Source organism: Aquarana catesbeiana, linkage group LG01 (genome assembly GCF_042186555.1).
Source record: "Aquarana catesbeiana isolate 2022-GZ linkage group LG01, ASM4218655v1, whole genome shotgun sequence".
NCBI lineage: Eukaryota > Metazoa > Chordata > Amphibia > Anura > Ranidae > Aquarana > Aquarana catesbeiana.
In genome coordinates this window covers 287,320,534-287,897,249 of record NC_133324.1, presented here as the reverse complement: position 1 = coordinate 287,897,249, position 576,716 = coordinate 287,320,534, and the positions used below count along the sequence as shown (strand labels likewise).

The following is a 576,716-nucleotide window of genomic DNA, read 5'->3' as shown; positions in this document are numbered from 1 at the left end:
GTTTTGAAGGCCATAAAATGCCAAGATGGCACAAAACCCCCCCAAATGACCCCATTTTGGAAAGTAGACACCCCAAGCTATTTGCTGAGAGGCATGTTGAGTCCATGGAATATTTTATTTTTTGACACAAGTTGCAGGAAAGTGACAATTTTTTTTTTTTTTGCACAAAGTTGTCACTAAATGATATATTGCTCACACAGGCCATGGGCATATGTGGAATTGCACCCCAAAATACATTCTGCTGATTCTCCTGAGTACGGGGATATGGGGTCATTTGGGGGGGTTTTGAACTGTCCTGGCATTTTATGCACAACATTTAGAAGCTTATGTCACACATCACCCACTCTTCTAACCACTTGAAGACAAAGCCCTTTCTGACACTTTTTGTTTACATGAAAAAATTATTTTTTTTTGCAAGAAAATTACTTTGAACCCCCAAACATTATATATTTTTTTAAAGCAAATGCCCTACAGATTAAAATGGTGGGTGTTTCATTTTTTTTTTTCACACAGTATTTGCGCAGCGATTTTTCAAACGCATTTTTTGGGGAAAAAACACACTTTTTAAAATTTTAATGCACTAAAACACACTATATTGCCCAAATGTTTGATGAAATAAAAAAGATGATCTTAGGCCGAGTACATGGATACCAAACATGACATGCTTTAAAATTGCGCACAAACGTGCAGTGGCGACAAACTAAATACATTTTTAAAAGCCTTTAAAAGCCTTTACAGGTTACCACTTTAGATTTACAGAGGAGGTCTACTGCTAAAATTACTGCCCTCGATATGACCTTCGCGGTGATACCTCACATGCATGGGGCAATTGCTGTTTACATTTGACGCCAGACCGACGCTTGCGTTCGCCTTTGCGCGAGAGCAGGGGGGGACAGGGGTGCTTTTTTTTTTTTTTTTTTTCTTTATTAATTTTTTAATTTTTTTTTCTTATTTTTAAACTGTTCCTTTCATTTTTATTTTTTTTTTATCATTTTTATTGTTATCTCAGGGAATGTAAATATCCCCTATGATAGCAATAGGTAGTGACAGGTACTCTTTTTTGAAAAAATTGGGGTCTATTAGACCCTAGATCTCTCCTCTGCCCTCAAAGCATCTGACCACACCAAGATCGGTGTGATAAAATGCTTTCCCAATTTCCCAATGGCGCTGTTTACATCCGGCGAAATCTAAGTCATGAAATGCTCGTAGCTTCCGGTTTCTTAGGCCATAGAGATGATTGGAGCCATTCTGGTCTATGGTCAGCTGGCCAAATCACCGGCTGCATTCTCAGGTTCCCTGTTGGGCCAGGAGAGCCAGAGAAAAACATGGAAGACGGTGGGGGGGGGGGGGGAATCCCTCCCACTGCTTGTAAAAGCAGTCTAGAGGCTAATTAGCCGCTAGGATTGCTTTTACATGAAAGCCGAACGCTGGCTGAAAAGAATGATACCAAGATGATACCTAAACCTGCAGGCATCATTCTGGTATAACCACTCAAAGTCCAGCAACATACCAGTACGTTGCTGGTCCTTGTATTGTAAACTTTTTTTTCATGCAGCCTGTGGGCTGAACGAAAAAAAGATATTGATCGGTGGGTATGCCCACCATTAGAATACCTCCCTTCATCCGCCCACTTCTAATGATGGGCATACATGCACCATTTATATATGCCGAAGCATGGGGGCATCCTCCCGCAAAAGGCAGGAGCAAATTGCTCCTCCACCCACTGCTGCCCCCACGCTTCGGCATATATGCTGAAGTATGTAACTGTGGTGGTGAAATCACCTCCGACAGCGCTGGAGTCACGGCTTTATATATAGTGGGAGCAAAAGCTGTTGCTGTCAAGATAAATAAATCCGCGCTGCAACTGAATGGCGTACCTGCTAAGCAAATGATGGTTAACAAAAAAACAAAGTAACATTACAGTATAACAGTAATACTTACCATACCTGCAAAGCAAATACAAAAAAAAACATAGTAAAAAATAAAACATTTAACGCAACCTGTGCCTACCTAAAATATATATATGCCGAAGCATGGGGGCATCCTCCCGCAAAAGGCAGGAGCAAATTGCTCCTCCACTCACTGCTGCCCCCACGCTTCGGCATATATGCTGAAGTATGTAACTGTGGTGGTGAAATCACCTCCGACAGCGCTGGAGTCACGGCTTTATATATCGTGGGAGCAAACGCTGTTGCTGTCAAGATAAATAAATCCGCGCTGCAACTGAATGGCGTACCTGCTGAGCAAATGATGGTTAACAAAAAACAAAGTAACATTACAGTATAACAGTAATACTTACCATACCTGCAAAGCAAATACAAAAAAAAACATAGTAAAAAAATAAAACATTTAACGCAACCTGTGCCTACCTAAAATATATATATGCCGAAGCATGGGGGCATCCTCCCGCAAAAGGCAGGAGCAAATTGCTCCTCCACCCACTGCTGCCCCCACGCTTCGGCATATATGCTGAAGTATGTAACTGTGGTGGTGAAATTACCTTCGACAGCGCTGGAGTCACGGCTTTATATATCGTGGGAGCAAACGCTGTTGCTGTCAAGATAAATAAATCCGCGCTGCAACTGAATGGCGTACCTGCTAAGCAAATGATGGTTAACAAAAAAACAAAGTAACATTACAGTATAACAGTAATACTTACCATACGTGCAAAGCAAATACAAAAAAAAACATAGTAAAAAATAAAACATTTAACGCAACCTGTGCCTACCTAAAATATATATATGCCGAAGCATGGGGGCATCCTCCCGCAAAAGGCAGGAGCAAATTGCTCCTCCACCCACTGCTGCCCCCACGCTTCGGCATATATGCTGAAGTATGTAACTGTGGTGGTGAAATCACCTCCGACAGCGCTGGAGTCACGACTTTATATATCGTGGGAGCAAACGCTGTTGCTGTCAAGATAAATAAATCCGCTCTGCAGCTGAATGGCGTACCTGAAAACAAAAAAGTGGTTAACAATAAAAAAACAAAGTATAAAAAAATTGCATACCTATAAAGCAAACATGATAAAAACATAACAATAAAACATTGCAGTATAGAATGCAGAACAATAGAGAGAGAATAGAGAGAGAGAACAATAAAACGACAACTATTTTTGGTTTTTTTATTTTATATTTTTTTTGTATTTTTATTTATTTATTTTTTTTAACACTTTTTTTAGTAACTTTAACTTTTAACTGTAACTGTACCAGGTTTGGGTCTCTCAAAATGCGATGGCATCTTGGGAGACCCTGTGTTAGTGTGCCTAGTCTGTGCCGTGCTGAACCCTACGCTAATACTCCACTAGTGTATGGTAGCGTTCAAAACATTCACCAATGCATAGACCAGGATTGTCAGGACAGGAGGGACAACAATACCGGGTGTCACGCCTAAATCCGCGCTTGCTGCAGACACGACATCTTTTTTGGGGGGCTCGTTGGGTAGGGGTACTCTGGAGGACATAAGGAAAATGCCTCCCATGCAGCCGGCTTACTGCATTTGGATTGGGAAGGTGAGGTGGAGCACCATCTGGAAACAGAAGGGCTCTGACAATCTCTTCCTGGAATTTAAGGAAGGATCCAGTCCGTCCTGAAGCTCTGTATAGCACATGAGCATTCAGCAAAGCCAATTGAAATAAATAAACAGACACTTTTTTGTACCAGCGTCTGGCCTTACGGGCAACTAGGTACGGCGCCAACAACTGGTCGTTGAGGTCCACCCCTCCCATATTAAGGTTATATTCGTGGACACAGAGGGGTTTCTCCACAACACCAGTCGCCGTAGTAATTTGGGTCGTCGTGTCTGCATGAAGGGAGGTAAGAACGAAAACATTCTTATTGTCCCTCCACTTCATAGCGAGCAAATTATTATACTGCAAGCAGGCTCTCTCCCCCAGCCTAAGACGGGACTCTACAAGCCGATTAGGTCGCACGGTGCCACATGCTCCAATCTGATGATCAAACAAGTGACTAAAAAGTGGCACGCTCGTATAATAATTGTCCAAGTACAAGTGGTACCCCTTTCCGAATAAGGGTGACACCAAGTCCCACACTATCTTGCCAGCGCTTCCTATGTAGTCAGGGCAGTTTATCGGCTCTACGTGACTATCTTTGCCCTCGTAAACCATAAATCTACATGTATAGCCTGTGGCCCTGTCACAGAGCTTATACATCTTGACCCCGTATCTGGCACGCTTGCTGGGAAGGTACTGTTTGAAGGACAAGCGGCCAGAAAACTTAATCAGGGACTCATCAACGCAGACAACTTGATGGGGGGTAAACAAGTCTGCAAAACGTTGGTTGAAGTGGTTTACGAGGGGCCGAATTTTGTAGAGCCGATCGTATGCAGGGTCTCCACGAGGACGACAGAGTTCATTGTCGTTGAAGTGCATGAACCGCAAAATCTGCTCGTATCGTGCCCTGGTCATGGAGGCAGAGAACACGGGCATATGGTGAATTGGGTCAGTGGACCAATATGACCGCAACTCACTCTTTTTGGTTATGCCCATGAGGAGGGAAAGGCCCAGAAAGATCTTAAATTCGGAGACCGTAATTGGTCTCCAATCTCTGGCAAGGGAGGACTGGGGAATAGTGGTGTTAGGTTCAACTTTTAAACAAGTTGCTTATAGTTTATATTGCTTTGCCAAATTATTGCTTCTATAAGAAACATGACACGGAGTCAGGTATGTCTGTATCACAGTTCTGAGCATCCCCCACAAAAGGACTGCTCCCTTTACTTCTTTTATAGGCAGTTCCAAAAGCAGTAATCTTATCGGCATTACCAAATGAGGTTAAGGTACAAAGAGTTTCTCATCAGCGAACATGTAATGATTATTCAGCAGTTCCAAATTCCATCTAGATACAGATTGATAGAACAATTGATACGTACACAGGTAAGAAAGGAGCACAAACAATTTAAATAGAACAATTGATACGTACACAGGTAAGAAAAAAACAGAAACAATTAAAGTGGAACTCTAAGTCATTATTTCAACCCTATCAATTTCCCCCTTTGACATCATCCTCTCCTTCCCCCTGGGTCCTCATGAATAAGTTCTAGTCAGTTTTTCCCCAGAGTCCTTTCCCTGACCGCGAGTTGTCAGAGGGGTAGAACCCATCCCCCTAGGTATTACCAACATCTTAAAATTCAAGAAGAGGAGTTTTATAGGAGTAGGGTGATGTCAATACACATTTATCAGTATACCCTGTCTATTCTCCTAATTTTCCTATTTATTTTCCTGTATACACATATATTCGTGATTGTAAGTGATATTAATATTAGAATAATAATTACCATTGGACTTAACAACCAGTGAAAGGTATTGGTTGCTGTAGAAGACATTCCACTAAATATATCCCACCAATGTGGTGCAGTATCCTGTTGTATCTGCGAGGAAAGATGTACTAGTCTACCTTTGTCAATAATAATTTGCTACTTTAGGATCATCTATAGCCCATTCGAAAGTTGTTGTTTCCTCTACTTCAAGTACATTAATACCAGGAGTCCATGCATATATTTGTAAAACAACAATCTTCAACAAAAAATATGTAAGTAGATATTTCATCATGTTGTTTTCTCGGGTTGTTTCTTGCAATGTGATGCGTGTATCCAGGTAGGTTTTCCTTCCAGCTTTACTGAGGTGGCTGTGGTCAAGAGTACTTGGTAAGGACCTTCAAACCTGGGTTCCAATGTCTTTCTGGTGTGTTTCTTCACATATACATAATCCCCTGGTAGCAGAGTATGTGTACCTGTTATTGAATTAGGGTCTGGAAGAGAAGAATACACACTTTTGTGGATCTTAGTTAGACGTTGTTGTAATTGTATCACATATGCAGTCAAACTATCACATTGCAATTGCATACTCTGTGGAAAGTATAAACCCAATCTAGGTGCATTCCCAAAAAGTATCTCATAGGGGGATAATCCTGTCTTTCCTGTTGGAGTGTACCTTATAGAGAACAAAGCCAAAGGCAGGCATTCTGGCCAAGGCTTGTTTAACTCTTGCATGGCTTTTTGTATTTTTAACTTTATTGTCCCATTTACTCTCTCCACTGATCCTGAACTCTGTGGGTGGTAAGGGGTGTGAAAACTTTGTTAAACCCCTAACATGGTCATCACATTCTGCATGATTTCTCCTGTAAAGTGTGTCCCCCTATCTGATTCTATGGTTTCAGGAAGACCAAACCTAGGTATTAACTCAGTGATCAGTTTCTTAGCTGTGGCTTTAGCTGTAGCCGATTTTACTGGATAACTTTCGGGCCAACCTGAGAATAAATCGATACACACGAGGACAAATTCAAAAGGGCCGCTCTTAGGCATTTGTATGTAATCAATCTGCAGTCTCTGGAAGGGGTATTGGGCCCGGACCTGGTGTTTACGTGGGGTTTTTACTCTCTGTCCTGGGTTATTCAGGAGACAGATTTGGCAGGCTGCACAGTAGTTTCTTGCAGTGCTACTGAATCCAGGGGCGAGCCATCCTTGGTTCACAATCCTATACATGGAATTGGAACTGACGTGTGTGGGTAGGTGAACTGCCGCTGCCATTTCTGGGTACAGAGAGGCAGGCAGGCATATTTTGCCTCCTTCCCTCCATAAATTGTCAAGGTCTGGTGCTGCTCCCATCCTGACCCACTTATCTTTCTCGCTCTCCCCTGCTTGCTCCTGTAATTTACTCAGCTGCTGCCATGTTGGTTCTGGGATACTCACCTCTACCGCTGCTAAGGTCTCAGGGCTTCCTTCCCCTAGAGCTGCCTGTTTTGCAGTCAAATCTGCAAATGCATTTCCTTTTGCCTCAATTGTTTTTGCGCTCGTGTGTGCCGCTATCTTCATAATGGCTACTCGTTTAACCTTTTGAAGATTGTTCAGGACTCTCTTAATCCCTTCTCCATGTTTTACAGGTGTACCTGCTGCTGTCAGATAACCTCTAGCCCTCCATATGTGGCCATAATCGTGCGCTACGCCATAAGCGTAGGCAGAGTCAGTGTAAATATTCCCTTCTCGTTCTTTTAAGTATTCTAGGGCTTGTTCTAAAGCTTTTAATTCTGCTTCCTGTGCTGACATGTGGGCTGGTAAGGCCTGTGCTTCAATTACCTGCGTATCAGTCACTACAGCATACCCTGTGTGATATTTACCCTTGTCATCAGCAAACCTACTACCATCTATATACAAGGTGTGCTCAGCGTTTAAAATTGGTGTATCTGTAACATGTGGAAATCCCATTGTCTCCTGTTCCATGAGCTGAAAACAATCGTGCTGATCTACTTCTTTAAACAAAAGAGTGTCAGTGTCCTCATTTCTTTTCTCTACTATTAGTACTATCATTCCCCCTTGCCAAATCTGGTGACTGAAGAGGCAAAAAGGTGGCCAAATTTAAGGTTGTACAGCGCTGAAAAGTAACATTTGGAGGTAAGAGTAAAGTACACTGCAACCTTAATTGCCTAGCCATTGAAATGTGTTTGGGCTGTACCTGAGACAAGATTGCATGTATGTCATGTGTGGTATGCACTACGACTGGATTGTCTAGAACAATCTCTGATGACTTATCTATGATAATTGACACTGCAGCTACCGCCCGTACACAAGACGGTGAACCTCTAGATACTGGATCTAATGCTGCTAAAAAGTAAGCGACTGGTCTTTGTTTTACATGTGCCTGTGTCAGAACACCTGTGGCGTGTCCAGTGATCTCAGCAATGTACAGATTAAATATCTTGGTGTAATCTGGTATACCAATAGCCGGGGCAGAAATCAACAACTTTTTCAAAGTGATAAACGACTCATAAGCTACTTCTGTAAGCACATACGGTACAATTTTCAAACAATCGTATAATGGCTGCATCAAAGCGCTAGCATGTGGTATCCACTGTCTACAATATGACACAATACCTAAAAACATACGGCAATTGTTTGAAATTCCGTGGGGGTAACATTCCCTTTATCACTTGAACCCTCTCCTCAGTGAGATGTCTCGTACCCTGTGATATACAATGTCCCAAAAAGATAACTTTTTCCTGACACACTTGTAACTTTTTCTTATTAACCTTGCAACCTTTTTCTGCCAAAAATCGCAACAAATTAAGGGTGGTGTGCAGGCTTTCAGTCTCTCACTTATCTGTGGAATTAATCCTTCCATAAACTGTCTATTGAAGGCTCGGATCGTGACTGGCAGCTCTAAATCCATTCCCTCATCTGCCATCATACTTTCTATAGATAAGTAAAAGTCTGATACAGTCTGTCCTGGCATTTGTTTCATGGGTGATATTGACCCCCCCTCTTGTTGTTTTGCCTGACAAAAAGCTTCTAATCTAGCAATAAAAGGGGCCCTTGAGTCTATGTGTCTGACGTGTGTCCTGTCTCTAAATTGCCATCCCCCTCAGCTTGGTCTGCAGGTCGGTCATAAACTGGTTAAACAGGGTCAGAGTCATTTTATGTCTGCATAAATCCTCCCCATCCTGCCAGGTCGCTTCATGTGTATTCATTAACTGTGTCACAAATCTACAAAAAGCAGCTGGCTTTGCTACTGGGTCTGGGGCGCTCTGTATTAATGCCATAAGGGTGTCTGCCGACCATGGTGCCCAAGTCCTTGTTTGCATTCTACGAGTGACAGTAGGCGGGGCATTTGGATGGGCTGCTTGTCCAAATTCTGGATTGTTTACCTGAACAATGCGTGTATCAGTGCGTACGGGAGCTACAGTTTCTGGATGAGGTTTTTGTGCCCCACAATGCACACATTCTACTGCCCATTCTGGGTTTTGTGCTCCACAATCCTGACAAACCCATCCTCTCCCCTCAAGTACCGGATATATCTTGTGTGGTTTGTGTTCTACGTCAGTGTATGGGGGTGGGATGGCTGAGCTGGGAGCCTCGACATTTTTTGTTCTTCTATCTTTCATATCCCAACCATCACAATCTGGATTATACTTCCACCCCTCTTCTTTCGCTCTATTTGAGACCTTAATTAAGCATTGAACCTGACGCATCCATTGCTTCTCTAACACCTCTCCTTGTCTGTCCCTTTTTATTTCACTCCATACATCCGGGTCTAAGCCCGCTGCTCCTTTCACCTTAAATTTACGAAGGACATCCTTTAAGTCCTGTGCTTCGGTTTTCCCATAAATGTTCTTAATTATCTGTGGCACCGTATAGTGCGCCACAATTCCCTGACGGGGTTTTGTGTTCCTCTGGCCCATTCTAACAGTCCTGCCTAGGTAGCGTGTGGGACACTTAGTGTACAATATAATGCGGCTACAACATATACAAGAATGAATAATTACTTTATATGCTAGCCCAATAGCAAACCAGCTAAGTTACACTAGTTCCTCGTTGCCTTCCTCCTAGGGTGCTAGAATTCTAGAAACCTCTCCGGAATGAGATTTCTGAAACCGAATTACTTTATATGCTAGCCCAAAAATAAATAATTACTTTATATGCTAGCCCAATAACAAACCAGAATGCGGCTACAACATATACAAAAATGCGGCTACAACATATACAAGCATTCCTTTAAGTGGCCAGGTATCCGACTAGATCTCGGGACTTTGTTGAGACCTTATTCCCTCCCCGTATCTGGGAATCCCTCTCATACACTCTTATCCCTGCTTTATGGAGCAGACAGGGCTTATACTCTCAACCCGTCTATGGTTTATGAGTTAGATGTGAGGTTAAGCATAAGCATCAGACCCCCAAGCTCACAAGCCCTCAGGTTCCCAATCGTGTGAGGTAAGGCGCATTCCGTTGCTTAGTTCGGCAATCCCCTTCTAACTCATACCATCCTTGACAAGGCTCATTCACTTTCTCAACAAGACAGACAAGACAGACAAGATAGACAAAACAAACAAATAATTCCAGCAATATAAACTAAAATATGCAGTAATTCTAGACTCACCACTACAGAGGCTGGTGTTTTAAAACCAGGAGAACCGTAACTGACAGAACGGATAGGCACAAATCAGGGGAGCACAGAATATAAGAAAAATAAAGCTTTTTCTTACCTGCGCAGGTTTTTTTTTTGATCTGTGGTTCCCGGAATGCCTGTCTTTTTGTTCCGTCAGCCGCGTTCGTCCACCTCTTGTAGTATCATCGGTGAGTCCCTGTTCGGGCGCCAAAATGTTAGGTTCAACTTTTAAACAAGTTGCTTATAGTTTATATTGCTTTGCCAAATTATTGCTTCTATAAGAAACATGACACGGAGTCAGGTATGTCTGTATCACAGTTCTGAGCATCCCCCACAAAAGGACTGCTCCCTTTACTTCTTTTATAGGCAGTTCCAAAAGCAGTAATCTTATCGGCATTACCAAATGAGGTTAAGGTACAAAGAGTTTCTCATCAGCGAACATGTAATGATTATTCAGCAGTTCCAAATTCCATCTAGATACAGATTGATAGAACAATTGATACGTACACAGGTAAGAAAGGAGCACAAACAATTTAAATAGAACAATTGATACGTACACAGGTAAGAAAAAAACAGAAACAATTAAAGTGGAACTCTAAGTCATTATTTCAACCCTATCAGTGGCGATGTGTTGACCAGCGTACAAATTGCTTTGGTCCACAATAGATCTATAGAGATCTTCGGTGAAAAACAGCGAATAAAAATCCAGTGGCGTAAAGTCAACTGTTTCCACCTGAATTCCGGGTTGGCCAGTGAAAGGGGGAAGTACGGGTGCTGCAGAAGTGGTGGGTTCCCAATTCGGATTGGCAAATGCAGCAGGAAGGGCACTATGGGCACGACGGGCCTGTGTTCGTCTTCTTCTTGGTGGCAGCGGGACACTACTTGTGCTTGCCACCTCGCCAGCTTGAACTGCACTTATGGGACTCGCCACGTCACCACGTGATACTGCAGTGCTGGATGTACGACCAGGGTGTACTAGGCCGCTGGTGCTTGCCAATTCACCAGAAGGAGTAGCGGCACTAGTACTTCTCTGCTCCATACGAGAGCCCTGCGGTTCTTGCACTTCAAGGACAGAAGAAGTTCGGGGTCTGGTACGCCTGACCCTAGCAGGGACCACAACTCCGTCGTCAGAGCTATCTGTCATGGAGCCGCTGTCCTCTACAGGTTCGTATTCTGAGCCTGAGCTTGACAGATGAGTGACTTCCTCTTCACTATCTGTCATACTCAGAAACGTGTAGGCCTCTTCACTAGTGTACCTTCGATTTGCCATTTTGGCCTCTAAATTTAGGGGTACACTAGTGAGACTCACAGGCAAAAAAGCTCCTGACTGTTAGCGACTGATTCAAAACGCTACCAAAAAACTGTTAGCGATCGCAGGGATCAGGCCTGACTCTGCGAACGCTGCAGTTATGTGTGCTTAGTGTTTTGTAAGTGTCAGTTATCGATCGATACTGCACTTGGGTGGGCTGGGCTGGGCTGGGCCGAGGGGCAAAACGCAGGTGCTAGCAGGTATCTGGGCTGATCCCGCTAACACTGTGTTTCAGGGAACCCTAAACTGCTGGGGAGTATAGATCTGATCGGATCAGATATCGATCCGTTCAGATACTATAGCACTAAGGGAAGTGTATGCTGCGTGCGTGGGTTTTAGCGGTACTGGCTCTAACCTGACGCTGCCTGGGGCGACGCAGACCTTATCAGATCCTAAAAACGTAACTTATATCACCGCCGGGCAATTAGGGGGTTAAACCTTTATAAGGTAATAAACGGCGGGTGCCCTAAAACTATAATAAACTATAATAAACTGTAATAAACTATAATAAACTACAAAAAACAAACTAGCTAACCAGCGTCACCCGTAACACTTATACGGTGATCGCTGGTGAAAGGGTTAACTAGGGGGCAATCAAGGGGTTAAAACCTTTAGCAGGTAGTATATGGGGGTCCCTGTCGCTATAAAACACTGACAGCGAACCTATATACTTACCTCCCTAACTAGCGTCACCTGTGTCACTAATACAGCGATCAGAAAAACGATCGCTTAGCGACACTGGCGACGGGGGGTAATCAAGGGGTTAACTTTTATTAGGGGGGGTTAGGGGGGTACCCTGGACCTAAAGGGGGGTACCCTAGACCTAAAGGGGGCTAACCTAACTGCCCTAACACTTGTAACTGACACAAACTGACACCAATGCAAAAAAAAAAAAAACTGCTATTGGTGTCAGAGTGACAGGGGGTACAGGGGGGTGATCGGGGGGGTGATCGGGGGGTGACAGGGGGGTGAAAAGTGTGCCTGCGTGTTCTACTGTAAGTGTAGTGTTGGTGCACTTACTTGGATGTCTTCTCTCCTCTGCGCCGGGACGAAAAGACCGGCTCGAGGAGGGATGACATCACTTCCTTTCCCTCTGTTTACATTACAGAGGGAAAGGAAGCGTTTTCATTTGCCGGGAGCGATCGGGAGGGGGTGGCCAACAATGGATGGCCTCCCCCTCACCTCTCATCGCCCGCGAACGAGAGCCGACCGCCTATGGCACCGGGGGGGGGGTCCGATCGGACCCCCCACCTGCGGGAGGCAGATCACGTATGGGTACGTGATTCTGCCTGCCCGTGCCATTCTGCCGCCGTATATGTGCGTTAGGCGGTCGGCAAGTGGTTAAAATTACTAACAGATTCTACTTAACAACAAAACTACAGTCCCTGTCTTGTTTGCATCGCCTGTATACTGCTGTTCAGAGTATATAGGGCCTGGTGGCCCCACGCCTTTCCTTTTTTTAATTTGGGTGCAAGACCCAAAGGGCCTGGTAATGGACTGGGGGGGGTACCCATGCCGTTTGTCTTACTGATTTTCATCCATATTGCCTGGACCCGACTTTACATTAAAGCCGCAAGCAGTTTTAAATTACTTTTATTCCTTTAAAAATGTCATTTTGTGCAGGGACTGTTCTAAGCACGGGAAACACGCCCCACTTTACAGGCATACTATAGACACCCCCCAGGTACGATATTTAAAGGAATATTTCACTTTTTTTTTTTTTTCACTTTAAGCATCATTAAAATCACTGCTCACGAAAAAACGGCCGTTTTTAAAACTTTTTTTTTGCATTGATACATGTCCCCTGGGGTAGGACCCGGGTCCCCAAACCCTTTTTAGGACAATAACTTGCATATTAGCTGTTAAAATTAGCACTTTTGATTTTGAACGTTCGAGTCCCATAGATGTTAATGGGGTTCTAAAGTTTGCGCGAACTTTCGGTCCGTTCGCAGGTTCTGGTGCGAACCGAACCGGGGGTGTTCGGCTCATTCCTAGTGAGGACTCAGTGCTGTGCTGTAGCTCCCCCTATTGGAAAGCTGATAAATTAGGTTTCAGCCTGGGGTGGAGCCAGAGCACAGCAGAGATTTCCTAGCCCACTGCAACAGTCTTACCGTTAACAAGTGCTATGTGCACTGGGTCCCCTGTGGGATCCAGCAAATCATTTTTACCTTCTGCATCTATATGCAAAAAAAGTCCCACATTTTTTTTTCTAAACACATAATAAGTCCCAAAAATTCACTTTTCCTGCTCAAGAAGACAAAACTATTTTTCAAAACTTATCAAGATTTTCTTAAGAATCTGCAAATTTCACAATTAAATCTTCTTACGTCTTTTAAGCATTTGCTTATCAATAATTTCCCTCAATAAAATTTCTTACATTCCAAAGTGCAAGCTTGCGTTAATTGCTTTGATAATAATTTGGAGTCCACAACTACAGCTCAGCATATTCCACTTAAGTATTCCAACCCTCTATGAGCAAACTTGGACTCAAGATTGACCTGTACTAAAACAAAAGTGCTCTTTGTTTCTCAACCATCCATGTCTAGCACATCAGTGATCAATTATTGCCATCCTTGTGGAACAGGAAACATTTTTATTTCTGTTTCTTATAAGATCTATTCCCAGAGCTTACAAGCATAAAGTACAAGGAACTTATATTGTGTAATAGATATTGTGCAACTGATATTCTATCAATATTGCCAAATATCCAACTGTTACAATACAATTTACCAGAGAAAAAAGCAGAATAAATTGCAGAGTTCCAAGCCAGTCACGCCTTTCCTCACATTACCGCACATGCTGGTACAGTTAATACCAGCTTAAAGTGGCAAAAAATAATGGTTTCAACACCTCAATTTTCACAACTTCAGTGGGCACAAGGAGAAAACATGAAAAAGGAAGCCTGAAGTTGGGCTTTAAAATCAACAAAATGATTTAGGTAGGCAGATTAGGTATAGACTTATTGTCAAACTTGACTTTTATGGTTATAATAGCAATGACCATATGTCTGCAAGTTACCCCCAACCTTAGCAGCTTTCCACTGGCTGAACTTTGATAGAAGGATCTATCCACTGGGTTGAACTTTCTTTGACAGTCACTATTGTTTTCCCGAGATAAGATTTTGCAAGTGATATCTTCTAAATGCTTCCCTTCCTCTCTGCATTATCTGATAAAATGCATTTGCAGCCAATCTGGAAATGCATGTTTATAGAGTTTTTGTACATCCATACACCATCCAACGTCTGTAGGTAGCTTTAAACTGGGAGTACTTTGCAGTACTCTTCCTCTCCCAATCTGAGTATTGGTGTCCAGAGGTTTACAGGAAGATAATAAAATAGACAGGTATTTATACTAGCTGTATTTAAAACTACATTTAGCTATAGTTTAAGGAACACATAACCAGATTAAATGACAATCTAAAAATGAAAATGATAATAGAGGGAGAATTAGATATTTATTAAATAAAAACAAACACTAGGAAACTGGCAATGAAGTAAAATTGTGAAAGTTAAATCAAAAACTACTTTCATGTAAATTTATAATAATAACCATTCATGTACTCACTGAAAATCCGCAATCGTTAAGCATATTAAAAAATAAATAAAGTTGCGCTCAATAGGAATAGACCATTAAAGTCCAAACGTGTTCATAAAGTCTAATACAGCAACACAGGCTGAAAAGTAACAAAATTGGACTTCTTCCGGGGGCATGATGCCGGTTTCGTCGCAATTGGCATGATGCCCCTGAAGAAGTCCAATTGCGACGAAACCGGTCGGGCCGAGGACACAAAAACCTGTTATCGCAACTATTTAATCGGTACTGATTGTTGCAGCTTTCCTACTTATGCACTGTACTTTTTGGCAATTTGTCTAAGTGCATTTGGCATCTAATAAACACCTTTGAGAAGGTAATTTTACACTATTGGAGCCCCTTGTTTATTTTTGGGTATCGCTGGGTGTTCTGAAGTTTATACTCGGTGCTGGAGGAACAGCTTATGAGATACGCATCATCCGCACTACATCTCCTATGGATATAATTGGGATATCCAAAACGTCTATTTGACCTTCCATAATAGAGAGTCCCTTATTTGGAGGAAGAGCACATCTTGACCTTAATGTTGGTGACGTCACAAGGTGAAGGATTTTCTTGGATTTAGCTCAACACAAGCATTTCAATTCATGTCTTTTTATTTTTATTTATATTTATTTTGTTGCTATTCAGCCAGTGTTGCTGTATTGGACTTTATGAACACGTTTGAACTTTAATGGTCTTTTTCGATTGAGTGCAGCTTTATTTATTTTTCACTTATTTGGTTGTGTAATATCAATTTTTGCTGCTGCTATTTATTATTTCTTACGCGCAGTATTGTTTTGTTTTTTACCAGTTAAGTCTATTGAATCAGTGCCCAGAATAACAGTGACAATGTCACACCTGTGTGATTATGTTCATTTGTGCACACATTTAGGTGAATACTGTCTGTGTGACTAATTACCAATCCTTTGGAAGACTTACACAAGTCACATAGCTAAGTTGGCATCACCTGGCACACACCCACTTTCCTTTTTGTTTTTTATGATGACAAACATTCCTTTTCAACGTAACCTAAGTCTCATAGGCTTATCATTCAATGTTGGAGTACAGAGGTTTGTTGTGACACTGATTAGCTTGCTGAGTTTTGGAAAGTATAGGTTATACATTGATGGCAAGGTAAAGGGCGGTGAGCCTCTGTGGGCTGGGTTTATTATTAACCCCACATCCAAGTCATTCACCTGAGAGAGCAAAAAAGAAGGACCGATTAGCACATGAGAGCAGTGTTCCCTGGACTGAAGCAGAGAAGATGGATGTCACACCAACTAGTACCTCTGCTCCCTCTAAAGAAACCATTCCAATTAATAACCCAGCAGACATCTCCGTGATTGTGATTTATTTTGTAGTGGTACTGGCTGTAGGAATATGGGTAAGTGCTGTATTAGCTTGAGGATTAATACTGATAATATGTAAAGGTATTGATACTATGCATAAAATGGATATAGATTATATCCACTGCAATTAAGCATTTACATACTCATGCCTTAACTTTATCAGGTAATTTATGACTGGTTGAGGAACTATAAGCATCCACTGATGCTGTCATTCTTTGAATGGTTTTTGCAGTTCCAGAATATCCATGGACTCAATACTGTGGACTCAACTTGCTTTGTAAACAGTTCCTGCAGAGCTGACTTTTATTTAAATGATAAAGAAAAGCACGGTAGCCTATAACAACCAGCAAATATATTTTACTACCCTTGCTAGTCTTAGCAAGGATAGTCTTGGCTGATGAAATGTAAAGTGCATATTCTTTGGGCTTTTAGTAATACAGATGCATTACCTTTTGTGCTTAATGAATGAGCTATAGAAGTATTAGGCTCAATTCACTAAGCTATTTGCTTTTTCAATTATATCCTTTATTTACAGCTACATAACTTTTACTTTAGCTCTCATGGGCTCTTTTACCTTAAATAGAGAATGTTCTGTGAAATAATGATTATCATAGTTTATTGAATCTTTGTATTGTGCATCTTGTCAAGTTACCTCTTTAATGTGAAAGGAACATTATATGCATAATTAAATAAATTATCCTCTGATATAAAACAATTTTTTGCATTCACCATGGAAGATATCTTGACTGTTCACATCTTATGTATGGTTCAACCTTAGAAATGAAAGTTACAATTTTTTCCTAAACTAAATGCCGCAATTCTGGCTAAACATAAAAGTATACTTTAGCAAGCTTTTTAAAGTGATTGTAAGGGTTTGTTTTGTTTTTTTTTTTTTTTTTTTTAAGTAACAAACATATCATACTTACCTCCACTGTGCAGCTCGTTTTGCACATAGGGGCCCTGAACCTCCTCTTCTGGGGTCCCCCGTTGGCTGTTGCGGCTCCTCCCCACATCAGATAACCCCCTAGGAGAAGCACTCTCCCGAGGTGGTTACCTTGCGGGCGCACTCCCGAGTCCAGCATTAGGCGTCCATAGCCGCCGAATGTATGACTCGGCCCTGCCCCCCGACACCCGAGTCATTGGATTTGATTGACAGCAGCGGGAGCCAATGGCTGCGCTGCTATCAATCTATCCAATCAAGAGCTGAGAACCGGGCAGAGAGACAGCGCATCCCCACTGGGTTATGTTCCAGGGCTCAGGTAAGTAAAATGTGGGGAGGAGGGGCTGGGGGGCCGGTCACTGCCAGGTGTTTTTTTACTTTAATGCATAGGATGCATTAAGGTAAAAAAACACAAAGGTTTACAACCCCTTTAACTTTCCCAAATTTATTTGAAGCACCCTATCTATTCTGGTAAACGATATTGGAAGGGCAGTTTATGTAATAATTCAAGTCAGTGATTTGAGATGCAGTGATGGGTGAAGAAGGCACATCCAGGTTGTAAATGTCCAGCAAATTAAAATTAAAAAAGATGGAGGGCTAGAAACGCAGCTAATGCGATATGGAAATAGTTCCAAGGACGAGGTGTGCCAGTAGGAAAAGTTCATTTACTGCTGAGACCACATGAGGGTTTAGGGGTTCTGGCCTGTATCAGTGTTGACAGCCAGCTGTAGAGAGCAGACACGACTCTGTGGATATGGGTGAGAGAGAGGAGCGGCACCACTCTGAGTGCAGTATGTCAGTTAAAATTTAATGTTTAATAAAAGTAGGATCAACTCACATTTTGGTGAGATATAATGTGCATGGCATAAGTAGCTTGGGCTCCTGTAGTCCAGCTGGGCAGCAGTGGTGGTCAGCAGTTCCCGGCGGCTCCGGTGGTTCCCGAGGCCCCGAGGCCGAAGACGGTCACACAAACAATCACGTCAGCGGTGATGGACGGGAGATGTGGTTGAGCTTGCGTTCAGGAGCCCAAGCTACTTATGCCATGCACATTATATCTCACCAAAATATGAGTTGATTTTACTTTTATTAAACATTGAATTTTAACTGACATACTGCACTCAGAGTGGTGCCGCTCCTCTTTCTAAATGTCCAGCAAATGTGTGTGAGACAGACAAAGTAGGACCAAATACAAAATGTCCTCCATAGAAACAATAACAAATCACTGTGTGATTGTGAAAGTTAAAAGGCAGGCAGCTGTAACTTTCACCATAATATTAAGACCAGGATTCCCCTTTAAAAGACAGGGAATCCAAATACGCAGTACATGATCCAGTAAACAATGAATGGCATATGTGCTTTATAACCATGGCAAATGTACTGAAGAGGTTTGTACATCAATGAATTCATAAATATGCCCCCATGAAAAGTGTATCTAATTTCCAGGAAAAACAGACAGATGTGATAATATATTTGAACAAATGAGATGCTAGGTGGTTAACATACAAAAATCTGATTGTATATTACAGGCTATGGTAAGGACAAGTCGTGGCACTGTAGGAGGTTTCTTCCTGGCTGGACGCAGCATGGTGTGGTGGCCAGTAAGTATTCTAATGTGTGAACAAATATAGATAGCCATAGTGGCCCTTGCAAACATATATAGTCTTAATCATGTACTGGCAAGGCAAATACTGTAGGCTTAGAAGTTAAGTTTCTACTTAGGAAAGTATGATGATGTGTAGTATCACGGGTGTGACTGAATCTAAACGTATCAATGCATATGTTATATGGGCACCAGAGCTCTGAGATACCTTAATGTCAACACATAGGGTACCAACAGTAACCTGAATAGTACCTAGTAACAGCTGCATTGCATCTTACCTTCCTAAAGATCCTGAAACCCAATCCAATAATATTGCCTACGCTTGATAACACATTATTACACCTTGATTACAAGATGTTATAATGTGAAAGCACAGAATCCTTGTATATTAAACATTTTAGATAAATGAATGAACTGTCTTAACACTTTGTAAATGGGCTAAACGATTTTTACTTGAAACATATTACGCCATTTCACTTATACCGTAGCTTGGAATGTCAGCTCACACGTAAGTTATCAGGAATTATCGGTATTTTGTGCTCATATCTGCTTTAAAGGATACATGAAGTGAGAAGGCAAATAATTGATACGGCATTTAAAGACCAACTCCACCCAAAATTATATATTTTTTTTAAATGGGAACTATTTAGGGGAGTCATCCCATTTGTAATAATGCATGATTCCAATTACAAGACTCATTAGTGCATTCTACATAAATGAAAATCCACGCAGGAAGGTATACACTCATCATTTGATAAAGTGTTGATCAATCAGGAAAAGTTGTGTACACAGTCTTATATTTACAATTGCTTTGGAGAAGAAAAGCCTGCCTCCTGAAATCATGCTGCAGATAAAGACCCTTGTTCTCTGGGTAGAAGCCATGGTCTCTTTGCAGAGGTCCAACACATCCTCTGTTGAGTCAGAGCTTTAGCTTAGAGATCTGCAAAGCTTAAAGCAGAACTCCGTGAATTTTTTTTTCCATGTCCTTGTTGCTGATCTCCTATCTTCCATGACTATGCCATCCATGTTCTTCTGAGCTCTGCAGTTCCTCTGGAATAGTCTGCTGATTTGGAAGAAAAAACGTTACTGCCCTGTGATATCCGTTTTTTAAGACCGCTGGCTGCTATTCCTCCTGTACTCCCAGCCAGCTGTCTTGTCACTGCCTCATAGTTCTCCACAGTGAGGGGGCAGCGACTTCTATCCCTGCATGTTGTAGTTTGCAGAGTGGTCTCACCGCCCCCAATCTGCCCCCCCCCCGCTGCCGCCACCCGCCCGGCTGTCATCTCTCACTACAGAGCGGGGATCGTTACTAAACATCAGCCGAGTGACAGAGCAAAGATCTCGGGCTGTGACAGATCTTGTATCTTGTATGAAACACCGATTGCCGTACAGCCCCGCTTCCTCGGCCGGCATTTGACCAATGTGCTGTAAATCACAATGCCGGACCAGGAGGAACGCGGGGGAATGCAGTTTCGGCACCTCCAGCTCTGAATGTATGTAATGGCAAGGGGTGCTGGGGTGTACTGGAGGGTCTATTGATGTTGGCTGCTGGGGGATCTATTGTTGCTGGAGGGGATCTATTTTTACAGGGGGAGAGTCTGTTGTTGCTGGGGAGGTCAGTTGTCACTGGTGGGGGATCTATTGTTGCTGGGGGACTCTTATGCTACTGGGAGACAATCGTTTCTGGGAGACCTCTACTGTTGAGGGAGAGGTCTAATGCTGCTAGCTGTTCAGAGTCTATTGTTGCTGGGGGTGCTCCATTGTTGCTGGCTACAGGGGATCTATTTTACTTCCTATCATTTTCAACAAATTACATACAAATTACTTAGCACCACAAATTGATACTTGATTCTGTATCCATTACTGAGAGGTGGGTAGGGGTTGGAACCAAGGAATGGTGCTCGGAGGTGGGTAGGGAGTGTAACCAAGGAATGGTGCTTGGAGGTGGGTAGGGGGTGGAACCAAGGAATGGTGCATGGAGGTGGGTAGGGGGTGGAACCAAGGAACGGTGCTCAGAGGTGGGTAGGAAGTGGAACCAAGCAATGGTGCTTGGAGGTGGGTAGGAAGTGGAACCAAGGAATGGTGCTGGGAGGTGGGTAGGGGGCGGAACCAAGGAATGGTGCTCGGAGGTGGGTAGGGGGTGGAACCAAGGAATGGTGCTCGGAGGTGGGTAGGGAGTGGAGCCAAGGAATGGTGCTCGGAGGTGGGTAGGGGTGGAACCAAGGAATGGTGCTCGGAGGTGGGTAGGGGGTGACTCGGAAGGAGGTAGTTCCTGCACCTATTCTCTGAGAAAAAAAGCCCTGCTCGTAATGATCCCCGCTCTGCACATATGGGCATAGATGAGAGCACACATATGGGCACGGATGAGACCACACCTATTGGCATAGATGAGACCACACCTATTGGCATAGATGAGACCACACCTATGGAAATAGATAAGGCTGCACCTATGGGCATAGATGAGACCGCACCTATGGGAATAGATGAGACCACACCTATGGGCACAGATGGGATGGCACCTATGGGCTCTGATGAGAACGCACCTATGGGCTCTGATGAGACCACCTCTATGGGCTCTGATGAGACTTCACTTATGGCAATAGATGAGACCGCACCTATGGGCTTTGATGAGACCGCACCTATGGTCTCTGATGAGATTGCACCTAGGGGCTCTGATGAGACCGCACTTATGGGCATAGATGAGACCGCACCTATGGGCATAGATGAGACCGCATTTATGGGCACAGATGAGACCGCACTTATGGGCTCTGGTGAGACCACACTTATGGGCACAGATGGGACGCACTTATGGGCACAGATGGGACCGCACTTATGGGCACAGATGGGACCGCACTTATGGGCACAGATGGGACTGCACTTATGGGCACAGATGAGACCGCACTTATGGGCACAGATGGGACCGCACTTATGGGCACATTTTGAAGAGTCTTGCTGGAGTAAGATGAACCCTGAGAAGGATGTACAATTGTGACAGTTGTTGTGTAACGTTAAGTGAGCACATTTGTACAGCTTGTTGCGCTTCCTCCCATTGTTCCTCCTCGAATGCCCCCACATCACGTCCCCTCTATCTGGTCTCAGCCCTCGAAGGAGAAGATGAGCAGCAACATATAATAGGATCGTGATATGAAGCCCTTATAGACTTCCACCTCAGACATATAAATAAAAATAGGTGTCGGAGACTGTACCCATGGTTCAGAACCAGTTTGTGCCTTAACAGCGTGCAGGAGTTGAAGATAATAAAAGCATATTCTGTGGAAGCCGGAATTTAGACTGTACAATGTTGAAGAAGCACAATTAACCATTTTCAAAGATATAGGATAAGAGCAAAATACCATACAGCGATCAGTGCTATAAAAATGCACTGATTACTGGGTAACTGTCACTGGTAGGGAAGGGGTTAACACTAGGGGGTGATCAAGGGGTTAAATGTGTGTTCCCTCAGTGTGTTCTAACTGTATAGGGATAGGACTGAGTAGGAGAGGAGACATATCGGTGTTCCTACTTAGTAGGAACAAAGTACATGTCTCCTCTCCTCTGACAGCACAGGGATTTGTGTATTTACACACACAAATCCCCGTGCTGGCGCATGTGCACTCAATCGCGACCGCCGGCCACACGCATCAGATCCCCTGCCATGCAGCACTCGTGCGCCCTCTGGTGGCTTTTAAAGGAAACCCCATCTGGGTACGGAGTTTCGAACAGGGGTGCCATTCTGCCCCCGTAAATAAACGTAAGCTGGTCGGGAACTGGTTGCATAATGTTTTTGGTTTGTAGTGCTCAGTAGCAGCGTAGTTCCACTTTAAGGATGGGAGTCAGGAGAGATTGTCTTCATTCATTAAGCTGTTGGGAAAATTTCCTTACGCAGTGCATCTTCCCTTGCAAAGTGAACAGCCCATAGCCTCTGAACTATGAACACAGCTTATTTCTTTTTACTAAAAGAAACAGTAGGGAATCAAACAAAATGTTTTCTCCCCTTTTTTTTGCATCGTGTTTTTGTTTTTAGCCTATGTACATATACAGTAGATGCTAAACGACAGTAAAGCTATCCTTGTTGAATTCTGCAGTAATTTCCTTTGGCGTACATACAGCAGGGACATGCGGTGAGGTCGGTGGCTGGTGAGGCACTGGCTAGTACCAGAGCCAGATATACACAGGTTACATATTCACAAATTACTTATTTGATTCTCATGTGGGCGATTGCAGTTCTACTAATTATACTCATTTAACAAAATTATTTACAAACGCTGTCCCTTTAAGATGTTTTTCAGTCACCCTTTTTTGTTCATGCTGGAAACAATATTACTAGCAAAGATGACAATAAAGATAGAAAAAATAAAACATGCATCTTTATTTTCTGAAGCCAGAATATAACAGTAATATTCAGTATATAGCTACCAACAGTCCTGATTTTATTAAAACAAGTCCTTATGTTGGTTAAATTAGTAAACTATGAGTACTAATGAAAGTGCCATATATAATTTATATAATAAAAGAATAGAACCTGAACCATTCTCCAATTATATAGATTATATATAGCACCTTCATTACATCTCATAGTTTACTAGAATAAAGACTTGTTTTAGCATATCTAAACTGCGTTCAAACCACACATGTGAGGTATCACTGCGAACGTTAGAGCGAGAGAAAAAATTCTAACACTAGACTTTCTCTGTAATTTTAAACATGTAACCTGTAAAAAATGTTAAAGCGTCACTTGTGGAGATTTTTAAATACTGAAGTTTGGTGCCATTCCACAAGTGTTCGCAATTTTAAAGCGTGACATGTTAGGTATCTATTTACTCGGCCTAACATCATCTTTCACTTTATACAAAAAAAAAAAAACGGGCTAACTTTAGTGATTTTTTTTTTTATTTATTCATGAAACACGTTTGAAAAATTGCTGCGCAAATACCGTGTGACATTAAAAGTTGCAACATCCACTGATTTATTTCCTAGGGTGTCTGCTAAGAATATATATATAAAATGTTTGGGGGTTCTGAGTAATTTTCTACCAAAAAAATTATGATTTTTACATGTAGGAGAGAAGTGTCAGAATTGGCCTGGGTGGCAAGCAGTGTTGCCAACCGCCAGTAATACCTGTATTAAAAACAGGTAATTTTCTCCTGCCAGTAAATGCCAGTAAAAGTAAAAAGTTGCCAGTAAAAAATATGGCTGTGATGCTCGGCTTGGTCCGAAGCTGGCCGGGACCATCTGAGTGCCTGCTACAGTGTGATCAGGTGGCTCTGGTGGAGGCGGTGCCTGAGCATGTCCTGTGATGCCTTGGTGCAATGGAGCCAAGCAGAGCAACCAGAGCCTCGTGTGCGGGTCTGCAGTATGGGAGCTAGGGAGGCTAGGACTAGGACTGTCAGTGCTGTTTAGACTGGAGTGGACTGGAGGGACCACTTGGCTTGGAGAGAGACTATCACTGTGACTCAGGAGGGGACGTTTTGTGTCAGTGAGGTATTATCATCATCTGTGCTGCTGCACACTGCTGCCAGTGTCACTGTGGGAGTCAATTTCATGTGTGTGTGTGCCTGCCCATTCTAATTTATTGCCCTCCTGAGGCTGGTCCCTGAGCTACTTACTTACTATATCAAAAATAAAATTAGAAATATGTTTTTTGCCTTCTTATCTACCTTAAATCATATTGCTAATTGCATATTGTACTTGTTCGTAGCCTAAATAGTTTGAACTTAAAACTGTCATTTTGTAACTTTTGGAAATGCCAGTAAAAACTTGGCTTTGCTAGTAAGTTTTGGGTGTTGTGTCAGTCAATTTCAATCTGGTAGGTTGACAAGTGGTTAATTACTATAAGTAAATAATATACAAATAATTATTATATTATTATATATTGTTTTTAAGGTAATTTACTATATTTTCAAAATCTGTACTCAAGCAGGTGGCTTAACGGACGAATTACTAAAGTTTGAAATTATAACTTCAGACCAGTAATTTCACAGTAAATAGATAAATAATAAATTATTATGTTACAACATATAGCATAATACATATACTGCTCGTTTAAGGACTTACCTGTTTAACGATCACTCGGACTTTCGACCAGCTCTCCCCACCCTAACGACCCTCTACACATCATTGTATTATACAGTACAGAATTTGTTTGTGTGCTGTACTTATGCAAATTAAAACAATGTTATTGAGCTGGAGTTTTGTGGTTAGAACTTTTTTTTTTACAATACAGTACAGTAGTTAAGAATGCTTAAAATACCCCCAAACTCTCAGATCGCCTTACACAGATATATATCACCTATCAGGCATACCTTACTCCAACTAGAGTGTCGAGGTACAGACATGACCAAAACGCCAACTGCCCTATGCGCATTCAGGCTTTGGGTACGTTCTACCACCTGATCTGGGATTGTCCTAAGATACAGGGCTTTTGGGCACAAGTAGTCCAATTCCTACATGACACCATGGGCTCCCCCATCAAACTAAACCCCAAATCGTGCCTACTAGGCATATACCCAGAACCAGACATCAACAAATTCATTAAGATTTTCCTAAATGAAACGTTTTCTGCTAGAAAAACCATAGCGAGACAATGGATGAGGTCTACCCCATCCGAGTTTAAGATGTGGCTAATTTAAGTAAATAACGGTTTTAAATACAAAAAACTAATTTATTCGCATAGAGATTGCCCTTCAAAATATGGTAAAATTTGGGATAGGTGGTTGCAAACCCCGGAGACTCTATGATGATGCCCCACCTTTATACCTGTTTTTGTATATAGGTAGCCGAGTCCCCAATAATACTCTCAGTGGAGTGGGAATTATGAGGATGATGAATATTTGCTGTACCATGCACGATACGTTCCTATGCTTTCTGATGTATTACCCTGCACTGTAAACCCCCTGTTATTTCTAATTGCAATCTCCTTTCTACATGGGATGCCTTTTTCTTGCATCATACTGAAATTATTGTCACCCTTCCTGACATTTACTGTGATAATGTTTTTAATGTATATTTTATTGAATGTACCAATAAAGCCGGTTAAATAAAGAATGCTTAAAATATTGATTACTTGTGGCTTCTTGTTTAACGACCTGGTCGTTAAGTGAAGAAACCCTGTAATAAATTATTTAGCTTGATTAAAAAAGTACCTTTTCAGCAGCAGCAGCAGATTCTCCCTCTTAACTGGGTAAACCTTATACCCATAAACCCTTGTTTTTTCCTTGTAGTTAAGAGGGCTGGGCTGGAAGGGAGCATCTGTCTTTTAGACACATGCCCCCTTCTATGACACTGCAGTGAGAGGAGAGCCTCCACTGCAGCATTTTTATTGGACAGCTTGGACCAATGGTGCTTTACTGTTGGTCCAAGGCTCCAAGCTGTCCGTTAAGCTCAGTGCCTCTGACAAGAAGTCAGAGGTACTGTGAGCTCATCCTCTCAGTCTGCTGCAAACAGAGTGTGCCAGCTTGTATTTAAACTGGCCGCGCTGTATGTAGCTTCTGACAGGCTGCGCAAAGAGCCCCGTATCTCCGGAAACCATAGGTGCTAGGAGCCCCAAATTTTGACCAGGCAAATTTTGCCCCTCGAAGCTTGATCATTTTTTAAAATTTTTTTTTTTTTATGGAAGGTGAAGCTCTGCCCTGCCCTGACTGCACGTCTCTGAGTTATACACAAGGTCAATACAGTTTGTGTAGTGTAGGGAGGATCCGTTTCAACAGAGTTAAAGCAACAGTAATCTGTTGTTTTTTTTATGGGGCAAAATCTTTTCTGCACTGGGATCCTCTACAGTTTAGGTCTGCTGCTCATTCTTTGCTTGACTCAAGAATATGGACCTCAGTAGCTACAACTCAGTAGCTACAACCAGTGATTTTTAATGATTGATCTGCAGGTATTCAGACAGTCAGACATATTCAGATATTCAGACAGTCAGATATACTTTTTATCAGGGGAACATTGGGTGCAAGTTCCTAGTTTTTGAAATTATCAGAGTAATTCCTACCTCTGAAGCCCCATTTACACTGGTACTGTCAACCCTGCATTTCTGTGCTTTTAGATGATTTTTCCAAATGCATATAAATGCATGTCATTGTTTTTCATTGGTGTCATTTAGAGAAAATAGAATTCAGTGTGTCCAGGATCCAATCAGTAACTCTAAAAACACATGTAAATGTGGCTAAGCCTACTTTAAATCAAGAATATCTAAACACAGAGAAAAGTGATCTGGGAGGCATAAAATTGAAAATTGTTATCAAATACTTACTGTTATTTTCCTTTCCTGGCCCATCCTCACATCAGCACACAACGGGTTAACACCTCCTCGGGAACCCCACATGACCACCTGTACCTAGCTGAATAAAAGACAGCCCCTCCCCCAAATAAGATGTTCAATTACTTAGCATGCGACAGGCCACTAGGGAGGGAGTTCTGTGCTGACGTGACGATGGGCCAGGAAAGGAAAATTACAGTAAGTATTTGATAACAATTTTCTTTTTTCCTGGCCCACCTCACGTCAGCACACAACAGGATATGAAAGGTAAAAAATGTACAGCACTACAAAATGGACAAATGTCAAAAGATGACAAATGAAAAAATGCCAATAATACTGAAAGTTGCGGTGATCAAAAAGTGAGAAATAAACATGTGAAGATGTTATTAATAACAAAAATAATTATTAAAAAAATGTAGTGACATATACTCAATGAAGAATAGTGTCCATATGTAATAATGAGGGACCATGAAGAGGTACTAATAAGTTCCAAAGTATGTGATCCAATACGAATAAGTGACAGTCACTGAAATCTTAAGCAAACAGCAAAATCAGTTGTGAGTGACATAGAGAATCCACCACCAGAACTACCAGTCTCTTACCAGAAGGAATGGACTCATACAGGTGTACACCTGACAAGCCAATCAAGCTTTAGGGGTAACCGGAAAGGTACAAATTCATTGCATAGGATGCAACCTCCGGGTAAACGCTCCAAGGTGATGAGTTCAGCAGGTTAAACGCAGATTAAATGCAGAGGCAGGTCAGCCAAACCTACTGTGAAAACAGGATCCTCTTTACTGTCCTCTTGTTTCTGCTGTCATCTTTGTGTCACTTTAATGTGAAGAGCTTGAGTCCAAGAATTCATCAACCGAAATTATGCAGCCGGTCACTCCGTCACTCCTCCTGCAGCCTGACTACTTATCAGGGATAACGGAATCAACCCATTGCATGAAGCAGCATGTGTCTGGATTGGTTTTGGCATAATTTCGGTTGATGAATTCTTGGACTCAAGCTCTTCACATTAAAGTGACACAAAGATGACAGCAGAAACAAGAGGACAGTAAAGAGGATCCTGTTTTCACAGTAGGTTTGGCTGACCTGCCTCTGCATTTAATCTGCGTTTAACCTGCTGAACTCATCACCTTGGAGCGTTTACCTGGATCCTATGCAATGAATTTGTGCCTTTCCGGTTACCCCTAAAGCATGATTGGCTTGTCAGGTGTACACCTGTATGAGTCCAATCCTTCTAGTAAGAGACTGGTAGTTCTGGTGGTGGATTCTCTATGTCACTCACAACTGCTTTTGATGTTTGCTTAAGATTTCAGTGACTGTCACTTATTCGTATTGGATCACCATAGGCGTGCGCACAGGGTGTGCCGGATGTGCCTGGGCACACCCTAATCACCCCATGTGCATTAGCATTATCCAGGGGTGGCACCAGGTGGGTGGTTGGGGTGCCGGTGGCCAGTGTAAATGCCCCCATTATATTAAAGGCTAGGTTCAACTAGGAACACATTACACCTATACTTAGGATGTAAGGTAATATGCTCCCAATCAACCGTTTCCCACCACCAGAGCCTCCTCCCTGTGACAGCAGGTGGCGTTCATGTGTGTTTGAGCTTTGGGGTGCACACTCTAATGCCTCTTCATGGTCCCTCATTATTACATATGGATACTATTCTTCATTGAGTATATGCCACTACATTTTTTAATAATTATTTTTGTTATTAATAACATCATCACATGTTTATTTCTCACTTTTTGATCACCGCAACTTTCAATATTATTGGCATTTTTTCATTTGTCATCTTTTGACATTTGTCTGTTTTGTAGTGCTGCACATTTTTGTACCTTTCTTATTGCTATATTTTTACTCTGCTGTGCTGGCTGCTTGCATATGTTTTTGACAGCGCAGTATATTTGGTTCCACACAACGGGATATACCAAAGCTAATATAGGGCGGGAAAGAACAAATGAAAAGAGACACTGTTAGTAATTCGACCATGTGTAAGAAAACTGAAGTCTCCCTGCTGTGCATTCAGTGACTCTCGTGTGAAAACTCAGAGGGACTACTTCCCAGTTTTTCTGAAAACTGGATACCGCTTTAAAATTGAACTTTGTTGATAGATGTGGTATCCCTATCTCTGGTAAAAAGAAAAGAAAAAAAAAGACACCAAAGGGCCCATTCAGGAAAGTGTTGCAATCTTCATCATCCTTCTGTCTAAAGTAGTTGCTGTCAGGAGAACTAGTTTTACCATGAGGTACTTCAATGGAAATTAAACCATTGGAGCATAGGGTGCTCTCAGATCCAAGCCCAAGTCCCACAGAGGGAATAAGGATTTCCCTCAAGGTCATATACAGATTGTCATCTGGAAGAAGCATCTGGTCACTGGCTTTTGCACCCATCTGCAACCTTTGAAAAGATAAAGTAGAGATCTGTACCTTAAATGGAGTTGTATGACAGACCAACCTCTAGCGCTGACTGTAAATTGTCAAGGATATTGGCTAGAGGAGGGAACACAGGAGCGAAAAGCTTTTGCTGAGCAAACAAAACAACCTTCTTTCATATCCTCAGATTAGTAGCATTCATGGATGATCTTCTGGTCACCAAGGTCTGAACAACCTCAGATTAGAATGCCTGCACCTCTAGTGTAGCCTACTCCATAGCCAAGCTATTAAAAAGTAGTCTCATTGGATTGGGGTGCAGTTACTGACCTTGCCATAAAAGATTTAATTTGACCAGACACAAAGATCAAACAGAAAATTCTATGGCACTGTGAACATATCTTGTATGATGGAGTCTTTGCATTGGTTTCCTGTTGAAAATATCAGAAGCTGCATGTTCGGTGAAGTCTCCCTGAGATTTGATTTGATTTTGCATCCCTGGCAAGAAGACCAACCTTAACTGACTAAGTGGTTCTCTACTCCACAAAAAGTTTCTTTGCAAGATGTAACAAGAAAAGACTTGGTGTCCCCTTGTCAGGCAACGTAGGCTACTACTGTCTTGTTGTCAACCTTATTCAGCCCCCTTGAAGATCCTGAAAGGCTTGCAATGCTAGAAAAGGCTTCCTTCCTTTAAAGATACTTTGGGAGTCTGCGCTTCACAGTGCTCAAATAGCCTTGCACTTGTTTCTTCAGATTGTGGACTCCCCAGCCCCAGAATCATCCTATCTCCTGGGCTGAGAGACATGCCTCCGAAAGAAGCACAGTGCCGATATCCAAAATTCCAGTTCTTGTTGAATTTGTATAGGCACAAAGATTTTCTGATCCATAGACAGCCCAGCTCATAGGTTAAAGAAGGCAAATTGAAAGGCCCTCATGTGCCACCTGGCTCAATGGACCACTACTGCCAACAAGATGTTCAAAAGATTCCTGGGGCTGTGCCAATTCTGTAAAGGCAGACACCTGAACTGGAAGTGACATCTGGCCACCGCAAATCTCACACGCCTCTGGTGCTCGGCATTGATCGGTACATGGAAGTATGAGTCGATTGATACCAACTGGTCCTCCAGCTGAACTGTCCCTGTGACTGTCCGCATGGACTCTATCTTAAACCTCTTGGTGTGTATGAACACATTTGATTCCTTCAAACTGAAACAGGCCAAAAGGCTCCTACCTCAAGAAATAGAAAAACTGGGGAGAAAGGCCCCCCAGATGATTCTATGTTTCTGGCATCACTGGCATGATGGCCTTGTAGCAATATAAAAATCTTGCAAACATTTTCTTTTCTGAGATCTGTTGAATATAAATTAAATGAATTCAGTGGTCAACTTTGGAAATCTCCAGTGTTCTGGACCCACTGGTCTTTGATAATTGTCGTCCAAACCCTCCAGAAGGAGGCTACAATCATCAACTTCACTCAGGCCCCCTGGCCCCAACTGGAATAGACTGGTTGGATGCATCTTCAAAAAGACTTTCCAGTCATCTTAGCAGCTTGCTCTGGACTTGATTTCATATCAAAAGTAACTTTGAGTCACCTCCACTGTGATCTGTTAAATCTGCAGCCTGTCCTATAAGATTTGGCCTCCTGCACCTTCTGAAGTTAAGTAGGCTTGAGTGAAGGATGGCGGCTTCCTCTTACTAGTCTGTGATCCAGACTTTTCCTCCAGACATTCGCTTAATTGTGTTGTTCAGCGTTTGGCCAAACAATAATCTCCCATTATTGGAAATGTCAAAGGCTTGTGTAGAAGTTCCGCCTGCCCTCCAGTGACCGTAACCACAATGCTCTCATAGCAGTGACTGAGTGTGCCAGCGTTTGTACTAGGTCTATCAAAAGCATCAACCAACAGTCAGTTGCTAGGTTCCACTCTTTCCAGAAACTGTGCCAAATCTTGTAGTTTACAGTGTTGAATGTAATGCCATTTCTGAAGTTTATATAGCGAAGTTAACTCTATTGCTGATTGGCAGGCAAAATCTGTCACTGTATAGATTCCATACAAGCCTAGTGGCCAGATCACCACAATTTCTGTGTTTCAGATGTGTTTCTGCATGAGTGTTTTTGATGCATTCTCAATGCGTTTTGCCACTTTCCAGATGTGTTCCATACAGAAACAATGCAACATTCTACTTTTGTTTACTGCACTAGAATGTGCAGTACTCGTGTGAACTAGGTAATTGGAATCAAAGTTAGACACTGTCCATGCGTTGTTGATGCAGAATAAAAATGCACTGGACTGCCTCTGGTGTGAACAAGTCCACTTTCTCATCCATATGATCTCTGAAGGTAACCAAGTTATAAAAAGGCAAAGACACTTGCTGCCCCACACACTAGAGGGCAGCATCCACCCCTGGTAGTGCAGTGCATAAACATACATCAGCCATCCTATTTGGATAAAGCTTAGAGAACCTGTTACTGTAAATTGGTCTTCTGACGAAGTCTCTTGCATCCTTCATCAAGGAGCACTACACGCTCTATCATTGTGGGAAAAGACCATCCTTCATCAATGAGCGCTTTCCGCTCTATCATTATGGGCGTTGCTTGTGGCGTGGATATTTCAGCATACTTTCTACTATAGCCTTAATAAGGCTTAGAATTTTGCACAACCAAATCCTTGTGAGGCAACCTGTGCAATTTCATTGCTCTGCCACTGCAGACTGCATACAGGCCCAAAATGCACCCTGAGCTTGGCGAGGCATTTTCTATCATGCTGGCATAAACACATGTGCCAATTTGCTGGATCCCATTGTGTGTTGACATGAGGTTAGCCAGGAAAAGTTGTTTATACTTCTCTGATGACTTTGCTTGCATTTTGAAGACCATATCCATACTTGCATTGTTAGTACTGTAGGATTTTTTAGGTGCCAGAAATACACTAATACACTAGATTTTTATTTATATAAACTCACTTAAGTCAAAAATTATTTCACCCATATAATCAAGAAATCATGATATAAGCCTTAAAAACAAATTAGAATCAAGTCAAAAATAATGATTATCCATGGTAGCTCGTCTCTTGATGTATCATAGTTATTGCGATTTTATGTTATAGACCAACGCAAAGTGGCACATTATTATGACATGGAAGGAAAATGATAAATGGTTTTCAAATACTTTTTAGAAGTCAATACTTTGTAGAACCACCTTTCGCTGCAAGTCTTTTTGGGGATGTCTCTACCAGCTTTGCACATCTAGAAAGTGAAATTCTTGCCCATTTTTCTTTGCAAAATAGCTCACAGTCTGTGGCAAAGTCTTGCCACAGATTCTCAATTGGATTTACTGTAGGTCTGGACTATAACTAGGCCATTCTAACACATGAATATGCTTTGATCCAAACCATTCCATTGCAGCTCTGTCTGTATGTTAAGGGTCGTTGTCCTGCTGGAAGGTGAACCTCCAACCCAGTCTCAAGTCTTTTGCACTCTAATGCCCTGTAAACATGAGCAAAAATTCCGCCAGCAAAAGTCCGACGAGAGCTTTTGGTCCGAAAATGCGACCGTGTGTATGCTCCATCGGACTTTTGCTGGCGGAATTCCAGCTAGCAAAAGATTCAGAGCATGTTCATAATTTTTCGGTCGGAAAAAGTTCCGATCTGAGATTCCGATCGTCTGTACCAATTCCGAGGCGCAAAATTCCTACTCATGCTCGCAAACAATTTGACGCATGCTCGGAAGCATTGAACTTCATTTTATCGGCTCGTCGTAGTGTTGTACGTCACCGTGTTCTTGACGGTCGAAAGTTCAGCAAACTATTCTGTGACCGTGTGTATGCAAGCCAAGCTTGAGCGGAATTCCGTCAGAAAAACCATCCAAGATTTTTCCGACGAAAATTCTGCTCATGTGTACGAGACATTACAGGTTTTCTTCTATGATTGCCCTGTATATGGCTCCCTCCATCTTCCCATCAACTCAGTTTCCTTGTCCCGGCTGAAGAAAAGCATCCCCACAACATGATGCTGCCACCACCATGTTTCACGTTGGGGATGGTGTGTTCAGGGTGATGTGCAGTGTTAGTTTTCCGCCACACGTAGCTTTTTGATTTTAGGCCGAAAAGTTCAATTTTGGTCTAATCTGACCAGAGCAACTTCTTCCACATGTTTGCTGTGTCCCCCACATGGCTTCTTGCAAACTGCAAATGGGACTTCTTATGGCTTTCTTTCAACAATGGCTTTCTTCTTGCCACTCTTCCATAAAGGCCATATTTTTGGAGTGTGCGACTAATAGTTGCCCTGTGGACAGATTCTCCCACCTGAGCTGTGGATCTCTGCAGCTCCTCCAGAGTTACCATGGGCCTCTTGGCTGCTTCTCTGATTAATGCTCTCCTTGCCCGGCCTGTCAGTTTAGGTGGATGGCCATGTTTTGGTAGGTTTGCAGTTGTGCCATACTTTTTCCATTTTCCGATATTGGATTGAACAGAGCTCCATGAGATGTTCAAAGCTTGGGATTTTGTTTTAAAACCTAACCCTGCTTTAAACCTCTCACAACTTTATCCCTAACCTGTCTGGTGTGTTCCCTGGCCTTCATTATGCTGTTTGTTCACTAAGGTTTTCTAACAAACCTCTGAGGGCTTCACAGAACAGCTGTATTTATACTGAGATTACACACAGGTGGACTCTATTTACTAATTAGGTGACTTATGAAGGCAATTGGTTCCACCGGATTTTAGTTAGGGGTATCAGAGTAAAGGGGGCTGAATACAAATGCAAGCCACACTTTTCAGATATTTATTTGTAAAATTTTGTATCATTTTCCTTTCTCTTCACAATTATATGCCACTTTATATTGGTCTATCACATAAAATCCCTATAAAATACATATACGTTTTTGGTTGTAACATGACAAAATGTGGAACATTTCAAGGGGCATGAATACTTTTCCAATGCACTGTAATTGTATTGACGTGTTTTGGAGATAGCTTCCTCAGAATACAGGAAATACAGGATATTTTCTTTTTGATATAATAAAGGATGCAGTGTTCATGATTTTCCACTGATTATTTTTGATGTGCTCTCAAAACCTCCTGCCTGCTTAGTTCTTTTTAAGTAACCTTAACCCATTAGCGACGGCCGCATGCAAATATGCAGCCTCTTGGCCTTGGAATTAGTGTAACTACAGAGCTCAGTTACCGGTGGCTAATGGAAAGCTCCTGATTACTACTTACAATTGGGGACTTTCTGATTATGTGACCGCTTTGACAGCCAATGACAACGGTCACATGCTCATAAACCCTGCCCCACCTCCCGGCATTCTAAACCCCTTAAAGGGCTGGACAGCACTGGTGCCAAGAAGTTAAAAATCACTTTTTCTGTACTCTTTATTTGTTTTAGTTATTATGTTCAGGTCTAAAAGGTCAGGTGAATATGACATAATGCATAATAATATCTCACATTTCCCACCTGCAGCCTGTAGATGGCAAACTCTAAGTAAGGGCATTCCCTTTCCAGAGCATCAGTTGACAAATTCGTTGTAAAACAGGTCTGAATAGTAGAGAATTCTGAATAAATGGAATACAGTGCCTTGCAAAATATTCACCCCCCCTTGGCTTTTTACCTATTTTGTTACATTACAGCCTTTAGTTTAATGTTTTTTTAATCTGAATTATATGTGATGGATCAGAACACAATAGTCTAAGTTGGTGAAGTAAAATTAGAAAAATATATACATAAAACTATTTTTCAGAAATTAAAAACTGATAATTGGCATGTGCGTATGTTTTCACCACCTTTGTTATGAAGCCCATGAAAAGCTCTGGTGCAACCAATTACCTTCAGAAGTCACATAATTAGTGAAATGATGTCCACCTGTGTGCAATCTAAGTGTCACATGATCTGTCATTACATATACACACCTTTTTGAAAGGCCACAGAGGCTGCAACACCTAAGCAAGAGGCACCACCAACCAAACACTGCCATGAAGACCAAGGAACTCTCCAAACAAGTAAGGGACAATGTTGTTGAGAAGTCAGGGTTAGGTAATAAAAAAATATCCAAATCTTTGGTGATCCCCAGGAGCACCATCAAATCTATCATAACCAAATGGAAAGAACATGGCACAAAAGCAAGCCTGCCAAGAGACGGCCGAACACCAAAACTCATGGACCGGGCAAGGAGGGCATTAATCAGAGAGGCAGCACAGAGACCTAAGGTAACCCTGGAGGAGGTGCAGAGTTCCACAGCAGAGACAGGAGTACATAGGACGACAATAAGCCGTATGCTCCATAGAGTTGGGCTTTATGGCAGAATGGCCAGAAGAAAGCCATTACTTTCAGCAAAAAAAAAAAAATGGCACATTTTGAGTTTGTGAAAAGGCATGTAGGAGACTCCCAAAATGTATGGAGGAAGGTGCTCTGGTCTGATGAGACTAAAATTGAACTTTTTGGCCATCAAAGAAAACGCTATGTCTGGCACAAATCCAACACATCACATCACCCAAAGAGCACCATCCCCACAGCGAAACATGGTGGTGGCAGCATCATGCTGTGGGGATGTTTTTCAGCAGTCGGAAATGGGAAACTGGTCAGAGTTGAGGGAAAGATGGATGGTGCTAAATACAGGGATATTCTTGAGCAAAACCTGTACCACTCTGTGTGTGATTTGAGGCTAGGATGGAAGTTCATCTTCACCTTCACCCAAAGAGCACCATCCCCACAGCGAAACATGGTGGTGGCAGCATCATGCTGTGGGGATGTTTTTCAGCAGTCGGAAATGGGAAACTGGTCAGAGTTGAGGGAAAGATGGATGGTGCTAAATACAGGGATATTCTTGAGCAAAACCTGTACCACTCTGTGTGTGATTTGAGGCTAGGATGGAAGTTCATCTTCACCTTACACACAGGTTGCCCACAAGCCTGCAGGTAGTGCAGGGCTTTCTTAGTGGATTAATAATGGAAAGCCCAGCTTGCTTTTCAAATTGTTATTTTATTCTTGAATGAGAATGAAATAGAAATTGTTAAAATATATAGGACTTTTCATTCAACAAAATCTTTCTTAATTAATTCCAAGCAATTGTCATTCTTTTGTCTTTTCTTTTATCATAGTTGCTTTTACCCTGGTGAAAGTGATTTATTTTCTGCTGTTATATATGTCTTTATATACTCTAATGAAAACGTATTAAAACAGAAAGTGATTTCCTTTCCCAGGAGCTGATTCCAGTCTGTAACTCCGTGACTGTTATGTGCAGCCAAGGGGGTCAAATACAAGAGTACATGTATCTGGGAATGAATGGGTCTCTTTGTTCTCTAGAATAAAATGTGCAAGCAACTCCTGGCTTTTCCAAATAAAACAATGACATTAATTATATGTCACAATCCTAGAGTCTTATTTCCACAATAAATATAGTAGATGATCTCAGTTATTGCATAAAGTAAATATCAGAAGTAACAAGTATTTCTGATCCCAGCACTTGAATAGAAAAAAGTTATCTGCACTTACAGCCGCTATTATAAAATCAAAAACCTATGTAGAAAAAATGCTCAATTAAAAAACAAAGCATTAACAGCGCTTCATATGAATAAAAAATATTCACAAATATGATATCTCATATAGTGCAATGGTCAAATACTCTCATATTTAAACACAAATAATAATTTGAAGTTTAAAGAGACAACTACTGCAACAACTACTAAATATGTCCATCAATACATTAAAAAATAATAATGATACTATTCAAAATGTATAAAAAGTGGTATAGCAAGTCCTTGCTACGGCGTGACCACGCGACCTACCAGCTCCACACAGCAAGCGTCATCCCAGGACTCATTGCAGCGGCCGGGTTGTTTGGAACTCCGACCAGTGGTGAGCTTGATGCTTATACTGTGACAGGCTGATTTTCAACATCTTTTTAGTAAGCATAACGTGTCTTAGGGGGATGGTTCTTTTCAATAAACGGTTTAACACTATGGCAAGCATCCCTTTGTATTTTTGCATGATACATCAACCTTACTGAACCGTTCCTGACATGGAGTGCTGAAATTTCCAGCGAGAGAGTTGCAGACTAATGCTGTAAAGGATCTTAACTTTTACCTCTGGTAAGCAGACACACAAAGGGGTGTGCACAAGGTGGATCGGTGAAGGTGTAGCAGCTTATGGTTCATGCACGACTTTTGGATTAGAAGCCCACTTTAAACGTCCTAGTTGCATGCACAGAATTGTCAATAGGAGGAAAGGACTTGCTATACCCCTTTTTATACATTTTGAATAGTATCATTATTATTTTTTAATGTATTGATGGACATTCTCAGTAGTTGTTGCACTGTTTAAACTTCAAATTAATATTTGTGTTTAAATATGAGAGTATTTGACCATTGCACTATATGAGATATCATATTTGTGAATATTTTTTATTCATATGAAGCGCTGTTAATGCTTTGTCTTTGTTTTTGTTTAGTTATTGATTGAAATGCATTTTATGTAGTACAGCAGTTATTATATTTTTTCTTGAAATTAGCAGTGACAATTGGATGAGGTTAATATATACTTGTACAGACCTTGTGTCAATCTTCATGGTGTGGTGAGCTGCAGTTAAATGGTATGAACATGAATGTTCATTCTTTGCAAAATTTCAAGATAGCTTCCTTGTGTCTCCCACAATCATTTATGCCCAGATTATGCAAAACCTAGATGAGCTCATCACTGGGTATACATCCAGAAAATCCAGTTATTTCTCAACTCTCCACTTCTGACCAAGAGAAAAGCTCACATTGGTGGGTGGAGATTAGGAAAGGTTTCAGTGAAGATTACCACAAGCTTTCAGGTCACATACAAAGTGTTGTTTTCCTAATTAGCAAGAGAAAGCATGGCCACAGAGAGATACATGCTTATTTTTCGGTGACTATAAAAAGTATGGATACAATATTTTTTTTTATTCAGGATCATAGCTGGCTGATTTTAATCAATTAGAAATGTCAGTATGTCTATCTCCTCTCATCTATATTTGCATGCTCTCTTCAGGAAAATTGAAGCTGATTGGCATACTGTGATGTTATTAATGAGACACTGTCCCCTGGCCAGTTATGGGAAAAGTGGCTCTGCAAAGTCCACCCTCCTCATTCCTCTATAACTCACCTTACCAGTTATCATGTACCTGTATGAGGAGCCGGAGATGATGAGGGTGGCATCTCGCACATTTCCCATCTGGGCAACCCTAAAAGTTGGGACTGCAAAGGCAAAGCAAGGGCACAATGCCAGGAAGTTGGAACTGAAAACCTGAACTTGAAGTACTGGTGTCAGGTAATGTCAGGAACCATGAAACAGACGGAGATAGAAAATTCAGTAAAAATCACACCTTTTAATAAAAGGGTATAAATGGTACAACTGGTAAAATGTAGTCAAAACATAGCCAGGGTTCGGTAGCCAAATCTGATAGTCAGAACAAGCCAGGAAATTGGGGAGCCAGAGATCAGCGTAGTCAGAGGCAGCAGGCAGGATCCAGAAGGGACGTCAGCCAGGCAAGTCTTCAACAGGAACACAGAAGAGAGTCTCTAGAGGCGAAGGCAATTGATAAAATGAACTAGGCAGTTTAAATAGCCAGGAGGGACCGGCTGTGGGCTTGACTGACGAGCAGGAGATGATCAACAGGTGAGCCACTGTGGAATCATGAGTTTCTGGCAATTAACCGACAGCTAAGCAACCTATGTACAGAGAAGAAAGGGCCGAGAGCCCAGCCCTGACAGGTAAGCAGAAGAACAGAGGAGAGGGCACCCAGAATACATCATGTCCAGCAGTGAGCAGAGCTGGGTCTCAAGCCGAGATTGGTAACAGTCGAGCAGGAAAGCACTAAATAGTGAGCAGGATCAAGGTCAGAAACAAGCCACAGTTGGCTATGTGTAGGTAGCGAGGTACACTATCGTTGAGTAAAATCTTGATCGGAAGTCCAGGCTGAGGTCAGTAATAAAGATAGGCAACAGGCTTAGGCAGGCAAGGATGATTCAGAAGCAGGTCAGTTGAAAACTGGTCCGTTAACGGTCACACAAATTCAGGATCAGGAAAAACATAAACTCAAGCTGAAAGACCATTCAGCACTGATCTCATGCAGGGCACAGGTTAAAATAGCCCACTAGGTGCCAGTATTTGTGGTGGGCGTGCCCATGCATTCACATGCACATCATGGTGTGTGCGTTCCTATGTGTGTTCACATTGTTGCACATTTAGTTACACCCTTATGTCCGAAATCATGTTTATGCGCATGAGCCTTACAGCTGGCACAGCCTTTCTGATGGCTGACATGAGGTTCCTGACACCAGTGCTACCTTGCTTCTTTTTTTTTTTTCTTCAGAACAACACTGAAATAACTGGTTTTGGCAACCCAGTGATGTTGCTCCCCCAGTCATATTACAGTGCTCAGGGCTAGAGATTGGCTGCTAAACCCAAACACCATCACAGTGGAGAAGGTCACATGCTCCTCCATACAAAGAAGTTCTGGGCATTGTAGCTATCTGTGGAGAAGGTAGGAGCGGGAAGAGGGTGCTGGTAAGGCGAGTATGAGAAGAAGTGGGGTTGGAGAGAGGCTACCTTTTGCAAAGACAGTGTCACTTTGCCCCGTATGGGCAAGCCGATGTTGTTTCTTTGAGGTCGATCAGCTGTCAAAATTGTTAACTGCATGACATTTATTGACATCTTTTCATGGGTTCATGGGTTCTTAACAAGTTATTGACATCTTTTCCAGTTCTACTGGTACCTAATAGGACTCATAATGATGATGATTTTGACAGGTGAGGAGGGTATTTGGACAAATCCATTGGGCATCTATATTTGTAAAAATGTTAAGAACCCATGAACTAGTGAATAGACATACATACTGTATACAGAGCATACAATAAAGCATGTCTGCGTTCAGAGCAGGCAACCTAGCATATACTATGCTTTCATCTCTTTTATGCAGCTATCAAAGGCACTAAACTGATATTGTTATGTTGGGAGTGGGTAGCAGCAGGATTCTGATTACTGGAGCGGGAGGTTGTATTATGAGCAGTAACTATTTCCTAAAGGCTTGGTTGCAGATATCACCACTAAAACCCTGTCCTTACACCAGCCTTTTTCAACCAGGTTGCCCAGGCACCCTGGGGTGCCTTCAGGTTTCTAGAGGGGTGCCTTGGCAAAATGCCTAACAATTGCCCAAAAATTCTGTACAAGCTATCAGGTGAATCAAGCCTATCTTATAGTTACCCAACGTCACAGGTTTTTATTGTGCACCATTACAACCTTCTAGCCACTGGCATCTTAACAACCAATGACATCATCAGTTGATAAGGATGACTTCTGACGTTTGCACAGCATCCATGTTTTCCCCTCCTCTGCACCTCTGTCAGCACTGGGGTAACATTAGTGGAATGAGGGAGAGAAACATTGGAATTCTTGTCAGTACCAGTGTGCAATGGTGTTGGATTTGGAAGAATAAATCACCTCTAACATTGGGTATCCTGTTAGATGCATGTGTGGATGCTGCTGCATTATGCAAAACTTTTTGCCTAGTTTTTTTACATTTTAGAATGGGGTGCCTTGAGATTGTGTATAATTTTAGAGGGTGCCTTGACTTACACCACAGTACTGCTACATGGAAAAAAAATATTTATGGGAGATGGGCATAATTGAGACAGAGACACCCAGTAACAGTCCAAGAAGATTTATCCTTTTTTTCCTGCATTTTTATTAGGCAGCTAATAAATGCATTTTTTAAAGCAGCGGGCTTTGTACTACAAGTCCATGGCATAAAACAAAACAAAAGATCTGCTTATTCCAGCCAATAACTAAACTCAGGCTAGTGCCTTCTTAACCGGATGCCCCCAATGGGTTCCCCAAAACAAACAGGCAGCTTTTTTTTAATGTTCTGTCAGCAGTCAGCCTTTTCACACAACAGCAGGCTCCCACAGCATAGAGAGCAAAAGAGTAAGTATTGAGCATCAGTCAGCTCACATATACTTTGTATAAAGACCTGTGCACAGCTTAGACTAATAACACAGTGTTAATAAAGAAGAACTCCGCACTATGAGAAAATTAAATTCAATTAAAGCTGCTCCCCTCAAAGTACTTGACAAGCAAGCTTTGAGCTATGGGGGGGGGTGTATAATAATAAGGGGGCGCTAATAATAAGTATGTGTACCAATAAAGTGCTAGTGCTCAATATTTCATGAACAACGTGAACAATTAATTACAAATATACAAAATGCATCATTTCATAATCATAAGTGGACAATGAAAACAAAAATTAAAGTGAAAAGTGCATCAGTAAACAGCCAGCAGATATATAAAAAAAAGTCCATAAATTGTGTGAAGTTTTCTGATCTATTACACCATCACCACTGCCAAAAGCGAGTCCGAATACAGCGACACCCAGTGAATGAAGGTAAGTATCCTACTTACCAGACCACCATGACCTCTTTAATTAAAAAGATAGGTTAGGTGGGGCTTTGTATGGTAATAATCTGTAATATGTACTGGTACCAAATGGATAAGCCAGGAGAAGCTCCGCCACAATGATGTTCAGAGAAAAATGAAAAAAGGCAATACCATAGCATAATTCCGTTTATTTAAAAGAAGAAATATAAAAGCAACAGGCCTAATGGCCACTTACTTTAAAAGTGCCTTTCCTCGGCACTGAAGCAACAGGCTTAGCACTATCAGGTGAGTTGAGAAGCAGCCACCTTGCTTGCTCGCGCTTGTTGTGGATCGGCGTGCGTTCCACCGCCTGGAAAGCTAAACCCGGAAGTGGCCGGTCATATTATCATTTCCGGCCACTTCCGGGTTTAGCTTTCCAGGAAGTAGAACGCACGCCAATCCACAACAAAGTGGCACATAATTATGAAAGTGTAATGAAAATGATAAATGATTTTCGTTTTTTTTTTACAAATAAATAGGTGAAAAGCGTGACGTGCATTTGTATTCAACCATTACAGATGCAGGTCATTTTTGCCCATTCTTCTTTGCAAAATAGCTCAAGCTCTGTCAGATTGAATGGAGAGCGGCTGTGAACAGCAATTTTCAAATATTGCCACAGATTCTCAATTGGATTTAGGTCTGGACTTTGACTGGACCATTCTAACGCATGTATATGCTTTGATCTAAACCATTCCATTGTAGCTCTGGCTATATGTTTAGGATAGTTGTCCTGCTGGAAGGTGAACCTTGGCCCCAGTCTCAAGTCTTTGCAGACTCTAATAGGTTTTTTTCTACTGTTTGTTCACTAAGGTTCTCTAACAAACCTCTGAGGGCTTCACAAAACAGCTGTATTTATACTGAAATTAAATTACACACAGGTGGACTCTATTTACTAATTAGGTGACTTCTGAAGGCAATTGGTTCCACTAGATTTTAGTTAGGGGTATCAGAGTAAAGGGGGCTGAATACAAATGCACGCCACACTTTTCACATATTTATTTGTAAAAAAAATTGAAAACCATTTATCATTTTCCTTCCACTTCACAATTATGTGCCACTTTGTGTTGGGCTATCATATAAAATCCCAATAAAATACATTTACGTTTTTAGTTGTAACATGACAAAATGTGGACATTTTTAAGGGGTATGAATACTTTTTCAAGGCACTGTATTTGCCTTGATGGGTGTTTTACTGTTATTTGATTGGTCGAGAAAGCTTCTTAGTTGCAGCTGAGATCTTAACTGCATGTTGAAAGTCCATTCTGCAGTGGTAATGTTTTTTGTTGGGTATTGCAAAGGTGTGAATATATGTGGTTAATGATTTGACGTGATTGTGTGCCTAATACCTGTTCTTCAGATTAATAATTTATCTGAATAAGATCATCCCATATCTTCCCGGAGTTCGTAACACTTACAGAAATATCTGAACAGTTACATGACAGATTGACAGAGATCCAAACAAATCCAGGGGTCAATTTTGTGCTATATAAGTTATGTGGACATGGGTACATTGTAACCGGAGTTATGTATAATGGCCTTATTCTTTTGTCTTTCTCCTATTTACTAGACAGAAATAGAAAGACGATTATGAAAAAAAAGGCAATTCTATAACGCTAGGGGGTTTATTTATAGAAAATGTGCATAGTAAATCACCCAGTGAAAGTGCATGTACAATAAAGACAAAACATATAAATACAATAACACTGTAGCTGTATATTGTAACATGTTATGCAAGCATTTAGGGCTCGATCATACTAGGTGCGCTGGGCAGCCTTGCCAAAAAGCCTTGTTCTCTATGAGGGCAGTTCACACCACTGCATTGCAGTGTTGTGTGCTGAAAAAAGGTGCTGCACGCAGTACTTTGATTTAGCGCAGAAGGTTCTAATGCAAATTACTGCAGATTTTGCTGTTGTGTTAAAACAAGTTAATAAAATGTCACTTGTGACATTTTCATAAAGTTCTAATACAAAAAGAAAACAGTGCCCCTAGTGCATCATCACGGTTTATTCCCAGGGCACACCAGCAGCTGTGGGATTTGTGCTGCTTGCTTGTGTGAATGAGCCCTTAAAGTAATTTTCTTTAAGAGGTGAGATGCTAGCTGTGAGTGTTTCCCACACATTGGTACATGTAACAGTGCAGCTGACAACTCTGACAAACAATAATCATCATGTCATCGCATAGTTATTAATGTTGTTAATGACAGTTAACTAGAGATCACTTGGGTCAAAGGTTTACCCTCTATGTTCCTTTCTTTTGTTTTGCTTTAGGGCCCATAAGGATGGGATAGGCTGCCTGCCCGCAAAATGATAATACATGGATGCATTTATGTTTATTATGTTCCATACAAAAGCAATAAGCATTCCAATTTAAATGGAAAATACCCTTTCCCACCTACAATTTCCATAGGGTCTAATAAGGTGGAGGGAATCAGGAGGATGGAGGACCTTATCCTAGCCTCTCAAAACAAACATGACATATATCTTTAAACTTGGTTTTACTGGAATGACTTCACCTTCTCAGATAAGGCTTTACTTCTCAGCTATATTAAATAGTACCCTTGCTCTTCATCATAGAACTGGGGGGCAAACATTTCTCCTCTTGCTCTCCTTCCACCCACTTCCCTAGTTGGCCTTTCTTACCACCAGCCCCCCTATCTCTTCTCCACTCTTTCCCGCTACCTTTAGTGAGCTTGACAGTTCTCTTCATACGCCTAGCTCGAAATCCACCTATCTCCTATTCTACCCTTTTCCTCTCCCCCACCCCCTTCTTCTTCTCCTGCACATGCCTGACTTGACCTTCTATATGCCCATATTACCCAACTTGAATAATGCACACCAGAGTTCTTGTACCCTCTTTCTAATTCCATTCTATGCAGTACTTATCTAGTTTACACTCCCACTAATTCTCTGCTTATTTGTTGGTGAGGGTCAATCTGTTCTTAGGACGCCCTACTGTACATGCGGGGTGCCGGGCACATGGATTGCAATGTTTCTTTTGTTTCTGAAGCACATAATTAGAGCCTAGGCTCTAATTGGCTTCAAAAAAGGGTGGGCTCTGGATGCAGAGCACTGCACCTGAGCCCACCCAGTTGTGTGACATTAGTAAATTCATATTTGCTAATGTCTTTCTGCTCCTCCTCCCGGCCAATCAGGAAGTGTCCGAATGTGAGCCATGGTGGACGGCTTGGAAAAAGAAGCTCCGGTCATCCTTACTTCCTCCTGCACCATCCGTGCTTCTGAACGCTAATGAATCTCCCTCCTTGCTCAGCCTGCCTCCCTCTCTCCCCTGCTTTATACCCAGTCCCAGCCAGGCCACCCATCCACGGTGTTGATCTGGCAGCCGCTGGCTTCATCCTCGTGCCCCGCCGCCATCTCCTGGACTGGGCTCTCAGAGCTGCCTAAATCCTTAGGCTCACACGTGGCTGCTTGACGTTCAATTATCTTGTTCCCAAGGATATCTGGGGCTGGTCGGCTGGCCTGTCCCATGGATCAAGCTGCTGTTTTCCCCATCCTTGTGTGCTGCAACCATCCCTCTGCTCCTACTCACTGGCAGAGTGACCTCCTCTGCTGCGTTGCTGGGCACTGGTCAGGCTGCATTGCTGGGCACTGGTCAGGCTGCATTGCTGGGCACTGGTCTGGCTGTATTGATAGGCACTGGTCAGGCTGCATTGCTTGGCACTGGTCAGGCTGCATTGATGGGCACTGGTGAGGCTACATTGATGGGCACTGATGAGGCTGCATTGATGGGCACTGGTAAGGCTGCATTGATGTGCACTGGTGAGGTTGCATTGTTGGGCACTAATCAGGCTGCATTGATGGGCACTGGTGAGGCTGCATTGATGGGCACTGGTGAGGCTGCATTGGTGTGGACTGGTGAGGCTGCATTGATGGGCACTGGTGAGGCTACATTAATGGGCACTGATCAGGCTGCACTGATGGGCACTGGTGAGGCTGCATTGATGGGCACTGGTGAGGCTGTAGATTAATCCCCTGAGGAAAACACGTGACCCTTTGTCAACACATTTGGGAAGGGGCCATCTGCATCCAGTGTGGGGCTGTGAGTCGGATCATTGTCTGTGAGGATTGTGTGGAGAGAGCGGTGTGTTCAAAACACAGATTTTAATGCTTGTCATAGCCTGGTGCGCTGGAAGCACCTGAGCAATGTAAGTAACCTGTACTTATTTAATAAATTTAAGTTTTATGGAGGATATAAGCACTATTAGTTAAAAACAAAGGAAAAAGAATGGGATTTTAAATGAGGCTTATTGCTGCAAAAATAAGTGTATGGAGTATATATATATGATAAAACCTTTATTGTATTAAACGCAATTCTGTCGTCTAGAAATGCATTATAACGTTTTCAAAACATAAACATAACCATATACAAAGGCTGACATATTGGTAAAAGTATACCATGAAAATATACACTGTATACAATGATGATACATAATTATACATATACATACAGAACTGAGTACATGCTGTATGAAAGCCGAACTGTCTTGGCATCACATGAATGGAAAAACTCTACGCGTTTCGTGAATCACATTCACTCTTCAGGAGTATGGGTGCAAAAATGAGTTCACTGTAGGTACACAAAATTTGATATATAAATATAATAAATCCTTGATAAGAATGAAGGAGGGAAAACTTTCTGAAGGATCCAAAAAAGTTCCCTTAAGGAGTACTTACAGTCAGGTCCATAAATATTGGGACATCGACACAATTCTAATCTTTTTGGCTCTATACACCACCACAATGGATTTGAAATTAAACAAACAAGATGTGCTTTAACTGCAGACTTTCAGCTTCAATTTGAGGGTATTTACATCCAAATCAGGTGAACGTGTAGGAATTACAACAGTTTGTATATGTGCCTCCTACTTTTTTAAGTGACCAAAAGTAATGGGACAATTGGCTGCTCAGCTGTTCCATGGCCAGGTGTGTGTTATTCCCTCATTATCCCATTTACAAGGAGCAGATAAAAGGTCCAGAGTTCATTTCAAGTGTGCTATTTGCATTTGGAATCTGTTGCTGTCAACTCTCAATATGAGATCCAAAGAGCTGTCACTATCAGTGAAGCAAGCCATCATTAGGCTGAAAAAACAAAACAAACCCATCAGAGAGATAGCAAAAACATTAAGTGTGGCCAAATCAACTGTTTGGAACATCCTTAAAAAGAAAGCATGCACCGGTGAGCTCAGCAACACCAAAAGACCCGGAAAACAACTGTGGTGGATGACCGAAGAATTCTTTCCCTGGTGAAGAAAACACCCTTCACAACAGTTTGCCAGATCAAGAACACTCTCCAGGAGGTAGGTGTATGTGTGTCAAAGTCAACAATCAAGAGAAGACTTCACCAGAGTGAATACAGAGGGTTCACCACAAGATGTAAACCATTGGTGAGCCTCAAAAACAGGAAGTCCAGATTAGAGTTTGCCAAACAACATCTAAAAAAGCCTTCACAATTCTGGAGCAACATCCTATGGACAGATGAGACCAAGATCATCTTGTATCAGAGTGATGGGAAGAGAAGAGTATGGAGAAGGAAAGGAACTGCTCATGATCCAAAGCATACCATATCATCAGTGTCATGGCGTGGGCATGTATGGCTGCCAATGGAACTGGTTCTCTTGTATTTATTGATGATGTGACTGCTGACAAAAGCAGCAGGATGAATTCTGAAGTGTTTCGGGCAATATTTTTGCTCATATTCAGCGAAATGCTTCAGAACTCATTGGACGGCGCTTCACAGTGCAGATGGACAATGACCCGAAGCATACTGCGAAAGCAACCAAAGAGTTTTTAAGGGAAAGAAGTGGAATGTTACGCAATGGCCAAGACAATCACCTGACCTGAATCTGATTGAGCATGCATTTCACTTGCTGAAGACAAAACTGAAGGGAAAATGCCCCAAGAACAAACAGGAACTGAAGACAGTTGCAGTAGAGGCCTGGCAGAGCATCACCAGGGATGAAACCCAGCGTCTGGTGATGTCTATGCGTTCCAGACTTCAGGCTGTAATTGACTGCAAAGGATTTGCAACCAAGTATTAAAAAGTGAAAGTTTGATGGATGATTGTTAATCTGTCCCATTACTTTTGGTCCCTTAAAAAGTGGGAGGCACATATACAAACTGTTGTAATTCCTACACCGTTCACCTGATTTGGATGTAAATACTCTTAAATTAAAGCTGAAAGTCTGCAGTTAAAGCACATCTTGTTCCTTTCATGTCAAATCCATTGTGGTGTTGTATAGAGCCAAAAAGATTAGAATTGTGTCAACGTCCCAATATTTATGGACCTGACTGTAGCTGTAGATAAGCTGATACTTACAGAAAAGAAACTTGTCAAAAAGTAAGAAACATAGGAAACAGTTTTTGACAAGTCCTTTAATAAAAGGAAAAAAAAAATAGTGTCCCTCGATGTCCATCACGACGCCCATCGCATCCGAAAAATGTGCATAAATAAATAATTTGCAAAGGAATAGACATTTTAAAATTACTTTGTATTTCTTTCTCATTTGGTTAACATGAAACATCACATATTCATGTATTTATTGCATTCTTTTTATTTCATTTTTATTACTTGTAATCAACAGAGAGAGTTTTAAAAATGTTCAGCAGCTTAAGTCTGTAAGACTAGCTTTTGTAGTAAACAAAACCCTGATCTACTTAACCACTTCAGCCTCGGAAGGATTTACCCTCTTAATGACAAAGCCCTTTTTTGCAATACGGCACTGCGTTGCTTTAACTGACAATTGCGCAGTCGTGCGATGTTGTACCCAAACATAATTGACGTCCCTTTTTTCCCACAAATTTTGGTGGTATTTGATCACCTCTGCGGTTTTTAAAGAGCGAAAATTTTGAAAAAAAGCAATATTTTTTTACTTTTTTGCTATAATAAATATCCCCAAAAAAATATTAAAAAAATTCTTCTCCAGTTTAGGCCAATATGTATTCTTCTACATATTTTTGGTAAAAAAAATCGCAATAAGGGTATATTAATTGGTTTGCGCAAAAGTTATCACAAAATAGGGGATAGATTTATGGCATTTTTATTATTTTTTTTTTATTAGTAATGGCGGCGATCAGCGAATTTTTATCATGACTGCGACATTGCGGCAGACAGATCGAACACTTTTGACACTATTTTGGGACCATTGGCATTTATACAGCGATCAGTGCTATAAAAATGCACTGATTACTGTGTAAATGTCACTGGCAGGGAAGGGGTTTAAACACTAGGGGGCGATCAAGGGATCAAGGGGTTAAGTGTGTTCCCTCAGTATGTTATAACTGTAGGGGGGATGGGCTCACGAGAACATGACAGAGATCACTGCTCCCGATCACTGGGAGCAGTAGATCCCTATCATGTTGCTAGGCAGAACAGGGAAATGCCTTGTTTACATAGGCATCTCCCCGTTCTGCCTCTCCGTGCCACGATCGCGGGCCACTGGCGGACATTGAGTCTGCGGGACCCGCGCTGTGTGGCGGCGCTCAGCGGCGTGTACGCGCCCGTTAGCCGCCGATGACGCAGTGACTTACAGGTACGTCGCTTTGTGCACCCGTGCCACTTTGCCGACGTATATCGGCATGAGCCGGTCGGCAAGTGGTTAAGGTGGCCACAGATGGATTGAAATTCGCAGAGTCCTTGGGACTGGGCTTATCACAGATTGGGTAAAGGGCCAATCACAGAGGGCCCTTTATCACGTGATCAGCTTCCAGCCAATGACAGCTGGTCACAGAAGTAAACAGAAGCCGGTTATTGGCTTTTTTTTCCCCCACGCTGTCAGCGTTAAGAGAAGAGGAAAGCCGTTAACAGGCTTCTGTTAGATGGACATCGGTCCCCTCAGTGCAGATCATTGCCGTCAATCAATGCCCTGCAGTGCTGCTTATCAGTGCCCACCAGTGCCATCTATCAGTGCCCATCAATACTGCTAATCAGTGCCTACTAAGGATGAGTATAGGCCTGTTCGCAACCCACATGTGCAGAGCCCGCCAGGAAGTTGGCACTGCACAGCGCTAATCACAGGCAGTGAGACATTTTCCCAATCCGCGGCTGCAGAGATCGAGAAATGTCTCACTGCCTCACTGTCTCACTGTGATTAGCGCTGTGCAGTGCCAACTTCCTGGCAGGCTCTGCACGTGCGGGTTGTGAACATGCCTGAGCTCATCCTTAGTGCCCACCAATTCCGCTAATCAGTGCCAATCAATGCCCTTCAGTGCCTCATCATCTATGTCACCTATTAGTGCTGCCTATCAGTGCCACCTACCAGTGCCTATCAGTGCCATCTATCAGTGTCCATAAGTGCCACCAATCAGTGCCCATCAGTGCCTCATCATCAGTGTCACCTATCAGTGCTGCCTATCAGTGCCGCCTACCAGTGCCTATCAGTGCCATCTATCAGTGTCCATAAGTGCCACCAATCAGTGCCCATCAGTGCCTCATCATCCGTGTCACCTATCAGTGCTGCCTATCAGTGCCGCCTACCAGTGCCTATCAGAGCACATCAGTGCCACCTATCAGTGCCACCTCTCTGTGCCACCTATCAGTGTCCACCTATCAGTGCAGCCTATCCGTGCTGCCTCATCAGTGTCCATCAGTTAAGGAGAAAAATTACGTTTGCAAAAGTTTAAAACAAAGTATGAAAAACTTTTTTTTTTTTTTCTACATTTCCGGTCTCTCTTTGTTTGTTTAGCAAAAAATGAACCCCAGCGGTGATTAAATACCACCAAAAGAAAGCTCTATTTGTGTGAAAAAAAATGATAAAACTTTCATATGGGTACAGTGTTGTATGACCACGCAATTTTCATTCAAAGTGCGACAGCACTGAAAGCTGAAAATTGGCCTGGGCAGGAAGGGTGTATAAGTGCCCAGTAAGCAACTGGTTAATTCAGGAAATTATAGGTTTTCCAAAACTAGATGGTAAAAGCAAATTAAATTTTGAAGTACTTTCGAACAATATTTGTCAAGTCATCGAATGTACTGAGATTTTTCATATGAATATTCATGTGAATGGTCATTCGAAAATCTCTTAGTATATGGCAAACTAAGGCTAAGTTTATGTTTTACTACAAAATAATAAATGCACATTTTTTTGCAGGTTAACAAATGTGCATTTATTATTTTTTTTTAAACAGGAGCCTGCAAGGTATTGCATCCGCAATGCAATTTCAAGTTCCCGCATAGTCTCCCCCGAGCTTTTAGCCTGTACCTGTAGGGAGTGTGTAACGGACTACGAGCGTGCTAATCAGTACACATTCAAACTACAAGTCCATCTGCTGCAGTGGTGGACAGGATTTTCATTCACAGATTCCAGTGAATAAATTATGTGGTTCTGTGGTTAGAGCCCCGCGCAGCCACTTTGTTTTCAAAATCTGAAAACAGGTGCGGGGAGAGGTTTCCTCTTCCGAATTGGGGTTGTAGGGGGCAGATTTAGAGCATGTTACATGTTACACCGTAAATATGGGTGTACATAACGTGTAAAATGCTCCAGAAGGTGAACTTATCCTTTAACACAGGCCTTCTTGGTAGAACACCCAACATGCTTTGCAAATTAAATAGTTTGTATACATTCTATACTAAAAATGTACACTTACAATGTCAAAACAAATATTACAAAACAAAGCATTCATTTATAAACTTATGGAAAATTAAAGGTTCCCAGTAAAGCCCATTTGCCTTTTGGCTGCTTTCACACTGCTGCATAGCAAAAATTGTTTTTACGTGTTTTTGTTGCCTTTCCGGTGCATTTTACTGTGAAAAAAAGACACGTGACTCCAGAAATGTACCAAAAACACAACGCTGGTGCATTTTTTATGTTTTTTCCATTCATTTCAATAGGAAGGTGCATTTTTGGTGTGTTTTTTTTTTTTTTTACCGCATCAAAAATGCAGGTCTTTTAAAAACGCAACTGACTGGTGTAAAGAGCTCCATAGGATTTAATGGTCATGCATTTTTCTTCCGCTTTTGGTAAGGTAAGAACAGAAGAAAAACTGATCGGTGTGAAAGGTGCCTTTGGTTGCAAAAGCAACTGTTGATTTTCAACTTCTGTGTCTCAGTAATAGTCAGTATGGCGACCCTCCATAGTTATGATCCAGCAAAGAGAGGTAGAAAGCAGGTGGGGGTTAACTCAAGTGTACTTCAAGTGTTAACACCAAAAACCACACTCACTGGCCACTTTATTAGGTACACCTGTTTAATTGCTTGGTAACACAATTGCTAATCAGCCAATTACATGACAGCAACTCAATGCATTTAAGCATCTAGACGTGGCGAAGACGACTTGCTGAAGTTCAAACTGAACATCAGAATGGGGAACAAGGGGGATTTAAGGGACTTTGAACATGGCATGGTTGTTGGTTCCAAAGGAGCTGGTCTGAGTATTTAAAAAACTGCTGATCTACTGGGATTTTTACGCACAACCATCTCCAGGGTTTACAGAGAATGGTCCAAAAAAGAGAAAATATCCAGTGAGCGGTAGTTGTGTGGATGAAAATGCCTTGCTGATGTTAGAAGTCAGAAGAGAATGGGTAGACTGGTTCAAGATGATAGAAAGGCAAGAGTAACTCAAATAACCACTCGTTTCAACCAAGGTATGCGGAATACCATCTCTGAAGGCACAACACATTGAACCTTGAAGCAGATGGGCTACAGCAGCATAAGACCACACCGGGTGCCACTCCTATCAGCTAAGAACAGGAAACTGAGGCTACAATTTGCACCCGTTTTACCAAAATTGGGCAATAGAAGATTGAAAAACTTTGCCTGGTTTGATGAGACTCAATTTGAGCTGCAACATTCAGATAGTAGAGTCAGAATTTGGTGTAAACAACATGAAAGCATGGATCCATCCTGCCCTGTGTGAAGGGTTCAGGTTTGTGGTGGTGTAATGGTTTGGGGGGATATTTTCTTGGCACACTTTGGGCCCCTTATTACCAATTGGGCATCATTTAAACACCACGGCCTATCTGATTATTGATGCTGACCATGTCCATCCCTTTATGACTACATCTTCTGATGGATACTACCAGCAGGATAATGCACCATGTCACAAAGCTCAAATCATCTCACCACTGGTTTCTTGAACATGACAATGAGTTCCCTGTACTCCAATGGCCTCCACAGTCACCAGATCTCATTCCAATAGAGCACCTTTGAGATGTGGTGGATCGAGAGATTCGCATTATGGATGTGCAGCTGACAAATCTGCAACAGCTGCGTGATGCTATTATGTCAATATGGACCAAAATCTCTGAGGAATGTTTCCAACGCATTGTTAAATCTATGCCCTTAAGAATTAAGTAAGTTCTGAAGGGGGTCCAACCCAGTAATAGCAAGGTGTACCTAATGGCCGGTGAGTGTATACAGATATTAAAACTGCAGAAGCTCTTTTAGTTGCCGGCTTTCCTTCAGTATGGGTGGGGCAAATAACTGTTACCCCTGCTGCGCACTATGGTTTTTCCCATAAGTTGCGAGGAGGAACCACATCAAGTTGGTGGGAGAGCAGATATTCTACACACCAGAAATTGTGAAATACCTGCTGCGGGTGATGGAGAAGTGAAGTGAAGGTGGCTTTTTAATGCAAATATTAATCACAGTAAGGCTGGTCTATAAGGCAGAGCATCCTAATACTGTACAAGGAGTTTAGTGTGAGAGATACAGGAAGGGTTAGTTTGGAGGGGGCTTAGTGGTAGATCATCCCTCTCTGTACCAGGAGTTCTGCACCTAAAACTACTCCCAACAATGAGACCTAACATACAGCAATGTGTATACTAAATTTGTTTTTGTTTTTTGCAATAGGGACGAGCTAATCTGCTCAGGTTTGGCGTGTCCTGTTTAAAACTGAATCTTTTTAGTTTAACACTTTTACTCGCAGTGTTACTACTACATTGGTGGAAGTAGCAGCATGTAAATAAACTAACAGCCACAACAGAAGCTGGGAGTTTTTACATTTTAAGAGCAGGCTGTATTGTAGAAGGGATCTAGTGGCTATACAGCCACCCGATCGCTATTAGAGTGGTGAGCAGGGAGACATCAAGAAACATCAATTCATCCAGCTCTTCTGTGACGTATTAACCTAAAAGCTCTCAGCTCTGAGCACTTCCAGATTTAGAGCCATCAGTTCCCGATTAGGAGAGCCAAGTGAAGCAGCAATCAAGGATGCTGTATCCTCAGAGTTGCCTGAATGCAGGAAAGGGAATTAGGAGTTTAATGACCCGTGATATCTCCATGAAGAGAACTCATTACTCAAATAATGCTATCTCTTAATTGTGAAAAAACTTTTAAAAAACATTTTTAAGCGTAACTCCACTTTTATGGGAAAAAAATAGCAAATGAAAAAAAAAATATATAGCTTACACAATTACTACACAAGTCTAATGCCCTTTACACACGGTTGGATGTTCCGACGGAAAATGTGTGATAGGACCTTGTCGGAAATTTCGACCGTGTGTGGGCTCCATCACACATTTTCCATCGGAATTTCCTACACACAAAGTTTGAGAGCTTGCTATAAAATTTTCCGACAACAAAATCCGTGTGTGCACAAATCCGACGCACAAAGTGCCACGCATCCTCAGAATAAATAAAGAGATGAAAGCTATTGGCTACTGCCCCATTTATAGTCCCGACATATGTGTTTTACGTCACCACATTCAGAACGATCGGATTTTCCGACAACTTTGTGTGACCGTGTGTATGCAAAACAAGTTTGAGCCAACATCCGTCAGAAAAAATCCATGGATTTTGTTGTCGGAATGTCCGATCAATGTCCGACCGTGTGTACGGGGCAATAGTGTAACTGAATTTTATTTAAAAAATGACCTTTCCTTTTCAATCTGCAGCACTGTAATTTTCTGTAAAAATGCAATGCAATATGGCAACCTGGAGGTGTTCTGTACACAGATGGTGTAAAGAATGCCCCCCAGATATGTCATTTCCTGCTTGTGTGATTGACTTATGCTGTGTACACGGGCGGACTTTTCAGCATCAAACGTCCGACTGACATTCGACGGAGTTACGACAGAGTTACGACAGACTTTCGGACGACCAGACTTGCTCACACACGAACGGATTAAAGTCCGTTCGAAAGTCTGTTGGTATGAACGTGATGACGTACAAAGGGACTAGAATAAGGAAGTTCATAGCCAGTAGCCAATAGCTGCCCTTGCGTCCTTTTTTGTCTGTCAGACTAGCATACAGACAAACGGATTTTTCGACCGGACTCGAGTCCGTCGGAAAGTTTTGAAACATGTTCCAAATCCAAAGTCCGTCTGATTTACGACAGAAAAAGTACGCTGAAGGTCCGATGAAGCCCATACATGGTCGGATTGTCCAACAGATTAGTTCCGTCGGACCAGTCCGGTCGAAAAGTCCGCCCGTGTGTACACGGCATTACTGATTTTTCCAGAAGACTGCACCAAGATACAAGTCATATTTTGGGCATCTCTACAACAAAAAATGTATTTAACTCTAAATTGTCCCACCAGGCCCTAGGAAACTCTAAGAGCATAAGCTATGCATGCCTTTCTTGTGCATTCATGACCTAAAGCATGGAAACAGAATGATTAGGAAGAAATAAGAGGAGTCAGACTATATGAAGAAACAAGCCTGAGATAAAGAGATTCAGCTCAACAGAGGACCTTGTACATAATGCCATTAACGTTATCTAATTAATTACAATGACATATACTGTATTTTCACATTGCTGTTAAACATTCATATAGATTATAGCTTTTCTTTTTATATTATATGCAATACATAGGATAATTAATACACAGAGTTCAACAAAAGTATATCTACAGTCTAGCGCCTACAGTTCATCTATAGTGTGTGCAACAATGTACAGATTTCCACTGTAAGGCCAGGTTCACACTGGTACGACACGACTGTTGTACGACTGCCATCCTACTTTGCTGTGCGACATCCATCCAACTTGAATGAACAGGGTACGATTTTGCTCCAACTTTGAGATAGTTTGACTTGTCCTTTGAACAATCAAAACAATCCCAGTGTGACATAAATTCCTTTTCCTGCTGCTGTTATCACCATGTCATATGTGACAAGTCGGATGGTTAGGACAAGGATTTGACTTTAATAATATTGAATTGGCTGAAAATGGACCAAAGTAGTGCAGGAACCTTTTCTAAAGTCGGACCGACTTGTGTCGGGCCAGTTAAGACGGCTCTCATAGGGAACCATTGATTTATACATGTGTGCTCCCAAAATCCGAGCGTATGTCGCACCAGTGTGAACCGGACCTAATGCATGTAATAACAAAAACATGGCTACATAAAATTACTAGCACCTCTGATAATTCTTGTGTGTAATATTTACTTAGAGCCCTCACCTCCACCTATAAAAAGGCAAAAACCATCTGACAGTTACAAAAACCTTAGCAGAATTTTTAGATGGAATATTCAGAATTGTTAGATGGCATATTCATTTGTCTATTCCCTCTTCTCTATTTCCAAAGATACACAAAGGTTTATGTACAAAAACATCCAAGGAACTCTTTATGTTAGATCCCTGAACTGGGTAATCTGCCTATTATTATCAAACATGTCAAAAAGTTATTGGAAAGGTCAAGGCAAATTATTTGAAAAGGCTTTAGGTTGGGTGGAAATAAAACAACACTGCATGTTTTTGAAATGCTCAGCAGTCTCATGTAATTTGCAATGGTCTCTGTAACATGGCAATCTCAGGCAGTATCACTGTTAGCATGACAGTCTCTTGTAATATGTAACAGTCTCTGTAACATCTAAAGCATTGTGTAATGTGCAGAAGTCTCTGTTATAAGACATCCTAATATGCCAGCTTTTTTTGTACAGAGGTTACATAGTTACATAGTAGGTGAAGTTGAAAAAAGACACAAGTCCATCAAGTCCAACCTATGTGTGTGTCAGTATTACATTGTATATCCCTGTATGTTACCCCTCGTTCAGGTGCTTATCTTATGCCGTGTACACACGGTCGGACTTTTCAGCTACAAAAGTCTGACAGCCCGTCCGACAGACTTTCGACGGACTTTTGGCGGACTTGCAGCGGACTTTCTAACGAACGGACTTGCCTACATACGATCACACAAAAGTCCGACGGATTCGTACGTGATGACGTACACCGGACTAAAATAAGGAAGTTGATAGCCAGTAGCCAATAGCTGCCCTAGCGTGGGTTTTTGTCTGTCGGACTAGCATACAGACGAGCGGATTTCTGGGTCCGGTGGAGTTACGACGTAAAGATTTGAAGCATGTACCAAATCTAAAGTCCGTCAGATTTGCAGCTGGAAAAGTCCGCTGAAAGTCCGGGGAAGCCCACACACGATCGGATTGTCCACCGGATTTGGTCCGTCGGACTTTTGTAGACAAAAAGTCCGACCGTGTGTACGCGGCATAATAGTTTTTTGAAACTATGGATCCCCCCCCCCCCGCTGAGACCACCACCTGTGGAAGGGAATTCCACATCCTTGCCGCTCTTACAGTAAAGAACCCTCTACGTAGTTTAAGGTTAAACCTCTTTTCTTCTAATTTTAATGAGTGGCCACATGTCTTGTTAAACTCCCTTCCACGAAAATTTTTTATCCCTATTGTGGGGTCACCAGTGTGGTATTTGTAAATTGAAATCATATCCCCTCTCAAGCGTCTCTTCTCCAGAGTGAAAAAGTTCAGTGCTCGCAACCTTTCTTCATAACTAATGTCCTCCAGACCCTTTATTAGCTTTGTTGCCCTTCTTTGTACTCGCTCCATTTCCAGTACATCCTTCCTGAGGACTGGTGCCCAGAACTGTACAGCATACTCTAGGTGCGGCCTCACCAGAGTCTTGTAGAGCGGGAGAATTATCACTTTATCCCTGGAGTTAATCCCTTTTTTAATGCATGCCAATATTCTGTTTGCTTTGTTAGCAGCAGCTTGGCATTGCATGCCATTGCTAAGCCTATCATCTACTAGGACCCCCAGGTCCTTTTCCATTCTAGATTTCCCCAGAGGTTCTCCCACTAGTGTATAGATTGCATTCATATTTTTTGCCACCAAATGCATATTTTACATTTTTCTACATTAAACCTCATTTGCCATGTAGTTGCCCACCCCATTAATTTGTTCAGATCTTCTTTCAAAGTTGCAAGAAGTTATTGCCCTGCTTAGCTTAGTATCGTCCGCAAATACAGAGATTGAACTGTTTACCACATCCTCCAGGTCGTTTATGAACAAATTAAATAGGATTGGTCCCAGCACAGAACCCTGTGGGACCCCACTACCCACCCCTCCCTGACCATTCTGAATATTCTTCATTTATCACCACCCTCTGAACTCACCCTTGTATCCAGTTTTCAATCCATGTACTCACCCTATGGTCCATGCCAACGGACCTTATTTTTTACAGTAAACATTTATGGGGAACTGTGTCACATGCTTTTGCAAAATCCAGATACACCACATCTATGGGCCTTCCTTTATCTAGATGGAAACTCACCTCCTCATAGAAGAATAATAGATTGGTTTGGCAAGAACAATTCTTCATGAATCCTTGCTGATTATTGCTAATGATACCGTTTCATTACTAAAATATTGTATATAGTCCCTTATCATCCCCTCTAAGAGCTTGCATACTATTGATGTTAGGCTAACTGGACTGTAATTCCCAAGGATGTATTTTGGGCCCTTTTTAAATATTGGTGCTACATTGGCTTTTCTCCAATCTGCTGGTACCGTTCCAGTCAGTAGACTGTCAGTAAAAATTAGGAACAATGGTCTGGCAAACCCTCAGGTGCATCAGGTCCCAGTTATTTATTAATGTTAAGTTTCCCAAGTTTAATTCTAACTCTGTCCTCTATTAGTCATGAGGGTGCTTCTTGTGATGTGTCATGAGTATAAACACTGCAGTTTTGGTTACTGAAGCCCCCGATTCCATTGTGCTGACTGAGGAGAAGAATAAATTCAATACCTTCGCCATCTCCCCATCCTTTGTAACCAGATGTCTTTCCTCATTCGTTATGGGGCCAATATTGTCTGTCCTCCCTTTTTTTACTGTGTACATACTTGAAGAATTTCTTGGGATTTTTTTTGCTCTCCTCTGCTGTGTCTTTCGTGTTCTATCATAGCCACCCTAACTGTACCCTTACATTTCTTGTTGCATTCTTTATAAAGTTTGAATGCTGATGATTATCCCTCAACCTTGTATTTTTTGAAGGCCTTCTCTTTTGCTTTTATATGCATTTTTACATTGGCGTTAAGCCATCCAGGACTTTTATTTGCTCTTTTAAATTTATTACCCAATGGGATGCACTGGCTAATGCCCTTATTTAATATGCTCCTAAAGCGAACCCATCTCTCCTCCGTGTTCTTTGTTCCTAAGATTTTATCCCAATTTATATCTTCTAGCAAGGTTCATAGTTTAGGCAAGTTGGCTCTTTTCAGTGTCTTTGTATTTCCCTTATGTTTCCTATTTGTGTGATTTATACTGAAGCCAATTAACCTGTGATCGCTGTTTACTAAATTGCCCCGTATTTCAGTATATCTTGTAGATCTAGTAATGCCATCTGACCCATGAAATTGTCCTGCAAGACATTTAGGAACTGGCGAGCCTTAGGCGAATGCGTGGTTACCTCCGCCCAGTCTATGTCTGGATAATTAAAACCCCCCATTATGATAACACTTCCCATACTTGCTAATCCAAATTGTGATAGGAGGTCCACCTCCCCCTCCTCCCTCAGGTTAGGGGGCATATAGCATGCTCCCAGTATTATTTTCCCCTTAGCTTCATCCCTTTGGAGCTCTACCCATAAGGATTCCACCTCCTCCCTAGCTCCCTTAGTGATGTCATCTAGCTCCCTTGCCAGCCAATCATGAGAGCTGTTGAACCAAGTCTCTGAAATTTCCACAAAATCCAAATCCTCCTCGTACAATAGTATTTCTAGTTCACCCATCTTAGTAGTTTCTGAAACATATAAAACTCAGGTGCAGCAGTTTCTGTAACTTGTAACAAAACAGTCTCTTGAAATTTGAAGAACTCTCTAGTAACATACATTTTGGTAATGAGAAGTGATCTCTTGTAACATTGTAGACTTGTAAATTGTAATGCTTGGATGGAGAATGGGGAAAGGGACTAGTAAATATGTCATTTACCAGGACCTTCCTTTTCTAAATGAACACACTCACTGTGTTTATTCATAACTGAAGCGTAGTAAACTGTGCTAACTATGCTTCAATAAAGGAAGGGTGACCCCTGGAAGTTGCACATCTATGGTGTCCTGCTGCAATGAATGGAGTGGCAACCTCAGCCTGGACTCTGACCAGGTCACACCCCCAACACGTTTCACTCCGCTCCTGGAGCTTACTATGCTTCAGTTTGTGAATAAACAGGAAGCTGCTCAGCACAGAGCTCTTCCCATTCATTCACTGTCCAGTACAGCTGAGGCTGCAAAAAAGGCATGTGTGTTTGAGGTTTGGGGTGCACACCCTAATGCAATAGATTGTGCACACTTATGGTTGGGGATCATGAACAAACAGGTCACCTTCTGGTCATTAGAAACTGACACATATAGAGGTCTTTAGTTTGTATTATTCAAAACATCAAATTAGCTTTTCTTGTCATGTTTCCAGCCCTGGTTAAAGAATAGGAAGGAAATTTACTGCATTAAAAAAATTCTTAAAGTGGATGTAAACCGGAAAAAAACATTTTTTTAATGAAGACTTCTACCTGGTACAGTAGAGGACGTCAAGTCATTTGTGCCCAGTCTTGCCACAAAGAGTTAATCCAGCTCTGAGCAATCCTCTGGTCTTTTTTTAGTAAGATAAAAAAATGACACACAGATAAGTTTGTGTCGCCACATCCTCCACTGCTGTGACTGACATCTCATTTCTTTATCTCATGAACGGCATGAGAGAGAGAGTGTTACGATTCCAGCTTCATATCTTTCCTCCTTTCTTCTCCAGCTCTCCCAGGATTGGCTGCTCCACACCTCAGCATGACTGGGCATGCTGAAGTCATGTGGTGCCTTTCCTGAGTTTTGACTGGATGTTACTCAAAACTCAGGAGTGTAGAGGTGGGCGGGGAGACTTGTGACATCATGACTCTGCCCACTGAGCAAAGAGACCCACCCACCGATTCCAGAGTTTTGCAGGGCTCCTACTGCTGAAGGGGGTGACATTTGCAAGATAGGGATACATGCATAAGGCTTGCATGTATATATACATTAAAACAGTGCTATTCGTTTATACTGGGTGAATGGTGGGTTTACATCCACTTTAACTAAATATATTCTAAATATACTTAGAAGGGCCTCTGTGTATTTATGTAAAATATCAATAGGTTATAGTAACAAGGAATGAGTAAATTCAAACTGTGGTTTCTCAGTTTAAAATCTAGAAACAAGGTATGTACAATTCAAGTATTAGGCTTTTACAAAGTATGTAATGTTAATCTAAAGCTCTTTAGATTTTTTTTGTATAATATATAATGCTGTTTTCGTCATGTTTTCAGATTGGAGCATCCCTCTTTGCCAGTAACATCGGAAGTGGGCACTTTGTTGGTCTGGCAGGTACCGCAGCTGCTGGTGGGATTGTAATTGGAGGCTTCGAATGGAATGTAAGTTATTGTAACACACTTGTGATACTGTAATACTTGCCTTAACCAGTCTTATCATATACATACATTGAGAGATGTGTCCACCAGAGGTGAGGGACTTGAGTCACATGACTTGACTTAAGTCAGACATGAGTCACCTGTTTGAGGACTTGCAACTTGCTTGACAAAATTAAATAAATGACTCGACTTGACTTTGACTTGTCACTAATGACTTGCGACTTGACTTTGACTTGGGCTATTTGACTTGCAATGACTTGGCACCCCCCCCCCCCCCGAAAATATTGCCCACACACTCTGCCCACCACCGCCTCTGAGCCAATCAGCATTTGCCAAATGCCATTGGAGCTGTTCAGGGTAGCAATAAGAGTTATGTCAGTCCCTGCATCAAGCGCACCTGTTGAACGTGTGTTCAGCCATGGTGGGGTGATAATGCGACCCCATCGCTCACAACTGAGCGAGAAAGTACTTTCCAATTTAATTATTTGCAAATGCAATGCATTTTAAGTGGCTATTCTCATCACCATTCAAGTGTCTAGATGTTGGCATTGTGTCAAGTTCAAACTTTGAGCTTAGTTATTTTCCCCCTCAGCAAGGACTACATTTTTTCAGGCTTGTTGGCCATTTAATTGCTGAGTGTTCTGCTCCTTGTCTGCTGTTTGGGCATTCAAAGTGTTTCTTTAATATGCCAAGAAAAAAGCACTAAGCAGTTTTGTTAATGTTGAAAATAAAACAAAACCTTTCCTGAAAACTGACTTTTAACTCATTTAAAGGTGGAAATGGGGTAGATCAGTATTTTGACGTAATTTGTGACTTGACCAAAATAAATGACTTGACTTGCTTGACTTCTAGCAGGGACTCGACTTGACTTGCTTGCTTTTCGCCACAGTAACTTGGGACTTGCTTGTGACTTGAAGGTTAAGACTTGAGACTTGCTTGTGATTTGCACATATGTGACTTACTCCATTGTGTGGTGTCCACAGGGCCGTTTTTAAGGCAGGGCAAAAGGGGCAGCTGCCCTGGGCCCTGTCATTGTTATGGGGCCCAAATCAGCTGCCTCATACTTGCCAACTATCCCAGTTTAAATTCCCTTGGCCCTTGAAGTTTTAGTCCCGTGCTGTGTCCTGATATCTCAGTGTGAAAGTCTGCTACTAATGCTGCTCAGTTCTGCCCTATTGTTTTGTACAAATGACTCACCTGCAGACCCTGTGTTTGCATGTAAATAACCGGCAATCATATATAAATAGCGGTGGCATTCATATGTAAATATCTGTATCCGGCGGCATAGATATGTAAATAAAGGCGGCATTCATATGTATATCATGCCCCCTGCAGTGAGGAGATGATGTACTGTAACCTCTAGCAACCAGTGAGCAGTATTACTGTACAGTCATCTCTATCAACAAGCAGAAGTCATGTGCTGTAACATCTAGCAACTCATTCGTGAGCCGTAATGTGTGCTGTAACCTCTAGGAACCAGTCAGTAAGCAGTAATGATATGCTGTAATCTCTGGCAACTAAATGCAATCTGATACAGTGAACTGATTTTAAGTCTAGCTGCTATTTGTTGTATGTCTCAGAGCAGGTGGAGAGCAAAATTGTATGGGGGGGGGGGGGCCAAGAAAATGTCTGCCCAGGGTCCAGTCAATATTAAAGACGGCCCTGGGTGTCCACATATTTGGCATTAAGACAAAACAATTTAAGGTGAGGGTTGTGCTATGTCTTTTTACTCTACTTCTAATTTCATTTACAAAATATCTATGTTGTGTAAGGTATGGAAGGTGTCTGGTATGAGGGACACACAGAAAAAAAAAAAGTTAAATTAGAGCGTATGTTATGCTCCCCAAAGGTGGTGTTCCTTCCTTTTACACAGGGAAAAACAGTGCTTTTCTTGAAGAAATTTAGGTACTTGGATCTTTTTCTCAAGTTTTGGAAAAAAGCAAGACCAGTAAGAGGTCTGGTCAGTGGCAGGAAAGAGCACCCAGAACAAGGTTTGCAGTTAAAAGTGATTGTAAACCTCAGACATAAAATATAAACAAACCATATCCCTCTATAGTGTGTACTTGTCTCAATTAAGGACACTAAAAGTCACTTTTGTCACTTTCACCTTTGTTGCTCTGCTATCAGCAGGAGTCACTTCTGACAAGTTATCCTGACACCAAGAGAAAAGTAGTGACAGGAGAGGGACCTCCTGCTGATTTTTCTGCTTCAGTTCTGTTCCTGTGTGCTGTGTGAAGGGGGTTGTCCCTTCCCTCCAATCAGATCTCAGAGTTCTCCTCACTGAGCTCTGCAGAGTGTAACTTCAGCTCTCCACTCCCTTTGTTCTGACATCTCAGACAAGCTTTATAATTCATTGAAACAAATGTAGAGATGAGAAGACTGCAGATAAACGGGTACAACTTTTTTAGGAGGGTTTGTTCTAATCTCTGTGTTTTACCGGAGACCAGTCACTTCACTGAGTGTATGTAAGTGTTTACAACCACTTTAAGGTGTAGATGAGGAGTGTGAAGGTCTAGAATGCCCTTGGAATAGAGCCCATGCTTTTTAAAATTAGGGAAGTTGAGGTAGCTTGGGGTTCTTACACAAATTCCCTTAAGAAACATCATCATGAGCTGTGCAAGGTACATCCAAATGTGAAGAGAAGCCAGGCAGACCCAGACCATGCTACAGAATTATATATATACACTATATTACTAAAAGTATTGGGATGCCTGCACATGAACTTTAATGGCAACCCAGTTTTAGTCAGTAGGGTTCAATATTGAGTTGGCCCACCCTTTGCACTTATAACAGCTTCAACTCTTCTGGGAAGGCTGTCCACAAAGTTTAAGAGAGTGTCTATGGCAATGTTTGACCATTCTTCCAGAAGCGCATTTGTGAGGTCAGGCACTGATGTGGATGAGAAGGCCTGGACTTGTAGTCTCTGCTCTAATTCACTCCAAATGTGTTCTATTGGGTAGAGGTCAGGACTGTGCAGGCCAGTCAAGTTCCTCCACCCCAAACTCACTCATCCATGTCTTTATGGACCTTGCTTTGTTTACTGGTGCGCAGTCATGTTGGGACAGGAAGGGACCATCCCCAAACTGTTTCCACAAAGTTGGGAGCATGAAATTGTCCGAAATGTCTTGGTATGGGACCTGTGACGTGTCCCGGATGATTGCCGAGAGGGAGGGGGGAGAGGTGAACTTGCTTACGGCGCCACAGTGCCCCGGGAGGAAGTGGGAGCTGGATCCCACTAAAAATAGGGTATCCACTCCCCCCCAAAAAATGACATGCCAAATGTGGCATGTCAAGGGGTCACCTGCACTTAAAGCGGAAGTTCCATTGTTAGGTGGAACTCCGCTTTAATGTATTCTCTGCATTAAGGTGAAAAACCTTCTGAGTGCAGCTCCAACCCCCCACCCAATACTTACCCGAGCAGCAACTCTCTCAGCTCTCTCCCTCCTCACAGGCTCAGAGACATTGGCTCCTGCTGCTGTCAATCACAGCCAGTGAGGAGGGAGCAGGGTGCAGGGCTGAGCAGGACTCTGTGTGTCTATGGACACAGAGAGCAGTCTCGGGAGTGAGCTTGCAGGCAAACAGTGACAGTAGACTTTAAGTTTTGGAGGCCTTTGTGGGCTTGAAGGTGTAAAGTAGGTGTAGGCTTTAAGTTACAGGGAAAAGTGTGAACCAAAGTTGTTTATTTGGGAGACAGGGGAGTCAGTGTAAACTGAAATTGCAATTATGGAGATAGTATGGGGTTAAGATGGTAAGACAGTGAGCAAATAAACCTAGGGCTAAGAGAAACCTCAAAAAGTGGTTACCCTCAGAGAACTGGGAAATTAAACTTATATCTTTTACTGATTACGTATCAAAAGTAATAAAATACAAAATATGCTGAATATTATTAGATTACCTCCACCTTTCCCTAGATTTAAAAAATGACAATGTGGTCATTAAACATAAACCAAAAGTCATGTTTGAACAAACATGCTTACATATAGCATTAGCTAGCACACATCAAGGGAGTAACCCTCTTCAAGTGGAGCCATATATTACTTCCCTTAGACCCTTAGATCCCCCAAGGTACATCTATGGTTATAGGGCCAATCAATCTATAAGAATATTAAAATAACTTTACTGTCCAGTAAGATCACCAAAGTGGACGTCACATTGATTCATAGTACCTGCAGGTATAGAGGTAAGGGAGGACTTGTTTCAAAGCTCATTTACTGTTTTTTAAAACATGTAAATACTTAAATGTTTCTACTTTAAGCTGGCCATAGCTATACATTCAAATAGTTTATGATTATATAATTTATTTAAAAACCAAGTTACCTTGTCTTGGAAATGGCAACATGTATTTTCACTTTGAAAAGTCACTACTTATATAAGTACAGATTATTAACATGATCTTGTGTTATTTTTTCAGGCACTGGTTATTGTGGTAATTCTTGGCTGGATATTTGTACCCATATATGTAAAAGCTGGGGTGAGAGACTTTATTTTATTAGACTTTACATAACGCAAATTGTTGTTTTTCTGTGTTTTCCTTTTTTTTCAATATTAACAGCAATGAAAAGAATAGTAACCTGCAAGTGCTACGAAAAATGTCAGTAATCCAAAATTATAAAAATTATAAATTCAGAAAGTTTAACATTCTGGATTACACAACATTTTCCTGCAAACTTTGATCTTTTTGCCCTCTGAACATACAGTAAATGTTTCTTGGATAGGTTCAAGACTACTGGTGATCAGACATACTTCCTTCCCTGTAACATGCTTTTCCTCCCGACTCTTCCCCAATCTATACCCTCATGTAAACATAAGTTATATACTGTATTTATTTCCTCTGCCACCTCTTTTGCCACCCACCAGTTAAAAAGTTTAACCAAACATAGAAGTGTTTAACATTGCTACTAAAACAGAAGTTTTTGTTCTAAATGTGATACCATAATGTTAATGCATAATTATTTTGGTACATTAAAAAAATGTTCTCTTATCTCGTTTTCAAAAATTGTTAATTTCTTTAATAACATTATCTTAAAATGTATATTGAAACCCAGAATATATTCATACTGTATGTATGCCTTAAAACATTTAATAATAATATGACAACATGGCTAACTGGCCATGGTTGTTTAGCCTTTTTCAAAAAGACAGAGAACAAATATTGTTGTGAACATCTATAGCAGTCCTGTCTAATTGGTGCCTCTTGGGACCTTCCTTTCCAGTCTGGGAGGTCCTAGCTATATAGTAGACACAATGGAAAGTGGCACTGGCAGCAATGTTCTGAGTGCTGGAAGCCCTCTGTGTTTCAGCACTGAAATGATGCCAGCACTGCCTGTCAGGCAGCAGTTTATTATTACTTCCAATTAACCCCAATGAAGGGGGGATTGTTTAATACTTCCACTAACACTGACACAAGTGAAGAGAGGATTTATTCTTGCTGCTACTGACACCAAAAAAGAGGGTATTTATTTGTGCTGTGACTGTAAATAACCACAATCAAGGGAGTGTTTATTATTGGTGGCCCTGTTACTGACACCATTGAAGAATTATTTTTTTGCCACTGACACCAATGAAAGGTGGTATATTTCCACCTTTGCTCTGAGATACACTCAACTACCCATAGTCATGTCTGTGGCAGCATAACACTTCCATAAACGCTGGTGAGAAGAGGATAGAGTGGCAGTATATAGGTAAGCATTGCGGCCCCTGTGGATGGAGGGGGTTATCTTTATTATATGCCTGTCTTTTCCTGGTTTTATTCTGATACATTTGGCCACCCCTTGATATTTTTGGATTGGAAACATAAAGCCTGATTCAGATGTGGCACACCACTGGAGTTGTGAAAGCAAATGTGGCCCTTGGGCCTTTTTTGGTTGGACATCACTGATCACTATAGTCATAGGCAGCACTATCACTGGGTACTCAAGGCAGGTGCCTGCATCTCTTGCTTTGTGTCCAGGGGCCGCAACTGCATGCCATTTTTTTAAGCTCAGCTGCCATCCCTGCCCACACCTCTCTGACCTTAGATACAGTGGCAATAGGCATTGCAAAGCCAAGGGAAATCCTGGAATCATCCCTCATTTCTGATATGGTATATGACACAGCTGAGAGGAGATCAGGTAGAACTTTATACATTCTGTCAGGTTTCTCTGTATCTGAGGTTTGGTGAGTGGATTTTAGAGAGGGAAGGAGAATTTTCACTGGGGGTTATTTTAGCTTAGGGAGGGAGATGTTTGTACTAGAAGGCAGGTGTTTATATTTTTGGGGGATGTGTGTTACTACACCTGACCTCTGCACTGTGTGTCACTCCTAACCACTGCACTCTGCATTACTTACTCCTGACCACTGCCCTCAGCATTACTTACTCCTGTCATGTAAACTCTTTGTTACATACTACTGACCTCTGCACTATGCGATACATACTGCAAACCCCCCGCATTCTGTGTTACTTCTGACCTGTGCACTCTGCACAACATACTACTGACCCTTACACTCTGCATAACAAACTCCGGATTCTTGCCACTCTATGTTACATAATACTGACCCCTGCACTGTAGGTTACATACTACTGACCACTAATACTGAGTTGCTGACTACAGACCCCTGTACCCTCCGTTACATACTACAAACCCCTGGTCTTTGTCTATATTATGTATGCATGAAAAGCATATGTAATGGAAAAGTTTCAGTTTTCAAAAGTGAACCTTTGTGCTGATATCTGTAAGACTTTCACTTGTGACATGGGGAAAGTAATATAAAGTGTCTGAGGCACACTTTCTCGACTTTGTCTCAACTGAAACAGTTGCCCAGAGCAGATAATCAGCTTTTAATATTTAATTTTCTAAGCTGTGTGCAAACAATGAAAGCTAGAAGCTGGCCCTTTTCTAGAAAAAATTGTCGGACATAGCTGTCCTGCACCTTACGTCCCTTCCCGCAAACTTATCTAAGATTATGTTATGGGCCTCTATTGTGATGCTCCCCAAGCTGGATAAGGACTCTCCTGGGTCAACTTCCATCCTATTTCACTCCTTAACATTAATATAAAAATTCTACCCAAAGTTCTCGCTACCCGACTGAATCGAGTCTTACACCGCCTGATCCAAAAAGATCGGGTGGGCTTCGTGCCCCTTAGACCCACCGCAGACAAACGTTCCTCCTCACTCACACAGCACACCGGTGTGCTTATCGACTAATGTTGCTCTCCTTAGACATTCGGAAATCATTTTGACACCCTATCCTGGACCTACCTGAGAGTGACTGTGACTCATAGAGGCATGGGCGACGTATTCCTCAGATGGATTGCTGGTTTGTATAGTGACCACTCAACCACTGTGAAGTATATGGAGCATGAATCGCCTTCCTTCTCTGTAGCTCAAGGTACTCGTCAGGGATGTCCCCTCTCTCCACTACTCTTTGTAATAGCATTAGAACCTCTGGCCGCACAGATTTGCCTGAGTCTAGACATCAGGGGTATTGAATTGGCCGGTGTGCACCATAAGTTAGCCATGTTCGCTGATGATATTTTGATGTATATCACATCCCTGCATATCACGCTGCCCAACTTGATATCCCTGTTGAATGGCTTTTCCCCCCTTTTGGTTCACAACGTAAACCAGGCAAAATCCCGTGCCCTATGTTTTTTTTTAGCTCTATGGTCCCCAGCTGAAGGCCCCCCCCCCTTTTCTTGGACATGAAATGCATCGCAATTTCAGGCATTGCTTTGTTATTTGATTACCTAATGATTTAATGCTGCTGGTCCTGGTTGTTGTTTCTTTTTTTTATTTCTGCATCATTGATTAATGTATGATACTTGCAGAGAGAAACTCCTTTTGAATTTGTTTATGTTATTGTATAATCTTATTGCACTGTGTAAGTGCCCATTTTTTATTCTTCTCAATAAAGTTCAAGTAAAAGAAAGCTGATTGGTTGCTATGGGCAACTGCACGAGTTGAACCAGAACTTTTTATGAATTCCCCCATAGTGTTTTAATTAATCATGTTGCTTTAAACCCCTCCCACTGTTATCACAATTTGACCACACCAACTATTTACTGTGATGCCACATCATTACCCTCCTTGTGGTGCCCCAGGTCTTTTTACAACCCTAGTCCAGCCTATAGTATACTAAACATGGGTAACTGACTTTTAGTTGCATAGACGTATTCGACAGCGCATGCATAAACTAAAAGTTCAGCAACCAATAGGAACCAATAAGAGTTCATCTTTCAACCATATAATTTTAGTAAACAGCAAATCTGATTGGTTGACATGGGTTAATACATGTTTTTAATATTTCGAGCTTGAAAGTTTCCCCAACCGTGTGCAAGGAAAAAAAGACGGCATGTTTGCTTGCAAAAGTTTGACTGATGGAAGTCAGCTGAGCTTCACCTTGTTCACTAAGCTCTGAAGAAAATGTTCTTGAAAAGTGCAACTTCCCTTTAAAAGTGAACAGCTATTTACCTTTAGTAAATAAACTCCAAATTGTCTTGTTATTGCAACTAGCTGTATAATGTTAGCGTTATTTTGTTTTTAAGCTGTGATTTAACATAAACCATAAATGCAATAAATGATCCATCTTTTGGACAATAAATGTAATACAACCAGATTAATGTTTTTCAGACTCCTTTTTCTGAGTAATCGTTTTCTAATAATAAACTTGCATTCGTATAGGTTTTGTGTAGAACTGTAAAACTTTGTCATTCAGTCTTTGGTCACCCTTATTTTTTCCTCCCAGGTGGTAACAATGCCAGAGTATCTGAGGAAACGTTTTGGTGGAAACCGGATACGGGTCTACCTCTCTGTTCTTTCACTGCTTCTCTATGTGTTCACCAAGATTTCAGTGAGTTAAGATACAGTGTTCTTCGTTAACATGCAATGCTTATTTGATCTAGATCTTTACATTAGAGCAAGGAAAGCAATCAGTCATTGGTGTGTTATTTGTCCACTACTGACAAGACAATGAATGCAATTTTGGGCTGGAGCATTAGAAAAATATCCTATTTAGACTGTAAATAATTGTTGTTTGAAAAGAGTCTGTTATATACTCTGCCCATGCACTTTCTGGGTTGCAAAAATATCTACAAAGCTACAATCAGTATTATATCTTAAGATATCTAAAGACACAAAAGGGCATGATGGCATTATCCAATTTCACCCAGGTACTAGTGTCTGCATTCACATCATTAAACACAAGCACTTAGGTTTGGACAAGGGTTTGTGTTTAGCCTTTGTGAAGGGGAATAGGTATGCAGACCCAACCTGACACCAACTTATCAAGAGAAAATACCATCAGTCAGACAAGATTTACCAACATGTTCTATCACTGTTTACCCAATAGCCAATAACTGGCAGTGTCTGTGAATATCTTATAGATATGAGAGTATCAGCCTGGATGAATGCTTTCTTTTGAAATGTATGCCAGAAAAACTCACCTGTGATGATGGCAGATAATATTGAAACTGTAACTGAAAGCGGAGTTCCGATTAAAAAAAAATTATTAAAAGTCAGCAGCTAGAAATACTGCAGCTGCTGACTTTTAATAATCGGACACTTACCTGTCCCAGGGTCCAGCGATGCGGGGGAACGAAGCCCTATTCATCTCCCCCTCCTCTCTGCGGCACCGGCATTGTCACTGTGGGCACCAGGCTGTGACTTCACAGCCGGGCACGCACTGCACATGCCCAAGCCGCGCTGCGCGCTGTGACTGGCCGGGCAATCATCTGGGACCTGTGACGTGTCCCAGATGATTGCTGAGAGGGAGGGGGAGAGGTGAACTTACTTCCGGCGCAGCGGTGCCCCGGGAGGAAGTGGGAGGGTTTTCGCTTCCCCCCCAAAAAACGACACACGCAAATGTGGCATGTCAGGGGGTCACCTTCCCTTAAAGCAGAAGTTCAATTTTTGGGTGGAACTCCGCTTGAAGTTAATAAGATGTATGATTAGTCGATTGCTTGAATTGTATCTACTGTATAGCCAAAGCTTTTTTTTGTTTTGGATAGAGTGGGGAAGGGTTAAAATCTCTGTAAGCTTTTTTGTTGTCTGTGTTGAGGAGAGTTCCCTTTATTGCTGTCCCCAGATATTCACCAGAAATTCTGAGAAAATGTCAAAAAGTTAGAGGAAGCCCCCTCCTGGACAGGTGTCAATAGAACAGATGTCGCCATTGGAAGATTTCCTATCACTTCCCTTTCTGGTAACAGTTGTTACATGTTCGGTTTTCCATTACTTTCTGTCTCGGTGACATGGTTAAAAGGTCGAATAGAGAGGGTAAAGCTACCCAATGTGGATAGAGAGAGCATAAAAATGGCCAGGGTTTCTAATACTTCCCTACTCTGTCTACAGCTAAAATATTTTTTTTAGCTATACATACACTTGCAAGCCTCATTCGCAGATGACCAGCCCTGGACACAATCCCTGGAATTCATAAAGATTGGCACAGGCAGATTTTATGAAAGTGTCCCTCATGCATTCTAAAAGGGGTAAAGAATGCGCCAAATTCATATACCTGTAGCTTGTAATGGAATTTGGCTCTCTGTATGTCAAATTTGGTCTTAACCACTTTAGTCCCGGAAGGATTTACCCCCCTTTCTGACTAGAGCACTTTTCACAATTTGGCACTGCACTGTTTTAACTAGTAATTGCACGGCCATGCAATGCTGTACCCAAACAAAATCTCATTTCTCGAGGTGGTGAAATGACAGGGCAGTACAAACCCCCCCCCCCCAAATGACCCCATTGTGGAAAGTAGACACCCCAAGGAATTTAGTGAGAGGCTTGTTGAGCACATTGAATATTTTGTTTTTTTGTCACAAGTGATTGAAAAATGACAAAAAATAAATAAATACATTTTTACACAAAGTTGTCACTGAAATTATATATTGCTCAAACATGCCATGGACATATGTGAAATTACACCCCAAAATACATTCTCCTGTACAGGGATACCACATGTGTAGGACTTTTTGGCATTCTAGCCGTGTACAGGACCCCGAAAAACCAATCACCGCCTTCAGGATTTCTAAGGGTGAAATGTTTGATTTCACTCCTAACTACCTATAATAGTTTCGGAGGCCATGAATTGCCCAGATAGCACAAACCCCCCCTCCAAATGACCACATTTTGGTTTTCGGGGTCCTGTACACGGCTAGGCTCCCAAAAAGTCTAACATATGTGGTATCCCCTTACTCCCCTTACTCAGGAACTCAGGAGAAGCAGCAGAATGTATTTTGTGGTGTAATTCCACATATGCCCATGGCATGTTTGAGCAATATATCATTTAGTGACAACTTTGTGAAAAAAAAAAAAAGTTTGTAATTTCCCCGAAACTTGTGGCAAAATATAAAATATTCCATAGACTCAACATGCCTATAAGCAAACAGCTTGGGGTGTCTACTTTCCAAAAAGGGGTCATGGGGGGGGGGTTGACCTGTCCTGGTATTTTATGCACAACATTAGAAGCTTATGCCACACATCACCGACTCTTCTAACCACTTGAAGATAAAGCCCTTTCTGACACTCTTTGTTTATTTTTGTAATATTTTTAATGGGCTGAACGAAAAAAAGATCTTGATCGGTGAGTAGGCCCACCATTAGAATACCGCCCTGCATCCACCCGTTTCTAATGATGGACATATATGCACCATTTTTTTTAACTGGTGGTGAAATCACCTCCTACAGTGCTGGAGTCACTAATTTATGTATCGTGAGAGCAAACACTGTTGCTGTTAAGATAAATAAATCAGTGCTGCAGCTGAATGGTGTACCTGAAAATCAAACAATGGTAACAATAAAACATTAACTCAATAAAACCACAACAATCTGTGCCAAAACAAAAAAAAGAGTAAAAAAACATATGCCGAAGCATTGGGGCAATCTTCCCCTAATGTTGGGGGCAAATCGTCCCTCCACCCCTGCCCCCATGCTTTGGCATATATGCGTTTTTTTTTTTTTTTTTAACTGTGATGGTGAAATCACCTCTTACAGCGCTGGAGTCACTGATTTACATATCATGAGAGCAAACGCTGTTGCTGTCAAGATAAATAAATCAGTGCTGCAGCTGAATGGCATACCTGAAAAGAAAATAATGGTTAACAATAAAACGCAGTAAACAGTAAAGTATAAAAGAATTACATACCTGAAAAGCAAATATGATAAAACATAGTAAACATAGTAAAAAGAGCAGAACAATAGGGAGAGAACAATAGAGAGAGAACAATAGAGGGAGAGCAATAAAACAACAACTATTTTTGGCTTTTTTATTATATATATATATATATATATATATATATATAACTTTTTTCTTTTACACTTTTATTTTTAACTGTAATGCCCCGTACACTTTGTTCAGACATTCCGACAACAAAATCCTAGGATTTTTTCCTACGGATGTTGGCTCAAACTTGTCTTGCATACACACGGTCACACAAAGTTGTCGGAAGATCCGATCGTTCTAAACGCGGTGACGTAAAACACGTACGTCGGGACTATAAACGGGGCAGTGGCCAATAGCTTTCATCTCTTTATTTATTCTGAGCATGCGTGGCACTTTGTCCATCAGATTTGTGTACACACGATCGGAATTTCCGACAACGGATTTTGTTGTCGGAAAATTTTATATCGTGCTCTCAAACTTTGTGTGTCGGAAATTCCGATGGAAAATGTGTGATGGAGCCTACACACGGTCGGAATTTCCGACAACAAGGTCCTATCACACATTTTCCGTCGGAAAATCTGACCGTGTGTACGGGGCATAACTGTAACGGTTCCAGGTTCGGGTCTCTCAAAATTCAATGGCATCTTTTGAGACCCTGTGAAAGAGGCCTAGTCTGTGCAGTGTTGTACCCTACGTTAATACTTCACTAGTGTGTGGTAACGTTCTAAACATGCACCAATGCAAAAACCAGGATGGTCAGGACAGGAGGGACAATAATAGTGGGTGTCACGCCTATATCCGTGCTTGCTACAGACACAACATCTTCTTTGGGGTGATCATTGAGTAGGGTACCAGGGAGGACATACGGAAAATGCCTCCCAAGCAGCATTTGCATTGGGAAGTTGGGGCACAGCACCGTCTGGAAACAGAAGGGCTGTGACGATCTCTTCCTGGAATTTAAGGAAGGATCCAGTTCGTCCTGACGCTTTGTATAGAACATAAGCGTTCAGCAGAGCCAATTGGAATAAGTATACAGACACTTTTTATACCAGCGTCTGGCCTTACGGGCAATTAAGTATGGCGCCATCAACTAGTCGTTGAGGCCCACCCCTCCCATATTAAGGTTGTATTTGTGGACACAGAGGGGCTTCTCCACAACACCAGTCACCTTTTGAATTTGGACCATCGTGTCTGCGTGAAGAGAAGACAGAACGAAAACATTCTGTGAATCCCTCCACTTCACTGCGAGCAAATTATTACTTCTCAAGCAGGCTCTCACCCCCAGCCTAAGACAGGAATCTACAAGTCCATTAGATCGCACGGTGCCACATGCGCCAATTCCATGATCAAACTAGTGACTAAAATGTGGCACAACTTGTGTAATAATTGTCCAAATACAAGTGGTACCCCTTTCTGAATAAGGGTGACACCAAGTCCCACACAATCTTAGCTGTGCTCCCTATGTAGTTTGGGCAGTTCTCCGGCTCCACGTGACTATCTTTTCCCTCGTAAACCAAAAAACTATATGTATAGCCTGTTGCCCTGTCACAGAGCTTATACATCTTGACCCCATATCTGGCACGCTTGCTGGGATGATACTGTTTGAATGACAAGGGGCCAGAAAACTTAATCAGGGACTCATCAACACAGATAACTGGATCGGGAGTAAACAAGGCTGGAAACTGTTGGATGAAGTGGTTTACGAGGGGCCGAATTTTGTGGAGCCGATCGTATTCAGGGTCACCCCGAGGACGACAGAGTTCATTGTCGTTGAAATGCATGAACCGCAAGATCTGCTCGTATCTAGCCCTGGTCATGGAGGCAGAGAACACGGGCATATGGTGAATTGGGTCAATAGACCAATATGACCGCAACTCACTTTTTTTAGTTATGCTCATGAGGAGGGATAGGCCCAGAAAGGTCTTAAATTCGGAGACCGTGATAGGTCTCCAATCTCTGGAAAGGGTCAACTGGGGATTAGCGGCGATGAATTGACTAGAATACAAATTGCTTTGGTCCACAATAGATCTATAGAGATCTTCAGTGAAAAACAGGGAATAAAAGTCAAGTGACGTAAAATGAACTGTTTCCATCTGAATTCTGGGTTAGCCAGTGAATGGGGGAAGTACGGGTGCTGCAGAAGTGGTGGGCTCCCAATTCGAATTGGCAAATGCAGCAGGAAGGGCACTATGGGCTCGACGGTCCTGTCTTTGTCTTCTTGGTAGCTGCGGGACACTAGTTGTGCTAGCCACCTCACCAGCTTGAACTGCACTTATGGGACTCACCACGTGATACTGCAGTGCTGGTTTGACTATGACCAGGGTGTACTAGGCCGCTGGTGCTTGCTGCTCACCAGAAGGATGAGCAGCACTAGTACTGGCTCTCTGCTCCAATACGAGAGCCCTGCGGTTCTTGCAGCTCACCAACAGCAGAAGAACGGGATCGGGTATGCCTGACCTTGGCAGGGACCACTTCTCCGTCGTCAGAGCTATCTGTCAGGGTGCCGCTGCTGTCTACAGGATCGTATTCTGAGCCTGAATCTACCAGATGGGTGACTTCCTCTTCACTCTCATCTGTCATGCTCAGAAACGTGTAGGCCTCTTCACTAGTGTACCTTCGATTGGACATTGTGGCCTATAAATTTACTGGTACAACGAGTGAAACTCATAGGAAAAAAGATCACCTGACTGTCAGCGACTGCTTCAAACGCTACCAAAAAAACTGTTAGCATTCTCAGGAATCAGGTCTGTCTCTGCGAACGCTGCAGTTAGGTGTTTTGTAAGTGACAGTAATCAATTGATACTGCACTTGGGTGGGCTGGGTGGAGGCGCTAAATGCAGGTGCTAGCAGGTATCTGGGCTGATCCCGCAAACTCTGCGTTTTTGGGAACCCTAAACTACTGGAGACACTAGTTTAGATCTGATCAGATCAGATATTGATCCGATTAGACACTATACTACTAAGGGAGGTGTATGGTGTGTGTGTGGGTGTTTGCACTACTGGCACTAATCTGACGCTGCCTGGGGTGACGCAGACCCTGACTGACACTAAAACCTAACTGATGTCACCCGCCAGGTGATCAGGGGGTAAACCTTTATTAGGTAATATATGACGGGTACCCTGACGCTATAAAAAACTAACCAGTGTCACCTGTGACATTAATACTGTGATCAATGGTGACAGGGGGTGAAAGGGTTAACTAGGGGGCAATCAGGGGGTTAAAACCTTTATTAGGTAATATATGGGGGTACCTGACGCTATAAAAACCTGACAGTGAAACTAATCAACTAACTGGCTAACTAGGGTCACCCGTGACAAAAATACTGCGATCAGAAAAAAGATCTATTAGTGACACTGAGACAGGGGGTGAAAGGGTTAACTGGGGGGCGATCAAGGGGTTAAACCTTAATTAGGGGGGTTTGGGGGAATACCCTAGACCTGATGGGGCCTACTACTAACTGTCCTAACACTGATTAGAGTCACAAGTGACACCAATGCAGTGATCAGTGAAAAATCTGAAAACTGCAATTTGTGACACAGTGACAGGGAGTGAAGGGGTTAACTGGGGGGTGATCGGGGGGTAACAAGTGTACCTACATGTACTGGTGTTAGTGTAGTGTTTTGCAACTCACGGTAATATGTGCTCTCTCCTCTCTCTGGAACGGAAAAGAATTCCAGAGAGGGAAATGACATCACTTCCCCTATCTGTGTTTACATTTACAGACAGGGGAAGCATTTTCATTCGCCAGAACCGATCAGCAGGTCCAGGCCAGAAATCATTGGCCTGAACCTGAAGACTGATCGGTTCTGGTACGAATCTGATTGCTGCTGGCACGCGTGCGCACCGCGGGTGTGGTGAGGGCAAGCGCCCATGGCCATGAGCGACGTATAGGTATGTGATTATGCGCACCCGTGCCCCTTTGAAAACGTATATTGGCGTGAGCCGGTCGGCAAGTGGTTAATTAGCTTCACTTTTACATTTGCCACATTCAACGTAAAAGTAGAGCATTCAACGAGAAACAATGTAAAAGTGGTGCATTTAATGCAAAACAATGTAAAAGCGTTACATTTAATGCGAAACAATGTAAAAGTGGTGCATTTTAGAACTACTGGAATTTGGTGAATGAGCCGCTGTCAGTACAAAAGGGGGTTGTAAATGCTTAATGAATTTGGCACATTAACTTAACAAGAGGGATTAACACCAGAAAAGTGGCGCAGCATGTTTTACTGAATTCTCCCCAATCTGTCTGCGTTCAGGGCTGGTCGTCTATCCCTAGCCACTGGGTGTGCACAAAATTATATACAGCTGCAATGTATGTCAGCCTGTCATTGATTATTACAGGATTCCTGACTGCAGCTGTCCCCAACCACCTATAATTCTAGCCACAAGAATGCACTCATTTTTGCTGTGGGAAACCACTGTCTACACCTTATAGGATGTATCAGTGGGGCCTTAGATAGGAAAATAGGTTAAAAGATTGGGTACAGGAAAACTGCTGAAATTCACTAGTTCTAGTTTTTCGAGCAACTTTGTTCTGTTATAAAGATTGTCCTACTAAATTGCTGTAGACAAACACTCAGCTTAAAACTGGGCATTTTTTTACTCTTTTGCCTATGGGTGGTCCATACTAATGGCCAATGAATGGGCGTAACCCTCCAGTTCATTATTTTAATAGACTAAAAGTTGGTTGCCTGTACTGAAAGAACTATGGAAGCTACAATTTTTGACTTCCTTCAGAAAATGCTAGGTCCCTGCCTGTTTCTGGCTTTATTTCTTTCTGAGTTGCTGAAACAAGCATATGGCAAGTGAAGTTAAAATTAAGTCACAGCTACTGACTTGCATACTCGCTCCAAAGCAGTAAAAGCAATTAAAACCACTGGATTAGCATGAAAGGCATTTTACAGAATTGCAGGTAAGCTATGGCAGCCTATATACCAAGAGGTCCATACCATATGTGCAGATCTTCAGCTGCAAGAGCACTATGGGATATATTCTAGATGTGGGCTAGGCAGGTGCTTAGATCTAGTTGGTGTTCGCTGTTTGAGCCATGAAAGAGTTCAGGGTATCAAAAAGGCTATTTATTGCCTTTATCTATTTTATTGAGTCAGTAGTTGAATTTGGGCCCTAAAAAAATCTTCCTCCTCAGGGGCCCTTTCATGACAGTGCCCATCACTACTACATATGGTATTTCTTTCAGTATAGATTTCCTTTGCACAGGGTCAAACACTAGCACAGTGCAGTTTTGCAACTGTCTGTAGGATAGACACAATTGCAGTTTTTCAGATCTGTGCATTAGAACTTGCGTTGGCCAACTCTGTTTTGGCCAAAGTCAAAAATCACCCAGCTTGTATTATCTATTGCAGCCTTTTTCAACCAATGTGCCATGGCACCCTGGGGTGCCTTCTGGGCTCTTCAAGGGTGCCTTGGCAAAATGCAAACAATTGCCTCAAATTGCCCAAAATTGTCTGCAAGGTGGATCTCACCTTACACAAAGCCATAGGTTTTAATTTGTGTAGCATTACAAACTTGTGCTCCATGCGAGCCAGCTGCTGGGATTCTAACAAATGATGATGTCATAAATTGATAAGGAAGACATTAGGCACCTGAGAATGTTATTGTTTGCCCTTCTCTGTCTGCACTTGGGTCACATTAGTTGAATAAGGGAGGGAAAATGAGGGAGAAGAGAAACAATGGAATACTAGTCAGTACCAGTGTGTAAAGCTGTATATAATAAATCAACTCTAATGTTGGGTGTCCTACGTGTGTTGATGCCGCTGCATTATGTAAATCTATTTGTTTCTTTTACATTTTAGAATGGGATGCCTTGAGATTGTGCCTCATTTTAAAGTGTGTCTTGGCTGAAAAAAGGTTGAGAAACACTGATCTAGTAGTTGCAAATGTCTAGAGAAATAGTATCTTTATTCCTAGACAAATGATCAAAAAGCTTTTTACAGAAAACCAGAAGTAAGCTCTAAAAACATATTGCATGTGCCAGGAGTATCTCAGTTGTTTTGAAGGATCATGAGAATTTTTATGAAGCTGGATTTTCATCCTAAATGTATAACATGTTTTCTTTCAGGCAGATATGTTTTCAGGAGGCATTTTCATCCAACAAGCCATGAAAATTAATATCTACATAGCCATTGTAATGTTACTAATTATCACTGCTTTGTACACTGTGACAGGTGAGTCTTTTTCTTGCACTATAAAGGGAAACTGTAATGCACTTGGTCAATATTATTTTACAATTGATAATAGTTGAACTGATCTTTTATATTTTTAACTACCGTATTTGAACTCAACCTTAGTTTTACAAATAAACATTTTAAACAGAATTGCCAATGACAGTGCAGTATTGGTTTTCTAAAGGGACAGTACAACAGAAACTGTCTACCTTCAGATGTTCTCTCTCTGATTGAAGCTCCTTGGGACCAGACTAAAAAGATAAGCAGGGAAGGTGAGCATAAATTAAAGTTTTGTGCTATTGAGCGCTGTAAACAGCAGGATTTTGCAACTAATACAAGGATAGCATGAATGATGTGAAAGAAGATTTAGAGGAGATGTCCCTGATGGGAGAACACAGTAATTATTGCTAGTGGCCAATATAATCGGATGAGGAAAATCCGACATGCTAGTTGTACCCAAGTCAATTGATGGATCTACTTGGGTACACTAAGCCTGCCCATAGATTATTTGAATCTCGGCCGGTCCCTGCTGATTTGGCCAAGATTCAAACCATCTATGGTTAGCTTAAGGAAGGAGCTGTCTTAGTGATGTTGCCCATAGAAACTAATCAGATCATTTAGTTGCTGTGAGCAAAGCAGACTGTCTTTGGGGCAGGTATATTCTTAAAAAGCAAAAGTGATGGGGGGATTGGCGTTCTATCTTCAACATCGCAGCAGTTTTACTGGATACAGTCATATTTGGTGTTTGATTTCCTATTTGACAAACCTTAGTTTGCTAATAATTAATGTTTAGCAAGCATTAAATTGAATGCATTATTTTTGTGTATTCTAGTTTTATATAGCAGTCTTATCTTAAGCTTTCCATATAGACTACTGCCATCAATGAATTTTCCATGTATGACAGTAAATACTCCATTTTATGTATCTGTTAACAGTCTCACCTATGGATAAATCCTGTTATTTTCTAGCAGTGGGTATTGTATACTGTATGTGATTTTCCTGCCAGGATTAAGGTACAGCTGTGTTGCAGTTATAAACTAGAAAACACATAACTAAGAAAATCTGTATCTAGGGACTTAAAACAAATGAAGTGTTCACTCAGGCTTCATCCTGTAGCAATAAGTGATAAGGAGAAATTATACCTGAGTTGAGCACATATCACAAATAACACATTATCACATTAACCTATCATAAAATAATAGAGCCTTAAAAACATGCAAAGGTCACATGTACTGTGTGCTGAATGCTTACAGCAGCTTTATGAATGTTGTGTATCCTGGATGCAAACGTTCCAAACACTCCATAACAAACCAATGTCCTAATCATCTTGGGTAAGCAAAATCCTTTAGCTTTATTTTGTAAATCCTATTGATTACGATGACAAGGCCTCTTAATGTTTCTCAGAAAGAGGAAATAGGGAATACAGATCTGTAGATTAAGAAAGAAAAAGATTAAAAGAGAAAGTCGACAGTCTAATTTTTTCATAGGAATGTTCGGTATGCAGTTTTAAGTAGTGGAAGCATACTGTAGCTCTTACTTTTGTTTCTCCTAACTGGGCTGTCTAAATAGCATCATGCCCCCAGGGCAAAGTAATGCACTAGGCCCCCACCAGAGAGATAGTGGCATGTGTTGCACGCCATGGCAAAAAATGTGGGTGTGGCTAAATTATGCTAAATATCGGGCGTGGTTTTTTTTCGTCTAGTTAGAAACAACAAATAAACACAACCAATGAATTATCCCAAAATGAATTCACCCCCTGTATACACTGTTCACCATCTCTACATTCCCTCCCTGTATACACTATCCCTCTGTACACACTGCTCCTGCTCCTCTTTTACACTGTCCCCCTCCTTGTACACACTGCCCCCTGTCATAAATGCCTCTCACAGCCTGTCAGCGCCCTTTATTTATGTACTGTATGTCTGTATGTTACTGTTAGGCCTTGTTCACATGAACATACTTAAGCGTACACTCGTGTAAGGGCCATGTTTGCCCACATGGGCATGAGGATGCAAAGGTGTTCAGGTGTTGGACACAGTGGCTGCACGCACGGACACAGTTGCTCCTCCCAATCTGACATCCAGGGGACCTGCACCCACATGTCAAACTGGAAGCAGTGGCTTTGTCCGTGTCACACGGGTGTACGGTTAAGTATGCACATATGGACAAGGGCTAACAGTAATGTACAGACATACACACACACGTGCATATAAATATATGAATGCATACACATACAGTGCATCTGGAAAGTATTCACAGCGCTTGACTTTTTACACATTTTGTTATGTTACAGCCTTATTGCAAAATGGATTAAATTCATTACTTTCCTCAAAATTTTACAAACAATACCCCATAATGACAACATGAAAGAAGTTTGAAATCTTTGCAAATTTATTAAAAATAAAAAATGAAAAAAATCACAGGCACATAAGTATTCACAGCCTTTCTCAATACTTTGTTGAAGCACCTTTGGCACCAATTACAGCCTCATGTCTTTTTGAGTATGATGCAACAAGCTTGGCACACTTCTTTTTGGGCAGTTTCTCCCATTCTTCTTTGCAGGACCTCTCAAGCTCCATCGGGTTGGATTGGGAGCTTCAGCGAACAGCCATTTTCAGATCTCTCCAGAGATGTTCAATCAGGTTCAAGTCTGGGCTCTGGCTGGGCCACTCAAGGACATTCACAGAGTTATCCCGTACAGGGCCCTTTTTAATATTGATTGGACCCTGCGCAAACATTTTCTTAACCCCCCTCCCCTAATTGCAATTTTCACTCTCCACGTGCTCTGAGACATACAATAAATAGCAGCTAGACTCAAAATCAGTTTCATGAATCAGATCAGGCAGCGATTGCAATTGCTTGCTAGAGGTTACAGTGTATCATTACAGCTCACTGACTGGCTGCTAGAGGTTATGGCACACATTATGGCCCACTGATTATTTGATAGAGGTTACAGCACATGACTTCTGCTTGTTGATTGGTTGCTAGAGATTACTGTACATCAATACTGCTCACTGATGGGTTCCTAGAGGTTACTGGACATCCTTACCACTCACTAATTGGTTTCTGCACAATATTACTGCTCACTGATTGGTTGCTAGTGGTTAGCGCACATCATTACTGCTCACTGATTGGTTGTTAAAGGTTATAACGCATCATCTCCTCACTGCCTGCACACCATGGACTGGGAAGGTGAGGGCACCCATCAATAGACAGAAAACTCCTAGGGATTATAGGACTCCTGGGATCAGTGGCAATGCTGGGGGGGGCAGAGGCGGCTCTAGGCTTTGTGAGGCCTTAGGCAAAACCTAGACATGAGGCCCCGCTCACACCCATAATGGGAAAAATAATTAAAGAGATAAAAATTAACTGTATAAATTGCATATATTAAGAGCCTTAAACCACACATAGGAGTAAGTCACATATGTGCAAGTCACAAGCAAGTCTCAAGTCTTAACCACCTTCAAGTCACAAGCAAGTCCCAAGTTACTGTGGCGAAAAGCAAGCAAGTCAAGTCGAGTCCCTGCTAGAAGTCAAGCAAGTCAAGTCAAGTCATTTATTTTGGTCAAGTCACAAATTACGTCAAAATACTGATCTACCCCATTTCCACCTTTAAATGAGTTACAAGTCAGTTTTCAGGAAAGGTTTTGTTTTATTTTCAACATTAACAAAACTGCTTAGTGCTTTTTTCTTGGCATATTAAAGAAACACTTTGAATGCCCAAACAGCAGACAAGGAGCAGAACACTCAGCAATTAAATGGCCAACAAGCCTGAAAAAATGTAGTCCTTGCTGAGGGGGAAAATAACTAAGCTCAAAGTTTGAACTTGACACAATGCCAACATCTGGACACTTGAAAGGTGATGAGAATAGCCACTTAAAATGCATTGCATTTGCAAAAAATTAAATTGGAAAGTACTTTCTCGCTCAGTTGTGAGAGATGGGGTCGCATTATCACCCCACCATGGCTGAACACACCTTGAACAGGTGCGCTTGATGCAGGGACTGACATAACTCTTACTGCTACCCTGAACAGCTCCAATGGCATTTGGCAAATGCTGACTGGCTCAGAGGTGGTGGTGGGTGGAGTGTGTGGGTAATATTTTCGGGGGGGTGGTGCCAAGTCATTGCAAGTCAAATAGCCCAAGTCAAAAATCAAGTCGCAAGTCATTAGTGACAAGTCAAAGTCAAGTCGAGTCATTTATTTAATTTTGTCATGCAAGTCCTCAAACAGGTGACTCAAGTCTGACTTAAGTCAAGTCATGTGACTTAAGTCCCCCACCTCTGCCTTAAACCCTATGAACTATGAATTCACTGTTGCTAAAATTTTCTCTATAACAAAAGTAAAAAAAAATGTCTCCATTCACATGAAGGTTAGGGTAATATAACCCAGCTGGCACAGAGTTCCCCCTTACATCAGAGTCTGCAGGATCCCCCCTTACAGTGCAAATTTGATGCAAAGGTGATGTGAAGGGGAATGCTGCAGACTTTGGTGTAAAGGGGATCTCTGATGTAAGGGGGGCTCTGGTGACCATCATCATCATCTTATATCAGAGTGCACAGCATTCTCCTTTACATCAGAGTTCCCACTTACATCAGGGTCTGCAACATTGTTCAAACTTGCATTTAAAACAGGAACTCTGATGTGGGGAGAACTCTGGTGACCACAGACCACCTTCTGCAGAGTGACTGCACTAAGTTAAAGGGGGTTACTGAATTAAGGAGGAACCTTTATATCAGTTCCCCCTTACCTTACTGTATTCACTCCCCCCCTACATAAGTGACCTCCCCAACCCACACTCCCCCCCCCCCAGACTGGCTTTGCAGTGCTGTCACTGTCAGATGGTCCTCTCCTGGCTCCAGCTTGATGGCTCGGGTTTCATTTTACCCCCCGTGACCCCTTCCTGGCAATGCTCTTGACTCCCCTGTAGGCTCCCCCTCAGAGTCTACAGATATGATACAAGAGATGGTCAGAGACTGTGCGGACATGATACAGAAGATGGTCAGAGAGTGTGCGGACATAATACAGGAGATGGTCAGAGACTGTGCGGACATGATACAGGAGATGGCCAGAGAGTGTGCAGATATACAGGAGATGGTCAGAGGGTGTGCAGACATGATACAGGAGATGGTCAGAGACTGTGCGGACATGATACAGGAGATGGCCAGAGAGTGTGCAGATATACAGGAGATGGTCAGAGGGTGTGCAGACATACAGGAGATGGTCAGAGAGTGTGCAGACATGATACAGGAGATGGTCAGAGACTGTGCGGACATACAGGAGATGGTCAGAGACTGTGCAGACATACAGGAGATGGTCAGAGACTGTGGGGACCTACAAGAGATGGTCATGGTAATGACAAGCAAACTCTCAGTTTCACCTGACTATCAAGGTAACATCACATTGCAGCAGCAGCAGCCGCCAAACACTAGAGCCACAGCCGCAGATAATCTCGGTGCAGACAGGACAGATGATAACCCCTCCAATTCCTCCGTCCCCTATTACAAGCAGGAGAAGCCGACTGTCCACTTTGAGCGCCCGCCCTGCAGTGCATTCTAAGGGGTGTAGTCTCTGCAGAGCGCAGGTGCCACCCGGCTGAGTCTAGTGTGTGGTGTGGCAAACTACATCTCCCATCATGCAATGTGGTGCCGGCTAGGACAGCGTTGGAGCCTGCTATTGGCTGCCACCGCTGATAAGGATATTACAGGCTGGAACTTCCAATGTGTGCCAGTGATGTTCTGTGGTGCTAAGAACACCGTCCCGCTCACCCCGCCAGACTGGGGACACTGATCGTGACTGGGGGACATTCCCTTCCACTCACACACACAAGTTGGGCAACTTAGGCAAGCCGCAAGGCCCCTGTACACAGTATTTAGTGGGGGATTCTACACTGACCACCAATGTAATGGGGAATTTACAATTACCAGCAATATGAGGGGGGATTTATACTGACCACCAATGTGAGGGGGAATTTGCACCATTTAATGGGGGATTTTACACCACCCACCAATATAAAGAGTGATTTCTACACTGACACCAATGTAATAGGAGCATTTACACCAACCACCAGTGTAAGGGGGGCTATACACTGACCTCCAAGTAAGGGGGAATTTACACTGTGACAACCATTGTCGAGGAGATTTGTACTGACCACCAATGTAAGGTGACACTTCTACACCAACCACCAATGTTAGAGAGGATTTACACTGACCACCAATGTAAAGGGAAATTTACACTGACCACTAATGTAACTGAGACATTTAGCCTGCGTTCACATTTGTGTGTGTCGGAGACGCATGCAAAAGCGTTTTCCTGACACCACAGAAACATGCTGCCCTTTAGCAGATACACAGCAGTGCCATTTGTTAATGACACCCTCACACATCTGCTGAGATGTGCGTATTCGCATGCACTATAATTCAGGGTGCTGTGACACCATGTTATTTTGAAAAAGGATTCCATCTCCAATTTGCTTACCTTTGCATACAGTGGGGACAGAAAGTATTCAGACCCCCTTAAATTTTTCACTCTTTGTTATATTGCAGCCATTTGCTGAAATAATTTAAGTTCATTTTTTTTCCTCTTTAATGTACACACAGCACCCCATATTGACAGAAAAACACAGAATTGTTGACATTTTTGCAGATTTATTAAAAAAGAAAAACTGAAATATCACATGGTCCTAAGTATTCAGACCCTTTGATCAGTATTTAGTAGAAGCACCCTCTTGATCTAATACAGCCATGAGTCTTTTTGTGTTCTGTGTTTTTCTGTCAATATGGGGTGCTGTGTGCACATTAATGAGGAAAATAAATTAACTTAAATGATTTTAGCAAATGGCTGCAATATAACAAAGAGTGAAAAATTTAAGAGGGTCTGAATACTTTCCGTCCCCACTGTAACAGGCTGATGTTAGGCTTAATGAGCACATTTGCAGGCAGGACTTTCAAGCATGCCCCTTTACCTCCCCAGTGGGCAGCATTCAGCAGAGGTGATGGTGGATATGACCTCTCGGGGGGGGGGGGGGGGGGGCATGATATACAAATGGTACAAAAGGTTATTTACATGTAAACACAGGGTCTGTAGGTGAGTCATCTGTACATGACAATAGGGCAGAGCTGGGCAGCATTAGTTACAGAACTATACACTAAGATATCGGGACACAGCACAGGACTAAAACTGCAAGCGACAAGGGAATTTAAACTGGAATAGTTGGAATTGGGCCCAGAACAGCAGCCCCTTTTGCCCTGCCCTAAAGATGGCCCTGGTCCCATAGCCACTCCTTTGTTATTTTGGCTGTGTGCTGAGGGTCGTTGTCCTATTGGAAGATAAACTTTGGCACCCAGTCTGAGGTCCAGAGCACTCTGGGGCAGGTTTTCAACAAAGATGTCTCTGTACGTTGCTGCATTCATCTTTCCCTCGATCCTGACTAGTCTCCCAGTTCCTTCTGTTGAAAAACATTCCCACAACATAATGCTGCCACCACCATGCTTCACTGTAGGGATGGTATTGGCCAGGTGGTGAGTAGTGCCTGGTTTCCTGCAGGCATGATGCTTGCCATTCAGGCCAAAGAGTTCAATCTTTGTTTCATCAGACCAGAGAATTTTGTTTCTCATGGTCTGAGAGTCCTTCGGGTGCCTTTTGGCAAACTCCAGGCAGGCTGTCATGTGCATTTTACTGAGGAGTGGCTACTGTCTGGCCACTCTACCATGCAGGCCTGATTGGTGGAGAAGTTGTAGAAACATCTCAAGGATAATCAGTTGCAAACAGGTTGCACCTGAACTCAATTTTGCGTGTCATGGCAAAGGCTGTGAATACTTATATACACGTGACTTTTTCATTTTTTATTTTTTTTATAAATTTGCAACGATTTCAAACTAACTTCTTTCACGTTGTCATTATGGAGTATTGTTTGTAGAATTTTGAGGAAAATAGTGAATTTAATCCATTTTGGAATAATGCTGTAACATAATAAAATGTGGAAAAAGTAAAGCACTGTGAATACTTTCCGGATGCACTGTACATTCACATACAAACGTACATACATACACGCACACACACACACACGCACGCATACACTCATACATAAACTCACACATACATACACATTTACATACATACACACTCACACACATACATACATAGCCTTTTTAAAAACCACAGCTTGCTGTACCTGGCAGACCAGCGTTTGGCACCTTCAGCATTGAGTAAGATGCTGGTGTACGCAGTACTGCATGGAAGAGAGACAGGGCAGGTCGGAACTCAGGAAGCAGATTTCCTCATCCACATGTCCATTACTGCCCGCTCCAGTTCTGCAGTTCGATGTTTAAAGACAGCTAGCTGTCAAGGCTGTACTGGAATACTACAAAAATAGCGGCTGCACTTTTTTTGAAACTAGGTGGGGCTGCTGTGCTTCTCCTCCCTACTAACAGGAGTAGTGAGTAATGCTGCTATCACATTTCCTATTCTCCTGTCACCCTATGTTTGTGAAGAATAAAAGTGATCCTCTTCAGAAATGTCCAAATTAAATGATAAAAGTAGTGAGTATCCATCACCATTAAGGTTTCTCAAAATGTCACACCGCCACCTCAGTAAAGATGCAGGCTTACCACGTGTGACAAAACGCGCAGGGGGAGCGAGGTGCTGACATCATCGAGTGTTCCAGGAAGTGCAGGATATTTTTTGTTGTTAGCCGGCCGGTGATTTTTAACTAAGCAATTTATGGTACCTCTTGATGTACGTGCAACCTTTACTTTTAATAAGACTTTTAGAAGGGTTTTACACTATGTGGAGCTTCTTCTTTCATGTTTTAATTATGGTCTTATCGGGATTCCATTGACATGAGCAGTACAGTCCATATCCCTACCGTCGAGTGCATCCTGTAGGAGAGTCTTGGGAATACCCTGGCCAGGGTATTTGGCCACGTGCCCATCTGACTTCTCTTTTTTATTAGAGATTCCACTGAATTTGGTAACCCTGCATCTTTACACAATTTGGGAAACCTGAATGGTGATAGACGCTCACTACTTATATAATTTAATATGAACATTTCTGAAGAGGATCGCTTCTAATCTTCACAAACTTTATATTTTTATATTTTTTTTATTTCCTACTTTTTAAATTTTGCGCACACTTTTTGCACTTTTTATGTACTTTATTGCTGCATTTACGCTAGGACTTTATTGTGCATAGGTGTTATACAATAGATCGTATGCTATTTACATTATCATTGTATTACTCAATTAACACTTAGATTAATTTTGATTTACAGTGTCTTGAAAAAGTATTCATACTCCTTGAAATTTTCCACTTTTTGTCATGTTACGACCAAAAATGTAAATGTATTTTATTGGGATTTTAGGTGATAGACCAACACAAAGTGGAACATAATTGTGAAGTGGAAGGAAAATGATAAATATTTTTCAAAATGTTTTACAATTAAATTTGCGAAAAGTGTGGCGTGCATTGGTATTCAGCCCCCCCGAGTCAATACTTGTGTTGGTCTATCACATAAAATCCCAATAAAATACATTTACGTTTTTGGTTGTAACATGACAAAATGTGGAAAATTTCAAAGGGTGTGAATACTTTTTCAAGGCACTGTATATGTTTTGATTATCACTGTTTTATAGTGCGGCTCTTTTTGACATATTTGAATCTGTTCTGTGGAAGATATCTCGCAGCAGAGCCGCTGCTTTTTATCATTTTTTTTATTGTGGATCGCATTAACATCCAAGCGCAGTTTTGAGTTAGGACCTAATGCAAGATTATTATGGGGTCCCCATGCACCTGGGACCCCTAGGCAGTGCCCAGGAGTGCCCATGCATTAAGGCAGCCCTGACTACTAAGCTTTTATGTATTATATACTCTTGAACAAAGCCATACATAGAACAAACAGGATGCATGTAATGATTGTGCAGCTTTTCATCCCAGCTTGCACTCTATTTTGATGGTCTTTGTGTGGTTAATTTTATGCCCTGTCTACCCTTTTTCTCATTTACATTGTTCCATTGCCAGCAGTAAGGCTAGTGGGATATTGAATGAGCAAGTTTCAGGTGTAGAGAATTGTGAAAATATAATTACTGGGTACCAATGAGTACCACCTCCTTCTCTTCTCCTTTCTTTGATATTGTACTCCCTCCTCTCTTCTAATCATGACTGCTCCACAAACCTTCTGGTTTCGTATCACAGGCTATATTCTGTAATATGCACTGTTCCACTCCACCAGTCAGCTATTTATCTCCCCTGGCTCTGTGTTGCAGATTGTATTCTATAATCTACACTGGTCTATTCATCCACTATAGTTCCTTATCTCCTGTGGTGCTTTCCCTCTTCTGCTGTAGCTCCGTCTGTCTCTGACTATGTGCTGAAGATTTTGCGCTGTAAACTGCACGGTTCTTCTCTTCCAAAATGGCCCCTTCTCCTCCTGTTTCCTTGTTGTAGGCTGTGTGCTATAATAGGCACTGTTCCACTCCTCCACTATGGTTCCTTCTTCTCCTTGCTCTTTGCTGCAGGCTGTGTTCTGTTTTCTGCACTGTTGCACTCCTTTACTCCTTAAGCAATATTTATAAAAGTAATTCATACAGTTGTGATCTGACGGCCCCTACGGTGCCATATGGCTGCATATCCTGAGCTGCGCAGGTTAGTAGCCACCCTCTAACAGTATGTTGGATCACAGCAGCAAAAAAACAGGAATTTGAAGAAGGCTGGGAGCAACAGAAGGTACTTTTTTGGGTTAGGAATACATACTCGAAAAGATTTCTCCTTTTTTAAACAAGAGCATTGTGTCACTTCAAACTGTCATGTGTCAGTAATGTTCTTATCGCATGTTTTGCTATTAACACCTTGAATTTTTTTTTTACCATATGATTATACATGAGGGGTCTTCAAAAAGTTTCCGCACTTTTATAAATATAATAAAGTTCAAACTTTTTGAAGAACCCTTGTATAAAACATTCACATATAAAACGTCACCATCTTCATTCTTTTGCCAATTATTAGCATTCATTTAATTAGAGCAGGACCCAGTAGACCTAGTAAAGGCATATGGTACACCACTAGTGACTGGTCTCTCTTCTTAAAGATCTCTTCACCGAACCCTACAAGGGATAAGTCACAGCTTGCACATATTTTGTGGAACCGTATCAAATACTTTGCTTTGAGTGTGTCTCAGCCAATCAGGAGGAAGAGTCCTGGACGGCCAAGACACTCGTGGACATCGCTGGACAGAGAGGGACCTCAGGTAAGTATTAGGGGGGGCGAGGGGGTCTGCTGCACACAGAAGGCTTTTTATCTTAAAGCGGGGTTCCACCCAAATTTTGAACATTATCTCTATGCATTCTCTTCCTTGCCTAGATGCTGACATGCTGTGTAAAAAAATTGAAATCGCCGTAATTACCTTTTTTTTTTCTAATCTTCTTTGCACTTCCTGGTTTTCCTCCCATGGGAGTAGGCGTGTTTCTAGCCTCTCCCAGAACTCCCACAGTCCCCTGGGAGCTAGTCTCAGGCTTCCCAGCATGCATTGTGCAACAGCGTCATCACAACATCTCGGTGAATGCTGGGAGCACAGCATTCACCGCATCCAGGAAATACATGCTTGTGGGCTTCAAATGCCCACAATGAAGATGGAAACCGCCTTCAGTGAATTTTATAAGTTATTCTTTACAACAAAATCGGACACAGGCGGACTTATTACACAGAACATGTGAGTAGATAATCATGAGAAGAAAAGTTTGTGAATGAACTCCAAAAAAAAAAAACGATAGATAGGTGGACCCCCGCTTTAATGCATAGAATGCATTAAGATAAAAAACCTTCTGACTTTACAGCCCCCATAAATACCTAAAAAAAAGGTTTTGTCTCCTTTCTAAATGGGTTTAGCCATTTTCTCTGACAATATGTTTGGCCTCTATTTGTCTATTTTTTTTTCTTTACTATCCCGTTTAAGCTGGCCTTATATGGAGCGATTTTCTTTCCTGCAACCATGGAAAATTGTTCAATTCCCCCATCAACACTGACTGTGGAATCCCTCCCATGGGGCTATTGTGTTTTCATGGCGGGGGGGGATTGATCGATCAACTTGGGTACATTCATCCTGCCCATACATGGTTCAAGTCCCACCCGGTCCCTGCTGAACCAGATGCGATTTTAACTATTTTTTCCCAGCTTTAATTCTTTAGTGAACCATAATGATTTTTCCCTTTGTTTACACTTACAAATTTGCCTGGCATATAATCTAGTTGCCTTCAGGATGGTAGACAATGCCCAGTGATTACTGACTCAGTTGTATTCCAAATTTTGAATTAATTTTAGCGGCTTCAGGTCCGTCCCATAGCAGATTTAACGCAGCAGGGGGGCTCTCTGCACTTCTGCCTGCAGGGGGCACGAGCGGGCCAATCTGCGGGAGCCAGGCACTGGAGGTCTGCCGGCCCCCGCTGATTGTGGGTAAAACACACAGAAGGGAGATCTTCCTATGTAAACAAGGCAGATCTCCGTTTTGACAGGGGGAAGGGATAGATTTTGTTTTCCTGCAAAGCAGGGAATAAAATGTATCACTTTCCCTGGTAAAAGCAGCACACTGGCTAGGCACACAGTTAACCCTTTGATCACCCTAGATGTTTAACCCCTTCCCTGCCAGTGTTAGTACAATGACAGTGCATATTTTTAGCATTGATCACTGTATTGGTGTCACTGGTTCTTGCAAAGTGTCAAAAGTGTCAGTATCCAATTGCCGCAAAATCACAGTCCCGCTATAAGTCGCTGATCGCTGCCATTCCTAGTATAAAAAAATAAAAAATTCCATAAATGTATACCATATTATTTAGACGCTATAATTTTCACGGAAAGCAATCAATATACGCTTATTGGGATTTATTTGTACCAAAAACATGTAGCGGGATACATATTGGCCTAAATTTATGAAGAAATTTAATTTTTGATATTTTTTTTTTGTTCAATATGTTTTATAGCAGAAAGAAAAAAATATTATTATTATTATTTTTTTTTTCAAAATTGTCAGTCTTTTTTTGTTTATAGAGCAAAAAATAAAAAACGCAGAGGTGATCAAATACCGCCAAAAGAAAGCTCTATTTGTGGTAAAAAAATTACATACATTTTATTTGGTTACAGTGTCACATGACTGCGCAATTGCCAGTTAAATTTGCCGTATCGCAAAAAATGGCCTGGTCATGAAGGGGGGGTAAATCTTTCAGAGGTCAAGTGGTTAAGGAATTTATCTCTCAGCAATATGTGTTCCTTTAAAATATAAAAAAAATATATATTTTTTTTATATGAACTTTTCATTTTTGTTTGAATATCAAACCAAAGATATTGGTGAACACTAGAACCTTTTCTGCCACCCCAACATGAGACAATCATTCCCCATTTTTCAGTGCATTTTTAGACTATAATCTTCCTCTGTCTGGGCATTTTACTATTTTAGAGAAACTTATTTCAATGCATCCAGAATATCTCTGCTCCTGCTTGTAAGCGCAGTTTGAAAACTCTAAATAATGTCTGGCATGTTAAAGTCGCCCATTTTCAAAATCTCTCCCTTCATTGTTATTTGAGTTATCTCATACATCATGGGTTATCATATTATGACACCTTCTCCTCAGAAACATCTAAAAGGTTAGCAATATTTAAAGGCTAACTTCACCTTTTACACAAAATAAAAAAATGCACCCATATTTGCAGCAGAAAAATGCCAATTTAATATTTTTTTGCAAATGAGCCTACAAAGCATTGCAACCACGATCAGCGGATTGTTGGTGCAATGCACAGGTTCCTGCAGACTCTTCCAGCTTCTTGTTACCAAGGTATGGATTTTCAGTGAGAGACCTGGAAGAAATGTCAATGGACTCTGAGAGCGGTAATTACTGCACTTGTGTTCCAATGAGAAAAGTCTGTTTGCCTCATTGTAACATGTAACATGGTCTAAAAGGTGGAGTTAAGCTTCGTACACATGATCGGATTTTCCGACAGGAAATGTGTGATGACAGGCTGTTGGTGGAAAATGTTGGATCGCAGGTTTTTAAATTTTCCAAGGACAAATGTGTGTTGTCGGATTTTCCGAGCGTGTGTACACAAGTCCGTCGGACAAAAGTCCAAAGTACAAACACGCATGCTCGGAAGCAAGGACGAGCCAGAAGCGGTCGGTCTTGTAAACTAGCGCTCGTAATAGAGAATTAACATTCGTGACGTGGCAAATTATGAGATCTCGAAATGCAGCGCACATTCTCTTCTTCTTTAATGGGATAATTATGAAGCTGCTTTGCTGGTGATACTGATGGAGTTATTGCAAACAATTTTTCAAAGGCCTTTTTTTCTAGTGATATCAAGAATAATGTTATTATGTTTTTTTTTTTTCATTTGTGCAAGTTACCACAACATCATTATCCCGTAGTTTTTAAAATCAAAGATACAGCTATGTTGGTGTCCCTTGTCAATTTTACATTGTATTTTTTTAAATGTAACTGCCTAATCCCAAACTGTCATTTGAAGTAAAACACATAGCCAAGTATTATTCTCCACAATTTTTTATTGTGCATTAAAAAAAGAAAACAAATAAAATTAGACATGGTATCTGCCAATAGAACTTAACCAAAAAGTGCATTCTATGCATCCAAAAATATAGAAAATATATCAAATCATTATTCAACCAAAAAATAATGTCAAAGCAACAACTCCCAGGCCAAAAATAAATAACACATTATCTCCTCCGATTCTGCAACATGGCTGGTTGACGAACGACAGAAACGAACTGAAAAGCACGAAATGAAAAGTGCGAAATGAAAAGCGCAAATCAACACTCACCAAACTTCTACTAACATGAACTTAGCAGAAGGAGGCAAAAGGGTGGCGCTAAAGAGCTGAAAAACAATGTATTACGTCACTACGTTCGTATTTGTTGGCAGACAATTCCTTGCCGTTTGTATGCAAGACAAGTTTGGGCCAATGCCCTTTGGACAAAAGTCCACGGTTTTGTTGGCCAACAATCCGATCGTGTGTACAAGGCTTTAGCCTTTAATTTTTTTTTTTTAAGGTATAATATATTAATCATAACACTATAGTGAAGTTTGCTAGAACTTGACTGCAAAAGTGAAAATACACATTAACCACTTCAGCTCCGGACGATTTAACCCCCTTCATGACCATGCCATTTTTTGCTATTCAGCACAGCGCTACTGTAACTGGTGTTTGCGTGGTCATGCAACACTCTACCCAAACAAAATTTATATAATTTTTTTTCAAACAAATAAAGCTTTCTTTTGGCGGTATTTGTCCACCACTGGGTTTTTATTTTTTGCAATATAAATGGAAAAATTTTGAAGAGAAAAACATTTTTTACTTTCTGCAAAAAAAAAACATTTCCTATAAAAAAAATAATTTCTTCATAAATTTTGGCCAAAATGTATTCTGCTACATATCTTTGATAAAACATTCCAATAAGTGTATATTGATTGGTTTGTCTGACAGTTATAGCATCTACAAACTATGGGATATATACTGGAATTTTTTTTTTTTTATACTACTAATTGTATACTACAATGTGCTGATGACACTGGGTAGGAAGGGGGTGATTAAAGGGTTAAATGTATGCCTAACTATGTGTAATGTGTGTGTTATGTGCTGCTTTTACTAAGCATCTTGTTGTTCTTTCCCCTTGCTTAAGGAAAAGAAAAACAGCAAGATCCCCTGTCAGTGAACAGAGCTCTGTATTGTTTACAATCACAGAGCTCTGTTCTGCGATTCACTGAGCCGATCAGCAGGTGCCAGTGGCCAATCACTGGCCACTGGTCGAGACCCGCAGATCGGCTTTTGCTACCTAGTACGTGATCCAGCGCAGGAAGAGCGCTTTGCCACCGTGCTATTATGTTAGATGGTCAGCAAGTGGTTAAAGTGGTTTTAACCGCTTCCCGCCCGCCATACGCCAAATGGCGTCCTTGGCTTTGAGCGGGGATATCTGAGTGATGCCTATAGCTACAGGCATCATTCAGATATCGTCTTTTAGAGCTGGCGAATCTGTGCATCATAAGTGTAGCGCTGGTAGATTTTTAATCTACTGCTGATAGGTAAATTTAGTGGGTTATCTGTTTATACATAGTCAGATTTGTCTCTGTTCCAGCTCAGCTGAGTTGCATGTAATTTCGCACTGTGCCTGTGGGTGTCGTTGTTACAATGGGCCGGTGTTGGAAAGGCAACACGTTGAAGTGTATAAGTGCTCCTCTGTCCCGGAGATAACTCGGTGGAGGTGGTCCCCCGAGTTGCATTCTGGGAGAGGGTATTTATGGGACAGACGCCATGTTTTAGGGGTCTTTCGTTCCACCTGCTGGCCCTCCTGGCCCTCCTGGCCGGTATGTGTTAGGAGTACTACCTCGTGGTCCTCCGATCGGGAGGCCCACGTTGCTGCAGCGTGTGGGTGGGCCTAGAAGCCTGTCTAGGGCCAACCACGGCAGCAAGGGAATGGTCCTGGGCTGTCTGTCCTACGGGAAGAAGCTGGACAAATGAGAAGATCCCAGGGAAGGACCCGTCATGGAAGGATCATGCAGAGTGCTGGTCTGGAGAGGGGCCTGGTGACTCAGTTGGAGGACGCATCCTAAAGTTAACCTACCGCATAGTACTGCTGGGTCGGCTTAAAGGTTCTAGTGCTGTGTTTGCTATTCATTGTAAACCATTACATCCTGTGGCAGAGGATCGTACGGGTTTCTAGTTCATTCAAGTCTGTGGCAGAGACTTTTGTTCGTGCTGCGTACTGGCTGCTAGGTTAGTGAGAGAAACCTATCCAGGCCGGCAAAGATTCAACTCTAAAGTGAGAGCACATTCAACTACAAGATTACAAGTTATAATGATCCACTAAGAAAAGGTATTTGAACTTCCCTGCAACTCTTCTTCTGCCTCTTTCCTGCTACTTCCTTTAATCACGTTTATTAAAGCATTGGAAAAGATACTCAAGTGTCCGGTGCCTACATTGTCTGGTATTAAACTCAATGGGACCCTAGACCCAGTTCTGGTGAAATTGAGGTAACGAAGGTGACGGTAACAGCCCGCTATAAACCAGAAGCTCCACCGAGAGTTATGGCTACATGTGGGGGCGTCGTCCAGGATTGTTAGCCGTCAACCTCCCGCAACCCTGAGAAGTGTTTTACCGGGAGTTTACGGTAGAAGTTTCTGGACTTTGTCATTTTCCAGGAGAAGAAGGGGTTAAATTGCAGGACTTTATTTCTGACTGCGTAGGCTGCGGGTGAGAAGTAAAAGCCCGGGAGCTACGTGTTCAGAGGAACAAGTGGGAGGAGCCTAACCTACTTGTTACCGCGTGGGACGTGTGTGTGTTTGGTGCCAGAGAAGAAGAGAGGCCTTGTGATCGTGCTCAGAAGATCAGAGTGCAGCCATGTCTTCTTTTCCGTTGGTACCGCCAATTATGGGATCTAAGATGTTTCCTACAAGTACCGCTGCGGGTGCTATGCTGACCGGAACCCTGTTGACAGATACTGGCATTCGTTTGAAGCCGCAGGGGCGGTTTGTGCTATACACAGTTGGAGATATTGAAGGGCTGGGCATGCTTTGCCATAGGTGTGAAGGGCTGGCCATACATCTCCGTCCATTTGTTCGTTGTTTGCAGTGCGGGGAATATTTGTTCACAGTGGAGCAACCTACCGTATCGCCCCATGCTTATCGAGTGGATTGGGCTACAGGAATTGCCACAGTGGAAACTGCTGCCATTGCTGCTGGAGAGCAATAGGCCGTGATCTTGCCTGTTACCGTGAGTGCTTCCGAGGAAGATGTCGCTGTTACCGATTCATCAGCGGACATTACTTTGATTTCCGCGTCTACTACACCTATCCCTGTTGCACCTGTCCAGAGGAAGGTGGGATATGTGAAGGCTTCCCGCGGCCGTGGTCAAGGCCTGCCCCGGAGACTACCCGAACCGGAGAAATATATGGATCCGGAGAAGTCCACGTCAGGAACGGGTGAGAGATCAAAGGGGAACGTACCTGGGACTCTTTGTAAATATTTGCCAGCAGAAGAGTTGAGAGACTCGGAGATAGATTCCATGTCGGATCTCTCCGGTGATGATGATTTGTTTGAGACTATGTCACAGGAACTATTGTGGGCCCAGGGTGAAGATGTTGCTTCTGCCTTAACTTTCTCAGAGTGGACAGCCCTGGATTCTGGGAAGACATCACCTTGTGTGTAGCCGCACAGTACTACCAAAGAGACATTGTCTAAAGTTGCTAGTTTGCTTCTGACACCGTCGGGTCTATGGTCAGCAAATCACTGAACTCTTGTGTGCCTCCTGGTTTGGGGAAAAATAGACCTTTGCCGTTTGCAGAGAATGCTCACTAAACGAGTTGCCACAGAATATGGTCTGGAATTTCCCTATGTTACTCAGGAAATTATGCAGGAAATTGAGGCCAACCGGGAACAGTGGTACAGTGAAGCTGTTTGGGACTATTTGTCTGTGCCAAAACCTTTCCAGGGAATTGGGTGTTCTGTTGCCATGGATGAACGTTTCAGTGGATGTTTCTTACATTGGAACTATGGTCGGCACATCTATGCTGACAAAGTGGTCATTTGCAGACCTGGAAAAGATGATGTTGTGTACTTTATCACTACAGTGGATAAACTGGGAAAGAAACTGACATTGTCAGATCCCCGGTTTTATTGGTGATTGTGAAGAACTTTGGGGTATATAGTTAGAGAGTGTCAGTATATAGAGATCTTCATGGTCAAGAAATGATATTTATCCCAGCGTTTCCAAATTCAAAGACTCTTTGCTAGCTGGATTTTCTTCAAAGATAGGGATTGTGACAGACCTAGCCGGGAAAGAGACTTTTGGAGGGGACTGTATGCTAGCCTCTTGTCGATCAATCGGGGGCCCTTGCATTTGGGGGAACGGTGCTCTTTGTGAGCTGTATGCCTGAGGACCCTTGAGGTGGTATTACTGTGGATTCAGGTCCTGGTCCCCCAGGACACACAGACTCTGGGGACCCTGGATTTGCCATATTGGAATAGTGGCTGATTCATAATGCTGGGACAGATACTGTTAGGAGATGCTGATGTAAATTCCAACACCTGTCTGTCTATTGTCTGCTAAAATGTGTATTGTAAATAAGTCTACTATGGGATCTAAGAGTCATTAGATCCCCATTGTTATTTGTGTTAATTAACTCTGCTATTGTGTGAAGAAGAGTCTATATTGATTGTGATAATGTTGATTGGATTTTCTGAACTAAAAGACGGCCAGTCTGGCCTAACGGTCATGTCTGAGTCATCTAGGCTGTCTAAAGGGATTAGTTAATTAGCTCATGTTAATTAGGTTAATTAGGTTACAGCTGTATTGTTAGAGTAATATGAGCAGGAGGTCTGCACCTCCACTTTTAGTGTATAAAAGCCTGTATTTTGCAATAAAAGAGATTCCTGTTTGAACTTACATACAGCCTGCCTGGTGTTTGTTCTGAGCTATCACAACTGGACTAGAACGGCACAGAGCTGTAGTTCTAGTCCCAGAGCATCGGATGACCGAACCATCAGACGTTGCAATCTGATTCTATAGCTGCAGAGGAGTGTCGGGAGAGTGGAACCGAGGGAGCAAGGGGCTTGTTACATTGGTGGCAGCAGTGGGATTTGCTCTCCAGTTACTGGGACACTCCAAACCAGCCTGCAGGAGAGCCACACTGAAAGACTTACTTGAGAGCCATGGAGGGAATGGTGGGATCGTGCTTCCTTGCCGTGAACACATCCAAACCATCACCTGGATCCAAGGTAGCAGGATAGCAGGAGAGGAGAGATACCAGCCACCATGGATGAGGAATTCAGAAGGAGGTTGAGAGAGAAGGAGATACAGCACAGAGGACCAGTATCAGAGCAGGTCCTGCTAGGATGGTTTGATTCTATCCACTGTGAACTCTGGAAGGAAGCGCTAGCCCGTGAGCAGCGACACCAGGGAAAAGTTCTCCCCTCCATCCATGTGAGGTACTGGTCGCAGTATGAAGTGAGTGTCGGGAGAGTGGAACCGAGCGAGCTAGGGGCTCATTACAGGGATGGACTTTTTAAGTTACTCTAGTTTGTTTCTATTAAAAGGAAAATCTATGGGAAGAGAGTGTCATTCTTCTTTTGGAATGAGGCTTTGCTCCTAAAATGTTTAGTGAGGACATTGTACATGTTTAGCGTGTGTCTAACTTTGTTTTTTCAGGAACAACTGGACCTCCTATCAAGCTGTTAGGCTTTTCAGATAGTGGGGCTTGTAACAGTTCTAAATGTGATTTCTTTCACGGATGTGAATGTGTTATTCTATAAATATTAAAACTGTAATATTTCTATACTGTCCTTTCTTCCTCTTCATCCAAGTTTTTTTTAAGTTCAAATACCTACTCTCAGGCTTGGGAGTTATTTTGACAGACGTTGAGGACAACGTCTATTGTAGTGGAGGGAGTATGTAGCGCTGGTAGATTTTTAATCTACTGCTGATAGGTAAATTTAGTGGGTTATACATAGTCAGATTTGTCTCTGTTCCAGCTCAGCTGAGTTGCATGTAATTTCACACTGTGCCTGTGGGTGTCGTTGTTACTATGGGCCGGTGTTGGAAAGGCAACACGTTGAAGTGTATAAGTGCTCCTCTGTCCCAGAGATAACTCGGTGGAGGTGGTCCTCCGAGTTGCATTCTGGGAGAGGGTATTTATGGAGCAGACGCCATGTTTTAGGGGTCTTTCGTTCCACCTGCTGGCCCTCCTGGCCGACAGGTATGTGTTAGGAGTACTACCTCGTGATCCTCCGATCGGGAGGCCCACGTTGCTGCAGCGTGTAGGTGGGCCCAGAAGCCTGTCTGGGGCCTACCATAGTGGCAAGGGAATGGTCCTGGGCTGTCTGTCCTACGGGAAGAAGCTGAACAACTGAGAAGATCCCAGGGGAGGACCCGTCATGGAAGGATCATGCAGAGTGCTGGTCTGGAGAGGGGCCTGGTGACTCAGTTGGAGGACGCATCCTAAAGTTAACCTACCGCATAGTACTGCCAGGTCGGCTTAAAGGTTCTGTGCTGTGTTTGCTATTCATTGTAAACCATTACATCCTGTGGCAGAGGATCGTACGGGTTTCTAGTTCATTCAAGTCTGTGGCAGAGACTTTTGTTCGTGCTGCGTACTGGCTGCTAGGTTAGTGAGAGAAACCTATCCAGGCGGGCAAAGATTCAACTCTAAAGTGAGAGCACATTCGACTACAAGATTCCAAGTTATAATGATCCACTAAGAAAAGGTATTTGAACTTCCATGCAACTCTTCTTCTGCCTCTTTCCTGCTACTTCCTTTAATCACGTTTATTAAAGCATTGGAAAAGATACTCAAGTGTCCGGTGCCTACATTGTCTGGTATTAAACTCAACGGGACCCTAGACCCGGTTCTGGTGAAATTGAGGTAACGAAGGTGACGGTAACAGCCCGCTATAAACCAGCAGCTTTACCGAGAGTTATTGCTACATAAGAATGATCAAAATGGCTGTTCCGCCGCTTGATCGTTCTTACGGGAGGCGAGAGGGGACACCCCCCCTCCTGCCGCCCTCCTGTGCTTCTACCGACTCACCGCTACGATCGGTGAGTCGGACACAGGATCCGCCAGCCCCGGATGTTGAGCATAGAGATTTCGGGCGGACCAGATGGTCGCTGGAGTCTCTATGATCATTTGGAGGCCGGGCGCGATGTTATGCATCACGCCCGGCCTCTGTATTAAAAAAACCATCGCCGCTTCGGCTGGGAAGCGGTGATCTTTTTTTATTTTTATTTCAGGCTTCCCAGCCTAGAGGTGAGATGTGGGGTCTTATTGACCCCATATCTCACTGTAAAGTGTACCTGTCATGCTTATTCCTATTACAAGGGATGTTTACATTCCCTGTAATAGAAATAAAAGTGATCAAAAAAAATTTTTGGGGAAAAAAAAAAAGCTAAAATAAATAAAGTAAAATTAACAATACATTTTTTTTTTTTTAAAGCGCCCCTGTCCCTGTGAGCTTGCACGCAGAAGAAAACGGTGTTATACCACACATGTGAGGTATCACTGCGAACGTTAGAGTGAGAGCAATAATAATTTTGGTCCTAATCCTCCTCTGTAACTCAAAACATGTAACCAGTAAAAATTTTTAAAGCGTCGCCTAAGGGGATATTTAAGTAGCGAAGTTTGGCACCATTCCACGAGTGTGTGCAATTTTGAAGCGTGACATGTTAGGTATCTATTTATTTATTTATATATATATATATATATATTTTTGTATATATTTATTTATTTATTTTTAAAGCACAAAACTGTTTTTTTTCCAAAAAAATGCATTCGAAAAATTGCTGCGCAAATACCGTGCGAGATAAAAAGTTGCAATGACCGCCATTGTATTCTCTAGGGTCTTTGCTAAAAAAACATATATAATGTTTGGGGGTTCTATGTAATTTTCTAGCAAAAAAATGATGATTTTTACATGAAGGAGAGAAATGTCAGAATTGGCCTGGTAGGCAAATGGTTAAAATCTGAATGTTTTTTACCTTAATGCATTCTCTGAATTTGGTTAAAAATGTCCCACTACTTGTCCTACCCCTCCTGTCCCTAAACACTTACATGGCTCCTGCACTGTCTCTGGCTCCAGCACCCACTCCCTTCACTTCCTGTTTTCACAGGAAAAACTGAGGTCAGTGGAACTGTAGGCTCCTGCTGATGTCAAACTCTTGTGATGAGCGATCAGGGACGCAGCTTACCAGTACTATGTGTGTCTATGGATGCACACAGCCTGGATTGAGAGCACGCACACACAGGTGCCTCCTTGGCATGTAGCTTGATGCAGGAGGCACCAAAGGGAGTGAGAAGCTGGCAGTGCCGTGGGGAACTGCCAGAAGAAGAGAAAAATTATATTCTGTGCAATATCATTGTAAGAAGCAGGTTTTTTTTTTAGCCTTTAGTATCACTTTAATGTTATTTGAATGCTATTCTTGTCATAAATGGCAATGTCATACCCTGTTCTTCTACTCTGACTTTCCTGTATAGTAGGTACCTTTGCATAGTTATTTTTCCACATCTGATAGACTGTCTCTGTCTCTTTCAGGTGGTTTGGCAGCTGTTATCTACACTGATACTCTACAGACTATTATCATGCTTGTAGGATCCTTCATCCTCATGGGGTTTGGTAAGTTTATATCACCATGCACAACATATTTAGTGTGGATGTGGGAGTGGTAGCAGCTTCTGGATAATAGCAGGCTTTATCTCTGACTTTGTAAGTATAATTTGAATTAGAGTGGACATACACCTCTTATATTTGTGAGCAATGATCCAGTCTTTCGGTCTATTAGCAAATATCCAGTCCTTTAGAAGTTTACTACAGAATGCTAACCAGGACATGCTTGTTTGGGGGGGGGGGGGGGGTTACCCTTCCTATCATATTGATTACAGTGACTTGAAAAAGTATTCATACCCCTTGAAATTCTCCACATTTTGTCATGTTACAACCAAAAACATAAATGTATTTTATTGGGATTTTATGTGATAGACCATCACAAAGTGGCACATAATTGTGAAGTACAGTAGAAGGAAAATTATAATTGTTTTTTACATTTTTTTACAAATAAGTATGTGAAAAGTGTGGGGTGCATTTGCATTCAGCCCCCCTGAGTCAATACTTTGTAGAACCACCTTTCGCTGCAATTACAGTTGCAAGTCTTTTTGGGTATGTCTCTACCAGTTTTGCACACCTAGAGAGTGACATTTTTGCCCATTCTTCTTTGTAAAATAGCTCAAGCTCTGTTAGATTGGATGCAGAGCGTCTGTGAACAGTAATTTTCAAATCTTGCCACAGATTCTCAATTGGCTTTAGGTCTGGATTTTGACTGTGTCATTCTAACACATGAATATGCTTTGATCTAAACCATTCCATTGTAGCTCTGGCTGTATGTTTAGGGTCGTTGTCCTGCTGGAAGGTGAACCTCTGCCCCAGTCTTAAGTCTTTTGCAGACTCTAACAGGTTTTCTTCTAGGATTGCCCTGTATTTGGCTCCAAGCATCTTCACATCAACTCTGAACAACTTCCCTGTCCCTGCTGAAGAAAAGCATCCCAACAACATGGTGCTGCCACCACCATGTTTCACTGTGGGGATAATGTGTTCATAGCGATGTTCAGTGTTAGTTTTCTCCCACACATAGCATTTTGCTCTTAGGCCAAAAAGTTCTATTTTGGTCTCATCTGACCAGAGCACCTTCTTCACATGTTTGCTGTGTCCCCCACATGGCCTCTCACAAACTGCAAACAGAACTTCTTATGACTTTCTTTCAACAATGGCTTTCTTCTTGCCACTCCTCCATAAAGGCCAGATTTGTGGAGTGCATGATTAATAGTTGACCTGTAGACAGATTCTCCCACCTGAGATGTGGATCTCTGCAGCTCCTCCAGAGTTGCCATGGACCTCTTGGCTGCTTCTCTGATTAATGCTCTCCTTTTCCGGCCTGTCAGTTTAGGTGGACTGCCATGTCTTGGTAGGTTTGCAGTTGTGCCATACTCTTTCCATTTTCGGATAATGGATTGAACAGTGCCCCGTGAGATGTTCAAAGCTTGAGATATTTTTTATAACCTAACCCTGCTTTAAACTTCTCCAGAACGTTATCCCTGACCTGTTTGGTGAGTTCCTTGGCCTTCATGATGTAGTTTGTTCACTAAGGTTCTCAACAAACCTCTAAGGGCTTCACAGAACAGCTGTATTTATAATGAGACTAAATTACACACAAGTGGACTCTACTAATTAGGTGACTTCTGAAGGCAATTGGTTCCACTACATTTTAGTTAGGGGTGTCAGAGTAAAGGGGACTGAATAGAAATCCACACTACACTTTTCAGATATTTATTTGTAAAAAATGTTGAAAAACATTTATCATTTTCCTCCTACTTCACAATTGTGTGCCACTTTGTGTTGGTCTATTACATAAAATCCCAATAAAATACATTTACGTTTTTGGTTGTAGCATGACAAAATGTGGAACAGTTCAAGGGGTATAAATACTTTTCAAGGCACTGTATATTCTATTTGCTTTAGGTGCTAGAGGTCCTATAGACCCATACAGTAATTCTTTTACCAAAAACAGAAAGCAATCAGAGATTTGCCACTGTTGTTTTACATGACACACGTGATTGACCCTACAGCAATCTAACATGTAAATGTATGTATATCAAAAAGCGTTTCTTAGCTGTGCAATAACAGACACAGAATTAAGCAATCAATGTACATTGCATTATGCTAATGCCTTTAGGAGATTGGACACTGGCAAACAAGGGCCTCCCACTCCCAGCCTGCCTCAGTGTTTTGCTAGTGTCCCAAGAGATCGCACATCTTCTTTTACTGAAAGAAGGAAACCCCTTTCTTACATTTTATCAAGATCTCTTTTCCTTTTAGATCATTTATTTTCAGTAGCTTCAGAGCCAGATAGGAGTTTACTTTGCAGATTTCTAGATTGGATGATCTCAGGCAATGCAATTGAAGCTATACCCAGACTCCACTGAGAAGAAGAAGCAGAGCCAGCATGTATTGCGTCTTTTAGCATTGGATTTGCCTGAAGGTGCCTGCCTGGGTACCTATGTGCAACACATGAGCAGCCCCAGTGTGCTTTACAGGTCTAGGGACGTAATGCATCTGTCTGTCTGTTGGAACGCTGTCCCTGAAGACCCCTTAGGGGGCATGCCTGCTGGAGGGGAAAGGCAAGTGGGAGCAAATCCTGCCTCCCTATCACCAAATGTATAATATATAAATTGTGATACTAAATATTAAATATATATATATATATATATATATATATATATATATATATATATATATATATATATATATATATACCTCCCATATGTTCTAAGTGAGTATGTAAAAAAACCCTCAGCTCTGTGTGTTATATAGTTCCGTTCAATTCGCTCCTAAGGAAGTCCACCAATGACAAAATGTTGTGGGTGGAGCTACAGCACATTAAAATCACACTTTGGGACACATACGCTCAAACAGACCTAAAAATGTGATGTGTTGCTCCCTTATGAGATTAAGCTTCTATTTCTAGAGCGGGGCATTATACAGATGCATTTTATATTGGGAAAGTTTCATCCTGATGGTCATCAAACTTCTGGAGGGGCAGAGCAGAGACTGCCAGTCACTGCTTTCTGCTCACTGAAGACAGAGAACTGAGCGATCAGCAGTGTTTGATCGCTCAGTTCTCGGTCTTAGAGGTTGAGGGGGACAGATGCAGCATCGGAACGATGCTGCATCCATCTAGGTGAATATGTATGTTTGTGAACCGGTAATGGAAAATGGAAAATGTGTGCCGCTTAGAGCAGGCCAGGGAAGGAGCTTATTGTGGATCCAAACAACTGTTGGGCAAGGGATGGATCCCATAAAGCTGCACATCAATGCAGACTGGTAGTGGAATGAATGGCAGTCTCAGCCTGGGCTCCCACCAGGACACCCCCCACCAGGACACCCAACGCATTTTACTCCTCCCCTCAGAGCCTAATCATAGGGATTAGTGAGTCTGTATTGATGTGCGGCTTCATGAGTATGTATGTTTGTTATTTTTGAAAACCCACACTTCTATTTTTATAAACTACTTAGTTGGGAATCATTGCTGTATGTATGTTTGAAACTGTAGAAAAGATTTATTGCATTATAGAGGCTGCACTTTAAATCACTGTTGCATTTTATTGCATAGTTACATTGGTCCTGCTAGCTTGGTCTGGCATGGTGAGTCACAAATCCAGCCCTGGAATCAGGGAATTTATTTTTCCCATTGGTTTGGAAGGTTATCATGTCAGATACCAGCCTGTTGGGCTGGGCATGATACTGTCTCAGTACATAGGATTTAGCCACTGAAGGAAGCTTTTCTCCCAATCAATATTCAGGAGCTCACAGCGATTTGGTTAACCCTTCAACACTGTAACTCTTGTCTGCAAAGTAATTTGGCCAGGATTCAGTCAGATAATGCCAAGGCAGTGGCTTAAAGCAACTATCAAAGAGGAACCATAAGTCTTGAAGCTCAAAAAGAAGCAATTTTGACTCTGGCATAGGCAGAACTGGACTTCGAAGAATGGTTTCTTCATCCTGATGTGTTTCAGAGCCCCTGTCATAGTGTGGGATACCAGACATTGATATCCTTGCTTCCAGATTCAACAACAAACTGAGCAGGTTTGCCTTCAGGTCCAGAAAACCTCTAGCCTTTGCAGTGAATGCTTTGGTCACTCTGGGATCAGTTCAGTATGATCCTTGTCTTTCCTCCACTGAAACTCCTTTCTCTCCTGTTCAACAGGATAGCGATACGGGGCATTCTGGTGATCTTCAATGCACTAAATTGTCCAGGTGGACGTGGTCGGACCTCTTGTCTCCTGGAAACTCTCTGTGGGTTCTCTCAGATCATCCAGATCTTCTGTCCCAGAGCCTGGCTTACCCTTCTTCTTCGTCACTGGCTTTAAATGTCTGGCTGTTGAAGCTTAGGTCCCAAGGGACAGGGGCCTGCTGTATTCAGTTATCCCTAATTTCATGAAGCTAGAAAATAACAAACTTTATCATTGCACTTGGGACACATATTTCTCTTGGTTCAAGGGAAGGTTCCATGGAACTAATCCTGTCTTTTCTCAAGGGTCAAGTCTCTGCCTTGGTGGTTCTTTTTCAGAGATTGCTTTCCTTTCTCTTCTTAGTGAAGGCCTTAGAACATGGTCCCATTCATCTTATTCCTTATGAATGCTCCCCAATGACTCCATGGGCTCTTAGCCTCATTCTGTAGGTTTTTAGAAACCACCCTTTGAACTCATCAGGGTTATTCCTCTGTATACCTTTTATTTTCAGGATTACCTGTCTCATTAAGTTGGCATCACTTCTGCAAAGCCGGGCTCTGAGTTGGTTACCTTACCTTCTAAAGGACCCTTTGTGCTACACAAAGAAAAGGTTGTTTTGAGTCCCAAGACCTCCTTTTTTTTCTCAAGGTGGTTTCTTCTATTCACTTTTACCAGGACATTGTTAGGTTTTATCAGGTGGATGTTCAGGCCTCAGCTGATGCTGGCTTTGATCGGAAGGTTGCTGAGTCTCTTCTGTCAACCTGTTGGTTTTTGTGGGCCTGACAACCTTTTATTTGTTGTGTCACCCCCCTCCCCCCCCCGCACACACACCCTTAAGTGGACTCCTTTTGGACATCTCAAAATACCTTAATTACTTAATTCTATGTCCCTTAATGTACAATAAAGAAAACAGTTTTTTTTACCTATTGTAAAATCCTTTTTTTTGAGTACATTAAGAGACATTCCTACTATTGCTAGCCACAAAACTGAGGCAGAGTGGGAGTGGTAGGGGTTATACTGAGCATCAATGTTCTCCGTTTCAGGGATGAATCAGGCCCAATTTTTTTCTGGATTCGGACCTGAAACAGACCAGAAGACGCACAGGACTCTTCTGTAAACTGCTCCGCAGCCGTCCCGGAGCTGTGTGAACCGTCTCCATTAAGAGCCGGTCACAGTCTCCTGAAACCCGCATTCAATTTGCACTAGTGTGAACCCAGCCTAAAGGAGGGTTATGCCCCATCAGGTTTTTTTTACCATCTGCATCCTATTTGGGAGATTTCTCTTCAGTGAGTGGAAATCCCTCCAAACTAAGAGACCCCTTGGTTGTCAGCAGGGTCACCAGAACTAGCATCCCCAAAAACTAGAGTTCAATTCTATTCCTGTTCTGGTGACAAGCCGATATTTTTGTGATTTTCTTTCACTTTCACTCTTTGTGATAATGATCACCTGGACAAATAGAGAGGGGGCACAAACAGCATTAGAAACTGCTTCTCCCCCAGATACTAGTCAATTAGAATGCAATAGCAGCTTGAAGCAGGTTGGTGCTGTTTAGAAAAAGATTAAACACAGTTCAAGTGTACTTGTCAGTGAACTGTGCATGATCTCTTGTGCAGATCTCAAATAAATGCAAACGAAATGCAGCTCAAAGCAAGCTGCATATGCTTATCAGTATAAGCCCAAAGCCTAGCTACACTGCCCTTCCTTTTACTTCCTGTTCTATCTGACAACCCTTACCCGGCAGATGAAAGAACACCCCCCTAAAGAGGGGACACACAGCAATAATATCCTGACAGATGTCCTTAATGTGGAACTACACTGCATCTGAGCACCACAAACCAAAAACACTATTTGATTCATTTGTAATATTCAAAGCAAACTCCCCCATCCATCCATGTCTCCATGCTTTATTTTGCTGAGAAATCACCTTGAAAACCACCTCCTAGCATTTCTGGCCGTGGCCATCTTGAGTAAGGGCAGATAATTCATGTAGCATTTACTTCCTAGAATCCATGATTTGCCCTTAACTGAGGCATGCAGGCAGGAGGGTGGACTTAGCTAGGAAACCCCTCCTCCTCTCCTGAAGACTCCTGGGGATATATGACATAATTTGCCTAGGCCAGAAACCAGGAAGATACTGAAGACATGTGAAATAAAAGTTTAAAACAAGTAAATATAATATATACACAATAGATGCAAAATCCGAAACCGTTAGACAGTAGCAAATAAACATCAATTAATTGATGGGAGCGCCGCTTTGATGTTTATTTGCTACTGTCTAACGGTTTCAGATTTTGCATCTATTGTGTATATCTATAACTTGTTTTAAGTGGCTGCTGGTTGAGAGATATTTTATCTAGGTTTTATCTACACTACTACCTGTGCTGAAGTCATCTGCTACTCCATAGTGCTGAGATAGGAAGAGTGGGGTAGGGCAAGGTTTTTTCTTCCCTTTTTTAACAAGTAAATATAATATACCTTTTCTATTTATTTACTAATGCTAGCAGCATAAGGATTAAAAATACTCAATGTTGATTGATAGAGTAAAGTTCCACTTTAACATGAAGTTAATCCCTTGAAAACATTACTTTCCTTATCATGAGCTGGAGCTGTTATCACTGAAGTCAGGCAATCCCTACAGTACTGAAATCTTGTAGTGAAAACCTAGTGATGTATTCCCAGTCTGCCTAGTATATCACTAGACTTTATTGATCAGATTTGGCCTGGTAAACAAATGATGACAAGCTCTCAAAACAGAAACATGTCAGTGATGTATAGTTGAAAAAAAACTCTACAAACGCTTAAAGAGGAACTGCAGTCTGCTCACATAATTTGTAATAAAACATCTTTGCCATTTTGAAGCTTCCCTCCAACCACTTTGCATATTATTTTATATATACTGTGATTCTGTACTTGCCAAATATGCTGCAGAAACCTACCTGCACCGAGTCTGGCTGCATCTATTTTAACTGTGGGCAGCCGAAGCTGCTGCCTGTTCACTGCCTGGATTTACACAGACACACCTCCGGCTCTGCAGCTCTCATTGGCCCTCTTATGACTCACACCCCCCCCCCCCTACTGGCAAACTCTCACAGAGTGAGAGAGAGAGCTGTGTATGATGTCATGCGCCTAGGCTTTTTACCGGACAAGAAACAGGAAGTGGGCTGTATACGGATTTACTGGCAGAAAAAAAAAATTTTACTATCCAAAACTGCCCTTCTTATTTACTATCCAAAGTTAAAACAACAAGGGTAGAAGATTTAATAGATGGAAAGTTGAAAAAATGACTGAAGGTCTGCTTTAAGATCCAAGTACAGACTAAACTTACTTTTTTGGAAGAAAGGGGTAGAATTTCTTTCAATGTATTATTGCAGTCTGCAAAGCCAGTGTGGATTTCCCCTCGCCCACACAGAACAAGAAGCAAGGGCAATTTTTTTTTCTTCCTGTCTATTTACAGGTGCCAGACACAATAGAAAGTTGGATTCCATCATTAGGGACACAAGCAGCAATAAAAACACAGTTTCTAAGGAATTGGGGAAGTTTTAAGGTGAAACTCTCTCAATCAATATTGACTATTTTTAATCCTTATGCTGCTAACATTAGTAAACAAATCGGAAGGTATATTATATTTACTTGTTTTAAACTTTTATCTCACATTTCTTCAATTACTTCCGGGTTCCAGGCCTAGGCAAATTATGTCATATATCCCAGGAATCTTCAGGAGAGGAGGAGGAACTTCTCAGCTAAGCACACCCTCCAGCCTGCATGCCTCAGTTAAGGGCAAATGGATTCCAGGAAGTAAAGTACCTAGTACGTGATCCAGCACTTCCATGCTGGGGGTGCGCAGGCGTGGCGGCCCACTGAATAATCACAGTGGGAGCCGATCAGCAGCTACTGCATACTTGATGTCCGCTGGCACCCGCCAACTGTTCATTACACAGGCAGAACGGCAGTCTGCCTATGTAAATAAGGAAGATTGCCATTCTGTCAGTGGGGAAGGCATTGATCCTGTGTTCCTGCAAAGCAGGGACACAGCTCTCTGCCTTCCCCTAGTAAAAGCACCTCCCACATAGTGAGAAAACACAGGCTAGACACACAGTTAACCCTTTGATCACCCCTGATGTTAACCCCTTCCCAGCCAGTGTCATTAGTACAGAGACAGTGCATATTTTTTAGCACTGATTAGCCTCCAAAACACATTGGCTTTATTCTGCTATGAATCAATTTTATCATTAAATTACCTTGGACTGTTGGACGATTGTTAGGCGCTCTCATTAGATTGTATGTTCATAGCTTTTGGACATCTACACAAGGGAGGCTTTTACAGGTAGATGGCACATCTAAAATATGTTAAACTATGTGAATCCTATGTGAAGATTATTTTTTAAATGGATAGTCTGGAAACAGGGTCTCTTCAAGTGGTAAAGATTGATGTAAATGTTGGGTTAAATGCTAGGGTGAGATTGAGGGGGTTCAGGGGTTGGTAAAGTTTTAGGAAAGATTAAGTATTCATTTTAGGGGTTAGGTTTTAGGGGTTGGGTGATGGCAGCGGCAGGGCTTCTTTTCTATGCTTAAATGACTGAGAATGACTGCACTGGGTTTCCAACTTACCATATTGGACGGTGTATAACCAGCCTTAAATTATGTTATTGTTTAAAATATGATGAACTTTTATAACTTCTGCACTAAGCTTATAGTCAACCCTCATATTATGTTAATACTAAGCACAAAAACTATATTTTTAGCATTCAACAAAGTTGGAGGATATGAAAATTTTATGACTAAATACATGGCTGCCATTCCCACCGAGATTTTAAATAATGGCACACCGGTTGACGCAAAATGCTACACTCCACGGGAAGATGCCTTCCACATTTTCCGGGATCCTATCACAGGAGATATGCCATGGCCAGGTCTTGTCTTCGGTTTAAGCATCCTAGCCCTGTGGTACTGGTGTACAGATCAGGTAATTTACATAAGCTGTGAACACAGATGTTGTACCTTTACTGATAATCAAATAATGTAAGGTCAACAAAAATTTGTTTTTTTCTACCAGGTGATAGTACAGCGATGTCTCTCGGCCAAAAACATGTCACATGTCAAGGCTGGCTGTGTGCTGTGTGGATATCTTAAACTTTTACCCATGTTCCTGATGGTGTTCCCAGGAATGATCAGTCGCATTCTGTACACAAGTAAAGGCATTACTTAAGACCTTGATCAATATTTCTAATAATAATTTACAGACACAAAGATGCTTACATGTCCACTGTTTCTCTTTATAGATGAAATAGCTTGTGTGGTGCCAGAAAAGTGTAAAGAATACTGTGGTACCGAAGTTGGATGTACAAATATCGCATACCCTAAGATGGTTATTGATTTGATGCCAGATGGTAAGACATTCCTGATAATTATATCTGCCAAGCAGCTTTTTCAAGATTAGAGTAAAACAGTGGTTTTGCTATAGCTATGAATATTTTAAGTTTTCCATGTTCTTAAAAAGCAGTGCATGATCTTTGAGTGCAAGCCCTCACTGACCTCTGTAGCTGCAAAATTGTGGAGTAATTTATTTATTTACAAAGCATACAGCAACAACACCTTCATTTTCAACAGCTCAGTCCATTTTTTTTCTCACTCCCAGCAGTGACTTGGCAACCTTCCAGCCATTTAATCCATAGTATAAACCTGTTAGATGACTACACTTTTTGCCTTGGGAATTTTGAGTATGAATTACTCCACGATATGTGCAGCTTTAGAGGTTGGTGAGGGTTTGTTTTAAGACTCACTTACTGCTTGTTAAGAATATGAACAATCGTAGTCTGGCCACAGTTCTACTCTACCAAAACAGACTTTACCAGATGTAAATAGAATATAGCACACATTACATAAATACATAAATACATTTACAATGCACAATACAATAAAAGGTTATTAAAGGTATTTTTTTTTAAATTATAATAATAAACATGTTATACTCACCTGCTCTATGCAATGGTATTTCACAGAGCGGTCCCGATCATCATCTTCTGGGGTCCCCGCCAGCGATCTTGGATCCTCCTTTTCTCCATGTGCCCCCATAGCAAGCCGTTTGTTGTTTTGTTATGGGGTCACAGGTGTGTGCTCACTCCCGAACTGTGTATGTCTATGGAGTCCCACTCCATAGACACATACAGTGTGGCTTGGCCCCGACCCCCCGCTTCCTCCTCACAGCATTTTATTGACAGCAGCAAGAGCCAATGGCTCCTGTTGCTTCTTGAGTCTCTGTGTGAAGAGGAAGAGGGGAAAGAAGAGATCCAGCCGTGCACAGTACTGGATTAATTAAGAACTCGGGTACAGATTTAGGGAGGTGAAGAAGGACAGCAAGCACTAAAACATATTTTACCTTAATACAGGGAATGCATTAAAGTAAAAAAAATGTTTTAGTTTTAGAACCACTTTAAATATCTCCAAATCTCTAGGTGTTACAGAGCTCCCAAAGGCTCAAAATGAAATTAACAGGGACTGATCAAAATAGTTTTTATACTGAATGGCTTACTATCACACTTTAAAATTATAGACATTTAAAGAAAGGCTTTATTTAAAAAAAGATGACTGTATAGAGAACGGGTCACTCACACACTGCATTATGACTTTGCAGTATATTAAAAACATTATCAAAAAAGCTAATCTGTCGGGTGACTGCTGCTATCTGTACTCATTCTATCATTTGGCAATAAAATGAATGCAAGTTATATCTGTATCTTTTATTGGACATCCAGCAGATGGAAATTTACAGTGAGTGCAAAGATATGTAACTGAAATAGTATCATTTGTTCACTGGAAGGTCACTATATAGTACCTTTGCACAAGTAAACGGTTTCCTCATTGAGCTATGTAGCATTTAATATGTGAATCATGTCACCCACAGTCTCTGCATTGCTTGATTACAAGGGTTAGATATCATAAATCATAATCATCACTGTACCGATGTCAACAGGTTTCCGTACAGTGAACTTAGCCAAAACTGCAATGCCAATGTAGCACCCTCATAGTCAGGGCAGCCATCAAAAATTTTTGGGTCCCTTACACAGCTTTAGGCCTGGGCCAACCCCCCCCAAGCCTGACCACCAACATTCCCGAGGGCTTGCCCACGGGCCATCCTACCGAATCCGCACACCAACCACCCCACCTGTACGCACTCAGCCCCCCTCAATCCTATATATATGTCAGCCTTCCTCACACCTGTATATATGCTAGCCCCCCCACACACACCTGTATATATGTCAACCCCCCTCACACCTGTATATTTGTCAGCCCCCCTCACACCTGTATATTTGTCAGCCCCCCTCACACCTGTATATATGTCAGCCCCCCACACACCTGTATATATGTCAGCCCCCCCCACACACCTGTATATATGTCAGCCTTCCTCACACCTGTATATATGTCAGCCCCCCTCACACCTGTATATTTGTCAGCCCCCCTCACACACACACCTGTATATATGTCAGCCCCCCACACACACCTGTATATGTCAGCCCCCCCACACACCTGTATATATGTCAGCCTTCCTCACACCTGTATATACCTCACCCCCCCTCACACCTGTATATTTGTCAGCCCCCCTCACACCTGTATATATGTCAGCCTCACCCCCCACACCTGTATATATGTCATAGCGGACAAGAATGTAAATAAGACCGCGCTTAGGATAAGTGTGCGTAGGTCTGCTGCCTCCCCTAATGAGACTCCCCTAAGGGAACTCTAAATAATGAGTAACAGAAAAATGGGGAATATGGCGCTACCTATTGGCAAAAAGATGGCACTAATATCAATACTAACAACAATAACCTAGGTGGGAAAGCTAAGGGGGGCCTGAGTGCTACACTAGAGCTGTGTTTATACCACTCATACACAATAAGAGTACCCCTACCTCAAATAAAATCACTATGCTCTATCTATATATATATATATATATATATATATATATATATATATATATATATATATATATATATATAGTATTGATATTAGTGCCATCTTTTTGCCAATAGGTAGCGCCATATTCCCTATTTTTCTGTATATATGTCAGCCCCCCACACACCTGTATATATGTCAGCCCCCCCCACACCTGTATATATGCTACCCCCCCCACACACGCACCTGTATATATGTCAGCCTTCCTCACACATGTATGTATGCCAAACCCCCCCACACACACACCTGTATATATGTCAGCCCCCCTCACACCTGTATATATGTCAGCCCCCCTCACACCTGTATATATATGTCAGTCCCCCCCCCACACACCTGTATATATGTCAGCCCCCCCACACACTTGTATATATGTCAGTCCCCCTCACACCTGTATATATGTAAGTCCCCCACACACACCTGTATATATGTCAGCCCCCCTCACACACCTGTATATATATATGTATATATGTCATCCCCCCTCACACCTGTATCTATGTCAGTCCCCCCTCACACCTGTATATAAGTCAGTCCCCCCACACACCTGTATATATGTCAGCCCCCCTCACACTTGTATATATGTCAGCCCCCCTCACCCCTGTATATATGTCAGCCCCCCACACACCTGTATAAATGCCAGACCCCCCCCCCCACACACACACACACACCTGTAGACAGTGGCAGCTGGTACTCAAAAATTTTCGGGGGGGGGGTGCAAACAAACCAAAAAATTCTGAAAAAAAACATCAATTGCAGCCTCACTGTGCCCCATCAAATGCAGCCACTGTGCCCATCAAACGCTGCCACTGTGCCCATCAAATGCCAACACTGTGCCCATCAAATGCCAACACTGTGCCCATCAAAAGCTGCCACTGTGCCCATCAAAAGCACCACTGTGCCCATCAAATGCAGCCACTGTGCCTATTTAAAAGTTAACACTGGGATAACTTTTTCCTCACCGTCTTTTCCAAAACCAATCTACCATACTCATTTTGACTCTCCACCCACGCCTCATATTTAGGCGAGGTTGGTGACTCCACGTACTGTTCCTCTGCTCTTCTAACCCTCTCCTTTACTTTTAGTTCTTCTATTTGTGATTGTTTTTTAATATGGGAGATTTTTTGGATTAGAACTCCCCGAAGAAAAGCCTTCAGGGAATCTCAAACTATCCCTAGTGGAGCAGTGCCTGAATTAAAGTTTACGAATTCCACCAACCTTTCCCTAATGGTACTTGTTTCCCCAATAATCTCGAGCCAAAAGGGATTAACTTTCCAGTCACCATTTTTGAAGCATCTCTCTCCCTTTAATTCGATTATAACCGGTGAGTGGTCCGAAATTCCCCTCGGCTCGTAGACTATATCCTCCACTACGTTCAAAGCTTCCTCATTGCCCAATAGTAAATCTATTCTGGACAAAGTGGCATGTGTCCTGGAGTGACAAGAATATTGCCTCACCTCAGGATGCCTCCTTCTCCAGATGTCCACCAAACCCACCTCTGCGCAATATTGTGAAAGAGGACTCTTGGGTGCTCCTCTACCGATGTTTTTTGAAGGAAACCTATCTATTCCATTATCCATAGCCATATTGAAGTCTCCGACCGCTATAACTGGTACCCCTAAAAAACCCGCCATGAAGCCAGTCAAATCATCCAAAACCTCCCTCCCAAATGAGGTAGGAATATAGATATTAGCTAATACATATTTCCTGTTCTCAATTGAACAGTAGAGAAAAATATACCGCCCAAATATATCAACCTTACTCTGGCTGCAGGAGAAAACCAATCTTTATCAAAATACTCACCCCCCTTGAAAGGTTTGACTGTGAGGGGGAGTGCGTTGGGAGGACTTTGGCCTTGGTTATTAGAGCTAACGGCCCCCCAAACACCATTCCAGCGATAGAAGGGAAAGAGGGAACAATAAAAATCACTAACCCAGAAATTTTAGCAGAATTTAGGGAATACTTCCAAAACTTATATAGTTCGGCGAAGAGGGATATGGATGGGGCAATGGGGGAGTTCTTTGGACAGCTAAAGCTAACCCCTCTTGCAAAAGAAGATCGGGAAATGTTAGAGGCCCCATTAACACTTGATGAGTTACAAAGAGCTGTGGCAGATATGGCAAACCAGAAAGCCCCAGGGCCCGATGGTCTACCCACTGAGATTTTTAAAAAATATGGGGAGATCTTACTTCCCATGCTCCTGGGGGTGTTCAATGGGACTATGAAGGATAGTAATCTACCGGCATCTATGACAGAAGCCATTATAATAATGTTGTTGAAAGAGGGGAAAAACCCGTTAGATGTGATGTCATATAGGCCGATATCGTTATTATGTTCGGACGTGAAGATTCTGGCAAAAGCCCTGGCAACAAGGCTAAAGAAAATAATTTCAAAATTAATCCATATAGACCAAACCGGGTTTATCCCGGACAGATCTACAAGTACGAACATAAGGCGAGTTTATTTAAATATGCAGATCCCCACAATAAATAGTGGTAAGAGAGCGCTTCTCTCACTAGATGCAACTAAGGCATTTGATTGCTTGGAATGGCAATATATCTGGAAGGTACTTGCAGAACTCCAATTTGGCCCCGGTTTTGTCCATTGGCTGAGGTTACTATACGATAAGGCAAGAGCTAAGATCAGAGTCAATGGGGAGTGCTCAGAATGGTTCCAATTAAGTAGGGGCACTAGGCAGGTGTGTCCTTTGTCGCCCCTCCTATTTGCCCTAGCAATGGAGCCGCTGGCTGCTGCCATAAGGGCATCTCAGGGGGTACAGGGGTTTAAAAGAAAGAGGGGAGAGGAGAAAATAGCAGTGTACGCGGACGATATCTTGTTATTCCTGGGGGACACACAGGACTCTCTGAGGACGGCTATGGGGTTAATTGAGGACTTTGGACACTTTTCCGGGTTAAAAATTAATTGGGAAAAGTCAGCATTATTGCCAATAGACCCACTGACGGAGCCCCTCCCTCACCAAACCCCCCAGATCAAAGTAGTCAGTTGAAATATTTGGGGATCAATATTTCAAGGAACCCAGAGCAATATATTACAGAAAACTTAGTTCCACTTATGAAAAAACTTAAACAGAAATGTCGGGTGTGGGGACGGCTCCCTCTCTCGGTTGCAGGGCGCTGTAACCTGATAAAAATGGTTTGGATGCTGCAGATCCTATATATCTTACACAACTCACCAGTTTGGATCCCCAAACACTGGTTTAATAAAATGGATAGTATTTTTAGAGAATTAATTTGGAAGGGTGGGGTAGCAAGGATTGGCCTGCAGGTGCTTCGGAGACCGGGTGAGAAAGGTGGGTTGGGAGTGCTGGATCCGGGGTGCTATTTTTTGGGGTCCCAAATCCAGCATGTAGGAGGGAGTAATAGGCCCGGGAACTGGGCAGTAGGAAATAATGTTAACTAAATGACACCGATCACGATACCATAGTAGAAGCGCTGGAGGCGGACTCCTTTGTTACTAGATGCCCCACTACTCGGATGATGGTTAAGAGCTGGGTTAAGGTTAAAAAAATAATGGGGTATGCGGACTTTTCGGAGTTCTCCCCAATATGGGAAAATAATAAGCTCAATGAACTTAAAATAATGGGGAAAATTGAGGAGTGGGACCGCCAGGGCATCCATTATCTGCCGCAGCTGTATAAGGCAGGGAGACTGAAAACATTCCAGGAGCTAGTGAATGAATATGCGATCCCCAACCGATCATTTTATAGGTATTTGCAAATTAGGCATGCCCTAGACGCACAATTTAATGGAAAGGAGCCAATATGGAGTGATATGGCCTCTTTGAGAAAACTGGTTAACGCAGAATCTACGAAGGGTTTAATTTCTGATATATACAATAAGTTGAGAGTACTAGTCCAGGGTGACAGGGGGGGAAGACAAAAATAGGATAAAATGGGAGGAGGAGGTTGGGCCACTATCGGATAGCCAATGGGAGGGTGTTTTGGCTTCTGGCCCCAAGATCTCCCTCTCTCCATCACAGGCAGTCTCTCATCTATACTTGATATATAGGGCGTATCTAACACCACTAAAACTGTTCAGGATTGGTAAAAGGTTGGATGCGGGGTGCCCAAGATGTGGAGGAGAGAGAGGAGATCTGCTGCATATGTTCTGGCGATGCCCCAAGTTGTATAGATATTGGAAAGACATAGTGGACAAAATAAACACCATATTTAAAGCGGGGGTTCACCTATCGTTTTTTTTTTTTTTAGTTCATTCACAAACTTTTCTTCTCAGCATTACATACTCACATATTGTGTGTAATATGTCCGCCTGTGTCAGATTTCGTCGGAAAGAATAACTTATATTATTCACTGGAGGCGGTTTCCATCTTCATTGTGGGCATTTGAAGCCCACAAGCATTTATTTCCTGGATGTGGTGAATGCTGTGCTCCCAGCATTCAACGCTCAGTCCCGCACATGCTCAGTGGCATCCTGGGAAGCCTGAGACTAGCTCCCAGGAATCTGGGAGAGGCTAGAAACACGCCTACTCCCACGGGAGGAGAACCAGGAAGTGCAAAGAAGAATAGAAAAATAAAAGGTAATTACGGCGATTTAAATTTTTTTAAACGGCATGTCAGCATCTAGACAAGGAAGAGAATACATACAGATATTGTTCAAAATTTGGGTGGAACCCCGCTTTAAGACATCGCTGGGCATAGATGTCAAGACCTGTCTATTGGGCCTGATGGAGGAACAACAGATCGCTAGGCACACACAGACTGCAATAGTTAGGTGCCTGTTTCAAGGGAAAAAGATCATAGCTAAAAACTGGCAGAGGAAAAAAAACCCGACGATTGAAGAATGGGTGAAAGAAGTAAAGGAGGAAATCAGTAGAGAGAAGTATATATATAAGAAAAGGAGTAATTATCAAAAATTTGTTAAAATATGGAAGTTATGGATGATGTGGGAGGAGCATAGTATGAGTGGGTGTGTGGGGTGAATATGGTATGGGAAGGTTGGGGGGGGGGGTTATTGGTAGGGGTAAGGGGGAAAAAAAAAAGGGGGGAAAAATTAGAAAACCTGGAAACATCCTTTGTTGAAGGAGTGTGGTCTATGTATGCTTTATTTTTCTCTACCATGCTGTGGATTATTGTAACAATGAGGTTAATATAAGGACTGAATAGATGTTGGCTATAACAGTCCTTGCTTGTTTGCGTGTTTTTAATGTATTTTTTTTTTTATCTTTGTTTCTCAATAAAAAAAGGATTTAAACAAAAAGTTAACACTGAGACCCCCCCCAAGCCCACTCGCTGTCTGCCCGGTACTTACCCTATCTCGGTGGGGCAGTGGGTGACGGCGGCAAGCTGTGTCCTCCATGCATCACCTCTCCTCCTCCTGATAGGCGTCCAATCACAGTGCCTGCCGTTTTAGCCAATCAGGTGACAGGTAACACACCTACACTTCCTGATTGGCGGAGAGGTGGTTCAGTGTTAGAACAGCGAATATTCATTCGCTGTTCTAACACGCCTGAGTGAACTGTAAGTGCAATGCTCTGCGCTCGCAGTTCACCTTTTTTGCAGCCTATTATAGCCTATGGCTCTAATCAGGTGCTTCAAAAATACACCCCCGCCGCTGGAATTCAGGCACTCGGCATCCGAAAAGGGGCACTATAGTACCATCCAAATTAGAAAAAAAAAGCTTACATTACTATAAATACACAACTAGAGTAAACTAGAGTTGAAAAAACTACCCTAAAAAGGGCTTTTTTTGAAAAAAAAAAATATATGCTAATAAAATAATTTGTTGTATTTCAAGAAGGGAACAAAGCTGAGGCTATCATTCCAACCGGCATTTTTGTAGCCTCCAACTCCCATATCCACCTAGTTTCATGCTGTAGAACTAGTTGGTCAAAATCCCCCCCCCTTGTCCTGGGGGATCACCTTCAATACCCAACACTTGAGGCAGCCTGGGTCCCTGTCATGTTGTAGGCATACATGCCTTGCTATAGGGGCCTTTAAATGATGGGTTGCTGTCACAGAACGTCCCACACTCCGCTTGAGTGCTTCCGTCATATACCACTTCCTCCCAGTCTGTATACAGATATCAGATATTCCAACCGCTCTGACTTTATTTAGAATCAAAATTACAAGACTTTATATGCCGTTGGAACCTCCTCTAACAATACAACTGTAACCTAATTAACATGAGCTAGTTTACTAAATCATTTACCCAGACTAAGTGACTACGTCTCCTAGCTCATTGACTATTCAACACACATTACCATAAACATCAACACAGGGTTAATTAGAACAAACAACAATGAGTTGAATACCCTTAGAACCTGTGGTAAGCCAGACTAAACTCATTTACATTAAACACATTATAGCTGACATCAGACAGGTGAGTGGAGTTGATGACATTAGCATCTTGAATAAGGAGTTAATATGTGGGTGTGGCACTGTCCTCATTAACGTGTACCAAATATTTGAAAAAGATAAAATAAAATGAAAACTAGAAAAGCTACAATTTCTGGGGAAATTGTGAAAAGTGTTCTTGCCTCTACAACTGGAGTGGGAGGAGTAACTGGGTGGAGTGGGCGGAGTAACTGTTGTGTGGTTGGAGTGGCTGGAGCTCCTGTGAAAAGTGTTAAAAAGCTTAATATTTTAAAAAGTATAAATAGTAGTAAAAAAAGTTGACGAAGTCCCATCATTAGCTGAAAGAGCTGAACATTTTTTTCAAAAATGATTTTTTTTTCAAAAATGATTTTTTTTTTTCAAAACTAATTTTTTTTTTTTTAAACTAATTTTTTTTTTTTTCATGGGGCAGTCATAATGTTTTGGCTGATCATGGGGTGGTCATAATGTTTTGGCTGATCATGGGGTTGTCAGCTTTTGTCACCTCCCACTCTAGTTTTGAACATTTCCCCATTCATTCCTATGGGACCAATTTAGCCGCAAAAACGACGATATTTCGTGAACCATTCGGTGAAACGTTCCACAAAGTAATAGCACACCAATTAAATGACATTGAGGCAGGATTCACACTGATATTTTTCAGCTTTTCACAAAGTTCCACAAGGTAATAGCACACCAATTAAATGACATTGAACATTTCACCATTCATTCCTATGGGACCAATTTTCTGCAAAAACTACGATATTTCCTGAAAAATTCGGCAAAACGTTCCACAAAGTAATAACACACCAATCGGGAACAATTCGCACCTTCGGTATATTACTGTCTATGTAGTTTAAAAGCTGTGGGAGGAGTTAGGGTGGTATGATCATGGGGTTGTCAGCTTTTGTCACCTCCCACTCTAGTTTTGAACATTTTGCTATTCATTCCTATGGGACCAATTTCGCCGCAAAACGACGATATTTCATGGACCATTCGGCGAAAAAAGTTCCACAAAGTAATAGCACACCAATCGGGAACAATCTGCATGTTTCGGTATATTACTTGTCTATGTAGTGTAAAAACTGTGGGAGGAGTTAGGGTGGTAAATTATCAGCATTATCAAGCCTCGCAGATGAAGGTATGACCACATGCATTTGGGGGGTTTCAGCATCTTGTGTTTACAACCACTGTTTCCTAGCAACGCTCATGTCCTGTTTATGCTTCACACCCACTGCTCAATACACAATACACAGGATCATAGCTGTAATAACTGTGCAGTAATTCAAACAGTCGTATTTTTAAAAACTATAAATCCTACAGCGAAGAGCTTTATATTGTGAGAATCACAAGACCCAGACCTAGATTTTGATACATAGTATGTCTCTGAAATATTAAAATTGAAGGCACAGTCGCAGTTTAGATATTGCCCTTCAAATTTGAAGGGGCTAGAGAGTGTAGTTTCAATGAATGTCAATGGACGGCGTGAGTTGCAAACAAATGGTCATTTTGTGAAAACTATCAGGACTATGGCTTAGCCATGGACATGTTTAGTGGCAGCAGGGATAGCTGAACGTTTTGATATAAGATTTGTGTAGGTGGGCTTGAAAATGAGGGAGTGGCGGCAGTTTAGAAATCATGTTCTGATTTTTCAGCTTTTGTCACCTCCCACTCTAGTTTTGAACATTTCCCCATTCATTCCTATGGGACCAATTTCGCCGCAAAAATGACGATACTTCATGAACCATTCAGCGAAACATTCCACAAAGTAATAGCACACCATTTGGGAACAATCCACACGTTTCGGTATATTACTTGTCTATGTAGTGTAAAAACTGTGGGAGGAGTTAGGGTGGTAAATTTGGCTATAATAATAAGAATAATATATATGTGAGATAACAGTAAGTGGTCTTGCTATGCAAGAACACTTAATAAAATTGAAATTCAATCTTCTAATGTGATAAATCACCTGAGACCAGTTATACACATGAACTATTACCATATGAAAAGTGGAAAAGTGATCCACTCTATATGGTGAGGAAGAGGGGGGGGGGAGGAGGGATGTGGACTGGGGAGTGGTATAATACAATTAGTAACTAAATGAAGTGCATATATTAAAGTGACTTGTGCTCCATGCAGCAATATGATATCAAACACATATAATTGGCTAATTAAGGTAAAACGTGACTTGTGCTCAGTGCAACGTTGGTGATTTTAAACAGTCCTTATAGATTTCTTGACGTTTAAAATAGGCAGGTATATCCAAAACGCATCTGCTACTTGTATTTCTTTGGTGCCCGGGTGTTTGTGTCTCGTACTGTAATCATGCAGACACTCACCAGCTTTCTTAACCCCTGCAGGGGTGACACGCAGTCACAGTGTATGCCACTGTGCGGCAATCCTTAGCGCTTTCAGGGTCAGGATGGCATTTAAACATAGAAGAGAAAGGGAATTCCCATAGCGTAAAACCATAAACACGTTTTATTTAAAGCAGATGACAGAGTGGTACGCACATATTAATAGCTTGTATCAGGCAACAAAATGTCATCAGAAAAAACTTCAGGTTCAAAACTGTATTCTCTGGGAGATGATGCAAGGTGTCAGGTTAGGCCACGCCCTACGCGTTTCATCAGAGGACGTCTACGGGAGCGTGACCCTTGTTACATCTCCCCTCCTTTTATATTGTGCGGTGTTTATTGTGCGCTTGCGCTCAGGGAGCTTCGGCGGCCATTTTGTCTAGGTTTTTGCAGACCGAAGTCCGTTCGCAGCCATTTTGACTGTGTCTTTTGCGGACCGAAGCCCTGTGGAAACAGACTGTAAGGTGACCCCACACGGACAAGTGTGGCGCATACATTTGTGTCACCATTACTCTGAGTGTTAGATGGAAATAAGTGTGTTATTTATTGGAAGCAGACACTGCTGTGTCACCGCACATTATAACCGGATGCTTTTGTTACCTGACGGTGTACACAACAATATGCATAAATTAGCAATTTCAAAAAGTATACAATAAAATCCCACATAAAATCTGTATATATTTAATACAATTTATAAGTAAAATTTATAGATAAAACCGGAAAAAGGAAGGGAAAAACTCCCTGAAAGAAAAACCAAAAAATAAAAAAACATAAAATATGTAAGAAAATATACATAAAGAAATGTAAAAATAAAAATAAAATTAAGAATAGGGTTATAAATGAAAGGCCTTATTCAGGGAATAGATTGGTGGTAGATTATTTTGAAGATACTTCAAAGATACTCGGTACAATATTTTATACACTCATCTATGTCTGTACAATGGGGAACAGTACATGTAAACTTTCAGTTAAAAGGTACCCAGATTAAGCCTACCCGGGTAAGAGGACCCGATTAGGATCAGTTTGTCGGGCGGGGGAGTGGATAATAGTCCTAGCCTCTGGGGGTTTGTTCTAATAATGAGTATAACAAATCTTTTTTATTTTGTTTTGTGCATGAGTAAGGGGAGAATATATATCCCAACATTAAAAATATAGTGGTTCTAGGAGCAGATATTATTTTAAAGGTAAACAATGTTTTTATCTAAGATTGTTAATGATTATATTCTAGTAGTTGGTGAGAAAACAGTTAAGGTCGACATCTATGTTCATTCCCATTGGTTGAAGTGTGTCCAGCTGGAAAATCCATCTCGTTTCATTTTGGGAGACTTTAACTTTTTTATTGCCACACCCACATATTAACTCCTTATTCACTTTCAGTTTTCTCACTTTGGTGGGGATTGCTTCTGTGGAGGCAGCAGTCCGATACATTATCTAGGTACCTTATTTCTATTCATCTATTCACCTATTTCTATTTACTCATTCCCGTTGCGCGGATTCACTATTACATTTTGCCGATATTAGCATCTTCTCACAGTATGTGTCCCAACAGTATGACTCAGTCACTATTGCTACTATGGCAAATACAGGGTCCCCAGAATCTGTGTGTCCTGGGGGACAAGGACCCGAAGCCAAAGTAACAACACCTCAAGGGTACCCCAAATGCCAGGGCCCATAATCTGTAGGCAAGAGGCTCACATTCAGTCCCCTCCAAAAGCCTCTATCCCGGGTGAGTCTGTCACAGTTGCTATCTCATAAATATGCTCTTGAAATCGTTTGCGTACTGGTCTGATCGTCTTGCCAATATAAAATGGGTTACAAGAGCATAAGATAACATACACTACCCCCATAGTATCACAATTGGCTTTCTGCCTGCATTTTAGAAGTCTATCCATGGGTAACTGTAAGGAATCCCCCTCTATCATATAGGGGCAGAAATCACAGTTCCCACATCGAGTCATACCCGTTCTAACAGGATGGCATGGGGGTTTCCAGGAAATATCACTGTGTACAAGGAGGTCACTTAGTGAGCGAACCCTCCTGTATACCAGCTGTGGATTCCTTGAGATAAACCTAATGACAGAAGTATCTTCCCTCAGGAGGTGCCAGTGTGCGGAGCAAACATCCCTCACCTTACTCACTGCAATACCTGTGTGTATTGTAGGCTCAACCTAGTGTGGCCCAATTCTTTTTCCTGTCCCTCCTTGCATCTAAAAATGAGGGATTCCCATTCGCTGTCCTTAGCTCTATTATAGGCCTTGATGAGCCATTTCTTATTTAAGCCCCTCGTGTAAAATCTCTCCCCCAAAATCTTTGCTTTCTTCTCAAAGTCCCCCCCATCTGTACAATTACGGCGAACCCTCAGGTACTGGCTGATGAGTATGTTTTTAATCAGGGACTTCAGGTGAAAGCTCTCTGTGTGTAATAGACTATTTTTTCAGGATATGAAAAGGTTGAGCTTAATCAGGTTTTTTATTCTGAGTTACTCTGAGCCAGAGACTTTAGCAGTTCCTCAACCGTTGTGTTTGGGGTTTGTCATTTCTTCAGTTTTGGGCATCCCATGTACCCCCAATCCTTATCCATGTTTTTTGTTCCCAAAATAAACACCAACAACCAAAACCCCTAGACTGGGGGGGAAATAGGCCCAAAACCTAGCGGGTCCTTCGGGGGTAGCACTATACCAAAATGTTTTGAGATTCTATAATACGGTGAGGTAAATACCATTTACCTGACATTTATCTGTCTTTAAATAATTTTCCCTGATTTTGGTTTCTGCATTTTCATTGAATGTGAATTGTTTTACCAGGTCTACGAGGTTTGATGTTGTCCGTAATGTTGGCATCTCTCATGAGCTCCCTAACATCTATTTTTAATAGTGCCAGCACCTTGTTTACCATGGACATTTATACCATGATCCGCAAGCGCGCAACAGAGAAGGAGCTGATGATAGCAGGAAGGTGAGAGACGCTATTCCATGCTCACACAACCCTTGTGTCTTTCCTTGGAATGGATTTAGTCTGCCAAATAAGCTCATAATGCAAGCTGGCCATACTCCAAAGACAGGGTCACCACTGCTACATAGTGTGAATCAGTCAAACTTTACAGGCCCAAAATTATACTCTTTTAGTGAGCAACATTACCCTAATACTTTATTAATACCACACTTTTTAAATGTCATACCATTGTAGACAATGCAATTCATTTACCAAAGACAAATATGCTGTTCACTTTGCAGGGGAATTTTCCCCAGAGCTTAGTGAAAGTGGTGCAACAACGTACCAAATCATGTACAAGCAAAAAATAAAACAAACACATTTTTGCCTGCACATGATTGGATGATGGAAGTCAGCAAAACTTCACCACATTCATTGAACAGTCTATTTTTCCTTATTAAATCAACCTCAATGATTCTAAGTTGTAAGGTCACTCATTACCTGGGTAGAGTGTTTATACAGTAATTGATGACTGGAAATGTTTATAACTTTTCAGAACATACATAATTTCCTACAGATGTAAACATATTAATTAATGTTGAAGAAAATTATGTGTAAAACTGGCAAAGGAGACAAGATGTAATTCGTTCTTACTTTTCCCCAAAGATGATCATTGGGAGTAATTGTCCCTCTTTTGAGCATCTTTTACAATTCTCATGCTTATTCTGAACTCCTCAGAGAGGAATAATGAGCGCCTACAGCAATTGGAGGTGTTTACTGCACAGTTGGAGCTTCTGATGCACTGGAAATATTTCTGCCAGCAGGCCTAATTCTTTCACCCACTATTTTACAAAGTATTAAATCAAAGTTATATGCAACATAACCTGCTGTAAGCATAAACTGAGGGTAAGCTTGGCCTGACACTGATGAGACTCAGTTGATCACAATCAGAAAGTTCCCCATCCATCAATCTCATGTACAAGCATGCCCATTTATGACCACTCTTGGTGCGCTGACCATGGATATCTAATCAGATAGATTATGTGCAGTTACTTCTACACTAGGTGATAGATACATTTTATTTTTTCTGTGTTGGAGGTCCATGTATGTCTATGGCAGTTATGCAGATATTTGTTTTATTGTCAAATCTCCTTGTAGAGTCTTTATGTTGTTCCTGATCGGAGTGAGCATTGCCTGGATTCCCATTCTGCAGTCTGCACAGAGTGGACAGTTGTTTGATTACATACAGTCTGTGACTAGCTACTTGGGACCTCCTATTGCATCTGTCTTCTTCCTGGCTGTCTTTGTCAAGAGAGTTAATGAACAGGTAAGTTAGCAGATGGAAAGAATTATTATTGGTAAGAACAAGAAAAATATAATGTCACTTATTTATGGCTTTTTCTAATGCGTACAGCTAAAGCTTGTTTGGCTGTACTTCTCCTGTGGATCACAGGAGTGCAGTTCATTCTGCACTCCTGTAACCCATTTTCAGCAGACAACGGGCTGAAATCCACTGTCTGCTGACGTTACGGACCTGGTCCAGTCTCAGGCAAGATCAGGACAATGGAGTCGAGATCCGCCCACATGTCTGGACAGGCACCCAGTTCAGAATCTCAGTGAGCCGCTGAGAGCCTGATCCAGCCACTTCCGCCCCCTCCACAGCCCAGTGCTCCAGTGAGCACAGGGGTGAGGGGGCAGACCACAGAGCTGGTGACTAACAATCATCAGCTCTCTGCTCAGGGAAGCTCTGAGAACTGACCAATCTGCGGTGCTAGAATGCTCAATTCTCAGACTTAGAGGCGCCGGGGGACAGATGTAGCATTGGACCGATGCTGCATCCACCTAGGTAAGTATGATTATTTATTAAAAAAATATTTATTGTAATATTGGGGGTTGTTTAGCCTAAGTGTAGAGCTACCCAGTGAGCTGAGTCCATGCCAGGTATGCAGTTTTTGGCCCACTTTTATTGAAGGAAAAGAAAATAAAAAAAGGAAAAGAAAAACAAGTCCATCCAGGATTGCCCACGCAGGAGTTTCAACTTCACAATAATAGTCATACACAGAAAATACCGAGCCACCTGGCTCTTTAGCAACACTGCTGCTCAGGCTTATGCTACAGCCCTCTTGGCTCTATAACAGAGTTCCTGTACAGGCTAGGGTGACCACATTTCCAAACTGCCATTCAGGGACACCCCTGGGGGGGCCAGTGTGAGAGGGGACAGGTGGGGGGACAGTGTGAGAGGGGACAGGTGGGGGGGACAGTGTGAGAGGGGACAGGTGGGGGGGACAGGTGGGGGAGACAGTGTGAGAGGGGACAGGTGGGGGGGACAGTGTGAGAGGGGACAGGTGGGGGCCAGTGTGAGAGGGGACAGGTGGGGGGGCAGTGTGAGAGGGGACAGGTGGGGGGGCCAGTGTGAGAGGGGACAGGTGGGGGGGCACTGTGAGAGGGGACAGGTGGGGGGGACAGTGTGAGAGGGGACAGGTGGGGGGGCAGTGTGAGAGGGGACAGGTGGGGGGGCCAGTGTGAGAGGGGACAGGTGGGGGGGCACTGTGAGAGGGGACAGGTGGGGGGGACAGTGTGAGAGGGGACAGGTGAGGGGGACAGTGTGAGAGGGGACAGGTGGGGGGACAGTGTGAGAGGGGACAGTGTGAGAGGGGACAGGTGGGGGGGCAGTGTGAGAGGGGACAGGTGGGGGGGCCAGTGTGAGAGGGGACAGGTGGGGGGGCACTGTGAGAGGGGACAGGTGGGGGGGACAGTGTGAGAGGGGACAGGTGAGGGGGACAGTGTGAGAGGGGACAGGTGGGGGGACAGTGTGAGAGGGGACAGTGTGAGAGGGGACAGGTGGGGGGGACAGTGTGAAAGGGGACAGGTGGGGGCCAGTGTGAGAGGGGACAGGTGGGGGGGACAGTGTGAGAGGGGACAGGTGGGGGGGACAGTGTGAGAGGGGACAGGTGGGGGCCAGTGTGAGAGGGGACAGGTGGGGGCCAGTGTGAGAGGGGACAGGTGGGGGGGCCAGTGTGAGAGGGGACAGGTGGGGGGACAGTGTGAGAGGGGACAGGTGGGGGCCAGTGTTGTGCTTAACTTACATGAGAAGCCCATATGGAAGAAGCAGCATGCTTCCTTGTGATGTCCGCAGGATGTCCCTCCAGGCAGCACAGTTCACTTCCCGAGTACCAGTGTATACAATGGAGAGGGGAGGGGCCTCTGACCCAAGCATGTATCAGCAAGACTCAGAGTGTACAAGCAGAGGTGGGGGGGGTCCAGTGTGAGAGGGGACAGGTGGGGGGGACAGTGTGAGAGGGGACAGGTGGGGGCCAGCATGAGAGGGGACAGGTGGGGGGACAGTGTGAGAGGGGACAGGTGGGGGCCAGTGTGAGAGGGGACAGGTGGGGGCCAGTGTGAGAGGGGACAGTGTGAGAGGGGACAGGTGGGGGGGACAGTTGGGGGCCAGTGTGAGAGGGGACAGGTGGGGGGGACAGTGTGAGAGGGGACAGGTGGGGGGGACAGGTGGGGGGGACAGTGTGAGAGGGGACAGGTGGGGGGGACAGTGTGAGAGGGGACAGGTGGGGGCCAGTGTGAGAGGGGACAGGTGGGGGGGACAGTGTAAGAGGGGACAGGTGGGGGGGCCAGTGTGAGAGGGGACAGGTGGGGGGGCCAGTGTGAGAGGGGACAAGTGGGGGGGCCAGTGTGAGAGGGGACAGGTGGGGGGGCCAGTGTGAGAGGGGACAAGTGGGGGGGCCAGTGTGAGAGGGGACAGGTGGGGGGGCCAGTGTGAGAGGGGACAGGTGGGGGGACAGTGTGAGAGGGGACAGGTGGGGGGACAGTGTGAGAGGGGACAGGTGGGGGCCAGTGTTGTGCTTAACTTACATGAGGAGCCCATATGGAAGAAGAAGCATGCTTCCTTGTGATGTCCGCAAGATGTCCCTCCAGGCAGCACAGTTCACTTCCCGAGTACCAGTGTATACAATGGAGAGGGGAGGGGCCTCTGACCCAAGCATGTATCAGCAAGACTCAGAGTGTACAAGCAGAGGGACAAACTGGGTGCCTGCTCGGGTCAGAAGCCCCTCCCCTCTCCATTGTATACAATGATACTCAGGAAGTGAACTGTGCTGCCTAGAGGGACATCCCGCAGACATCACATAGCTGCTGATCGCCCCCTCCTGCCCCCCTCCCCTGTATAGTTAGATACCAGTCGGAGGTACAGGGGGAGGTGCGGCATCTTCAGGCCCCCCCACACTGGCAGAATGCCTGGGCCCAGTCGCAAGTGCACAAGCAGAGGTGAGGTTGGGGGGGGCAGTGTGAGAGGGGGGGGGCAGTGTGAGAGGGGACAGGTGGGGGCCAGTGTGAGGGGGGACAGGTGGGGGGACAGTGTGAGAGGGGACAGGTGGGGGTGACAGTGTGAGAGGGGACAGGTGGGGGTGACAGTGTGAGAGGGGACAGGTGAGGGGGGACAGTGTGAGAGGGGACAGGTGGGGGGGACAGTGTGAGAGGGGACAGGTGGGGGCCAGCGTGAGAGGGGACAGGTGGGGGGGACAGTGTGAGAGGGGACAGGTGGGGGCCAGTGTGAGAGGGGACAGGTGGGGGGGACAGGTGGAGGCCAGTGTGAGAGGGGACAGTGTGAGAGGGGACAGGTGGGGGGGGCAGTGTGAGAGGGGACAAGTGGGGGGGCCAGTGTGAGAGGGGACAGGTAGAGGGGACAGGTGGGGGCCAGTGTGAGAGGGGACAGGTGGGGGGGACAGTGTGAGAGGGGACAGGTGGGGGGGACAGTGTGAGAGGGGACAGGTGGGGGCCAGTGTGAGAGGGGACAGGTGGGGGAGACAGTGTGAGAGGGGACAGGTGGGGGGGACAGTGTGAGAGGGGACAGGTGGGGGGGCACTGTGAGAGGGGACAGGTGGGGGGGACAGTGTGAGAGGGGACAGGTGGGGGGACAGTGTGAGAGGGGACAGGTGGGGGGGACAGTGTGAGAGGGGACAGGTGGGGGCCAGTGTGAGAGGGGACAGGTGGGGGGACAGTGTGAGAGGGACAGTGTGAGAGGAGACAGGTGGGGGGGCCAGTGTGAAAGGGGACAGGTGGGGGGGCCAGTGTGAGAGGGGACAGGTGGGGGGGCCAGTGTGAGAGGGGACAGGTGGGGGGACAGTGTGAGAGGGGACAGGTGGGGGCCAGTGTGAGAGGGGACAGGTGGGGGGACAGTGTGAGAGGGGACAGGTGGGGGCCAGTGTTGTGCTTAACTTACATGAGGAGCCCATATGGAAGAAGAAGCATGCTTCCTTGTGATGTCCGCAAGATGTCCCTCCAGGCAGCACAGTTCACTTCCCGAGTACCAGTGTATACAATGGAGAGGGGAGGGGCCTCTGACCCAAGCATGTATCAGCAAGACTCAGAGTGTACAAGCAGAGGGACAAACTGGGTGCCTGCTCGGGTCAGAAGCCCCTCCCCTCTCCATTGTATACAATGATACTCAGGAAGTGAACTGTGCTGCCTAGAGGGACATCCCGCAGACATCACATAGCTGCTGATCGCCCCCTCCTGCCCCCCTCCCCTGTATAGTTAGATACCAGTCGGAGGTACAGGGGGAGGTGCGGCATCTTCAGGCCCCCCCACACTGGCAGAATGCCTGGGCCCAGTCGCAAGTGCGACTGTTGCGACCCTGGTAATTCCGCCACTGGTGCCCGGGACCCGGGACAGACCTGCTAATTGCAGGATTGTCCCGGGCAATCAGGGACACGTGGGCACCCTAGTACAGGCACACTACTTCTTCTCCAGCTTCCTTGTTGCTTAACCCACAGGCTTGGGCTCTCTGACTGACTTTACCGTGCAGACATGCACACTTCTCCCTAGCTCTCCTGGACTCCTCGGGAGGGTGGAGCCCAGAACCACGGTCAGGTATTCTAAAAATAGGCCAATACACACCTGACCAGTCAGTGTGCTGGTAGATCACAAAATCAGGACCCAGGACTGGGGATTACATCCCACCCGGATTGCTACGAAATCCCCGGGCTCCAGGTCCCAAAACGGATTTTCCTAAACAACGAGGAAACTGAAAAGCCAGTTTTCTCCCAAATGAACAAATCCCCTGGAGCCCCTCAACCTGCATGGTTGAGAACCCTACGTCCTTCCGCTGGTGGGGTACCACACTACCACATTTTATATATATATATATATATATATATATATATATATATATATATACCATAGGTCCTTAGATACAGTTTCCTCTCCAGCTAGGAGAACAGTGAGTGGTACAGTAGTGACACGACCACACTCAGTTCAGATATAATGACTGAGTGCCTAGGTGCCAGAAGTGAACTGCCATTTCTTAGTAGTATTTCAAGGCAACTAGTAAATATTTCAGGGAACTGTTTAGGTACAACTAATGCTTCAACATGTTTTCTAGAGATAGAAAATCTTCACATTTTGAGTTCAGCTTCCTGCTTGTTTTTTTTTTTTTTTTTACTTTTTGGGAGCTGCCATAAACCTACCTTCACACATGGGACTACAGCTGACCATGGTGCTCATCCATGCTCCAAAAGAGAAAAACTGTGGGGGATCAGGATCAACTGAAAGTTGACAACTTGTAATATTTTTATGTCATTTAATCTGGTAACCAAGTGATGTGCTTTACAGAAAGCCTGATTTTCAGAAATGACACAATTGCAGAGATCACATAAAATGTGTAGGGATACATTCACAATTACATGAGTGTGTGTATAAAATAATGAACAAGTTGTGTTCAAGGTGTGGCTATGTTTTTAAATATTTAATCACTTTTTCACTTTCTACCAGGGAGCTTTCTGGGGATTAATTGTTGGATTGTTAATTGGTCTGTCGCGGATGATTGCAGAATTCGCTTTTGGTACCGGATCCTGTCAGAAGCCCAGTAACTGTCCGAAGATCATCTGTGGGGTGCACTACCTGTATTTTGCTATTATTCTCTTTACTGCAACCAGCATCATTGTTCTGGCCGTATCACTAATGACCAAGCCAATCCCAGACAAATATGTGAGTAAAAAGTGAAACATTGTTTCTTTGTACATATTTCATTTTGCCGCACAAGTAAGATTAAGAAGGGCTTTATACTCTTGGCATTTGACATGACTTCTTGGAGTCAGGGCAGTGTTTGATCTTCTGGCACTACTTTTTTTTTTACAGATCACCACATATTGGTCTAGGTATAGATAGGGGCTGCAACTACTCTTTATAGATGGACCCTTTCCTGAACATATGTGCCAAACTATAATGGAAGAAAGTTTAGGGGTGCATTCACACTGCAATGTGTGCATTGAGCGCAGGTAAACACACATGCGTTGACGTGTGTTGGCATGCTGAGCTGCGGTGTATTGCGTTTTTAATATGCACTTTTTTCTTCCTGGAACGTAGAAAGGGTGGCATTGCAGAGGTGCCAAACTTGTGTTGGCCTGCTGTTTTTCCTGGGTTAAGTTGCGCTAACATGCATTGCATTGTTTTGCACTAAAAAAATAAGGTTTACTCTACTTTTTTTCTACTGCAAACAAGACTGAACCACTCAACTTTGCATAGAGTCATGTGAAGAACTCTACCTTAGTCACCACCACTACACCAATGTGCGCTACCCCAATTACCATCATTGCACTGTCACAAGCTACATCACTGACTGCCACTACACCGAGACCCGGGTCACCACTGCACCACACATTTTTCGCACCTACCACCTCTGAATTGAAGTGCTGCCTGCATTGTCTGCCACAGCCCCCACAAGTGCTTCTCCATTTGTTGCCACTGAACCAACATATGATTATCTACTTACTACCACTGCAACTGCATGTGCTTCCCCACACACCACCACAGCACCAGTCCACACCAGCCCACTGACCACTACTACACTGACTTACACCTACGCGCTCAGTCTACATTCACATCTATGTGGCTGCGCTTGATGCGTTTTTCAGGCACAATTTTCAGTGCGTTTTGCATTTTTAAACCTGCGTTTTTGCATGCAGTTTTCATGCATTTTGCGTTTTACATTTTTGTTCTCTTTAAACGCACTGTAAACACACTGTATATAGCTGGTTGCTAAGGAGGGGGCCTGGAAGCTGGCCGCCATGTCCTTAACAACTGATGAGTCATCAGCTGTCAGCGGGCTTCCCTGCTGAAAGCTGAATGTAAAAAAAAAATAAATTCCCTGCAAAAAAAAAATGGCAAAAAACACGTCTTGGGGTTCCCCCCCAGGTCTATACCAGGCCCTTTGGGTTTAGTATGGATTCAGAGGGGACATTTTTTTAATAAATGGCGTGGGATTCCCCCCTCCAAATCTATATCAGACCCTTATCCAAGCATGCCGTCTGGTAGGTCAGGAAAGGGTGGGGACGAACGAGCGACCCCCCCTCCTGAACAATACCAGGCCGCATGCCCTCAACATGGGGGGGTGGGTGCTTTTGTGCAGGGGGAGCTCTGCCCCCCCCACCCCAAGGCACCCTGCCCCATGTTGATGAGGACAAGGGCCTCTTCCCAACAACCCTGGCAGGTGGTTGTTGGGGTCTGCGGGCGGGGGCTTATTGGAATCTGGAAACCCCCATTAACAAATGGGCCCCCAGATTCCACACCCGCTATGTGAATGGGTATCGGCTACATCGTACCCCTACCCATTCACCAAAAAATCTGTGAAATATCAACAAACTATAAGAGTTGGTTTTTGACAAGTCCTTTATTAACCACTTCAATACAGGGCATTTTCACCCCCTTCCTTCCCAGACCAATTTTTAGTTTTCAGCGCTGTCGCACTTTAAACGACAATTGCGCGGTCGTGCGACGTTGTACCCAAACAAAATTGATGTCCTTTTTTCCTCACAAATAGAGCTTTCTTTTGGTTGTATTTGATCACCTCTGCGGTTTTTATTTTTTGCGCTATAAACAAAAGAAGAGCGACAATTTTGAAAAAAACACAATATTTTTTACTTTTTGCCATAATAAATATCCCAATTTTTAAAAAAAAAAACAAATTTTTTCCTCAGTTTCGGCCGATACATATTCTTCTACATATTTTTGGTAAAAAAAATCACAATAAGCGTATATTGATTGGTTTGCGCAAAAGTTATAGCGTCTACAAAATACGGGATAGATTTATGGCATTTTTTAAAAAAAATGTTTTATTTATTTTTTTTACTAGTAATAGCGGCGATCTGTGATTTTTTTCGTGACTGCGACATTATGGCGGACACATCGGACACTTTTGACACATTTTTGGGACCATTCACATTTATACAGCGATCAATGCTATAAAATTGCATTGATTACTGTATAAATGTGACAGGCAGGAAAGGGGTTAACCACTAGGTGGACACGAGGGGTTAATTATGTTTCCTAGGGGAGTGATTCTAACTGTAGGGGGAGGGGACGCACAAGGGGGAAGACCGATCAGTGTTCCTCTGTACTGGGAACACAGATCGGTCTCCTCTCAACTGACAGGATGTGGATCTGTGTGTTTACACACACAGATCCACGGTCCTGCTCGGTTAACGGGCAATCGCGGGTGCCCGGCGGCAATCGTGGCACACGCACTGGGTCCCGAGGAATGCCGCCGGCGCACGCCCCCGGCGGCGTGCGCACACCCCCTAGACGGCCGGGAAGCCCAGGACGTCATATGACGGCCACCCAGGATGGGAGATCCCATCTGTGGCCGTCATTTGACTGTGGGCCGGTATTGAAGTGGTTAAATAAGAAGCCTGGAGCGAGCTTCTCCCGTTGCCGTCATCTCCCGTTGCTGTCATCTCCGTTGCCGTCATTTACCGTGAAGCTGTCTTCTTCCTCGCCGCCGCCATCTTCTTCTTCCTCGCCGCCGTCTTCTTATTCTTCGCCGCCTCCGTCTTCTTCTTCCTCGCCGCCCCGGTCTTCTTCATCGCTGCCGGTTACCCGCCAAAAAACAAAAAAAAGCTGGTCTTGTCTGCTCTTATATAGGCATGGGGCGTGGCCATCCAATGACGTCGCCTGGAGAGCCTGCCTCTTGTGAAGTCATGTGATGTCACAAGGGGCAGGCTCTCCGGGTGGCAGCAAAGAAGAAGACAGCTCCACGGTAGATGACGGCATCGGGAGATGACGGCTCTGGGAGAAGATGGCTCCGGGCCTCTTATTTAATAAAGAACTTGTCAAAAACCGGCTCTTGTAGTTTGTTAACATTTCACAGTTTTCTTGTATGATGTTTTCACAGTATGATGTACCCGATACCCATTCACATGGGGGGGCGGGATCTGGGAGCACCCTTGGTAATGGGGCTTCTAGATTCTGATAAGCCCCCCGCCCACAGACGCCGACAACCACTGGCTAGGGTTGTCGAGAAGAGGCCCTTGTCCTCATCAACATGCAGGCAAGGTGCTTTGGGGTGGGAGGGGCCAGTGGCGTTGCAAGGTGAGGGCGGGGGGTGCGGACCGCACCCGGGTGACACCCGCCAGGGGGGGGGACCCATGTATAGCAGAACCGCAGCCGCTGACACCGCCCTCTGCCCTGTGCCTCTCGTCTCGCTCACTCTGTGTCCCCCGTGGAGCAGACTGAAGCTGCCTCCTCCTCTGTTTACATCCAGTGAGGAGGAGGAGCTTCGAGTGACACACACCTCTGTGTGTTTTTTCTTCCGCGGCCACGCTGTACTGAGGTACTGTACTGTACACTCTAAGTAGATTAGTAGATAGACATGTGCAGGGGGGGGGGGGCGCTGTGGGAGGGGAGAGGGGTGCTTATACTGATGGGGACTCTGCACTAGGGGGATTCTATACTGATGGGGACTCTGCACTAGGGGGATTCTATACTGATGGGGACTCTGCACTAGGTGGATTCTATACTGATGGGGACTCTGCACTAGGGGGATTCTATACTGATGGGGTCTGCACTAGGGGGATTCTATACTGATGGGGACTCTGCACTAGGGGGGTTCTATACCGATGGGGACTCTGCACTAGGGGGATTCTATACTGATGGGGACTCTGCACTAGGGGGATTCTATACTGATGGGGACTCTGCACTAGGGGGATTCTATACTGATGGGCTCTGCACTAGGGGGGATTCTATACTGATGGGGTCTGCACTAGGGGGGATTCTATACTGATGGGGACTCTGCACTAGGGGGATTCTATACTGATGGGGTCTGCAATAGGGGGATTCTATACTGATGGGGACTCTGCACTAGGGGGATTCTATACTGATGGGCTCTGCACTAGGGGGGATTCTATACTGATGGGTTCTGCACTAGGGGAGATTCTATACTGATGGGGTCTGCACTAGGGGGATTCTATACTGATGGGGTTCTGCACTAAGAGGGGGTGTCTCTATTGATGGGGGGTCTGCACTAAGGGGGATTCTATACTGATGGGGGGTCTGCACTAAGAGGGGGTGTCTCTATTGATGGGGGGTCTGCATTAAGGGGAGGTTATATACTGATGGGGGTCTGCACTAAGGGGTGGTTAAATACTGATGGGGGGTCTGCACTAAGGGGGTGATTCTATACTGATGGGGGGTCTGCACTAAGGGGGTGATTCTATACTGATGGGGGGTCTGCACTAAAGGGGGGTGTCTAATCTGTGGGGGTCTGCACTAAGGGGGGATTCTATACTGATGGGGGGGTCTGCACTAAGGGGGTGGATTCTACCCTGATGGGGGTCTGCACTGAGTTTGGAGGTCTATACTGATGGGGGGTGTCTATACTGATGAGGGGGGTCTGCACTGAGGATGGAGGTCTGTTGTTAGTGAGGGTGATCTATACTGAGGGAGGGGGATCTATACTGCAGGATCTGTACTTAGCGGAGAGGGGTCTGTACTGAGGGGGGACTATAGTTGGTGGAGGGTGGGGGGGAGGGGGGTGACACCAATTTTTTCAGCACCGGGTGACACCAACCCTAGTGACGCCACTGGGAGGGGCAGAGAACCCCTGGCCCCAAAGCACCCACCCCCCCATGTTGAGGGTGCTCTCTCGCCCCCCCCCCCCTTTCCTGACCTACCGGGCAGCATGCTCAGATAAGGGTTTGGTATGGATTTTGGGGAGGACCCCACGCCATTAATTTTTTAAAATTTTAGCATGGGGAGTCCCCTCCAAATCCATACTAGACCCGAAGGGCCTGGTATAGACCTGGGGGGAACACCACGCCATTTTTTTCCGCGAATCCCATACACACAATCCCATACCCATAGTTGATCCAGAGGACGGCAAAAAACCCCAGCAAAGCATGGTCCAATTGCTATAGCAGGGGAAAAAATTCCTTCCTGATCCCCCAAGAGGTAATCTGATTTTCCCTGGATCAGAGGCTTAACTAAAACCATCAGGGCCCTGGTGCAAGAAGGCACGAAGGGCCCCACTGACCCCCCCCTTCCATCCGTCCCGGGGCCCTTCCCTCTGAGCCTGGAACACTTCCCACTAATCCCAGTGGCATGACATTATACCCCCTGCTGAACTCAACCCATTCAAGTGAATGGTGCTGCTCTGCAAGCGCCCCACAACTGCATGTAATGCACATGGTTATGGCATGCTAGTGCAGATTTGAAGGGGTTAAAGCAAGCGGTGCAGAGGCAATATGACGCCTCCTTACTGCCTGTCAAATGATCTATGAAGAGCAATCTGAATGCTAATTGCTCTTCAGAGACCTAAGCAAGCCCTAATTATTTTTTACATTTTTTAGACAGTTTTTAAAATATATTTATTGACTTTTTTTTTTTTACATGTTTTACAACTGTTTGGCTTTGGTGAAACATCAGGCTCTAAACCAGTGTTTCTCAACCTTTCTAGTGTCGGGACCCCTTGATAAAATTTGCCAAGTTGTGGGGACCCCTTACAGTAAAATTATTTTCGTAGTGTGGGTTGTCAGCACCCAAGGCAAGACAAGTAATTTGCGCCCCTAACCCATGGACATTTAGCGCTCCCTGAGTCCCTTCCACTTGTACAGTATTAAAACCCCTTATGGTACATTTTAGGATGTACCACTCTTTCTCTTTTGTTCTTCTTTCTTTTTGTTTTATCTCTCTATCCTAATTTCTTTTTTCTCTGTTCCTCCCCCTCTTTTCCTCTCTCTACCGTGTATTCTCTATTTTTATTCCTTCTCTTCCTCTTTGGTGGGGGGTGGGGGGGAACGGTATGAGTGGCAGTGCTGGGGGGGGGGTTGGGGTAAGTTCTGATCAGCCAACTTGGGTGCTCTTGATGTCATCTGCTGATCTGAGAACTGTAGTAGGGACTTTTAATGCAACTATAATCACAGGTAGTGTTACTCACTGTGTCTCTGGCTTCACTATGTCTCTTACTTTGTGGTGTCTTGTAGCAGGGGCACCTATGCCGAAATCAGGAGATAGGGTCTCCTCCAGCCCCTCCCACTTCACACCAATCAGCTGACATCTAGTCTCTGCCCCCCAGCCATGCCGTGAACTGAATGGTCGGCTGCAAAGAGGCTGAGTGGTCGGCCGTGGGCACCAGGAACAGTTCAGCTGGGCGGCCACTGGCTCCAGGGACAGCCCAGCTGGGCGGCCGCAAAAAGGCTGGGAGAGTGGTGCAGGCTTCAGGAACAGCTAAGGATTTGGTGACCCCTGGCAAATCATCATTCGACCCCCAAGGGGGTCCCAACCCCCAGGTTGAGAACCACTGCTCTAAACAGACCCATGATAGCTCACTTTTGAGATAGGAACACCATGTGGCACCATGTTGTTTGTGAAAATGTATGTGTTAGCAGATGTGTGGGGGTGCCATTAACAATTAATGGCACTGCGGTGTGTCTATTAAAGGACAGTGCGTTTGTGTGTGTGTGTCAGGACAATTTTGTCCACATTCCTGTCATGCAAAAGGTACAAAACTAGCCTCATAGTGGGCACACATCAGGGTGCTGCAATTTGGCAGCAGTGTGATTGTATGTGTGTTTTACATATGGTTTTATGTGCACTCCCATTGAATTCTATTAGGCAGTGTGTTTTCTGAAAGCACATCAAATATGTAGCATGCAGGAATTCGATGTACTTTCATGAAAACGCATGTCCTAAAAATATTCATTAGTAGCGTACCATAAACCGTGTATAAACTGCTCATACAATCACACTGCGGCCAAACTGCAGCACACTGATGTGAGTCCACTATTAGGCCCCTTTCACATGAGTGGACTGATTGGGTCAGTGTGTCTGTTTTTCAGGTAGACCCAATTGGACCCTCCATTCTCCTCTATGGAGTGACAGGTGTAAACAGAAATGCGCCCGTTTACACCTGCCGACATCCAATCCGATCTGCTAAAAACAGACAGATGGGGATCCCCATCTGTCTGGTGGACCGGATTGGATGGCAATTGGGTGTAAACAGATAGGTGGTCCGCTTACATCCGCCCACCCAGAGAGGAAATAGAGGAAAACAGGCTGTGTCTGTGTCTGCTCTGCATAAGTGGAGTGGACATGGACCAGCCATCCGTCTGCTCAGTGGGAATTAGTGGACAGATTCTTTACTGAACAGGCGGACTCCTGGCAGAGCCCAACCTGTGAAAAAGGGGCCTTAGGGATAAGAAAGGAATGAATAGGTGAGGGTTTAGGTAGTAAGAGTACATGACGTATAAGTACATGAAATAAATAAATGAAGGAGTACAGAGAAAGTGCTAAGCATGCATTATAGGGACAGGACAGGTAGTAGATGAATACACTGGGATGGAAAGGGTGTCAGACATATGGGAGTGTGGAATGACCAGAGCTGAGGGGGGGGGGTTCTGCAGGGACGTGTGCAGTGCAGATTTATGGGTGGTAGAGCAGATAGGAGAAAAAAGAATAAAGTTAACAGGAAAAAAAGTTCAAGAGGATCACTGCTAACTGCATGATTGTGGAGGGAAGGTAGAGAGAGGTGCCAACCGCTGGAGAAGATGAGCAGATAAGTGAGACTGAGGAAGAAGGTGAAGTGACATGGGGAAGAGAACATGCTGAGAGCCAGGGGGGAATGAATAATAGTTGCAGAAAGAAGAAGAGGTAAGGCAAAGTTCGAGGGACTGGAACTTCAGAGCTCGGGAATCGGCACATTGTGCATACGAGGGAGAATAACAGGAGAATTGTGAGAAGCTCCCTATGTGTCCCTCGCTCCCCCCTCCTCACCTTACAGATTAAGAGCGCCCGGGCCAGGGCCCAGTTGCAAGTGCGACTGGTGCGACCCTGGTAATTCCGCCACTGCCCTGGATCGACTTTACCTATAAATGTCAGTACCCAGTTATATTATGTACATTTAGGAAAGAATCCAGGCCTTTTTTAAAGCAATCTACTGAGCTTGCCAGAACCACCTCTGGGAGGAGTCTATTCCACATTTTCACAGCTCTTACTGTGAAGAAACCTTTCCGTATTTGGAGATAAAATCTTTTTTCCTCCAGACGTAAAGAGTGCCCCCTTGTCCTCTGTGATGACCTTAAAGTGAATAACTCAACATCAAGTTCACTGTATGGACCACTTATGTATTTGTACATGTTGATTATATCCCCCCTTAATCTCTTCTTCTCAATAGGGAATAGATTCAGTTCCTCTAATCTTTCCCCATATCTGAGTTCCTCCATGCCTCTTATCAGTTTGGTTGCCCTTCTCTGCACTTTCTCCAGTTCCCCGATATCCTTTTTGAGAACTGGTGCCCAAAACAGAACTGCATATTCCAGATGAGGTCTTACTAATGATTTGTACAGGGGCCTAATGATATCTCTCTCTATGGAGTCCATACCTCTCTTAATACATGAAAGGACTTTGCTTGCTTTGGAAACCGCAAATTGGATTTTCATGCTAATATTGAGCTTATGATCTACCAAAACCCCCAGATCCTTCTCCACTATAGATTCCCCCAGTTGTAGTTCCCCCAGTATGTATGATGCATGCATATTCTTAGCCCCCAAGTGCATAATTTTACATTTATCAACATTAAACCTCATTTGCCACTTAGTTGCCCAATTAGCATTGAGGTCGGCTTGTAAATTGGAGACATCCTGTAAGGAGGTTATTCCACTGCATAGCTTAGTGTTATCTGCAAAGACAGAAATGGTACTTTTAATCCCAGACCCTATATCATTTATAAAGATAACACTTAACCTTGGGGTTCACCACTGATAACCTTAGACCAGGGGTAGGCAACCTCGGCCCTCCAGCTGTGGGGAAACTACAAGTCCCATGAGACATTGCAAGACCCTGACAATCACAGGCATGACTCCTAGAGGCAGAGGCATGATGGGATTTGTAGTTTCACCACAGCTGGAGTGCCGAGGTTACCTACCCCTGCCTTAGACCATTCAGAGTAATGCCGCGTACACACGATCGGATTTTCTGACAACAAAACCGTGGATTTTTTCCGAAGGATGTTGGCTCAAACTTGTCTTGCATACACACGGTCACACAAATGTTGTCGGAAATTCCGAACGTAAGAACGCGGTGACATACAACGAGCCGAGAAAAAGGAAGTTCAGTAGTCAGTGCGGCTCTTCTGCTTGATTCCAAGCATGCGTGAGCTTTTGTGCGATGGACTCGTGTACACACGATCTGACTTTCCGACAACATGTGAAGTTGTCAGAAAATTTGAGACCCTGCTCTCAAACATTTGTGTGCGGAAATTCCGACAGCAAATGTTCGATGGAGCACACACACAGATTACCAGGTCCAGCAGAGCATCATTCCTAGTCGGGGCCTCAATAAACTGGACCATAAAATTGTCTTGTAATAGGTTTATACATTTTTGCCCTTTAACTTACCCAGTAGTGCCATTACTCCAGTCAATTTCTGGGTAGTTAAAAGCTCCTAATTATTTTCACTGTCCCAGCCCTTGCAGCCCTTTCCATCTGTGCAAGGAGCTGAGTCTTCACCTCCTCACTAACACTAGGAGGTCTATAACAAACTCCAATGACAACCTTTGTAGTACGCCCACCCATGTACAGTTCCACCCATAATGCTTCAAACTCATACACTCTCCATCAACTAGGTCCTCTTTCACACTGGCTTTGAGATCACTTCTCACATAGAGACAGACACCACCACCTCTCCGTTTTACCCTGTCTTTCCAAAAGAGAGCATAGCCAGAAATATTAATAGCCCATTCATGAGAAGAATGAAGCCAAGATTCAGCAATACCAATTAGATCATAGTTCTCCTCGTGCACCAGAGCTTCCAACTCACCTATTTTGCCTGGTAGACTTCTAGCATTGGTGAACACTTTAATTAATTGTCACATTTTGCAAACGTATGTTGCATATTTTTTATTTTAGTACAAATAGTACCATTTCCAATGGTTGTTTGTAACATAGGAACCTTCATATCATCTGCCATAGCCCATCTTCCTCCATTCCACCCACCAATAGGGGATGACCTCCGTCTGACCTGTCTGCCCCATTATAATCTAATTCACCCTCCCCCCACAATCCTAGTTTAAATACTTCCCCCAGCACAGTAGACCCCCTTCCATTTAGGTGCACACCATCTTTAGCATATAGGTTGCACCCCAATGAAAAGTCAGCCCAGTGCTCTAAAAACCCAAATCCCTCCTCCTTACACCAGGTCTTTATCCATGCATTCAGCTCTCTAATCATCCCCTGCCTTTCCTGTGTTGCGCATGGCACAGGCAATATTTCAGCGAATATCACCTTGGAGGTCCTTCCCTTCAACTTACAGTCTAGTTCTTGTCTGGTAAAACTGTTGTAAGCAAAACAGAAAGTGAGGGAAAAATCTCTAACCGTCCCGGTTAGTGGTAAAAAACAGACATATATTATAATCTTTTCCTGATCTAAAATTTAAAAAAATATCTTTTGGGCTTGATATACACTGGTTTTATTGCATAGAAGTGAAAAAATATGACTGAACTATAACAAGAATATGTAAGGCCGGGTTCACATATGAACTGCATGTGGCTCACAGCAGGGGTCCGGTGCGTCCTGGTTCACCATTACAGGTCCTATTTCAGCCTGAATTTTGGTCTGAATTCAGACCTGAAACAGACCAAAAGACGCACAGCAGACCTGCTGTGGAGATATGTGAACCAGCTCCATAGAGAGCCGGTAAAAATCTCCTGCTATTGCGAATTGGATGCAGGTTTTCCAATGGTGGGAACCCAGCCTAAATGTTTGTCTCCAATTCTAAAATATACTAGACCACGAAAATAAGAGTAAAACAGAGGTGCTAGGCATAATGTGACAAAAATATAAAAACTTTTTTTTTTTGTAGCTTTACCGCTTGTGCTGGTCCCTGAGGAACAGCAAAGAAGAAAGAGAAGACCTTGATGCCGAAGACTGGGTTGCTGAAGAAGCATCAGATGATGACTTTGATGAAGGTTAGTCAGATTAACCAGTACATTGTTGTTAAAATAAAATAGGTGTCCTTTTATGAAACTGAGATCAGCAGCGATCCCGAGTCTCACCGCTGATCTCAGCTCATAACCAGTTTATGAAACTGAGATAATCAGTGGAGAACATGTTCTCTGCTGAATATCTCAGCACAGTGAGAATTTGTAACTGACTTCACAGAAACGGCCAGTTTATGAAGGTGCGATCTCAGTACCTCACTGGCGATCTGTGACAGAATTCTCACTTTCTGATTCACCATTTCAGAAGTGGAGAATCAGAGTGAGAAGCCTGAAACTGGTGAAATTTATAGTGTGTATATATATATATATATATATATATATATATATATATTTATATATATATATATGTGTGTATATATATATATGTGTGGTGTGTGTATGTATGTATGTATATATATATATATATATATATATATATATATATATATATATAGATATCTATATCTATATATAGATATATATATAGATATAGATATCTATATATCTATATATATATATATAGATATAGATAGATAAATAGATATTTATTGATATATATAGACTATATCTATCTATAGATATATCTATATATAGATACATCTATTATATATATTTTTACATATATATATATATATATATATATATATAATATATATATAGATATATATATATATTATATATATATAATAGATATATATAATAGATATAATATATATATATATTATATATATATAGATATATATATAGATATATATAGATATATGTATATATATTTTTTTAGATGTTCACGTCTCTGGCTGGGTTCACACTTGTGCAATGCGTGAACCAGCGTGATTCCTAAGTGGGTTTTCACATCGCACCTACATTGACATCTGCGCACCACTGCGGGTGTCAATGTAAAGTTAATGACACCCCCAGATCATTTCACAGATCACAGTGCGAACTATGTAATGGTGCAGGAATGATTTGGGGGTGTTAACTTTTAGGCCCAGTTCACACTTGTGCGATGCCGGACATCGCACAGGCATCGCATGTAATTCGCAGCACACTGCCATTCACATTACATGCGATGTCTGTGCATTGCGATATCAGCTGTACAGGTAGTATGGCTGATATCGCACCGCATTCGGTGGAAACACGCACAGGACCCTTTTTTCTGTTCGGACCAGAATCGGATCGCATGTCCGGACTGTCAGTTTGCAGTGCGATATGCAAGCTGAACTGGGGGTGTCCTTAACAATGTATTGACACTCCCCAGCGATTCGCATATGGCAGTGTGAACTGACATGTGAGTCGGTGCGATGCGGGAACCCGCAGTGGATTCGCAGTGTTCTCGCATTGCACCAGTTTATCAATTTTTATGTTTATCAATTATGAAATATATTTTATTTTAATTTATTAATAAATATTTATACTTGTATACTTTATTAAAATTATTTTTTTAATGATTATAAATGTATTTTGCATTTATATGAATGGTGTATAGCTGCATTACATATGTGCATTACATTCATTTACTATACACCATTCACATTTAAATAGGGACATGTATGATCTTTAAATATTGATAAAAACAATGTTTTTTTTATAATTAGGTTAATGTATACTGTGTAGGGGGAATTTAACTTTATTATTTTATTAATATGTTGGGGAATAATGTGTGCTGATTTGTGTTACACTTTGTATTTTATGGTTCCTCATACTGTAATCCCACTACATCACACGAGATTACAGTGAGAGGAGCCATTCTCAGGAGTTCCCGGCGTTTGTAGATCGCTCCTCAACTCAACATGAGAAGCGATCTACACACTTTCATAAACAGGCACTCAGAGGAGAGCGATCTCCTCTGAGAATGCCTGATAACTGAAAAGCGGTATTTTACCGCACTTTCATAAAAGGACACCATAGACATAAGGACCCCACTTCTCTAAATAATCGAATAATGTAAATAACTACATGTTACCATAGGTATAGAATCATACCAATGGGACCTTAGTACTCAGGATGCGCCCAACTAGTGTAATCAAATTTTCAACCAGGTACAAAAGCATTTCACAAGATGCAAGCCTTTGCTCTCTGATCAGCAAAGTTGGTCATATGATTACATAAAAAAAAATTCTGAATCTACAATAGGTCCCCCGTTCACTGAAACACAGAATCCTATTTGTTTTAAATCCTACTGCAGGACCAAAAGGGTGCTCCGAGCTCATGATGGTTCTTCAGCCGGCAAAAAAAGCTGATACAGTCAGTTTAAGTGTAGCATTTTGTTTGTCAGTTATTCATTCAACCCTTTTATTTTTACATTTGATGCAGAGAAACAAATGAGTTGGTGGAAGAAGGCTTACAATTGGTTCTGTGGGTTTGAAACTAAGAAGGCTCCAAAACTTAGTGAGGAAGAGAAGGCGGCCATGGAAGCAAAGATGACAGACACATCGGAATCGCCACTATGGAGAAATGTGTCCAATATTAATGGCATTATCCTACTAGCTGTTGCTGTGTTCTGCCATGCCTACTTTGCCTAGATGTAATGTATTCTTTATGCTGAATCCTAATAGACATTGTTTGGGCCAATCATCAAATAAAGGTTAATGGCAGAGAGCGGTACCAATTATGACTTTTTTTCTGCTTATGAGAACCATATGGATGATACAAAACTAAGGAAATATGGACGTGAAGTTATTATATGATGAAAAATCTACCCTGTGGGTAACTCCTCCTGTCCGTGAAGCCCCAATAGCAGTACATATTACACAGACATGCCCTATTGCAGGGTGAAGTAGTAGGACATTGGTAGTGAACTTCATCCACACATAACTAACCTATCCTAGGTTACTAAAAATAACCTAGGACCAATGATGGACATCATTGACTAGAATCACTTGTGTTAATGAGGGTCTATCAAAACATTTCACAGAAGAAATTGTCCAAAAGCTACAATTAATAGATAAAGAATTCTTCCATATTTGTAAAACAACTCTTGTATTTTAATAAATAAATAAACTATTATTATGAAATATAATTTTGTTACTTCATTGTCATTTGTACAACCAGTGTTGATTGACTATGTAACAGTCCATACCATCAGAACCAGCCAATGTTGCCAGAGGTAAACCTTGCCACCAGTGGCAAAGTGCATGCCACCTACGCACCACTTGCCAACATGTAGGTGGGGCCTAACCAGTGTACCCAACAATTGAATACATGGATACATAAACTTTTTCTATATTGTAGAAATTGACTTTTCACAGAAATAAGACAATTTACAGAAATGGCACTACATATATTGGAGGCAAAAGAGGGCACTGTTCCAAATAGTAACATGTCAGCCATTCATAGAAACACAGAAAGCCAGAGGAACACTTCCCTAGGAGGAGGCTATAGATTGTTCACACTGTGATCCCCAAATGTCCCTGCAGATATCTGGTTGCCAGTGGAAGACTCTTCCAGAAAGCTGACAGAGGAGACACCCTGTGAGGGGAAACCTACTCTTTTCCTCCTCAATAGGTACCTCTCCCTAATGTTGCTCCTTTTCTCTACCTGTCCAGCGGGGCTCTGTACCTATCTTACTCCCACACTGCGGAAACCTTGAATGACACAGTATCCTACTATTTCCTAGAATGCATAGTCAAGACAACTACCTTTCAGTATTCAATTGGATTGCTGTCCTCCCCAAGATGGCTGCCTAGAGCCCATAGCAGGAGACAATTATTCCTCGATGGGGTTCTGCCAGTCTGAAGAAACAGCACAGTGCCACCTTCAGGTTGAAGGATATACTGCAGCCTCACCTGCCTACACACAGTACGCTATCTTTAAATTGTCTTAAAGGATAAGTTCACCTTTTGGAAAATATTACCTGTTCCACCGTTACCTGTATTTAGGGTGGAGCATGTAACATGTTCCAGCACATGCCGCCAGGTCCCCTGATCCGTCCTTCCTGTGATGACGGGTGGGGGATCTTCTCCTTACACCCGTTGTCAAAATTTAAAAACAGCATGGCCGCCCACATGGCCATGTCATTCACCGTCAGCCACCGTGGCCGACAGCTTGTAGTTCTGAATGGACCTGAGAGTGCTGATGAGAGCTCTTGTAGTTCATTCACAAGCCCTACAGCTTTCAACAGGCAGCCCATATGAAGGTACAGCAGAAAGCTGCAGGGCTTGTCTGCGGAAGCCTAACATTGCACCTGTGATCAGTGGATCAGGGTGCAATGCTTTCCAAGCTCCTGCAGGGGAAAAAATGCTATTTTTTTCTGCAAAAATATGTGCATTTTATTATTTTTTTCAGGAAAGGCAAACTTATCCTCTTTATCTGTGTGCTTGAATATCCTGCTTTGTATCTGATTCCACAGGGAATCACTAAAGTGAAAAAACTGCTGAGCAATAAATTGATCCTGTTGGTGGAAGTAAAGTCTACAAAGTGGAGTAAAGACCAATACAGATGTCAACTCTACAAATTAGCTTCTATTTACTGTATATGTCTTCCATTTTGTGCCGTTCTAATATGTAAAACATTTTATCATACCTGCTGCATTAGTTCAGAAAAAAAAACTATTGACCTTGCCAGAAATCCAGTGCTGTCCTGTGCACTCTGTAGTCATATATCAGTCCTGCCCAGTTTAGCTCTGTGGACTACAGATTCTGTAATACATCTTAACTTGCTTGTTTTGGTTTGGAGACAAAATAAGTTGCATTTTACACCATGGTACTGTAGAATTAATCTTATGCCGTGTACACACGACCGTACTTTTTGACCAGGCTGGTCCGACAGAACAAATCCGTTGGACAATCCGATCGTGTGTGGGCTTCATCGGACCTTCAGCTGACTTTTTATTTCGAAAATCAGATGGACTTTAGATTTAGAACATGTTTCAAATCTTTACGACGGACTCGAGTCCGATCGAAAAATCAGTTTGTATGTATGCTAGTCCGATGGACAAAAAAGGACGCAAGGGCAGCTATTGGCTACTGGCTATGAACTTCCTTATTCTAGTCCCTTTGTACGTCATCACGTTCAAACGAATGGACTTTCGAACAGACTTTAGCCCGTTCATGTGTGGGCAAGTCCGGTCGTTCGAAAGTCCATCGTAACTCCATCGAAAGTCTGTCGGAAAGACCGTCGGACGTTTGATGCTGAAATTTCCGCCCATGTGTACACGGCATAATACTCTCAATAGCATGGGTAGGAATAGATCCTTATGCTGCGTACACATGGTCGGACTTTTCGACCAGACTTGTCCGACGGACGCCAACAGACCAAATCCGCCGGACAATCTGATCGTGTGTGGGCTTCACCGGACCTTCAGCGGACTTTTCCAGTCGCAAATCTGACGGACTTTAGATTTGGAACATGCTTCAAATCTTTACGTCGTAACTCTGCCAGACCCAAAAATCCGCTCGTCTGTATGCTAGTCTGACGGACAAAAACCAACGCTAGGGCAGCTATTGGCTACTTGCTATCAACTTCCTTATTTTAGTCCAATGTATGTCATCATGTATGAATCCGTCGGACTTTTGTGTGATTGTGTGTAGGCAAGTCCGGTACTTAGAAAGTCTGTTGAAAGTCCGACCGTGTGTACGCGGCATTACAGATTGCACCAGCAGAATATTCTGAACTATAAGGCACTTTTACACTGTGGCCAAAACGCACTGTGGGTGCAGTGCCGTGTACCTGCAGGTTACCCGCAAATTCCCCATGACTCCTATTAGATAGGACATTTATGGTGCGTTTTCTGAAAACACACCAAAAGTCCTGCATGCTGTATCTTTGGTGCGCTATCAATAAACCAAAGCACTAAAAACGCCTGAGCTAATAGAAACCTATGGGAAAGGGCACGTAAACAGCATGAAAACCATGGGTACATGGCGCTGCGCCTGCACTGTGGCCTAACCGCAGCAAAGCAGTATGAAAGCGCCCTAAGAAAGTCTTTGCTCATTTATAATTTGCTGGAGGTGAATAAAGCCAACAGACTTTGAGTGAATCCCCAGAAAGAGAATACAAATACAAAAGCATCAGTAGACAAAACACATGACAAATTCCTTTTCTAGAAAACATGACACTGATGCAAACCTTGGAACCAGGTAGGAATTTAAAACTTGGTAGGTATGGAATTGAAACAGTCTTGCCAAAGTCAAGGCCTTTAACAAATGTTTCATTTTTGATTCCTGAAAATGAACCTTATCCATACAATGTACACTTTTGTTTTCTCACTTTGAAACGATCTGATCTGATCACTTGTCATGAGGGAATACACACTCTTCCTTCTTGAACTTTGATAAATAATGTCATGCACTATCAACTTTTTGAATAAGTTACCTGATATATTTCCTGCGTTCATTATCCTATCTCATTGTCTTTTATTTTACTTCAATAAAAAGAACATTATTTAACATTCAAAAAAAAACCTGTGTAAGCACTTTAAAGCGGAATTAACTCTGCAATTTTTTTTGTTTTTTTAAACAGGCCCCTAGAAGCTGTTAGCTACAATGTACTTTTATTCACAGCATATTAGCGCATTATGGCAGACCTACCTGCTAAATAATCCTCTCCAGACTGGTGCTGTTAGCACTCCAGCTGGTCATGGGATCGTTCATCTTCTCCCGAACTTCCTTCTGGGTTTGGACTCTTCGACCGCTTTATTGGCTGGACCATGTCACTCCGTGCATGAGCACTGGAGTCACATCATCTAAGTATAGAGACGTTCTGTATATGAATGCTGAGCTGCAAGGCTCAGTGTGCATTAACCACTTGACCTCCGGAAAGTTTTACCCCCTTCACGATTAGAGCAATGTTTGCTATTTAGCACTGCCAATTGTGTGGTCATGCGACACTGTATGGAAATTAAATTTATATAATTTTTTCACACAAATAGAGCTTTCTTTTGGTGGCATTTGATCACCACTTGGTTTTTTTATTATGTAAATGAAAACAGACCGAAATTTTTGAAAAAAATATAAATATTTTCTACTTTCTGTTACACAACATATCCAATAAAAAAAAATCAAATTTCTTCAGAAATTTAGGCCAGAATATATTGTTTTGTCTTATTATGTCTTTGGTAAAAAAAAATCCCAATAAGTGCATTTGAATGGACTTGTGTGAAAGTTATAGCGTGTGAAGACTATGGTATATACAGTAAACTGGAATTCACGCAGCTTTAGATGCTATGCTGTAATGGCGGTGATCAGTGACTTATAGTGGGACTGTGATAGGGTGGCAGGCAATTTGTCGCTAACAGACACTATCTGGGAGGGTCACTAACTGATACTGTGTGACACTAATACAGTGATCAGTGAAATAACTGTACACTGACACTATACTAATGACACTGGCTGGGAAGGGGTTAACATCTAGGAGTAATCAAGAGGTTAACTGTGTGCCTAACAATTTGTATGTGTGTAATATGTGCTGCTTTTACTTTCTAATCTGGATGATTTTTTCTAGGGAGAAGAAGCAGCCAAATTGCTATTCCTTTGCACACAGAGTTGTGTGTGTTTGTAAACACAGAATTGTGTGTGTGATTGGACACAGCCGATCAGCAGGTTTCAGCCAAAATCATTGGCTGAAATCTGCTGCCAAACTTGTGCTGTGTCCAATCACAACATGAGTTTGCGGGGGGGGGGGGGTGCCCACCTAATTCAGAAGAGATACACGTACATGTATGTGATTGTGCCTGTACCTGCCACCTGCTTGCAGTGTATTTACTGTTAGCAGTCGGCAGGTGGTTAACACTGACAGGCAGAGGGTCTCTTCTGTCATAAAAAGCCTACCTGTGAGCATTTGTTTTAATTTCTCTTTAATCTAATTGAATTGCATATGGATGAGAATCTCACATCATAACAGCAGCAGCTATAAAAAGGCAAGGTAAGGAGAATTATGAATCTATCAAATGTAACTGCAACAGATGCAGAAAAACCAGATTGATTAAAGCGAAAGCCCTACAAGCTACAAAAATGAACTTCAAATTAACACCACTACTGATATTTCCACAATCTAGATCAACAGATTCAAACTGTAGATAAACATTCCCAAGCACGATTCCTGATACCGATTTAACATATATCTATATATCATGTATCTATGTGAGAACTAGCAGTGTGCACATGTGTGCCCCCATCCTTCCTCCTTTACAGAAAATGGCAATAACACTGGGCAATGTTACTGATTGCAGAACTTTCTTTGTCCACAAGATGGAGATGTCAGTTATGCCTTATCCAGCTATGATTGACACCTTGAACAAAAGGGATCAGATATAAGCAAAAGCCAACCGGAGAGGATCAAGAAGTGCTGTGCTGTGCTGAATTCGCTGGACTCTAGAACTAGCAGGCTGAACTGGAAAGTGACCGCAGCAGCATCAGTTACTCGGGACACCAACATCTAGAATTGCTGTAAGAGTCATCATCGCATCGGCTGCCACTTTAACTGTACTGCTCAATAACGGGCCTCCCATCAGACAGTGCACCCATTGATACCAGAAGACTGCTGAGAAAGAAATCCAGTGAGAGGGTTTCAGACACATATTTAAGTTACTAGCACTGTTCTCCCTTCAGCCCAGACCCATTAAAGCAGAGTTCCACTCAAAGGTGTAAGCTCCATTGTTTGACCCCCCCCCCCTGTTGCCACATTTGCCACTTCCGGGAGACCTGGCTGTGACGCGATGCGATGGACCAGGTGGAAAGCGCAGCGTGCTTCGCCCATGTAGGGAGCCAGCAGTGAAGCCTTTTGGGTTTCCCTTACCACGAATGACAGCGGAAGCACCCGAGAGCCGATCGAAAAATCGGCTGGTGTCCTGACATTGCGGGATCCCTGGACAGGTAAATGTCCTAATATTAAAATGAAAAAAGAAAATGGAAAAGCGGGACTTTAAATGAAACACGCACTCCAGGAGATAACAACTTAAAAACCATGAATGTGGCAAGTGTCCAAAAAACGACGGAACCAAGACATGTTGCATGGAAGTATCACATAACCTCAATTGGCGCTCCATAGTTTATTTATTAATATATGGATTGTAACAAAAAGTAGAAATAATAATAACATGGTTCATAATATTATTAAAAAATTCTTATTCATAATGAGACAGGTTTTAAATTGTGCATAGGGTATAGCATATATACAGTTAATGACATGGTTAGTTCATATTGTACATACTTTAAAAAGCAGATAGATAAAAAACACGTCTCTATGATAATTCATTGTAAGCAAGGTAAACAAGTAAAATCCAATTAATCTGTAGGATAAATTAATATTGCAATTGTAAACATATGGGGGCGACCATTGGCTCACGCTTCCATAATAGAACAACATGATTGGCTCATATTGGTACATACTGTAGATAGCCAGATTCACTGAAGTGTGTCTCCATAGTAAATAATTGTAACTAAAATTAGTTGGTACAGGCCAATTGGTATAGATACGGTAGTAAAGTAATAGTAATGTAGTGTAGACACGGGGGCATCTATTGGCTCAACGCGTTTCGTGGCTACCACCACTCTTCAGGAGCAGGTATGCAGTGGGTGTCTATAGATATTAAAAAAGCATATATATTAATTAAAAAAGCCTATATAGTAGATCTGTGTAGGGGAGGAGAAAGGACGAGAAAAGGGGGGGGTATAGCCCGATTCTCAAAACTACTTACAGGTGGTCCTATGAGTTTGGGCATGGACATGGGGAGCTGGGGGCCGACCAAAAAAATTAATATATATTATTATATTAATATAATTAATTAATTAATTAATTAATATATTAATATATATTAATATATATGCTTTTTTAATATCTATAGACACCCACTGCATACCTGCTCCTGAAGAGAGGCGGTAGCCATGAAACGCGTTGAGCCAATAGATGCCCCCGTGTCTACACTACATTACTATTACTTTACTACCATATCTATACCAATTGGCCTGTACCAACTAATTTTAGTTACAATTATTTACTATGGAGACACACTTCAGTGAATCTGGCTATCTACAGTATGTACCAATATGAGCCAATCATGTTGTTCTATTATGGAAGCGTGAGCCAATGGTCGCCCCCATATGTTTACAATTGCAATATTAATTTATCCTACAGATTAATTGGATTTTACTTGTTTACCTTGCTTACAATGAATTATCATAGAGACGTGTTTTTTTATCTATCTGCTTTTTAAAGTATGTACAATATGAACTAACCATGTCATTAACTGTATATATGCTATACCCTATGTACAATTTAAAACCTGTCTCATTATGAATAAGAATTTTTTAATAATATTATGAACCATGTTATTATTATTTCTACTTTTTGCTACAATCCATATATTAATAAATAAACTATGGAGCGCCAATTGAGGTTATGTGATACTTCCATGCAACATGTCTTGGTTCCGTCGTTTTTTAGACACTTGCCACATTCATGGTTTTTAAGTTGTTATCTCCTGGAGTGCGTGTTTCATTTAAAGTCCCGCTTTTCCATTTTCTTTTTTCATTCCAATTATCGGGGATGGAGACGCCTGGCTCTACCCACCTAGCGTCTCATGCAAAGTCCCACCCTGTTGCTCTGTTTTCAAATAGGTCCTAATATTAAAAGTCAGCAGCTACAAATACTGCTGACTAGAGGGGGGGTGGGGGGCTGGAGCTCTCTTTAACAAACTATTCCTACTCATTGACATACTACATTCAGAGATTTATCACACCTGTTGCTACATTTATTGTTACTCTATGGCTGACATAGCTATCCATAGAGCATAGAGTGATGACTGCTGCTGACTTACTGCTGTTGAATGCCACCTATTGACGCTATTCCATCACCCTGCGCGCCAACAGTTTTAAAGGGCCCCAACGTAGCTGTCAGGAAGAGACTTGCCTGCGTTTCTCTATTCTGAGGGGAGAATTGTGTTCTATTACAGAATTTAAGTTTAAAGGCCTAAACCTAGTCCCTTTGTTTGAGAGCTCTCAAATGACATAGCCTGCTCCACCTCTTAGTTAACCCCTCTGGTTGCTTGAGGTATAAAATTTCATATGGAAAGCTACACAAGGTATTCTAGTGGTGTCAGTGTGTGAGGGTGAGGCCTTCCATAGGGCCAGACAAGAGCATAGAACCCAAAACCATCAATGGCTCCTGTGGGGGTAGCACTTGATATGTAAAACAGTTTACATAAACAAATACACCTACAGTACAGTGCCTTGAAAAAGTATTCATACCCCTTGACATTTTCAACATTTTGTCATTTTACAACCAAAAACATAATTTTATTTTAGTGTGATTTTATGTGATAGACCAACACAAAATGGCACTTAATTGTGAAGTGGAAGTGTAATGAGAAATGTTTTTTAAGTTTTTTACAAATAAATATCTGAAAAGTGTGGCGTGCATTTGTATTCAGCCCCAGAGTCAATACTTTGTAGAACCACTTTTTGCTGTAATTACACCTGCAAGTCTTTTTGGGTATGTCTCTACCAGCTTTGCACATCTAGATAAATTTTTGCCCATTCTTCTTTGCAAAATAGCTCAAGCTCTGTCAGATTGGATGGAGAGCGTCTGTGAACAGCAATTTTCAAGTCTTGCCACAGATTCTCAATTGGATTTAGGTCTAGACTTTGACTGGGCCATTCTAACACATGAACAAACCATTCCATTGTAGCTCTGGCTGTATGTTTAGGGTCGTTGTCCCGCTGGAAGGTGAACCTCCGCCCAGTCTCAAGTCTTTTGCAGACTCTAACAGGTTTGCTTCTAAGATTGCCCTGTATTTGGCTCCATCCATCTCCTAATCAACTCTGACCAGCTTCCCTGTCCCTGCTGTAGAAAAGCATCCCCACAACATGATGCTGCCATCACCACCATGTTTCACGGTGGGGATGGTGTGTTCAGGGTGATGTGCAGTGTTAGTTTTCACACACATAGCGTTTTGCTTTTAGGCCAAAAAGTTCAATTTTGGTCTCATCTGTCCAGATCACATTTTTCAACGTTTGCTGTGTCCCCCACATGGCTTCTCACAAATTGCAAATGGGACTTCTTATGCCTTTCTTTCAACAATGGCTTTCTTCTTGCCACTCTTCCATAAAGGCCAGATTTGTGGAGTTCACAACTAATAGTTGTCCTGTGGACAGATTCTCCCACCTAAACTGTGGATTTTTGCAGCTCCTCCAGAGTTACCATGGGCTCCTTGGCTGCTTCTCTGATTAATGCTTGTCTTGCCCGGCCTGTCAGTTTAGGTGGACGGCCATGTCTTGGTAGGTTTGCAGTTGTGCCATACTCTTTCCATTTTCAGATGATGGATTGAATAGTGCTCCATGAGATGTTCAAAGCTTGGGATTTTTTTTATAACCTAACACTGCTTTAAACTTCTCCACAATTGTATCCCTGACCTGTCTGGTGTGTTCCTTGGCCTTTATGATGCTTTTTGTTCACTAAGGTTCTCTAAGAAACCACCGAGGGCTTCACAGAACAGCTGTATTTGTACTGAGATTAAATTACACACAGGTGGACTCTATTTACTAATTAGGTGACTTCTGAAGGCAATTGGTTCCACTAGATTTTAGTTAGGGGTATCAGAGTAAAGAGGGCTGAATACAAATGCACGCCACACTTTTCAGATATTTATTTGTAAAAAAAAATTGAAAACCATTTATTATATTTCTTCCACTTCACAATTATGTGCCACTTTGTGTTGGTCTATCACATAAAATCCCAATAAAATACATTTACGTTTTTGGTTGTAACATGACCAAATGTGGAAATTGTACGGGGTATGAATACTTTTTCAAGGCACTATACATAATGCTATGCTGGTTTTCTTTCTTATTCTGTTCTCTTCAGGCTGCATCTGTGCAGCCTGTGTCCCCAGCATGTGTGCCCAAGATGCGTACAGCGTTTAGCTGCCATTTTGAAAATGTATGTCCTCGTCTTGCACATGGAAGGTACAGCATTTCATTCATCTGTTTTTTTGTTTTTTGTTTTTTTAATTTTAAAGCCTTCATTAGGCCCCACTATCGTCACCCTACTTAAGATATTTAGAAAATCCTGGATAGGCAGCATGAGTTAGACAAGGATATCTCTCTTGAGGAAGTACAGGAGGCGCTGGGGTGTATGCTAAAGCTCTTGGACCGGATGGAATTCCAATTGAATTCTATTCTACCCACCAAGAACTACTGGCTCCTAGGCTTACATCCCTTTTGGGTCAGTTTGCTTCTCTATACTCCCTTTCAGGATCTATGTCAGAAGCGATTGTGGTGTTGGTCCCCAAGCCATTTAAGGATCCCGAGGAGTGCGCCGCCTACAGGCCAACCTACGCTGATGCCAAATTGTTGGCCAAGATATTTGCCCTTCACCTTGCCAAGGTGATGGAAGAACTTATTCATGTGGACCAGACGGGGTTCATGCCCGGCAAGGGAACTGACATACACATTCACTGCTTATTTCTTAACTTGGCGACTTCCCATAGTAACGGGGGTACAAAAGTCATAGCCTCACTGGACGCAGAGAAAGCTTTCGATTCAGTTGAGTGGGAGTATCTCTGGGAGGTTCGGCTTTGGCCCCAGATTTCTGCAATGTTATATAGGTCCCCTAGGGCGAGAATCCGCACAAATGATACTTTTCTGATTATTTTCCCCTTTAGAGGGGAACCTGTCAGGGATGCCCTTTAACACCTAGTTTATTTACATTAGCACTGGAACCTTTGGCAATCTTGGTTCGGCAGTCCTAATGCTTTGTGGGACTCCGGGTTGGCCCTCTGGAGGAGAAAATTTCACTCTATGCGGACGACGCATTGTTGTACCTGCATGATATGGACGAATCCTTACGGGCTGCCCTAGAGGCTTTTGATGAGTATGGGCGTTTTTTGTGGGTCCGCATTAACTGGACCAAGTCGGTCCTCTTCTCTGTTGACCCGCAGGCCGGGAAGCCTGTGCCTCAGACTCCCCTACAGTGGGTGGATGAGTTTCAATATTTGGGAATTAAGATTGCACCTGATCTGCGGTTGTTTCACCACCTTAATCTTCTTCCTATAGTTGTGCAACTTAAGGAACATTGTGCCAGATGGAAAACTTTACCACTTAATCTCCTTGGTCGCATAAATATATTGAAGATGATTTATCTCCCCAAATTTAGCTATATGTTTAGGAACTGTCCGGTGTCAGTCCCCTCCTCCTTCTTTAAAGATCTGGATGGCTGTATTGGCTCCTTTCTATGGCAGGGATCTCCTCCTTGGTTGGCTAGATCAACTCTCCAGCTCCCGGTGTGTTGTTATGGTCTGGCATTGCCCAACCTACGGATGTATTACTGGGCAGCTATACTAGTCACGGCTAGGTGGTGGTTCCAACAATTTAGAACTAATGCAGCTTTTTGCTTGGAGGTGGCCATTTTGGAGTCTCTCAAAGAACTTGTTAATTTGGGGTATAGGGGACTCAGAGCATACCTTACTCTGCCTGACCCTACTAAAGTGACATTACGCGTGTGGAGGGCAGCTAGAAAAAGGTTCTTACATCCCAATCAGTGGTCTCCCTAAAACCATTGTGGGGGAATCCTTCCCTGCCTCATTTTAGAACAATACTGGATCTGCAACTTTGGGCCGGTTTTGGGATCAAACTGCTTAAAGATGTGATGCCTACAGGTACTCTGCTATCGCTTCGAGACCTCACACCTAAATTCAGACTCCCTAGATGGATGGGGTTCCGGTACCTTCAATTGCGCCATGCAGCAAGGGCACAGTTCCCCACTGTTACTATTCTTAAGGTAGATGCTATAGAGGAGCTACTAGCATAGGAAACCTTAGAAAAAAAACCTTTCATCACTATATTTGACGCTACTTAGGGTGAACTCGCCAAAAATGGAGGTGCTGTGGGTGCAATGGCAGGTAGATATCCTGACCCTGGATAGGGAGACCTGGGAGGAATGTTTTGAAGATAGCTCAAGACTGATGATCTCCTTCAGGGACAAACTATTGTAGACCAAGTTCTTACATAGGATTTATTTCACGCCTCAGAGACTGCCTAAGATTTATCCACAGCGCTCGCCGTACTGTCCGCGGTGCCAATCTAACGATAGCACCTTTTTTCATATGTTCTGGACCTGCCCTAAGGTGGTACAATACTGGCATAAGATTCTAGAGTAAATTAACACCCTCTTGCAACTGTCCATCCCGATGTGGGCTGAATTAGCCTTGCTAGGCATTCAGGACAACGACCAATGGCCTTGATACACCAAACTACTGATATCCTTTTTTTTATATTATGCTAAAAAATAAATCTTGGTTAAATGGACCTCTCCCCCCCCCCCAGAGTGGGATCATGGGTATCATCTATTAACTCTGTATTACCTATATATAGGTTGACATACACTAATAAGGGATGCCCTCGGAAATTTGACTAGATTTCGCAGCCATGGACCGAACCAACTTGATATTTCGTTTATCTTGGCTGTCTACTCCTGTCCTCTGCTTTGCTACAGGATGTTATGCCGCTGCCCCCTCCCCCTTCCTTCTGGCCATTCCCTCCGGTGCCCCCCTCCCCAACCCCCCATCCCTTCCCACCTCCCCTCTCTTCCCCAGGTGGCTGTTAACATTGATTGGGTCCATTCTCTTATAATGTTCTTCTCTCACAACAAAGTGCTTACCCATATATTATGTCTGTGACTACCTGATTATGTACTGTTGTATGAACTGCTTTTTATTTCCTTACTTTCGTCATATTGATCGTACCTTACCATAATTTCTCAATAAAGACCAACCTTGTTTGTTAAAAAGAAAAGATATTTTGAAAATACATTGATCTCCTTGTGCATAGTAAAAACTACCCTACAAGATACAAGAATCATTTATGTGATAAGAATGCCTTTGACGCACTTTATTCCCTTATAATTACCTGCCCAGATTACTAGGAAAACTACAGTGAAACATGAGTCACAGAAGGCTATATAATATGAGCTTATCATGAACTGAGAGTAAAAACAAGCCAACAAAAAAAGTAAAGAGTACATAGTGGTCAACTTAAACAGATCCACATTATGTAAACAGCGGTACACTAACCATATGTGATACTAACATAGGTACATAAAGCTTTATTCTTAAATAAACATATTATTTTTACACTTATGTCAACTTGCAAAAGCTTTTTTTAGGGTGGGTTTCCTGAGGAAGATAAAGGCAGAACATGCCTGTGGATTACTGTATTCCTCTTGGCACTTTGTTACACCCTAAATATGGGTCTTGAAGGAGTACATAGGCTTTAATGCTCAGGAATGTAATCTGGGACCATTCCATAATACATAAACTGAGATCTGAGTCATTTTAAAAGTTTTTCAGGTTTATTGTAAAACATTATTAATCAAATTTGGGTAAACTGCCTCCCTGCAGTTAGCAAGAAAATACAGGTACAACCATGCACAGCTATTAAGCAGGGGAATGCTAGGCTCAGGGTCCCTCAGTAAGGGGAGGCTGCGGGGTGTAAGTTAAAGTAGAACTTCAATCAAAACTTTTTTTTAAACCTTTGTATAGCGTAGGCAACAATTTGACAATTTTAACAAATTTACACCGATGGATCCAATGTTTCTTATGGACATCACAATTCAGGTCAGTGAATTGGACACAGTATTATGCCTGTGTACCATTATAGTGCCTGGCTCAGGGTTTCCACTGTATGACTTGTACTGCTATAGCAGCTGCTCTGCTTACTGCTTCATTGGAGTCGCTCAGACATTCCTGGATTAGATTCACATCCGGCAGGAGAACTTTGCGACCTTCAGGTGTTTCAGACAGGGTGGTTAATGCCTTGATGCAGTTTAGTCGCACCTTGCTGTGGCTATCTTTCACAAGAGCTAGCAATTTCGGGATGGCTCCAGAATGAAGAGCAGCATATTTCCCTACAGAAAAAAAGTACCAATGAGAGCATGCTGGGAAACTGTGCAGAGTTATCATACCACCATAGGCCACATGCCTTACCTTGAGTAGTAATGGTAGTGAACATCAAAGCCCCAGCAGCATTGGCTCTGACCTCAGCATCCTCATCTTCCAGGAGCTGTACAAATATAGGAACTACCTCTGCTTTGCAAACACTTTCCTTTCCTTCTAGTGGAACACTGGCAAGAAAGAAAACAGACTGACAGTTAGCTAATACTATTTGGAAAATTTAGTTATGTAATAAATTGGATGAATCTAGCAAAATAAGATACAAAAGAAGGAACATATAGGAACACATACTGTACATGTTTAATTACAAAGGGTAGGATTAAATACCAAAGGGAAATAGAGTAAAACCTTGGTTTGAGAGTAACTTGGTTTGGGAGCGTTTGGCAAAACAAGCAAAATTTTTAGTGATGTCTTGATATACAAGTAGCGTCACGTCACAACTGAGTATAAAAGAGAAGAGTGGTGCCTCTCAGTGTAGCAATATGGTTACATTTAATGAAGGTACAACATTTAACAACATATTGCTACACTTAGAGGCGCCTCTCTTCTCTTTTATACTCTGTAGCTCCTGCTGGATTTTGTTTCTAATCCCCTTGTGGAGGCTTCCATTTGTGGATGGACATTTTATGGTTACACAACCTGGTCACATTGCTATAATCTTTTTATATGGACTATAAACTGAAGGACCTATGAATAAATGCTTGTGGAATGAATAATTTGAGTTTCCATTATTTCTTATGGGGAAATTCGCTTTGATATACAAGTGCTTTGGATTACAAGCGTGTTTCTGGAACTAATTATGCTCGCAATCCAAGGTTTTACTGTATAGGTTTTATCATCGCATTTGTATCCTTCTTTGCATCAGTTAAAGTGTAACTATACTGCATCTGAGCACCACAAACCAAAACGCTATTCATTTTTATTATTTAAAGCAAACTCACCCATCCATCTATGTCTCCATGCTTTATTTTGTTAAAAGATCCATTTGAAAAACACCCTAAGCATTACTGACCATGGCTATCTTGAGTAAGGGCAGATGATTCATGTTGCATTTATTTCCTGGAATTCATCTGCCCTTAGCTCAGGGATGCAAGCAGAAGGGTTTGCTTAGTTGAGAAAACCCCTCCTGGATACTCCTGGGATGTATGGCATCATTTGCCTAGGCCTGGAAACCAGGAAGTAATTGAAGAAATGTATAAAAAAAAGTTTAAAACAAGTAATTATGATATACTTTCCTATCTATTTACTAAAACTAGCAGCATAAGGATTAAAATTAGACAGTGTTGATTAAAAGAGTGAAGTTCCTCTTTAATAAACCTCCCTTTAGAATGAAGCCATCAGCCATTTTAAACAATTAAAGGAAAGTTAAGGCCCGTACACACGATCAGAAAATCTGAAGTAAAATTTCGTCCGATGAACGATCTGCAGATTTTCTGATCGTTGGTATGGTGCTTTCAACAGCCGATTCTGAATTTTTGGATGACAAAAGCTGGATGTGCAGGCTATAAAATTGTTGTCGCATGTGAACACAACGTCCGACTTTCATTTAGAGTAATTAGTACAGTTTTCATCTGAAAAAAACTGTAAGAGCAAGACTACGCATGCTCAGAAATGAAAGAAAACATACAAAACTATTCAACACATTACAGCACTTCTGAAGTTGAATTCTGTTGTGCGAGAATTTTCGTATGTTGAGTAACCTCTTCACTTTCGATATGAGACTATCATCATACAAAAAAACGGTTGAAAATTTGTACAATTATCTGATCGTGTGTACCCGACTTTAGACTTGCAGGAACCTGAAACCACTCCTGGCACCACACCAGTGTCATCTCCAGAGATACATAGGCAATTATCTTACAACTTCTGTGTATGATATACCTGAAGAACATAGGATATTATCTTACATCTTCCTTGTAAGGTATACCTGAATAACATAGGAAATTATCTTACATCTATTTTATAAAGCATATGTGAGTAATGTCTGAATGCTGTTTCCTGTAGTACAGGGAATAATACTAGCACGGGCAGGTTTAGCCAGTGCCTACAGGCATGCCAGACCTTGCTGACCTCCAATATAGATACTACTGCCTCCAATTTCCTATGTTCCTCTCCCCTGTGGTCTTACATGCTAGGGAGAAGCAGAGAGATATGTAGATACATTAGGGTTGCCACCTGTCCAGTATTCACCCGGACAGTCTGGGTTTTAAATCATTTGTCCGGGTTTCAGTCCGTCTGAAACCCAGACACATTATTCAGACCCGGCTAATGTTTCCCAAGTAATCAAAATAGTCACAGACAAATCTGTTGCCATTCAGGAGCTGCTCTCTGGGGGCAGGTTCGGCATCACTGGGGGGCAGGGTAATGATGTCAGCAACAGCAATTTAGCCACAACTGCTTTTCGCTGCACCGCATTACTACTCTCCTTGGGGTACCCAAAGGTGTCCCAGGTCTTTTATAATCCTATAGTGTATACTACAAAAAAAAAAATGTGCCCTGCGCTGCTAAAGTGATCGGGATTGGCTTGAATAAAAAGATGGCAACCCCAAGATACATCAAATATTCTCTACAGCCAGTTTCTCAGGTCATACAGAACAAGGGCCTCTCTACCACCATGAGGGGATTCCCAGTTCCAGTTGACAGGGAGAGTTTTCAGCATCTATGAGAAGTACACTGAGACAGGAGCTGTCATTGTGTGAAATCAGGAGAAAGACAGGGCTAATGATGGGGGAAAGGAGAGGCAGGTGCATTCAGCCAGAAGTTTAAGTATCAGAACACAGCATATTTCACAGGATATAAACAGTATAGTGGGAGGGTAATTACAGAGCCCTATGATTATCACTGATATGATTATATTATCCTGACCCTAAGGGTACGTTGACGGATGAAAAATGGACATCAATGCATCTCGATGGAAAAACGGATGTAAACAGATGATCGTCCATTTACATTCATTAACATCTGCTTCCATCAACACCTGTTTTTTGGAACAGATCAAAGCCCTATTTTTTCTCCGTTCAAAAAATGAACCCGACGTAAAATGGACGTAAATGGACAAACTGTCTATTTTTGCATGAAAAGATGGCTCTGGGACTCACGTGGCTAAGGACGTTAGCTGGAGGATGTACAAACAGATGAATCATTTATGAAAAACATTATTAACAAACTGATGTAAACTTCATCCCTTTTTCTTTGAAAAAACGTGACTTGCCCTGATGAAACGAACGGTCCGCATGTGTGAAAGAGGCCTACAGCTGGCCATGCTCTTTACAATATAACTGTACAATCTCCTTTAAAGTTACAAAAAATATGCAGTTAAATTGGTTTTATATTCATTCAGGCAGTTCCTTTGTATTACATAGTTGTTGATAAATCTAAAGAAGGTTATACAAACATTTTTACAATCAGACTGTTCACATATAACTAAATTTAACCTTTAGAATTTTCAGTCTTCTGTTCAATCTTTACTATTCATACCACCGATTTATACAATTTTCTAACATATCCCGGACACCAGAGGGTTTGCAAATGATCACAAGGCTCTTTTTATTTCCACCTTAGGATGCGTGATTAATGATGAAGCAGGAGGCAACAGTAAGCTGGGTTTGGTACATTGATATGTACTTACCAGATTGACTAATGCAAGCTGTTGATTTAATCTGATGAAATTAGCTAATGAAAGATCATGGCACAAGCATATGAAATTACAATCAGCAAGCGTTTGTGCTCATGCCCAAAAAAGTTGGGGAGGAACACCTAATTACAGATTTTTTTCTTCAGAAAAAAATAGCAAGTAAAAAACCTTTCAAGCTGATGGCGTTGGTTTCCATGAAAGCCCAGGTCAACTAGAGATCTTGATAAAGGGCCCACAGATTTATGATAATCCCGTACCAGGTCATAAAGATTGATTTAGGCAAACCACCCATCATGGTAACACTATTTACTACAAGATGCCTGCTATCATCTGCTATAGTCAGAACTTTTGTGCTCCCCACTGATTATGTTTCATGTTAATACTGGTGACTTGACCTCTGAACTAAAGCTGGCAGACAGTAAAAAAAAAAAAAAAAAGAAGAATGGATTCCCAAACTGCACAGCAAGGTGGATGGGGGAATCTTCCCTGCTGTGCTATTGTAATCTGCCAGTGTGGACTCCCCTGTTGTCAGAATACACTGATCAGTGCTGGCGCCAACTGGCTGCATGTTCTGATCAAATTAAAATTTTCCAACGTTCTCCTTCAAGAGAAGCTGATTTTTAGATGAACTTCTCTCCAGTGGGAACAGCTTGGGATGGTTTGAAATTCAGCCAGTCCTTGCTGAACTGGCTGATTGTTGCTCCATCTTTGGCCAGCTTTAGCCTCACTTACCTGTAATCCCCTGTCCAATTAAAGCACTTTTCTGGCCAGTGACAAACCCAGAAGTCGGATTTCTAGTAAATAAGTGACACTAAATCAAAGTGGCAATATTTTAAAAAAGATATAATGACTAACAGGTTAATTTAAACAACACTTAAGGTTTTTATTAGTTCTTCCATTTCTATTTTTATTGGCCATTGCCCAAACCAGAAAATATACGAGCATTATTATAATTTTAGGTTCATTAAGTTTTATTGTTTTATCAACAGGAAGTAAACAAAATAAACAAGGCCACGACCAGGTGCCAGTCACAGGGCATTCTGGTTTGATAAGTTTGGATTGTACAGAAATTACAGTGCATTCTAGGTTTTATACATGGGTATTCTGAGGACAAATCAATACCGTATGGTTCTAGACATTATACATATATCTGTTCAAATGCGATTCCTGTCGGCCCGGACACCCCATCGGGAACATACTGTGTCCTCGGGCCAATGGAACCTATATGCCTAAGCTAATTGTCTGGTATTTCCAGTACATTGATGTCGATATACATTCAAATCAATTAGAATGACATTGGGCAGCACCTATGCTCAGAGTAAAGAGCTAGAATACTGGTGATTCCATATTAAGATTAAGTGCAACCGAAATGGAGGTGTAGATAAGAGGGGGGAAAACAGGAAAGAAGAAGGTGAGTCGTAAGAGGGGAGAGAAGAGTGTATAGGTAAGAGGTGGGTAAGGGGGGGGAGAGGGGGGGTGGGGAGACAGTGTGCTCCGGTCAAGTGGGGTTGCTAATCTGGGGGGTGAGAGCGCAGTATTGTGGTTAGGCTCTCAGGAGGTTCTTGTCGCTGAGAGTCTATGCTTCAGTTTCTCAGATGTGGAGTAATGCCTCCAGACATTCCAGGTAGTGGAGAATTTCTCCTGTTTATCCAAGGCTTTGGCTTGCATTTCCTCCATAAGCATGATATCATTGATCTCACTTACCCATTCTATGAGGGATGGGGAGAGGTGGTTTTCCAGTGTCTGGGAATTAGTTGCCGACCAGTGCTGAGAAAAAATTTCAAGAGGCTGGTCTTCTAGGATTTTATTGAGCCAGGGAGCAGAGAAAGGAGGGCAATGGAGGGGGAGGGTGTTAATGGTTTATCGTATATTTCAGTGTATATTTGAAAGATCTGTGCCCAAAATGGGTGGATCTCTGTGCATTCCCACCAGATGTGATTGTAGGTACCTTTCTCCGACTGACATCTCCAGCAGATATCGGTAGCTGAAGGAAACATGACTTTGATGTTTGTTGGCACTCAATACCACCTGGATACCAGCTTGTAGTTTTTTCCTTGAGTATAGCTTGAGATAGACGACTTATGGGTGAAGAGAAAGGCCTTATGCCAGTCCACTTCCGATATGTCCATCCCGAGCTCCTCTGACCAGGCCTTAGTGTACTTAGGTAAAGTACCATGATTGTGATCTAGGATCAATCTGTAAATCGCTGATAAGGTGTGGCGAGTAACTTCCGGGAGTGAGCATAGTTGTTCGAAGCCCGTCAGGGGTCTGCGGATTTGTTGTGAGTCGTGTAGTTGTTTGCAGTAGGAGGACAAGTGAAGTCGAGTCAACCAAGTTATGTTGGAGGTTGTAGTGGTTTGGTTTGTCACAAAAGTTCCATGGGTACTACTGACAAATTGTTTTGCTGTGGGCTGAGTGGATCTACTGTAAGTATCCAATGTTGGGGCTGTTCTACTCTCTGGTAGGGCCAGGTTGTCAAATAGAGGGGTGAGTGGGCACAGTTCGGTGGATAGTGAGTAGCCCTCCCTTCTGCGATACCAAATTAGTAATGCGTCTCTTGTGAGGGGGGATTTATGAGTCCGGTCATAGCGCCATAACAGGACACGAAGGTCAAATGGGGACATGTCTTGTTCCACCGAGGTGGAGGCTTTGGTCAATGGGCGGGGGAACCACTCCAGAACGTGGGAGAAAACTGCGGATGTATGGGAGAGATCAAAGTCTGGTAAGCTTACCCTGCCATTAGTTGGGGGAGAGCATAAGAGCTTATGTTTCAGTCTCCACCCCAGACAAAGCGAATGGCCATGGAACGGAGGGTGCAAAAAAAGGCAGACAAAAAAAGTGTTATCGGTAGAACTTGGAATAGGTATAACAATTTGGGAAGTATGTCCATTTTTAAAACATTCATGCGACCAAACCATGATACTGGGAAATCCAATCTACTTTCGGTGAGGCATCTAAGTTTTGTGAGCAGTGGGCTAAAGTTCAGGGCATATATATCTGGTATATGTGCCGGGATGGCGGTGCCTAAATATGAGATTGATTTAGATTGCCATTGAAATGAGAAGTTGGTCTTAAGGGAGGAGAGAATGGGTTACGTTAGGGAGAGGTCCAGGGCTTCAGTGTTGAAGATGTTCAATTTTTAGTTGCTAAACTGACCGAACCTGTGGATCTCAGAGAGTATGGAGGGAATGCCGATGTGAGGTTGGGTCACATAGAGGAGAAGATCGTCTGCATACAGGGAAAGTTTACAATGTGAGGAGGGGGTCTGTATGCCGTGTATGTTGGGGTCTGCCCTGATGGCTTGGGCCAGGTGTTCAATGACCAGGGCAAACAGGAGTGGGGAGAGGGGACAACCCTGTCTATTGCCATTGGCGATAGTGAGCTTCTCTGATTGGGTTCCGTTCACCAAGACTGTGGCTGAGGGTCTGGAATAAAGGGACATGATGCGTGAAAGCATTTTTGGGCCTAGTCCTATCTGGGAGAGGGTGGTCTGGAGGAATGACCAACTGATCCTATCGAAGGCCTTCTCCGCGTCACAGGAGAGAAGTCAGGTCTGGAGGTGGTTACATTGGGCATAAGCAATGAGGTGTAGGGTCTTGGTTGTGTTGTCCCTGGCTTCACGTCCAAGGGACAAAAGCCCACTTGGTCCTTATGAATCAATTCTGGAAATAGGGGTGAAAGGCGATTTGCTAGGATTGTAGCAAACGATTTTAAATCTATATTCAGGAGGGATATAGGTCTGTAATTGGAACTTAAAGAGGGGTCTTTGCCCGTTTTCGGGGTGACTACAGTTTGAGCTTGAAGTAGGGTGGCGGAAGGGGAGAGGGTCTTGTCTATGGAGTTAAACGCTTTAGCTAGTAGTGGGGCTAGTATCAGGGTAAACATTTTATAGAAGCGTGATGAAAATCCATTTGGGCTGGGACTCTTGCCATTTTTGAGGCCTTTTATGGCTTGTAGGAAATCAGTTTCAGACAGTGAGGACTCTAAGTTCGCAGTGTCCAATGCTGGAATGGTTGGGAGGGCAGTTTCTTGGATATAGGTTAGCAAGTCTTGTGTCGGTGTACCGGTTTGGGGGGAGGATGGTGGTGCCTGAGGGGTAAGGTTATATAAGGTAGAATAGTATTGTCGGAATTCTTCGTCTATACCCGAGTTAGTGAATAATTTACCTTTAGATGGAGAGTGGATGAAGTATTTTCATGATAGTATATTTATAACATAATGTCTAGCTACATATACATACATATATATATATATATATATATATATATATATATATATATATATATTCACTTAAGTAATAAAGAAAGGGGCATTTTTAAAACTATTTTTAAATGACTGTAAGAGTGACAAAAAGGTCAATTTTCAAAGCTTACATGTCCTGATAGAAAAGTACGGTAGTTATAAGTAATTATTTGATAAGCAGAAGGAGCTAATTAAGTTACAATGTAACTTTTATGACACATAGGTCCCTCTGGGCTAAAGCACATGAGCGTAACTGCACACATCTCACATCTGCCAAAAGGTCTAAAAATCTATTACTCATTAGCTTGGTCGAAACAGATTTTTTTGTTTACTTGCTATAAAATTTGTTTCTTAAAGTTCATTAAGGGACACTGGATTCAGTTAGTCTGAGATGATTGAGTTATACTGCCTCCTAAAAGAGGATTTGGACACTGGCAAATAAAAAGTTGTTGACCAGCCAGGTATAACTCCTTCAACTCCCATCTAGCTTCAGTATGGCTTGAAAATCAGGACTTATGAGTAGATCACAGCATAGAAGGGTGGGCCCTGTATTCCTAGATGAACTCCAATAAATGGATTTGATGGATTTATTGTTCATTATTGGACACAGGATTCGGTTAGCCCGAAATGACTGGGACATCCAAAATCAGTCCAACTGAGAGGTGGGGAACAGTAAAAAAACACACTAAAATAAAAAAAACAATAGAACTGGTGGCAATCTGCAGCTCAAAGAGCTGACTGAGGGAACTTATGCCCAAAGCTGGCATAAAATGAGGCTTGAACATTCACCTGGTAAAACTCAGAGAGCATATGAACAGAGGACAAGGTGGCAGCTTCCCAACTCTGGAAAACAAATGCCTAAAAAAAACAAGAAGCATTCAGAGATCCCATGGAGTCACTGGTGGTTGTAGAGAATGGGCCACAAATATCTTGACCAAAGAATGGGAGGCTAGCAATCTTTGGAGCAAAGACCTAGATTCATCCCTTGAAGGTACTGAAGGCCAAATGCTGATCCAGGCCTTATTGAAAAAAGTTAGTATTCTTCCCACAGAGTATTTCCTGGTAGGGATGAGCCGAACACCCCCCCCGGTTCGGTTCGCACCAGAACCTGTGAACGGACCGAAAATTTGCACGAATGTTAGAACCCCATTGAAGTCTATGGGACTCGAACGTTCGAAATCAAAAGTGCTAGTTTTAAAGGCTAATTTGCATGGTATTGTCCTAAAAAGGGTTTGGGGACCCGGGTCCTGCCCCAGGGGACATGTATCAAAGCAAAAAAAGTTTTAAAAACGGCAGTTTTTTCGGGAGCAGTGATTTTAATCATGCTTAAAGTAAAAAAAAAAAAAAAGTGAAATATTCCTTTAAATATCGTACCTGGGGGGTGTCTATAGTATGCCTGTAAAGTGGCACGTGTTTCCTGTTCTTAGAACAGTCCCTGCACAAAATGACATCTTTAAAGTAATAAAAGTCATTTAAAACTGCTTAGGGCTTTAATGTAATGCCTGGTCCCGGTAATATGGATGAAAATCAGTGAGACAAACGGCATGGGTACCCCCCCCCCCCAAGTCCATTACCAGGCCCTTTGGGTCTTGTATGGATATTAAGGGGAACTCCGCACCCAAATTAAAAAAAGGAAAGGCGTGGGGCCCCAAGCCCTCTGAACAGCAGTATACAGTCGGTGCAAAAGGTTTGTTGTTAAGTAGAATCTGTTTGCAATTTTGAACTGGTACATTTTTAAAGTGTAACTCCAGCCAAAAAATCTATTTTTAAGCTTTTTGGAAAACCTAGGGAAGGGTTATCACCCCTGTGACATTTGTTTTGCTGTCTGTGCACCTCTTCAGAAGATTTTACCTCACTTTCTGTTCCAATGACAAATGTTTTTTGACAATTTGGGGTTTTTAGTGAAACAAGGATTGGTGATAAAGCATCAGTGGACAGGAGACACGTTTTTCCCATATTAACTCTTACAGGAGAGAATTTCCCTTCCTAGGGGTAGATTTCATCTCACTTCCTGTTGTCTCCTTCCGTTTGCAAGTAGGAGTCGTTTGTAAGTTGGATGTTTGAAAGTAAGGGCCTGCCCTATATACTCTGCAGAAATTGGGGCCTTGGGTGTTGGTGTTGCCACAACACTGTAAGCCCTCACAGTTACTCTTGGTGGGCGCAGGAACGGGCTCTGCTGTGAAATATTAGATCAAGAATTGTAATTACATGCCCCTGTTGAACAGGGTCAGAAAAATTGGGCCTTTGGTGGTGGTGGTGCTGGTGCCACAACACTGTAAGTCCTCATAGTTACTCTTGGTGGGCACAGAAACGGGCCCTGCTGTGAAATATTAGATCAAGAATTGTAGTTACATGCACCTGTTGAACAGGGGCAGAAAAATTGGGCCTTTGGTGGTGGTGTTGCCACAACACTGTAAGTCCTCACAGTTACTCTTAGCGGGAGCTGGAACGGGCCCTGCTGTGAAATATTAGATCAAGAATTGTAATTACATGCACCTGTTGAACAGGGGCAGAAAAATTGGGCCTTTGGTGGTGGTGGTGCCACAACACTGTAAGTCCTCACAGTTACTCTTGGTGGGCGCAGAAACGGGCCCTGCTGTGAAATATTAGATCAAGAATTGTAATTACATGTCCCTGTTGAACAGGGGCAGAAAAATTGGGCCTTAGGCACTGGTGCCACAACACTGTAACCCCTCACAGATACTCTAGTTGGAGCGCAGGAATGAGACCTCCTGCAAAATATTGCATCAAAAATTGTAATTACACGCCCCTGTTAAACAGGGGCTGAAAAATTGGGCCTTAGGCACTGGTGCTGGTGCCACAACACTGCAACCCTTGACAAATACTCTAGTTGAGTGCAGCAATGACCCCTCCTTGCAAAATATTGCATCAAAAATTGTAATTACACACCCCTGTTAAACAGGGGCTGAAAAATTGGGCCTTAGCCACTGGTGGCAGTGCCCAGAACCAAAAATATTCTTACAAGCTATCAGCATGATCATTGAGGAGGAAGAGGATAGTCACTCAGAATCAGCATAGGCAGTCTTGAAGGGATCTGACATTTAAAAAAAAATATTCGGTTACATCAGCATCAGGTGCTTGGTAGCTGGTGGTGATCCAAGGCTGATTCATTTTTATGAAGGTCAGTTGATCGACCGAGTCGGTGGACAGGCGCACCCTGTGATCGGTTACAAAACCTCCAGTAGCACTGAATGTGTGTTCCGAAAGAATGCTGGATGCAGGACAGGCCAGTAGCTCAATTGCATACTGTGCAAGCTCTGGCCAGTGATCCATCCTCAAGACCCAGTAACCCAGAGGATTTTCGGTGGGAAAGGTGTCCAAGTCAGATCTTGCCCCTAGGTATTCCTGCACCATGTAAAAAAGACGCTGGTGATGGTTGCTGGAACCGATCATACCTTGGGGCTGCGGACTAAAAAATTGTCTGAACGCATCGGTCAGACAGCCACCTTCTCCACCGCTCCTTCTTTGACTGACCGAGGCCTCAGTAACACGTCCAGGAACAGGAGTTTGTAACCTCCCAGTCTCTGGGAAAGCGTTGCACAGACCTTTCTGCAAGGCCTCCCGAAGATGTTTCATCCTCTGCTCCCTCTGCGACGGCAAGATAAGGTCCTTACCCTTGTAACGTGGATCAAGGAGGGTTGCCAGCCAGTATTGATCCCTCTCCTTGATACCACGAATACGAGAATCCTTCCGCAGGCTTTGCAGGATCAGGGAAGCCATGCAGCGTAGGTTTGCTAAGGCATTCGGTCCGGAGTCCTCTGGGTCGCTAAGGACGACATGATCCGCAGCCACCTCCTCCCAGCCATGTTCAAGTCCATGGGTTTCTTGGGACTGTAAATGATCCCTTTAAGACTGCTGCTGATGCTGAGTGCCAGGCTCCACCTCCATGCTGACACAATCCTCCTCTTCCGCCTCCTCCTCGTCCTCTTCCTGTGTGATCGGCGGGCACGCAGGGGGCCTTGAGAGCTAAGGAAGTTCTCCTCTTCCTGCCTCTGTTCTGCCTCAATGCCCTGTCCATTATTCACATGCATCGTGTGCTCCAACAGGTGGGCAAGGGGGACAGTATCACTGATGCATGCACTGTCACTCCTCAAATGGTGACAGGACAGTGCATGCATCCCTGATCATGGCCCACTGGCATGGGGAAAAAAAACAAGCTCCCCTGACCCTGTCCTGGTGCCATAATCGCACAGGTACTCATTGATGGCCCTCTGCTGCATGTGCAGCCGCTGCAGCATGGCCAACGTTGAGTTCCACCTGGTGGGCATGTCACAGATTAGGCGGTTCTTGGGCAGGTTAAATTCCTTTTGGAGGTCAGCCAGCCGAGCACTGGCATTATATGACCTGCAGAAATGCACACAGACTTTCCTGGCCTGCCTCAGGACATCCTGTAAGTGCGGGTACCTGCCCAAGAACCGCTGCACCTCCAAGTTAAGGACATGAGCCAAACAAGGCACATAGGTCAGTTGTCCCTGTCTGAGGGCGGAGAGGAGGTTGGTGCCATTGTCGCAAACCACCATACCTGCCTTAAGCTGGCATGGCGTCAACCACCTCTGAACCTACCCCTGCAGAGCTGACAGAATCTCTACCCCAGTGTGGCTCCTGTCCCCCAAGCACACCAGCTCAAGCACCGCATGGCATCTTTTGGCCTGCGTGCTTGCGTAGCCCCTTGAACACCTACGGAGCACCGCTGGTTCCGAAGTCAAATGAGCACAGGAAGAGGCCATGGAGGAAGAAGAAGAGCAGGGGGTGGAGGAGAGAGGTGTGGCAGAATCACCACTAGTAGTATTTTGGAGGCGTGGTGGCAGCACAACCTCCAACACTACTGCACCCTGTCCTGCATCCTTCCCAGCTCCCAGAAGAGTCACACAGTGCACGGTGAAAGATAGGTAACGTCCCTGTCCATGCCTGCTGGACCATGAGTCAGTGGTAATATGCACCTTACCGCCCTGTCCAGCGAGGCCAAGACATTGTCTTCCACATGCCAGTAGAGAGCCTGAATCGCCTTCCGTGAGAAAAAGTGGTGCTTGGGAACCTGCCACTGAGGAACCACACATTCCACAAACTCACGGAAGGGGGCAGAGTCTACCAACTGAAAAGGCAGCAGTTAGCCAAGCTAGCATTCAACCGCTGGGCATGTGGATGGCTGGGAGCAAACTTCTTTCGGCAGTACAGCAGCTGGGGCAGGAAAATTTGCCTGGTACAATCTGACGTCGGTGTACCGATAGCAGATTGCCCCCAAGTACTTGGCTGTGACACACCTAATTCTACACCTTCATTCCTCTCAGTGCAGGTCTCAGAGAGGACTGAAGGTATAGTGGGGTTGGAGTTCCCAGCTGATGAGGAGCAAGGAGAGGTCCTCTTTGTTCTTTGGTGTGGGTCTTTTAGGTACGCTTGCCAACAAACTGCATGGCAGGTCAACATATGTCTGGTCAAGCTTATGGTGCCCAAGCGGGAGATGTTTTGGCCACGAGAGATACGCTTGAGACATATGCTGCAAATAGCAGCAGTGGGATCTGATGCAAAAAGGCCCACACCAAAGAACTTTTGGAATAACGCGCAGAGACAGCAGCGCCCTGCACATGCAGAGCTCTGCGGTGTGATACAGTCGGTGTGCTGCCCTTAAGCTGGCCCCTGGAGGGCATCTTGCCTCGTTGGTGATGTGCCTCCTCCTCCTCTCTCCTATCAGGCACCCACGTGGAGTCAGTGACCTCATCATCCCCTCCCTCCTCATCACTGGAGCAAAGCTGGCAGTATGCTGCAGCTGGGGGAACATGACTGCCAGATTGCTGTCCTTCTTGGGCACCCCCTCTCTCTGGGCACACATTACTGCCTTCCTCTAGCTGGGTACCATCATCGGAGCCTTCAAAAGCTGGGCATCCTCCTGGAGCATGTACCCAACACTGTGGTCAAACAGTTCGGGGGACTGCTCAGGAGGACATGGTGGGGCTAGGGAAGGAGTGACTGATAACATTGAGCCAAGGGAAGAGGCTGCGTTGGCAGCTGCTTTGCCAGACCCTGTACCCTGAGCCTGGGTGAGAGAGGATGAGGAGGATGAGGACGGCTTGGTCATCCACTCTACCAACACGGCCAGCTGCCGAAAAAAAGGACAAGCGTTCCCATGGCCACGTGCTGATGAGGATACACCGTCTCCACGACCAGCACTGTTGCCTCTAGACACAGAGCCTGCTTGCCTTCTTTTATTGGCTTGTGACTGTCTGCCTCTCCTTGTTGGCCTTCCAGACATACTAATGGCCTACAGTGAGATGTAGCTGCACAAAGCTGGGATGTATATATATATATATATATATATATATATATATATATATATATATATACTGATACTGCAGCTAGCAGAATCAACTGCCTGCCTGTAGTATTATTATGCCCTGTACACACGGTCGGACATTGATCGGACATTCCAACAACAAAATCCTAGGATTTTTTCTGACGGATGTTGGCTCAAACTTGTCTTGCATACACACGGTCACACAAAGTTGTCGGAAAATCTGATCGTTCCTAACGCGGTGACGTAAAACGCGTACGTCGGGACTATAAACAGGGCAGTAGCCAATAGCTTTCGTCTCTTAATTTATTCTGAGCATGCGTGGCACTTTGTGCGTCGGATTTGTGTACACACAATTGGAATTTCCAACAACGGATTTTGTTGTCGGAAAATTTTATAGCAAGCTCTCAAACTTCGTGTGTCGGAAATTCCTATGGAAAATGTGTGATGGAGCCTACACACGGTCGGAATTTCCGACAACAAGGTCCTATCACACATTTTCCATTGGAAAATCCTATTGTGTGTACAGGGCATTAGTATGAGAACACCAGCAACTGTGTTCAGGTAGCTTTAGGTGCACACTGTGCAGAGGACGCAGTACACTAACTGCAAATACTATAGCTGCCTGCCTGTGGTATTAATAGGAGCAGAACAACAGCAATTGTCTTCAGGTAGCTTTAGGTGCACACTGTGCAGAGGACGCAGTACACTAACTGTAAATACTGTAGCTGCCTGCCTGTGGTATTAATAGGATCAGAAGAACACCAACAATTTTATTCAGGTAGCTTTAGGTGCACACTGTGCAGAGGACACAGTACACTAACTGTAAATACTGTAGCTGCCTGCCTGTGGTATTAATAGGAGCAGAAGAACACCATCAATTTTATTCAGGTAGCTTTAGGTGCACACTGTGTAGAGGACGCAGTACACTAACTGTAAATACTGTAGCTGCCTGCAGGTGGTATTAATATAGGAATAAAAGAACACCACCAATTTTCTTCAGGTAACTTTAGGTGCACACTGTGCAGAGGACACAGTACACTAACTGTAAATACTGTAGCTGCCTGCCTGTGGTATTAATATAGGATCAGAAGAACACCACCAATTTCATTCAGGTAGCTTTAGGTGCACACTGTGCAGAGGACACAGTACACTAACTGTAAATACTGTAGCTGCCTGCCTGTGATAAATAACAGGAGCAGAACAACAGCAATTGTCTCCAGGTAGCTTTAGGTGCACACTGTGCAGAGGACGCACTACACTAACTGTAAATACTGTAGCTGCCTGCCTGTGGTATTAATAGGATCAGAAGAACACCACTAATTTTCTTCAGGTAGCTTTAGGTGCACACTGTGCAGAGGACACAGTGCACTAACTGTAAATACTGTAGCTGCCTGCCTGTGGTATTAATAGGAGCAGAACAACAGCAATTGTCTCCAGGTAGCTTTAGGTGCACACTGTGCAGAGGACGCACTACACTAACTGTAAATGCTGTAGCTGCCTGCCTGTGGTATTAATAGGATAAGAACACCACTAATTTTCTTCAGGTAGCTTTAGGTGCACACTGTGCAGAGGACACAGTACACTAACTGTAAATACTGTAGCTGCCTGCCTGTGGTATTATTAGAAGCAGAACAACAGCAATTGTCTCCAGGTAGCTTTAGGTGCACACTGTGCAGAGGACGCACTACACTAACTGTAAATACTGTAGCTGCCTGCCTGTGGTATTAATAGGATCAGAAGAACACCACTAATTTTCTTCAGGTAGCTTTAGGTGCACACTGTGAAGAGGACACAGTGCACTAACTGTAAATACTGTAGCTGCCTGCCTGTGGTATTAATAGGATCAGAAGAACACCACTAATTTTCTTCAGGTAGCTTTAGGTGAACACTGTGCAGGGGACGCACTACACTAAATTGTAAAAACTGCAGCTGCCTGCGGTACTGTACTAATAGGATCAGAAGAACACCACTAATTTTCTTCAGGTAGCTTTAGGTGCACACTGTGCAGAGGACACACTACACCAACTTGTAAATACTGCAGCTGCCTGCGGTACTGTACTAATAGGATCAGAAGAACACCACTAATTTTCTTCAGGTAGCTTTAGGTGCACACTGTGCAGAGGACGCACTACACCAACTTGTAAATACTGCAGCTGCCTGCGGTACTGTACTAATAGGATCAGAAGAACACCACTAATTTTCTTCAGGTAGCTTTAGGTGCACACTGTGCAGAGGACGCACTACACCAACTTGTAAATACTGCAGCTGCCTGCGGTACTGTACTAATAGGATCAGAAGAACACCACTAATTTTCTTCAGGTAGCTTTAGGTGCACACTGTGCAGAGGACGCACTACACTAACTTGTAAATACTACGGCTGCCTGTGGTACTATACTAATAGGATCAGAAGAACACCACTAATTTACTTCAGGTAGCTTTAGGTGCACACTGTGCAGAGGACACAGTACACTAACTGTAAATACTGTGGCTGCCTGCCTGCGATATTAATAGGAGCAGAACAACAGCAATTGTCTCCAGGTAGCTTTAGGTGCACACTGTGCAGAGGACGCACTACACTAACTGTAAATACTATAGCTGCCTGCCTGTGGTATTAATAGGATCAGAAGAACACCACTAATTTTCTTTAGGTAGCTTTAGGTGCACACTGTGCACGGGACGCACTGCACTAAATTGTAAATACTGCAGCTGACTGTGGTACTGTACTAATAGGATCAGAAGAACACCACTAATTTTCTTCAGGTAGCTTTAGGTGCACACTGTACAGAGGACGCACTACACTAACCTGTAAATACTACAGCTGCCTGTGGTACTGTACTAATAGGATCAGCAGAACACCACTAATTTTGTTTAGGTAGCTTTAGGTGCACACTGTGCAGAGGACGCACTACACTAACTTGTAAATACTACAGCTGCCTGTGGTACTGTACTAATAGGATCAGAAGAACACCACTAATTTTCTTCAGGTAGCTTTAGGTGCACACTGTGCAGAGGACGCACTACACCAACTTGTAAATACTGCAGCTGCCTGCGGTACTGTACTAATAGGATCAGAAGAACACCACTAATTTTCTTCAGGTAGCTTTAGGTGCACACTGTGCAGAGGACGCACTACACTAACTTGTAAATACCACGGCTGCCTGTGGTACTATACTAATAGGATCAGAAGAACACCACTAATTTTCTTCAGGTAGCTTTAGGTGCACACTGTGCAGAGGACGCACTACACCAACTTGTAAATACTGCAGCTGCCTGCGGTACTGTACTAATAGGATCAGAAGAACACCACTAATTTTCTTCAGGTAGCTTTAGGTGCACACTGTGCAGAGGACGCACTACACTAACTTGTAAATACCACGGCTGCCTGTGGTACTATACTAATAGGATCAGAAGAACACCACTAATTTACTTCAGGTAGCTTTAGGTGCATACTGTGCAGAGGACACAGTACACTAACTGTAAATACTGTGGCTGCCTGCCTGCGATATTAATAGGAGCAGAACAACAGCAATTGTCTCCAGGTAGCTTTAGGTGCACACTGTGCAGAGGACGCACTACACTAACTGTAAATACTATAGCTGCCTGCCTGTGGTATTAATAGGATCAGAAGAACACCACTAATTTTCTTCAGGTAGCTTTAGGTGCACACTGTGCACGGGACGCACTGCACTAAATTGTAAATACTGCAGCTGCCTGTGGTACTGTACTAATAGGATCAGAAGAACACCACTAATTTTCTTCAGGTAGCTTTAGGTGCACACTGTACAGAGGACGCACTACACTAACCTATAAATACTACAGCTGCCTGTGGTACTGTACTAAAAGGATCAGCAGAACACCACTAATTTTGTTTAGGTAGCTTTAGGTGCACACTGTGCAGAGGACGCACTACACTAACTTGTAAATACTACAGCTGCCTGTGGTACTTTACTAATAGGATCAGAAGAACACCACTAATTTTCTTCAGGTAGCTTTAGGTGCACACTGTGCAGAGGACACACTACACTAACTGTAAATACTGTAGCTAATAGGACTAATAGGATCAGAAGAACACCAGCAATTTTCTTCAGGTAGCTGTAAATACTGTAAAAACACCTGCCTGCCTGTCAGTAGTAGGAAGAGAATAACAGGAATGGATCTAGCTAAACTGAATACAGTGTATATATATATATATATATATATATATATATATATATATATATATATATATATATATACATACATACATACATACACACAACACCTAGGATGTATATATATACATAATACCCTGTAAGTGCAGCTAACTGACTCGCCTGCCTACTCTAACTTAAATCAAATGACACTGTCTCTCTGTCTATCTATCTCTCTCTCATTGCCGGAACACACTACACAGGACCGCCGTGCAGGCGGCCTTATATAGTGTGGGGTGTGTACTAAACCCCCTGAGCCATAATTGGCCAAAGCCACCCTGGCTTTGATCAATTACGGCTCTCTGTACATACGGCGCTGTGATTGGCCATGCATGCGGGTCATAGTGCATGCTTGGCCAATCATCAGCTAGCAATGCTCTGCGATGCCGCAGTGAATTATGGGCCATGACGCGCCACTCGAATTTGGCGCGAACGGCCCATATCGTTCGGAATTCGGCGGACGACCGAACAGGCAATGTTTGAGTTGAAAATGCGTTTGATTCGAACACGAAGCTCATCCCTATTTCCTGGGGTTTCCTCGCACTACACAAAGTGGTAGACCTTATGAAAGGCAGATTTCCTGGATTTAACAGCATGTGAATAACAGAATCAGAGAGACCCTTGTCTCTCAAGACCTGAGCTTCAACATCCATGACAATAAGCAGCCATAAAGTAGGATCTTGTTCTAGAAGAGATAACAGGGTGTCTGCCAGAAGTTTGATCAGATCAGGGTACAACATCTGCTTGGGCCAATTATGAGTATATACCTGAATGCTCTCCATCTTGACCATGCAAAGTAGTCAAGGAAATGGGGTTGAGGCTGGGTTCACACTGGTACGACAAACGCTCCGACATTGGGAGCTCATATTGCATGACGTGTGAAAATCAATGTTTCCCTATGGGAGCTGTCTTAACTGGTCCGACATAAGTCGAACCGACTTTGAAAATGCTCCCTGCACTACTTTGGTCCGACTTTGATCCTACTTCAGCCCATTGAATATCACTAAAGTTGGATCAAAGTCGGCTCGCCGTCCTAACTGATCCGACTTTGGCATGCGACTTGTGGTCTGATTATCTTGAAGGGGAAATCCAAGCCTTCGGTCTGGTATGGATTTTAGGGGAACCCCCATGGCGTAAAACACGGCATGGGGTCCCCCCCAAAATCCATACCGGACCCTTATCCAAGCACAAAGCTCGGCAGGTCAGCAAAGGGGGTAAGGACGAGCGAGTGCCCCCCCCCTGAACCGCACCAGGCCGCATGCCCTCAACATGGGGGGGTGCTTTGGGGGCAGGGGGGCCCTGCGCCCTCCCACCCCAAAGCATCTTGTCCCCATGTTGATGAGGACAAGGGCCTCTTCCCGATAACCCTAGCCGTTGGTTGCCGGGGTCTGCAGGCAGGGAGCTTATCGGAATCTGGAAGCCCCCTTTAACAAGGGGGCCCCCATATCCCGGCCCCCACCCTATGTGAATGAGTATAGGGTACATTGTACCCCTACCCATTCACCTAAAATAAGTGTCAAAAATAAAACACATTACACATGTTTTTAAAGTAATTTATTAAGGCAGCTCCTTTGTCTCTTCCGATCTCTTCTCCCCTCTCCAGCTCTTCTGCCTCCTCCGCTGATGTCTTCTGCCTCTGCCAGTTCTTCTCCCCTCTCCGGGTTCTTCTCCCTCTGTCTGCTCTCTTTTGCCTCTGCCAGGTCTTCTCCTCTGTCTTCTGACTCTTTTGCTGGGTCTTCTCATCTGTCTTCTGCCTCTGCTCTTCTTCCAATGTTGACTCGACGCTCTCTCCCGCTCTAATGTGTTAATCGAGTCAACATCAGAAGAACAGAGGCAGAAGACAGGCGAGAAGACCCAGCAAAAGAGTGAGAAGACAGCGGAGAGGACGAGGCAGAGGCAGAAGACAGCAGACAGAGGGAGAAGAACCGGAGAGAGAGCGGAGAAGACCCAGAGATGGGAGAAGAACCAGCAGAGGCAGAAGACATCAACGGAGGAGGCAGAAGAGCCGGAGAGGGGAGAAGAAGAAGTCGGAAGAGACGCCGGAGCTGCCATAATAAATTACTTTAAAAACCTGTGTACTGCGTTTAATTTTTGACACTTTTTTTAGGTGAATGGGTAGAGGTACAATGTACTCCATACTCATTCACATAGGGTGGGGGGCCGGGATATGGGGGCCCCCTTGTTAAAGGGGGCTTCCAGATTCCGATAAGCTCCCCGCCCATAGACCCCGACAACCAAGGACCAGGGTCGTCGGGAAGAGGCCCTTGTCCTCATCAACATGGGGTCAATGTGCTTTTGGTGCCCCAAAGCACCCACCCTCCCCTGTTGAGAGCATGCGGCCTGGTACGGTTCGGGGGGGGGGGGGCGCTCGCTCGTCCCTACCCCCTTTCCTGACCTGCCAGGCTGTGTATTTGGATAAGGGTCTGTTATGAATTTTTTGCCACTCTGGCATGGGGGCCCCCTAAAATCCATACCAGACCAAAGGGCCTGGTATGCTCCTTGAGGGGGAACCCATGCTGTTTTTTTTTTACATTGTGCGTGGAGTTCCCCCTTAAGATTCATACCAGACACAGTGCCTGGTATTGTCAGGGATCAAAGTTGGATCCCTATTCATTAAAGTCGGACGCATGTCGGACCATGTACCATGTGTGAACCCGGCCTAATGCCTCGTACACACGATCGGACATTCCGACAACAAAATTTGTCTTGCATACACACAGTCACACAAAGTTGGACAGAAATTCCGAACGTCAAGAACGCGGTGATGTACAACACGTACAACGAGCTGAGAAAAGTGAAGTTCAATAGCCAGTGCTGCTCTTCTGCTTGATTCCGAGCATGCATGGCACTTTGTGCGTCAGAATTGTGTACACACGATTGGAATTTACGCGAACGGATTTTGTTGTCAGAAAATTTGAGAGCCAGAGCTCAAATTTTGTGCGACGGAAATTCCGATGGAAACTGTCCCATGGAGCCTACACAGGGTCGGAATTTCCGACAAAAGGCTCCCATATAACATTTTCCATCGGGAAATCCGACCGTGTGTACGGGGCGTAATACTGCGCTAAAATAAACAGTGAATAAATTGTGCATTTACTAAAGGACTGTAGCGATTAATCCAAGTGATATAAACAAGGTAAACATATATTAAAACAAAAAATAATCGTGCTAGTCATAAATAATAAATTCAAGATGGAATATAATACATTCAGTACATAAATGACATCCAAATTGCAAATAAATGAAAATTATATAAGTTAGTTCAAAGTTTGTTCAGAAAGTGAATCCTTATAATTAAGACATATAAAAGTCCAAAAGTCATTAAGACAGGTATTCTGCCACCAAGTAGCCACGTGTGGCGTGATAGGCAGAGCTACGCGCTGACGCCATCGTGCCCCATGTGACCCGGAAGTGCGGGTGTTAGAATTTGAGTTTCCCAGCAGACGATTTTAATCAATGCGAGATTGTTTTTTATTCATTGTAAATAGCCAATTGGCTTTCTTTTTCAATAAATGTCATATAAATGGTATCACTCTATCGGAGTTTTCCTTTGTATTGTCTACCTCTTGACTTCTGTCGTATTGATCACGCTGTGAGTGTGACTACAACAGAGGATCCATCTCACCATCGAAGTGTCCCAGAGGCTTCCTGGTCCCTTATACCCTGAAGAGGTTGTTCTGCCTTCCTGTTTGACTATCCTAGCTATAGGTGGTCTCTACTATCTGGTAAGTGTCCCTGATCACGGGGTGTGGAGTGTCATAGGAGGCCCTGCATGACTACTTGGTGGTGGAATACCTGTCTTAATGATTTTTGGACTTTTATATGTCTCAATTATAAGGATGCACCTTCTGAACTAATTTAGATAATTTTCATTTTTTTGTAATTTGGATGACATTTATGTACTGAATGTATTATATTCCTTCTTGAACTTATTATTTATGACTACCGCGATTATTTTTTGTTTAAAGTAGTCAAGGAAAGGTTTTCAGAGAAGTAAAAGCACAGATCAGGCTGTACTTATAACACAAAGTCACCAGAGCATTCGCTTCTTCCACCAGAGGATCTATGCATTTGGAGGCAAACCTGTTATTTATTGTTGAACCTGGAGGCCAGGGGATCAATGCTAGGTTTCCATCATCTGTGACACAGGTCCTGAAACACTTCTGGGTGTGGAAACCTTCCCACCTTGAAGGCTATAAACTCCAGTGGAAGGAGGCTTCGACAAGCTTGGTGAACGCCATGCAGAATTTTTGGACTTAAATGAGGACAAAGGCTTCGGATTCAAAATGGTGCAAACGCCCCCTTGGTTTTGGAACAGTGAAAAGGAAGACAGCCTAAAACCTTTCCACCATTGGCACAAAACAATCACTCCTTGATGCAAAGGGTCTGTAAGTGAAAAATAGAGGTCTGTTAGTCTAAGCACAGAAACAGCCAGGTTGGACAATATGAGGCTTAGTGGAGGCAGAGAGCAAAACTCTAGCTTGTGACCTGTTGAAACTATTGCCCATATCCAGGCATATGAGATGCTGTCTGCCCAGTTGTCTGCTAAGGCCAACAGATGTCCCCCCACTTTGGAAAGAAATGCCTTGTCTGTAGGGTTGGAGGATTTAGAGGCCCAAGGTCAGGGCTGGTGCAAGGATTTTCGACACCCTAGGCAAAACCTAATCCCCCCCCCCTCAGCCCCCTGGCTCTGCCCCTGACTCCACTCCCTTTGCCCTGCCAATGTATACGCCTCTCCACCTATTTCTTCAGTCACAGTCTGCAGGCCCGCACCTGCCCCTTTGGACCCGGCTTGAAGACAAATAGTGGCAGACTCGGCTTGCTTCCTCACGCCAGCTGTGGTCTGCAGGTATATGGACAGGCTAGGGTAGTATATAGACAGGCTAGGGTAGTATATGGACAGGCTAGGGTAGTATATAGACAGGCTAGGGTAGTATATAGACAGGCTAGGGTAGCAAATAGACACCCTAGGGTATTATATAGACAGGCTAGGGTTGTATATGGACGGGCTAGGGTAGTATATAGACAGGCTAGGGTAGTATATGGACAGGCTAGGATGGTATATAGACATGCTAGGGTAGTATATAGACATGCTAGGGTAGTATATGGACAGGCCAGGGTAGTATATGGACAGACTACGGTAGTAAATAGAGAGGCTATGGTAGTATATGGACAGGCTAGGGTAGTATATAGACAGGCTAGGGTAGTATATGGACAGGCCAGGTTAATATATAGACAGGCTGGGGTAGTATATGGACAGGTCAGGGTAATATATAGACAGGCTTGGGTAGTATATGGGCAGACTAGGGTAGTAAATAGACAGGCTAGGGTAGTATTTGGACAGGCTAGGGTAGTATATAGACATGCTAGGGTAGTATATGGACAGGCCAGGGTAGTATATGGACAGGCTTGGGTAGTAAATGGACAGGCTAGGGTAGTATATAGACAGGCGAGGGTAGTATATAGACAGGCGAGGGTAGTATATTGACAGGTTAGGGTAGTATATGGACAGGCTAGGGTAGTATATTGATTTTTAGTTTGAGCGTTACAGGTTAGCAACATTTGGGCTTATGTATAAATTAGCAACCAGCCAGCAGATCAGCAGCCACTGCTAAAATATGATGTATTCCCACTGTGCCCTCTCATATATCCTGCCACTACAGAACTAACTTACAAGGTAACCTCCTTGATGCTCTCGCTCTCGCTCAGTCTGCAGAGCTTTGCCTCACGCATGCACCACAGAAGAAGGTGGGCTGGGAAATAGGCTGGCCACACCCCTTCCTCGAGTCTCACCCAGTGGAAATGCACACCTCACAGTCTCTGCCCCTGTTTTCTGGGTCTCGTGGGTAGCCCAGCCCCTGCAGCGCCTTAGCTCTTCATGAGTGTCAGTCTGACTCTGTGTGTGAGCAGCCTGCAGCAAGTATGAGTACCGCATGTGCTATATTGAGGGCAGCAGGACAGCCTTTTTACAGAGCCTCAGAGCGGCTGGAAGGAAATTGCCAACCTGCCCCCCAGCCCAGTCCACCCCTGCTGGCGCGGCGCCCCCCCGACTGATGGGCGCTCCAGGCCAGTGCCCACCTTGCCTATAGGTAGCGCCGACCCTGCCCAAGGCTTACAGCTGTACCAGGCTCTTGCCTGAGGTTTGGCTCCTGAATGGAGGAAACAAAACAAACTATTTTCAGCTTCAGAGGAGGGAAAAATTTGACACTGACGCTTAGGTTTCCTATGCTCAGGAAAATGAGTGCTCTTTATCACCCGTAACTTCCTTTATGAAATTGTCTAATGAAGCACCAAAGCAAAGTTCATATCAAAAGTCATGGACAGCAAGGGTTTTCTACATTGCTGTTTTGCAGACATACATTTAAACTAAAGAGATCCCCTTCTATTCACAGGCACGTGACTCATTCAGGACATGATGGATAACATTAACTAAGCCATCAATGCAATAATGTAGGGCTGAAGGCAAAAGCTCTAAGCACTCTGCGATTAAAGGATAAGTGGGGACTGTAGCAGGATCCTGACATTAGCGTAGTCCTTAGGTTTAATAGATTGACAACACAGCGATGGCAGGTTGCATAGCAGGGAGTACTTGCATAAACAAGAATTTGCAAAGGGCTTTTAAATGTTTGTCATTGGTGTCATTATAGAGCTTCCTCAATAGGTACAACCAGTGTTTCAATAAGACAGGATATCACCAGATGCACAGTGGGAGCAGCCCACTACTTAAAAAAATTCTCATCAAACAGGTGTTTGTGTAAAAAAGCATTTGGGAGGAGTATTTTATGAAAAGTGTTCCTGTCTATGTACAGAACAGGTTAAGGAGTAAACCAGACTGGTAACAGCGCTAGAAAAACATCAGGCTGTTCCATTTTAAGGCTGGGTTCACACTTAAAATGGATGAGGCTGACAGCAGGGGTCCGGTGCGTCCCTGTTCTCCATTTCAGGGACAAATCAGGCCCGAATTTTTGCCTGAATTCGGACCTGAAATGGAACCAAAGATGCACAGGGCTCCTGTGCAATGCGCTTCATGGCCGCCCCAGAGACATGTGAACCGGCTCCCATGAGAGCGGGTCACACTCTCCTGTCATGCGAATTGGACACAAGGAAGCCCGCATCCAATTCGCATAAATGTGGACCCAGCCTAAAGGTGGCTCGGCAGCATGAATTAGATCCAACATAGATATGGTATCTTGGCAGCTAAATCAGTTAACTGAGGCTCCTCAGGAACAAATTCATCCCTCAAATTCATCCCTCTCTATTTGTCCTGTTTACCATTATCATTGAAAGTGAAAGTAAAAGAAAATCCAGAATTTTGGGTTGTCCCCAGAAAAGTTATAGAGGGGAAATCTTTTAATGGGGACACTAGTTCTGGTGACCTGGGGGTCCCTAAGAAATTCCCTTAATTTGTAAGGGATTTCCTCTCATTTCCTGTTTGGCTATGGGACAGGAAGTGAAGGGATGTCTCCCCAATGGGACACAGGGGGCAAAAAAAGAAAAAAATCTGACAGGGGTTGTAACCCTCCCTTACGCTATCCAAAGTGAAAAAAAAAATGTTGCCTATAGTTCGACTTTAAAATTATTATATATATATATATATATATATATATATATATATATATATATATATATATATATATATATATACACACAGGCATACCCCACTCTTAAGTACACAATGGGGTTTATTTACTAAAGCTGGAAAGTGCAAAATCGTGCTCACTTCTGCATAGAAACCAATGAGCTTCTAACCCCAGCTTGTTCAATTAAGCTTTGGTGATAAAACCTGGAAGCTCATTGGTTTCTATGCAGAAGTGAGCCTGATTTTGCACTTTCCAGCTTTAGTAAATAAACCCCATTGTGTACTTAAAAGCGGGGTATGTATATATATATATATGTAGCGCAGGTAGATTTATAATCTACCATTTGATAGGTAAATTTAGTGAATTGCTCGTTATAGGAAGTTAGATTTGCCTCTGTTCCAGCTTGGCTGACGTTGCGTGTGGTTCCACATTGTGCCGGTGGGTGTCGTTGTCACCATCGGCGGGTGTTGGAAAAGCAACGTGTTAAAGCGGATGAGTGCTCCTCTGTCCCGGGGACAACTCCGTGGAGGTGGTCCTCCGAGTTGCATTCTGGGAGAGGGTATTTATGGGCAGATGCCATGTTTAGGGGTTCGTTTTCAGCCACCTGCTGGCCCTCCTGGCCGACAGGTATGTGTTAGAGTACCACCTCGTAGTCCTCCGTTCCGGAGGCCCACGTCGCTGCGGCACGTGGGTGGGCCGAGAAGCCTGTCTGGGGCCTACCACAGCAGCCGAGGAATGGTCCTGAGCTGTCTATCCAGAGTGAAGAAGCTGGACAACCGAGGAGATCCCAGGGGAGGACCCGTCATGGAAGGATCATTTCACCGGTGCCGGTGAAACAGAGGTATCGAGAGTGAAGGTAACAGCCCGTTTAAACCAGCAGCTCCACCGAGAGTTAGTGCTACACGTGGGGGTGTCGTCCGGGATTTGTTGACCATCAATTCTCGCAACCCAGAGAGGTGTTTCACCGGGAGTTTACGGTGAGAGCTGGACTTTGTCAATTTTTCAGGAAGAGAAGAGGTTAAAAGTTGCAGGACTTTATTTCTGAATGCGTAGGTGGGGGGCGCTAGTAAAAGTCCGGGAGCTATGTGATCAGAAGAACAAGTGGGAGGAGCCTACCCTACTTGATACCGCGTTGGATGCGTGTATGTGTTTGGCGCCAGAGAAGAAGAGAGGCCTCGTGATCGTGCTGAGAAGATCAGAGTGTGGCCATGTCTTTTTCAGCGATGTAGCCAATTATGGGATCAAGAATGTTCCCTGCAAGCACTCTGTCGAGTATATATACCTCAGGAGATATTGAAGGACTGGGTATGATCTGCCACCAATGTGAAGGACTGGCCGTGAATCTCCGTCCATTTGGCCAATGTCCGCAATGTGGAGAGTATTTGTTTGTGGTGGAGCAACCTACCATGTCGCCCCGTGCTTATCGAATGGATTGGGCAACAGGTATCGCCACAGTAGAAGCTGCTATTACTACGGAGAGAGAACGGCAGGCCATCACTTTGCCTGTTGTTGCCAAGAATGTTCTGGAGAGAGACACTGCTGTTGCCGTCTCATCAGCGGACATTGCTTTGAATTCTGTGTCCACCACGCCTGTCTCTGTTGTACCTGTCCAGAGGAGGGTGGGATGTGTGAAGGCTTCCCGCGGCCGTGGCCGAGGCCTACCCCAGAGACTACCCGAACCGGATCCAACAAAGTCCACGACGGGAACAGGTAAGCAGCTGATGGGGAATGTATCTGGGACTGTAAATAAGTATCTGCCAGCAGAAGAACTGGGAAATTCAGAAATAGAATCCTTGTCGGATCTTTCCGGTGATGATGACCTATTTGAGACTATGTCACAAGAGATGTTATGGGCACAAGGCGAGGATGTCGCCTCTGCTATGACTTTCCCTGAATGGACAGCCCTGAGTTCTGGGAAGACGTCGCCCTGTGTGGAGCCACACAGCACTGTAAATGAGACATTGTCAAAAGTTGTTAGTTCACTTCAGACACCGGCTGGGTCTATGATGAGCAAATCATTGGATTCATGTGTGCCTCCTGGCATGGGGAAAAACAGATACTTGCCCAAACTTGCACGTTTGCAGAGAATGTTGAACAAGCGTGTAGCTACGGAATATGGCTTGGAGTTCCCTTATGTCCCTCAGGACATAATGCAAGTGATTGAAGTTAACCGGGAACTTTGGTACAGTGAAGCTGTTTGGGACTATTTGTCTGTGCGTAAGCCTTTCTGAAAGACTGGATGTTCTGTTAAAATGGATGAACGTTTTAGTGGATGTTTTATGCACTGGAACTTCGGTCGGCACATCTATGCTGACAAAGTAGTTATCTGCAGGCCCGGAAAAGAGGACCTTGTATATTTCATTACTACAGTGGATAAACTGGGAAAGACACTGACCTTGCCACATCCCCGGTTTTATTGGTGATTATGGACAAAAGAACTTTGGAGTCAGTTAGTTAGTTAGTTAGTTAGTTAGTGTCAGTATAAAGAGATCTTCGTGGTCAAGATCTGGATATTCATCTCAGTGTTTCAAATCCAAGGACTTCTTTTTGCTAGCCGGATTTCTTTCATTTGAAGAAAAAAAAATGTATACAGGGATGGACTCCTAAAGATTATTTTGATATAGATTATGGGAAGAGAGTCTTATTTTTAAATGAGGCTTTGCTCCTGAAGTTGTACAGGATATATGTGTGTTAATATGATTTCCTTTTCAGGAACCATTTGATCCTCTATCAAGCTGTTAGGATTTTCAGCTAGATAGACAGTGAGGTTATGTACAGTCATAGGATGGTTTTGTTTACGGACGTGAACATATTGTTTTATAGATGTTAATCTTATAATGTCTTTCCACTGTCTTTCCTTCTTCTTTATCTAATCCAAGTTTTAAGCTCAAATACCTACTGCCAGGCTTGGGAGTTATTATCATTATTTTTGGACAGATGTTGGGGACAACGTCTATTGTAGTGGGGGGGAGTATGTAGCGCTGGTAGATTTATGATCTACCATTTGATAGGTAAATTTAGTGAATTGCTCGTTATAGGAAGTTAGATTTGCCTCTGTTCCAGCTTGGCTGACGTTGTGTGTGGTTCCACATTGTACCAGTGGGTGTCGTTGTCACCATCGGCGGGTGTTGGAAAAGCAACGTGTTAAAGCGGATGAGTGCTCCTCTGTCCCGGAGACAACTCGGTGGAGGTGGTCCTCCGAGTTGCATTCTGGGAAAGGGTATTTATGGGCCAGGCGCCATGTTTAGGGGTTCATTTTCAGCCACCTGCTGGCCCTCATGGCCGACAGGTATGTGTTAAAGTATCACCTCGTGGTCCTCCGTTTCAGAGGCCCGCGTCGCTGCGGCGCGTTGGTGGGCCGAGAAGCCTGTCTGGGGCCTACCAAAGCAGCCGAGGAATGGTCCTGAGCTGTCTATCCAGAGTGAAGAAGCTGGACAACCAAGGAGATCCCAGGGGAGGACCCGTCATGGAAGGATCATGCAGAGTGCTGGTCTGGAGAGGGGCCTGTTGACTCAGTTCGAGGATGTATCCTAAAGTAATCCTACCGCATAGTACTGCCGGGTTGGCTTAGAGGTCCAAGTACTGTGTCTGACATTCATCGTGAACCAATACATCCTGTGGCAGAGGATCGTACAGATTTATTTCAAGCAAGTCTGTGGCAGAGACTTTTGTTCGTGCTACGTACTGGCTGCTAGGCAAGTGAGAGAGGCCTATCCAGGCGAGCAAAGATCGTGTCCCACAAAAAGGGGATTGCATTCAATTACAGTATTCAACTTTAAAGGATGTTCTAAAGAAACCTAAAGAAAGGTATTTGAGCTTCCCTGCAGTTTTCCTCCTGCCTCTTTCCTGCTACTTCCTTCGTTACTTGGTTCAATAAAGCATTGAAAACGTACTCAAGTGTTGGTGCTTATATCGTCCAGAGGTAAACTCAACAGAACCCTAGACCTGGTGCCGGTGAAACAGAGGTATCGAGAGTGAAGTTAACAGCCCGCTTAAACCAGCAGCTCCACCGAGAGTTAGTATATATATATATACACACATATAATGTTCTCCTGTATTGATATGATAGTTTTGAAGTACACCTGTCATGAGACAAATGGGAGGGCTGCCTTGTCTCCTACTTGCTTATCAGCCTCTGACTTCAGTGATTTTTGAGTCACCAACCTGGAACATGCAGCAAGTAAAGTCAGCGTAATGTTAGTACTTCCAATCTGAATGCTATATGTATGTTTCTGTAATCATTTAAATCCAGCAATAGCAGGGTCAGTAAACCTGAGCAGAAATTATGAATTTTGAGATTGGATGTGTTAACTGAACTGCACCACCTAGTGGCCAAACATAAATAAGCTGTGGAATGAGATATTATCTCTCCTGGCTCTATACAAAAAAAGTAACAAATAAGGGTAACTAAAATGGGGACAAAAAAACTAAACAAAAAAACAAACAAAACAAAAAAAACACTTGACCAAGTACATATTTGCATCACAAAGAGTATGCAGCAACAACAGGATACAGTAGAAGGCACAACCCTGTACATACAAGAATACAACCTGAGAAATCTGGGTAAAAAAAGGCAAGACTATAAACAAGCCATGTAAAGCAGCAGTGTGTGCCTTGTCTGGCAGTGTATTAGTGGCTGAAAAAAATGTATTAAATCAGATTCAGGGCTGGAATTCCATCAGTAAAGCCTATAGGCACACACCTTTGGTCTTCAAAAAGATACTCTCTAGGTTCATCTCTTTCATACTGAGTTTTTCTTGTTTTACTTGTCTCACTCTATCTTTTTATATTGTGACCATGTGTTAATAAGCTTAAATAAAGTGACTATTTCTACTGATGATGGAGGGGAAAATAACTTTTTTTGCCTTCACCACCTATAGACATAAGTCTGCTGTGTCTAATAAGAAATCTGGCCCCGGTATTATTAGAGGCCTGCATGAATTAAATTTTAGTGGTATACTTTAAGTTTTGGAGAAATCCCAAAGATGTGTATATGCAAGTTCCAAATGAGAGATGAAGCATATGAAATGTCAGGAAGGCAAGTGTGAAGAGGAGACTAAATTTGGGGAGGGGAAGTCATGCAGGGGTAGTACCTTGAAATATGTGAGAGTATGCGTGGGGGAGCCTGGAAGGAAAGAATTTTGTAGGATGTGGTTAGAACTTTGAACTACATTATTAATTGAAACAGCAGCCAGACAACATGAGTAGCACTTGAGGAGCAAGGGAGGGAAGAGACAGAGATGGTAGAAATGCAAGAGTATCCTATAAGTTGGGGAGTGGTGCAAAAATTAAACTAATGCTTATTTAACTTCATGAAAACAGAACCTGAATCAAACTGACATTAAGTTTTTCTGTACTACTCTTTGATAAAATATTAACATTAGAACTTCAATTGTATGTGAAGCAGGTAATAAGTTTTTTGCTTTGCCCTGGTTATGAAAAAGTAGTATAATAGATATGTCAATCTTAAAGCATCACTTTTTACTGTGCTATAGAAAATTATTGCATCTGTGGATAAAAGCATAACAGTGTACTGTGCGTACTCTTTGCATAGAGAAAACAATCAAGAACATCTCCACCCAATTATTCGATCATTGTAAAATTGGATTTGGGCTTCGTCTAGCGATAACATTTGTTTTCTTCCGTCTGTGCTCCTTTTTAGTTCCCTGTGGCATTGCTCTCTGCCAGATATCATGAAAGGGGCTGTTCAAAGACAGACTGGTTAATGGTGGCCTTGCTGCCAAACAACCATCATTCCACAATATGACACTTATAGGTTACATCACAGGAAGCAGAGAAAGCAAGCCAAACGTATCTGTGATGAAGAGCTGCCCGAGTTGTTGTTAAGAATACACAGAAAATAACCAATCATAGATCACCTCCTGATATTAGAAGTACCAAAGTCACTGTGGTGCAGGGGAGGATGCTTGTGACAGCTCATCAGGGCCCACTCACACCTCTTTATTTTAGTCACCCTGCCAAAATGTAACAGTTTGTGCAGCACTTTACAACATGAGGGCAGACAGTATAGTTACAATACAATTCAAAACAGGAGGAATCAGAGGGACTTGCTCGTTAGCGCTTACAATCTAAGAGGGAGGGTCATGTGATACAAAAGGAAATAACTGTTGGGGATGAGCTGATGGAGAAAATAAGAGTACAGTTATTAGGTGGGGGGAAGGATAGGCTTCTCTGAAGAGACAGGCTTTCAGGGATTGTCTAAAAGTAGACAGAGTGGGAGATAGTTGGACAGACTGGGATAGGGAGTTCCATAGGATGGGAGAGGCTCAGGAAAAGTCCTAGAGGCCAGCATGGGAGAAAGTGACAAGGGAGCTAGAGAGCAGGAGGTCTTGGGAAGAATGAAGATAACAATTTGGTTGGTATTTTGAGACTAGGTTAGTGATTATGCTGGGGGCTGAGTTGTGGATGGCTTTGTAAGTTGTTGTTAGTATTTTTAATTTAATTTGTTGGGTGAGTGGAAGCCAGTAAAGGGATTGACAAAGAGGAGTACTAGACACTAAACAGTTGGTACGGTAGAGGTAGGCCAATGAGGAGGGAGTTGCATTAGTCAAATGTTGTACACAGTCAGATAAATTAGAGAAACAAATTAACAGAGACTGTAAGCGGGGGGGGGGGCCCCCCTCCTTCTGAACCATACCAGGCCACATGTTGATGGGGACAAGGTCCCCATGTTGTTAATATTTTTAATTTAATTTGTTGGGTGAGCGGTAGCCAGTAGAGGGATTGACACAGAGGAGTACTAGACACTAAACGGTTGGTACGGTTGGTTGTTGATGGTGACAAGCCCAGGGTTGTCGGGGTTTGTGGTCAGGGGGCTTATCAGAATCTGGAAGCCCCCTTTAACAAAAGGACCCCAAGATCCTGACCCCCCATGTGAATGTGTATGGGGTACATGGTACCCCTACCCATTCACCAAAAAAGTATACAAAAAAAAGGGGGGGACAAGTTTTTGACAATATAAATCCATCATCAATCACGACGCCCGCCGCACCGAAAAAACATAAAGGCACCGCTTTCTAGAATAGCCGCCCACCGAATGCCTCCTCCACACTTTGACAGATTATATATAGGTAAGGGCGGCCACCTGGCAATGTTACCTGGTGGCCCTGCCCCCTTGTATCACCAGGGACCGGTGCATGCTGGGCCAGTGTATTTACATTGAAGGGCACTGTTTTTTTATTTTTTATTTTTTAATAAAGGATTTGTCAAAAACTTATCTCCTGTTTTTATTTTTTTGTACCCTTTTTGGTTTTACATAGGGGGGAGGGGATCTCCCCCCTGTTACCCGCTAGCCGACCAGCCACCGCAGTTATGCTGCGGCAGGTTGGCACGGCTGTGCAAAACGCTGTAGCTGTACGTCGCTCCTTTAAGACATCATAACAGGCGCGCACGCACCCGCCACGTGTCCCCTGAGCCGATGCGTGATGTCCTCTGGGCACCTGCGATCGCTTGTGACAGATTGAGAACGGGGATGTGTGTGTTCTCTCAGGGGAGAGGAGACCGATCGTGTGTTCATACTAAGTATGAACACTGATCAGTCTCCTCCCCTAGTGAGCTCCATCCCTAGGGAACACAGTTAACCCCTTGATCGCCCCCTAGTGTTAACCCCTTCCCTGCCAGTGACATTTATACAGTAATCAGTGGCTATTTTTAGCTGTGATCACTGTATAAATGTCAATGGTCCCAAAATAGTGTCAAAAGTGTCCGATCTGTCCGCCGCAATGTCGCAGTCCTGATAAAAATCGCAGATCGTCGCCATTACTAATAAAAAATGACATAAATCTATCCCCTATTTTGTAGATGCTATAACTTTTGCGCAAACCAATCAATATACCCTTATTGCGATTTTTTTTTTTACCAAAAATATGTAGAAGAATATATATCGGCCTAAACTAATGAAGAATTTCTTTTTTTGTTTTTTTTTATAATTATTATAGCAAAAAGTACAAAATATTGTGTTTCTTTCAAAATTGTCGATCTTTTTTTGTTTATAGGGCAAAAAATAAAACCTGCAGAGGTGATCAAATACCACCAAAAGAAAGCTCTATTTGTGAGAAAAAAAGGATATAAATTTTGTTTGGGTACAATTTTGCACGTCCGCGCAATTGTCAGACAAAGCGACGCAGTGCCGTATGGCAAAAAATGGCTGGTCAGGAAGGGGCCAAATCCTTCCAGGGCAGAAGTAGTTAAAGGGGTTTCCAGATTCCGATAAGTCCACTGCCCGCAGACCCTGACAATAACCACCCAGGGTTGTCAGGAGGAGACCCTTTTTTCCATCAACATGGGGACAAGGTGCTTTGGGGTGGGAGGGGCAGAACCCCCCTGCCCCAAAGTACCCCACCATGTTGAGGGCATGTGGCCTGGTATGGTTCAGGAGGGGGGGTGCTCGCTCGCCCCCCCCTTTCCTGACCTGCCAGGCTGCATGCCCGGATAAGGGTCTAGTATGGATCTTGGGGGGGACCCCACACCGTTTTTCTTCTTTAATTTTTAAAAGCCGGTTGCCGGCAATTGCAGCTGCGAATCAATTTAAAGCGGTGTTCCGCCTGTTTTTTTTTTTTAAAGTCAGCAGCTACAGACACTGTAGCTGCTGACTTTTAATAAGGACACTTACCTGTCCAGTGAGCCCGCGATGTCGGCCCCCCCGAGGCCGATCCGTCCATCCGACCGGCTGCCGGTGCTGCCATCCAAACTAAGGGAAACAGGCAGTGGAGACTTGCGGCTTCACTGCCCGTTTCCTACTGCGCATGCGTGAGCCGCGCGGCGCTTTGTGAATGGCCCCGTTGTTTCCTGGGACACACACATGTCCCAAAAGACAACAAAGCTCGCCGAGGAGGAGGAATTGAAGAAACAGTGCCGCGGAATAGGAAGAGGCAGATTAGGAAGACTGCCTAGCAACAGGGGTTTCTGGTGAGTAAAATTTTTTTTTTTTTTCAAACGTTTTTTTTATATTTTTTTAAGAATGTTAATATAATTTTTTTTCTAGGGTGGCCCTCCACTTGAAATGTGATTTGACTCGTTTTTTTTTTCTTTAGACATGTTATTTTTGTTGCAGCATGTTCTATACATGGTACAGATGTGTCACTTTACAGGCAGACTAAGGGGACCCCCCAAGCACTATATTTAAAGGAATTTTTCATTTGTATTGTTGCACTTTAAGCATCATTAAAATCACTGCTCCTGAAAAAAACAATTGCTTTAAAAAAAAAATGTTTGCATTGATACATGTCCCCCAGGGCAGTACCTAGGCCCCCATACCCCTTTGATGGCCAATTACTTGCATATAAACCTTCAAAATGGGCAAATTTTTCCTGGTCGACTCCCATAGACTTTAATAGGGTTCGCCGTTCGGGTTAGAACATGGGGGTGTTCGGCCCATCTCTATGTATAACTTAGGAGCTGCCATGTTGCTACCCTGTTTCCCCGAAAATAAGACCTAGCGTGATCGTCGGTGATGGCTGCAATATAAGCCCTACCCCCCAAATAAGCCCTAGTTAAAGTCCTTGTAGGTCTTCTTTTCAGGGTAGGGCTTATTTTCGGGGAAACAGGGTAGGGCTTATTTGGGGGGTAGGGCTTATATTGCAGCCATCACCGACAATCACGCTAGGTCTTATTTTCGGGGAAACAGGGTATGTTCCTTTTGTCCCTTCCGCTGTTTCATCATCACAGCAAATAACAGCAAAAAATAAGCAAAGGCAGCAGGTGTAAATGAAGATGATTATGTAGTTTGACCAGACTCTGGTGGCCAGAGAGATGATGAAGATGAAGATGGGCTGGTTGATTTAGACTACTGTGTGATCCAACAGGGAATTGTGATGACGCTTCACTGAATGGCTATATTTGCTTCCATGGATTGTTCAAGACAACAACTTTATCATCAAATGATGTCAACAAACACAGCCAGGCTAGAGATCCCTGTGTAATACCACCGACGCTTCCCAAACTCAAGGTCAAGAATACATCAATAGTGCCAAAGCTTCCCATTTTGTAGGAAACATGGCCTCTGCATTACATCACAAACTACATCACAAACTTTTCATAAATCTCATCTTCCCCACAACTAAAATGTGTTATGATTTTGGAAAGCCTTGAGCTAACATCATTGGCAACGTTTTCCCCAGTGAGCATGGCGGCTGGCTCCTCCTGCGTTCCAGCCGCTGCTCTCTCTCTCTTCTGGGTCCCGGCGTACATTCTGCGCATGCGCGGACCCAGAACAAAAACGCGGCTTGGTTTGCGCATGCGCGCGAGCGTCTCTTGCCTGTTGCTGGTGGTGACGTCACGCGGCACCACTTTTAAATCCTGCGAAAGCCTGCAGAGCCTCAGGAATGATTATGGGCATATGCGGCGACTTCCCTTGGCATCTGTAACAACTTCCCCAGGTAAGTGCTGGTTCTGTTGGGAATGTAGTGTTCCCTGTCTGGCAGCTGATCTCTCTCTTTCCCTGCAGTGCTCTGCCTGGATAACAATGGATCCTTCACTGCCTCCTGGTGGCAAGCCGTCTCGCAGCAGGTATGCATTAGGTTTTCCCTGTGTTTTGCCTGCTGGGGGGGAGGAGAGTGGGGTGTAAGGGCATTAGTGTAAATGTATTTTTCCTTTTCTTTCTTCCTCTTGGAGGTCTGATCCACAGCATAGTTCCCGCAGAGGAACCGGGTCTTCAAAGTCACACCGCTGGCACTCTTCCTCAAGATCCAGGCACCGTGGGTCTCCCTCTAGGTCCAGACACTACAGTAAAGAACCTTCTCACCCTCCCTTATCTCACAGCAGGGGGACGGAGAAATCGTGTTGGGGGTGTAAGGCTCCGGTCCCTGCTGGCAAGTCTCTCTGCGACCACTGTTTCTCCAAAGCAGGAGATGAAAGGGAGGGTGCAGACCAGCACCTTGAATCTCTAGTCAAACGAGTGGTGAGAGAATCCTTACAAGAGAGGGAGGCTCGTCAGCCTTGTGACCCCCCCACAGGAGCCATTATGCTCCCCAACTGGAGAGGGGATGTTCCACGAAACCTGGGAATCTTCCCAGCCAAGCCGCCTAATCCGCTCCTCCCTCGGACAGTGAATCGGAAGTAGAGGACACGGGGATGGGCTTTGAGTACGCCCTGGTTCCCTCTTTGGTGAAAGCAGTAAGGGAAGCCCTAAATTGGGAAGATCCTGTAACTTCCACTCCGAAGCAGAGGAAATTCTTCAAGCAGCTCAATAAGGAGCGCCAATATTTTCCTTTCTCACTGAAGTGGGCAGCATCATCTCTGATGAGTGGGGTAAAATGAACAAGAAGAGTTCCATGCAATCCAAAATCCTTAAGCTGTATCTCTTCAAGGAGGGAGAGGTTAAGCATCTCGAGTCAGCTCCTTTGGTGGATGCAGCGCTGATGAGGCTGGTTTTATATGTGACCCTTCCCCTGGAAGACACGGTCTCCTTTAAAGATCCCTTGGAAAGGCGGATCGATTCCGATCTGAAGCTCACCTATCAGAAGCCAGAAGCTCACCTATCAAGGAAATCAGGCTGGCATCCTCTTTCCTGGGGGATGCTTCCATTGATGTCACCCGCATGATGTCTGGCAGCAGTCACAGCCCGTTGTGTCTCATGGCTCCGTCCCTGGTTGGCGGATCCGGCTTCAAAGCTGGTTTGGTGCCAAAATCCCTTTGAGGGTACATCCCTTTTCGAAAACAAACTTGATAGCGCCATAACCCGAACCACGGGTGGCAAGTCGGGTTTCCTCCTTCAGAATCGGCGCTTACAGAGCCAGAGATGCACCTTTCCGAGAAGACAGGATAACGATCGGGCCAGAGAGGGGCGCAGCAACAGGCCTGGCCGGGAGTTTTTAACATCCTGGAAGGATAGGTAGTCTTCATTCAAGAAACCTGCTAAAGGCGGTTCTTCTGGAAACCAGGAGCACTCAAAGTCTTTTGAGATTGGGCCTGCTCAGGTATGCCAGGTGGGAGCTTGTCTTCTCCACTTTCGGCATGTCTGGGTGGCCTCAATCCAGGACTTTTGGACCATCAAAACGGTCTCCTCAGGTCACACCTGGGTCTTCAGCAGCACCCCCAGACTCAGATTCATCCCTATGACTCTTCCACAGTCAGAAGAAAAAAAGCAGATCCTATTAGCCTATGTGAACTCTTCGGTGGAGCAAGGCGCAGCCATTCCTGTTCCGGAGGAAGTACAAGGCCAAGGCATGTATTCTCCCCTGTTCATGGTACAGAAAAAGAATGGCACATGGAGACCGGTTATAGATTTGAACCATCTCAACCTCTTCATCAGAAAAGAAAAATTCAAAATGGAGTCTTTATACACGATCCAGCAGTCGGTCCATCCAGGAGACTGGTTGGCGTCGATCGATCTAAAAGACGCCTACTTCCATGTTCCAGTGGCAACGGATTTCCATCAATTCCTTCACTTTGCAGTAGGCCAGCGGCACTTACAATTCACCTGTCTCACCTTCGGTCTAACAACATCACTTCGTGTTTTCTCCAAGGTCTTGTTAGCTGTTGTGGCCTTGCTCCGAGTCAAGGGGGTTTGTCATCATCACTACCTAGACGACCTCCTTCTCCTAGCACAAGACGGAGGTCAACTTCTAGAACACAGGAGTCTGGTCATCTCCACATTTCAAGAGTTCATCTCACTGCCCGAGGAGAAAATCATAGTGATCAGAGACAGAATCCACTCCGCCCTCACTTCATCTCATCTCTTCGCTCTTCAGTGTCTGAAGGTAATTGGCACCATGGCGGCCACAATCCCCATGGTGAAGTGGGTACAGTGGCACACACGGCCCTTCCAGAAAGGGTTCCTCCAACAATGGAGGTCCGACAGCAAGAACCAGCGCATCCACCTTACTCAGGATATGAGAGTGTCCCTCCTTTGGTGGCTCCAGCGGAAAAATCTTCGCAATTGCCACTCGATCTTCCCCATCACATGGCTCACAATAACTTCAGATGCCAGCAACAAGGGCTGGGGGGCTCATTGCCTATCAGAAGTGGCACAGGGCAGATGGAACTCCCCTTCTCTCAGGATTGTGTCCAACATCTTGGAACTACGGGCCGCATTTCAGGAAATTCTAGCGTTCCTTCATTTAACAAAGAAATCCTCAGTTATGCTCAGGTTGGACAATACAACCGTAGTGGCCTACATAAGGAGGCAGGGTGGAACCCACAGCTGGTCCCTGCTACGGCAAGTGGAGCCAATTATGAACTGGGCTCAGAAGAACCTGTCCAACATCTCAGCCGTCTACATACCCAGGATCCAGAACTTCCTTTTTCGGGTTCAGATGAAGTGGTCTGTCCACAAAGAAGTGTTCATGTGACTCTTGACCCTGGGAGTGTCACCAGAAGTCGACCTCTTTGCATCCCCATGCAACAACAAACTGGCCAAGTACTACTCATTTTTCCGAGACCCTCAGGCCTATGGGATAGAAGCCCTCATGGACCAGTGGAGGTTACGCAAGGCTTATGCCTTCCCTCTGGTGCCTGTAATACTCCAGTTTCACCGGAGACTCAAAACAGAGAAGGTGGAAGTAATTCCTTTCTGGCCCAACAGGCCATGGTTTCCTCTCCTGACACTCTTCAGCTATCAGGAATCCCCTGCCACTCAGGCCGGATCTATTGTCTCAGGGCACAACATTGCACCCCTGTGCCTCTCATCTGCACCTCAGGGCCTGGTTCTTGAGAGGGGAAGGCTTGAAGCTCTAGGCTGCCCAGAGGAGGTAATCCCTACCCTCCTGAACTCTATAAGAAAAAGCACTAACAGGGTCTATGAACGAATATGGGCCAGGTTCACGGACCATATGTCCTCCAGGTCCAACCCTTGTAGCACTCCGGCAGTCCAGGACATTCTTAGCTTCCTGCAATCAGGTCTAGATCTATCCCTGAAACATAAAAGAAGAAAGGAGGGTGCACTGACCTTGTGCATTACCAAAGATAAAATTTATTAAAAACTATAACAGCAGTAGTCATACTCACAAACAAATATGATAAAAAGGCTTGTCAGTACACCAACAAATGGAACCATGTCTCTAGACACCCGCAACCTGGACCAGGTGTTGAAGGGGACCACAGATGGCATTGCAAACTTCTGACGCGTTTTGAGGAAGTTCCCGCTTCTTCAGAGCCAAAGCGGTGAACAACTGGCCTCCTATGATTACCTCTATAAATATCCACATACACATGCCCAAGCAAACACCCACCAGATCCTAACACGCCCATCAGAGTGGACGCCACCCACTATGTGGATCTATCAGAAGTGTATGCTATTATCCAACATCCCAAGTCCCTCCCCTGCCAGCATGGAAGTGTCCCTAGCACCCAGACAGGGGGCCACAGCCCCGCGTTAGGGACAAGAGACGGTGTAGGTGTGCATGGTAGCTACCATCACATACAGCATAGATACAGCATCCTAGCCATAGCAAAATACTTAATGTTTAATAGCACTGTGTAACACACCTACCCATTGCTGTTGTCCTCATCCAGGTATGTACATCAATGAACTGGGTGATTTTCATACGAGGGGGGGTTTTGGGAAGGGGAAGAGAAGGGGGAGGGGAATAGAGGGAGTGTTGTGTGATTGGTGCTCAGCGCGGCCACCACATTAACTGGGTGGCACGCACGCTGCAATGCAACCAGGAAGTGCGAGTGGATTTGCATTCCACCCGCCACTCCTGGTTGACGCAAACGTCACTTCCGCCCTACAATCACTTACGGTTTGGGGTCATTTCCACCTACCTATAGACTTAGCCCCCAAGCGCAGGAGATTGTGTTGTGTAGATCTATCCCTTTCAGTTAGCTCACTTCGAGTACAGGTTTTGGCCATCTCCGCATTTACAGGTGTCTGATGGGCCAATCACTCCCTTGTTCGCCAGTTCTTCAAGGGAGCTTCAGGCTTAGGCCTCAGAGGAAGCCAAGGTTCCCCAAGTGGGACCTTCCTCTTGTCCTGGATTTTCTTTCCCTCGGATCAGATCCCAGCAAGCCACTCTCAGTGAAGGATCTTACACTCAAGACCACCTTCCTGGTGGCGGTTACGTCGGCAAAAACAGTGTCTGAAATCAGAAACTTGGGTTCGAAGGAGCCTTTTCTAACTTTTTCCCAGACAGAGCAGTGCTAATCCCCATGCTGGGGTCAAATCCTAAAGTGACCATGATTTTCCATGAAAATCAAAAAATTGTGCTCCCCACCTTTAGGTCAACAGAAAATCAATATGTTCATCCTCTCGATGTGGGACACACTCTAAAACAATACCTGGAGATCACGGCTCCCTTTCAGCAATCAGATTTTCTTTTCATCCTTCCCCACAGGAAAAACAGAGGAATACGGGCCTCGGTTAGATCCGTTGCAACATGGATCGTGCAGACCATTCAACAAGCTTATAAAACAAAGGGCTTGGCTCCTCCAGAGGCAGTGACAGCGCACTGAACCCGGAATATCTCGACTTCCTGGGCAGCTTTGCGCCATGTCGCTCCTGATGTCATCTGTAAGGTGGCTTCCTGGTCTTCCATCAATACATTTGTGTCTCACTACTGTGTTGAACCAGCTGCCTTATCATCTGTTAATTTTGGTTTGCAAGTACTGTCAGCTGACAGTGTTAAATAAATTTATTTTCTTTGCTCAGCATTTTCCGACTAGGGTGTGTACGGCGAGTTATTTCCCACACATATGCTGCCATGGAGTCTGTCAGGAAAATGAAAAAGTTCCTAGCAAATACTTACCGTAATTTTTCTTTCCTGATAGACTCCATGGCAGCAAAAGTTCCCTCCCGAATGTCTGGAGTAGGCTAGTTACGAAACACAGCTGGCAGCCCAGAGGAAGGATTTATGGTAGAGGTGTCCTATAGGGTCATTATGGAGGCGGGGCTAACCCACACATATGCTGCCATGGAGTCTATCAGGAAAGGAAAATTACAGTAAGTATTTGATAGGAAATTTTCCGTTATATTGCGCCAAAAGAACAGCTTGCACCATTTTCCAAGTCACACAGAAGCTCAATGCATAGGTGTGAATGGGCCCCCTAGACAATAATGGGATTCCTCTTGTAATGTATATTTGCATGATGGCCTAGGTGTAAAAAAACACACAATTGTGAATAGGGACTTAGCATTGGGGATTCTTTGTATTAAGTTGTATCTATATATTAATCTGTTAGTCTATATACATTTTAAATACTTAATGTAATATGTGCTTCAGCAAACTGGGATCTGAATTGTGTAATATTCTCCTATTGAACTTAGCTACTGTATGTTTCTGGTTTTGTGTAGTAAAATGCAGAATTAATTATGTAGACTTACTGCCCCCTAGGGCTTGTAAAACAATACAACATGGCCCTGTCTTTTCCTTACCATATTTCCAAGAGAGCACACGCTGCTTTCCTCCTAATGCCTACTAACGGATGACTGAGCTTCCCCTTCAGAATGGGGACAGCTCCTGCATTAAGAGCCTGGGAAGCGTCTGCTTGGAGACAAAAATGCAAAGTCTCTAGAATCAGCTCCTGTATTTCATCATGCTCTGACTCCAGCTTGCTCACCAGCTGTGCTATTAAACCTGCGTCAACAAGAGCGGTTGCACCTGTAAAGACAGAAGATAGGAATAACTTTATTTAGAATCTGTAATTGTAAATAATCTAAAAAAAAGTATTATATATATATATATATATATATATATATATATATATATATATATACACACACACACACACACATATATAAATACACATACATACACACAAACATACAATGCCTTTAAAAAGTATTCAAACGCCTTGAAATTTTCCACATTTTTACTGGGATTTTATGTGACAGACCAACACAACGTGGTACATAATCGTGAAGTGGAAGGAAAATGATAAATGGTTTTCAAAAATCTTTACAAACAAATATGTGAAAAGTGTGGTGTGCATTTGTATTCAGCCTCTTTTACTCTGATACCCCTAACTAAAATCTAGTGGAACCAACTGCTTTCAGAAGTCACCTAATTAGTAAATACAGTCTAGCAGTGTGTAATATAATCTCAGTATAAATACAGCTGTTCTGTGAAGCCCTCAGAGGTTTGTTAGAGAACCTTAGTGAACAAACAGTATCACAAAGGCCAAGGAACACACCAGAAAGGTCACAGATAAAGTTGTAGAGAAGTTTAAAGCAGGGTTAGGTTATAAAAAAATATCCCAAGCTTTGAACATCTCACAGAGCACTGTTCAATCCACCATCCGAAAATGGAAAGAGTATTGCACAACTGCAAACCTACCAAGACATGGCCGTCCACCTAAATTGACAGGCTGGGCAAGGAGAGCATTAATCAGAGAAGCAGCCAAGAGGCCCATGGTAACTCTGGAGGAGCTGCAGAGATCAGGTGGGAGAATCTGTCCATAGGACAACTATTAATCGTGTACTCCACAAATCTGGCCTTTATGGAAGAGTGGCAAGAAGAAAGCCATTGTCGAAAGAAAGCCATAACAAGTCCCATTTGAAGTTTGAGAGAAGCCATGTGGGAGACACAGCAAACATGTTGAAGAAGGTGCTCTGGTCAGATGAGACCAAAATTGAACTTTTTGGCTTAAAAGCAAAATGCTATGTGTGGCGGAAAACTAACACTGCATATCACCCTGAACACACCATCCCCATCGTAAAACATGGTGGTGGCAGCATCATGTTGTGGGGATGATTTTCTTTAGCAGGGACAGTGAAGCTGGTCAGAGTTGATGGTAAGATGGATGGAGCCAAAAACAGGGCAATCTTAGAAGAAAAGACTTGAGACTGGGGCGAAGGTTCATCTTCCAGCAGGACAACAACCCTAAACATTCAGCCAGAGCTACAATGGAATGGTTTAGATCAAAGCATATTCATGTATACAGATATTTACAGATACAGTGCTGTGAAAAAGTGTTTGCCCCCTTTCTGATTTTTTTTGCATATTTGTCACACTTAAATGACTCAGATCAACAAATGTTATTAATACACAAAGATAACCTGAATAAATACAAAATGCAGTTTTTAAACAATGGTTTCATTTAATAAGGCAAAAAAGCTGTCAAAACCTGCCTGGCTTTATGTGAAAAAGTAATTGCCCCTTAAACCTAATAACTGGTTGTGCCACCCTTGGCGGCAACAACTGCAATCAAGCGTTTGCAATAACTGGCAATGAGTCTTTCACATTGCTGAGGAGCAATTTTGTCCCACTCTTTGCAGAATTGTTTTAATTCAGCCACATTGGAGAGTTTTCCAGCATGAATGGCCTGTGTAAGGTCATGATACAGCATCTCAATTGGATTTAGGTCCGGGCTTTGTCTAGGCCACTCCAAAACTGAAATTTTGCTTTGTTTGAACCATTTGGACTTGCTGTTGTGTTTCGGATCATTGTACTACTGCATAACCCAAGTGCACTTGAGCTTGAGGTCACGAACTGATGGCCGGACATTTTCCTTTAGGATTTTCTGGTAGAGCTCAGAATTCATGGTTCCATCAATTATGGTAAGTCGTCCAGGTCCTGAAGCTGCAAAGCAGCCCCAAACCATCATGCTACCACCACCATGTCTAACTGTTGGTATGATGTTCTTGTTATGAACTGCTGTTATAATTTTATGTCAGATGTAATGGGACGTACACCTTCCAAAAAAGTTAAATTTTCGTCTCATCAGTCCACAGAATATTTTCCTAAAAGTCTTGGGGATAATTGAGAGGTTTTTTGGTAAATGTGAGATGAGCTTTGGCCTTGGAACTCTCCCATGGGTGCCATTTTTGCCCATTTCCTTTCTTATTGCTGAATCATGAACACTGATCTTACCTGAGGCAAGTGAGGCCTTCAGTTCTCTAGCTGTTGCTCTGGGTTCTTTTATGACCTCCTGGATGAATCGTTGTCATGCTCTTGGAATAATTTTTGTAGGCCGGCCACTCCTGGGAAGGTTCACCACTGTTCCAAGTTATCTCCATTTGTGGATAATGGCTCTCCCAGTGGTTCATTGGAGTTCCAAAGCCTTATAAATGGCTTTGAAACCCTTCCTAGACCGCTACATGTACATTACTTTGTTTCTAAGGTGTTCTTGAATTTTTTTAGATTGTGGCATGATGTGTGGCTTTTTGTGATCTGTTAGCATGCTTCACTTTGTCAGACAGCTTCTATTTATGTGATTTTTTGATTCAACAGGTCTGGCAGTAATCAAGCCTGGGTGTGGCAAGTGATATTTAACTCAGCTTTCCAATAAATTGTGGTTAATCACAGTTCATTCATGATTCAGCGTGGGAGGGGGCAATTACTTTCTCACATAGGGCCAGGCAGGTTTGAACAGCTTTTTTCCCTTAATAAATGAAATAATAATTAAAAAACTGCATCTTGGATTTAATCAGGTTATCTTTGTGCATTATTAAAATTTGTTTCATGATCTGGATCATTTAAGTGTGGGAAATCTGCAAAAAATTAAAAATCAGGACGGGGCAAATACTTTTTCACAGCACTGTATATACAGATATTTATTTGTAAAAAAATTTGAAAACCATTTATCATTTTCCTTCCACTTCACAATTATTTGCCACTTTGTGTTGGTCTATCACATTAAATCCCAATAAAATACATTTACGTTTGGTTATAACGTAACAAAATGTGGAAAATTTCAGTGGGTGTGAATACTTTTTCAAGGCACTGTATGTGTATATTTATTTTATATATATATATATATATTTATATATATATATATATATATATACACACACACACACACACACACACACACACACACAGTATCTCACAAAAGTGAGTACACCCCTCACATTTTTGTAAATATTTTATTATATCTTTTCAGGTGACAACACTGAAGAAATGTATAGTAGTGAGTGTACAGCTTGTAGAACAGTGTAAATTTGCTGTCCCCTCAAAATAACTCAACACACAGCCATTAATGTCTACACCACTGGCAACAAAAGTAGGTACACCCCTAAGTGAAAATGTCCAAATTGGGCCCAAAGTGTCAATATTTTCTGTGGCCACCATTATTTTCCAGCACTGCCTTAACCCTCTTGGGCATGGAGTTCACCAGAGCTTCACAGGTTGCCACTGGAGTCCTCTTTCACTCCATGATGACATCACGGAGCTGGTGAATATTAGAGAGCTTGCGCTCCTCCACCTTTTCGTTTGAGGATGCCCCACAGATTCTCAATAGGGTTTAGGTCTGGAGACATGATTGGCCAGTCCATCACCTTTACCCTCAGCTTCTTTAGCAAGGCAGTGGTCTTCTTGGAGGTGTGTTTGGGGTCGTTATCATGTTGGAATACTGCCCTGCAGCCCAGTCTATGAACAGAGGGGATCATGCTCTGCCTCAGTATGTCACAGTACATGTTGGCATTCATGGTTCGCTCAATGAACTGTAGCTCCCCAATGCCAGCAGCACTCATGCAGCCCCAGACCATGACACTCCCACCACCATGCTTGACTGTTGGCAAGACACACTTGTCTTTGTACTCTTCACCTGGTTGCCGCCACACATGCTTGACACCATCTGAACCAAATAAGTTTATCTTGGTCTCATCAGACCACAGGACATAGTTCCAGTAATCCATGTCTTTAGTCTGCTTGTCTTCAGCAAACTGTTTGCGGGCTTTCTCGTGCATCATCTTTAGAAGAGGCTTCCTTCTGGAACGATAGCCGTGCAGACCAATTTGATGCAGTCTGCGGCGTATGCTCTGAGCACTGACAGGCTGACCCCTCACCCTTCAACCTCTGCAGCAATGCTGGCAGCACTCATACGTTTCCCAAAGACAACCTTTGGAAATGGCGCTGAGCACGTGCACTCAACTTCTTTGGTAACCATGGTGAGGCCTGTTCTGAGTGGAATCTGTCCTGTTAAACCGCTGTATGGTCTTGGCCACCGTGCTGCAGCTCAGTTTTAGGGTCTTGGCAATCTTCTTATAGCCTAGACCAGGGCTCAAAATTTCAAGTCCTGAGCTACTAGCCAGGCCTCAAGGGTTACTCGCCACCAGTTTCCTCACACAAACCCTACCCTACCCCGCCCTAATTCTGCCCCTAAACACACCCTCATAAATTATCTCATGAAATGACACCTAAATGTTTTATGCAGAATTAAGTTATAAAAATAAATATTAACAACTTCTTTATCTGTGCCCATCAGTGCAGCCTCACCTGTGCCCAACAATGCAGCCTACCTGTGTCCATCAATGCTGCTTCACTTGTGTCCATAAATGCAGCCTACCTGTGTCCATCAATGCAGCTTGCCTGTGTCCATCAATGCAGCCTGCCTGTGTCCGTCAATGCAGCCTGCCTGTGCCCACCAATGCAGCCTGCCTGTGCCCATCAATGCAGCCTACTTGTGCCTAACAATGCAGCCTACATGTGCAGGTGAAGAGAGGGGAGAGGAAGAGGATTGCCGTCCGAATCATCAGAGAGCCGAGGAACATTGCTGTAACCGCTTTAATTTCAATTGCTGTGTGTTCCCCGCACTCGCCATCACATACAGCCCCACCTCCTGGCCCCGGGACTTTGATATATGTCACACATCCTGGGATCCAATGGGAGATCTGTCTATCAAAGTCTCGGGGCCAGGAGCTGGGGCTGTATGTGACGGCGAGCGTGGAGGAACACACAGTAATTGAAATTAAAGCTGTTACAGCGATGTTCCCTGTGCTCTGATCATCCGGCTAGCTCTCTCTTCCCTCTTCCTCTCTGCGATCGCCGGCAGTGCTCGCCCCCCCCCCCCCCCCCCCCACGCTCGCCAGCCCTCATTTTCCACTCACAAAATGTGAGTAGGCGAGTGGAAAATTTGAGGGCTAGCCTAGGCCCATCTTTATGTTGAGCAACAATTCTTTTTTTCAGGTCCTCCGAGAGTTCTTTGCGATGAGGTGCCATCATGAAATTCCAGTGACCAGCATGAGAGAGTGAGAGCGATAACACCAAATTTAACACACCTGTTCCCCATTCACGCCTGAAACCTTATAACACTAACGAGTCACATGACACTGGGGAGGGATAATGGCTAATTGGGCCCATTACTGGACTGAACAAAAAAAATTAGTGGTGTGTACAAGGCTTTAATTTCTACAAAACAGAAGGAAGGTAAGAATTTGCCACAATGCTTGCTGTAATCCTTGCAATGTATATAAGCATTATTATAAAATGGAATTGAATAATCATTCCCTCCGTTATACAACATTGCCACAGTGCTGTCTTCACTTGCATCCTAAAGTAAAACAGGTTTACGCTTGTATAAAAATGACCAGATAGCATAACCCATTCGAATTTTAGGGAATAAAGAATAGTTTTAGTGTTCCCAGGCTTCTCTAAGATACATGTTCCAATTTTTTTAAAATGTTGCTGTTATGTGTGGGCTATGCATCTTCTCTGCACATTGTCGCTAAGCCTTTCTAAACCAGGAAAAGACAAGACAGCTTTCAAGGTGCAGCAAGAGTTGAACCTGTGCTGCTTGCTGCATATCAAATCCATGGTATCACCTCAGCTCCTTCTTTTGACAGGCTACTCTAAGTAGAGTGGGAAGCAGCTAATCTAAACCTTTTTACCACAGAGAAACCCTTGAAGTCATTTTCAGGTCTCAGGAAACCCCTGCTAATACCAGTTAATTGGTGGTAAGAGAACAAACTGACCCTTACATTGGTGGTCAGTAGGAAGAATGTCCACCTTACAGTGGTGGTCAAAATGCCACCATTACAGACAGCTAAAAAGATCCATGGATTCATGCAGGTGGCTCTGCCATGTCGCAATGGACAGGGAATTATGGGCAACATCAAATGGGAGGCCAATTAGCCACAGTTTAACCACTTTAGCCCCAGAAGGTTTTACCCCCTTCCTGACCAGGCCATTTTTTGCAATACGGCACTGCGTTATTTTATTTTTTGTAATTCCTTTATTTAGCCAACAGGTGCATTATACAAATGAAGATATAAGTAAGGCAGGTAGCAATGACATGTGTATGCTAAAAACAAATATTGAATGTCCGCTTCAGCTTCAAAGGCAACTCAACAGATTCAAAGCATACAAAATGTATCAAGTTTTATGGCATGTCAAATATTCTGGACTGGGAGGGCGTGATAGTAATTGTCCCCAACTTTCCACGTCCGTGTAAAAAGCCCTAACGTAATAATTAGGGTTGTCCCGATACCAATACTAGTATCGGTATCGGGACCGTTACCGAGCATTTGCGCGAGTACTTGTACTCGCACAAATGCTCCCAATGCCTGATCGGATACCTGGGAGAGGCGGCGTTTTATCAGATTAGGCGACCCGGCGCAACCGGAAATCAGCGGGTGGAATTAATGGAAGTGATGCTCGTGTCGACGTCAGCGTTCAGACATCCTGACGCCCATCTTGGTACACCGCAGGAAGCCAGTAGCAGACATCTTGTTACACCCAGCCCATATAGTTTGGGCTGGGTGTAACAAGATGGCCGCTGCTGCTTTTATGCGGCCAAGTGCAAGTAGTACTAAGATGGGTGTCGCAGGCAGCCTTTCCTCTCATGGCATTTCAGTACCTGCCCATAAATGCCACCTATCAGTGCCCAATGCCCATAAGTTCTGCCTATCAGTGCTAGCCACCTGTCAGTGCCATCTATCAGTGCCAGCCACATATCAATGCCATCTATCAGTGCCAACCATCTATCAGTGCCAGCCACCTGTCAGTGCCATCTATCAGTGCCAGCCATGGGCGTCCACAAGAGGGGGCAAGGGGGGTTAAGTGCCTCCCCTGGAATCGGCAAGGTGACAGTGCGGGCAGTGCCGGCTAAACTGTGCCCGATGGCAAATGAACATGCACATCAGTACACAGTCACAGGTCACTGCCCAAGTCAGACCTAAAGTGCCCTTGCAGAGCTGCAGCGGGGTGTCGAGTGCGGGAACGATCGCTCCCTGCGCTCCTACACTCAGCTGAGTAGACATCAGACTTCTCTGTCAGAAGGAGTGAACTCCGCCCCACAGATCATTTCTAGTCCCCACCTCTGACATGATGTCATTCAGAGGCTGGGACAGGATGAGAGAGAGGCACCGCAAGGGAGCGTCCATGTTGCTGGAATTAGGTAAGTGAGCAATGGCAGACAGAGGAGAATTACAATATACCGTATTTTTCGCACCATAAGACGCACTTTTCCCCCCCCAAAAAATGGGGGGAAATGTCCCTGCGTCTTATGGAGTGAATACTGACCAGGCAAAACCACCCCCCCGTCGCCGCCTCAGAATGTTGGCGCTCGGCTTCTCTGTGGAGAGGACAGGATATGAGGCGGATCCTTGCAGGGACATACCAAGGGGGAGAGGGGGGAGGCGGTCTGCCCCGGGTGCCAAAACATGGGGGGGTGTCAGTGGCGTTGCTATGGGGGTGCGCTTCGCACCCAGGTCAGTTGACCCCTGCCAGATGTGACACCATCCCGGGGCAAGAGCCCTGGCTTTGCAAACTATGTCCCTAGTCCTCCTTCCTAGCTGCTGCCCGGGTGTATCTGAGGCTGAGAGCCAGCCAGCGAGCCAGCCAGCCAGAGGGGGTTGTGGATTGTAATGGCAGTGTCCTCCACTGCCTGAGGTGAGCTGATGATAAGGAGGTGGGAGGTGTGGGCTGGCATGGTATCCACTGCCCAATCACCTGAGCTGTTGTGAGAGAAGAGGCTGAAGGGGTATTTGTGTCTGCCCTGCCACCCTGAGCTGATCTGGGAAGGGGGGAAGTTGCTGTGTCCTCCACCACTACCCAGTTATAGTGTAGCTGAGCTGATTTGATAGAGGGGTGGTATTACTGTGTCTCCACCACCCACCTATAGTAGTAGTATAATATTAAATATTTTAGGACACCATTTGGTTCAGAATATTTTTTTCTTGTTTTCCTCCTCTAAAACCTAGGTGCGTCTTATGGTCAGGTGCGTCTTATGGTGCAAAAAATACGGTATGTTGCTTAACAGTATAATGTTGCAGTGAATCTTTTCCAGTGCACAGGCCTGCTTAATGTCTTGGGAACTGTGGTGGGTTTTGTGATTGGGGGTTAATTAAGCCATTAGCCAGTAATATGCAGGATGAAGGGGTTAATGTTCTGACACTGGCCACTAATTCAGCACAAGGCGTTAATGAACACTGCCATTGATCTCTAATGCATTAGTGGCCAGTATCAGTTAATTAACCACTTTGTGCTGCATTAGTGGCCAGTGTCAGTGTTAACCTATTCCTGCTGGAATATAAAGGGGTAATTAACACTGAGACTGGCCACTAATGCAGCACAAAGGGGTTAATTAACTGCTACTGGCCACTACTGCACTAGTGATCAATAGCAGTGTTTATTAACCCCTTGAACTGAATTAGTGGCCAATGTCAGTGTTAATTAGCTCCTTCATGCTGCATGGTTTTAAATTAGAATATCACCACTGACCATCTATGCTGGGGCTATTATTGCAGCTACTGCACCAACGCTAGGGATTATTATTGCAAATACTGACACCAAAACTGGCAATACTGGCGATTATTATTGCAGGAAACTGACACCAACGATGGGGATTATTATTTTGCAGAAAAGTTTTTATTGAACAAATCAGTATTACAATACAGTCAGCTTCTGAAAATCACATATTGCTTAGTTACAGTATCAGTTTGAAAATCCATTTTTAGCATCCTACCAATCCATAAAAACATAGTTTCTACCATTTCTAAACCGGTGATAATTCCCAAGTAAATTCCCATGTAGGTCCGGTCTAAAATACCATTAGGCAGGGGTGTTGCTAGGTCTACAAAAGATCTGGGGCTAGAGCCCATAGCAGCGTAGTGAAGAAAGTCATACGCTTGGGCGGGCATACACATGTATATACAGTAATATACGTGTGTGTATATATATCCCCAGAGAGCCCCCCACTTACATTAGGGTCCCCAGAAAGCCTCCCCCTTAAATCAGGGTCCCAGAGAGCCTCCCCCTTACATCAGGGACCCCAGAGAGCCCCCCACTTACATCAGAGTCCCCAGAGAGCCTCCCCTCCTCTTGGAGGCCCCTGCAGAGATTCGGGGCTATGGACGCCAGATTCGGGGCTATAGCCCCAAAAGCCACCCCCTAGCAACGCCACTGCCATTAGGGCACTCGATCTCTCTTCCTCGGGGGGGGGGTTATCAGTTAGACATGTGCATTTCGTTTCGTTCCGGATGAATTTTTCATTATTCGGAAATTTGGATGCATCCGAATTTCCGAATTAGAAAAGTAAAAAATTTAAGCGAATCCGAAAAAAAAACGAACGAATTCGAAAACATATTCAAATCGAATTTGAAGACAAATTCGAATCGAATTTAAAAAAATAGAAAATGTTTTTCTAAAAAAAACAATAAGATAGAATATAAAATAATAAAGCAATAATATATATATATATATATATATATATATATATATATATATATATAATTTTTTTTTATTATTCTCTTCTATTTTTTTTATGCTTTTCTTTTCTATTATTTTTTATTCTATAATAGTCTTTTCCATTCAAATTCAAATTCATTCTATACGAAATTCGAATTTCGGAACATGGCTTCTGAAGTTTGAATTTCGTATAGAATGAATTCAAATTTGAATAGAAAAGATTAGAAGAGAAAATAATAGAAAAGAATAGACTAGAAAAACAATAGAACAGAATAGAAGAAAATATAATATATGTATTATATTTTCCTATTCTGTTCTATTGTTTTTCTAGTCTATTCTTTTCTATTATTTTCTATTCTATTCTTTTATATTCAAATTTGATTTCGGTCTATATGAAATTCGAATTTTGGAAGATGTTATATATATATATATATATATATATATATATATATATATATATATATATATATATATATATATATATATATATAAATTTTTCTATTCTGTTTCATTGTTTTTCTATGCTATTCTTTTCTATTCCATTCTAAACTTTTCTATTCGAATTTGAATTCATTCTATACGAAATTCGAATTTCGGAAGATGGCTTCTGAAAGTGGAATTTCGTATAGAATGAATTTGAAATTGAATAGAAAAGATTAGAATAGAAAATAATAGACTAGACAAACAATAGAACAGAATAAAATATAATATATATATTTTATTCTATTCTGTTCTATTGTTTTTCTAGTCTTTTCTCTTCTACTCTATTCTAATCTTTTCTATTCAATTCAAATTCATTTTATAAGAAATTCAAATTTCGGAAGATGGTTTTATATATATATATATATATATATATATATATATATATATATATATTTTTTTTTTTTTTTCTATGCTGGTCTATTGTTTTTCTATTCTTTTCTATTATTATTATTTTATTCTAATCTTTTCTATTTGAATGCAAATTAATTCTATACGAAATTTGAATTTCGGAAAATGGTTATACAGAAACAGAATGAAATAGAATGAAATTGAATTCTAATAGAAAAGACTAGAACAGAAAAACAATAGAACAGAATAGAAAAAAATTATATATATATATAAATATATATATATACCGTATTTATCGGCATATAACACGCACTTTTTTCCCCTGAAAATCAGGGGAAAATCGTGGGTGCGTGTTATAGGCCGACCCCCCCCCCAATTGTGTGTGATCGGAGCGATCGCGGCAATTGCCGCGATCGCCGCCGACATACACAGCCGTGTGGAAATTCAAATACGGCGCCGAGACTGCAGGGAAATTGTAATTTGGTACAGAATGAATTCAAATAGAAAAGATTAGAATAGAACAGAAAATAATATAAAAGAATAGCATAGAAAAACAAAAGAACAGAATAGAAAAAAATATAAAATATTCTGTTCTAATCTTTTCTATTCAAATTCATTCTGTACCAAATTATATATATATATATATATATATATATATATATATATATATATATAAAATATTTCTTTCTATTCTGTTCTACTGTTCTATTGTTTTTCTATTCTATTCTTTTCTATTAGAATTTGATTTCATTCTATTTCTATATAACCATTTTCCGAAATTCGAATTTTGTATAGAATGAATTTGAATTCAAATAGAAAAGATTAGAATATAATAGAAATTAATAGAAAAACAATAGAACAGAATAGAAAAAATATAATATAATATAAATATAATAATAATATTATATTTTATTCTCTTCTGTTCTATTGTTTTTCTAGTCTATTCTATTATTTTCTATTCTAATCTTTTCTATTCAAATTTAAATTCATTCTATACGAAATTCTAATTTTAGAAGCCATCTTCCGAAATTCGAATTTCGCATAGAATTAATTCAAATTCGAACAGAAAAGTTTAGAATAGAATAGAAAAGAATAGCATAGAAAAACAATGGAACAGAATAGAAAAAAATATAATATATATATATATAACCATCTTCCGAAATTGGAATTTGGTACAGAATTAATTCGAATTCGAATAGAAAAGATTAGAATAGAATATATTATATTTTTTTCTATTCTGTTCTATTGTTTTTCTATGCTATTTTTTTATATTTTCTATTCTATCCTAATCTTTTCTATTCGAATTCGATTTCATTCTATACGAATTTCAAATTTCGCAAAATGGTTATATATAGTTTACTTTTTCAAATTCAGTTAATGTTTTTTTCGAATGTGGTAGAATTTATTCGAATTTGACAGTTTTTTTTTGAATGTGGTAGAATTTTTTCAAATTTGACAGGTTTTTTTCGAATGTGGTCGAATTTTTTTCGAATGCGGTCGAATTTTTTCGAATCCGAAACGAAACTAATTCCGAAAACGAATGTAACGAATGCAACAAATTTAACTAAACGAATTTAGTTAAATAACGAATCGAAACGAAACTAAACTAAACAAATTTTTTCATCCTGCACATGTCGTTACCTAGCCCGTGTTTTTAAATAATTTTGTTTGGTATGGTCGGGTGTCACCCGGCGGGAGGAGGGTGGGTAACCCCCACACATGGGAGTAAGTCACATATGTGCAAGTCACAAGCAAGTCTCAAGCCTTAACCTTCAAGTCACAAGCAAGTCCCAAGTTACTGTGGTGAAAAGCAAGCAAGTCAAGTCGAGTCCCTGCTAGAAGTCAAGCAAGTCAAGTCATTTATTTTGGTCAAGTCACAAATTAAGTCAAAATACTGATCTACCCCATTTCCACCTTTAAATGAGTTAAAAGTCAGTTTTCAGGAAAGGTTTTGTTTTATTTTCAACATTAACAAAACTGCTTAGTGCTTTTTTCTTGGCATATTAAAGAAACACTTTGAATGCCCAAACAGCAGACAAGGAGCAGAACACTCAGCAATTAAATGGCCAACAATCCTGAAAAAATGTAGTCCTTGCTGAGGGGGAAAATAACTAAGCTCAAAGTTTGAACTTGACACAATGCCAACATCTGGACACTTGAATGGTGATGAGAATAGCCACTTAAAATGCATTGCATTTGCAAAAAATTAAATTAGAAAGTACTTTTCTCGCTCAGTTGTGAGCGATGGGGTCGCATTATCACCCCACCATGGCTGAACACATGTTCAACAGGTGCGCTTGATGCAGGGACTGACATAACTCTTATTGCTACCCTGAACAGCTCCAATGGCATTTGGCAAATGCTGATTGGCTCAGAGGCGGTGGTGGGCAGAGTGTGTGGGTAATATTTTCGGGGGGGGGGTGCCAAGTCATTGCAAGTTAAATAGCCCAAGTCAAAGTCAAGTCGCAAGTCATTAGTGACAAGTCAAAGTCAAGTCGAGTCATTTATTTAATTTTGTCAAGCAAGTCGCAAGTCCTCAAACAGGTGACTCAAGTCTGACTTAAGTCAAGTCATGTGACTCAAGTCCCCCACCTCTGGTAACCCCATTCGGAAAGGGGGGGAATCCATCACTTGGCCCCCCACCTCTCTGGCCCCTCACCCACTCGCATCCACCCATGCAGCCTACACCCTGTCAAATTTAGCTGGGGACTGCCTGTTCTCGTAGGTGAGCTTGTATAGGGGTAGTACTGAATCAACCGCCTTTTGCCAGGATTTCAGTGTGGGGGGTTTGGTTGACTTCCAGTGTGTCGTTATCTCCCTCCTGGCATAGAATAGCGAGAAAGTAATGCAGAGTTTAGCATACCTGTCCCCCTCAACTTCCCCCAAGTAGCTCAGCAAGAGCACCATTGGTTCCCTTGGTACCAGAGTCCCCAGCAGTTCGCTCAGTTTCCCTGCTACTTGTTCCCAGTAGATCTGGATTTTAGGGCAGGCCCACACCATATGCCAGAATGTGCCTACTTCTGTGTTGCATCTGGGGCATGAAGGGTCTAAGTTCGGGTATGTTGGCCATTCTATGTGGGGTGTAGTACGCCCTGTGGATGAATTCAACTGGATAAATCTATCCTTGGCCGCTATCATGGATGGGATAAAGGTTGATATTCAGTTCTCCCATTCGTCTTCTCCCAGGGCCGGAATGTCCTCCCTCCATTTGTCAAACGTGCGCGTGAGTTTGGTGTCATAGGCTACCGTCAGGTACAGATAGAGGGTAGAAAGGGGCTTTCTCATTACACTGGAAATGAGCAGGCGCTCGAGGGAGTCAGATTTGAGTTCAGTGCCTTCGGGAATTGAGCCTTCATGGCATGTCTCAGTTGCCAGAACCTAAATTCCGAGGTGTTGGGAAGAGAATATGTGCGCTTCAGTTCGGTGAAGGGCATAAGTTTCCCGTCTCTTATAAAGTGTTTCAGGGTGGTTATCCCCCGCCCAGCCCAGTATGATGGGTCCGGGATGTCATTCAAATGGGGTAGTGTGGGGTTACCCCAAAGTGGAGTGTGTGGGGACTCGCAATTTGGCTTGCGATAAACTGCTCTGCCCTCTTTCCATAAGTGTCTTTTCATAGATACTGTCAGGTCGTATGGAGCTTTGAGTCCTCTAAATGTGAGGTTGCTCAATGCCGCATAGGACCTTAGTATAGGAGCCTCCAGTCTCACATCTGGATTCTGTCTGGGCTGGGAGAACCACCACCTGACCGTGACCAGGACTGGCGCCCAATAGTATATGAGGAAGTTGGGCATCGCTAATCCTCCTGCAGAGATAGAAAGGTACAGTATGCGTTTCACCACTCTGGGCGGCCTCCCTGCCCACACAAATGAGGTCATTATACCCTCAAGATGCCTGAAAAAGGCCCTAGGGATGTGCGAAGGGGTATTTCGGAACAAATATAAGAATTTCGGAAGAGATATACCATCTTCAGAAGATTGACTCTACCGACTGGGGTCAGTGGGAGGGTCTGCCACGCTGCGCATTTAGCCGTCAGCTAGGACAGGAGAGGTTGGACATTGTGTGCTATGAATGTTTCCGTCATGCTAGTGATTTTAACACCTAAGTATGTGAATTCATCAACCCACTTGAGAGGGGTACCCATGTCTAATCTAGGGACGGAGGGGTGCAGCAGGAACAGAACTGATTTACTGAACGCTGGGGATTAATATTGCAGAAACTTCCACTGGTAAATTAGCAGAGGCTTCAACAACAGTTCCAACATCTTGGCCACTGCAAAACCAGGTACACCCCCCCCCCCTAAAAAAAATGTGGCAGTGGAAGGGGGTAGGGTTATCATGCTTTATGTGATAATGACTAAGCCCCTCACTTCATGACATCACTGAAAACGGGCGGAGCATGGGTGACCTTAAAATGATGCCCCCCCCCAAAAAAAAGTTCTGTGGATGCCAATGGTGTCAGCCATCAGTCAGTGCTCATCAGTGCTGCATATCAGTGCCCATCAGTGTCACCTAATCCTATCAGTGCTGCTTAATTAGTGACACCTATTAGTGCCCATCAGTGCTGCATATCAGTGCCACCTAATCTGTATTGTGCTCTGAAAACTGTCACATGACATTTAAAAAAAAGTATCGGTAATCGGTATCGGTCTAAAAAAAGTGGTATCGGGACAACCCTAGCAATAATGCAATCCTGTGGGATAAAGGATAAAAACAGCCGGGGTCAGAGGGGATCCCCGGCGGCAAACGTAAGAAAATAGATTTTTCCTATATGGTCAAATACAGATGAACAGCAAAGAAACAACTGAGAAAGGGTCTCCAAGCTGAAGGTATACACTCAGTAGTGGGGAGAAAAGTAGTAAAGGTAAATGGTGGGATAAATGGAAGGGAATAGGAACAAGAAAACACGTACAAGGAGAAAGGAAAAAAGGGGCAGAAGACAAAAGGTTAGAGTTTGGAGAGCCAGAAGAAACAGAAAGACGGGGTCTCTCACCCAGAGCCTAGCAACAGTCCTAGAGAAATCAGCCATGTTGCGAGACCTCCTGCAGGTAGGAATCGGTGAAAACAAAGTTTTGCCACAGTCTCCATGTGTCAGGGAAGGACTCCTCCCAGTTAGGGAAAGTGGCTGCAAGGTCCTCTAGGTCCCTGGCACTGCGTTATTTTAACTGACAATTGCGCAGGTATTTGAACACCTCTGCTGTTTTTATTTTTTGCGCTATAAACAAAAAAAAAGTCAGTTTTGAAAAAAAAAACAATATTTTTTACTTTGTGCTATAAAATATATCCAATAAAAAAAATGTAAAAAATCTAATTTCATCAGTTTAGGACAATATGTATTCTGCTGCATATTTTTGGTATAAAAAATCCCAATAAGTGTATATATATATGCTTTCTAACTGTGGCGGGGAGTGCTTTGACTGGGAAAGAGAGAGATCCGTGCGTTATTATGTCCCGCGATGAGAACAGTTTCTCCTGCCCCAGAGGTAGCTGCGCAGCTATGGGAAGAAACCTCACCCCTTTGGCTCTATTTGAGTATGGGGTCAGGGGGTGCCTGGGCCGTTGGGTAGCTGAGCTGGAGATGCAATTGGCTCTGTCGCAGATGATCTGGCAATTCCAGGTGCTGCCAGACCCAGAAATGAAAGCAAAGAATTGAGTGGTTTTCGTGTCAGACATTCCAATCAATTCTGCTGTTTTTTCACATGATCATTAGCCCCTGCTTGGTATAATTGATTAATCTTACATCTGACTCCAATTCTACAAAATCACTAACTTTCTGCAAGTATACAAAGTGTGCAAGTGTAAGAACTGCTGCTGGTTTGAAGTCAAAGACTAATCATTCCAAATATTGATCTGTTTTAGATTTTTTTTTCTGTTCGCTCTCTTTTTTTTTTAATAATCAGTTTTTATTACATAACTTAATTTAGACCCAGTGACATCATCACTGGGTGTCTGTGCTTCTTTATGCAATCCCAGAAGATTGTGGCTGGTGAGAGGGCTGCCATATTGCTGTACATACCTTCCTGAAAAAAATCACAGCACCCTACCTTAGTACTCTAGGCCAAAATAAGAACTGTTGCACTAGCCAACATCTCTATATTTATAATATGTGGCAAGAAGATTCCCCCATTGAATGGGACGTTAATGGCTCAAAAGTGCTTTTTATTAAAAAGTATATCAACTTTATTATAATCACATAAAAAAGTATTAGTGATAGACAGTATAGTACATACAAAATTCCACATGTAGGGATTACTAGAAATTCACAAGGGTACAGTAAACTTTTACTTATTTGTACATAATTTTACACAGGATCACATAAAAACATTGGAAGCGTTTCAGAGACACTTGGCTCCTTCCACAGGAATAGTACCCAAGAAGAAGTATATTTTTCTCATAAAAGCCTTTCACTCCGTCAGGAAAGATGAGGGAGAGGGGTGGTGACTCCCCAGCCCGCAGACCCAGTCAGATATGCACTGAGACCTCCCTCACTAATGAGTTGGATCTAGCACCACAGGGTCCAAACATGGCATAATATCATAATTGTATTGCAAGTGGATACTCTGAATCATTGGGGGTCACGGGGTAAATTGAAGGTCCCAAAATTAAGTGTGTGAAGTAGAAAAGCTTTTCTACCAGAAACACTACAGTCTTTTCATTCACTAAAGGAGGAGAGGCGGGCCTAGTGGTGAGTCATCGGGAGGCAGTGCCTGAACCCAGAGGAGCCGGCAGTCACCCAATGATGTCACAGGAGAACATGTTGGCACAGGACGTGAGGGGTGCAGAGAAGTGGATCTTAGCAAGACAACCCTGGATTCACCGGGTGGGTGAGTATCTGAATTGAAGACAACCCAGTATCAGGTAAGCAGGAAAGAAAAATAATAAGGGGGAGAGTAAATTCCTCTTGAGATTTTGCCCCAACTGGACAGCTTTGCATGTAACTGTTGAGTAAAATATAAAGATATGTCAATATACAGTGGTATACCCCTATGGTAAAAAACTGTTTGAACTTATTGACCAAGCTCATCAAAATAGTTTGATTGACAAGGAGACAGTTGAATTCCTTAAAGTTTAACACCCTAAAATACCAGTGTTTTATGCACTCCCAAAAGTTCACAAATCCATGGCCCCCCTGGTTGTCCGATCATTTTGGGGGTAGGGGCACTCACAGAAAAGGTGAGCGAATATATAGATAGGATTCTGCAGCTTTTTTGTTGCCAACCAATTTTCATATGTAAAAGACACAGCATACTTGCTCACATTACTACATGACCTTGTATTACCTCCAGACACCTTATTGGTAACCTTGGATATAGAGACATTATATTCCTCTATACCCCACACGAGAGGCCAAAAAACTATTAACAAAATCTTGAATGGCAAACCCCTTACCAAGAGAGCCCACAACAGATGGATTGTGGATCTCTTGGAGTTCAAAGAAAATAATAAATTTAAGTTTAATGATAGATTCTTTTGCCAGTCCCAGGGTACAGCTATGGGCAGTAAGTGTGCCCCGGCTTACACTAATATTTACTTGGGAGACTGGGAAACTTGGCTGTTTGATGAGGGAGGGGCGTCGCCGGTGTGCCTGTCCAGGATTTTGTCCTGGCACAGGTACAGCGATGACGTCCTGATGTTATGGTCAGGATCAAAGGAGGAGCTGAGGGAGTTTTGTGGAATGCTTGGATTGTAATCCCTATAACCTTAGATTTACATGTGATTACAATAGGGATAGTATTACATTCTTGGATTTGATGGTAATGCTAACAAAAGATGGTCATGTAAAAACTAAACTTTATCGTAAGAAAACGGCAACTAATAGTCTACTCCATGCAGGAAGCTATCATCCTAAAACCCTTATTAAAAATATACTCATTGGTCAATATCTAAGGGCACTGAGACTTTTCACCCGACCTACAAAAACGCAGGGCCAAGTTTGGAGAAGTCAAACGCAAATTGCAACAGTTAAAATTGAATTACGCATTGTTATATGTGGCAAGATCGCATATAAATGCCTTGGGAGACCATGTTCTTTGATACCCCGGAGGGAGTGTAGGACTGGATAGCAACTCATAAGAGGAGACTGTAGATTAATCTGTATTACTCTGGATTTTTATTAATTAATATGATTTAGATTAAGATACATATTAGCATACTGGTGAATAATTTGGGAGGGAGGAGAGGGGGTAAGTGGTGGATAGGTGGGAGGGAATAATGAGCACATTGCCCCCTGTCACTAAGTATGGTGACAGAGTTTTCTCTATCTGTGTTATTTGTTTTATGTGTTTGTTTTGTTTTGTCTGTTCGCTTTGTTAGATGTCGGTTGTATTGGGGTTTGAGGGAGGGTGGGTTATGGAGGAAAGAGTGTAAGCACATTTGTTTAACAATGATAACACTTAAAAAAAAACAGATAAAGTTCACATCAGGAAGCCCCAAAATAGGCCCAGATGGATGCACGAGATGGAACGAGTGGCACGTTTGGTACAAAAGATTGTTTGAATTTAACCATAGGAATGAGATTTGGAAATATGGGGTCACAAAAATGACGCAACAAAACAAAACTACACTAAGGGGAAAAGGCACTGCTCACAAGGTTTTCTGAAAATTGAATCTCAATGGTTAAAAGCACTCAAATCAAAAAATTAATTTTGTGTTCATTGGAATGTTCGGGGAATGGGCGATCCAGAGAAAAAAGCAGCAGTTCTTCTGATGGCAAAAACATATGAGGTAGCTATCCTTTGTTTACAGGAGACACATTTTACTAAAAAATCTATTCCCCAATTGAGGTGGATTTAATGCATGTACCAGATTTCAGTCTGTAATATTGAGTGAAGTTGAAGTTCAATTAAATTTTCATCACTTGTGGGGGTGTGAGCGCCTCTTATTTTTTCTTTTATGTCTGGAAGAAGGATCGTATGGGTGAACAGATATATGAGATCAAATAATATTCATTTGTAATTATTTTAAAGGGGCAGCTCTCTTTATATATTTTTTTATTTATTTAATCACATTTGTATCTAGTTACACTTCATTTAGTGGCGCAGTGGAGGTATCTTTGAATAAAGGGCGGTGCAGTATTCAGAATACCCATATTGATATATATTTTGTAATATTGAGAACAGAGCTTGCGTACTGGCAAATGTATACCTCCCTCCCCCTTTTGATCTTTCGATCCTTTGTGGGCTCACTGAGTTTATTTTGGATAAGCCAGGGGTTCCGGTGATAGTAACGGGGGATTTCAACATGGTAATGGATCGGAAATTAGACAGGTTTCCCCCAGGGACTCAAACGGGTAGTGTAATGGAGTCGGCTACCCGACTTTCTAAGGGAAACCGGACTGAGGGTCATTTGGAGAATACGGAATCCGGAAGTCCGACAGTATTCGTGTTTCTCTAGGACACTCTCCACACTCTCCAGGATTGATATGGTACTGGGAAACAAGGAGATGATGTCCATGATAAAGAATGTGAAGTATAGACCGAGGGGCCTGTTGGATCACTCCCCGTTGACCGTATCATTAGAATTAGGTGAGCGTAATCATCCTGGAAAGTGGAGGATAAGTCCTTTTTTGATTGAACTGATGGGGGAGCCGAACAAGGTATTATTAGAGCCCCTGGGAGAGTTTCTCGACTTGAACACAGGAATAGTATGGGATACTCTGAAGGCCTTTTTAAGAGGCATATTGATACAACAAATTTCAAAAATTAAAAAGCAGACAACAGAGAATAAATACCTTTTCCAGAAGCAATCCGCTTTTGGAGAGGGGGAAAGCGTAGAATGCATGTTGGCACAATTAGTTAGGGTGAACTCTCCATCATCTGTAGTACCCATGATTACTATAGGAGAAGGGAGAGTGTCTTCATACACGCCAGAAATAGCTCGGCTTCCTCTCGGCAGGAGGAAGGGGGGACGGAATGGACAGCTTTTTCAGGGATTTGAATCTCCCCTTTCTTACTGAGACAGACAGAATAGAGCTGGATAAGCCCATAACGTTAGAGGTGATACAACGGGTCACTAATGAGATGGCGGGACAGAAATCCTCGGGCCTGGATGGGCTCCCGGCCGAGATATATCGGCATTACGGGAAGGTATTGCTTCCCGAGTTGTTGAGGGTATTGAACAGCTCGGTGACAAAGGGAGCGCTCTCTCCATCAATGATGGACTCCACTATAATCACCATACACAAGGAGGGCAAGGACCCACTTGACCCTGCCTCATGTAGGCCTATTGCTTTGCTGAACACTGATGTGAAAATACTGGCAAAGGTCTTGGCGGCTAGGATGAATGGGGTTATATCGAAACTCATCCACCCCGACCAATCGGGTTTTATACCTGGAAGAATCACTAGCAAAAATATAAGGCGGGTATATCTGAACCTCCAGGTACCAATGGACGAGGGTGGAGAGAGGGCCATCTTGTCTTTAGATGCCGCCAAGGCCTTTGAAAGCCTTGAGTGGCGGTATCTTTGGAGAGCTATGGAGGCAGCTCAACTGGGACCAGGTTTTATCAACTGGGTAAAAATGCTTTATAGGGCACCGGAAGCTAGAGTAAAGGTAAATAATGAACAATCTGATAAATTCGGACTGGGGAGAGGGACGAGACAGGGGTGTCCCTTGTCACCCCTCCTCTTTGCCATTGCAATCGAACCCCTGGCCACTGCTCTCCGGTCTTCTGCTCAGGTGAGAGGTTTCAGAAGGGGTGAATTGGAGGAAAAGGTTGCATTATATGTAGATGACCTCCTGTTGTTTCTTGGTGATACGCAGGACTCCCTTCGGAAAGCGATGGCCATTATCAATAAATTTGGCCAAATTTCAGGACTTAAGATAAACTGGGAAAAATCTAGCCTTCTGCCAGTAGATCCTCTGGGAGGCCCCCTGCCTGAGGAGGTGGCCCATATCCAGGTGGTGAATAAATTCAAATACCTGGGTATAAATGTCTCTAGAGACTATCAACAGTATATAGCAAACAATATAGCCCCGTTATTGGTTAAATTTAGGGGGGAAGATAAAAGTGTGGAAAGGCCTGCCAATATCTGTGGCAGGTCGTTGTAATTTATTTAAAATAATTTGGATGCCGCAACTTCTCTATTTACTACATAACTCCCCAACCTGGTTGTATAAAATGTGGTTTCAAAGGATAGATACCGTGTTTAGGGAATTGATTTGGAAGGGCGCTCCAGCAAGAATACGATTAAGCACTTTGCAACCACACAAACAGGAAGGCGGAGTAGCGCTTCCGCTCCCCTTTAGTTACTTCTTGGCGTCACAGCTCCAAAACATGGGGGGTTGTAATTTAGAAGGGGGGGAGGCAGGGAGAAGGATGCTCCTAACAAATACCCCACACAACTCGATAGTAGAAGCCCTGGAGGCAGGGTCTCTCCCCATGGGACTTCCTACCCTGAAAATAATGACGAAAGTGTGGGACACAGCGAAGGCAATATTGAATTACAGAGGACTTACTGAGTACAGTAAGAACAGTAGACTGGGAGAGCTGCAGAAGATGGGGGTAGTAAGGGAATGGGAGAGATGTGGAATAAAGTTTATTACCCAGCTATACCATAACGGTACCATGAAGACTTTTCAGGAATTGAGAGACCAATTTGCACTGTTGAATAAATCATTTTACAGGTACTTACAGGTCAGGCATGCATTAGTGGAACAGTTTAGAGGGAGGACTCTAGAATGGAGCACAATTCCGGTACTCCAAAAGATAATTAATGCAGAAACAGGGAATGGCCTAATTTCAAAAATATATCCATACATAAACAAGGGGAGATTGGGCGGGGTAGAGGCCCCCAAGCACAAAAGAAAGTGGGAAAAAGACGTGGGAAATATCTCCGAAACACAGTGGAATAGGATTCTTGAACTTGCTCCGCTAGTGTCGCTTTCCCCCTCTCAGAGGATGTCACACCTGTTCTTATTATACAGAATCTATTACACCCCTAGTAAAATGTTCCACTTTGGCCAGCGGCCGGATGCAAGCTCCCTAGGTGTGGGGTTATAGAGGGGGATATGATCCACATGTTCTGGAGATGCCCTAAGCTGTTCCACTACCGGACGGAGGTGATATGCACCATTGACCGGGTGTTCGGAACTGCCACTGGGTGGGAGGCGAAGCATTGTCTCCTAGGATTAATAGAAGGAGTGGGAAATCCAAGAAGTAACCAGGTGGTGGTTCTGAGATGCTTATATCAGGCAAGGAAGCTGATTGCCCTGAGAGGCAGTCGGTGTCACTCCCGTCCAGTGGAGAATTGGTAAATAGTATGAACGCGGTAATCCTTAAGGAGTGATCGGTGTATATAAAGCAAGGAGCGTTAAAGAAATATGATAAGATGTGGAAACCTTGGTGGGAAGCAAGGGGGATTGACATGTGAATACTAATAGAGTAGAAAAGTATCTAAAAGATGTAAAGTGACCCAATAGAAATTAAAGTAAGAAGAATATGAGTGAAGAGGATGGATGAGTGAGAGAAGTGGAGTGTGAAGTGGGGGAAGTGTGACTGGGTAGGATCTTAGACCCAAACGGAATGCCAGACAGGATTACTTCCACGACCCCTATCCCCAGTCAGGTAACTCCTAAGTCATGAAAGATTTTTTTCAATTTTTTTACTATATTTTTACCTATTAGGGGGTGGGAAGAAGGGGAGGGGGTCAGGTACTTGAGGTGATGATTGATATGATGTATACTGTAAACAAAGAAATACCCTCATTTATGAAAGATCATTTTTAATCTCTCACTATATTGTTACCTAGTAGGGGGTGGGAAGAAGGAGAGGGGGGTCAGGTACTTGAGGTAATGATTGATCTGATGTATATTGTAAACAAGGAAATACTATAATAAAGAAATAAAGTTTAAAAATATCGAAGGGCACGCTGCAATTGTACAGACCAGGTGGATTTTGAACAGGAGGCAAAAGTCCTGAGAGACCGATTTCAGGATAGGGTTTATAAATAGAAAATGGCTTGCAAAGGCCCACAATAGAGCCAGGGACAGTGAACGCGAATCTCCAATTTTTAAACAACAGGAGAGGGACAATAAAGATACGGACCATACCAGACTCTGTCTGCAATATTCACAGAGAGTGGATGGTGTGAGAGACATTTGTTCCTCACATTGGCACATTTTAAGAGAGGATGCTTTGGTGAGCAAATTTGTCTAATATAGACCACAACTGGTATACAGGAGGGCTCATTCATTAAGTAACCTCTTAGTACATAGTGATATCTCATGATAAGCCCCACAGCCCTCAAAGAGCAGGCATGACCAGATGTGACAACTGTGAGTATTACACTTATATGATCGAAGGCGATACTCTACAGCTGCCCACAGGTAAATTATTGAAATGCAGACATAAGTTCACTTGTGAAACCTCTGGAGTAGTATACGTTGTTTGTTCCTGTAAATCGTTCTAAATCGGCAAAACCATCAGGCCAGTACGGAACTGATTCCAGGAACATATCTATGAGACAGACACCAACCATTTGAAAGCACCCTTGGCGAGACATGTATGCCTACAACATAATAGAGATCCAAGTTGACACATCTATTTTTGAGCAGTTTCTCCCATTCTTCTTTGCAGGATCTCTCAAGCTCCATTAGGTTGGATGGGGAGTGTTGGTGCACAGCCATTTTCAGATCTCACAAGAGATCTTCAATTGGGTTCAAGTCTGGGCTTTGGCTGGGCCACTCAAGAACATTCACAGAGTTGTCCCGTAGCCACTCCTTTGTTATTTTGGCTGTGTGCTTAGGGTCGTTGTCCTGTTGGAAGATGAACCTTCACCCCGGTCTGAGATCCAGAGCATTCTGGAGCAGTTTTTCATCAAGGATGTCTCTGTACATTGCTGCATTCATCTTTCCCTCAATTCTGACTAGTCTTCTAGTTCCTGCTCCTGAAAAACATCCCCACAGCATAATGCTGCCACGTAATGCTTTACTGTAGGGATGGTATTGGCCAGGTGATGAGCAGTGCCTGGTTTACTCCAGACATGGCGCTTGTCATTGAGGCCAAAGAGTTTAATCTTTGTTTCATCAGACAAGAGAATTTTTTTCCCATGGTCTGAGATTCCTTTAGGTGCCTTTTGGTAAACTCCAGATGGGCTGTCATGTGCCTTTTACTGAGGAGTGTTTTCCATCTGGTCACTCTACCATACAGGCCTGATTGGTGGAGTGCTGTAGAGCTGGTTGTTCTTCTGGAAGGTTCTCCTCTCTCCACGGAGAAACGCTAGAGCTCTGTCAGAGCGACCATTGGGTTTTTGGTCACCTACCTGACTAAGGCGCTTCTCCCCCGATTGCTCAGTTTTTCCGTGTGGCCCGCTCCAGGAAGAGTCCTGGTGGTTCCAAACTTCCTCCATTTATGGATGAAGGAGTCCACTGCTCTCACTGGGACCTTCAATGCTGCAAAAAAATTTCTGTACCCTTCCCCAGATCTGTGCCTCCATACAATCCTGTCTTGAAGGTCTACAGACAATTTCTTGGACTTCATGGCTTGGTCTGTGCTCTGACATGCACTGTTAACCATGGGACCTTATATAGACAGGTGTGTGCCTTTCCAAATCATGTCCAATCCACTGAATTTACCACAGGTGGACTCCAATCACATTGTGGAAACATCTCAAGGATGATCAGTAGGGATGAGCTGGACACCCCACAGTTCGGTTCGCACCAGAACATGCGAACAGGCAAAACAATTTGTACAAACAACACTGTTAAAGTCTATGGGACACGAACATGAAAAATCAAAAGTGCTCATTTTAAAGGCTTATATGCAAGTTATTGCCATAAAAAGTGTATGGGGACCCAGCCGTTTTTTCAGGAGCAGTGGTTTTAATAAGGAATAAAGGAAAAAATTGCAGCTGTAATATATTGTCGGATTCCAGCAATATAGATAAAAATCATTGAAAAAAAGAGCATGGGGACCTGGGTCCTGCCCCAGGGGACATGTATCAATGCAAAAAAAACGTTAAAAACTGCCGTTTTTTCAGGAGCAGTGATTTTAATAATCCTTAAAGTGAAACAATAAAAATGAAATATTCCTTTAAATATCGTGCCTGGGGGGTGTCCTTAGTATGCCTGTAAAGTAGCGCATTTTTCCTGTGTTTAGAACAATACCACAGCAAAATGACATTTCTAAAGGGAAAAAAAGTACCATATTTATCGGCATATAACATGCGCCCCAAGTTTAGGAGGGAATTTTAAGGAAAAAAACTTTTAAGAGGGAAGTTTAAGGAAAAAAACTTACATTTAAATGCCCATCAATCCAGCCTTATCAGTGTCCATCTGCAGCCTTGCCTATTATTGCAGAACGATCAATGTCCATCTGCAGCCTTGCCCAAGTGTCCATCTGCAGCCTTGCCAAAGAGTCATCTGCAGCCTTGCCCAAGTGTCATTTGCAGCCTTGCCCAAGTGTAATCTGCAGCCTTTCCCAAGTGTCATTTGCAGCCTTGCTCAAGTGTCATTTGCAGCCTTGTCCAAGTATCATCTGCAGCCTTGCCCAAGTGTCATCTGCAGCCTTGCCCAAGTGTCACTTGCAGCATGATCGTTTAAAATTACCGCCACAGAAATAGACAGAGCCGGATGTCCTGTGTACTCGGCTCCTCTCGCCTTGTCTCACAGTCCTGCCCAGTCCCGCCCCTTGGCCCGGCTCCTATGATGGACATAACACAGGTCCAATGGCGAGACTGGGCGTGACTGCGAGCGGAGCCGAGCCTAGCTGAGTACACAGTACACTCGGCTCAGTCTATTTCGGCGGCGCTCTCTCCCTCCTTCCCCGCAGAGGCAGCGGTTCGGAGTATACCACGCACCGACGATTTTCTCCTGATTTTAAAGGGAAAAAAGTGCATGTTATACGCCGATAAATACGGTAATTTAAAACTGATCACAGCTGTAATGTATTGTCAGATCCCGGCAATACAGATAAAAATCATTGAAAAAAATGGCATGGGTTCCCCCCCAGTCCATTACCAGGCCCTTTGGGTCTGGTATGAATATTAAGGGGAACCCCTCACCAAAATGTAAAAAAACAAATGTGTGGGGGTCTCCCCAAAATCCGTACCAGGCCCTTCAGGTCTGGTATGGCTATTAAGGGGAACCTTGCATCAATTTATTTTTTTTAAATTGCGTAGGGGTTCCCCCAAAATCCATAACAGGCCCCTCAGGTCTAGTATGTATTTTAAGGGTAATCCTGTGCCAAAATTTTTTAAAAAATGGCGTAGGGGTCCCCCGAAAGACCATACCAGACCCTTATCGTTTTTTTTTTTTTTTCGGTCCGTCGGCGCTGCGATCGAAGATGAATGGACATCGCTGTACAGGTTTGTTTTTTTTTTAAAATAGAGGACTTGTTCCAAGTCCAACATTTTGACACTTACAATGTACCCGATACTGATACATTCACATGGGGGGGGGCCGGGATCTTTTTCTGTCCTGCCAAGCTGCATGCTCGGATAAGGGCCTGGTATGGATTGGGGGGGGGACCCCCACGCTGGTTTTTTTTTTCACTTTTCTCTATTGCCTGCACTGTGGTTTTTTTTTTCATTCAGCTGTCAACGGGGAAGCCCGTTGACAGCTGATGACTTATCCATCCGTTGTTAAGGAGGCAGCAGCCAGCTTCCCGGCCCACTCTTTAACAACCAGCTATTTACTGTGCCCTGATTGGGCAAAGATGCCAATCAGTTCTTAGAATACACTGTGCAGCCCGCAGTGCATTGTGGGCCACTCGGCAGGCCCCCTGCAAATTCGGGTGTTCGCCAAATAGGCGAACAAGCGATGTTCGGGTCGAACTTTTGCTCGGCTCCAACTGTTTGCCCAACTCTACAGGACAATAGAATCCGGAGGCCTAGTTCACACTAGTATGTGTGATGTGATTTTGAACCGATTTCAGGTGTGATTATGAGGTGTGACTTCTTTGCAATTTTGAGACGATTTTAACATGATTTTAAGCCTGTGCATTTTTAAAGCACTTTTTTGGCTGTGTTTTTTTATTACTACTACTACTACTACTGCACTACTTTTGAGGGACCAAGGATTGCCTAGGAGCAGAGTTCATGGTTTAAAAAAAACATGAAATCACTTTTCAAATCGCATATAAAAAAATCACATGTACATATGATTTCTGTGAGTTTCCATTGAAGTCTATAGGGCCAAAATTATGCTGGAATCGCACCAATATAGCACAGGAACCTTATCCAAAATCTTTCTGTGCTGAGCCGCATTGATGTGAATGGACACCATTGAAAACAATAATTTTCATTGTCCTTCGATTCTATGCAACTCAAGCCCCATCAGAAATTGCACTGTGTGCACCAGGCCTAAGAGCATAGGGCAATAGAGGAGAGCACCAGCCACCGGGGCAAAGTGGATTGGGTAAGTAAAACTGCTTATCGCTGGCCCCCTGGACATCAACAAGCATTTAAACCTAAAAGAGGAAATAGCATATACAGGATAGGATAGATAGATATTTTTTAATAGAGTAGGGAAGGGTTAAATCCTCTGAAAATGTTTTTATTGCCCTCTGGTCCTAGCTTGGAATTTCACCACTCTATTTGCCCTGGTGACCATTGTCACTGAGGAAGAAAGTGATGGGAAATCCTACATTTTAGGGTTGTCAAAAGAGAAAGAATTAAAAGGAAGATTTTTCCAGTGGAGAAATAGTCCTGGTGAAAACTAAGATGGTAATTCCCCTCATTTTAGGGAGATTTCAGGACAAGGCAGGAAACGAAGGATATTCCCACCAGCAGGGCACAGGCAGCAAAAACCTTATAGGGGTATAGCACTCCCATACGCTAAAAATGCATACATGCACATTAAAGAAAACTTGATAATAAAGAAGCATATAAGTTGCCATTGTCGCCTCTTCTTATTTAAATTCTAGTTGCCTGGTTGTGATCCTGAGTACACGTTAATATTTTGAATCTCTGACCCAAAACAGATGTAGATTAGAATGGACTTTGCGGACTCTTCATTCAGGTTCTATCATCAGTTTTATTTTAAGAATGGATGGACACTGAGGCAACGCATAAAACAGCAGGACTTGTTTCCCGCTGATTCTCACAAAGTCATTCTGTCAGGAGGTCCCCTCTGTGTTGCTACATAAAGACAGGCTTGTATGTATAATGCTTGCACAGCATGCTTGAACAGCCTGTATTATTGCTCAAAGCAGGGAGGCCCATGAAGATACCGACTAACTTTTTGAAGAGGCAGTGGGAAAGCAAACTCCAAGCTCAACTGAGAAGTCAAAGAGGATCTGGAAACCAAAGGAATCCCTGCTAATTATTTTGAGAATTAAGGTACATTAACACACTCTGTTCCTCCACAAGCCCATGGGAAGCTCTTTTATTCCAAGAATTTTACATTCCAAAGCAAGCATTTAAATTATAAAAGAATAAATGCTGCGTTATCACCAATAGTTTATCTGTGAGTAAAAACCAATGCCTGTTATCTGGATGTTGTACAGTATGTGCTTTCAGCAATCATCAAATAATCAAAAAAAAAAAACAGAAAAAACTTTCAACCAATCATAATCAAAAAACAGTACAAGTCCATATAATTGTAAATTTAGTAGTCCCATACAACTTGTGATACACAGAGAAAATTGCTTCAGGCGCTTTTTCTGCACAGGGCTGTCTCAATAAAATTAGAATTTTACTCCTAGGTAAGTGCTGCAAGAATGTTCAGTAGAAAACACCTCCACCACCGTGAGTGAATCCTTTGTGGACAACCTCTCGCCTCTCTGTATTAACCCCCACGACAAAGGTCAATATTCACACAAACTATGAAAGGACTCCTTTCCTCCTATGAAAGGACTCAGACTGGAGAAACTCAGCAGCTCAGGTGGGTGAATGTATGGATGATTTGGTGTGTATTTACATGTTAAAAGACAATAGGAACCTACATAGTGCTCACTGTTATTGAAGGAACCAATCCAATACCATCCACCCTGACGGTTGCAGATGGGAACTTTTTAAAGCTGTATACAGTATGTCTAGCCTTAATACATGTGAGTGGCTTTCTAATTTTTTGTTTTTTTAAATAAAATAACACCTCTACGTGGTGCCCAGTCACTGCATCTCTGGGGTCCAACCAGGAGTGGAAGCTGTATGTGCCCTGTTGCAAGCCGCCATGACCTCCCTGAAAAACGAACAATACCAACAGCTACTGGACTGACTGCACATCCCCTTCCAGGACTATCCACTGCCACAGCAATGTCTTCTCCATCAACTACTAGATAAATACCTGCTAGCTTTTCCTGAGGACTATGGCTGCATAGAGGCAATAGATCACCCAATTCACACCAGGGATGGTCTTTCCAATATGGCCATATTCCCTGGTCCTATATCGTAACATACTGCAGAGTGGGATAATCTGAGATAATCTGACAGAGTGGTAGCCCATGGGTCACCCCTGTTATCCAAGCACGTAAAAAGGACAGTAGCTTGTGGTTCTGTGTGGACTATCACACGCTGGATGCATGCACCCACTGGGATGCCTATCCCCTGAGTAGGGTGGAGGAGTCACTCATGGCACTGAGCCAAGCTCGATAATTCTCTACGCTCAACCTGGCAAGTCCCAGTGAGGGAACAGGACTGGGTGCTGGTGAAGAACCCGAGATGTGAAAGAGGCAGCAAGCTAAAACCCAAGTAGAAGCACACTACCTATCGGATTAAGAAACAACCTTTCCCACTGACCCCGATGTATGATGTGGTCTTAGACGGCCCGGAACCTATCAAGAAGCGGCTCCACCGTAATCTGCTGAGGTCCTCCAATATAAGGTAAAGTCGGCAACCAGGTGAGTATGTGTTCTATCACTCTTTATTTTATCAAATGAAGTAGCTAAATTCCAAAACAGAGCCAACACTGACATGTTTCAGGCTATAAAGGCCTTACTCATAGTAAGGACTATGAGTAGGCCTTTGCAGGGGGAAATGTGTCAATGTTGGCTCTGTTTTGGAACTTATGTGCTCCTTTTGATAAAATAAAGAGTGATTTTACACATACTCACCTGGTTGCCGACTTCACCTTACAGTTTTGCTCAAAAGTTTACATACCCAGGCAGAATTTATGATTTCTTGGCCATTTTTCAGAGAATATGAATGATAACACAAAAACTTTTCTTTCACTCATGGTTAGTGTTTGGTTGAAGCTATTTATTATCAATCAACTGTGTTTACTCTTTTTAAATCATAATGACAACAGAAACTAGCCAAATGACCCTGATGAAAAGTTTACATACCCCAGTTTTTAATACCTTGTATTGCCCCCTTTAACATCAATGACAGCTTGAAGTCGTTTGTGGTATTTGTGGATGAGGCTCTTTATCTTCTCAGATGGTAAAGCTGCCCATTCCTCTTGACAAAAAGCATCCAGTTCCTGTAAATTCTTGGGCTGTCTTGCATGAACTGCATGTTTGAGATCTCCCCAGAGTGGCTCAATGATATTGAGGTCAGGAGACTGAGATGGCCACTCCAGAACTTTCACTTTATTCTGCTGTAGCCAATGACAGGTCGACTTGGCCTTATATTTTGGATCATTATCATGTTGGAATGTCCAGGTACGTTCCTGGCTGATGATGGCAAATGTTCCTCCAGTATTTTTTGATAACATACTGCATTCATCTTGCCATCAATTTTGACAAAATTTCCTGTGCCTTTGTAGCTCACACATCCCCAAAACATCAACGATCCCCCTCCGTGTTTCACAGTTGGAATGATGTATCTTTCATCATAGGCCTTGTTGACTCCTCTCCAAATGAATCATTTATGGTTGTGGCCAAAAAGCTAAATTTTGGTCTCAATACTCCAAATGACTTTGTGCCAGAAGGTGAGCCTTGTCTCTGTTCTGTTTGGCGTATTGTAAGCGGGATACTTTGTGGCATTTGTGTAGTAATGGCTTTCTTCTGGCGACTTGACCATGCAGCCCATCTTTCTTCAAGTGCCTTCTTATTGTGCATCTTGCATTAGCCACACCACATGTTTTCACGAGTCCTGTATTTCACCTGAAGCATGGTCAAGTGCCCCCTTGGAATCGGCAAGGTGTCTGCACACAGACACTGGTGTCTGTGAGCAGTACTTGCAGGCACGGCTGGAGGAGAGGGGGCGCCAGATTGCGAGCTGCACTATGCTCATAATACTCAGGAGAAGCTCTTCAGCAACTTGCCCAGCAGTCACACTACCCCATGCTCTGAACTCTGATACAGCCCACACACTGAACTGAGGCTGTGCTTGCCTCTTTCTCTGTAGCTGCAGCCATACCAGACAGGAGAAGGACGATCCTCCCAGGTTTGGCTGCTGTCCATGTCAGAGTGATCACAGTCAGAGCAGCAGTGAGGGTTGGCGGAGCAGGAAGATAAAGTTCACTCAGCAGCCACTGTCCAGCCCAACAGTCACTAGAGCTCACCCCAGGCCAGCTAAGAAGTTCCTGAATAAAGCCATGGAAGCTGCCATCAAGGTAAGTGCTAACTTACCGTATATTTTTAGAACAAGCTGGGTTAGTGTCAGCTTGTTCTGTGTCATGGTCTGTCTGTAATCAGTGCTTGTAGATTACTGTTTAATTATCAGTATCCAGCAACACTGATAAGACCCCAGACCAGGACAATTATACTACTTCCCAGGCTCATTACAAATCTGTAATGGACATTTTTAAGGCAAAAGAGGTGAGCATCTGCAAGAATTAATTTCTGACCAAGCATGTGATCAGTTACATATTCTTTAAGGTCAGTTACAAATATCTAAAAATCTCTCTCTCACTCAGTATAAATCATTTTGGGCATTCTGTATGTAGCTGTTAATATTTTACAAGAAATCTGTATTTTAGGCTAACTAAAGACACACAAAATTTTGCGCAGTTTGGCATCTTCACCCTGGTCACCAGATAACCTTGTCCCGGCACTGGCAGCGCTGCAAGGTCAGTGTCACTGGGCACAATAGGAGACAGTAGCATTTGTATGGCCACAATAGGAGTTATACAGTATGGACAGAATATTATTTCTATGCTATTGTGCCCATATAACTGCTATTGTGCCTATATAGATGCTGTTGCACCCATATAGAGGCACACCAGCATCTATATGGGCACAAAAGCAGCTATATGGGCACAACAGCATAAAGATGCTATTGGGTCCCTATAGATTTGAAAATCTCCACTGGCTTGGTGTAGTTTTTTTTTTTGTAATTGATTGCCTAATTGTATGTTTATTTATACCTTCACTTGCTGTGGTCGCCTGCAGCATATTTTGCATGGTTTTGCATGTGGCTCAGATCACCACGGCAAAACCAGGAACACTCTGCCCCCAAAAAGTGCTAAATGTGGCAGAGGAAAGGGGGAGGATGCAAACAAGTGGAGCTTCCCCTTTTGGGTGGAGCTCTAGTTTAACACTGCCACAAACCACCAATAGGGAGGGTAGATTGAAAGTAGAATTCCAGCTTTCCAGCTAGCCTTAAAAACTGCCCCCCGCAACCTTACCCCTAACACCTATGCGGACTAACCTGTTTTCAGACTGTTCCAATCTGGTTATATTATCTCACCTGTGTAAGCCAGCAGCGTATGCAGGAGAGAGGAGGGAGCACCAATAACAACTGTGACATGGGAACCTATGGGTGACATCACCTCATCAGGCTTTATCAGCCGTCGCCAAGCGCATTGTCCCCTGCAATCGCTGTTAACTGACACAGGTAAGATCACACAACCAGACCTTAAAATGACCCCCCCCCCCCCCCCGAAAAAAGTTCTGTTCTGTGGACGCCCATGACCTGAAGTTATTTGTGGGGTTTTTTTTGCATCCCGAACAATATTCCTGGCAGTTGTGGCTGAAATTTCAGTTGGTCTACCTGACCATGGTTTGGTTTCAACAGAACCCCTCATTTTCCACTTCTTGATTAGAGTTTGAACACTGCTGATTGGCATTCTCAATTCCTTGGATATTTTTTATATACCTTTCCTGTTTTATACAGTTCAATTCTTTTGCTTTCCCCATGACTCAGAATCCAGAAACGTGAGTGCAGCACTGGATGAAAGATGCAAGGTCTGTCAGAAGTCCAGAAACTCATTGATCTTTTATACACACACACTAATTACAAGCAAACAGATCATAGGAGAGAATGGTTACCTATAGCCATTCAAACCCCTTTGTGTCAACTTGTGTGCATGTTATAAGGCCAAAATCACAAGGGTATATAAACTTTTGATCAGGGTCATTTGGGTAGTTTCTCTTGTCATTATGATTTAAAAAGAGTAAAGACAGTTGATTGATAATAAATGGCTTCAGCCAAACACTACCATGAGTGAAAGAAAAGTTTTTGTGTTATCATTCATATTGTCTAAAAAATGGCCAAGAAATCATAAATTCTGCCAGGGTATGTAAACTTATGAGCACAACTGTATATTATAGGACTTCTGTGTGCGAACTGGAGACCACTAGTCAGGCCAGGTGAGTTCATAAAGAAAGCTTTAGCCCGCTCCAAAGATGTAATTGTGTTGTAGTGCCAATACTTTATATAAGTATTCTGCTGAGGCCTTGAATGCTGAGTGGGAACTGTTCCTCCAAGCCCGTCACGGACAGAGAGGATGACAACCCCCACAGATGTTCACCAATCCAGGAAATCCCCTTTGAGTGGTATCTGTCGCCCATCGAGCCCAGGCCTCAGGCCCCAGCCGATCCAAAGCGACAATGCAGAAAGGGAAGGAAGTTGTGAGGAATTTGGTTCCTCCATGATTTCCACCACCAGGTGGAACAACTGTCCAATTGGATGCTGGTGCCCCTCATGACCTCTGTGGCCATCTTGGGTGAGGGCAGAGCTTTTTTTAGGGCCCTGGTCCCCTAATTTGGTGCACACTCTGTGAGTGGGTAATGCTGGGGCAGGTTCTCCATCTGGCAGGGACAGTATTTAGCCACAGTGAGAGGTTCCAAAGAAGTAGGGAAAGCTCAGGGACTACACTATCTCCACCATGGATGCCCCCCAGTTGGGTTGGACTGGGCATGCTGCATTCTGGCTTGCAGAAGCTTTCAACATCCTTTTTAAGTTACAGAACCGCTGCTACTGACTCTGTAAGTTGCCCCGGATGGTTGTGATCACCCCCCAGGCCTAGTTGTAACCTGTTGAAATGTTCTACAATATACAATCAATTTAATTTGGCCTCTGTGTGTTGTCTGCGACCGGCTCTCCACGCTGCACCCTCACATGCTCCTCTTTTTTCATCTCTTTCCCAGTTCGCATACTCCTCCTCTTTAGACTACCTCGGTCTTTTTCTAACATCTCCCATGAATCTACCTCTGCACCCCATGTTTGTGCTACCCTAGCCTAACTAGTCCTTTTTCACCAACAAAGATAACTCTAGTGAACAGTGTACCTTGGATGACATCCAATCTCTACTAACCGCACATATACCATTTGCATGAACCATTCTACTAATGCATACCCTATTGCAGCCCTCAAATTTTCCACTCGACTGCTCACATTTTGCGAGTGGAAAATGATTGAGGGCGAGTGTAGGGATGCCTCGTGGGGGGTGGGCGAGCACCGCTGGCAAGTGGGGTTGAATGATCCCAATGATCCCAGTGATCGCCCAGGGGAAGAGAGAGGAGAGCCAGCCGAATCATCGCAGGGGAACTTCCCTATAACAGCTTTCATTTGAATTGCGCAGTGTTCCCAGTGCTTGCCATCATATACAGCCCCGCCTCCTAGCCCGGGTACTTTGATTGACAGAACACCGGTCCAATGCCGGGACATGTGATGTCTATCAAAGAACTTGGGCCAGGAGGTGGGACTGTATGTGACATTGAGCGCCAGGAACATTGGGCAATTCAAATGAAAGCTGTTACAGTGACGTTCCCTGCTCTGTGATGATCCACCTGGCTCTCCTCTTCCTCTCCTTTTTTTAAAAAAATTCTTTTTATTGAAATTTTAGTTTACATACAAAAATTGAGGACATGCCAACATAGCATAACCGCTAACACACTGACAGCCTCGCAGGGCCCTTAACATTCCCCCTCCCCAAACTTATTCCCACCCCCCCCCCGTCACAGCTCATATCGCAAACCGGAATATTATTACCTCATTACCATTCAAATGTCCCCAAACTACTCAATCATATAGTCCCCAGTAATGACTTCTCCAATATTTAACATTCCAACCTTAGAAACATTATTCATTTGTACCCCACTGTAATGTTTATTATATTTTAGCCTCTTGATTGCATATCAGGATCACTTATTTGTATTTTAGTTACTCAAATCAATGTGATTCAACCCACTGTAGTGTTTGACTCATACCACACTTTCCATACTTTGTCAAAATTTTTTGTACAACCCCTCGCTTCATAAGTATATTTATAATAGGGTATCATTGCGTTTACCAAACCCTTCCAAAAATTTATATCAGGGGCCTTAGTATTTTTCCATCTAAGCAATATGGCTTTTTTCCCATAAAATAATAGGATAGTAATTAACGTTCGCTGCGCTCTTCTTGGAACCACTTCCTCAACAAGTCCCAATAGGCATACTTTAATTGTCTTTGGAATAGGTACTGTTAAAAGATCCGATATACATGCTGTGACCTCCTTCCAGAAATCCTGGATGTGCGGGCAAAGCCAGAAAATGTGCTCAGCATTAGCTGGAGACGCAGAGCATCTCCAACACTCTGCCGATGTGTTTCCATATATTTTAGCCAACCTAGCTGGTGTGTAATAACTCCTGTGCAAAAATTTTAACTGTATTAGTCTGTCTCTAGCTGATACCAGGTGCTTAAATGGTTGATTCCAAAGGTCATCCCAATCCTCTCCCTGAAGATCCGGGACCTCCATCTCCCATTTGCTTCTGCAGTTCATGATTGCTTTAGGCGTTTTTTTAAAGAGTTCCTTATACGTCACCGAGAGAACTTTTTTCAAGTCCTCTGCTGACAGCAAGGATTCAAGAGTCGATGGCAGTGATTCCACTCTTGTCTCTTTCCCTTGTTCTGGGAAAGCGTGCCGAATCTGAAAGAAACGGAATAGATAAGAGTTGGGCAATTCATGTCTCGCCTGCATTTGAAAGAAGGTCAGAAGATCCCCGAACGAAGTGATGTCTTTGAGCGTCTTGACGCCCTTGACTGCCCATACCCCAGGGTCTGGAATATTATAAAAGTGAGGTAACTTGTGATTCATCCAAATCGGTGATGATGGGGAGAGCCCAGCATAACTTGGAGACGCTAATTTCACTGCTAGTTCCCAAGCCCTAATAGTAACTTTCATAGTTTCTGTCAGAGGGAGGTCAGACTTGGTGCCTCGAAACAACGCCAATCGTAAGCTTTCATAAGAACCCAAATGGGCCGCCTCCAGCACTGTGGCAGCATCACCTTCATCCGACAGCAACCATCTTCTGGCAAACACCAGTTGACCAGCCAAATAATATTTGAGCCAATCCGGCAATGCCAGGCCCCTTTGATCTCCTGGTTCTTGTAAAACTTTAGTCCTGCTTGGGAGTCCAAAGAAAGGAACTAATAATCCCTTCAATCTGCCTAAAATAAGTTTTAGGAACCCAAACTGGTGCGTGACGTAAAAAATATAATAATACTGGCAGGAACTTCATTTTAAGTAGACTGATTCTGCCTATTAACGATAGGGATAATTTACTCCAGGACTGCACCCTTTGTTTTAAAAGGGTCAGCAACGGGAGTAAATTTAGAGTGATGTAATCCTGAATCCTTGCAGTAATTTTTACCCCTAAATATTTGATTGAAGTAACCCATTGTAAAGGCATATTTGGGTTTGCTTTCTCCCTGGCCTTGGCGTCAAGCGGTAAAATAGATTACTTACTCCAGTTAACCTTCAACCCAGAGAATTTTCCAAATTCATTTAAAATTTTCAGCACTGCCTCCAACGAGGTGTCCGGGTCATGTAGAAACAGGAGCATGTCATCTGCATACAAGGCTAGTGTTTCATGAATTGTGCCTACCTTGATTGCCCTCACCCCCTCAGAGGACCGCAGCGCAATTGCCAGGGGCTCCATGACCAAGGCAAACAAGAATGGGGACAATGGCAGCCCTGTCTTGTTCCTCTCCCTACCGGAAAGAAATCAGATATTTTCGATCCCATTCTTATAGCCACTTTTGGGTTTTTATATAGCAAGGAAATCCACCGCCTAAATTGAGCCCCAAACCCCATGTACTCCAATACCTTGAACATGAATAACCAGTCAACAGAGTCCAAAGCTTCAATGTTCAATGTCTATCGACACTACTATTCTGGTATCCATTTCTGTCTGTGGGAGTTGTATGTGTGTGAAGAGTCTCCTAAGGTTAGTATCAGTCGACTTTCCCAGCATGAAACCCGTCTAATCAATATTTACCACCGTTTGAATGACCAAAGCTAATCTAGTAGCCAGTACTTTCGTTAAAATTTTTAAGTCCGCGTTTAATAACGCTATGGGGCGATAAGATGCACACTCTGTCGGGTCTTTCCCTGGTTTAGGCAAAAGGATCATGTATGCCTCTAACATGGATTCTGGTAAGGAAGAATTTTCAATACTGTGTTCTAATAGCCAGTTAAATCTCTCTGCCAGTTGGTCCGCATGAGCCTTGTAAAAGTCTGCTGGGAAACCATCAGGTCCAGGGGCCTTATTGGGGGTAAAGGCAAAAATTGCCTTTTGTACCTCTTTGATTGTTATTTTGGCGTCTAGTATGTTTCGGTCTTCTACAGTTAGCCTAGGTATATTTAAGTTTGACAGTAATAAATCTAACTCCTCCGTATCATATTGAGGGATGGGTGAGTATAATGTAGAGAAGAACTCGATGAATTCTCTCATAATCAGTGTCGAGTCAGTAACTAAAATTCCCCCTTTGTCCTTTATGGCCGGTATGTGCGTTGCCGGGTGATAATCTGCCACCAACATAGCTAAAAGTTCTCCATTTTTGTCCCCTTCTGCAAATATCGTGTATGCATTCCTTTTTAATTCTGTTTGTGTCAGCCCTTTAAAATGCAATGACAACGCTCTCCTGGCTTCCAAGAGGGCCTCGTATGTGGCCTTTGTGGGGTCCTCTGCCTGTTTTTCTGCACACTCCCTCTCCTTTTGTTGCAGACTATTAAATGTTTCATTATCATTTACTCTTGCCGTCTTAATGGCAAAAATACATTCCCCTCTCATCACCGCCTTAAAGGAGTCCCAAACCACCGGTGGCGCTGAGGAGTCTATGTTAGTAGACCAATATGATTTAATTGTTGCCTCTAGTTTAGTCATTACTTGTTCATGTTGTAACCAACTAGAAGAGAGGCTCCATCCCCTCCCAGTTGATCCCATTGAAAAAGACAGTGTCAAAGACAAAGGATTGTGATCCGACAATCCCCCTGCCATGTATTCCACATCACTAACATATAGCAAGGCTCGAACGTTGCTAAATGCAAGATCGATTCTGGCCGATGACCCATGGGACATTGATAAATGGGAATAGCCCTTTTCGGAAGGATGTTTCCATCTCCAAAGCTCAACCATCCCCGCCGTGGAGACCCATCCATTAAAGTCGGCTGAGCTCCCTCTACTCAAGTTGGGAGAGTACAAGGCCGCATCCAAAATGGCAATGAAGTCTCCCAAAAAGAGAGATGGCAGATGTAAAAACTGCGCCAGTTTAGTTAGGATATCATATAATAACTGAACTTGGAAAGGGGGAGGCACATAGACATTTACAATCAGTATTTGACAATGATATACATTCAGTACTACTGCCACAAACCTTCCCCCCGGGTCAGAAAAGACCCGTTGAATATCACACGGAACCAACCTGCTTATCAAAATGGAGACTCCCCTGGCAAAGGTAGAATATGTGGAATGTAGGGCCCTTTGTATCCACGGTTTGTGCAGGGATAGTACCCTATTACCATCCAAGTGTGTCTCCTGTAGAAATATTATGTGTGGTTTTGACTGTTTCAAGTATTGGAACACTGAGGCTCTTTTAAATATATTATTCAGGCCTCTAACGTTCCAAGAAACCACTTTTAACTTATCAGCCATTATCATCTTTGTCATAATGATGGCCCCTACCGCTATCTCGCGGTAGTAGTATCACATATTTACCAAACACATAACAGAACAGTATTATATTTAGTGCCGAGGTTACTGAGATACAGTTTGCCATATGAGCTGCGACAAATAGAACTACCCCCCTGCTATTATACCAGAAACAAAAAAACTGAAGTAAAAAAAAGAATAAAAAAAAAGAACAAAAAACAAAAAACAAAAAATCAAAAAAGTTCCGGCATTTAGCTTCTTCCCAAAAAAAACAACCAAACCTGCTGGAGAGTTCCAACCGCATCAATCAAAGTTCGGCAGAGTTCTGTGCGTTGATCTATTCTTCTTTGCGCTCCTTTAAACAAGGATAGAGGAGTTGTGGAGCAACCTATGCACGTGACAGTAAAAAGGGAAAAGTAAAAGGGAAAAGTAGAAGAGTGACCTCTCCAAGGGGAGAGCGAGGAATCTCAGAAGAAAAAACTCTCAAGGCATAACAATCAACCACTGGTCAAAAATGTTCCATTATCTTTGTGGGGAGACTACCCCTGTCATGTATTCATCCTCCTGCTCTTTCTGCCTGTTCCTTCCCCTTCCCCTCCGTTCCCAATACCTCCTTTCCCCCCCCCTCCCCCCTTCTCCCTTCCTTCCCCCTTCTACCCTTTTTCCCCTCTCCCCCTCCCCCCTTTTTTTTTTTTTTTTTCCCCCCTTTTCTCCTTTCCCCCCTCCCCCCCTCCCCCTCTTCTTCCCTGTTTCCTTTTCTTCCCTCCTTGTTCCCCCCTTGTCCTCCCATGCTCTTCCTCCTTTTTGTTCTTTGTCGTCCCTGGATTTTCTTCTTCTCTTTCCTTCCCCCTTTCCCCCCCCCCCTCCTCACCGTCCGCCCGTCTTATCTTTCTTCCTGTTTCCCTCCCCTTTTCCCCACACCCCCCCACCCTCTCTTCCCTTTCCCTCTTTTCCCTTCCCCCCCCCCCCCCTTTTCCCCCTTTCCTCCCCCATTTTTCCCCTCCCTCTCCTGCTTTCCTTTCCCTGTTCTGGTCTCTGCTTTCCCCCTTCTTCCCCTTTTCACCTTGATCACGGCACTCCTCGGTGGCCCCGCAACAGTATTTATTACCTTTCCTAAAAAAATTTTTTACATTTCTAAAAATTTCCCTTACAATAGCTATACCCTAAATTTGCCTCCCGGGCCCGCCACCGGGGGAACGCCTCATCGAGGGCGTCTCACGACATCATTCCAGGAAGACCCTCTTTGGTTACAGTGTGGTGAGTGCAATTTGTAAACTTTAAGCATTTTCTCCAATTCTAATTTTGTATTTTGTATTTTCTATGAACTGTTCATATATTTAAGTCTGTTATGTTGATATTATTCTTCACCTTCATAGACTATATACTACCAGACGCCTCCTGAAGAAGCGGCTGTGACCGCGAAACCGTTGAGGTTACGTCTGCAAGTATCACACCATATAAACCTTTGTCTATGCACTTTGTGGGCATTAGCTATACCAAAAATGTAGTGTCAACATTGCTGTGAACAATTATCATTGTTTTTGTCTCTGTATATTAATATGTATCAATGATGTCCCTTACAGGACTTTTTATCAATTTTGAAATAAATTTATACTTTTTTTAAATCAAGTTTTCTTGCTATGGTACCGCAATAGTCCTCTTTTCTTCTTTTTGAGGGAGGCAGGACCCTATTGGAGAGGCCCCTGTTCCGATTCCTCCTTCAAATTTATATTTTGTAGTTACACATATCCAGGATGATGGTACCTATTAATGCTAGTCTATTTCTTTGTGTAAATTATGTGGCAAACCAATGCATTCTCATGTATTCATCCACATTATCCATGAGAAGCGATATTAATGAATTAAGCTTCCAAAGTGTGAAAGCAACTAAACTCTACGAGCCCTGAGAAAGAAAAATACCAAAAAAGGGGGAAACATAAAATAGAAAAAATAAAATAGTATATTCTTAAGGCAAGGGGTCCTCTTGGGACTTTGGTTATGAATCGATGGATCCAGTCAACTGGTATAGGTAATGAAGCATGGTGTTTTCCTGGCCTGGTCTTGCCGTGCATCCACCAACCGGTTCCATGCATGTACCAGAACTTCCTTGCCCCTATCAGTATCGACCCTTTGCAAAAGGTTGCATGCATGTGTTAACCTGGAACTGTAATTTCCCAATATAGTCCTTGAGACGTGTAGCAATATACGTAAGGACCAGCAACTGTGAGGCCCGCATAACTGGCAGTAAGGAAAACACAACTAGCACAACTGGTGCCATTCTCCTACATAAATTTGCTTCCTTGCATATTCCTTTATGGCACTATGAACGGAGGGCCTTTAAGAGAGTTCCTTGTCCAGCCATTCACATGCCTCAGCAGGGCTATCGAAAAATTTCACTGTGCCTTTATATTGAACTCGTAGCCTGCTCGGGTATAACATGCTATATTGAATTTCCTTCTCACAAAGTCTCCTGCGTATATCATTAAATGAGCGGCGTCTGCTGCGTGACCGCTGAAAAATCTGGAAATAGCATCAGGCGCGCATTTTCATATTTTAGATCTTGAATCCTTCTGGCTTTAGCTAGAACCATGTCCCTGTCTCTATAGTTTAGGAATTTTACCAGGAAGGGTCTGGAGTAAGCACCAGGAGGTCTTCTTCCTGTGGGGACTCTGTGCGCTCTCTCCACCACATAGGTGGGGGGTAAATCCTCCAAGGAAAGCAGTTGTTTGAATAGTGTCTCAGCAAAAAGTGTAGGTTTCTCCCCCTCAGCTCCTTCAGGCAGACCCACCACCCTGATATTGTTCCTCCTTTGACGGTCTTCCGCGTCATCTTCTCTTTGTTGCAGGGATTTCACCAGATCCCGGAGTTCAGCAATGTGTGTGCCCTGGGCGTGAGAATTGTATTCCATCTCTGATACCCTGTCTTCAACTGTAGTGTATAAGTCGTGTCTTATCAAAGTGCACTCTGACGATAAGTGATCATTGCGCCCCATAAGTTCTGACTTACTCATATTGATGGCTTCTAGGATCGGCCCGGTGATCGCATCAGCATCCACAGCCAGCATCTCTTCTTCCACTATTTCTTGAGCAGCGTTTGTCTCCTCCGAACCCCCTGCCAGCGCCATGCTTGTTGTCCTGTGCGTGGCGCGCTGTTCTGACCTCCGTGCAGACAAGATGGTGGGGGCGGAGTCTCGTTCTGCTTCCTTTACCGAGCGCGCCTATCTCTGCTCCTTGTGCGGCTGCTGTGCCTTTTTAGAGGTCGAAGAAGGCATGGTCCCGCTCCTCTCACCTTCCCCCGGGTGCTGGTAAATGTTAAAATTATAAAGGTAAACTCCAGTCCACAGGATTTGCTCAGGATGTGTGGAGCTCCTTAAAGACGCGTGCTGCCCTGATTACATCCGGCCATGCCCCCCCTACTCTTTCTTCCCCTGCACTGGTGAAGCGGCATTGTTGGGCACAGGTGAGGCTACATTGATGAGCACAGGTGAGGCTGCATTCATGGGCATTGGTGAGGCTGCACTGATGGGCACTGATAAAGTTGTTGTTAATATTTTTTTTTGTAATTCTGCATAAAACATTTAAGTATCATTTCATGAGATAATTTATGAGGGCATGTTTAGGGGCGGGGCAGGGTAGGGGTTGGGTGGGGCAACTGGTGGCAAGTAACCCTTAAGGCTTGGCTAGTAGCTCAGGACTTGAAATTTTGAGTCCTGCCCTATTGTGACTAATTTGTTTTTGTATATCAATGTGCCATCTACACCCTGAATACAGTTACATGGATGTTGTACCCCGGGTAGTACCCTTATCTGCATTGTCCTACAGGGCACTTCCTTTATTTGCAAAACACAGTGGAAGACATGCAAAAAAAAAAAATGCTCATTATATATATATATATATATATATATATATATATATATATATATATATATATATATATATATATATATCTTTTTTTAGATCGTTATATGCTTTCATATGTTAACTTAGAGGTGCCTGTGTGTACCTCCTATAAATATAACAATTGACAAGATTTATATGTAATATGTTAAAACTTCAATAAAAATGAATTGAAAGAAAAATGCTCATTAAATAACATAATTAAAACGCATAGTACAGACTCTAAATGACATAGTGTGACACCTCTGAATAGTATTGGAAAGCAGATTTTATTTAGTAGTTTTTCTCACATCAGTTTGTAAAATTCCTTGGGACATGTTTTTCATATCTTATTATATCTTATTAGCTCCAGCTCCAGTCGTATGTTTATCATGACTGAAATAAAAATCTCCTGTGCTTGGAGCTAAGAATTCTGATTGGCGCATTCTGTTGACCTTTACAATAACATACAAGGCTTATAATTAAATCTGTACTCTAGGCTACTATAAAAACACCATTTAATACTATTATGTATTAATTGAAAAGACACTAAATGTATTTTCAAAAAGCAATTACAGTAAGTACCTGAAACTTGATAGCAGCAATCCCCTGTATAGTAGCAAACCCCTGTATAGTAGCAATGACACTGGGAGAGGTAGGGCTAGCACTAGGATTCAATCAGGCTTTGCAGCAAGCACATGTGCTGCCAGTACACCAGCTGGCAGGAGGTGTGAGCAGAGTGATGACCTCATCAGCTTGCTGCTTCACCTTCATTGTCCAATTAGGAGGCGGCTGAGTAAGTGCTGCTGTGTAATCCTGTAATGGAGGTTCCAAACCTGGCTTTAGTGTCAGCAAGCTGTGGCTGGATCACAACACTGAATGCAGAGTATGACAAATCCTTTTGCATGCAAAACATATATGTATTTCATCTATGTATTTAGCAGTTTGTGTGTAGTCCAGCTTTTGTTAATGGGCTTCCATATTCTGGGTAGAATATCATAATGCCTAGGACAAGCCCTAAAACTACATCTTCATCTTCTCGATAAAGAAAAGCTTATTATTGCCTCTGCCTCACAGTGGACCCTTATTTAGCCATTGTCAGACATGGAAATGACAGAATCAAAGGGCACATTGGACCTCTAGGGAGACTGCTCCAGCTAACAAATATTTTAGGGTTCTGATTTACTTTTCCAGTTAGGAAACAGCATGGAGAGCTAGGGGCAGACCTAATTTCAATCACTTGTTAGCACAACTAGCTAAATAGCTAATCATCTGCTCACAGCTCAATACATAAAGCATGTATGCATGTGTGGTGCTACCCCCATAAGGGCCGCTGCTGAATGTGGTCTTCTCCCACCCTGCACAGCCAGGCACGCGGATTTTCCAATCATTCCAAGTCAAAAAACAGTCCTTGCAGCTTTGTTTGGTTTTTTTATTAGGAGAATTGAATTTGGATAGAGAAGGGGCCCATTGGATCAGCAGAACTTGTGAGGGACTAGAACTATATACACTCCAGTATATACACACACTTTCCTCTTCTATCCCCTCCTCTTGCTACCTTGCAGCACAACAACTCCCAGGACCAGCTAGCACAAGTTTTAGATCCAACACAGATTCAGCTGGATGTTAACAAAACGCTCTTTGCAGGCAGGGACTGCGGGCCCCTATGGTGTAGCAAGAAATAGAATTCTTTGGTGCTAGCTGTCCTATGTGTAGCTACTGCTCCCAGTACCACCTCTTCAGGCACTGCCAGCCCTCCTGGCTACAGCTGCCTCTTTCCACTGCCCGTGCCACCACAGTCCTCCTGACTGGCTCTGCACCCATCCCAGACTGCTCTATCCCAGTCCTCTCAGGCGTGCCTCCCAGTCCTCCTGATTGTGTGTCACTCACCAGCCCTCTTGGCAGTACCTGTTCCTCCTGGAGACTTGCTGGGCAGTGCTCTCCCACCGTCCTCTTCTTGCTCCCGTCCCTCTTGGCCAGGACACCTCCATGAGTTTTTAGAAGGTCCTGTCCAAACCTGAGCCTAGGCCCAAGGTCACCCCCCCTCCCCCCAGACTGGGGAGCTCCCTCAAAGGCCACAACATCCTAACACTCCATCTCCAGCTTCCACCCAAACTCTTCCCAGCTGGGCTGACTCAGAGTATTTGAGGGGGCCTGCCCCCTGCCAACCCAAGTTGGGGATTGGTTAAGTCTCCTCAGAATACTCCCAGCAGCTCCACCTTACTTCCCCTCCCATTTTTCTAGAAGGTTCCAGTACATTCTAGAAATAGGGGGATGTCTCAGTGTTGCTGTCTGTGAGTCATCCAGCTCTCCCAGGATCTCTGCCGAACCCAGGAAAAAAACACAGACAGGCTTGGCTATCAGCCAAGCCTGCACAAATTTACCAACACATAGGCTACTTTCACACTGAGGCGCTTTACAGGCGCTATAGCGCTAAAAATAGCATCTGTAAAGCGCCTCTCCTCTCACTCCAGTGTGAAAGCCCGAGGGCTTTCACACTGGAGCAGTGCGCTGGCAGGACGCTCAAAAAAGTCCTGCAAGCAGCATCTTTGAGGCGCTGTAGGAGCGGTGTATAAACCGTTTTTTTCTAGAAGGTTCCAGTAGACACAGGGACCTGGCGGAGGTTTGTGGCTAGGTGTCGGGACCCTCTGGCGGATGCTTCAGATGCTCTGGTCGCTCCGTGGGGCCAGTATCATCTGATCTACGTCTTTCCTCCTCTCAATCTTCTGCCGCAGCTGTTGCGCAGGATAGAGGCCGAGGGAATTCTGGTCTTTCCTGTGGCCCCGGACTGGCCTTGTCGGCCCTGGTACGCAGACCTGGTGCGTCTGATCGCAGACGCCCCCTGGCGGCTGCCTCTCAGGAAGGATCTGCTATCCCAAGGGTCGATCTTCCACCCTGCTTTAGCGTCGCTGGCTTTAACGGCCTGGCTATTGAAAGCCAGGTGTTGAAGGATAGGGGCTTATCTGCGTCTGTGATTCTGACGCTGCTCAAAGCTAGAAAGTCTAATTCCAGGAAGGTATATTATCGGACGTGGAAGGCGTACATTTCATGGTGTGAGTCAGTGGGGTTTCACCCACGTTCCTTTTCGGTGGCTCGGATTTTGGCTTTTTTTCAGAGGGGCGTTGAAAAGAATCTGGCCTTGAGTACTGTCAAGGGCCAGGTGTCGGTCTTGGCGGTTTTCTTTCAACACTCCCTGGCTTTGCATTTCCTGGTGCGCACCTTCATTCAGGGAGTGCGACATGTGGTTCCACTGGTGTGATCTCCCTTGCCACCGTGGGACTTGAATCTTGTACTTTCGGTTCTACAGAAGCCTCCATTTGAAAATATTAGAGAAATTCCCCTGCTCACGCTATCACAGAAGGTGACCTTCTTGGTGTCTATTACTTCTGCTTGCAGGGTGTCAGAGTTGGCAGCGCTATCCTGTCGCACGCCCTACTTGGTGATTCATAAGAACAAGGTGATGCTTCGTCCTTGTCCTTCTTTGCTTCCAAAGGTTGTCTCTGATTTCCATTTAAATGAAGACATTGTGTTGCCTTCTCTATGTCCCAGGCCGCAACATCCGTGGAAATTTGCCTTGCACACCTTAGATGTAGTATGGGCTGTCAGGGTGTATTTGGCGGCCACTGAGTCTTTTCAAAAGTCAGACTCCCTGTTTGTGATCACGGACGGACCAAAGGAGGGGTTATCTGCTTCCATTTCTAGATGGATCAGGCAGACGGTGACTCAGGCCTATTCTATCAAGGGTCAAGTTCCTCCCTTCCCGGTGAAGGTGCACTTTACTCGGGTGCTGAGTGCCTCCTGGGCCTTCCGTCATCAGGCGTCAATAACGCAAGTTTGCAAGGTGGCCACCTGGTCATCGGTGCATACTTTCACAAAATTTTACAAGGTGGATGTGCTGGCATCTGCGGATGCTTCTTATAGCCGCAAGGTTCTGTGGGCTGTGGTCTAGAGGGTTTTTTCTTTTTGCTGTTCAGGTTGAGCTGCAGTTCTCGTTGAGCTTCAGGTTGTCTGGTTGGCCTATTTTTTTGTTGGCTGCCCCACCCCTCATGTTTGGCACTGCTTTGAGACATCCCTATGGTTTTGAATAAAGAAGGCTGTGTCTGTCAATGAACAAATGAGAAAATAGGATTTTAGACTTACCGTAAAATCAGTTTCTCTGAGTTCATTGACAGACACAGGACCCGCCCCTCTATGGAGTTGTTAATACTTCTAGTACTGCTTGTTACATAACTGAAGGCCTATAGCAGAGAGGGAGGTGTATATCACCTAGAACTGCCCATGGGCGTAGCCAACTCTTTTTTCTGCCTAGTGTCCTACTCCTGTAGGGGGCGATATAACCCTACGGTTCTGAATAAAGAATGCTGTGTCTGTCAATGAACTCTGAAACTGATTTTACGGTAAGACAAAAATCCTATTATATGAAGTAGCATTCTATCTAGAATTATTGTACACTGCCAAATGTGAATTATAAGTAGTAAAAAACCCTCTTTTTTATGTATTTTCTAGAATATTAAAATCCCCCAAAAATAACCGTGAATGTAGGGGTCGATATGCATTGGGGTATTCTTATGCATCTTATGGTGTAATGTAATTTGTAAACATTGTTCCTACGGTGTATAATGTTATCATCAATTATGGCTATTCTGATTTTATGTCACCAACCAGAGCTCATATTTTTAACTCTTTGTATATTTGAATCTTTTCCCAATTATTGAATAAAACAATAAATTTTTTTTCTTATAACTTCATATCATTTCACTTATAATATATTTTGAACTTTTCCATGTTTACACATAGTGCTCTCTGCATTTTTAAAAAAACAATCTTAGTACCTGCCTGAAGTTTTCATGTTCTCCCTGTGTTTGTGTGGGTTTCCTCAGGGTACTCCGGTTTCCTCCCACACTCCAAAGACATGCTGGTAAGTTAATTGGATCCTGTCTAAAATTGGTCCTAGTATGTGAATGTATGAATGTGAGTTAGGGACCTTAGATTGTAATCTCCTTGAGGGTAGGGACTGATGTGAATGTACAATATATATGTACTACAAGTACTACGAAAATTGACGGCGCCATATAAGTACCTGTAATAAATAAATAAAATACATTTCTTTATTAAACTAACACTCACATGCTGTTACATTATGCTTGGCTCATTAAGTGTAATCAAGCTAAGGAAAGCTGCTCCTAGATGCCTTTGTCAAATTTAACAAGCACTGTTCAGTAAAACATCTCTCCTCCTGGACCAAGCAAGTCTTTCACACAGCCTTGTTGATCAAGCTCATCGCTCCACCTGCCCTACACATTATGTCATCAAAGGACTTTGTCAGGGGTACACAGGGCTGCTGTTAGAAATCACAGGGCCCCATACAGCCTTCCCAACTGGGCCCCCACCCCTTTTTGCAGTTCTTGCCTGCTCCCAAGGTTCAAAAAAGGTCCCAGCAGCTCAGCAATATCTCAGCAAACAAGCAGACCACAGCAGACTGTGTCCAGCTCCACATTCTACCAAGTAGAATGTAACAGCATGTGAGTGTTATTTTAAAAAAAGAAACATTGTTTTTAAAAATGCAGAGATCATTATGTGTATCTGTTTTTCTTTGCGCATACCATTTGAATCAGATCAGGATCTTTGTGTCAAAATACGAGTGAAATAGCTGAACCTGACTGATTTAAAGAAACCCTGCTTTTCAGACCTTTTTTATTTTGAGGCCCAAACACCAAGGTGAGAGCGTGTCCATGGGAGATGGTGGTGGTCACATGGAATGATAATTTGTTTTGGAATACGGAGTTCGTCACAGGATATTTTAAATCACATCTATGGATTGCAGTGGTGACTGGTGAAGTTTTAGGAGTATACAGCTCAACATCACAGGACAGAGTATACAGCTTAGCCTCACAGATCAGGGTATATAGTTCAGCCACACAGATCAGGGTATATAGCTCAGCCTCACAGATCAGGTTATGTAGCTCAGCCTCACAGTTCAGGGTATATAGCTCAGCCTCACAGATCAGGGTATATAGCTCAGCATTACAGATCTGGGTATATAGCTCAGCATTACAGATCTGGGTATATAGCTCAGCATTACAGATCAGGGTATACAGCTCAGCATTACAGATCAGGGTATACAGCTCAGCATTACAGATCAGGGTATATAGCTCAGCATTACAGATCAGGGTATATAGTTCAGATTTACAGATCAAGGTATATAGCTCAGCCTCACAGATAAGGGTATATAGCTCAGCCTCACAAATCCGCTACTATATACCCCGATCTGTGAAGCTGAGCTATATACCCTGATCTGTGAGGCTGAGCTTTATACCCTTATCTGTGAGGCTGAGCTATATACCCTCATCTGTATAGCTGAACTATATACCCTGATCTGTAATTCTGAGCTATATACCCTGATCTGTAATGCTTAGCTGTATACCCCGATCTGTAATGCTGAGCCATATACGCTGATCATTAATGCTGCGCTATATACCCTGATCTGTAATGCTGAGCTATATACCCTGATCTGTGAGGCTGAGCTATATACCCTGATCTGTGAGGCTGAGCTATATACCCCAATCTGTGAAGCTGAGCTATATACCCTGATCTGTGAGGCTGAGCTTTATACCCTTATCTGTGAGTTTGAGCTATATACCCTGATCTGTGAGGCTGAGCTACAGTATATACCCTGATCTGTGAGGCTGAAATATATACCTTGATCTGTAAATCTGAACTATAACTACAGATCAGGGTATATAGCTCGGCATTACAGATCAGGGTATATTGCTCAGCATTACAGATCAGGGTATGTAGTTCAGATTTACAGATCAAGGTATATATTTCAGCCTCACAGATCAGGGTATATAGCTCAGCCTCACAGACCAGGGTATATAGCTCAGCCTCACAGATAAGGGCATAAAGCCCAGCCTCACAGATCAGGGTATATAACGCAGCCTCACAGATCAGGGTATATAACTCAGCCTCACAGATCAGGATATATAGCTCAGCCTCACAGGTCAGGGTATATAGCTCAGCCTCACAGATAAGGGCATAAAGCTCAGCCTCACAGATAAGGGCATAAAGCTCAGCCTCACAGATCAGGGTATATAGCTCAGCCTCACAGATCAGGGTATATAGCTCAGACTCACAGTTCAGGGTATATAGCTCAGCCTCACAGATCAGGATATACAGCTCAGCCTCACAGATCAGGGTATACAGCTCAGCCTCACAGATCAGGGTATACAGCTCAGCATTACAGATCAGGGTATATAGCTCAGCATTACAGATCAGGGTATATAGCTCAGCATTACAGATCAGGGTATACAGCTCAGCTTTACAGATTAGGGTATAAAGCTCAGCATTACAGATAAGAATATATAGCTCAGCATTACAGATCAGGGTATATAGCTCAGCATTACAGATCAGGGTATATCGTTCAGCATTACAGATCAGGGTATATAGCTCAGCATTACAGATCAGGATATAGCTAAGCATTACAGATCAGGGTATATAACTCAGCCTCACAGATCAGGGTATATAGCTCAGCCTCACAGATCAGGGTATATAGCTCAGTATTACAGATCAGGGTATATAGCTCAGCATTACAGATCAGAGTATACAGCTCAGCATTACAGATAATGGTATATAGCTTAGCATTACAGATCAGGGTATACAACTCAGCATTACAGATCAGGGTATACAGCTCAGCATTACAGATCAGGGTATATAGCTCAGCATTAGAGATCAGGGTATATAGTTCAGATTTACAGATCAAGGTATATAGCTCAGCCTCACAGATCAGGGTATATAGCTCAGCATCACAGATCAGGGTATACAGCCCAGCATTACAAATCAGGGTATATAGCTCAGTCTCACAGATCAGGGTATATAGCTCAGCCTCACAGATCAGGGTATATAGCTCAGCCTCACAGATCAGGGTATATAGCTCAGCCTCACAGATCAGGGTATATAGCTCAGCCTCACAGATCAGAGTATATAGCTCAGCCTCATAGATAAGGGAATACAGCTCAGCCTCACAGATCTGGGTATATAGCTCAGCATTACAGATCAGGCTATGCAGCTCAGCATTACAGATCAGGGTATACAGCTCAGCATTACAGATCAGGGTATATAGCTCAGCATTAGAGATCAGGGTATATAGCTCAGCATTAGAGATCAGGGTATATAGTTCAGCATTAGAGATCAGGATATATAGTTCAGATTTACAGATCAAGGTATATAGCTCAGCCTCACAGATCAGGGTATATAGCTCAGCCTCACAGATCAGGGTATATAGCTCAGCATTACAGATCAGGGTATATAGCTCAGCATTAATGATCAGCGTATGTGACTCAGCATTACAGATGGGGTATACAGCTAAGCATTACAGATCAGGGTATATAGCTCAGAATTACAGATCAGGGTATATAGTTCAGCTATACAGATCAAGGTATATAGTTCAGCTATACCGATCAAGGTATATAGCTCAGCCTCACAGATCAGGGTATATAGCTCAGCCTCACAGATCAGGGTATACAGCTCAGCATTACAGATCAGGGTATATAGCTCAGCCTCACAGATCAGGGTATATAGCTCAGTCTCACAGATCAGAGTATATAGCTCAGCCTCACAGATAAAGGAATACAGCTCAGCCTCACAGATCAGGGTATATAGCTCAGCATTACAGATCAGGGTATATAGCTCAGCATTACAGATCAGGGTAAACAGCTCAGCATTACAGATCAGGGTATACAGCTCAGCATTACAGATAAGGGTATATAGCTCAGAATTACAGATCTGGGTATATAGCTCAGCATTACAGATCAGGGTTTTTAGCTCAGAATTACAGATCAGGGTATATAGTTCAGCTATACAAATCAAGGTATATAGCTCAGCCTCACAGATCAGGGTATACAGCTCAGCCTCACAGATCAGGGTATACAGCTCAGCCTCACAGATCAGGGTATACAGCTCAGCCTCACAGATCAGGGTATATAGCTCAGCCTCACAAATCAGGGTATATAGCTCTGCATTACAGATCAGGGTATATAGCTCAGCATTACAGATCAGGGTAAACAGCTCAGCATTACAGATCAGGGTATACAGCTCAGCATTACAGATAAGGGTATATAGCTCAGAATTACAGATCTGGGTATATAGCTCAGCATTACAGATCAGGGTATACAGCTCAGCATTACAGATCAGGGTATATAGCTCAGCATTACAGATCAGGGTATATAGTTCAGATTTACAGATCAAGGTATATATCTCAGCCTCACAGATCAGGGTATATAGCTCAACCTCACAGATCAGGGTATACAGCTCAGCATTACATATCAAGGTATATAGCTGAGCCTCACAGATAAGGATATAAAGCTCAGCCTCACAGATCAGGGTATATAGCTCAGCCTCACAGATCATGGTATATAGCTCAGCTTCACAGAGCAGGGTATATAGCTCAGCCTCACAGATCAGGGTATATAGCTCAGCCTCACAGATCAGGCTATATAGCTCAGCATTACAGATCAGGGTATACAGCTCAGCATTACAGATCAGGGTTTTTAGCTCAGAATTACAGATCAGGGTATATAGTTCAGCTATACAGATCAAGTTATATAGCTCAGCCTCACAGATCAGGGTATACAGCTCAGCCTCACAGATCAGGGTATACAGCTCAGCCTCACAGATCAGGGTATACAGCTCAGCCTCACAAATCAGGGTATATAGCTCAGCCTCACAGATCAGGGTATACAGCTCAGCCTCACAGATCAGGGTATACAGCTCAGCCTCACAGATCAGGGTATATAGCTCAGCCTCACAAATCAGGGTATATAGCTCAGCATTACAGATCAGGGTATATAGCTCAGCATTACAGATCAGGGTAAACAGCTCAGCATTACAGATCAGGGTATACAGCTCAGCATTACAGATAAGGGTATATAGCTCAGAATTACAGATCTGGGTATATAGCTCAGCATTACAGATCAGGGTATACAGCTCAGCATTACAGATCAGGGTATATAGCTCAGCATTACAGATCAGGGTATATAGTTCAGATTTACAGATCAAGGTATATATCTCAGCCTCACAGATCAGGGTATATAGCTCAACCTCACAGATCAGGGTATACAGCTCAGCATTACATATCAAGGTATATAGCTGAGCCTCACAGATAAGGATATAAAGCTCAGCCTCACAGATCAGGGTATATAGCTCAGCTTCACAGAGCAGGGTATATAGCTCAGCCTCACAGATCAGGGTATATAGCTCAGCCTCACAGATCAGGCTATATAGCTCAGCATTACAGATCAGGGTATACAGCTCAGCATTACAGATCAGGGTTTTTAGCTCAGAATTACAGATCAGGGTATATAGTTCAGCTATACAGATCAAGGTATATAGCTCAGCCTCACAGATCAGGGTATACAGCTCAGCCTCACAGATCAGGGTATACAGCTCAGCCTCACAGATCAGGGTATACAGCTCAGCCTCACAGATCAGGGTACATAGCTCAGCCTCACAAATCAGGGTATATAGCTCAGCATTACAGATCAGGGTATATAGCTCAGCCTCACAGATCAGGGTATATAGCCCAGTCTCACAGATCAGGGTATATAGCTCAGCATTACAGATCAGGGTATATAGATTAGCATTACAGATCAGAGTATATAGATTAGCATTACAGATCAGGGTATATAGCTCAGCATTAGGGATGAGCCGAACACCCCCTGGTTCGGTTCATGGCAGAACATGTGAATGGACCGAAAGTTTGCGCGAACATTCGAACACCGTTAAAGTCTATGGGACCCGAACGTGAAAAATCAAAAGTGTGAATTTTAAAGGCTAATTTGCAAGTTATTGTCCCAAAAAGTGTTTGGAGACCCGGGTCCTGCCCCAGGGGACATGTATCAATGCAAAAAAAAGTTTTAAAAACAGACGTTTTTTCGGGAACAGTAATTTTAATAATGCTTAAAGTGAAAAAATAAAAGTGAAATATTCCTTTAAACATTGTACCTGGGGGGTGACTATAGTATGCCTGTAAAGTGGCGCGTTTTTCCCGTATTTAGAACAGTCCTTGCACAAAATGACATTTCTAAAGGAATAAAAGTAATTTAAAACTACTTGCGGCTGTAATGTAATGTCGGGTCCTGGCAACATGGATGAAAATTATTGAGAAAAACGGCATGGGTACCCCCCCCCCCCAGCCCATTACCAGACCCTTTGGATCTTGTATGGATATTAAGGGAAACTCCCACACCCAAATTAAAAAAAGAAAAGGCGTGGGGCCCCCAGGCCCTATACACTCTGAACAGCAGTATACAGGCGGTCCAAACAAGACAGGGACTGTAGGTTTGTTCTTAAGTTGAATCTTGGAACAGGTACATTTTGTAAGTGTAGCTCCAGCCAAAAAATCTATTTTTAAGCTTTTTAGATAACATACGGAAGGGTTATCACCCCTGTAACATCTGTCAGTGCCCCTGTTCAGAAGATTTCACCTCACTTTCTGTCCCAATGACAATTGGATTTTGAAAATTTGGGGTTATTAGGGAAACAAGGATTGGTGATAAAGCATCAGTGGAGACACCTTTTTCCCATATTAACTCTAACAGGAGAGAATTTCCCTTCCTATGGGTAGATTTCCTTTCACTTCCTGTTGTCTCCCTCCGCTTGTAAATAGGAGTCGTTTGTAAGTCCGATGTTTGAAAGTAGGGGACCGCCTGTATGTACTATACGGCCTGCCCTATATACTCTGCAGAAACCTGGGCCTTAGGTATTGGTGGTACCAGAACACTGTAAGCCCTCACAGTTACTCTTGGTGGGTGCTGGAAAGGGCCATGCTGTGAAAAATTATATAAAGAAATGTAATTACATGCCCCTGTTGAACAGGGGCAGAAAAATTGGGCCTGTGGTGGTGGTGCCACAACACTGTAAGCCCTCACAGTTACTCTTGGTGGGCGCAGGAACGGGCCTTGCTGTAAAATATTAGATCAAAAATTGTAATTACACGCCCCTGTTAAACAGGGGCAGAAAAATTGGGTCTTAGGCAGTGGTGGTGGTGCCACAACACTGTAAACCCTCACAGATTCTGTTGTTGAGCACAGGAACGAGCTCTGCTGTGAAATATTAGAGCAAATATTGTAATTACATGCCCCTGTTAAACAGGGGCAGAAAAATTGGGCCTTAGGCACTGCTAGTGGTGCCACAACACTGCAACCCCTCACAGATACTCTAGTTGAGCGCAAGAACGAGCCCTGCTGTGAAATATTACAGCAAAAATTATAATTATACGCCCCTGTTAAACGGGGGCAGAAAAATTGGGCCTTAGGCACTGGTGGTGGTGCCCTGAAACATAAATGTTCTTAGAAGCTATCAACATGAACATTGAGGAGGAATTGGATAGTCACTCAGCATAACAGGATAGTCACTCAGCATAGGCAGAAGCTTCTGATGATGCCCAGTGGGAGGGGCGAAACATGTCAAGCTGAGGATTATCTGTGAAGGCTGTTTGGATGCCAAGGCGGCAATTTTTGCACATTTTAAAGATTTTGATGTAAGTGTAATGATTTTAAGCCTTTTAAATAAACCTTGCAGTATATCCTCTCTTTCTTCACTTGTCCGAACTTTACCTCTTCAATCATCTATGACTGAGTAAAGCATGCTGGACCCATAACAAGCGGTGGAGGAGAGAAGATTCCATTCTCTGAGGTACAACCAACTTATATATCCGCTGGACAGAAGACACCATCTTTATACACACAGGCGTATTTTTCATTTCTATTTGGTGAGTGGGGACCCAGGAGAGGAACACAGGAAGTCACCAAGATTGCTCCAATGTGTCACCAATCCCGTACTTCACAATAGATGAACTTTATTGATTGCACCTTACTTTGAATTACATTGTATGAATTTATTTGGCACTTTAGCACTTTGATGTAGGTAGATGTAATTTATGTTTTAGAGAGGCAGCGCTGAGTATTAATTTCTTTTGGTCAGTCTTTAACCACTTGACGACCGCCTCACGCCGATTTACGTCGGCAAGGTGGCACGGACAGGCAAAATCACGTATATATACGTGATTTGCCTTCCGCGGGTGGGGGGTCCGATCGGACCCCCCCCGGTGTCCGAGGCGGTCGTCTTTGGTCCCCCGGCGATCGGAGGTGAGGGGGAGGCCATCCGTTCGTGGCCCCCCCCTCGCGATCGCCGCCGGCCAATCAGATAACTTCCTTTGCTGCTGTATGCTAAACAGCAGCAAAGGAAATGATGTCATCTCTCCTCGGCTCGGTATTCCGTTGCAGCGCCGAGGAGAGAAGACATCACTGTGAGTGCACTAACACTACACACACAGTAGAATATGCCAGGCACACAAAACACCCCGATCCCCCCCCCGATCGCCCCCCGATCCCCCCCCAATCACCCCCCCCCTGTCACAAACTGACACCAGCAGTTTTTTTTTTTTTTTTTCTGATTACTGCATTGGTGTCAGTTTGTGACAGTTACAGTGTTGGGACAGTGAATATTACCCCCCTTTAGGTCTAGGATACCCCCCTAACCCCCCCTAATAAAGTTTTAACCCCTTGATCACCCCCTGTCACCAGTGTCGCTAAGCGATCATTTTTCTGATCGCTGTATTAGTGTCGCTGGTGATGCTAGTTAGTGAGGTAAATATTTAGGTTCGCCGTCAGCGTTTTATAGCGACAGGGACCCCCATATACTATCTAATAAATGTTTTAACCCCTTGATGGCCCCCTAGTTAACCCTTTCACCACTGATCACCGTATAACTGTTACGGGTGACGCTGGTTAGTTTGTTTATTTTTTTTAGTGTGAGGGCACCCGCCGTTTATTACCGAATAAAGGTTTAGCCCCCTGATCGCCCGGCGGTGATATGCGTCGCCCCAGGCAGCGTCAGATTAGCGCCAGTACCGCTAACACCCACGCACGCAGCATAGGCCTCCCTTAGTGGTATAGTATCTGATCGGATCAATATCTGATCTAATCAGATCTATACTAGCGTCCCCAGCAGTTTAGGGTTCCCAAAAACACAGTGTTAGCGGGATCAGCCCAGATACCTGCTAGCACCTGCGTTTTGCCCCTCCGCCCGGCCCAGCTCAGCCCACCCAAGTGCAGTATCGATCGATCACTGTCACTTACAAAACACTAAACGCATAACTGCAGCGTTCGCAGAGTCAGGCCTGATCCCTGCGAACCCTAACAGTTTTTTTGGTAGTATTTTGGTGAACTGGCAAGCACCAGCCCCAAGCAGCATCAGATTAGCGCCAGTACCGCTAACACCCACGCATGCAGCATACGCCTCCCTTAGTGGTATAGTATCTGAACGGATCAATATCTGATCCGATCAGATCTATACTAGCGTCCCCAGCAGTTTAGGGTTCCCAAAAACGCAGTGTTAGCGGGATCAGCCCAGATACCTGCTAGCACCTGTGTTTTGCCCCTCCGCCCGGCCCAGCTCAGCCCACCCAAGTGCAGTATCGATCGATCACTGTCACTTACAAAACACTAAATGCATAACTGCAGCGTTCGCAGAGTCAGGCCTGATCCCTGCGATCGCTAACAGTTTTTTTGGTAGTATTTTGGTGAACTGGCAAGCACCAGCCCCAAGCAGCGTCAGATTAGCGCCAGTACCGCTAACACCCACGCATGCAGCATACGCCTCCCTTAGTGGTATAGTATCTGAACGGATCAATATTTGATCCGATCAGATCTATACTAGCGTCCCCAGCAGTTTAGGGTTCCCAAAAACGCAGTGTTAGCGGGATCAGCCCAGATACCTGCTAGCACCTGCATTTTGCCCCTCCGCCCGACCCAGCCCACCCAAGTGCAGTATCGATCGATCACTGTCACTTACAAAACACTAAACTAAACCTGATCCCTGCGATCGCTAACAGTTTTTTTGGTAGAGTTTTGGTGAACTGGCAAGCACCAGCGGCCTAGTACACCCCGGTCGTAGTCAAACCAGCACTGCAGTAACACTTGGTGACGTGGCGAGTCCCATAAGTGCAGTTCAAGCTGGTGAGGTGGCAAGCACAAGTAGTGTCGCGCTGCCACCAAGAAGACAAACACAGGCCCGTCGTGCCCATAGTGCCCTTCCTGCTGCATTCGCCAATCCTAATTGGGAACCCACCACTTCTGCAGCGCCCGTACTTCCCCCATTCACATCCCCTACCAAATGCAGTCGGCTGCATGAGAGGCATTTTCTTTATGTCCTCCCGAGTACCCCTACCCAACGCCCCCCAAAAAAGATGTTGTGTCTGCAGCAAGCGCGGATATAGGCGTGACACCCGCTATTATTGTCCCTCCTGTCCTGACAATCCTGGTCTTTGCATTGGTGAATGTTTTGAACGCTACCATTCACTAGTTGAGTATTAGCGTAGGGTACAGCATTGCACAGACTAGGCACACTTTCACAGGGTCTCCCAAGATGCCATCGCATTTTGAGAGACCCGAACCTGGAACCGGTTACCGTTATAAAAGTTAGTTACAAAAAAAGTGTAAGAAAAAAAAATATATATATAAAATAAAAAAAAATAGTTGTCGTTTTATTGTTCTCTCTCTCTCTATTCTCTCTCTCTTGTTCTGCTCTTTTTTACTGTATTCTATTCTGCAATGTTTTATTGTTATTATGTTTTATCATGTTTGTTTTTCAGGTATGTAATTATTTATACTTTACCGTTTACTGTGCTTTATTGTTAACCATTTTTTTGTCTTCAGGTACGCCATTCACGACTTTGAATGGTTATACCAGAATGACGCCTGCAGGTTTAGGTATCATCTTGGTATCATTCTTTTCAGCCAGCGGTCGGCTTTCATGTAAAAGCAATCCTAGCAGCTAATTAGCCTCTAGACTGCTTTTACAAGCCGTGGGAGGGAATGCCCCCCCCCCACCGTCTTCCGTGTTTTTCTCTGGCTCTCCTGTCTCAACAGGGAACCTGAGAATGCAGCCGGTGATTCAGCCAGCTGACCATAGAGCTGATCAGAGACCAGAGTGGCTCCAAACATCTCTATGGCCTAAGAAACCGGAAGCTACGAGCATTTTATGACTTAGATTTCGCCAGATGTAAATAGCGCCATTGGGAAATTGGGGAAGCATTTTATCACACCGATCTTGGTGTCATCAGATGCTTTGAGGGCAGAGGAGAGATCTAGGGTCTAATAGACCCCAATTTTTTCAAAAAAGAGTACCTGTCACTACCTATTGCTATCATAGGGGATATTTACATTCCCCGAGATAACAATAAAAATGATTTAAAAAAAAAAAATGAAAGGAACAGTTTAAAAATAAGATAAAAAAGCAAAAAAATAATAAAGAAAAAAAAAAAAAAAAAAAAGCACCCCTGTCGCCCCCTGCTCTCGCGCTAAGGCGAACGCAAGCGGCGGTCTGTCGTCAAACGTAAACAGCAATTGCACCATGCATGTGAGGTATCGCCGCGAAGGTCAGATCGAGGGCAGTAATTTTTGCAGTAGACCTCCTCTGTAAATCTAAAGTGGTAACCTGTAAAGGCTTTTAAAGGCTTTTAAAAATGTATTTATTTTGTTGCCACTGCACGTTTGTGCGCAATTTTAAAGCATGTCATGTTTGGTATCCATGTACTCGGCCTAAGATCATCTTTTTTATTTCATCAAACATTTGGGCAATATAGTGTGTTTTAGTGCATTAAAATTTAAAAAAGTGTGTTTTTTCCCCAAAAAATGCGTTTGAAAAATCGCTGCGCAAATACTGTGTGAAAAAAAAAATGAAACACCCACCATTTAAATCTGTAGGGCATTTGCGTTAAAAAAATATATAATGTTTGGGGGTTCAAAGTAATTTTTTTGGAAAAAAAAATATCTTTTTCATGTAAACAAAAAGTGTCAGAAAGGGCTTTGTCTTCAAGTGGTTAGAAGAGTGAGTGATGTGTGACATAAGCTTCTAAATGTTGTGCATAAAATGCCAGGACAGTTCAAAACCCCCCCAAATGACCCCATTTTGGAAAGTAGACACCCCAAGCTATTTGCTGAGAGGCATGTCGAGTCCATGGAATATTTTATATTGCGACACAAGTTGCGGGAAAGAGACAAATTTTTTTTTTTTTTTTTGCACAAAGTTGTCACTAAATGATATATTGCTCAAACATGCCATGGGAATATGTGAAATTACACCCCAAAATACATTCTGCTGCTTCTCCTGAGTACGGGGATACCACATGTGTGAGACTTTTTGGGAACCTAGCTGCGTACGGGACCCTGAAAACCAAGCACCGCCTTCAGGCTTTCTAAGGGCGTGAATTTTTGATTTCACTCTTCACTGCCTATCACAGTTTCGGAGGCCATGGAAAGCCCAGGTGGCACAAAACCCCCCCAAATGACCCCATTTTGGAAAGTAGACACCCCAAGCTATTTGCTGAGAGGTATAGTGAGTATTTTGCAGACCTCACTTTTTGTCACAAAGTTTTGAAAATTGAAAAAAGAAAAAAAAAAAAGTTTTTTCTTGTCTTTCTTCATTTTCAAAAACAAATGAGAGCTGCAAAATACTCACCATGCCTCTCAGCAAATAGCTTGGGGTGTCTACTTTCCAAAATGGGGTCATTTGGGGGGGTTTTGTGCCACCTGGGCATTCCATGGCCTCCGAAACTGTGATAGGCAGTGAAGAGTGAAATCAAAAATTTTCACCCTTAGAAATCCTGAAGGCGGTGCTTGGTTTTCGGGGCCCCGTACGCGGCTAGGCTCCCAAAAAGTCCCACACATGTGGTATCCCCATACTCAGGAGAAGCAGCTAAATGTATTTTGGGGTGCAATTCCACATATGCCCATGGCCTGTGTGAGCAATATATCATTTAGTGACAACTTTGTGCAAAAAAAAAAAAAAAAAGTGTCACTTTCTCGCAACTTGTGTCAAAATATAAAATATTCCATGGACTCAATATGCCTCTCAGCAAATAGCTTGGGGTGTCTACTTTCCAAAATGGGGTCATTTGGGGGGGTTTTGTGCCACCTGGGCATTCCATGGCCTCCGAAACTGTGATAGGCAGTGAAGAGTGAAATCAAAAATTTACACCCTTAGAAATCCTGAAGGCGGTGCTTGGTTTTCGGGGCCCCGTATGCGGCTAAGCTCCCAAAAAGTCCCACACATGTGGTATCCCCATACTCAGGAGAAGCAGCTAAATGTATTTTGGGGTGCAATTCCACATAGGCCCATGGCCTGTGTGAGCAATATATCATTTAGTGACAACTTTTTGTAAATATTTTTTTTTTTTTTGTCATTATTTAATCACTTGGGACAAAAAAAATAAATATTCAATGGGTTCAACATGCCTCTCAGCAATTTCCTTGGGGTGTCTACTTTCCAAAATGGGGTCATTTGGGGGGGTTTTGTACTGCCCTGCCATTTTAGCACCTCAAGAAATGACATAGGCAGTCATAAACTAAAAGCTGTGTAAATTACAGAAAATGTACCTTAGTTTGTAGACGCTATAACTTTTGCGCAAACCAATAAATATATGCTTATTGACATTTTTTTTACCAAAGACATGTGGCCGAATACATTTTGGCCTAAATGTATGACTAAAATTTAGTTTATTGGATTTTTTTTATAACAAAAAGTAGAAAATAGCATTTTTTTTCAAAATTTTCTGTCTTTTTCCGTTTATAGCGCAAAAAATAAAAACTGCAGAGGTGATCAAATACCATCAAAAGAAAGCTCTATTTGTAGGAAGAAAAGGACGCAAATTTCGTTTGGGTACAGCATTGCATGACCGCGCAATTAGCAGTTAAAGCGACGCAGTGCCAAATTGGAAAAAGACCTCTGGTCCTTAGGCAGCATAATGGTCCGGGGCTCAAGTGGTTAAGGGATCTCACATTCATAGAAAAATTAATCGGTTACATCTGCATCAGGTGCTAGGAAGCTGGTGATCCAAGACTGATTCATTTTTATGAAGGTGAGCCGATCAACTGAATCTGTGGACAGGCACACACTGTGATCGGTTACAAAGCCTCCAGCAGCACTGAATGTGCGTTCAGAAAGAACGCTAGATGCAAGACAGGCCAGTAGCTCAATTGCATATTGTGCAAGATCTGGCCAGTGATCCATCCTCAAGACCCAATAACCCAGTGGATTTTCGGTTGGAAAAGTCTAATCTTGCCCCTTGGTATTTGTCAGGTCTCTCACTTACCAGACCGGTGAGTCTGCTTGGGCAGAGGGTAGGCTCCCTTACGTATCCGACTCGCAGCCCCTGGTAGAGCAGACAGGAAGCACACGAGTATGGAGTGGTATGAGAGCCTGTGCAGGAGTCCGGATTCCGGAAGCAGGAAGTTTCCAAACAGCAGATGGTAGTCAAAGGCACAGGCAACGGATGCTGAGCAGGAGCTATAGACTGGTCACACACAGGCAGGGTTCGGCAACAGGCGGGCAGTGGAGGTGCAGGAGGAGCAGGCAGAAGCGGGGTCAAACAAGCCGGGGTCAGATGCAGGCGGAAGCCAGGAGAGTCCAAAGGGCAGAACACAGGAACACAGGAACAAGGAGCAAGTAACGGGAACTTAGGCACGGGAGCTGTTGATCAGGCAGCACCGAGCAGAGGGATAGGGAAGCCTAAATAGGCTGATTGCCGACAAACGCCGCGCACGTGTGCACGCCGTTACGCACAGGCACCCGCGCACCCGCACGTGCCCGAGCAAGCCCCCGGACAGCGGCGCGCACACCAGCACCACCAGGCACACGCAAAACAGCGCCCATAGGCGGACACAAGCTAAGCGCGTGCGCCTGGGCACCACCGCGTACACCATGGCCAGCCGGAACGCCAACATCAGTGCCCATAGAGGCAGGCGGCCGAGCACCCACAGGAACGCGCGCACCAACGCGCCTCGGTGCGCAACTACGCCCAACCAGGTAACCTCTCTGACAGTATTCCTGCACCATGTAAATCAGACGCTGGCGATGGTTGCTGGAACTGATCAGACCAAGCTCCCCTGACCCTATCCTGGTGCCATACTCGCACAGGTACTCATTGATGGCCCTCTGCTGTGTGTGCAGCTGCTGCAGCATTGCCAATGTTGAGTTCCACCTGGTGGGCATGTCACAAATAAGGCGGTTTTTGGACAGGTTGCATTCCTTTTGAAGGTCAGCTAGCTGAGCACTGGCATTATATGACCGGCGGAAATGCCCACAGACTTTCCTGGCCTGCCTCAGGAGATCCTGTAAGCCCGGGTACCTGCACAAGAACCGCTGCACCACCAAATTAAGGACGTGAGCCAAACAGGAAACATGGGTCAAGTGTCCCTGTCGGAGGGCGGAGAGGAGGTTGGTGCCATTGTCGCAAACCACCATTCCTGGCTGAAGCTGGCGTGGCGTCAACCACCTCTGAGTCTGCCCCTGCAGAGCTGCCAGAATCTCTGCCCCAGTGTGGCTCCTGTCCCCTAAGCAGACCAACTCAAGCACCGCATGGCATCTTTTTGCCTGAGTGCTTGTGTAGCCCCTTGAACGCCTACGAAGCACCGCTGGTTCCGAGGTCAAATCTGCAGAGGAAGGAGTCATAGAGGAAGAAGAAGAGCAGGGGGTGGAGGAGAGAAGTGTGGCAGAATCACAATACTGCATCCTGTCCTGCATCCTTTCCAGCTGCCAGAGTTACCCAGTGCACCATGAAAGAAAGGTAATGTTTTTGTCCATGCCTGCTGGACCATGAGGCAGCGGTAATATGCACCTTACCGCTGACTGCCCTGTCCAATGAGGCCAAGACATTGCCTTCTACATGCCGGTAGAGAGCCGGAATGGCCTTCCGTGAAAAGAAATGGCGTTTGGGAACCTGCCACTGAGGTACCGCACATTCCACAAATTCACGAAAGGGGGCAGAGTCTACCAGCTGAAAAAGCAGCAGTTGGAGTGCTAGCAATTTAGCCAAGCTAGCATTCAGCCGCTGAGCATGTGGATGGCTGGGACCGAAATTCTTTCGACGGTTTAGCAACTGGGGCAGGGAAATTTGCCTGCTACAATCGGATGTTGGTGTAGTGATAGCACATTGCCGGAAAGTACTTGGCACACCTAATTCTACACCTTCATTCCTCTCAGTGCAGGTTTCTGCGAGGACTGAAGGTATAGTGGGGTTGGAGATCCCAGCTGATGAGGAGCAAGGAGAGGTCCGCCTTGTTCTTTGGTGTGGGTCTTTTAAGTACTGTTGCCAACGGACTGCAAGGGAGGTCGACATATGTCTGGTCAAGCATGTGGTGCCCAAGCGGCTGCTGTTTTGGCCACGCTTGATACGCTTCAGACATATGTTGCAAACAGCAACAGTGCGATCTGCTGCACATGTATCAAAAAAAGGCCCACACCAAAGAACTTTTCAAAATACGTGGGGAATCAGCAGCGCCCTGCACATGCGGAGCTCTGCGGTGTGATGCAGTCGGGTGGCTGTCCTTAAGCTGGCCCCTGGAGGGCATCCTGACTTGTTGGAGATGTGCCTCCTCCACCCCTCTTCTATCAGGCACCCACGTAGAGTCAGTGACCTCATCATCCCCTCCCTCCTCGTCAGTGGTGCAAACCTGGAAGTATGCTGCAGCTAGGGGAACGTGACTGCCAGTTTCTTGTCCTTCTTGGGCACCCCCTCTCTCTGGGCTCACGTTACTGCCTTCCTCAACCTGGGTACCATCATCGGAGAACAATAAACAAAAAATTACCGCGCTCTGACAAGCATAAATCCTAGATAAGCAGCAGTTATAAATGTGAGGCATACACACATAGCACAACAGGAAATATGTATTCTAAATAACCGCGCTCAAATTTGAATAATTTATATAGTTTAAACTAAGTGAAATAATGAAAATCACAAAAAATTAAACTTCAGGGATAATGTTTAGAAAGAAAGTCCCGAACCCATATCTTTAATAGATAACTAGCATAAAGTATGTGACTGAGTCCGAAAAAACAAAACAAAAATCCTTATAGAGCTAAACACTTTGCACACGGTGATGAAGTTGTCAATAAAAATCACCCAGTGAATATCCTCCACCTATAAAAATGAACGCTTACCAGAGGCAAGCTTTGTTACAGCTTGTAAGTTTAAACACTCCTGGGGGGGACCTCACATCGATCTCCACAAGAGAGAAGCAGACAGGAACCCTCCGTGTATCCACGTATTCAATGGGGAAGACAGAGGCAAGCTTTGTACCAGCTAGTATGATTAACCCCTCCTGGGGGGAGCTTCACATCGATCTCCACAAGAGAGAGGCAGACAGGACCCTCCGTGTATCCAAGTGTTCAATGGGGAAGATTCCAGGGGATAAAAGAGGAATAACCCATAGCGTAATTCCGTATAAAATATTTATTATAAATAAAATATCCACTTACATTTGGGATTGCAGGTATAAACAGAAGTGAGAGTACAATAAAAGCAGCCGGCTGGCCTGCGAGCGCCCGTTCAAGCCAAGATGAATGCGATGACATCAGTGTGTCGGCCTTCCGACGTACGTTTCGTCGTAAAAGACGTCGTCATGGGAACGGGCAACGCACTGATTCATCGCCATGTATAGTCCTAGTGTAAAACCAAGCCTCACTCTGAGGCTCAGGTGGTGTCTCCACCACTTCCGATTTCAATACAGGAAGTGTGTGGATACTAATGATCATAATGAAAATCCTAAACCGTATCCACCATATTAAACAGTTAAAAGGCTGAATTATTTCACAACATAATTGGTCATGTGTTAAACCTGGGTAAATTAATTAAAGAAAAATATAGTAAAAAAACAGACAAACAAATGTGCCCAGACATCCCGAAAAAAACTTATAAAAAAATTGCACCATCTAGTGGGGAGATGGAAAAAGGCACATAATCCCCCTCATGATAAACAAAAACAATAACAGAGTAGTATGTTAATCAATAGCCAAATGCCAAAGAAACTCTGCCCAATGATGACAAACCAGCTTTCTAGGTGGTGTTAGGAGGGTATATTAGAATGTCTACCCCCTCAAAATAAAGTTTATATATTAGATATTACTCTCTTATAAATAGTATAAGAGATACATAAAAAACCAGACGATATTGGGCCTATTTAGGACAATAGTATTCAAGGAGTTGATTGGTTAAACTGAATGTGATCCACCAATCCTCCTTAGATGATAATACTATACCGCCACCCAAATCTCAGAGCCAGTTTACAAGCAGCAGTTTACCATCATCAGAGCCTTCAAAATGCTGCGCATCCTCCTGCAGCATGTACCCGACACTGTGGTCGAACAGTTCGGGGGACTACTCCGTGCATGATGGTGGGGCTAGAGAAGGAGTGACTGATGACATTGAGCCAATGGAATAGGCCGCTTTGGCAGCTGCATTGGCAGGCAAACTACTGTGAGCCTGGGTGACAGAGGATGAGGACGGCTTAGTTATCCACTCAACCAACTCTTCTGCACGTTGTGGGTCAACACGGCCAGCTGACGAAAAAGAGGACAAGCGTGCCCCACGGCCACGTGCTGAGGATGCACCGTGTCCACGACCAGCACTTTTGGCTGTAGACACAGAGCCTGCTTGCCCTCTTTTAGTGGCCTGTGAGCGTCTGCCTCTCCTATGCATTTTATAGTTGCCCCCTACTTTTGTCCCTTTTCCCCCATGTGCCCCCCCCAAATATGAAAGCGGGAGACGCCACTGATCACGTGGGTTCTTCTTTAACCTGCATCAGTATGGAAGCCTTTTCATTACAACACACCTGGCACTCCAAAAAACGTGAATCTGGAACGGGCATGTCTTTATTTAATAGGGAACACTAATGCCGCGTACACACGGTCGGACTTTTCGTCTACAAAAGTCCAACGGACGCTGACGGACTAAAGCTGGCTGGTAATCCGATCGTGTGTGGGCTTCTCCGGACTTTCAACGGACTTTTTTAGCCTCAAATCCGACGGACTTTAGATTTGAAGCATGCTTCAAATCTTTACGTCGTAAGTACGACGGACCCCGAAGTCCGCTCGTCTGTGTGCTAGTCCGACGGACAAAAACCCATGCTAGGGCAGCTATTGGCTACTGGCTATGAACTTCCTTATTTTAGTCCGGTGTACGTCATCACGTACGAATCCGTCGGACTTTTGTGTGGTCGTGTGTAGGCAAGTCCGTTCGTTAGAAAGTCTGCTGCAAGTCCGCCGAAAGTCCGCCGGAAGTCCGCCGGAAGTCTGTCGGACAGGCTGTCGGACTTTTGTAGACGAAAAGTCCGACCGTGTGTACGCGGCATAAGGCCGCATACACACGGGCGGACTTTTTGACCAGACTGGTCCGACACACGTTTCAAATCTAAAGTCTGTCAGATTTTCGACTGGAAAAGTCTGCTGAAGCCCACACACGATTGGATTGTCTGCCGGACTCGGTCCGTCGGACCAGTCCAATAGAAAAGTCCGCTCGTGTGTACGCTGCATAAGACATTTTTTGAGTGTCCCAAAAAGTATGATCAGTTCCCAAACTGAGATTTTCAATAATGATATGTTCCATATGCAGATGATCCAGAAATCAGAGTGGATGTGACATGGCAGCATTGCTGTTCAGGTGAGGAGGGTCACCCTGTGCCAGAGTCCTGACCCCTTCCCCCCCCCCCCCCCCCCCCCCCCATGTGTATTTGCTGTGATTGCCTCCTAGCAGCTGTGTCAGCACGGTATGAATGTATGTATATACTCCTTCATACGTCTACGTGTCTGTCCCAGAAGCCACATGCTGCCGCTACCATGTGATGTACTATAGTGGTTGCCATGGTAACTGCATTTCTCTGGCTCCCCCTTGTATTACAGAGCCACGTCACATTTCACCTCACTCCCCATCTGCCTGGAGGGCGCAGGCCGGGCTGAGCCCATCTATCTACCCCTGTCTGCCTGCCATCCTCCTACTACTACTGTTAGCTGCACGTTCAATGGAGGGCACTGATGAGCCTCCTGCACAAGAAACAGGACGACCCCCCCTATAAAGGTTCCATACAAGAACATATGGCAGACAGGTGCACGTGAGCCGACCGATCCATATGTGATCGCACAGACGTCTAATATACAGAATGGAAGGACGCCAAGCAGGTATCACATAGGGTGAAGCGCCTACACAGTATAGGACAGCCTCACCCATACAGACCCCTCAATCCTCCCTCCACCCTTCATTATCGAGCAGCTCCTCCCACCTACCCCCGGAATGACAGCAGAGCCCGCCCACTTCACTCCTGAATGACAGCAGAGTCCGCCCACTTCACTCCTGAGGACAGCAGGTCCCTCCCACTTCCGCTGTGAATGACAGTAGCTCCTCCTGACCGCCAGCAGAGCCCTCCCACTCCCCCGCCTGAACGACAGCAGAGCCCCGCCCACCTCTTGTCTTCTTGCTAGTCTCCTCCCATTACTCTGTAGAGAAGGGCAGCTCAGTGCCCTCCCCTCTCTATGACATCCTCCCTCCTCCTGTGTCACAGGACAGCCTCTCTCCCCCCCTTCTCTTGGATCACAGGACAGACTCAGCACCCCCCCTCCCTCCTTGCCTGTTGTATGACAGGACGCTTCTAACCGGCTCTACACCATGAAGGGCTAATCAAAAAAAGAAAAGAAACAAGCCAAGCTGAGTGCTGTCCTCCTCCCATTGCAGGGGCTGGTGCCTATGTATAGAGCCATGCTGGATGCAGCACAGAGGTGGAGGTTGCAGTAGGTAAGAGGGGTTAAGCATGCTTCTCCTTCACTGACCCTTTTTTTTTTTACAGATCCATCCCTGGACCCCCCACAATGATCAGAGACCTCTAAGGGGCTGATGGGGGGTGGAGATGAGGATGGCAAGCAAGGTGCAGGGTGCGGCTGTCATTCCATTCAAGGCATGGGAGGTCTGTGCTGTTCAGGGTGGGTGCTGGTGCATATATGTGTGTGTAGTATGTCACTGTCCCTAATGCATACATATATATATATATATATATATATATATATAGGGGCAAGCCTGCTCAGACACTGATGACCTTCCCCTGTAGTGGCATCTGCTCATTCTTTTAGGGCGATGTGGAAAGTAAGGGAGAGGGTTGATGCACTGTGCTGTGTAGACATTTGTGTGTTTATGGATCCATTAGGTAAACCATTGCAGTGTGACTTTTACTTGTGATGAGCAGTCCATGCTCCCAGGTGGATGTCATAGAACAGATGTGCTCTGATAGGAGAGCAGGGGACGTGTGTGATTTGCAGCAGGAGATGTGTCCGATGTGGCCAGCGCTGTGTGATGGAGATTAGCACTGATCTATGCTTTGCAGCAGCCAGGGTGGCTGGAGGAGGATTATTGCTTGCACTGTGCCTTGTTGGATCTAATGTAATAGTTATTAGACTGAGCGATGCTTTACAAGCACTGTGTGTTGGCTTACTGACAGGATTGAAAAGGAATGTCATTTGCACTGAATACCATTGGTGGGTTGACATAATACATATGGCATGGGCTATAGTCAGTGCTACTCTACCTAGCCCTGCAATGTCTGTGAATACAATGTATGCAGTGTGATGTAGAAGAACTAATCATCTAAACGACTTCACTGATATAATGTGCAACCATTTAGGAAGGTAATGTGTGTGGATCCACTGTCTGATGACCTGCATTTTAGTGTGGCAGCATGTCATGAAGCCATTACAACATCGCCCTGTAATGCCAATCTTGGGGGTTCTTGAATAATGGGACAGAGTGCAAAAAGTAACATTCAGAGTTGTAAGAGCGTTCCATAACCCCCTACCACCCAGTTCTGCAATCTTTCAGTTTTTGGATTAGAAGACCAATCAAGTCATTGTCATGGCACAAAAGATGAGCAGCGCCTATATCATTATCACACTCCAACCCTTCAAAATGCCCAGCTCTAGCTTGTGGTTTTAAATGTATGTACATAGAAGTGTATGACGATCCATTCAAAATGAGGTTCCATTACTGTGTCCATTCTGACCAGCTCAATGATCCTGAGCACACACCATTTATGTAATCTAAAACATCTCATATTTCAAAAACAAGAACCAACCCTCTATCCTAGTTTTATGAATGAAAAGCAAATAGAAGCTAAACTGAAATATCTGATTTCATAAGAAACCAGCTAAACTAGTAATCTAGTCACCGTTAGTGACTGCTAATAATCTTGTAATATTGTGGGCAAGTTATAATTATTATATTAATGATTACTTTTCTGTCGTCTATGGTTTAAAATATATTCTGCTGCCTAAATCATACATGCCAACCATTCATCCCAGTCCCCAGGACACTGTCACCCCCTTTCACAACTCGCACTAAAAGCCAAAGTGCATCCAAAATCAAAAATATAAAAATCAGCACAAAGGACATAATATACAGTCAGTAGCATGTGTCCCCCCTTGTGTTGATTCCTTATGTGTTAGTAGTAATCTTCCTCAGTCCTGCCCCTCCACCCCATCGCCATAAGCTTCAGATGCATAGGTGTGCCAGGTGTGCCTGGGCACACCCAAACCAATACATGCAAGACCGACTCCCCTGTGTTGCTCCCCGCAGTGCTGCTGGCTTCCCTCCTTTCCCCCCAAGCTGCTGTAGGGATGTTTCAGGATGGAGAGTGGGGGAAGGGGCTAGTAACTATGTAATTTACCAGCGGTTCCATTTCTAAATGAACAGTGAACACATTCACTCACTGTGTTCATTCATAACTGAAGCATAGTAAACAGTGTTTACTGTGCTTCAGTTTGTGAATGAACAGGAAGCTGCTCAGCACAGTACACTTCCCATTCATTCACTGTCTAGTCCAGCTGAGGCTGCAGAGAAAGGCATGTGTGTTTGAGCTTTGGGGGGCACACCCTAATGTAATAGATGCAGGGTTTAAAGAGGAAGTAAACCCTGGTGGGTTTTACTTCCTCTTTATTTCCCTGCAAAGGTAAAGCATAATGGGCTACTATGCATTGCATAGTAGCTCATTACGTGTCACCTGAAACCGAAGCCAGCGATGTCTCCATTGTCCCCACTAGCAGGAAGCGTCCATCTTCACCCCTCTTCCTTCCAGGGCCGCGAACTCCGGCTCTGTGACTGGCCGGAGTCGCGTGACGTCACTCCTGCACATGCGCACGGGAGCTGCCAGTCACGGCATGACCCCTATTAGAAACGGCAAGATGTGCCCTGTCTAAAGTGCGCATGCGCCGTAGTCATCGGTGCTCGGCTTTTTAGTAAATATCTCCTAAACAGTGGAGGTTTAGGAAATATTTCAAGCACCTACTGGTAAGACTTAATATAGGCTTACCTGTAGGTAAAAGTGGTTGTACAGGGTGTACAACCACTTTAATACAGCTAAATAGCTGTTACAGGCTATTATTAAAAGAATCTGACTATGCCCGCTCTTTTTGACCAGATCCACCATTCATACTACAGCTTCTATGAATGGAACAGGATCTAAGTATGGAGGATGGTTGGATGGTTGGAAGCTCCGCCCCTCCATTCATAGATCGTGTTTCCATTCATAGACGTTGTAGTACAGCTTCTGTGAATGATGGGGCTGGGCAGAAAGCCTGGAGGGAAGGGGGGTATTTACTAAAGTCAAATCCACTGTGCACTGCAAGTGCACTTGGAAGTGCAGTCGCTATAGATCTGAGGGGGACATGCAAGGAAAATAAAAAAACAGCATTTTTGCTTGTACATGATTGGATGATAAAATCAGCAGAGCTTCCATTCATTTCAAATCTTCCCTTCAGATCTACAGCGACTGCACTTCTAAGTGCTCTTGCAGTTCACAGTGAATTTGCCTTTAGTAAATAAACCCCATAATCAGGTTCTCTTGATGGGAGCCTGTCAATTAGTTGCATTAACCCCTGCCGTACTGGAAGAATATGGTGGGGGTTGGAGCTAAAGGGAATTACTAGTAAGAGCAGAAGAATCAACATGTGTAACATGCTGTACTCACTGTAAGCTATGTCCCTTGTGCTGATTTTTCTGTGTTTGATTTTGGCTGAACTCCTGTCCAGATCACACCCCCTTTCTGGTCCTGCCCATAATTTTGTGGGAACCTCAGGTACGCTTAGTAACTAAAAAAAAAAGGGTAATGCCCTGATTTCAGGACACAGAGCAGCTAGATGTGGGATTGTCCCAGTAAATCTGGGACAGTTAGCATTGATGCTTAAATGAATATCTAACTGATATAGCACATTAGCTGTGGCTAGAGTTCAATAAATAATGCAATAATACTATACATTGCATACCAGCTCCTGGCATTCTACCAAATAAAAGCAGATACGTTCCAATTATCCTTCCTCTTTTTTGAAAAGGCAGGGTTTTTCCTAAGGAGCAGTGAGCTACTGATGCCAGGAAACTTGTAGGGAGAGAAATACAAAGGCTGTTTTTGCTTACTAGCCTCTGAATATGCTAGATGCCTGGTTTGGCCTCAATACATTCAGCGTCATTAACTCAGAACAAGCACGTGCCTATTGAAGTCACAGGAGAGTCGGAATTCTTGATCTGTATAATTGTTCTGGGTCATTAAGTCAGAAAGCACTGAAGCCAGTGGATTAGCATAACATCTAAGCAAACTATAAGGCCTGGTTCACACCTATGCGTTTTTTTGGTGCTTTTTTGCTGAAACGCACTACAGTCCTTTTAAAATAGTTTCCAATGGGACACGTTTAACATCTATGCTTTTTTCAGCCGCTGCGTATTCAGAAAAAGTCAAGGACTTTTTTAAACGCAAAACTGTGCACTTTGGTTCAATAAACTTCAACGGAGACGCTGCAGAAAAGCATGTAGTGTGTTTTTGATGCATTTTGCGTTTTTTAATCTGCCCAACAACAAAGTGGCCCCAAAAAAGCATGAGAAATGCAAAACGAATTAAAAGACAGAAATGGATCAAAAGCAACATGCATAGGTATGAATCAGGCCTAACCTTCAATAAGAGAATTCAGCAATCTACAGATTTTGTCTCTACAGCTTTCTTTAACATCTCATCCCTGAACTTATTTTGATTGATTAATAGATTAGTAATAATTACCCCATAATAATATTAGTGAACCCAAATAATAATGAATAGTTTTCAAATAATGTTGCAGAATGTGTATAGTGTACACCCTAACAAGTCTCCTTAAAAGAGTTGTAAACCCTCAAGATTTTTCACCTTAATGCATTCTATACACTAAGGTGTAAAACCTTCTGCGCTGCCCCCCTCAGAGCCCCCCCTTTTTTTTTTACCTAAATCCTAATCGCTACAGAGACGAGCCCAGCAGCTCCAGCCACTGTCTCGGGTCCTCATTGGATAGATTTATAGCATCAGGAGCCATTGGCTCCCGCTGCTGTAAATCAAATGCAGTGACACGTGAGTTCGGGGCGGGGCCGAGTCCCGCTGTCTGTGTCACTGGACGCAGCAGCAGGACTCGTAAGCGCCCCCCGCACAGGTGCCCCCAGGGAAAGCGTCTCTCCGCGAGGGCACCTGATGAAGAGGAGGAGCCAGGAGCGCTGCCAGAGCACCCCAGAATAAGAGGATTGGGGCTGCTCTGTGCAAGACCCTTGTACAGAGCAGGTAAGTATGACATGTTTGTTATTTTACAAAAAAACCCGAACCTTTACAATCACTTTAAACCGCCGCACGACGATGTACGTCCTAATTTTGAACGGGGATATCGTTGTTATGGCAGCAGTTAGCTGCCATAACCCCGGTATCCCCGTTTTCGTGCGGCGGCCGGCTTTCAGATAAAAGTGGTCCCTGCGGCGGATTCGCCGCGAGATCACTTTTATCGGTGGCGGGAGAGGGCCCCCCCCCTCCCGCCGCGATCCGGTGCCCTCCGCCGCTTACCGGAGCCGTCGGTAGCGGCGGAGGCGATCGCGTCCTGCTCAGTGGTTTGTCTGGAGACGAGTGAGGCCAAGATGGCGCTCACTCGATTCCATGACACTGCTGGGCGGAAGCGACGTCAAAACGTCACTTCCGTCCACGCCTCTTAAAGGCATATTTTTTCAAATGTCATTTTTCTAAATTACTTTTTTTTTTTTATTGCATTTTAGTGTAAATATGAGATCTGATGTCTTTTTGACCCCAGATCTCATATTTAAGAGATCCTGCCATGCTTTTTTCTATTACAAGGGATGTTTACATTCCTTGTAATAGGAATAAAAGTGACACAATTTTTTTTTTTTTAAACAGTGTAAAAATCAATAAAATATTGTAAAATAAATAATAAAAAAAATAATTTTAAAACCCCCCTGTCCCGACGAGCTCGCGCGCAGAAGCGAACGCATACGCGAGTAGCGCCCGCATATGAAAACGGTGGTCAAACCACACATGTGAGGTATCGCCACGACCGGTAGAGCGAGAGCAATAATTCTAGCCCTAGACCTCCTCTGTAGCGCAAAATATGCAACCTGTAGAATTTTTTTAACGTCGCCTATGGAGATTTTTGAGGGTAAAAGTTTGACGCCATTCCACGAGCGGGCGCAATTTTCAAGCATGACATGTTGGGTATCAATTTACTTGGCATAACATTATATTTCACAATATAAAAAAAAAATTGGGATAACTTTACTGTTGTTTTATTTTTTTATTCAAAAAAAGTGAATTTTTTCCAAAAAAAGTGCGCTTATAAGACCGCTGCGCAAATACGGTGCAAAAAAAAGTATTGCAATGACTGCCATTGTATTCTCTAGGGTGTTAGAAGAAAAACCATATATACTGTTTGGGGGTTCTAAGTAATTTTCTAGCAGAAAAACCTGTTTTAAACATGTAAACACCTAAAATCCAAAACGAGGCTGGTCTTTAAGTGGTTAAAGTATATGTAAACATGATCATTGTTAATGCAACTTCAAATATTTTCAGCATTATAGATTGTTATTATTTTAAAATCTGAAGCTTTCATTAAAGTATATGTACACATTTAAATCAGAAGTTGCACAGCCCCCTTACCTAGCCTCCTGAGGTAAGCATGTACCTACATCTATGTAATGAGGAGGCTAGGAAGTGGGGATGGGCAACTTTGAATTTAAACAGGTATATGTACTTTGAAATAATACCCGGTGATCCTACCATGAAGTTGTTCAGGCACTTCCTCTCATAGGCTGACTATACTCTGTCCCTGTCTTCTAATTGTTCTCCTACATTGTCATTTTGTTACATAGTCATCCAATGGACACAAGTCCATCTACTTCAACCAGTAGAAAAAATGAACACATCTTCATATACAGAACCTTTTAGCTACAGTTGTAGAGGAAGGAAAATAAAAAAAAAAAACCCTATAAAGCAGGGATATGCAATTAGCGGACCTCCAGCTGTTGCAAAACTATAACTCCCATCATGCCTCTGAGTGTCATGCTTGTGGCTGTCAGAGTCTTGCTATGCATCATGGGACTTGTATTTCTGCAACAGCTGGAGGCCGCTAACTGCATATCCCTGCAATAAAGCATGGTCCAATTTACTCCAGTGGGGGAAAAAAATCCTTCCTGATCAGATTTCCAATCTCTTGTGGTATTACCTATACATGTTAACATCCAGTTGTCTGTACATTTAGGAATGCATTCGGCCCTTTTTAAATCAACCAACTGAGCTCGCCAGATTTAGTTACTGAGGGAGCCTAATGCACATTTTGTAAAGCTCTTACTTTGCGGCAAACTCATCCGGAAGTTCGGCACCTCCTTCCCCGCCGCCGGGCCATTCACAAAGCGCAGAGCACTTCGCGCATGCGCAGTAGGGAACTCGCTGTGAAGTTTCCCTTACCTAAGATGGAGGCAGCAGCACCTGAGAGCATATTGAGAAATCGGCTCAGGTGAAGACACCGCTGGATTCGTGGACAGGTAAGTATCTTAATATTAAAAGTCAGCAGCTACAGTATTTGTAGCTGCTGACTTTGATTTTTTTATGAGCCTGGAGCTCTGCTTTAAGGCTATGGTTTGTATTTGAGCTGCCATGTCATGGTGCAGGTGCAAATATAGAAAGAAGTTCTGTTTCAGTAGCTAAGATTCTTTATGTAGCATTACAGTTGTTGTCTCTGTGATTGTGATGTTCATATATCGTGCAAAATGTCAAGAATCAAACCTCTCTAGTTTGTAAAATTTTGAAATGGTGATGTATTAAGTATATACTTTTGCGCAATTGATTTCAATGTTGACCATACTTTTGTTATCTATTAGAAGAGTGGGGCAGTGAGTGTAGTCAGTAAGGGTCTCTGCTTCCAAATTAGACAGCAGTGGGTCTACAGGCAGTGTGTTTAAGACATTCCCTTATGCCATGTACACACAAGCGGACTTTTCGACAGCAAAGGTCCGACGGAACGTATCCGCCGGACAATTTGATCGTGTGTGGGCTTTATCGGACCTTTGCTGTCGAAAAATCAGACGGACTTTAGATTTAAAACATGTTTCAAATCTTTCCGACGGATTATAATCTGGATGAAAAATCAGTTTGTCTGTATGCTAGTCCGACGGAAAAAAACGACGCAAGGGCAGCTATTGGCTACTGGCTATGAACTTCCTTATTCTAGTCCCTTCGTACATCATCACGTTTAAACAAACGGACTTTCAAACAGACTTTAGTCCGTTCGTGTGTGGGCAAGTCCGGTCGTTCGAAAGTCCGTAGTAACTCCGTCGAAAGTCCGTCCGAAAGGCCGTCGGACCTTTGATGCTGAAAAGTCCGCTCGTGTGTACACGGCATTATAGCGGATCCTCCAAAGCAAGATGTGACTGTGGGACAAGGAAGTAGGTTTTTGCATTAGGTATTGCAAGACCTCCTGAATCTTTGGATAGCAGCAGTTTTAATTCTAGGGTGTTTATTTTTCTAAATCATTTGTCTAAAAAAAGAGTCTAGTTGTTTATGGTATTTCTGTGGTATCCAGATTCGTCATTTGTAAGATTTATAGCAATTGTAGTTCCTAGATCATCAAAAAAAAAATCACTCTGCCTATTAAAAAGAATGACAATTTGCAGCAGCTTTTTCATATGGTAAAATGATTAAAGCATTTGTTACCCTAAAAAATAAATGGATCCTGTTCCCTTAAAGCATGTTATACAGCACAGTACAGTACTTGTGCTGTGTAATTTGGGCCTCTGTAACACCTGAAATATCTGGCTGATCCTGCCAGTTTCTACCCTCCCCCCTGTAAACTGACCACGGTTATTCATGGCTGCTGAGCCCTGACACTATGGTCAGTTTATGTTCCCCTGTTATCTGCTCACTCCTGTCTGCTCTCCCCCATCCTCCTCTGTCCTCTACCCCCTCCCTGCCTGTCAGCTAGTGACAGTGCCCCCCCTCCCTGCTGCTGCTGAAATAATTCTGACATCTTATACTATTTGCTCTGTCTCCTAATGACAGGTGCCCCTGTGTGTGTGGGATTTATAAAAAAAAATTCAGTCTATACCTTATTTACGAGCAGCGCTCACGTGACCGGCCGGCTCTGTCCTCTTCTCCTTCTCCCCTCCCGACTGACATCAGCAGGGGAATCTCAGCCCCGCCCACTGCAGCTGTCAGACAAGGAGAGGAGAGAGTCGGCTAGTCACGTGAGCGCCGAGCAGCGCTCGTAAATAAGGTATAGACTGCATTTTTTTTTATATAAATCACACACACGGGGCACCTGTCATTAGGAGACAGAGAGAATAGTATAAAGATGTCAGAGTGGCTTAAAAAACACGTTAAGGATGGGCATTGGATTTCGTTTTAAGTAGTCCATCATGGTAGGTGATATAAATATATACCTAGATATTTAAAGCTGAACTCTAGACAAGAAAATTACCCTTGCATTGGGATGCCTCCTGACTGCAAGGGTTAACTGCTTGTTTTGCCTAGGCCGGGGATGCTAAAAAAGGTGACGTACTTACCTTATTCCTTGCTCCCTCCGCAGCTGACACTCTCCTCCACTGTCCGACACTCTGCATTGTGGGTGAGCCCTTGGCATCTTCCTGTACAATGCAGGACTACTGGTCCTACACTGTATGGGATGTTGACATAGAGCTGCGACATGGAGATCAGTCACAGGAGGAGGAATAAGAGGAGGAAGAAGACTGTGAGAGCAAAGATAAAGGGAAGTATATCACCATATTCATTATCTTCTAAGCAAAACAAGCAGTTAACCCTTGCAGTAGGTAGAGAAGCACACTGCTACTGTAAATGATATAATGATACAAGATATAATAGGCATTAGGGAGGCTAACAACTTGGTTGTGCCCCCTACAAAGAGCAGCACATCATCCGAAAAGAGAGCAAGCTTATTGTCCATTTCCCCCTTACAGAAGCCAACTATGCCCTCAGATTTTCTTATAGTTGCTCAAGAGATTCCACCACCAATGCAAAAGAAAAGCTTAGACAATGAGCAACCCTGTCTGATCCCTCTCTCTAGAGCAGGGCAGTCCATGTAAACATAGTATAGAATTTGAATCTGTTTGATAAATTCTATTCCCAGTTAAATTCATGCAAGACCCGCCAGTGGTATGGCCATTCAATGTTGCCAAATGCCTTAGCGGCATCTAGTGACAGTAAGGCTCTAGTTCCAATATAAGCCAAAGGAAGTTACATATTCAAATACGATCACCTGATGTTTATAGCTGTAGATGTGGAGCTGATCAACCCAGACTGATCGTAGTCATATGAACTGATTTTATAAAAACTATTGATCAGAACTTGGGCAAGAGTTTTAGTATCTGATGTGAACAGAGAGATAGGTGTAGAAGACCCTGGGTTATGTTTGTCCTGCCCCTATTTTGGCAGTATTGTAACAATGATTTTGTTTGTGGCAAGGGTGCCTTATTGATTACCTCAAATAACCCTGGGAGTGGTATTGTCCACTTAAAGACAATGAGAGACCAGGGCTTAGCTGAACACTGTGGAACAGAGAACTTGGCACTAATGTAGCTGAATTGGAAACGAAATATGAGGCGGATGTCTTTTCCATGTAAGCCTTACATTGAGGCAGGACTGTTGAATTGAAGAGTTGTTGATGCAACTAGATGATTACAAAAACATGAGCAGCCGTTCCAATATACGAATCCAGGGTCTTCCTGAAGTCACTGCAACTAAAGACCTTGTTCCTACCCTGCATGATATTATAAGAAAATTGCCGGGAGATTCCTGTGATCATTTGTTGTGATTGACCAGTTTTGATTGATCAAGCTAATAAAACTCTTGTTCCAAGGAGGAAGGATGTGGATAAGCCCAATGATTTGCAAGCTACATAGATACACAGACAAGGAAGCCATTAAAATATTGTTGGGGTTATCCCTTGTGGTTGATTGCCACAAGTTATGATGTAACAACCTCAATGGGAGACAAAAAAAACATAGCTAAATTCCTGAAAGCATTAAACCTGCCAAAGGTTGAGATTCTAGACCAGGGATCACTAAACAACGGCCCTCCAGCTGTTGTGGAACTACACGTCCCATGAGACATTGTAAAACTCTGCCATTCACAGACATGACTAGGCATGATGGGAATTGTACTTCCTGAACAACTGGAGGACCGTAGTTTGGAGACTCCTGTTCTAGACTACCGTCAAATAGAGAAAATCCTGCTCCCCCCTAAGGTGGTCAGCACAAAGCCTAAGAAGGTGACCCATAATAAGAGTGGGGGCAGTGCCCTCCACTTCGTTCTCTTCTCTCCTTGTGGGGGTCTTCCCTTATCTAAGGTTGGTATTCGAGAAAGCTAAGGGGGTAGTCATTGCCATGTATCATTTCTGTCTCAAAGAGAGATACTTAAAGCAGTGTATAACCCAAAGGCAAACATTTATTATATTGCAACTTACCAATTTTTAGATGTGATGGCTGCATTCATTTTCTTGTTTAGGTTTTCTTTCCTTTATTTTCATTTGGTGATCCAGCCAATAAAGTCTGTTGTTTTTTAACAGAACAAACTCTCCTGCAAATGTAGCACTTGGAGTTTTGAGACAAACCATTTACCACTGACCACGGTGCTTACAATGATCAGCTTTTATTTATGTAAAACATTTATCCTAAAAGCAAATACAACTGTTGCTGTAACTGCTTGTGTAACTTCAGTGGGACCTGAAGTTTGGCTTTAATTTGTTAGTGCCTAAAACTGCTAGTACAGCTAACACTCCCCTCCCCCCAGTCTGACAATGCAGCTGTCCAAAGGTGCCCTGTGCTCCTTCATCCAGAGTGGGGACACTCCAATGCAAAAGGTATGTTACTGGCCAGATCACCAGGTAAAAACAGGGGGGAAACGCCTAGAAAAAGAAAACAAATGCAACCACCACATCCACAGATTGGTAAACTGCAATATATTTGATTTTTGGTTGTGGGTTTATTCTCACTTTAATGATCAAGGGTACCTTATATAATCGTATGCTCACAATGGTCACACTGTATACCACTAACATCCAACAGCTTAATTCTGTGGATATGGTTCTGCGTCAAGTCTCAGAACTTGCAAAGGGCAGTTTGCTGATAGGTGGAGACTTTAACCCAAGCCCAGAGCCTCTGCTGGATAGGCAGGAAAATTGGCAGTTTCACGAGCTGCCTTGAAACATTTTAGCAAGTGAATACAAAAGCTGAAGTTGCTGGAGGTAGGGACCTTGGTCTGTAAAAATATTTAATGTTCTACTCAAAGGTACATCATTAGTATTTTAGAATATAATGAAGTCTGTGGACATCCGTCAAATTACTGTATCAGATTATGCCCAGGTCTCCTTAGACCTTTTGTCTTGCTGAGAACCAGGTCAAGGAATGGACTTGGAAGTTAAACGAAAATCTTTTGGATAATGTCATGGCAGAATCAGAAGTATGTCAAACCTCTGGGCATATTTTAGAGAAAATAACTCTACCGATGTGTTGGAAGGAACCATCTGGGAGGATCACAAAAGCAGTCATTACAGGTGAACTGAACACACTGGGGGCTTGCTTTAAAAAACAAGGGTGGGCCCCTCTTCTTACACTCTCATGGGCCATACACACGATAGGATTTTCCAACAACAATGTTGGATGTGAGCTTCTTGTCAGAAAGTCCGACCGTGTGTATGCTCCACAGAACATTTGTTGTCGGAATCTCCGCCAACAGATGTTTGAGAGCAGGTTCTCAAATTTTCCAACAACAAGATTTGTTGTCGGAAATTCCGAGCGTGTGTACAAATTTCCGACGCACAAAAGTCCACGCATACTCGGAATCAAGCAGAAGAGCCGTACTGGCTATTGAACTTCATTTTTCTCGGCTCGTCGTACGCGTTGTACGTCACCGAGTTATTGACGTTCGGAATTTCCAACAACATGTGTGTGACCGTGTGTATGCAAGACAAGTTTGAGCCAACATCCTTTAGAAAAAAAAACATGGTTTTGTTGTCGGAAAATCCTATCGTGTGTAAATAGCATTACACTATTACACTCACTGGGGGAGGCTGAGCAGGCGAATAAGCTAGGGAAAAGGATCTGGAACCAGGTAGATGCGTTTTCTGTCCCAGATTTATTATGAACATGGGAATAAATATGGGTGGATGTTGGCCAGGGCCCCTAGAAAACGGGTAGATAAAATGTATGTCCATAAGTTAACAAAATACTGAGATTTCTTGGACCTTTACATTAGGCAGGATGAAACTCCAGATACACAAGGTAAAGGGCTCCAAACTTGCCAAAGCTATTTATATGTCCTGGAGTAGGACCTCACAGCAGAGGAAGTTATAATAATCCTGAAAGCTATGGCTAAAGGGAAAAGCCCTGATGGCTTTACTTAGAGATTATTACTTAAGATTTATAGAAATGCTTATGGACGATATGTGTGCTTATTTTCAGGAAACTGGGCATTTGTTCCCTAATGCACTGACTGCCCACATTGTCCTTATCCTAGAGGCAAGGACCACACTACATGTTTGAATTATAGACTCATCTCCCTCTATAATGTGGACATGAAAGTGCTAGCTAAAAATTCTCTCAGACAGATTAAAACCTTATATGTCTACATTTATTCATTGGGATCTGGTCGGTTTTGTACCGCAGGGAAAAGCCAGGGACAATTTGCAGCAAGCACTCTCCATCATTCACTTGGTGTGAACCCAGAAGACTCCCTGTCTTATTTTGTTAACAATGCTCAAAAAGCATCTGACAGAATAGATTGGATTTTTTTTTTTAAAGTTTTTATTGAGTATGGAAACAACAATTATAGAAAGAAGAACATATAATATGTAATACAGGAATGCGGACGCAGCCGCCGTCAAAAGCATACATGTGTATAGGTGTCAATATAGATAAAGGTGTACAAGTCATACATGGTATAACATAGCATTTCTTTGTTTTCTCTTTTCTTTTTTTTTTTATCCTGAACGTAAGTTTTAATGATCGGACGATAATTAAAGATAGGTTTATGTTCTGTCAATTGACTATATTGGTGTCAGTTTTGACCATGTTGATATCAGGTGTGAGAATCTGGATAAAAGTGAGTGGGGTTATGAAAATGGGGTGGGGGAGGGATGTTGGGTATCAAATGGATTATGAAGGTTATGTAAGGAATTTCTCTGTGTCATTCCACGGTGTAATGACATGTGTGATGAGGGTCCGGATAAAGAAGGAGGGGGGAAGGGAATGGGGAGTTGGGGGGAGTGGGGTTCCTCTATTTCCCTGCCACAGCTCCTGTGTTCCTTTCAAGTCAGGACCCTTTTGTAGTCATCTGTGGTGACGAAATGCAACCAGCATGACCATGTTTTGGTAAACTTGGCGGGTGTGTCTTTCGCTTGATATATGAGCTCCTCCATTTCCGCAGTTTTTTGTATACGCTTAAACCAGTCTGCTATAGATGGTGGATCAGGAGAGCACCACTTGAATGGGACACACATCTTTGCTGCGTTAACCATGTGCATGGCTAGTGAGCGAAAGTAGGAACGTGTTGGGGTCGTGGAATGGTGAAGGAGGAACTGCGCTGGTGTGTAGTCAAGTGTGTAGGTGGTTATTTGGTTAGTAAGCCTGTGGACCTCTTTTCAGAAGGGCTGGAGTTTAGAACAAGTCCACCAGATATGTATAAGTGAGCCTATCTCTGTCTTGCATCTCCCAGCGTTGCTGGAAAAGAGATGGGTAGAAATGGTGTAGCTTAAGGGGGGTTCTGTACCACCTGGAGAATACCTTGAATGCATTCTCCTGTACATGTACATTGTTCCCTTATGTATGTGTGTGTATATGTTTTCCCATTCTAGATCTGTAAGATCAATTGAGAGTTCCTGTTCCCACTTTTTGTTGTTCCAGTGTAGTTTGGGATTTTGGTCTGAAAATAGCAAGGTGTAGGCAAGAGAAATTAGGTGGTTTTGGGGCTCCTCTTTTAAGCATAAGGATTCGAAGGTGGTGGTACTTCTAGACCAATCAGGTTGGGGCTTAGGTTTGTCAAAGAAATGTCTAATTTGTACATATGTCCAGAAGGGGAACAAATCTGTGGTCATTTTGGCAGCAAGTTCTGATTGAGAGAGAAGGCGACCTTCTTCAAAGAACTGTTCTGCTCGGATGTTTGGGTAGGGCCAACCGTCTGCTAAAAAGGAAGTATGTGTTCCTGGGGTGAAATCTGGATTTTGTGTAAGTGGTGTCATCGGGCCCAGAATTGAAGAGATTTTGTGTTTGTTGCATGCATTCCGAAAGGAGAGCAGTGTTGAGTTAATGAGTGGGTGGAGCTTACAACCTGGGGGGGTGTTGTGGGGTGATCCAGGGGAGTTGAGCTAATGGAAAAGGCGATATTGATTGTTCTAACTGGATCCAATCTTTATGTTTGGTATGTATGTTCCAGTCTATGATCCTAGTAAGGTGGCTTGCTTGTTGGTATTTTCGTATATATCCGGTAGACCTATTCCTCCCTTGAGTTTGGGAGAGGTGAGTCTCAAGTAGCTTAGTCTCGGTTTTAGTTTGCCCCACACAAATTTTATGCATGTTGTTCGATAGGTTGAAAAAAAGGCAGGTGGGATCTTGATTGGGATCGTCTGTAGAAAGTACAGTATTCTGGGCAGGATATTCATTTTAATGATGGCGGCCCTACCAAACCAGGAAAAGAGCCCCGATGCCCATTTGTTTAAGTCTCTTATTATGGTTTGTAGTAGTGGTAAGTGGTTTAGGGAGTACAGGTCAGATAGAGAGTTTGGGAGTTGTATGCCTAGGTAGGTGATCGCGCGATCGTTCCATGTAAACGGAAAAGTTGTTTGGCATTGCTTACATGTTTCGGAAGGTAATGTAATGTTTAAGGCATTGGATTTCGTAAAATTAATTTGTAGGTTGGTTAGGGTCTTAAAAGTGTTGGAATCTTTGAGCAGGTTCAGGAGTGTTGTGAGCGGTTCAGTGAGAAAAAGGAGAATGTCTTCCGCAAAGGCTGCTAGTTTGTAAGTGCGTTGTTTAGTAATAGATTGGATTTTTAATTCTCTCAATTAACATTGACTATTTTTAATCCTTATGCTGCTGGCATTAGTAAATAGATAGAAAAGTATGTCATATTTACTTATTTTAAACTTTTTTTTTACATTTCGTCAGTTACTTCCAGGTTTCCAGGCCTAGGGAAATGATGTTATACATCCCAGGAGTCTTCAGGAGGGGAGGAGGGTCTTTCTCAGCTAAGCACACCCTCCTGCCTGTGATAAAGGTAGATCGATTCCAGTAAAGTAAATGCTAGGGGGGTGTTTTTCAAAGTGATTTCTCAGCTAAATTAAGCATGGAGACATGGATGGATGGATGAATCAGTTTGCTTTGAATATGAAAAATAAATTAAATAACGTTTGTGGTGCTCAGATGCAGTGTAGTTCTGCTTTAAGGATGAGTTCCTGGCCAGAGTGAGTTTGGGATGGAAGATGCTCCATTGGTTGGGCACTCCGTATACTAGACCCTTAGCGAGAGTGAAGGTGAAGGGTACCTTGTCCTCTCCTTCAGTATAGGGAATGGCACAAAGGTGTCCCCTTTCCTCTACAATATTCATTTTGCTGTTGGAAGTCCTTCTACGCAAGATTAGGCTTAACCCTAATATTACAAGAGTGCATAGGTGTAATGCATAACAAAACTTCAACCTTTGTTGAAGACATCTTGTTCTTTGTGACTAGGCCACATTTTGGTGAAACTGGAAGGGTTTGATAATTTCTCCAACTTTAAAAAAACCTTTCTAAACCAAATGTCCTCTCAGGCCACATTGATCATGGTCATCCAAAATGATTTGCGGTCATGGGAGGATGACCTTCATGTGGTTGGGTAGGATACAGATTGTTAAAATGAATATTTTGCCTAAGATTATTTTATTCCTCCATATGCTCCAATAGCACCTCTGTCTTCCTCTGAGAGGACAGTGTAGAGACACAGAATCAACAACCGAGCTTGGGTGCCTTAGTTTAGTGTAGGATTCAATACTCTAGATGATGTCACTCGTATACAAAGTCTAAAGGTAGCCCCTATTTCTTGAGAGAAAGGTTGAGGGACGTAGGAGTCACACTTTCATAGGATCAAATATGAAGTCCTTCTGGGCAAAGGTCCAGACAGTTATGTCTCAAAATCTAGGTCTCATGGTCCCAGATGACCTATTGCACGTGCTCTTTCATGCGACTCCCATGTCCGTTAAGAGATATAAGCAGACTTTAACCCCCTATCTCCTTAATACCACAAACTGCCTCACACCCTGTAGGTGGAAAACTACCCAGGTCCCCTTTCATAGGGGTTGGCCTAGAGTGGTTAGTGAAATCACAGAAAATGAACTGTGGACATTTGATTTGGACAGGATGGATACAAGTCATGACTACGTAGGCATATAAAGATCTTAATGGCTGAAGAAGCATTGTATTCCCCTATGAGCATTACAATGCTTTTTGTTAGATGTGGCGGATCCTGGTAGGGTGGTTCTAAATTAGTGGTGTCATGTTTCCCTCCCTACCCCCCCCGCCATGATTTTATTTAATTTTCTGGATACTCAGGGCTGAGACGAGACGAGTTACTTAAGTGGAGATATTTGCACATGTTAGATCCAAATTGGACTGTCCTTTGAGGCACTTTCTTGTGATGTTTGTGTAATCAGGGAGGGCTCTGCTTTTATAGTTGTGCTGCAATATGCAAGTCTCTCTATTTCTGCTCATACCCTTGGATAAGATAAAGAATATACAAAAAATGTAAAATGTATTTTATACTTTTGATAGGGAGATTTTACATGCCTGCTGCAAGTCACGCCATCTCCTCTGGTTTGGGATCAGCAATGGAAGCCGTTCTGAACCACAACAGGTCAGGACCTGATGTCAAGTAGATCGATGGCTGACGCGTTTCAGGGGAGAACCCCTTTCCTCAGAGCCTAAGCAGGCCATTGCCATCGCTCTATCTACTTGATGTCAGGTCCTGACCTGTTGATGTTCAGAACTGCAAACCTGTAACGTTGCTAATGCCTGTTATCCATGCTTGTTTGTGAGTATACACTTTGCTGTTTTATACTTTAATAAAGCTTTACCAGTGGTAATGCACCTGGTCGGTGCACCTTCCTTTTTTCTTTTTTTCTTTACACTGTGAATACCCATTATTCTGAGGAGGGCTGCAAGACGGCAGATACTACTGTATGAAGTTGGTCACACCACATATTGAGGAACTAGACACCTGAGCGCAGGAGAGATTTCTATTGTGTTTATATGGGTATTGAAATAACAGGAATATTGGCAAAATGTAGGTTGTTGCAGCCTCCACATATCAGTAAGGTCTGTTTTACCATAGATATCTTGCAAAAGATGTTCCTGCTGTGGGGTAAGGGTTTGTAAAAAATGTAATTTAATCACGGTAGTTTGCAGGTGATTATTAAAATCCCTAAAATCAGGAGGGTCGTGCAGCCAGCTGTAAATTGCATGAGATGTTAAAAAAAAAACTACTTTGAATGGTGGGTGGTGGGGGGGTGTATATATTAACAAGTATACATCTTGCATTGTACGGTAAGATTACAAATTTACCGTATATTACTATTTTAGAATGACTGCAAGGAAAAGCCGCACTTGAGAAAATTAATATGATACTGTGTTTTGAATTTGTCTCTCCTCAAGGAGGGAGAATGTTTCCTTGGTTAAATGAATTGAGAATACCGCTTGTCTCCTAATTGGGTCATTCAACCCTATTACATTCCAAGAGATGATTTTATTGTGCTTGGCCATAAACGAGCCAGAAGAAATCAAGACTGTCTAGGGGTCTGCTGGAGAAATCAGATCAAATAGTGGGTCAAGTCGCCATGATCCACTGCCAAGGCCTGGAGGAACAGAACAGTTCAGATGAGTCCCAGTAGGGGGCCTGGAGAGTCTTTCAAATCCAATAGTTGGATTTTTCTGTACCTGAGTGAGAGAAAGGCCAGGTAAAATAAAATTCTAGGGGTGGTATTAACTGTATACTCTGAAGTGCAGAAAATAGAAACAGGCAAACTCCTTCCAAACAAAACCAAACAAACAAGCATAACCAGTTCTACGCAGGAAAACACAACAGGGTAATCTAGATTCTAGAGTTTTGGTTGGCCTTGCGTGCTCTTTGGGGTACGTCGTTCCAAAAGCAGAACATTTGGTAGGTGCAGTTGTCATTTTTTTGGCGTTGCCCAAGCTTGCAAGGATTTTAAGGCATCCTTTGTAAGAAGTGAGGAAAAAGTCTTATTACTTATTTATTATTTTTATTTATTTCAGGTACTTATAAAGCGCCGTCAATTTACGCAGCTCTTTACAAATACGTTGTACATTCACATCAGTCTCTGCCCTCAAGGAGCTTACAACCTAAGGTCCCTAACATACATTCATACATACTAGGGCCAATTTAGACAGGATCCGATTAACTTACCAGCATGTCTTAAGTATTACTTAGTGTTATGTTTCAGGTGGCATTGGTTAAGATCTAGCTAGGAGGAAGCTGCCCCCAGTGATTTAAAAAACAAAAAGTGGGTGCCACTGTGCCACCACATCTCAGCAGAAAGTCAGGGAATCGCGAGATTTTACATCCATTTATCTCCAATATTCTATAAAAGGTCATGGTAGGCTTCTTGATGAGAATGGTCTGGCCAGCAATCTGTGGCCCTCCCCACCACCAATAAGGGCATGAACCTGTCCTTGCCACACATGTCTAGCAACAATTTCTCAATATAGTAGATCAGATTTTTTTTCCCTCCACGTGCTCAGGCAGGCCTATAATTTATACATTATTTTTTGCAAAATCTTTTTACCGTTTCTTCTAACCTTTGATCATCGGTGGTGAGTTTAAGCTGGGCAAATTGTACATCCTGCTTAGCTGTGTGACCACATCCTCAGTGACCCTCACTCAACCTTCTAGTGCTAAGGTGCGTTTCCTTATCTTTTGCATGTCTTGTCTTACAAGGGCAATATCCTCTTTAATACCCTTAAACTGATCTGTAAGAACTCTCCGTAAGGTGTTGCTTGAGTGCACATCTCTAAAGTTGGGCTCAGCATCCCCTGTAATGTCTGTAGGTGGCTAAGCAGCACCAGGGGTGGCCTGGGCTGTTTCTCCAATGTAACAAGTCGAGCAGTCCTATCAGTATCAGCAGTGGTAACATGTCCTCAGGATTTTAGTTCCCCTCAGGTGTTGTGTTTGGTCGGTTGAAGAGTTTTGGATTTGCCTTTTTAGCAGGGGTATATGTAAACTGTTCCAGCCTAATTGCTGCTTCCTTGTTCCTCTCTTTAACTGGTCTTTTTGGGAACTGCCTGACACCATCATGGATAGGATGGACCACCATGGCCTGCTCCTCTTTTTTGCAAAACTGTATATATGCTATAGTCATAAGGTCAACATTTTTTCTCAATTTATGCAATCCACAAACAGCAAGGTTCTGGAGAAATCCATGCAAGTAGGGTGGGTGGTTCTTAATTCTAAAACAATACTTTCTTACTAGTTACCTCTCTCTCAGCTTAAAGAGGAACTGCAGTCTGCTCACATAATTTGTAATAAAAACATCTTTGCCATTCTGAAGCTTCCCTCCAACCACTTTGCATATTATTTTATATTTACTGTGATTCTGTACTTGCCAAATATACTGCAGAAATCTCCCTCCACTAAGTCTGGCTGTAGCCATTTTAACTGTGGGCAGCTGAAGCTGCTGTCTGTTTCCTTCCTTGATTTACACAGACACACAGAGGCACATCTCCAGCTCTCCAGCTCTCATTGGCCCTCTTATGACTCACCCCCCCCCCCCCCCTTCCTTCCTGCAAACTCGCACAGAGTGAGAGAGAGAGAGCTCTGCATAAGCCTAGGCCTATTTACCAGTGGGCTGTATAAGGCATTTACTGGCAAAAATAAAATGTTTTACTATCCAAAGTTAAAACAACAAGGGCAGAAGATTTAATAGATGGAAAGTTGAAAAAAATGACTGAAGTCCTGCTTTAATGTAGCACACATCAGATTCTGATCTAATGTGTTCCCTGTATGGTGCTCACAGCTAAATGTTTAATTTTGACAGCAGTGTAGCTTCAATAACTTGTCATATCCACTCTTGCAGTAATTTGTTATTTTAATACATATTGAGCGGGGGTTAGCAGGTATTCTACAGAATTGTGAAATCTGCAAATGCATTGATAATTACAAAAACATTAAATATATTTTTGTTACCAATTTAAATTACAAAATAATTAGACTGTTCAGCAGCAAAAAATCTGCATGCTGTTGAAGTGTACCAGTTGTATACAAGGCAGGCAGCTGGCCAAATCAACATTCTACTTAATAAGACAGGAACTGATAACAGTGCTGGGGCATATGGTGACAAAATGCCATATGGTAGAGTGGTATCATTAGATACTAGTGAATTGATCGGATTAAATTCATATCAAATCCAAAAGCAAACATTTATAATATTGCAGCTCACCAATTCTTAGATGTGGTGGTCGCATTTGTTTTCTTTTTGTGGCTTTCTTTCTTATATTTTCATCTGGTGATCCAGCCAGTGAGTCTGTTGTTTTTCAAAAGAACAAGCTCTCTAGCAGAACGTATCAGTTTACAAGGACGTGGCAAACCATTTAACACTGGCAGGAGTACGTACAATGATCAGCTTTTATTTATTCATGCAAAACCTTTATCCCAAAAGGAAAAAACAGTTTGCTGTAACTGATTATAAAGTGTGATCTGGAGTTTAGCTTCAATTTGTTAGTGTATTTTAAATTTCCTAGTACATCTAACACTCTCTTCCTTCCAAGACTGACAGTGCTTCTGTTTGCTGTGCCCCCGTGCTCATTTAGTAACTTAATCTCAGGAGTTGTGTTACTGGCCAGATAACCAGGTGAAAACAAAGTGGGGAAAAAGGCCTAAAAAAAGAAAACTGATGCAGCCACCACATCTAATGATTGGTAAGCTGCAATAAATGTCATTTTTTGGTTTTGGGTTTAATTCCGCTTCCATTTTGATTTCCGCCTACAAATGGTGGTCATGGCTGCAATGAGATTAAGTTACTATTTTTTTTTTTAGTTATAGGATGTCTCCATATATATGTTTAGTTTCAGTGTGTTTAGTTTATCAGCTCCTGAACCGCTGACCTCTATGACTGTGGTATTAACCAAAAAACAAAAATTGAATATATTGCAGACTACCAATTCTTAGATGTTGTGGCTGCATTAGTTTCCTTGTTTTTTGGCCTTTTTTGCATTTATTTGTACCTGTTGATCAGCGCAGTATGTAGCTTTCTTCATCAAATGAAGCTGTCCAGTAAAAGTGTCAGTTAACCTCCCTGGCGGTATTCCCGAGTGTGGCTCAGGGTGAATATTCAGTACCAAACCCTGAGCCACACTCGGGATCGCATCGCAGGATCCAGGTACAGTTACTTACCTTGTCCCCAGGATCCTGCGATGTCTCCCCGCAGTGTCTGCAAGCCGTGTCTCCGATCGATTCATCACAGCGCCGGGCTCCGTTCCCTGCGAGCGTTGGGACACACGGGGACGGAGCACGGCGCCAAATTCAAACACACAATACATACAGTACACTGTAATCTTACAGATTACATTACTGTATCAAATAATTTCACATCCCTTTTGTCCCTAATGCTTTGTCCAGTGCCCTGCAAGCAGTTTTGTATTATAAATACTGTTCTTTCTGCCTGAAACTGGAGATTGTCCATAGCAACCAAAACTGTCCCTTTACGTCAAAAGCGGTTTTAGACCAGCTAGAAAACAGGGATAATAAATTAGAAAGTAACAACAGCGACAGTTCTGCAACTGAGCAAATTTCAGTGTTTTTAATTTGATTACATTATTGAATATTTTTTATTATTATTATTTGTTATAATTATTTATAGTTATTTATTATATTATAATTTATGATTTTGTGTTTCAAACTTTATCATACCTGGGATGTCTACTAGACTCTTGTTTGGACAGATTTAAGTGAGTTATTCCTAAGAATTACAGGCCTACAATATAAAACGCTAAATTTTCATGCAAAACATTGTACCGCTTTGAGCATCAAAAATCTGAAATAATCATACCGCCAGGGAGGTTAAAGCGGAATTCCACCCAAAAACGGAACTTCCGCTTTAAGTGTTGGTGGACCCCCTGACATGCCACATTTGGCATGTCATTTGTTTTGGGGGGGCGGGTACCCTGTTTTTAGAGGCATTCAGCTCCCACTTCCTCACTCACCTCTCCCCCCTCCCTCCCTGCAATCTTCTGGGACACGTCACAGATCCCAGACGATTGCCTGGCCATTCACAGCGCACAGTTCGGCTCGCGTATGTTAGAGTGCTGGCACCGTGGAGAGAAGGGGGTGAGGAGCGAGGCTTCCTGCGCCCGCTTTGCTGGACCGTGGGACAGGTGAGTGTCTGATTATTAAAATTCAGCAGCTTCACTTTTTGTAGCTGCTGACTTTTAAATGGGTGGAACTCCGCTTTAACTGATAGGGGTGCTTATAATAGTTAACATTTATTTAAAACCTTTTTACCAAAAGGAAAAAAAAACTGTAGTAAACACTCAAAAAGTGTTAGCAATAGTTCAGCTTTAGTTTGTTAGTCAAGTCTATCTATGAGTGCTTTCACACTGCTCCATTAAAAAAAAAAGTGTTTTCTGTACTTCTGTCTCCAATTATGCACATGTGAAACTTGGACACGTCGCTCACAAAATGCACCCAAAACAGACCGTGGGTGCATTTTTGATGCATTTTCCATTCATTTCAATGGGGAGGTGCGTTTTTGATGTGGTTTTTAAACAGGCACCAAAAAACACAGCATGTGGGACTTTTAAAGATGCACTACACCCTGCAGCACACTGTTATGAAGAGTTCCATAGGATTTTTAGAAATATATTTTTCATGCATTTTTCTTCAGCTTTTTTTACCCCCAAAAAAAACGCATCAAAAATGGATCAGTTTGAAAGGGCCCTTATTCTGCTAGTGCATCCAACACCAGCTTCTCTTTAGATTCCCCAGATCAACAAGGCTGCTGCCCCTGTTGCTCTTTCACCCAGAGTGGGATGGGAAGCATAATACTGGCCAGATCACCATGGGAAAATAAAGAAAATACCCTAAAAATAGAAAACTAAATGCAGTCACAACATTTACGAATTGGTAACTTGCAATGTATTAAATTCGTTTTTAAGTTTAATACATATATATATATATGTATATGTATTATTCAATAGCATGTCATCTAATAGCATAGCATATCTCCCAACTGTCCCTGATTTGGAACAATGTCCCTCTGTCCCTCTTTCCTCCTCATTTGTCCCTCATTTTGATCTGATCTATATAGTTGTATATAAAATGCACGATTTATCTTTCAAAAAATGTTTCCCAGTGCTAAACCTTTCATCTGATTTCTAAATTGCTGCATTTCTACATTTTAAAAGGCCATTATAAAAGAATAGAAGTGGTATAAAAAACACTTGTGGGTTTGTTTAATTAATATTTTTTTGTATAATTCTCCTTTAACCTCCCTGGCGGTGGTTTTCCCGAGTGTGGCTCGGGGTTAAATTTCAGCACCATTAGCGGTAACCCCGAGCCACACTCAGGATTGCATTGCAGGATCCTGAAGCGGTATATTTACCTTGTCCCCAGGATCCTGCGATGTCCCCCCGCGGTGCCTGTGGGAGCTGTCCTCCGCCCGAAGCCTCTCTGTGCCGGGCTCTGTTCCCTGCGAGCGTTGCGACGCATGGGGGTGGAGCCTGGCGGCATATTCAAAAAAGGGAAAAATCATAACACATACAGTACACTGTAATCTTACAGATTACATTACTGTATGAAATTATTTCACATCCCTTTTGTCCCCAGTGCTTTGTCCAGTGCCCTGCATGCAGTTTTATATGATATATACTGTTCTTTCTGCCTGGAAACTGGAGATTGTCCATAGCAACCAAAAAGTGTCCCTTTACGTCAAAGTGGTTTTAGACCAGCTAGAAAACAGCGATAGTAAATTAGAACACTTGCAGAATTGAGCGATAGTGAATCGTGGGGAAATTTATTTTTTTATTTTTTTTTTTAATTAATTTATATTTATTTATTATATTATAATTTATGATTTTGTGTTTCAAACTTCATCATACTACCCTGTTTCCCTGAAAATAAGACCTAGCATGATTGTCAGTGATGGCTGCAATATAAGCCCTACCCCCCAAATAAGCCCTACCCTGTTTCCCCGAAAATAAGCCCTACCCTAAAAATAAGACCTACAAGGACTTTAACTAGGGCTTATTTGAGGGGTAGGGCTTATATTGCAGCCATCACCGACGATCACGCTAGGTCTTATTTTCAGGGAAACAGGGTACTAGACTCTTGGTGGACAGATTTAAGTGTGTTATTACTAAGAACAGGCCAACAATATAAAATGCCAAATTTCTATGCAAAATAATTGTACAGCTTTGAGACGCAAAAATCTGACATGATCATACCGCCAGGGAGGCTACGGGGGAGTGTCAGGGGGTGTGTACTATGACTTCATATTTTTGATAATAGGTGTCCCTCATTCCCATCTCAAAAAGTTGGGAGGTATGGCATAGAATGGCATAAAATGGCTATTACAGTGATCATTAAAGAATAATTCCAGGCTTCGGCACATTATACATACTTACTGTACATTGGTCCAGTTTGGATCAGTGTAATTATGTACATGACGTACCTGGCTGGAAGGTAGAAATCACTGAAGTAGACACCACTACTTCAAAGATCTCCACTGGCTTCCAAGTCCTGCACTGTCAACACAGGAGGTCAGCTGCTCGGCAGGAGCACCACTCAGAGAATGTGTTCTGAATTAATGCAAAGTGCTCTCTCATTGGATGAGGCGTGAAGGCAGGGCAGTGACATCACTCTCTCCAATCAAAAAAAGCTTTTCATTCATACAGAAAATGCAAAGGATTCTCTGAATAGTGCCCATGCTGAGTGGGCGGCCTTCTTTATTCTCATTGCATCAGGCCAGCTTCCATAAAAGAGAAACCGTGGTAAAGCCCACATGTGATGCTGAACCTCCATAACTGAAAGATGGAAATAAAGTGAATAAAACGGGTTGGCCAGGACAGTAAAGCTGGGGAGGTAGGGGCTAGATGATGCTGGATATTATCCAGTAGAGAAATGAGGCAGGCTCTATCTCACTTGCTTCTAATGCACGTTTTGCAAAGACTGTAGAAGTACTGGAGAGGAGCCTGTACTACTGAGCAAGACTAAATATAAGGTTAAAGAGGAACTGCAGTCTGCTCACATAATTTGTAAAACATCTTTGCCGTTCTGAAGCTTCCTTCCAAACACTGCATATTATTGTATGTACACGTTGCTTCAGTTGTACTGTGCCATTCGCGGCGGCTCCCGTGCGCATGCGCGGGAGTGACGTCATCGCGGCTCTGGCCAATCACAGCGCCGGAGCCGTGATACCTGGAAGCAAGCCCGGGCGACATGTCGGTGGCCTGAGGGGGAGATGAGGACGGCTGCTGGGGCTTCGTTCTCGGGTAAGTAATTCATAATGAGCTAGTATGCTATGCATACTAGCTCATTGTGCCTTTATCTTGCAGGGTGTGTTTTTATTTATTTATTTTTGCAGGAGGGTTTACTTCCTCTTTAAGAGCTTTGTGGTGTCATTGGTTAGAAAGGGGCGTATTTTTTTTATCACTTTAACTAGTTAATATAGTAACCGTATAAGTATTTTGTCGCAAAGTAAATCAGCTGCTTAACACTGGTCTCATGCATTTCCAACTTACATGAGGACAAAACTTTTTTTTTTTTTTCTAATACAAACCTCATTTAGACTCAGACATTATCTAATTCCCCCCCCCCCCGCTAACTCATACCACTGAAAATATGTTGCCAAGAAGATATTTTGAAGATGGTGAAACCTGATGAACAGAAATACTTGAGTGACGCGAGTTGTTCCGATAATATCCTAACACTACATATTGACTGGTCTAGCTCTTATTTCTTTGATAGGTTGCTGATGTCACAACAGTTACTCCCAGACAGTGACAGTGGACCTTGTCACAGTGGTCTGTGCTGTTCTTTAAATACTCTATGTATAGTTATCTTGACTCTTGGTCATGGGTGTCTGCATTACTTCAGTGTCCACCAGACCCTGAGAGCCAACAAGGACTAGCTAAAATATGCAACTGCCAAGGAATAGCAACTTTAAAGTGGAACTACTTGCGTAATGCCAAATACGATTTAATGCATACATGTAAACCCATGATCAGAAAAATATTTGTTATGCTGTTCCACAAGTCTTGTGAGTCACACTTCTCTATGTCACACTATACAACCAGGCAAATGTCACTCCAATTTCTTGATTGACCACTTCAGCTTTGGAAAATTTTACCCGCTTCACAACCAAACCATTTTTTGCTGTTCGACACTATTCTACTATAACTGGTAATTGCACGGTCAAGCATTTTTTTCACACATATAACTTTTTTTTCTTTTTTTCTTTGGTGGTATTTAATCACCACTGGGTTTTTTTATTTTCTGCGATATAAACGAAAAAAGACTAAACATTTTGAAAAAACTCCAATATTTTTTACTTTCTGCTATAAAACATATCCAAGAAAAATTTTAAAAAAATCAAACTTCTTCATAAATTCTGGCTAAAATGTATTCTGCTCAGTAGCGGCTCGTAATGCAGGGCCCCCCCCTATCCATGCGTCCGGCCCCCTAAGCTACATGCAGGGCGCAGGACGCATGGATTCCATATATACAGGAATTTTATACTACTAATTTATACTACTAATTGTGGCGATCGGCGACGTATAACGGGACTGCCATAGTGCGACGGGCAATCTGACGCTGGGGGGGAACTGACTAACTGCCACTGACATCTCCAGTGACACTAATACAGTGATCAGTGATAATATTATACTCTGTCACTGTACTAATGACACTGTCTGGGAAGGGGTTAACATCTAGGGCAGTCAAGGGGTTAAATGTGTGCCTATGTTTAATATGTGCAAAGTGCGCTGCTTTTTAACAAAAAATCTCTATTTCTCATCCCTGCTTTGCAGGGATAAGAAACTGAGATCGCTGCCTCTGTACAGAGCTCTGTGTTGTTTACCAACACAGAGCTCTGGGCTGTGATTGCACACAGCCGATCAGCAGGTCCCGGCCCTGAATCATTTGCTGAGACTTGCTGACAGGCTCCCACTGTGAACAATCACAGCGAGTGCCGGGTGGGCGGCGCGCATGCACGCGCTCTAAATCCGAAAGTAGGCAGCGGCGTACAGATACGTCCCTTTGCCTACTACGACCGTTTACCCACAGTACATTGCAGGTGGGCTGTCTCCAAGTGGTTAAAGGACAACTAAAGGCGTCTATATGACAGTCTAAAGCTTCTATATGACAGTCTAGTCTGTGGCAACTCTGCACTAAATTGAAGAGCAGTGCAGCATCGTTGCTACTCCATCACAGGAAGCTGCATTAGGGGGACTGTATTAGCAGGCTACGCATGTATTTGTGGGACTTTGCAGGGGGGCTATGAGAAAACTGTAAGTGCAGGTGCAGTTGCCATTCAGTGCTGACACACATTTCCGTGTTCTGTGTACTGTTGGAGACCAGATATAGTGAATGCAGGATCCTGGGTTAAGTAACACTTTTTAATAACAACACCAAGTCTCAAAGCACACTGGGTTTAAAAAAATGGCAGTTCCCTTGGCAGAAAAAAACACTCATATAGAGCGCTTTTTGTACAAAGTGTAGAAGAGTTTAGGAGAGTTTTGCATTTTTTCTGCCCAAAAGCACCAATCAGAAAGGCAAACCAGAAGGGTTTTTCTGCCTACCTTTAAACGTTGAGCTCAAAATATGACTGTAATCATCCTAATGTGCATGGACACATAGGATAACATTGAGTTGCTTCTACAAGTAGAACACAAAACTCCAGTAGAAGCAGCAATTTTTAAGCCAGTGTGCATGGAGCCTAACAGGGTAATCCTTAACCCCTCATTCACATCTGAGCATGTTAAAGCTCAAAAGCCCATTTGGGGTGAAATGCGTCAGTTGGAACAACAACGCTCAGTGTGTAGGATGCTGGTTCTTGTTAATTTTTTTTACTTTCAATCAAAATGCATTCTGAATAGAAGATAACACAAGTATGGGCTTTTGGTATATTGATAGCCATTGAAGCAAATTTAGAAAACTTTCTTTTAACTAAGGCTTTTTAGCTGTCTGTACAGATGTCTTGTATTATGTTGCAATTTATACCTTGTAGCCTAATGATCAATACTGGTTTAGGCCCCTTTCACACTGGTACGACACGACAGTCTTACGACTGTGGATCCGACTTTGCCCTGCGACTTGAAGTCCGACATGCGTCCGACTTCAGTGAACAGGGATCTGACTTTAATCCCCGACAATGCATGCACTTTGTGTCTGGTATGAATCTTTAGGGAGAACTCTACACTAAATTTGAAAATAAAAAACGGCATGGGTTCCCCATCCAAGAGCATACCAGGCCCTTTGGTCTGGTATGGATTTCAAGGGGAACCCCACGCCGTCCCCCCAAAATCCATACCACACCCTTATCTGAGCACGCAGCCTGGCTATGAGTAAGCACTAACGTTAGTGCGAAACATCAGCTCTTTTTGTCCGCTGTTATTTCCGATTTGATGTGAATTTTTTCCAATAAACGAAGCTATTTTTTCAAGAGTGCGGCTGTCCAGAATCTATTCTTATCTATTGCACGCAGCCTGGCAGGTCAGGAAAGGGGGTGGGGACAAGCGAGCGCCCCCGTCCTTCCTGAACCATATCAGACTGCATGCCCTCAACATGGGGGGGTTGGTGCTTTGAGGCAGGGGGGCCTAGCATCCCCCACCCCAAAGCACCTTGTCCCCATGTTGATGAGGACAAGGGCCTCTTCCCGACAACCCTGGCCATTGGTTGTCGTGGTCTGTGGGCGGGGAGCTTATCAGAATCTGGAAGCCCGCTTTAACAAGGGGGCCCCCTGATTCCGGCCCACCACCCTATGTGAATGAATATTGGGTACATTGTATCCCTACCCATTTACCTAAAAAAAAAGTGTCAAAAATAAAACATTACACATGTTTTTAAAGTAATTTATTAAGGCAGCTCAGGCATCTCTTCCAATCTCTTCTCCCCTCTCCTTCCTCCGCTGATGTCTTCTGCCTCTGCCGGTTCTTCTCCCCTCTCTGGGTCTTCTCCGCTGATGTCTTCTAGCCCTCTCCGGTTCTCCTCCCTCTGTCCGCTGTCTTCTGCCTCTGCTGGGTCTTCTCCGCTATCTTCTCGCTCTTTTGCTGGGTCTTCTCTGCTGTCTTCTCCCTCTGTTCTTCTTCTGATGTTGAACTCAACGCTCTCTCCCGCTCTAATGCTGCCTGCGGTGTGTGCCACCACTTATATTGGCATGGAGCGGGGTCACGTGGTGACGTCATACTTTGTCATATGGAGGTCCCGCCCCATACGACATCACTGCCCCATCATGCCCCAGGTGGTGACGTCATAAGGGGCTGTGCCTCCAGATGACATCACCCCATGCCAATAGAAGTAGTTGCACACCGCGCACCCAGCATTAGAGCGGGAGAGAGCGTTGAGTCAACATCAGAAGAAGAAGAGAGGGAGAAGACAGTGGAGAAGACCCGACAAAAGATTGAGAATATAGCGGACAGAGGGAGATGAACCGGAGAGGGCTAGAAGACGTCAGCAAAGGAGGCAAAAGAGCCGGAGAGGGGAGAAGAGATCAGAAGAGATGCCGGAGCTGCCTTAAAAAATTACTTTAAAAACCTGTGTACTGTGTTTCATTTTTTGACACTTTTTTTTAGGTTAATTGATAGGGGTACAATGTACCCGATACCCATTCACATAGGGTGGGGGGCCAGGATCTGGGGGCCCCCTTGTTAAAGGGGGCTTCCAGATTCCAATAAGCCCCCCGCCCGCAGACCCTGACAACCAACGGCCAGGGTTGTCGGGAAGAGGCCCTTGTCCTCATCAACATGGGGACAAGATGCTTTGGGGTGGGGAACGCAGGGCCCACCCCCTTTCCTGACCTGCCGGGTGGCTGTGTGCTTGGATAAGGGTCTGGTATGGATTTTGGGGGGGACCCCCACGTTGTTTTTTTGGCGTGGGGTTCCCCTTAAAACCCATACCAGACCGAAGGGCCTGGTATGCTTTTGGAGGGGGAACCCATGCCGTTTTTTTTTTTTTTTTATTGGCGTGGAGTTCCCCTTTTAAGATTATCAGAGCACAAGTCGCATGCCATAGTCAGATCAGTTAAGACAGCGATCCAACTTTGATCCGACTTCAGTGATAGTCAATGGGCTGAAGTAGGATCAAAGTCGGACCAAAGTAGTGCAGGGACTACTTTGAAGTTGGCACGACTTTAAGTCGTACTAATATGAATGGTTGTCATTGGAAATCATGGGAAACAACTTGTCATGCAACTTTGCAGTTCCAAGTCGTAGGACAAGTCGTACAAGTGTGAAAGGGGCCTTACTCATGACAAATAGGCCTTGGATGGACATTGGTTGAACCAACTAAAAGAAGATACATTTACTTCATAATGTAAGCTGTTGTGAGCTAAAGCTGTTGATGCCAGTTCCAAAAAGATGTTTGCCGCACGCTTTGAAAGCACGCACTGCTGTTTGACTAGCTCATGTTTAAACAACATCAGAAAAGGAAGCCATAGCAAAAATGTAACAGTCTTCAAAGATATTTGCTTACCAAGATAATAAACACTCCGCATAGAGTCAAAGCCAGTCTGACTAGTCTACAAGCCAGAAAAGATGTGCAACCTTTGAAAATCTACAAACACTGTTCCAAAAGTTAATCATTGGCAAACATCCACAGGAAGTTTGTTTGGAAATGATGTATTCATAATTTTCATGTACAGCAGAGATGTACATATACCGTACATGAGTAAAGAACTGTGGCTATCTGGACCTGATACTTTCACTATAAAGCAGGAGTAAAAACTGAGGTCCGATCAGTAAAATTTTCTTCCAGCAGGGGTCTGAATCTCATATCTGTTCTGTGACTCAGATCCTTCACATCACAATCCCCCCCCCCCCCCCGCCTTTAACATCAGTGTCCTTGTTCCCCCTTCAAATTGCAGTCCCCTCTTTACATTAGTGTCATCAGTCCTCCCCTTCACATCAACATCCCCCCATTTACATCACAGCCCCCCTTTACATCACAGAGCCCCCCTTTACATCACAGAGCCCCCCTTCCTTTACTTCATAGTGGCCTGTCCTTATATGACAGTCCCCACTTTACATCACAGTGCTCCTCTTTACATTACAGTCCCCCTTTTACAATAAAATCCCCAATTACAATCCAGCCCCCCTTTACATACAACTTTTTATTGCAGTCTGCCCTTTACATCACAGCCCCTTTACATCACAGAGCCCCCCTTTACTTCATAGTGGCCTGTCTTTATATGACAGTCCACACTTTACATCACAGTCCTCCTCTTTACGTTACAGGTCCCCCTTTACAATACAGTCCCCAATTACAACACAGCCCCCCTTTACATGAAAGGAATTAGGCGGCGACTTGTATAATTCTCTGATTCCCTATTGTGGGTGATGCGCAGGCCAGCTGCTGCAGGGCCTCTTAACGGGAACGGCATTCCTGCTGTGGAAAAAGTACAGGAACGCCGTTCCCATGCGTTCTTGCATGAGTCGAGCCCTGGTCTGTCTTTTACATCGCAGTCCCCTCTTTAAACTACATCTCCCTTTACATTACAGCACCCCTTTTACATCACTGCCACCTCTTTAATTTGCAGCACCCCTTTAAAATTACAAACCCATTACATTACAGCTCCCACCTTTACCATCGGGTCATGTCGTGTCTAGGAGGAAAGGGAAGGAAAAGCGAGCCCTCAGGGAGGGCTGGGGGTAGACAAAAGCTAGCGCATGATTAACACGGCCAAATAACATTGTAGGAAAATCATTGGGGCCACGGTTGCAAGGGCAGCAGGGACAGCCTTTCATTCATTCATTTGATCCTAAAGAAAGAGGCTTTCTTGATTATCCACTGCATACAAGAATACAGAAGATATAATGTAGCAGCATCCAATGCTAGAGAAACTGTGTCTGTGGCGCGAAGTGTAAGAAGACGGTGTTATGACCAGCAGCCTGTCTGCAAGCCGGTCTGCAAGTATGCAAAAGAGGAGGACAGCTTGGTCTATGCGGGTGAGGTTGACTCCAATTCTGATTCAGATATGTTGTATGCTTGTTGAAGAAGGCACACCAAATTTGAGTGTGCAGCAAGAAAGGCAGCAGAAATGGGTGAGAAAGTTTCTTTGTGCATCTGGGAAGAGCATTGGCACCTATTAAGTTGCACAGGCTGATTGGCTACGAAAATATCCAAGTAAGAAGGTGACAGAAATTATCAGGTAGGTGTTTTAAATTAGGATTTTAAAAGGCAGTGTCAATGGACCAAGAAATGAGTGAATTTGAAATCTATGGGGAATTTCCAAGGGCTTTCAAGGAAAAGATTGACAAAGAAGTCAGCCTAAGCAGAATGGTTGGCCCTTTCACAAATCCACCCAAATAAGGCTCTGGTAGTGTCACCTCTGGGGATGATGCCAAAAAAAAGGCAAAATATAATTTGATATAGGGCCTTTCATACCCCTGGAGCAGGTCACTGAATGATGTCATAATGGATGGGTAGGGTGCAGTATGCCTTGGACATAGTGAGGAATATGGGGAGGAATGGCCGTTTTGCCCAAAATAGGTGCTGTGTCTGCATTTAGAGCTCAACAAGACAGCTGGATGTTCACAGGCTGCAAACTGAAGTGACAATTTTATGTCTGCCAATGGGTTGGCTGCTGCTTGTTCAAGACCTTTAGCTTTTTTCTGCAGTGGTGCATAGAAGAAATGGCAGGGGTGGGTGGATGATTTTCTACTGATAGGGAAAGCCCCCAAGAAAACATTATTTGCCCCACTTGCTTTTTGTACCTAGGGATTGAAATTGACTGAAAGAAGGGTGTTTGCAGATTACTGAGGAGTAAGTAGCTGAAGTTAGCCAAGGTGAGGGTGGTTGGAGAGGCTAAAGTAAATGCAGAGCCTGTTGAGGTTACATGACATTGTTGTTAAGGTGATACCAATAGGTAGGGCTTTCAGTTGTCTTTTTGAGTGTGGAATAAAGGGGCTCACCAAGGCGCATCACAAATTAAGGATGACTAGACAAATGAAAGAAGACTTAGGAGTCTGGGATTTTTGAAGGATTGGAATGGCTTAATGGACTGGGGCTCTAACATTTTGCCATGAAGTTGTATGTATTTATTTGGGATACAGTTTGAGGAAGAAGAGGCAGAGTAGCTGCTCCAGACCTTATATAGCTCATGATGCAACTTTGTAGTTAATCTGTTGCACAATCTGTCTCTCTGCTCTTGTTTAGCATTGCCTTGCTGTGTGACAAAATTGATAAATGTGCCTATTCTCTCATTGATGGATGTAAAGCTTTGTTTTAAAGGGCCGTGCTGGTTAACTGAAAATAACTTTATAAAACGCAGGTGCTAGGTAAATGTGTAAGACTGTATGCAGACAGTTACACACGTTATGTGCGATGGTGCACTATGGTGCCATTCATTTAGAATGGTGCCCCAACAAACTTTTCCCTGCACATCTGTGCTGCAGTTCAGCGCAATGAACAGTATTTCTCTACCATGTGTTATGGTGTGCTGCATTGCTAAAAATGGTACATTCACTTTTTTTTGGTGCGTTAGGAAGGCTATTCAAATGGCTTCCTTAACGCATTGTATATAACTGTGCACAACAATGCTTGGTAAAAAATCTAATTTCAGCCAGACAAGTTCAGACTAGAAACCAGGTAAATTGCCATTTGTCAGAAAGGTGAATGTACTTGGAAGTTTTAATGAGTTGGACTGAAGTTCCACTAGCTTCTTGGTCATTACCATATTTAGGCACTGATTAATCTGTAATTAGTTGACAATTTTGCATAACAGTGGCTCCAAAAGAATGGTTCCCAGTAAGTAATTTATCCTTGAACAGCCTGTTCAAATGTTATTCTTCTAACAGCTTATATGAAAGTTCTGTATTAAAGTCCAGCCCTGCAGTCAAGTATAGGGTTTTTTTCATACATATTTGTTACTGTTGTAATTTGTTATTTTACATGTATTACCATGTTCTTTCAGATTTACTACTCCTTTTTTAAGTCACTATTATTACCTTATGCATTATTCATACACTATACATGAAAACTTTGGTTTTCTTTTTTTTTTTGCTTGAATGTTCATATATAAGTTTTGTCAAATAACAAGTCAGGTATGAAAAAAAATTCCCACAAAAGTGAAAGAGAATAAAATAACAGTAAGCCCCGGTTCACACAGGGGCGGCACGACTTGCAGATCGCCTCAGCGAGGCGACCTGCAAACGACTTCCGCGGCGACTTGCAAAACGACTTCTGTATAGAAGTCTATGCAAGTCGCCCCAAGTCACCCCCGAAGTAGTACAGGAACCTTTTTCTAAGTCGGAGCGACTTGCGTCGCTCCTATTAGAACGGTTCCATTGTACAGAACGGGAGGCGACTTGTCAGGCGGCTAGGTCGCCTGACAAGTCGCCCCTGTGTGAACCGGCTCTTAGACAAGCCTTTCGACAGTATAACAATCAAATATACGCTGTATAGCAAGCACGTTAGACTTATGCAATCCTTATAAACCGGGGCAACAAACCTATTGTTCATAATGGATTTATACAAAGAATATTATAATGAAATCAGGCAAAGGTTGTTTAACATGTTGAATATTTCAAAAGCCCAATATTAACTTGCGGAAGGTAAGCGAGAAGACCAATGAAACAAGGAAATACACAGGAAAGATAATTAGCAAGGAAAATAGAGAGATAAGAGGTATGAGGTTATAGAGGGGAGGAGGATAGGAGCTACCCAGTGTGCAGTAGCATGAGGTAATGTTACCCTTTACTTAGTATCAGGTAAGTATCCCATGTATTCCATACAGCATTGAATCTAACCAACATGTTATGCAATCTAGATGTAAGATGTTCTATTTCTTTAATGTGATTCAATAGGGTCTGTAGAGTGTGTGTGTGTGGGGAGTGATTGTGTCCATTTGGTGGCGATCAGCTTATCGCTGGCAAAATAGGAGCCATCATTTTTTTTTTCAACACCTCGTATTGGAAGACCATAGAGATGTATCAATGGTTCTAATGGTATAGACGTTTCTGCTAACTTAGAAAGCAGGAAATTAACTTCTCATGTAATACATAACCAAGTCTGCAAAATGTGATACAACGTTCCCACTCCAGAGTTACACCTCCAGCATAAAACTGTTCTTAATGACATTGGCTGTATATTTGGGGTTGTCCTGCTAAAGAATACATTTGGAGCCAATCACATGCCTCCCCGATGGTATTGGCATAATGGATAAGTATCTGCCTGTATTTCTTAGCATTGAGGACACCACTGATCGAGCAATGTTGATGACCGAAGACACAGTGGTCAGCCAAAGAAACTTAATGCAGCAGATGAAAGACACATCATGCCTTTGACATCAGAAGATGTCCAACAGTTAAACCAAAGTAGCATCAAAATGTATAACGTGCTCTGAGGAATGCATTGTAAATAGCCATTTCACAATAGGGGGTAGTAGAAAGGAAAGGGAGGGGAGGGCCATTGGATGGGAGATTATAGGGAACCCCCCAGTAGTCAAATTCCTAAAGATAAAACCGCAATAATGGTGAAGCAACAACATTTGAGTCACCAAAAAACAAACGGGGAGAGAAAAAAAAAAGGGGGGGGAGAGAAGAGATCAGAAAGAAGAGGGTCTGCCATGAACTTGCTAAGGGACAGATAGGTATTGAATACTATCAGTGCCCACCAGTGGTGCCGATCAATGCCTCATCAGTGCCACCTAGCATTGCTGCCTATCAGTGCCACCTACCACTGCCCACCACTGCCACCTATCAGTGCCCATCAGTGCCACCTATTAGTGCCCTTCAATTCCACCTATCAATGCTCTTCAGTGCCGCCCATCAGTACAACCTCTCAGTGCCGATCAGTGCCACCTCTCAGTGCCCACCAGTGCCACCTCATCAGTGCCCGCCAGTGCGGCCTTATCAGTGCTGCCTTATTGGTGCCCATCAGTGCACCCTATCAGTGCCCATTAGTGCAGCCTCATCAACGTACATCAATGAAGGAGAAAAATTACCTGTTAGCAAAATTTTATAACAAAATATAATACTGTTTTGTATTTTTTTTTCTAAATTTTCGGTCTTTTTCAATTTTTTTTCACAAAAAATAAAAAATCCAGAGGTGATCAAATACCACCCAAAAAAATCTCTGTTTGTGGGAAAAAAGATGATATAAATTTCATTTGGGTACAGTGTTGTATGTCCGCGCAATTGTCGTTCAAAGAGCGCTTAAAGCTGAAAATTGGTCTGGACAGGAGGGGGGTTTAAGTGCCCGGTAAGCAAGTGGTTAAAAGCGTTTTATAGTTAGACTCTATCAATGTAGTATTTATGGATATTTTAGAGAGCATACGCAATGTCTTGCCATTCAGTTAGGTCAAAGGTAAAATTTAGATCCCATTCCCACTGGATCATATAAGGAAGTTTAGCCTTCAGATCAGTGAGGGAAGCATACACCGCAGATACTCATCCCCTCAAGAAACTCCTACCTTGACAAGACAACTCAAAAGCTAGTAAGCGAAGTTTAGATCTTATAAAATATATTATTTGGTGGTGCCGAAAAAGTTTCAGTGAGTGACATCTGCAGCTTTTTCCTAAAATATCGTAAGGAATATGGTTTGTCACCATCAACATAGTCCACAATTGGTAAAAGGCCTTTATTGAACCACCACTAAAAAGAAGTTGCCACTAGCCCTGATGTGAACTCAGAATTGCAAAATATAAGAGCTCATGCGGCGAAGACAGGGGTTTGCGGTATCGCACTCTGTCCCAAACTGCTAGAGAATATGATAATGTAGGACATAGTATAGGAGGACATAAACTGCTGGGAAGCCACATCACAGATCCAACGGCAAAGGGAGAACAAGAAAGAGCTTCAATAGAGACCCACAAAGGTATAGAACCCTTAGCTGTAGTATAGGAGGGTTGAGTTAATTGGGCGGCCTGAAATTTAGGCCTGTAAATAAAGAAGGCCCAGTCTGCCCCGTTGTTTTGTAACATATAGGAGGGGATTTACTAAAGCTGGTGCACTCAGAATCTGGTGCAGCTATGCATGGCTAATCAGCTTCTAACTTCAGCTTGTTCAATTAAGGTTTGGCAATAAAACCTAGAGGCCAATTGGTTTCTTTGCAGAACTGCTCCAGTTTTAGTAAATAACCCCCATAGTGTCAATTTGTTAGCACTGCAGTACTTGAACTGGTAATTTTGCGGTCATGCAACTCTGTACCCAAGCAAAATGTGTATAATTTTTTTTCACACAAATGGAGCTTTCTTTTGGTGGTATTTGATCACCACCGTTTTTTTTTTTTTTGTTTGTTTTTTTTTATTATATAAACAAAAAAGACAGAAAAAAACCCAATAGTTTTACTTTCTGCTATAAAACATATCCAATAAACATTTAAAAAAAAAATCTAATTTCTTCATATATTTTGGCCAAAATGTATTCTGCTACATGTCTTTGGTAAAAACAAAGTCCCAATAACTGTATATTGATTGGTTTGCATGAAAGTTGTAGCGTCCACAAGCTATGGTATATATACTGAAATTCTTTTTCTACTAATAGTGGTGATCAGAGCCTTATAATGAGACTGCGATAGTGCGGCAGGCAATCTGACCCTAACTGACACTTAGTAAGAACTGACTAAATACCACTGACATCATCAGTGACACTAATACAGTGATAAAACCATACACTGTCACTGTACTAATGACGCGGGGCTGGAAAGGGGTTACATTTCGGGTATTCAAGGGGTTATATGTGTGCCTAACAAGTGTTAATTTGTGTAATATGTGATCCTTTTTACTAAAGATCTCTTTCTTATCCCTGTTTTGCAGGGGGAAGAAACAGAGATTATTTCCTCCCTATAGAGCCCTGTATTTATTGTCAAAATAGGGCTCTGGGCTGTGATTGGACACAGCCGATGAGCAGGTCCCGGCCATGAATCATTTGCTGGAAACTGCTGACAAACTCCCACTGTGTATAATCACAGTGGGTGTCGGTGGGAGGCACGCACCCTAAATCTGGAAACAGGCAGCAATTTACCAGTACATTGCTGTGCCTGTATGGGCCTCCTGTCCGCAGTACATTGCTGACAGGCAGTCTAGAAGTGGTTAACGTAAGAAAGCTCAGGCTTGTTTTGAGTTTTTTTCCTGCCGTTCTTTGAGTTATGGCCTACATAAGGGTCAGGGGTTGTGATGGAGTTTATTAGACTTTAAGGTTTTAAGAATAATTGCTACATCATTGCCCTATGTCATCTAATAAATATTTGGCTAAGCAGTGTCTTCAGGGTCAGTTTGGTGTACATAAGTCAACACTTATTCCTTGTAAATGCAAGGTGTTGCTCTGTACAGTTGGTACTCTTATGCCCTGTACACACGATCGGACATTAATCGGACATTCCGACAACAAAATCCATGCATTTTTTCCGGATGTCGGCGCAAACTTGTCTTGCATACACACGGTCGCACAAAGTTGTCAGAAAATCCGATCTTTCTGAACGCGGTGACGTAAAACACGTATGTCGGGACTATAAACGGGGCAGTAGCCAATAGCTTTCATCTCTTAATTTATTCTGAGCATGCGTGGCACTTTGTGCGTCGGACTTATGTACACACAATCGGAATTTAATCGATCGGATTTTGTTGTCGGAAAATTTTATAGCCTGCTCTCAAACTTTGTGTGTCGGAAATTCCGGCAGCCCACACACGATCGGAATTTCCGACAACACAATCCAATCGCACTTTTTCCGTTGGAAAATCCGACCGTGTGTACAGGACATATGAAGGGTAAAGAGTTTTCCATTGGATGCTGTGGATGTTCTTGAAAACCTTTATGTAACACACACGGTCAGTATCTATACAATTTCTTCATATATATATATTTTGTATGATCTGATTACTATACACATGATCATTAGGGGCTGATGTTGAAAATGCAGCAATTGTTAAATGCATTGGATACGTTTACAAATTCTGTTCTTTCTCTTTCCTAACCTTAGATGTAAATCTTGTCGTGACTAAACCTATTACCCCTGAAGAAGAGGTTGACCTTCAAATACCTCGAAACGTTGGGTTTTTTCTATTGTTTATCACTACACAATAGAGTTGGTCAATGTTATGATTCCAATCTTTACATCCATGAATGTGCATCTATTTTAAACGTTTATTTTTTTAATGTCATAGTTATCAATTTTACTCTTTTTCTATAATAAACATACTATTTTAATTACTTTTTCACTTTAGATATTAGTACCTACCTGTCAGTGACCCAATTTAAAGTCCCATGAGAGGACACGCACTCTTTCAAGTGATTTTTTTATATTAATAACATAGGGTCTTTGTGAATAAAAAGTGGAGCAAACATTGATGTGTTGCTTATAGTAAATAGATTTGCGATATTTAATTTAATTTTCCAACCTTGGATTGAAAAAAAAAATAGCTGGAATGCTGTATCTAGGAACCTTTTTTTTTAGATTTATAAGTTTATTTTCATACTCCAGCAAAGTGTACAGTAAACAAAAAGGACCAATTTTAGTGTACAAAAAAAAGAGACATATGGCAATAGAGTTCAGGGGGAGATACTTGTACAATTTAGCCAAAACATCACAGTAAGGCACACTGGTTCCTTTTTAATATAAGGCTGAATTGTACTCAAGAAAGCAGAGGTTTCCTGACCCCATGTATTCCTTACGTAGGTAATGATCCAATGATACATTGCTTAACCTCCCTGGCGGTATGATTATTTCAGATTTTTGATGCTCAAAGCGGTACATTGTTTCACATGGAAATTTGGTGTTTTATATTGTAGGCCTGTAATTCTTAGGAATAACTCACTTAAATCTGTCCAAACAAGAGTCTAGTAGACAGACCGGGTATGATAAAGTTTGAAACACAAAATCATAAATTATAATATAATAAATAATTATAACAAATAATAATATAATAATAATACAAATGATTCAATAATGTAATCAAATCAAAAACACTGAAATTTGCTCAGTTGCAGAATTGTCGCTGTCATTACTTTTCAGTGTTTGATGACAGATTTCCCCACAAATCACTATCGCTCAATTCTGCAAGTCATTCTAATTTACTATCGATATTTTCTAGCTGGTCTAAAACCACGTTTGACGTAAAGGGACGGTTTTGGTTGCTATAGACAATCTCCAGTTTCCAGGCAGAAAGAACAGTATTTATAATATAAAACTGCATGCAGAGCACTGGACAAAGCACTAGGGACAAAAGGGATGTGAAATTATTTGATACAGTAATGTAATCTGTAAGATGCGATCCCGAGTGTGGCTCGGGGTTACTGCTTTTGGTACTGAAAATTCACCCAGAGCCACACTCGAGAATACCGCCAGAGAGGTTAAGGAATGGTGAATAGCGGCTACCTATTAGAAACAGGTACCCTCTCACTAAAAAGAAAAGTTCACAATAATGAGAGAGGAGAGGGGAAGGAGGGGGATGAACTGAATCTCCCTTTTCAGGTGAAGTTCTGCTTTAAATATAAGACCGAAAGATTTTTGTTATATCTACCTGATAACTGCAAGAAAACTACCATTTGATCCTGCCAGAAATGTTGTGAGCTTCTGTCTCCGTGTTCTGTTTCCGTGCTGCAATAAAATTGCAAGCAGTGTCATCAGACCTACCTACAATACACCGTCCCCCTATTTTATGGCAATAAGTAGAGGGACAGGTACTTTGAAACCAAAATCAGGAGTAGGCAGCCTGGCGACACAACACTGCTTTTATATAGATACAGTACAGTGAGTAAATATTATCACTCTAGAACAGGGGTCTCCTAACTTACTTAACAAGGGGCCAGTTTACTGTCATTCAGACTTTGAGGGGGCAGGACTGTGGCCAGTGTGAGTAGAAAATGGCATCAATGGGAGTAAGGAATGCCCCATTATTGGTATTACTTGGAGGAATATTGCCCTACTGTTGGTATTAGGGGAAGAAACAGTGCCCCGTCATTGGAGGGAATAGTGCCACATTGTTGGTATCAGGGGAAGGACTAGTGCCCCATCATTATTGTCAGTGGGAGGAATAGTGCTGCAATGTTGGTTTCAGGGCAAGGAATAGTGCCCCATCAATGGTGTCAGTGGGAGGAATAGTGCCCCATCAATGGTGTCAGTGGGAGGAATAGTGCCCCATCAATGGTGTCAGTGGGAGGAATAGTGCCCCATCAATGGTGTCAGTGGGAGGAATAGTGCCCCATCAATGGTGTCAGTGGGAGGAATAGTGCCCAATCATTGGTGTTAGTGGGAGGAATAGTGCTGCATTGTTGGTACCAGGGTAAGGAATAGTGCCCCATCATTGGTGTCAGTGGGAAGAATAGGCCCCTGCAGTTGGTGCCAGTAGGAGGATAGTGTTTCATTACTGGTGTCAGCGGGAAGAATAGTGGCCCATTGTTGGTATTAGTGACAGGAATTATGCCCCATTGTTGGTGTAGAAAGAATAGTGCCTTATATCAGTGGGAGGAATAGTGTCCCAAGGGCCTGATAAAGGCAAGCAAATGGCCACATTTGGCCCCTGGGCTGCAGTTAGGAGACAACTGCTCTAGAACAGTGGTCTCCAAACTGCAGCCTGGGGGGCCGGATGCGGCCCTTTACTTGCCTTTGTCCAGCCCTTGGGGCACTAATCCATCCACTGATATGAGACACTATTCTGACATCACCAAAAAATGGAGCACCATCTCTCCCAGTGACACCAATAATGGAGCACAATTACTCCCTAGGATACCAAAGATGGGGCACTATTTCTCCTAACCTAATACCAAATGTGGTGATGTTTACTCCTACTGATGCCAGAAAAATTTCCACTCTCGCTGGTCACATTGCGGCCCGACTAAAGTCTGAAGGATGGTAAACCGGCCCTTTGTTTAGAAAGTTTGGAGACCCCTGCTCTAGAACAAGAAATGTGTTACTGGCAGGATCACAAGAAGAAAATAAAGAAAAACAGGTTGGAAAAGGGAAACTAATGCAATCATAACATCTAAGGACTGGTACGGTGTGACATATTTAGTTTTTGTTCTTGGGTTTAAATACCCTTTAACATAATAATAATATAATAATTCAGCGTATGTACAGTGCCTTGCAAAAGTATTCACACCACTTGGCTTTTTACCTATTTTGTTAATTACAGCCTTTAGTTCAATGTTTTTTTTTTTTAATCTGAATTATATGTGATGGATCAGAACACAATAGTCTAAGTTGGTGAAGTAAAATTAGAAAAATATATACATAAAACTATTTTTCAGAAATAAAAAACTGATAATTGGCATGTGCGTATGTATTCACCACCTTTGTTATGAAGCCCATAAAAATCTCTGGTGCAACAAATTACCTTCAGAAGTCACATAATTAGAGAAATGATATCCACCTGTGTGCAATCCAAGTGTCACACGATCTGTCATTACATATACACACCTTTTTGAAAGACCCCAGAGGCTGCAACACCTAAGCAAGAGGCACCACTAACGAAACACTGCCATGAAGAGCAAGGAACTCTCCAAACAAGTAAGGGACAATGTTGTTGCGAAGTACAAGTCAGTGTTAGGTTATAAAAATATATCCAAATGTTTGATGATCCCTAGGAGCACCATCAAATCTATCATAACCAAATGGAAAGAACATGACACAACAGCAAACCTGCCAGGAGACGGCCGCACATCAAAACTCATGGACCGGGCAAGGAGGGCATTAATCAGAGAGGCAGCACAGAGACCTAAGATAACCCTGGAGGAGCTGCAGAGTTCCACAGCAGAGACTGGAGATCTGTACATAGGATGACAATAAGCCATACGCTCCATAGGGTTGGGCTTTATGGCAAAGTGGCCAGAAGAAAGCCATTACTTTCAGCAAAAAACAAAATGGCACGTTTTGAGTTTGGGAAAAGGCATGTGGGAGACTCCCAAAATGTATGGAGGAAGGTGCTCTGGTCTGATGAGACTAAAATTGAACTTTTTGGCCATCAAAGAAAACACTATATCTGGCGCAAACCCAACACATCACATCACCCAAAGAACACCATCCCCACAGTGAAACATGGTGGTGGCAGCATCATGCTGTGGGGATGTTTTTCAGCAGTCGGAAATGGGAAACTGGTCAGAGTTGAGGGAAAGATGGATGGTGCTAAATACAGGGATATTTTTGAGCAAAACCTGTACCACTCTGTGTGTGATTTGAGGCTAGGATGGAGGTTCACCTTCCAGCAGGACAATGACCCCAAACACACTGCTAAAGCAACACTTTGAGTGGTTTAAGGGGAAACATGTAAATGTGTTGGAATGGCCTAGTCAAAGCCCAGACCTCAATGCAACAGAAAATCTGTGGTCTGACTTAAAGATTTCTGTTCGCAAGCACAAACCATTCAACTTGAAGGAGCCGGAGCAGTTTTGCAAGGAGGAATGGGCAAAAATCCCAGTGGTAAGATGTGGCAAGCTCATAGAGACTTATCCAAAGCGACTTGGAACTGTGATAGCCGCAAAAGGTGGCTCTGCAAAGTATTGACTTTAGGTATAAGTATTGAATAGTTATGAACATTGACTTTTTCTGTTATTTTGTCCTATTTGTTGTTTGCTTCACAATAAAAAAATAAATAAAAAAACATCTTCAAAGTTGTGGGCATGTTCTGTAAATTAAATGATGCAAATCCTCAAACAATCCATGTTAATTCCAGGTTGTGAGGCAACAAAACATGAAAAATGCCAAGGGGGGTGGGAATACTTTTGCAAGGCACTGTATACACTAATGTTCCATCCGCATTTGAACTATGCACACAAAGAAAGCAGGGATGTGGTCTTTCATGTGTTGTCCGAGTGTAAAATGAAAAATGACAGAGATTTAGGTCAACGAGCTTGAATGACATTTGCATGCATGAAGGGCGACTATGCTGAATCTTTTCGACCAACAGATTAATAGAATCACAGAATATCATCTTCTTCTACAATGAGCAGAATAAAAGAAAGCATGCTGTGTGGCAGGTAGCCATGAACAAAGGAGACTACATCCTAATAACTAGAAGTCAGTCTGCCCTACAGCTGCAGAAATCCGTCTGCCTTGTCAGCTGATTCTGATAAATTTCTTTACAAAGATATCAGCAAGTTGCAAAACATTCATTTTTCTAATGACTCAGATGTGCCGTTTTTATAGGCACTTCGAATTTTCTGGGCAGTTTGTGTCTGCGTGTTACCCCTTACTTCCAAACATGGTAATGCAAATCAAAAAAAGATATAAAGATTCAGCTTCCCGGGCTAAATTCCCATTTGCGCACTATAACAGCTTTGCCAGTGCTTGCTTGTGAAGAGAGCCCAGATTCAAAGCTCTGGGGGGAGATTCCTCCGTGGGGAGATAGAATCTAACACGCCAACAGTGAAAGAGCACACAAGGTCTGCTTTTACATGTTTCTGTTACTTACATGCCCTTGCTATAATCTTGCAAGCGTGTATAGTATATCCTGGAAAGTGCCTGCTCTTATACTCAATGTTTTAGCAGCAGCTAGGACAAACACTGTCCTTGTTCTTTGCCATTGTTTATACACTTCCCTATTTATCTGTCATCAGGCACTGAAAATGAATTTCCATCTAGCAGCAACTGGGTTAAACATGACATAGTGCTCACATAACATAACTGGATAGTTATGCATATTTGAAAAAAAAAAATAACTTGCATTCATGCGGTACATTTTTATTAGACTTATCCCAAGCCTGTAAAAGTGCAGGGTCTCTGACTTGTTTATTAAAGAAGTCTCATTCGAATTATTAAAAAGCAAGACAAAAAAAAAACAACGTTTAGGGGTTAACTTACTAGATCGTGATAATTAAAAAAAAAAAAATGTTGGGATGACCATAATTACTCAAAATGTGAAAGTATTTTGAGTCTAGCCTTGTAAGGATATTTTAGATTTTACATAAATTCAGTCAGTGCCTTTCATTGGGACACATGCATACTAAGGGGTTGATTTACTAAAGACAAATAGACAGATAGTGCACTTTGCAAAGTGAAGTTGCACTCTGCAAGTGCAGTTGCTCCAGAGATTACTAAAGGAGGTAAAGCTTCACTTTGCAAAGAGTACCCAATCATGTGCATTTTTGCTTGCACATGGTTGCAGTGGAGGCTGGTGCTTAAAATTTTTGGGGAGACGCAAACTGAAAAAAAAAAAAAAACATTAATTGCAACCTCACTGTGCCCATGAAACGCAGCCACTGTACTCATAAATTGCCACCACTGTCCCCATCAAACGCAGCCACTGTCCCCATCAAACGCAGCCACTGTCCCCATCAAATGCAGCCACTGTACCATCAAACGCAGCCACTGTACCATCAAACGCAGCCACTGTACCATAAATTGCCACCACTGTGTCCATCAAACGCAGCCACTGTGTCCATCAAACGCAGCCACTGTGTCCATCAAACGCAGCCACTGTGTCCATCAAACGCAGCCACTGTGTCCATCAAACGCAGCCACTGTGTCCATCAAACGCAGCCACTGTGCCCATCAAACGCAGCCACTGTGCCATCAAACGCAGCCACTGTACCCATAAATAGCCACCACTGTGCCATCAAGTGCAGCGACTGTAACCATCAATTGCCACCAGTGTACCCCATCAATTGCCGCCAGTTTGCCCCATCAATTGCCGCTAGTGTGCCCCATCAATTGCTGCCAGTTTGCCCCATCAATTGCCGCCAGTTTGCCCCATCAATTGCCGCTAGTTTGCCCCATCAATTGCCGCTAGTTTGCCCCATCAATTGCCGCCAGCGTGCCCTATCAATTGCCGCCAGCGTGCCCCATCAATTGCCGCCAGCGTGCCCCATCAATTGTCGCCAGTTTACCCCATCAATTGCCACCAGTTTGCCCCATCAATTGCCGCCAGTTTGCCCAATCAAATGCTGCCAGTGCCCCCCCAGCACTTACCTGTCTCGGGTCAGCGCATTCCTCCACGCTCCCTCCGAGTCCTCGATGTCTTCTCTCGTCCTCTTCTGTTATGATTGGATGCCCGATAGGCATCCAATCACAGCGCCTGTCGCTTCAGCCAATCAGGTGACAGATAACCAGACCCGGTGCACCTGACTGGCTGAGAGGCGGGTCAGTGTTAGGGAAGCGATTTATTTGATTCCCTAACACAGCACTACGTAAGCAGCAAACGCACAGCAGTGCGCCCGCTGTTTACTCATTTGGAAGCCTATTAGAGCCCATGGCTCTAATCAGGATGCCTATTAGAGCTGACAGCTCTAATCAGGCACTTCCAAAAACACCCCCGCCGCTGTGATTCAGATGCCCGGCACCTGACAAGGCGCCAGACACTTGAATAGGGGGCAGCAGCAGTGACAATAGATAGATTCATGCTATGCATGAATCTATCTATTGAAGATTGACGGGTGCAGGAGAGAGGGGGCAGCGCTCCTGCGCTCTCTATGGACACACCGCCTCTGCATGATTGGATGATGGAAGTCAGCAGAGCTTCTGCTCATTTACTAATCTCTGGAGCAACTGCTTTTCTACAGTACAACCGCATTTTGCAAAGTGCACAGTCTATTTGTCTTTAGTAAATCAACCTCTCAGTATGCATGTGTCCCAATGAAAGGTTATATAAAATCTAAAATATCCTTACAAGGCTAGTCTCAAAATACTCTCACATTTTGAGTAAATATGATTATCCCAACATTTTTTAAAATTTTTTATTACGATCTGCCTAGAAATAAAACAACCAAAAAGTGCACAAAAGGGCATCTTGCATGAATGCTTGCAATTTTCCATGACAAACAGCATCCCTTTTTAACAAGCACAGAGCCATGTTGCAAACCTTCTGGTTGTAGTGGAACATGTTTTTGAGGAAGCTGGCACAACTCGATTTTGTACTGGAGCACGGCCAATTGCATTATCTTTGACGCCTGAAACAGTCAGGACCAGATGACTACTCCCCCCACTGTCTCCTAGACATTTCAAAGTGTGCTAACAGAAAATCATAACTTCCATGTACAGGAATGAATGATAAGAAGGGCAAAACCATAACTGTCTTTGGAAAAAAAAAAAAAAAAAAAAGAAATGTAGGTCAGCACTGTGTTAGTGACAAGCTTTAGGATGGTCATTTGCCAACCAATGGCAGTTTTTCTGAAATTTGCTACAAAATGCTGCAGCTGAATTCTTAGTTTTTACATAATGATTTTACTGCATGCTTTCAAAACCCAGATGGCTCTAGGTTTTAACAAAAGAAACACAAGTCCTGATGACCTTGAAACAAGAAAATCAGTCTGCAGACTGCCTGCACTTATGGGAGCAAGTAAAGTGTGAAGGTAAAAGTGACAGTGCGAAGCAGCTTATCACATTACAGGTCTGCAGGTGCTATACAGGGTATACACCAGCTGCAGCTCATATGAATTTTAAAGGAAATCTAAGAATAGTCTCCATAAAATCCCAGTCCAGCAGTTTAATCTAATACTTACACCTAAACTACATAAAACTTAAAGATAGAATCTTTAAAACTGCATTAGAAATACTCTGCATTCTCTATCTTGTACAATTAAATGGGTTTGCAATAGTGGCAGCCTCTCCATTAAGGGGCGCAGGGGTGTCGACCCCTAAACCATGTGCCCGTCCCCTAATCTACATGCAGGGTGCCGGACGCATGGATTTCAATGTTTTTTTTTTTTTTTTTTTAAACACGTGATTAGAGCCTGAGGCTCTAATTGGCTTTAAAAAAGGGTGGGCTCAGGGCGCAGTGCTCTGCACCCTGAGCCCACCAAGTTGTGTTACAGTAGCGAATTAATATTTGCTATTGTCTGCCTGCTTCTCCTCCCGGCCAATCAGGACCCAAGTTGCCTGGAGGTGAAGGGATCGTTTTAGTTGGGAGCAGGGGAAAGGTGCTGAGGAGGAGACGCAGGGGAAAGCCGCCAAAGCTGGCCACGGCCTGGATGGGGTAAGTGCGGGGCTGACGGACGGATGAACAGAAGGGCGAGTGACGGGGCGGTTTGAGTGACCGACCGGCGACTACTGGTTTGCAATATACAGTGTATATGTATCTGTATATATAGATAGATATATATTGATATATATATCTATATCTATATAGATATAGATATCTATATCTATATAGATATAGATATCTATATCTATATAGATATAGATATATATATCTATATATATCTATATTTATATATCTATATATATATAAAATATATTATAATATATAGATAGATAGAGTTGTGCTCATAAGTTTACATACCCTGCCAGCATTTATGATTTCTTAGCCATTTTTCAGAGAATATGAATGATAACACAAAAATTTTTCTTTCACTTATGGTTAGTGTTTGGCGGAAGCTGTTTATTATCAATCAACTGTGTTTACTCTTTTACTCTTTTGAAATCCTAATGGCAACAGAAACTACTCAAATGACCCTGATCAAAAGTTTACATACCCCAGTTCTTAATACCGTGTATTGCCCCCTTTAACATCAATGACAGCTTGAAGTCTTTTGTGGTATTTGTGGATGAGGCTCTTTATCTTCTAAGATGGTAAAGCTGCCCATTCCTCTTGGCAAAAAGCCTCCAGTTCCTGTAAATTCTTGGGCTGTCTTGCATGAACTGCACGTTTGAGATCTCCCCAGAGTGGCTCTGTGATATTGAGGTCAGGAGACTAAGATGGCCACTCCAGAACCTTCACTGTATTCTGCTGTAGCCAATGACAGATCGACTTGGCCTTCTGTTTTGGATCATTGTCATGTTGGAATGTCCAAGAACGTCCCATGCACAGCTTCCTGGCTGATGAATGCAAATGTTCCTCCAGTATCAATTTTGACAAAATTTCCTGTGCCTTTGTAGCTCACACATCCCCAAAACATCAGCGATCCACCTCCGTGTTTCACAGTAGGAATGGTGCATCTTTCATCATAGGCCTTTTGACTCCTCTCCAAATGTAGCGTTTATGGTTGTGGCCAAAAAGCTCAATTTTGATCTCATCACTCCAAATGACTTTGTGCCAGAATGTTTGAGGCTTGTCTCTGTGCTGTTTGGCGTATTGTAAGTGGGATACTTTTTGGCATTTGCGTAGTAATGGCTTTCTTCTGGCGACACGACCATGCAGCTCATCTTTCTTCAAGTGCCTCCTTATTGTGCATCTTGAAACAGCCGCACCACATGTTTTTAGAGAGTCCTGTATTTCACCTGAAGTTATTTGTGGGTTTTTCTTTGCATCCGAACAATTTTCCTGGCAGTTGTGGCTGAAATTTTAGTTGGTCTATCTGACCGTGGTTTGGTTTTAACAGACCCTCTCATTTTCCACTTCTTGATTTAGAGTTTGAACACTGCTGATTGGCATTCTCAATTCCTTGCATATCTTTTTATATTCCTTTCCTGTTTTATACAGTTCAACTACCTTTTCCCACAGAACCCTTGACAATTCTTTTGCTTTCCCCATGACTCCGAATCCAGAAACGTCAGTGCAGCACTGGATGAAAGATGCAAGGGTCTGTCAGGAGTCCAGAAACTCATTGACCTTTTATACACACATACTAATTACAAGCAAACAGATCACAGGTGAGGATGGTTACCTTTAATAGCCATTCAAACCCCTTTTGTGTCAACTTGTGTGCATGTTATCAGGCCAAAATCACCAGGGTATGTTTTAATCAGGGTTCATTTGGGTAGTTTCTGTTGCCAGTATAATTTAAAAAGAGTAAACACAGTTGATTGATAATAAATGGGCAAACACTAACCATAAGTGAAAGACAAGTTTATGTGTTATTCATATTCTCTGAAAAACGGCCAAGAAATCATAAATTCTGCCAGGGTATGTAAACTTATGAGCACAAGTGTGTGTGTGTGTGTGTGTATGTATATATGTGTGTGTGTGTGTGTGTGTGTATGTATGTGTATATATATATATATATATATACTGGCCACACTGAAACATGGCCAAAATCAATTTCACAATTGACATACAGAGCAACTAAAGCATATGGGTTGTATTATACAGAAGCACAAAGCCATCTAATGATGAATGACTGCACAATGACCAATTCATGTGCTCCCATTTGGGATTGAGAGCCTGCTAAGATGGCTGTGAAAATTTGTGATGTTTGTGCCCTCAGTCCCACACTGACTTTAACAGCTGTCATTGACTGTCAGCAGATCTCTGTGATGTACACACTTTTGTAGAAGACACAATACTGGAAATAAAATGCACAATTGCATTTTGTGTTTGCAGATGTGAAGGCCTGCACTGACATCCAATCGGTCCTTCATGAACATTTATGCTTCGTTGGATCTGGACAACTTTTGAGGACAGTTGTCCAGATCTACACATGACAGTGGGTGTGAAATTTTAGATCTTCAAAACTGTTTAGGGCAGCCATGTCTTTGTAACACATAAACACGTGCAGATTGATAACATGAGATTCCGTTCTCTAGTATAATAATAATAATGTGGGCAATCCTTTATGCCTATAGAGAACTCAGTAGGGGAACTGTTATTTCCTTGCTTGTTCTAAAGTGGTTGTAAACCCTTCAGTGGTGGCCCATCCACAGAGGGCACACGGGTGCCGTCTCCCCTATCCATGCATCTGGTCCCCTGATCTACATATCCGGGAACCGAACTATGGATTCCAATGTGGGGTGTGTTTTTTTTTTTTAAGCACCTGATTAGAGCCATTGCGCTCTAAGCCCACCCAGTTGTGTGATGATAGCGAATTAATTTTTTCTATTTTCACACTAAAGTTCCTCTCCACCAATCAGGAGGCAGGTTGTAAGACCTGTTTCCCGATTGGCCAAAGCGTCAGGCGATCCTATTGGATGCCTAGCGCTTTGGCGGAAGAGGAGACACATGGCGGAGGAAGCTTAGGAATGGACACCGGAGCCGCTGCTGCCCGCACTCCAGGAGAGGACACCGCAGCACCGCCACATGAACAGGTAAGTGCCGGACTACCCCACGGGGGGTGCAGTCAGTGCCACGCTGCATGGCGGGTGGGTTCTGTCTCAGTGCCACGGCACAGGGGGGGGGGGTGTTGTTTGTTTGCCGTCCCCCCTACAGAAGCTACCTCTGTTTATCTGCAGCCCTCTCCCCTCTACAGCCTTTCAAAGTACAAAATTAGGCAGCATTTATTAGTTTAAGGAGGCAGGAGGTGGGGATCTGATGTCACACATGGCACGGCATAGAGCAGGGAGATGAGTGTAATCTTAGACCTGAGGCCAACCCTCCTCTACACAGTTTCAGAGAGAAACATGCACCACTGAGGCTGTCAGATGTGACTCATGCAGATAGCAGAGGAAGGAGAGAGAGCAAACAAGATTCAAACTAGGTGCTTTGGGTTAAGGCAAGTACACATTATAGAAGGATATACTTTGTTCATTTTTTTTAATATCAGATATTTACAAGCACTTTAAAAGAGAAGTATGGACTTAAAAAAAAGACATTTATTCTCAGCTAGGTGGATGCAGCATTGATCGGATGCTGTATCTGTCCCCTGCTGGCTCTGAAGTGAGACTTGAGTGATCAAACACCGCTGATCACTCATTTCTCCCCCTCTGCTCTGAGCAGAGACCTAGGACTGTCAGTGCTGTGGAGGGGGCGGAAGGGACTGGCTCAGGCTTTTTAAAGCCTAGACCGGCTGAGAGATGTCAGTTGATAGCGGACTTTAGCCCACTGTTGGCTCAAAACAGGTCACAGGAGTGCAGAACGAACTGTAGTCCTATGACCTACAGGAGAAGTATAGCCAAAAAAGCTTTGACTATTATTCTCCTTTAAGCAAGACTGCTAAAGCATCAGGAGGTGAGTGGAGCCATCAAAGATTAAAGGATAACGTCACCTTTTGGAAAAAATATTAAATGCACATATTTTTGCAGGAAAAAAATGTGCATTCATTATTTTTTCCTTTAGGAACCTGAAAAGCATTGCACCCGCAGTCAATGGATGGGGGGTGCAATGTCAGCTTTCTGCAGACTTTTAGCCCGTACCTCTGATATGAGCTGACTTTACAAGTTGCAGGGTCTATGTATGAACTACGAAAGCGCTCATGGGGGCTCTCGCAGTTCATTGAGGACTACAAGCCGTTAGCCACAATGGATAATGGTACTTTTAGTTCTCTCATTCACAGATCGCTGTGTGGGCGGAGCGCTGTGAGAATAGGCAAATTTATGTATCTTTCCTTTTACAGGTACTTATTATTTATTTATTTCAGGTATTTATATAGTACTGATAATTTCCGCAGTGCTTTACATACTGTATATATTGTACTTCACATCGCATTAGTCCCTGCCCTCAAGGAGCTTACAATCTGAAACTCACATTCATACATACACATACTGGGGCCAATTTAGACAGGGGCCGGTTAACCTACCAGCATGTTTTTGGAGTGTTAGGCCGTGTACACACAGGCGGACTTTTCGGCATCAAAGGTCCGACGGTCTTTTTCTGACGGACTTTCGAGGGACTTTTGACGGACTTTCGAACAAACGGACTTGCCTACACACGATCACACCAATGTCTGACGGATTCGTACGTGATGACGTACGACCGGACTAAAATAAGGAAGTTCATAGCCAGTAGCCAATAGCTGCCCTAGCGTCGGGTTTTGTCTGTCGGACTAGCATACAGACGAGCGGATTTTTCGACCGGACTCGAGTCCGCCGGAAAGATTTGAAACATGTTTCAAATCTAAAGTCCGTCAGATTTTCACCCGAAAAGGTCCGCTGCAGGTCCGATGGAGCCCACACACGGTTGGATTGTCCGACGGATTCGTCCCGTCGGACCAGTCCGGTTGAAAAGTCCGCCCGTGTGTACACGGCATTAATGGAAACCTGCACAGGAAGAACATGCAAACTCCAGGCAGGTAGTGCCGTAGTTAGGATTCAAGCTGACAACTCTGGTGCTGCCAGGCAGAAGTGCTAACCACTTAGCCACTGTGCTGCTTAGGCCTTCTGCACACTGGTTTATGGTAAACACGGTTTCTCTTGATAGGAGAAAATCAGCATTAAAATTCACCTAAGCTGCATTTTTTCAATCAGTTTAGGCGAGTTTAGAGGTGTTTGGTGTTTTGGTGTTTATTTCATTGACCAGAATTTTAATTTACTCTGGCCATTGAAATGACTAAATGCTAGGGTGCTAAACACGCGTAGTGCTTAGGCACGTTTAGGTGTTTCTAAATGGGTTTAGCCACGTTTGGCGTTTATGCCCAAAAGCTCCTCTCCTGAACACAATTCTTCTACATTCAGGAGTAGGAGCTTTGCCTGCCTCTAAACTTTGCTGCTCCTAAACGCCTCTAAAAGCCTATCGGGTTGATTTACTAAATGCAAATCCACTTTGCACTACAAGTGCACTGCCCTTGCACTTGGAAGTGCAGTTGCTGTAGATCCAAGGGGGACATGCAAGGAAAATACAAAACAGCATTTTTGCTTCCACATGATTGGATGATAAAATCAGCAGAGCGTCCCCTCATCTCAGATCTAAATCAACTGCACTTCCAAGTGCATTTCCTAGTACAAGGGCAGTGCACTTGTAGTGCAAAGTGGATTTGCCTTTAGTAAATAAAGCCTTATGCGTGCATGATCGCATAGGAGGAGATTTACTAAAACTGGTGCACACAAAATCTGGTGCAGCTGTGCATAGTAACCAACCAGCTATTGTCAAGGCTAAATCGAACAAGCTGAAGTTAGAAGCTGATTGGTTACTATGCACGGCTGCACCAGATTCTGAGTGCACCAGTTTTAGTAAATCTCTTTCATAGGCTTTTATTGAGGTGCTTTCAGGGGCTTGGGCAAAAAAAAGGGTAAAAGCCCCAAAAACGTCAGTTTAGGAGTAGCAATGTGCATGAGGCCAAGGTGGGTGGGAGCCTTTTTAAGCATAGTAAGTTCTAGCCCGGAATTTTATTTTAAGGCCCCTTTCACACGGACGGATAGAATGGTGCTTTTAGCTGCAGATTTTCTAGTTTTCTACCGCAGCTAAAAGCACACAATGCTTTCCTATGGCCCCATTCACACACTGCGTTTAGCTGCGATTTAGATGCATGCGGTTCCGTGCGGATAGAAAAAATAGAATTGACTGCGTCCAGGAGAGATTTAGTGCAGCTATCCGCACATAACCGCAAGTAATCGCAGTGCACTGTGTCAGCTGTGGAAAACAGCGCCGAGCTGCTCATCGGGAAAGGAAAAATGTATTTTCCTTTCCCAATTAGGGACAAGCACGGGGATCCAACTTGGATCCCCGCCAGTGCCCAGCACTGTTTGGCATGAATCTTGAGTGGGAACACCACTCCAAATTTTAAATAAAAAACCGGCATGTGTTCCCCTCCAAGACCATACCAGGCCCTTCGGTCTGGTATGGATTTTAAGAGGAACCCCCTACGCCGAAAAAACGGCGTGGGGTCCCCCCAAGATCCATACCAGACACTTATCCGAGCATGCAGCCTGGTAGGTCAGGAAAGGGGGTGGGGACGGGCGAGCGCCCCTCCCTCCTGAACCGTACCAGGCCGCATTCCCTCAACATGGGGGGGTTGGTGCTTTGGGGCAAGGGGGGCGCCCTGCAGGCCCCCCCACCCCAAAGCACCTCGTCCCCATGTTGATGAGGACAAGGGCCTCTTCCCAACAACCCTGGCCGTTGGTTGTCGGGGTCTGCGGGCGGGGGGTTTATCGGAATCCGGGAGCCCCCTTTAATAAGGGGGCCCCCAGATCCTGGCCCCCCACCCTATGTGAATGAGTATGGGGTACATGGTACCCCTACCCATTCACCTAGGAAAAATTGTCAATTAAAAAAAACATAGTAGACAGCTTTTTAAAGTGATTTATTAGGCAGCTCCAGGGGTCTTCTTCCGACTTCAGGGGTCTTCTTCTGACTTCGGGGGTCTTCTCCCTCTCTCTGGTGTCGTCTCCGCGCTCTCTGGTTCTTCTCCGGTGCCTTCTTTCTTCTGCCGGGCTCCTCCGCTATCTTTTGCTCTTTTGCCGCTCTTTTGCTAGCGGAGGAGCCCGGTCTCCCGAGAGGTCTTCTTCAGTCCGATCATGCCCCAGGATTGTGACATCACCCGGTGGCCACGCCCCATGCCTATATAATTGGTAGCGGACCTCGCTCACAGTATTACAGTGAGAGGGAGCATCGTGTCAACATCTCAGGAAGAGAAGAGGAAAGAAGACCTCTCGGGAGACCGGCTCCTCCGCTAGCAAAAGAGCAGAGGATAGCGGAGGAGCACGGCAGAAAGAAGAAGGCACCAGAGAAGAACCAGAGAGCGGGGAGACGACACTGGAGAGAGGGAGAAGACCCCCAAAGTCGGAAGAAGACCACCGAAGTCGGAAGAAGACCCCCGGAGCTGCCTGATAAATCACTTTAAAAACCTGTCTACTGTGTTTTTTTTAATTGACACTTTTTTCCTAGGTGAATGGGTAGGGGTACCATGTACCCCATACTCATTCACATTGGGTGGGGGGCCGGGATCTGGGGGCCCCCTTATTAAAGGGGGCTCCCGGATTCCGATAAGCCCCCCGCCCGCAGACCCCGACAACCAACGGCCAGGGTTTTCGGGAAGAGGCCCTTGTCCTCATCAACATGGGGACGAGGTGCTGCGGGCATGCGGCCTGGTACGGTTCAGGAGGGGGGGTGCTCGCCCATCCCCACCCCCTTTCCTGACTGACCGGGCTGCGTGCTCGGATAAGGGTCTGGTATGGATCTTGGGGAGGACCCCACAACGTTTTTTCGGCGTAGGGGGTTCCCCTTAAAATCCATACCAAACCGAAGGGCCTGGTATGCTCTTGGAGGGGGAACCCATGATGCCGTTTTTTTATTTAAAATTTGGCGTGGAGTTCCCCCTCAAGATTCATACCAAACAGTGCTGGGCATTGGCAGGGATCCAAGTCTGATCCCCGTTCAATACGAGTCAGTACCCTGTCAGGTTGCTATGGAAATGGCAAACCGCAGTTAAACGCAACCGCAGCTAATCGCACTGTACAAATGCAGTATAAATGCAGCTGATCGCAGTGCCTGGAGTCTTGAATTTCACAGGAAAAAAAACATGCTTTTAACTGCGGCAGAATAGCCGTCCGTGTGAAAGGTGCCTAAAACTTGGCACTTCTGTGCAAAAGCCATTTGATACAAAACCAACTCAAAGAGATTCATTTTCTAAATGACAAGTAAAAGTCAATATACAGAAGCAATTAGGAAGAAACGTGGAGTTTGTCAGAATGTATGAGGAATTTTTAATTTTCTAAATTTTTGGTCTATAGCAATGGATTCTGATTTGATTTGTCAAAATTCAATTTTCCAGTGTATTTTGAATCTGACTGGTTATTGTGATGCAGCACCAGCTGTCCAAGACAATGCAAGATGACTGCTCTCTCACTCCAGGCGTTTAATATTCATACATCATGTTAAATCAGTCCATGTACAATATGGTGCCACATCCCAAATGCTATCAGGGCAGTGTTTCTCTAATGTTGGAGCTGTCTCAATAAGCATACATTGATTCATATACAGTATTATGATGCTTTTCATCGCTAAGAACTCAGCACTGAATGTCTGGAATACATAGGACTTAAGCCTCGTACACATGATCGGATTTTCCGACGGGAAATTTGTGATGACAGGCTGTTGGTGGAAAATCCGACCGTTTGTACGCTCCATCAAACAATTGTTGTCGGATTTTCCGCGGACAAATGTTGGATGGCAGGCTTATAAAATTTTCTGCAGATAAATGTCTATTGTCGGATTTTCTGAGCGTGTGAACACAAGTCCATCAGACAAAAGTCCAAAGTACAAACAAACAAAGACAAGCTGGAAGCGGTCGGTCTTGTAAACTAGCGCTCGTAATGGAGAATTAACATTCGTGACGTGGCAAATTATGAAATCTCCAAATGCAGCGCACATTCTCTTCTTCTTTAATGGGATAATAATGAAGCTGCTTTGCTGGTGATACTGATGGATTTATTGCAAACAAATTTTCAAAGGCTTTTTTTTCTAGTGATATCAAGAATAATATTATTATGCTTGTTATTTTTTTATTTTTTATTTTTTTTTTTGGTGCAAGTTACCACAACACCATTATCCCGTAGTTTTTAAGATCAAAGATGCAACAATGTTGGTGTCTCTTGTTAATTTTACATTGTATTTTTTAAAATGTAACTGCCTACTCCCAAACTGTCATTTGAAGTAAAACACATAGCCAAGTATTATTCTCCACATTTTTTTTATTGTGCATTAAAAAAAGAAAACAAATAAAATTAGACATGCTGTCTGCCATTAGAACCAAAAAGTGCACTCTATGCATCCAAAAATATAGAAAATATACCAAACCAAATCATTATTCAACCAAAAAATAAAATAAAAGCCTCGTGCATGTGTCCTAATTCTTAATATAGGGGGTCAACAATCTTCCTCCTCCTGTTCCTGGACTGGACTTGGGTCAAAGCAATAACTCCAAGGCCAATAATAAATAACACGTTATCTCCTTTGATTCCGCAACATGGCTGGTTGTCGAATGGCCATTCAAAAACAAATTTAAAAGCACGAAATGAAAAGCGTGAAATGAAAAGCGCGAATCAACACTCGCCAAACTTCTACTAACACGAAATTAGCAGAAGGAGCCCAAAGTGTGGTGCTAAAGAGCTGAAAAACCACGTAGTACGTCACTACGTTTGTGTTTGGTGGCAGACAATTGTGTGCCGTTTGTATGCAAAACAAGTTTGGGGCCAGCACCCTTCGGACAAAAGTCTGCGGTTTTGTCTGCGGAAAATCCAATCGCGTGTACGAGGCTTAAAGGGGGGTTCCGGCCGCAATATTTTTTTTTTATTAAGTCAGCAGCTACAAACACTGTAGCTGCTGACTTTTAATAAGGACACTTACCTGTCCAGCGAGTCCGCAATGTCGGCTCCCCGAGGCTGATCTGTCTATTGGATTGGCCGCCGGCGCCTCCATCTTAACGAAGGGAAACAGGCAGTGGAGCCTTGCGGCTTCACTGCCCGTTTCCTACTGCGCATGCGTGAGTCGCGCGGCGCTTTGAGAATGGCCCCGTGGTTTTCTGGGACACACACAGTTCCCAGAAGCAATGGGGCCGCTCGCCGAAGAGGAGGAAGCGCTGCGGAATAGGAAGAGGCAGATTAGGAAGACTGCCTAGCAACAAGGGTTTCAGGTAAGTTACATTTTTTTTTTCAAATGTTTTTTTTTTTAAGATTTTTGATGCAATTTTTTATTTTAGGGTGGCCCTCCACTTTAAGTTGACTTCTCCTTTATAGTGTTGTTTAGACAGATGTGTTCCTGGATGCTTTCACTTTACAACGGTCTTTTGCAAACTAAGTTGATAAAAATAAGCATTTTTTAAGAGCAGGATGTAAAAATTACTTATTTCTATGCAGTGAATATGTTTCTTGTGGCAGATACATACAAACTTCTGCAACTGTTTTTTTCAGTGCTTGGTTATTGATTCCATGACATGATATGACCCTGGTGGTGTGGCATTTAGTCTGTCTCCCTAAGTAATCAATTGTGCTTTCAGCTTACGTAATACTCTTCTGTTGAAGATCAATATCTATTGAAAAAGATAAATATCCATTGTTCCTTTAACCATAACATGATATGGGGGTAAAGGAAAGGATAACACATGACAAGGAAGAAATGTATGCAACGCAACCTTTTGTGTATGTGCGTTCACACCATACCTAGTCCATTTGCACAATACACAATTAGCTGTTTCCAGCATTAAATATTATTATTATTATTATTGCTATTATTTTTACTGCATCTATAAATCCTTCAAAACAAGAGTCATTTTCATTAACAATTTATTTCATTTTCATCCTATGTTTTCTGTATTTCGCATTATTTCAGGCCTTTTTCTGAACTCATCAAAATCACTTTGTAGCATTTAAAATAGAACCCAGTTACTAAAATCTCATATACTGTACGTTTTTACAATTTGAAATCTACAGCTTTATTGAAAAGCATACCTGATGATCCTGCTATGAATATTCTTGTTCAGTCGCTTCCCGTTATGAGGTGACAACTGTCTCCCAGCATTGCCATCGTGTCACATACAACTCTCGTGAGGTTTGGGAGCGGCTGTGCTAACACCCATTGCATAGGCATAGTCCAAAAAGATGACAATGGAGAGCAATGACATGCAGCCAACTACAGACAGGAAGTGACTAAAAAAGGTTTGAGGTGATCAGTAGCACTGATATACAACAAAGGATGAAAAAGAGCAAAAACAGTATTCAATAAAACAAAAAATGGCAATGGAAATTACTTTCCTTATTGTCTATTGAAAGACTCAGGAATTATGAAACAGTAAGGTTATACTGCTGCCACGGGAGATTTGGACATTGTCAAACAGGAAAAAATGTTGAAGGCCATCCCTGCCATGCCTCAGTTTTTGTACTTGTGCCATTGTACTGCCCGTAGTACACAGCGTGCTGTGTCTGTGTCTGCTCTGCAGAAGTGGAGCAGGCAACGATCTGTCATTCAGCCGCCCCGCACAGCTGAGCAGGGGATCACCTAACCGATCCCCTGCTGAGAAATACCAGATGTGGCCCGTGTGGAGGGGGCCTTATGGAAGGGCCTTATGGAGGTAGGTTGTTTTTGTATTACAGTGCCTTGAAAAAGTAGTCATACCCCCTTGAAATTTTCCACATTTTGTCATTTTACAACCAAAAACATAAATGTATTTTATTGGGATTTTATGTGATAGACCAACACAAAGTGGAACATACATGTAAAGTGAAAGGAAAATGATAAATGGTTATAAAATATTTTTACAAAATTAAGTAGGTGAAAAGTGTGGCGTGCATTTGTATTCAGCCCCCCAAGTCAAAAGAGCCACCTTTCACTGCAATTATAGCTGCAAATCTATTTGGGGATGTCTCTACCAGCTTTGCACATCTAAAGAGTTACATTTTTGCCCATTCTTCTTTGCAAAATAGCTCAAGCTTTGTCAGATTGGATGGAGAGCGTCTAAACACACAAAACAAACCAAAATCAGCGCACAGACCAGGAGAGGAGGCTTGAATCAAGCTGTACATGCGATCTTATATTCGATGGAGAGCGTCTGAACAGCATTTTTCAAGTCTTGCCACAGATTCTCAAATAAATTTAGGTCTGGACTTTGGGCCATTCTAACACATGAATATTCTTTGATCTAAACCATTCCATTGTAGCTCTGGCTGTATGTTTAAGGTCGTTGTCCTGCTGGAAGGTGAACCTCCACCCCAGTCTCAAGTCTTTTGCAGACTCTAACAGGTTTTCTTCTAAGATTGCCCTGTATCTGGCTCCATTCATCTTCCCATCAACTCTGATCAGCTTCCCTGTCCCTGCTGAAGAAAAGCATCCCCACAACATGATGCTGCCACCACCACGTTTCACGGTGAGGATGGTGTGTTCAGGGTGATGTGCAGTGTTAATTTTCCGCCACACATAGCATTTTGCTTTTAGGCCAAAAAGTTCAATTTTGGTCTCATCTGACCAGAGCCCCTTCTTCCACATGTTTGCTGTGTCCCCTACATGGCTTCTCGCAAACTGCAATAGGGACTCCTTATGGCGTTCTTTCAACAATGGCTTTCTTCTTGCCGCTCTTCCACGCAGGCCAGATTTGTGGAGTGCACGACTAATAGTTGTCCTGTGAACAAATTCTCCCACCTGACCTGTGGATCTCTGCAGTTCCTCCAGAGTTACCATGGGCCTCTTGGCTGCTTCTCTGATTAATGCTCTTCTTGACCCGCCTGTCAGTTTAGGTGGACGGCCATGTCTTGGTAGGTTTGCAGTTGTGCCATATTCTTTCCTTTTTCAGATGATGGATTGAACAGTGCTCCGTGAGATGTTCAAAGCTTGGGATATTTTTTTATAACCTAACCCTGCTTTAAACTTCTTCACAGCTTCATCCCTGACCTGTCTGGTGCGTTCCTTGGCCTCTGAGGGCTTCACAGAACAGCTGTATTTATACTGAGATTAAATTACACACAAGTGGTAATTTAGGTGACTTCTGAAGGCAATTGGTTCAACTAGATTTTAGTTAGGGGTATAAGAGTAAAGGGGGTTGAATACAAATTCACGCCACACCTTTGAGATATTTATTTGTAAAAAATGTTGAAAACCATTTATCATTTTCCTTCCACTTCACAATTATGTGCTACCTTGTGTTGGTCTATCACATAAAATCCCAATAAAATACATTTACGTTTTTGGTTGTAACATGACAAAATGTGGAAAATGTCAAGGGGTATGAGTACTTTTTCAAGGCGCTGTAGATGTTTCAACTCTAGCCATAAACGTGCCTGCTGCTTTTCAGTTTATTGGTGCATATTCCAATGTCAGAAGAGGACTTAGACAAAAAAACGGGGCAACCTCCTTTTCCTATACTGAATAGCAATTTGTGCCAGTGATAGAAGGTTGCATACCAGATAAAAATGATGGATCTCTGGTTAGATTTTGAGGTTTTCTGCCATTTTATAATATGTTCATTTACCAACAGTTCTATATAACGACATGGTTTAGTAATTATGTCATTATAGTGGTTAATAGAAAGCACTTTGTATTTTTTTGAAAGTGGAGGATGTACAAATACAACTATTTCATGTTTGCTTTTCTTTGTGTCTGACAGGTGCAGATCATTGTCAGGAACAGGGTGAAAAAAGAAAAAACCCATCAAAAAGGCCAGTGGAATAAATGAGAGGTTGGCCACAGATTCTCTTGCCGCACAGAGCAGAATCGCCATGGTAACCAGAAAATACAATTAAAAAGGCAAGTGAGGTAGAAACAGATGAGTAGGCAGCTCCTTACCTTTGGACAGAAGGAAGTGAAATAATTATGCAGGAAAGAAAATGGTATATGACAAATATGGTTACTCATTGGAGACGGGAATTATCTTTTCATTAAAGAAGGAATGTGCCACTTTTATCTGAAAGGAAGGGGAGTGCCATGACATTTGTTGAGGAGACCATCTGCTTAAGATTGTATTTTTCCTTATTTTTAGTTTGTTAGGCATTGACACTTATTGTCCAGGCTGATTGTACTTTTTACCTGGTTTAAAACTTGAGGGACACAATATTTCTGAGGCGGAAAGATAAAGAGAGAGAAAGGGAGTATCTCCACCATTGGCAAACACCTACCATGGGATGTCGGCAAAGTGCGGAGGAGAAAGAGGCTGCAAGGCGCTCGCGCAGGATTGACAGACACCTGCGCTCGGAAAGCCAGCGCCAACGTCGGGAAATCAAACTTTTGCTACTCGGGACCAGCAACTCTGGTAAAAGCACCATCGTAAAACAGATGAAGATCATCCACAGTGGAGGCTTTAACTTGGAGGCATGCAAAGAATATAAACCCCTCATTATTTATAATGCAATTGACTCACTCACTCGCATCATAAGGGCACTTGCCACACTGAAAATCGAGTTTCACAACCCAGACCGAGCGTATGATGCAGTACAGCTCTTTGCTTTGACTGGGCCAGCAGAGAGTAAGGGTGAAATTACGTCTGAGCTCCTAGGAGTCATGAAGAGACTGTGGGCAGACACGGGTGTCCAGGAGTGTTTCAGTCGCTCTAATGAGTACCATCTGGAAGACAATGCTGCTTATTACCTCAATGACCTGGACAGGATAGCAGCCATTGAGTACATCCCTACTGTAGAAGACATCCTGCGCTCACGAGATATGACTACAGGCATTGTGGAGAACAAGTTCACCTTTAAAGAGCTAACTTTCAAAATGGTCGACGTTGGGGGTCAGAGGTCTGAAAGGAAGAAGTGGATTCATTGCTTTGAAGGTGTGACAGCCATAATATTCTGTGTGGAACTCAGTGGATATGACTTGAAGCTTTATGAGGACAACCAAACAGTAAGTACAAAAATATTCTCAAGGAATAGGAATGTTCTTCTGCTGTGGTTTTTTAATGTTTTTATTTTTTTATAGTTCTGTTTTAAAGTAGGGAATGGTTAGAATCCCAGTCAGTTTTTAAGGCTGCGTTGGTCTCTGATTGAAGATTTCCCTTCACTTCCTGTACTGGTAACTACAGGATGTGGGGGTTGTGTCCCCAGTGGGAATGTGGACAGTTGTACAAATATGGCAGGGGTTCTAATGCATCTCTACTCCGCTAATAAGTGTTTTTATTGCTGTTAGTGTTATTGATGAGATCTTCAGTCCTATGGCCCATACACACGATCCGAAAATGTAGTGTATTTCTATTGTATTTTCAGACAACTGTACTGATTAAATGAAAATCGTACAATCTGGTATCATGCGAGAAAAATTTGTGTTTGTCCGATCGGATAATATCGGAGGAACTGTGTCGCCTCTTGAAAGCTCTGTACTAATGATCCGATTATCGTACGATCGCTTCGAAAGTGGTATTTTTCGTTCGATTTTTGGATTGTGTGTAGGGGCCATTAGTGGCTGTGAGATAAGAAAAAAACTCTCACAAAGGAGGTCACAGACAGTGATAAAAATCTGCCAGGTTGCTGTCCTCATTGGAGCCCTTTTGCTGGAGGGCACATTGGGCTTGGACAATGAATAAATGGGAATTGTAAAGACCTGCTAACAGATGCACACATTCTGAACATAGCCAAAAGCATCTCTACCAGCCTGTGGGGTTGATATAGTAAAACTGGAGAGTGCAAAATCTGGTGCAGCTCTGCATAGCAGCCAATCATCTTCCAGCTTTTTTTTTTTATGTTAAAGCCCAATTATACAAGCTAAAGCTAGAAGCCGATTGCCTACAATGCAGAAATACACCAGATTTTGCGCTCTCAAGTTTTAGTAAATTAACCTCTTGTCCCATAACTAAGCTGGAGACTACTAACTGTACCAATGGTGCTGTTCACCTCTTATCTATGCATATAAGAATGTGCATACTTCATATATTCATAGGTCAAGGGCAGATAGCACCACCAGTTTACTCAGTAGAATAAACATTGCCTACAGAGACTAGGTGAAGTATATTTAAGAAGAGTACACATTCTCTCTAGCGATCAAGCTCTACAGAAGCCTTCTATGCTAAAACAGTACACTGTCCCCACAAACTAGTATTTTGCACCTTTCAGTTTCACAACAGGTTGTAGGCCTCAGTAATCAGTTGGTAAGAAGGAAAATTTACTCAGACTGTCTGTTAGGCCCCTTTAACATGGGGTGGAATCCGCTTTTGTTTTTTTTTGTTTTTTACAATTCAATTTTTATTGTATACAAAAGATGGAATACATGAAGAGAAAACATTGTATGGTATATAAAATCCAGTACAATGTATTAATACAAGATATCAGAGTTAACACTAGTAAGTATACAATATACATGAACAGGGTGTAGCAAAAACATTTGAACAGTATGGGTGACTAGACCCAAAAGTAATGATAGTTACAAGCGTGCTGTAATCTCCCTATTGGTGTACATCAGGGAGCTTACTAGTTAGAGTAGCTTTGGACATCCATGTCGTGCGTAATACTTCCGTGGTACCAGTATAGGCCGGGGGTATATCATGCAGGATGTTGGGGCTAAGTGTAACAGTATGCGAGCTCACTATACGTGATGCTGTCATAAGCATATTATCTACTGTCATTTATTGGTTACCTAATGTTTTCAGCAGTTAGCAGCCTCGTGTTATTTTCTCGTAGGGTTGCGGTCACTGGATAGCAACCCATACAGAAAAGGGCGGTTCTAGTAGGCTTAGTCAGTGGTCAAGTTGCTCAAGCAAGATGGTGGGGAGATTCTGCTATGTGAATTGAAAGGTAGAGGGGTAACAGAAGAACTCCTTGTAGGAGAGGAATAGGATATTGGAAAGAGTTAGTGGGGATGGGTGGTATGCGCAAAGAGGGGGAGTTGGGCAAAATATTCGCCTTTTGGGAGAGGCAATGTTTAGAGCTATTATAGTGCATAGGTAAGTGGGTGGTAAAATTGGAAAAGCAGAGGTAAGGATGAGAGGGGAAGGGGGTGGGCCCTTCTTCCGACCTGACAATGTGTATCATCAGTTGTCACTGAGATAATAATTGGAAATATTTATCAGTTGTTTGGAAGTGATGCCAGCAAGACCAAGTTTTCTGAAATTTGGTGGGTGTGTCTTTGGCTTGATGCACCAAATATTCAATTTCTGCAACTTTATTTATTTGTCTGATTCAATCCACAATGGTTGGGGAATTGGTCGATTTCCATTGGGTTGGAATACACATTTTCGCAGTGTTCAAAAGGTGTAAAGATAGGGATCGGTGATAATCCTTTTTGGGGATGGAGGAGTAGTGTAAAAGCATTTGGGCCAGGGAAAAATCAGATAGGTGGTAATTTGAGTAGTGAGGCGATGGACATCTTTACAAAAGGTTTGGATTAAAGAACAGGACCACCAGATGTGTAGGAGTGATCCTTCTGCGTCAGAGCATCTCCAACAGTTGGGGGGTATGGTGGGAGAAATTTTGTGTAGTCTAAGAGGGGTCATGTACCATCTAGAAAAGACCTTAAAGCCATTGTCCTGTGCAGAAACATTGATAGATCCCTTATGGATATAAGAGTGTATATTTTTGGAATCAGTTTGTATCCAGTTTGCTGAGTGGGGGGATCTGTTCTATGATCCCCACAGAGCGGAGTGGGCAGATGACTGGTCCATGTCCGCTCCGCTTATGCAGAGTGGACATGGACACAATCCTCTCTGCTCTGTGTGCAGGTGGATGTAAGCGGACCAGCTGTCCGTTCACACCCGCCTGTCCTCTGATCTGATCCAGTCAGATGGAGGAGAACTGATCCCTATCCTCCATATGTTTTTTGCCGGATCGGAGGTAGCCGGGTGTAAACAGACACAAGTCCGTTTACATCCAACTGCCCATAGAGGAGAATTTATTTATTTATTTTTTTAAAGCTCCTCAAAAACTTTACCCAGTGCCAAAAAAATGTGCAGAGACATAAAGAGTGAAACACCAAAATGTGTTTACACAAGCCATCTAAAATCAGAGGGCCTTGCCCTGATCCCCCGGGGTGTTAGGCTCCAGACGAGGACTGGGGTACTTTACACTTGGTCCATCTGGCCAAAACCAGACGGACCCCTTTCTCTGGAGGGTCTGCCGAAACAGACCCACCCAAGTACTTGGTGGGGCTCCCCGGAAGAGAGACCCCATTACAGAGGGTGAACCAAGCCAGAAGGCCATGTCCACCCCCTACCAAGACTTTCAGGGCAGGCCCGAGGACCTACACCCTACCAGTCACACGTGCAAAAACCGTGTACAAAAATAAAAATACAAAAAGTGACAAACAAGGGCTTAAATAAAAGAAAGTGGGGGAGTAGGGAGTGGATAGTAGGGTGAAAAGTGATCATTGTGTAAAACAATGACCAGGCCCTCCGACCCATAGAGGAGAATAGAGGGTCTGATCGGGTCCGCCTGAAAAATGGACAGGCAGACCCAATCTGACTTCTCATGTGACAGGGGCCTTACCTTCGAACACCTATTGGAGATGCCTTTGACAGTATGGAAGAATGAAAAAATACTGTGGTAGGCTGTTTAGAGGACTCTAATGCCACGTACACAACAAAACCATGGATTTTTGTGCGAAGGATGTTGGCTCAAACTTGTCTTGCGCACACACACGGTCACACAAATGTTGGCCAAAAATTCCGAACGTGAGCACGCGGCGACGTACAACACGTACAACGAGCACTTAAAAAGGAAGTTCAATAACCAGTGCGGCTCCTTCTGCTTGATTCAGAGCATGCGTGAACTTTTGTGCGACGGACTTGTGTACACACGATCGGACTTTCCGACAACAAGTTTTGTTGGCGGAAAATTTGAGAACCTGCTTTCAAACATTTGTTGGCGGAAATTCCGACAGCAAATGTTCGATGGAGCATACACACGGTCGGACTTTCTGACAACAAGCTCAAATTGAACATTTCCCGTCGGAAAGTCCGACCGCATGTACGCGGCATTATACTACGTCAATTCTAACACACTTTATTAATATGGGGTAGTGTTAAAAATCGGGTTTATTGATGCTACAAGATCAGTTAGGACACAGGGATTTTTAGGCACAAGAGAATATGTACATGCTGTGTTTCTACACCTTCATAGATTGTTAAAGGAGAGCTCAAGGCAAAAATTAAACCCCTGTCTTAAATGTATAAATTTAGAAGCTAGTCTGCCGTTTGCTCTGGATGCATCATGTGCACAAAGAAATAATAGTCCACGTATTTTTCGGCCTGCAGCAGGAAATGAAGCTTGTTTCAGATAATGTCCAGCCTCTATGGTTTCCAGGCAACATTCTGTGACAAGCGATGTACTTCTATCTAACAGTGAACCCTCCCCCATAAACAATTAAAAACTGATCCTCAGCTGAAGGTAGATCATTTGAAAACCGCAACCTTCAATATGCAGCTGCTGTAGCCCAAAATAACAAAACACAGCATATTCATGTAAAATGATATTGTGAATTACTGGTAACTTTTATCCTAAAAGGAGTTCTCCTTTAAATGGTGATTAAAAGACACAGGCTTGCAAGGCATGCAATATAGAACACAATTCTTTATGCACAGAAAACACAAATACCTGGTCATAGTACATACAATTGTTGGGAGAAAATTGCTAAAGCAGAATGTAGATTTTGTCAATGTTATAACTAATAAGATATTTGTTGTTTGTAAATATATCACCTCGGGATCAAAATTCTATTTCTTGTTTACCTAAAGTGTAACTTCACTTTCGTGGGAAAAAAATAGCAAATAAAAAAATATATATTTATAGCGTATACAATTGCGACTCAAGTCATATTGTAATTAAATGTTATTAAAAATTACCTTTCCTTTTCAATCTGCAGCTCTGTCATTTTCTGTAAAATGCAATATGGCTACCTGGAGGTGTTCAGTACACAGATTGTGTACAGAACGCCCCCTGAAAATGTAATTTCCTGCTCGTGTGATTGGCTTACTGATTTTCCCAGAAGTCTGCACTAACATACAAGTCAGATTTCAGGCATCCCCTGCAACAAAAATGTCATTTTTGGTAAAATACTCCCAAAGGGTAATCACATCTAAACGGATGCAGACCCTGCAATTTTCCACATTGGAGCCCTGCAGGTGCAGTAGCCGACTGATAATTATAAAACAACTCTCATACAGATTCACTCCGTACATGGACACAGGCAAACAGCTATTCCTTCAGAATGACAAAAGGTAGGAATCTGCATAAAAGTTTGTTAAAATCCTTGCAATGTACATTGTTCACCCAGAGGGGAATGTTTTTTTCATCAACAAAACTGGAGTTACTCTTAAAACCCCTTTCACACTGAGTTGCCCCGGGCGTCAGCGGTAAAGCGGTGCTATTTTTAGCGCCGCTTTACCGTCCTAGCGGCGCTATTCGGCCGCTAGCGGGGCGGTTTTAACCCCCGGCTAGCGACCGAAAAGGGGTTAAATCTGCCCGCAAAACGCCGCTGCAGCGGCGCTTTGCCAGCGGTATAGCAGCGCTGCCTCATTGTTTTCAGTGGGCAGGAGCGGTGTAGGATCGGTGTATTCACCGTTCCTACACCGCTGCAAAGAAGCTGCTGGCAGGACCTTTTGTGACGCCCTGCCAGCGCAGCGCCTCAGTGGGAAAGCACTCGGGCTTTCGCACTGGGTTTGTAGCTGAGGCTTTTTTCAGGCGCTTTACAGGTGATATTTTTAGCGCTGTAGCGCCTGAAAAACGCCTCCAGTGTGAAAGGGGTCTTAGTATTTATTGCACTCAGTTCAGCAGAACTACTGATTCAAATACTATTTTCCTCTTCAAAGCATCCCTGTAAATAAAGCCTAGCTCCAGCCATTTTTTTTTCCTTTTTTATAGAGTGAAGAAGGGTTAGGGCCTCTGCCAGTTTTATATTTCAGGGCGTGTCTCTAATAGGAATATTTCCCCTCACTTCCTGTTGGGACAGGGACAAAAACACAATCTGGGGAATTCATAAAAATAGTCTACGAGACTCTTTCGAATTCTGTTGTGCCTTTACACAACAAACATCGGTGCTTGTCCCAAGTTCATGTACTTGTTAGAAGCAGTTACATGACTTTTGAACAAGCACAGACATTTGTTGTGTAGAGGCACACTAAATTTGAAGTGTCCATACACACCCTCCATCTTCAATGCAGACAGCGCAGCAGTCGAAAAGACACTTTCTCTATCAGGTCTGCTCCCCCTGTGATTGACAGTAGGCAGTGGGTGGATTACATAGCAAATAGACAACCTGGTATTGGTTATGGGATCCCCCACTGACTTCTGTCATTCACAAGGAGAGAGTGGACCTGATGGGGAACTAGTTTCTTAGCTTCCCTATCAGGCTGTGCCTACTTTCATTGTCACTGCATGGTAGGGGCCTGTGGGCTCTGAAGCTGACAAAAAGTCCTTGACAATGAGTGACAGGTGGAGCAAAAATGTCACTCTGCTACACAGCGTACAGAGACAGGCACTTTGCCTGTCTCTGATTGGCAACTTAAGTGCTCTTTAGTTTCATTATCTTAAGAACTGGAGGTCATTTTTTTTATATATATGGTGCAGCCATGCTGTGAGTTTAAAACTACCTGAATCTGTCATACATGTCAGTAAAGCTACCAAAACTTGTGGGATTTTTAAAAAATCTTTAGCGGGCCTTTTTTAAAAGGGCTATAACACCAGAAAAGTATTGCAAACGCTTTGTTGAGTTCCCCCCATTTTCAGTAGAATGGGTATTATATTGGAAAAAAATTATATTGATGCAGATGGGACATGAGGACAATATGGCTTTGACAATCTGACTTTGAAAGGACTTTGATTTGAGGCAGATGACAATTTTCACAGCCAGCCTGCAGTAAAGAGGTCTAGATGAATGCATGAGGTCGTTATCATCTGACCAGTAGGACTCCTGAGGCTATTCTGCCCCCCAGACCTGGCCAACATGGTATCTGAAGGGTTATGGATTGGATGGACATCCTGTGTGATCATCTGCTTAATAGAAACTCAAAGTTGAGCCTGGGAGAGGAATTAACTTTTGTGACCTTTGGTTCAATATACACTATATTACCAAAAGTATTGTGGCACATGAACTTTAATAGCATCCTAGTCTTAGTCTGTAGGGTTCAATATTGAGTTGGCCCACCCTTTGCAGCTATAACAGCTTCAAATCTTCTGGGAAGGCTGTTCACAAGGTTTAGGAGTGTGTCTATGGGAATGTTTGATCATTCTTCCAGAAGGACATTAGTGCACAAATCAAGGTCCATAAAGACAAGTCCTGACCTCAACCCGATAGAACACCTTTGGGATGAATTAGAGTGGAGACTGCAAGCCAGGCCTTATCATCCACATAAGTGCCTGACCCTCACAAATGTGCTTCTGGAAGAATGGTCAAACATTTCAATAGACACACTCCTAAACCTTGTGGACAGCCGCTCTGACTTAGAAAAAGGTTCCTGTACGACTTGGGGGTGACTTCAGAGCGACTTGCATTGACTTCTATTACAGTACGCTGTACGAGGCGGCTTCAGAGTCGGGCGACTTAGTGACTTAGTGAATAATATTGGTTGCGATTTTCAGTGTTTTTAAATGATAAATAAGAAGTCGACTCAGTTTAACTCGCCAGCAAGTATCTAAGACACACGGCACATGAATCAATTCAGATTGATTTGCATTGGTTTGAATCAATGGAAAATCACAGCAGAAGATTATTATCATTTTTGCCCACTATTCCTTCGCAGGAAATTAATATCACAAACACTACAGCCATTTATTATAACAGCAAATGATGCCATTTTATAGCATACCACGGTGGAATTTATGTACCTTATATGTAATGTAATCCAATCCAGCTTTGCTGTGAATCAAAGTATAGAAGGAAAAGGAGGGTCAGGTTCCTCTGAGTGTATGCATTGAATCAATAAAAAGATAGTTTCCACAGCGTGCTGCATCGCCCATAATGTCATTATTAACTAAGGTAAATTATCTGCTCTGCAACATACAGCCGCTTTGGAGTACTCTCAAGTCACATACAAATATATTACCACATTTTCTTCTTTTGATGGATCTGAAATAACAGATAACATCCAATCAACAGCATGTTAGTTTGTCGGTAGCTGACATCATTTTGCATTCAACAGAATGACAGAAAATCAATGACCTTTTTGAAGGTCTGTACCAAGGACAGAGTGCTTGGGGCATAGTAGAAATGTCACCAGTGCCACTCCTTTCTATCTTGCAGGCTGGATCCAGAGCCGTCACACCCATACTATCTGCATTACTTGTGTATAGGGGTGACAAGGCTGCAGATGGGTCTAGACTGGCTGTGGTCAGGTTAAGACAAGTCTCCTAATTGGTCTCTAATGCCTCTATTAAAATCTGGACAATAACGAGCAGATGTGGCCAGAAAATCCAGCTGTCTGTCAGATTTTTCTTTAATTTGTTTGCATGTTCAGATACTTCCCAGCATCTTAAAGTGGAACTCCAGACAACTATAATATGTATCATTAGTTCATTAGGTCATTTTCATAAACTAAGAAGAACACAATGTTGCTCACAATTATTCACAAAACTAGTGTAAGTACATCGATCAGCCATAACTTTATGACCACTGATAGGTTAACCTCTTCACAACCGCGCTATAGCCAAAAGACATCTACAACGCCGTTGCACATTGCTGGGAGGGACAGTATGGACGACCTCCCGTGATCGCGCTTCCTGTGATGCGGTGCGCATCAGCAGAGACCTGTGATCGCTGTATCTTTAGCTGATCACAGATCAGGGTAAAGAGCCAATCACAGCGGCTCTTTAACATGTGATCAGCTGTGTCCAATCACAGCTGATCACAGTGTAAACAGGAGTTGCTGGATTTTGGCATTCCTCTCCTCACGCTGACAGCGTGTGAGGAGAGGAGAGCCTATAACTGGGAAATCCATACAGGGGTCATCTACACTGGTAATCAGATTATCAGTGCAGCCCCAACAGTGCCCACGAGTGCTGCCAAACAGTTCTGCCAATCAGTGTCCCTCAGTTCTGCCAATCAGTGCCCATCAGTGCTGCCTGTCAGTGCCCATCAGTGAAGCTTATCAGTGCCCGTTAGTGATGCCTATCAGTGCCCATCATTGCCGTCTATCAGTGCCACATATCAGTGCCACTGCATCAGTGCCTATCAGTGCAGTCTATCAGTGCCCATCAGTGCAGCCTCATCAAAGCACATCAGTGCTGCCTGTCAGTGCCCGTCACTGCCGCCTATCAGTGCCCTTTAGTGCTGCCCATTAGCGCCACCTATCAATGCCCATCATTGCCGCCTATCAGTGCCCATCAGTGTCGCCTATCAGTGCCACATATCAGTGCTGCCTCATCAGTCCCCATCAGTGAAGCCTCATCAGTGCACATCAGTGAAGGAGAAAAATTACTTATTTACAAAATTTGATTTTGCCCTACAGTCCATTTAACATGGTTTCCTATGGAATATGTTCTGTAGTGCGAATCTGCAAAATGAAAAAGCACTAAAAATGCATCGGTGTGAAACAGGCCTTATGGTAGAAAAAGGGCTGTTTTGACAGTAAATGGGGGACCTAATCAATTTTAGGTGAATGGTTATAAAGTTATTGCTGACAAGTGTATAAAAAAGTGTATAAAGCCCCATACACACTATCAGATTTTCTGCTGATTTTTGTCTTCACATTAACCAAAACCATGTAGTGCAAGGGCCTGTCTGATTGCATACAAATTGAAACTCCTAAGGTTTGACCTCATATTATATGGTTTTGGTAAATCTGAAGGAAAAAATCAGCAGAAAATCTGAGAGTGTGTATGGGGCTTCAGTATATAAAAAAATATTGCTAATCTAACAGCCTAAGATCTCTGGTTATATCATCCTTCAAACCATCTTAAAGCAGCATTAAACAATATCCTTATTCTCCAAAATAATTCAAACATAACTGTTTTTCATCAAACCGGTTTTTACTGTGTTTTTCTGCCTCCTTGTAACGTCCTCCATGAGTTCCCAATCCTCTCCTTTCCCCCCTTATTTCCTTTTGTTTGTAACAAACAGTGCACATTAGTTGTGGTCATGTGCACTGCCCTATGCACTCTGCACTCTGTACACCCCATAGTCCCTAGTCATGTCAGCAGCAAGCAATAAAGGGTGACTCCTACGGTTATGAAGGTATTGTCACAGGGAGTACTGAGATCTCTAGGCTATGTAAATACATACAGTACAAGTGTTAGTGCCCTTTCTGATGGGCGGCAGTAAAATAAGGTGGCTGAGCCACTGTTTTACCACCCACCAAACTGTCCCAATACAGCTGGACAGGGCTGTACACATGCCACAGCATTTCTAACTCGGGGTGCAGAGTTTGACAAGTGGTACCACCTGTCAAATTTGCCATTGAGGCGTAGCGCAGCTGCCTGCACTGCACATGATTGCGGCACGGAAGTGCAGCATTATAGGGTTAAGGAGGTGTGATAATACCTTCTCACTGCCTTTCAAGTGCCCTCTGGAAAGCAATCTGAACACAGATTGTTTTTCAGAGGGCACCGCACTCCACAGTGAGTGTGAAAGAGCCGTTACTGCTACGCATGCATGCACATAACATGAAAATATATCTCTGAGGCTATATCCAGTTCAAAGGAGTTTTGTCTACAATACTCAGAACAGAGCCACATGATATCTAAAAATGATGAACTCATGACCACTGTGGACTTACAAGCTGAATAATTCCTCTATGAATGTAATAAATACTGCTCTTTTTAGGACAAAGACGCTTTGCTACCAGAATCACAATATCTCTCTATAACCATTCTATGTTATGTAAAAAAAAACCTCAAGCAGCACATTAGAGTGGCTTTATAACTGGTATATAACATTATAGAAATGCTTTCATTCTAAGCTTTCCAATAAAGCAACAATTAGATGATTAGCTAATTAAAAGCCTATGTTTAGACCCCTTTCACACTGAGGCATTTTTCAAACGCTTTTGGGATAAAAATAGCACCTGTAAAGCGCCTGAAAAAGGCCTCCCCTGCAGCCCCAGTGTGAAAGCATGCGCTGGCAGGATGTTAGAAAAAGTCCTGCAAGCATCATCTTTGAGGAGGTGAAGGAGCGGTGTATACACCACTCCTCCACCGCCCCCGCCCATTGAAATGAATGGACACCACTGCCAAAGCACCTGCAAAGCACTTTGGCAGCGGCGCTACATGGGCGCATCTAACCTTGCTAGCGGCCGAATAGCGACCGTAAAGCGTTGCTAAAACTAGCAGCGTTTTACCGTCAACGCCCGCCCCAGTGTGAAAGCAGCCTTAGTCACAAACGAAAAAACAAAAATCAGCACAAGGGACATTACTTACTGTCAAAAGGATATATCCCTTGTGCTGCTGGCTGCTGCATTAGCTTACATCATCCTCCTCTGACCCCCCACCCACCCCTGCCACTGTAATCTTCCAGTGCGGCAAGAGTTAATAGAGCCAACAGACCCATGACAGGCACTCAATCAAGAGTGCTGGATATGCACACCCTTTCTACCCAACTCATCCAATCATAGATTCTAAATGGAGGAGGTGGGCAGATAGGCACCAGTCCAAGCCTGTGCACATATCATGTGACAATCTTACGGGTGCTACTGAAAATTACCACGCGTGCCCACCCTGGCACTTGTGCCTTAGGTTGCCCATCACTGGAGGAGATCTTTATTGTGGTAGATTGTTTATATCATTCTACAAGGTGTGCCTTTAAGGGCCCTTTCACACGGGCTTTCCAGTATTTCAGGCAGACCTGATCGGACCCTCCATTCACCCCTATGGAGCGACGGATGTCAACGGCGACATGTCCACTGACACCCGCTGCTATCCGATCCGATCCTGTCCGCAAAATCCAGACAGATGGTGGTCCTTTTTTCCGTCTGGCAGATCAGATGGGATGGGATGAAAACAGGCCGCCTCCCCCATAGAGGAGAGCGGGACTGTGTCCATCTCCGCTCTGCACAGTGAGCATAGACGGACCTCTCATCTGCCTGCTCAGCGGGGATCAGAGGACCGATCCCCCCCCGCTGAGCAAGCGAAGTCCACCAAACATAGGCGTCCGTGGGAAAGGAGCCTTAACGTCAGATATGTTAAAACTTTCATAACTGGAAAAAAAACAGGGGTACTATGTGTAAACAAACAAAGTAGTTACTTTGACTCGTATGGAAGGGAGATTTTTGAAAAGGAACAGCTAATGTATTCCGAGATGATGGAACTAGTGGTACAGAGATTATAGCAAGCTAATCAATCATCTAGAATTCAACAGGATTGAAGGCCCCTTTCACATGGATGTTCCATCTGTCCATATTTCCTCCGTCTGTTCCAATGTATTCCTATGGGAAAACGGATGTAAACTGATGATCAACTGTTTACATCAGTTTACATCCACTTCCTGCTTAGGTCCGTTTTTTTAAACAGAACAAGTCTTTATTTTTGTTAGGTTTAAAAAATGTAAGCAGACCTAAACCGATGTATACAGACAATGGTCCGTTTGTGCATTGGTTGTTATGGGCCAGCGCCCACCAGCTTCCTAGCAACCAGTGACTCATCCCTAGTGTCAGCAGCAGGGATGGGTCATTGATTGTCAAAGAGGCCGCACCCACCAGCGCCATCCCTGCTGTCAGTGGGGATTCCCCGCTAACATCAGAATGTAAACAAAAGACCACAAAAAAAAAACAAACACTGACAACAGGGATAAGTTATGGTTGTTAAGGACGTCAGCGGGCAGATGTAAAAACGGATGTAAACTGAACTAAAACTGAAGAAAACTGAACCCCTTCCTTTGAAAAAAAAATGTGACTGAATGGACGACGCCTGGATGAAAGGGGCCCAAACTATCCATCCATAAAGAACAAGACAGCTTGAGAAATATGTATAAGAAATGAAGAGAAATACAGAGGGTGGCATTTAACTCCTTGGCGCTGGCTGCAAGCAAATATGTAGCTTGGTCTTGGTGCAGAGCGTCTTCCATATATTTGCGTACATTAGTACAAACAGCGCTGTGCCCAGAGTGCGCTCCCGGCAGAGTTGCCGGCGGCTAACGTAAAACTGCTGCTTGCAATCTGGACCTTTCTGATCATGTGACCACTGTGACAGCCAATCATGGGGGTCACATGACCTCAAGCCCTGCCCCGCCTCTCGGCATGTAAAACCCCTTAAGGGTGGGCAGGCTCTGGCTCCAAGGGGTTAAAGTGGTAAAACAAGCATTATTTTTGCTTTATTTAGCAGCATGTTTCATATTTTAGGCTGGTTACACTTCTCTCTGAGTATGATGGACCCTGAGACGATTGTCGCCTGTTATCCTACAACCCGCCTGATGACAAAAGTAGCACATGGGTAGTAACTATATTTGACCTTCCTTTCAATGACAAAAGAAGATTGATTAAATTGTTCAACAAGTTGCAAAATGTCGATTAATACGAGGGGCTACAATACTGAAAATGCTTATTGCCCTCCAGGTATGCCTCTGAATATCACAAGACTCTCCAAACCTTACATTTGCAATTGTTGTACTAAGATGTTGACTAGAAAGAACATGACTCAATAAAAGTGATACTATGTAGAACATCACCTGACTCTTTCCATATCTCAGATTCCAGCTGTCACTTTTATGGCACAAAAGAGAAAGTAAAAGAACAATCCAGATACATAGAGTAGCAGAAAAAGACCAAGTGGTACATCAAGTCTTCGCTTTTATTTTTTTTTATTTGTTCATTATTTTAACATTTTTTGGGTATATATGTTTATCCTAAGCAAGCCTAAATGCACTTAGTGTTGATTGACGCAGTCATATCCCAGATGTTCTTGATAGTCATGGTCAACACTATCACTTTTAGTCCAAATGTTAGCTCCGCGGGCATATTGCTTTCTGTTCTACGTGTTTATCATTTTTAAATACAAAAAAGGAAACCGCTTTAATTGAGTAAATTCCAGAAACTGTTTTGTCTCATGGATTCATATTAAATATTAATTTGCTCTCAAACGACTCCCTGTGGTGGCTTTCTATAATATTGTGACCACACAAAAGTGGTCACCATTAATAACTTTTTAAATCTCATTCTGGCTTCTCATGCATTTTTACTTAATATTAATTACCTAATACTGTCAACTGTCTAAACAATTATCAGTGTACAACTGAACTCCACTAATTGACTGAACCACTAATTGTTCCATTTGCACTCAGAAATAATATAATGTGACCATAGAGAATATTATTTCTTTGTGGTAGAGCTAAAGGCCACACTAGAAGTCCAATGAGCTTCTGCTCACATTAATCTGCACTGCACTCCCCTTGTGATTTCCAGTGTGACACCACTATCACCTGGTTTTCTGTGTGTATGATGATTTGGAAAGTTCAGAAAATCAGAACAATTTACTAAAGGTCAGATCATTAAAACATGAATTTCAATTGGTCAGCACTCTTAAACAGATAAAACTCCCATACTTTCTTTCCCAGTAATGGTTAAAGTGATTCTAAAGTCTCAAGGTTTTTTTACCTTCATGCATTTTTACCTTCATGCATTCATGCATCTATACATGAAGGTAAAAAACCTTCTCTGTGCAACTGCCCCCCTAATACTTACCTGAGCCCCATTGCGATCCAGAGATGTGCACAAGAGCCTTGGCTCTGCGGGGACTCTCCCTCCCAATGGCTACATCATTGGCTGAGACAGCAGCTGGAGCCATTGGCTGGCAGCCGCTGGCATTGCATGCCATTGCTGAGCCTATCATCTCCTAGGACCCCCAGGTCCTTTTCCACCATAGATTCCCTAAGAGGTTCTCCCCCCAGTGAGTAACATGCATTCGTATTTTTGGTGCCCAAATGCATTACCTTACATTTTTCAACATTAAACCTCATTTGCCACGTTGTTGCCCACCCCAAAAATTTGTTTAGGTCTGCTTGTAAGGTTTCCACATCCTGCGGAGAAGTTATTGCCCTGCTTAGCTTTGTATCATCCGCAAATACTGAGATTGAGCTCTTTATTCTTCTAGATCGTTTTAAATAAATTAAACAGGATTGGTCCCAGGACAGAGAACTATAAAAACATCCCATAGGCATATTAAAGGACTGGCTATATTTATGTAGCAAAAAAATGTCATATGATACAGTGTTGCATGACCGCGCAATTGTCATACAAAGTGCGACAGCTCTGAATGCTGAAAATTGGCCTGGGCAGGAAGGGGGTGAACGTGTCCAGTATTGAAGTGGTTAAATCATTCTGGTTTCAATTTCAAATAAGCTGTCTGTTCTTTAGATTATGTTAAGCAATCCTAGAAGTCCAATATTTCATATAGTTGTCGAAGGAAAAAATTTAATTCCACAAAGAAATGTGTTTTTTAGCCCAGCATGGAAGCATCTACAGTGCTGCAACAGCTGGAACGGAAGTTGCCTAAAGTAATGCAGCGCAATAAAATGTTCCTACTCCAGCTGGAACAACACTGGCTGTAAACAAACAAGAGCACAATACAGGGATGGATAATGAAATATGGGGGCTATGAGTACAACTGTACATATTCAAAGATTACAAGATTTTGCTCAGGATTCATGACACTTTTAATAAAATTATGTTCATTTCAATAATGTATCATGCTACTAGCTGAACATTCACATGCTTTTTTTATTTAGACTTGTTTGTTAGCTATGTAGTGCCATGTAGTACTATGGTCTGTTTTAGTTCAGTACTTTGTGAAATACTTTTGTAAATGGTCAAATAACATACATGTGCACTTTCATTCATGTAGTACACTGTAAACATTGTTACATAGTTACATCCAGTTCAACCATAAAAACAAAACAAACAAATAAAAAATATACAATCCCATGTACCCAACCCTTTACCCACAGTTGATCCAGAAGAAGGCGAAAAACCCCAGCAAAGCATGCTCCAATTTGCTACAGCAGGGGGAAAAATCCTTCCTGATACCCCAAGAGGCAATCTGATCAACTTTACCTATAAATGTCAGTACCCAGTTACTGTATATTATGTACATTTAGGAAAGAATCCAGGCCTTTCTTAAAGCAATCTACTGAGCTGGCCAGAACCATCTCTGGAGGGAGTCTATTCCACATTTTCACAGCTCTTACTGTGAAGAAACCTTTCCGTATTTGGAGATTAAATCTCTTTTCCCCTAGGCGTAAAGAGTGCCCCCTTGTCCTCTCTGTTGACCATAAAGTCAATAACTCAACACCAAGTTCACTATATGGACCACTTATGTATTTGTAGATGTTGATCATATCCCCCCCTTAATCTCCTCTTCTCAAGAGAGAATAAATTCAGTTCCTCTAATCTTTCCCCATAGCTGATCTCCTCCATGCCTCTTATCAGTTTGGTTGCCCTTCTCTGCACTTTCTCCAGTTCCCCGATATCCTTTTTGAGAACTGGTGCCCAAAACTGAACTGCATATTCCAGATGAGGTCTTACTAATGATTTGACCAAGGGCAAAATGATATCTATTTATCAAAATGAAGTCTATTTGCCTTTAGTAAATCAACCCCATAGGCTCTAAGTAGGTATAGATCAACGTCCAGTATTGAGAGATATAAAATAAAGCCTGCCATATAGACAAATGCTCACGTTCAATAACAGATTGGCCACATTCATGCATAGCCAGATCTGGAAGATCTGAATGTTCAGCACCTTATTAAACCTCCAGATTGCATGAGGATTCAGGACTGTGTGAATGCATTTATTTTTCCAACTGGACAGTACTACAGTCTACTTGTCCTCTACCTTTGGTGTCGTGTGAATTTTTATTAAATATAGTCAATGTTTCTAAAATGCTACAATCAGATGTCTTCCGTGAAGGAAGGAAAAATCCTGGATGGCTGCACACCACTGAAGGCATCTTTATTGAAAGATTAAAATCCAAGAACAGTCATATCTGAAGCATAGAAAACAGGGAAGAATAACTAATGCGTTTCACATCACAAACAGATGCTTAGTCATGACTAAGCATCTGTTTGTGATGTGAAACCCATTCGCTGTTCTTCCCTGTTTTCCCTGGTGCCACTTCCCCTGATTTCCCTGTCAATATCAACAGCTCAACTATCAACCCATCTCCCCACGCCAAGGTCCTAGGTGTAATCCTGGATTCTGAACTAACCTTTCGACCCCACGTTCTATCACTATCCAAAGCTTGCCGCCTCAATCTCCGCAACATCTCCAAGATATGCCCCTTCCTAACCAATGTCACCACAAGGCTTCTAATCCACTCCCTGGTCATCTCCTGCCTCGACTACTGCAACTCCCTCCTCATTGGTTTACCTCTAAATAGGCTATCCCCACTTCAGTCCGTGATGAACGCTGCTGCCATGCTCATCCACCACACAAACCGCTCAGCTACTGCTACACCCCTCTGCCAATCCCTCCATTGGCTGCCACTCAGTCACCGAATTAAATTCAAGATACTAACTATAACTTACAAAGCCATCCACAACCTGGCCCCCAGCTACATCTCTAACCTAGTCACAAAATACCAACCTAATCGTTCTCTTCGCTCCTCCCAGGACCTCCTGCTCTCAAACTCCCTTGTCACCTCATCCCATGCTCGCCTTCAGGACTTCTTCAGAGCCTCCCCCATCCTCTGGAATGCTCTACCCCAATCCGTCCGATTTTCTCCTACTTTATCCACTTTCAGACGATCCCTGAAAACTCATCTCTTCAGGGAAGCCTATCTGGCCCCCACCTAACAACTGTACATTTATCTTCTCAATCAGCACATCACCCACAGTTATTACCTCTTGTATCTCTTGACCTTCCCTCTTTAGATTGTAAGCTCTAAGGAGCAGGGCCCTCTGATTCCTACTGTATCAAAGTGTATTGTATTTGTACTGTCTACGTTCAAGTTGTAAAGCGCTACGTAAACTGTTGGTGCTATATAAATACTGTATAATAATAATAATAATATGACTGTTCTTGGATTTTAATCTTTCAATAAAGATGCCTTCAGCGGTGTGCGGCCGTCCAGGATTTTTCCTTCCTTCCTAATTTGAGCAGAGCCAGCACCTGCAAGATGGTATAGGGCGGGTGTCTTCAACAGGTCTGGAGCCTTTGAGCTGCAATTTCTCTTCCACAGATGTCTGCCATGCAGGGTTTTTTTTGGTAATCCTCATCAAAAATGGCAGTTGGTGAAAAATGTGCCTCACTAGAATAACTGTTTCTTTGGAATAAGAAGAGATTTCCTTCCTAAAATTTTCTCTTGGACCTAAAATGGCAGTAAACCTCTGAAATAAAGAACGAACAAAGCATATCCTTCTATATTGTGTACTTGCCTCTATCCAAAGCAAATAGTGTGATCTCCGTATGCTGTCATTCCCCTGCTATCTGCTTTTTTAATTCAGATTTTATTTTACATTCTTTATAGACACATAAACATAAACACAAAAGACATAAAGAGCATATCACAAAGAAACATATCAACCCAAAAAACAAAAACACAGTTTTAAGGATCTGAGATTTCCTTCCTAAAATTTTCCCTTAGACCTAAAATGGTAGTAAACCTCTGAAATGAAGAATGAACAAAGCATATCCTTCTATAGTGTGTACTTGCCTCTATCCAAAGCAACTAGTGTGATCTCCATATGCTCTGTCATTCCTCTATCTGCTTTTTTTTTTTTTTTAATTCAGATTTTATTTTACATTTTTTATAGACATAAACATACACACAAAAGACCTAAGGCACAAAACACAGTTTTAACCATCAGCAATCCTTAAACACAGCATGTGATTGACAGCCTCAGCTGTGATTGTTTCCTTATGAGACTGTGTGTGGAGGGGGTGTGTCCTTTCCCTCCACTCAGGTCTCAGATTACATTCAGCTCTATGCTGTGCAGTGTCTGACATCAGTTCACCCTGCCTTCTGAAGCTCTGAAATGTTTAAATTATATACTTTGAACAAATGTAGAGAAGAGAGGGCTACAGATAAACAGGTATGACTTATGTAAGGATTTCTTCCATCTCTGTGTATCACCTGAGGCATGTCACTTCAGTGGGTATAAGTGAGGGTTTACAACTACTTTAGCTAGGTGATAAAATATGATATAAAAATGATTCAATAGATATAGTCTATAGATAAGGGAATTGATTGGTGTCAGGTATTTTGGTGTCCGGTAACACAAAGACATATCAGCATGCACATCTTGCAAGCACACACTGATACTTATGCCCCGTACACACGGTCGGACTTTGTTTGGACATTCCGACAACAAAATCCTAGGATTTTTTCCGACGCATGTTGGCTCAAACTTGTCTTGCATACACATGGTCACACAAAGTTTTCGGAAAATCCGATCGTTCTAAACGCGGTGACGTAAAACACGTACGTCGGGACTATAAACGGGGCAGTGGCCAATAGCTTTCATCTCTTTATTTATTCTGAGCATGCGTGGCACTTTGTCCGTCGGATTTGTGTACACACGATCGGAATTTCCGACAACGGATTTTGTTGTCGGAAAATTCTATATCCTGCTCTCAAACTTTGTGTGTCGGAAAATCCGATGGAAAATGTGTGATGGAGCCTACACACGGAATTTCTGACAACAAGGTCCTATCACACATTTTCCGTCTGAAAATCCGACCGTGTGTACGGGGCATTACAGTGGCGGCTGGTGTTTTTTTTGTTTGGGGGGTGGCAAACAACCACTCCCCCCCCCCCCCCCCCCGCGCGCTGTCTGGCGGTCCACCGGCATTTACCCCATCGGCGGACACATCGAGCAGGGGGACAAGCTGCAGCGGGCATCTGGCAGTGTATCCTGTGTTCTCTTCTCTTCTGAGATCACGGCAGCTTCCCGCCGTATGTCTCCTCCCCTCCTCCTAGCCGTCCAATAGGATCGCCTGACCTTTCAGGCAATTCAGTGTTGGAAAAGTGAATATTCACACACCTGGGTGGGCTCCGAGCGCAATGCTCTGCATTCCAAATCCACCCTTTTTTGAAGCCTATTAGAGCCTATGGCTTTAATCAGGTGCATCAAAAAAACACCCCCGCCGATGTAATTCCGGAGCTCATATAGGGGGGTGGCGTGGATAGAGGGGGTGGCGCCCTTGCGCCCCTAATGGAAGGGCCACCCCTGGATACCTTTCTGTACTTGGCTCACTTGTTGCAAGCAATGATTATATATTTCCCATTGGTTTTGTTCATTGAGCTGTGCATTGCCACCCTTTTATGGATCTGACTTCAGCAAAAGCGTTTGCAGCCCTCCTCTTTTAGCCGTTTGCTTTATCTGCTTTGCTTTCTGTGAAATGTGATTGATCAAGTCTGCTGTTTTCAGTAATTCAATCATTAATGAAAACCTTTGAAAGGGAAGCAATTAATAGAACCAAACATTTCCTGTAAAGGCTATTACATTTCATTCAGACGCTACATCACATACCAGCTTATGACAAAGCGTGACTTTTCTTCTGGTTTGTGTTACATAACAAAAGAAAATAAGATTTAAATTGGAACTAAAGCCTCCTATGGAAGCTGCCATCTTAGCCTCTGTTTGATCTGCGGTTGCCATGGTGTTGCTAATGTGATCAGTTATGATGCCAGTCATTTGATGGCTTGACAGTTGTATTGAGAAGACAAGCAACAGTGACAGTTATCATTCACAGCATGCCTTGAAAATAGTTAAATTGATGCGTTTTGTTCCACTTTAAGACCTCGTTCACAGCATACATGCATAAAAACTGATGGAAAAGCCACGCAGATTTCACTTGCAGAGACACGAGTTTACATAAGTTTTCATGCACGTTTCACTGAGTTTTTATTTTTATGCACAGACATCACACCCTGTGTCATCACTTTCTCCTATGCCAGGGGTGTCCAAACTTTTTTTCAAAGAGGGCCAGATTTGACAAAGCATTTGAACCATTAAAGTTCTGTATAATTGTGTTTGTCCAAGCACTATTACACTGCCCAACAAGAATTCTCTTGCCTTTGTGGCTGTGTGTGGTAAAGAGATGAGCTCGGGTGTGTTATTTGGAGATATATATCTTTTTTGGCCCCCCCAATGAATCTCCGAGCACCGCTCAGGACTAAGGATGAGCTTAGGCCTGTTATTTGGATATATTTATTTATCGGCATATGTGACAGACCTAGCCGGGACAGAGGCTGTTGGAGAGGACTGAATGCAAGCCTGTTGCTTTTTGATTATGGGCCCTAGCATTTGGGTTAATGGTGCTCTCTGTGAGCTGTATGCCTGGGGACCCTGGGGTTGGTGTTACTTTGGATTCAGCTCCATGTCCCCCCAAAACACACAGACTCTGGGAACCCTTTATATGCCATATTAGAATGATAAGACTGAATTATACTGTTGGGACACATCCTGTGAGGAGATGCTGGTGTCATCAACTCCAACTAGCTGTGTTTATGTTAATTGAATGAGCTGATGACATTGTCCTCTATACAATGTAGGAGACGGGACGACTCCTATTGGAGCTGCTGCTATTGTGAGAAATGTCCTGTGATAATTAACTCAGTCTGGGCAAAAGGTCATGTATCAATCACCTAGGCTGTATAAAGGATTAGTTAATTAGCTCATGTTAATTAGGTTAATTAGGTTACGTTTGTATTGTTAGAGTAATATTTTCTCCTGTATATAAGACTGTATTCTGGTTCTGAATAAAGTGAGTTCATGTTAGCAACTAGCAAGTGTCGTCTTGTTTTGTGCTCAGAGAGGTTGGAATATCTGATATCTGTATACAGACTGGGAGGAAGTGGTATATGACGGAAGCACTCAAGCGGAGTGTGGGACGTTCCGTGACAGCGTATAACCCGCACCTTCGCTTTAAGAGGGAAGTGTCAGGAAAAAACTTAAATTTTAAATAAAGAACTGTGAAGCAAAATAAGGGTCAGTGCCCATCAATGCAGCCTAATCAGAGCCCATCTGCAGCCTCACCTTTGCAATCAATGCAGCCTCACCATTGCCATGAATTCAGCCTTACCATATTGCCATGAATGCAGCCTCACCATTGCCATGAATTCAGCCTTACCATATTGCCATGAATGCAGCATCACCATTGCCATCAGTGCAGCCTGATCGATTACCATCTGCAGCCTCGAAGGGGACAGGGAGGGGAGCGGGACGAGCACCAACAGATTACATATAGGAGAATCTCCTGTTTACTCTGCGGCCTCTTTAATACAAAGTTCCGCCTCCTAGACAGAACAGTCGTCCAATGGCAGCTCAGGAGATGGGACATCCTATTACAGACGCCGCCGAGTATACAGGAGATTCTCCTGTATATAATCTGACAGCACTCGTTCCGCCCCCTTCCAGCGCCGATAAATATGGTATAAATCTTTTTATATGTATATCCAAATCACCAGGGGGGTCGTATTAAACCAGCCCGGGGGCCGGACTTTGAACATTTGAACACGCCTGTCTTATGCCCTGTTCACACCACAATGTTGATGTCACATCATTTTTTTTCCCATGCAGAAAACTGCATACACAATGCAGATTCCTGCACAGAAAAAAATCTGCACGTGTTACCAGTGTTGTGGTGTGAACAAGACACATTGGGGTTGATTTACTAAAGGGAAAAAGACTGTGCACTTTGCAAAGTGCAGTTGCCCTCTTCAAGAGCAGTTGCTCCAGAGCTTAGTAAATGAGCAGAAGCTCTGCTGACTTCTATCATCCAATCATGTGCAAGCAAAAATGCAGTTTTTTAAATTTTCCTTGCACGGGATTGGGTACTGTTTGCAAAGTGAAGCCTTACCTCATTTACTAAGCTCTGGAGCAATTGCACTTGCAGAGGGCAACTGCCCTCTGCAAAGTGCACAGTTTTTTTGCCTTTAGTAAATCAACCCCATAGAGAACAATTGTTTTCTTTGTGCCCTTGTAAAACATGTGCAGAAAAACTGACATCTCTGCACATGGTGTGAATGAGGCCTGACAATAGACAGTTATCTTATGGGTACGCTATGATTTTTAATCCTTTTCAAAATAGCAATTTTCAAAAAACAGTTACATTCCTGACATGTGCTAGAAATGTAACTGTCACAGGTGCTTGTGCTCTCAACCAAACTGTCAAACCATCAAATGGCTGGTGTCATAACTGATCACATGTGCAGCATCATGGCAGTTGAAGATCAAACAGAGACCATGATCACCGCTTCCTTGGATGAAAACGATAGCAGGGTTTAGTTCTGCTGTAAAGTAGAACTTTAGTCAGACATTTAAGTCCTGCTAGATCACTTCAGGCTGGCCCATTTAGCAGGTCTAGCTATGTAAAAGATTAGGGCTCATTTACACTTGCTTCGGTTTCAACGCACATTAACGGCTAGTTTACACTTGCTTCAAAACAAGGCTTCGGACAGGCTTTGTTAAAGCTCTCTGAATGCCAGTCAAAGCTCCTGTCACTAAATAAAATGGTTAGCTTACAGTCCTGTTTACACCTTGCATTTGCTTTGCTTTGGCTTTGCTTTAAAAATGATACCCCATGTAGCTTTAGTGGTGCTTCAAAGCCTCCATAGAAGTCTGTGGCAAAGCTCGCTTGAAGCCCCACAAAGCCTCACCGAAGGCACAACAAAGCCTCATAGAAGCACCAAACAAAAGCAAGGTGTAAACAGGACTGTAAGCTAACCATTTTATTTAGTGACAAGAGCTTTGACTGGCATTCAGAGAGCTTTAACAAAGCCTGTCCGAAGCCTTGTTTTGAAGCAAGTGTAAACTAGCCCTAAAAATAAGTGCCCATACTGTTTAAAATCCAGTAATACATTGTCTCACCCTGCTCTGCACATGCCCAGTTTCTCTCCATTTTTAGGCACTGCCGAATTTGTAGAGGCCAATCTGCATACAGCCTTAAAGCGGAATTAAACCCTCCTATCCGTTACAGCCAAGGAAGCTGCTTCTGTTTTATCTACAACTGCCATGGTGCTACACATGTGATCCATTACAACATCAGCCATTTGATGGTTTGACAGTTTGGTTGAGGAAACAAGCAAATGTGACAGTTAGTAATCCTGGCATTCCAGGAATGTAACTATTTTAAAACTGTTAGGTCGATGGGTTTATGATTTACTTCTGTTCAGGGGCTCTGGGCTCCAACAAAATGGCAGCCTGCGGCAAGAAGAAGCAGGAGCAATGCTGGGGGCAATTTACAGCACACACTAATGATGGTAGCATAATTATTAATGTGGAATGTATGTGCCTTTCTAAAGAAATAATTTTTTTTATCAAGTTGTTATGGGTAAAGTTCTGCTTTAACCGCTTCCCGACCGCCTCACGCAGATATACTGCAGCAGAAGGGCACCTACAGGCAGATTAATGTACCTGTACGTTGCCCTTTAAGAGGCAGCTCGTGGGCGCATGCGCCCGCCGGGAGCTCCGTGACTGCGATCGCGGGTCCTGCGGACCCGATGTCCACGGGGATACCCGCGATCATCTCACGGTGAGGAAGAACGGGGAGATGCTAATGTAAACAAGCATCTCCCCGTTCTGCCTAGTGACACTGTCACTGATCTCTGCTCCTTGTGATCGGGAGCGCTGATCAGTGACGTGTCACACACAGCCCCTCCTCCCCACAGTTAGAAACACTCCCTAGGACACACTTAACCCCTACAGCGCCACCTAGTGGTTAACCCCTCCACTGCCAGTGACATTTTTACAGTAGCATTGATCGCTGTATTAATGCCAATGGTCCCAAAAATGTGTAAAAATTGTCCGATGTGTCCGCCATAATGTTGCAGTCATGATAAAAATCATTGATCGCCGTCATTACTAGTAAAAAAAAATTATCAAAAAAAAAAGGGGCCATAAAACTATCCCCTAATTTGTAGACGCTATAACTTTTGCGCAAACCAATCAATAAACGCTTATTCCGATTTTCTTTTTTACCAAAAATATGTAGAAGAATACGTATCGGCCTAAACTGAGGGAAAAAAATATTTTTTGGGGATACTTATTATAGCAGAAAGTAAAAAATAATGCTTTTTTTTCAAAATTGTCGCTATTTTTTTGTTTATAGGGCAAAAAACATAAAAAACGCAGAGGTGATCAAATGCCACCAAAAGAAAGCTCTATTTGTGGGAAAAAAAGGACATCAATTTTGTTTGGGAGCCACGTCGCGCGACCACGCAATTGTCAGTTAAAGCGACACAGTGCCGAATCGCAAAAAGTGCTCTGGTCAGGAAGGGGGTAAATTCTTCCGGGGCTGAAGTGGTTAAGAAGCCTTTGGTTTAGTCCATTCATCTTCACGTACCTGGATAATGTCCTCGGACCTTCTGTCAGGAGGAAGGGCTGTTATTATTGTCCGTAGAAACTAACCTGACTCTCTCTCTTTTGTTCTCTAAGTACCACAAGAGAATGAAAAAGTGGCAACTGCTATGGGTAAAACAATTATCTTTTTTTTTTATTGTATAAAAACTGCTAATTAAGGTCTATTGTTCTGTCTGTGTAAAGCTTCAATATATTAACACGTCTCTGAATAAATTTCATGTAACTGTAGGATTTTTTTTTTTCTGTTGTCAGCATTAAAGTGGAAAACCGCACCACTTTCATGCTTTTGCAGACTGGCACGGCTTTTCCCGCATGGAATTTTGCTAATCAGCTGTTAAAAAGCAGCTCCCAGATTGCCGCGGTACTCGCAAGAGCTCAGCCTTTTCCAGCCAGCACAACCCTACCTTACAAAGCCCTCTGCTTTCTCCAACCAACTTTCTAATTGATTTCCTAATGTTAAGTTCATGCTTGAGCTCGAATTATTACTCAGCGAAAGCGGAATTGAATAAAACGGGGTTTGCCTATGCAATTTTCCTCTAAGATCCGTTCAGTTTGTCCAGATGCACTCAACCAATTTGCTGTTTTCACATCCATCCTGCATAAACACCTTGCTTTCTAGCACGTGAGCAATGGGATTTATACCGGGTATTTGTGAACGGCTTCCATAACAATCTATATATGAAGATGTAGCAATTCCAAGGATTGGGACTGGGTTCTAATGTCTTTATCCCTGGGTCCTTGATGATAAAGAGAGAGAGGGGGGGAGGGGCTGCGGTGCCAGGAGCTCTCCAGCAGTATGCTCCCTGAAGGCAGTATTGGAAGACATTGCTCTAATGCTGCTGTTTATGGGCTGCTGAGCAGAACTGGGGCAGGAGGATATTAAGGAATATAGACAATGCACACTGTCAAACAGATTAATGTATCGTTCAATATCATATCGGAGGAGTGAGTCATATATCCTACCCAAGCACCCCCCGCCCTGACAAATCAGAGCATATAACACTCAAATGATACAACAGAAGACATATCAGGAGTACACAAATAACCAATAACAAGAAAAAGGCTAAACAGTAACACCTAAAACGCCTTATTTCACCACACTCATTTAATCAACTTGATAAAGTGACCCTAAGCTCACATTTTTATTAAAATAAAATAAATGCAATATGTAACTATAGGTAGAATGTACTTCCTATTTCTCGCTTCTATTGTTTCCTCTCTCATAGGCTTTTTTTCTGCTATGGTCAAACTCCCTGTTCTGGGGTGGCTACGTTAATTTTCCAATGCCTGTTGTGTATGCGAATGTAGCCACCCTCCCCTGCTCACCCTGAGATGGACTGCACTGCTACCTGTAGACACATTCAGCTCGATGGGAATTGTAGTATGCACAGAGCCGAGTATATGACCAGAAATAGCTGCTTGCTCTACACCACATGTGTCAATGGGCCATGGGCCAAATCTGGCCCTCCAGACCGTGTCATATGGATCCTTGCATTCAGTTTTGCAGCCATAATATGGCGGAACCCCATTAGGGTTGCACACTGTGCATAGCGCACCCCTAAACCCTGCACTCTGTACACAGCACACCCCTGAACTTTGCACGTAGAGCACCCCTGAACTCTGCATACTCTACATAGAGCACCCCTGAACTCTGCACCCTCTACGTAGTGTACTCCTGAACTCTGCACTCTATTCATAACGCAATCCTAAACTCTGCACGTAGCACACCCCCAATACAACTAACCATTCTGCTGATGTGGCCCGTGATGAAACTGGAGGCCACACTCTGCTTGTAGAGCACCCCTGAACTCTGCACCCTCTACATAGAGCACCCCTGAACTCTGCACCCTCTATGTAGTGTACGCCTGAACGCTGCGCTCTATTCATAACGCACTCCTGAACTCTGCACATAGCACACCCCCAATACAACTGTCCATTCTGCTGATGTGGCCCGTGATGAAACTGGAGGCCACACTCTGCTTGTAGAGCACCCCTGAACTCTGCACCCTCTACATAGAGCACCCCCGAACTCTGCACCCTATACGTAGTGTACGCCTGAACGCTGTGCTCTATTCATGACGCACTCCTGAACTCTGCACATAGCACACCCCCAATACAACTGACCATTCTGCTGATGTGGCCCGTGATGAAATTGAGTTTGACATGCCTGCTCTACACCAATAGTGGTGCATCAGTGCAGGATGCCTAGCCAAGGGGTCTGCGTGGCCCCGAAACTCTGCAATCTTCCGCTGTAATGTGATACCTTTTTTTATAAAACCTTTGGACATTATTTGGAGGTCCTTGGTGTGCTGGCAAATATGTACGTTGATCAGCGGAGGATATTGAGCATGCACAGGACAAAAAAGAAGCCAGAAAACCACAGTAAGAGACTTAAAAAAAAAAAAACAGAGCCATGGTGTATTGATATTTAAGAACGATTGATATGAAAACAATTTTTTAATTTAGTGTCAATTTATATACAGATACACACACATAGCATATGAACATGCACATTCATGTTGAAACAGGAAGGGGGATTTTCCCCAAACAGTTCCCACAAAGTTGGGAGCATGAAATTGTCCAAAATGTCTTGGTATGCTGACGCCTTAAGAGTTCCCTTCACTGGAACTAAATGGTCAAGCCCAACCCCTGAAAAACAACCCCCTCACCATAATCCCCCCTCCACCAAATGATTTGAACTAGTGCACAAAGCAAGGTCCATAAAGATATGGATGAGTGAGTTTTTGGGGTGGAGAAACTTGACTGGCCTGCACCGAGTCCTGACCTCAACACCTTTGGGGTGAATTAGAGCAGAGACTGCGAGCCAGGCCTTCTCGTCCACATCAGTGCCTGACCTCACAAATGCTCCTCCTGAAAGAATGGTCAAACATTCCCATAGACACACTCCTAAACCTTGTGGACAGCCTTCCCAGAAGAAATTAAGCTGTTATAGCTGCAAAGGTTGGGCCAACTCTATATTGAGCCCTACGGACTAAGACTGGGATGCCATTAAAGTTCATGTGTGTGTAAAGGCAGGCGTTCCAATAGTTTTGGTAATATAGTGTGTGTGTGTGTGTGTGTGTGTGTGTGTGTGTGTATATATATATATATATATATATATATATATATATATATATATATATATATATATATATATATATATAGATACAGATATCTATGTAGATATAGATGTCTATATATATATAGATGTCTATATATATATATATATATATATATATATATATATATATATATCGATTATATATAGTTTTTTATTTTGATTTTTTATTCATGGGAGGCCATAATTCTACTTTAAGGACACAGGTTAGGTTATATGTAAGGCTGAGATTGTAAGTGCTGTATTTGATTTTACACAGATACATTGTGTAGGTTTTCCAGCACAGGCACGTCTCACCCACTGTTTTTTAATACAGCCCATTCAAGCTGCGTGAGGACTTTGAAAGTACAGAAGAACAGCAAACAAGTTTTTGTTAACTCATTAGCTGTGTAATTGGGAACGGTGGTTACAAAGTCAGGTGTACTTAGAATTCTATCCTTTCATCTTTGACCACAAAGTGAATATCAAAGGTCTACAAGACTGCACACATTTCACACGATTAGCACAGCTTGTCCAAATGAAACAGTTCTCACATTGCTATTAGTCAATGCACACCATTAGCTCAACTGGAATTTGGATTCCAACTTTTAGGCTGGGTTCACACTAGTGCGAATTGGATGCGGATTTCTCCACATCCAATTTAGAAATCCGCATCCAATTTGCACAGCAGGAGATTGTGACCGGCTCTCTATGAAGCAGGTTCACATATCTCCGGTGCAATTTGCACAGGAGCCCTGTGCGTCTTTTGGTTCGTTTCAGGTCCGCATTCAACCAAAAAATTTGATCTGAAATAGTGAACGAGGACGCACCGGACTCCTGCTGGGAGCCGCTGCATGCTCATATGTGAACCCAGCCTAAAGTTTATTTTTGTTATTACTGGTTTCATTTTATGATTACATCATGCTTACACTGGAACATGCACCATTGACTCCTTCACATAAGCAGGCAATCTTTTATCCATGCAATACACACCCTACGTCTAGGGTCAGCTTAGGCAGAAACCATTTAACCAATCAATATTTATTAGTGATATTTGTGTTATAAGTGGAGCCCTGGCTTCCTATAAGTCAGCAGCAAGATCTCCCTGTTATAATTCCTGATTCTTCTGTTCTTGTCCACCTGGGAGTTTTGTTCCTGCCCTCCTTTTTGTGTTCCAGCACCTACTGTTGAATTCTGTATAATATAAAGTCTATTTATTAAAAAAAAAAAAAAAAATGGCCCTGTAATGTGTCAAATATGTGTGTTTTTTATGAGTGTCCCCCCCATCTAGTCTAGTGGCTATATTGCGTTATTTTTCTGATTGTGGTAATTCCAGGTAGTGCAGCATTATGGCCACTGGATGGAGCTGAAGATCATAGGAAATGCATATATTAAAAACTTTACGGGGATTATTTATAATGGCTGTGGGAATGCTGAGGCTTTCGTACAGCAAGTGTTTTAATAAATGGACCCCAAGAAGGAACCCCTCATTTTGGCCACTGCAGGTGTATAGACCCAGGAACACACACACATAGAGATTTCATCAATAGAGTACATGAGAGATGCGAAGACAATGTCAGGCACGTTAACAATCCAGCCTACTAAAAACTAAACTTAGATTTGGATGGACTGACCCTTCAAGATTCGGTGAAGACGCACGGGTGTCAAACCTACAGCCCTCCAGCTGTTGTAAAACTACATGTCCAATAAGGCATTGCAAGGCTGACAGTTACAAGCATGACTCCCAAAAAAAAAAAAAAAAACATGATGGGACTTGCATCAGCCAGAGGGCCACCAGTTTTACATGCTTGCAAGTCTAACACATGGAGGAAATCCATGTGACACAAAGGGGTTGTATTACTAAAATTGGAGAGTGCAAAATCCGATGCAGCTGTGAATGATAGCCAATCAGCTTCTAACTTCAGCTTGTTCAATTAACCACTTGCCACCCGCCATATAGCAAAATGACTGCTGGAAAGTGGTTCTGTTATCCTGACTGGGCATCATATGACGTCCAGCAGGACAAGCTGCGATTGCTCGCCCGCGGGGGAGTGCAGCGCGGAAATTGGTGGTGTGGTGTGTCAGTCTGACACACCGCATCTCCGATCTAGGTAAAGAGTCTCTGACATAGGCTCATTACCACGTGATCAGCTGTGTCCAGTCACAGCTGATCACAGCGTAAACAGGAAAACCTGTGTTTCGGCTTTTCCTCTACTCGCACCGACAGGCGCAAATAGAGGAGAGCTGATCAGCTGCTCTCCTGACAGGGGGGGTCTGCGCTGATAATCAGCACATTGATTATCAGTGCAGACCCATCGAGGATGCCCACCCATGATCACCAGGGATGTCCACCCATGGCCACCAGGTATGCCCACCCATGGCCACCAGGTATGCCCACCCATGGCCACCAGGTATGCCCACCCATGACCACCAGGGATGCCCACCCATGACCACCAGGGATGCCCACCCATGACCACCAGTTAAGCCCACTAGAGCCCACCACAGTGCCCATTAGGGATGGCACTCTGTGCCCATCAGTGATGGCAGCCAGTGCCTCCTGATCAGTGCTGCCTATTAGTGCCATCTATCAGTGCCGCATATCAGTGCTGCCTCTGAGTGCCCATCAGTGCCACCTATCAGTGTCCATCAGTGCTGCATATAAGTGCCTCATCATCAGTGCCACCTCATCAGTGCCAATCAGTGCAGCCTCATCAGTGCTCATCAGTGAAGGAGAAAAAAATACTTATTTACAAAGTTTTGTAACAGAAACGAAGAAAAACTTTTTTTTTTCTAAATTTTAATTTGTAGCGCAAAAAATAAAATACCTAGTGGTGATCAAATACCACCAAAAGAAAGCTCTATATATGGGGGAAAAAATGATAAAAATGTGTTTGGGTACAGCGTCGCATATCCGTGCAATTGTCATTCAAAGTGTGACAGCACTGAAAGCTGAAAATTGGCCTGGGCAGGAAGGGGGGAAGTGCCTGGTATTGAACTGATTAAGCTTTGACAATAAATCTTGGAAGTGGATTGGTTTCTGTGCAGAGCTGCACAAGACTTTGCATGGTACAGTTTTAGTAAATCCCTCTCAAAGTGAGCATACACACTAACTAGGAGATGAAAAGCAGGACCTCAGCATTGTTAACTAAAGAAAGCATAGGTAACATCTAGTCCAGCAACCCCTAGTGCCCCCCCCCCTTCTAGCCTTTGTTACCCCATTGCAGTGAAGTGTCTCCCATTAAGAACTATACTCTAAATACAAAGCTGGCATTTTAAAAATGTGGAGCTACAGTGGCGAAAATAATTATTTGATCCCCTGTAGATTTTGTAAGTTTGCCCACTTACAAAGAAATGAAGGGTCTATAATTGTTATCATAGGTGTATTTTAAATGATAGAGACAGAAATTAAACCAAAAATCCAGAAAAAAAACACAATACAAATGTTATAACTTGAGTTGCAGTTCAGTGAGTTAAATAATTATCTGATCCCCTACCAACCAACAATAATTCTGGCTCACACAGACTACAGTATGTGCTCATGTGGTACACAGATTAGTCCTGTCAATTTAAGAAGGTGTTCCCTAGGACAACTCGTTATATAATAGACACCTGTCCACAGAATCTCTTTCTTCCATTCAAACCTCACCATCATGGGCAAGATCATAGAGCTGTCAAAGGACATCAGGAACAAGATTGTAGACCTGCATAAGGCCGGCATGGGCTACAAGACAGGGCCATATATTGTAAAATCTTGGGTGAGAACCTTCTTCCCTCAGCCAGAACACTGAAGATGGGTCATGGATATCGCCAAGGCAACAAAGTGGCTCAAGAAGCACATTAAGGTTATGAAGACCTTAATCCTATAGAAAATTCATGGAGGGAGCTGACACTTCAAGTTGCCAAGGGACAGCCAAGAAACATTAAGGATTTAGGCGTAATGTACAGGGGACGCTGAGACAACCTCCTCTGAACACATTTTTTGACAGCTCCAAACCAGCGTTTAAAAACGCCCATTTTGCCACGTTTGCATGCCGTGTTTTGCCGTGTTTGTGTCTAGGGGCGTTTATTTAAGATAACATCATAGGACCCTCCCAAAGCCCAAAAACAGTATTATTTTACTATTTCAGCCATTCTGTGAGACCAGAGTGAGTAGCAGCAGCTGGGAGAGCAGCAGTGTACTTGTATCTACCTCTTTTTCGGTGCTTTTACTATGGATCCCATAATGAGCATATGTGAGGAAAAAAATGCAAATTTTTTAACATATTTAATTTTTACATTGCAATTGATTAGTATATTTTTTTGTTTAAATTTTTTATAAGCTGTATATGTAATTTAATTTATTTATTTATTTATTTATTTATTTTGTCTTTTTTATGCAAAATTGAATTGCTAAAATGGCAATTTTTTAAATATATTTAATTTTTAAATTGCAATTGATTATTAGAATTTTTTGTTTATTTTTTTTAAAAGCTGTATGTGTAGTTCCTTTTTTTTTTACTAATTTATTTTGTGTTTTTTATGCAAATTTTAATTGCAATTTTTTAAAATATTTTTAATTAACCCTAACCCTAACTGGAAACCCTAACCCTAACTTGTTCTTCAAGGGGAAAACCATAACCCCCTAACCCCAATGGGAAACCCTAACCGGAGACCCTAACCCTAATGGGAAACCATAACACTTACCATAACCCTAAACTTGTTCTTCAAGTGGAAAACCCTAACCCTAATCATAACCCCTTAACCCTAATGGGAGGCCCTAACCCTATCCCTAACCGGAAACCCTAACCCTAACTTGCTCTTCAAGGGGAAAACCCTAACCATAACCCCCTAACCCTAATGGGAAATCCTAACCCTAACCGGAAACCCTAACTTGTTCTTCAAGGGGAATACCCTAACCATAACCCCCTAACCCTAATGGGAAACCCTAACCGGAAACCCTAACCCTAACTTGTTCTTCAAGGGGAAAACCCTAACCAAACCATAACCCCCTAACCCTAATGGGAAACCCTAAGCCTATCCGGAAACCCGGGATAGGCTTAGGGTAACCATAACACTTACCATAACCCTAAACTTGTTCTTCAAGGGGAAAACCCTAACTATAACCACCTAACCCTAATGGGAAACCCTAACCCTAACGGGAAACCATAACGCTTACCATAACCCTAAACTTGTTCTTCAAGGCGAAAACCCTTTTTACAACCTCTCCTGAACGATTTAACTTGACTGATAAAAACTCACATTTTAAAACATCCGGTTTGCCGCGTTTAGCTGCATTTTGCTGCGCTTGCGTTTAGAAGTGTTTAAAAAAAAAATTATTTTTTTTTCAAAATAGCCAAAAATGAAAAATGCCTGTAATCGAAACGCGGCTAAACACCGGTACTGCATTTAGCAGCTGAAATGTCGAAAACTTCGGCGTCTGAACTCATTTTTTTTGCCTTCAAAGAAAAGCCTCTAAACGCAACTGCCTAAAAACAACATTAAACGAACCTGTGTACATGTACACATAAGATAACATTGGATGAGTTCAGGGGCAGCTGAAAAAAGCAGCCAACTGCCTTTGAACGTCCGTTTAACAGCAGCAGTGTACATGAGGCCTTAGAGAGATCTGTAAAGAAGAGTAGACCAAAATCCCTGAGAGGTGTGCAAACCTGGTAACCAACTACAAGAAACGTCTTACTTCTGTGCTTGGGTTTCTACACCAAATACTAAGTCATGTTTTACTCACTGAACTGCAACTCAATTTATAACATTTGTATCGTGTTTTTTCTGGATTTTTGGTTGATATTCTATCTCTATCATTTAAAATACACCTATGATTAAAAAAAATGATAGACCCTTAATTTCTTTTTTAGTGGGCAAACTTACAAAGTCTGCAGGAGATCAATTAATTATTTTCCCCACTGTATTAAATATACCCACTCAGTGCATATTTAAATCTTGACTGAATGATGTTTAGTTTGCTTACACAATAACCATTTTTTTTATGAAATACTGTTTTCATCTTTTTTATATCTTACTGCTGCTAATGTCCTCCAGCCCCTTTGAGACACTTTTCCTCTACATGTACCCACGTCATCTGCACATCATTGTTCTGCTCTGGCTTCCTGATAGTGACAATACATATCAGCACAGCTGCTTATATTCTCCTTAAGGGGTGCATGTGACAGGGTGACAACACACAAGCACAATTGGCAGATAGTTGTCACAGCATACCGGGAGTTGCCGGAACAATGACCTTTCATAGCATGATTATCTATTCTTTTTATAAAAGTTGCAGATTTTAAAAGATTAAAACTGACTTTTCAAATGATTTTATCACGTTAAAGCTTATATGACATTCTAGTGATTGGGTTTAGATCAACTTTATATCTTAATGTAGATTTCATGCTTTTAGAGAACAGCTAAGATACAAACGCCAAGTCGGACAGCCCCACAAATTATTTCTATGCACCTATTCTTTCAACTACATTATGTTGAGACATGTTGAAACATGATGTTGTAACAGCATAGATCAAATGGGAGGTAAAGCTCTTATTGCTTTATGGGAGCTGAGATATATATTTTTTTTGCCCAGCAGTGGTAGATTAAAGTGTCACTAAACCCACATCATAAAAAAAAACTATCAATAAATGGTGTATTACATGCTGTTCATACTCAGTCACAATGGGATTCGTTTTCTGTATTCTGAAAAAAACCCGGTTGATCCTGCTGCTTTCTATGTCCACTTTCTGTTCATGTCCCCAATTCAGCTAGGGATTTTGCAGCTGTGGTGGCAACTCTGCACATGCTCAGTTTTCAGTGAGTTTCTATGCTGAGCATTTCCTCCCTATACCATCTGAGCAGCCCATGTGACTATAAAGTCACACATGTGGGTAACTGACACAGTGGTAAATGACAGCTCACTCCCTCCCTCCTCCTCCATGCCCACTAACCAGCTAAAGACAATGGGGTGGGATATTACATGTAGATTAATGGAGGCTTTACCTCCCTTTTATTGTAAGACACAGCCTGTGACGGGCAGAAATCCACCCACACTATGTTATTTCCACAAAATAAAAAAGATTGAATTCCAAATATATATTTGTATGCTAATTTAAAACAGTTTATCAATATTTTTACTCGGTATTCCAAAAGGCTGTTTTTTTTTTTTTTATTTTGAACATGTCACCAGCAGTAGAGGACTAGACGCCCCTCTTGCTTATGTTTCCCTGCAGACAGACTGGGAAAGAGCTGGGCATGTGACAGCTGTATATTGATTAAAAAAAAGAAAAAGGTACTTAGATGTTTTTTTTTTTTAATTAAAATAATTACAGTGCCATCATCCACATACAGAAATAGAAAGGGCAATGTCAATTAAACAGTGTGTGTTTAATATCACTTACCCCACACTAACAAAGCCTAACTTTAATATTTTATATCTACTGGGCAGGGACATAAGGGACACTATAATGAACAAATTCTTTTTCCACAGAAAACTCTCTCTGGATTATAAGGTATATAAAGCTTCGAAATTTGACTGGTTAAGCAGGGACTGGCCTAATTTTAATCAGTGTATTGGCAGAAGTCAATCACTTGATCAGTTTTTGTCAAAGGGACATATTGGAAAATGTCCCTCGATCAGTGGCCACAGCCGATTCTCAGTGCATTTTTGACAGAATACAGTTTCCCAGTGGGGGGTTATTGCTCCATCCACCTTGTTTGTGTGGATGGAGGAATCTGTTCCTTTTTTTTTTAATAAAATGAAAAAGCTATGAGTGCCTGCCTGGCCATACACACTTGCACTATATTGTCAAAGTATTGGGGCGCCTGCCTTTACACACACATGAACTTTAACAGCATCCCAGTTTTAGTCCGTAGGGTTCAATATGGAATTGGCCCACCCTTTGGTGAGGTCAGGCACTGATGTGGACGAGAAGGCCTGGCTCGCAGTCTCCTCTCTAATTCATCCCAAAGGTGTTCTATTGGGTTGAGGTCAGGGGTTGGGCTTGGTTCCTTAGTTCCAGTGAAGGGCACTCTTAAGACGTCAGCATACCAAGACATTTTGGACAATTTTATGGTCCCAACTCTGTGGAAACAGTTTGGGGATGGCCCCTTTCTGTTCCAACATGACTACATACCAGTGCACAAAGCAGATTAAAAAAAAACATGAATGAGCAAGTTTGGGATGGAAGAACCTGACTGGCCTGCATAGAGTCCTGACCTCAACCCGATAGAACACCTTTGGGATGAGTTAGAGTGGAGACTACAAGCCAGGTCTTCTCACCCAACATCCGTGCGTGGCCTCACAAATGTGCTTCTGGAAGTATGGTCAAATGGTATTCCCATGGACACACTCCTAAACCTTGTGAACAGCCTTCCCAGGAGAGCTGAAGCTGTTATAGCTGCAAAGGGTGGGCCAACTCAATATTGAACTCTACTGACTAAGACTGGGATGACATTAAAGTGTGCATGTAAAGGCAGACGTCCCAATACTTTTGACAATATAGTATAGAGTTTTCCTTTCAGCCTGCATTTAACCAATTCCTCCATTTGTGCTACACAGGGTAGATGGATGATTACTGGGTGCCGTTGTCAGAACACAAAGTCCTGGCAGGGGGACCACCATATTAATTATAGTATATGGCCAGTTCGAATTTCGATCCATGGGTGGTCCTGCCAGTACCACCAAGCTCAACAAACTTCGACAGAAAAGATCTAGAGCCGTGTACACACGAGCGGAATGTCCGACAGAAAAAGGCAGACGGAAGCGTTTCATCGTCTATTCCAATCGTGTGTATGCCTCATCTGAGACTTTTTTTTTCAAAAATTTTGATGGACCTAGATATAGAACATGTTCTAAATATTTCCGACGGAACCAATACCTATCGGGAAAACCGCTTGTCTGTATGGTGTTCTGACGGACCAAAAACAATGCATGCTCTGAAGTACGAGACGGAAGCTATTGGCTACTGGCTATTGAACTTCCTTTTTCTAGTCCCATCGTAAGTGTTGTACGTTACCGCGTTCTTGACAGTCGGTCGGACTTTGGTCGGACTTTGGGTTGACCGTGTGTAGGCAAGACTGCTTGAATGGAGTGCCGTCTGAGAAACCTTCGGAGTTTATTCCAACGGCAAAACCGGTCGTGTGTATGTGGCATAAAAAGCCAGGTGGAAAACTGCTGGCTGAATAGTCAGCCAGATGCAGTCACTGTTTGGGTATTTAGACTGTCCAGGGTACCAGCTTTTTGATTACAATAGCCAGCAGGGAAGACGTGTAGTATGGATGGAGAAATATATTAGCGCCAAAGACAGCTGTGTATGTGGTATCACCAAAGTCAGGTCATGTGTAACAGGCAAATGACCTGCTTTCCTATCACGGAACTGTTCACTGATGCAACCATGTTCAAATGCAAAAAAAAAAAATGCTTGACCAGACTTTTCTCAGGGTCATGTTTTTTCGTAGGTGAACTTTCACCAGGCACTAATCCTGTTTATGTTGGGAAAGTTTGTTTTTCTTTTATCTTTGAGAAGAGCGGAAGGAATGCTTGTATGGGATTATTATAATCTTGGCTATCTCTCTGCTTCCTGCATTGATTATTTGGGAAGATCACAGGCTGAAGGTCAGCACAGTTCAACTTCATTTACCACTATTTTTGCTCTTTCGTTATTGAAAGCTGTTTTTTTTTAGATTCATATTAACAACTTGTGCACTTTAACATAATTATTTTAAGACTCAACAGAAAACATGATCATATGTCTCCCTTACGCAAGACTTGCTGCATGGAAGTGTACTCAAACGGATGGGTCCAAGGCATTTGCTTTTTTCATCTTCAGAGTGATACATTAAAATGGCTATGAAACCTTCCACCATGCTGTAATCCATTTAACTGTAATCCCATTAGTGTTCAGCTCTCATGTATAATAAGTGAAAGTGTCTGAGCTGCTCCCAGCAAACAGTGATGTTTAAACTGTTATTGTTTGCAAGTTCTTAAAATGAATGTAAGAACCCTACTGGCTGCTTCAACAAACAGAAATTCTATAAGCAAGGCCCAGTATATCCTCATTAAATGTACTTTAAGATGTTGCACACATTTCCAGTTTCAGGGAAGCAAAGTCTGGACACTTGTCTGTAAAACTGGCCATACTCTCCAAGATATCCCTTGTTCAGCCCTGCAGGCTGAATGGGAGAAATCTATTTATTCACCCATCCACACTAAACCGTGTTGAAGGAGGAATTTCCCCTACCAGTTTTTTGTATTCTCACAGCCAAGGCCTTCAGGATAATCGAACAGAGGTTTAGCTCTTTCAATTTTCAGATTAAGTGATGTTGGGTGGGTGTCAACAGGGCCACCCATAACTCCAGTTATGGCCATTCGAATAAACCAGCTGAAATTCACTGTGTATGGCAAGAACATGTTACACCAACATTTCATATTCCCAATATGTGCCTGTTGTCCCATCTACCGTATATACTCGAGTATAAGTCGAGTTTTTCAGCACATTTTTTTGTGCTGAAAGTGCCCCCCTCGACTTATACTCGAGTCAAGCACTTTTCTGGGGTTCCTGGCACCAAGTGGCCCTGAGATACGGGGGCCCCAAATCCGGTTCAGAAAATGTCATTCTCTGCTGCAGAAAAGTGCTTGACATTTTCTGAACCGAATTTGGGGCCCCGTATCTCAGGGCCACTTGGTGCTAGGAACCCCAAATTTGGTGTGCAAACTCAGTGGAACTGGTACCATAACATATCCAAAGCTGGGGTTCCTAGCACCAAGTGGCCCTGAGATACGGGGCCCCAAATCCGGTTCAGAAAATGTCATTCTCTGCTGCAGAAAAGTGCTTGACATTTTCTGAACCGAATTTGGGGCCCCGTATCTCAGGGCCACTTGGTGCTAGGAACCCCAAATTTGGTGTGCAAACTCAGTGGAACTGGTACCATAACATATCCAAAGCTGGGGTTCCTAGCACCAAGTGGCCCTGAGATACGGGGCCCCAAATCCGGTTCAGAAAATGTCATTCTCTGCTGCAGAAAAGTGCTTGACATTTTCTGAACCGAATTTGGGGCCCCGTATCTCAGGGCCACTTGGTGCTAGGAACCCCAAATTTGGTGTGCAAACTCAGTGGAACTGGTACCATAACATATCCAAAGCTGGGGTTCCTAGCACCAAGTGGCCCTGAGATACGGGGCCCCAAATTTGGTTCGGAAAATGTCATTCTATGCTGCAGAAAAGTGCTTGACATTTTCTGAACCGATTTTTGGGGACCTGTATCTCTGGCCACTTGGTGCTAGAAACCCCAGCTTTGGATATTTTATGGTGCTAGTTCCACTGGGTTTGCACACCAAATTTGGGGTTCCTAGCACTGAGTGGCCCCGAGATACGGGCCCCCAAAGTCGGTCAACTGTGTCCATCTGCAGCAATGTCATTTCGGGACCCTTTGGGTTCAGAGACCCCAAATTTTGGCTGCAGCTAGGGGGCATCTAGGAACCCTTAACTACGGAGTTTGAAGTTCGGGGGACCTATGGCTGCAAATGGGCACAGTGAGGCTGCAAATGGGCACAGTGAGGCTGCAAATGGGCATTGTTGACCCTCTTTTCCACTTACAGTAGTTGTGCATTTCTCACCCTCGTCTTATACTCAGGTCAATAAGTTTTTCTCATTTTTTTGTGGTAAATTAGGGCCTCGACTTATACTCGGATCGACTTATACTCGAGTATATACGGTATTTGTATTAAAGTAATCTGTTCTCTTGTATTGCTTCTTTTGTGTGAAATACCTGGTGATCCTGCTAGTGCACTGCTTTCTTATATTAAACTGACCAAGCTAGGAATATTAACAAATAGAACCGATGCTGACCTCAGCCTAGTAATACATGCTAGGATTGAACAATCTTTCAGACACCATTGTCACAGCTTTTAACTGAGGCCTCCCTATAAAATGTAGGCCTTCTATAAAATAGCATCAATACATATGATGATATTGAAGCTGTCCTATGCCTTATCAAAGTTGAGTCATTATACAATAAACAATTACCCCCCTTCAAAATCAACCGGGTGGTTGTACAATCTAGGGGAAGTGAGACTGGAATGTAATTATGACTTGCTGTATCTCAGTGGTCCTATTCATGCAATACTTCTAAAAACCTCATGGCAGCTTCTATCTAATCCTTTTGCTATTAGTAAAGAAAAAGTATACCTTACACTGCAGCACCCTCTAACACCTAACCCTCCCCTACCAGAGTTCTTGACCATGAAACAAATGCTTAACCCTACCCAAGACTAAAGTCCACAATACTTACCTCTCAACAGTCTGAGGTCCCTCGCAGGCATCTTCTACCTGACTTCTTCCAGATGCTGGGCTGCGACCTTATTGATTGGCTGGTGAAGGATAATGTCACTCCTGTGCATGCACAGAACACATAGGATGTGTCAGAATGTAAAATGAGATGTGTATTTGCAGCTCAGTGTCCATTCAAAAGAAGACTAATGCCCCGTACACACGATCGGATTTTCTGACAACAAATGTTGGATGTGAGCTTGTTGGCTGAAAGTCTGACCGTGTGTATGCTCCATCAAACATTTGTTGTCAGACTTTCTGCAAACAAATGTTGGCTAGCTTGATTTTCCGTCAACAAAACTTTGTTGTCGGAATTTCCGATCGTGTGTACACAAGTCCGACTCACAAAAGTTCACGCATGCTCGGAATCAAGCAGAAGGAGCCGTACTGGCTATTGAACTTCCTTTTTCTCGGCTCGTTGTACGTCTTGTACGTCACCGTGTTCCCACGTTCAGAAATTGTTGGCCAACACTTGTGTGACTGTGTGTATGCAAGACAAGTTGGAGCCAACAACCTTCAAACAAAAATCCACGGTTTTGTTGTCAGAAAGTCCGATCGTGTGTACGGGGCATAAGAGTAGGCAGGCAGGTTTATTTTATTGCAGAAGAGACATTGCATGCCTTTCCTGCAATAAAGAGCCTGTCTGTTTGCTTCATTGGAGACTTTTTACTCACTTTAACCATTTGAGATCCGCGCTATAGCCGAATGACGGCTACAGCGCGGACCTGCTTTGCCGGGACTACGTCCATTGACGTCGTCCCGTGCACAAGCGGCCTGCGCGCCCCCTGCAGGGTGTGCGCGGCGCGCTCTGTGATCAGCCTGATCACAGATCGGAGTAAGGGGTCGATCCCGACCCCTTAACACGTGATCAGCTGTCAGCCAATGACAGCTGATCATGTGATGTCAACAGAGCCGGTAATCTGCTATTTTTTTTCTCCTCGCGCTGACAGCATGAGCAGGAAAAAAAAGCCGATCACCGGCGGCCATGAGAGGGACATCGGTCCCAATCACGGAGATCTGCCATCAGATCACCAGTGCCCACCTGTGCCCCCTGCCAGTACACCTAGCAATAGGCAGCAGTGCCGCCTACCAGTGCCCACCAGTGCCACCCATCAGTGCCACCTATCAGTGCCCACAATCAGTGCCTCAACAACAGTGCTGCACATCAGTGCCACCTATGAGTGCCCATCAGTGTCACCTACCAGTGCCCATCAGTGCCTCCCATCAGTGCCACCTATCAGTGCCCATCTGTGCCACACATCAGGGCCCATCAGGGCCGCCTTATCTGTGCCCATCAGTACCGCCTTATCCGTCCCCATCAGTGCCGTCCTAACTGTGCCTATCAGTGCCGCCTTAACTGTGCCTATCAGTGCCACCTTAACTGTGCCTATCCGTGCCCATCAGTGCAGCCTATCAGTGCCCACCAGTGCCGCCTCATCAGCGCATATCAATGAAGGAGAAAAATTACCTGTTTGCAAAATTTTATACCAAACTATGAAACTTGATTTTTTTTTTTTTTTTTTTAATTTTCCATCTTTTTTTGTTTGTTTAGCAAAAAAATAAAAATCCCAGCTATGATCAAATGCCACCAGAAGAAAGCTCTATTTGTGGGAAAAAAATGATAAAAATTTTTATTAGGGTACAGTGTTGAATGACCGCGCAATTGTCATTCAAAGTGCGTCAGCACTGAAAGCTGAAAATTGGTCTGGGCAGGAGGGGGGTTTAAGTGCCCAGTAAGCAAGTGGTTAAAGAACTTAAGCCAATGTTTTAACAGTTTCCCAAAACATTTACATTCAAGGTATACTGTCAGTTGCTTTTGCTCTTAACCGAACTGTCAAGTCATCAAATGGCTGGTGTCATAACTGATCACAAACGTAGCACCTTAGCTACAAACAGAAGGCTAAGATGATAGCTTCCATGGCTGTTATAGATAGGAGATTTTAGTTCCACTTTGACCTTTGACCCGTTCCTTGATGGCTCAACTCTGACCAAATAAAAAGGAGCTGGGTCCACACTGCAAGGATCAATAGCTTGTTCTGTGCAGGAGAAAGGAGAAACAGTTTTACTCAACTGATCCTCTGCTCCCCTGGCAGGCGCCATTCCCTCATGATCCAGCAGTGGACTGTCCATCGGTGTCCTCATGTCCAGTGCAAGATTATGAACCATGCTGTGCTCTTAATGTCATTAGGACTGTAAACCGGTGGAGCGTGAGGGTGCAGACACTGCAAGGACTGGTCTCGCTGCGGAGGCGAGCAAAGGATTGAATAAGTAAATTTCCTTTTTTTGTTCCCTTAGACATAAACCAGCAAGTAACCCTTTAAGAGCAGGCACAGCCCCACTGCATGAGATAATTACTAATTGCTCTGTGTTGGGCTTTAACCCAACACTTTACCAAGCCCCTAAAGGGTGACCTTTCCCCTCAAGACTTAACCCTTAATCTGTCCCTTACACTTAACCCCAAACATTACACCTAACCCCTAAATAGTCCACTTAACCTTCCCCTCTATACTGCTGGAAGGCACTGCATCAACAACATATACTGGTCCTTCAGCACCAGAAGAAACGGCCTTGACTTCTCTGCTCCACTTGTATGTCAGACACTTCTCTGAGATCACTGTAGTAGCCCTTTTAGTGATGTGGAAAATGGTGTACCGCAGAATCCTAGGCCTGGAGGTGAATCATAGTAACATACCATATTCTCACCTCCTTTCACTTATCTTTAGAGTAATACCTGGGTAGATTTTTTATTTTTTTTTAAATATCCTTTCTGTGTTTGGCTATCCCAAAAGAAAAGGACAACTGCATAGTAAACACTATGCTGTATGTACTAGCGAGGAGGAATGGAGTATGCACAAATTAATGTGTCTTGTATAACATGTTTACTTTCCGCTGTGAATTGTAAGACTAGGGAGAAGAAAGTGGGCAGCTTGAATTAATATAAAAAAATAATGTCTGTGCAGAAGAAGATGGATGATGCCTGAGGATAAGCTGCACTGGAGTCAGGAGATAATTCCCATTGTTGTGAGTAGGGTAATTGGTTCTCTATCCTACAGAACATGCTACCATTTTCTCATGATCATAGGACATTTTCTAATGAAGAAATAGAGCAGATGAAAAATAGAAGAGCATTTCAAGGTTTTTTTTTTTTGTGGAAAACGTATTATTGAATCCCAGTAGACAACGTTTAGACGTATCTGTAATTTGACCTAAATAAGTTCATCTATAGCTTCGCAGTTCTCAGAATCCTGTCACCAGATCAATGGGGGACATTCTGAAAACTAGAGCAGGCTGAAAACCAGGCTATGTCTGTGCTTTGCAACAAACACACAACAGAATATTGTTAAACTATTAGGAGAGGGCACAAGACACTTTAAAAAGGCACGAACTGAAAAAATTGGGAAATTTTAGATATTGCTTAGTTCTCAGTTGTTAGGCCTAGAAAAATGCTGCACAATGTTGTTAGTGCTTCACGTTCGTTAGCTTTCATAATGGAAAGTTCTTTTTAAGTTTTTACTATTTTAAAGAAAGTAAAAAAAAAAAAAATTTGATGTGTTTAATCTCACTTTATGGCCTTGTTTTTTTTGTTTTTTTTCATGGTATTTCTATATCCCCAATATGTGATGAATTATTGTATTTTTCCTGGATTGGAAAACATTTTGCTATGACTTGAATTTATTATGTTTGAGAAGCTTTGCCACAATAAAAGAATTAAAAAAAATATATATATGTGTTACTAGTATAAGGTCCAATTAAATGAGAGAAGCAGAAATGCAATGAAATGTCGCAAAAAATATCTGGTATATATTGAATGGTACCATAAACATACATTTGGTGTTATGAAATGTTTGAGAGTAGCTCAGTTAAAAAGTAAATAGTTGAGGAGTTCAAAGCCTTGCTGAATTAATGTCCCCTACTTGGTGGTCGTACCGGTGGGTCTCCTGGTCTCCTGGACCTTAAGGGAATGGCGGAATGACTGATTCCCTTCCCTTTACCTCCCTTCCACCCTCTTCCTCTCCCCCTTTACCTTTCCACTTCCAATTGCTCTAACTCCCTTTACCCCCCCCCCCTATTTTTTTTCTCTTCCCTTCTCTTCTCCCGTTTTTACTTTTCTCTTCTACTTTCTCTCTCTTCCTCACCATCTTTGTTCTTTGAGTTACCTTCTTGATTGTTTTTATTGCTTTTTTATTGATAGTGTTCTACTGAGAAAAACGGAGTACAGAGATTCTCTAGTGTCTGGTTTTCCAGGACCCCCTCTCATGTATACATATGCTTCTCACACCTGCAATTGTCTTCTTTGCGATGAGTCCTTTATGATAATGTATTATTTTTGACTTGCATGTGAATTGGTTCCTGTACTTACCGTGTAATGCCTTAAAATAAAGTATTGAAAAGAAAAAAATATAGTAAGGGTGCAGGGCACAATTGTGGGACATCTTGATAACAGTAAATCAGGTAGTAGTTAGCTTCCCAACAGAAGATCAGTACGATGGGAAAAAAAATTAAAAATACTGTATTTTTATTACAGGCGTATAACACCCACATTCATTTTAAGAGGGAAGTTTCAGGAAAAAAACGTAAATTTTAAATAAGGAAATGCGCCTTTAGTTATAAACTGCTTTATATGAGCAGATAGTGACTGATACTGGATTAGTTTTAATGTCACTACTAGTAGCTGTACGGCATTATCCCTGCGGCCAAGATGCCTTTGTTATGTACCTTTCTGCTAGCCATAGCGTAGGATGCGTGGTGTGCTATCGGATGTGGGTGCGGTGACATTGATTGGGCTAGATTGTCAATGTACATAAAGACCGGCCTTCACATCAGTAGATCACGCCCTCAGACGAAGTCAACAAGTGACGAAACGCGTTAGAAACGTGATCAACGTGATTTGCCAGAAGTGACATGTGCGTTCCATGGGCCGAGTACCCAGGAAGTAAGATAGCTGATAGCTCCCCTCTGAGGCAGCTAAAATGTAAGTATTGGCGTATAACACGCACACACTATTTGCACCCAATTTTCATGGTGAAAAAGTGAGTGTTGTACACCAATAAATACAGTAATCGCAAACAATTGGTGAAATTTGCAGGAAAAGTTCAAATTCTAAGAGAATATCCCATACCAGACCTGCAGGATTCACACCTACGGCCAGTCCTTAAAGTGGAGGTGTGGACAAAACCTAACTATTTAAAAAAATAGTCCCCCCTTCTAACATCTCTTCTGACTAAGAAAGAAAAAGAAAAATCTGTATACCTATTTTCAGGTAGCCCTGGTTTGGTCACATGATCCTGCTCCTCTGTCAGCAAACAGGGCTGCAGAGGAGAGGAAGGAGTGCTGACAACGGATGGGTCAGAGGAGCCTATGAGTGATATCACCACTTCCAGGCATTACCAACTGTTGTTGAGTACTCTCTCCTCTCCCCTGCAGCTGGCACCGGCTGACACAGGGGAGATCATGTGACCGGAATGTGTGGCTTGAAAATAGGTAAGTAAATACATCTTTCCTACACTCTACACAGTTTGGTCAGAATACGTGTTAGAAAGGGGGAGGGAGCGGTTTTAAGAGTAGTTAAGTTGTTTGGTTTTTTTAGGTTGTTCGGGGCTACTTTTACTAACCTATCTTTTTGAAAATGTTACATCCCTGGCTGCTGATCCAGTGTATTTAGATATTTTTAGACACTTACCCAGGACAAGTATACAGATCAGTTGTTCTGATTTTTAATTGCTGTAGGCTTGTTCTGGGTTAGTGACACAAAGCATTTAGGTGAGACACAGCCATACATCTAGCATTTGCAAAAGGAGGCTGGCAATCGCAGCACGTGCAGCCTAAAAACCCAAAATCCACAGTAATGACATTGCAAAACAGCTGAGCAAACTGTCAGCAAAAAAGCACTTTCAATTAGTTACAGTATATACTCAGACTGTGGCTACATCCTACACCATTCTGCCAACCAACAATATGGCTACTACTTGTGCTGCTTCAGCAGCAGGTTGTCACCTGTTCAAAAAATACCAGCCATATGATGTATTTTCTTATTAATACCATTGACATTGATAAGTATTCTGCAGGGTGGCTGAAATGTGGCTCACTCATAGGAATAAATAGGGCCACAGAGTGCGTGTGCACTAAGGAAAATCCAATGGGTACGTTTCCTGAAGAAATGCTGTGTGGTGCCAGGCTGGGCTGCATAGGCGGGGATTGCTAGAACAGGGAACAGGGTAAGTATTTAATGTATTTATTTATGTATTTAATGTATGTATTGATTTAATTTATTTGATGTATGTATTTAATGCAGGCTGCACTCAGGGGACTTGTTAAAGGATTTTTAAAAGGGCAAGTTAACTGTTAGTACCAACCCTTTTTTATTTTTATTTTGCACAAGTGTTTAACTGCTCATTAGGCTCGGTTCACATATATGCAAATTGGATGTAATTTGAACTGCATCTGAGTCGCATAGCATGTGTACTGGTAGCCATCTCAATTCAGCTGGTTCACACATGTGCAGGGCAGCCACGGAGCGTATTTAAAAAGAGTCCTGTGCGATTTTGGGTCTGGTTCAGGTGTGATTTCAGGTAAAAATTTGCACCTGAATCGTACCTGAACCGGTGAACAGAACCGCACCGGACTCCCACACTGAAACTGCAGCGGCATATGTGTGAACCTAGCTTTACAGTATAACTAAAGGCAAAACTTTTTATTTTTATTTTGGATAGACTGATTATAACTAGGGATCGTCCGATATAGTTTTTTCAGGGCCGATACGATACCGATTCTTCGGCTGCCTTTCAGGCCGATAGCCGATATCGGGTGCTCATATTCTGTACATTTAAAATTTTTATTTTTACACTGTCCTTTTACATTTTTTTTATCACTTTTATTACAGTCACAAGGAATATAAACATCCCTTGTAACAGTAATAAGCAGTGACAGGTACTCTTTATGGAGGGATCTGGGGTCTATAAGACCCCAAACCTCTCCTCTGCACTTAAAAGACCCCAAACCCCTCCTCTGCACTTGAAAGACCCCAAACCTGTCCTCTGCACTTTAAAACCTCAAGATCAGCGTTTTTGAATACTTTCTATTTTTTAAAACTGGGCGTTTAAGATGCCAGTAATCTGTAAGTAATGTCATGACATCGCTTCCGGGTTACTAGATCAGAGACGAACAAAGCATTGGGTTAGTTCGGGTCTTTAGCCAGCCGGCAGACATGCCGGCTGGTGGCTCGGGTCTCCCAGTGGGACGGGAGAGCCCAGGCGAGCGACGGAAGGTGGCAGGAGGGGGGAGTCCCTTCCCGCTGGTTGTAATGACAGCTGAGCCGCATCGGTTGTTTTTACAAGCTAGCCGACCGACCGACCGTCCAGCTGCAGGCATCACCCCGGTACAACCCCTTGAAGCAATATCGGAAATATCGGTAAGTTTTGTGACCGATACGATGCTTCAAAAAAAGTGAATATCGACCGCACTGATAATCGGTCGACCCCTAGTTTATAACCCCCGTCTTTGTTTTTTTTTTTTTCTTTTTATTGCCATCTGTGTCTCATTGCAGAGGTTTCCCTCCACTTTCTGTCCCACAGCCAAAACACGAAGTGAGAGAATCCCTGATTATCACCAAAATTAGTGTCCCCATTGGAAGATTTCCCCTCTATTAATGTTCTGATGACCACCCAAAATTTTGGATTTTCTTTAATGTTCACTCTTGGTGGAAACCATAAACATCACAAATACAGAGAGGGTAAATCTCCCTAACGGGGACACAGACAGCAATAAAAACTGACAGGGTGTCTAATCCCTCTCCACTATAGCCAAAACTAAAAAAAAAGTTTACACTTTAAAACCCCTAAAACATTACATATTTTCTGAAGGCAGAGAGCCTATAGAATAAAATGATGGTAATTGCAATTTTGCTTATGTTACACGATGTTAGCACAACTGTTTATCAAATCTACTGTACATTTTCAGTAAAAGAATGCACTCAAATAAAATTTATGCACAAAAAACCCCCATAATATAAGGCCAATTTTTTGGGGGCAAACGTAAGAGATGATATTCTGTCAAGTAAACAGATACTAAATATATCAAACCTTGTGCGTTCTCATAACCAAAAAAAACAATGGTACCCAAAAGTGACCATTGGCGATTCTCTAAAACCATTTACACCCCAGGACAGATTTCTGTTAATATGAAAGTCACTCGGTTGCATCATTTAGATTCCAGTTATTAAAACAAGATAAGAACTGAAATGGTATTCAGAGCACAGATCTATTTTAAAAGGGATCAATCAAATCTCCAATCAGTTTATGGATTTGTCGCCATCCATATAAGGGAAAATAAATGTTGCCTAAAATAATGTTTCCCCTCTAAGGTTCATTTCACACTACATATTCTGAACTATTGCCAGTTGCCTCATCAGCTAAACATCATCACATTAACATCAACTCCAACCTGCCCCACCCTCCTAGGCCCCTACAGCACCAAAGTGCTCGGCTGCAGGTATAAGAAAAATCTCCTAAGATGGACACTGAAAGCCACTGCATAGTAAACAATGACTGCAATCTTACTAAGCAGAAGCTTTTAATGCTGATCTTGGGTACGACAGTTCAATTAAGGCACCTAATTACCACAGTACACAGAACATGGAAATGCAATTACTTTAGTAAATATAAACTGCTAAATACCTTTTCTCATCAGCGGTATATAGCAGTCTTGTAGGAGGAGTTTTCATACTGCACTGGCTGTCCTATCAGGATGCAGGACCCCTGACCCTCTGTCTAGAGAGTGCTGATTGACCCTGTGCTGATCACATGCACTCTCCCTAAAAAAAAAAAAAAAAAAAAAAAAAACTCTCCTAGCAATACACACCAAATTGAGCATGTGCAGACTGACTCCACTAACTCTGTCTTATCTGGACCTGTTCTGGGGGCAAGAAGGGGAGGATCAGAGAAGACAGGATCAAACAGCCAACAGCCTTTTTACAGAATGCAGACGATTAACCCCTTAGGTTCCACAGTGAGTATAACAAGAGTGCTTTACTGCATATACAGACTGATTTTACTGATTTTGACTGATTTTACTGTTGTGGGTTTAGTAACACTTTAAGGCCTGGTTCACACCACAATTTCTGCATTCCAGTTGCTTTTTTGCATACGCACTTTTGATACATTTTTTAATGCGTTCCAATGCCCCCCCCCCCCCCACACACACACACACACACACACACACACACTTTTTTAATTTGACAATTTCATTTTTTTTTTTTTTTTTTATTGTTTTTTATTGAAATTTTTCAAGGTACATGTATAAAACAGAGCCTATTGGGCATACCCAGGCTCAAGTACACAACATAAAAAACAATCAAAGTAACCTAACTAAACCAAAACATCCTAATCCTATCAAAACAGTTGGTACACCCTAAGCCCCAGTGAAGGCTGAAATAGGAATATTACCAATCGATCCTCCTCCCAGACATTCTACAGAGCTTGACTCATGAAATAATAAAATATGCCTTCTCTCAGATCCCAGACCGCAACTCCCCCACAAATTCCACTGAAAAATTCCACCATAATGTCAACAGTAAGTAGTCTCCTGGAGAGTCAACATTACTGTAGGGGGATTCCACCCAAATGTCCCACACTTTGTGAAATTTCTTGGCACAGCCTCTAGATAAATATGTAGTTTTGTATAAAGGAAGGGCTGAATTAATCAAACATTTCCATAAGTTAATTGATGGGGCAGAGGGGGATTTCCATCATAGAACAATAGCTTTACGGGGCGTAATAAAGTAGTATCCCTAAAAGGGTTCTAATTGCCCGGCTATGGGCTAGAGGAGTCACAAGTCCTAACACATAGTTCCACCTGCACTGGGATTGGAATTGTAGTGACTGCCAGAATAGCTGCAGCAACCCCAGTCCAAAAGGTCTCGACCAGGGAACAGCGCCAAAAAATATGAATAAAATCCGCTGTGGGTGAGGCACACCCCCAGCAGGAGTCAGGGATAGATGGGTATATTTTGTGTAGACGCCTGTCTTAACCACTTCCCTACCCGCCCATAGACATATGACGTCCGCAGATGGGATCTCCTATACTGGGCGGGCGTCATATGACCTCCTCGGCTTCCCGGTGGTATTGGGGGCGCACGCACGTCCGCCGCACCACCGAGGAGCCGATGCGCGTGCCCAGCGGCTGCGATGACCACCAGGCACTCACGATCGCTCGTTACAGAGCATGACCGTGGATCTGTGTGTGTAAACACACAGATCCATGTCCTGTCAGGGGAGAGGAGACTGATCGTGTGTTTCCTGTATATAGGGACAACGATTGGTCTCCTTCCCAAGTCAGTCCCTTCCGCCCACAGTTAGAATCACTCCCTAGGTAACACATTTAACCCCTTGATTGCCCCCCTAGTGTTAACTCCTTCTCTGCCAGTGACATTTATACAGTAATCAGTGCATTTTTATAGCACTGATTGCTGTGCAAATGTGAATGGTCCCAAAATAGTGTCAAAAGTGTCAGATATGTCCGCCGCAATGTCAGAGTCACGATAAAAATCGCAGATTACCGCCATTACTAGTAAAAAAAAGTCAGATTCTGTAACGGAAGTGACGTTCCGTCGCCGCCATCTTGCTACACCCCGCACTTGTCCACAGTGAAGATACAGTGAGAAGGCTGCAAGTGGACATCTAGTTACCCCCACCGGCGTCTTGCATTTTTTCACTTATTGTTAACAGTAAACTCAGCTTATATAGTGAAATACAGTATTTAAAAATCCGTCTGTTTAGATATTGAATTTTAAAAGCAGCGGCAAGCCTGCTGATCTCATGGGTTTGCTAATCTGACAGAACACCGCTGCTTTGACAACATCAAAACAGTCTGACAGAGTTCTAAGTACTGTATTTCACAATATAAGCTGAGTTTACTGTTAAAAATAAGTGTGAAATGCAAGATGTCCGCTTGCCGCCTTCTTACTGTATCCTTACTGTGGATGAGTGTGGGGTGTAGTAAGATGGCGGCGACGGAACGTCACTTCCATTACAAAATCTGACGTGTCGCCTAACCTGATGAAACACCTGCCTGCATGCCTGAGCTAGGAGAAGATGGATTCCAGGAAGTAAATGATACATGAATCATCTGCCCTTACTCAAAATGGCCACAGCCATAAATGCTAGGGTGGTGTTTTTCAAGGAGATTCCTCAACAAAATAAAGCATGGAGACATTGATGGATATGTGAGTTTGCTTGCATTATTAAAAATGAATTTAAAAGCGGTTTTGGATGCAGTGTAGTGCTTTAAGTAACACCTTTACAGTAGAATCGGGAGTTATTCAATTCTCGTCTGAGTGATCCCACCATGGCTGACACCCGTAGTGTAATCCTCACCGCCGTAGATTCTTTTGTAATGCATTTGGGGGGGTGCGTCATTCCTTTACTTTTAGATACATAGCAGCAGGAAGGGAGTGTGGGGGAGCAAAGACTTTGGGTCTGAGAACTAGTCACGGTGGAGCTTATGTAAGTATCTGATTATTCAGATGTCAATTATATGAATCTGGGAAAGCACAAAGAAAAGTTAAAAGATGCACAGAGGCTGTTCTTATGGGTTTTGAAATTTTGCAGGGGCCTTGCAACCAGAAGCCAGTTGTGGATTACCAGTATAAAGGTAACAGCAAACCCCAAAAAACATCAGGCTATTTTCCTATTTTCCCTTATAGCGGATCTAATGTGTGCCACTTCAAGCTGCTGCCCTATTAGAAAAAAAAACAAAACAAACCAGAAATATCTGTTTGAGCAGCCAATCAGGTCTATTTGATCTGCAGTTGACCTCTGGTTATAGAGATTGTAAGCCCTTATCCAACATGGCCCCCGTTAGGCCCGAAGAAGAAGGAGCGCATGCTCCGCAAATGCGTCACCTATTGGTCCACCATCATCCCACGGCTTCCCGCATGCTCGAGGTCCAGGAAACATCGGTAACCTCCGGTGCAATCCGCTCCACTTCACCAGTATACAGCCATGGATGGACTCCCTCCCGGACGTTTGTTCACACACACTTGACATGCCTATTTTAATTCTACTCTTGTGAGTATATATGCACGATTTGTTCATTAAAAACTCATTGCTTTACTGCACTTAGAGTGGCGCCTCTGTGCTTTTCCCCTCAGTTGACCTCCTTGTGACCTGCTTCAAGTAGGCATTGCATGCCCATAGACGTGTATGAAAGCCTGTTCAAAGTAAACACAAGCCCATTGACAAAGGTCTTAAGAATGTGTTCATACTAAATAAAGAGCATTCCCAAGTAAACCGATTCAAAGAGTTATTAAAGGATGAGTGCACCCTAACACTAAAATCTCTACATCTACAGACATCCACAATCTAACACTAACCTATCTAACCCTGTAAAGAAGAAATCAGCATACATACCTTTTTTGAAGCCGATTCGACCCGATCATACATTGAGCTGTCAGTCGTGGCTTCGCTGTGGAGGCGGGTGCAGAGGACACAGCCCCATAGTAAGTCTATGGGTGATGTCGCTCCCCATTCATTTCACAGCCGTTGTCGACTATGTCCTCTGCAGAGCTTCCGCCGCTGGAGACCAGACCAGAGCGGCTTCAAAAAAGGTATGTATACTGATTTCTTCTTTATAGGGCTAGATAGGTTAGGCTTATATCATGGATGTCTGTAGCTGTAGCGATTTAGGGTGGACTTATCCTTTAAAGCTAACAGATTATGCTAAAGTCAGCACGTCAATTAACCTTGCCTCAAAGTGGTTCTAAAGCCTGAAAGTTTTTTTACTATGCATTAAGGTAAAAAACCTCTCAGCCCCCCCCCCCATAATACTTACCTGAGCCCCATCTGGATCCAGAGATGTGCACAAGAGCATCGGTTCTCCGGGGACTCTCCCTCCTCATTGACCGAGACAGCAGCGGGGGTCAATCACAGCCAGACAGTCAATGAGGAAAGAGAGGGGATGGGGCCAAGCCTTGTGTCTGAATGGACAAGCAGAGCAGTGGCTTGAGAGAGCACCTGCTTGGGTGCCCCCATTGCAAGCTGCTTGCTCTGGGGGCACTCGACGGCATGGAGGGGGCCAGGAGCACTGGCGGTGGACCCAAGAAGAGGAGGATATCACTTTAATCTGAGCTCTATGTATTTTTCTGTATATAGTCCAGTTAACTTCTCACATGTGGATGTGAAATAAATATGCCTGCTTTCTAAATCCTGGTTTGTGTTAGGTTAGCTTACACAGTAAGATTTCTCTTAATCGAAAAACAGCGCAAATGGAGGAAACTCCCATTTGTATTGTATTCTGACAGCCACAGGAGCAGCGACCAGCAGGGGTCATTCCCAAACAGTGATTGCATCTGATTGGCTGCAGTCACTGTTCGGCTGTTAATTTTCCGCCTGGTTTCTTCAGTTTTCAGATAAAAGTTTGTTGAGTCGATTGGTGTTGACAGAGCCACCCACAGCTTCAATTTTAAATGAATCTGAAGGCAAAATTCAAGCTGTTGTGGCCAGCATTACCTCCTTCCTCTGCTTAATATATTACCAATTGGGAGAGGAGTAATTACTTCTCAACTTTGCAAGTATATAGAAAAACATATAAAAAATGCAAAACGTTTGCTGCTCTTGAATAAGTTAATTGTGGAGAAATTTTACAATGTCATAAAGGAAGCAGTGCTTGTCAATAAACTGTATATTCAGGAGCAAAATAAAGATATTACAAAGAATTTGCATTGTTACGCATCATTAAATACAAGTGGTTATACAAGTGAGAAGGTGGGGGGCAGGTGGCAGGGAGGAGGGGGGTCATGCAGAAATATATATGTATTTTTTTACTTTTAGCAGAGGAAAATTCTATTGGGAACATTTTGCATCCAGACAATAGCAGATTTTATCATATTTGGCCAGACATCCTATGCTTATGTAATTCAAATGATACAGTGGTAGTAAGCAGAGTTCCACCCGTTTTTTAGTTTATTAAAAGTCAGCAGCTACAAAAAGTGTAGCTGCTGACTTTTAATAAACACACATTTACCTGTCCCACGATACAGCGATGCGGCCGCCTGAAGCCTCGCTCCTCTCTGCCATCCTCTCCGCGGCGTAGTCATAGCAACCGTGGGCACCCGGCCGTGACAGCTTACGGCTTGACAGCCAGGTGCGTACTGCGCATGCGTGAGACGCGCTGCGCTCTGCTATTGGCCAGGCAATCTTCTAGAACCTGTGACCAGAAGATTGCTGGCAGGGAGGGGCCGCCTAGGGCGAGAGGAGGAGTTGCCTAGGTGGCCGAGAAAGGAGGAAGTGGGACAGGAAGTCCCACTAAAAAGAAGGTACACCCCCCCCCCCCAAAAAAAAATAAATTACATGCCAAATGTGGCATGTAAGGGGGCGAGGAGTGCTTAAAGGGCTTTTGGATGGAACTCCGCTTTAAAGAATGGTCATGCATCAGTTGCCATACATAACATGGGGGGAAGAACTTGGATATAATTTCCTTCCTGGCATACTATGTGGCATACAAGATAAGAAGTTTTCAGTATTTAAATATGGTTGTTATTGTATCCAGTAATAGTAAGTTGGTCCAAGCCCAAGGAAGTTCTCAGGACAACAGTCAGCTTAAGCCGGCCATACACATTGCGAATTTCTTTCCTGAAGCCACGGGTTGCAGGAAAGAAATTCACACGATCCCCCATCTACACAGACAGTGCTGACAGGGAAATCAGCAACTGTCTTCTCTTGGTGGGGGAAGCTGTCCCCACCAGGAGAAGACAGTGATTATTGCTAGCAGTTGTAGCAGCTGCTAGTGACAATCGCAAGAGAATCTGGCAGGCTGATTGTACCTGAAGTGATCGATACATTCAACCTGCCCATTAACGGTTTCGAATCTTGGTTTCTGCTGAACTGGGGGAGGTTTGAACCGTGTGTGAGCAGCCTTAGAGATCACCAGCCAGGATCGAATGATGGGACAACTCCAAACCATATGTATGAACCTCAAATTGGTACTTATTACTAAGTAGCTGAGACATACAGAATAATATGTCATAATCTTTGGGGTGTTTAGAACATTTTGTGCAAGAATTTTATTGAGAGCAGCACATTAAAGTGAGGTTTAAATTAGAGGAGGGTTTATATTCACCTTTCCAGAGTCCTGTGTCAACTACCTTGCCTCCATTTCAGAGCCACAGTCTCCATCTATCCCTTGGAAATATCAGATGCTTGTGTCTCCTGCCACACACTGAGTTTCCATCTTCCAACTCCTATGTCCCTAAAGGACTCAGCAGTGATCCAGGATGGAACCATGGTGCCCAGGTGGGGGACACAGGCACCTGGTTCTCCAGGAAGCATGGAATGATGACGAGGCTATCAAGGGTTGCACCTTGCAGTGTAGCAAACGGAGACAAGAAAGAGACACAGACTGTCCCCGTAGTAGAGTTGCCACCTCATCCCTTTAAACCCAAACACATATTAATTAGACAGGTTCTGTGGCCGATTAAGATGGTAATTAAACTCACTTGGTGCCTTATCTGCATTAAATTAGCCTCAGAACCTGTGTAATTCATATGTGTTCGGGTTTAAAGGAATGAGGTAGAGTTGCCACCTCATCCCTTTAAACCCGAACACCTTTAAATTACACAGGTTCTGAGACTAATTTAATGCAGATAAGGCACCAAGTGAGTTTAATTACCATCTTAATCGGCCACAGAACCAGTGTAGTTAATATGCGTTCGGGTTTAAAGGGATGAGGTGGCAACCATATTGAATGAGGTGGCAACCCTACCCAGTAGAGGAGAGTATAAACCCTTCTCTACAGAGAGCTTTCATCTTGATTTATTTTAAACATAACATGGAAAGGAAAGGAAAGGAATGAAATGAACTGAATAAAACCTGCAGCTGTAAAAAATATTTGAATCTACATTTATATATGTTTTCATACTCTTTTAAATTGATACATCTATAACCCTGAGGTGACCAAAGAATCTTGCCTGTACATGGTAGGCAAGCCTGTTCTGTAGCTAATGCCATCGTCTGTATGCAGCTGCATACGTCTACATTTTTTTCAAGCTATTTGTCAGTGCAGAGGTTAACGTGATTCTGAGCATTCTCAGCTGATTGAGGCAGAATAACGCCCATTATTGAGCAGGCCGACTTTGTGACCACCCACCTAGCTGCACAACGACCTTGAAGGCAATTTTACATCTTGTGTTCCTTCTGGTTGGCTGTCAGTGTATATTGCGATTGCTGGCTGTTCTTGTAGTTGAAAAGCCTGACATGGTGTCTTTGCTAGGCCCGAAACAACACACATTTCTCACTGCCTACTGCAGCAGATTCTACCGAACAAGTACTCCAGGCCCTGAGATAACGCATAAACGCGAATGTTTGTTTTATTCTTTTCTAGCCTGCTGATAATGGTTTTGTATGTTAGTCAAAAATTATTCAGATGCCGATTAATATCTGCATATACAACATTTTTGAGAATGAGTGTGATTTGTATGTGGCTGCATCTGTATATATATCATCAGTGGAAAAATTGGTAAAATAGTTTAATAGCTTCTAGTGTTATCTGACAGGTAACAGTTTATTCCAGAAGTCAGTAGATCATTTTAAGGAGCTAGGCCTCTACTGACAACAAAACAATAAGCTCTGAAAATGTACAGGCCTGTTTAAAATCAGAACCGCAGCGTTTACGCCACAATGCACCTGCGTTTTACAAGTCGTTAATATAATGGTGTAGAACGGGGGTCTCCAAATTCTCTAAACAAAGGGCCAATTTACTGTTCTTCAGACTTTAGGGCCAGTGGGAGTAGAAAATGTCTGGGTGTCAGTGGGAGTAAACAATGCCAAATCTTTAGTGGCAGGAATAATCTCCCTTTAATTGGTGTCAGTAGGTGGAATAATGCCCCATTGTTGGTGTCAGTGGGAGGAATCGTGCCCCATCATTGGTGTCTATGGCAGGAATAGTGCTCCATCATTGGTGTCAGTAGGAGGAATAATGCCCCATTGTTGGTGTCAGTGGGAAGAATCGTGCCCCATCATTGGTGTCTATGGCAGGAATAGTGCTCCATCATTGGTGTCAGTAGGAGGAATAATGCCCCATTGTTGGTGTCAGTGGGAGGAATTGTGCCCCATCATTGGTATCAGTAAGAGGAATAGTGCAAAAAAAATGGCATTTAAATCCTGCAAGGCTATTTAAAAACACCTGAACATATTCAAAAAATATGGGGATTTGTTCACATTATATGGTCATATAGTGCTAAGCCCGCTTACTGTGTCAAAGTACCCCATTATCAGTACACTAGTAATAGAATAAAAGATCCTGCTTCTCAACCATGGGAGATGCACTCCTCTGGAGTGTATCTCCCATGGTTGAGACACAGGATCTTTCATTACTAGTGTAGGACCCACTTTTAAGTAGGACCCAAGCTTTTAAGTAATGAACCGCTTAGGACGGGAATTGCATCCTCTCACCTCCCCCACCAGATAGGGTGCCAGTATACAGGATATATGTGAACAAAGAAAGTCCGGCACTCCAAGTAAATTCCTTTATTGAAAAGCTAATCCGTGCAACAATCGGAATAAAAAGCACAACCACTGACGCGTTTCACACCACTTTACCGGTGCTTAATCATAGCCTGATATTGTTGTATGGACTAACTTCTCAATAAAGGAATTTACTTGGAGTGCAGCCATCTAGACTTTCTTTATTCACTCATGAGCCATGCTTTTACCTCGCCTCAATTACTACCCTCTTTATCTGCTAAGGCAGTGGCTAAGGGTGTACACATGCTGCAGCAGGAATTACCCCCCCCCCCCACATTGCTTTCAGCAGCATATTCAAGTGAAGGGGGCCACTCTGCAAGTGCCCCTTAACCGTGTGCAATCCAAGTGGTTGCAGCATTCTAGTGCAGGGTTCAAGGGGTTAAAGGAGACAGTGAAGAACTTAAGGAATACCTCCTTACCACCTGTCAAACACTCTCTGAAGAGCATCCTGAATGTGAATCGCTCTTCAGAGACCAAAACTCATGCAAATGAGCCCTAAGGATGGCAAGACATGTCCCTAAATGTCTAAAGCCACTTTAACATATAGAAGGTAAAAGATGAGTAACACAAGTTCCCAGTACACAGTGATTGAATAAGAAAAAGTACATTTACAGAGAGAATGATAAAACTTGTCTTTTTTCATATATTAAAACATAATAGGTTTCCTTGTTTTTTGTTTTTTTTTTTACATTACTTGATCTGCAAACCATATTCATTTTATCTCTAAGGGCTATGTTTACGAATATGTGGTTTTCACATCTAGTATTGTATCGTGTTAAATGCTTGCATCCTTACAAACTTCAAATAGCCAATAAATGGAGACAGTTAAATGACATGGCAACAGACTTGCTACTACTGTAAATTAAAAACCAATTCAAATCAAGTTAAACTGATCAGTGCGCTTTGAAACATTGCAATCGTACATTACAGATTTACATTACTCTGAGTTCTCTGTAAGTCCTCTCCAGGAAGATTCAAAGAGCACCTCACAGAGTTACTGGGAGTGTATGTCCTGGACCTGTGCTGTGTATGTGCTACTCCTATCAAATCACATGGATATGGATAAATCTGATTGGTGGCTATGATAAATTCCTCATTACTGTTTTTTTTATTTTATTTTTATTCTTTAAGGGCTATAACTAACCAAGGGAACTGCAGTGGAAGTGTTTGGGAATATGTTGCATGCCATGTAGGGGCTCCTAGATATTGCAGTCTAAATGACCTGTGATGGGCTCCAGCACTGTAGCAGTGCCTGGATGAAAAAACGGAAGTACTAAGCAGGTAGACGGTGTCCCCTGCTGCCTATCCAAGATTTATTTTCAGCTTTCATCTACTTGACAAACTTAACGGGACAGTAAGAAGTGTGATTCCACTTCCCCCAGGACACAAAGTCCACAAAGAGCTCTCCACAAACTTGTCAAGTCGCAAATGCTTTAAGAGTGATATTGATCACCATGAATACATTCAACTCATTGGCAACTTTATTAGGTCCATTTTGCTAGTACTGGGTCAGGCCCCTTTTTGCCTTCAGAACTGCCTTAAAGCCTGGTTCACACCTATGCAGGTTGCAGTTTGCATAGTCCAGGTGAATTTTGCATTTTTCAGTACACGTTTTTGATCCATTGAAGTCTATCAAACCAAAAACCAGAAAAAAATCCCTGGCCCTTTCCATAAAGTAGATATTTGCCAGCACACCAAGGATCGGCACAAAGTGGCGTCCAAACGGGTAGTTTATTGCATGATCACAACACAAGAAAGGTGCAATGTTTCGGAGTCACGCAGGACCCCTTTGTCAGGCATGACGTAGATGTGAACGTGACCCATAGGAAACCATGTTAAATGGACGGTAGTGTTTCCGCAAAACTGAAAATGCACTAAAAAACGCATAGATGTGAACCAGGCCTAATTCTTCATGGCATAGATTCAACAAGGTGTTGGAAACAATCCTCAGAGATTTTGGTCCATAATGACATGATAGCCTCACGCAGTTACTGCAGATTTGTCGACCATCCCAAAGGTGCTCTATTGGAATGAGATCTGGTGACTGTGGAGGCCATTGGAGTACAGGGAACTCATTGTCATGTTCAAGAAACCAGTGGTGAGATGATCTGAGCTTTGTGACAAAGAGGTCTCTGACAGGGAGTAGTACTAAGCAGAGGGTGTGCCACATCCCAAAAATCCAAAAAGACCAAAACATTCCCCTAGAGCGGGACTTTTGAGGCACTACCGTCAATGATGCAATGTAAATAAAAAATGTATAATTTTATTACAAAATTCAAAAGTACAACAAAAAATATATACAAAAATACAAATCAAACAATATATACAATGGGATACATCAAAAAGCAAGGACATGTAATTTGGACACAACTGCATCACATTGAGAGGAAAACCAAAAGCTTTTTGATGTATCCCATTGTATATATTGTTTGTGTTTGATTTGTATTTTTGTATATATTTTTTGTTGTACTTTTGAATTATATTTTTTTTATTTACATTGCATCATTGATGGTAGTGCCTCAAAAGTCCCGCTCTAGGGGAATGTTTTGGTCTTTTTGAGCTTTGTGACATGGTGCATTATCCTGCTGGAAGTAGACATCAGAAGATGGGTACCCTGTAGTCATAAAGGGATGGACATCAGCAGTAATACTCAGATAGGTCGTGGTGTTTAAACGATGATTAATTAATTGGTACTAAAGGGCCCAAAGTGTACCAAGAAAATATCCCCCCACACCATTACACCACCACCACCACCCTGAACCGTTAATACAAGGCAGGATGGATCCATGCTTTCATGTTGTTTACACCAAATTCTGACCCTACCATCTGAATGTCGCAGTTGAAATCAAGACTCAATAGACCAGGCAATGTTTTTCCAATCTTCTACTGTCCAATTTTGTGAACCTGTGTGAATTGTAGCCTCAGTTTCCTGTTCTTAACTGACAGGAGTGACACCCGGTGTGTTCTTTTGCTGCTGTAGCCCATCTGCTTCAAGGATCAATGTGTTGTGCAATCAGAGATGGTATTCTGCATACCTTGGTTGTAACGAGTGGTTATTTGAGTTGCTTTTGCTTTTCTGTCATCTGGAACCAGTCCACCCATTCTCCTCTGATATCAAGGCATTTTTCGTCCACACAACTGCTGCTCACTGGATATTTTCTCTTTTTCAGACCATTCTCTGTAAACCCTAGAGATGGCTATGCATGAAAATCTCAGTAGATCAGCAGTTTTTGAAATACCCAGACCAGCCCATCTGGTGCCAACAACCATGTTCAAAGTCATTTATATCCCCTTTTTTCCCCATTCTGATGGTTGGTTTGAACTTCAGTAAATCATCTTCACCACATCTAAATGCCTAAATGCATTGAGTTGCTGCCATGTGATTGGCTGATTAGCAATTTGTGTCACCAAGGAATTGAACAGGTGTACCTAATAAATTAATAGAATGAGAGGGAGTGGGGCCGAACCACAACTGTGTCTGAATGGACACACGGAGCTGCAGCTTGGCTTAAGTGTCCCCATAATAAGTTGCTTGCTGTGGGGGCACTCGACAGGAGGGAGGGGCCAGGAGCACCAAAGAGGGACCCGAGAAGAGGAGGATCCGGGCTGCTCAATGCAAAACCACTGCAGGTGTTTGTTATTTTGAAAGAAAAAACAAGACTTTAATATCACTTTAACTGTAACTCCAGCCAAAAATAATAATTTGTAAGCATAGGGAAGGGTTAACACCCCTCTAAGGTTTGTTTTGCTGTCTGTGCCCCTGTTCTGTCCCTGTGACAATTAGATTTGGAAAATTTTGGATTGATGTGGAAACAAAGATTGGTGCTAAAGCTTCAGTGGACACACCTTTTTCCCATGATAACTCTTACAGGAGTGAATTTCCCTTCCTTGGGGTAGATTTCCTCTCACTTCCTGTTGTCTCCCTCCGTTTGTAAGTTAGGGCTCTTTCACATGGGGCGGATCAGTGATGATCCGCCCCGTGAACATCCGCTTGCTCAGCGGGGATCGCTCCGCCGATCCCCGCTGAGCAGGAAAATGACAGGCCCGTCGCTGCACACTGTGCAGCGACGGACCTGTCAGAGCGCCGCTCTCCCCTATGGGGGATCGGTTGATGACAGCCCGTAGAGTCCGTCGTCACCCGATCCAATCCGAAAACGGATGGAAAAGTAGGTTTTTCCTCCGTTACACTTTTTCGGATCGGAGCGGGTCGGATGTCAGCGGACATGTCACCGCTGACATCCGACGCTCCATAGATATGGAGGGTCCGTTCAGGTCCGCCTAAAAAACTGACAGGCAGACCTGAACGGACAGTCCGTGTGAAAGAGGCCTAAGAGTTGTACTGCTTTGTAGGGGTATTTTCTTTGCCTTCCTCTGTATCAACTATGGGTATTGTATCCTGTATATGGAGGTTTTCTATTTTCTATTTTTTTTCTGTTGGTTGAACTAAATGGACTTATCTTTCTTCAGCCTGACTAACTATGTATTACGCAAATTACAGTGATCATTCATGAAGGCTTGTGACATTTCTCCAGGATATTTTTTTTTTTTTTTTTATCAATAGACCCCTAGGGGTGATTTACTAAAACTGGAAAGTGCAAAATCTGGTGCAGCTCTGCATAGAAACCAATCATCTTCCAGGTTTTAGTGTCAAAGCTTAATTGAACAAGCGGAAGTTAGAAACTGATTGGCTACCATACACAACTGCACCAGATTTTGCACTCTCCAGTTTTAGTAAACCAACCTCACAATGTTTACTTATATATTATTTTATTCATACCCTCCCTTCTTTTTAGGATGTCAGAGTCTGGCTCATTAGTTTGATTGCCAGGAGTCAGAGGTCACTCTAAGACCTCTTACACACTGATAGAGGGCCGCGTTAGTGGTAAAGCGCCGCTAGTATTAGCAGCGCTTTACCGTCGTTTTAGCGATGCTTTTTGGCTGCTCGCAGGACACTTTTAACACCCACTAGCGGCTGAAGAAAGGGTTAAAAGCGCCCGAAAAGCACCGCTGCCAAAGTGCTTTGCAGGCGCTTTGCAGGCGCTTCGGCAGCGCTGCCCATTCATTTTAATGGGCAGGGACAGTCCACTGCCCAAAAGACACTGGTGGCAGGACTTTTCTAACGCACCACCCCAGTGTGAAAGCACTTGGGCTTTCACATTGGGGTGGCATGACAGGCAATTTTCTGGCGCTACTTCTAGCGCTAAAATGCCTGAAAAACGCCTCCAGTGTGAAAGGGATCTAAAGCGGAAGTACGGCCTAAGCAAGTTTGGCTGTACTTCTCCTGTGAATCACAGTTCGTTCTGCACTCCTGTGACTCGTTTTCAGCAGACAGCCGCCTGAAGCCCCCTGTCGGCTGACATCACAGGCTCGGGAAAGATAACGACCAGCACCTAACTCAGCCTCTCAGCAAACCGCTGAAAGCCCCCTCCACAGCCCAGCGCTCCAGTGAGCAAGGAGGGATCAGAGCAGACAGTCACCAGCTCTCTACTCAGGAAGCTCTGAGAACCAAGCGATCAGCGGCGTTTGATCTCTCTACCCAGGAAGCTCTGAGAACCGAGCGATCAGCGACGTTTGATCTCTCTACTTAGGAAGCTCTGAGAACCGAGCGATCAGCAGAGTTTGATCTCTCGGTTCTCAGTTTTAGAGCCAGCAGGGAACAGATGCAGCATCAAACTGATGCTTCATCCACCTTCATCCACCTAGATAAGTATGATTGTAAAAAAATTTTAAAAATCCCATACTTCTCTTTTAAGCCTGATATTTTCCTGCACTGTCAACGTATCCTAAAAAATTGTCTTATACATGGTCTCCTATGGCTCCTGCCATCTTTTGGTTCTTATAGAAAGACCAATTGCCAATTCTGATCTGTTAAATTTGCAGGTGGACTGGTATCTCATGTGTATGGGTACTTTTATCCCATTTCATGCTGTTCACTGTGTAAACATCCTTGGCCTAGGCTGGGCTAATGTACTGTCCTTCTTGGCAATGTGAACTGCTTTGTGTGCGCTGTCATATTTACTGGAAATAGAAAAGTGTGTAAACATTAACAAATGTCTTGCTTCTGTGTACATTGTCAGTTAATGAGTAAAAGAGATTGTTGTTACCTCACATCTAGGAATCTGTTGGAACAACAAAAAAGATAACCAATGTCACAACCAGGTCCCAGGCCCTCATCAGTGCCGCTATTAGCATACGGTGAGAAGTTCGATTTAGATCACTGCCCACAGACTGTAAAAGATGGCTGATCAGACTGACCTTGGTAGTTCTTTTTTGTGTACATCTTTGGTTCTGTATAAACAGTCAGTGAACCACCCATTACCTTGACTTTCCTCTAACCTGTTTTAAATCTATTATATTCTTCTTGCCATAAAACCAGCTTTGGTTAAAATGTGCTTTTGATTTTCTACAGCCTGGACTAGTATTATAGTGAACTTGCTTAAATTGTCAGATACTTTGCAAAGAAACTTGGGAACCCCAAAACCTAGGTCGCACCATGTGAATACCAACTTTACACCTTTATTACACCTATCATCAAATAAATATGAAAGTGCTGTTGCTAATTTCTCCTGCTGAAAATGCAGTTTGCCTAGATGTCATACTGATAATCAAATATTGTCAAAATCACTGACCCAGAATCAATATATAGAGTAAGGCTCGGTTCACATACATGCGAATAAAAAGCGTTTTTAACCGCATCCGATTTACATAACCTGTGAATCAGGCTGGCTATTTAATGGAGCCGGTGTTCCGTCAGAATCGGCGACCTGTCAGATTAGGTAATGGAAGTGACGTTCATGCTTCCACCGCTACCAGGTTTGCTCATCTGACAGAACACCTGGAGTCAGAAGGCAGCGGACATCTTAGTACACCCAGCTACGTCTTGAATTTCACAGTAATTTTAGCAATAAAGTGAGCGTATATAACTAAATATAGTATGATGACATCTGCAATGTTGTTTGGATGTGTAATTTTGAAAGACTAAAGGTTTAGCACTGAGCAGTACGGAGTGTACCAACATGGCCTCCGCCACCTTCCTATTGCTGGCGTCCAGCTTCCTCAAAATTACACATCCAAACAGCATCACAGATATCAACATACTATATTTAGTTATATCCACTCACTTTATTGCTAAAATTACTCTGAAATTCAAGATGTAGCTGGGTGTAGTAAGATGTCTGCTGCCGCCTTCTTCTGATTGCAGGTGGTCTGTCAGATTAACCCTGGTAGCGGTAGACGTATGCGCAGCTGACGGAACGTCACTGGATGCATGCGCAGCTGATGGAACATCACTTCCCTAGTCTAACAGGTCGTCGATTCTGATGGAACACCGGTTCATACATGTCCGGGGCGGCCGCAGTCCATTTCTGAAAAGGGTCCTGTGTAATTTTGGGTCCAGTTTGGGCCTGAATTCAAGTAAAAATTTGCACCTGAACCAGTGAACAAAACCGCACCGGACTCCGGACTGCAAACCGCAGCCGGACATGTATGAACCTAGCCTTAAGGAATTCTTATTTCCAGTAGTTTTATGCTTGTTCTGGGTCTGTAACTCATTGAATTGAAAATTAAGCTCCACACCACTGTTAAGAAGTCCCGATACAACTTTGTTCCATTAAAAGTCAGGGGTACAATCCAAAACATAAATTAAAAATCCAAACCGTTTCACATTTTTCAGCAGCCAAAGAAGCTGCTTAAAATGCCTGTGCTTGTAATTCACACTAGAAGAACCCTGATGAAGGGGGCGCTTGGACACCCGAAACACCTTGGCTACTTTTATGGATTGGACCCCTAACTTTTAATGGAATAAAGTTTTATCTGGACCTCTTAGCAGTAATGTGGCGTTTCAATTTCAATTCTCATTACATTACACTACAAGGCAAGGAGACTGTGGAGATCCTCTGGGGTGTAGAAGCTGCCTGCCCAGGAACCAGATCATTTGCACCAACAGTAATACCTTAATCTAACAATACCAGGAAGATAACTCGTGGGTCCAGTGCTATCTTTCCTCTTTCCTCAACTGTAACTCACAGAAGTCAGTGAAATACTGAAGTCGTGCAGAGCTAGGGTAAGTAGCATTTTCAGAAGGAACTAAGCAATGGAGCTTCAGTATTTCTTTCATTGCAGGTGTACTTTTAGTTGAGGCCTGATCTTTTGTCCTACCTCACCTTATCATTAGTCTATTGCTTGGGTAGCCTCAGTGAGACCAGACTTCAGCTTCAGAAATGGTTTCTGTTTTCTTTTTTGTGCTCTGCAGGTACAGTATATGACTGTATATGCAAGTATCTCTAGGTGCCTGCTTTCTATATGTTCCTCTGATTAAAGCACACTTGAATTACCATGTATACGTACCAAGTCCAGTGGTGTCAGGACACAATAGACACCACCAGGTGACTGCACGTTAAGTTCTTCATTTGATCGACTTCCGTCAAAGAGACATATTAGAAATTATTTCTCAATAAGTGGCTGCAGCCAATCAGCTGCAGTAGCTGACCAGTTTAGTCTGACAGCAGCAGGTGCCACTGTCATAACACAATGTCCCAGCAGTGGGGATTCCTCCATCCACTTTCGATGGAGTGCTGGCGTAATGAAAGAAACCTAAAATGCCGGCTGAATGAAAAAAAGCACCCTTAGTTTTCTGAAAGATACTAATGCCCGGTATACACAATGACATTATGAGACGAATGATCGTCCGTTTTTTTTTCTTGCACGCTAATCTCAGATCGAATCTGATGAGTTTACTAAAGTTACGAAAATTCCTGTACGACAGAAAAAAAAATCGGAAGTGTCATGTGTTGTAATGCATTTGTATTGCATTTTCAAACAATAGGTGTACTGATTAAACGAAAATCGCACGATCTGGCATTGTGCGAAAAAAATTTTTGTGCATGTCCAATAGAATAATATCGGATGAACTGTCCTGATCGGCTCTCGAAAGTTCTGTACTAACAATCCGATTATCGTACGATCGCTTTGAAAGCGGTATTTTACGTACGATTTTCTGACCATGTGTACGGGGCTTAAAACTGGCCATACACAACTCATATTTTAGATGATAAACGACGAGTCATCAAAAATTCAAGCCATAGGTGTGAGCCATGGGGGCAGCTGTCCTGGGTGCCCTTATCTTCGGCAAACACCCCACTGCATACATGCACCAGATTGGTGGTGGGCAACTAGGGAACTCTGCCTTCCCTTCTTCCAGGCCGTAGCTTTCTCTCTGCTCTAACAACTACTACTTACACACCACGCTTCGATCTGCCCTTTCTCTGCCCCAACCACCCCCCCAAAAAAAAATTACCAATGGCTGCCACTGCATGCATTAGCAGCAGGAGAGGGGGTACAGTTCCACATTTTAGCTCTAGGCGCTGATTAACCCTGACCTGGCACTGCATGGGTAGCCCTGTTGGCTGTTGTCAAAAGTAATTTGAAAAATCGAAGGAGCCTGACGGAAAGCTGTCAGCTGAACAGTGACTGCATCTTAGCAGCCACAGGAGCTGCAGCTGTCTGAATACAATAGCAAGGAGGGGAGATTCCTCCATGCACGCCGTTTAGTATGGCAGGGAGAATCTATTGATTTCCTTTGTTCGGCCTGCTTTACTTCCTTTGGGTGCCTGGTTCCATCCCTTCCCACCTCCTAAACCTTACTAATGCCAATTGAGTTTGTCCATCACAGTAAGGCTCAGTTTACACTAGTAGCAGCCATTGCTACTGTGGATCACTTTTCAGAGGCATTCGACAGGCAGTGAGAAGCTAATATATCGCCTCCTCATGGCCTGTTTTAACCCTGTATATATTGCACCACCGCGCACATTGCACACCTTTGCAGGGTGGTTGCGGTGTTGTCCCATTCCCTAAAATGGGTTGCCCTCAGTGGAGGTACTGCCCGTGGAATATAACGGGAGGTCATTTTTGGTACAGACACGAAGCAAAACACGTGGAATGTGTACAACTCTGTCCGCCTACCTTTTACAGCCCCCCGACAACAAGTGTAAACAAACCCTAAAGGGCCAATATTAAGACTCTAAAGGAAATATTTCAGAAAAACTAGAAAATTCATCAATGATGCTGCAGTGAGAATGTGTAAGGACTCATTTACACACACATTAGCCTTCTGAAGAGCGATCCACAGTGGATTGCTTTTCAGAGGGTATCTGACAGGCGGTGAGAAGGTGTTATGTCATCTCCTCACCACCTGTTTTAGCCCCTAAAAGCCTGCAGCACTTCACTGCATTGCACACAGTTGTGGGGTGGTTGTGGTGCAGGCCCATTCAGTTGGGAATCATTTTTGCCACACTACAATGCAAAATATTGTGGATTGTAAGCCCTTGTGCCTTTGACGCTTAAAGTGATTGTAAAGTGTCCTTTTTAAAAAAAAAAAAAAATAACAACGTTATACTTACCTCCTCTGTGCCGTTGGTTTTGCACAGAGCAGCCCTGATCCTCCTCTTCTTGGGTCCCTCTTCTCTGCTCCTGGCCCCTCCCTCCTGTCGAGTGCCCCCATAGCAAGCAGCTTGCTATGGGGGCACCTAAGCCAAATCACAATGCCATGTGTCCTTTCAGACATGGAGCCCTGACCCCATCCCCCCTCCCCTGATTGGCTAACTGACTTGGATTGACAGCCGCGGGAGCCAATGGCGCAGCTGCTGTGTCTCAGACAATCAGGAGGAGAGCCCTGGATGGCTAAGACACTCGTGGACATCGCTGGAGAGAGAAGGGGCTCAGGTAAGTAATTGGGGGGTGCTGGGGAGGCTGCTACACACAGAAGGTTTTTTTTTATCTTAATGCATAGAATGCATCAAGATAAAAACCTTCTGCCTTTACAATTCCTTTAAGGGGGGTTGGGGGATAGTAAAATGCAGCTAAACTGCATGTTTTTACGGCCCTCCAAACATAAGAGGCCTATATGTGTCCATAGATAGTGGAGTCAGGCGTTCTTTTGCAAAATGCATGAAGAATTCAGTTGCAGAGTAACATTTTATTACAGGTACTTGTATAGTGCCATCAATTTACACAGCGCTTTACATATACTGTATAAAATTGTAATTAGAAACATGCAACTAACAAGCAGCGACAGTTCAGATTTGAAAAGCTAATACGCATCTTCATGGGAACTACGTAACTGAAATATGCCTTTCAAAGCAGGCACTAATAAGAAATACACAGTAGGGGTCATTTAGGTGTGACATTTGTATTATAACCATAGCAACTAACTATGTTGACAACACGTTTGACAATGATTGATTGTTATAGTTCAGTAAGAATTATAGCACTGTTTATATCTTAGTGAAGGAGCCTTTGCAAATTGAAAAACGGACCTGCTATTAAAATTACATTTCACGTGAATCAGTAAGGCACATTCCAGCATTATCAAATCAATGCAGGTTTTATTTTTTAGATGCCTCTTGTTTGCTATAAATAAAAATCTGCTGTTCCTGAGCTCCTAGTCTAGGCAGCCTAGATCACATGTTTTTTGGCAACCAATCATCACCGCATAGATCTACTGTTTTCAGCCAGCAGTGTGATAAGAGGATCAAAAAGGCTGAATAGAGATTATTACAAACTCAACGCAGCAACAAGGGTTTTAATACTAATCTGTACTAAAAAAAATATGTAGGCTCCACTGTTGACAATTTACTGAAAGCGTCAGTTGCCTGGTTGTCTCTATCTTCAGTACTTAAAGAGGATCTTCCCCTAGAGAAAAAAAAATTAAAAGTAAAAAAAAAAAAAAAAAGCTGCTGATTTTTAATTAGGGGACATTTACCTGTCCAGGGATCCAGCGCTGTCCTCACCGGTTCTTCGCCAGACTTCGGCACTGGCATGCTTACTGTGGGAAACCCAAAGTGATTCCTTGCAGGTTTACATTGCGTATGCGCGCTCCACCCTGCACTTTCTGAATGGTCCTGCAGCCTTCTGGGACCTGTGACGTGTCCCAGAAGCCTGCAGACAAAGTGCGGAAGTGAGAGCGGGTAGCTACCAAAACTAGGTACCCACTCCCCCCCCAAAAAAAAATAAGGTTTCAAATTTGGTAGAGAAGGGGGGCGGGTCAAATCCAAAAGAAAAAAATTGTGAATTGCAGGTTACCAACTGTGACTGCATTGGTTTTCTTTTTCTCTTTATTTTAAAGCAAGTCTGTTTTTTGTCTCAGCTAAGCTGTCCAGCAAAAGTGGTAGTTAGAGGATCGAGACAAGCCACTTAAAGAGGAGCTCCAGTCTCTTAAAGTGTTACTAAACCCAGTAATATGAAAATAGTTCATCCTCCCCCCCACAGTGCTCACAGCTTATAAATCTTCTTTTTACAATAAAATATTGCCACTATATACCTTTTTGGATGATCTGTATACCACAGTTACATGATAAACTGCACAGTTTCTCCAGTGCTGAGAGTTCAGGAAGGAGGAGATTTCCACTACAGCCTGTATACACACCCATATGTGTGATGTCAATATCATGTGACCTGGCTAGCTCTGATCAACAAGTAACTGTTCTCTCCAGCATAAAAGACACAACTGAGCATGTGTAGGTCGGCTACTTTGCCTGTGTTAGCTGGCCTTCCCCAGATAGACAGTGCAGAAGCGGGAGGATCTGTGCATACAGGATAAAACTGCCGTTTTACACAATGCAGAGGATTAACCCCTTAAGTTCCACAGTGAGTATAACAAACTATGCTGCATATACAGACAGATTTTACTGTTGTGGGTTTAGAAGTGAAAATTAAAAGTCACCAGCTACAAAAACTGTAGCTGCTGACTTTTAATAAACAGCCACTGACCTGTCCCACGAGCCAGCAGTGTGCTCACCCTGGCCGTTTTCTCCCTGTATCCTCTCTCGCCAGCATCTTTGCTATGGGCACCCGGCTGTGACAAACATGTGAAGAGAGGTGACTGAACTCCAGACTTCAAAGAACAAAGAGCTTTATTTCATAAAATCCATATAAAGCATCAAAACATCATGATACAGGAAGACAGCAGCATAATTGACATGTTTCACTAAAAACTTTGCTGCGTGGCTACTGCGCATGCGGGAGCGGCACTGCACACTCTGAATGTCCCGCAGTCTTCTGGGACTTGTCATGTGTCCCATAAGACTTCGGGAGGGAGGGGGGGGGGGAGATCTTCCACTTACGATCGCCTAGGCGTCGGTACCTGTCAAATTCGGTTAACCGCTCCCCCCTTCTCCCCAAAGGCTCAAATTCACAAACAGGAGTGAGGGAGGAGGCCTTAAAGCAGAACGTCCGCTTTTGGGTGGAGCTCTGCTTTAAAGTGGTTATTAAGCCTTAAGTTTTTTTATTCTTATGCATTCTCTGCATTAAGGTAAAAAAACCTTCTGTGTGTTCAGGATCCCCCCCCCTTCCCAGACTCCCTTATACTTACAGGTATCAGAGCCCAACCTCAATCCAGTTCTGTCCATGGGAGCAGCAGCTCTCTCCATCCTCACAGGGCAAATTGATAGCAGCGGGAGCCATTGGCTGGAGGATAAATGATTTATCCTTGCAGTGGGTCCCCCTCCTCACTACAAGGGTTCTGCCTAGGGGATAATCAATAAGGTGAAATACCTTATTGCTTCTGCACTCCCCTTTACTGCCCGACTCTCTGGGATGTGTGCGACCCTTGGCAATCTCCTGTACAATGCAGAACTGCTGGTACCAGTGTTGCCAACCTACCAGATTGAAATTTACTGACACGACACCCAAAATTTACTGGCACAGCCAAGTTTTTACTGGCATTTCCAAAAGTTACAAAATTACAGTTGTAAGTGCACATTTCAGTATTTAGGCTACAAATAAGTACAATATGCAATTAGCAATGTGATTCAAGGTAGATATAAAGGCAAAAAACATATTTCTTATTTTATTTTAAATATAGTAAGTAAGTGGCTCAGGGACAGGATTCAGGGGCAGGAAATTAGAATGGGCGACACACCCACATGAAATATACTCACAGTGACAAAGACAGCAGTGTGCAGCAGAATAGATCACTGACAAGTGCCATCCTGAGTCACAGTGACACTCTCTATCTATGCCAGGTGGTCCTCTCAGTCCCCCTCCAGTCCAAACAGCATTGACAGTCCCGCTCCTGGCCTGCCTTGCTCCCGTCCCACAGACCCGCACACAAGGCTCTGGCCACTCTGCTTGGCTCGCTTGCACCATGACATCACATGACATGCTCAGGCACTGTCTCCGCCAGACCCGCCCCCTGCCGGTACCACCCGAACACACTGTAGCAGGTACTTGGATGGTCCTGGCCGGCTCCGGACCCGAGCTGCGCTTGCCCAGTTCCAAGACAAGCGCCAATGCCATATTTTTTACTGGCAACCTTTTCCTCTTACTGGCATTTACTGGCAGGAGGAAAGTGCCTGTTGGCTGACGGTTGGCAACACTGGCTGGTACTGCATTGTATGGAATGATGTCAGAGGGCAGTTGCACAAAGAGGAAGAAGCCTGCTGGAGTGAGGAATAAGGTAAGTATATCACCTTTTTCATCATTCCCTAGGCAAAACAAAACATTAACCCTTGCAGTGGCAAGAGGGACCTTCTGCAAGGGTAAATCTTTTTTCCCCAGACTTCAGCTTTAATAATAGAAAAGAGTCTGCATGTACATGGCACAGGAAATCATCAAGATATCTGACTTCCTGCTGCTTGACAAAATAGAGACAATCAAGTGAATCCCCGCGCAAGCATTTTTGTACAGTCACTAGAGATTATGTGGATGAAATCCTTTGTATGCTGTACTGCGGGGAATCTTTCCTTCCTTTTATCTGAGCAGTTCTTTATCATCACAACACCACACCCAGTGAAAACTAGCCCCTACCTGGCACTGGTCCTGACTGATGCCAGTTTATACTTGACAGTCATCAGTGAGGCTCTCCGCAGTGTAGGATTATACACACCATTGATTGGCAAGATTAGGGCAGATACTTTAGCCCAAGCTGGAAATTAAGCACAAGAAATGAGCAACAAACATATGACCAGATGTTGGATCGAGGCCTATTTCCCATGGAGTCTCCACCCTTGTCACCACATTGTTGAATAAAAGAAGCTTATAGACACTGAGAGGTCACAAGCAGCTGTCAACTATAGAGCAGACAAGATGGTTCCTGTTACCCACCGGGCTAACAGAAAGACGATTCAAACACTTTGCATACATGCTCAACACGAAGGTACTCACGATCACATTTGATTAATCTCTTCTATAAAATACTTCCAAAATGTAATATTTTCCAAAAGCCACAAACAGTAAGACCCATTTTATTGTACTATTTACTGTACTCATCGCAGGCTGAAAGCAAACTCTGAGCTTGATTAAAATATTCAATTTACTAATTAATTACAGTGCCTTGAAAAAGTATTGATACCCCTTGAAATTTTCCACATTTTGCCATGTTACAACCAAAAACGTAAATGTATTTTATTGGGATTTTATGTGCTAGACCAACACAAAGTGGCACATAATTGTGAAGTGGAAGGAAAATGACAAATGGTTTTCCAAATTTTTACAAATAAATATCTGAAAACTCTGGCGTGCATTTGTATTCAGCCCCCTTTACTCTGATACCCCTAACTAAAATCTAGTGGAACCAATTGCTTTCAGAAGGCACCTAATTAGTAAATAGAGCCCACCTGTGTGTAATTTAATCTCAGTATAAATACAGCTGTTATGTGAAGCCCTCAGAGGTTTGTTAGAGAACCTTAGTGAACAAACAGCATCGTATGAAGGTCAAGCAACACACCAGACAGGTCAGGGATAAAGTTGTGGAGAAGTTTAAAGCAGGGTTAGGTTATAAAAAAATATTCCAAGCTTTGAAAATCTCACGGAGCACTGTTCAATCCATCATCTGAAAATGAAAAGAATATAGCACAACTGCAAACCTACCAAGACACGGCCGTCCACCTAAACTGACAGGCCAGTCAAGGAGAGCATTAATCAGAGAAGCAGCCAAGAGGCTCATGGTAACTCTGGAGGAGCTGCAGAGATCCACAACTTAGGTGGGAGAATCTGTCCACAGGACAACTATTAATCATGTACTCCACAAATTTGGGCCTTTATGGAAGAGTGGCAGAAGAAAGCCATTGTTGAAAGAAAGCCTTGAAAAGTCCAGTTTGCAGTTTGGGAGAAGCCATGTGGGGGACACAGCAAACATGTGGAAGAAGGTGCTCTGGTCAGATGGCCTAAACGCAAAATGCTATGTGTGGCGGAAAACTAACACTGCACATCATCATGAACACACCATCCCCACCGTGAAACATGGTGGTGGCAGTATGATGCATCATGATGTGGGGATGCTTTTCTTCAGCAGGAACAGGGAAGCTGGTCAGAGTTGATGGGAAGATGGATGGAGCCAAACGACCCTAAACATACAGCTAGAGCCACAATGGAATGGTTTAGCTAAAACCATATTCATCTATTAGAATGGCCCAGTCATAGTCCAGACCTAAATCCAATTGAGAATCTGTGGCAAGACTTGAACATTGCTGTTCACAGATGCTCTCCATCCAATCTGACAGAGCTTGAGCTATTTTGCAAAGAAGAATTGGTAAAAATTCCACTCTCTAGATGTCAAAGCTGGTAGAGACATACCCAAAAAGACTTGCAGCTGTAATTGCATTAAAAGGTGGTCCTACAAAGTATTGACTCAGGGGGGCTGAATACAAATGCACACCACACTTTTCACATATTTATATATAAAAAAATTTGTAAACGATTTTTCATTTTCCTTCCACTTCACAATTATGTGCCACTCTGTGTTGGTCTATCACATAAAATCCCAATCAAATAAATTTTACATTGACATAACATGACAAAATGTGTAAATATTCAAGGGGTATGAATACTTTTTCAAGGCACTCTACTTAGCAGATGGGTAAAAAATGAACTGTGCTTTATAAATAAATAAAAAATACACATTTTGGGAAGTTGACACAAACCTATCATAAACAATGCGTACAGATGCATAAAAGTAAAAAGATAAACAGTCTGTGTGAGTTTAAAAGAAAATTAAGAGTTTTTTTTCCCCCATTTATACTTACCAAGGTGGATGCAGCATCGCTCCGATGGTGCATCTGTCCCCAGGGGGCATCTCTACACTGAGAACCGAGCCATCAAACATCTCCAATGGCTCGGTTCTCTCTGATCCCTGAGAGGAAAGCTGCAGCCTGTCAATCAGCAGCTCTCCTCTCTGCTCCTCCACGCTCATTGGAGCACTGAGCTGTGGAGGGGTGGGGAGCAGCCGTCCCAGTCTCTCAGTGGCTCGCTGAGAGGCTGAGACAGGTATCAGTCCAGGCACCTGGCCGATCCAGACTTTATTGTCGTGATGATGCGGTGCCTGGACTGATTCCAGTGATGTCAGCAGAGAGCGGACTTCAGACCGCTCACTGCTGAAAACGGGTCACAGGAGTGCAAAGCTAATTGCACTCCTGTGACCCAGAGGAGAAGCCCAGCCAAACGAGTTCAGGCTGGACTTCTCCTTTAATAAGTGTACCCATATATTTTTTTCAATTTTTCTGTAGTAGGGATGTATTAAAATTATTTGCTTTTCTTTTTAGTCTAGTACCACGTGATGCATTTGAACGAATCTTTGAACAAAGTAACATATTTTCTTTACTGCTCTCCAACAGCTCATATTCACATTGCAAATTTTATTTTTTCTAAAAAAGGTGTTGATTTTTTTTAGGCCAAATATTTCAGTCTCATCTGACCACCTTAAACACACCATGAAGATTCTGAGTCCACGTGGAAAAAGGTGTTATGGTCAGATGAGACTAAAATTGAATTTTTTGGCCTCAACACTTAACGATATGTCTAGTGGAAATCCAATACAGCTTACCATCCAAATAACGCCATTTCTACAGTAAAGCATGGAGGTGATAATATCCTGTTATGGGAGGTGTTTCTCTGCAGCAGGGACTGGAGCACTTGTCAGGATAGAAGAAAAATGGATGGGGTAAAATACCATCAAATTCTTGAGGAAAATCTACTGCCCTATGCCAGGAAGTTGTCAATGGGAAGAAGGTTTACCTTCCAACATGACAATGACCTAAAGCACACAGCAAAAATTATCACACAGAGGTTGAAGGAAAAAAAGCTGAATGTCCTTGCATGGCCTAGTCAGAGCCCAGACTTAAACCCCATTGAACATCTGTGGAATGACTTGAAGACTGCAGTCCACAAATGGTCACCATCACATTTAACTGAACTTGAGCAGTTCTGCAAAAAAAAGCGGGCAAATTTTGCAAAGTCTAGGTGTGCAAAGTTAGTAGAGACATATCCCAAAAGACTAAAGACTGTAATTAAAGCAAAAGCTGGTTCAACAAAATGCTGACATAAGGGGGTGGGGGTGATCCTTTTTCCAACTCAGTGAACTCTGTGTTCTATCTTTCACTTGTTATAGGTTGCACTAGTAAATACAGATGGATAAAACAAAAACTTTGCCTGTCTTCATTTCAGGCTGCAAAGCAACAAAATGTGATTATTTTAAAGAGGGGTGATTCTTTTCTATACCCAGTGTAAACATGTTAATGCATCACAGTGGTCCTGAGAAATGTAAATGGACCTAAAAGGTTCTTAGATTGCCAACAAAAGGGAGTAGGGTGTCGCTTTAGCAATGCCTGAATTAATAAAATGAAATCCCTGAGCAGATGAGCTGTGTTCCCTGCATACATTTTAGGCTAAATTTTCAATTCCGAATGGAATGTACCTTTACATTTTTTCTTCCAGAGATTCATGAATGATACCATGTCTTGCATGCAGTTCAATTAGCCGTGTTCACTGTGTGCTTGTCATTACAGAGATCTTGATTTATGTAGTAAACACATCTTGTGTGCTCAATTAGTCAATTACCCTGTACATAAATAAGGCATTTACCAAATTTAGTAAATGTTTGGTTGCAGGTGTGCACTGCTTTATGTAACTACTGGAGTTACATGTACTAAAAAGATCAAAGATCTCTATTATGAAAGGCATTTTACCTGCTGAGTCAAGCATTCATTCAGCAAAGCAGTGCTGCATGTAAAACACACTTATGTAAAATAAAGTCAGTAAAATGAAAATACATTTAGAAATAACACTAAAGAATGTCTCAATCAAATGTTTACATATCTGGATTATGCTGCAGACATACCAATTTGAAAATAAGGTACAGATTTGTATTTTAAAGATTCCTAAAGTTTGTGCATTACTCCACTTTTATACAAAAAAAAAAAAATGATATAAGTGAAAATCATTGCTGTGCAAGTTACTTTTTGGTCTATCAAAATTTACAGCTTCAATTATCAGTAATTGACAAAAAATATAAATTCTGCCCCAATGCACTGTCTGTGGACAGAACAACCTTCACTTCCTTCCCATGCAATTGGTTCACTGCTTTTTCCAGTAGATTTTCTTCTATTATAACACTGGAATACGTTTTGCAATTACAGCAGCCCCCACCCCATTAAGCACTGCTTCTTCTTTCAGTCTGAGGAAGTTAGTGGATAAGCCTGACTTTTTATCTGTGATTACGTTTTCTAAAATTGTATATAACTAACCTGGAAAGGATATATTTTCCCCCCGTAAAAGTAGAGTTCCACTTTAAAGGCCAACTCTACTCAATATAGTTGAATTATCTACTGTCTACATCACTTAGACGAGGCTGGATTACCCACTGTTCAACCTAGGGTGTGTCTAGGGCAGTGATGGTGAACCTTGGCACCCCAGATGTTTTGGAACTACATTTCCCATGATTCTCATGCATTCTGCAGTGTATTTGAGCATCATGGGAAATGTAGTTCCAAAACATCTGGGGTGCCAAGGTTCGCCATCACTGGTCTAGGGCCTAGTCTTAGCAAGAGATCAATGGGTTTCTTCCCCCAGTGCTGACCTGATTCCACTGTGAAACCAGAAGCACTTTGTGCTGCTTTTAGAGAGAGAGTAGAGGAGATTGGTGAACTGTAGTTTACAGATCTCCTCTGTGTAATCTGAAGGTGCATAGCTTCTCAGGTTCAGAGCCATCAAATTCCCATCAGACTATGTCCCAGTCTATATAGACTGAAATATCAGGGGTCAAAAAGATCCCTGGGGTTGATTTACTAAAATTTGAGAGTGCAAAATCTGGTGCAGCTCTGCATAGAAACTAGTCAGTTTCCAGTTTTTTTTGTCAAAGCTTAATTGAACAAGCTGAAGTTAGAAGCTGATTGGCTGCCATGCACAGCTTCACCAGATTTTGGATCATCCAGTTTTACTAAATCTACCTCCTGGTGTCTAAATAAAGAGCATCTGACTGCACCTTCAGATTGGATTCACACTCTTGCTTTGCAATGGTACTCCAACATAACCTTTAAATGCATTACTGTGCACTATGGTGCACTGTATTGCTAAAAAATGCTGCATGGTGCCCTTTTTTATGCATTGTGGTACATTCAGATTGGTGAGCAACTTTTAATTCAACACATGTCAACGCCCCAACACACATAATGTGAGTTAATATAAACAGCCTCTTATACTGTCACATAGAAGGCATGTCAGACCAATTGTGTAAATAATAAACCTCCAAAAAAAAAGCATGCAAAAATGTAAAACAGCTTCCATGATCATCTGCCCCCGCCCCTCTAAATACTTACCTGTGTCCTGTGTAGATCCAATGCTGTGCCCTGCACTGCTCTCTCTTTCACCCCTTAGACCCCTTTCACACTGAGGCGGTTTTCAGGCATTTTAGTACTAGAAGTAATCTCTAAATAGCACCTGAAAACCGCCTCCCATTCATTTCAGTGGGTCCTTTCACACTGGGGCCGTTAGGAAAAGTCCTGCAAGCAGCATCTTTGTATATATACTCCCAAAACGCCTGCCCATTGAAATGAATGGGCAGCGCTTTCAAAGCGCCTAAAAAGCGATTCAAAAGCGCCGCAACACAGGCTTTTTTAACCCCTTCGTTGGGGTTAAAAGTGCCCAGTTAGCGGCATTTTAGCACTGTTTAAGCGGCGCTTTATCGACCACGGCCCCAGTGTGAAAGGGGTCTTACAGAACAGAGAGGCAGCAGCAGGAACCATCAGCTCCTACTGCTGTCAATCAAATTTTGTGAGGGGGAGGAGGAGCCAAGAGAGCTGGCGTGGGTCCCCAGAAGAGGAGGAAAGAGATCGCTCTGTGAAAAACCTTTGCAGAGAGCAGGTAAGTATAGCATGTTTACAAATAAATAATTAATTCAATAAAACTTGTTTAATTTATTTGCAGCAGCATAATGCATATATGTAGCAGCACAGTGAGTGGGCCTAATGCCCAACTGCTGTATATATGCATTGCTGTGTTTTTGCGGGCTGTGCTCCACCACCTACCCAAGAGCTATGACTGCTCTGTCACCGACAGTTCACAGTGAACTACAAGCAATCGGGAGCAGGTAAAATGGACTGCCAATTATGTCAACCCTGTGCAGCCAATCACATTGAATAAATCATTGGGAGTCCCTCCTACCAGCCTCCAGTGTCATAGCCCACTTAAAGGGCTCGCTCCCATGACAGAAAGGGATTAACTGCTCCTCACACATATACTGTACATAGGAACATACATATGCATACACACACACGTACCTTCTGCCTACTATGTGGCACATAGGGATCTCACCAGCTAGAGGCCCACCCCCTGCTCTATGCTCACAGGATTTGATTGACAGCAGCAGGAGCCAATGGCTCCCGCTGATGTCTCTGTGAGCAGAGTGAGAGGAGAGAGCCGATGCAAACGGGCACAGTGCTGGATCGAGACTGGTAAGTATTTAGGGAGGTGAGGGGGCAATACAGGGGGTAGTTCATACTAGTACTTTTACCTGTCTAGGAACCTTAAAGTGATATTAAAGGCAATTTTTTTTAAAGTAACAAACATGTTATACTTACCTGCTCTGTTTAATGGTTTTTCACAGAGCAGCTCTGATCCTCCTCTTCTTGGGTTCCCCGTTGGAGCTCCTGGCCCTCCCTGCTGTGGAGTGCCCCCACAGCAAGCAGCTTACTGTGGGGGCACCCAAGTAGGCTTGTTCCCGAGCCACTGCCCTGTGTGTCCATTCATGCACAGAGCCGCAGCTCAGCCCGCCCCTCTCTCCCCTCATTGGCTCACTGGTTGGGATTGTAACTGTTTCAGGCATGGAGGAAGGAGAGTCCCCAGGGAGCCGAGGCTCTCATGCACATCGCTGGATCGTGATGGGGCTCTGGTAAGTATGGGGGGGGGGGCTGCTGCGCAAAAAATATTTTTTACCTTCATTCATTCTATGAAAAAACCTTACGCCTTTAGAAAAACTTTAGGCTTGCCCTAGATGAATCAAAATTCAGCCAGTTCAGCAGAGCCTGCAGAGAAGCAGGGAATTTTGATCCATTGATGGCCATTCCGCTAGAGAGAAGTCAATCTAACAATCGGCTTCTCTCAAACAGGAATGTTAGGAAATTTCCATTCGATTAGGGCATGCAGCCAATTAACTAGGAGGCCAGTTCAAACACAAACCCTGGTCCTTTAAATCTCAAAAACTTGCAGTATGAAGGTGTTCCAGGACTAAGGCACTGGTGGGGTTTAGCATTAACTCGACGCGCCATGTTTGGAGGAAGAAAAATGCAGACTATGACCCTAAAAACACCATCCCTATGGTCAAGCACAGAGGTGGAAACATAATGCTTTGGGGCAGTTTCTCTGCTAAAGGTACAGGCCGACTTTGCCGCATTGAGGGGCCAATGGATGGGACCATGTATTGTAAAATCTTGGATGAGAACCTTTTTCCCTCAACCAGAACATTGAAGATGGGTCGTGGATGGGTCTTCCAGCATAACAATGACCCAAAACATACCGCCAAGATAATAAAAAGAGTGGCTCAAGAACAAGCACATTAAAGTTATGGAGTGGCCTAGCCAGTCTCCAGACCTTAATCCTATAGAAAATTTATGGAGGGAGCTGAAACATCGAGTTGCCGAGCGACAGCCAAGAAACCTTAAGGATTTAGAGAAGATTTGTAAAGAAGAGTGGACCAAAATCCCTCCTGAGATGTGTGCAAACCTGGTAACCAACTACATGAAACGTCTTACCTCTGTGCTTGCCAACAAGGGTTTCTCCACCAAGTACTAAGTCATGTTTTGCTTGGGGGTCAAATACTTATTTTACTCACTGAAGTGCAACTCAATTTATAACATTTGTATCATGTGTTTTTTCTGGATTTTTGGTTGATATTTGGTCTCTATCATTTAAAATACACCTATGATAAAAATGATAGACCCTTCATTTCTTTGTAGGTGGGCAAACTTATAAAATCTGCAGGGAATCAAATAATTATTTTCCCCACTGTATATCCTATGCACAGATAAATTAGGAATGGCTCTGCAGGGCTATCCCTGTTAAAGCAGACCTTCCCTCCATCTGTGAGGTTTTCCTCCCTTGCCTCCTCCCCCTTACTAATGGACATATTTTTATTGATTTATTTTTTTAAAGGTCTTTATTTCTACTGTAAGGCAGCACTTCCACTCTTCTCGTCAAGGCAAGACTTTCTCAATGCCCCCCAGCACATCTGCGCATGCACCGGAGTTCCTGGGATCTGCGCATGCGCAGGTTTTGCCGCACACATACAAAGAATAATGATAACAAAGCTGGAACCCGGGCAGAACCTGTGGGCCCATCTGCACATGCACCATATTGGCGGTGCTTGGGGCCAGAGCCATTTAAGGAGGCAGATTGAAGTTCCCCTTTAAAAAAGACTGCTGGAAAATGTCATTTTGATCATTGTCGAGAGTATTTGTAGAAAGAATATCTATTCTATAAATCATAATAGACACTAAAAATTACTTTATAATCACAGACATAAAATCTGTCTGTTTGTATATCTATCTGTATGTATGTTATCTTCAAGCAGGGCAAATCACATTGGACATTCGCTGTCAATGTTTATACGTAATAACTGAAAGTCCATATTAAATTCCAGGGTGCATGTATACATGTGGTCATTGTGTAGATACGCATGCAGGAAGTACAAGTAGGCGACATTTGTGTGCATGTGGGTGGGTGGGTGGGTGTGCGTGTACGGGGCGCACTTCCAGTCTGATTATGTTGTGCGTAGGAGCAGTGCTTGCGTACAGAGCTCTGTCTGCCTCAGCATTGCAGCATCTGCTGTGTGATCTTCAGAGCTCTTGCTCTCACTCTGAATATTTTAACACTGAGAATACTGCGATTTCCATGGAAACCAGAAAAGTTCAGTGAGAAGGATTCCAAGAGAATGAAGAGGGCAGACGGAAAGGGCCCCTTCTCTTTTTCTTGTACACTGAGCAAGAACTCAGTGTACAAAAAGCTTTGAGCTTCAAGAGATCAGTGCTAGATGAACAGGGGTGGTAGCAGCTGGACATTATTAAAGCAGAGCTCGTAAAAAGCACTTCCATGTGAAAATAAAATGTGTAATATCAGGCTACTGAGAGAGTCCCATATTTATTCACCAGGCATGGTAATATTTCCTACGCCCTAGGTTTATTGATTTTTTAGATAGATGAAAGTGTCATTCAACCCAAATCATCAAAAACTGTCAGTACATGCTATATTACATTGTGTTCATATTCATCCATCCACTAGATCATTTGTTTTCTGTAGACTGAAAAAATCCTTGCTGATCCTGTTCACTGTCCCTCCCTTCTTGTCTGTGTCTCTGCTGCAACCTAAGATTGTGTAGACCAGCCTGTTGACATCTACTGAGCATGTTCCAGTTTCAGTTATCTTCTAAACCAGGGATATGCAATTAGCGGACCTCCAGCTGTTGCAAAACTACAAGTCCCATCATGCCTCTCCCTCTGGGTGTCATGCTTGTGGCTGTCAGAGTCTTGCTATGCCTCATGGGACTTGTAGTTCTGCAACATCTGGAGGTCCGTTAATTGCATATCCCTGTTCTAAACTGTTCATTTGCTATTTTATCTGTTTAGCCCTTGTGACTATAGAGTCACACATATGGGTGTTTACACATTGGAAAATGACACTCCTTCCTCTTTCATGTCCTCACTATGGGGGCGGGATATAGGATGCTAAGTGATGTTGGCTTCACCTCCCTGTTAGTCCCAGCACATGCACACCATAAACACAGGCTGGAGGGGGCATGACACAGTCTGTGATTGGCAGAACCTCCTCCAGATTTTTTTACAGTGAAAAATAGATTTTTATGAAGCTTTCACCACTTGCCGACTCACTGCAGGAGGTCGGCACAGACAGGCTGGATCACGTACATGTACAGTGGATATAAAAAGTCTACACACCCCTGGTAAAATGTCAGGTTTCTGCAATGTAAAAAAATGAGACAAAGATAAATCATTTCAGAACTTTTTCCATCTTTAATGTGACCTATAAACTGTACAACTCAGTTGAAAAACAAAGTTAAATCTATTAAGGGGAGGAAGTAAAAATAAAAAAATAAAATAATGTGCTTGCATAAGTGTGCACACCCTCTTATAACTGGGAATGTAGCTGTGTTCAGAATTAAGCAATCACATTCAAACTCATGTTAAATAGGAGTCAGTACACACCTGCCATCATTTAAAGTGCCCCTAATTAACCCCAAATAAAGTTCAGCTGTTCTAGTAGGTCTTTACAGACATTTCCTTAGCCGCATCCTACAGAAAAAGCCATGGTCCGCAGAGAGCTTCCAAAGCATTAGAGGGATCTCATTGTTAAAGGTATCAGTCAGGAGAAGGGTACAAGAGAATTTCCAAGGCATGAGATATACCATGGAACACAGTGAAGACAGTCATCATCAAGTGGAGAAAATATGGCACAACAGTGACATTACCAAGAACTGGACGTTCCTCGAAGATTGACGAAAAGACGAGAAGAAAACAGGTCAGGGAGGCTGCCAAGAGGCCTACAGCAACATTGAAGGAGACACAGGAATACTGTATCTGACAAGTACTGGCTGTGTGGTACATGTGACAACAATCTCCCATATTCTTCATATGTCTGGGCTTTGGGGTAGAGTGGCAAGACGGAAGCCTTTTTTTAGGAAGAAAAATATCCAAGCCCGGCTAAATTTTGCAAAAACACATTTGAAGTCTCCCAAAAGCATGTGGGAAATGTGTTATGGTCTGATGAAACCAAGGTTGAACTTTTTGGCCATAATTCCAAAAGATAAATTTGGTGCAAAAACACTGCACATCACCAAAAGAACACTATACCCACCGTAAAGCATAGTGGTAGCAGCTTAATGCTTTGGGGCTGTTTTTCTTCAGCTGGAACAGGGGCCTTAGTCAAGGTAGAGGGAATTATGAACAGTTCCAAATACCAGTCAATATTGGCACAAAATCTTCAGGCTTCTGCTAGAAAGCTGAACATGAAGAGGAACTTCATCTTTCAGCACGACAACTACCAAAAGCATACATCCAAATCAACAAAGGAATGGCTTTACCAGAAGAAGATTAAAGTTTTGGAATGGCCCAGCCAGAGCCCAGACCTGAATCCCATTGAAGATCTGTGGGGTGATCTGAAGAGGGCTGTGCACAGGAGATGCCCTCACAATCTGACAGATTTGGAGTGTTTTTGCAAAGAAGAGTGGGCAAATATTGCCAAGTCAAGATGTGCCATGGTGATAGACTCATACCCAAAAAGACTGAGTGCTGTAATAAAAGCAAAAGGTGCTTCAACAAAGTATTAGTGTAAGGGTGTGCACACTTATGCAACCATATTTTAATTTTTTTTTATTTTTTACTTCCCGCCACATAAAAGATTTCAGTTTGTTGTTCAACTGAGTCGTGCAGTTTATAGGTCACATTAAAGGTAGAAAAAGTTCTAAAATGATTTATCTTTGTCTCATTTTTTTACATCACAGAAACCTGACATTTTAACAGGGGTGTGTAGACTTTTTATATCTACTGTATATAATCCAGTCTGTTCCAAGTTAGGGGCACGTAGCACACTTCTCCTGCAACTTGCGGTGTTCACCGGACACAGCCTATTGCGGATCCCAGTACCCGTGGCCCGGTGATCATGTGAGGCCAAGGAAGGGACGTCCCTAAAACGTGTTGTAACTATGGCAAGCCATATAGCCTTCTTCGGGTGCACGCAGTTCTACTGAATGATTGCCGGTCCTCCATAATCCTGGCGACTGATACACAAGCTTCTATTGCGGCCAGCTCCCCGCTCTTCTCTTTCCTTCCCAACACACAAACACAGGGTTTATTTAAACCTAATGCCACGCCTGCACACCTGTCATACTTCCCATTCTCCTAACTTTCCCGAAGCTCGTTCGTTCACTTAAGTTGTACTGCAGCCTGCAGGCCGGGTGACTTACCTGTACGTTACGGCCTTTCTTCCGGGTTTGGCAGGTGATTTCAGCCAGTGATTTTGGCTGAAGTCAGCTGATAGGGCTGTGGCCAATCACACACATTTACAAAAACACTGTGTACTGTGAACAGCGATCTGGCTGCTTCGAAAAAACAAGATAGGTACCTAAAAGCAGCACACATTACACACTTTACACATCGTCAGGCACACAGTTAACCCTTTAATCACTCCTAGATGTTAGCCATTTCCCAACCAGTGTCATTAGTACAATGACAGTGTACAGTATTAGCACTGATTCCTGTATTAGTGTCACTATTAATGTCAGTGTCAGTTAGAGTACCTCCCAGCCAGCATCAGCCAGCGCCAAATTGCCTTCCACACTATTGGGGGGCGGGGCCGAGTCCTACATTCATCGGCTATGGACGCCGAATGCTGGACTCGGGAGCGCGCCCGCAAGGTAACCCCTCCGGGAGAGCGTTTCTTCTAGGGGGTTGTCTGATGTGGGGAGGAGCCGCGAGAGCCGCAGAGGGACCCCAGAAGTCAGTGTTCGGGGCCACTCTGTGCAAAACAAACTGCACAGTGGAGGTAAGTATGACATGTTTGTTATTTTAAAAAATATATATTTTGAAGCTTTACAATCACTTTAAGGCAACACAGTGTGAGTCCACTCACATGCAAGTGTTTGTGCCTGGTGATTGGCCACTCAGATATCTAATGCCATACAGGCAGTCAAACCAAGTAACCAAGTAACTAGGAAAAAAGGGGAGTTAGGTATGTATTAGAGATGATCATTAACCAGTTCCCACCCAGCCTATTGTCAAATGATGGCCATGCAGGACATTCACTGTTCCGGGCGCGATCTGTCACCTGATCTGGCGATCGGATCAGTGTACCAGTTTCTGCCTGTACCATGTGATCGCTGTGACCAATCACAGCAGATCACATGACAATAGTACACAATGGATGGCTTTCATTCATGCCATCCGTTGTGTACTATTGCAGTGAACTCTGTAATTGGTCACAGTGATCACATGGTACCTGTCACAAGCCCAGTGTACCCAAGTACCTATCTGCAGCCCATCAGAGTACCCGAGTACCTGTCTCCAGCCCACTAGAGTACCCGAGTACCTGTCTCCAGCCCATTAGAGTGCGCGAGTACCTATCTGCAGCCCATCGGAATACCTGAGTACCTATCTGCAGCCCATCAGAATACCCGAGTACCTATCTTCAGTAGAGGTCGACCAATATGGGTTTTTCTCTGGCCGATGCCAAAGCCGATATTTAGAAATCGCGGTGGCCGATGGCCGATATATGATGCCGATTTTTTTGGGCCGATATATTAGGCCGATTTTTTTTTTTTTTTTTTTCCCTTCATCTCATAAAATCTAACAGTTAGACCCCTTTCACACTGGGGCGTTTTTCAGGCGCTTTTGGGCTAAAAATAGCGCCTGTAAAACGGCTCCCCTGCAGTCTGTGTGAAAGCTCGAGTGCTTTCACACTGAGGCGATGCGCTGGCAGGATGTTAAAAAAAAGTCCTGCAAGCAGCATCTTTGGAGTGGTGTATATACCGCTCCTCCACCACTCCTGCCCATTAAAATGAATGCGCACCGCTGCCGAAGTGCCTGCAAAGCGTTTCGGCAGCAGCGCTTCAGGGGCGCATTTAACCCCTTCTTCGGCCGCTAGCTGGGTTATAAGCGCCCCGCTAGCAGCCGAATAGCGCCGCTAAAATTATGGTAAAGTGCCACTAAAATTAACAGCGTTTTACCGTCAACGCATGCCCGCTCCAGTGTGAAAGCAGCCTTAAGTAATAAGTGATACAGAAAATTTTTTATATTTAAACATTTATTAAACAAAACAAACCTCCAATCAGTTCACTTGTATGTAGAATTTAGATTAAAAAAAAAATAACTATATCTTAAATATTAAATACACAAAAACAGGTAATCAAAACTTTTGGACGAAAAAAAAATGGGCTAACTTTACTGCTTTTTTTTTTTTTTAATTTCATTAGTGTATTTTTAAAAAAAAAATTGCTTTTGAAAGACCGCTGCGCAAATACCGTGTGACATAAAATATTTAACCGCTATTTTATTCCCTAGGGTCTCTGCTAAAAAAATATATATAATGTTTGGGGGTTCTAAGTGATTTTCTAGCAGAAAATACAGGATTTTTACTTGTAAGCAACAAGTGTCAGAAAAGATTTAGTCTTTAAATGGTTAAACTGAAAACTTCTCCATGGAGTTCAGTCTATTGATAAAAGAACCTGAAAGAGATACAAATGTATCTTCTTATCAGACTTGGCAGGCTGCCCAGAGGAGGAGAGAAGAAAACTTCAGACAACTTGCAATTGACTTCTATTACAGAAGTCATTTGCAAGTCCCGCTGAATCGGCTTTTTTTATCAGCACAATCGGCCGATGTCGATTAAGTAAAAAAAGCCAAATATCGGCCGATATATCGGTCGACCTCTAATCTTCAGCCCATCAGAGTACCCAAGTACCTATCTGCAGCCCATCAGAGTACCCGAGTACCTATCTGCAGCCCATCAGAGTACCCGAGTACCTATCTGCAGCCCATCAGAGTACCCGAGAACCTATCTGCAGCCTATCAGAGTACCCGAGTACCTATCTGCAGCCCATCAGAGTACCCGAGTACCTATCTGCAGCCCATCAGAGTACCCGAGTACCTATCTGCAGCCCATCAGAGTACCCGAGAACCTATCTGCAGCCCATCAGAGTACCCGAGAACCTATCTGCAGGCCATCAGATTACTCGAGTACCTGTCTCCAGCCCATCAGAGTACCCGAGTACCTATCTGCAGCCCATGCCTCGTAGAATATACCTTGGGGTGTTTGCTTTCCAAAATGGGGTCCTTTTGTGGGTAATTCCACTGTCCTGGTGCTCCAGGACCCTCAAAACTGTGATAGGTAGTCAGGAAATTAGATGTGTTCCTAGAATACCTAGAATACCTGACGGTGCTCCCTGCATGTTGGGCCTCTGTATGTGGCCAGGCTGTGTAAAAGTCTCACACATGTGGTATCTCCATCCTCAGGGGGAGTAACAGAATGTATTTTGGGGTATAATTGGAAGTATGCATATGCTGTGTGTAAGAAATAACTTGTTATTATGACAATTTTGTGTAAAAATTAAAATCATTTGTTAATTTTTCCAAGAATTGTGGGAAAAAATGACAACTTCAAAAAACTTGCCATGCCTCTTACTAAATATTTACAGAACTCCCAGGACATCGCTAAGAAAAAAAAAAACAGTGGTGATTAAATACCACCAAAAGAAAGCTCTATTTGACCGAAAAAATGATAAAAATGTTGTTTGGGTACAGTGTTGAGCATGACTGAGTAATTGGCATTCAAAGTGCGAGAGCACTGAAAGCTGAAAATTGGTCTGGGTAGGAAGGGGACATAAGTGCCCAGTAAGTGCCCAGTATTGAAGTGATTAAAGTAAACCTGTTGCTTTGCCCTACATTGTGTTCACTGCCAAGATCTACCATATGCTTCAAAGTAGAACATGTTGTGCCATATAGAATGAGTCATGTTTAAAGTCCATTGAAACAATCCGCATGCAAACTCATAAAAAGTTATTACATATAATATATAGAATTACTTGTTATGATCTCGGATATAAATCAATAGTTGTAAGACATTTACAGCCCTTCAATACACCAAGCATTTCTATGACCAACTCTAGACCACCTTTGGATTGGAAATGGGCAGTGTCTTGTGATTTACCATCAATAAATACAGTATTACAGTATGTGCTCAAAAACACCAGGGTCAGGGCTACCAGAGGTAGGCATATCGAAACCCTCTCTGCTGAAGACAGAAGGTTATCAGCCATGCTGTGTAAACAGAGGATAAGTTATATTGTAGCTTCTGTACTATAGCTCTCGGCTACTGCACAGACATACATAAAAATCTACTGTATAGTCACCATAGACTCAAGTAATGCATTTCCCAAATGCTTTGTGTAACAAGGCAATTTTACACAGTGAGAATGTGTACAAAAAATTGTTTGCATTTCAGTTGGTTATTTTTTTTAGGAACGGGACCTGTGGTTTGCTAGTTACATCTAAGACATCTAAAGCTGTGATTACTATGGTAGCTAGACCGAATCGTGTGAGTGAAATGGATTGTGATCATCTCATTGACCATATGGCAGCTTTTCACTGAACACACAATCAGCCAGAGTAGGGATAGTTGGTCACTGACAGCCAGCAAGGCTGTGATCGTTATCAACTTATTCATACTGTGCCAACAGATTCTTCAGCATGGTAAAAGCTTAGTAGACTAGACAGAAAATGCTCATTTATAACTGACCAGCCCAATAAGCTGATGCTAAGGCAGTTCTCAATAATTATATGTATGCGAAGTCCGGACTAATCTCAGTGCTACCTATTTCCTTGAACCATTCATGGGCCAAGCAGCACTCCAATAATGATGGCCTTTCTTGGAAAAAACAAATATATATATATATATATATATATACACACACACAGTATGTCACAAAAGTGAGTACACCCCTCACATTTTTGTAAATATTTTATTACATCTTTTCATGTGACAAAACTGAAGAAATGACACTTTGCTACAATGTAAAGTAGTGAGTGTACTGCTTGTATAAAAGTGTAAATTTGCTGTCCCCTCAAAATAACTCAACACACAGTCATTAATGTCTAAACCACCGGCAACAAAAGTGAGTACACCCCAAGTGAAAATATCCAAATTGGGTCCAAAGTGTCAATATTTTGTGTAGCCACCATTATTTTCCAGCACCGCCTTAACCCTCTTGAGCATGAAGTTCACCAGAACTTCACAGGCTGCCACTGGAGTCCTCTTCCACTCCTCCATCACGACAGTATGGAGTTGGTGGATGCGCTGCTCCACCTTCCATTGAGGATGCCCCACAGATGCTAAATAGGGTTTAGGTCTGGAGACATGCTGTCAGGGCTGGGCTCAGCCCTTCCTTCTCTGAGCTGGCCGCTCAGCTGTCGGCTAATTGCCAGCTCCTATCTCTCCACAGTGACTCACCTGTTGATATCCTGCTTGTCAGTCCTGCCTACTTAAGCCGTACAGTCCAGATGATCTCTGCCTTCGCCTTGGTCACATCTCTAGAGACAATCTCATGTGTTCCTGTTAAAGACTTGTTTGGCTGACATTCCATCTGGCTCCAGATCCTGCTTGCTGTTCTACTACGCTGTTCTCTGGCTCCCTGACGTTTTGGCTGGTCCGACTATCTGTTTTGGTTCCTGACGTTTTGGCTTGTCTGACTATCCATTCCGGTCCCTGAACTCTGGCTATGTTTTGACTACGTTTACTCTGTTTACCTTTTTTATTATTAAACAAGTGTGATTTAACTGTACTTGTGTCTCAGTCTGATTCGTGGTTTCTGACATCAGTCCATCACCTTTACCCTCAGCTTTTTTGGGCAAGGCAGTGTTCATCTTGGAGGTGTATTTGGGGTCGTTATCATGTTGGAAAACTGCCCTGCAGCCCAGTCTCCAAAGGGGGGGGGATCATGCTCTGCTGCAGTATGTCACAGTACACGTTGGCATTCATGGTTCCCTCAATGAACTGTAGCTACCCAGTGCTGGCAGCACTCATGCAGCCCCAGACCATGACACTCCCACCACCAGGCTTGACTGTAGGCAAGACACACTTGTATTCATACTCCTCACCTGGTTGCCACCACACACGTGACACCATCTGAACCAAATAAGTTTATCTTGGTCTCATCAAGCCACATAACATGGTGGAAAAAATGATCCACACTCAGGTTGTTGCTCTTAAAATTTCTTCATTTTATTGAATAGCCACAGTGAACAAATGCAGATTAAGTCAGTTGATGCGTTTCAGCCTATAAGGCCTTAGTCATAACCACATTACAGACATAAAACTTTGAAATAAATAGGAGCTCTAAAGATCACAGGCTCCACCCATTAATTGTCTTAATTGACCGCAGGAAATTATCCAAAAAAGAGAATCAGCTGCAATACATATAGAGTGATCCATGTGTATGCCACAAATTTTCACACACATTGTAGTGATAATATGCACATGTATGTACACACACACATGTACACACACGTGCATACATTCATACACGTATAGACATATGCATAAGAAAGCACGCCATAAAATTCAAAAAACATTAAATAAAAGAGATATATTTAAATTAGAAATAATAATCCAGGTATGTGAAAAAAAAAAAACAGAAGAGAGAAAGGAAAAGAGAGAGAGGAGGCTCTGGGGAGAGGCATTGTTAATGTAAGTGCAAGTCCAGATCCCACCTCAGGTTTAACCCCTGAGGTGATCTAGTTTTTAATCTAAAAATCCACCATGCTTCTCTCCCCAGTTGTCTTCTCTCCCTGTCAGCTCCTCTGGGCGAGTGAGACAACCGTTCTATTCCTAGGAAAGCGAAATGAGGAAAGATCGCCCTGATGACATTCTCTAAAGTGACGTGTTCCATTCTAAATACTTCTAGCATTTGGGTTATTTGTGTCGCAGTAATGTTCCCCTATACGGGCTCTCAAAGGACATGTGGTACAACCTACATATTGGAGGCTACATGAAATACAGGTGATCAGGTAAATTACATAGTTTGTGCCACAGTTGATGTATTGCTGTATAATGAACTCTTCATCTGTGGCAACAAACGTTTTACCCAAAAGACACAAATTACAGTACCTTCAGGTTTTTGTATAACAAGGGTAACTTCCAGGATAGGAGAGCCAGGTGAATTGGCATTGTTTAGATGAGAAAAGACTGGGTGATAGTGCAGTCCCTAAAGTGGGTGCACGTCCGCTAGAAAAATGGCAAACTGCTTGCAATCTCCCATTTATTTCTTTATCTGTATACAGTATTGGCAGATTCCTTTTTATTATTCTGACTATTTGATGATATTCTTGGGAAAATGTAGTTACAAACGTAATAGGTTTGCCCGTTCTTCTATTTCTAGAGCTGTAAGGTTTATAAGGTTTATTCTTATTTTTATACTCTCTCTTGGTTTTAGGCTTATCTGACAGTAATTCCTCTCTGTCCATTAACAAAAGCCTTTCCAGTCCTTGGTGTATAACAGATTCGTTATAACCTCGGTCCAATAAGCGATGATGAATGACCTTGCATTCCAGCTCAAAGGCTGAGTCTGTTGAACAGTTTCATTTGGCTTGAATAAGCTCCCCATAAGGGGTGGCATTGATGGTGTGGGATGGATGACAACTGGCTGCAAAAAGTGTAGTGTTACCAGAGCATGGTTTCCTATAGGTGCATGTTGAAACATCACCTGTAGTTGGATCGCCCTTTAGGGTGATGTCTAAAAAGTTGATACTGAAAGCATCATGCTCAATTGAAAAATGCAAATTTAACTGATTGTCATTAAGGCATTTCCAAAATTTATGCAATCCTATAGTGTCACCATCCCACACCATCACAAGGTCATTGATATAGCGACCATACCATACAATTTGCCTGGCAAAGAGGTTGCTGGGAGAGAACAAAAATTGTTCCTCCCACCAAGCCATGTAGAGACTCGCCATGGACGGTGAGAATCTAGCACCCATGGACGCCCCACAGCGCTGGACATAATACATGCCATTGAATAAAAAATAATTGTGCTTTAATAAGAGCTCAATGCTTAACAAAATAAACCCCTGTAGCTCCTGAGAATAGGAGCTATAGCGTTGAAGATAATATTGGATGGCCTGCAATCAAGAGCTGTGGGGGATCGATGAATAAAGTGCCCTCACATCCAGTGTAGCCCACACATACGTAGATGTCCATTTGACAGATGTAATATGGGATAGGACTGTGCTTGTATCTCAGTAATCCATGTCCTTAGTCTGCTTGTCTTCAGCAAACTGTTTGTGGGCTTTCTTGTGCATCATCTTTAGAAGAGGCTTCCTTCTGGGACGACAGCCATGCAGACCAATTTGATGCAGTGTGCGGTGTATGATCTGAGCACTGACAGGCTGACACCCCCACCCCTTCAACCTCTGCAACAATGCTGGCAGCACTCATTCGTCTATTTCCCAAAGGCAACCTCTGGATATGAAGCTGAGCACGTCTAGCGGAAATCCAATACAGCTCACCATGCAAATAACACCATTCCTACAGTAGCATAGCACAGTTTGTTTTTTGTAATAGATGACCACTGGATAGCCATTCCTTGGTGCCTGACTGTTGACCACTGGATAGTCTCGCCTTTCTATGTGATGACTGGTGAATAATCACCATAACCACAGGATATTTACCTGACAATGGACGCTTGCACCTGACTGATATACCAAGCTGTCTAACTGATTACACAAGAGAAAGGCACTATGCCAGGGATCCTCAAACTACGGCCCTCCAGCTGTTGCGGAACTACGCGTCCCATGAAGCATTGTAAAACTCTGACATTCACAGACATGACTAGGCATGATGGGAATTGTAGTTTCTGAACAACTGGAGGGCCATAGTTTGAAGACCCCTGCACTATGCTGATGGTTACATTAAATGGACACGACTATGTTAACTATTAAACAGCGTTGATTGGGGGGGTCTGCGTTGCCAGCTGTTGTATTCTGATAACGGACAGTACCTGGATCTAATTAGATACAGGCAATGTTCAGCCAATAATTTTTTGCCCGGCGACCTCAATTTTTAGACCGAAGGCTATCAGAACTGGAAGTGCCAACAGGGCCACCTGTAGCTCAGATTTCAGCTGGTTCATCAGGAACTGGATGAAATTTGTTCAATGTATGGTCAGACAACTCTAAAACATCACCCAGCTGAGAGTTTCACTGGATAGACACAACTAGAGAAAGGTTTCCACGGGATAGACGCTAAACTTAAGATGGCCATAGATGGAGCGATTTTCTTTCCTGCAAGATTCCTAGATTTACCCCATCTGCACAGTCAGCGTTGATGGGGGAACCCCTCCAATGGAGCCATAGTGTTCTCCTGGTGGGGATAATCGCATGTAAAATCTGACATGCTGGTTGTACCCAAGTTGATCGAATGAGATTTGAATCGTCTATGGTCTGCTTTACTGTCTAACTGATGACCATACAAATGAGGGGAGATATACAAACCTAATTATATGATCAGTAGACAGACACATCTAGCTATGTGACTGGTAACCACTGGATAGAGACACCTAGCTAACTGGGTACAACCACTCATCCAATTATTAGTTACAGCACTTCTTGAATTATAGCTTTCTATACATAGACTGCTAAAGTGTATGTGTGTGTGTGTGTGTGGAGGAACTGCAGTTGGGTTACCGTGATAAGGATGGAGATTGTGTCTTTTGTATGCTCTAGTCAGAGTGTTTCATTCACAATGTCCTTTGATGCATGTAACATTGCAGAGGCAATTTGGGCCAAACTCCAGGAAGGTTTATTTATTTATTTTATATAGACGCATTTGGCTCAAAATTTACAGACACTAGAGTGGTCATCTTTGTCTACTGAAAACTGGATAGTACGTATGCCCTGTACCAGTTTCAGATAGAGACATTAACAGCGTCTGTAAAAATAAAAATCTTTTGTTGCACCGCCTTTTATTAACTAAGCTATAACGTTAACTTGTGCTCTGTGATGTGCGTACAGACTCCCTTGTGTGCCCCCACTCAGAGACTCTGGCTTTACATTCCAGCTGCGCTATGACAGCTTGTATTTATCCGTCTCCACCAGGACACAACCTTTATCTTCTATGTTCCAGGGAGGAAAATCTGTTGTTTACACTCTACTTTGTGGAAAGACAGTAATCTGCTGCCTCATGCAAAGTCTAGCCCATCGATGAGTAGATTACATCAATGCAGCCCAGGTAGAAAAGGAAAATGGGTTTCTGTAGAGTGTAGACGCTGTCATTCTGTGGATGTGTAGGCACCTATGTGAATGTCTCCATTAAAAACAATGCAGCTGTGTTCATATAAAAATGCTTGTAAATGCGATTTTTTTTTTTATGGCCATGTGAATGTAGCCTAAGGAGAACCATCAAAGAGGAGGAAGGTAATTAAGGAGGAAGATGGAAAATCAGGTATGTGGAGGGGAGGGAAAGGGGTACCCATGGCCACCCTTCCAAGACATGACACTTACTGGTTCAGCTCCAGTCCTGAGTTGTATGTGATCCGTTGGGACCACATACCTTCAAGTGCCTCAGTTCATCATTAGTTATGGAATTAATCATTTATATTTTACCCTCCTCAATAGTTGAGAATTTGCTGGGAGCCTAAAGCCCCGCACACACGAGCCAAATATCGGGCAATATCCGCCGGTTTAACCAGCTGACATTCTGCGCGTGTGTATGGCAGCCAGTCCAACAGAAGCCGGCTGAATGTTCGGCTTCTGTCAAAGGGGTATGACCCCTTTGACGGAAGGGGTCATGCCCCTTTGACCCCTTCAAATGCCCCGAAAAAGGTCATGCCCCGAAAAAAGGTCAGTCGATCAGTATCCGATCAGCGTCCCCCTGTCAGAACACAATAGCGCAGCGGCGGAGATCACTGTACTAACATTGGATTGTTAGCACAGGATCTCCTCCTGAGTCCTGAGCTCTTCAGTTTTTTTTTTTGTTCAGCCACTGGGTTGAACAAAAAAAAAATGATAGTGTGTACCAGGCTTAAGCTTTTGTCTAATAATAGAATTATCACTGCTTACATCACAGTGATACTATTTTTTGCTGTGATATTATCGTATTTACCACATGATAGCTTGAACTTAGTGTTAGATGAAAGGTTACATTTACCCAATTAAAGGGTATGTAAACACTAACAATGAACTTTTCTAATTTGGTCCATTTTTATTCATTATACCATTTAGACCCCTTTCACACTGGGGCGCTTTTCAGGCATTTTAGCGCTAAAAAATAGCACCTGAAAAGCGCCTCTCAAGCCACCCCAGGGTGAAAGCCAGAGTGCTTTCACACTGGGGCGGTGCGCTTGCAGGGCAGAAAAAAAAGTCCTGCAGGCAGCACCTTAGGGGTGGTGCAGGAGCAGTGTATACACCACTCTTCCACCACCCCTGCCCATTGAAATGAATGGGCAGCACTGTCGAAGCGCATGCGCTATTAATCCTTTCCTCGGCCGATAGCGGGGGTTAAAAGCACCCTGCTAGCAGCCAAAAAGCGCCGCTATAACAGCGGTAACCGCTAACGCCCGCTTCGCCCCAATGTGAAAGGGGTCTTAAAGTGTTTTGCTACACAATATTTTTTGGATAAGATAAAAAATATCTGTTGATCCTTCCAGAAATCTTGTCAGCTGATATCTTCTGTACTCTCTGCTCATTCTGCACTCTTACCAGTTACATTGTTCCAAGCTATTTTTCAGAACTACAAAGCTCCTCCCCGCTATGCTCTGTCTTAGGGTGACCACATTGCTCCTTCAGAGATACAGGATAGTGAATAAGCATCATAGGTGTGCGCAGCCTAATGCATTAGGGTGTGCACCCTTACGCTCAAACATACATGCATGTGTATGTATCTACATATATATGACCCCGGCACATTGGTCTCCATGCTGGCACAGTTAAAGTGGAGTTCCACCCACTTTTACAACTCTTCAGCATCCCTCACTAAACTGTGCACTGTAAACAAATTGGATATTTTTTTATTTTTTTTCTCAGCACCTACTGTATATCTGCTGTATTCATTTTTCATTCCCTCCTTCCTGGCCGCGGCCCATCGCATCATTTCCTGTTTGCAATGCCTTCTGGGAAGGGGCGGCAACTTCCTCTGAAACTGCCGTTGCTATGGAAACCTGACCTGAAACCTATTACACTGCTTGTGCTGCACTGAGCATGTGTGAGATCTGCAAGGGTGAGATCCAGGAAGAAATACAGTCTGGCTTTAGATGCCCACACTTAAGATGGCCACGGCCTGCTGTAAGTTTATAAAATAACAAACTACTGCTTTAAACTAACAAAACAGACCTTAGTTTACAGACTAACTTTACTTGAATACATTAAGCTTGTCTATTATAGGGGTATTTTTATTTAAAAAGTATAATTTCGGCCGGAACACCACTTTAAAGAGAAAAGGATAAACATTTCTCTTATGGCAGAGCCGGTAAGAGGGAGATCTTTCCCATGTTCCTGTTGCTACACAGAACGATAACACTAATGCGCATGGGGGGATTAGGGTGTACCTGGGCACAGCCGGCACACCCTGTGCGCACGCCTATGATAAGCATTGTCACCCTAGGACAGAAGGGTGTTATTCTGTTACTAGCAGGATGATCTAGTGAAAATAAAGAAAGAAAAATGGCTGAAAAAAGAAAACCAATGCAGCCACCACATATAAGGGCTGTTAAGCTTACAGTATAATACATGCAGCAAAAGAGTGTGCCAACATTTTGGGCACCAAAGTTTTTGCTAGAAAAAGACTTGTTCCAAAGAGAGCTAAGCTGATTTTAAGAAGCTGAAGTAGACCACTAACGAAGGTGATGACTGTGATGAAATTATAAATACCTCTTAACTTTTGGCGGGCAGTTCTAATTTTCACACCTCCAGATAAGGTGAAGTCTCATCATTTTCTACATGCATGAGTGTAACTGGATGGAGTATGTAGATCAGTCATTGAGAACTGATACTATAGGAAAGTTGGTTTGGTTATAATTTAAGCATTTAATATATCTTTAAAGACATGGTAAAAAGCTGCCCACACATGGCTGAAAATTTAAGCTGTGGGTGACCCCGTCTGCACATTTTTCAATTGACTTTTGCTGAAGGAGCCAAACAATGATTGCATCCACTCATATGCAGTCACTGCATAGGTATTCAGCAGCTGTGAGTCCCATTGGCTCCTAAGTACAATAGCTAGCAGGGGAGATTCCTTCTTCCATGCTATTTAGAATGGATAAAGGAGTCAATAACATTTCTCCCCCTTGGTACACAAAGACATTACAATCATGTATAGCTAGTTTATCATTCTCCCTGGTTAACACTGATGAGATTTCTGATGCATTCTGAACACATGGAATCGCATGACAATTGGAATAATATGACTTTCTATGGAGGCCGTTCACATTTATACAGTCCAATTCCAATGCAATTTTGAAAAGGGTCCTGTGAGAGTTTAGAGCGGTGCGATTTTACCCCCACAGACTTGAATAGTAACTGCATGCAAAATACTTATCTGTCCTCAGATTACACAATTCCAATCCGTTTTTTATAAGGTTTTCTCCCTTCCCTGGACCATGGCCTACAAGAGGAGTGAAAGGTGGAGAGAGAGTGGGGTTCAGTCCGAGGCAGCTGTGGTGGTGGCGGGGGTCCAGTCAGTGGCAGCGGTGGTGGGGGGGTTCAGACAGAGGCAGCGGTGGGGGGGTCAGTACGAGGCAGATGTGGTGGTGGGGGGTTTCGGTCAGAGGCAGCGGTGGTGGTGGTGGTGGGGGGGTCAGTCAGAGGCAGCGGTGGTGGGGGGGGGGGTTCCAACAGAGGCAGCGGTTGTGTGGGGGGTTCAGTCAGAGGTAGCGGTGGTGGTGGTGGGGGGGGTCAGCCAGAGGTAGCGGTGGTGGGGGTTCAGTCAAAGGCAGCGGTGGTGGGGGGTTCAGACAGAGGCAGCAGTGGTGGTGGTGGGGGGAGCAGTTGTGATGGGGGTGGTTCAGTTAGAGGTAGAGGTGGTGGTGGTGGGGGTTCAGCCAGAAGTAGCGGTGGTGGTGGTGGTGGGGGTTCAGTCAGAGGCAGCGGTGGTGGGGGTTTCAGACAGAGGCAGCAGTGTTGGGGGGGAGTTCAGACAGAGGCAGCGGTGATGGGGATTTCAGAGGCAGCAATGATGGTGGTGGGGTTCAGCCAGAGGCAGCGGTGGTGGTGGGGGGGTTCAGCCAGAGGCAGCGGTGGTGGGGGGTCCAGACAGAGGCAGCAGTGGTGGGGGGTCCAGACAGAGGCAGTGGTGGTGGTGGGGGGGTTCGGCCAGAGGTAGCGGTGGTGGTGGCGGGGTTCAGTCAGAGGCAGATGTGGTGGGGGGTTCAGTCAGAGGCAGCAGTGGTGGTGGTGGGGTTCAGACAGAGGCAGCGGTGATGGGGGGGTTCAGACAGAAGCATCAGTGGTGGGGGAGTTTAGACAGAGGCAGCGGTGGTGGAGGGGTTCAGACAGAGGCAGCGGTGGTGGGGATGGGTTCCGTGGTGTTGGCACTTACTTGCTCTCAGTGTCAGTCGTGCCTACAGTAATGCCTCTTCCAACATGGGGTCTCCGCGCACAGTAGAAAACTCCTCCACCTTCACGCTGTTGACCTTCAGCTGGTCAGCTGACTTTTTCTTGCAGTTTCCACCTCCTGTCCCGACATGGCGTCTGTCTGCAGCAATGGGGGAAGACGCGGAGAGGATGGGCGAGCGGTCCGCTGTGTGGGTATGGCAGCGAGTGGTCTGCTGTTTCCCATCATTACCTCTAACAGCAGTGGCGCCAGACCCCTCACAGTGGGATAATCGGCGGTCCCCACAGTGAAATAAGCAGCAGAGAGGACAGGCGGGAGTTCCGCCACTGTCTTGGGCGTCAATTTGCCGCCCCTCTGAAAGTGCCACCCGGCTCCAATGGATCCCCCGGGACCCATGGTAGGGCTGGTCCTGAGTGCATACTATACTGTACATGGACATACTTTTCAGTAAGCCAGCATTTCTGTATTAAAAAGCCTATTTTTATTGGACTTATGTAATATTCAAATTTTCTGAGATACTGAATTTTAGGTTTTCACTAGCTGTAAGCCATAATCATTAAATTTTAAAGAAAGAGATGCTTAAAATATATCACCCTGTGTGTAATGAATCTATATAATATGAGTTTCACTTTTTGGATTGAATTACTGAAATATATTAACTGTTTGATGATATTCTAATTTTATGAGATGCACCTGTATATACTGTACACTGCTCAAAAAAAATAAAGGAACACTTTGAAAACACATTCGATCTCAATGGAGAAAAATATGCTGGATATCTAGATTGGGTAATGTGTTAGGATGCCACATCATTTGATGGAAATTAAAATTATCAACCTACAGAGGGCTGCATTCAAAGACACCCCGAAAATCAAAGTGAAAAAAATAATGCAGCAGGCTAGTCCATTTTGCTGAAATTATTGCAGCAACTCATAATGGTACTCAATAGTTTGTATGGCCCCCACGTGCGTGTATGCATGCCTGACAACGTCGGGACACGCTCCTAATGAGACAATGGATGGTATCCTGGGGTATTTTCTCCCAGATCTGGACCAGGGCATCACTGAGCTCCTGAACAGACTGAGGTACAACCTGGTGGCGTCGGATGGACAGAAACATAATGTGCCAGAGGTGTTCTATTGGATTTAGGTCAGGCGAGGAGGGGGTAATTCGATGGTATCAATTCCTTCATCCTCCAGGAACTGGCTGCAAACTCTCTCTGAGGCCGGGCATTGCCATGCATCAGGAGGAACCCAGGACCCACTGCACCAGCGTAGGGTCTGACAATGGGTTCAAGGATTTCATTCTGATACCTAATGTCAGTCAGGGTGCCATTGTCTAGCCTTTAGAGGTCTATGCGTGCCTCTATGGATATGCCTCCCCAGACAATCACTGACCCACCACCAAACCGATCATGCTGAATGATGTTACAGGCAGTATAACATTCTCCACGGCTTCTCCAGACCCTTTCACGTCTGTCACATGTGCTCAGGGTGAGCCTGCTCTCATCTGTGAAAAGCACAGGGTGCCAGTGGCGGACCTGCCAATTCTAGTGTTCAGTGGCAAATGCCAATCGAGCTCCACAGTGCCTGGCAGTGAGCACAGGACGTCGGGCCCTCAGGCCACCATCATCTGTTTCTGAATGTCTGGTCAGAGACATTCGCACCAGTGGCCTGCTAGGGTTCATTTTGTAGGGCTCTGGCAGTGCTCATCCTGTTCCTCCTCGGACAAAGGAGCAGATACCAGTCCTGCTGATGGGTTAATGATTTTCTACGGCCCTGTCCAGCTCTCCTATAGTTCAATGAAGGAACACATCTATGTCCTGCTGCAATAAATGGAGTGGCAACCTCAGCCTGGACTCCGACCAGGCCATGCCCCAAACGCAATTTACTCTAATGCCCCATACACACGAACGGATTTTCAACGGAAATGTGTGATAGGACCTTGTTGTCGGAAATTCTGACCGTGTGTAGGCTCCATCACCCATTTTCCATCGGATTTTCCAACACACAAAGTTTGAGAGCAGGCTATAAAATTCTCCGACAACAAAATCCATCGTGTGTACACAAATCCGACGCACAAAGTGCCACGCATGCTCAGAATAAATAAAGAGATGAAAGCTATTGGCTACTGCCCCGTTTGTAGTCCCGACGTACGTGTTTTACGTCACCGCGTTCAGAATGATCGGATTTTCCGACAACTTTGTGTGACCGTGTGTATGCAAGACAAGTTTGAGCCAACATCCGTCGGAAAAAATCCTAGGATTTTGTTGTCAGAATGTCTGACCAATGTCCGACCGTGTGTACGGGGCATAAGAGTAACTGCCTGTCTCCTGGTATCTCCTCCATACTCTTGAGACTATGCTGGGAGACACAGCAAACCTTCAGACAATGGCACGTATTGATGTGCAATTCTGGAGGAGTTGGACTGCCTGTGCAAACTAAGGTCCAGGTATCGCCTCATGCTACCAGTAGTGACACTGACCCTATCCAAATGCAAAACTAGTGAAAAACAGTCAGAAAAGATGAGTAGGGAAAAAAATGTCAGTGGCCTCCCCCTGTAAAACCATTCCTGTTTTGGAGGTTGTCTCATTGTTGTCCATCTAGTGCACCTGTTGTTAATTTCATTAACACCAAAACAGCTGAAACTGATTAACAAACCCCTCTGCTACTTAACTGACCAGATCAATATCCCAGGAGTTTAATTGACTTGATGCTATACTCTGATTAAAAAGTGTTTTCTTAAATTTTTTTGAGCAGTGTATATTTCCTGCATTTCCTTGATTTTCACATCCAGTTTTGCTTACAACTATTGCCCAGTTCCTGCACAGTAAAATGCTATGTGTTACCATGCAGGAAGTGTCAGTTTTAGCTGGCATTGCCTTGTACTTTGGAGCATGGTTTACTTTTTAAACTGTATTGAAATCACAATGAAACAGCTGTTCATATATATATAACAAGTGTTCAGGACAGTGTACGCATGGTATGCTTCGCAAACTCATACCTCCCAACATTTTGAGATGGGAATGAGGGACACTTACTAGCAAATGTATGTAGGCATAGGACACTCCTCCTGCCACACCCCCTTAAAGGAGAATTAACAAAAAAAAAGGTTAATTAAATCCACGAGGGCTATCCACAATTTATAAATGCTGCAAATTTTGAATTTGGATGAAAGGTTTAGCACTGGGAAACACTTTTTGAAAGATAAAAAGTGCATTTTATATACAACTACAATGGAACCTTGGATTACGAGCATAATCCGTTCCAGGAGAATGCTTGTAATCCAAAGCACTTGCATATCAAAGCGCGTTTCCCCATAGAAGTCAATGGAAACGAAGATAATTTGTTCCGCATTGACTTCTATTGCATGCAATACTGCATGTGGCCAGAGGTGGGGGGGCCCCGGAGAGTCTCGGAAATACTTGGGGACAGCTTGGCTGAACTCAGAAACCCTCGGAAAGGTTCGGAAACACTCGGGAACGGAGTATTTCCGAGTATTTCCGAGTGGTTCCAAGTATTTCCGAACCATTCCGAGTATCACCGGCGCCCCCGCACCTCTGGCCAAATGCGGTACTGCACACCCCATTAGCTTGAATTCTGCTCGTTTTGCGAGACAACACTCGCAAACCGAGTCAGAATCCTTTAAAAAATGTTGCTCGTCTTTCAAAACGCTCGTTAACCGCGTTACTCGTTAACCAAGGTTCCACTGTATATAGATCAGACCAAAATGAGAGACAAATGAGGGGGAAAGAGGGACAGGGGGGCATTGCTCCAAATCAGGGACAGTCCCTCAAAATCAGGAACAGTTGGGATCTGTGGCAAAATGGCTAAAATAATAACAAACCAAAAGGTAGGGAGTAGAATGGCTAAGATTGAAAAGAAAAAGTAGGTATATTTTTGATTGTTTTGTCTCATCTGATGCCATCCGTAACTTGCAAGTTATTGAAAAATGTCCAAGTGGCCATTAGAGATGAGCTCGGGCATGTTCAGATGCTCATTCGAACCCACAAAGCCGTGCCAACCAGGGAGCTGTCACCTTTAATGAGCCAATCATCTGTGGCAGAGACAAAAAAAAAATGAAACAAGAAGCAACTAACAAGTCAACCAAAAGATTGCAATTGCTGGAATTTTTTGGGTTTGTGTATTAATAGTCTTGTGGATACATGACAATGTCTGAAGAAAGCTGTGGCAGCACCCACATCAAGCAATCTAGAGAGCATGTCCACAGTAAATCCAATTACTCTGTCTGAACTCCTGCCAAAAGCACAGGACTGGAAGAACAACTAGAAGAACGCCACTTATCCCCATGTTGCATAGCGCTGTTGATTCTCCCTCCCTCTGCTCTTGCTATTTCTTTTTTTCCCAGGCCTCACAGATCACTTGCCTACTATTAATTAATTTTGGTATATAGGCTAATTAAAATTTTTACATTGCTGTCCATGTGTGGGGTATTCAGCTGGGAACGTCCATGACACACGTTGCTCTCATGAGGTCTCGTTCCTATCCCCATGGCAACCACGGTGATGGCTGCATTTTCCTGCTGATGTTTTCTAGACAGTCTGGCCCAATAAGGAGTTGCATGTTTCTACGTGGAATTTATTTAAAGAGCCAGGAACTGTATAAGCCGGCTTTTTATAAAAATTATTTTTTAATATTAACAAACATCTACAGAGATATTCCAGGAGCAAAGGTATGATTATTTTTGAATTCAGAAGGAGTAATTGCCGGTAGAATGAAAATGGCATTATCTTTTGCCAGGTTCAGACTGTAGAAGTCATTGCCAAATTTTATCTAAGCCACAAAATTGAGTGATGGTTTTGTGTGGATTTAGATGGCAGCTTCTGTTTATAAACCAATAGTTGCCATCTTCTGTCATACAAAGCTGGCCATATGTTTTCAAACCTAACCAATGCAAAATCGTAATGTTTTCGACATTCCCTATATACCCTATGTAGTGCAAATATTTATACATGCAATGTATATTGTCAATGCACATGCCTGGGGCATACCTTAAAGCGGAGTTCCAGGCATTTTTTCACTTTCCTCCCTGCGTTCGTGATCAGTTTGTGACACATATTTGGATTTTTTTTTTGCAGCAGCAGCAGCAGCAATGTAAATGCTTAAAGAGGTTGTAAACCCTTGTGTTTTTTCACCTTAATGCATCCTATGCATTAAAGTGAAAAAACACCTGGCAGTGATCGGCTATGGACACTAATGCTGGACTCGGGAGCACTCCCGCAAGGTAACCCCCTGGGAGAGCGCTTCTCCTAGGGGGTTATCTTATGCGGGGAGGAGCCGCTGGGGGACCCCAGAAGAGGATGTTCGGGGCCACTCTGTTCAAAACGAGCTGCACAGTGGAGGTAAGTATGATATGTTTGTTATTTAAAAAAAATAAAAATCACTTTAATGGCCTGCTTCTGGTGTACCTTGCCACGGTGAGGTACGTCATGTCCGCCCACCCATTGGCTCCTGGGATTGATGACACTCATATCCCAGCAGCCAATGGGCAGGTGGGCATGACACATCCTGCCGCGCTTTGGCACTATATGCGCATGCACGCGATCGAGAGGCACATGCTGGGTATCCGGCAGCGCCATATCCCGGAAGGAGGAAAGAGTGGGCTTCAGATGCCCACACTAAAGATGGGAGCATGCTCGCTGGGGATACAAAGTAAATATTTTAAAAGATCATGATTAATAATAGCTACGTTTCATACACAGTACATTATGAATAGTATTAGGTGCAATCATCATGGGGGTTATTTAAAAAAAAAAGGATGGAACTCTGCTTTAATGTTGACAATAACAAGTAACTGTATCTGTTTGCTGCACTTGTTTATATTGCAATATGCAAGTTGCAAAAATGGTAGCATCAGATGGCAGTTTGCTACTCAGTGTGCATATGGATATTAGATTGAGGTCTGAAACTCTGACGCTGCATGATCTTTCTGTGGGAAGACTATGAATGCTTTCAGATATAGAATACTTGAATAATCCCAAAGGGAAATTATTATGATATAGTTATGTTCAACAAAGACAACACAAGATCACACAGAAAATCAAACTACCAAAATGTAAGAGATGTGGGGGCTATTAGAGTGGGTACAATTCATGAAACATTGGCCTTATATGCCGACGACATGCTCCTGTTTCTTAATGACCCTGGTAAATCCTTAAGGGCGGTGTTAGATATTTTAAATAAATTCGCCCTATTTTCAGGGCTCAGGGTGAATTGGAGTAAGTCGTCCGTATTGCGTATAGATGTCAAAGCTAAGGAAGGGGCGGACCCGAATCTTCAATTACAATGGGTGGACACATTCAAATATCTCGGGGTCAAAATCACGGCGAAAGTACAGGATTATTACACATTAAATTTACTCCCACTGTTAACTCTGCTCAAACAAAAAGTTCAGATCTGGGTTAAATTACCCCTATCTTTGATGGGCAGAATATGTCTTTTAAAAATGAAATTCCTACCGGTAATCCTATATTTCCTCAGACATGCCCCGGTCTGGATACCAAAGGCCTATTTCAAGCGCATAGATAACTTGGTAGGTTCATTTTTATGGGCACCTAAACCCCCCCGGGTAGGACTTAAGGTGCTTCAAGAACCGAGCGCACAGGGAGGGTTGCTTTACTGGATTGGCATAAGTACTATCTGGCAGGGCAAATGGTGTTTGCCCGCAGATGGCTACTGTCGGATGATGGGGGTGCGGCCACAGTTTTAGAGGCGGCTCATCTTGGGTCATATGAAAGCTTACGTTTGGCCTTGTTTAGGGGCACCAAAACAGATTTACCAATCACAATGACAATGATAGCCACAATTAGAGCATGGGGATTGGCAGTAAAATTAGCATCTCCTAGTTATCAAGGGATATCCCCGTCCTCTCCGTTATGGATGAATCCCCTGCTACCACAATTTTACATCATGCCAGACCCTATGATCTGGGCAGTCAAGGGTATTAAAACACTCAAAGATATAACCTCATTTGGTGAACTTCTGTCTTTTCCTCAACTCAAGGCCAGACATGACTTACCTAACTCCTACCTATTCCGGTTCCTCCAACTCAGACACGCATATCAGAAACAATTCAAGGAGTTGAGGGTGGAGTCCCTGCCTTCAGCACTCGAATCTATGCTCTCCGAGGAGGAATTGCCTAAAATCCTCTCAGTAACGTATAAAGAAGTTTTCAAAACTACTCCTAAGGCAGTACTTAATTGTAGAACTAAATGGGAGGCAGAGGTTCCGGACCTACAGGGGGAAGATTGGGATGACTTATGGTCACAACCTTTTAATTATCTAGTTTCAGCAAGAGACAGACTGATCCAATTTAAATTTTTACACAGAAGCTACTATACACCGGCTAGGCTTGCAAAAATATATGGCAGTGACTCGGCAAAGTGCTGGAGATGCTCTTTCTCTCCAGCCAATGCGGAGCACGTATTCTGGTCATGCCCGCTTATTCAAGCATATTGGAAGGAAATCACACAATGTATCTCAGAACTGGTATCAGTACCCATTCCAGTGACAATTAAGGTTTGTTAGTTGGGACTGGTGGAGGAGGTGGTTCCAACTAGGGCTCTAAGAACGTTACTTACCATCCTCTTGTTTTAGAGGCAAAAGCAATTTTACTTAAATGGAAGAATAAGAGTGCTCCAGAGAGTAGGTTTTGGAAACAGTTAGTCAATGGAATGCTACCATTCTACAAGTCCACGTATAGAGCGAGGGGATGTGAGAAAAAGTTTGATAAAATATGGAAGGTATGGTGGGAATCTGATACTACGGTGGGGTAGGAGACACTTCCATCAAATTCAGTATGTAAGGGGTAAACCATTGTTGGGAAGGTTTACAGGTGAACTACGCCATACTTAAATAATCGTGGTGACATTCGGTATGAGGTTACAGAAGGAAAGGAGGAAGCTAATGTAATACCACAAATGGACTATATGTGAAGATTAGGATTAATTTACGTACCTAGGTAGTATATATCCTTGAGCTGTGGCAAGTTAGGGGGGGGGATGGGTAGGTGGGGGTATGGGTTAGGATAGGAGTGTCTATGTTAGTGATTAGTCATGTTAGGCCCTGCGAGGCCAATGTTAACTGGGATGGTGTCACGTTGACGCACCCAGCTGTATATATGCTATTGAAAATGCTCAATAAAAAGAAATTTAAATAAATAAAATAAACTACCAAAATGTAAATAGTACACTACTTTCTCTAGTATTACCCCAAATAATAATTAACATAATACCAACATACTATAAAAACTGCATAAAAATCCTGATCCATAAACCAGATTAAAATCTTCACATCCAGCATTCACAGAGAAGAATTATATAATTTGATGGCTACAGGCAAAAATTATTTGCTGTGTCACTCTGTGGTGCATAATGGTTGTAACAATCTGTCACTGATGGTACTCTGCAGACTGACCAGCGTATTGTGGAGTGGGTGGGAGGAGTTGTCCATGATTGAAGGCGCCTTGAACAACGTTCTCCTCTCCAACAAAGACTCCAACTCCAATTCAACAACATCACTGGCCTTGCAAATAAGTTTGTTGAGTCTGTTGGTGTCAGCCACCCTAAGCCTGCTACCCCAGCATGCCACTGCATACAGGAGAACACTGGCCACCACAGACTCATAAAACATCTTCAGCATTGTCCAGAAGATGTTAAAAGACCTCAGTCTCCTCATAAAATAGAGGCGACTCTGGCCCTTCCTATAGAGCACCTCAGTGTTCTTGCTCCAATCCAGCTTATTATCTGTGTGCACCCCCAGATAATTGTAACTCTCTACTACATCCACATGCACTCCTTGGATGGAGACGGGTCACTGTATCCTCACCATGTGACAAAGTTCTCCACTACAGTCCTATACTCAGTCTCTTTCCCATCCCTGATACATCCCACTACCACAGAGTCATCAGAAAACTTCTGAAGATGGCAAGACTCTGTATATGCATACTTATTTAGTAAATATATTTAGTGCTAAACGTTACCCTGAGGGAAGAATATACATCAGCCAGGAAAATCTATTTCAAATATTTTCCCCAGGATTGGTCAGCATACCTAATCTGACCATAAACGGCAACAACCACTTCATATTTGCAGTTTTTTCAGTAGGAAGGAGCTTACCATTTACCCCACAAAAAAAAACATTTTTTTTTGCAACTTGCCCTAAAATCTTTTTCTTAAAATCCATTGTGGGATACAGGAATTTGGGAATTCTTAGACAGTTAGGTTATACTGCCATCTACAGGAGGCTGGGACACTGCATACAAAAAAGCTAACTCACCCCCTGTGTACCCCATCTCTAATCATCTTGACTTAGATTTGTGAGCAAGCAGTACAATGAGCCAGTAACACGGAGGGGCAGGACCTGAGTTCCTCAATGGACTTAAAGAAAAGGTTTTCAGTAAGTACAAAATCCTATATTTTTAAGGCTCATTGAAAAAAACACAAGCATTTAGGGATCCATAAACGGTCAGAAAGTCAAAAAGCAATCCAAATGAGGGGTGGCAACAGCCACTGAGAGATCCAACAGATGTGGAGATTATACTACAAAAGAGTATCTGAAAGAATAAACACCTAAATAAAGGCTAGATGAAGAAAGGGTCAAACCAAATATGGAAATTGACATGACTAAGGGGAGGGCACAGACGATCAACACCAATAATAACTACTAAGGGAAAAGTGCTATTTAAAAGAGTGATTGGCCTCAATCAGCAAAGTGGAGGACCAATCCAAAAAACAGGTGGAACAACACACTACCTAAATGGGAGAAAACCAGACCAACAAATAACATGGTCAATAAGAAATGTTTACAGGGCCAAGTCCCAGAGAAAAAAACTGATTCCCAAGGGGAAGTTTGAGTAGACATACCATGGTCAATAGGCAAAACCATGCAGTTAACTGCAGGAAAAACAGTAGCCTTGACTTCGGGAACTGAAGTTTGGGCAGGCACAGAATGTTCAGAAAAAACAACAAGCAGTTGTTTTAAAGAAAAATTACAGGTGTTTATTTTTTTTACATAGTTACATTGGTCCAGATTGGACCAATGTAACTATGTATATACAGTACCATACCTTTGGTATTGGATGAAGAGGTGAGTTGGGGCAGTGACGTAATGCTCTCCACCTTACCCAATCACTGAATGCTTTGCATTCATTGGGAAAATGCAAAGAAGTCTCTGTGTTCACAATGCATCAGGGCAGCCGCTCGGCACGGGACCTGGAAGGTAATGGAGATCCCAGAAATAGCTGTGCCTGCCACATTTCCAGCTTCTAGAGTGGCATCTCTCAACCTTTCTCACCTGGAGGAACCCTTGAAATAACTTTCTGGCCTCAGGGAACACCTGACAATAATTACTATACCCACAACTCACGGTACATTAGAATGCTGGTCAGTGGAATGAATGCTCCTTACATTAGTGGCCATGGGGAAGAATTCCCCCCTTGCAGATAACTAAAAGAAAATTGGTGTCATTGGTAGCTTACCTGAGAGGCAGAAATTGCTCATTGCTCCAGGAACCCCTAGCAACTTGGAGGAACACTAGGGTTCTGAGGTACCCTGGTTGAGAAAGGCTGTTCTAGAGGGATTCCACAGGTATGGTGTATGCATGGTTACATTGGTCCAAGGGGACCAATGTACCTATGTAAAAATATCCATACCTGGAATTTCTCTAATTATTCTAATTAGACAACTAATCTTGTAAATAGATAACTATGCGAGTAAGAGCCCTCACATCATAAAATATAATAGATAGAGGGGAAAAAAACCTTTTGGATAAAAGAGATCATTATGACCAAAAGGATGACCTTCCAACCAATACCCAAAGGTGTTTTGGAGTGTGATAGCCACACTGCAATCCTGTCTAACCAGTTATCAAATATATTATTCTAAGGGTAGAAATCCTAGCACTAGAAATATTCACCTATTAGAAGACAGGAAAGAAAAAAGAATCTAAGGAGATTTCCTCAGAAGATCTCAGCCTGGCCACAGAAAGAGGATCTATCTCCTGGTGATAATGTCCCACAAAGACCTTCCAATTCACACTTTATGCTAAGGAAGTAAGGAGGGGCACTCACATGCTGAACTTTTATTGTGGGGATCATCAATTGAAGGAAACAAGAAAGGCATCAGGAAGTATCAGGAAGCAAAAAAAAAGAGGGAGACAGAAAGTGCAGTTAAAATCACACCTTTAATGAAATTACAAAAATAACACAGTTAAGGAACGTAGTCAAAAAACAGAAGCTAGAGTTTGGATGCCAGAGAGGGTAAACAGACGAGCCAGAGTCAGGAAACCAGAAGTCAGCGTAATTAGGAGCAAAAATCAGGAATGGGAAGGGAAGTCAGCCAGGTTAAGTCATACACAAGAGCACAGGAAGGAATGCACTTAGACATCATAGACCACGCAAGGACAAGGAGGAAATGAGGTAAGCTGCTTAAATAGCAAAAAGGGTCTGGCTGTAGGCTGGACTAATGAGGCAGGTAAATGGTAACCAGGTAAGTCACTGTGGTAACAACGCGTGGCTGGTAATTAACCGACAGCTGAGCAGCTTCTGAACACTGAAAGAAAAGAGCTGCTCGTTAAGTAGCAGGAGCCCAGCCCTGATAGAGATAGTGCGGTCATGAATGACACACTTCAACACTCAACAGTGTAGAGCAGCCTTTTTCAACCAGGGTGCCTGGGCAGGTAAATGGTAACCAGGTAAGTCACTGTGGTAACAACGCGTGGCTGGTAATTAACCGACAGCTGAGCAGCTTCTGAACACTGAAAGAAAAGAGCTGCTCGTTAAGTAGCAGGAGCCCAGCCCCAACAGAAAGACAGTGTGGTCATGAATGACACACTTCAACACTCGACAGTGTAAAGCAACCTTTTTCAATCGGGGTGCCAGGGCACCCTGGGATGCCTTGAGGTTTCTTCAGGGGTGCCTTGGCAAAATGCCTAAAAATGTATCAAAAATTGTGTACAAGCCAGCAGGTGGACCAAGCCTGCCTTTTAGTTACACAAAGCCATGGTTTTCATTCTGCACCATTACGACTCTCTAGACACTGGCATCCTAACAACCAATGACGTCATCAGTTAATAAGGAGGATGTCTGTTGCCACCACAGCATCCTTGTTTGACCCTCCTCTACCTCGCTTCTTCTGCATTGGGGTGACATTAGCTGACTGATGGAGAGAAATTGAGGGAGAAGCAAAACATTGGAATACTAGTCAGCACCAGTGTGCAAAAGTGTATTTGCTTTGGAAGAATAAATCACCTCTAACGTTGGGTGTCTTATGTGTGTGGATGTTGCTGCATTATGTAAATATATTAGAATAGTTTTCTATATTTTAGAATTTGGTGCCTCGAGATTCTCTATAATTTTAAAGGGTGCCTTGACTGAAAAAAGGTTAAGAAACACTGGTGTAAAAAGAGTAGGTCACTTCATCTGTCGCAGGGGGAATTTCAAAACTTTTTTATAGGTGAAGGTCCTGTAGCTTCCAGATGATGTCCAGCAGAGGTGAAGTCAGAAGGATCCTTTGAAAACTTGTGAACCACCTGTTCCGGAGAACCAGATACAAGGGGCAGACCAGAGGATACATTTGCTAGGGGAGTGCTGCCAGGATGGGGGGCAAGGTACCATCATCTCCTTCGCCAGAGTCCAGCAAATAGTGCATGGGACTTCTTGATCAGAAGAGTAGCTTGATGCCTTGCCTTCCTTCCAGGCTCCCTAATACTCAGAGAGAGAGGGGGCTATAAGGACTAAGAGACTGTACAAGAAGGAAGGACCATGCTAAATAAAAATACGAAAAGGGTCAAAGGTCCACAGGAAGTGGACTTTATTAGCATGGACATGATCAGAACAGCTTCCCTCAAAGGCAGCTCCAGATTACTAGGTGACTCCAGATTACCGACTGTTTATGAATTCCTAAATCTCTCAATCAACGATAAAGAAACATACTATTTGTAGTCACAAAGTACAGAGGGGAATGTGTAATCCATATACAATTAATGCCAATGTATATCTTTATGATGGTTTATTTAATGTCTGCAGTCTGTACCAAGGTGTCTATACAGACATTAAATGGTCAGAGGCCAGCAATTAATCTGTGAAATTCCATAGTATACCCAATATATAAACATAATGACTTAGCTGAACATGATAAAAGGAGCAGGAAGGTTGGGATTTAGCTGAACAGTTTAAAGAGTTTGTAAAAGCAAAACCCTTTTTGATATGGATATAGTGGTGAGGGGTACAATTGGCCAGAGATAGATCGAAATTTGGTCAGTTCAGCAGGGAAGGGCCGAATAGTGATCCATCTATAGCTGTTCCGGCTCAACAGTTCATCTAATGATCATGAAGAAAGTGAAGGGAAATCCCTCCAACAGGACACATATGACAAAAGAAATCTGTCAGAATGTTTAACCCTTTCCTACTGTATCCAATACTAGAAAAAGGCCACACAGTGTTAGCAACAAGCAAATGTGCAAATACATTTAGCCTGTATTTGCTGGCCTGTCATATACCTGGTGTTCTGTAGTGACATTGCAGCCAATGGCAGCAACCATAGAGTATAGCACAGCCATACATCTGACATACCTGGAAGTACCATATACCAGTGGAGTTTGTAGCTTTTTAAGAGAGAATATTTGATTTACTGCCCACTGGGAAGGTAAGTAATAAACATTTTCCTTGACAGTATGCAAGTGATTTTATTGGCTTAGTAACAGGATCTTTCGAATTTTCTGAGGAAACGTTTTATATTATGCCAATATAACCCATTAAGCTCAAATTTCTTTAAAAACCAATATCATATAATGTTGTTTGAAAACCCTTTTCTAGTTATGTGTGCTGCCCATCTTCCTAACGCTTATTTTTCCTTTATATTTAGAGCCGTATGGCGGAAAGCCTTCGTCTGTTCGACTCTATCTGCAACAACAATTGGTTCATAAACACTTCTCTTATCCTGTTCCTCAACAAAAAGGACCTGCTAGCTGAGAAGATCCGACGCATCCCTCTCACCGTCTGCTTTCCTGATTATAAGGGACAGAACACGTATGAGGAAGCAGCAGTCTATATTCAACGCCAGTTTGAGGACTTGAATCGCAATAAGGAGACCAAGGAGATTTATTCACACTTCACCTGCGCTACGGACACCAGCAACATTCAGTTTGTTTTTGACGCAGTGACAGATGTTATTATCCAGAACAATCTTAAATACATTGGCCTGTGCTAAGCAATTCTCCTGGAGCCAGCACAGCAAACAGGGCATGTCCTCAAACACGAGAGCACATGTCAAGGGGAAAAAGTAAACACTTACAAAGGGTGAGGTTATACACAGAGGTTCCCCACATACTGCACTGACAAGTCCACAGTGAACCCCTCACCCACACAAACTCTTCATTCTGACAGTGGAAGATTATGGCTGGGTTTCTTCAACGCTGATAACATGTCTGATAATCCTGTATCGGACCAAGAATAGGGCCCATGTTCTTTGCTCCCTGTATTCAGTATGTGTGGTGTGCGTGTGTGTGGATGTATCTTGTGCTCGACTGATGTCTCATGTAGAACATTTCTGAAGATCTCTGGGTCTCCTGGAGATGTTCTGGCTGCCCAGAGGGGATTTAAGTTGTGTCAGGTAAGGAGCGGTCACTGTCAGAAAGGATGCTTTAATGCCAGCACCGAACAAAGAAAAAAAAAAAACGGTTTTGTATTATTCCAGCTATGCCAGGCACCACGTATATGTGCCAAACCTACACAGGGTACGACAGTTTAGTGAAATTTGAATGTTGTTGTATACTTGCAATGTACAGCTGCAATACAAGCTATGCTTATTTGAGTGCAGGGAACTCAGTTCAAACCAAGGTGACAATCACAGTTCTCAAATTCCTAAAAAATACCCCAGTTTAAAGGGGATATCTGCTTTGCCTGGCAATCCCCTCCCCCCCTTTGTTTCCATGGGAGCAGAAGCTGTAATGCTGTTCGCCTGCTACTGTGGCACATTCATACCATGAAGTGGCTGTTTGAAGGAATAGGCTGCTCTAAACAATACACACAATAGCATCCCTGTAGTTGACTAGTTAAAGATGGGGTCTGTGAGAGGTGGTGATACCTCTGAGTTTTAGGGCCCGTTCACAACAGATGCATTGGCAACCTTGCCCAGTGCAGCTCCAAAAACATAGTCAAGGAAAGAATCCTTGTTCCCTATCGTGGCAGTTCACACCATAATTCTGCAGTGGTGTGTGCTAAAAAAACAGTACTACATGCAGTACTTTGTTCAGTGCAGCATGGTGCAACCTAATCTACTGCATCTAATTCTAACAACGCTTCCTTCACATCACACACCAGCGGCCACAGGGTAGTGCATACTGCTGGTGTTAATAAGCCCTTACTGTATGGAGGAGTCCTGGGTAATTATTAAAACTGGAAATCCTCTTTAAGAAACACATCTTCTTTGGGCCTTTACAAAATCGATATCATTCACATACCATTCCAAAATGCAGTAGCCATCTTTCTCTCTATACTTCAAGAAAATCTGTTGCTAGCTTCCCTCATGTCAGGTGCTTTGAAATCAATGGCCTATGATAGGTTTCTAATGTCACAAAAAGAGAAGTGAAGAGATTAAATACAACACAGTGCAGCACAGGGGACTTTAAAGCGGAGTTCCACCCAAAAGTGGAACGCTGTTTTTGACAGGTCCCCTTCGACCCGATCTCCTGGAAGTTCGGCCCCCCTCCTCCTTCCCTCTGCTGCCGGGCCAATTAGAAAGCACAGCGCGCTTCGCGCATGCGCAGTAGGGAGCCATGAGTGAAGCCGAAATTCTTCACTGCTTGGTTCCCTTATTAGGAATGGCGGCGGCAGCACCCGGGAGTCGACTCGAAGATCGGCTGGGGTGCCGACATGGCAGGCTCTCTGGACAGGTAAGTGCCCTAGTATTAAAAGTCAGCAGCTACAGTATTTGTAGCTGCTGACTTTTATTTTTTTTCACCCAGGCTGGACCTCCTGTTGAATCTGTATTTGCCTTACTCATGTAAAATGCAATGTGTTGGCTAATAAATATGAATTGCATAATTTATGTCTTCATCATGAATGCAATCAATTGCCCATCCATTACAGCCATTAATTCTAATATACAAACCACTTTATATAAATTAGCTACTAAAAGAGTCCACAAATGTACATGTACAAATTAGTGCACTTTGACAGATCTTGATATATCTGACCTGATATATCTGAATCTGATGAGCTCCTGAGTGTCATAATTGCTTCCACCCACAGCTTCAAAAATTAAAAGCCAGCAGCTGCACATACTGCAGCTGCTAACTTTTAATAATCGGACACTTACCTGTCCTGGAGTCCAGTGATGTCGGCACCACAGCTGATGTTTTCATCAGCTGTTGGGGGCATGCCTCCACCATTGCGAGTAAGGGAACCCAGGAAAGAAGGCCTTACGGCTTCACACCGGGAACCCTACTGCGCATGCGCGAGGCTCTGCACCGCTCTCCAACTGGCCCAGCGGCCGGGGAAGGAGGAGGGAGCCCGGGCGGTGACGTCAATACCCATGGCTGAGGCTCCCGGAAGTGGGAACAGGATACCTGTGAAAGACAGGTATCCTGTCGTCCCCCCCCCCGAAAGGTGCCAAATGTGGAGTACAACTAGCGGAAGTTCCACTTTTGGATGGACATGAGATTACAGTTGGCTGATCCTGGTTCAGGCAGACATCTGCTAATTAAAGTGGAGTTCCACCCACTTTTACAACTCTTCAGCATCCCTCACTAAACTGTGCACTGTAAACAAATTGGATATTTTTTAATTTTTTTTCTCAGCACATACTGTATATCTGCTGTATTCATTTTTCACTTCCTCCTCCCTGGCCGCGGCCCATCGCATCATTTCCTGTTTGCAATGCCTTCTGGGAAGGGGTGGCAACTTCCTCTGAAACTGCCGTTGCTATGGAAACCTGACCTGAAACCTATTACACTGCTTGTGCTGCACAGAGCATGTGTGAGATCTGCAAGGATGAGATCCAGGAAGAAATACAGTCTGGCTTCAGATGCCCACACTTAAGATGGCCACGGCCTGCTGTAAGTTTATAAAATAACAAACTACTGCTATAAACTAACAAACAGACCTTAGTTTACAGAGTAACTTTACTAGAATACATTAAGCTTGTGTATTATAGGGGTATTTTTATTTAAAAATTATCATTTCGGCTGGAACACCACTTTAATTACCTGCTCTTAATGGAAACAACCAATAAGACAGTTTGAAAAACCAGCACTGATTATTGCATCTCCCAATAAACTTAAAGTAGAACTAAACCCATCGATTTAACGATTTAAAAAAAAAAAAGTTACATTTCCGGCATGCAGGGAATGCTAACTGTCACATTTGCTTGTGTTCTCAATCAAACTGTCAAACCATCAAATGGGTGGTGTCATAACTGATCACATCATAGCAACTGCTGATCAAACAGAGGCTAAGATGGCAGCTTCCTTGACTGAAAAACAATAGGAGGGTTTAGTTCCGCTTTAAAGCTTATTTAGAAGATTAAGGGCTTGTACACTTCAGGTCCATTGAATTTTGTTTTTTACACACTACCGCACATGTATAGGGTGAACAGGGCACATAAAAAAGCAATTATTTTCTATGTGCCAGTCACACTATACATAAACAGCTTAATGGTTATTAACATATGGCATAGCACAAATTAGCATACTGCTACAGTGTAAATCCAGCCTGAATAGCACACCACAGAATGGAATATAGCTCATCAAGTGCATCGGGCAGTATTTTTTAGCACTCTCCTGTATAAATACTACAGTTTTAAAGGGAACCTGGACTGAGAGAAATAGTAGGCTGCCATTGTTTACCCTTCCTTCCAAAAATGCTAGTTGCCTGCCCATCACGCAGATCCTTTCATTTAATCCCTTTCACATATTCAGAAAATATATGAAGATCAGATGTTCTGACTTACTACAGTTGTTTAAATTAGCTGATTAGCATGATAGTCAACTCACTAACCATTGTCAGAAGGAGGCCAGAAGCGACAACCCATATATTTTTCTCAACACAGGTTTCCATTCACTGTAAAACAGCCCTTCCATATAAGATGACAGTTGCTCAGCCATGGTCAGGTTGGGCAACAATCTCATAAAAAATACATACAGTGGGGAAAAAAAATATTTGATTGCCTGCAGATTTTGTAAGTTTGTCCACTTACAAAGAAACGAAGGGTCTATAATTTGTATCATAGGTGTATTTTATATGATAGAGACAGAATATCAACCATATATCCAGAAAAAACACATGATACAAATGTTATAAATTGAGTTGCAGTACAGTGAGTAAAATAACTATTTGATCCTCTACCAACCAACAATAATTCGGGATCCCGCAGACTGGCTACAGTATGTGCTCATGTAGAGCACAGATTAGTCTTGTCAATTTAAGAAGGTGCTCCTAACGACAACTCGTTATGTGTATATAAGACACCTGTCCACAAAATCTTTCTTCCATTCAAACCTCACCATCATGGGCAAGAGCTGTCATAGGACATCAGGGACAAGATTATAGACCTGCACAAGGCTGTATTGGGCTACAAGACCATCACCAAGAAGCCTGGTGAAAAGGAGACAACTGTTGGAGCGATTATGCACAAATGGAAAAAATACAAAATAACCATCAATCGCCCTTGGTCTGGAGCTCCGTGCAAGATTTGGCCTCATGGGGTAAGGATGATCACGGGAGGAGCTTGTGAATGATCTAAAGGCAGTTGGGACCACAGTCAAGCAATCCATTGGTAACACAATATGCCGCCATGGATTGAAATCCTGCAGTGCCCACAAGGTCCCCCTCCTCAAGAAGGCATGTGTACAGGCCTATCTGAAGTTTGCCAATGAACATCTAAATGATTCAGAGAAGGATTGGGAGAAAGTGCTGTGGTCAGATGAGACCAAAATTGAGCGCTTTGGCATTAACTTGACTCGTCGTGTTTGGAGGAAGAAAAATGCTGACTATGACCCTAAGAACACCATCCCTACAGTCAAGCACGGAGGTGGAAACATTATGCTTTGGGGCTGTTTCTCTGCTAAATGTACAGGCTGACTTTGTCGCATTGAGAGGCCAATGGACGGGGCCATGTATGAGATGAGAACCTTCTTCCCTCACCCAGAACACTGAAAATGGGGTGTGGATGGGTCTTCCAGCATGACAATGACCCAAAACATACCACCAAGGCAAGAAAAGAGTGGCTCAAGAAGAAGCATATTAAGGTCATGGAGTGGCTTAGCCAGTCCCCAGACCTTAATCCTAGAACATTTTTGGAGAGATCTGAAATCTCAAGTTGCCAAGGAGACAGACAAGAAACCTTAAGGATTTAGAGAAGATCTGTAAAGAAGAGTGGACCAAAATCCCTCCTGAGATGTGTGCAAACCTGGTAACCAAGTGCAAGAAACATCTTACCTCTGTGCTTGCTTTCTCCGCCAAGTACTAAGTCATGTTTTGCTTGGGGATCAAATACTTATTTTACTCACTGAACTTCAACTCAATTTATAACATCTGTATCATTTGTTTTTTCTGGATTGTTCGTTGATATTTGATCTCTATCATTTAAACTACACCTATGATTAAATGTATAGACCCTTTATCTCTTTGTAAGTCAGCAAACTTACAAAATCTGCAAGGGATGAAATAATGATTTCCACCACTGTATAATTAAGGCTGGCATCTGTTGGGGGGGAGCCATTGCTCAAATTGGGTAGAAAACCAGTTCCTAATGTTCCCTGCTGAAATACCTGTCAACATCTACAATGTTAATTTATTCCCCATTGACAAGCAAGAATGGTCTGATGGTGCATGAAAGGCCAACCACCTTATGAATTGATAGACACCTTTAGGTGTTGTCAGGGCTGTATTTCGACTTTATGCACCATTTTGTATTACTTATATCATGCTATTAGAAAACAATTATGATGGAATGTGCTGTAGAAAAGAATGCATTGCTTTATATGCAATACAGGCCAATACAAACATAAAACAGAGATGGATTGATGTTTACATAGTGAGTCTTATGACTCTTCTCTAAATCTCCAGCATCCACTTTCCCCCAGAGTTCGTTGGCTGAAGGTAGCCACAAATGTCCATCTGTGGCCAGGACAGAGAAACAAAATACCCTCCCCCCAAAAATTGGTAAAATTCAAGGCTAGGTTTTGCTCCTCTTACTGTGCTGCCCCAGGAACTGGTTTACGTGTGCCATTATGATAAATGCAGGCCTGGATGTTGTAAACTAAATAAGAATCCCATGTTTTTTCATAAATGGTGGTGTGGTAAGAATGGTAGGTAATAGTAGGAATTCTTAAAAAGATAATACTGCATCAGGACTATAACATGCACAGTAACATGATGACAACTTCTCTTAAGCGCCAGCTGCAATGGTAAGTATAACTTACATTTAGGTTGCCCCATCACCATCTGCAAAATTAGAAAGATGATCTTAAAGCCTCTTTTGCAGCTGCTAACCATTGCAAGTATACATATAACAGCTAGAATGCAAACGTAATTCTTTTTTTATTTTTTAATCCTGTTCCTTGCTGATCTTTGTAGACTACCTGACAGTATCATCAACAGAGCCCTTCCTTTACAATTGGGCTTTATTATTATGGTTGAACTTCTTGACTCACGAAACCTCTGTCACCATGGCTGATGACGCAGGGATGAGGCAACACTGGAGCAAACAGGCTCCCGCTGACGATTCTCCATACAACACATAACTCTAATTTTTTCTTCTGCCAAGCCCTGCACGTTTTTTTAACATAAAAAGCAGAACATTTTTAGGACATTTTCAAAGAAGTGCTTGATTATTTATGTTTGTAAAGAAACAAAAAATACACTGGAAACAAATATAACACTGGCTATTTATTTTGCAAAAAAAAAGAGAAGGAAAATTAAAAGAAACTTTCAGCTTTTGAGTATTTACACTGACCAGGAATTTTTGTGCTTAAAAAAAAAAAAAAACATTCTGGGCAAGTCTGCCATTTTTGTTTTCTTTAAACTGGAGTAGTGCGGTATTAAAGAAGCATCAATGGAGCAATATGAACAATAAAGTTGCCTTTTTTATGGTAACGGGCGCTAAAGGGTTTGGCCTAAAATGCATTGGCCTACCATAGAGATGCAGAGTTCCCCTATTCTAAAGCAGCTGGGCCGCTAATTCTGGATGTCTGTGTGAAGTGTGTGTAAATAAGTTGAGACTGTGTAAAGCACATCCACTTGGTATGTAAATTATTCCCCTTACAGCTTCATGTGTACCCCAATTCACTTGGTGTCCTCCTGAGAACACAATACCCCTAAATACAGTGTATGACTCCTCTGCCAAGGGCTCAATTCCTCAGGGTCTGTGAGGCCTGCAACACACTACGTACCTGCTACACGGCTTTGCCAGAGTGCCTTGCAGGCTTCTTTGCCCCTGAAGGCTGATGACACTACAATTTCAAAAATAAATCTCTACTGGCGAAAGGGAAATAAAGGTTCTGAATGGATCATTTGTGGGGTTTTTTTTCTGTTTATGGAAAAGGAACGTGTTTTTTTCAACAAGCACTTGCATGGTTTATCTACAGATCCCTAAGCTGGCCTTACAACAGTAGATATTCGTTCAAAAACTCACATTTTCAGAACATTTGTTTGATTATCTAAGAGTTAAACTGGCCATTTCAACAATCACTGTCAAGCAGAGGGAGCGAAAAAATTAAAGCGTAAGGATAGAAAGTTTGTATCAAATCTAATGGTAATGGTAATCTTTTCGATAAATCTTTTCGATAAATTGGCTCCCGTCTGAGAAAAATCTTAACTAGTAATATGGGCATAAACTTGGCAAAGTGCAGATTGTCAATTAAAAATCGAGACATTGACAAGGTACTTCAATGAAGTTGCACAAAATTAGTTGAGTCCATGAAAGCACAATTGATCGCTCGCAAAAACGATTTTAATTCCTTCTCATCTAAGCGTTTGAACGAAAGTCTACAGGTGTAAGGCCAACCTAACCCTCTGAAAATTCTGACAAAGTCAGTGGAGTCTAAGATGGATGGTAAGTTTACTGCAGTTATTTTATGCCTGAAGAATAGTAGGGTGGAGATTTATTCAAAGACCAGAGCTTACCCAGGGTGGACTCTTGCAGTAGAGGGGGCATTATTGATAAGTATACCTTGCTTGGTGGGGGGGGGGGGGGGGGGGGCTATCACTGACCCCCTCTCCTGAATGTCATTTTTATTCATTTATTATCATTTTTTTTCTATTTCTGCCTATATCAAAAGACTTCACCCTACTTCTTGCTCAAGTGGCACTGTAGTCACTGATACAGGAATTAAAATGTTACTAAACCCACCCCAGTAAAAGTCAGTCTGTATATGCAGTAAAGCATGCTTGTTATACTCACTGTGGAACCTAAATTGTTAATCCTCCGCATTGTGTAAAAAGGCTGTTTAATCCTGTCTTCGCTGATCCTCTCCTTCTTCCACAGTCCCCATCTTCAGATAGAACAGAGCCTCGGGGGCACTCTGCATGTGTTCAGTTTGGTGTGTATTGCTAGAGAGTTTTTTTTTTTTTTTCTGGGAGGGTGCATGTAATCAGCCCAGGACCAATCAGCACTGTCCAGACAGAGGGTCAGGGGTCATGCAGCCTCATAGGACAGGCAGAGGAGAATGAAAACTCCTAAAAGCTTTAACCAGTGCTCGGCTGGACACTGATAGAAGTAACAAAACTGCTATATACTGCTGATGAGAAAGGGTATTCAGTAGTTTATACTTACTAAAATAATTGCATTTCCATGTTCTGTATACTGTGGGAGACCAGATATAGCTAATGCAGAGTCCTGGGTTTAGTAACACTTTAAGGGATATCTGTCAGATAGGGATATAATGAGGATAGAAGCACTTTTTCTTGGGTGAGCAGTTGACAGTTTTTTTTTTTGCAGATTACCGCTTGTTCCCGTGTATGTTTAAGGCAGCCCAATAATTTCAATGGGCTGCCCTATGAGCAAGAAACGTGAAAAAAAGGTTCCAGCACAATTTTTAAAACCAAAACACATAGTACTGTGGTACCAAGCGCTTTGTCAGGCACGGACACTTCCACGTTTGCTAGATGCATGGGAATGCTATTAAAAATGGATTGCACCTGCAGGGCTCTGCAAAAGGGCAACAGGTTTTGGTGAAGTGTGGGAAAACACGTGATTTTGCATGTGTTCCCTTACCACACCTGGTGTGATTGAGCCCTTAGTCCTTCCTTAAAGGTAAACTCCAGGCAAAAAAACTTTCCGTTAAATATTTTCTTTTCTAGCTACAAAGGATATAAACCCAAATGCACTAATTGCTTTTGTAAATCCAATTATTGCTCCAAAAAATAGCAGTGACATCATCACTGGGCAGCACATAGCCTGCGCAGAGAGCACAGCTGTGGGAGGGACTCAGCAGGCTCCACCCACTACAGGCTGCCTGCAGAAACCGACAGGACCGCACAGAGACAAGACCAGTCACTCTGGAGAGAGGGCAGCAATGACGGCTGTGTTGCCAACCCACCAAATTGAAATGTATTAACACAACACCCAAAATTTACTGGCACAGCCAAATCTTTACTGACATTTCCAGAAGTTACAAAATTAGTTTTAGGTGAAGATTTCAGTATTTATGCTATAAACAAGTATAATATGCAATTAGCAATGTGATTTTAGGTAGATATTAAGGCAAAAAACGTATTTCTTATTTTATTTTTGATATAGTAAGTAAGTAGCTCAGGTACAGGACTCAGGAGGGTAAGAAATTAGAATGGGCAGGCACACAAACTGTATTGACTCTCACAATGACACTGACAGCAGTGTGCAGCAGCACAGATGATGACACGACACGTCCCCTCCTGAGTCAAAGTGACAGTCTCTTTCCACGCCAGGTGGTCCTTCAGTCCACACAGCACTGACAGTCCCACTCCTGGCTTGCCTTGTTCCTGTCCCGCAGACCCACACGCTCTGCTCGGGTCCCTTGCACCATGACATCACAAAGCACACGCTCAGGCACCGCCTCCACCAGACCACGCCCCCCCCCCCCCGCCAGTGCTGCCCGAACACCCAGGCACTTGAATGGTCTTGGCCGACTCCGGACCGGTTTTGAGCCGAGCGTCACAGCCATATTTTTAACTGGCAACCTTTTCCTTTTACTGGCAGGAGAAAAGTGCTCGGGTTTTACTCGCTGCCAGTAAAAATACTGACATTTGGCAACACTGAATGACGGGTCACCATACACCATAATTCAAGTTCGAATACACATGGTTCTTCTATTTAGACAATATTTACTTATCCAGAAATTCAGCTTTAACCACTCTGATTTTAACCATATTTTACTAGCAGTGCACACTTTTTACATTCTGCCCAACAACAAATCAAATAATAGAATAGCTGGGAGATAAGGAATAATAAAAGAAGTTTGTAACCTTCTCTCCCAGGAATAACCAGATGTATTTTTTCAGTCTAACAACCAATAATGATCATGGTAATCGCAGTTCTATTTAATCCACAGTAAGCAGATTTCAGATGAGTTAAGTACTAATTTGCCTTCTCTTTGTCTTCTAACAAGCCTGTTAATGTTCAAAGGATGATATTTAAGCGTCTAACCTCCAGTGTTCTGTTGTTTCCCCACTTCTCTCCTGCTTTCCCACAACACCCTGCTACCACTCCAGAGAGGCTGCCTATCTCATTGTGTGCAGCATTCTATCTGGCCACTTCTAAACTATTTGGACAACTTGTTAAGCAGCGCAGAGGCATCATGAAACAAGTGCTTTATGCACAGTAATTTGCAGTCTGTCTGCATGCTCTGCATTATGGAGCAGTAGAATGGAGGGGGTGGCGAGTCTCTTGACTCAGTCTAAAGTTGGGATCTGCATAAAACATGCTGGCCTCATGTACACTGCTACTGGTAAACAGTCATTTAGGAGCATTTGGGCATTTTTTTCAGCTGCCCCTGAACTCTCCTCTATGTTATCTTATCAGTACATGTACACAGGGCCCTTTATAGTCTTTTCTAGGCAGTTGAGTTTACAAGCATTTTCTGGAATGCAAAAAAATGCGTTCAGGACAGATGTTCAGAGGCATTTGAAACGCCAAATCCCTGTAACAGCTTGTAAACGCTGCTAAACACGGTAACTCGCATTTAGCAGCGTTTCGTTTACAGACATTTTTCATTTTAGCAATAAAAAAAACAGCATGTAAACGCGGCTAAACGGACGTTTTTAGACGCGGGTTTCTAGCTGTCAAGTTAAATCATTCAGGAGAGGTTAAACAACGTCCTGTGTACATGAAGCCTTATGCCGCGTACACACGGTTGGAATTTCCAAGGGGAAATATTCAATGTGAGCTTGTTGACGGAAAGTCCGACCGTGTGTATGCTCCATTGGACATTTGCTGTCAGAATTTCCGCACACAAATGTTTGAGAGCAGGTTCTCTAATTTTCCACCAACTTCACTTGTTGTCGGAAAGTCCGATCATGTGTACACAAGTCCGTCGCACAAAAGCTCACGCATGCTCGGAATCAATCAGAAGGAGCTGTACTGGCTATCGAACTTCCTTTTTCTCGGCTCGTAGTACGTCTTGTACGTCACCGCGTTGTCACGTTTGGATTTTCCGACAACATTTGTGTGACCGTGTGTATGCAAGACAAGTTTGAGCCAACAAAAATGCACGGTTTTGTTGTTGGAAATGCCGATCGTGTGTACGCGGCATTAGAGGGGTCCAACAAGCTATTCATTTTACAGATACTACACACATGCTTGCCAAATGAAGGATTTTTTTAAGTATCCATATGTTACATATACTTAATATTCATATTTAATTATATAAAATCACATATCTTTTTTTATAGGATTCATATAAAAATGTTTACACCTTTAAAAGACCTCCAAATAAGCTAAATATATATATATATATATATATATATATATATAATATTACATCCACAGAGAGAATATTACCCTATACATGCAATCCAGCTACAAGTATCTATATATTATTATGTGCATATACTGTATAAATATATATATATACACACACACACACACACATATATATATATATATATATATATATATATATATATACACACACACACTATATTACCACAAGTATCGGGACACCTTCCTTTACACGCACATGAACTTTAATGGCATTCCAGTCTCAGTCCGTAGAGTTCAATATTGAGTTGGCCCACCCTTTGCAGTTATAACAGCTTCAACTCTTCTGGGAAGGCTGTCTACAAGGTTTAGGAGTGTGTCTATGGGAATGTTTGACCATTCAAGAAGAATTTGTAAGGTCAGGCACTGATGTGGATGAGAAGACCTGGAACGCAATCTCTGCTCTAATTCATCCCAAAGGTGTTCTATGGGGTTGAGGTCAGGACTTTGTGCAGTCCAGTAACATTCCTCCACCCCAAACTTGCTCATCTATGTGTTTATGGACCTTGCTTTGTGTACTGGTGTGCAGTCATGTTAGAACAGGAAGAGGGCATCCCCAAACTGTTCCCACAAAGTTGGGAGCATGAAATTGTCCAAAATGTCTTGGTATGCTGATGCTTTAAGAGTTCCCTTCACTCGAACTAAGGGGCCAAGCCCAACTCCTGAAAAACAACCCCACACCATATTTTCCCCTCCACCAAATGATTTGGACCAGTGCACAAAGCAAGGTCCATAAAGACATGGATGAGCGAGCTAGGGGTGGAGGAACCTAACTGTCCTGCACAGAGTCCTGACCTCAACCCAATAGAACACCTTTGAGATGAATTATGCCGTGTACACAAAAGCGGAATGTCCGACAGAAAAAGTCCGACAGGAGCTTTTCATCGTATATTCCGAACATGTGTATGCCCCATTGGACTTTTTACGTCGAAAATTCTGACAGACCTAGAAAGAGAACATGTTCTAAATATTTCAGATGGAACCAATTCCTATCGGGAAAACCGCTCGTCTGTTTGCTGTTTTGACGTACCAAAAAATGACGCATGCTCTGAAGCAAGTACGACACGGAAACTATTGGCTACTGGCTATTGAACTTCCTTTTTCTAGTCCCGTCCTACCTGTTGTACGTCACCGTGTTCTGGACGGTCGAAATTTGGTGTGACTGTGTGTATGCAAGACAGCTTGAGCGGAATTCCGTCGAAAAAACCTTCAGAGTTTATTCTGACGGGAAAACCGGTCGTGTGTACAGGGCATAAGCGTGGAGACTGCGAGCCAGGCCTTCTCGTCCAACATCAGTGCCTGACCTCACAAATGCACTTCTGGAAAAATGATCAAACACTCCCATAGACACACTCCTCAACCTTGTGGACAGCCTTCCCAGAAGAGTTGAAGCTGTTATAGCTGCAAAAGGTGGGCCAACTCAATATTGAACCCTACGGACTAAGACTGGGATGCCATTAAAGTTCATGTGTGTGTGTGAAGGCAGTTGTCCCAATACTTTTGGTAATATAGTGTATTTATATATATCTATATCTATAGATATATCTATATCTATAGATATATATATAGATCTAGATATAGATATATCTATATCTAGATCTATATATAGTATCTCACTAAAGTGAGTACACACCTCACATTTTGTAAATATTTTATTATAACTTTTCATGTGACAACACTGAAGAAATGACACTTTGCTACAATGTAAAGTAGTGAGTGTACAGCTTGTATAACAGTGTAAATTTGCTGTCCCCTCAAAATAACTCAACACACGGCCATTAATGTCTAAACCGCTGGCAACAAAAGTGAGTACACCCCTAAGTGAAAATGTTCAAATTGGGCCCAAGGTTTTAATATTTTGACATTTTAACATGTTGGCATTCATGGTTCCCTCAATGAACTGTAGATCCCCAGTGCCAGCAGCACTCATGCAGCCCCAGACCATGACACTTTCACCACCATGCTTGACTGTAGGCAAGACACACTTGTCTTTGTACTCCTCACCTGGTTGTCACCACACACGCTTGACTCCATCTGAACCAAATAAGTTTATCTTGGTCTCATCAGACAACAGGACATAGTTCCAGTAATCCATGCCCTTAGTCTGCTTGTCTTCAGCAAACTGTTTGCATGCTTTCTTGTGCATCATCTTTAGAAGAGGCTTCCTTCTGGGATGATAGCCATGTAGACCAATTTGATGCAGTGTGCGACGTATGGTCTGAGCACTGACAGGCTGACCCCCCACCCCTTCAACCTCTGCAGCAATGCTGGCAGTACTCAAATGTCTATTTTACAAAGACAACCTCTGGATATGACGCTGAGCACGTGCACTAAACTTGTTTGGTTGACCAAGGCGAGGCCTGTTCTGATTGGAATCTGTCCTGTTAAACCACTGTATGGTCTTGGCCACCGTGCTCCAGCTCAGTTTCAGGTGTCTTGGCAATCTTCTTATAGCCTAGGCCATCTTTATGTAGAGCAACAATTCTTTTTTTTTCAGATCCTCAGAAAGTTCTTTGCCATGAGGTGTCATGTTGAACTTCCAGTGACCAGTATAAGAGAGTGAGAGTGAAATTTAACACACCTGCTCCTCATTTACACCTGAGACCTTGTAACGAGTCGCATGACATCAGGGAGGGAAAATGGCTAATTGGGCCCAATTTGGACATTTTCACTTAGGGGTGTACTCACTTTTGTTGCCAGCGGTTTAGACATTGATGGCTGTGTGTTGAGTTATTTTGATGGGACAGCAAATTTACACTGTTATACAAGCTGTACACTCACTACTTTACATTGTAGCAAAGTGTCATTTCTTCAGTGTTGTCACATGAAAAGATATAATAAAATATTTACAAAAATGTGAGGGGTGTACTCACTTTTGTGAGATACTGTATATTGTATGATGTACATCAAAGGACTATCAATTACAGACTATACCACAGGTTTTACAGATGGATGATGACTGTAGTTATAACTATAAAGTGTTTCACAGATGGCCTCTGCTTCTTCAGACAGAAATGGTAATAATCATATAAAACGTACATTATGTCATTCGCGCTATGGGCGTAACCAGATCCCATGGGACTGCATGGATCAGATGGACTGGACCATGTAAGATCCCTAGGGAACCCGCCTCCCACACTAACAGTGCAGGAAAAGAATGACCTCGGCCTTCAGTCATTCAGAATGCCTGAAGGCCACGGTTATTCTGTGCCTGTGCCACCGCTACCTACAAATAATTTATGTTTACAGCTCGGCCCTATATTCACTAGACAGCAACAAGATGGGACACAGCAAGTCATTTCTACTCATTGGGAAACAAACACTGCATGCCCACATAGAGGGCAACACAACAAACAACAGTATACAATTGGCTGCTGTTCCTTGATTTCAGTTTGCAGAGCTGGTGGGTTCTTCGGTAACTCATCCACATAAAATTGGCTCTCTGGAAACTGTATGCACCGCATCGCACACAGCAGCAGTGACTGAGACCCCCTGAAGCCCTTGGAGAGTACCTAAGACGGTCAGTAGGCCTTGTGTTGGATTAGGTTTCTGCAGACAAGAAGTGTGTCTGCTGCAATGCCCTACCATGAAAATTCAAAGGCGCACAGTGAGGAGAAGAAAAATTTACAGCACAGTTTTTCATTAGAGTATCACAGGTAGAAGAAGATAAGACAGAAACGGGTGAGGCTGGAGTTCTTTAATCATAAGCATACAGCAGTTATTTTGGTTAATCCTTTGTCTGAAAGCAACAATGATACTACATTTGCCAGTTTGCTGAAGAATCTCTGCGTGCCGATTATGGTATATTGAACAAAGATCTGCCACCCCTGCACATAAAGGTCCCTAACCCCCAGTGGGCCCTGCATTTTTAGACAGATAGGGGTTGATTTACTAAAACTGGAGAGTGCAAAATCTGGTGCAGCTCTGCATAGAAATCAATACGTAAGCTTTTTTGGTCAAAGCCTAATGGAAAACGCCGAAGCTAGAAGATGATTGGGTATCATGCATGGCTGCACCAGATTTTGCACTCCAGTTTTATCAAATCAATCCCTTACTATACAGTATATGCTACAATAGATCTGAAAGTTCTGTAGCCCCTTTAACTCTGCTTCCTGCCTCCTCATCCCTGTGACCCAATGGGGGTTATTTACTAAAGGAAAATCCACTTTGCACTGGAAGTGCACTTGGAAATAAAATCGCTGTAGATCCGAGGGGGACTGCAAGGAAAATAAAAATAAGCATTTTAGCTTGCACATGATTGGATGATAAAATCAGCAGAGCTTCCACTCATTTCAAATCTACCCCTTATGCTGCATACACACGACCGGACTTTTCGACAGCAAAGGTCCGACGGAACGAATCCGCCAGACAATTCGTGTGTGGGCTTCATCGAACCTTTGCTGCCGAAAAATCAGACGGACTTTAGAAATAGAACATGTTTCAAATCTTTCCGACGGACTCGAGTCCGGTCGAAAAACCCGTTCGTCTGTATGCTAGTCCAACGGACGAACAACGACGCAAGGGCAGCTATTGGCTACTGGTTATGAACTTCCTTATTCTAGTCCAGTCGTACGTCATCACGTTCGAATCAGTCGGACTTTGGTGTGATTGTGTGTAGGCAAGTCCGTTGCGTCGGAACTCCGTCGACTGTCCGTCAAAAAGTCCTTCGGAGTTCAGTCCGTCGAAAGTCTGCTCGTGTGTACACGGCATTAGATTTAGAGTGACTGCACTTCCAAGTGCACTTGCAGTGCAAAGTGGATTTGCCTTTAGTAAATAACCCCCAATAAGTTATGGACCATTCCCATAGAAAGTGGGACTACCATTTTCCCCCAGAGCACAAAAGTTAATTAGCACTTCTTCTTCAGTAGGCATGTTCCCCTTGTTTAGTGGTCATTGGTTATGGGCAGAAATAACAGTTTTGGGAAATCCATGTTGTGTTACCCCATCAGTCTTTCTGTCCAAAGCTGGAATCTGTGTAATCTGCCATCAAATCCCTGGCTAAATGATATTCCACACAGTGTAATAAATGTCTGACTATAAGCATGTTGCAGTCAAAGTTCTTTCACTGGAGTAATGCTAAAAAGGTTGAAAAAGTGTCCAACAGGAGAAAAGCAAACACACTGAAAAATGATAATGTAATACCAGGCATGTGTCCCAAGAAAGGTACATGTATCCTCTACATTGATTATAGGGCTTTGTTCTAAGGTAAGTATTTCAAGTATTTCATAATGGCTTTGCCTTACAGGTTTCTTATATTTTGTTTTTTCTTGGGGTTTACAACCTCCTTAAAACTATCCACACTTGGGCAACTAGCATTTTCAAAATGAGGCCATCAATGGCAACCTTTGTAATTCTCTCATCATGATAGATCTAGGCCTCATGCACACTGGACGTGTTTTCAGCTGCTCCTAGGGGCGTCTGGTATTTTTTTTCCTGCCTCTAAACATCTCTGCATGTTAGCCTGTGTCCATGCACACAAACACTTTTGGGGGAGTTTAGTGGCAGAGGCTTTTAGAGGCAGGAAAAACCCCACTGCCAGTGTGTCCAGGAGCTGCAGAGTTTTATCAGAAAAAACACTTGATACTTCTAAACGTATCTAAACATGTGTTAGGCACATTTATCACTTGAGTATTAATGTATTTCAACGGCCAGAATAAATTGTTATCCTGGCCAATTAAATGAATTAACTCCAAAGTGCTTGACGCCTGTAAAAGCCTAAATGTGTTACACGTTTTTACAAGCGTCAGGCATTTTTATCTGCCAAAATGCTGCTGCCAGGAGGGAAGGCTTCTAATGGGGTGCACACACGGTCGGACTTTTCGACCGGACGCCGACGGACCAAATCCGGCGGACAATCCGATCGTGTGTGGGCTTCAGCAGACCTTCAGCGGACTTTTCCAGTCGCAAATCTGACAGACTTTAGATTTGGAACATGCTTCAAATCTTTACGTCGTAACTCAGCCAGACTCAGAAATCCGCTCGTCTGTATGCTAGTCCGACGGACAAAAACCAACGCTAGGGCAGCTATTGGCTACTGGCTATCAACTTCCTCATTTTAGTCCGGTGTATGTCATCACGTACGAATCCGTCGGACTTTGGTGTGATCGTGTGTAGGCAAGTCCGTTAGAAAGTCTGTCGGACCAGTCCGGTCGAAAAGTCCGCCCGTGTGTACGCGGCATAAGAGAGTTTGCAAAACATCCTGTGTGTATGAGGTCTTACTTTAAAGCAGAACTAAACCTTCCTAGCTTTTTCAGCCAAGGAAGCTGCCATCTGTTTGATCTGCATCTGCCATGGTGCTTCATATGTGATCAGTTATGACACCAGCCATTTGATGCTTTGACAGTTTGGTTGAGAGCACAAGCAAATATGACAGCATTCCTAGAAAACCTGGAATGTAGCTGCTTTTTGAAACCATTATCTATGAGATTAGTTTCACCTTAAAGCAGAAGTAAACCCATCAATTTAACAGTTTCAAAAAACAGTTACATTCAAGACATGCTGGTAATGCTAACTGTCACATTTGCTTGTGCTCTCAACCAAACTGTCAAACCATCAAATTGCTGGTGTCCTAACTGATCACATGTGCTGCATCATGGCGGAATAAAGATCAAACAGAGGCTAAGATGGCAGCTTCATTGTCTAAAAACAATAGAGTCGTTTAGTTCCACTTTAAGGCCCCTTTCACACGGGACGGATCCGTGTTGATCCGCCCCGTGTTTATCCGTTGCTCAGCGGGGATCGCTCCGTTTTCCCCAGCTGAGCAGGCAGATGACAGGGCGGGACCCGCACACTGTGCAGGGACCGCCCTGTCAGATCTCCGCTCTCCCCTATGGGGGATCGGAGGAACACAGACCGTCTGTCCGTGTTCCTCCAATCCGCTCTGCAGACGGATAGAAAAATAGGTTTTTCTTCCGTCCGCAGAATCGGACGAGAGCGGAGGCGGACGACATCGGGTGTTAGCGGATGTACATCCGCTGACACCCGCTATCCCATAGGGATGCATGTATGTCCGTATTTCATCCGAAAACGGATGGATGAAATACGGACATACTGTCCGCATGTGTGAAAGGGGCCTAAAGCAGAAATAAACCCACTGATTTCACTGTTTCCCAAAATGGTTACATGCAATGCCTGCCTGGAATGATAACTGTTATAGGGCGTACACACGGTCGGACTTTGTTTGGACATTCCGACAACAAAATCCTAGGATTTTTTCCGACGGATGTTGGCTCAAACTTGTCTTGCATACACACGGTCACACAAAGTTGTCGGAAAATCCGATCGTTCTAAACGCGGTGACGTAAAACACGTACGTCGGGACTATAAACGGGGCAGTGGCCAATAGCTTTCATCTCTGTATTTATTCTGAGCATGCGTGGCACTTTGTCCGTCGGATTTGTGTACACACGATCGGAAATTCCGACAACGGATTTTGTTGTCGGAAAATTTTATCTCCTGCTCTCCAACTTTGTGTGTCGGAAAATCCGATGGAAAATGTCCGATGGAGCCCACACACGGTCGGAATTTCCGACAACACGCTCCGATCGGACATTTTCCATCGGAAAATCCGACCGTGTGTACGGGGCATTACAGTTACTAGTGTGCTTACGTTAGCTCTCAACCGAACTGTCAAGCCATCAAATGGCTGGTGTCATAGCTGATCACATGTGCAGCACCACAGCAACTGTAGATTTTATTGAGGCTAAGATGGCAGCTTTCTTGGCTGTAAATGATAGTAGGGTTTAGTTCCTCTTTAAAGTGGAGCTTCACGAAAAAAAGGGGAATCTCCGCTTGTCTGCTTCCTCCCCCCCTCCGCTTCCACATTTGGCACCTTTTGGGGGGGAGGGAGAAAAGGTACCTGGTTTTGACAGAGGTTTTAAAGTTTGGTCCCCCCCCTCCTTTCGTAGCCGGCCCCTTCACAAAGCGCACCACGATTCGCATCATGAGCAGTGGGCAACTAGCTGTGAAGCCGCAAGGCTTCACTGGCAGTTTAGAGCAGGAGTAGGGTGCTACTACTCAATATAATCAGAGGATTGCTTAAAGCTGAACAATAGAGAACAAGGCCCACTAGGCTGAAACCCGTTTACATCTGCTGTTTGTGTCTTTTATGGAGAATCAATAAATTTTGAAGACTTTAAAGAACAAGCAAGGAGTTGCGGACCATCTTTTCTCATGTTCATTGCCGGTTTCCCTTAGCCAAGATAGCAGTGCCAGCACCCAAGTGCCGATTCATGACTCGGCTCTTATGCCTGCACAGGTAAGTGCCCTAATAGTAAAAGTGAGCAGCTACAGTATTTTTTGGGGGGGGAAGGGAGGGCAAAACTGCTCTTTAAGAAAGATGGAGAGTATATTGCAATGAACTCCTCTGTTAACAGAGAAGTGTGGGAAACGAAAAAAACAAACATGCATAATTACGTCTATGGTGAGTATGTCCCCCGCTGGCTCTAAGCCCAAGAACCGAGCAATCACATGACCGCTGATCACTCATTTCTCTGGTCTGCTCTGAACAGAGAGCGGCGACTTTCAGTCACCGCTCTCTGCTCTGCCCCTCCAACACTCATGGGAGCGGCTGGCTCAGGCTCTCAATGGAGAACTGAGAGGCTGAGCCAGCTACCGGTCAGGCATCTGGATGGATCTGAAACCCAACATCATTGTTGGGATACAGCCAGAGATTGAAATGCCTCTGTAATGTTTAGCCCGCTGATTCTGGGTCACCCAAGTGCAAAAGTAAGTACACACCTGTGACCCACATGAAAGGCTTGACCAAACAAGCTTTGGCCGTACTTCTCTTATAAATGCGATGGCAGGTGTAGTGCAGTGACTTTTGCAATTTTGAATGATGGTAAGCATTCTGCAGCAAATCTCGTTAATAGGAAGGAAGATAGGTATATTGCATTGACAGTTGCCACTTAGAATGATAGCAAGCATGCTCCAGCAAGAAGAATGGTAGGTATACTGCGGTGGCATTTGCCGCTAAAAATAATGGTAATCAGGCCACAGTGGATGTCTCCAATAAGAAAGATGGTAGGTATATTGCAGTGACAGTTGCCACTCTAAGCATAACTAAACCCTCCTATCCTTTATAGCTAAGGTAGCTGCCATCTTAGCCTCTGTATGATCTGCAGTTACCATGATAATACACATATGATCAGGTATGGTAAAAGCCATTTGATGGATTGACAGCTCGGTTGACAGCAAAAATAAGTGTGGTGGGTATCATTCATGGCATCCCTTGAATCTAACTTTTTTGGGAAGCAGTTAAATCGGTGGGGCTAGTTCTGCTTTAAAATAATGGTAAGCATAATATAGTGTAGCGCTGGTAGATTTGCAATCTACCATATGTTAGGTAAATTTAGTAACTTGTTCGTTAAATAGGTTAGGTTTGCCTCTGTTTCAGCTTGGCTGACGTTGTGTGTGTTTCCATGCTGACCGGTGGGTGTCCCTGTTGTCACTGGCCAGTGTTGGAGGGGCAACGTGTCGAAGCGTATGGATGCTCTTTTGTCCCGGAGACAATTCGGTGGCGGTGGTCCTCCGAGTTGCATTCTGGGCGAGGGTATTTATGGGACAGACGCCATATTGTGGGGTTCGTTTTCAGCAACCTGCTGTCCTTCCTGGCCGACAGGTATGCGTTAGAGAGCTATCTCGTGATCCTCCGTTCCGGAAGCCCACATCGCTGCGGCGCAGGGGTGGGCCCAGAAGCCTGTCTGGGGCCTACCACAGCAGCCGAGGAATGGTCCTGAGCTGTCTATCCAGAGTGAAGAAGCTGGACAACCGAGGAGATCCCAGGGGAGGACCCGTCATGGAAGGATCATGCAGCGTGCTGGTCTGGAGAGGGGCCTGGTGACTCGGTTGGAGGACGTATCCTAAAAAGTAACTATACAGCATAGTGTTGCCGGGTTGGGTTAAAGGTTAAAGCACTGTGACTGACGTTCATTGCAAAAACCAACACATCCTGTGGCAGAGGATCGTACAGGTTTATCCCAAATAAGTCTGTGGCAGAGACTTTTGTTCGTGCTACGTAGTGGCTGCTAGGCAAGTGAGAGAGACCTATCCAGGCGAGCAAAGATTGAATCCCACAAGGGGAGTGCATCCTGTTGTAATAACCAAATTCTACCAGGACATTTATCAGGAATTTCATAAGAAGATATTTGAGTTTCTTCTGTGGTTTCCCTTTTGCCTCTTTCCTGCCACTTCCTTAGTAAATCGTTTAATAAAGCATTGAAAACGTATTCAAGTGTTGGTGCGTGTATCGTCCAGAGGTAAACTCAACGGAACCCTAGACCCGGTGCCGGTAAAACAGAGGGAAGGAGAGTGAAGGTAACAAGCCCACTTAATCCAGCAGCTCCACCGAGAGTTAGTGCTACAGTAGCAAATAAGAAGGATGGTAGGTATATTGCAGTGACAGTTGCCAATTAGAATGATGGTAAGCATGGTGCAGTGAAAGTCTTCAATAAGAAAGATGGTAGGTATATTGCAGCTTCTATTTTTTGTTGTGCATTATTAAAAAAATAATGGCAATCCTGAGTATTTGTGCTCACTTAGTGCTGGCGAAAGGGTTGCAGTATATCTCCTTGTCGCTATTACTAAGTATAGAAGCTAGTCAGGAAATTCCTGTCCTTAGTACATTATCACAATGGTGCCACAGTGAGCTTCCTATTAACAATTGTGATAACAAGACTCATGCAGAAATAGACTAGTGCACTTTATTAGCTTATTTATGAAAGACGTGTATGTTCTGATGTATAAACCTGCCTGGGACTTGTCCCAGGGTTCTTCTGTACTCATGCTGCAGAGAAACAGATAGAATATTATTACTAATATGCTTCTAAATGCTCAGGCCTCCAAAAACCAGACAAATTATCAGGCAATCATGCCACCTAGTGGAATTATTCTGCCACTACTCCTAAAGCCAAGCTCTACCTAAAGAACAATGCTGTTTTTGTTATAGGGACAGATACAGTGTAGTATAATTTAATTCTGTCACTGGGGAGACTTCCCTGGGACCTGTACCAGAAAGTCCCTGGCAGATTAGCTGGGATTAGGCCTCTTTCACACGGGGGATCCGTATGTCCGTTTTTCATCCTTCCGTTTTCAGATGAAAAACGGACATACATGCAGGGCTGGTGCAAGGATTTTTGACACCCTAGGCGAAACCTCATTTTGCCCCCCCCCCCCTGGCTGACTCCGCCCCCTTTTCCCTGCCCATGTAAATCCCACCTTTTTAATAAAGCGCCCATCAAATGCAGCCTCACCGGCGCCCATCAAATGCAGCCTCACCAGCGCCCATCACATGCAGCCTCACCAGCGCCCATCAAATGCAGCCTCACCAGCGCCCATCAAATGTAGCCTCACCAGCGCCCTTCAATGCAGCCTCACCAGTGCCCATCAATGAATGTTTGCTTGTTGCGGGAGTCAGGGCACAGACACAGTCCTCCACCACTGCTGCGCCTCTGACACTATGTGTGAACGGAGCGGCAGCTGCATGCTGATGCTGAGACTTAGTTGCTTGCTGCAGAGAGAAGAGAGTAGGAAAACCAGTGGCCAGGCGCCCTAGGCAGCAGGGCGCCCTAGGCGGCTGCCTAGTTTGCCTAGTGGTAGCACCGGCCCTGCATACATGTATCCCTATGGAGCGTCGGATGTCAGCGGTGATATGTCCGCTGACATCCGACCCACTCCGATCCGAAAAGTGTAACGGAGGAAAACCCTACTTTTCCATCCGTTTTCGGATCGGATCGGGTGACGACAGACACTACGGTCCGTCATCACCCGATCCTCCATAGGGGAGAGCGGCGCTCTGACAGGTCCGTCGCTGCACAGTGTGCAGCGATGGACCTGTCATCTTCCTGCTCAGCGGGGATCGGCGGAGAGATCCCCGCTGAGCAAGCGGGTGTTCATGGGGCGGATCATCACTGACCCGCTCCGTGTGAAAGAGCCCACGTTTTGCATTCACTGGTGAAGAGCTATAGTCTGTGGTCAGACAAGAGGATGTCTGGACAGAGGTGCTCAGCACATCAGCCTTTAAAGTAGATCTGTTAAAAGTTGAATATGGAGGATGCCGATGCTAATCCATAGCTCCCAACTGTCCCTGATTTCGAGGGACTGTCCCTGATTTGGAGCAATGTCCCTCCTGATTTGTCCCTCATTTTGGTCTGATCTATATAGATGTATATAAAATGCACTTGTTATCTATCAAAAAGTGTTTCCCAGTGCTAAACCTTTCATCTGATTTCTAAATTGCTGCATTTGTAAATTTCAAAAGCCAATATAAAGGAATCGTAGTGGTAAAAAAGCACTTGTGGGTTTAACCAATCTTGTTTTTTTACAATTCTCCTTTAAGGGGGCATGGCAAGGGGTGTGTCCTATGCCTGCATACTTCTGCTAATAGGTGTCCCTCAGTCCCATCTCAAAAAGTTGGGAGGTATGCTAATCTCCTAAGAATGCTAGTTGATTATCTGTAATGCTGACTCTCTGCCTTAATGTTTTCTGAGGCCCAGAGGAGGTATGCAGGTCAGAGAACTAAGGGATCAATCACACCATTTCATGTTGATGGGCTAATCGGTTTCTTCAGGCTAAAAATTGCATGTACCATTCTGGTAGCACACCACTCTGTAACAAAGGTCAGTATATTTCCGCACATTGCAGAATGAATGGCACCACATTGCAGCAACATATAAAATGCATGTTTCCACAAATATTACTGAGTCACAATAGCAGTAATAGGCCCTTAAAGAAAAGAGGGCCAGTGTCTTAAAAAATATTGAATCCATCCAATCATCATGACTAACATGAAGAACAATTATACAATAAAGGTTTCCTAACGTCTCCCATGATAGTGACTTGTGCTGAAAAAATACACAAGCTCCCATTGCTGATTTCTCTATCTGTGAAAATGGGTTGCCTGGCTCTCAAGCTCCTCTACTGGCTTTAATATTTTCACTGACCTGGAAAAAAAAGATCAACAATTCTGACTTCTCTGACTTCTCTCATCTGAATACTTGTTCCAGGTCAGGGACAAAGAAAATCAACTAAAGAAGGCAACTAACATTTTCAGGAGATCAGTAATAGCAGTTTACATCTTTGTCCTATGCCCCGTACACACAGTCGGACTTTCCAACAACAAAACTGTGAATTTTTGTTGGAAGGTTGTTGGCTCCAACTTGTCTTGCATACACACAGTCACACAAATGTTGGCCAACAATTACAAACGTGGTGACGTACAAGACGGGACCGACAACAAATGTTTGATGGAGCATACACACGGTCGGACTTTCAGTCAACAAGCTCACATCCAACATTTGTTGTCGGAAAATCCGATTGTGTGTACGGGGCATTAGTGTAGGTTTCCTAAAGCAAGAATCAAAAACACACACTGCAGAAACGAAAGCCCCGTACACATCGGCCGAACGTTGGGAGACAACGGCCGGTCCTAAAAAAAAAAAAAAAAAAACAGCCAACATTCGACCCAACCTGTGTATGTCAGTCTGTCCTAAGTGGGAAAACAATGGCACAGAACGCTGATTGGAGTATTCTGGCAGGGGAATGTCCCCGTTTCAAAACACAACAGCTCAGCAGGGGAGATCGCTGAACTAACCTTGCATGGTTAGTACAGCGGCTCCCGGAGCTGTCAGGGTTTTTTTTGTACAACCCATGGGTTTGCAGGAAAAAAAAAAGTAATAGCGTGTACCTGGCTTAAGAGGCAGATAAATGTTTTGAAAATAAGTGTCTGGCTAATGCCTAGTACACTCGATGAGAAAATCGGACAAACGATCGCCCTTTTATTTATTTATTTTTGCATGCTAGTCCCACATCGAAAACCAATAGGCTATTAAAGTTAGGAAATTTCCTGTATTACAGAATACAACTTCGGGAATCATATAATATTTCGTATTGTATTGTATTCTTTCGTTTCCGAGCATGCATAGTCTTGGTCACACGATTGTACAAATACTATACCAATTACACGAAAATCCATTGTTTTGTCATTGTACGAAAAAATTTTTTGCACTTGTTCCTTCAGAAAATTTAGCATGAACTGTTGTGATTGTCTCTTGAAAGCTGTATACTAATGATCAGATTATCGTATGATCGCTCCAAAAGTGATTTTTTTTTTTTTATCGTGTGTACTAGACATTAGGCATACCCTAAAACCATAGGGGACAGTGAAAAATGTCTCTATTATTCTCTATGGAATATCCATGATGTCTCCTTGCAGGTACAGGTTGTTGCAAGTTACATATTTCTTTACACCTTAGCATAATAAATTATAACACACAGTTGGTCACAATATTAATAAATGACCAAAACAAAGCCGGTCACAATATTAAATGACTAGTCACAATAACTAATATCCATACTGTATACAGCTAGTTCCAAGCTATGATTAACTTTTTTTTTATTGTGGTTACCACAGAATGTTTTTTTTTTTTCTGATTTATACAATGTGATGCAAAATGGGAAATGATAGTAATAGCAACCAGATTTCTTGCATAGTTTAAAAGATAAAAAGTGACTGGTGGCAACTTTTGCACCAGCTTTTGTAAATCATTCCCATTGCACTACACTGCGCATCTGGGTGTAGACCCCATTCCACCTCATAAATGTATCTATCTGGTTTAATGAGAGAAAATAATCGAAAGGACTAATGCCAACTAGTGTAAGGGCTCTTTCACACGGGGCGGATCAGTGATGATCCGCCCCGTGAACACCCGCTTGCTCAGCGGGGATCGCTCCGCCGATCCCCGCTGAGCAGGAAAATGACAGGTCCGTCGCTGCACACTGTGCAGCGACGGACCTGTCAGAGTGCCGCTCTCCCCTATGGGGGATTGGGTGATGACGGACAGTAGCGTCCGTCGTCACCAGATCCGATCCGAAAACAGATGGAAAAGTAGGGTTTTCCTCCGTTACACTTTTGGGATCGGAGCGGGTCGGATGTCAGCGGACATGTCACCGCTGAAATCCGACGATCCATAGGGATACATGTATGTCCGTTTTTCATCTGAAAGCGGAAGGATGAAAAACGGACATACGGATCCCTCATGTGAAAGAGCCCTAAGGGACGAAGTTACATGATGCTGCTGTAACTTGAAATACCAATACAAAATGACAGAATTTGGTAGCACAATAGTTTGAGGCATTATCCACTATTTTCATATTAGTAATTGCTATTAAGATAAGATTTATTGTCATTGTAAAACAAATCACAATGAAATTACATTACATTTCTACTCCACACATTATTCATACATCACAATTTTCAACCATGCATTTACCACATAGAATTGAATTATACCAAAAAGTGTATAATATATATATATAAAATATATATTATAAATGTCCCCACTTATCTAGGATTGCAAAGATTATGAAGAAATATAAACACTTACCAGCTCGAAGCTCTGAGAGCATCTCTAATGTTTGATGCAAATTTCTCCGAACTATATCCACCGGGTCATTCAGAAGGTGTGAGAGTGGAATAATAAGGTCACTTTTTAAGATACCTTCCCTGAAATGTGGAACATAAAACTGAGAATCACAATCTACATAGCCTTAGCCTGTTTACTTGCCTTTATGTTCCAGTGGTCACATACAATAAGTAAGAAGGAAGAAACGGCTGCACTCCAATATGATGAATATGAGTCCTTTATTAATCCAGCCAAGGGACACACCACAGGAAAAACGACAATCAAGGCATCAAGGCAGACATGTTTCACACAGTATCATGTGCTTAATCATTGGCAATGATTAAGCACATAATACTGTGTGAAACATGTCTGTCTTGATTGTCGTTTCTCCTGTGGTGTGTCACTTGGATGGATTAATAAAAGATGCATATTCATCATCTTGGAGTGCAGTCGTTTCTTTCTTTTTGCAGTTTGTACGGCGGGCAAGCCGTGGCTACCACCCTTGAGACGAGTCCTTCAATTCACTTCACTCATTCATTTATCTGGATTCACCCACCTGAGTGGTGTTCCTTGTTTTTTTCCCTATATATAATAAGTGCTGCAGAACATATAAAGGAAAAACATAGTGTAATGTTGTACAGATGGTTTATTATGAATAGTAATCATACTAAAATTACCGACACCTTGGATAAGGTAACATGCATCTTCCAAAAAGGGCTTTTGTCAACCCATTTGCTGCTATGGTGTCACTACAGTAGGCATGTTATTCAAGCAAAGTTACAATAGAAAAATGGATTAACGTCAAATAGGAATCCAAAACAAGGTCAAGGTGTCACTAAAAATGCAGAGGTGCAGAATATATAGTATATCAGTGACGGCCCGTCTTAGGGGACTCATGGGCGCCGACCCCCACCCCCCCCCCCCACCCAAGCTGTTTAAAAAAAAATAAAAATGGTCACTTTAAGAGTGACCAGAAGCCGGACACGCGACGGTCTATGGGAAGATGATTTGCCTGTGTTTAGGGTGTGGTCGGGGTGCACGCAATGCGCCCGCAAACACCCCCACTCTACTGTGATTTGTCAGTATGGCATAGTAACTGGTTAGGATTGGTGAGGCAGGGACCGGAGGAGAGGACAGTGCATGGTACTTTTATCGTCACTGTGGGGGTGGAGTCGACTGGGACCAGAGGAGAGGACAGTGGGCAGTGCTATTTCGTCACTTCCGGTTTCCCGGCCACAGTCAGTGGGGGTGAAGTTGACTGGTGTGCGCGCGGTTGTCAGAGAGGAGCGGCGATATTGATGGTAAGTGCTGGCCTAGTGCTGCAGACCCCAGGTCTCTCTGAGACCTTGCTGCCCACCCCTCCGTTCCGCACTAACTCTTCCAGCATCACAACATGACATCTCAGAGCTAGAAAGGAAGTTGGTGCTGAAAGATTGGGGGGGGGGGGTATGTGTGTGTATAATACATTGGGGGGGTCACTCAGTATATATCATGCACGGGGCCCAGTGTATATATAAGATATGGGGAGTCAGTGTACATATATAAAATTCAGTGTATATAAAATATTAAAATATATGGGGTAATGGATAGGGTTAGTGTATATATAATAATTGGGGGTTCGTGTATATAATTTCTGGGGGGGTAGTGTGTATATAATATATGGGGGTAGTGTGTATATAATATATGGGGGGGGTAGTGTATATAATTTATGGGGGTAGTGTGTATATAATATATCAGAATTAGTGTATATATAATATATGGGGGTAGTGTGTGTATAATATATGGGGGGTAGCATGTATATAATACATGGGTGTAGTGTATATATAAAATATATGGGGGTTAGTGTACATAATTTATGGGGGGTAGTGTGTATATAATATATGGGGGTTGGTGCATATATAATATATGGGGGGTAGTGTATGCAGTGACTGCATTTGATGGCACAGTGGCTGCATTTTATGGGGCACAGTGGCTGAATTTTCTGGGGCACAGTGGCTGCATTTGATGGCACAGTGGCTTCATTTCATGGGGCACAGTAGCTGCATTTGATGGGCACAGTGGCTGCATTTGATGGGCACAGTGGCTGCATTTGATGGGCACAGTGGCTACATTTGATGGGCACAGTGGCTGCAAGTTATGGGCACAGTGGCTGCATTTGATGGCACAGTGGCTTCACTTAATGGGGCACAGTGGCTGCATTTGTGTCAAGGCTGGGCTCAGCCCTTCCTTCTCAGAGCTGGCCGCTCAGCTGTCAGCTAATTGCCAGCTTCTATCTCGCCACAGTTACTCAGCTGTTATGATGTCCTGCTCGTCAGTCCTGCCTACTTAAGTCTTCACCTTAGTCAACATCACAGAGACGCTCTCCTGCATTCCTGTTAAAAGACTTCCTTTGCTGACATCCCTTCTGGCTCCATATCCTGCTTGCTGTTTTACTACGCTCATCTCCGGCTCCCTGACATTTGGCTTGTCTGACTATCCGTTCCGGTTCCTGAACTCTGGCAATGTTTTGACTACGTTTGTTCTTTTTACTTTTATTATTAAACAAGTGTGATTTAACTGTACTTCTGTCTCCGTCTGATTTCATGGTTTCTGACAATTTGATGGGCACAGTGAGTGGCTGCATTTTTTGGGCACAGTGGCTGCAATTGATGGCACAGTGAGGCTACAACTGATGTTTTTTTTCCGAATTTTTCAGTTTGTTTGCGCCCCCCCAAAAATTTTGAGCACCAGCCGCCACTGGTTTATATGTATAATGTGCCTCCACTTAAATACAGAACAGGCTAAAACTCACCGTACAAATGTATTTCCTGCCATGCATTATTGTTTGCCTCCACAGCCCCTCTCTATGCCACTCTGAATATTCCAAGAAGTGTCTTTCAGCTGAATTTCCCCCATATTTATCTAGTGCTGAAAGAATACAATGCTCAGAACACTTCCCTGAGGAGCTTACAGTCTACCTCTCCCACCACACTCATACATATACAGTATAAACACACAAATTAGGATTGATTTATCATTAGTACATTTTGAGCTATGGAAGGAACCAGGAACACCCAGAGGTAAACCACCTAAACACAGCAAGAACTCACAAACTGCATGTACTGTGTATGGTATCTAGTGGTAACAGAACAGAGGATCCCAGTGTTGTAAAGCAAGCATGCTAACCACTAAACCAACATGCTCTTTTCTTGCCCTGCTTGATTCCTTTTGCAGAATGAAAGTAATAAACCCAGGCTCAGCAAGCACAAAAAACAGAAACACAAAACAGACAGAGAATACCCAAAAAGGCAGTAAATCTGTTTAAATATCCAAAGGATTCCAGTTCAGTCATGCTAAATTCAGACAATGCATGGAAAGAAAACAGTCACACAAGATGAGAGGCTGAGCTCTGGATTAGATGGATAAGAAAGCTTGGGCAGGTTCTGATGTTCTCTACTAGTCCAGCTGCTATGAAAATACCTGTCAGGATAAAATAAAAAAAATTTTGAGTACTTGGCTGTTCCTAATTGTTTTTTTTTTTTTTAGGGTGGGTCAAACAAGGTCTGCATGGTGACACCGACCTATACCTATATCTATACACCGACCTATACTTAAGAACCTTTGGAAGAGGCTTATCCCACATATGGCAGATTCAGTTATTAACAGGCGTATAGATGACTTTATCACATTATCCACCTGACAATCCCTCTAAACCATTGAAGGAAATCTGCACTTACCAATTACCCTGATATATGATAGGCTTAGGCAGATTTGGCTTAATGAAAAAGTAAAAGCCTGGTTGCAGTTCTGTTTTCAACACTAACCAAGTTAAAGTGGATGTAAACCCGAATTTTTTTTTTTTTTATGTCATAATGTAGAGTATAAGATTTCCTATCATTTGAGCCCAGTCTTGCCACACAGAGTTAATCCATCTCTGAGCAATCCTCTTTTATTGTTCAGTAAGATAAATCTTGACAAACTGAGAAAAACTTTGTCAAATCCTCCCCCTTGCTGTGAGTGACAGGTGATTTACAGATCTCGTGTACTAGCCTAAGACATGCATTATTTTTTAATTCCCACCCCCACTCCTTTCTTCAGCAGCTCTGCGAGGATTGGCTGTTCCACACCTCAGCATGATTTGGCATGCTGAAGTCATGTGGTTACTTTCCTGTCTTTTCACTGGATGTTAGAGATCATAGCAGAAGTTCAGTGTAAGGAATACACAGGAGAAAATGCATATTGACAAGGGGAGTGTAGAGGTGGGCGGGGAGTCTACTGACATCACGACTCCACCCACCGAGCTCCAGACAACAGACCCCCCCACAGAATCTGCACTTTTTCGGCTCTCATAACAGACAGAGGGGAGACATTTGACAGGTAAAGATACATGCAGGAGGCATCTATATCCTTATAGATAACCCCTATGGCAGTAGTTTAGAAAGGGTGACATTGGGTTTACATCCACTTTAAATTAGTTGCGGTACCTTGTAAGAAAGGACAGAGCTTCCTGTTTAATGTTAGTGGAGGACACATGGAGCCTCACATGGAGCAGGCACCACTTTCTTCTCTGCTTTCCTTCAAAACTTTCCACTTACCATTTCATAGCTATCAGAAACTGAGGCCGACATTCCCCCCATGCTACCTGCTGTAACTAAAACGTAATAAAAACAGCTTCTCTTTCAGAGTTGCATAGTTGATAGCACGTTTAGAAATATATGGTGGGATGGCCAAACACATTTGGTCCCACACCTATCAGATGAATTATACTTTACTAGATAGACCTCTCCGAAAAAAACCCATCAAAGCTCTTATGAATAAAAAAAACAGTTGAATGCACCAAATCTGAATTTAATTTGGTTACCTCCACCTTTACTGCCACAGAGTAGACAATCGCCAGGTCTTGGAAAAAGCCAATTATTCCTTTTGAGGTTTCATATCAACCATTGCATGACATATGAGAAAATGGTGGGTACCTTGGAGGATAACCTACCTAAATTTCATAAAATCTGGGATCCTTGGATTACACACAACCTACTGGCAGATTTTAATTGCAATCTTCTCCAGATTTAATCATTTCTCTTTGTGCCCTTGGTGTTCGAGGCTTGCCCCCTCTTTCTTTTACCTGTTCTTCTTGTCCTGATTTTCTCTAGATTCCTAAGTTATTTACCATAGAAGCTATTCTGCTTTCCAATTTATTTTACCCACTTTCCATTTAATCCAGGGATTGAATATCCCTAGGATTGCTATTTTTAGTCCACATCTAAGTTGCTAAAATAGATCACTTTCCTGTACTATCTTGACTATGGCCCTGCTAGGTCCCTGTTACGCAATGCCGATCAGATGGTAATATGAAGGTTTTGTATTATCCCTTTTTATTTGCTTGTAAATATTGTTTGAAATGACAATTAAAATTATTGAAACGTAAAAAAAAAGTTAAATTCTCCCCATGTGTTTGGCTAATCAATGCCTCCTCCTCTCATGGTATATGGCTGCCATTTTAAGTTCTTAGTGCAGGGGGACAGGCATACCAGAAGTGAATTTCTGACTTGAGGTCTACTTTAAATGTTAAACTCTCCTCCTATGTTGCTCCTTCTGCTGTCATACTCAGTACTACATACAGTACCTCTCCACCATGCCCCTTCTTACTGGACCCTCGTTTTCTGACTCTCCACTCCCTCTTGTTACTCTGCTCTGTGCTAACTCCTCCATAGGTGATTTTTTTTTTTTTTTTTTACCCTAATGCACTCACCTTTGCTGTGCCTACTTCTCTCCTTTTTTCCAATGTTTTCCATCCAAACTTCTTATTGCCTCTGTTAGACCCCTTAGCAATTCAACTTTCTCCAACAATAAGAATGCATAACAATTTCCAATCTTCCAACATAAGATGTCAGTACATCTGCTGGAGGCCCTGTCAGATGAATGACAGGACTGAGCGTACTTCATTTATATCAAAACAATTTTACTATGACAGTGCCTGGCTGCACTAGTGGAGCCAGAGTCTTGAATCCAGAAGAAATGTTGCTTCAGATTTCATTCATATGCTGTTGTCCTGTTAGCTCTAATCTCTGCTTTTTCCTTCTAAGCCATGCTCCTTGTATTTCAAAAAGAGGTTGATTGGTGCAGAAAACTAAATATCAAATTTGAAACTGAGAAAGGACATTAACTGTTGTTTTTTTCTCATAGGAGGGAAACAGCAGTACATAGAGTGCCTTGGAAAAGTAGTCATACCCCTTGAAATTTTCCACATTTTGTCATGTTACAACCAAAAACATAAATGTATTTTATTGAGATTTTATGTGATAGACCAACACAAAGTGGAACATAATTGTGAAGTGGAAGGAAAATGATAAATGGTTTTCAAAACTTTTTACAAATAAATATCTGAAAAGTGTGTTGTGCATTTGTATTCAGCCCCCTGTACTCTGATACCCCTAATTAAAATCTAGTGGAACCAATTGCCTTCAGAAGTCACCTAATTAGTTAATAGAGTCCACCTGTATGTAATTTAATCTCAGTATAAATACAGCTGTTCTGTGAAGCCCTCGGAGGCTTGTTAGAGAATCTTAGTGAACAAACAGCATCATGAAGGCCAAGGAACACACCAGACAGGTCATGGATACAGTTGTGGAGAAGTTTAACCCTTTCATGATTAAGCCTATTTTTGAAATGTGGTGTTTACAAGTTAAAATCTGTATTTTTTGCTAGAAAATTACTTAGAGTTCCCAAACATTATATATATTTTTTTAGAAATGGCGATTGTTGCAATATTTTTTATCACACGGTATTTGTGTAGCGGTGTTTTAAACGCAAATTTTTGGAAAAGGGACATTTTCATGAATTTTAAAAAATCCAAACAGTAAAGTTACCCCAATTTTTTTGTATAATGTGAAAGATGATGTTACGCTGAATAAATAGATACCAAACATGTCACCCTTTATAATTGCACGCACTCGTGGAATGGCGACAAACTACGGTACCTATGAATTTCCATAGGCGACGCTTAAAATTTTTTTTACGGTTACCAGGTTAGAGTTACAGAGGAGGTCTAGGGCTAGAATTATTGCTCTCGCTCTGATCATCGCGGCGATATCTCACATGTGTGATTTGAACACCGTTTACATATGCTTGCGCGAATTCCGTATGCGTTTTCTTCGCTGCACAAGCTTGCGGGGACGGGAGCGCTTAAAAAAAATTTTTTTTTTATTTATCAGATTTTTTTTATACTTGTAAATTGCGTTTAAAAAAAACATTTTTTTTTTTTTTAATTTTATTGCTGTCACAAGGAATGTAAACATCCCTTGTGACAGTAATATGTGGTGACAGGTACTCTTTATGGAGGGATCGGGGGTCTAAAAGACCCCCGATCCCTCCTTTGCACTTCACAGTATTCAGATCGCCGAAAACGGCGATTCTGAATACTGTGTATTTTTTTAAATTTGGCGCCATTGGCAGCCGAGTAAACGGGAAGTGACGTCATGACGTCGCTTCCGCGTTTACATTCAGAAGGCTGGAACGAAGCCGCCCACAGCTTCGATCCAGCCCGCCCCCAGCCGCCGAAGGCGGCCGATTGGACACCGGGCTTCCTGATCGCACGGGAGGCCCGGTAAGAGCGGCGTGAGGCGGTGGGAGGGGGGGCTGTCCCCTCCCGCTCCTCCGGTATAACAGCCGAGCGGCTTTTAGCCGCATCGGTTGTTATACTCGGATAGCCGATCGCCCGCTCTAAACAACGGTACCGGGATGATGCCTGCAGCTGCGGGCATCATCCTGGTATAACCCCCGAAAGCCGAGTACGCAGATGTGCGTACGGTCGGCGGGAAGGGGTTAAAGCAGGGTTAGGTTATAAAAAAATATCCCAAGCTTTGAACATCTCAAGGAGCACTGTTCAATCCATCATCCGAAAATGGAAAGAGTATGGCACAACTGCAAACCTACCAAGACATGGCCGTCCACCTAAACTGACAGGCCGGGCAAGGAGAGCATTAATAAGAGAAGCAGCCAAGAGGCCCGTGGTAACTCTGGAGGAGCTGAAGAGATCCACAACTCAGGTGGGAGAATCTGTCGACAGGACAACTATTAATCATGCACAAATCTGGCCTTTATGGAAGAGTGGCAAGAAGAAAGCCATTGTTGAAAGAAAGCCATAAGAAGTCCCGTTTGCAGTTTGCGACAAGCCATGTGGGGAACACAGCAAACATGTGAAGAAGGTGCTCTGGTCAGATGAGACCAAAATTGAACTTTTTGGCCTAAAAGCAAAGCGCTATGTGTGGCGGAAAACTAACACTGCACATCACCGTGAACACACCATCCCCATCGTGAAACATGGTGGTGGCAGCATCATGTTGTGGGGATGCTTTTCTTCAGCGGGGGCAAGGAATCAAAACAGAGTTGATGGGAAGATGGATGGAGCCAAATACAGGGCAATCTTAGAGGAAAACCTGTTAGAGTCTGCAAAAGACTTGAGACTGGGGCAGAGGTTCACCTTCAAGCAGGGCAACAACCCTAAACATACAGCCAGAGCTACAATGGAATGGTTTAGATCAAAGCATATTTATGTTTTAGAATGGCCCAGTCACAGTCCAGACCTAAATCCAATTGAGAATCTGTGGTAAGGCTCTATTCACACTAGCGTGTTTTTTGATGCATTTTGCAGAAATGCATGGGAATTTTTTAACATGGGTTCCTATGGAACATGTTCACATCAATGCCTTTTTGTACCTCTGCATTTTTGGAAAGGGTCAGGGACTTTTTTTCATGCAAAATGCAGTGTTTTGCATGTAATAGAATTCAATGGACCAGCATCAAAAATGCAAGTGCAGCGTTTTTGCAGTATTTTTACAGCGTTTTTGCAGCGTTTTTGATGCATTTTGCATTTTTGGCGTTTTTTTTTTTTTAAACTTTATACAGTCTAAAAAAAACTGTAAAAAAAAAATGCAAAACGCAGCAAAAACACCGCAAAAATGCTGTAAAAACGCTGCAAAAACGCTGCTCAAAAACGTGGCAAGCATCACAAAAAAACTCCAAAAACGCTCAAAAGCAGGCCGTCCCCGAAGCGTGGCGAGCGAAGCGTGGCGAGCGAAGCGAGCCCGCGAGGGGCCCTCTTACAGGCGCCGTGTACAGCTGATTTTCAGCTATTCACCTTCGGCTATTTCCGCTGGATCCTACTGCGCAGGCGCAGCGCCTGCGCATTAGAGGGGGGTCCTTATCCGCCGAGCGGAACTTTCTCGGCAGAACACCGGCTCCGTAGAAAGCCGGTTCAGTTCACATGTCATGCGAATCGGATGCAGTTTAAAACGCATCAATTTCGCATATATGTGAACCGAGCATTACTGTCATATCAACGACACCTTTGGGTCATGTTCTCCACACCACTTCAGTATCAACTGCCATTCCCTGCTCCATCCTCAAATTCTCCTCTTCACCAACAGGTCTTTTCCCCATCACTATCTCATCTGCCAATGCAACTTTTTTGTTCCATGCTACCACTTGAAAGTTTGTAGATCTGACCATAGCTGTCCAAGATGACAACCAGGTGCCCTGCTAATCTTTTATATGTACAAACAACACTAAGGAGATATGCCGACTTATTTCCATTTTACCAACATACAGTATCACACAAAGGTCACTAACCTTCCAATATTATGACCAGCCATGATGTGGAAAACTTCTGTTGTCTTTTGTCTTACGGTGGAGTCTTCATCATACAGCAAGGTTTTCAGGCTGTTCATGAAACCTGTTTAAGAATACACATTCCGTAAAAAAAAATACATAGGAGACTATTAAACCCCCAAAAAATCTGCTGGAGAGATTATATGTTTTCTGTGGCCAGTGGACAAACTAGAAACCCTGGCCAGGATAATGAAAGCATGGGCTGATCTGGACATTGTCCTGTCAAAGCCCCACTAGGAAAAACGGAACAAAAACTTTAGCTAAGTATGACCCACAGTTGGGGCAGACAGCAATATGAGTTCTGCACTTTCCCACCTCTGTACAAAAAAAATGTTTTGGCTGGAGTGGGCTTGAAAACAATAACTAAAATATGAAACAACCTTGTAAAATGTGAAAGTCATATCAAACATTATTTTCAGAAAAAAGCTGCCATAAAAACTCAAAACACATCCTCACTGGAAATACACTATACTTCATATGCACACGAAAATATACTATACTACCTAAACTTTACCATGAAAGTTATTTACATATCATCTCATTTATCACAAATCCAAAAAAGGGTGTTTATTCCGCAATGAACATATAAAGAATCCTATATAGTATTGATGATGGATCTTTGCATGTAACAACCAAAAGTTATAAAAGAACTAGACCTTTATCACAACAGTAATAATTACAGTCTCGTTCAAGGAAAGTCTCAGTTGGTATATGGTATGAGTTCAACTGTCCCTCATTTTTAATTAATATCCTTCTTTACCATTAGGCTAGATTTATTCTTTTATTTAACAGGCCAAAGCCATTGGTAGGGCAGATCTATATCAACAAAATCAGTAGGATTATAAAACCAATGTATATGATCTTTTTTATTGTGGAGCTTTATTCCAGTTTAAACAATATTTTCAGCACATTTTTTTTTTTTTTGCATTTAAGTAAAACTTTAGTCAGAAAATTAAGTCCTGCTAGATTACTTCAGGCTGGCCCCTTTTGCAGGTATAGCTATGTAAAACATTAAAAATAAGTGCCTATACTGATTAAAATCCAGTAATACACTGTCTCAACCTGCTCTGCACATGTTCATTTGCTCTCCATTTCATGGCACTGTGCTGAAAATGTAGAGGCCAATCTCCTAAAAGCCTAAAGATTTACTGTTGCTCAGGGGCTCTGGGCTTCAACAAAATGGTAGCCACCAGCAAGAGGAAACAGGAACCATGCTGAAGGCAATTTACTGCACACACTAATTTTGGTAGCATAATTATTAACATGGAATGTATGTTCCTTTCTAAAGAACATTATTTGTTATTAAAGTGGAGTTCCACCCAAAAGTGGAACTTCCACTCATCAGATTCCTCCCCCCCTCCGGTGACACAGTTGGCACCTTTCAGGGGGGAGGGGAGTACAGATACCTGTATATTACAGGTATCTGTACTCACTTCCGGCATAGATAGCCGCAGAATCTGCGGTTATTTATGCCACTTCCTGCTCCCTCCCCGCTGCCTGCTGGGAAACACACGGGTCCCAGAGGCAGCAGGGACCATCCGTATTGCGCTGCGGAAGTCGCGCATGCGCAGTAGGGAACCGGGAAGTGAAGCCGCACGGCTTCACTTCCTGATTCCCTTACCGAAGATGGAGGCGGCAGCATCCAAACACGGAGAGACGGTTCGGCCTTGGGTGCCGACATCGCGGGCGCCCTGGACAGGTAAGTGTCCGTGTTTTAAAAGTCAGCAGCTGCAGTATTTGTAGCTGCTGACTTTTAAAAAAAAAATTTTCGGCGGCGCTCCGCTTTAAGTTGTTATGGGCGAACTTCCGCTTTAAATACTCAAGATCTTTAAAGTGTATTAGAAGCCAGATAGGGTGTTATTTCACTGGTATGATGTGGAAGGCACCTCTAGCTATCTGGGAGTCAAATTTCACATGGAGCACCTGTTGTGGAATCCAGCCATACCACTTGAATTACAATGGAACAATAAGGAAGTTCATTGAAGGACAAGTACAGTATTTACCTAAAGAAAACCAAGCCTTCCTCCCAGGATTTAAATAAACTAAGCTCAGCCATCCCTTCTTCTGATGCTCCAAAGAGGGCACCCTAATATACTGTCTATATCCCAGCCTTTAAAAATCGAGTGCTAGGTTTCCTATGCCTCCACACTTATGTCCTACAGCAATGGTCATCAACCCTGTCCTCAGGGCCCACTAACAGGCCAGGTTTGCAAGACAACTGAAATACATCACATGTGATATCATTTGCTGCTCAGTGATTGCAGTATTCTAGTCTGCATCTCCCCAAGGTAATACATAAAACCTGGCCTGTTAGTGGGCCCTGAGGACAGGGTTGATGACCACTGTCCTATAGACTTGAATAAGTCATTGCTCATTCTTTTACAAATCTATAAGAAGTTATTGCGCAGGTGTGGGTAGGCCAGCACTAGATTTTTACCCGCAGGGATGTAGGCATCTCAGTAGGCCCCTCCTGCCAGAAAAAAAATGTAAGAACCTGTAGGTGGGATAGATAGCCTGTGATTGTAAAAAGATACAAGCATATAATGCATTAAGAAAACTCAAGATTTTAAATATGCAGGACACATACACCATAAAAATACAAATCTAGCCAGCCCCATCTTGCCTCTACATCACTAAAGAGGCAAATAATAGCCTAAGGTCAAACAAAAAGTTTACTTTAGCTGCCTGGTCTCCATTGAGCTGGCACTGTGTGTGCCCTGGCTCTGACATTTATTCTTACTGCCTGGCACATGGGCTAAGATCAGTACCTTGGCTCTGAAGTTTAATCCTACAGCCTGGCACATGGGCGTAGTTCTTAACAGGGTCTAGCCAAAAGGAATAATGGCAGTACCCATCTTCAAGATGGTAAATGTGTCTGCCAGACTGCCATTATTCTCTGTGCAACAGACTGTAGGATGAAAAATCTTTTGGCTTGAAGATGTCCCTATGTAGGAGATAACATTTTTGAACCTAAACATGCAACATACATGCTACAATCTTCAGGTAGGAACAGGACCTGTGGCATGAACTGGACTGGGTTAGGTCTGCTTTTCTACAGTTCACCAAGGTTCATTCAGAGGTAGAACATCCATGCTGGTAAAATCCTAAAACTAACTAGGTGACAGAACTGTCAGTGTCTGAAAATTAAAAAAACTAACTAAAAGTTTTCTAAACCAAGAAAATATATACAGTAAATCCTTGGTTTGAGAGTAACTTGGTTTGATAGCGTTTTGCAAGACAAGCAACATTTTTTAATACATTTTGACTTGATATACAAGCGATGTCTTGATATACAAGTAGTGTCATGTCACAACTGAGTATAACAGAGAAGAGAGGCGCCTCTAAGTGTAGCAATATGGTTACATTTAATGAAGGTGCAACATATTGCTACACTTAGAGGCACCTCTCTTCTCTTTTATTTCCATTAAACATAATCTTTAATTGAGCAAAAAATAAAGGATATACAACAATAAAATCTTCAAGACAAATATCAAGAATATCGTACAGTATTAAAACAATTATCCTACCATGGCATTTCATATGTTGTAAGCTTTAACACAGTGTGTCCCCTCCAGCGCCATTGTTATTTAGTAGTGCTCTTTCACTGAATGTACTATGTCGGCCTGGTTATCACCCCTCCATACTATGAACCTTAAATGTGGAGACAGATGGACTCATATATCTTATTGTGTCCGTTGTTCACTTTTAGGCAGGTTTCAGGCACCTCTCTTCTCTTTTATACTCTGGAGCTCCTGCTGGATTTTGTTTCTAATCCCCTTGTGGAGGCTGCCATTTGTGGATGGACATTTTACAGTTATGCCCTGTACACACGGTCGGATTTTCCGATGGAAAATGTCCGATCGGAGCGTGTTGTCAGAAATTCCGACTGTGTGTGGGCTCCATCGGACATTTTCCATCGGATTTTCCGACACACAAAGTTGGAGAGCAGGAGATAAAATTTTCCGACAACAAAATCCGTTGTCGGAAATTCCGATCGTGTGTACACAAATCCGACGGACAAAGTGCCACGCATGCTCAGAATAAATAAAGAGATGAAAGCTATTGGCCACTGCCCCGTTTATAGTCCCGATGTACGTGTTTTACGTCACCATGTTCAGAACGATCGGATTTTCCGATAACTTTGTGTGACCGTGTGTATGCAAGACAAGTTTGAGCCAACATCCGTCGGAAAAAATCCTAGGATTTTGTTGTCGGAATGTCCGAACAAAGTCCGACCGTGTGTACGCCCTATAACACAACCTGGTCACGTTGCTATAATCTTTTTATATGGACTAAAAACTGAAGAACTTATGAATAAATGGTTGTGGAACAAATCATTTGAGTTTCCATTATTTCTTATGGGGAAATTCGCTTTGATATACAAGTGCTTTGGATTACAAGTATGTTTCTGGAACGAATTATGTTCGCAGTCCAAGGTTTTACTGTACATTTGTTATTGCATTCGGTAAAGTATCAATTTTAAACAATGGCAAATTTGTCAAATCTGATAGATACAACAATTATACTATATCCTGCTATCCTATCTGCCCTGTACATTTTCTATGCCAGTCACACATCTTGTCAGCTTTTAGTAATTACTGTTCTGTGCAGTGGCAGATCTACTAACAGGTCATTACACATGAGACTTTTATAGGGTCTGTGAGCAAGTGAAGCCCTGGGTAACCCAATCCTATAACCTCTAACCTATACATATCTGAAGTATTACTGTTTACCATCTATGAAAGGAACAATTCTACATTTTATCCAGTGGCCAGAGGCAGTCTGAGGGCTAAAGGTGGCTATTGGTACTTTAAAGCTGATCTCCAGACAAACATCTAAATGCATATCTGTAATGTATACATAGGAAAAGTCCCTCCAGCTAATAAAAAAAAAAATGTCTCCATACTGAGATCTACACAACCATGATAGACAACCCAGCCAGCTCAAAGACATGACTTTTCTTTGCTGCTGTTGAGCTAGGTCTCCTCCCTGTCCCTAGCCTTGAACCGGACAACGAAGGAGCAAAAACAGACTGATGGTCACCTCTGTGCTCTCTCCCCCTGTCAGCATGTTTCTTGTCAGCAGATGTAAAAGCAGCTCACCTGATTGGCTCAGAATGCTGCTTTTTCCTTTTCCAGTATGTGTACTGCTGACCAAGTATTGCAAGAGCCAGATATAAAGTATTTAAAGTATGTAATTATATTAGTTGCATATAATACACTTTTAAAGTGGAAAAAAAAGCCTAAAGCCGGCTATACATGGGTCGAAATTTGTCCGGTTCTGCAGGGACCGGCTGAATTTTGATCTAGGTATGCACTAGCTGGTTGTACACAAGTCGATCTATCGAACGACTTGTGTACAACCAGCCTGCTGGATTTTTCCCTAACAATCAGTGCCACCAGCTATAGCTGGCAACACTAATCAATGCATTCTGGAAAGCTCCCCGCCAGCAGAATACAATAGCTCAGTGGGAGTGTATGGATGGGGGAATTAGTTCATTTTTTTCGTTCAACTTGCTGGTTAAACTAAAAAAAAAGAGTCATGTATGGCCTGCCTAAGTCCTACTATTCCTAAAAATGTTTCCTCACACCACATCCTACCAAACCTGTATAAAAAAAGATTTGTTTAATTACCTATTTTTTTCTTGTTCAATATTTTATTTATTTTAGGTAGATAGATAATAACAAACATGGCATGAGAGACAATGACTACGTAGAACAATGAGCCGGTGTCTTCGTACATGTTAATCAGATGATAACATTACAACATTGATAAAGGAAGCATAGGGGAGAATAAACTCCCATCTGACATACATGGCACAGGCAGTTATGGTACAAATATTTACAAAGGAGAGTAATGATTGTGGGGGCCTCCCGTGGGGCCTCAGAGGAGTACAGCGGGAGGTCCTGTCCACATAGCCTAAGGTAACATCAAAGGAGAGAGATGAGAGACATCTGGGAGGAAAATCTAAAAAGAGAGAAAATAGAGAAAGAGAAAGAAGAGTGTAAAGGAAACAGAAAGAGGGAGGGGGGGAGAGGCGTCTGTTCTGCTACGGGGCAAGGGACTAACTAAAGTGGAAGATTGGGCTTGCCACTTTAAGGTTCCAGGAGCTTGGGGTTGGAATTGTGGAGGGAGGAAATGATCCACCCACGGTTGCCATATTTTCAGGTGTCGTGGGATCTTATCTAGGATAGTCGCTTCTATCTTACTATGGATCATAGCTTGGGTGACTCTATTTTTAGTCTCTAGCGAGCAGAGCGATGGGGATTCCCAGGCCCTCGCGATTGTTGGTTTAGAAGCTGTAATGATGTATATTGATAGTTTCGATTGGGACTTTGTAAGATCGGGTGGACAGTGGTTCAGCAAGGCAAAAGCTGGGTCGGGGGTGGCCGGCCTCTTTAGTAGAGTGGACAATATTCTAAAAATTTCAGCCCAAAATCGCTGCACGATCGGGCACGTCCACCAGATATGTACATAAGTACCCTGCTCTCCGCAACCTCGAAAGCACGTGGGAGGGTAGGTCAGAAGGTATTTAGCAATTCTTGCCGGGACCAGATACCAGCGCAAAAGCACTTTGTAGTTGGTCTTAACAGCGAGTATGTTTGGGGATGAGGAATTAGTCGTAGCCCAAATGTTATCCCAATCTTCCTGTTCTAGAGAGACGTTCAGATCATTGGTCCAACGGGTAGTATAGGAAGGGAGGTGGGAGGATGGAACATCTCTGTATCCTCCTGGGGATTTACATCCAATTCTACCTCAAGCTCCCCCAGTGCATTTGCATTGTTCCACATGGACCATTGAGCAGACACGGTTTATGGGCTCATTGGTGCCCCCCATGGGTGCTGCAGTACTACTATTTATCATTGGCTATTTATTGGCCCTTCCTCGTTGGAACTGAACCCCGAGATGGTTGTGAATGGAAACAGTTGATGGTCATCTACCTCTATTGCTAAGACCTTGACGGCTATATTTGAATAAATATACTACCGTTTTTTAACTTGTGAAAGCCTCTTTACAAGTGAAACCCTTTTGTGTATTTACTGAAACCCGAATTTGTGCTGAAGAAGTTCTATACGAAACGCATAGACACATCGGGGCCTGTATCATGTATATTTTTTCATATAGATGATTTTTTATTATCTGGGGAGGATGTAGTCGTGAGGTGGGTGTACAATTTAGAAATGATACCTGGAGCATGGGGAACAGAGTTGCAGATACCTTCGTACAGTGTCATAGTAGTCGGTGATTCAGAGGCGCGCAGGTAAGAAGCAAACAAGTGGGATATTTGTAGGTAACGGAAGATTTCCCTGTTTGGGATTTAGAATTGCTCCTGCAGGCTCGAAAAGGTTTTCAGCGAAGAGGAAGTGACCAGATTGATTAGCCTAGTTAAACCGAAACGCTTCCAAATTGTAAAAGCATCTGGGTCTATGTGAGCCTGCAAGAACAGCAGGTGGCCTAGGAAGGATAATAGGGGGTAGCGTGGGGAGTGCAGTTTAAAGGGACCCTTGAGCCTATCCCATAGCTGCAGGGAGTGTGTTGTCACCAGGTTATGTAAGGACTTACGTTCTGGGCATTGTAACCACAGCAAATTATCTACCAAAAGAGGGTCAAGGTCTATTGCTTCGAGGCTCACCCACAGTGGGACCTCCACAGTAGCGTGATAAAGGGCAATCTGGGCCAGTTGGGCCGCCTGGTAGTATTTGGAAAAACAAGGGACACCCAGTCCACCGTGTAATCTGTGGCGCATGAGTATAGAGGAAGATACTCTGGGTTTAATGGGTCCCCATATGTATTTATGTATACGGCTCTGGATTATACGAAAAAAATAGGAGGGCACTGCTATGGGCAAGACCTGAAAGAGATAGAGTATCTTAGGTAACAGGGATATTTTCACTGCAGTTATACAACCCAGCCAAGAAAAGTAAAGGGGTTGCCAAGCTGCCATAAGGGCTGACAGATGGGCCAGCATAGGGAGATAATTAATGCGATATAAAAGGGCTGGTTCGCCAGTGAATTTGACACCGAGGTAGGGGAGATGTGACGTCGCCCACCTAAAGGAGAATGTTTCCTGCAAATGGGAGACCTCGGCTGAGCTCTATGGACTTCGATTGGTTGACTTCATAACCTGATATAGCGGCAAAGCGATCTAAAGTAAGTATTAGGTTAGGTAATGTAATACGGGGTGAGGTGACGAACATCAGGGCATCGTCGGCAAATAGGCATAATTTGTAGTGATAGGAGGCAACTTCAATACTTTTAATATTCGGATTCAACCGAATTGCTAGAGCCAGCGGTTCTAGGACAAGGGCAAAAATTAATGGGGAGAGGGGACAACCCTGCCTAGTTCCCGGGCAATTGGAAACCTGTCCGATCGGAAACCAGAATATCTGATGTGAGCTTGGGGATTATCATAAAGGACCATAACCTATCGAAGTAAATGGGGGCCAAATCCCCATTTCCGTAAGGTGTAATGAAGGCAGGACACAGTATCAAAGGCCTTTTTAATATCGAGGGACAATAGGATTAGGGGAATTTGTCTTTTGCGAGCTAAATGTTGCAGAAGGACTACACGCCTGACATTGTCACTGACCTGTCGGCAGGGAATGAATAAGGGTACCAATTATGTTGTTGAGTCGCAATGCGAGAACCTTGGCTTATTTACCTACTTTTAATCTGCTCCAATCCGGTCACATGATGCTGGATCTCCAGCTCAGGTGGACACGCGACAAGGGCTGAGAACTGCGGGAACCATGACCTCACCCATAGATTCCCATAGCCCCGCCTTTGTCCTCGATCCCTCTTCTACCCAGCAGCAACTGCTCACTGACACAGCGAAGCACATCTTTAAGAATATTTAGACTTAAGGCCGGTTCACACCATGCCCGCACATGAATCGCACAGGAACAAGCTGTGCATTCCTGTGCGCTTCACATTTGGTTCTGTGCAATTTCAGCCCATTCATTTTTGCATGCACTACTTTTTAATACACACTGCAACCAGATCGCTTGGTATATGTGATCTGATGCTGGAGCTGATTATGTGATGGGTCTGGAGCAGCCTGAAAATAGGTAAGTATACAGGTTTTATCTTCCACAGAGCATTTCTCAGAGTAGTTAGTTTTTGACCAGAATTCTACCTTAAGCTTTATGACACAGTGCCTTGAGCAAGTATTCATACCCCTTGAAATTTTCAACATTTTGTCATGTTACAACCAAAAACATAAATGTTTTTTATTGGGGTTTTATGTGATAGACCAACACAAAGTGGCACATAATTGTGAAGTGGAAGGAAAATGATAAATGTTTTTCAAATTTTTTAATAAATAAATATGTGTAAAGTGTGGCGTGCATTTCTACTAATACCTCTAACCAGGGGCGTTGCTAGGTCTACAAAAGATCTTGGGCTAGAGCCCATAGCAGCGTAGTAAAGAAAATGTCATACGCTTGGGTGGGCATACACATGTATATACAGTAATATACGTGTGTGTGTGTATATATCACCAGAGAGCCCCCACTTACATCAGGGTCCCCAGAGAGCCCCCCTTGCATCAGGGTCCCCAGAGAGCCCCCCTCTTACATCAGGGTTCCCAGAGAGCCCCCCCGTACATTAGGCTCCCCAGGGAGCCTCCCCCTTAAATCAGGGTCCCCAGAGAGCCTCCCCCTTAAAATCAGGGTCCCCAGAGAGCATCCCCCTTGCATCAGGGTCCTCAGAGAGACCCCCATATACATCAGGGTCCCCAGAGAACCTCCCCTCCCCTTGGGGACCCCTGCAGAGACTCGGGGCTTTGGGCCCCAGATTCGAGGCTATAGCCCCAAAAGCCACCCCCTAGCGACGCCACTGCCTCTAACTAAAATCTAGTGGAACCACTTGCCTTCAGAAGTCACCTAATTAGTAAATAGAGTCCACCTGTGTGTAATTTAATCTCAGTATAAATACAGCTGTTCTGTGAAGCCCTCAGAGGTTTGTTAGCAAACAAACAGCATCATGAAGGCCAAGGAACACATCAGACAGGTCAGGGATAAAGTTATGGAGAAGTTTAAAGCAGGGTTAGGTTATAAAAAAATATCCCAAGCTTTGAACATCTCACAGAGCACTGTTCAATCCATCATCTGAAACTGGAAAGCGTATAGCACAACTGCAAACCTACCAAGACATGGACATCCACCTAAACTGACAGGCCGGGCAAGGAAAGCATTAATAAGAGAAGCAGCCAAGGGGCCCATGGTAACTCTGGAGGAGCTGCAGAGATCCACAGCTCAGGTGGGAGAATCTGTCCACAATGCAACTATTAGTTGTGCACTCCACAAATCTGGCCTTTATGGAAGAGTGGTAAGAAGAAAGCCATTGTTGAAAGAAAGTCATAAGAAGTCTTGTTTGCAGTTTGTGAGAAGCCATGTGGAGGACACAGCAAACGTGGAGAAGGTGCTCTGGTCAGATGAGACCAAAATTTTACTTTTAGGCCTAAAAGCAAAACACTATGGGGTTTATTTACTAAAGGCAAATCCACTTTGGACTACAAGTACACTGCAAGTGCACTTGGAAGTGCAGTCACTGTAAATCCGAGGGGGACATGCAAGGAAAATAAAAACCAGCATTTTTGCTTGTACATGATTGGATGATCAAATCAGCAGAGCTTCCCCTGATTTTAGATCTCCTCAGATCTACAGCGACTGCACTTCCCAGTGCACTTTCAAGTGCACTTGCAGTGCACTTGTAGTGCAGAGTGGATTTGCCTTTAGTAAATTAACCCCTATGTGTGGCGGAAAACAAACACTGCACATCACCCTGAACACACCATTCTCACCGTGAAATATGGTGGTGGCAGCATCATGTTGTGGGGATGCTTTTCTTCAGCCGGGACAGGGAACCTGGTCAGAGTTGATGGGAAGATGGACAGAGACAAATTCAGGGCAATCTTAGAAGCAAACCTGTTAGAGGCTGCAAAAGACTTGAGACTGGGGTGGAGGTTCACATTCCAGCAGGACAACAACCCTAAACATACAGCCAGAGCTACAATGGAAGAGTTTAGATCAAAAAAACATATTCATGTGTTAGAATGGCCCAGTCAAAGTCCAGACCTAAATCCAGTTGAGAACCTGTGGCAAGACTTTAAAATTGCTGTCCACAGATGTTCTCCATCCAGTCTGACAGAGCTTGAGCTATTTTGCAAAGAAGAATGGGCAAACATTTCACTCCCTAGATGTGCAAAGCTGGTAGAGACATACCCAAAATAAAAAAAGCAGCTTTAATTGCAGAGAAAGGTGGTTCTACAAAGTATTGACTCAGGGGGGCTGAATACAAATGCACCCCACACTTTTCACATATTTGTTTGTAAAATATTTTAAAAACCATTTATCATTTTCCTTCCACTTCACAATTATGTCCCACTTTGTGTTGGTCTATCAAATAAAATCCCAATAAAATACATTTACATTTTTGGTTGTAACATGACAAAATGTGGAAAATTTCAAGGGGTGTGAATACTTTTTCAAGACACTGTAAGTACTGTTAGTAAAAACCAGAATGTAAGTCATAAAAACGAAGCATTAAATGAATGAAAATGATGCATGAAGGTATTATTATATCCTGTCTGTCCCTATATTGCCGGTTCGAGACACCTTGTGGAATGGAAAGATATTTTTCTAATAGAAACTGAAAACATCCAGACTGGTGTTATAAGATAAGCAATAGGTAAAGCGAAGTGACTCACAGATTCGGGCATCCAGTTTTGGACAGTAAACTAATATATGGATGTTTTCTTATAATAAATGATCACATGTAGCTTTCTCTTTGTTCTAAACAGAAAAGCCTGACAGTGTGAGGATAGGACTTACCCAAATGTACGACCTGGTAGACATACTCTGAATCATGCACAAGGTCACAAAGTGCCATGAGAGATCTCTGCCGAGTAGTTAGGTCAGGGCTCTTCAGTTCCTCATTTAATTTTGGTAAAGCCCTCTCACCAAAGGCAATGGGGGCTTTTGTGGGATCAATGTGGGGTGGTAGGTAAGCTGATATCCTAGCTTCAGCCATTCTTATGCCGCAGATATGCAGGATTCCTATGAACTTTTCTTTGTCCTAAGGGAAGAACAACAATAGAAAGTCAGTTACTGTGTCATACATATCCATAGTTCCCAACTGTCCCTGTTTTCGAGGGACTGTCCCTGATTTGGAACAATGTCCCTCTGTCCCTTATTCCTACTCATTTGTCCCTCATTTTGGTCTGATCTATAGAGTTGTATATAAAATGCACTTTTTATCTATCAAAAAGTGTTTTCCAGTGCTAAACCTTTCATCTGATTTCTAAATTTCTGCATTTGTAATTTCCAAAAGCCAATATAAAGGAATAGTAATGGTAAAAAAAGGATTTGTGGGTTTAACCAGTCTTTTTTTGGTACAATTCTCCTTTAAGGGGGCGTGGCAGGGGGTGTGTCCTATGCCTGCATACTTTTTCTGATAGGTGTTCCTCATTCCCATCTCAAAAACTTGGAAGGTATGCATATCAATTGATATGTTTCTGGTTTAGAGTATGATAGACTTAGCTAGACAGATTCAGTAGCACAGAAGTGAAGTATCAGATATCAAAATTGAGTAAGGTGTTTAACCACTTAAGCCCCGGACCATTTGGCTGCCCAAAGACCAGAGCACTTTTTGCGATTCGGCACTGCGTCGCTTTAACTGACAATTGCGCGGTCGTGCGACATGGCTCCCAAACAAAATTGACGTCCTTTTTTCGCCACAAATAGAGCTTTCTTTTGGTGGTATTTGATCACCTCTATGGTTTTTATTTTATGCGATATAAACAAAAAAATAGCGACAATTTTGAAAAAAATGCATTATTTTTTACTTTTTGCTATAATAAATATCCCCAAAAAATATATAAAAAACGTTTTTTTTCCTCAATTTAGGCAGATACGTATTCTTCTACATATTTTTGGTAAAAAAAAAAAAATCGCAATAAGCGTTTATTGATTGGTTTGCGCAAACATTATAGCTTCTACAAAATAGGGGATAGTTTTATGGCATTTTTATTAATATTTTTTTTTTTTACTAGTCATGGCGCCGATCAGTGATTTTTATCGTGACTGCGACATTATGGCGGACACATCTGACACTTTTGGCGCGATTTTAGGACCATTCACATTTATACAGCGATCAGTGCAATTCAAAATGCATTGATTACTGTGTAAATGTGACTGGCAGTGAAGGGGGTAACCACTAGGTGGCGCTGTAGGGGTTAAGTGTGTCCTAGGGAGTGATTCTAACTGTGGGGGGGAGGGGCTATGTGTGACACGACACTGATCACAGATCCTGATTACAGGGAGCGGTGATCAGTGTCAGTGTCACTAGGCAGAACGGGAAAATGCTTGTTTACATCAGCATTTCCCGCGCTTCCTCTCCGTGAGACGATCGCGGGTATCCCCGCGGACATCGAGTCCGCCGGACCCACGATCACACTCACGGAGGTCACGGCGGGCGTGCGAGCGTGCCGCCGGCGGCGCGCCCGCAAACTGCTTCTTAAAGGGCAACGTACAGGTACGTTAATCTGCCTGTATGTGTCCTGCTGACGTATATCGGCGTGAGCCGGTCGGCAAGTGGTTAAAGTGGAACTTTAGTCAGAAAAATTAAGTCCTGCTAGATCACTTCAGGCTGCCCCCTTTAACAGGTATAGCTATATAAAACATTAAAAATATGTATCTATACTGTTTTGAAATCCAGTAATACACTATTTCATCCTGTTCTGCACATGCTCAGTTGTCTTCTTGGCACTGTACCAATCATCAGTGAGTCACTAGAGGCCAATCTGCTGACAGCCTCAAAATTTGGGGAAGGGGGAAAAGGCAAGAGGAATGACATAGGCTGTGCCAAGAGGGAACACAGATTAGGGAAAGAGAAAAGAAAAACATGAGACATTACAGGACAAGCTCTGCTGCTTGGGAGACACAAAAGACTTAAATTAAAAATAATAATAATAAATAAATAATAAAAGAAAAAAATAATGTTCTTTAGCAAGGAACATACATCCCCCACATTAATATTTATACTACCAACATTAGTGTGTGCTGTAAATTGCCTCCAGCATTGTTCCTGTTTTTTCTTGCTGGAGGCAGCCATTTTGCTGAAGCCCAGAACCCTGAATAGCAATAAATCATAAAGCAGAACTAAACCCATCGATTTAAAAAAAAACAGTTACACTTCTGGAATGTTGGAAATGCAAACTATGACATTTGCTTGTGTCCGCAACCAAACTGTCAAACCATCAAATTGCTGGTGTCATAACTCATCACATGTGCAACACCATGGCAGTTGCAGATCAAACAGAAGCAGCTTCCTTGGTTGTAAAGGATAGGGGGGTTTAATTCCATTTTAAGCTGTCAGCAGATTGGCCTCTACAAATTCAGCAGTGCCTAAAATTGGAAGGCAACTGAGCATGTGCAGAGAAGGGTAGAACAGTGTATTACTGGATTTAAAGCAGTATAGATGCTTATTTTTAATGTTTTATTAAGCTATACCTGCAAAAGGGGCCAGCCTGAAGTGATCTAGCAGGACTTAATTTTCTGACTAAAGTTCCACTTTGAGGCTCGGTTCACACTGCAGCGGCCTGAAAGTAGTGCGACTTACAGCATTACTTTGCCAGGCGACTTCAGGGAATGCCTGTGAAATCTTCCTGTAATGTCGGATCCAAATCACATCAATTAAGATGAGAATCCTACTTGGAGGCCACTTACATTAAGCTGGGTTCACACCTAATCCTGATGTGGCTCACAGCAGGGGTCCACTGTGTCCCTGTTCTCCATTTCAGGGATGAATCAGGCCTGAATTCAGACCTGAAATGGAGCCAAAGAAGCACAGGACCCCTGTGCAATCCTCTCTGTAGCTGTCCCGGAGAAAATCCACATACAATACGCACTAATGTGAACCCAGCCTTAAACTCTAAGGGCACAAGTCGGAAAGAAGTAGTACAGGAACCTTTTCTAAAGTTAGAGCGACTTCAGTAGTAGTGCTAATTAGGACAGCCATCATTGACTAAAATGGGATTTCACATGTCAAGCAACTTGGGGTCTCACAAGTCAGATCCCAAGTCCCAGCAGTGTGAACCAAGCCTAAATAGAGATGGTGTCTTATCTTATCTCCCTGATATTTACTTCTTTCACCCTCACCAGCTGCATCCTGTGAACTTCAGCACTAAAGCTTCTGTCAGTCTTCCTCTCTAGCTGAGCCAAGACATACAGTAAAGGCTGGAAATGTGCATATTTTAATTATAGAAAGTGGCATATAGTTTTTGAGATGTGGGGGAGTTTTCAATAAGGAAGTGGTTGTTCTGGATTTCAACAAAATGGCGGCCCTGATGTAAGAGGGGACATCTTTTAATTACAGAAAGTTACATATAGTTTTTAAGAGAGTTTTCAATAAGAAAGCGACTGTTCTGGGCTTCAACAAAATGGCAGCCTCCGGGTAGAAGAAACGGGAACAATGCTGGAGGCAATTAACAGCACACACTAGTTTTGTAGCATAATAATTAATGTAGAATGTATGTTCTATATTAACCACTTGCCGACCACCCCCGCCATCGTTTGACGGTGGTAGAATGGCTCCCCTGCGAGAATTGCCGTAGCGTGCGCGCGGGTGCCCGGAGGACATCGCGGCCAGAACAGAGCCAGAACAATGATCTATGTGTGTAAACACACAAATCCCCGTTCTGGCAGGGGAGAGGAGACAGATTGTGTGTTCCTAGTATACAGGAACACCGATCGGTCTCCTCCCCTAGGCAGTCCCGTCCTCCCTACAGTTAGAACACACAGAGGGAACGCATTTAACCCCTTGATCGCCCCCTAGTGTTAACCCCTTCCCTGCCAGTAACATTTGTACAGTAATCAGTGGCTATTTTTAGCTCTGATTGCTGTATAAATGTCAATGGTCCCAAAAAAGTGTAAAAAGGGTCCGATCTGTTCCCTGCAATGTTGCAGTCCTGATAAAGATCACAGATCGCTGCCATTACTAATAAAAATAAAAAAATAATAAAAATGCCATAAATCTATCCTCTATTTTTTAGGCGCTATAACTTTTGCGCAAAACAATCAATATACGCTTATTGCGATTTTTTTTACCAAAAAAATGTACAAGAATACATATCGGCCTAAACTGATGAAGAATTTTTTTTTAAATTTGGGAATATTTATTATAGCAAAAAGTAAAAAATATTGTGTTTTTTTCAAAACTGTTGCTCTTTTTTTGTTTATAGCGCAAAAAATAAAAACCGCAGAAGTGATCAAATACCCCCAAAAGAAAGCTCTATTTGTGGGGAAAAAAGGACGTCAATTTTGTTTGGGTACAGCGTCGCACGACCGCGAAATTGTCAGTTAAAGTGACGCAGTGCCGTATCGCAAAAAATGGCCTGGTCAGGGGGTAAAACTTTCTGGGGCTGAAGTGGTTAAGGAACATCATTTTTTTAATCAATTTGTTATTTGAAAAGTTCCCCTTTAACATTTGGCTGGTTCTAGGGTGTAGTTAAAGCAACACTTCAGTTAAACGTAAACATGAAGACCTTAAAGTGGACCTGAATTTAAACTAGAACTAAAGGCAAAACTTTTATTTTTTTAATTTTGGCTAGATAACCTGTGTCAGCTCACTGCCCCGTACCTCCGGCCTGCGTTCTAGTGAGAATGGGACACATAGAAAACAATTATTTTCTATGTGCCCCAGCAGTGACTGCAGTTCCTCCAGTGCTGAAAAACACCTGACCCTTATACAATTAGGGCCAGTTCACACAACATGCAGTCCAGTGCGTTTTTTTTCTGCGTCAAAAACGCATAGAAAGTAGGTTATATGATTTTCACAAGCATATTTCACACCAGTGCTTGCAGTTCCAGGGCGTTCCAGTTCCAGAAAAAAAAAAAGTAGAACATGATGCATTTTTCCTTTACTGGACTGTACTGGAACGCTGTAAAACACATCAAAAAATGCACTGGAACACACCGGAACACAGAAACTGACCGGAAACTAACTGCATGGTGTGAACTGGAATACATGGAAAACACTGTGCATGCATTTTGTGCAGAAAAAAAGTGCACGGAACTGCGTCTGGTGTGAACTAGCACTTAAGAAAAAAGAGGGGGCAAAAAATGCAATGGACCGCATCAAAAACACGTCAAATTGCGCATGCAGAAAAGCATCTGGAACCCATGCAGACTGTGTTTCTATGGTGTGAACTGGCCCAGAAAGTGAGGGGAATCCAAAGTCTGTAAGAACTGTTACAGGTGGTGAGGAGTAACCTCCAATGGACACCTATTCCAGGGACAGCAGTAAACCTGTGACAGGGGATCTAACCCATGACTAATGCTGGAGAAGTATGAAGTGTGCTAGGAATGATCACAGAGGTAGACATGCTCACCGAACAGCTGCTTGTCCTCGCCTAGTGCCACAGATAGCGTACCCCGGTTGCCAGGCAACCTTACTCTACTGCGCACGCAACGTAGCCGGGAATCACACTCTACGCTAACGTAGCAGCTGGAAGTAATAGCAAATACGTAACTTGCGTTAGACGTCGGGAGCTGCTAAAGACGGAGGTAGTTGGAATAGTCCCGAGCCTCATATGCCCCTGAATTCCCAGTCTTTTGGATAAGTCTGGTATCTAGCCCTATAACCAATAATAAATGTTATTTGGACCATTTCCATTATGGAGAGGAGCTGTCTACATCGTCTGCACATGTTAGCCCCGCCCCGAAACCTAGTTTGACTCTCCCCCTCTTGGTCCTCCGAAGACACAGAAACCACGCCCATGGCTTGCTAGCCGTTGCCTTGGTTACCGTGCAGCGCCCTGGCATAGCCAGCACCGCTTGTTTGTACTGCCGGCGGCATCGATCTGTACTCCAGGGAGACCGGAGAGCTGAACCATGCTGAGCCAACCGGGATCACCCGTCCCCAGAGACAGGCTCATCTCCAACATACCCAAGGCAAGTCTCTATGGATTCTTCTCATCGCTCCCTGCAATTGTTCTTCCCACCCAGTGATGGCTCCATAGTCTAATATTGTAGGAGTGTGGTCCATTGTTACCTCCCAGGGTTCTCATTTTATGTCCCGCTGCAAGATTTATATAATAGGGGACTCTGATAGGGACCCTGATGTAAGGAGGACTCTGATAGGGACCCTGATGTAAGGAGGACTCTGATAGGGACCCTGATGTAAGGAGGACTCTTGATGGAAACCCCGATGTAAGGAAGACTCTGATAGGGACCCTGATGTAAGGAGGACTCTGATAGGGACCCTGATGTAAGGAGGACTCTGATAGGGACCCTGATTTAAGGAGGACTCTGATAGGGACCCTGATGCAAGGAAGACTCTGATAGGGACCCTGATGTAAGGAGGACTCTGATAGGGACCCTGATGTAAGGAGGACTCTGATAGGGACCCTGATGTAAGGAGGACTCTGATAGGGACCCTGATGTAAGGAAGACTCTGATAGGGACCCTGATGTAAGGCGGACTCTGATAGGGACCCTGATGTAAGGAAGACTCTGATAGGGACCCTGATGTAAGGAGGACTCTGATAGGGACCCTGATGTAAGGAAGACTCTGATAGGGACCCTGATGTAAGGAGGACTCTGATAGGGATCCTGATGTAAGGAAGACTCTGATAGGGACCCTGATGTAAGGAGGACTCTGATAGGGACCCTGATGTAAGGAAGACTCTGATAGGGACCCTGATGTAAGGAAGACTCTGATAGGGACCCTGATGTAAGGAAGACTCTGATAGGGACCCTGATGTAAGGAAGACTCTGATAGGGACCCTGATGTAAGGAGGACTCTGATAGGGACCCTGATGTAAGGAGAACTCTGATGGGGACCCTGATGTAAGGAAGACTCTGATAGGGACCCTGATGTAAGGAAGACTCTGATAGGGACCCTGATGTAAGGAGGACTCTGATAGGGACCCTGATGTAAGGAGGACTCTGATGAGGACCCTGATGTAAGGAAGACTCTGATAGGGACCCTGATGTAAGGAAGACTCTGATAGGGACCCTGATGTAAGAAGGACTCTGATAGGGACCCTGATGTAAGGAGGACTGTGATAGGGACCCTCATGCAAGAGGGGGTTCTGATAGGGACCCTGATGTAAAAAGGACTTTGATAGGGACCCTGATGTAAGAGGGGATTCTGATGGGGACCCTGGTGTAAAGGGGGGCTCTGATAGGTATCCTGATGTATGTGGGGCTCTGATCGGAACCCTGATGCAAAGGGGGGGGGGGGGTTCTGATAGGGAGCCTGATGTAAGGTGGACTCTGATAGGAACCCTCATGTAGGAGGGGATTCTGATAGGGACCCTGATGTAAGGTGGACTCTGATAGGAACCCTCATGTAGGAGGGGATTCTGATAGGGACCCTGATGTAAGGTGGACTCTGATAGGAACCCTCATGTAGGAGGGGATTCTGATAGGGACCCTGATGTAAGGTGGACTCTGATAGGAACCCTCATGTAGGAGGGGATTCTGATAGGGACCCTGATGTAAGGGGGGCTCTGATGGGAACCCTGATATAAGAGGATGTTCTGATAGGGCCCTTGATGTAAGGAGGACTCTGATAGGGACCCTGATGTAAGAGGGGGCTCTGATGAGGTCCCTGATCTAAAGAGGGGGGCTCTGATAGGGATCCTGATGTAAGGAGGATTCTGATGAGGACTCTGATGTCTGATGGGGACTGTAAGGTGGGGCTCTAATGTAAGGGGTGCTTTGATGGGGACTCTGATGTAAGGGGACACTCTAATGGGGACCCTGATGTCAGGTGGAACTCTATTGTAAGGGATTTATGATGGGAACTCAAGTTTTTTTGGATATTGTTTTGCTTTGATATACTGAAGCTTTTCTGTTGTTCTCTAAACCATGCTATGTACAAACAAAAACCCCATGTAATACGTATTCATTCATTTCAATTTGATTTGTTCATTTATAGAAGTGACTTTTATATGGCCCATTAATATTTGTAAAGTATACAATGTGGCCCTCATAATAGAGAAACCTGTGGAGTATCAAATATTGCTGTAGTATAGTCTTCTTTCCAAAGAATGTGTATAATGATACGAATATACTGGGTGGAGTTGTTATATTTCTGCTGTCACTTGGCCCATACACCATCATATACAATATACATGTCCACTGGGCAGGGTGTGGAGTGTTTGTATCTTATGTATACTTGTGATGTTCTCATATACCTCCCAACCTTCTGCTATGGAACACATGAACAGCACTGAATATTTAGCCAATGGCCCCCCATCACACCAATCATGGCAAATAAAGGCCAAACAATGATCACATAAAGCAGAACTGAAAGCAACCCTTTTCCCATTTTGTAAACAGTAAAAGGAAGGATTTTAACCCTTTATTTTCTATCTGTGTCCCGCTGGGGGAAAGGGGGTTCTCTTCACTTCCTGTCCCATAGCTACAATAATAATTGAAAGGAAATCCCTCCAAAGTGGTTGTAATCAATATTATTGTCCACATAGAAGATTTACCCTCTCTTCCTGTTCTGGTGACCGCTCAAAATTTGAGATTTTCTTTAACATTTGGTGATAACCATCACCAGGACAAATAGAGAGGGTGAATCTCCCTAACAAGGGCACAAACCACAATAAAAACTGACAGGTGTCCTACTCCCTTTCCACTCCACCCAAAACCCCAAAAAATGCCTTCTACACTAATCCCAATGGAAATTTTTTCATCACTACCCCTCTTTATGTGTAAAAGTGACCAATGCAATCATCAGAAGCATGGATGAGATGTTTAGTGCTGTGAATGAGGTTGGCAGGTCAATAATACATATATACAGATATCTACACCAGAGCTAAGAAGGTGACATTTGTAGAGAACCAAAGGATTTGGTTACAAAAAAAGGGACGTCTCCTTTAAATGAGCGACAGCTGGGAGATATACGTACCTGTTCCATTGTCGAAAACACCAAGCAGCCATTTAGATAGATGCCTCTTCTTTTGTTTGGGATGTACTTTCCTTGGATTACAGGGACTTGTGAAGTGAATAGAGTATGTATTGTTTTACATTGCAGTGTTACACACCTGAGGCCTCCCTGCACTTCAGAACAAATTTTGATGATCAGGTGAAGAACGCGTGCCAGCAGCGCCATGGACCCTTTGGGTGAGTTTGGACATGGAGAACATTTATTTTTTTTGTGCTCCTATTATTTATCATGTTGGCTTATTTTAACCGTAAAACAAATCTATATCTGTTTTCACACTGATCAGTTTTTGTTCAGTTTTTCAGTTAAAAAAAGGGGAAGAAAAATGCATCTCTTTAAATCCTATGGAATTCTTCACACTGGTCAGTTGTGTTTCGGTTGCGTTTTTAAAAATCCTGTTTCTTGCATTTTCGATGCATGTTTGCTCAGTCAAAAAAAAGCAAAAGCACGCCTCTCTATTGAAATAAATGGAAACTGTGGCAAAAACGCATAAACAATGTAACATACCTGTGGGAAGTGTGCGACTTCTGAATCGCATGACAAGGGAAATCACATTATTTTCAATGATGCCAGTCCTAATAAATGGATTTTGGAAAAGGTTCCTGCACACTTTGGTGACTCCAGTGCGATTTCAGCCCTGTAAACTTCTATAATAACTCACAGAAGTCACATCAGCATTAGATAAGAAGCTATTCCTGTGCGACTTTAATAATATAAGTGTTTTTTTTAATTTTTTTTAACCCTCACCTCTCCTCCCAGGTCATCCTTGCTGTCTAAGAACTCTCCTCTCAAGCACATTCCATTCACAACCAAGCGTAGCTGAAACACGTGTTCCCACATTTTTTTTTTGCCCTTTTTAATGCGTAAATGTGCATCACACATAAGGCAGCTGATTCACTTGAGTGGACTGCTGCCCTACACCTCACAAACACTTAAAACCACATCACAACCATGTGTTTACCACCCTTCCCTAACTGCAAGTGTAAACCTAGCCTAAAGCTGGTGTCACAGCACCAATCACTTTACCTAGTTGGTGTCGCCCCCTCTTTGTCCAAGAATGCTGTTGAATCACGCTCTCTACTAAGGGAACAGTGGTAAAGGGAAACCTTGCCAGAGAGGGAATAAAGCCACCAATGAAGGAACAGTACATAATCTTGGCCTTTTGGCTAAGATCAAGTGTAGTACCTGTTCTTATCAGTAGTTGGCGAAAGAACCCTAACTCCATTTGCCAATTGGGGGAGTCAGTTAGTATTTCCCTGATGTAATTAGGTGGGAACATTGGGGGCGGTGGGAGGGCCTTTTTGCTCCCGGGTTGATTATGGCCTGGTGTACAAGTTCTGATGCCTTCCTGGTAGGGATGATCTGGTGGATGACTGGGCTGTGAAAGAAGCCAGTGGTGTATGTGCCCCTGGGGTGGCAGTCCAGGGGTGCCATGATTCTCACGGTAGGGACACTCACTTTGAGTTTTCTGGCACCAAGGCCACTGCACTATATCACACTTTTTTCACACCTGCCTCTAGTGCTGGGCCTTTTGGCTAGGACCAGAGGAATTTTTTACTCCTCGCCGAAGGGCCTGCCATGTTATTGCACTGTGGTACTATACACTTACCCACTTCCCTTCTCCATTTTTTTTTGTGACTTATACAGCTGCACTTTCTCACATACCAATTAGTTAGGGTGCAGGTCCTCGGTCCTGCCCTGAAAGTCTTGGGAAGGGGTGGACGTGACCTTCTGGTCTGGTTCGTGCTCTCTCATGGGGTCTCCCTTCGGGTGAGCCCCACCCAGTACTTGGGGTTGGTCTGTTCCGGCAAACCTCCCAAAGAACGGGGTCTCCCTGGTTTCAGGCAGGTAGACCAGTTAGTACCCCAGTCCCTGTCAGGAGCCTTGTGCCCAGGGGGGATCAGGGCTAGGGTCCTTTCTCTTCAGAGGAGGACCATGTATACAACCTGTGCACTTTTTTGTGTGCACACTTTTTTTTCGCACTGGGTGTAAAGTTTTCGAGTGTGTTTCACAACACCACAGGACTTAAAAAAAAAAGATGGTTTCTAAGAAATACTGTCGCTGACAAGTTATCCCCAAGAACAGGAACACTTGTGTGACATGGCCGTAATAAGACAAGGTTACATAAATGATAATCTATGGCAACTCTGACTCATTTTGAATTGACAGCTTAGTGACATTTATAGCTGTCTTGAAACAGCAGTTTTATGTAGCAAAATAATGATTGTTTTATCTGAGGTCCTGCTATGCAAACATGTACTTTGAGACATGGATAAACTTCCCATGGTAACAGAAATAGCTTTCTAAGCCCCTAGTGCTAAATTTATGTGTGTATACCTATCACACCTTGATTTAATGCAGTAGATGACCAGGAGCAGTAATTTTACTATAGAGATATTCTTTGACTAACAATACAGGAGACTTATGTGTGTATGTGTTTAATAAATGAAGGCTCATGAGCAAAGAAATGTGATCAACAACAATCACTTGGAACTCATGTTACCAGAGCACAGTTGTATCTCAATGTTTACAAACAGACAGGTTCTTCTCAATATCACTAAATAAACAATTTTCACATCTGTAATATATATGTAAATGGTGTTTTTTTTTTTGGTATGGAAGAATCTCAGTTTTTGAGGTATTTATAGCCACACCAGTCATTTACTTGGCATAATGTTTACATAAATATTGAGTTTCTTTGGTAAGATGTTCATCATTTTTAGATTAGATCAATGATGAATAAATATGTTTCCCAGTTTAAATAAAAGGTCTTGATCCACTCCATGAGGTGTCCCACAGCCCCAAAGGATCCCCGCCAGGTCTTCCAGAATTTCTAGGACACCCAGGCCTTCCAGTACTCACGGGATCCCTCACAGTTATTCCATTATTTCCAGAACTCTCAGGACATCCTGTACTCACAGGATCCTTGCCAGGTCTTCCAGGACTTCCAGAACTTCTACAACCTCCAGTACTCTCATGATCCTTGCTGGGTCTTCCAGGATTCCAGAACTCCTAGGACCTCCAGTACTCAAAAGATCCTTGCTGGGTCTTCCAGGATTCCAGAACTCCTAGGACCTCTAGTACTCAAAACATCCCTGCTGGGTCTTCCAAGATTCCAGAACTCCTAGGATCTCCAGTACTCATAGGATCCCTGGCAGGTCTTCCGGAATTTCCAGAACTTCTAGAACCTCCAATACTCACCAGATCCTTGCTGGGTCTTCAAGGATTCCAGAACTCCTAGTACCTCCAGTACTCACAGGATCCCTGCCAGGTCTGTCAGGATTCCCAATACTTCTAAAACCTCCAGTGCTCACAAGACCCTTGCTGGGTCTTTCGGGATTCCAGAACTTCTAGAACCTCCAATACTCTCAAGATCCTTGCTGGGTCTTCCAGGATTCCAGAACTCATAGGACCTCCAGTATTCACAGGATCATTGCCAGGTCTTCCAGGATTTCCAGAACTTCTAAAACCTCCAGTGTTTACAAGACCCTTGCTGGGTCTTCCAGGATTCCAGAATTCCTAGGACCTCTAGTACTTAAAGGATCCCTGCCAGGTCTTCCAGGATTTCCAGAACTTCTAGAACCTCCATTACTCACAAGATCCTTAGTGGAACTTCCAGGATTTCGGAACTCCTAGGACCTCCAGTACTAATAGGATTCCTGCGAGGTCTTACAGGTTTTCTAGAACTCCTAGAAGCTCCAGTAACTACAAGATCTTTGCTGGTTCTTCCAGAATTTCCATAACTCCGAGGACCTCCAGTACTCACATGATTCATGCCGGTTATTCCAAGATATCCAGAACTCCTAAAATCTCTAGTACTTACTGGATTCCTGCTGGTTCTTCCAGGATATCAAGAATTCCTAGAACCTCTAGTACTTACAGGATCAATGCCGGATCTTCTAGGATTTCCAGAACTCTTAGAATCTCAATACACACAAAATCCATGTCAGGTTTTCCAGTATTCTTAGAATCTCCACTACTTTCAGGACTTCCAAAGTTCCCATTACCAAAGCTGGGTGTGTAGCTTAACCAGGAAGGGTATTTAAAGAGGATCTTCAGTCAAATGTGCCAAAATTAAAAGTCAGCAGTTGCAAAAACTGTAGCTGCTGATTTTTAATAAACAGATACTTACCTGTCCAAGGATCCAAATCTGTCCTCACCTGGACTGATTCTTCGTCGGTCTTCGAGTCCCTGGCACCAGCATCCTAACTGTGGGGAAGCCAGGTATGACTGCTTTTGGCTTCGCAGTCAGCTGTCCACTGCCCAAGCGCAGCGCTGTGCGTTGTGAATGGTACCACAGCCTTCTGGGACCTGTGACGTGTCCCAGAAGGCTGTGGGCAGGGAGGGGGGAGGAGAACTTCTGCTTGGATCACCTATGTGATCCGAGCGGAAGTGGGAGCGGGTACCTGTCAAAACTAGGCACCTGCTCTCCCCATAGAAAAAGATAATTCAAATGTGGTAGAGGAGGACAAATAGTGGAACTTTCCCTTTTGGGTGAAGTTCCACTTTTACCTCCAGCCTTTGAAGTGGATAGTGCTGTGTCTCATCACCAGCTGTAAGCTAAAGTACTATAATAGTTTCCTGCATGCTGCTGACCCAGGTTAACCTGACTACTCTTGCTTGCTGCCTACCTAGACCCCTACTCGGATTTGACCTCTTTACTTGTCTGCTGACTGCCTTGATCTGACTACTCTCTAATGTGCAGCCTTGTGAACAGTTTCTGCATTGTAGCCTCTCTATTGCAGTCAGTCCCTTGATGGGACAATTCTGAAGGTGGCAAGCTGGTGTCAGTTTGCAGAAAAGGAAGCCTGGACCATTAGGGTTCCCAGTCTATCTCTACTATCAGAAGCTCAGGTGAAGACCAACTTCCCTTTACATTTCACACCTCGGGTGAGCCTGCCTCACCTGCCATGGGGCACCATAACACCCACACTGCCTTGGTAAAAGGAAAAAAAATATATATTGTTATTTATACAGAGGGATTTTTTGGTTGCCTATATTAAGTGATCAGGTTTCACCTTTTAACCTTTAGGAAAATGAAACAAGGAATCTGGCTGCTCACAGTGGGCAATACCTCCAATCTTGTTCCCTAGAGGGCTCTTCTGTCATAAATGCCTCTCCCAGCCTGTCAGCAGTAATGTAATCTAGGCTTTGTTTGACAAGTAAGTCTGTTATAATGTGCTAAATATGTGGTACATACTAGCACATTATGACATAAACCACCTGGGTACCTGTGTAATAAACAGGGAAAAAAAAGCAGAGTTTAATACCGCTTTTAGTACCGCTTTTAGTTATAACTAAAGGAGAAACTTTTTTTTTTTGTTTTGGATAGAGTTGAGAGTGATTAGAACACTTGTCAGTTTTTATTGCTGACTGTTCCCCTGTTAGGGAGATTCACCCTCTCTATTTGTCCTTTTTGCCATTATCATTGCAAATGAAATTAAAAGAAAATCCTACACTAGCACTAGTTCTGGTGACTTGGGGGTCCCCAAGGAATTCCATAATTTGCAGGGATTTCCTCTCATTTCATGTTTGGCTATGGAACAGGAAGTGAGGGGAAATCCCCATAGTACCCATAGTTCTTTTTTAAGTCTGAATTTACAGTCATTGATAGTAGATGCCACAGGTTTATTATGATACTGTTTCCTATGATTCATGTGTAACTGAGAAGATGAGGATTTTTGCAGAAAATCGAAAAGCTACAGAGGGCTTATCGACCTACACTATATTTTCTATACAAGTCCTTTAAAATGTGCAGTGAAAGTAGTAAATGTCACATAACTGGCAAATATGCAGTGCAATATAAAATTTCTGATATTTCCTCTTGTGTATTTCTTTTTTTTTTTTTTTTAAAGGTGTTTATTTTGATTTTTATAATGAAAATAATACAAAAACAATGAAATAATAAAAGAACCAATAATACAGACTGCTCTACATACATGTATGTCATAGACATTTAGATTAATGATGATATAGCAGAACTCATGAAGTAGTACAGCTGTATAAAACAGTAATACCCCAACCAGAACAAGTTCACACCATTCATACACACACCCATACACACAACTGTCACCCACGACCCCCATTAATACAGCATAATTCCGGCACGCCTTGTGGAATAAACTGATATTAGAGCGTATGCAAATTTCCTTCCACATTAATATACGTATATATCAAGTAATGTTTGCTAAAAACACATCCTCTCATCTCCTCACTGAGATAACTGTGAAGAGAGGACATCCCCCCAGAAGTCCTTTGAAACATCCAGCCATGGCTGCCAGATCTTGGTGAACTTCTTAGGGCATGCCCTACTCTTATATATCAACTTAAATTTTGGGAGGGTCCCATGAACAATATGGAAGAAGGCTTGGGCTGAAGGGGGGTCAGTATCTTTCCAATGCAATAAAATTGTCTTACATGCATAAAACAATAAGATACGTATCAACATTCTAACATGAGTGCGAGGAACAATATCATTTAGTACCCCCAGAAGTCCGACCTCCGGAGTTTGCGGCAGCGGTATATGTAGCTTACGGTTGAAAAAAGTAAATACATCTTTCCAGAATACTGTAAGTCCAGGACATGTCCAAAACATATGAAAGAAATCGGCAGCAATCCTTTTACATCTAGCACATGCAATATCTCGACCCAGTCCCATTGTAACCAACCTAGCGGGTGTATAATGTAAGTGATGTATAAACTTAAATTGTATCAGGACATCAGCCGTACTGATGATATCCTGAAAGCATATTTCCACTGCCTCCTCCCAGTCCTCTTCAGAAAGCTCAGGCATAATCCTTTGCCATTTACATTGAGAGTTCTGAAAAGGATCTGCGCCCATCACCTGAAGGCACCCATAAAAGGTCGTCACAAGTTTGTTTATTTCTGGAAATGACAGAAGGTCCTCCATGGAGGATTCCTTAAGCTCTATGGTCAATGAGCCAAATTGTGTCTTGAGGGCATGTCGCAATAAAAGGTATTTAAAGAAAAATGTATTTTCAATGCCATATTTAAGTCTAATTGATTCAAAGGGTAGTAGTGTATTCTCCTCAAAAATATGAGAGAGATGTGTGATCCCAAAACGGGCCCACCACGCCGAATCTGGATGACCATAGAGCTCAGGAATATTCGGATTCCGCCACAGGGGAGTCTGTGGCGAAATATCGACTTGGGATTGTGTCAGTATCTTTCCCCCTTCCCTCCAGGCCATAAAGCAAACCTCAACGGGAGAAAATCTGGAACCGCCCGTTTTTTTTTACCTATTTAGTTCGTCCTTCAAGGAGGTAGGGGATGCAAATAAAGATGATAGAAAAGCCGTGGAAGGAATTTGGGGACCAGAGTGCAACCAATCATGGATATATGTGAGCTGGGAAGCGAGAAAATAGTTCCTTAAGTTTGGGCAAGTCAATCCGCCTACAGGCTTGGCCGCTTGTAATGAGGATTTGGCTATACGAGGTTGGCTACCGTTCCAAATAAAAGTAAACAGGGTAGAGTCAAGTTTTGCAAATAATTTTTTGGTGAGGAAAACCGGGGAGGCCCTAAAGCTATAGAGAAATTTTGGTAGAAAGATCATTTTAAATATATTTATGCGACCAATTAAATTAAGGGGCAATGACGACCAGGTACGGAATTTCTCCGTCATCTGTTGGACTATAGGGGTGACATTAAGTTCCTCGTACCTAGGAAGGTTGGCATGTATCTGGATACCAAGGTACTTAAGGGAGGGCGTCAGTTGAATACATGACCTCTGCAGATAGTTGTAGGGGGAAGGGGGACCGATAGCCAAGGCCTGCAATTTTTCCCAGCCCACCCGGAGTCCCGAGACTGCACCAAACTCCTCCACCACCTGCATTAATTTATTAAAAGAGCTTTCCCTTCCATCTAGATATACCAGGGCATCATCTGCGTATAAAGAGATTTTTTCCTCTAACGGGCCCGAGCGGATGCCCCCAATCTTGGCCGTCTGCCGCACAGCCAGAGCCAATGGCTCAATGGCTATTGCAAACAGCAGGGGAGAGAGAGGGCACCCCTGCCGAGTACCCCGACCTAAGGAAAATGATGCAGAGATATCCATGTTTGTGCGAACCCTAGCTCTCGGGTCTGCATATAATAAGCGGACCCAATGAATAAAAGTTGGGCCAATACCCATCCGTGCCATAGCTTCCCATAGGAAAGGCCAACTCACAGTATCAAAAGCTTTTAGTATATCTAGGGACAGAACTAGCCCAGGTCGCCCCGCACGTGCTGCCTCATGAACATGTAGGTATAACCTTCGGATATTATCAAATGTACTCCTGCCAGGCATGAAACCAGATTGATCTGGCGGTATAAGGGCCAGGATGACCGATTGAAGTCTAAGGGCGAGAATTTTTGCTAAGATCTTTACATCACCATTCAGGAGTGAAATAGGCCTGTAGGATCCGCAATATTTACTATCCTTACCGGGTTTGGGTATGACCACAATAAGTGCTTCGTTTAAAGATTCAGGAAGCTTCCCTAACTTAAGGGAGTCCTGAAACAGTTTGAGGAGCCTAGGAGCCAGTACCTCTGCATGCGCTTGGTATCACTCTGAAGGAAGCCCATCCAGGCACGGAGTTTTATTAGAGGGAAGGAGGCTTATGGCCTTGGTGACCTCCTCCAGCGTGATGGGTTTGTCTAGGAGGGATTGCTGAGAGGTGTTGAGTACCGGGAGGTCAAGGGATTCAAAGAAGCCCATAAAGTCTGTTTCTGGAGGGATTTCCGTGCCCCTATATAATGTGGCATAGAAGTCCGCGAAGGTTTTATTAATAGTCAATGCTTTGGATGTAATCGATCCATCAGGTAAGTGAATTGCAGCAATCGTGGCTCCCTGACAATCCGCGTGCGCAAGATATGCCAGGAGCCTGCCATTTTTCCCGCCATGCTCGTGTATACGAGCCGAGAGGTACAACTGTTGCTTCCTGGTCAAGTCCACCAAGTGCAACTGCAGCGCCCGGTGGGCCTCCGTCAACACGCCTCTGGTTTCAGAGGAGGGGGCACCCGCATGACGGGCGCGGGCCTCCTCCAAAACCCTCCGAAGCTCATCCTGTGTCCTCCTTCCGGCAGATCTGTAGCTCTTGATTCTAGAAATATAGGAACCCCTTACCACAGCCTTAAAGGCGTCCCAAACAGGACCCACAGGAGCAGAGTCAGTCTTAAGGGACCAATAAATAGTCATGTCAGTCGGGATGCCCTCAGCTATCTCCGGAGTAGAGATCCAAAGAGGGCTGAGTCTCCAAGTTCGAAACCCCGGTCTATGGCCCATGGTCAGACCCACCTGTATCATAGAATGGTCAGATTCTGTCTGGGAGAGATACGCTATGGATTGAACAACCGGTAAAAAATCCTTCGTGGCGAGAGCAAAATCAATTCTTGACAGGGCTGCATAGGACCTAGACTGGCAGGAGTACACTTTGGCCTCTGGAAATTTCCAGCGCCACAAATCCACATATCCATAGGTATTACACCACGCACGGAGCAACCCAGACTCGGACTTCAAAGGTTTTAATCTATCTAGGTCAGGTTGCAAGACCGAGTTGAAATCCCCAAGGATAAGCATAGGACAGCTAGGCAGGTTTGCAAACTGAATATCAAGACCAGAAAACATTGCAGCCGTGACCGGAGGAGGGAAATACACCGCCACCAGAATAAGGGGTGTGCCATGTATCGATACATGTAAAATAACATACTGCCCCTTGGGATCTAGGACAACTTGGTGACACACGAAGGGCAATCCCTTACGGATTAATATAGCTACACCCCGGGCATAATTTGAGTAGGTAGAGTGATATTGGTTGGCTACCCAGTGTTTTTTGAGCGCCATCACCTTGGCCCCCATTAAATGAGTCTCCTGAAGACACAGGATATGTGGTTTACTATGTTTCAGGGCCGCAAAGATGGATGCTCTTTTAAATTTAGAATTCAGCCCGCTGACATTCCACGAGCAAACAGTTACATTAGACATGGAGTTAATAGTATGGGTGCATACGGGTCAGGGGGGGTCTGAAAAAGAATTCCTCCCCCAGTCACAGCCACGTATAAAATTAAGGGTTGCAGTGCCAGACATTCATTCAACCATACATACACCACACATACAATCATACAACAACAGACATTATCACATTCAATACCCAACAGGGGTATTAATTCCCCTGCCCAGCTCCAAAAAAAGGGGAGTTGGCCTATACCCTAAACTTTTACCATGCCTGGGGCACATGGCCGGGAGGCAACAGGAGGCAGGAAAAAAAATATAAGCTCAAGAGCAACAAAAAAGTCATTAGTCAATTATAATGTTTCAAAAGAAAATAAAATAAGGGGACTGAGCCCCAAGGCAGCTCGGGCCCGGTTATAAACCGGGGCTTGGTACTCTCCCTCCGGAGACAAGTAGGATCCTCCAAGGTCAGCATATGTCAGTAATGAAACAAAAACTTCGTCATAACCAATAAAGCAAAAAAAGGGGGGGGGGGGGAAATAATGCAGGCAAGGAGATCCCAGAGAAGAGAGGAAGCTTCTGGTAAAGTTTATGGAGCCAGCAAAATGTGGGGATCCGCTTCAGGCAGGAGGCTTGGGAGGGCGGGGTATTGCTTCCCACCAGGACATGGCATCATGTGGGGATTGAAAGAAATGAGCTTTACCTTGATATGTGACCCGAAGGGTGGCAGGAAATAGCATGGAATACTGAATATCTTGCTCCCGGAGCTTCTGCTTGATCCGTTGATAGCTGGCTCTACGGTTGCGGACTGTCGCTGAGTAGTCTGGAAAGAGTGACACCACGGCATTATTAATGCGGAGACTTCCTTTCCGCCTGGCAGCCCCCAGGATGGAGTCGCGGTCTCTGTAATTAAGGAGACGAATCACCATCGTACGTGGGGGGTGACCTTCTGGTAGGGGGCGCCCGGGGACTCGGTGGGCCCTCTCGATCACAAAACAGGGGGATAACTGTTCTCGGCCAATTTCTTGCTCAAGCCAGCTCTCTAGGAAAGCTACAGGGTCAGACCCCTCCACCCGCTCCCGAAGTCCGACCAGGCGCAGGTTGTTCCTGCGTAGGCGGTTTTCAAGGTCATCGACCTTGTCCTCCAAAGTTGTAATCTTTCCCCCATATGTATTGAGTCTAGGTAAAATGGGAGCAATAGTGTCCTCCAAATCACTGATACGTTGTTCGGTCTCGGTAACCCGGCCACGCAGCTTGTGCACATCTTGCCGCATAATAGTTAAGTCTATCTTAAGCCCATCCACCTTCCCCACCAGGTCCACATGGTTTACCTTGATGATGGCCAGGACATCTGCCAGGGTAGGCTCCTTGGCGCCATCCGCGACCGCCGGGCCCGGGGTCAGTACCGAAGGGATGGCTGCAGGGTCCGGAATCTCGGGGGAGGGTGGTGGGGATCCGTCCAGGCCGTCACCGAAGAGATCCGGAGTAGAGGCTGGAGATGAGCTAGGCCCGTGGACAGTATGGCGGCGGCCATCTTGGCAGGAGCCTGTGGCGATGCTCATCTTTACCGGAGGTTGTTTCTTCATACGCCGTTTTCCCATCAACCAAAATGCCCTCGAATTATGTAGAAGACACACCAGAAGGGATTAGGCAACAAAGAAATCAGGTGCTGACAATGGATGATCAAGATGGAGCAAGATTGTACAGGGAGAGACCGGAGCTACACAGGAACACGTCCGATCACATCCTGAGCCAGGCCACGCCCCCCTTGTGTATTTCTAAATGTCTTGCAGTTACATAGATTAAAGTGAATGTATAGTGGTTTTGTGTGTATATATACAGTATATATATATATATATATATATATATATATATATATATATATATATTTATTTATAAAGGTTGGTTTTATTGAATGCATTTAAAAACATAATTTATCTATTTTTTTTATCAGGTACCATATCTATCATACTGCATTTTTACATGTTTTTCAGCTATCATTATATGTTTTAGTTCAGGGGTGTCCAAACTTTCCTGGGCCATATTGGAAGAAGAAAAATTCTCTTGGGCCACAAATAAAATACACTAACTATATGGATAGCTAATGAGCAGGAAAAGTCGAGCAGATCACAAGTTAACGATCACTGATATAGATAATGTACCTATTTGAGTAATAAAACTTCATTATTTGGTATTTTTATGTTATAAAAGTAAAAGAGAGCAAAATAAAAGTAGTGTGACATTTGACACTGTTTTTGATAAACTAACGCATCAATATCTGGTTCGATGTAGTATGTAGTAACAATTCTCCATGAATTCTCAAGGTGCCCATCTGATATTTAGGTTCTGGCTGCAGGTTGGACACCCCTGTTTTAACCACTTCACATCCGCGCTATGGCCGAATGACGGCCACAGCGCAGACCCGAATTCCCGTGAGGCCGTCAGATGACGGCCTCCCCTGTGCACGCGCCCACTGAGACTCACTGAGACTCGGGTGATCACCGATCCAAGTAAGGGGCCGGTCCTGGCCCCTTACCATGTGATCAGCTGTCAGCCAATGACAGCTGATCACATGATGTAAACAAAAGATCGGTAATCGTTGCTTTTTTCTACTCATGCTGACAGCGTGAGTAGAAAAAAAAGCCGATCACCGGCTCGTATGTGAGGGACATCAGTCCCGAAGTGGAAGAGGCACATCTGCCTCATCAGTGCCACCTAATAGTGCCACCTAACATTGCCCACAGTGCCACCTAACAGTGCCCACAGTGCCATCTATCAATGCCCACAAGTGCCACCCATCAATGCCCACAAGTGCCAGCTATCAATGCCCACCTGTAGTGCCAATCAGTGCCATCTAGCAGTGCTGCCCATCACTGCCACCCATCAGTGCCCATCACTGCCACCCATCAGTTCCCATCACTGCCGCCTATCAGTGCCCATCACTGCCGCCTCAACAGTGTACATCAATGAAGCAGAAAAATGACCTGTTTTAAATTTTTTATAACAAAATATAAAAAAATAAATTATTTTTTTTTTTTTAATTCAGATTTTTACATTTTTTTTTAACAAAAAGTAAAAACTGCAGAGGTGATCAAATACCACCAAAAGAAAGCTTTATTTGTGGTGAAAAAATGATAAAAATTTAGTTTGGGTACATTGTTGTATGACCGCGCAATTGTCATTCAAAGTGCGTCAGCGCTGAAAGCTGAAAATTGGTCTGGATAGGAGGGGGGTTTAAGCGCCCAGTAAGCAAGTGGTTAATTGCATGCTATGATTCTTAGGGTAGTGTACAGTAATTTCTAGGAGTTTTGTTAATTGTGGTATTTTACAGGTTGAAAATGGCTAAAGTTGTAATGGTGGGAGACCTATATGTGGGGAAAACCAGCCTGATCAACAGGTAAGCTCCAATATGCTTATGTTTTTTTTAAATCTGTATCATTTGGTGCATACAGCACACCAAGAACAAAATCATGGGTTGGAATATACATTATTTTCCAATTTTTGGTGTAGATGGTCAACCAGAATATAAACCTGAATCAATTTAGAAGGTGGAGGGGAGATTTCTTGTGTCTATGTTTTGGGATAGAATTTAAGTAGAGTAACTAAACCGCTGGGTTGTTTCCCAGGTTAATACATCAGTAAGTTTGTGGACCAGCCTTGAACTGAAAATATATTTTGAGAAATCAATTATTTATATATATGGGTTAGTTGATTATTTAATTGGGATATTTGTGATTTTTAAAGTGATACAAGCAAAATTAAAAATGTTAGTGAACCTTAAAGAAGAACTAACTTTTTGTTTTTTATTTTGGATACTGTACGGGAGGGTTATAACCCATGTAAGGTTTATTTTTGCCATCTTTGGGGAGATTTACCTTTACTTTCTGTCCCATAGCTAAACAGGAAATGAGAGGAAATCCCTGAAAATTGAGGGAATCTCTTCGGGACCCCCAGGTCACCAGAACTAGTGTCCTCATTGGAAAATTTACCCTCTAATACTTTTCTTGGGACAACCCAAAGTTTGTGATTTTCCTTTACTTTTATATACAATGATAATGGTAAATAGGACAAACAGAGTGTGTGAATCTCCCTAACTAGGACACAGACAGCAATAAAAACTGACAGGGGTTCTAATCCCTCTCCACTCTATCCAAAACTAGCTTGTAGTGGGTTAGCATTGATCTCTGCAAAGGCTATGTACAGCATAGTTATGATGTAACTGCTGTTTGTATATGGCAATATCTGAGTATGCAAACACATTTGCTGCCCACAAAGTGGATCTATATTTTCTGTTGCTATCGAGGAATCTATTTAAATGAGTTTTTGTGCCCAGAGTTTAGCTTTAAACAGGCAATACATAGAGCAATGGCGGTATTAACGTTCAGTAACCCATTGAATCTAATGAGATTTTACATTCTGGTAAAATCAATGAAGAATCCATTTGGATTGCTTGGTTTAGGATACTGTGCATTGATTTGTTTTCTTTATACTTGATGTTAAATTTTTACTATGTGCTTTGTTTTGATACATTTGTATCTAATCGAAAAGTGTGTATTTTTTTTTTTTTGGTTCCAGTGTGACAAAATGACATTCTTTGGATGGGTTCTTGAAATTGTATCTCCAGGACAATAATTTAGAGTGTTCTTCTTTACTGCAGGTTTTGCAAGAATGTCTTTGACCGTGATTACAAAGCAACAATTGGTGTTGATTTTGAAATTGAGCGGTTTGAAATCTTGGGAGTACCATTTAACCTTCAGATGTAAGTCAGCTTTCTTTTAAAATTGTAAAGCTCTGTGCACAGCATATCTTATAAATACTGTAAACAGTAGGAGGCATGGTTTGGATTAAACAGTTATACCGGAGTCGTTTCTAACTGATCATTATCAATCTATAGGGCCTTATTTAAAGCACAGCTGTGCCTTTCTCCTTAAGATACCTCTTCAGCATCCATATATTATTAGGCACAAGTGAACCTAGAATCAGATATTTATGTTAAGTATTAAGATATTCATGTTACGTTGTTAAAGTAAAGTGATGGTATTCATGTTAAGTTCAAACATGCTGAGTAAAGTGTAAGTATAAACTTGCAGGTATTTTTACAGTGCCTTGAAAAAGTATACATACCCCTTGAAATATTCCACATTTTGTCATGTTACAACCAAAAATTTAAATATATTTTATTGGGATTTTATGTTATAGACCAACACAAATTGGCACATCATTGTGAAGTGGAAGGAAAATGATAAATGGTTTTCAACATTTTTTCCAAATAAATATGTGAAAAGTGTGGGGTGCATTTGTATTCAGCCCCCCTGAGTCAATACTTTGTAGAACCACCTTTCACTGCAATTACAGCTGCAAGTCTTTTTGGGGATGTCTCTACCAGCTTTACACATCTAGAGAGTGACATTTTTGCCCATTCTTCGTTGCTCAAGCTCTGTCAGATTGGATGGAGAGCATCTGTGAACAGCAATTTTCAAGTCTTGCCACAGATTCTCAATTGGATTTAGGTCTGGACTTTGACTGGGCCATTCTAACACATGAATATTCTTTGATCTAAACCATTCCATTGTAGCTCTGGCTGTATGTTTAGGATTGTTGTCCAGCTGGAAGATGAACCTCCACCCCAGTCTCAAGCCTTTTGCAGACTCTACCATGTTTTCTTCTAAAATTGCCTTGTATTTGGCTCCATCCATCTTCCTATCAACTCTGACCAGCTTCCCTGTCCCTGCTGAAGAAAAGCATCCCCACAACATGATGCCACCATCATGTTTCATGGTGGGGATGGTGTGTTCAGGGTGATGTGCAGTGTTAGTTTTCTCCCACACGTTTTGCTTTTAGGCTAAAAAGTTCAATTTTGGTCTCATCTGACCAGAGCACCTTCTTCACATGTTTACTGTGTCCCTCGAATGGCTTCTCTCAAACTGTAAACTGACTTCTTTTGGCTTTCTTTTAACAATGGCTTTCTTCTTTCTTCTTGCCACTCTTCCATAAAGGCCAAAAATTGTGGAGTGCACAACTAATAGTTGTCCTGTGGACAGATTCTCCCACCTGAACTGTGCATCTCTGTAGCTCCTCCAGAGTTACCATGGGCCTCTTGGCTCCTTCTCTGATTAATGCTCTCCTTGCCCAGGCCTGTCAGTTTAGGTGGACGGCCATGTCTTGGTAGGTTTGCAGTTGTGCCATACTCTTTCCATTTTCGGATGATGGATTGAACAGTGCTCCGTGAGATGTTCAAAGCTTGGGATATTTTTTTTATAACCTAACCCTGCTTTAAACTTCTCCACAACTTTTTCCATGACCTTTCTGGTGTGTTCCTTGGCCTTCATGATGCTGTTTGTTTACTAAGGTTCTCAACAAACCTCTGAGGTCTTTCCAGAACAGCTGTATTTATACTGAGATTAAATTACACACAGGTGGACTCTATTTACTAATTAGGTGACTTCTGAAGGCAATTGGTTCCACTAGATTTTAGTTAGGGGTGTCAGAGTAAAGGGGGCTGAATACAAATGCACACCACACTTTTCACATATTTATTTGTACAAAATTTTGAAAAACATTTATCATTTTCCTTCCACTTCACAATTATGTGCCACTTTGTGTTTGTCTAAGGCCTCTTTCTCACGGGGCGGATCAGTGATGATCCGCCCCGTGAACATCCGCTGGCTCAGCGGGGATCGCTCCGCCGATCCCCGCTGAGCAGGAAGATGACAGGTGCATCGCTGCACACTGTGCAGCGACGCACCTGTCAGAGCGCCGCTCTTCCCTATGGGGGGATCGGATGATGACGGACCGTAGTGTCCGTCGTCACCCGATCCGATCCGAAAACGGATGGAAAAGTAGGTTTTTCCTCCGTTACACTTTTTGGATCGGAGCGGGGTCGGATGTCAGCGGACATGTCACCGCTGACTTCCGACGCTCCATAGGGATGAATGTATGTCCGTTTTTCATCCGAAAACGGAAGGATGAAAAACGGACATACGGATCGTCCATGTGAAAGAGGCCTAACACATAAAATCCCAATAAAATACATTTCCATTTTTAGTTGTAACATGACAAAATGTGGAAAATTTCAAGTGGTATGAATACTTTTTTAAGGCATTGTATCTTTTCTGGGAGCTCAGTTTTTTTTCTCTGGCATTGATGCATCTGCTTTTCTATCCAAAAACATGGCAGTATCTTTGTTCAGGCATCTACTTCCTGCACTAAGATGCTGGCTTAGAGATAACACAATCATGTAATTTCTGAAACCTGTGCAGTTTTTGGCAGTTTTCACAAATGTCTGCCACAGATCAGCCCCTGCTGCAGCCTATCACCTTGTGATTTGTACAGCCAATGGCCCCTGCTGCTGCTGAGCCTCCTATGAAAAGATGGGGAGAGAAGAGCAGTGCTGCTGCAGATGGGTACAGTGCCGAATCAAAATCAGACTCAGGAGGGGCTGGGGGCAACTGATATGGAAAGGTTTTTTACCTTCATACACCTTTAATGATGGGGTTTAAATTCAAGGCTCTCACTACCGAAATGTGGCTTTTTCTTGTTACCCTTTTAACCCCTTGGCACCAGTCGTATGCAAAAATGCGGCCTCTCTGCGCCTTGTCCTTAGCACCAAGGGGCCGCATATTTGTGTGAATTGTTGCCTATACACCTGTGCCATGAGCATGCATGCTGCCCGCTCCCAGCACAGTTGAGACCGCCTAACCAAAAGCTATGATCGCTCTTTGCGCTAAGAGGTTGATAACACAATTTTCTCTGTAACACTGTAATAATTAATATTGTCCTTTTTTTTCTTAAGCTGGGACACAGCTGGACAAGAGAAGTTCAAATGCATTGCATCGGCATATTACAGAGGAGCACAAGGTTAGATTACAGAATAAATGCAGAATCATCCAAATTACAATGAGTAGTTTCTTTGTGTCCCATCATCCAGATGTTCTACAATTAATCTGGTTTGGATCAATAAATTAATGTTGTAAAGATTTTTTTTTTTTTTTTCTTTTAGTGATTATTACTGCTTTTGATCTGGGTGACATTCAAACCCTTGAGCACACTAGGTAGGTACCTGGTATGTGGGCAGCCCCAAGAGATTGCGAGCAGCTATACAATATCTTGCTATGTGATATTTTATTTTTTTTTAAGGAAATTTATGCTGAGTGAAATGTTTTAGTTGTCACCGATGGGCTTATTTTCTGAAAATGTTAGGCTGACCCAGTAGCTCCAATAAACTAACAATGAGTGTTAATAAGAATGCATATGAGGAGTTCTAACTTAACTGGCTGCATTTTCTTTTCATGTTAATGACTTGGAAGAAGGGTCAGCAATGAAATCCCATGCATGCACAACTTTCCTTTAAAGCAGGGATCTCCAAACTACGGCCCTCCAGCTGTTGCGGAACTACACGTCCCATGAGGCATTGTAAAACTTTGACATTCACAGACATGACTAGGCTTGATGGGAATTGTAGTTCCTGAACACCTGGAGGGCCATAGTTTGGAGACCCCTGCTTTAAAGTGACACATTTTAACCTCCAAGATATTACCTGTCACAGTTTTTAATGCAAGTGCCGTGTGTACTCGTTATCCTCAATGTTCACATCCTTTTTGGTTTGATAGGTGGATTATATATAACCCTTTCTAACCTCCTAAACTAGTGGTCACCAAACTTCTTACCTTTATGCAGCCCTTGGGGCAGTATTCCTCCTACTAACACCATTAATGGGGGCATAATTCTTTCCACTGACACCAAGGACTATACCTCCCACTGATACCAATGATGGGCACCCTTCAACCCACTGACACCAATAATGGGGTAGTATTCCTCCAACTGACACCAATGATGGGGCAGTATTCCTCCTACTGACACCAATGATGGAGCACTATTCCTGCCACAGACATCAATGATGGGGCATTATTCCTCCCACTGACACCAACAATGGGGCATTATTCCTCCCACTTACACCACTGATGGGATATGATTCCTGCCACTAAATAAGTGGCATTGTTTACTGACACCATGACATTTTCTACTCCCACTGGCCACAGTCTACCCCCCTAAAGTCTGAAGAACAGTAAATTGGCCCTTTGTTTAGAACGTTTGGAGACCCCTGTCCTAAACCTTACAGTAGTTGGCCAATAGCGAGGCTTAGGAAGCCAGAGAAAGTGGGTCCATTCAACAACAGAGTTTCTGCTTATCAGAGCTCATGAGCATTCCAGGTGCCCAAAATGCTTAAATATAAATATACCTGATATGCCGGTATCCACAGGTCTAGCCCTGCACTGACAGTACTGGATTAAATAAGTATATACTTAGGTTTGCTGTAAGTATTTAAGCAATGCTCTTACTGATTTCAGGCACTGGCTGCAGGATGCTCTAAGAGAAAATGAACCTGATTCATGCTCCGTATACCTTGTTGGGACTAAAAAAGACACATTGGTGAGTAAAAAGGTCTATGGTTTGACTCATTTCAGCATCATGTAAATGTTTGGGATGTTTACTTTGCTTTATACGGGAATTCAGATGTTGCATGTTGGCATTGTAATTATGCTGAGATTTGCCCACACAATAGCGCCTTTGTAATGGAATTGATAAATGCACTGTACATGTCAGATAGAACACAAAACAGCAACTTGAAATGTAGTTTTGTGAGTTAATTTTTTTCCTGTACACAAACATTAGCAGTACTGCTGATGTACCACCATTCAAACAAAGTCTTTTCTTACTTTTGTAGAGATTTCATCCTATGAATTTGGGAGGATAATGCAAAGGAGGAGGCATGGCAGCATTTCCTACAAATTTACTCTGTACACTGTTAAAGCCCAATTATAGCCAAAACTGCTGTTCTAGTTTTAGGGTGTGGAAGGCTTCCAACCTATCAGGCTTTTATTGCTGATTGTGTCTCCTCTTCTTACTTCCTGCACCAGTGGCCCCCTGTTCCACCTTGGCACACAGGAGGTGCTGGGAGAAAAAGTGTATGTCAAGGCAAAATAAAAATACAAAAAAAACCCACATGCAATGCATGTCTGTAATACTTGCACATTTCCTAATGATTTTCGTAAAACAAATATGAATCATTTAATATTATATATAAAAATACTAAGCAAGTACAGATAAAAAAACTTGTTGATTTAGCCAGAAATCCAGTGTGCTTCTAACTTCATTTTTGACCTGAGAGCAGAGTGCACTATGTAACACTGAAAATCTTAGAAACATAGAAAAGCTTAGGTTTCAACCGTTCCTCACTCTACAAACAAAGGTGCTTTATTGCTGTTTGTGCTTCTTTTGGACAGATTTCCTATAATTTCCTGTTCTTGGTGACAGGAAAGAAGCGACTTAAAGTGTTACTTAACCCAGGACCCTGCATTCACGATATCTGGTCTCCCACAGTACACAGAATATAGAAATGCAATTATTTTAGTAAATATAAACTGCTAAATACCTTTTCTCATCAGCAGTATATAGCAGTCTTATGACTTCTATCAGTGCCTGGTTAAAGCTGGTAGGAGGAGTTTTCATACTGCACTGGAGGAGTTTTCATACTGCACTGGTTGTCCTATCATAATGCAGGTCCCCTGACCCTTTGTCTGGACAGTGCTGATTGGCCCTGTGGTGATCACATGCACTCTCCCAAGAAAAAAAACTCTCTAGCAAACTGAGCATGTGCAGACTGACTCTACTAAGTCTGTCTTATCCAGACATGTTTTGGGGACAATGCAAGGAGAGGAGGATATGTGCATATATGTTCATCAAACAGCCTTTTTACACAATGCAAAGGATTATCCCCTTAGGTTCCACAGTGAGTATAACAAGCATGCTTCACTGCAAATACTGACTGATTTTACTGTTGTGGATTTAGTAACACTTTAAGTCGGCTATACATTAATTGAAATTCAGCTGAATTTTGATCCATGTATGGGCTTGCTGGAACTTGTGTACAACCAGCCTGTCTGTTTTTCCCTGAAAGGATCAGTGCCGCCGGCTATAGCCGCAACACTGATCATTGTATTCTGCCAGCGGGAAGGGCTCCCTGCCAGCAGAATACAATAGCTCAGCAGGAGGGATTCCCCCATCCACATGATGGGGCACTGTAGAGCACTGATGGGGCACAGATGTGCACTGATGGGGCACTGTAGAGCCCTGCTGGGCACTGACGTGGCACTGTAGAGCACTCCTGGGCACTGATGGGCCACTGCTGGGGCACAGATGTGCATGGATGGGGCACTGCAGAGCACTTCTGGGCACTGATGTGGCACAGATGTGCACTGTAGAGCACTGCTGGGCACTGATGTGTACTGATGGGGAACTGTAGAGCACTACTGGGGCACAGATGTGGTACTGATAGAGCACTGATGGGGCACAGATGTGGCACAATAAAGCACTGCTGGGCACTGATGGGGCACAGATGTGCACTGTAGAGCACTGCTGGACACTGATGTGCACTGATGCGGAACTGTAGAGCACTACTGGGGCACAGATGTGGCACTGATAGAGCACTACTGGGGCACAGATGTAGCACTGTAAAGCACTGCTGGGCACTGATGGGGCACTGATGTGGCACTGTAGAGCACTGCTGGGCACTGATCGGGCATAGATGTGGCTCTGATGGGGCACTGCTGGGCACTGATGGAGCACATATGTGGCAGTGATGGGGCACTGTACAGCACTGCTGGGCACTGATGGGGCACAGATGTGGCAGTGATAGGGCACTGCTGGGCACTGATGGGGCACTGTAGAGCACTGCTGGGCACTGATCGGGCATAGATGTGGCTCTGATGGGGCACTGCTGGGCACCGATGGAGCACAGATGTGGTAGTAATGGGGCACTGTAGAGCACTGCTGGGCACTGATGGGGCACTGTAGAGCACTGCTGGGCACTGGTCGGGCATAGATGTGGCTCTGATGGGGCACTGCTGGGCACTGATGGAGCACAGATGTGGCAGTGATGGGGCACTGTAGAGCACTGCTGGGCACTGATCGGGCATAGATGTTTCTCTGATGGGGCACTGATGGGGCACTGATGTGGCACTGTACAGCACTGCTAGGCACTGATGTGGCACTTGGAATTAAAAAAAAAAAAAGCAGCCTCACGCCACAGCTTCTCCTTTCTCTTCTCACACAATCGGTGTGAGGAGAGAACCGGACATGACGCTGGTTTGCTGACAGTGATCGCTACCTTATTGGATGGAGCGATCATGTGGTAAAGTGCTGCTGGCATTGGCCCTTTACCCCGATCCATGACGCGCTGGGCCCGGAGAACCCGGCGGTCAAGGACACTGCCGGAGGGTGCGCAAGAAGCTCGTTCACGGAAGGACACTGTACACACACTCAGAACTAGCCGGCCACGATGTAGCCATCATTGGGCTTTGGCGCGGTTTGCAAGTGGTTAAGTTAACACTGGCACCCAGTGCAGATCGCAAGCACAGTGCGGTTTGAATGCGGTCTGGGAAAAGTGGACAGAATGCGGGTTTCCCGCACCATGTTCTGGTGTGAACTGGCCCTAACAATAAGGCCAGTCTTGGGAGAAGCAAACAATACTCTATGGATCAATTATATTTTTAGGATTATGAGAGCAGATTTCATTGCAAACTCTTTCCTGTTGCTGTTCTTTGACTACTGAGACAGGCTGTTGTAATTAAATTGTATGTAAATATATGTGGAGATCCTGTCAAAATTCATGCCAGCTAATAATTTCCTTTGGTAACAGCCTGTGCCAACTGTTATCAGTTACATTATTCCCAGCTACCTCTGAGGACTAATGGACACCTCCTTCTACTGTTTATTATGGAGAAAAAAAGAGAAGAAGGAGGTCTTCTGTAGACTTGCCCTATGCTCCTCTTTAGGTACAATATGTTGGGCGCACATTGTCACCCTCGAACAGAAAGTGTGTTACTGGCAGGATCATCGGGTTAAAAACAACAACAAAAAAGTCTGAAAATCAATGCAGCCAACACATCTATGAAGTGGTAAGCTGCAGTATATTATATTTGTGCTCTTGGGTTTAGATATGCTAAAAAGATTTATATAACTACCAACAGCGGTCAGAACAGAGCGTCATTGGCACCTATTATCTGACCCAACTAATCTGCACCTCACCAGTCTCCCAAAAAAAAAGAGAGATCCACAACTGTGCACTAAGACACCGCACCCAAACTAGGGTTTCAATAAATAACATACTGTTGCAGCACAGAAAAAATATAGACATTCCTGTATTACCAAACTGGAAGCACTGTGCAGTTATATTGTTGTATGGTTTTGGGGCAAAACCTCTTAGGTTTAGGTTTACAGAGAACCTAGGTAGCAATCTGTTTCTTTTAATTAATGATCTACGTCTTAATCAATAAAGGCTTGTCGCTAAGGGATTCCATTCTGCTTAGCAGCCACCTTGGCCAAAGTAAACCATTCAGTTAAGCAATAATTAGCTATGCGCTGGCAAATCTCCATGTTCAGGTTTTCGAATGCCATTCAGAAGAAGAAATTCTGAATATGGTTAGATGTAAAAAATGAATAGTTTGTAATGTACAGAAATTATAGAATCAATTACTATCAAATACACAAGAGTGACTAGATATCCCTGATATTCACCAGGAGAGGCTGTAGAAGCAAGGGAAATAAAGTCTTACTTATGGTAATTCCTTAAGTAAGACTTTATTTATATATTCCATGCTTTACATTTACCTACTGTATGATCTCACACTATGAGCTCCTTTCCAGTACATAATGCCACTTGACTGTGTGGAATTATATTTTCCCAACAAAATTCTCTATGTTTTTTTTTTTTATGGTATTTATATCTTGAATCATTATTTTACCACCGTGTCAAAAAGGTTATTTTCCTGTTTTCTTCAATAAACATCTCTGTTAACTCCAGCCAGAAGCTAGCAATTTTTTTTAAAGGCGATACGCACCTATAATTGTAAATTAACCTTTCCATCCAAAATATGGCAAAAAAAAATCAATAATACAACACAGAAATGTTAAATTCAGTGTTCAATGTTTATAAATTGAAAAATCCAATACAAAATGTATTCAATATCCGTTACAAAGATATGTATACTCACAGTCTGCAAAGGGCCAACTTCTAAAGACAATTAAAATGAAAATAACCACATCACTTAATATATTATTCAGTACATCAAAGGGAAAAGTTCTCTATGTGCAGCATGAAGAAACATGCAGAAAAAATAGACAATGTGGTCTTGAGCACCTATCTGAGAATTAATCTGTTCTGATCGGTTGTAATCCACAAGGGTATTGCTGGCAAATATTCTGCTTCAAAAATGATCATCATATACTGTATGGATAAATTCCAGGAAAGCGTGGCTACTAAACATGGCTTCAATGGACAAACAAATTCTCACCGAAAGGTTGTATGTGTGGAGCACACATACTATTGGCTTAAGCTGGTTGTAGACGGATCGAAATTCAGCCCGTTCAGCAGGAACTGGTTGAATTTTGATCTTTGTATGGACTCGCTGGTTGTACTGAAGTTAAGCCTGTCTATAGCCTCATGTAGCATGCAGATAAAGCAGGCTATACATTGATCAAAATTTGTCTGCTTTAGCAGGAACGTGGCAGCTGCTCAACATAAGTCAATCGCTTGATCGACTTCTGTCGAAGGGAAGTTATAATACTTTTGTCGATCAGCGGCTGCAGGAACTGATCAGTGTATTCTGACATCAGCAGGTTCCGCTGTCAAAATACAATGTCTCGGCAAGGGGGATTCCTGCACCCACCTTGTTTGTGTGGATGGAGGAATCTGTTAATTCACGTACACACAATCGGACTTTCCGACGGGAAATGTTAGATGTCAACAGATAGCATGTTTTCAAATTTTCCGCCAACAAATGTGTGTTGTCGGATTTTTCGTATTGTGTGTACACAAGTCCGTCGAACAAAAGTCCAAAGTACAAACACGCATGCTTGGAAGCAGAAGCAGTTGGTCTTGTAAACTAGCGTTCATAATGGAGAATTAACATTCGTGATGCGGAAAATTATGAAATCCCTAAATGCAGCGCACAATTCTCTTCTTCTTTAATGGGATCATAATGAAGCTGCTTTGCTGGTGATACTGATGGAGTTATGCCAAACGTGTTTAAAAAGGCTTTTTTTTCTAGTGATATCAAGAATAATATTATTATGTTTTTTTTATTTTTTTTGGTCAAGTTACCACAACACCATTATCCCGTAGTTTTTAAGATCAAAGATACAACTATGTTGGTGTCCCTTGTTAATTTTACATTGTATTTTTTTAAATGTAACTGCCTAATCCCAAACTGTCATTTGAAGTAAAACGCATAGCCAAGTATTATTCTCCACAATTTTTTTTATTGTGCATTAAAAAAAGAAAACAAATAAAATTAGACATGCTATCTGCCAATAGAACTTAACCAAAAAGTGCATTCTATGCATCCAAAAATATAGAAAATATATCAAATCAAATCATTATTCAACCAAAAAATAATGTCAAAGCAATAACTCCTAAGCCAATAATAAATAACACGTTATCTTCTCCGATTCTGCTACACGTCTGGTTGACGAACGGCCGTTCAGAAATGAACTGAAATGCCCAAAATGAAAAGTGCGAAATGAAAAGCGCAAATCAAATTTTTACCAAACTTCTACACGAAATTAGCAGAATGAGCCCAAAGGGTGCGCTAAAGAGCTGAAAACCAACGTAGTACGTCACTTGTTCGTAATTGTTGGCCAACAATTGTTTGTCTGTGTGTATGCAAGACAAGTTTGGGCCAACGCCCTTCGGACAAAATTCCACGGTTTTGTTGGCGAACAATCTGATCGTGTGTACGAGGCTTTAGTATTTTTGCTAACCTTGTATCACCAACCTAAGACTTGTGGAACACTTAATAAGGAGCTCACAGAGAGCAGGACATAGTATGTATAACATACTCAGTTCCTTGAAACAGCTCATCATTGATGTATAGTAGACTCATCCAAAGTATAGGAGGGGGACAAATTGTATAAGATGCTAGCTGTGGATGTGGTGTATATCCTTACAACTGACCAGAATTCAAATAGGTGGTCAGGACCACATCATCTATTTATTCTGCATGCTTCTTGATCCAGCAAAGGAGATCATATCTCTTTTCCAATTGTCACTTCGATATCAAACTATGTGGACCCAACAAGGTTTTTATCGAGTTGTGATATTTAATTTACAGCTTCCTTGTTGTGGGGCACCCACTATTTAGACTGTGCATAATCTAATATGTTGTTCCTTTGATTTATCAACCAAGCAAGGCATGTTAAGTGATGTGGCTGTTTTCATTTATCTTGTTTTTAAGAGCTGTTTTTTTGCAGACTTAATGCAGCGTACACACGGTCGGACCTCTCGACCGGACTGGTCCGATGGACCGAGTCCGGCGGACAATCCGATCGTGTGTGGGCTCCATCGGACCTTCAATGGACTTTTCCAGTCGAAAATCTGAAGGACTTTAGATTTGGAACATGCTTCAAATCTTTATGCTGTAACTCCGCCGGACCCAGAAATTCGCTCGTCTGTATGCTAGTCCGACTGACAAAAACCGACGCTAGGGCAGCTATTGGCTACTGGCTATCAACTTCTTTATTTTAGTCCGGTGTACATCATCACGTACGAATCCATCGGACATTGGTGTGATCGTGTGTAGGCAAGTCCGTTCATTAAAAAGTCTGTTGGAAGTCCATTGAAAGTCCGTCGGACCAGTCCGGTCGGAAAGTCCGCCCATGTGTACGCGGTTTTAGAGTATACTGTGCAGAATTTTGTGACTGAACTATAGGTAATACATTTTGTACTGCATTTTTCAATTTATGTGTGTAACACCTGAAGCTTTTTATACAATTGTCTCATAAATGAATAGTGTAAAAGTGAAGTCAAGGGGGTCGATTTACTAAAGGCAAATAGGCTGTTCACTTTGCAGGGGAATTTTCAGTTTGCAAGGGAATTTTCCCTAAGCTTAGCGAATGTGGTAAAAAAAAATCACTTTACAAAGAATATGCAATCACGTGCCAGGGAAATTACAAAAAAAATATTTTTGCTTGCACAATATTCACTGATGGTAGTCATAGAGTTTCACCACATTCATTCAGCTATTCTCTTGCAAAATGAACAGCCTATTTGCCTTAGTAAATTATTCCCAAGTTATTAGTACAGTCTAAAGGCATGATGTCAGCAGGTGTTTATTCACACAAGCCGTTATCCCTTGAACCTGGTACAAAGCTTAGGGTTTCAAAACAATGGGTCATTATAACAATTCTTACAAAGTTTCCTGAATTTTTCCCTTTGCTTTCTCATTTTTATAACAATATAAACTCAAAACATACCACATACAACCATTGTATGATTTACTGTAATAGAATAAATATTCCTATTTATTAAGACCATGCCTTGCAAAAGTATCCCCCCCCCCCCCTTGGCATTTTTCATGTTTTGTTGCCTCACAACCTGGAATTAACATGGATTGTTTGAGGATTTGCATCATTTAATTTACAGAACATGCCCACAACTTTGAAGATTTTTTTTTTTAATTGTGAAGCAAACAACAAATAGGTCAAAATAACAAAAAAAGTCAATGTGCATAACTATTCACCCCCCTAAAGTCAATACTTTGTAGAGCCACCTTTTGCAGCTATCACAGCTCCAAGTTGCTTTGTCTCTATGAGCTTGCCACATCTTACCACTGGGATTTTTGCCCATTCCTCCTTGCAAAACTGCTCCAGCTCCTTCAAGTTGGATGGTTTGCGATTGTGAACAGCAATCTTTACGTCTGACCACAGATTTTCTATTGGATTGAGGTCTGGGCTTTGACTAGGCCATTCCAACACATTTACATGTTTCTCCTTAAACCACTCACGTGTTGCTTTAGCAGTGTGTTTGGGGTCATTGTTCTTCTGGAAGGTGAACCTCCGTCCTAGCCTCAAATCACACACAGAGTGGTACAGGTTTTGCTCAAGAACATCCCTGTATTTAGCACCATCCATCTTTCCCTGAACTCTGACGAGTTTCCCAGTCCCGACTGCTGAAAAACATCCCCACAGTATGATGCTGCCACCACCATGTTTCACTGTGGGGATGGTGTTCTTTGGGTGATGTGATGTGTTGAGTTTGCGCCAGACATATCATTTTCTTTGATGGCCAAAAAGTAAGGGTGCACCGAATGGGTTTTTTGGTGCCGAAACCGATACCGAAAATGAAAAATACACTAGGCCGAAAACCAAAACCGATATCGAAACTGACCGAAACCGAAAATGACTGTTTTTAAAATATATTCTTATATAAAAATGTATTTTTATATTTTAAATAAAACGTATACATTTTTATATAACACATTGCTAATAGTATTAGCAAAATTTTCATGCGGTGCACCTCTAGCAGATATGATACAGGAGATGGTCAGAGACTGCAGACATAGTACAGGAGAAGATCCGAGACTGCAGACATAGTACAGGAGATGGTCAGAGACTGCAGATACGGTACAGGAGATGGTCAGAGACTGCAGACATGGTACAGGAGATGGTCAGAGACTGCAGACATGGTACAGGAGATGGTCAGAGACTGCAGACACGGTACAGGAGATGGTCAGAGACTGCGGACACGGTACAGGAGATGATCAGAGACTGCAGACATAGTACAGGAGATGGTCAGAGACTGCAGACATAGTACAGGAGATGGTCAGAGACTGCAGACATAGTACAGGAGATGGTCAGAAACTGCAGACATGGTACAGTTGATGGTCAGAGACTGCAGATATGGTACAGGAGATGATCAGAGACTGCAGACGTGGTACAGGAGATGGTCAGAGACTGCAGATGTGGTAAAGGAGATGGTCAGGGACTGCAGACATGGGCATGTGGCCTGGTACGGTTCGGGGGGGGGGGGCAATCTCTCGTCCCCCCCTCTTTTCCTGTGGCCTGCCAGGTTGCGTGCTCGGATAAGGGTCTGGTGTGGATTTTTGGGGGGACCCCACGCCATTTTTTTTTTTTTACATTTTGGTGCGGGGTTCCCCTTAAAATCCATACCAGACCTGAAGGGTCTGGTATAGATTTTGAGGGGGACCCCACGCCATTTTTAAAAAAAATTTGTCCAGGGTTCCCCTTAATATCCATGCACCCCTTTACAGGCATACTATAGACACCCCCAGGTACGAAATTTAAAGGAATATTACACTTTTATTGTTTCACTTTAAGCATTATTAAAATCACTGCTCCCGAAAAAACGGCCATTTTTGAAACTTTTTTTGTATTGATCCATGTCCCCTGGGGCAGGGCCCAGGTCCCCAAACACTTTTTATGACAATAACTTGCATATAAGCCTTTAATATTAGCACTTTTGATTATTCATGTTCGTTTCCCATAGACTTTAATGGTGTTCGCGTGTTCGAACAAATTTTTTGCCTGTTCGCAAGTTCTGGTACGAACCGAACAGGGGGGTGTTCGGCTCATCCCTACTCACGAGTGCCCAGCAGCCTACCAGTGCCCATCATGCAGCCTGCCTGTGCCTCACCAGTGCCCAGCAGCTTACCAGTGCCCATCATGCAGCCTGCCTGTGCCTCACCAGTGCCCATCAGTTTACCAGTGCCCATCATGCAGCCTGCCTGTGCCTCACCAGTGCCCATCATGCAGCCTGCCTTAGTATGTCAGACAGGATCAGGACAGGGAAGTGTTAGCAAATCAAAGCCAAGAACAGTGCTTTATCTATGGAGGAAAGCTGTCAGCACAGTAAAGGAGCGGCTTGTCGGTATGATCAGCAGGAGGAGCATTATCAGTGTGCAGCGCCACGGGGGTTAAGAGTGCAGGACTTGTTGTTTGACGTGCTATTAGAAACAGTGAGCCCGTTCGGTGAAGCTTACGTAATCTTCACCGAGCAGGCTCACTGTTTCTAACAGCATGTCAAACAACAAGTCCTGCACTCTTAACCCCCGCGGCACTGCACACTGATAATGCTCCTCGGGCTGATTATACCAAGTTGCTCCTTAACGAGGTGTGCTGACAGCTTTCCTCCATAGAGCACTGTTTTGCTTTCTGCCTTTCAGCCGCCTCGTTGAGGAGGGAGGGAGGGAGGGGAAGAGAGAGGAGAGGACTGGACAGGGGCACTCCAGAACGACACCCGCACAGGCCCCGCCCCATTTTCTGCAAAATTGACGAAAATGCCATTTTCGGCCGATATGTTTCGGTGGCCGAAATTTCGGTGCATCCCTACCAAAAAGTTTAATTTTAGTCTCATCAGACCAGAGCACCTTCCTCCATACATTTTGGGAGGCTCCCACATGCCTTTTCTCAAACTCAAAACATGCCATTTTGTTTTTTGCTGAAAGTAATGGCTTTCTTCTGGCCACTCTGCCATAAAGCCCAACTCTATGGAGCGTACGGCTTATTGTCGTCCTAGGTACAGATACTCCAGTCTCTGCTGTGGAACTCTGCAGATCTTCCAGGTTTACCTTAGGTCTCTGTGCTGCCTCTCTGATTAATGCCCTTCTTGCCTGGTCCGTGAGTTTTGGCGTGCGGCCGTCTCTTGGCAGGTTTGCTATTGTGCCATGTTCTTTCCATTTGGTTATAATAGATTTGATGGTGCTCCTAGGGATCTTCAAAGATTTGGATATTTTTTTATAACCTAACCCTGACTTGTACTTCTCAACAACATTGTCCCTTACTTGTTTGGAGCGTTCCTTGGTCTTCATGGCAGTGTTTGGTTAGTGGTGCCTCTTGCTTAGGTGTTGCAGCCTCTGGGGCCTTTCAAAAAGGTGTGTATATGTAATGACAGATCATGTGACACTTAGATTGCACACAAGTTGACATCATTTCACTAATTATGTGACTTCTGAAGGTAATTGGTCGCACCAGAGCTTTTTATGGGCTTCATAACAAAGGGGGTGAATACATACGCACATGCCATTTATCAGTTTTTTATTTCTGAAAAATAGTTTTATGTATATATTTTTCTAATTTTACTTCACCAACTTAGACTTTTGTGTTCTGATCTATCACATATAATTCAGATTAAAAAACATCAAACTAAAGGCTGTAATACGTAAAAAGCCAAGGGGGGTGAATACTTTTGCAAGGCACTGTATGTCTGCTCAATTTCATAAAATCCAGAGCATTGATGACTGCAATATTAAAGCTCCTTCTGGCCATATTGAGGGCCTGATTTTTGTGCAGTACACTTCTTTTGCAAACAGGTGGTGCTGTTGTTTGTAAGAGTCTTGGGGTGTTTACAGTACGGTACTACCAAACTGTATCCCACATTAGTATCGGCCTTTGTCTCTGACTGTGATTTCTACTTAAAACTTTTTCTTAAAGGGGTTTACAGAATTGGATACAGGTATGAAGTACAGCAATTATTTGTGTCTGTGTCAATGTAGTGGTTTCCAGCTGATGCTTCATCAGTCAATTAAAATGATCAGAATTCTCCATACAGATCCTTAAGTCCATACCATATTCCCCCATCTGCTTCCGCGGTTGCTGCTCTGGAGGCATGTTTGCCTGTATCTAGCGGAAATGTCCCATAGTTAAACAATTTTAGACAAACATTTGCCAATCGTTATACATGGTTTCTCCTTTCACAAGGACCCATATGAGACCTTATTGGATAGAAAACGGGTCAGGTGAACTAAAATCTGGTTCCGGCTTGTCAAACATATTCTTATGGCAATGACGAGTGTGATAGGTCAGGCCTGGAAAACTTCCGTCTTAAAAGGCTCACATAAAATATGCCAAATAGTGCCCTTTCAGCAAACCAGAATGACTCCTTACCCACATTTTTGGAAAAAAAAATGTCCATGGGTTTGTTAATTACCCGCCTCTCAATTTTCACATTGACCTATGGAAACTGGACACTTCACATAGCTATGAGGACTGCACATCTGAGTTGTCACCCTGCCCTTATTTTTAGGTCTCCTCCTTCTGGGCCCTTACGGAGCAGCCCCTGCCTTCCTTATGCCTCTACTTTTCCCCTCAACCTGCTGGCTCATATTTGTATTCATACACCCCACCTCCATCCCCGGAGCTGCTGTTAGAAATCACAGGCCCCATACAGCCTACCTGACAGCCCCCCACCCCCCAAAAAAAATATTAAACCAATATTTTCGCTAAAAATACTCTAAAATCATTAATAGCCGACACAAACACAAAGTAACTTACAACATTCCTGCTAAATCAATAAGATAAAACTGTATTGAGTTAATAAATAAAGCTCTGTGTGTGAATGAGGTCTTAATTAAAAAATTAAGGGCTCATTCACATGGGTGCTGTGGCCTGTACACTGTGAATTAGGCCGGGTTCACACTGGTACGACACGACAGTCATGCGAATGTGGATCCGACTTTGCCCTGCGACTTGAAGTCCGACATCCATCTAACTTCAATGAACGGGGATCCAACTTTGATCCCGACAATGCCAGGCACTTTGTCTGGTATGAATCCTTAGGGGAAACTCCACGCCAAATTAAAAAAAGAAAAACGGCATGGGTTCCCTCTCCAAGACCATACCAGCCCCTTCGGGCTGGTATGGTTTTTAAGGAGAAATCCCACGCTGAAAAAAACGGCGTGTGGTCCCCCCAAAATCCATACCAGACCCTTATCCGAGCACACAGCCTGGCAGGTTAGGAAAGGGGGTGGGGACAAGCGAGCGCCCCCTCCCCCCTGAACTGTACAAGGCCGCATGCCCTCAACATGGGGTGTGGATGCTTTGGGGCAGGGGAGATGCTGCGCCCCCCAACCCAAAGCACCTTGTCCCCATGTTGATGAGAACAAGGGCCTCTTCCCGACAACCCTGGCCGTTGGTTGTTGGGAGCTGCGGTTGGGGGGCTTATCGAAATCTGGAAGCCCCCTTTAACAAGGGGGCCCTCAAATCCCGGCCCCCCACCCTATGTGATTGGGTATTGGGTACATCATACCCCTACCCATTCACCTAAAAAAAAGTGTAAAAAATAAAACACAGTACACAGGTTTTTAAAGTAATATATTAAGACAGCTCCGGTGTCACTTCCTGGTACGGTTCGGGGGGGGGGGGGGACTGACCGGAACCTGACTGCATTGGTGTGAACTAGAGCCACTGGAATACATGGAAAACACTGTGCGAGCATTTTTAGTGCAGAAAAAAGCGCACGGAACTGCATCTGGTGTGAACTGGCCCTCTGTGTTTTTCTATGTGGCTGAATCTGTGTGCAGGCAGCCTATGTTATGCTAAGCGAATGCAGCAGTTGTCTGAACACAGCTGCAGGTCCTAATTTAACAGGCCTGTGGGTGCATGTGTATGGCCCCGAACACAGAGCGTGTGCATTTGGGGCCATTCACCTGCACCTGCACATCTATTAAATTAGGACCTTTCGCTGTGTTCAGACAGCAGCTGCATCCTCGTATAAATGAAAACAGTGGGGTTGATTTAGACCCCTTTCACACTGAAGGCGTTTTAGCCCTAAAAATAGCACCTGTAAAGCGCCTGCAAACCGCCTCTCATGCCTCCCCAGTGTGAGAACCCGTTGGAAAAAGTCCTGCAAGCAGCATCTTTGGGGCGGTTGTATACAGCGCTCTTAAACCAGCTGCCCATTGAAATAAATGGGAAGCGCTTCAGAAGCCCCGCAACACGGGCGGTTTCAACCCTTTCTTCGGCCACTAGCGGAGGTTAAAAGCATCCAGCTAGCGGCCGAAAAGTGCCTCTTAAACATCGCTAAAGCGCTGCTAAAACGAGCGGCGCTTTAGTGCTAACGTTGCGTTGCCCCAGTGTGAAAGGGGTCTAAGGCCCCATTCACACCAGAGCGTAGCGTTTTCAGGCAGAAAGTCGCACAATTTTACCGTGATTTTTGCCACGATTTTGACACGTTTTTTCCGTGATTTTTTACAGGTCAAAAAGTTACCGATGTAAAAAGCAGAAAAAGCCCAAATCTGCCTAAAAAAAGTTCCAGAACTTGTTTCAGCTTCAGGCGTTTTGGAGCTTCTGGCTTCAGGCGTTTTGGAGTGGAGATGTGAACCATCTCCAAAGAGAATAATTGATTTTTCCCCCTGCAGCGTTTTGTAGCTTGAGGCTTCAAGCTACAAAACGCTCAGATGTGAATGGGGCCTTAGGGCCAGTTCACAGCACATGCAGTCCAGTGTGTTTGTTTTTTTTGCATCAAAAACGCATGGAAAGTAGGTTATACGGTTTCCAATTACATAGTTCACACCAATGTGGTCAGTTCCAGTGCGTTCCAGTTCCAGAAAAAAAAAAGTAGAACATGCTGCATTTTTCCTGCACTGGACTGTACTGGAAGGCTGTAAAGTGCATCAAAAATACACTGGAACACACATTTTTTGTCCTTATTTAAGGTTAAGAAAAAAGAGGGGGAAGAAATGCACTGGACTGCATTAAAAACTCATCAAAAACGCATCAAAAACGCACTGGAACGCATCAAAAACACGCATGCAGAAAAGCATCTGGAACGCATCTGCACTGCGTTTCTATGGTGTGAACTGGCCCTTACTAAAACTGCAGAGTGCAAAATGTGGTGCAGCTGTTCACAATAGCCAATCAGCTTCTAACTGCACCAGGTTTTGAACCCGTTTTAGTAAATTAATCCCAGTGAGTGATCAGGCTCAATCATTCATTGTGTTCATTCACAAAAGGCAGGGACTGGTAAATATGACATATTTACTGGCCTCTTCCCCTGCTCTCCATCCTGAAAATATCCCCCACCCTGTGTGCCAGCAGCAGCCAGCGGGAGGGGAGGGAAGCCAGCAGTGCTGTGGTGGTGGAGGTAACATAGAGGTCCCTGGGCAGCATGGGGGAATAGACTCCTGGACAGGGAGCGTAATCGATGTGGTGAGGGGGGGAGCAATTACAGGAACAGATCCCCTGTGTGTCTTTCTCTGCAGCAGCTGAAAGCTGGTGGGAGAGGAGAAGAAGCCAGCTTTCAGCTGCTGCAGGGAGAGACAGACATGGGATCAATTCCTGTAATTGCCCCCCTGCCTCATTGATCACCCCCTCTCCTGCCCACATCTGATTCCCCTGCTGCATGGTCCCCCCCTGCTGGCCCGGGCCTGGTATAGGAAGACTGGTGCTACCCTCTTATCAGCGGCCCTGTCCATCTCTCACAACACGACACTTTCCTAGTTTTAGCTTTCCACAAAGGTACCAGTTATCTAGATATGGCATTATCCTTGTTGTTGCTTTACAGCAGGGATCTCCAAACTATGACCCTCCAGCTGTTGCGGAACTTCATGTCCCAGGAGGCATTGTAAACCTCTGACATTAACAGACATGACTAGGCATGATGGGAATTGTAGTTCCTGAACAACTGGAGGGCCGTAGTTTGAAGACTCTTGCTTTACAGACACAAAAAAGTCAAATGCTACATGACTAATATATTTTATACTTGCCCAGCGTGATATCTGTAACATCTTTCTTCTTTGTTTTTTACCATTGTACCATTTTGATGTAAAACTCAATAAAAATCTAATGAACAAAAAAAAAAAATGATCAGTATTTACAGCCCTTGCATCTTTATTCAGGCTAATTCAGGAAAAGCAAATCATCATTTGATCTATGTAAAATGCAAGATCCTACATTTTCTAATTTCAGCTTCACCTCTTATTTCTACCCCCCCCCCCCCCCCCAATACTTATATGTTTGTATTAAATTCGTGTGATACCTCTCAGAGCATGGCCGCAGTGTGGACACTTCAAATCATTTTATTAAGCCCTATTTACATCTATGCGAACTGTAGCTTGAAGAGCTAAAAATCCGAAATCCTATGTATTTCAATGGTGGCTGTTCACATATGAGTGCTCAGGCATCTGTAGCTTGACGTTTGACGTAAAAGCTACATGAGCTACTTTTGAGGAAGAGTTGGGTGTTTTTGGCCCCAGAGACTTCAGTGGGTAAGAATCAAGCATTTCCAATTGTTGACATTTTTTTTTTAGACTGTAAGAACCGGTCTCTCCCTCTTAGTGCTTTGCAGTGGTTAAAACAAAAATGCCTGAAGCTTGAATACACATGGAAAATCATTGAAATACTCTTTTCAAAAAGCTCATATATGCATGCAAAAAGGCAAAAAAAAAAAAAAAAGAAAAAAAAATCGCTGTGTTCAGATGTTAATGCAACCCTAAAGTGCACCAGTGCCCAGAGTATGCATATTTACAGTATTTACGTATTCTTAACATGTAGTAAACAAGCTTTACAATAAGCTCTCCTTGACCACTGTAGACAATGTTTAGAAATTCATATTTAAGCCGAGTACACATGGGTCGAATGTCAGGAGACAACAGCTGGTTAAAAAAAAACTTTCAACATTCAGCCCGTGTGTATGTCGGTCTGTCCGACAGAAGCCGGCCATCTGGCCAGATTCTGTTGGACGAGCATGCTGAAAAACCAGCAGCCGACTGACTCCCGATCAGCGCCCTCAGCCAGTGGTGGAGAGCGCTGATCGGAGTGGTCTGGCGGAGGGACCTTCCCCCTGACAGAACACAACAGCTCAATGGGGGAGATCACTGAACTAACCTCGCATGGTTAGTACAGTAGCTCTGAGCGAAGCTGTCAGTTTTGAACCAGGCTTTAAAGTTCACTTTAGAGACTTTAAATTGGTTGGTTTTTACAGCTTATAGCACCTGCTGTTTGTTAGATTAGATGGCTAATGAGCTGACAAGGGAGAGTAGCTGTGATTTTAGAGCCTCTGTTGTGAACTTTGAAGATGAGTTGCTCCACAGTGCCTGCAGTTACATAGATACGTGGGTTTCTTTAAAGCACTTTTGCTACTTGTTAAGACTGTGTAAATAATTGAATGTCTATAGTCTGCGTATAGGTGTATCTTAAAACCACTTCCCGCCCAAGGACGTCATATGACGTTCTGGAATTTCAGTGGGAATATCTGAACAATGCCTGCAGCTACAGGCATCATTCAGATATCCTTGTTTTCAGCCGGCGATTCTGTGCACCATAAGAATGATCATATGACGTCGCGTCCAGGCCGCGATGTAAACAAAGCCATGGTCGCGGCTTGTAAGCATGAGATCATGGATTTTTGTAGATGTAGGGTCTTATTGACCCTGCATCTCTCCATAAAGAGGACCTGTCACGAATGATTCCTATTACAAGGGATGTTTACATTCCGTGTAATAGGAATAAAAGTGATTAAAAAAAAAAAAAGTTGTAAAAGAAAGTAAAAATAAGTAAAATAAAAAAAAATAAATAAAAAATAAATAATTTAAAATGCCCCTGTCCCCGGTAGCTCGTGCTCAAAAAGAACGCACACGTTAGTCCCGCCCACATATGTAAACGCCGTTCAAGCCACACATGTGAGGTATTGCCACGTGACACGTAAAGCGTGACATGTTGGGTATCTATTTACTCGGCATAACATCATCTTCCACATTATATAAAAAAATTGGGCTAACTTTACTCTTTTGTTATTTTTTAAATCATGAAACTGTTTTCTTTCCAAAAAAAAAAAGTTTGAAAAATTGTTGTGCAAATACCGTGTGAGATAAAAAGTTGCAATGACCGCCATTTTATTCCCTAGGGTGTCTGCTAAAAAAATAGATATAATGTTTGGGGGTTCTGAGTGATTTTCTAGCAAAAAAATTATGATTTTTACATGTAGGAGAGGAGTGCCAGAATAGGGCCGGTATGGAAGTGGTTAAAAAGTGCAATAGAAGTAGTCTAGGTTACCTAAAGCAGCAAACCAGATTTCAGCTGTTTTACAGTAAATGAAATGTTGTAAGTAAATATGTTATAATAGGTAATTTAAAATGTATTTTTGGAATAGCATGTGTTAATGTGCATACATTAATGCACCCAAAGAGTGTGAATCTAAGGTATATGTATATAGTTTGGGCACTGGTGCACTCTAAAGCTTAAGGCCCCTTTCACACGGACGGATAGAATGGTGCCTTTAGCTGCGGATTTTCTAGTTTTCTACTGCAGCTAAAAGCACACAATGCTTTCCTATGGCCCCATTCACACACTGCGTTTAGCTGCGATTTAGTTACATGCGGTTCCGTGCGGATAGATAAAATAGAATTGACTGCGTCCAGGAGCGATTTAGCGCAGCTATCCGCACATAACCGCAGGTAATCGCAGTGCACTGTGTCAGCTGCGGATAATAGCGCTGAACTGCTCATCGGGAAAGGAAATTTTTTTTTCCTTTCCCAATGAGCGACAAGTACGGGGATCCGACTTGGATCCCCGCCAGTGCCTGGCACTGTTTGGTATGAATCTTGAGGGGGAACTCCACGCCAAATTTTAAATAAAAAACCGGCATGGGTTCCCCCTCCAAGAGCATACCTTATGTCGTCACAGTCGTCACCGCCCCTTATGTCGTCACAGTCCCATCATGCCCTCAGGAAGAGAAGAGGAAAGAAGACCTCTTGGGAGACCGGGCTCCTCCGCTATCAAAAGAGCGGCAAAAGAGCAGAATATAGCGGAGGAGCCCGGCAGAAGGAAGCACTGGAGAAGAACCAGAGAGCGCGGAGACGACACCGGAGAGAGGGAGAAGACCACCGACGTCGGAAGAAGACCCCCGGAGCTGCCTAATAAATCACTTTAAAAACCTGTCTACTGTGTTTTTTTTAATTGACACTTTTTTCCTAGGTGAATGGGTAGGGGTACCATGTACCTCATACTCATTTACATAGGGTGGGGGGCCAGGATCTGGGGGCCCCCTTATTAAAGGGGGCTCCCAGATTCTGATAAGCCCCCCGCCCGCAGACCCCGACAACCAATGGCCAGGGTTGTCGGGAAGAGGCCCTTGTCCTCATCAACATGAGGATGAAGTGCTTTGGGGTGGGGGGGGCCCGCAGGAGCCCCCTTACCCCAAAGCACCAAACCCCCCATGTTGAGGGCATGCGGCCTGGTACGGTTCAGGAGTGGGGGGGGGGCTCGCTCGTCCCCACCCCCTTGCCTGCCCGACCGGGCTGGTATGGATTTTGGGGGGACCCCACGCCGTTTTTTCGGCGTAGGGGGTTCCCCTTAAAATCCATACCAGACCGAAGGGCCTGGTATGCTCTTGGAGGGGGAACCCATGCCGGTTTTTTATTTAAAATTTGGCGTGGATTTCCCCCTCAAGATTCAGACCAAACAGTGCCGGGCATTGGCAGGGATCCAAGTCTGATCCCCGTTCAATACGATTCGGTACCCTGTCGGGATTCTATGGAAATGGCAAACCGCAGTTAAACGCAACCGCAGCTAATCGCACTGTACAAATGCAGTACAAATGCAGCTGATCGCAGTGCATGGAGTCTTGAATTTCACAGAAAAAAAAAACATGCTTTTAACTGCGGCAGAATAGCCGTCCGTGTGAAAGGCGCCTAAGACCATTATTTGATCAGTGTCTGTTATGTAGCTGGGGGAGAATGTCTACTCTTTAACACACTCCTGCCCGGCCCTCAGGTGAATTCCTTCCTCCAGCAAAATACTGTGGGTATGGGGCCTCTGTGGATGAAATACTGATTACTTATAATAATGCTGCAGGGCCACCCAGCCTGGTCTAACCAGTAACCCCTGGAATCCTCTCATACCTGCTCCAGGCTTAAGTTGGCAATAAACCTGGCTGTGACTCCAATATAGAGACCTGTTTTTAACCTCCCTGGCGGTATGATTATTTCAGATTTTAGGTGCTGAAAGCGGTACAATTATTTTGCATTGAAATTTGGCGTTTTATATTGTAGGTCTGTAATTCTTAACAATAACACACTTAAATCTGTCCAAACAAGAGTCTAGTAAATATCCCGGGTATGATAAAGTTTGAAACACAAAAACATAAATTATAATATAATAAATAAAAATAAATAATTAAAAAAAAAAAAAAAATTAATAATAAAATAAATTTCCCCACAATTCACTATCGCTCAATTCTGCAAGTGTTCTAATTTACTATCGCTGTTTTCTAGCTGGTCTAAAGCCACTTTTGATGTAAAGGGACACTTTTTGGTTGCTATGGACAATCTCCAGTTTCCAGGCAGAAAGAACAGTATATATAACATAAAACTGCATGCAGGGCATAGGACAAAGCACTGGGGACAAAAGGGATGTGAAATAATTTCATACAGTACTGTAATCTGTAAGATTACAGTACTGTATGTGTTATGATTTTACAATTTTTTGAATTTGCCGCCAGGCTCCGCCCCCGTGCGTCACGCCGCTCGCAGGGAACGGAGCCTGGCACGGAGAGGCTTCGGGAGGAGACAGGGCCCACGGACACAGCGGGTAACATCGCAGGATCCTGGGGACAAGGTAAGTAAAGCCACACCAGGATCCTGCGATGTAATCCCGAGTGTGGCTCGGGGTTACCGCTAATGGTCCTGAATTTTAACCCCGAGCCACACTCGGGAAAACTGCCAGGGAGGCTACGAGACATTCCCATAAGGGTTAGAGAAAAGAGCAGTCCACACAAGAAGTCTCTTTTCAAGGATTCACTAAAATAATAGATGCAAGGTGCAGATCCGCCTCCACGTGCTTACAGTTCCAAACAGTTCATAGGAATTTATGAGAGAGCAGATACAAGACAAGAGGTCTGCACTTACAGAAGGGGTATCCCAGAGTCTGGTATTCCCCAAAAGGGAATGTGAATATTATGTGCTAAGTTATTAAGTCCTACAGCTACATCCAGCTTCGACCCTCAGGGTCGGGTCACACTGAGGCAGCACGACTTGCAGCGTGACTGCCTCAGGCGACCCAGGACACTACTCAGCGGCGACTTGCAAAATGACTTCTGTATAGAAATCAATGCAAGTCACCCCCAAAGTAGTACAGGAACCTTTTTCTAAGTCGGAGCAACTTGCGACATTGCACAGAATGGGACGCTACTTGTCAGGCGACTAGTTCGCCTGACAAGTTGTCCCAGTGTGAACCGAGACTGAGGAGAAGCTGTACATTATACTGTATGCTTTCCCGCTTACATGCTAGTCTACCCACAGGAGATACTGGTTGCCATTCTACTCGTGGTGACTACTACTACCAATCTCAGGAAGCTCTCTGCCTTCCTACCATATCCTTACCCATGGTTACCCTCTCCTAGCACTTAACTCAAGCAGCTAACCTAAGCCAAATCTAACTTGTTCTACTGCTATCAATGACCAACACGGTACAACACTTCATCCATGTCTTTGGTGATCTCTGATGTCCTTATGAATGGTTTCTTACATGATGAAGATCAGCCATGGAGTATATCTGAGGTGTATATCAGGGTGTCCTTCTTCCCCACATGAGAGCAGTGATCAACCAGGCCAACATACATGCCCTACCCTACATGCTTATGCTGTGTATGTTTTAGGTTAATGTACTAATAGTGTTACTGGTCATAGACCCCAGAATGTTTTAGGGCTGTGCTTGTATGTTCTTGGACATAGATGCATTATATTCCTTGTCGGCTTCATTCTAGTCAGAGGCTGAATATGAACGGACAAAGCAAGATGCTTTGAAATTTGCTGAGGAAATGAATGCAGAATATTGGTCTGTCTCTGCCAAAACAGGTAACTATATCAACTGCTAGTAATCAATACAATTCCAATGCATCATACATAGACAAAACAACACATATTCAATGCAATGAACAACAAAGTAACTATGGGTTAAATTGTGTGACTTGTTTCTTTTCTCAGGTGAACATGTAAAGGATTTCTTTTTTCGGGTGGCAGCTCTGGCCTTTGAACAGTCCATGAAAAGGGAGTTGGAGAAGAGCAGACATATCACAGCACAGATTGGAGCTGGCAGTCTTATACGTATGTGTGACTGGTCTTATATTTTATACTGGAAAAGTGTGAATCTGTTAACATTTTAAGCTAAATCAGGGAAAAATCAGCATAGTTCATAAAGATTCATCATCCTCTTCTAGGTTAAAGAGAAAAGTGAGTTTTTTGCCTCCCTGTTTTCTGGGTGCTGATATAAAGTGTCACCCAACGATGCACATTTGCTTCTTATCCTGGAGGAAATGAAATCCCATGTCAATTAGCTTTAGTACAAAGATCTGTATATGCTAAATCAGGACTTTATGGGAGTGAGCCAATCAAATGATCAGGAAATTAGATTTCTTGGGGCATTTTTGTACAAAAAAGGGTACAGGTCTTCTTTAGGGTTGCCATGGCAGCAAACAAGCAGCATGTCAATTTTTTTGGCAGCTGTAGAAAATTATAGTTGGCTGTGAATTGAAATGGTAGAATCATTTTTTAATAAAATACATAATGGCTTGTTTATATCATAATTATGGTATATATTATATATAGAAGTGGGGCTTTCTTTATTATTATTTTACTTGCCAAGGTACATTGTTATCTTCCATTCATTATATTCTCCTTTGCAAATTGCCAGAAAATCTATTGCTGCTTAGTTGTCCTTCACAATTGAGCTTCAACCTAAAGAGATCATTCGTATTAATGCATTTGCTTGCAATTGAGCTGCCCATAGTTGGTGTCATTAATGCATTTTTCTTATTATTTGAGTTACTTCTATACCAAGGATACAGAATGTGCAGAGTTAACAAATCTTTTTTTTTTTCCCTCTTTCTAGATCTTGAAGGAAATTCACCCGAGAAAAGGGAAAATGATTCCCAGCCTAACATGAATTGTTGTTAGATTATGACTGCCTACAGAACAGACCACTTAATACTCTGCAGCTCTTATTGCCACCGGCAGTGTCCAGGCAGCACAGCAAACCACATGAGTTTTGTCTAAATTGTGACCAAACAATGAAGCTCAAATCCCTCTTTGGGCTTTTAGAGACAACGACAAAACATCTCGAAGTCTGCACTACATTAAGATTTGTCTAGCCTGCAGCACAGCAATAATGTGCCCCTTGCATCAGGGCTGCTCTCCATCCTCCCTGGCCAATTTCTGCACCAGCAAGTTCAAATGTATAATCTTACATTTTGAAGCTTAGATGACTTTCCAAAAAAAAAGAGACAATAAATAAGAATTCTTATAAATTGTGTCTAAAAAAAATGCCAAAGCCTTGCATTTAATTTCTTACATGTGTTATAGATTTGTATGTAGTTATTCTCATTTCTAAAAATAATAATTATGATATGAAAAGTCAACTGTTATTGTTATGGCCAGAGCTGGATTTCTGCATTTTTAACGGGTGGTGGCATACGGTGGAAGGGCTGCTGGGGGGCACGAGCCAACCAAGCATTAGGGTTCATTGACTAAAAGAGTAGAGCATGTTTAATGTGCAAAGGGAATTTTTTTCACTTAGCTTAGTGAATAAGGTGAAGCTTTCCTAACCGCAATAATCCAATCATATGCGAGCAAAAATCCTTTTTTTTTCTGGCAGAGGATTGGGCTTTTTTTCCAAACTGAAGTTTCACCGCATTTACTAAGCTGTGAACATTCCCTTTTAACACTTATGCTGCATACACACGAGCAGACTTTCCGACGGACTAGGTCCGACGGTCTTTCCGACGGACTTTCTGACTAGGTCCGACGGACTTTCCGAACCAACGGACTTGGCCACACACGATAGCACTAAGTCCATTCATAAGTCTGTTCGGTTTGAACGTGATGACTTAAATGGGATTAAAAAAGGAAGTTCAATAGCCAGTAGCCAATAGCTTCCCTTGCGTCGTATTTGGTCCGTCGGACTAGCACACAGACGAACAGTTTTCCCAATTTTAGTCCGTCGGACTTTGAGTCCGTTGGACAGATTTGAAACATGTTCTATTTCTAGGTCTGTCGGATTTTTATCCCGAAAAGCTATCGGACTAGCCCACACACTATCGGATTGTCCGCCGGACTAATCCCGTCGGACCTAGTCTGCCGGAAAGTCCGCTCGTATGTACGCGGCATAATTGAACATTCCCTTTCAAAATAAAATTTTCTTGCAAAGTGAACATACTCTACTCCTTTAGTAAATAACCCCCATTATAATACAGACTGTCAGTAGACATTTTTGTTAATAAAAAGTATTCCAGTTTCCACAGCTTGTACATCTTTGTTAATTGAATAATGATCTGTGTACCGACAGTTCACTTAGGCTGGGTTCACACCTATGCAAATTGGATGTGGGTTTCCCTGCATCCAATTTGCATAGCAGGAGAATGTGACCAGCTCTGGAGCCAGTTCACATGTCCCGGGGTGGCTGCAGAGCGCACTGCACAGAAACGCTGTGCGTCTTTTCCTCAGTTTCAGGGCCAAATTCAGGCAAAGATTCTGCCCTGATTCATCCCTGAAATGGAGAACAGGGACGGACAGCATTGCTGTGCAATCTGGGGGCCGGTTTAGGTGTGAGCCGAGCCTGAAAGTGTATGTTACCTCAACATTTCATATTCATGATCTGTTGTACCATGTGCTTGTATTAAAGAGCAACCTGTTCTCTTTGCATTTCTTCCTTTGCTTGAAATAGCTGGTGATCCTACCAGACCCCCTGCTTTCCTATTTCAAACTAATCACGCTAGGCATAGAAGCACATTTTTCCCAGTGTGGTCGGTTTTCTAGCTGTGCTGGGAGCACAGCCTATCTGTCCTCCAATGGCCAAGACTTGAGCTGACACACCCCTTTTCACAGCTCTTCACAGAGAAGATCAGTGTCCTGCTGTTTTTCCACCCTCACCTCTCCAAGCCCCTTATGCAGCTGAGAACAGAGGTCACGTGATCACTTAGGGAAAAAAGTTTTTCTTTGTTTCTGTTATAAAATTTTGTAAATAAGTAAGTTTTCTCCTTCACTGATGGGCACTGATGAGGCTGCACTGAGGGGCACTGATAAGGCGGCACTGATGAGGTGGCACTAATAAGGTGGCACTGATGATGAGGCACTAATATGCAGCACTGATGGGCACTGGTAGGTGGCACTGATGGGCATTGATAGGCGCACTGATAGGCACTTATAGTTGGCACTAATGGGCGCTGATAGGCGACAGTGATGGGCACTTATAGGTGGCACTGATGGGCACTTATAGGTGGCACTAATGGGCACTGATAGGCGGCACTGATGGCCACTGATAGGTGGCACTGATAGGAGGGACTGGCAGGCATTACTGATGGGCACTGATTGACATCTATAATGGGCACTGGTTGGCATCCCTGGTGGTCATGGGTGGGCATACCTGATGGTCATGGGTGGGCATCACGGGTGGTCATCCTCGGTGGGTTTGCACGGATAATCAATCAGTGCAGACCCCCCTGTCAGGAGAGCAGCCAATTAGCTCTCCTCTACTTGTGTCTGTCAGTGCGAGTAGACGTAGAGGAAAAGCCGATAAACGTCTCTTCCTGTTTACACTGTGATCAGCTGTGATTGAACACAGCTGATCACATGGTAAAGAGCCTACATCATAGGCTCTTTACTGAGATTGGAGATGCGGTGTGTCAGACTGACACACCACACCAACGACCACCATGCTGTGCGCCCACATGGGCACGCGTTTGCGGCTTATCCTGCTGTATGTCACGTGACACCCAGTCAGGATAACTTAACCACTTTTCCGGCCGTCATTCTGCTATATGGCGGGCTGGAAGTGGTTAAGAATGAATGGCGGCTGCTGCCTTCACTGCTGGGGTGAACCAGCCCTGAAAAAAGTTCATAGAAATGGGAAAGCAGCAGAGAAGTGGTGAGCCTTACATTGTACCAACGTTCATTCAGTCTGTGCCACAACTGACGCAATAGTAAGTGATTTTGTTCATATCAAAATCATGTTCTCAGTATCATAAACAGCCTCTATGTAATGTTTACTAGGTTGTAAAGGTAAATCACAAAGTATAATTGACATTTTTATATATATTTCCTGCAAAGTGCTCTCTGATTCTAAAAGCATAAGAAAACGATGTTCATTTTAATGTTTTCATTTTCATTTACTGCGTATTGTAATATCTATATTGCCGTGTCCTTAAATACTCTTGCAATAAAATAAAAAGGAAATGTTTAAAGATGCATTGTGCCTGGAAGATTTTATTTGATTAGCAAGCAAAGCTCCATTTTTTTTTTAATTAGCCATTCAGATAGGGACATTAGTTCAGGTCATTAGCCGTATGACCTCAGTGCATGAATCAGCAGTCCTGTGAATGGAATAATCAATTGGTGCTACGTTACCAGTGTTTGCATTGTCTGGAAATGTACAATCAGTGCCGGGTTCACATTTTCATTGAGCAGGCATTAAATCTTGCAACCAATTGATAAAATCCGGAGCTCACAAACTAGAGCAAAGGAAAGCAGGGAGGGACCTGAAAGAGTAACTCCACTTTTGTGATCTGTGTACATTCGAAGGATAATAACAAACTTTGTTGCAGAGTCCTACCTTTTGCTATTCTGAAGAAATAGCTGTATGGGAGTGGTTTTATAATGGTCAATCAGCTGCTGCTACTGCAGGGCTCTAACGAGGAAAGTGGCAAGGTCTGCATCCCTTTAGACGTAATTTCCCTTTGGGAATATCTCACCAAAAATGACATTTTTGTTGCAGAGAATGTCAAAAAATCTGATTTGTATCTTAGTGCAGACCTCTGGGAAAACCAGTAGGCCAATCACACAAGCAGGAAATGACAGAACGCCTCCGGAACGGCATTTTTACAGAAAACGACAGCGCTGCAGATTGAAAAGGAAAGGTCCTTTTTAATAACATTTAATTACAATATGACTTGTGTCGCAATTGTATACGTTATACACTCACTGGCCACTTTATTAGGTACACCTGTTCAATTGCTTGGTAACACACATTGCTAATCAGCTAATCACATGGCAGCAACTCAATGCATTTAGGCATCTAGACATGATGAAGACCACTTGCTGAAGTTCAAACCGAGCATCAGAATGGGAATGAAAGAGAAAATATCCAGTGAGCGGCAGTTGTGTGGCTGAAAATGCCTTGTTGAGGTCAGAGGAGAATGGGCAGAATGGTTTGAGTTGATAGAAAGGCAACAGTGACTCAAATAACCACTCATTACAACCAAGGTATGTAGAATACCATTTCTGAATGCACATCGAACCTTGAAGCAGATGGGCTACAGCAGCAGACCACACCGGGCGCCATACCTGTCAGCTAAGAACAGCAAATTGAGGCTACAATTTGCACAGGTTTACCCAAATTGGACAATAGAAGATTGTAAAAACGTTGCCTGGTCTGATCCGTCTCAATTTCAGCTGCGACGTTCAGATGGTAGGGTCAAAATTTGGCGTAAACAACATGAAAGCATGGATCCATCCTGCCTTGTATCAAAGGTTCAGGCTGGTGGTGGTGGTGTAATGATGTGGGGGATATTTTCTTGGCACACTTTGGGTCCCTTAGTACCAATTAATCATAATTTAAATGGAACGACCTACCTTAGTATTGCTGCTGATGTTCATCCCTTCCAGCAGGATAATGCACCATGTCACAAAGCTCAGATCATCTCACCACTGGTTTCTTGAACACGACAACGAGTTCCCTGTACTCCAATGGCCTCCACAGTCATCAGATCTCAATCCAATAGAGCACCTTTGGGATGTGGTGGAATGGGAGATTAGCATCATGGATGTGCAGCCAACAAATCTGCAGCAACTGCGCGATGCTATCATGTCAGTATGGACCAACCTACTGGTTGAACGAAAAAAAATGTATAATGCATGGGCAGCCTAAGAATGAATCTGCTTAGTGCTTTGGAATATATGTCTCTGCAACTCCAAACTAGAACGGCCACTCCTCCAACCAAACCATACACGGCTTATTTCCACGTTCTACATGCTTCTCATAGATAGGCCATCACTACGGCTGCTCAACCGAGAGGGTTGATGGATATGATTGATCAACTTGGTACATTCAGCCTGCCCATTAACGGCTCAAATCTTGGCCGCCACCTGCTAAATTGGCCGAGATTTAAACTGTGTATGGCCAGCCTTATGCCGCGTACACACGAGCGGACTTTCTATCCTACTTGGTCCGGCACACTTTCCGACGGACTTTGTCCGCCAGGTGCGCCGGACTTTAAAACGAACGGACTTGCCCACACACGCCGGGATTTTCCGGCGGGCTAAGTCCGCCCGTCTTTCCGACGGACTTTCGCCGGAGTTCCGGCGGACTTTCAGAATGAACGGACTTGCCCACACACGGACAAGTCCGTTCATTTTGAACGTGACTCAGGTGCGACGGGACTAGAAAAGGATGTCAATCTTGCCGCTTTTATCGGCGAGATTGACACCTTGCTAGCCCCGTCGCGGGGCATACCAGGCCCTTAGGTCTGGTATGGATTATAAAGGGGAACCCCGCTACGCCGAAAAAACGGCGTGGGGTCCCCCTAAAATCCATACCAGACCCCGATCCGAGCACGCAGCCTGGCCGGTCAGGAAAGGGGGTGGGGACGAGCGAGCGCCCCCCCCCCTCCTGAACCGTACCAGGCCGCATGCCCTCAACATGGGGGGTGGGTGCTTTGGGGGAGGGGGGCGCCCTGCGCCCCCCCCCCCCAAAGCACCTTGTCCCCATGTTGATGAGGACAAGGGCCTCTTCCCGACAACCCTGGCCGTTGGTTGTCGGGGTCTGCGGGCGGGGGCTTATCGGAATCTGGGAGCCCCCTTTAATAAGGGGGCCCCCAGATCCCGGCCCCCCACCCTATGTAAATGAGTATGGGGTACATGGTACCCCTACCCATTTACCTAGGAAAAAAGTGTAAGTAATAAAACACACTACACAGGTTTTTAAAATATTTTATTAAACAGCTCCGGGGGGGGATCTTCCTCCGGCTTCGGGGGTCTTCTTCCGGCTTCGGGGGTCCCTCCGCTTCATCTTCTCCCGGCGTCCGGTTGGTTCTTCTCCGCTCTCCGGCCTCTTCTCCCGGTGTCGCAGGTCTTCGGCCGGCCCCTCCGCTCTCTTCATGTAGCTCTATTGCGAGCGGAGGTCCGGACTTCTTGGCTTCTTGGCTTCTTGGCTTCTTGGCTTCTCTTCTCTTCTCTTCCCCCAGATGTTGACACGACGCTCTCTCCGGCTGGACTGGTCTCTGAGGGCTGCGTTGTGACTTATATAGGCGGAGACCCCGCCCCCATATGATGTCACAGTCCCTGGGCATGCTGGGACTGTGACGTTTTAGGGGGCGTGGTTGACACCCCAAGGAAATTGCTCAGAGGCATGTTGAGCCCATTGAATATTTATTTTTTTTGTCCCAAGTGATTGAATAATGACAAAAAAAAAATTACAAAAAGTTGTCTCTAAATGATATATTACTCACACAGGCCATGGGCATATGTGGAATTGCACCCCAAAATACATTCAGCTGCTTCTCCTGAGTACGGGGATACCACATGTGTGGGACTTTTTGGGAGCCTAGCAGCATACGGGGCCCCAAAAACCAATCACTGCCTTCAGGATTTCTAAGGGCGTAAATTTTTGATTTCACTCCTCACTACCTATCACAGTTTTGAAGGCCATAAAATGCCCAGATGGCACAACCCCCCCCCCCCCCCCAAATTACCCCATTTTGGAAAGTAAACAGCCCAAGCTATTTGCTGAGAGGCAGGTTGAGTCCATGGAATATTTTATATTTTGACACAAGTTGCGGGAAAGTGACAATTTTTTTTTTGCACAAAGTTGTCACTAAATGATATATTGCTCAAACATGCCATGGGCATATGTGGATTTACACCCCAAAATACATTCTGCTGCTTCTCCTGAGTACGGGGATACCACATGTGTGGGACTTTTTGGAGCCTAGCTTCATACGGGGCCCCGAAATCCAATCACCGCCTTCAGGATTTCTAAGGGCGTAAATTTTTGATTTCAATCCTCACTACCTATCACAGTTTCGAAGGCCATAAAATGCCAAGATAGCACAAAACCCCCCAAAGTGACCCCATTTTGGAAAGTAGACACCCCAAGCTATTTGCTGAGAGGCATGGAGAGTATTTTGCAGCTCTCATTTGTTTTTGAAAATGAAGAAAGACAAGAAAAATGTATTTTTTTTTCTTTTTTCAATTTTCAAAAGTTTGTGACAAAAAGTGAGGTCGGCAAAATACTCACTATACCTCTCAGCAAATAGCTTGGGGTGTCTATTTTCCAAAATGGGGTCATTTGGGGGGGGTTTGTGCCATCTGGGCATTCCATGGCCTCCGAAACTGTGATAGGCAGTGAAGAGTGAAATCAAAAATTTACGGCCTTAGAAAGCCTGAAGGCGGTGCTTGGTTTTCGGGGTCCCGTACGCGGCTAGGCTCCCAAAAGTCTCACACATGTGGTATCCCCGTACTCAGGAGAAGCAACAGAATTTATTTTGGGGTGTAATTTCACATATTCCCATGGCATGTTTGAGCAATATATCATTTAGTGACAACTTTGTGCAAAAAAAAAAAAAAAATTGTCTTTTTCCCGCAACTTGTGTCACAATATAAAATATTCCATGGACTCTTCCATGCCTCTCAGCAAATAGCTTGGGGTGTCTACTTTCCAAAATGGGGTCATTTGGGGGGGTTTTGAACTGTCCTGGCATTTTATGCACAACATTTAGAAGCTTATGTCACAAATCACCCACTCTTCTAACCACTTGAAGACAAAGCCCTTTCTGACACTTTTTGTTTACATGAAAAAATAATTTTTTTTTGCAAGAAAATTACTTTGAACCCCCAAACATTATATATTTTTAAAGCAAATGCCCTACAGATTAAAATGGTGGGTGTTTCATTTTTTTTTTCACACAGTATTTGCGCAGCGATTTTTCAAACGCATTTTTTGGGGAAAAAACACACTTTTTAAAATTTTAATGCACTAAAACACACTATATTGCCCAAATGTTTGATGAAATAAAAAAGATGATCTTAGGCCGAGTACATGGATACCAAACATGACATGCTTTAAAATTGCGCACAAACGTACAGTGGCGACAAACTAAATACATTTTTAAAAGCCTTTAAAAGCCTTTACAGGTTACCACTTTAGATTTACAGAGGAGGTCTACTGCTAAAATTACTGCCCTCAATCTGACCTTCGCGGTGATACCTCACATGCATGGTGCAATTGCTGTTTACATTTGATGCCAGACCGACGCTTGCGTTTGCCTTTTCGCGACAGCAGGGGGGGACAGGGGTGCTTTTTTTTTTTTTTTTTTTTTCTTTATTATTTTTTTGCTTTTTTATCTTATTTTTAAACTGTTCCTTTCATTTTTATTTTTTTTAATCATTTTTATTGTTATCTCAGGGAATGTAAATATCCCCTATGATAGCAATAGGTAGTGACAGGTACTCTTTTTTGAAAAAATTGGGGTCTATTAGACCCAAGATCTCTCCTCTGCCCTCAAAGCATCTGACCACACCAAGATCGGTGTGATAAAATGCTTTCCCAATTTCCCAATGGCACTGTTTACATCCGGCGAAATCTAAGTCATGAAATGCTCGTAGCTTCCAGTTTCTTAGGCCATAGAGATGTTTGGAGCCATTCTGGTCTCTGATCAGCTCTATGGTCAGCTGGCTGAATCACCGGCTGCATTTTCAGGTTCCCTGTTGGGACAGGAGAGCCAGAGAAAAACATGGAAGACTGTGGGGGGGCATTCCCTCCCACTGCTTGTAAAAGCAGTCTAGAGGCTAATTAGCTGCTAGGATTGCTTTTACATGAAAGCCGACCGCTGGCTGAAAAGAATGATACCAAGATGATACCTAAACCTGTAAATCGCTCCTCCGCCTTCTGCTGCCCCCACGCTTCGGCATATATGCTGAAGTATGTAACTGTGGGGGTGAAATCACCTCCGACATCGCTGGAGTCACGGCTTTTTGTATCGTGGGAGCAAACGCTGTTGCTGTCAAGATAAATAAATCCACGCTGCAACTGAATGGCGTACCTGCTAAGCAAATGATGGTAAACAAAAAAACAAAGTAACATTACAGTATAACAGTAATACTTACCATACCTGCAAAGCAAATACAAAAAAAAACATAGTAAAAAATAAAACATTTCACGCAACCTGTGCCTAAAATACATATATGCCGAAGCATGGGGGCATCCTCCTGTAAAAGGCAGGAGCAAATCGATCCTCCACCCACTGCTGCCCCCACGCTTCAGTATATATGCTGAAGTATGTAACTGTGGTGGTGAAATCACCTCCGACAGCGCTGGAGTCAGGGCTTTATATATCGTGGGAGCAAACGCTGTTGCTGTCAAGATAAATAAATCCGCTCTGCAGCTGAAAACAAGAAAATGGTTACCAATAAAACACAGTAAAGTATAAAAAAAATGCATATCTGAAAAGCAAACATGGTAAAACATAATAACAATAAAACATTGCAGAATAGAATACAGTAAAAAAGAGCAGAACAATAGAGAGAGAGAATAGAGAGAGAGAGAACAATAAAACGACAACTATTTTTGTTTTTTTTATTTTATATTTTTTTGTGTTTTTATTTATTTATTTATTTATTTTATTTTTTTGTTTACACTTTCTTTAGTAACTTTAACTTTTGTAACTGGTACCAGGTTTGGGTCTCTCAAAATGCGATGGCATCTTGGGAGACCCTGTGAAAGTGTGTCCTAGTCTGTGCAGTGCTGTACCCTACGCTAATACTCAACTAGTGTATGGTAGCATTCAAAACATTCACCAATGCATAGACCAGGATTGTCAGGACAGGAGGGACAAGAATACCGGGTGTCACGCCTATATCCGCGCTTGCTGCAGACACGACATCTTTTTTTGGGGGCTCGCTGGGTAGGGGTACTCGGGAGGACATAAGGAAAATGCCTCTCATGCAGCCGGCTTACTGCATTTGGTTGGGGATGGTGAGGTGGAGCACCGTCTGGAAACAGAAGGGCTCTGACGATCTCTTCCTGGAATTTAAAGCGGGGGTCCACCTATCTATCGTTTTTTTTTTTTTGAGTTCATTCACAAACTTTTCTTCTCAGCATTACATACTCACATATTGTGTGTAATATGTCCGCCTGTGTCAGATTTCGAAGCCCACAAGCATTTATTTCTTGGATGTGGTGAATGCTGTGCTCCCAGCATTCACCGCTCGTTCCCGCACATGCTCAGTGGCATCCTGGGAAGCCTGAGACTAGCTCCCAGGAGTCTGGGAGAGGCTAGAAACACGCCTACTCCCATGGGAGGAGAACCAGGAAGTGCAAAGAAGAATAGAAAAATAAAAGGTAATTACGGCGATTTAAATTTTTTTAAATGGCATGTCAGCATTAGGCAAGGAAGAGAATACATACAGATATTGTTCAAAATTTGGGTGGAACCCCGCTTTAAAGTAACCTTCACCAGCATTTCAGAAAAGGGGGTCATAAGTGTTCTGTACGTAAATTTGGGTGGAACCCCGCTTTAAGGAAGGATCCAGTCCGTCCTGAAGCTCTGTATAGCACATGAGCATTCAGCAAAGCCAATTGAAATAAATAAACAGACACTTTTTTTACTTTTTTTGTACCAGCGTCTGGCCTTACGGGCAACTAGGTACGGCGCCAACAACTGGTCGTTGAGGTCCACCCCTCCCATATTTTAGTTATATTCGTGGACACAGAGGGGTTTCTCCACAACACCAGTCGCCGTAGTAATTTGGACCATCGTGTTTGCATGAAGGGAGGTAAGAACGAAAACATTCTTATTATCCCTCCACTTCATAGCGATCAAGTTATTACACTTCAAGCAGGCTCTCTCCCCCAGCCTAAGACGGGAATCTACAAGCCGCCGGGGAAAGCCCCGGCGATTAGGTCGCACGGTGCCACATGCTCCAATCTGTTGATCAAAAAGGTGACTAAAAAGTGGCACGCTCGTGTAATAATTGTCCACGGACAAGTGGTACCCCTTTCCGAATAAGGGTGACACCAAGTCCCACACTATCTTGCCAGTGCTTCCTATGTAGTCAGGGCAGTTTGTCGTCTCTACGTGACTATCTTTGCCCTCGTAAACCATAAATCTACATGTATAGCCTGTGGCCCTGTCACAGAGCTTATACATCTTGACCCCGTATCTGGCACGCTTGCTGGGAAGGTACTGTTTGAATGACAAGCGGCCAGAAAATTTAATCAGGGACTCATCAACGCAGACAACTTGATGGGGAGTAAACAAGTCTGCAAAACGTTGGTTGAAGTGGTTTACCAGGGGCCGAATTTTGTAGAGCCGATCGTATCCAGGGTCTCCACGAGGACGACAGAGTTCATTGTCATTGAAGTACATGAACCGCAAGATCTGCTCGTATCATGCCCTGGTCATGGAGGCAGAGAACAAGGGCATATGGTAAATTGGGTCAATGGACCAATATGACTGCAACTCACTCTTTTTATTTATGCCCATGTTGAGGGAAAGGCCCAGAAAGATCTTAAATTCGGAGACCGTAATTGGTCTCCAATCTCTGGCAAGGGAGGACTGGGGAATAGTGGCGATGTGTTGACCAGCGTATAAATTGCTTTGGTCCACAATAGATCTATAGAGATCTTCGGTGAAAAACAGCGAATAAAAATCCAGTGGCGTAAAATCAACTGTTTCCACCTGAATTCCGGGTTGGCCAGTGAATGGGGGCAGTACAGGTGCTGCAGAAGTGGTGGGTTCCCAATTCGGATTGGCGAATGCAGCAGGAAGGGCACTATGGGCACGACGGGCCTGTGTTCGTCTTCTTGGTGGCAGCGGGACACTACTTGTGCTTGCCACCTCGCCAGCTTGAACTGCACTTATGGGACTTGCCACGTCACCACGTGATACTGCAGTGCTGGATGTACGACCAGGGTGTACTAGGCCGCTGGTGCTTGCCAGTTCACCAGAAGGAATAGCGGCACTAGTACTTCTCTGCTCCATACGAGAGCCCTGCGGTTCTTGCACTTCAAGGACAGAACAAGAAGATTGGGGTCTGGTAAGCCTGACCTTGGCAGGGACCACAACTCCATCGTCAGAGCTATCTGTCATGGAGCCGCTGTCCTCTACAGAATCGTATTCTGAGCCTGAATCTGACAGATGAGTGACTTTCTCTTCACTATCTGTCATGCTCAGAAACATGTAGGCCTCTTCACTAGTGTACCTTCAATTTGCCATTTTGAGGGTACACTAATGAGACTCACAGGCAAAAAAGCTCCTGACTGTTAGCGACTGATTCAAAACGCTACCAAAAAACTGTTAGCGATCGCAGGGATCAGGCCTGACTCTGCGAACGCTGCAGTTATGTGTGTTTAGTGTTTTGTAAGTGTCAGTGATCGATCGATACTGCACTTGGGTGGGCTGGGCAGGGCTGGACCGAGGGGTAAAACGCAGGTGCTAGCAGGTATCTGGGCTGATCCCGTTAACACTGTGTTTATAGGAACCCTAAACTGCTGGGGATGCTAGTATAGATCTGATCGGATCAGATATTGATCCGTTCAGATACTATAGCACTAAGGGAGGTGTATGCTGTGTGCGTGGGTGTTAGCGGTACTGGCGCTAACCTGACGCTGCCTGGGGCGACGCAGACCTTATCTGACCCTAAAAACGTAACTTATATCACCGCCGGGCAATTAGGGGGTTAAACCTTTATTAGGAAATAAACGGCGGGTGCCCTGAAACTATAATAAACTATAAAAAACAAACTAACTAACCAGCGTCACCCGTAACACTTACACGGTGATCACTGGTGAAAGGGTTAACTAGGAGGCAATCAGGGGGTTAAAACCTTTAGTAGGTAGTATATGGGGGTCCCTGTCGCTATAAAACACTGACAGTGAACCTATATACTTACCTCCCTAACTAGCGTCACCTGTGTCACTAATACAGCGATCAGAAAAACGATCGCTTAGTGACACTGGCGACGGGGGGTGATCAAGGGGTTAACCTTTAATAGGGGGGGTTAGGGGGGTACCCTGGACCTAAAGGAGGGTACCCTAGACCTAAAGGGGGCTAACCTAACTGCCCTAACACTTATAACTGTCACAAACTGAAACCAATGCAAAAAAAAAAAAAAAACTGCTATTGGTGTCACTGTGACAGGGGGTACAGGGGGGTGATCGGGGGGTGATTGGGGGGTGATGGGGGGTGAAAAGTGTGCCTAGTGTGTTCTACTGTTAGTGTAGTGTTGGTGTAACTCATATTGATGTCTTCTCTTCTCGGCGCCGGAACGAAAAGACCGGCTCAAGGAGAGGTGACATCACTTCCTTTGCCGCTGTTTACATTACAGAGGCAGAGGAAGGATTTCATCCGCAGGGAGCGATCGCGAGGGGGTGGCCACAAATGGATGGCCTCCCCCTCACATCTGATCGCCCGCGAACAAATGCCGGCCGCCTCGGGCACCGGGGGGGATCCGATCGGACCACCCCCCTGCAGGAGGCAGATCACGTACAGGTACGTGATTCTGCCTGCCCGTGCCATTCTGCTGACGTATATCAGCGTGAGGCGGTCGGCAAGTGGTTAAGGAAGTTCTAGGGATAGATGTCCCCCTCTCCCAGTCCATTTCCTCTTGCACATTCCTCCCATGCCAATAAGTCACTATAAAAAATAAAAACGCACTACCCCACCTGCTGAACGCAGCCAAGAGGCTGCTTCCTATTTATTGGAAGAAGGCACAGGTACCGAGCAGAGAGGAATGGATACGCAGAGTGAATGAGATCAGGGAAGCGGAGGAATGGATTGCAATATGTAAGGGCAACAGGGATAAGCTTACTGCCACGTGGTCCTAATGGACAGATCATTTTCCTGACCTCACTCAGGAACCTTCTAGCCTAGACGTGGCATTGTTCAAACTAGCGGAATCAGATCTGGGCCAACGTAACTGTCCTCGACAGTAGCTAAATACATCCCCCTTAGACCGGAGTACAGATTGCGAGCATTGCGTACTCACGTTGAAAGACGCGACTGCCTGGCGGCCAACTGCCCGGTGCGGGCTCCGAAGACTCTCAGAAGCTTGAGGTAAGATCCTGATCTCTCCCCTCAATCCTACTCTTTCTGTTTCCCCCTCCCCCCCTCTATAACCACTTTCTACCACCTTTCCCTTTCTTTCTCCCCTTTTTCCCATAATTAGTTATTTATTGCTAAAGGATTATACCGTTTGAAGGCCTGATAACAGGCTCCCTACAATTGATAAGACTGTTTGGCATGGCAAAGGCTTACTACTAGAATAAGAGTCACCCAATGAGAACCCCTCCGGGGTTCTGGGTGGGCCTGGGTGCGGCCTGGACCTGGGTGGAGTGCTGGAAGAGGTTAGTTGGAGGTCCTGGTCATCCCTCTCTTTCATTGCGTTGCCTGGGCTGGGCGGTGTCCGGGTTGGCCTGGATCCCCCCCAGTGACCGAGGTCGACACGGGGCAAAAAGCTGACCTGATGAGGGACGACACGCCCAGTGGCCCGCTATGCAGTTGGCGGCTGAAACCTTGAGCTTGCCACAGTTAACTGGTTGATAGAAGCACTAGGGTCATACACCCTCCATATAAAAGTAACCTTCCTAATGCCATATCTACCTATGAGCCTGTATGTTACCTTTCTTTTGTTACCAATGAAACGATAAAATGTTTGTCACCATTAAGCTCATGCCGTAACTATATGTAAAGTTGTGACTGAACCTAATAAACAAAGTTTTCATAAAAAGCGTTATTAAACAAAAACTGTAATACTCGTATTGCAACTTACCAATTATTAGATGTGGCGGCTACATTCATTTTCTTTTCTTCGGCTTTTCTCCTTTGCTTTCACCAGGTGATCTGGCTAGTAACACACCTCCTGTATCAGTGAGACACAGCTCTGGAGGAATAACCACAGTAAGCACAGCAGACATCAGCATTGGCAGTCTTGGGGGGGGGGGGGGTTAAATGTTTTATATGTTTAGATACACTAACAAGCTGAAGTCAAACTGCAGCTCACACTTTATATTCAGTTACAACAAACTTATTATTTTCCTTTTTGGATGAAGGATGTCCATGAATAAATAAAACTGATCATTTTAATCACTCCTGACAGTGTTAAATAGTTTGTCTCATCCATGTAAACTGATACATTCTGCTGGAGAGCTTGTGAAAAACAACATACTTGCTGGCTGGATTACCAGATGGAAGTAGAAGGTAGAAGAAAGAAAGCCTAATAAAGGAAACAAATGCAGCCACCATGCTAAGAATTGGTAAGATGCAATATAATAGATACTGCTTTAATCCAGGTCTGTGATCAAAGGCAAGACTGCTTTTTTGGGGTTTTCTTTCGTTTTGGATAGCGTGGAGAGGGATTAGAACACCTGTCAAGTTTTTATTGCTGTCAGTGTCCCCATTAGGAATTTTCACCCTCTCTAATTCCTCTTATTACATGTTTTGGCTATGGAACAGGAATTGAAGGGAAATCTCCCCAAAAGGACACAAATCAAAGATGGCAAAAAAAGCTGACAGGAGTTACAACCCTCCCTTACATTATCCAAATTGAAAAAAAAGGTTTTGCCTTTAGTTCTACTTTAATATATAATACATAATTAAATGTAATTTTAAATACAAGCAGTATAAGTACCTGAATCTGACCTTATATCAGCCTCTTTCAGTCCATTTACAGCAGGGCTGGATTGTGAGAGCAGCACATGGAGCCAATCAATTTATGTAGTGAAAAGGAACAAACTAATAAGAGGAAAAAGCAGATTGACAGAGAGATGCACTCATAACTGTACTGCTTCTCCTATCACTGTTCAGTCACAGACTGGGGCGGGGTCCAGGACAACCTGGGCTCAGAGGAGGAGGTTGAATGATGCTGGCTGTCTGACTGAGGACATCTAGTGGCAGAAAAATGTACTGCTGGGGGAAATCTCTACATTCAAGGTAAACACTGAGTACTGCTTTCAACAACAGAATATATAATGAATAAATTATCATTTTTAATTAAAGATTAGTTCCAGGACAATGATGTTGAGGACCTATAAACAGGTTTGTTGTTGATCAACTCAAATACTTGTTCATATCTTGCTGCTGATAAAAAAAAAGGAAGTCTCCCTCTACAATTGAGCAAAGACCCCCTCTTGCACACATATCTAGCTTTTTTGTACTTGCAGCCCTGATTAAATAGTAGCAAAATTTCCAAATCATGGCTGAATATGAAATGAATACTATATCAGTATAGCACTTTATAATACTGTATATGCTACAGTGTTATTTTTTGCTAATATTTACAGAGTGACAGTTACAATTTTTAACTTTTTTTTCATTAGGACCTAGAATGGAGCTCAAGGTGAGAACTATTAATTCTACCATTTATTAGGTATATCCCTAACTGATTTTTGGATACAGGGCGATTCTGGTACTGACCACCAATGTAATGGGTTGTTCTCCCTAACAATGTAACATGCCAGGAAATGGGGCATTCTTCCTACAAGCCACCAGTGTAATTCCTGTGGAATTCTTTCCTCTGACTAACATTATAATGGGCCATTGTTCCCACTGACCGCCAACGTAACAGGGGTTTGCCCTTCAACTGACAACTAGTGTAAAATAATTATTTCCAACAGCTACCTATGGAATTCTTCCTTCCTTCCTCTGACCGCCGTTGTAAGGGGGTTTTCTTCCTACCACTGACCACCAAAGGTAGATAGTGTTCTTCTTTCTCTCTCTGACTAGCAATGTAGAATGTTTTTCCCCTCCTCTGACCACCAATGTAAGGTGTATTCTTCCTCCCACAGACCACCAGTGTAGGAGAGGATTCTGTCTCCCTCTGACCACCAATGTAAGGGGTATTCTTCCTCCCTTTGACCACCAATGTATTCTTCTTCCCTCTGACCAAAAATGTAAGGGGGTATTCTTCCTCCCTTTGACCACCAATGTAAGGAGGTATTCTTCCTCCCTCTGACCACCAATGTAAGGGGGTATTCTTCCTCTCTCTGACCACCAATGTAAGGTGGTATTCTTCCTCCCTCTGACCACCAATGTAAGAGGGTATTCTTATAATATATTGGGCCATTGTTCCCACTGACCGCCAATGTAACAGGGGTTCACCCTTCAACTGGCAACTAGTGTAAAATAATTATTTCCAACAGCCACCTATGGAATTCTTCCTTCCTTCCTCTGACCACCTTTGTAAGGGGGTTTTCTTCCTACCACTGACCACCAATGGTAGATAGTGCTCTTCTTTCTCTCTCTGACTAGCAATGTAAAATGTTTTTCCCCCCTCTGACCACCGATGTAAGGTGTATTCTTCCTCCCACAGACCACCAGTGTAGGAGAGGATTCTGTCTCCCTCTGACCACCAATGTAAGGGGGTATTCTCCCCCCCTCTGACCACCAATGTATTCTTCTTCCCTCTGACCAACAATGTAAGGGGATATTCCTCCTCCCTCTGACCACCAATGTAGGGGGTATTCTTCCTCCATTTGACCACCAATGTAAGGGGGTATTCTTCCTCCCTCTGACCAACAATGTAAGGGGGTATTCTTCCTCCCTTTGATCACCAATGTAGGGGGTATTTATCCTCCCTTCAATCACCAATGTAAGGGGGTATTCTTTCTCCCTCTGACCACCAGTGTAAGGAGGTATTCTTCCACCCTCTGACCACCAATGTCTAAACAGATAGGAAAGTATATCATATTTACTTGTTTTAACTATTATTTTTTACATTTCTTCAGTTACTTCCTGGTTTCAATGCCTAGGAAAATTATATCATACATCCCAGGAGCCTTCAGGAGGGGAGGAGTGTCTTTCTCAGCTGAGCACACCCTCCCGCCTTCATATCTGAGCTAAGGACAGATGGATTCCAGGAAGTAAATGCTACATGAATCATCTGCCCGAACTGCTAGGGAGGGTTTTTTTTCAAAATGATTTCTCAGAAAAATAAAGCATGGAGACATGGTTGGATAGGGGAGTTGGTTTGAATAATAAAAATTAATTAAATACTTTTGACTGCCAACATAGTGATGATTCCTAAACCTGATCGGAACCACCTCCTGGGCTAACTTTAGGCCAATTTCACTGATTAACATAGACATGAAAATCATGACTAAGATTATGGCCATCCGCTTAAACTCTACCACGCTTGATAAAGAAGGATCAGGTGGGGTTTGTCCCACGGAGACAGGCAGGGAATGAGATCCGGCGGCTACTTCAAATCCAAAATATAGTTCATAAAAGATCTTTGACAACAATGTTCATGTCCCTTGATGTGAATAAGGCCTTCGACATTTTGTCTTGGTCCTACTTAATCACGGTGCCCGCCGCTTTGGATTTGGCACCTAATTTTTGAGCTGGGTGTTAGCATTATATGACTCCCCCCAGGCTAAAGTCAAATATTATGGCTTTGAATCGCCTCTTTTCCCATCAGAAAGGGTACACGGCAAGGGTGTCCACTCTCCGCACTTTTATTCATCTTGGGATTGGAACTCTTGGCGGAGGTGATCCGTTCTCACCCAGACATCACAGGGGTTGAAATAGCCGGTACTCCCCATAAAATATGGTTGTTTGCAGACGACATTTTGATGTCCTTAACTAACCCTAGAATCCCCCTTCGGCTTAATCTGACGTATGCAGGTCTCTACCAGGCCAACTTTCCACCTTTGTTTAAAAGCCTATCAGATATGCTGTTCTCTTGGACCCACCTTCCGCTATGTTGGTTTGGTAGAATCACGGCGGTTCGTATGATATACATTCCAAAATTGCTTTATTTTTTTCCGGGTCTTACCACTCCCGGTCTCTCCCCATATCTTGCAAATACATCAGCGCAGGATTCTGAAGTTTGTCTGGGGTTCTTCTAGACCCAGATTTAATAAACAAGTTTTATACACTTTCTCCACTTTCTCCAACAGCTTATAAAGTCTAGGCCTACTCCATACACCTTGACCCCCTTTGAAAGCCTCTGTAGATCACAACCTCAATCTCATGGCTTAATTTCATTAATCTACTCAGCAATAATTTCCTCAGTGGGAGACAGAGCTGGGGAGGCAGCTGGACTTGGAGGACTGGCAGGTCATGACTTTAGCATTGTCCAAATTTTCCAAATGTTGGCTGCCTTGGTGGGGACCGGAGGGTCGGGACGAGTGCAGTACATACACGGCAGCCTCTGTAAAAGGAAGTCCCGTCTCTTGCGCTGTCATTAAACGACTGTTCTGTCCATCATCGGAGGAGGAGGCCGCCGAGAAAACAGGAGTTTCTCCTGTATGTCTGTTGGCACTCGTCCCGCCCCCTCCCTTTCTCCTCCAAGGCTGCAGATGGGCATGAATCAGCCTGCACTGATGGCAATGATGAGTCTGCATTCATGTAAAAGGGGGTGCTGCATTCATGACAATAAGGGTGCTGCATTCATGACAATGGGGGTGCTGCATTCATGGCAATGTGGGTGCTGCATTCATGGCAACGGGGGTGCTGCATTCATGGCAACAGGGGTGCTGCATTTATGGTAATGGGGGTTCTGCATTCATGGCAACGTGAGTGCTGCATTTATGGCAATGTGGATGCTGCATTCATGCCAGTGGTGGGTCTGCATTCATGGCAATGGTGTGGCTGCATTCATGGCAATGGTGGGGCTGAATTCATGGCAACGGGGGTGTAGCATTCATGGAAACGTGGGTGCTGCATTCATGGCAACGTGGGTGCTGCATTCATGGCAATGGGGGTGCTGCATTCATGTCAAAGGAGTTTGCTGCATTCATGGCAACGTGGTTGCTGCATTCATGGCAATGGGGGTGCTGCATTCATGGCAATGGGGGTGCTGCATTCATATCAATGGGGCTTGCTGCATTCATGGCAATGTGGGTGTTGCATTCATGGCAAAGTGGGTGCTGCATTCATGGCAATGGGGGTGCTGCATTCATGGCAATAGGGGTGCTGCATTCATGGAAATGGTGAGTTTGCATTCATGTCAATGGGGGTGCTGCATTCATGTCAATGGTGGGGGTGCGATCATGGCAATGGTGAGGCTGCAGATGGGCAGTGATTAGGCTGCATTGATGGACACTGACCCTTATTTTGCTTCACAGTTCTTTATTTAAAATTAAAAATTTTTCCTGAAACTTTCCTCTTAAAGTGAAGGTGTGTGTTATAAACTGATAAATACAATATATCCAAATAACACGCCCAAGCTCATCTCTTCACCACACACAGCCACAAAGGCAAGATAGCTCTTGTTGGACAGTGTATTAGTGCTCATACTAACACACTTAGACTGAATTTTAATGGTTTAAAGAATGTCAGGCAAAATGGTCAGCCCTCACGCATGTTCACTTTATCAAATCTGGCCCTCTTTGAAAAAAGTTTGGACATCCCTGCTATAGATGGTATTGTACCAGAGCCCGGCTGGCACGTTTTATCCCAACCTATTCTCCCCTATGTGGATGTTCTCAAGAAGGTACTATGTGCGCACATTTGGTGGACATGTCCGAAGGTATGCAGATTATGGGTCAGAGTCTACACTCTTCTTCGTAACCTATTTCATACCAACCTAATTCAAAATCCTTACAAGGCTCTTCTCTGTAAATTACAGCATTACTTCGTCCGGAGCACCAGCTGGCGTTGCATCTCTTTACTGCAACTAAACTAACTATTACGAGGGCATGGAAGACACCAGTACTCAGCTTTGAGGCGGTTAAAAATCGTATGAACGATACCATGGTGAACGAAAAACTGACGGCTATACTATCAGACACCCATGACAAATTTCTTTGGGTTTGGCAGCCTTGGGTCGCCTACGTTCAACCCTCTAGGTTTGAAGCTACGCTCCTCTCTGACTTATTTCTGCCCCCCACCCCGTGGACTTCCCTTCCTTTCTACTGTTCTTCCTTCTCATATTCCTACTGTACTACCCCTTTCTTCCCTTTCTCTTTTCACCTTTCTATCAGTCCTTTAGGCCCCCAGGTCTAGGCCTGGGAGTGATGGTTACTTATTATTCTTCTAAAATTGTTCTATGGTTCATTTTTGATAAATTACATATTAGCAATATGGATTGATAGCAAGCTGCAGTCATAACTTGGTGAAGACGTTTATAACTACATTAAATGCAGTTCCAGATTTCCAGATCACCGAGATTGCAGGTGGTGTTACCAATTTTCCCAACTACTATGTATGCCCTTCTCGGAACCTCCAAAACTTGAATATATCTACTTGCTTTATTCTGATTTCTCGCAGTGTACCATTGTATGTTATTTTTGCTGTGACCATCACTCTGATGTGCTGTTATGTTGGAATGAATATTAATAAAACCTTTTGTAAAAGAAAATTAATTAAATATAGTTAAATTAGAGTTAGAGTTTTTTGGTTTGTGGAGGGCACATGGGGGACAGGGACAAAAGTAGAGGGGCCAACTATAAAATGCAATTATTTATATATATAGATATATATTTATATATATAGATAATTATAGATATATATCCTGGGGCCCTTTACTTCTGTTGTCGGGCCCTTTATTACAATCCCGCAACGGGAGTTGAACCCCCTTCCTACTGTATTGTCCCGAAGTAGTGGGGAGGCCTCCCTTGCACCTCAGGTCCTTGAAGCCCCTGGAGATGGAGACAGAGACTTGGTGGGCACCGAGTGGCATGCCAGGGGTGTCAGGGGTGCAGAGCACCGTGCAAGTCTTAGTCCGAGATCTGAGCCGAGGTCAAGTCCAGTTTGGCAATGAAGTATAAAAGGGTTAATCAGAAGAAGAATGGTCGATATCCAAGGCGGGGTCGGTTCCAATCTGGCAGCTGAGTACAAAAGGGACAAAAAAGTAGAATAGTCAAGGTACAAATCCGAGGTCAATGGCAAGCAGCAATCAAAAGTAGTCAAATAGGTTTCCAGGTCACAACAAGTTCAGACAGATCACACACTAGCACAGGAACAAGGGGGGACTGAAGATAATCCAGTAATTTGGCAGTGTCTGGGTTGGGCTTATATAGGGAAGTATGAGGTCGCTTCCTGTGCCCCTCCTGGGCATTTTCCTGCCTTTTTCCATCAGGTCTTCTGTGCAGGTGCGGGTTGGCGCACTGAGAAGTCTTTGGCGCATGCTCAGTTGGCACGGATTTCCTCTTGCGGCAACGTGCCATTGGTAAATGCGTAGTAAGCCCTGGACTCTTACACCCATAAAGTAAACAGCACTGGGTCCTAATGAGCTGCCGCCGCTGCCATGGAAACAGAGACCAGCGCTGTCAATAGCTGGGACAGGATGGCAACCCTAGTTGTTTGGCCACTGGTCCACAGTGAGTGGATTCCCCCATCCACCTGAAATGTGTAGATGGGGGAATTGGATCATATTTTTTTTTCATTCAACCTAATAGTTGAATGAAAAAAGTGATCAATGTATGGGCTGCCTAAGAGCTAAGACCAGCCATAGACAGTTTAAATCTCAGCTAGTTCAGCAGGAACTGGCAGAGATTTGAACTATTAATGAATGTACCAAGTTGATCGATCAACTTGGGTACAACCAGCCTGCTGGATAATCTTATGATTATTGCTAGAGGTCGCTATAGCTGCTAGTGATAATCACTTTTTGTTGGGAGAATACAATTGCTGGGCAGAAGGGATTCCCCTGTCAGCACTGACTGTGTTGATGGGGGAATCATGCAAATTTCTTTCCTGCAATCTGTGGTTGCAGGAAAGAAATTTGCACCGTCTATTACCTGCCTAACTGGAAGTGAAAGTTTGTGGAGGTCAGGCCCGGATTTACTCCCTTTGCCACCCCAAGGCCGGGTCCTTCAATGCCGCCCCCCCCCCCCCCCCACACACACACACACACACACACACACACCACCATTCTCGTCCTTTATCGATGCCTGCTGCAATAGATCAAATTATAACAAATCTCCACACATGAGAACACTGAAAATAACTGGCTTTAATTGTACAGACTGAAAAATCTCTGTAATGCAGAAAATGCCTTTTAAAGATTATAGCAGTAAGGAAATCCCTACAATTTTTTAGTTCTAATTTTTCTTTTGGCAAACTCATCGATAATATCTTCGTAGGACAAAGTATTTAAAAGTTCTGACTCAATGGCAAGTAAAGCTAAACTGTTCAGTCTTTCTTGACCCAAAGATGATCATAAATAGTTCTTTATACAAATACATTTCATTCATTATTATGCACCACAGCTCAGTTGCGGTGCATAGAAACAGTATGCATTTTGCACCACACTGCTCAGCACGCAGTGACGCTGTTGCAGTGTGAACAGGACACATAGAAAACAATTGTTTTCTATTACCCTTGCAGAGATCTGTGTTTTGCTAGTGCAGAAATCACAGACCCCCTTTTACATCATTGTCTTCAGTCCCCCTTTACATTACATAGCCCCCTTTTACATCACATACCCCCTTTTACATCACGACCCCCTTTTACATCAATGTCCTTAGCCCCCCGTCTACGTCACATCCCCCCCTGCCTCATCACAGATCCCCCATCACAGACTAACCCCCCCATCACAGGCTGACCCAACACAGACCCTCCCATCAAAGACTGACCCCCCATCACAGACCCCCATTACAGACTGACCTGACTCATAGCAGACCCCCCCATCACAAACTGATCCTGACCCATCAGACTCCCCATCATAGACTGACCCCCCAAATCACAGACTGAACCCCACAATCGTAGACTGAGCCCCCATCACAGTCCTCTCTCAATATCAAACTCCTTTACAGCACAGCACCCCCCCCCCCCCCCCCCAAAGAACCCTACCTTATTCACACAAGACATGGAGCCTGGCCGCTCTGGACAATGGGCGGGACTTTTCACGTTAAAAGTGAGTGATTTATTGCTGGGACCGCCCCGCTGCCTAGCAACCAATCACCCACTTCTTAACTTAAAAAGTCCTGCCCTTTGTCTAGAGCGGCCGCGCTTCATGTTTTGTGTGAATAAGACAAGCAGTGTGGGGAGGGGGCAGTGCAGTGATATTAGAGAAGGCACGGACCTGCCGCACCTGCCATCAGAGGAGGGCTGGCAGACTTAGGCCTGGGGGGCAAGTCCAGTCAAGTGGCCCATTAACACCTTGCCGATCAGCTACCATCATTATACGGCAGCAGGTTAGCTCCCCGGCACCCACGGCATGACGCTTGAGCCGATGCGCATGGCCAGCTGCCGCGATATCCGCCGGCGACCCGCGATCGCTCCTGAGAGAGACAGAACGGGGATCTGTCAATGTAAACAGACATCCCCGTTCCGACAGGGGAGTTAGAGAGAGATCTGCTGTTCCTAGTGATCAGGAACATCGATCTCTCTCTACTACCAGTCACTACACTGCCCCCACAGTTAGAAGCACCTCCCTATGGAACATTTAACTCCTTGATCACCCAATAGTATTAACCTATTTCCTGCCAGTGTTATTTATACAGTAATCAGTGGGTATTTTTAGCTCTGATCACTGTATAAATGTCAAAGGTCCCAAAAAAGTGTCAAGTGTCCAATCTGTCCGCCACAATGTCGCAGTCCCACTAAAAAAAAATCGCCGATCACTGCCATTACTATTACTTTTATTAAAAATAAAAATGTCATAAATGTATTCCCTATTTTGTAGACGCAGACGCTATAATTTTTTTTTTTTACCAAAAATATGTAAAAAAATACATATTGGCCTAGACTGATGAAGAAATGTATTTTTTGGGGGATATTTATTATAGCAAAAAGTTAAAAATATTGGTTGTTTTTTTTTCAAAATTTTGCTTTTTTTTGTTTGTAGCGCAAAAAATAAAAACCGTGACCAAATACCACCAAAAGAAAGCTCCATTTGTGGGAAAAAAAGACCTCTGATTTGTTTGGGTACAACATCACACGGCCACGCAGTTGTCACTTAAAGCAATGCAGTACTGTATCGCAAAAAATGGCCTAGTCAGGAAGTGGCTAAATCCTTCTGGGGCTGAAGTGGTTAAACCACTGAATTAGCTCACCATCATCAGTGTCCATCAATGCAGCCTCACCAGTGCAGTCTGATCAGTGCCCATCAGTGTAGCCTCACTAGCGCAGACAGTGCTCATAAGTGCAGCCTGATCAGTGCAGCCTCACCAGTGCAGAGAGTGCCCATCAGTGCAGACAGTGCCCAGGCATCAGTGCAGCCTGATCAGTGCCCATCCATGCAGCCTCACCAGTGCAGACAGTGCCCATCCGTGCAGCCTCACCAGTGCAGAGAGTGCCCATCAGTGCAGACAGTGCCCAGGCATCGGTGCAGCCTGATCAGTGCCCATCAGTGCAGCCTGATCAGTTCAGACAGTGTCCATCTATGCAGCCTGATCAGTGCCCATCTATGCAGCCTCACCAGTGCAGACAGTGCCCATCCATGCAGCCTCACCTCTGAAGACAGTGGCCATCAGTGCAGCCTGATCAGTGCCACCTGACCCATGCAGACAGTGCCCATCAGTGCCGCCTCACCCATGCACAGTGCCCATCAGTGCAGCCTGATCAGTGCCGCCTCACCAGTGCCCATCATCAGTACAGCCTGAACAGTGCCGCCTCACCAGTGCCCATCATCAGTGTCGCCTCACCAGTGCAGACAGTGCCCATCAGTGCAGCCTGATTAGTGCCGCCTCACCAGTGCCCATCATCAGTGCCGCCTCACCAGTGCAGACAGTGCCCATCAGTGCAGCCTGATCAGTGCCGCCTCACCAGTGCAGACAGTGCCCATCAGTGCAGCCTGATCAGTGCCGCCTCACCAGTGCCCATCAGTGCAGCCTGATCAGTGCTGCCTCACCAGTGCCCATCAGTGCAGCCTGATCAGTGCCGCCTCACCCATGCAGACAGTGCCCATGCAGCCTGATCAGTGCCACCTGACCTATGCAGACAGTGCCCATCAGTGCCGCCTCACTCATGCACAGTGCCCATCAG

The 576,716-nt window shown here is 43.3% G+C and overlaps 4 protein-coding genes and 1 pseudogene across 4 annotated transcripts; 4 read left to right on the top strand and 1 right to left on the bottom strand.

Annotated features, from left to right (window-relative positions):
* The first annotated feature begins 15,790 nt into the window (after positions 1-15,790).
* Positions 15,791-147,804, top strand: SLC5A1 (solute carrier family 5 member 1). The gene is made up of 15 exons (XM_073629246.1): positions 15,791-16,158; positions 18,590-18,661; positions 61,204-61,308; positions 65,717-65,776; positions 70,030-70,134; positions 79,521-79,626; positions 102,700-102,780; positions 111,689-111,909; positions 112,000-112,135; positions 112,226-112,333; positions 126,403-126,553; positions 127,688-127,856; positions 133,313-133,528; positions 144,668-144,773; positions 147,099-147,804. Exons 1-15 carry the CDS (start codon positions 16,039-16,041, stop codon positions 147,305-147,307), a joined length of 1,965 nt encoding a protein of 654 aa, XP_073485347.1. The 5' UTR covers positions 15,791-16,038; the 3' UTR covers positions 147,308-147,804.
* A 13,243-nt stretch (positions 147,805-161,047) lies between these two features.
* On the bottom strand, positions 161,048-504,865 carry RSPH14 (radial spoke head 14 homolog). Its single transcript, XM_073629244.1, has 7 exons — positions 504,711-504,865; positions 499,153-499,396; positions 487,280-487,382; positions 477,656-477,774; positions 203,954-204,179; positions 161,701-161,837; positions 161,048-161,621 (listed from the first exon to the last, which is right to left on the bottom strand). Exons 2-7 carry the CDS (start codon positions 499,349-499,351, stop codon positions 161,383-161,385), a joined length of 1,023 nt encoding a protein of 340 aa, XP_073485345.1. The 5' UTR covers positions 499,352-499,396; positions 504,711-504,865; the 3' UTR covers positions 161,048-161,382.
* On the top strand, positions 272,919-457,824 carry GNAZ (G protein subunit alpha z). The gene is made up of 3 exons (XM_073629243.1): positions 272,919-273,205; positions 335,483-336,714; positions 450,180-457,824. The coding sequence occupies exons 2-3, from the start codon at positions 335,992-335,994 to the stop codon at positions 450,522-450,524; spliced, it is 1,068 nt and encodes a 355-aa protein (XP_073485344.1). The 5' UTR covers positions 272,919-273,205; positions 335,483-335,991; the 3' UTR covers positions 450,525-457,824.
* Positions 504,866-505,052: 187 nt separating the features above from the next.
* RAB36 (RAB36, member RAS oncogene family) lies at positions 505,053-554,037 on the top strand. The gene is made up of 10 exons (XM_073629245.1): positions 505,053-505,272; positions 508,372-508,460; positions 521,562-521,627; positions 522,888-522,989; positions 526,023-526,087; positions 526,230-526,281; positions 527,578-527,659; positions 549,564-549,654; positions 549,784-549,903; positions 550,688-554,037. Exons 1-10 carry the CDS (start codon positions 505,213-505,215, stop codon positions 550,750-550,752), a joined length of 792 nt encoding a protein of 263 aa, XP_073485346.1. The 5' UTR covers positions 505,053-505,212; the 3' UTR covers positions 550,753-554,037.
* Positions 509,428-509,562, top strand: LOC141124447 (U2 spliceosomal RNA; annotated as a pseudogene).
* Positions 554,038-576,716: the final 22,679 nt, after the last annotated feature.

Excerpts from the sequence above, each read along its gene's own strand:
- SLC5A1 (XM_073629246.1), top strand. The coding sequence starts at position 16,039 with ATGGATGTCACACCAACTAGTACCTCTGCTCCCTCTAAAGAAACCATT. Across the intron at positions 18,662-61,203 it reads GCAGCATGGTGTGGTGGCCA|ATTGGAGCATCCCTCTTTGC; the intron begins GTAAGTATTCTA and ends TCATGTTTTCAG. Across the intron at positions 112,334-126,402 it reads TATTGATTTGATGCCAGATG|GTCTACGAGGTTTGATGTTG; the intron begins GTAAGACATTCC and ends TTGTTTTACCAG.
- GNAZ (XM_073629243.1), top strand. The coding sequence starts at position 335,992 with ATGGGATGTCGGCAAAGTGCGGAGGAGAAAGAGGCTGCAAGGCGCTCG. Across the intron at positions 336,715-450,179 it reads TTTATGAGGACAACCAAACA|AGCCGTATGGCGGAAAGCCT; the intron begins GTAAGTACAAAA and ends CTTTATATTTAG.
- RSPH14 (XM_073629244.1), bottom strand. The coding sequence starts at position 499,351 with ATGGCTGAAGCTAGGATATCAGCTTACCTACCACCCCACATTGATCCC. Across the intron at positions 477,775-487,279 it reads GCTGGTCATAATATTGGAAG|GGAAGGTATCTTAAAAAGTG; the intron begins GTTAGTGACCTT and ends TCCACATTTCAG. Across the intron at positions 161,838-203,953 it reads TGTGCTCTCTTGGAAATATG|TGTTCCACTAGAAGGAAAGG; the intron begins GTAAGGAAAAGA and ends CTTTCTTGCCAG.
- RAB36 (XM_073629245.1), top strand. The coding sequence starts at position 505,213 with ATGCTGAGCCAACCGGGATCACCCGTCCCCAGAGACAGGCTCATCTCC. Across the intron at positions 521,628-522,887 it reads AAAACCAGCCTGATCAACAG|GTTTTGCAAGAATGTCTTTG; the intron begins GTAAGCTCCAAT and ends TCTTTACTGCAG. Across the intron at positions 526,282-527,577 it reads CAAACCCTTGAGCACACTAG|GCACTGGCTGCAGGATGCTC; the intron begins GTAGGTACCTGG and ends TACTGATTTCAG.